Source organism: Homo sapiens, chromosome 22 (assembly GCF_000001405.40).
Source record: "Homo sapiens chromosome 22, GRCh38.p14 Primary Assembly".
NCBI lineage: Eukaryota > Metazoa > Chordata > Mammalia > Primates > Hominidae > Homo > Homo sapiens.
Genome location: NC_000022.11, coordinates 44,583,370 through 45,132,413, shown reverse-complemented (window position 1 = coordinate 45,132,413; position 549,044 = coordinate 44,583,370). Strand labels below are relative to the sequence as shown.

At 52.1% G+C, this 549,044-nt stretch overlaps 4 protein-coding genes, 6 long non-coding RNA genes and 2 pseudogenes across 28 annotated transcripts, besides 80 other annotated features; 6 read left to right on the top strand and 6 right to left on the bottom strand.

The window, feature by feature from the left end:
* Positions 38,157–38,656: an enhancer, noted in NCBI's record as "H3K4me1 hESC enhancer chr22:45489639-45490138 (GRCh37/hg19 assembly coordinates)". NCBI's record gives its function as "activates a minimal SCP1, AML or CMV promoter by ChIP-STARR-seq in naive H9 embryonic stem cells {active_cell/tissue: H9 hESC(naive)}" and the evidence as "EXISTENCE:reporter gene assay evidence [ECO:0000049][PMID:30033119]".
* Positions 58,566–59,765: an enhancer, noted in NCBI's record as "BRD4-independent group 4 enhancer chr22:45468530-45469729 (GRCh37/hg19 assembly coordinates)". NCBI's record gives its function as "activates an origin of replication core promoter dependent on BRD2, P300/CBP, MED14 and CDK7 cofactors, and independent of BRD4, by STARR-seq in HCT116 cells {active_cell/tissue: HCT116}" and the evidence as "EXISTENCE:reporter gene assay evidence [ECO:0000049][PMID:35650434]".
* Positions 78,070–78,873: an enhancer, noted in NCBI's record as "NANOG-H3K27ac-H3K4me1 hESC enhancer chr22:45449422-45450225 (GRCh37/hg19 assembly coordinates)". NCBI's record gives its function as "activates a minimal SCP1, AML or CMV promoter by ChIP-STARR-seq in primed H9 embryonic stem cells {active_cell/tissue: H9 hESC(primed)}" and the evidence as "EXISTENCE:reporter gene assay evidence [ECO:0000049][PMID:30033119]".
* Positions 78,874–79,678: an enhancer, noted in NCBI's record as "OCT4-NANOG-H3K27ac-H3K4me1 hESC enhancer chr22:45448617-45449421 (GRCh37/hg19 assembly coordinates)". NCBI's record gives its function as "activates a minimal SCP1, AML or CMV promoter by ChIP-STARR-seq in naive H9 embryonic stem cells {active_cell/tissue: H9 hESC(naive)}" and the evidence as "EXISTENCE:reporter gene assay evidence [ECO:0000049][PMID:30033119]".
* Positions 79,679–80,482: an enhancer, noted in NCBI's record as "OCT4-NANOG-H3K27ac-H3K4me1 hESC enhancer chr22:45447813-45448616 (GRCh37/hg19 assembly coordinates)". NCBI's record gives its function as "activates a minimal SCP1, AML or CMV promoter by ChIP-STARR-seq in naive H9 embryonic stem cells {active_cell/tissue: H9 hESC(naive)}" and the evidence as "EXISTENCE:reporter gene assay evidence [ECO:0000049][PMID:30033119]".
* Positions 82,281–82,854: an enhancer, noted in NCBI's record as "H3K4me1 hESC enhancer chr22:45445441-45446014 (GRCh37/hg19 assembly coordinates)". NCBI's record gives its function as "activates a minimal SCP1, AML or CMV promoter by ChIP-STARR-seq in naive H9 embryonic stem cells {active_cell/tissue: H9 hESC(naive)}" and the evidence as "EXISTENCE:reporter gene assay evidence [ECO:0000049][PMID:30033119]".
* Positions 99,767–100,404: an enhancer, noted in NCBI's record as "OCT4-NANOG-H3K27ac hESC enhancer chr22:45427891-45428528 (GRCh37/hg19 assembly coordinates)". NCBI's record gives its function as "activates a minimal SCP1, AML or CMV promoter by ChIP-STARR-seq in primed H9 embryonic stem cells {active_cell/tissue: H9 hESC(primed)}" and the evidence as "EXISTENCE:reporter gene assay evidence [ECO:0000049][PMID:30033119]".
* Positions 100,405–101,042: an enhancer, noted in NCBI's record as "OCT4-NANOG-H3K27ac hESC enhancer chr22:45427253-45427890 (GRCh37/hg19 assembly coordinates)". NCBI's record gives its function as "activates a minimal SCP1, AML or CMV promoter by ChIP-STARR-seq in primed H9 embryonic stem cells {active_cell/tissue: H9 hESC(primed)}" and the evidence as "EXISTENCE:reporter gene assay evidence [ECO:0000049][PMID:30033119]".
* PHF21B (PHD finger protein 21B) lies at positions 122,409–251,252 on the top strand. 9 transcript variants are annotated; one of them, NM_001135862.3, is made up of 14 exons: positions 122,409–122,530; positions 122,804–122,918; positions 123,804–123,869; positions 211,924–212,016; positions 215,784–216,134; positions 218,452–218,592; positions 236,331–236,382; positions 238,881–238,957; positions 241,054–241,108; positions 242,632–242,654; positions 244,293–244,451; positions 246,476–246,551; positions 246,885–246,988; positions 249,110–251,252. In NM_001135862.3, the coding sequence occupies exons 2-14, from the start codon at positions 122,865–122,867 to the stop codon at positions 249,326–249,328; spliced, it is 1,470 nt and encodes a 489-aa protein (NP_001129334.1). In that variant the 5' UTR covers positions 122,409–122,530; positions 122,804–122,864; the 3' UTR covers positions 249,329–251,252. The 9 variants fall into 9 exon arrangements, 8 of the variants coding, with proteins under 8 accessions (NP_001129334.1, NP_001399992.1, NP_612424.1 ...); XM_047441109.1 differs by lacking the exon at positions 122,409–122,530 and adding an exon at positions 198,896–198,941; NM_001284296.2 differs by lacking the exons at positions 122,409–122,530; positions 122,804–122,918 and adding exons at positions 123,511–123,620; positions 198,896–198,941.
* Positions 123,429–124,030: an enhancer, noted in NCBI's record as "H3K27ac hESC enhancer chr22:45404265-45404866 (GRCh37/hg19 assembly coordinates)". NCBI's record gives its function as "activates a minimal SCP1, AML or CMV promoter by ChIP-STARR-seq in naive H9 embryonic stem cells {active_cell/tissue: H9 hESC(naive)}" and the evidence as "EXISTENCE:reporter gene assay evidence [ECO:0000049][PMID:30033119]".
* Positions 128,440–129,298: an enhancer, noted in NCBI's record as "H3K27ac-H3K4me1 hESC enhancer chr22:45398997-45399855 (GRCh37/hg19 assembly coordinates)". NCBI's record gives its function as "activates a minimal SCP1, AML or CMV promoter by ChIP-STARR-seq in primed H9 embryonic stem cells {active_cell/tissue: H9 hESC(primed)}" and the evidence as "EXISTENCE:reporter gene assay evidence [ECO:0000049][PMID:30033119]".
* On the top strand, positions 128,795–131,849 carry LOC101927551 (uncharacterized). Its single transcript, NR_147506.1, has 3 exons — positions 128,795–129,549; positions 130,392–130,547; positions 131,128–131,849. It is a non-coding gene; the product is annotated as an uncharacterized LOC101927551 (long non-coding RNA).
* Positions 129,299–130,157: an enhancer, noted in NCBI's record as "H3K27ac-H3K4me1 hESC enhancer chr22:45398138-45398996 (GRCh37/hg19 assembly coordinates)". NCBI's record gives its function as "activates a minimal SCP1, AML or CMV promoter by ChIP-STARR-seq in primed H9 embryonic stem cells {active_cell/tissue: H9 hESC(primed)}" and the evidence as "EXISTENCE:reporter gene assay evidence [ECO:0000049][PMID:30033119]".
* Positions 131,657–132,516: an enhancer, noted in NCBI's record as "H3K27ac-H3K4me1 hESC enhancer chr22:45395779-45396638 (GRCh37/hg19 assembly coordinates)". NCBI's record gives its function as "activates a minimal SCP1, AML or CMV promoter by ChIP-STARR-seq in naive H9 embryonic stem cells {active_cell/tissue: H9 hESC(naive)}" and the evidence as "EXISTENCE:reporter gene assay evidence [ECO:0000049][PMID:30033119]".
* Positions 137,162–137,661: an enhancer, noted in NCBI's record as "H3K4me1 hESC enhancer chr22:45390633-45391132 (GRCh37/hg19 assembly coordinates)". NCBI's record gives its function as "activates a minimal SCP1, AML or CMV promoter by ChIP-STARR-seq in naive H9 embryonic stem cells {active_cell/tissue: H9 hESC(naive)}" and the evidence as "EXISTENCE:reporter gene assay evidence [ECO:0000049][PMID:30033119]".
* Positions 140,258–141,079: an enhancer, noted in NCBI's record as "H3K4me1 hESC enhancer chr22:45387215-45388036 (GRCh37/hg19 assembly coordinates)". NCBI's record gives its function as "activates a minimal SCP1, AML or CMV promoter by ChIP-STARR-seq in primed H9 embryonic stem cells {active_cell/tissue: H9 hESC(primed)}" and the evidence as "EXISTENCE:reporter gene assay evidence [ECO:0000049][PMID:30033119]".
* Positions 149,691–150,311: an enhancer, noted in NCBI's record as "H3K4me1 hESC enhancer chr22:45377983-45378603 (GRCh37/hg19 assembly coordinates)". NCBI's record gives its function as "activates a minimal SCP1, AML or CMV promoter by ChIP-STARR-seq in naive H9 embryonic stem cells {active_cell/tissue: H9 hESC(naive)}" and the evidence as "EXISTENCE:reporter gene assay evidence [ECO:0000049][PMID:30033119]".
* Positions 152,486–153,065: an enhancer, noted in NCBI's record as "H3K4me1 hESC enhancer chr22:45375229-45375808 (GRCh37/hg19 assembly coordinates)". NCBI's record gives its function as "activates a minimal SCP1, AML or CMV promoter by ChIP-STARR-seq in naive H9 embryonic stem cells {active_cell/tissue: H9 hESC(naive)}" and the evidence as "EXISTENCE:reporter gene assay evidence [ECO:0000049][PMID:30033119]".
* Positions 156,491–156,785: a silencer, noted in NCBI's record as "tiled region #3533; HepG2 Repressive DNase matched - State 12:CtcfO, and K562 Repressive DNase unmatched - State 12:CtcfO". NCBI's record gives its function as "represses a minimal TATA promoter and a strong SV40 promoter by Sharpr-MPRA in HepG2 and K562 cells {active_cell/tissue: HepG2 | K562}" and the evidence as "EXISTENCE:reporter gene assay evidence [ECO:0000049][PMID:27701403]".
* Positions 156,592–156,761: a silencer, noted in NCBI's record as "silent region_13871". NCBI's record gives its function as "represses an Ori minimal core promoter by ATAC-STARR-seq in GM12878 lymphoblastoid cells {active_cell/tissue: GM12878}" and the evidence as "EXISTENCE:reporter gene assay evidence [ECO:0000049][PMID:35858748]".
* Positions 165,335–165,957: an enhancer, noted in NCBI's record as "H3K4me1 hESC enhancer chr22:45362337-45362959 (GRCh37/hg19 assembly coordinates)". NCBI's record gives its function as "activates a minimal SCP1, AML or CMV promoter by ChIP-STARR-seq in primed H9 embryonic stem cells {active_cell/tissue: H9 hESC(primed)}" and the evidence as "EXISTENCE:reporter gene assay evidence [ECO:0000049][PMID:30033119]".
* Positions 165,958–166,579: an enhancer, noted in NCBI's record as "H3K4me1 hESC enhancer chr22:45361715-45362336 (GRCh37/hg19 assembly coordinates)". NCBI's record gives its function as "activates a minimal SCP1, AML or CMV promoter by ChIP-STARR-seq in naive H9 embryonic stem cells {active_cell/tissue: H9 hESC(naive)}" and the evidence as "EXISTENCE:reporter gene assay evidence [ECO:0000049][PMID:30033119]".
* Positions 166,580–167,203: an enhancer, noted in NCBI's record as "H3K27ac-H3K4me1 hESC enhancer chr22:45361091-45361714 (GRCh37/hg19 assembly coordinates)". NCBI's record gives its function as "activates a minimal SCP1, AML or CMV promoter by ChIP-STARR-seq in naive H9 embryonic stem cells {active_cell/tissue: H9 hESC(naive)}" and the evidence as "EXISTENCE:reporter gene assay evidence [ECO:0000049][PMID:30033119]".
* Positions 167,204–167,825: an enhancer, noted in NCBI's record as "H3K27ac-H3K4me1 hESC enhancer chr22:45360469-45361090 (GRCh37/hg19 assembly coordinates)". NCBI's record gives its function as "activates a minimal SCP1, AML or CMV promoter by ChIP-STARR-seq in naive H9 embryonic stem cells {active_cell/tissue: H9 hESC(naive)}" and the evidence as "EXISTENCE:reporter gene assay evidence [ECO:0000049][PMID:30033119]".
* Positions 167,826–168,449: an enhancer, noted in NCBI's record as "H3K27ac-H3K4me1 hESC enhancer chr22:45359845-45360468 (GRCh37/hg19 assembly coordinates)". NCBI's record gives its function as "activates a minimal SCP1, AML or CMV promoter by ChIP-STARR-seq in primed H9 embryonic stem cells {active_cell/tissue: H9 hESC(primed)}" and the evidence as "EXISTENCE:reporter gene assay evidence [ECO:0000049][PMID:30033119]".
* Positions 168,450–169,072: an enhancer, noted in NCBI's record as "H3K4me1 hESC enhancer chr22:45359222-45359844 (GRCh37/hg19 assembly coordinates)". NCBI's record gives its function as "activates a minimal SCP1, AML or CMV promoter by ChIP-STARR-seq in naive H9 embryonic stem cells {active_cell/tissue: H9 hESC(naive)}" and the evidence as "EXISTENCE:reporter gene assay evidence [ECO:0000049][PMID:30033119]".
* Positions 171,844–172,427: an enhancer, noted in NCBI's record as "H3K4me1 hESC enhancer chr22:45355867-45356450 (GRCh37/hg19 assembly coordinates)". NCBI's record gives its function as "activates a minimal SCP1, AML or CMV promoter by ChIP-STARR-seq in naive H9 embryonic stem cells {active_cell/tissue: H9 hESC(naive)}" and the evidence as "EXISTENCE:reporter gene assay evidence [ECO:0000049][PMID:30033119]".
* Positions 175,346–176,115: an enhancer, noted in NCBI's record as "H3K27ac-H3K4me1 hESC enhancer chr22:45352179-45352948 (GRCh37/hg19 assembly coordinates)". NCBI's record gives its function as "activates a minimal SCP1, AML or CMV promoter by ChIP-STARR-seq in naive H9 embryonic stem cells {active_cell/tissue: H9 hESC(naive)}" and the evidence as "EXISTENCE:reporter gene assay evidence [ECO:0000049][PMID:30033119]".
* Positions 177,039–177,278: an enhancer, noted in NCBI's record as "active region_19216". NCBI's record gives its function as "activates an Ori minimal core promoter by ATAC-STARR-seq in GM12878 lymphoblastoid cells {active_cell/tissue: GM12878}" and the evidence as "EXISTENCE:reporter gene assay evidence [ECO:0000049][PMID:35858748]".
* Positions 178,071–178,120: an enhancer, noted in NCBI's record as "active region_19215". NCBI's record gives its function as "activates an Ori minimal core promoter by ATAC-STARR-seq in GM12878 lymphoblastoid cells {active_cell/tissue: GM12878}" and the evidence as "EXISTENCE:reporter gene assay evidence [ECO:0000049][PMID:35858748]".
* Positions 178,181–178,230: an enhancer, noted in NCBI's record as "active region_19214". NCBI's record gives its function as "activates an Ori minimal core promoter by ATAC-STARR-seq in GM12878 lymphoblastoid cells {active_cell/tissue: GM12878}" and the evidence as "EXISTENCE:reporter gene assay evidence [ECO:0000049][PMID:35858748]".
* Positions 178,427–179,196: an enhancer, noted in NCBI's record as "OCT4-NANOG-H3K27ac-H3K4me1 hESC enhancer chr22:45349098-45349867 (GRCh37/hg19 assembly coordinates)". NCBI's record gives its function as "activates a minimal SCP1, AML or CMV promoter by ChIP-STARR-seq in naive H9 embryonic stem cells {active_cell/tissue: H9 hESC(naive)}" and the evidence as "EXISTENCE:reporter gene assay evidence [ECO:0000049][PMID:30033119]".
* Positions 179,197–179,967: an enhancer, noted in NCBI's record as "H3K27ac-H3K4me1 hESC enhancer chr22:45348327-45349097 (GRCh37/hg19 assembly coordinates)". NCBI's record gives its function as "activates a minimal SCP1, AML or CMV promoter by ChIP-STARR-seq in naive H9 embryonic stem cells {active_cell/tissue: H9 hESC(naive)}" and the evidence as "EXISTENCE:reporter gene assay evidence [ECO:0000049][PMID:30033119]".
* Positions 187,088–188,015: an enhancer, noted in NCBI's record as "H3K4me1 hESC enhancer chr22:45340279-45341206 (GRCh37/hg19 assembly coordinates)". NCBI's record gives its function as "activates a minimal SCP1, AML or CMV promoter by ChIP-STARR-seq in naive H9 embryonic stem cells {active_cell/tissue: H9 hESC(naive)}" and the evidence as "EXISTENCE:reporter gene assay evidence [ECO:0000049][PMID:30033119]".
* Positions 188,942–189,869: an enhancer, noted in NCBI's record as "H3K4me1 hESC enhancer chr22:45338425-45339352 (GRCh37/hg19 assembly coordinates)". NCBI's record gives its function as "activates a minimal SCP1, AML or CMV promoter by ChIP-STARR-seq in naive H9 embryonic stem cells {active_cell/tissue: H9 hESC(naive)}" and the evidence as "EXISTENCE:reporter gene assay evidence [ECO:0000049][PMID:30033119]".
* Positions 192,651–193,578: an enhancer, noted in NCBI's record as "H3K4me1 hESC enhancer chr22:45334716-45335643 (GRCh37/hg19 assembly coordinates)". NCBI's record gives its function as "activates a minimal SCP1, AML or CMV promoter by ChIP-STARR-seq in primed H9 embryonic stem cells {active_cell/tissue: H9 hESC(primed)}" and the evidence as "EXISTENCE:reporter gene assay evidence [ECO:0000049][PMID:30033119]".
* Positions 199,676–200,177: an enhancer, noted in NCBI's record as "H3K4me1 hESC enhancer chr22:45328117-45328618 (GRCh37/hg19 assembly coordinates)". NCBI's record gives its function as "activates a minimal SCP1, AML or CMV promoter by ChIP-STARR-seq in naive H9 embryonic stem cells {active_cell/tissue: H9 hESC(naive)}" and the evidence as "EXISTENCE:reporter gene assay evidence [ECO:0000049][PMID:30033119]".
* Positions 229,964–230,843, bottom strand: RPL6P28 (ribosomal protein L6 pseudogene 28; annotated as a pseudogene).
* Positions 236,076–237,039: an enhancer, noted in NCBI's record as "H3K4me1 hESC enhancer chr22:45291255-45292218 (GRCh37/hg19 assembly coordinates)". NCBI's record gives its function as "activates a minimal SCP1, AML or CMV promoter by ChIP-STARR-seq in naive H9 embryonic stem cells {active_cell/tissue: H9 hESC(naive)}" and the evidence as "EXISTENCE:reporter gene assay evidence [ECO:0000049][PMID:30033119]".
* Positions 237,040–238,004: an enhancer, noted in NCBI's record as "H3K4me1 hESC enhancer chr22:45290290-45291254 (GRCh37/hg19 assembly coordinates)". NCBI's record gives its function as "activates a minimal SCP1, AML or CMV promoter by ChIP-STARR-seq in naive H9 embryonic stem cells {active_cell/tissue: H9 hESC(naive)}" and the evidence as "EXISTENCE:reporter gene assay evidence [ECO:0000049][PMID:30033119]".
* Positions 241,318–241,819: an enhancer, noted in NCBI's record as "H3K4me1 hESC enhancer chr22:45286475-45286976 (GRCh37/hg19 assembly coordinates)". NCBI's record gives its function as "activates a minimal SCP1, AML or CMV promoter by ChIP-STARR-seq in primed H9 embryonic stem cells {active_cell/tissue: H9 hESC(primed)}" and the evidence as "EXISTENCE:reporter gene assay evidence [ECO:0000049][PMID:30033119]".
* Positions 244,078–244,642: an enhancer, noted in NCBI's record as "H3K27ac-H3K4me1 hESC enhancer chr22:45283652-45284216 (GRCh37/hg19 assembly coordinates)". NCBI's record gives its function as "activates a minimal SCP1, AML or CMV promoter by ChIP-STARR-seq in naive H9 embryonic stem cells {active_cell/tissue: H9 hESC(naive)}" and the evidence as "EXISTENCE:reporter gene assay evidence [ECO:0000049][PMID:30033119]".
* Positions 261,430–262,341: an enhancer, noted in NCBI's record as "H3K27ac-H3K4me1 hESC enhancer chr22:45265953-45266864 (GRCh37/hg19 assembly coordinates)". NCBI's record gives its function as "activates a minimal SCP1, AML or CMV promoter by ChIP-STARR-seq in primed H9 embryonic stem cells {active_cell/tissue: H9 hESC(primed)}" and the evidence as "EXISTENCE:reporter gene assay evidence [ECO:0000049][PMID:30033119]".
* Positions 263,011–264,210: an enhancer, noted in NCBI's record as "BRD4-independent group 4 enhancer chr22:45264084-45265283 (GRCh37/hg19 assembly coordinates)". NCBI's record gives its function as "activates an origin of replication core promoter dependent on BRD2, P300/CBP, MED14 and CDK7 cofactors, and independent of BRD4, by STARR-seq in HCT116 cells {active_cell/tissue: HCT116}" and the evidence as "EXISTENCE:reporter gene assay evidence [ECO:0000049][PMID:35650434]".
* Positions 263,011–265,078: a biological region, named in NCBI's record as "BRD4-independent group 4 enhancer GRCh37_chr22:45264084-45265283".
* Positions 263,254–264,165: an enhancer, noted in NCBI's record as "H3K27ac-H3K4me1 hESC enhancer chr22:45264129-45265040 (GRCh37/hg19 assembly coordinates)". NCBI's record gives its function as "activates a minimal SCP1, AML or CMV promoter by ChIP-STARR-seq in naive H9 embryonic stem cells {active_cell/tissue: H9 hESC(naive)}" and the evidence as "EXISTENCE:reporter gene assay evidence [ECO:0000049][PMID:30033119]".
* Positions 264,166–265,078: an enhancer, noted in NCBI's record as "H3K4me1 hESC enhancer chr22:45263216-45264128 (GRCh37/hg19 assembly coordinates)". NCBI's record gives its function as "activates a minimal SCP1, AML or CMV promoter by ChIP-STARR-seq in naive H9 embryonic stem cells {active_cell/tissue: H9 hESC(naive)}" and the evidence as "EXISTENCE:reporter gene assay evidence [ECO:0000049][PMID:30033119]".
* On the top strand, positions 264,172–268,135 carry LOC124905133 (uncharacterized). Of its 2 annotated transcripts, XR_007068129.1 has the most exons (4): positions 264,172–266,620; positions 266,853–266,998; positions 267,239–267,461; positions 268,101–268,135. It is a non-coding gene; the product is annotated as an uncharacterized LOC124905133 (long non-coding RNA). The 2 variants fall into 2 exon arrangements; XR_007068128.1 differs by lacking the exon at positions 268,101–268,135 and having other exon boundaries at positions 267,239–267,643.
* Positions 268,088–268,841: an enhancer, noted in NCBI's record as "H3K4me1 hESC enhancer chr22:45259453-45260206 (GRCh37/hg19 assembly coordinates)". NCBI's record gives its function as "activates a minimal SCP1, AML or CMV promoter by ChIP-STARR-seq in naive H9 embryonic stem cells {active_cell/tissue: H9 hESC(naive)}" and the evidence as "EXISTENCE:reporter gene assay evidence [ECO:0000049][PMID:30033119]".
* LOC105373062 (uncharacterized) lies at positions 268,175–272,958 on the top strand. Of its 2 annotated transcripts, XR_938302.3 has the most exons (4): positions 268,175–268,305; positions 268,793–268,963; positions 269,203–269,426; positions 272,931–272,958. It is a non-coding gene; the product is annotated as an uncharacterized LOC105373062 (long non-coding RNA). The 2 variants fall into 2 exon arrangements; XR_001755586.3 differs by lacking the exon at positions 272,931–272,958 and having other exon boundaries at positions 269,203–269,535.
* Positions 269,630–379,839, bottom strand: ARHGAP8 (Rho GTPase activating protein 8). 3 transcript variants are annotated; one of them, NM_001017526.2, is made up of 13 exons: positions 379,787–379,839; positions 345,808–345,957; positions 330,250–330,337; positions 323,976–324,107; positions 323,316–323,408; positions 317,656–317,742; positions 309,945–310,043; positions 306,821–306,931; positions 287,072–287,145; positions 284,364–284,441; positions 283,354–283,482; positions 272,580–272,683; positions 269,630–270,139 (listed from the first exon to the last, which is right to left on the bottom strand). In NM_001017526.2, exons 2-13 carry the CDS (start codon positions 345,884–345,886, stop codon positions 269,819–269,821), a joined length of 1,395 nt encoding a protein of 464 aa, NP_001017526.1. In that variant the 5' UTR covers positions 345,887–345,957; positions 379,787–379,839; the 3' UTR covers positions 269,630–269,818. The 3 variants fall into 3 exon arrangements, with proteins under 3 accessions (NP_001017526.1, NP_851852.2, NP_001185655.1); NM_181335.3 differs by lacking the exon at positions 323,316–323,408; NM_001198726.2 differs by lacking the exons at positions 272,580–272,683; positions 323,316–323,408.
* Positions 269,630–430,210, bottom strand: PRR5-ARHGAP8 (PRR5-ARHGAP8 readthrough). Its single transcript, NM_181334.6, has 15 exons — positions 429,806–430,210; positions 417,743–417,823; positions 407,122–407,170; positions 405,780–405,837; positions 345,808–345,957; positions 330,250–330,337; positions 323,976–324,107; positions 317,656–317,742; positions 309,945–310,043; positions 306,821–306,931; positions 287,072–287,145; positions 284,364–284,441; positions 283,354–283,482; positions 272,580–272,683; positions 269,630–270,139 (listed from the first exon to the last, which is right to left on the bottom strand). The coding sequence occupies exons 1-15, from the start codon at positions 429,937–429,939 to the stop codon at positions 269,819–269,821; spliced, it is 1,695 nt and encodes a 564-aa protein (NP_851851.3). The 5' UTR covers positions 429,940–430,210; the 3' UTR covers positions 269,630–269,818.
* Positions 272,366–273,060: an enhancer, noted in NCBI's record as "H3K27ac-H3K4me1 hESC enhancer chr22:45255234-45255928 (GRCh37/hg19 assembly coordinates)". NCBI's record gives its function as "activates a minimal SCP1, AML or CMV promoter by ChIP-STARR-seq in primed H9 embryonic stem cells {active_cell/tissue: H9 hESC(primed)}" and the evidence as "EXISTENCE:reporter gene assay evidence [ECO:0000049][PMID:30033119]".
* Positions 289,878–290,575: an enhancer, noted in NCBI's record as "H3K27ac-H3K4me1 hESC enhancer chr22:45237719-45238416 (GRCh37/hg19 assembly coordinates)". NCBI's record gives its function as "activates a minimal SCP1, AML or CMV promoter by ChIP-STARR-seq in naive H9 embryonic stem cells {active_cell/tissue: H9 hESC(naive)}" and the evidence as "EXISTENCE:reporter gene assay evidence [ECO:0000049][PMID:30033119]".
* Positions 294,888–295,389: an enhancer, noted in NCBI's record as "H3K4me1 hESC enhancer chr22:45232905-45233406 (GRCh37/hg19 assembly coordinates)". NCBI's record gives its function as "activates a minimal SCP1, AML or CMV promoter by ChIP-STARR-seq in primed H9 embryonic stem cells {active_cell/tissue: H9 hESC(primed)}" and the evidence as "EXISTENCE:reporter gene assay evidence [ECO:0000049][PMID:30033119]".
* Positions 311,540–311,639: a silencer, noted in NCBI's record as "silent region_13870". NCBI's record gives its function as "represses an Ori minimal core promoter by ATAC-STARR-seq in GM12878 lymphoblastoid cells {active_cell/tissue: GM12878}" and the evidence as "EXISTENCE:reporter gene assay evidence [ECO:0000049][PMID:35858748]".
* Positions 315,995–316,623: an enhancer, noted in NCBI's record as "H3K4me1 hESC enhancer chr22:45211671-45212299 (GRCh37/hg19 assembly coordinates)". NCBI's record gives its function as "activates a minimal SCP1, AML or CMV promoter by ChIP-STARR-seq in primed H9 embryonic stem cells {active_cell/tissue: H9 hESC(primed)}" and the evidence as "EXISTENCE:reporter gene assay evidence [ECO:0000049][PMID:30033119]".
* Positions 324,810–325,365: an enhancer, noted in NCBI's record as "H3K4me1 hESC enhancer chr22:45202929-45203484 (GRCh37/hg19 assembly coordinates)". NCBI's record gives its function as "activates a minimal SCP1, AML or CMV promoter by ChIP-STARR-seq in primed H9 embryonic stem cells {active_cell/tissue: H9 hESC(primed)}" and the evidence as "EXISTENCE:reporter gene assay evidence [ECO:0000049][PMID:30033119]".
* Positions 325,366–325,921: an enhancer, noted in NCBI's record as "H3K4me1 hESC enhancer chr22:45202373-45202928 (GRCh37/hg19 assembly coordinates)". NCBI's record gives its function as "activates a minimal SCP1, AML or CMV promoter by ChIP-STARR-seq in naive H9 embryonic stem cells {active_cell/tissue: H9 hESC(naive)}" and the evidence as "EXISTENCE:reporter gene assay evidence [ECO:0000049][PMID:30033119]".
* Positions 330,963–331,497: an enhancer, noted in NCBI's record as "H3K27ac-H3K4me1 hESC enhancer chr22:45196797-45197331 (GRCh37/hg19 assembly coordinates)". NCBI's record gives its function as "activates a minimal SCP1, AML or CMV promoter by ChIP-STARR-seq in naive H9 embryonic stem cells {active_cell/tissue: H9 hESC(naive)}" and the evidence as "EXISTENCE:reporter gene assay evidence [ECO:0000049][PMID:30033119]".
* Positions 345,445–345,985: an enhancer, noted in NCBI's record as "H3K4me1 hESC enhancer chr22:45182309-45182849 (GRCh37/hg19 assembly coordinates)". NCBI's record gives its function as "activates a minimal SCP1, AML or CMV promoter by ChIP-STARR-seq in naive H9 embryonic stem cells {active_cell/tissue: H9 hESC(naive)}" and the evidence as "EXISTENCE:reporter gene assay evidence [ECO:0000049][PMID:30033119]".
* Positions 345,986–346,526: an enhancer, noted in NCBI's record as "H3K4me1 hESC enhancer chr22:45181768-45182308 (GRCh37/hg19 assembly coordinates)". NCBI's record gives its function as "activates a minimal SCP1, AML or CMV promoter by ChIP-STARR-seq in naive H9 embryonic stem cells {active_cell/tissue: H9 hESC(naive)}" and the evidence as "EXISTENCE:reporter gene assay evidence [ECO:0000049][PMID:30033119]".
* Positions 348,912–349,468: an enhancer, noted in NCBI's record as "H3K4me1 hESC enhancer chr22:45178826-45179382 (GRCh37/hg19 assembly coordinates)". NCBI's record gives its function as "activates a minimal SCP1, AML or CMV promoter by ChIP-STARR-seq in naive H9 embryonic stem cells {active_cell/tissue: H9 hESC(naive)}" and the evidence as "EXISTENCE:reporter gene assay evidence [ECO:0000049][PMID:30033119]".
* Positions 352,344–352,844: an enhancer, noted in NCBI's record as "H3K27ac hESC enhancer chr22:45175450-45175950 (GRCh37/hg19 assembly coordinates)". NCBI's record gives its function as "activates a minimal SCP1, AML or CMV promoter by ChIP-STARR-seq in primed H9 embryonic stem cells {active_cell/tissue: H9 hESC(primed)}" and the evidence as "EXISTENCE:reporter gene assay evidence [ECO:0000049][PMID:30033119]".
* On the bottom strand, positions 394,733–463,663 carry PRR5 (proline rich 5). Of its 6 annotated transcripts, NM_001198721.2 has the most exons (10): positions 455,174–455,329; positions 452,529–453,067; positions 429,806–429,922; positions 417,743–417,823; positions 407,122–407,170; positions 405,780–405,837; positions 400,593–400,684; positions 400,023–400,163; positions 397,252–397,387; positions 394,733–395,642 (listed from the first exon to the last, which is right to left on the bottom strand). In NM_001198721.2, exons 2-10 carry the CDS (start codon positions 452,612–452,614, stop codon positions 395,167–395,169), a joined length of 1,236 nt encoding a protein of 411 aa, NP_001185650.1. In that variant the 5' UTR covers positions 452,615–453,067; positions 455,174–455,329; the 3' UTR covers positions 394,733–395,166. The 6 variants fall into 6 exon arrangements, with proteins under 6 accessions (NP_001185650.1, NP_001017528.1, NP_056181.2 ...); NM_001017528.3 differs by lacking the exons at positions 452,529–453,067; positions 455,174–455,329 and adding an exon at positions 463,609–463,663; NM_015366.4 differs by lacking the exon at positions 452,529–453,067.
* Positions 396,203–396,791: an enhancer, noted in NCBI's record as "H3K4me1 hESC enhancer chr22:45131503-45132091 (GRCh37/hg19 assembly coordinates)". NCBI's record gives its function as "activates a minimal SCP1, AML or CMV promoter by ChIP-STARR-seq in primed H9 embryonic stem cells {active_cell/tissue: H9 hESC(primed)}" and the evidence as "EXISTENCE:reporter gene assay evidence [ECO:0000049][PMID:30033119]".
* Positions 407,228–407,729: an enhancer, noted in NCBI's record as "H3K4me1 hESC enhancer chr22:45120565-45121066 (GRCh37/hg19 assembly coordinates)". NCBI's record gives its function as "activates a minimal SCP1, AML or CMV promoter by ChIP-STARR-seq in primed H9 embryonic stem cells {active_cell/tissue: H9 hESC(primed)}" and the evidence as "EXISTENCE:reporter gene assay evidence [ECO:0000049][PMID:30033119]".
* Positions 408,311–408,605: an enhancer, noted in NCBI's record as "tiled region #7347; K562 Activating DNase unmatched - State 9:DNaseU". NCBI's record gives its function as "activates a minimal TATA promoter and a strong SV40 promoter by Sharpr-MPRA in K562 cells {active_cell/tissue: K562}" and the evidence as "EXISTENCE:reporter gene assay evidence [ECO:0000049][PMID:27701403]".
* Positions 409,447–410,283: an enhancer, noted in NCBI's record as "H3K4me1 hESC enhancer chr22:45118011-45118847 (GRCh37/hg19 assembly coordinates)". NCBI's record gives its function as "activates a minimal SCP1, AML or CMV promoter by ChIP-STARR-seq in primed H9 embryonic stem cells {active_cell/tissue: H9 hESC(primed)}" and the evidence as "EXISTENCE:reporter gene assay evidence [ECO:0000049][PMID:30033119]".
* Positions 417,706–418,207: an enhancer, noted in NCBI's record as "H3K4me1 hESC enhancer chr22:45110087-45110588 (GRCh37/hg19 assembly coordinates)". NCBI's record gives its function as "activates a minimal SCP1, AML or CMV promoter by ChIP-STARR-seq in naive H9 embryonic stem cells {active_cell/tissue: H9 hESC(naive)}" and the evidence as "EXISTENCE:reporter gene assay evidence [ECO:0000049][PMID:30033119]".
* Positions 421,909–422,740: an enhancer, noted in NCBI's record as "H3K4me1 hESC enhancer chr22:45105554-45106385 (GRCh37/hg19 assembly coordinates)". NCBI's record gives its function as "activates a minimal SCP1, AML or CMV promoter by ChIP-STARR-seq in primed H9 embryonic stem cells {active_cell/tissue: H9 hESC(primed)}" and the evidence as "EXISTENCE:reporter gene assay evidence [ECO:0000049][PMID:30033119]".
* Positions 424,796–425,571: an enhancer, noted in NCBI's record as "H3K27ac-H3K4me1 hESC enhancer chr22:45102723-45103498 (GRCh37/hg19 assembly coordinates)". NCBI's record gives its function as "activates a minimal SCP1, AML or CMV promoter by ChIP-STARR-seq in primed H9 embryonic stem cells {active_cell/tissue: H9 hESC(primed)}" and the evidence as "EXISTENCE:reporter gene assay evidence [ECO:0000049][PMID:30033119]".
* Positions 429,927–430,336: a silencer, noted in NCBI's record as "silent region_13869". NCBI's record gives its function as "represses an Ori minimal core promoter by ATAC-STARR-seq in GM12878 lymphoblastoid cells {active_cell/tissue: GM12878}" and the evidence as "EXISTENCE:reporter gene assay evidence [ECO:0000049][PMID:35858748]".
* Positions 432,585–433,125: an enhancer, noted in NCBI's record as "H3K4me1 hESC enhancer chr22:45095169-45095709 (GRCh37/hg19 assembly coordinates)". NCBI's record gives its function as "activates a minimal SCP1, AML or CMV promoter by ChIP-STARR-seq in naive H9 embryonic stem cells {active_cell/tissue: H9 hESC(naive)}" and the evidence as "EXISTENCE:reporter gene assay evidence [ECO:0000049][PMID:30033119]".
* Positions 446,087–446,587: an enhancer, noted in NCBI's record as "H3K4me1 hESC enhancer chr22:45081707-45082207 (GRCh37/hg19 assembly coordinates)". NCBI's record gives its function as "activates a minimal SCP1, AML or CMV promoter by ChIP-STARR-seq in naive H9 embryonic stem cells {active_cell/tissue: H9 hESC(naive)}" and the evidence as "EXISTENCE:reporter gene assay evidence [ECO:0000049][PMID:30033119]".
* Positions 446,087–446,787: a biological region, named in NCBI's record as "H3K4me1 hESC enhancer GRCh37_chr22:45081707-45082207".
* Positions 446,468–446,787: an enhancer, noted in NCBI's record as "active region_19213". NCBI's record gives its function as "activates an Ori minimal core promoter by ATAC-STARR-seq in GM12878 lymphoblastoid cells {active_cell/tissue: GM12878}" and the evidence as "EXISTENCE:reporter gene assay evidence [ECO:0000049][PMID:35858748]".
* Positions 447,764–448,303: an enhancer, noted in NCBI's record as "H3K4me1 hESC enhancer chr22:45079991-45080530 (GRCh37/hg19 assembly coordinates)". NCBI's record gives its function as "activates a minimal SCP1, AML or CMV promoter by ChIP-STARR-seq in primed H9 embryonic stem cells {active_cell/tissue: H9 hESC(primed)}" and the evidence as "EXISTENCE:reporter gene assay evidence [ECO:0000049][PMID:30033119]".
* Positions 452,112–453,008: an enhancer, noted in NCBI's record as "H3K4me1 hESC enhancer chr22:45075286-45076182 (GRCh37/hg19 assembly coordinates)". NCBI's record gives its function as "activates a minimal SCP1, AML or CMV promoter by ChIP-STARR-seq in naive H9 embryonic stem cells {active_cell/tissue: H9 hESC(naive)}" and the evidence as "EXISTENCE:reporter gene assay evidence [ECO:0000049][PMID:30033119]".
* Positions 463,831–470,414, top strand: LOC124905132 (uncharacterized). 2 transcript variants are annotated; one of them, XR_007068127.1, is made up of 3 exons: positions 463,831–464,083; positions 464,745–464,830; positions 467,415–470,414. It is a non-coding gene; the product is annotated as an uncharacterized LOC124905132 (long non-coding RNA). The 2 variants fall into 2 exon arrangements; XR_007068126.1 differs by lacking the exon at positions 467,415–470,414 and having other exon boundaries at positions 463,978–464,083; positions 464,745–465,972.
* Positions 479,485–479,664: an enhancer, noted in NCBI's record as "active region_19212". NCBI's record gives its function as "activates an Ori minimal core promoter by ATAC-STARR-seq in GM12878 lymphoblastoid cells {active_cell/tissue: GM12878}" and the evidence as "EXISTENCE:reporter gene assay evidence [ECO:0000049][PMID:35858748]".
* ANP32BP2 (acidic nuclear phosphoprotein 32 family member B pseudogene 2) lies at positions 479,872–480,579 on the bottom strand (annotated as a pseudogene).
* On the top strand, positions 506,995–526,086 carry LINC00229 (long intergenic non-protein coding RNA 229). The gene is made up of 5 exons (NR_044991.1): positions 506,995–507,097; positions 509,691–509,807; positions 509,958–510,127; positions 525,366–525,483; positions 525,769–526,086. It is a non-coding gene; the product is annotated as a long intergenic non-protein coding RNA 229 (long non-coding RNA).
* Positions 507,618–508,117: an enhancer, noted in NCBI's record as "H3K4me1 hESC enhancer chr22:45020177-45020676 (GRCh37/hg19 assembly coordinates)". NCBI's record gives its function as "activates a minimal SCP1, AML or CMV promoter by ChIP-STARR-seq in naive H9 embryonic stem cells {active_cell/tissue: H9 hESC(naive)}" and the evidence as "EXISTENCE:reporter gene assay evidence [ECO:0000049][PMID:30033119]".
* On the bottom strand, positions 507,622–508,336 carry LOC105373060 (uncharacterized). The gene is made up of 2 exons (XR_938301.1): positions 508,258–508,336; positions 507,622–507,861 (listed from the first exon to the last, which is right to left on the bottom strand). It is a non-coding gene; the product is annotated as an uncharacterized LOC105373060 (long non-coding RNA).
* Positions 511,944–512,708: an enhancer, noted in NCBI's record as "H3K27ac-H3K4me1 hESC enhancer chr22:45015586-45016350 (GRCh37/hg19 assembly coordinates)". NCBI's record gives its function as "activates a minimal SCP1, AML or CMV promoter by ChIP-STARR-seq in naive H9 embryonic stem cells {active_cell/tissue: H9 hESC(naive)}" and the evidence as "EXISTENCE:reporter gene assay evidence [ECO:0000049][PMID:30033119]".
* Positions 513,810–514,311: an enhancer, noted in NCBI's record as "H3K4me1 hESC enhancer chr22:45013983-45014484 (GRCh37/hg19 assembly coordinates)". NCBI's record gives its function as "activates a minimal SCP1, AML or CMV promoter by ChIP-STARR-seq in naive H9 embryonic stem cells {active_cell/tissue: H9 hESC(naive)}" and the evidence as "EXISTENCE:reporter gene assay evidence [ECO:0000049][PMID:30033119]".
* Positions 524,506–525,211: an enhancer, noted in NCBI's record as "H3K4me1 hESC enhancer chr22:45003083-45003788 (GRCh37/hg19 assembly coordinates)". NCBI's record gives its function as "activates a minimal SCP1, AML or CMV promoter by ChIP-STARR-seq in naive H9 embryonic stem cells {active_cell/tissue: H9 hESC(naive)}" and the evidence as "EXISTENCE:reporter gene assay evidence [ECO:0000049][PMID:30033119]".
* Positions 535,053–535,747: an enhancer, noted in NCBI's record as "H3K4me1 hESC enhancer chr22:44992547-44993241 (GRCh37/hg19 assembly coordinates)". NCBI's record gives its function as "activates a minimal SCP1, AML or CMV promoter by ChIP-STARR-seq in naive H9 embryonic stem cells {active_cell/tissue: H9 hESC(naive)}" and the evidence as "EXISTENCE:reporter gene assay evidence [ECO:0000049][PMID:30033119]".
* Positions 536,443–537,137: an enhancer, noted in NCBI's record as "H3K4me1 hESC enhancer chr22:44991157-44991851 (GRCh37/hg19 assembly coordinates)". NCBI's record gives its function as "activates a minimal SCP1, AML or CMV promoter by ChIP-STARR-seq in naive H9 embryonic stem cells {active_cell/tissue: H9 hESC(naive)}" and the evidence as "EXISTENCE:reporter gene assay evidence [ECO:0000049][PMID:30033119]".
* Positions 537,138–537,833: an enhancer, noted in NCBI's record as "H3K4me1 hESC enhancer chr22:44990461-44991156 (GRCh37/hg19 assembly coordinates)". NCBI's record gives its function as "activates a minimal SCP1, AML or CMV promoter by ChIP-STARR-seq in naive H9 embryonic stem cells {active_cell/tissue: H9 hESC(naive)}" and the evidence as "EXISTENCE:reporter gene assay evidence [ECO:0000049][PMID:30033119]".
* Positions 539,486–539,987: an enhancer, noted in NCBI's record as "H3K4me1 hESC enhancer chr22:44988307-44988808 (GRCh37/hg19 assembly coordinates)". NCBI's record gives its function as "activates a minimal SCP1, AML or CMV promoter by ChIP-STARR-seq in naive H9 embryonic stem cells {active_cell/tissue: H9 hESC(naive)}" and the evidence as "EXISTENCE:reporter gene assay evidence [ECO:0000049][PMID:30033119]".

Genomic DNA, 549,044 nt, shown 5'->3' with positions numbered 1-549,044 from the left:
CCTGTCTCTACTAAAAAATACAAAAATTACCTGGATGTGATGGTGCATGTCTGTAGTCCCAGCTACTCGAGAGGCTGAAGCTTGAACCCAGGAGGCGGAGGTTGCAGTGAGCCAAGATCACCCCACTACACTCCAGCCTGGGTGATACAGCCAGACCCTATCTCCAGAAAAAAAAAAAAAAAAGTCACTGGAGAATGGTAAGCCAGCCAGGGAGACTGAGGGTGAGGATGGTCAACTGAAGATAAAGGAAGAGAACTAGGAGAAGGCGTTTAGTGTTTCAAGAAAGGGAATGGTTAGGGGGTCCCAAATGTTGCTGAAAGGGCAAGTAAGATGAAGATTATACAATATCTGTTGGATTTAGGAAAAAAAAAATTGGTCATTGGTGACCCTGGAGAAAGCCATGTGCAGAAGGGAGGGTTGGGCTGAAGCCTGTTGCAATGAATGGGGAAGTGAGGACAAGGGGAACTGTAGAAAGCATGGGTAAACAACTTTGCAGAAGTTTGGAAATGCAGACACACCGGGTGTGTGGGGGTGGGGGCAAGGGGAGGGAGAGCATTAGGACAAATAGCTAATACATGCAGGGCTTAAAATCTAGATGACAGGTTGATAGGTGCAGCAAACCACCAAGGCACGTGTATACCCATGTAACAAACCTGCACATTCTGCATATGTATCTCAGAACTTAAAGTAAACAAACAAAAATCTAGGATGAACAATGAAGGTTGAAAATTAGAACCTTAAACTCATTCCTTAAATTTTTTCAAGACTGTCTTTATCTTTATGCTTTCCAATTGTTCAAAACCTGAGGGGAAAAAATTGTTTTTTTGTTTTTTTGTTTTTTTTTTTTTTTTTACTTCTGATCATATTCTGCTTAAGCAGGAAATCTTAATTATTAAAACCAGCTGGGCGCAGTGGCTCACACCTGTAATCCCAACACTTTCAGAGGCTGAGATGGGCAGATCACCTGAGGTCAGGAATTCAAGACCAGCCTGCCCAACATGGTGAAAACCCGTCTCTACTAAAAAAAAATACAAAAATTAGCTGGGTGCGGTGGCACACGCCTGTAATCCCAGCTACTCGGGAGGCTGAGGCAGGAAAATCACTTGAACCCGGGAGGCAGAGGTTGCAGTGAGCCAAGATTATGCCATTGCACTCCAGCCTGGGTGACAAGAGTGAAATTCCGTCTCAAAAAAAAAAAAAAATCATTAAAACCTCATTATCACATCTATCCAGAAAAAAAAAAAGTTTGGCTGAGAACAGAAGTTTAGAAACTGGAAGAAAACTGGAGGGGGCCGTGGGGTGAAAGGGTGAGTAGTTTCATTTTTGTTTCTTTAAGTGGGAAACCCCTGGGCATGTTAAAATGCAGAGGGGAAGGATCTAAGGAGAGGTCAGAGAAAAGGAAAAGAGTGTCACGCGCGTCCGTGTGAAGAGACCACCAACAGGCTTTGTGTGAGCAACAAGGCTGTTTATTTCACCTGGGAACAGGCGGGCTGAGTCCGAAAAGAGAGTCAGCAAAGGGTGGTGGGATTATCATTAGTTGTCTCGGGTTCACGCCTTTGTCCTGCCTCAGGTTCCCGAGTAGCTGGGACTACAGGTGCCCGCCACCATGCCCGGCTAATTTTTTGTACTTTTAGTAGAGGCGGGGTTTCATCTTGTTAGCCGGGATGGTCTCGATCTCCTGACCTCGTGATCCGCCCGCCTCGGCCTCCCAAAGTGCCGGGATTACCAGCGTGAGCCACCGCGCCCAGCCTATCATTAGTTCTTAGACGTTTGGGATAGGCGTATAAAGTACCTTCTTAAGGGCGGGGGAGAATATACCGTATCAGGGTGGGGCAGGAACAAATCACAATGGTGGAATGTCATCAGGTAAGGCTATTTTCACTTCTTTTGTGGATCTTCAGTTGCTTCAGGCCATCTGGATGTATACGTGCAGGTCACAGGGGATATGATGGCTTAGCTTGGGCTCAGAGGCCTGACAGGCATAATAGAAAGAGTGCAGTTCTTGAGAAGGTGGGAGGGTCTGGGACCCAAGGCACAGGCAGAAGCGTTAACCCAGGAGGGCAAGAGGCAAGGAAGCTTGCAGGTGCAGGCGAGTTCAAGCAACAACATTCCTTTCCTTCATGCCACGAGATGTTGCTACTTTCCTGTTCAGTTCAACTCATCAGACACTTGCTTAACCTGTGAGCTGGTGATACAAGTGGCTATGAATCTAATGCTCTTACAGCATTAGACAGAAGTCGGAGAGACAAATAACCATGATCAGAGCTAGTATTTACGGAGCATGGACTCTGGGCCATGCAGCCATAGCATTTAGTTCTTACAACAACCCCAGGAAGTGGGCAGGAGTGTGATTCTATTTTAACGTGAAGGAAAGGAGGTGCAGAGAAATGAAATGACTTGTCCTAGGTTAGAACTGCGGGACTAGAATGAAAACTCTGAAAAAAGGACTCTGGGGGCTGTGCTTGTCATGGAGACGTCATGCTCTTGCTCTTGTTCACAAACCACGTCTCCGAGAAACAATTGGCCAATACCGTGTGCCTGGGTGGCAGCAATTTTCCAGGGCAATTCTGATTTAGTATCACTTTCATCTTTTGAGCCAAGGCGATTCATTAACTTTTCCCTCCAGCCTCTCTTCAGCTGACAGCTTCCTGCTCAACCCTCACCATCTAGCCTGGGTTAGCCCGCAGCCTCCTCTGCAAAGCTCATCTCCCTACACTTTAAGCCCTCTCTATTTTTAATTATAGTTATTTCCCACATCCCAAACTGGGGCACAAATGATTTGTTTTAATTTAGGAATTGTGTGGGAAATCTTACAAAAGGCTCATGCAGAAGATGATATAAGCTTTTTATCTCCAGCCAGAGTCTCTCCCCTGAACTCCAGATTCACATATCCAGCTGCACCTATATTTGGATGTCTAATAGATGTCTCAGACTTCAAAAGTTTGAACCCCTGATCTCCGCCTTTGACTCTGCCTCCCTTGTCTGCTTTCTTGGCAGTCTTTCCATCTTGGTTAATGGCATCCCCATAATTCCAGGTGCGTGGGGACAAAATCTCTCCTTCTTTCAGATCTCCTTCTCTCCTCTCAGTGCACCCCGTTGGCTTTTCCTCCAAGCTATGCATGTTCATGATCCAGCCATGTGATGAATGTTATGTGTCAACTTGGCCAGCAGTACCCAGATATTCAATTAAGCCCGAGTCTAAATGGTGCTGTGGAGATAGTGCTTTTAGATGAGATTAACATTTAAATCTGTGGGCCGGGAGTGGTGGCTTACGCCTGTAATCCCAGCACTTTGGGAGGCTGAGGCGGGCAGATCATTTGAGGTCAGGAGTTCAAAACCAGCCTGGCCAACATGGTAAAACCTCGTCTCTATTAAAAATACAAAAATTAGCTGGGCGTGGTGGGAGGTGCCTGTAGTCCTAGCTACTCGGGAGGCTGAGGCAGGAGAATGGCTTGAGCCCAGGAAGTGGAGGTTGCAGTGAACAGAGATCACAACTTTGCACTCCAGCCTGGGCGACAGAGTAAGATTCAGTCTCAAAAATAAATAAATAAATAAATCTGTGGATTTTGAGTAAAGTGGGTAATGTGGGTGGGCCTCACCCATCAGTTGAAGGCCTAAAAAAAAAAAGACTGACCTCCCAGAAGGAAGAGGGAGTTCTGCCAGCACATTTTCTTTGAACTCCGGCTGCAGACATCACCCCTATCCTGGGTCTCCAGCCTGCTGGCCTAACCTGTAGATTTGGGATTCGCCAGCCCCCACAATTATGGGAGCCAATTCCTTAAAATAAAATCTCTCTCTGGAGAAAAGAAGAAAATACTCATGACAATGACAGTCCTTGCTTCTGTAACTGGTTATGTGGTCATGGCTGGCACACATAACTGCCTTCTTCCACTACCCATTCTGCATTCCCATGGCCCTCAGCAAGCACTGGTCATGGTTCTTTACCTGGTGGGGTGGCCCAAACCCTCACTCCTAAGGGGTCTGGGCCTTTCATAATCCTGCCTGGATTGGATTGTTTTGTTTTCCATTGACTTTAATCACAAGTTATGGTAATCCTAAAATAGCCTAAGGGACCTCCTGTATTCCAGATATTGTCTTCCTTGCCTCTGCTGCCGAGTGGTCCAATTTCCCCTTGGTAGTCAGGATCAATCCCTCCAGCCAGCACAAGAATTCCCTTTTTGCCTGTTGATTCAGTGGCATGAGGAGCCCAAAGTGACTGGGCAGTCTTAACTTCTATTCAATAGAACCATTCTTGTGTCTTCTAATGGAAGGAAGCATTCCTTCCTTTGGACTAAGACCTCTCAGCAGACCATAAAGCTGCGGGGACAGGAAGCAAAAATTTTGCTAGTGAGTCACTAGGGGTAATAGTGAGTGGTGCTGCTCCCGTCTTCACCCTTTGGTGCTGGACCTGTGAATCTGGCTAGTAGGCCACCAAGGATCTGCTAACACATCCCATTGTTCTGTTTCTTTTTTCTTTTTGAGACAGAGTCTCACTCTGTCATCCAGGCTGGAGTGCAGTGGCGCAATCCTGGCTCACTGCAACCTCTGCCTCCTGGGTTCAAGCCTGCCTGAGACTCCTGAGTAGCTGGGATAATAGGCGCCTGCCACCACGGCTGGCTGGTTTTTGTATTTTTAGTAGAGATGGGGTTTCACCATATTGTCCAGGCTGGCCTAGAACTCCTGAAACTCAGGTGGTCTTCCTGCCTTAGCCTCCCAAAGTGCTGGGATTACAGGCGTGAGGCACTGCGCCCGGCCTCTCATTTTTTTCATGAGCTCAGCCATGCATTTAAAATAATACTTTTTATATTTAGTCTATAATTTTAGGTGTTTTTAATGGAAGAGTGTCAAGGATAACTTGACCACAATTTTGCAGGACTAGAAACATCTTGCAGAGCTTCTCCATCTTGTTTGCTGCAGAGAGGCACACTTCATCTCTGAGCCTTCTTTTATGACCATCTCCTCACCCCCCCAAAAAAACCTGTTCCTTTCTGTGCAATTTATGTATCAAGGAAATGAGAAAAAAAAAAAAAAAAAGAACCAATGTTTTTTCCTTCCCTTTGCCAGCTTAGAATATAAACACTTCAAGGGTGGAAATTTCCTTAGGAATGCTTTGTGTAGTGAATAACTGCTGCTCCGTGTCCCGGGTTCATGCCATTTGCCTGCCTCAGCCTCTTGAGTAGCTGGGACTATAGGCACCCGCCACCACACCCGGCTAATTTTTTGTATTTTTAGTAGAGACGGGGTTTCACTGTGTTAGCCAGGCTGGTCTTGATCTCCTGACCTCATGATCCGCCTGCCTCATCCTCCCAAAGTGCTGGGATTACAGGCATGAGCCACCGTGCCCGGCCGAATAACTGCTCTTAATAATAAACTCTCATTTGTTTCCATAATCTGTATGGCGAATTGGATGTTTCCTACTTAACTATGCTTTAGGTGGATTGGGGAGCTGAATTGGCAATTTAAAGGCATCTTTTACTGACTCCTTATTGTATATTAAAGGGCATGCTTTGGTTGAGTAAAAGTGCTTTGGACTGAATGTTTGTCCACCCCAAATTCATATGTTGAAACCTTAATCCCCAATGTGATGGCATTAGGATATGGGGCATTTGGGAAGCAATTATGTCACAAAGATGAAGCCATCAGGATAGGATTAGTGCCCTTAGCAAGAGATGGGAGAGAGTTGGCTCTCTCTATCTCTCTTTGTGGAGACACAGCAAGAATGTGGCTGTCTACAAACCAGGAAGTGGGCCCTCCCCAGATACTGAATCCGTAGGTATCTGGATCTTGGACTTCCCAGCCTCCAGAACTCTGAGAAACCAATGTGTTGTTTAGGCCACCCAGTCTCTGGTACTCTTATAGCAGCCCAGATTGACTAAGACAACAAGTTTTACAGATCATAAGAAATTTTGCTTAAAGTTTCTTATGATCCGTAAAAGGGATCTGTAAAAGGGATGCTCTTGGAATTGCTCAACTGTATATGGATTTAACCAGTAGAAGATTGTATTAGTCCATTTTCACACTGCTGATAAAGACATACCTGAGAGTGAGCAATTTGCAAAAGAAAGAGGTTCCACGTGGCTGGGGAAGCTTCACAATCATGGCAGAAGGCAAGAAGGAGCAAGTCACATCTCACGTGGATGGCAGCAGGCAAAGAGTTTGTGCAGGGAAACTCTGCCTTAGGAAGCCGTCGGATCTTGTGAGGATTTTTTTTTTTTTTTTTTTTGAGATGGAGTCTCACTCTGTTGCTCAGGCTGGAACACGATGGCACAATCTCGGCTCACTGCAAACCTCCGCCTCCCAGGTTCAAGCCATTTTCCTGCCTCAGCCTCCTGAGTAGCTGGGATTACAGGTATGCGCCACCATGCCCAGCTAATTTTTGTATTTTTAGTGGAGACGTGGTTCCACCATGTTGACCAGCTGGACTCGAACTCCTGACCTCAAGTGATCTGCCTGCTTTGGCCTTCCAAAGTGTTGGGATTACAGGCGTGAGCCACGGTCCCCGGCTGTGAGATTTATTCACTATCATGAGAACAGCACTGCAAAGACCTGCCACCACGATTCAATTATCTCCCACCAGGTCCCTCCCACAACATGTGGAAATTATGAGAGTACAATTCAAATGAGATTTGGATGGGGACACAGAGCCCAACCATATCAAAGATATTCTGTGGAAGTCTCTGTCATTATATTATTGGTCAATACGATGGCTCTTTCAAGTAACCCAGTACCTATCGTCTGAATGAAGGGGATAAGGTCAGTTTCATGGCCTCAGAGAAGCTGCGTTTTGCCCGTTGTCTTCAGCCTGAACAGGCTGCTTACCACACCAGGCTCACTGGCCAGGCAGGAAGCCACTGCTGCAAAACCCAGTGTGGTGTGGCGGGAGGGTGAGGGGGCAATTGACATACTTTGTTATCCTTAAGGGAAGGCTACTCATCACTCCTGGTTACTTCCAGGAATAGTCACCCTCCCTCGTTTCTTTAAGTAACTAAGAGAATGCTGTCAGTGTGGAAAGCGTCCCAGCAGCGTTTGGCATTTCACTGCATCATCCTTCTGGAAAGCACCACCAGCCTTTAGTTCATTCCTCCTACAGCAAAGACGCTTGTTTACAGAGAGCAAGAGCTTCTTGTGTGCCTCCCTGACACAGGCAGTGCATAGAACTCCCGGAGATGATGAGGAAACCCAGAGGCCCCGTGAACAACACGCCACAGAATTACTTAGGGAATTAGGAGTTGGAGAGGAGCTAAATGTTTCCAAGGCTTTGCAAATCATTCTCACAAACCTACAAAGGACAGCTAAAAAGCTTCCAAATGAGAGTGTATAAAATAGTAAAGAACGAGATCAGAATGAATGGAAATGACTCCGGCAGCCTTTTCGTTTTCGGAATCCTTTAAAGCTGCTCATTGCCTTTGTCAGAGCCAGGGATTTCAAGCAAAAGGTTACCAGTTGCCGATTGTTCTAAGATGTTTAAAAAATGGTTCTCATGCTTCGAGGTTTTTTTTTTTCCTTTTTTTTTTTTTAAAAAAAAAAGGCCCAGCAGGGTTTTGATTTTGTCCCATCTTTATGTTATGTCTGAAAATCTAAGACAATTTAGACCTCTTGCAAGCATAGCAATTCTCACAATAAGTTCATCAGCAGAGCCAGTGGTGAGAGTCGTGGTCAGGCTGTTACCTTCCGCTAATCCAAAAGATGGTCTTTAACAAAGCCGCTCCTCAGCTGCGCTTCTGATCCCTGGGTGTCATTTCTTTTGCCTCCTCAGAGCATCTGCATGTGGAAAGCACCCTGGAGCTGCCTTCTCAATGCACAGCGCTTTCTGTCTTAATTAATGTATCCCATGTCTGTTGGGAAGCACAGTGTCCTATGGCATCTGGCAGCAATGATACGGGTCACAGTCTAATTTCAAGCAGTTAAATGTCAGGAAGGCAGAGGCCACCCCATTTTGTGGACCTTGACTTTGAAGACAGGTCTCGTTGCCAGGCTTCCTCATCCCCCTTCCCGTTCCCTGTGGATTCTAATAGAAACCATCCCACAGCTGGAAGAAGTCTTAGCACACTATGGCAGTTTTCTTTGACTCACTCGGGCAGTGCAAAATGTAGATACCATAGGCTGTTTTTCAGGAAGCAGTTCCTCCTGGGCAGAGAAAACTGAAATGGACGTGTCATTTGAACTAGACCTTGAAATAGGAGAAAACATCAGGGGTGGAGAAGGATATTTTCAGAGGGTTCTACTTCTGGCTATGACAAGTACTTGAGAATAGACCAACTTTCCTAAAAATATTAGCCAGGCATGGTGGTGTGTGTCTGTGGTTGTAGCTATTCAGGAGGCTGAGGTGGGAGGATAGCTTGAGTCAGGGAGTTCGAGGCTGCAGTGAGCTATGATCACGCCATTGCACTCCAGCCTTGATGACAGAGCAAGACCCTGTGTCTAAAAAAATAATAATAATAAGTAAATAAAAAATAAAAAATATATAGACCCAACTTTCCTGCTGAGACCCATCACAAAAGCTGAATAATATTTCAAAAACACCTGTTTGAAGGCATTAGAGACCAACCGGGTCAGCCAGGCTATCGCCATTGCTCTCTTCAGGTTGTTTGCTGATTTGTGCATGGAGTTCAGAGCCAGAGCAGAAGTGCTGCCCAGAGTTTTTTGCTCTCTCAAGATGCAGCAGAGAGTGCTGGAGTTACTGCTACCAAAGCAGTCAGGACAGGATGAAAGATTGTGGATTATGAGCAGTTTCAGAATTCCAGTTTTGAAATTCAGTTTATCATTAACAATGAATAAGCCAGGCTGGGCGCGGTGGTTCACTCCTGTAATCCCAGCACTTTGGGAGGCCAAGGCAGGCAGATCACCTGAGGTCAGGAGTTGGAGACCAGCCTGGCCAACATAGTGAAACTCCATCTCTACTAAAAATACAAAAATTAGCCAGGCATGGTGGTGTGCACCTGTAATCCCAGCTACTCAGGAGGCTGAGGCAGGAGAATCGCTTGAATTCAAGAGGTAGAGGTTGCAGTGAGCCAAGATTGCGCCATTGCACTCCAGCCTGGGTGACAAGAACAAAACTCCTTCTCAGAAACAAAAAACAAAATACAAACAAAACAATGAATGGCGAGTAAAACTGTTCAATAGAATAAAATACTTGAGCAGTAGAGTATGCCTTCTCCCCTCTGGACAGATAAACCCACTCTTCAAGGGAAATCAGGTTCTAATCAGAAAGTTACTTCATGAGTTAGAGAATCAGATTATGGGGGTAGAGTTCGCGGCTGCAGGAAGCTATGATTAAAAAAAAAAAAAAAAAAGAGTTGGAAGCTTCCAGTCTGATGCAGCCGGCCTGACGTGAGGGCTGGTTCCTCTGTGAGGGGCAGCTTGAGGCCTGGAGCAGGACACCCGCTTCCTGGACAGTGCCCATACAGGCACTGGGGACTTGGCTCTTTGTTTTTCTGTTTCCTTTTTTTTTTCCATGATCACCTGTCTTTTAGTTTGCAGAGAATTCCTTCCAATAGGCTATATGGTTAATTGGGTTTCTGCTACTAATTTACACCGGTATTGCAGTCCCATCTTTTTGAGACTCGGGAGTGTGCAGGAGCCAGCTCATGCCAGCTGAGGAGAACTGAGGGTACACGTCGCCCCCAACTCTTCATTCAGTTTTGTCAAGAGGGTAGCTTGATTGGCCATGGTGGGAGTAGTTACACCATGGAAATTGGCAAGCACTGTGAATCAGGACTTCTTCCACAAAGAGCCGGTTGTTAAACATGTACCAGCACACCACCACCCAGACTTTTTGATTGGAACTTGGGTTGAGGGTGGTGGGTTGGGGGTGGAAGAGGAATGTTCCAAACTCTTGGATCTCACTTTCATTGAAATTCCCAGGTTACTCCTGCAAATCATTAATGTCATCATTGTCCAGGAATTTTAGAAAATATCTTGGAGAACAATCTTTTTTTTTTTTTTTTTTTTTTTGAGAGAGAGTTTCACTCTGCCTCCCAGGCTGGAGTGCAGTGGCTCGCTGCAACCTCTGCCTCTCGGGTTCAAGTGATTCTCCTGCCTCAGCCTCCTGAATAGCTGGGACTACAGACGCCTACCACCACACCCGGCTAATTTTTTGTGTTTTTTTAATAGACATGGGGTTTCACCATGTTGACCAGGCTGGTCTGGAACTCCTGACCTCAGGTGATCCGCCCACCTTGGCCTCCCAAAGTGCTGGGATTACAGGAGTAAGCCAACCTGCCCAGCCAAATATCTTGGAGAGCAATCTAATTTCCCTTACGTCTGGGCTCCATCGGGGGCTGGGGGGGGGGGGCATTTCACTTCTGCCCCATGTACCAGCAGAAGGCCAGGCTGTGATGCCTTGAATAGCAGTCTAAGAAGAGCAACGAGGGAAGAGGAGTTAGAAAGCCATCGTGTCATTTAGCTGAAAGGTGACTGAGGCCTGAATTAACCATAATAGCTGCTTGTGGGATCAACTCATCTACCACCCAGAATGCAATTTCATTTGAGAGCCATGCTTCCATTCTATTAGGTTGGTGGGGCAAAAGTAATTGTGGATTTTGCCATTACTTTTTATTTATTTTTATTTTTATTTTTTTGAGACGGAGTCTCACTCTGTTGCCCAGACTGGAGTGCAGTGGTGCGATCTCAGCTCACCACAACCTTTGCCTCCCAGGTTCAAGCAATTCTCCTGCCTCAGCCTCCTGAGTAGCTGGGATTACAGGTGTGCGCCACCACGCCCGGCTAATTTTTTTTTTGTATTTTTAGTAGAGAGGGTTTCACCATATTGGTCAGGCTGGTCTTGAACTCCTGACCTCATGATCCACCTGCTTCGTTCTCCCAAAGTGCTGGGATTACAGGTGTGAGCCACCGCGCCCGGCCGCCATTACTTCTAATGTAGGAACCATCGCACAGAATAACTAAGAATCTCAAGGACTCTCAGAGCGCCACTATGTATCAATTTACAACACATGGCTTTCTTTATCTGTCGTTCAATTAGCCTTTTCGAGGCTCTTGAATATCAGGACATAGACATTTTCAGAAGCAGAACCTTGGGTTTGTTAGGTCAAAACTAAGTAGTATCAGCCATTCGGAGGACTGGAAGGTTGAGGTCATGAAATGACAATTCAGCTGTTGATGAGAAGAATCCATGGTTTTATTGTATCTCTTTCTACAAAGACATCTCATATACTCTCATTAATATATATTAAAAGTCTATTATGTGTAACCTGAGATTTTGACTCACGTCCTGTAATGACTGTGTCTGGAACAAGCCAGGGTTTTGTTTGTTCTGTAGCCCAAAGTAGAGCTCTACCAGAACTGTAGACAAGATCTTCCTTGAGTAATTATCTCAGGAAGCGCTGGTGGGTTGTGATTTGTAATAAACAAAAAAGAACCGGCCGGATGCAGTGGCTCAGCCTGTAATCCCAGCACTTTGGGAGGCTGAGGTGGGCGGATCACGAGGTCAGCAAATCGAGACCATCCTGGCTGACACGGTGAAACCCTGTCTCTACTAAACATACAAAAAATTAGCTGGGCGTGTTGGCGGGCGCCTGTAGTCCCAGCTACTCGGGAGGCTGAGGCAGGAGAATGGCGTGAACCCGGAAGGCGGAGCTTGCAGTGCACTGAGATCGCACCACTGCACTCCAACCTGGGCAACAAAGTGAGAATCCGTCTTAAAAAAAAAAAAGAACCAACAACTTTCTTTGGCAACAGTTTGTCCATGTTCCCATTAAATCATGAAGATTAAACCAAAGAATGACGTTTAATACTTACTCGCTGTGCAGAAGGATTTGATGGCAGGAAAGAGAGCTAAGAAAAATAACCATCAGCACAGAAGAACCTTTTGAAATCATCTGATGTGAGCTTGTAGCTTTGTGTATTTACAGTAACATGACAGTGATAAGTCAGCATTGTTCTAGAAGCCCAGATTTTCCAAAGAAATGGGCTCTTAAAAAAGGAAGGATGGCTGGGCACGGTGGCTCACGCCTGTAGTCCCAGCACTTTGGGAGGCTGAGGCAGGTGGATCACCTGAGGTCAGGAGATCGAGACCAGCCTGGCCAACATGGCGAAATCCCGTCTCTACTAAAAATACAACAACTAGCCACGTGCGGTGGTGCACACCCGTAATCCCAGCTACTCAGGAGGCTGAGGCAGGAGAATTGCTTGAACTCTGGAGGTGGAAGTTGAGTGAGCTGAGATAGCAGCACTGCACTCCAGCCAGCCTGGGTGACAGAGCAAGGAAAGAAGGATGGTCAAATCTAACCATCCCCTAGCATTGCCACCTGAGTAGGAGAAGAAACATATCATTGTGCTTTCCAGACCACCTAAAATTTAATTTGTCATTTCAAAAATTTAGAAATAGTTTTATTGATATATAATTCACACCTAATAAAATTCAATAACTTAAATTGTATAAGTCAGTGGTTTTCAGCATCCTCACAGAGCTGTGTAACCATCCTCACATTCAATTTTATAATGTTTTCTTCACCCTATAAAGAAATCCTGTACCCATTAGCAGTCACTCCTCATTCCTCCCTCCCCACAGCCCCTGGAAATCACTAATCTACTCTCCGCCTCTATAGGCTTCTCTATTCTGGACATTTCATATAAAACGAATCATATAGTGTGTAGTCTTTTGTGACAGGCCTCTTTCATTTCGCATATTTTGGAGATACAACCACGTTATAGCATGCATCAGAGCTTCTTTTCTTTTTATGGCTGTGATATGGTTCGGCTGTGTCCCCACCCAAATCTCATCTTGAATTGTAGCTCCCACAATTCCCACGTGTCGTGGGAGGGGCCCTGTGGGAGGTAATTTAATCATGGGGGTGGGTCTTTCCTGTGCCCTTCTCATGATAGTAAGTCTCAAGAGATCTTATGGTTTTATAAGGAGGAGTTCCCGTGCACAAGCTCTCTTTTGCCTGCTGCCATGTGAGACATCCCACGCTCTTCTGCCATGATTATGAGGCCTCTCCAGCCATGTGGAACTGTGAGTCCATTAAACCTCTTTCCTTTATAAATTACCCAATCTTGGGTATGTCATTACTGGCAGCGTGAGAACAGACTAATGCAGGCTGAATAATATTCCATTACATGGATATACCACATTTGACTAATAATTGTCTGTTCTTTAATTGATGGATGTTTGCATTGTTTCCACTTTTGGGCAATTATGAATCATGCTGCTATGAACACATGTGTACATTTTTTTGTTTAGTTGGTTAGTATTTTTTTTTCTGTGTTTGTGTCCAGAAGGTCAGCTAGACACTTGTGTAAGTTTTTGTGTACGTATATTTTCAATTCTCTTGGAGACATGTGTATATATGTGTGTGTGAGTGTATGTGTGTGTGTGTTGTGGGAATTGTGGGAGCTACAATTCAAGATGAGATGTGGGTAGGGACACAGCCAAACCATATCACAGCCATAAAAATAAAAGAAGTTCTAATGCATGCTATAACATGGGTGTATCTCCAAAATATAATGCAAAATGAAAGAGGCCTGTCACAAAAGACTATTTACAATATGATTCCTTTTATATGAAATGTCCAGAATACAGAAACCTATAGAGGCAGAGAGTAGAATACACACACACACACACACACACACACACACACACACACGCCCCTAGGAATGGAATTGCTGGAACATATGGTAACTCTGTGTTTAACATTATGAGGAACTGCCAAATAATTGTTTTCCAAAGCTTTTCCAAAGCTGAACCACATTACATTTCAAGCAGCAATGTGTAAGTGTTCCAGTTTCTCCATGTCCTCACTAGTTATTGTCCTTTCTTGACCACAGCCATACTAGTGGATGTGAAGTGTTGTTATCTCATTGTGATTTGGGTTAACATTTTCCTATGACTGATGTTGTTAAGCATTTTTCACGTGCTTGTTGGTCATTGTTATAGTTTCTTTGGATAAATGTTTGTTCAAATCCTGTGCTCATTTTAAAAATTGGATTTGTCTTTTTTTATTGAGTTGTAAAAGTTCTTTATATATCCTGGATAACAGTCTCTTATCAGATATATCATTAACAATTTTTTTCTCCCATTCTGTGAATTGCCTTTTCACTTTCTTGATGATTTCTGTATTAGTTCGTTCTTACACTACTCTAAAGAACTACCAGAGGCCGGGCACGGTGGCTCACGCCTGTAATCCCAGCACTTTGGGAGGCCGAGGCAGGTGGATCACGAGGTCAGGAGATCGATACCATCCTGGCTAACAAGGTGAAACCCCATCTCTACTAAAAAATACAAAAATTAGCTGGGCATGGTGGCAGGCGCCTGTAGTCCCAGCTACTCAGGAGGCTGAGGCAGGAGAATGGCGTGAACCTGGGATGCGCAGCTTGCAGTGAGCCAAGATTGCACCACTGCACTCCAGCCTGGGAAACAGAGCGAGACTCCGTCTCAAAAAAAAAAAAAAAAAAGAAATACCAGAGACTGGGTAATTTATGAAGAAAAGAGGTTTAATTGACTCACAGTTCTGCAGGCTGTACAGGAAGCATGGCTGGGGGCCTCAGTAAACTTACAATTATGGCGGAAGGTGAAGGGGAAGCAGGCACATCTTACCATGCAGTGGAGCAGGAGAGAGAGAGCAAAGGTGGAAGTGCTACACACTTTTAAACAACAAGATCTTGTGAGAGCTCACTCACTATCACGAGAATAGCAAGGGGGAAATCCTTCTCTGTGATCCAATCACCTCCCACCAGGTCCCTCCCCCAACACTGGTGATTACGATTCAACAGGAGATTTGGGTAGGGACACACAGCCAAACCATAGCAGTTTCCTTTGAAACACAGAAGTTTTAAGTTTTGTTGAAGTCCAGTTTATCTAATATTTTTTCTTTTGTTGTTTGTACTTTTGGTGTCATATTTAAGATACCATTGTCTAACCCAAGGTCACAAAGATTTAACCTATTTTTCTTCTAAGGGTTTTATAGTTTTAGAGTTTTATAGTTTAGAGTTTTATAGTTTTAGAAGTAGTTTTTGGAATCAAAAATTATTTCAGAACTTTGATGTATTTTTTCTATCCTTTCTTTTTTAGTTTTAAAAGTTGTGATAAAATACACATAGCATTTAGTGCCTTCAACATTTTGAAATGTATGGTTCAGTAGCATTAAGCACATTTACATTGTTGTACACTCAATCACCACCACCAATCCCGCAGAACTCCTTTCATCTTGCAAAACTGAAACTCCGTTAAACAATACATTCCCCCTCTCCCCAGCCCCTGGAGATCATCACTCCACTTTCTCCCTCGGAGTTTCAATACTCTAGAGACCTCATATTGTGGAGTCATATCAGATTTGTCCTTTTGTGACTGGCTTATTTCACTTGGCATAATGTCATCAAGGCTTACCTATGTTATAGCATGTGTCAGAATTTTCTTCCTTTTTAAGGCTGAATAATATTCCATTGTATGGATATAGCATATTTTTGTTTATTTATTCATCCATTCACACACACTTGGATTTGCTTCTACTTTTTGGCTATTGTGAATAATGCTGTTATGAACATGGATATACAAATACTTATTCAAGACCCCAATTTCAGTTCTTTTGGGTGTATGTCCAGGAGTAGAATTGCTGGATCATACGATAATTCTATGTTTAATTTTTTGAGGAACCACGGTCCTGTTTTCCATAGCTTCTACACCATTTACATTCCCACCAACGCTGCACAAAGGTCACGATTTCTCCATATCCTTGCCAACACTTGTTATTTTTTTTTAAATTTTTTGATAGTTGCCATCCTAATGGGTGTGAGGTGGTATCTCACTAGGTTTTGATTTGTGTTTCCTTGGTGAGCATTTTTTCATGTAATTATTGGCCATTTGCATACCTTTTTTGGAGAAATGTCTATTCAAGTTCTTTGTTCGTTTTAAAAATTAAGTCATTTTGTCGTTGAGTTGTAGGAATTCTTTTTTTTTTCTTTTTTTTTTTTTTTTGAGACGGAATCTTGGTTTGTCGCCCAGGCTGGAGTGCAGTGGCGTGATCTCGGCTCACTGCAAGCTCCGCCTCCCGGGTTCACGCCATTCTCCTGCCTCAGCCTCCCATGTAGCTGGGACTACAGGTGCCCGCCACCACGCCTGGCTTATTTTTTGTATTTTTAGTAGAGACAGGGTTTCACCATGTTAGCTAGGATGGTCTCGATCTCCTGACCTTGTGATCCACCCGCCTCGGCCTCCCAAAGTGCTGGGATTACAGGCGTGAGCCACCACGCCCGGCCAGGAATTCTTTATATACTGTGGATATTAATGACTTATCAGATATATGATTTGCAAACTTTTTTTTTTTTCTGTTCCAGGGCCACCCTTTCACTCTGTGGATTATGTCCTTTGATGAACAGAACTTTTAAATTTTTAAGTTTTATTTTGCTGCCTGTACTTTTGGTGTCATATCCAAGAAATCATTGCCAAATCCGATGTTATGGAGTTTTTCTCCCATATTTTCTTCTAAGAATTTTATAGTTTTAGGTCTTATGTTTAGGTCTTTGATTCATTTTGAGTTTTGTTGTGTGTTTGTTTTTTGAGATAGGGTCTCACTCTGTCGCCCAGGCTGGAGTGTAGTGGTGTGATCTTGGCTTACTGCAACCTCCGCCTCCCAGGTTCAAGTGATTCTCCTGCCTCAGCCTCCTGAGTAGCTGGGACTACAAGCGTGTGTCACCATGCCCGGGTAATTTTTGTATTTTTTGGTAGAGAGAAAATTTCGCCATGTTGGCTAGACTGGTCTTGAACTCTTGACCTCAAGTGATTTGCCCACCTCCTTAATTTTTGTTTATGGTGTAAGGTAGAGCTTGGTTCCATTTCGAGTTAAATTTTTGCAATGGTGTGAGGTAGTAGTTCAGCTTCGTCCTTTTGTATGTGAATATCTGGTTGTCCCAGCACTAATTATTGAAAATACTGCTCTTTCCCCATTAAAGGGTCTTGACACACTTGTCAAAATCAATTGACCATGAATGTGAAGGTTTATTTCTGGACTCTCAGTTTGATTCCATTGATGTACGTGACTATTCTGATGTCAGCACCGCACTATCTTTATTACTGTAGCTTTGTAGTAAATTTTGGAATCAGAAAATGTGGTCTTCCAAGCTTGTTCTTTTTCAAAATTGTTTTGGCTATTCTGGGTCTCTTGCATTTCTGTATGAATTTTAGGTTCAGCTTGTCAATTTCTGGAGAAAAAAAAGCAGCTGGAATTTTCACAGAGGTTGCAGTGAATCTGTAGATGAATTTGGGGAGTACTCCCACGCTAACAATCCATGAACGCGGGTGTCTTTTATTTACTCAGGTTTTGTTTAATTTTGTTCCAACAATATTGTAGTTTTCAGTGTACAAGTATATTTCTCTTATTAAATTGTATTTCTAAGTATTTTATTTTTATCAATGCTATTGTAAATGGAATTTTCTTCTTCATTAATCTTCAGATTTTTCATTGCTAATATTAGAGATACAATTAATTTTTTTTTTTTTGAGACAGAGTTTCTCTGTGTCGCCCAGGCTGCAGTGCAGTGGCATAATCTTGGCTCACTGCAACCACTGCCTCCTGGGTTCAAGCTATTCTCATGCTTCAGCCTCCCGAGTAGTTGGGATTACAGGCATCTGCAACCACATCTGGCTAATTTTGTATTCTTAGTAGAAACCGGGTTTCACTATGTTGGCCAGGCTGGTCTTGAACTCCTGACCTCAAGTGATCTGCCTGCCTTGATCTCCAAAAGTGCTGGGATGACAGACGTGAGCCACTCCACCCAGCTGAGATACAATTAATTTTTGATATTGATCGTGTATCCTATAATTTACCGAACTTCTTTGATTAGTTCTAATAGTTTTTGTGGGTTTCTTAAGATTTTCTATATACAAGGTTATGTCATCCATGAATAGAAATAGTTTTACTCCTTTATTTCTAATCTGGATGCCTTTCATTTCTTTTTATTGCCTAATAGCTCTGGCCACAATCTCCAGTAATGTGTTGAATGAAAGTAACAAGAATGGATATCCTTGTTCTTGATCTTAGGAGAAAAGCATTCAACCTCACATCATCAAGTAGAATGTAACTGTGGGCCGGGCATGGTGGCTCACGCCCGTAATCCAAGCACTTTGGGAGGCTGAGGTGGGTGGATGACCTGAGTTCGGGAGTTCAAGACCAGCCTGACCAACATGGAGAAATCCAGTCTCTACTAAAAATACAAAAAATTAGCCTGGCGTGGTGGTGCATCCCTATAATCCCAGCTACTCTGGAGGTTAAGGTAGGAGAATCGCTTGAACTCGGGAGGCGGGCGGAGGTTGCGGTGAGCCGAGATCATGCCATTGGACTCCAACCTGGGCAACAAGAGCAAAACTTTGTCTAAAAAATAAAAAATAAAAAGAAATGTAACTGTGAGTTTTTCACATATGATCAGGTTGAGGAAGTTTCCTTCTATTCCTCACTTGCTGCATGTTTTTATGAAAGGGTTCTGGATTTTGTCAAATGCCTTTTTTGTATCTCCTGAGATGACCATGTGATTTTTGTTCTTTATTCTATCTATATGGTACATCATATTAATTTTTGGATGTTAAATCAAACTTGCATTCTTGAGATAAGAATCTCATTTGATTTCTGGGATAAATCCCCATTTGGTCATGGCATATAATCCTCTTTATATGTTTCTGGATTTAATTCGCTAATATTTGATTGAGGAGTTTTATGGTACATTCAAAAGAGATATTGGTCTTTAGTTTTCTCTTTCTTTCTTTCTTTCTTTCTTTCTTTCTTTCTTTCTTTCTTTCTTTCTTTCCTTCCTTCTTTCTTTCTTTCTTCTTTTTTTGAGACGGAGTCATCCAGGCTGGAATGTAGTGGTGCGATCTTGGCTCACTGCAATCTCTGCCTCCTGGGTTAAAGCGATTCTCCTGCCTCAGCCTCCTGAGTAGCTGGGACTACAGGAATGTGCCACCACGCCTGGCTAATTTTTGTATTTTTAGTAGAGATGGAGTTTCACCATGTTGGTCAGGCTGGTCTCGAACTCCTGACCTCAGGTGATCCTCTGACCTTGGCCTCCCAAAGTGCTGGGATTACAGGCATTAGCCACTGTGCCCGTCCTAGTTTTCTTTTCTTGTGATGTCTTTGTGTGATTTTGGTAGCAGAGTGACATTGCCTTCATGGAATGAATTGGCAGCCCTGTCCAGACACCATATTTAAGTCTATTAAGTGTAAGCATACAATTCAGTGGCATCAAATAAATTCTCCATGTTGTGTCACTCTCAATACTATCCACTCCCAGAACTTTTTCATTATCTCAGAGAGAAACTCTGTACCCATTAAACAACTCCCCAACCCCCTCTCCTCAGCCCTGACACCTCTATTAGACTTTTTGTCTCTATGAATTTGCCTGTTATTGATACTTTATCTGTGGAATCATACAGTATTTGTTCTTTTGTACCTGGCTTATTTCTCTGCACTCTTTTATGTTTTTCCAGGCCTGAAGGGTTTCATTTGAAAGTTACAATTTCAAATGAGGTGACCTCAACAGGGAGAGACAGGGTGGAGTGAACCACCGGAGAAACAGAGCCGAGGGAGGAGATCGGAGGATCTGAAGGAAAATATGAATTCCCTACGCCTTCAGAGTTGCAGGGAGAGGCCTTCCACAGCAGGGCTCTTCAAAGAGTCCATGAGAGTGCCCCAGAAGAGAATCACCTTTGAACATTTGCCAGAACTGGAGTGTAGCTGTTACTTATTGCCATCATAGGGGTGTGTAACAAACATCCCCAAAACTTATTGGCTCCAAACCATGACAAAGTCTGTGGTAATTGACTTGTCCGCTGGACTTTTTTGGTCTAGACTGGACTGGGCTGGGCTTTTTCATGTGTTTTTTTGTCAGCTGGCAAGTTGTCTGGGACAGGGCTGGTCTAGGCTGGCCTTGGCTGGAGTGACTTGGCCTGGCTCCATGTGGTGTCTCATCCTCCAGCAGGCTAGCCTGGTATTCACGTGGAGATCATGACAGTCAGCACAAGTATGCAAGATCTCTTGAGGCCTGGGCTTGGAACTGGAAGGCCACCATTTCCACAGCATTCTATCAGCTGAAGCAAGTCACAATGCCAGCCCAGATTTAACGGGTAGGAAAATCAACTCTGCCTCTTTAGTGAGAACAATTGCAAGGTCACATGAAAAGGGCACAGATTCAGGAAGGAGTGAAGAATTATAGCCATTTTTTTTTTTTGGTAATTTATGGCCTGGACAGTGTGAAACTAGTTTTTGATGCTTCCAATTTAGGTCCTTTTCTATCTCCTTACCACTTTTTACTGCCTACCTTCCTACTTCAGGGGCCAAAAACTGGCTGGGAAGCTGGGTGATGGGCTTGGATGCAGGAGAGAGAGTAGTACAAGATAAGAGAAATGGAGAGGAGGAGAACTGCCCACTTCCCCTGTAGAAGCAGACTCTTCTAATGTGAGAAGGTCTCACATTAGATCAAATCTGGAGACTTGATTGATATCTTGGGCTTGAGTTTCTGAATCAAGACTGTATTTGGGCCAGGCATGGTGGATTATATCTGTAATCCCAACACTTTGGGAGACAGAGATGGGTGGATCACTTGAAGCCAGGAATTTGAGACCACTCTGGGCAACATGGCAAGACCCTGTCTCTACAAAAAATTTAAAAACTAGCTGAGCATGGTGGCATGCACCTGTAATCCCAGCTTCTAGAGAGGCTGAAGTGGGAGGATTGCTTGAGCCCAGGAGTTCAAGGGTGCAGTGAGCTATGATTGTGCCATTGCACTTCATTCTGAGCAACAGAGTGAAAAAGCGAGACAATGTCTCTAAAAATAATAATTTTTTAAAGAGATTGTGTTTGGTAATTAGAGCAACTGCTTATTACCTGAGAGTACATAGGAAAGTCGAGGGCCTGCCAGAGTTTTCATCCTGGCCAGAGGAGGGCTGCTCCCTCCGAACAGATTTCATATGCAGAGCAGGAGGTAAAAGAGCTGTATTTGGCCAGGTGTGGTGGCTCACGCCTGTAATCCCAGCACTTTGGGATGCCGAGGTGGGCGGATCACGAGGTCAGAAGTTCGAGACCAGGCTGACCAACATGGTGAAACACCATCTCTACTAAAAATACACAAAAAAATTAGCCAGACTTGGTGGTGCATGCCTGTAATACCAGCTACTTGGGAGGCTGAGGCAGGAGAATCCCTTGAACTCAGTAGGTGGAGGTTGCAGTGAGGCAAGATCACGACAATGCACTCCAGCCTGGGTGACAAGAGTGAGACTCCATCTAAAAAAAAAAAAGAGCTGTAGCTTTATTACATCACAACTTGTGCATGTCCAAGGTACCAGCTACACAGGCAAGATGACCACATCTCTGCCTTTGTTTTCAGAAAACAAGGATCACTTAATGTGTTTGGGGCACTGGACCAAATACTGGGACAAGTACAACTCACACAAGTGGTGGAGTGATGAGTACAAGTGATTACAGATATCCTGGAACATAAAATGTAGAGGGGGCACAATGCATGCATCTATGAAACATGAAATAGACAAGCACATGAGATCCTGGGTGCGAGTTGCCGAGTGCAGCCCCTGACATCCCGTAGGTCTTCCAGGTCCTGGCTGCCTGGCGAGGTGGTCTCTTTCACAGCACCATGCACCTCCTGCCCAAGCACAGTTTGTGCCTTTCAGCCTTTGCTTTTGCACATGTCAATCGTAATTTCTGAAGTGTTCTGCCCTCTCATCTAAATATGTCTATGTCCAGGCCAGGCATGGTGGCTCATGCCTGTAATCCCAGCACTTTGGGAGGCCGAGACGGGCAGATCACAAGGTCAGGAGTTTGAGAGCAGCCTGGCCAATATGGTGAAACCCCATCTCTACTAAAAATATAAAAATTAGCCGGGCGTTGTGGTGCGTGCCTGTAGTCCCAGCTACTCGGGAGGCTGAGGCAGAAGAATTGCTTGAACCCGGGAGGTGGAGGTTGCAGTGAGCCGAGATGGCATCACTGTACTCCAGCCTGGGCAACAGAGCAAGACTCCGTCTCAAAAAAAACAAAAACAAAAAAAGTCTATGTCCAAAACGAGATGCCACAACACACATATTAGAACGGGCAAAATCCAGAACACTGACAACACCAAATGCAGGCGAAGACGTGGAGCAGCAGGAACCCTCATTCGTTGCTGGTGAGAATGAAAAATGGCACAGCCACTTTGGAAAATAGTTTGTCAGTTTCTTACAAAGCTAAACACACTCTTACCTTATGTACCAGTAACCACAGTCCTTGGTATTTACCCAAAGGAAAACTTGTAAACTTACGTCTGTACGAAAACCTGCCCGTGGATGTTTATAGAAGTTGTATTTGTAATTGCCGAAACTTGGATTGACCTTGGTCTTGTTGGTCTGCACTGTGGTCCTTCCTCCATCCCATCCCATTTCCTCCCCTTGCCTTTCACATTAATTATGCTGTAGGTTTTCCGTCGGTATTTAGGGGTTAGGTTGGACCTTTTAGATTTCAGGTAGAGACAAAAAGACTGAAGGTTACCAGCCAGTCTGTTGTTTTCCACCTGTCCAACAGTTGGTTGGGTTTGCTGCATAATTGATCCGTTGACTTCTATGGTGATTGGCTGCAGGATGGAACCAGCCAGACCATGAGCAACACAGGCATGCCACTAGGAAGGCCTCAGAGAAATCGCCTGTGTCTGTGAAGATGAGAAGCAGATATTGGCCAGGCGTGGTGGCTCACGCCTGTAATCCCAGCACTTTGGGAGGCCGAGGCAGGCGGATCACCTGAGGTTGGGAGTTCAAGACCAGCCTGACCAACATGGAGAAACCCCTTCTCTACTAAAAATACAGAATTAGCTGGGCGTAGTGGCACACACCTGTCTGTAGTGCCAGCTACTCGAGAGGTTGAGGCAGAAGAATTGCTTGAACCTGGGAGGCGGAGGTTGCGGTGAGCTGAGATTGTGCCATTCCATGCCAGCCTGGGCAACAAGAGTGAAACTCCATCTCAAAAAAAAAAAAAAAAAAAGCAGATACTGATCTGGACCAATGAATTTCCAGAGTGGCACAGCATGAGGGAGTCTCTATCTTCCTTCCTCAGGGACCTGCGGAGCTTCTGGCTCTTGGATCAGCTGTAGGACTTTCACCAATATTTCTGCATGGGAATGTCCATGTGGTCTTGACACTAATGGGATACCATCAAGTATCCCAGGAAGCACCCACACCCACCCACGGGTAAGGAATGCCCAGAAACTGAAGTCAGTACATTGGGACTGGGGTATGGCTTAAACCCTTTGTACTATGAAGCAGAATACATTGAATAATAGGAGATTAGAGCTGGAGGAAGTCGTAGAAATAAAGTATTAGAATAATCTCATGTTGTAGATGATGCCTTTAGCCTGGATGGATTAAGTAACTTGTTAAAATCCATAGTGCCGGTTAATGGAGAATTCTAACAAGAACTAAGAATGATACGTGTTTGTGCATATGTGATCAAGCTAGAAAAAATATATGATGAGACCTTTTTTTTTTTTGAGACAGAATCTTGCTCTGTTGCCCAGGCTGGAGTGCAGTGGTGTGTTCATGGCTCACTGCATTCTTGACCTCCTGGGCCCAAGCGCTCCTCCCACCTCAGCCTCTGGAGTAGCTGGGACTACAGGTGCCCACCACACCCAGCTAATTAAAAAAAATTTTTAGAGATAGGGTCTTTCTATAGTGCCCAGACTGGTCTTGAACTCCTGGCCTCAAGTGATCCTCCCACCTCCGCCTCCCAAAGTGCTGGGATTACAGGCATGAGCCATCACACCCAGGCTGCTGAGATGATTTTTGAATAGTATCCCAGCTTTTAAAAATGTATATTTTTAAGAATTTGATAAAATGATAAAATTTCACCAACAGTCACTCAACAACTAGCAACTATTTGTTAATGGTCTACTCTGTGCCTGCTACTGCTTTGGGTGCCAGAGGTACAACAGGAATGGAGATGAGGTTTCTGGCCTCCTGAAGTTTCCATTCTCATCACAGGAGAACCACAGTCATCAATCATAACAAGCTCATGTCAGACGATGATAAGCATCACAAAGGTAATAAAATATGATCAGCTCTCGGTTCTTTCATTCACCTGACGAGTGTTTATTGAGCTTGGACTGTTTCTTGGGCACTGCCTTGGACCCTGGTGAAATGGTGGGGACAAGACAGAACAGGTGCCCGTGCTCAGGTGCCCATGCTCATGCAGATTTGCTTCTGGTTGGGAGTGATGCAACGACGCACAAGTAGAAACAACCACTGTGGAGGAAGCTGCTATGTGGGAAGGAATGGAGGGAGTGGTGTGATGGAGCAAGCAGGGATCGGCAGATGGAGGGGGTTATGTGGTGTGGACGGGTGGAGTGGGCAGATAGAGTGCTTCTTTTTAAGAAAAATTTTAAATATATAATAAAAAAATAGACATTGGGTCTTGCTATGTTGACCAGGCTGGTCTCAAACTCCTGTCCTAAAGCAATCCTCCCATCTTGGCCTCTCAAAGCACTAGGATTACAGGCATGAGCCACCGCACCCAGCCGAGCTTCGAGTGCTTCTAACAGCAGGTGCAAAGGCCCTGGGGTGGGAAAGGGCTTGGCAGCTTTGGTGAAAAGGAGGCCAGCATGGCTGCAACCTGGTGAGTGAGGGAGAGAGGGGAAGGAGATGTGGGCGCCAGATCATGCAGACCCTCATGCGCTGGTGAAGGGTTTTGATTTTATCCTGAGAGCAGTTGTCCAGGGGGCCCTGGAGAATGTAAGGAAGGAGAACGTCAAGGTATGATGTTTGTCTTTAAAAGATTGCAGGCCGCTGTGCGGGAAACGGGGCGGCTGTCGTGGGTGAGACTGGAAGCTGCCACAGGGTCAGGAGGTCCTAAGAGCAATCCAGGCAAGATATGGTGGTGGCCTGGACCCGGGAGTGGACCGTGGACGTGGTGAGCAGTTGACACATGGGGCAGATATTCTGAATGTTCTTCCTGGTGTTGCTGACATTTCCAGCTCAGCCCCTGCCCTACAGCCATAAGAGCTTGGAGGTGGGACACTTGCCCATGGCATCTGAGTCATCTGGGATGGAACTGGAGAGGAGGACCCCTGAGCCACCTTGGCTGCAGCCCTATGCTCTGAGGAGACAGAGCAGCCTCTCCTGACAGGTGACAGCTGGGTTTCCAGGATGAAGTTGAGGAGCAGTGGCCGGGGATAAACATAGGCTACCTGGGGTTGACACCCACCCCAGTCTTCCCTTCCTTTGCTCCCTACTAGCCTCCAGCATGCTCATGACCATGCAGCCTCCCTGGCTCCATCAGCTCAGGCTGTTACGACAAAAATACCACAGACTGGGTGGCTTCAACAACTGACATTTATTTCTCGCAGTTCTCAAGCCTGGGAAATCCAAGAGCAGGGTGCTGGCAGATTTGGCATCTGGGGAGGGCTCCCTTCCTGGTTTGCAGATGGCCGTCTTCTGGCTGTGTCCTCATGGGGTGGAAAGAGCTGGATAACTCCCTGGAGTCTTTTTTCTAAGGACGCTATTCCACTCATGAGGGTTCCACCCTCGTGGCCTAATCATCTCCCAAAGACCCCACCCCTAATACCATCACATTGAGGATTAGGGCTTCAACAGAGGAATTAGAGGGGGGCACACACATTCAGTCCTTGGCATCCTCTAACCTCACATGGAGCACAGACCCAGGAGCAGAAGGCATGGGCTGCAGGCTCCACATTAACCCCAGCTGCCTTCATGTCTCAGGGGTAAGCTGGAGTACATTCATGGTAGAATGGCCAACATAGTGAATGAATTCAGAAGCCAAAACCTGGCAAGTATCACAGGCTGGTTCATCCATTCGCATTTTTGCTCAGCAAATACTAATTGAACATTCATAGCATGCTGAATGCTGACGGGTGCTGGGGTTGATGGTGAACAGGACCCAGGTCCTGCTGCCCAGCTGTCCAGAGGGCAGTAGAGACCATGGCCAGTCCCTGTGATCAGTGCTCTGATATGGAGGTGGGGGGACCCTGGAGGGGAACCCCACCGAGCTTTGGAGTCAGGGAGGCTTCCGAGGAAGTGGCACTTACTCTGCGTTGGAAGAATGGGAAGAATGGGAAGGAAGGAGGTCTTTCTTCTCCTGTGATCACCCATTCAACACCAGGGCCCTTCAGTTCTCGCTCCCAAATGCCTCTCGTCTCTCTCCTTCCCTCTTAGGGCCCACTGCTACCCCTTGCTTCAGACCCTCATTGTTTCTTGCCCGGGTTACTGCAGCGGTCCTGCCTCCCGCCTCCCAGTCCTTTTGCTTCCTCACCGTCTATGTTATCTCTCAAATAAAATATACAGAACAACATCTGATCACATCCATCCTCTTGGTCCAACCCTTCGCGTAGGATAAGTTCTGCTTGTTTTCCTTCTAGTACTTTACTAGTTCAACTTTTAAATCTACCTACAATTTGTTTTTACTATTTTAAATAACAACTTTATTGAGCGATAATTCACATACCATAACACTCACCCTTTTATACATACAATCCAGTGTATACAGTTTTACAGATACAGTTCCATTTTCGTGTATTCAGGGTTCTATAGTTATCACCCCCATCTGAACGTTTTCCTCAGCCCCCAAAGAAACTTCACGCCCATTGACAGTCACCCCTCCTCCTGCCTCCACTCCAGCCCCAAGCAAACACAAATCTACTTTTCATCTCTTCGGATTTGCCTATTTGGGACATTTTGTATAAATGGTCTTCTGTGACTGGCTCCTTCCACTTAGCATCTTGTGTTCATGATTCATCCATGGTGTGGCGTGTATTAGTACCTCATTCCTTTTTATTGCCAAATAACATTCCAACGTGTGGCTAGACCACAACTTGTCTGTCCACTGCTGAGCTGCTGGATGCTGACATTTGGACTCTTGGGCTCTTATGAGTAACGCTCCCGTGACCATCCCTGTTCGGGTGTTCTGGTGCACACATCTCCAGTTCTCCTGGGAGGATAACACTTTCGAACGATTCGTTTTCTTTTCCTCTCCTCAATTCCCTTTGTTTGCTCTTCCTCCTACTCAAGCAACTATGCAGTCTGGCAGCACTGTCGCAAATGGATACCTTGTTTCTCTCACTGCCTCCCATAGGGTGGGGCTTGGTTTCGATTTGTCACTTGATGTTTACTTTGATCACTTGACAACAGTGGTGTCTGCCAGCATCTCTCTTATAGAGTCATTCCTTTTTTTTTTTTTTTTTTTTTTTTGAGACGGAGTCTGGCTCTGTCGCCTAGACTAGAGTACAGTGGCACGATCTAGACTCACTGCAACCTCTGCCCCCCAGGTTCAAGTGATTCTTGTGGCTCAGCCTCCCCTGTAGCTAGGATTACAGGCGTGTGCCACCACACCTGGATAATTTTTATTAGAGATGGGCTTTTTACCATGTTGGCCTGGCTGGTCTCGAACTCCTGACCTCAAGTGATCCACCCACCTCGGCCTCCCAAAGTGCTGAAATTATAGGCGTAAGCCACCATGCCCGGCCAAAGTCATTCTTTTTTCATGTTCTCTGCCATTTTGTGGGTAGGTACTTTGAAATTCTGCAAATATCTCCATTCCTCACCAAATTCTCAGTGCATTCATTTATTTTTTATATCTGTATGGATTCCTGGTTTCCTGTTATATTCAATGGAGTATAATTTTTTGTGACTATAATTTATTTTTATGTTCAGATTGTCCTAGATTTGGCCAGTGGTCACCTTTCCAAAGCAGCTTCTTGGTTTTTGACGCGTTCTTATTATTCTTTGAGCACTCCCTTCCTCTCTAAAGTCCCTCTCCACATGGTCTCTCATCTTGACCCCAAATTCTGGGTTCAAAGAGGACAGAGTGTTCATCAAGCGTGTGTGGTGTGCATGTGTGTGTGTGTGTGTGTGCGCGCGCATGTGCGTGCGTGAGTGCATGTGTGTGTGAGTGCATGCATGCATGAGTGCGTGTGTGTGTTTAACGCGCTGCTGGACCTCTGGCTAAAGCAAGTCACGTGGCTCAGGCCAGTGTCCACATGGGCAGGGCCACAGAGGGACCCAGGTGGCCTGATCCACTGGGGCCACTAGTCCTACATCTCACCATGCCATTGTTGACAGAGGTGTAGACAAAAAGAAAAAATTTTCTCCTATAAAAATACAAGCCCCCCAAAATTTTACAAATGCCAGCTGAAACCCAGCCTCAGCGTTGGAGAGAAAATAGGGAGTTGCAGGGAACTGACAGAGAATGAAAGGCTCCAAGCCAAGGTGGCAGCCCCTGTGTAGCCCCTGCTCATTGTTCTAGGTAGGACGTAGGACCTAGACCCAGTGTTGCCAGATCTTCCGATTTTTTTTTTCAGAGAAACTGAAACTCTTTAGAGTTTTAGATGAAATTCAGATATTAAAGTATGGGCTCAAATGTTTAATCCTATGGGAGGCAACAGAGCCCACTGGGGCTGGCATGCGGCTGGCAGGCCACTGCTGGCTCCCTCTGGTTGAGGCTTCCGGCATCTGCACTTCCAGGCAGAGCCGGCCCTACACAGCCCCAGAAGGCTTCCGTTGCAAGGGGGCAGAAATCCCACCCACGCTGGGTCTGAAATAGGAGGAAAGTTATCACTCAGTAAATGGTAACTGAAAGGGGCTGGGGCTTTACAGCAGAATCGGAATTGGGAATTTTTTTTTTTTTTTTTTTTTTTTGCGACGGAGTTCCGCTCTGTCACCCAGACTGGAGTGCAGTGGTGCTCTTGGCTCACTGCAGCCTCCACCTCCCGGGTTCAAGCGATTCTGCTGCGTCAGCCTCCTGAGTAGCTGAGATTACAGGCACCTGCCACCACGCCTGGCTAACTTTTGTATTTTTTTTTTTTTTTTAGTAGAGAGACAGGGTTTCACCATGTTGGCCTGGGTGGTCTCGAACTCCTGACCTCAGGTGAGCCGACTGCCTTGGCCTTAGTCAAGGCCAGCACTTTGGGATTGCAGGTGTGAGCCACCTCGCCCAGCCAAATTTTTTTTTTTTTTTTCAGAGGCTGGGGCTGGCTTTGGCTATGCTGATGTCATGGCTCAAGTGACATCCCCAGGCCTCAGTTTCTCCATCTCTTTGCTCTGTTTTCTCATTAGCTGGCTTCATTCTCAGACAGACTTACTCTGTGCAACATGGCAGCTCCCGGCTTCCATGACCCTCGGTGCTTGAGTGCCCCAAAGGAGAGAAATTCCCTTTCCCCAAGTGTTCAGCTCTGCCAGGCTGCCATCCCCTCCCCACCCCATCGGGCACTACATCTGTGCTTTGGGGGCTGCTCAGGAGCCTGCCTGACCTGGGGGAAGCAGGGACATCCACGCCGAATTACACAGAGCAGGACAGCAGCAGGCAGCAAAGGAAAGGGGAAGGAACCCGAGCAGGGAGAAGCAACAAGTGTCAATTAATCATAGGAGGTGAGGCCAGCTTTTGCCTGCAGTCAAGGGACATGAATATTGAGACTCTAGGTCAGCAAGTGACTTGTTTTAGCTCTTACCTATAGGACAAGAACTTAAGAATCTCTTCTGCTTCTCCACTCTGTGCTCTTTTTCCTGCATCTTTTTTGAGATAGAGTCTTGCTCTGTTGCTCCCCAACCCCCATCTTTTTTGAGATAGAGTCTTGCTCTGTTGCTCAGGCTGGGGTGCAGTGGTGCAATCTCAGCTCACTGCAGTCTCGACCTCCTGGGCTCGAGCTATCTTCCCACCTCAGCCTCCTGAGTAGCTAAGACTACAGGTGCATGCCACCATTCCCAGCTAATCTAAAACAATTTTTTTTTTTTGTAGAGACAGGGATCTCACTATGTTGCCCAGGCTGTTCTTGAACTCCTGGGCTCAAGCGATCCTCCTGCCTTGGCCTCTCAAAGCATCAGAATTACAGCCACTGTCCCTGGCCCCTGCACTTTTTACTAAAATCTCTTGATGTTGTGAAGTAAGTCCCTGTCCTGATGGGACTTGGCCATGGCATTCCCTAGGCATTAATTTTGTTGCTAGAACTTGGACACATGGTCAGAGTGGAATCTTGAGACTTTTTTCTTTGTAAGATCTTATATTATTATTATTACTTGCATATTCATTGTAGAAAATTTTAGAAAATACTAAAACTCATAATCCAGTCTCTGAAAGGTAGCCACGGCCAACAGGTTGGCATATTTCTTTCTTTATACCTGGGTACGCTGGTGCTCTATGTACAATTGTGTACCTGCTTTCTAAACTAGAAAATCTCAAGCTCCTCAAGTTGGTAGCGTGATGATTGGCCTGGGACTCCTGAAGTTCCAGCCTCAGGACAGGACAGGACCTGTCCCTGGGACCATGTCCGCTAGCAAGGGGCACAGATGACTTCCCATTTCTGCCTGGCCACATGGCTCCCGATGCTTGGGCTCAGTCTGCAGATGTGATGGAGGAGGAAGGACACGTGCCTCCTTGCTCTGTCTGCTCTCCTTTTCTCTTTGCGCCACCCGGTGGCAGATGAGCAGGACATCCACACTGTCTTTGATGGTTAGGTGCACGACCCCTGACTCCTCACCCCCCCACCTCACCCTAGAAGGATTTGTGAAGATGGTTTCTGAGTGTTCGATGGCCTTCTAGGCTGACAGCGGTGGGTCCCCGGCGATGGTTCTGGCACACCCCCAGCCCATTTACGAAATGCACGCTGTTTACTCCGCGTCTCTTGAGTGGGTCCCAGGGGACCATTTTCCTCCCTTAGGTAAGTCCAAGCTTAGAGAAGTTCAGCACACACAGATTATGCACTCAGCCGACTGAAATGATTTTCTGTTGCGATTAGAGTCAATGGTGAAAATCACACACATCACTTCGTGAAGTAAATTATTGTTCGCTTGATAGATCCTAATAGCTCTCCAGAGTTGTTAAGGCCTAAACAGTCCATGGAGAGTTTGGGGAGGTAGGAGGGTGGGAGGCAGGGGGAGACAGAGTGGGTGAGGGGGGAGGGGAGAAGGGGAGTCTCATCATTCCAGAAAGCAAGGCACGATAAGACTGGCATGCGATGCGCTCTTACTGGAACTCCAATCCTTAACTACTTCTGTACTTCATGGGCTCATAAATATCGCCGAGTCCTTTTCTGTATTTCCGTGCACAACTTTCTGTTTGGCTGATGCCCAGCTCTCTCTTTTTCTGTCAACCCGTTGTCATGCGTGTAAAACACAGAGGAAAGTGCCGGCTGTTAATGTCATCATCGTGCACAGCTGGCTCCTGCTCTGCTTCGAAGCTTAACTCAAGATCCACCTCTGGGTGATACACGACCCTCTACACCCCCTTTCCTCTGAACGCTGATGATGGTGACAGTGATGATTATGACGAAAGCAATGGTGATGGTGACGATGATGATGACAAACAATACCCATTGGCCACTGTCCGTGGGTCCAGCACCGCCTTCTTCAAGACCCTATTCTAAATCCTTTATTCATATCAATCAGTTTAATAGATGGTGTGTCAAGGGAAGCCAGCTGATGTTATCCCTGTTACACGAATCAGGAAACTGAGGCAGGAGAGGCTGAGTGACCCTCCCCGGTCAATACGGCTTGTTAGATGCAGAGTGAGGATCTGAACTCAGGCCCCCAGGCCCTCGTGGGTGAGGCTGCCTCTCCAGGGATCATAGCACTTGGTTTGGCACTTGTACCCCTGCAGGAATTATGAGCTAACTGTCTACACTGCTAAGCTGCCTCCCAGTCTCAAAGCTAAAGAAACCCTCAATCCCCAAAGTGTAGGTAGTAAGCGCTTAACTAATGTGGAGCAGCTGGCAAAGGCCCTGGGGTGGGGGGCAGATAGGGAAGTGCTTTCATTTCACAGTAACAGGCCCTCCTTGGGCTCCAAATACATAAAGGGAACTTTGCGGCCACACCCCAGGTCCTGCTGAACACTGGAAGTCTGGAGATATCTGAAAGGGAGAAACGGGGTGGATGCATGCGTCTAAGGGAGGAGGGCAGGGTTGGGTGGGTACACTGAGGCCCAGGCTGGGTCGCTGGATGAGACTTGATATGTTCAAAAGCGCGTTTTGATTCTTCTCTCCCCAGACTTGCACCTCTTTCTGTCTTCCTCATCTGAGTCACTGAGCAGCCCCATCCTTCCACATTCTCAGGACAAAAGCCAAGGGCTTGGGAGTCATCCTTGACCCCTCTTTCTCTCATCCACACCCAAGCCATCAGAAAACCCCATGCCTCCTCCTCTGGCACAGACCCAGAATCGAGCCCTCCTCACCGGCCACCTCTGCTCCTTCATCAAGCTCCCATCATCTCTGCCTGGGTTTTGACAGTGGCCCCAACTGGCCTTTCTACTTCTTCCTGTGCCCCTGAGTCCATCCTTTCAGAGTAGCCTGGATGACCCTGTGAAATTCTAAGTCTGATCATGCCTCTCCTCTGCCCAATCCCACTCAGGCTCTCATCTCACCCGTGGGGAAAGCCGGTGTTCTCACAACGGAGAGCAAGGCCCCGCGTGGTCAGTCCTGGCCATCTCTCTGCCCACTCTGTCCCGCCTCACCCTGCCCCAGCACTCAGAGCGGGCTCCCCTCCAGGGCCTGTGCACCCTTCCCCAACACCCAGGGCTCACTCCTTCACTGCCTTCACCAATGTCACCAAGTCAGAAAGCTCTTTCCTTCTGTCCCTATTTAAAATAACAGCACACATCAGCCAGCTACCCCTTGTGGGCAAAGGCAGGGCCACTTTTGAGGTCCTCCCTCAAATTTCCATTGTGTGACCTGGTTGGGGATGGGAGGAGTCTTTGCACCGAAGATGTCCCAACTTTGCCCCCTTTGCCCATCAGCCATTTGCCATCACCCTCAAACGGCTCAGCCTCAGGGTTCTGGGCAAGTAAGGGGAGGGGCCTCCCCCAGCACAGAGAAGGAGCAGCTAGAGACAGGGTCCCTGTGCCATCATTCCCGGCTCCCTCTTCCCTTTGGGGGAAGAGGCAGCAGGAATACTTCAGCTTTTCTCTCCCTCAGGGGCAGGTGGCAGAGGGGCACCCAGGGTCTCCTTTGCATATAGGGGAAGGGCTCTAGGTGCCTGCAATGCCTCCCTTGTCTCGGATGATGTGTCCAGCACTCAGATTGTTGTAAACTTTTTTTTTTTTTTTTTTTTTTGAGACGGAGTCTCACTCTGTCACCCAGGCTGGAATGCAGTGGTACGATCTTGGCTCACTGCAACCTCTACCTCCCAGGTTCAAGCAATTCTCCTGCCTTAGCCTCCCGAGTAGCTGAGATTACAGGTGCCCACCATCACACCCGGCTAATTTTTGCATTTTTAGTGGAGACAGGGGTTTCACCATTTGGCCAGGCTGGTCTTGAACTCCTGACCTCAAGTGATTCACCTGCCTCGGCCTCCCAAAGAGCTGGGATTACCGGTGTGAGCCACCTTGCCTGGCCAGATTGTTGTAAACTTTTGTTTTGTATGAGCAAAATTGTCTTTACTAAACAGATTTTGATAGTTAAAATAAAATAGCAGCCCCCTCCCTCTGTTTTTCTCTACAGCAGGTGTCACCAGCTGCCATGCTAGGCATTTACTTGATTTGTTCATTGTTGTTGTTGGACTGTAGGCTCTGCCAGGTCAGGTAATTTTGTCTGTTTGGTTTGATGTCAGATTTCCAGCACCCAGAACGGTCCTTGGTATGTCACAGTGTCAGTATTTGCTGGTGAATGGATAAATGAATGAGTGAAAAATAAATGACCATCCCATTCTGGGGCGTGATACTCAATTCAGTCTGACTTGGCACTTTGGGCCTTACATCTGACTCTCTTCCTCTTTTTAGATAGTGATAAAATATACCTAACATAAAATTCACCTTTTTTTTTTTTTGAGATGGAGTCTCGCTCTGTTGCCCAGGCTGGAGTGCAGTGGTGCGATCTCTGCTCACTACAAGCTCTGCCCCCCGGGTTCATGCCACTCTCCTGCCTCAGCCTCCCGAGTAGCTGGGACTACAGGTGCCTGCCACCACGCCTGGCTAATGTTTTTGTATTTTTATTAGAGACGAGGTTTCACAGTGTTCACCAGGATGGTCTCGATCTCCTGATCTCGTGATCTGCCTGCCTCGGCCTCCCAAAGGGCTGGGATTACAGGCGTGAGCCACCACGCCCGGCCAAAATTCACCATTTTAAGCATTTTAAAGTGCACAGTTCAGGGACGTAAGTACATTCACATTGTTGGGCAACCATCACCACCACCCATCTCCAGAGCTTTTTCATCTTTCAGACTGAAACTCTCTACCCACTCCTTCCCCAGCCCCTGGTAAACCTCAATGCTACTTTCTGTCTCTATGAATTTGACTATTCTAGGTACTTCATGTCTTAGTGTGTTTTGTGCTGCTATAACATATAACACAATAGCGTAGATTAGGTAATTTATTAAGAACGTAAATTTGGCCGGGTGTGGTGGCTCACACCTGTAATTCCAGCACTTTGGGAGGCTGAGGCAAGTGGATCACCTGAGGTCAGGAGTTTGAGACCAGCCTGGTCAACATGGTGAAACCCTGTCTCTACTAAAATTACATACACACACACACACACACACACACACACACACACACACACACACACACACAAATTAGCCGGGCATGGTGGCACGAGTAATCCCAGCTACTCAGGAGACTGAGGCAGGAGAATCACTTGAACCTAGGAGGCGAAGGTTGAAGTGAGCCGAGACTGTGCCATTGCATTCCAGCCTGGGCAACAAGAGGGAAAGAACATAAATTTATATCCTCACAGTTATGGAGCCTGGGAAGTCCAAGATCAAGGTGTTGGCATCTGGCTAATGCTTTTCGTATTAGTCCGTTTTCACACTGCTAGTAAAGACATATCCAAGACTGGGTAATTTATACAGGAAAAAGGTTTAATGGACTCACAGTTCCACATGGCTGGGGAGGCCTCACAATCAGGGCGGAAGGCAAGGAGGAGCAAGTCACATCTTACCCGGATGGCAGCAGGCAAAGAGAGAGCTTGTGCAGGGAAACTCGCCCTTATAAAACCATCAGATCTCGTGAGACTTATCCACTGTCACAAGAACAGCATGGGAAAGACCCACCCCATGATTCAATGACCTCCCAGTGGGTCCCTCGACAACACATGGGAATTGTGGGAGCTACAATTCAAGATGATACTTGAGTGGGGACACAGCCAAACCATATCACCTTCTTTCTGTGTTATCTCATGACAGAAGGCAGAAAGGTGAGAGAGAGAGAAAGAGAGAGAGAAGGTGGGGGGAGAGAGAGAGAGAAGGTGGGGGGAGAGAGAGAAAGAACGAGCAAGCTGGACTCATTCTTTTATAAGAAACCCACTCCCACGATAACATTATCCATTCATGAATATCTTCATGAATGTATTTGTGAGGGCAGGGACCTCATGATCTAATCACCTCCCATCAGGCAGCCCCACCTCCCAACACTGCTGCACTGGGGATTAAGTTTCCAACATATACTTTTTGGGAAACACATTGAAACCACAGCACCTGATGTAAGTAAAATCATACAGTATTTGTCGTTTTATGACTGGCTTATTTCACTTAGCATAATGTCCTCTAGGTTCGCCCATGTCAAAGCAAAGGTGAGAATTTCCCTCCTTTTTAGGGCTGGATAATATTCTATTGTGTGGATAGACCTCATTTTGTTTACCCATTCATCTATAGATGGACGCTAGGGTTGCTTCCAGCTTTTGGCTGTTGTGAAGACTGCTGCTCTAAACACGGATGAGCAAATAGCTGTTGGAGTCCCTGCTTTCAATTCTTTGGGGCATTTACCAAAGTGGGATTGCTGGATTACACGGTAATTCTGTGTTTAATTTTTTGAGGAATCACCACACCTAACTCTTTCTCAGTAAAATACTTTAATGTGAATTCCTACCTTTCAAGTCCCACCTCCTTGGTGACAATTCTCTGACCATCTCTATCCCCTGGAACCTCTGATCTGAGGACTCTCCTCCATGTCCTGCTGCCTCCCAGACATCTCCAACGCTCCATTGGTGTGGATTTGTGACAGTTCTGTCCTTTCGGGCTGCGAAAAGCTCTGGTGGCCCCTCTCTCTGTCACTAGATGGCACTGGAGAGTAGTTTGGGTTTGCTTCCTCCTGGAGAAAGCCTTCTTGTTTTCTTCTAGGCTAGGGTGGTGATTCCTCATGCCAGGCTGGGTGGAACTGCTTTTCAGCGATCCCTGCCTGGGGTCACATTTCCTTGAAACTTGGCCATGGCTTGGGTTTCTATGGCTTTGGTTAGGGAAGCCTCCTCTAGCCTCTCTGAAAGGAGTAATGGTACTGGGAAAACATTGGTACGTTGGAAAGAACATTGGATGGGGTGCCACAAGGACCTCCATCTGAATCCTTGTTCCATCGAGAACTCTGTGTGACTTGAACAAGCCAGTTGGACTCTCTCAGCCTCAGTTTCCCTACTTGTAAAACCACTGTGTTGGATGAGTCAACGACTCTCATTTCTGCCAGAGCATGAGACTCCCCGGGGGGGAAAGAATATCAGTGTGGGCTGAATCAGAAGCTCCAGGTGGAGTGCTTTCAAAGCTCCCCAGGTGATTCTCATACAGCGTGGTGGGGAATCCCTGGGTTCAATGGGCCCTGAGATCCCTTCTTGCTGCACAAGGCTCTGTGCCTTCCCAGCTGCGTGACATGGAGCAAGTAACTCCTTTAAGCTCCAGTTTTTTCATCTTATAAAATGGGAATAATAATGGCACCTATCACCGCATGGGGTGTGCGGGTCAGAGGCGAGCTGAGCACTGCATCTCACATGTGCCTGGCACAGCCAGCGCTCAGAGGGCAGTGGGTCTTCCAACTCCTAGATTGGCTCTTCTCGGGACACAGGCGGCAGGGGTGCAGCAAAATCACCTGGAGAGTTTTTGTCAAGACACCTGCCTGAGGATCCACATCCTGAACTTCCAAATCAGGGGAACTCATTCGAATTAGAGGGCCTGGGTAGATCCAGGCTCTGAGTTATTTGAAACAGCACCCAACACCTCAGCACACTGCCTGACTCTCATGAGATGCTCAACACGTTAGGTTACACAGGTCATTTCATTAAGGGAAGCTTCTAGAAGAAAGCGTCCCTAGAGGCCGGGCACGGTGGCTCATGCCTGTAATCCCAGCACTTTGGGAGGCCAAGGTGGGCGGATCACCTGAGGTCAGGAGTTCAAGACGAGCCTGACCAACATGTTGAAACCCCGTCTCTACTAAAAATACCAAAAAATTAGCCAGGCGTGGCGGCAGACACCTATAATCCCAGCTACTTGGGAGGCTGAGGCAGGAGAATCGCTTGAACCCGGGAGGCGGAAGTTGCAGTGAGCTGAGATTGTGCCATTGCACTCCAGCCCGGGCGACAACAGAGAGACTCCGTCTCAAAAGAAAAAAAAAAAAAGAAGAAAAAAAAGAAAGTGTCCCTAGAGCTGAGTTTTGAAGGCCAACAAGGAGTTAGCAAAGCGAAGAAGGGTGGGGAGTTTTCTCACCAGACAGAGGGAATGGTGAGTCAGATGAGAGGCTGGGGCAGAAAGGACTGAGTTTATCCACTCACACGCCTTTCAGACCGCTGACCCTGCACCGGGTTCTGGACAGAGAGCAAGGTGGGTGCGTTCCCTGCCCCTGCAAAGCTTATGTTCCAGAGGAGAAGCTGTGGGACAGGAGACCCAAAACCATATACTGAGAACCCAGAAGTCTGAGCTCTGTCCTGAGAGTTCTGAAGAACCCTGAAGGGTTTAAGACAGGGGCTAGCCAGGGTGACGTGGCATTGCCAGAAGCTCATGGTTCCAGTGGATGTTGGATTGGAGCCATGAGGAGGGGGGGGAAGAGGGAGGAAGGAGATCTGTGGGGAGGTCACCGTGGTCATCTCGGTCATCTGGGGAAGGGTTGCTGGGGCAGTAGTGGCGAATGGAAGGGGCGAGGGGCTCAGTGACTGCACATGTCTGGTGAGGAGGAGGAGGAAGAGCAGGAGGAGGAGGAGGAAAGTGGGAGCGCTGGTTAGAGAGGTCAGAGTTGGGGCCTGCGTGGCGCTGTGGCCGCGGGAGGGCTTGGCGGTCCCTGAGTGCCCCTGGGAAGTGTCAGGGTTGGAGCAGAGGGAAACATGCCCTGACCTGGGCTCTAAAAGGGCCACCCTTTGTGCAGAGAGGAGGGGGCAACGGTAGAAGCAGAAGGTCCAGCAGGAGGAGACTGTAGCCATCCAGTGGGCAGGCGAGGGGAGGGCATCCCTCATGGTGGTGGGGTGGGAGCACTGGGGGCACCGGAATTGCTGATGGATTGGATTGAGAGTGAGAGGGGAGTCGAGGGTGACTCAGGTTTGTAGCCTGAGCAGCGGGAGGGTGGAGCTGTCATTCATGGAACTTGGGAGGCTGGAGAGGGATTTAGCTGGGGAGTTGGGGGTGTGCGGCGTCAGAGTGGGGTCGTCAGAGTCAGGCTGGAGAGTCCTCTGAGTGTGGCATGTATGATGCTATTTCCAGTCAAGGGATATCCCAGGGGCTCTGGCCATGGGAGGTTCTTGGTGATCTTGGCCTCTGCAGCCTCAGGGGGGTGGCCTGGCTGGGAGCTGGAGGGGAGTGGGCCAAGGAGGAGAGGGGTAGGAACCAGTGGAGGTGGTTGGGGAAGCAAAGGTTGACAGCCACGTTGGTCACCTCCGGCTGCCCTAACAAAGCAGCATGGACTGCGTGGCTGAAACCACACACACTCATTTCTCACAAGCTCAGGGTGTGGCATGGCAGGGCTCTGGGAGGCCTCCCTTGCTGGTCTGCAGACACCGCCTTCTCACTGCGTCCTCACACGGCAGAGAGAGAGGGTGCGGGCTCCATGGTGTCTTTCTCTTGTAAGTAAAACCGTGCCCCCAAGAGTCAAAGATACAGACGGCCAGCAGAAATTCTTGAGTTTGCAGGGTGGCAGATGAGAAAGGAAACAGCTGGCTGGAATACTGAAGCTTCCTCTGCCCATGAGATGAAAGAATGGGCTGAAGTCAGTCGCAGCCCCGGGGACCGGCTGGAGTCCGTGCAGAACCCGCCTGCCAACGTCGCAGCCTGAATCGCCCCCTGAATTTGCACATGTGACACACGAGGTAGCATGAAGAGGTGACTGCACATGCCTAAGGACTTTCCAGACCTCCACTTTCTTCCGCCAATCACCTACAGATCCCAGAATCCACCCCTTGGACCTTTCCTAATAAAAATACTGCCTTGAGGCCAGGCACAGTGGTCCAGGCCTGTAATACCAGCATTTTGGGAGGCCGTAGTGGGCAGATCACTTGAGGAGTCCGAGACTAGCCTGGCCAACATGGTGAAACCCTGTCTCTACTAAAAATACAAAAATTAGCCAGGTATGGTGGCGGGTGCCTGTAATCCCAGCTAGTCTCGAGGCTGAGGGAGGAGAATCGCTTGAACCTGGGAGGCGGAGGTTGCAGTGAGCCGAGATCGTGCCACTGTACTCCAGCCTGAGCAACAAGAGTGAAACTCTGTCTCAAAAAAAAAAAAACAAAAAAAAGTAAATAAATAAAAAACACTGCCTTGAAGTATTCCAGCACCGGGAGACAGACTTGAGCTTGTCTCCTGTCTCCTTGGGAGCTGAGTTTCAATACAAAGGTTTTATTTTCTCAAAAACTCAGCATCATAAGATTGGCTTCTAGCACATCGGGCAGCAACCCCGTTTTGCCCTACAGCACAAGGACACTAACCCTGCTGTGTCAGGGCCCCACCCTTATAACCTAATTTAACCTTAATGTCTTCCTTAGAGGCCCTATCTCCAAATACAGTCACCCTGAGGGTTAGGGCTTGAACATGGATTTTAAGGGGACACAATTCAGTCCACATCAATACCTCACATGGGGGGAAGCCAGGCCCTCTGTCCTAAAACCCACCCGTCTCCCCAGGCTTGAGAACTGCTTTCCAGCCTATAAGAGAACAACCCCTTCTCCTCATAGAGCGAGGAGCCCTCCAGAGATTCTGCTGCCCCTCTGCTTCTAGAAAGACCCTTCTCCTCATAGAGCGAGGAGCCCTCCAGAGATTCTGCTGCCCCTCTGCTTCTAGAAAGACCCTTCTCCCCACTCCACCTTCCCATGTATCAGGCCCAGCCGCACACCCATCCGCTGTGAGTATGTTCTTGCTTTGTAAAAACTGTGCTGACACCAAACTCATCAAATTGTATATATTAAATATATGCCGTGTTTTGTATATCAAGTATACCTTAAAGCCATATTTATTTATTTATTGAGATGGAGTTTCACTCTTGTTGCCCAGGCTGGAGTGCAGCGGTGCAATCTCGGCTCACTGCAACATTTGCCTCCCGGATTCAAGTGATTCTCTTGCCTCAGCTTCCCGAGCGCCTTTCTTACAGGTGCCCGCCACCGCGCCCAGCTAATTTTTTTTTGTATTTTTAGTAGAGATGGGGTTTCACCATGTTGGCCAGGCTGGTCTCGACCTCCCAACCACAGGTGATCCGCCCGCCTCGGCCTCCCTAAGTGCTGGGATTACAGGCATAAGCCACCGCGCCCGCCTCTTCTGGGCCTATGTAAATTGAACACATTTATGAGGCCCTGCTCTGTGCCCAGACACTGTGCTAAGCTTTGAGGATCCACGATGACCACCTGGAGGAAGCCGCCGGTTCCCCTCTCCCAGGGATGTTTTCCATCTGCCTTCACCCGGCTCGTGCCCCGCTTGCTGTGGCTCTCGCTGTGTTGCGTTGTCTGCTACAGACCTTTCCTTCTACACTGTGTTACCTACGCGTTATCAACATCTGAGTGTCCTGTGATCTGAGTGACACCGATCCCAGTGCCTGGTCCGTGGCAGGCATTTATCTGTTGACTGAAGGAGAAACAAGAAAGTAAGGAAGCAGCCCCGGAGCTGGAGGGATCCGCAGGGCCCCCGAGGCCAGTTGTCTTGCTGCTGAGAAGCAGAGGAGTTCCAGAGCTTAGCGACTTCTCCCAGGTCGTCAGCGAGCGAGCGGCAGAGGCAGGACAAGAACCCGGAGCGCCCCACTTTACAGGGCACCTGCTCTCTCGACCTGTCTCTGGGTGGGGCTTTCTTGCCACGAACTTGCCCCTCCCCGACTCAGACTTTGTGCCTGGCCCTGACCCTTTCCCTCCTGGCCTCCGCACGCCGTGAGCGTGTCCCATCAGCGTGTCGAGTGAATCCGCGTAGACGCCCACCTCCCTGCCTGAGCTCTGCAGGTCCACCCTCTGTGTGGGACGGTGCCGCGTGCAGGTGCACACTTGAGGGAACCAGGTGGTTCAGGGTCCACAGAAACCACCTGCAGCCGGTAAGCTGCGATTTTAAAACACGTGTAAAGGAAATAATCCATCAGCACTAACTAGAAGAATCAAGAGGTAAATCCTTTATGTTTTGCTTTGAGTAAGAGTTTAATTAGCAGCCATAGATTTCTCTGGAACTGGATTTTAGTTTCTATTGGTTGGGGCCCAAGCTTTGAAGGGTGACATATTTTGATGCAGAGGAAAAAAAAATCAATGTATAGATTGTTACTGGAAGCATGAGTTTCACACATTTCTTCTATAGAGGGGTGTGTGTGTGTGTGTGTGTGTGTGTGTGGTTGGTCACGAGAACCAAAGAAATCACTATCTCAGTAGACAGAAGCAATAGGAAAATCACTTACCGGAGGGCTCCTTACATTTTTTTTTTTCATTTCTTTTGCTTTTACTGTGAATGGTAAGCTTTTGTTAACTTAGTAGACTGATTGCCTTGTTTGCAAGGGCAAGACTATGAAAACGCCAACAGGCCAAGTCCGTAGCTGCAGGCACAGAACTTCACAGGCTCTGGAAATGCAAACACTCGTCGGAGTCATCGGCAGCCGTGGCTTCTCAGGAATCTGGGAGAGGAGAATGCAAACCGATTATTCGAGTTGACGGGAGAAATACAAACACAATTCCAACTCTCAGACTTTTTAATTAGTTCTCTCTGCTTGCTAGGGTTGGCCTTTAGCCTTAATTGTGGAGGGAATGGTGTTTGTCTCCTGTAAATAAACTTCAGTCAAAAAGCAGATAAGGGCTGGGTGCGGTGTCTCACTCCTGTAATCCCAGCAGTTTGGGAGGCCGAGGAGGGTGGATCACTTGAGGTTGGGAGTTCGAGACCAGCCTGGCTGGCCAACATGGTGAAACCCCATCTCTACTAAAAATACAAAAGATTAGCCAGGCATGGTGGCACATGACTGTAGTCCCAGCTACTTGGGAGGCTGAGGCAGGAGAATAGTTTGAACCCGAGAGGCGGAGGTTGCAGTGAGCCAAGATCATGCCATTGCACTCCAGCCTGTGTGACAGAGTGAGACTCCATCTCAAAAAAAAAAAAAAAAAAAAAAAAAGAACGATTTGTACAGCTGCAAGCAACTCTAGACCAGCACTGTCCAGAGAAGTGAGCCACATTGGCCATTTAAAATTCTCCAGAAGCCCCATTAAAGAGAGAAAAAATCAAATGAAGTTAATTTAATTTTATTTTAATTTTGAGACAGTCTTGCTCTGTCACCGAGGATGGAATGCAGTGGCTCATTCATAGCTCACTGCAGCCTCGGCCTCCTGGGCTCAAGTAATCCTCCCACCTCAGCCTCCCAAGTAGCTGTGACTATAGGTGCACGCCAGCACACCCAGCTAATGTTTGTATTTTTTGTAGAGATGGGGTTTGCTGTGTGGCCCAGGCTGGTCTCGGAGTCCTGGGCTCAAGTGATCCTCCTGCCTTGGCCTCCCAAATTGCTGGGATTATAGGAGTAAGCCGTTGTGCCTAGCCAAAGTGAAATTAACTTTAATCTTCATCTTAGTTCAATATATCTGAAATATTATCCATTCAACATGCAATCCACATACAAATTTGTATTATTGTTGTTATTTTTTAGACACAAGGTCTTGCTCTGTCACCCAGGCTGGAGTGCAGTGACATGATTATGGCTTACTGCAGCCTCAACCTCCTGGGCTCAAGAGATCCTCCTGCCTCAGCCTCTTGAGTAGCTGGGACCACAGATGTGCACCACCATGCCCAGCTAATTTTTAAATTTTTTATAGGGACGGGCTCTTGCTATGTTGTCCAGGCTGGTCTTGAAATCGGCCTCCAGCAATCCTCCTGCCTCTGTCTCCTAAAGCTCTAGGATTAGAGTCGTGAGTCACTGCACCTAGTCCACACAGAAATTATTAATGAGATATTTTACATCTTTTCCCATACATGCTGAGTCCTGCAATATGACAGTGACAGAAGGTGACAAAGATATTTAGAAACAAACTTACTAGGTGGAAAGAGGGAGTATAGAAATGAATGGCCTTTGGATAAAACCTTCCTCCCTTTGTGACTGGGCCACTCACCAACCCCTTAAAGTCTGTCCCCAGCTCAAGCTCAGGTGCAGCTGTCCCTGTGGAATGAGCCTCATGGGTGCTTTGAGGGCTAGACAGGGTGAGCTGGCTGTGCTGCAGGTCTTGCTCAGACCCTGGTGAACTGTCCCTGAATCCCTGTCTTGTTCATTCATCCAATATTTATTGATCACTGCCAATGCAAAACATGGCATACACAACATTCCATTGATCGACAACCTTCTGCCCCTGGTCTCCTCTCCTTATGACACGTTTGGAGCCTCTCAGCCTTGTCTCATTCCCTCTCATGCTAGGAGAACTCCAGTACTTGGCTTTGAACCTGACTGCTAGAGACAGAAACCTCAGCCAGCTATGGAGAAAGGGGGCCCTCCTCTCCTGCAGCTGCAGCAAAGCAGGTGTTATTCTGCATCATAAACCATCCTGGCCAATGTTTCCAAGAAAGAGATCTTCAGAGGTTGTTGCTATGCCCTGGGAAAGCTGCCTTCAATCTCCAAAACATCTGTAATCCTCATCAGGTTTCTTACTCAAGAAGTTGTGGCCCTGGGTAACGCTATATGTGTCAAAACCTGTTTTCTAAATTGTATATTTGGCTGGCTTCTCAGACCTCTCTTCCACCCCATCTACTAGAGTGACCTTTCTCAATTCCAAATCCGCTTAAGGCAAAGAGCTTCATCAGTGCATCCTTCTTCTCCCTGTTCACTTAAAAATAAATCACTATATACACATTTAGAAAAAGAGAGAAGACTGGCCGGGCGTGGTGGCCCACGCCTGTAATCCTAGCACTTTGGGAGGCCTAGGTGGGTGGATCACAAGGTCAGGAGATCGAGACCATCCTGGCTAACACGGTGAAACCCTGTATCTACTAAAAATACAAAAAGTTAGCCAGGCGTGGTGGCACATGCCTGTAGTCCCAGCTACTTGGGAGGCTGAGGCAGGAGAGTGGCTTGAACCCGGGAGGTAGAAGTTGCAGTGAACTGAGATTGCACCACTGCACTCCAGCCTGGGTGACAGAGACAGACTCCTCCTCAATTAAAAAAAAAAAAGAAAAAGAGAAGAGACTTTATTTCTTCTAAAGGGTTCCACCCTGCAAGGTGGCCATGGAGCAAGGTGGGAAGTATACCTCCGGCCAAGACCAGAGACAGGCTCTTTGAAGGAGGAGGGGTTGGGCCTGACCAGGCTGGCTAATCATACATATTCAACAGGTTACAGGAGGAGCTATGAATATTCATGAAGGTGTCCTGACTCATGCGTACTGAATAATCATGCACGTCACAGGTGACCCATGTTCACTTTGGGATGGAGACTCCACATTTAAATGTATTACAATCAGGCCCAAAAGATCCTTTCAGGACAGGAAGGCCTGAAAGTGCACTCTGTAAACCCGCCGGTGCCAGTCCATGGTGGGTGGCCTTCTTATCAGGAGAAAGTTACAGAAACCAGTGTCTTGTCCAGTCAAAGCTGGAATTAGGGCTGGTGGAACAGGAGGTCATTAGTTAGCATCTGGGAGCTAGATGAGTTGCAAGTGTTTGAATCTTGCTCATCTTGAGGCCAGGGCTTATTTAGCTGCTGGAGAACAAGGAAAAACCTTGTGGCAGGTAGAACCTCATTTTTTTGTTTGTTTGTTTGTTTTGTTTTTTGTTTTTTAATTTTTTTTTTTTTCGAGATGGAGCCTCACTCTGTCGCCTAGGCTGGAGTGCAATGGCATGGTCTCAGCTCACTGCAACGTCCACCTCCCGGGTTCAAGCAATTCTCCTGTCTCAGCCTCCCAAGTAGCTAGGACTACAGGCATGTGCCACCACACCCAGCTAGTTTTTATATTTTTAGTAGAGACAGGGTTTCACTATGTTGGCCAGGCTGGTCTTGAACTCTTGACCTCATGATCCATCCACTTCGGCCTCCCAAAGGGCTGGGATTACAGGCGTGAGCCACTGCACCTGGCTCCTCGTCTGTTTTTTAAGTGTAGGGGCGCAGCATTCAACCCTTGTGACCATAGGTCCTGTTTACAATTTGGTATCTTTTTGTCACAAAGAGTCTGTTCTGTCTCTCTTATGATGTCTATTCTAGCATTAATGCTGGCCAGTTGTTGTTTGTGCTGTTTGTTTGACTGGGACATACTATTTTATTTTATTTTTATTTTTTTGAGACAGAGTCTTGCTCTGTCACCAACCTGGAGTGCAGTGGCATGATCTCAGCTCACTGCAACCCCCGCCTCCCAGGTTCAAGCGATTCTCCTGCCTCAGCCTCCCGAGTAGCTGGGACTATAGGTATGTGCCACCACGCCCAGCTAATTTTTGAATTTTTAGTAGAGACGGGGTTTCACCATGTTGGACAGGCTGGTCTCAAACTCCTGACCTCATGATCCACCCACGTCAGCCTCCCAGAGTGCTGGGATTGCAAGCGTGAGCCACGTGCCCAGCCTGACTGAGACATATTAATTGGTACTTAAAAGCACTTACTATGTGCTTTAAACCATAAAAAGGAGAAAATCTGATGAGCCGTGTCTGACCTGTCCTGTCATGGCCAGGAACTCATAAGATTTCTCTGGAGTCCCCTTGGCCACAGGAGGTCCACTCAGTTGGTGGAGCACTTAGGATTTTATTTTTAGTTTACATGCCCCACAGATGTGGGGTTAGACAAAGAAAGAAAAACAGAGACTGGGTTTCGTAGCAAGGATTCACGAGCCCAGACCCATTCTGCTCTAGGAGACATTGGCAGTGTCTAGAGACATTTTTGGTTGTCACACTGGGCAGGGGGTCCTCCTGGCAGGTAGTAGGTGGAGGCCACGGATGCTGCTCACACCCTACAGAGCACAGGGCAGGCCCCACCACAGGGAGGGACGGATCCACCCTCGGGTGTCAGTAGTGGTGAAGCTGAGAAGCCTGTGATATGGTTTGGCTCCGTGTACCCACCCAAATCTCACCTCAAATTTTAATCCCCAAGTGTCGAGGGAGGGACCTGGGGGGAGGTGATTGGATCATGGGGGCAGTTTCCCCCATGCTGTTCTCATGATAATGAGTGAGTTCTCACAAGAGCTGATGGTTTAAAAGTGTGTGGCTTGGCCGGGCAAGGTGGCTCATGCTTGTGGTCCCAGCACTTTGGGAGGCCGAGGCGGGTGGATCACCTGAGGTCGGGAGTTCAAGACCAGCCTCACCACCATGGAGAAACCCCTATCTCTACTAAAAATACAAAATTAGCGGGGCATGGTGGCATGTGCCTGTAATCCCAGCTACTCAGGAGGTGGAGGCAGGAGAATCGCTTGAACCTGGGAGGCGGGGGTTGCAGTGAGCTGAGATGGCGCCATTGCACTCCAGCCTGGGCAACAAGAGTGAAACACCGTCTAAAAAAAAAAAAAAGTGTGTGTGGCTTCTTTCACCCCCCCCTTTCTCTCCTGCTGCCTTGTGAAGGAGGTACCTGCTTCCCCTTTGCCTTCTACCATGAGTGTAAGTTTCCTGAGGCCTCCCAGCCATGCAGAACAGTGAGTCAATTAAACCTCTTTTCTTTATAAATTACCCAGTCACAGGTATTCTTTATAGCAGTGTGAGAACAGACTAATACACCCTGCTCTGGGGCTGACAATCGAATCCTGGCTCTGCCTCTTCCTAGATTTGGAACATTGGGCTATTTACCTTACCTCTTTGTGCCTCAGTCTCTTGGTTTGTAAAACAGGAATAGGAATAGTACCATCCTCATGGAGTTTATTTGAGGGTCAAAATGAATGGATACATATAGAGTGCTAGAACAGGCCTAACACACAGTAAGTGCTTTTAAGTACCAATTAATCTGTCTCAGTCAAATAAACAGCACCTCCTTAGAGACAGACTCTGCTCTAGGTGGGGAGAAGATGCATAACAGTGCAGCAAACAGATGGAGCCCCTGTGCTCCTAGAGCCTGAGAGATGCTGTGGATTCCACTCAAGTCAACTAGTATGGGGCTTGTCATCCTGCCCTGAAGGCGGTTCTTTTCCAGGCTTTTTGTCTTGGTGAACTGCTTCGTCAGCCAGCTAGGTACCCTGGCCCAAAGCCCACCACACCCTCCCTTACCTGCTCCCAGCCAGTCTGTCCTCAGCTCTGTGAGAACTCCGTATCCTCACCTCTCCCATCCATCCCTTCCATTGTGATTGCCTTGGTGCAAAGTCTCCATCGTCTCTTCCCTAGACGAGTTCAACAGCTGGTCTCCTAATCACAACCCCACTATTCCCCCCAATCCATGTTCCAGAAGGAACTTTTCTTAACTGCAAATTCTCATTATCTATGAGAAAAACCAACTCTATGCTCATCTGCAGGGCCCAGGTGGCCCTACAACATCCACCCTTCTGCCTGTCCTGCCCCAGCCCTGGCCGCGCCTGCCTGCACTTAGGGTGGAAGGACCCAAGGCCTTAGACTGTCCTCAGGGAACTGAATGTCCAAGTTACCGATGGCTCACAAACAACCCTACAACTCAGCAGCTCTAAACAGCTGTTCTTTTCTTGTGAGTCTACGGCTCAGCCGGGTGGTTCTTCCATTTATGCCTGGGTTCTCTCATCAGTCTGTGGTCAGCTGCAGGTTGAGCAGGTGGCTTTGCCTAACTTGTCTGGTCTCTTTCATGCCTCTGGAGCCTAGACTGGGACAACTGGGCTGATTTGGCCCTGCTCCATGGGGTCTCTCATTCCCCAGCTGTGTGACTTTGGACAACTCCCATAACCTCTCTGAGCCTCAGAGTGAATAGTGATGTCCATCTCATGGTTAGCCAGGCTTGTTCCATGGAGGTGGCAGGGTTCTGGCAGGCTTGGAACAGACACATGGTTACTTCTTCAACACTCTGTTGGCTAAAACAAGTCATGTGGCCTACCCAGGGCAGTGCGGCAAATGGATTGTACCTCTCAAAGGGAGGACAGCAATGTTTCATTGCAAAGGGTGCAGGGAAGGGTGAAGAAATGGGACATTTCTGCCAAACACCCCACTGAGGGATCTGAGAAGAGCTGTCACTTTCTCTCCTGTCTGATTCTTTCCAAAGCTACTGTTAAGAATTATAGAGGCAAATACAGTGAGTCAATTCGTAAAACAAAAGATCATCATGGTTTCTGGGAAGAAGTTTTTGCAGTCATGACTGAGTCACTGCTGCCTGTGCAGGGGGGCAGGAGGGAACAGCTTAAGCCACCCAGAGCTGAGCATGTGGCTCTGTTTTAAGCTGACACCATGCACAGCTGTCTATGCCACTGCTCCTTTTTATTGAGCCAGTGGGTTGGAAAGGGAGCTTGGTGCCAATGTGACTAATAATTCTAAATTCTCTATGTGACAGTCATGGAGAATAAAGAGCGAGGCATCACTGTCAAAGTTTTGAAGAGCATTGCTTTGGGTATTGCTGTTGACTTTCGTGCTTCTACCGTGTGAGGTCTGGTCTCACGCCAGGCAGGGCTGAGCTCTGTGTGAACAGTATTTACTCCTACACTACCTCCTGAGATGGGCATTAGTGTTTGGTCTGAGGCTCAGAGAAGTCGTGAGACTTGTCCAAAGCCACACAGCTGAAATACAGACAGCCTGGAATGGAACTCTTGTCAGACCCCAAAGACAAGTTCTTTTTTTTCTTTTTTAGACAGAGTCTCGCTCTGTTGCCCAGGCTGGAGTGCAGTGGCGCGATCTCGGCTCACTGCAGCCTCTGCCTCCTGGGTTCAAGCAATTCTCCTGCCTCAGCCTCCCAAGTAGCTGGGACTACAGGTGTGCACCACCACGCCCGGCTAATTTTTAGTAGAGACGGGGTTTCTCTATGTTGGCCGGGATGGTCTTGATCTCCTGACCTTGTGATCCACCTGCCTTGGTCTCCCGAAGTGCTGGGATTACAGGCATGAGCCACTGTGCCTGGCCCAAAGACAGGTTCTTTAACCTCCAATGGAATGCAATTTTGTCCCACACTGGGGGCACTGGACAGAGATCCATCTATTTGCTTGGAATGCATTGTCAAGTCAGCGGAAGGGTTAATAGTATTGGGCATCTATAATGTGACAGGTCCTATTTGAGGCCAGGGAGAGACTAAGCTCTCAGAACAGGACATGCCTTCAAGAGGCCAACATTCTATGTGGGGGGAGAAAATAAATGGTTGGATGAAGCAGTTAACACAGACATTGATCCTGCTGTAAGGAGAGTGAAACTAGGTCTGTGATGGGTGAGCACCACCCAGGCGGTCCAGCTGGTGCAACCTGGGAAGGCTTCTTGGAGGCGGTGATGGGGAGCACTGAAGCTGAGGACTGACCACGAGGCGGCAGCACAGCATAGCAGGCTGCAGGGGCCAGGACCGGGTTTGCCTTCCTGGCTCCCTGATGATGTGGCTCAGCGCCTTCCGCTTCCCTCCCGCTGTTTCCTCTTGGTCTCCTTTGCTCTCAGTCTCACCCTGTCCCTGCTTTCCGTCATCTGAAATGGTGCTGCCACTCATGCAGAAGCACAAGACCTTGGGGACTGTCTTTCCCTCATCCCTAGGATTTTTATTTATTTATTTTTTGAGACAGGGTCTCACCATTGCACATGCTGGAGTGCAGTGTACTGGTGCAACCTCGACTCACTGCAACCTCTGCCTCCTGGGCTCAAGTGATTGTCCTTTCTCAGCCTCCCAAGTAGTTGAGACCATACTCAGCTAATTTTTGTATTTTTAGTAAAGACGGGGTTTCACCATGTTGCTCAGGCTGGTCTGGAACTCCTGAGCTCAGGCGATCCGCCTGCGTCGGCCTCCAAAAGTGCTGGGATCACAGGCGTGAGCCACTGCGCCCCGCCCCCTCATCCCTGGAATCTAATCCATTGAGTCCACCCGGATCCCTGACTCCCTTCGCTTCTCCCTAAACTCTGCCTCTGTCTCTGTCCAAACTACCTTCATCTCTCACCCGGGCCCCCACACCTGACTCCTCTCCCAGGCTCTGCCCTCCTGGGGCCCTCTTTGAGGCATGAACGAAATCATGTCACCCTCCTGCTTAACACCCTCCCGTGACTTCCCTCTAACTTAGGATAAAACCTGCGCAGACTCCATCCGTCCCTGCTGCTGGTTCCCCGAGCTCACTCTACACCACTGTTCTCAAGGTGTATCTATCTGTCCCTCAAACACGCTGAGCTGCCCCCTCCCTTGGCCTCTGCACCTGCTGTGCCCCCTTCCCAGCATGCCCTTCCCCCAGATGGTGCCTTTCAACGCTGCTCCTCAGAGAGGCCTTCCCTGGCCCCCAAGCCAAAGCTTCCTGGCCCTTGCTCTCCCTGACACCTATTTGAGTTTCTTCTTGGCTCCATTTCCCACTGAGGTGTGTTGTTGGCATCCTCACCCACCCCCTCGCTCTCTGTTAAACTAATAGCTCCACGAGAGCAGGCCCTGCCAGTGCTGTGCCCGGATGCACCACTGCCAGTTGTGGCCGTTCTATGATTATTTGTTGAAAGAAAAAGCAGTGGACCTCAATTTTCTCATCTGTGGAATGAGGAGTGTGCCCTGTAAGTAGTAAAATGTCATCTAAATGTTAGTCAATACAATTAAATAACCTGCCTTATGAGAGACTGTTCCATACTCAAGGAAGGACAGGTGGCACTGTCGCCCAGCGGTTAAGATTCCAAGCACATGAGCTCACAGACCTGGCTGAGTCTCCACTTCATCTATCATAAGAGGTGTGACCTTGGTCCGGCCATTTAACCTCTGTAAGCCTCAGATTAAAAAGTAGAGATGGGGCCGGGCGCGGTGGCTCACGCCTGTAATCCCAGCACTTTGGGAGGCCGAGGCAGGTGGATCACGAGGTCAGGAGATCGAGACCATCCTGGCTAACACGGTGAAACCCCGTCACTACTAAAAATACAAAAAATTAGCCGGGCATGGTGGTAGGTGCCTGTAGTCCCAGCTACTCAGGAGCCTGAGGCAGGAGAATGGCGTGAACCCGGGAGGCGGAGCTTGCAGCGAGCTAAAATCGCGCCACTGCACTCCAGCCTGGGCGACAGAGCAAGACTCCGTCTCAAAAAAAAAGTAGAGATGGGGCAGGGCATGGTGGCTCATGCCTATAATCCCAGCAATTTGGGAGGCTGAGGCAGAAGGATCGCTTGAGTCCAGGAGTTCAAGACTAGCCTGGGCAACATAGTGAGACCCTGTCTGTACAAAAAAAAAATTTTTTTTAATGGCCAGGAGTGGTGGTTCGTGCCTGTAATCCCAGCACGTTGGGAGGCTGAGGCAAGTGGATTACCTGAGGTCAGGAGTTCAAGACCAGCCTGCCCAATATGGTGAAACCCTGTCTCTATCAAAAATACAAAAAATTAGCTGGGCATGGTGGCGGGCACCTGTAATTCCAGCTACTCAGGAGGCTGAGCCAGGAGAATCACTTGAACCCGGGAGGTGGAGGTTGCAGTAAGCCGAGATTGTGCCATTGCACTGGACCCTGGGCAACAAGAGCAAAACTCTGTCTCAAAAATAAATAAATAAATAAAAATTAAAAATTAAAAAAATTACCAGGTATGGTGGCGCATGCCTGTAATCCTAGCTACTTGGGAGGCTGAGGTGGATGGATCACTTGAGCTCAGGAGGTCGAGGCTGCAGTGAGCTGTGTTTGCGACACTGCACTCAGCTTGGGCTACAGAGCAAGAACCAGTCTCAAAAAAAAAGTAGAGACGATAACAGTCGCTTCCAGAATTGTTCTGGGAATTGAATAAGCAAATGTATGTAAAGCACTTGGCATAGTCCTTGGCACAAGGTAAATTCTTAAGATGCTATAGCTAGTATTATTTCATTATTGTTATGATGATGATGATGATGGTGATGATGATGATGGTGATGATGATGATGATGATGATGATGATGATGATGATGGTGATGATGGTGATGACGGTGATGATGATGGTGATGATGGTGATGATGATGATGGTGATGATGATGATGGTGATGATAATGATGATGATGATGGTGATGATGGTGATGATGATGGTGATGGTGATGAGGATGGTGATGATGATGATGATGATGATGGTGATGATGATGATGGTGATGGTTTGGGTCTACAGAGGCGGCAAAGCTGAGGATGTCTCCATGAGATGGTGGCATTTGATCTTAACCTTGGACAGCTGGATGGATCAGAAGCTATTTCATTATCAGAACAATGGGCAGTAATGCTGCTGTCAGTTGTCTGGTATCCACCACAGGCCAGAAGCAGGGAGGTCGTATCACCATCTTACAGACAAATACATGGAGACTTGGAGTGTTTAAGTAATTTGCCCAGTGGCAGAACAGGGACCGTTCCTGGGCCCGTGCTGTTCCCACATGTGAACATTTTCCATTTGGTGATTTGCCTTCCTCCAGACTGGAAGCTGTCAGAGGCAAGGCTGGCCCACTCCGTTGTTTGCAGGACTGGTGTCCACATGTCCTCAGTGGCTGTGTGCTGAGCGGAAGAACTGGGCCCCCCTGGAGCTTCGTCACCATCCACATCACTCTGAGGCTCTGTTTCTCCATTTGTCAAATGGTCATGATGATATCTACCCCCCAGAGTGGCTGTGAGAAGAAAGTCAGATCATGGTTATGAAGATGGCTAGTACGGGGTGTGTGTGTGTGTGTGTGAGAGAGAGAGAGAGAGAGAGAGAGAGAGAGAAAGAGAGAAAGAGAGAGAAGACTGGAAGAGAGAAAAACTGGAGCAAGGCTGGACTGTGGAGGGCCAGGTGCCATGAGCCTCCAGCACTTTGCACTTGAGCCTGTTGGCAACGAGGAGTCCCCACAGTTTTTAGAATTGAGGTATAGCATACACACTGTAAAGTGTGTAAACTGCCTCACTCTTAAATTGACACGTCCATGACTTTTCACGTATGTGTTCACCCATCAATTGTCATCAGCTCACAATGTAGAACATTTCCAGCACCTAGAAAGACTGCTCCTCCTCTTTCCCCCTCAACCACCCTCCCCACAAAAGGCAGCCGCTATTCTGACCACTGCCACCATTGATTGCTTTGGCTTGTTTTGTACTTTCTGCAAATGGAATCATGCCGTCTGCTCTCTTCTGGACTGCCTTTTTTTTTTTTTTTTTTGAGACAGAGTTTTGCTCTTTTTTGCCCAGGCTGGAGTGCAATGGTGCAATCTTGGCTCATTGCAACCTCCGCCTCCCGGGTTCACGCCATTCTCCTGCCTCAGCCTCCTGAGTAGCTGGGATTACAGGTGCCCGCCACCATGCCCGGCTAATTTTTTGTATTTTTAGTAGAGACGGGGTTTCACCATCTTGGCCAGGCTGGTCGCAAACTCCTGACCTCAGGTGATCCACCTGCCTCAGCCTCCCAAAGTGCTGGGATTACAGGTGTGAGCCACCGCGCCCGGCCTGAGCTGCCTTCTTTTGCTTGTCACGGCATCTGGGAGATCCATCCAGTTTTTTGCATGCAACCGTCGAGCGTTCTTTTGTATTTCTGCATAATGTTCCATTATATGGGTGTATCACACTTTATTTTTCCATCGATAGGCATTGAGTTTCCTTTCTTGTCTATTTTAAATAAAACTGCTATGAACATACTTGCGTCCGTCTTTTTGTGAACGTATGTGCTCACTTCTCTTGTGGAAAAAACACCCGAGTGGAATTGCTGGGTCATGGGCTAGGCATATGTTCAACTTTAGTAGATATTTTCAAACGCTTTTCCAAAGTGGTTGAACTGCTTTTATGCTCACGCCAGCAGTGTGTGAGAGTCCCAGGGGGTGACAGAGCCAGTCTCTAGCAGCTCCTGGGAGTGGATTTGGGGATTAGAAATGGAGAGAGACAGTGGTGGTCTGCATGGGGGACTGGCACATGGGGACCGCCCCGAGGGTGGCTCCATCCGCTTTGCTGAAAGCCTCCTGGGACCATGCTTACAGAAACCTGAAACCCATGGATGCTTCTCCCACCACAGTCAGAGCCCCACCTGCCCCAAGGTGACAAACGCCCAGTCACACCCCTGGGAAATTCTGCTTCCAGAGGTCTGGGGTGCGGATGTAGCCTCAGATACCGAAAAAGCAATGCATGTGGTTTTGTGCACAACTGCAGGGCTCTGACGCCGGTTAAACCCGCGGGCCGCCAGCCCCACTCCATCCTCTCTCTTTTCTGAGGCCGGTTAAACCCGCGGGCCGCCAGCCCCGCTCCATCCTCTCTCTGTGCCAATGGAGAACTGGGAACTTGCGCAGCCTCTCCCTCCCCAGTCCAGGAGTGCGGTGGCTGGACTTGGGCTGCCTGATGACGCTTGGTCTGCCCGCCTCAGTCTCCCCCGGCTCCACACTCCCAGCTTCCCTCGGCACCACCTGCTCCCAGGCCCACTCTGCATCACTGCTCCCGTTTTTCACACGAGGAGGCTGAGGCTTGGAGGCGGAGCTTGTCCCACTACCCCGCTGGTCCAGGGCAGAGCTGGACCACAGCTTCTAAGCTGGAGGCCTTCCGCTGCCCTGCGTGGGGCTTGTCCCCGTGCCCCCTGCTTTGATGGGAGCATGAGTTCTGCCCTGCACACTCTCTGCCTTCTCTGCTCCTGGTGATGTGGGAGCCCCTGGGGTCACGGCGTGGCTTCAGCATCTCAGACTGACCACAGTCCAGGCTGTGGCCACCGATTGACTTGAGTGAGACCCAAAGGGACTGGAGAAGGGCTCCAAAGCTAACTGGGGTTGGGGAGACTGTTGACCCAGGTGGGAGGGCAGGAGGGGCTTCCCTGGCGCTGGGACTGCCCCACCCCTCTGTCCACCGTCTGCGCCTGGGACGGGGGCCAGCGGAGCAGCTTCTCAGGCGGCTCCGTCAGCTCTTTCCTCCGCAGGGAACCACACTGCAGTGATTGTTAATCCCCACTCATGTGAAGGAGACAAATTAAAACCACCGTCAGGCTGCACAAGCGGCTGGAGCCAAGAACACAGCAGCGTAGGGCATTTCCAGATGGCTGTGAGGGGAGAGGGGACAGCGGCACAGACAGTGGACCTGGAAGGGGCCTTCTGAGCATCTCATCCGGGGATGACATCACAGCAGAGGACGCTGAGATGCAAGGAAAGGAGTCTCAAGGGCTCTAGGTGGGACCGGACACAACGAGACTGGGATGTTCCCCAAGACCTTGGAGCTCCAACACTCTCCACTTTTCCGTCCCTGGTACCCAGACACCAAGCCCAGGTGACATCTACTGCATCTCAGAAATGCAGAGTGAGGGGACCATGCCCTTAGTGGACCTGCTGAGGCTGCTTCCAACCACAAGCTAGCTCATCATCATCAGTGTCCTGTGGTGCAACCTCCCAGCCACACTGTCCCCGTGGCCCATCCTCCCAGCCACACAGTGTCCTGTGGTCCTTCCTCCTCTCCCACCCTATGTCATGCGCAGAGATAAAATGCAGGTAGACAACTACAAAGATCTATGTTGGGGACATGAGTATCTCTTTTCAGGGGGTTGTTGGGCTGGTGACAGAACTTATCTCACAGAACTGTCACTTCCTTTTTGGAATTTAGGGGATTCCAGCCGGGCCAGATCCCAGATCAGAGTCCAGAGCCTGCTCCGGCTCATTTCCTTGCATTGTGGGGCCCCAGGGGAGAAATCTACTGCAGCTGCTTGGTCCACGTGCGGAAGCAGCCTCGAAGCCTGCAGCATTCTTCTCTGCTGGGTTTTCTTCCCTTTGAGTTATCAACATTACAGTCTCGCAGATATAAGCTGCGGCCTGCATGGCTCTGGAATGGGCAGGGCCTGCTTGGTCTTCTGGCTCCTCCCTCCCAGGTGGAACCCCTTCCCAACCCCAGCACAGCCTGCATGCTCCCCGGCGTGAGATGGGGAGAGAATAGTTTTCTCGCAAGGTTATTGTGAGTAGAGACTGAGTCCCGCAGCGTGTGGGGCTTACACTCCTGTTAGGTGCCCCTGGCTCATCTGAAGCACTCCAGACACGTGAGCGGTCAGTCTTGGGAGCCTCCTGTGTTTTCTTTCTCTTTGGCTTTGCCAATCCAATTTGCCAAGACAATGACATATTCTGCCTCATCCTCTCAATTCCGATCCTTCCAAACTCTCTGCTTCTCCAAGCCCTCCCCATCCCAGGCCCTGACAGGCCTACAGCACCCTTCAGGGAGGCAAAGGGTACTCCCTGCATGCTCCACCTTCTGGAAGCTCTCCCTACGGCACATCAAGCCTGCAACAATGTGTGGACGGGCACCCGCCACAATGATGTAAATATTTCTCTTTAGTGAATTCATTAATTCACTCACTCACTCATTCATTCCCTTCCACCTCCCTACCCCCCACCTATAGATGACCCATGCTCAAGTGTTTAAGTCTTTCTGTTCCTGGGAAATGGGTATTGCCATTTGCACGCCCCTGTTTTTAATTTACGTTCGTGATGTGATGTTATCTATCTCATTCATTTTCTTGCTTTTTCACCAACCCTGATGTGTCTTTGCCACCCATGTTCTTACGTGTGTATCTCATTTGATTTTTTCTAGCTGCCAAACCACCCTGCAAGGTGTGCGTCCACCAAGACCCACTCTCCCAGCGCTGGGCACCCACTTCGCACTGCAGTGAGCATCGGGGACCTGTGTGAGAATGTCTGGGGCGAGATGTTGTTAGGAGAGGAACTGCTGCATCTCAGTCCTGCACTTCCTTCATCTTACTAACACACCTAGAGACCCTTCCCAAGGGCCACCCAGCCCACCCTCCCAGCAGAGTGAGGGAGGTCTCCTGTATTACATCATGTAACTGTGACATCACCGAGCTTTCAGACTTCTGCCAGCCTAAATGTGTAAAGTGAACCTTCATTGTGATTTTAATTTGATTTCTCACATTACCAGTGCTTTTGAGTGTCTTCTCTTCTGCTTGTTAATGTCTTGGATATCCTCTTCTGTAAATTCATACCCTTTGCTCTGTTTTCTTTTCATTTTTTTGAGATGGAGTCTCGCTCTGTCGTCCAGGCTGGAGTTCAGCGGCACAATCTCGGCTTACTGCAACCTCCACTTCCCAGGTTCAAGCGATTTTCCTGCCTCAGCCTCCCGAGTAGCTAGGACAACAGGCACAAGCCACCATGCCTGGCCAATTTTTGTGTTTTTAGTAGAGATGGTATTTCACCATGTTGGCCAGGCTGGTCTTGAACTCCTGACCTCAGGCGATTCATCCGCTTTGGCCTCCCAAAGTGCTGGGATTACAGGCATGAGCCACTGCGTCCAGCCCCTTTGCTCTGTTTTCTGTAGAACTGCTGTATTTTCTTATTAAGCTACACCTTTTTGAAATGGATTTAATTGTTCTTTTGACTTTGCCATTTTAAAAATATTTTAAGCCGGGCATGGTGGCTCATGCCTTTTATTCCAACACTTTGGAGGTGGAGGCAGTAGGACTGCTTGAGCCCAGGAGTTCGAGACCAGCTTGGGCAACATAAGGAGACCCCCGTCTTTAAAAATAATTTAAAAAATTAGCCAGGCATGCTGCCACACACCTGTAGTCCCAGCTGGGAGCCTGAGGCAGGAGGATCACCTGAGCCTAGGAGGTGGAGGTTGCAGTGAGATGTGATTGTGCCACTGCAGTCTAGTCTGGGTCACAGAGACCCCATCTTAAAGTAAATAAATAAAATTATTTTGTCATATATACATTGTTTCTAATCTCAAAATCATTTTATAGGCTGTTACAGCTCATAGGGCCTGTGGCACAGTGCTAGAGATATCACTAATAAAATGTATTTGACAGTTGATGTGTTTTGAACATTTATTAGTCAGATGCTCTTCTACAGACTTACATAGAAAATCAATCCTCACATCTCCATAATCATTGCCATGACTATTTCTATCACTCTTTTTCCTTCTATACTATGACTTCCACTGCCTCTGTTACTGTTATCCCCCCTGACTTTCCGACGTGGCCCTGAGGCATGGAGTGGCCAGTTCCTAGGCAAGGCCACTGAGCCTGGCAGAATAATGTCCCCTGCCCCTGCCTAGGATGTCTGCACTCTAATCCCTGAAGCCTGTGAGTGTGTCACCTGACATGGCAAAGGGACTTTGCAGACGTGATTAAGGATTTCGAGATGAGGAGAATACTCTGGATTAGCCAGGTGGACCGAATATAATTGCAAGCGTCCTTATAAGGGAAGAAAGGAGGCAGAACCATCAGAGTCAGAGGAGGAGATGTGACCGGAGAGAGAGAGAGATTAGAAGATGCTGGGCCACTGGCTTTGAAGACAGGAAGGGGCCATAAGCCAAGGAATGGGGGCGTCTCTGGAAAGGGGTCCTCCCCTAGAGCGTCCGGAAGAAACCAACGCTGTAGACACCTTTTTAGGACTTGTGACCTCCTGAAAGGTAAGAGAATTAATTTGTGTTGTTCTACACCCCCAGGTTTGTGGTCATTTGTTGCAGTGGCCACAGGAGATGAGTTAGGCCACACAACCAGGGATGTGACGGAGCTGGCGTGAAGCCCAGGGATGGCCCCAGCACAGCTCCTGCCTGCCATAGTGGCAGTGGGGAAGTGGCCCTGACCGGGCGGGAAGCTTTTCCGGGTCTTGCTCAGTAGCACGTCTCTGAGCCTTGGCCACAGGCCTGGGAGCTTCGTCTCTGTCTCCCCAGCATCTTACTGAGCAACCTGGTAAACATTCACAGTAGCAAGGTTCGATAACTTTTGCAATTCACAAAGCAGCAAATTGCATGGCTAAGGCCTCGGCTCTCAGGTCTGGCTGGGCACGTGAGCACAAGGAGTTTTTAAAAATCCAGACGCCTCGGGCTCCAGCCCTCCAGGTGTGAAGCAGGTGTCCGAAACAGGATAAAGTGGCTTCTGATGTGCGGTGTGGCTGAGAGCGGCTCACTCAGGGCGCTCACTATTTCCCGGCCTTCGCGGAAGTTTTTACCATGGAGCTCACAGCTATGATCGGCTCCATGGGAAAAGCATTTTACCAAAAATAATTCTGAGGCCACTTTTTAGTCAAAATACATCTATTCCACACACTGATGGTCTCTGCCAGGGCATGTATGGGCTCGCCCATTCATTCATTTTGTGCCTATTGTGTACCAGCCATCCAGACATCTGGCCATGGGCCAGCTGTGCAAAGCCTGCCCCCCTGGAATTTACAGTCCAGAGGGGAGACAATCCAGGAGTCACAAGAGCAATGCCAATTACAAGCTGTGCTGAGGAGACAGAGAAGCATGTGCGGTCCTATGCGGAAGTGAAACAGGGAGACCTAATTTCGATTTGGGGCTCAGGGAGAGTTTCTGGGAGTGGTGGGCATTCAGGTTGTACAGTGCCTATGACTGTGCTGGGCCCACAGTAGGACCTCAGGGGCCATTTGTGAACAAATACAGGTAATGACCAGCTGAGGCTGGAAGCGGCTCAGCCCTCAGGGCTTTGCAGCCAGAGGCCCTGGGAGTGAGCCTTTTGAATCTCATCTCAGCCTCTTACTGTGTCCCTTGCATAGTTTCTTTACCTTCCAGCCTCAGGTTTCTCACCAACAAAATGGGGATACTCACAGGACCTACCTCCCAGGGTTGCTGTAAGGATAAAAAACAAAAACAAACAAACAAAACAAAACAAAAAAAACCCATGTGTAGAATGTGAGGGCAAATGGAGAGATGAGGGCAGACTGGTGCCAAGGTAGAGGAACAGCGACTTGGACAGAAGGGACCCTGTGTGCAGAGGCCTGGGGATGGGTGTGGGGGACCCTCGGGACTTAGTGGAAAGTCTAAGCCCCTGAAACACAGCCTCACCTGCACTGGTTTCCTCTGAGTCTCCTGGCGGCCGTGGGGATGGAGGGAAGGAAGCAGGCAGATTCCAGATGCATTTAGAAGGGCAGTTACGAGATTCTGGGAGCTGCGGCGGGGGAGGAGGCGGACTCGTCAGGGATGACTCCGGTGTGAGTAATCAGGTGGGCGGTGCCCCATTTACTGAGGTGGGAAGACCAGGAGGGAAGCAGAGACGGGCAAAACACGGCAAGGTTCAGTTTGCGGCAGTTTTGGAGACAAGCGCATAGAAATAAATGAAACGACATTTGGGGCGGGGGAAGCTCTGGAATTTTCAGGATTTGTGGCTTAGGGCCTTCGGCTCCTATAAATGTGTGTACGGGGGGCGAGGGTGGGAGGGAAGGACGGGATCCCTTCCCAAAGGGTTCCCATTTATGCAAAAAAGGCTATAATTGTGTTCAGGAGAGGAGCACCTAACTAAGACTTTTTAGGGACGTCACCAGAAAAAACGAGAGCACTTGGGAGGAAATTAGGGATATTTGTGTGTTTGGAACACAGCCTATCCCTTTGGAACCCGGTGCTGAGGACAAGTGGACTGAAGAAAGGATCAGTGGAACTGTCTGGCTGGGAATGGGAACTGACTCCGCAGGAGAGGAGGCTGTGTGGTTGGTGCTTTTTGTGAAAACCACTACACCTGCAGGTGGGCTCAGTCGAGGCGCAGCCCCCCTGCCCTGCCTCCGCCCCCCACCCCACAGAGGGGTGGGTTTTCTTCTCTTGCTCCTCTTGGCCGCTTCATGGCAGCCCTGAGCAGTGCCATGCAGCCAGGAAGAGGCTTTTGCAGCTGCCACTGCCACCTGTCCCTGCGTATCTCGCCAAAGAGCACCTTCCCCAGAGGGGGACCATCGGCTCAGAGGCTGGAGGGGAGGCCCACCCAGCCACCAGGAGGCCACCAGGCACGAGGCTGGCATTCCCAACTGCCCCCAGCCCACCAGGACAAGGGAACATGAAATCTTCAGAAAGTCACCTCCCCCTCGCCTCCCCCTCTCGCCTCCCCACCCCTGCCCTGCCTCCTCTCTTGGCCCTCCCACCTTCTCCCTTGCTGCGGTCCTTTCCTTCCGGTGCCCCCTGCTCCCTCTCCTTGTTCTGCTCTCATTCGCTTCTTCTGTCCCTTTCCAGGTCCTTCTCTTCCATTCTGTGTCCCCTACCCCCTCTCTCTCCACTTCTACCTGGCCCATGCCTCCCTCATCCATGCACTCTTAGTAAATACCTAGTGTGCCAACATGCCAGGTGTCCTGCAAGGCGCCAGAGACCAGGGGCAGTGACAGCAGGCACGGTGCCTGTCCCCACAGGGCTGACAGTCTAGGAGAAGAGACAGTAATCAAACAGCAATGTCAAACGAGGGAGAACAGCAACCTGGGAGGATGCTCAGGAGGAGGTCACAGACCCGGGTTACACACAACAGGGGTCCCGACCTGGCCTGGGCATCAGGGAGGAGTTCTCTCTGGGAGCTGCTTGTGTCAGGAGGGTACAAAGAGCTTGATAAGGTGAATGGGGCCCAGGAGGTGGGAAGGCTGGTGTGCCTGAGGCTCACAGGTGAGGCCTCTTCCTAAACCAACAGAAAAGCGCTGGGCTTTGAAGGTGGTGGGAACTCCATCACAATGGCTTTTGGAGAGAGGGCTCAGGTGAGGTGGCTGTAGGGCAGCCCTCAGGTGGGAGCGAGTGGGAACGGACAGAGGTCTGGACCTGGGCCCTGCAGGTGGCTGGACCGCTGACGATGAGGTCCGAGAGGCACACAGGAGTACCATCTAAGGTGGGACTCACCCTCAGGGCCGTACAAGGGCAGGGTGCCTCCTCTAGTGCTGGCCCAGGGTGAGGGGTAGGGCAGGGGTGGGGAGAGCCTGGGGCAGGGGGGTATAAAGTGACGAGGAGGGGCAGTGAGGCAGAAGGCAGTGTCCTGGGGGCGTCTAGGCCTCTGGCCTGAGAAACTGCAGAGCGGGAAAGACTTCTGGGTGTGGGGTGCTGGTGACCTGAGGGGCTTTCAGCAGGCCCCATGGGGCAGGGGCAGTGACAGGGACCCAGAGGCCCTGGGTGTCTCCAGCCCTCTGCTGTCTCCTTTCTCTGGTCAAGTTTGCTTCTAGAAGTCCAGGTTCAGAGGGACTTTGGCCTGGGCACAGCACTGAGACCATGAGCCCTGGGGGCAGGACAGGGGCTTCCTGCCCAGGCCCTTAGTTGCTTCTCCCCACAAGCTAGGCCCCACCTGCTGGAATCTTCCCCAGGACCCTACCATTCGGCCTGCCCTAGCCAACCAGCCTCTGTGCTGGCAGGGATGGTCCAGGTAGGGCAAGCCTCAGCCCCAGCTGCTTCTGCCTCATTCTCTGCATAACACACTCCACCCGGAACCTTAGAGGGCAGAGGCCAGGGCAGAGGGGAGAGATCAGGCTGCAGGGGTTGGGGTGTGTGTTTCAAGGGAAACTTTTCTCCTGAGACAGTGATACACACTCACCTCCACCCCGCCCCATCCTCCCCACATTGCTGGTTGAGGATGACTCAGTTAATAGACTCTCTCTACCCAAAAGGTTAGCAATACCTGCCCCTCTTCACCCAGGCCTACCGCCGGCCTCCAACGCCAACTTCACATGCCCCTTTCTCATGAGCCAGTCCCTCTCTGCCTGGGAGGAGTCAATGACCAATTGTGGGGAAGATAGACACAAATGCAGGGGCCAGTCAGTATTCTCTTTTCTTTCTTTCTTTCTTTTTTTTTTTTGGTTGTGTTTTGAGATGGAGTTTTGCTCTGTTGCCCAGGCTGGAGTGCAGTGGCGCGATCTCAGCTCACTGCAATCTCCGCCTCCCAGGTTCAAGCGATTCCCCTGCCTCAGTCTCCCGAGTAGCTGGGATTACAGGTGTCCGCCACCACACCTGGCTAATTTTTTGTATTTTAGTAGATGGGGTTTCACCATGTTGGCCAGGATGGTCTCGATCTCCTGACCTCATGATCTGCCCACCTCGGCCTCCCAAAGTGCTGGGATTACAGGCATGAGTCACTGTGCCCGGCCTCATCACTATTCTAATGTGGGAGAGCAGGTGTTCCGGTGGAGGTGTCTGACTATCTGCCGTGGGCGCCCAGAGAGAGCCCCTGACTCAGCCCAGAGCAGGGAGGGTCTCCCATGGCAAACCTTTGAGCAGACTGAAAGCTGGAGTGAAGGAGAGGTATCCCAGGCAGATGAACAGATGCACTTACCATGCAAAGTGCCTGGATAGCTGAGCACAGGTCCCATACCTTTGCCAGCTCCTTTGCAGGTATTCCAGCATATTCCTGAATCATGGCTCATGGAAAGTGGGCTAATGGAATATACCACTTCTGTGTCTGGGCCTGACCCCTCTGGTGAGATCCTTTCTTCTCTCTTTCCCCTCATCTGCTGGTTGAATGTTGATGTCTGAGATGATCTTGTTAAAGGTCCGTTGTGTCCCTGAATGACTGCCTGGAGCAGAGCTCTCCTCCCCGTGCTGCTACAGATACTCCTTTATGTGAGCAGAAATGAGGTCTCAATTTCTGTTGTGTTGAGCTTCTGAGATATGGGGTCATCTGTTACAGTCATAGGCATTATCTTAACCTGGACAGTGGGGAAAAATGGAGTGTCACCTACTGTATAGCTTCAGAGGGATGAGTGGGAAGGAGTGAGGAGGAGACGAAATAAGAACAGCTATTTGAGATCAGACTGAGAAGGACCATGATTTTTAGACAGTAGATTTGGACTTCATCCAGTGTTGGGCCCTTGAAAGGTTGTAAGTTGGACAGTTATGTGATCAGGCCTGAGGTTATGAACTATAACTCTGTGATTAAATAAATTAAAACACATCCATGTATCAAAATTCTCCTCAACCATTAAAAATAACAATGTAAAACAACTGTTTTTGACCTGAAAAGATGTCTACAATCCATTATGTGGGAAAAAAATGTAGCTTGAGAAATAGTGTATATAACATGAATATGCTTTTATTTCAAAAAGATCCACCATATCTGAGGTGGATTACATAACTGGCCCAGGTCTTCATCCTTTCCTGGATCCCTGCTCCTCTCCTTGTAATCTCCAGTGCCCTCCAGCTGTGGGTGAGGTGTACTTCCTTGTCTCTTGACTTGGGTGATGTGGTTTGGCTATGTCCCCACCCAAATCTCATCTTGAATTGTAGCTCCCATAATCCCCACATGTCATGGAAGGGACCTAGTGGGAGGTAACTGAATCACGGGACTGGTTTTTTCCCCGTGCTGTTCTTGTGATTAGTGAATAAGACTCCAGAGATCTGATGGTTTTATAAAGGGCAGCTCCCCTGCACACGCCCTCTTGCCTGCTGCCGTGTAAGACATGTCTTTGCTCCTCCTTCACCTTCCACCATGATTGTGAGGCCTCCTCAGCCATGTGGAAGTATAAGTCCATTAAACCTCTTTTTCTTTATAAATTGCCCAGTCTCAGGTATTTTTTTCATAGTAGTATGAAAATGGACCAATACATGGGGTTAGCCACATTATTTACTTTATCCATAGGATGAGACAGAAGTGATGGATGTACCAGTTCTGGGAGTGGTTTCAGTTGGTCTCTTTTGCTGTTGAGAAGAAAATTCTTATGCTACCCACTGGTCTCAGGAGGTGGATGAGGGATATGCAGAATTAAGTCACCAGCCAAGACCAGCCCCAATCAGCCAACCCTAAGCCAATTCCCAAAGGAATGAGTAAGCCCAGCCAAGATCAGCAGAGGCATCCACTGAGCCCAGCCTCCGTCAGCCAAACTATGACAATCTGCAGCTCATAAAAACACATGATTGTTTGAAGCCACTAAGTTCTAGGATGGTTTGTTACATAGGTTTTTTTTTGTGGCAATTGCTAATTGGTACAATATCTATATATGAATGATTATTAAAAAGTCTGGAAGAAGTTGAATTTTGAGTAATATCGTTTCTTTTTTAGTATTATTTGAATTTATTTTAATGAGCCCATATAACTTTTATAATAATGAAAAATAAAGTAATATTTTGAAAAAGTCTGGGAATGGCCTGGAGAACAGATTAGCTGGGAAGAGACTGGAGCTAGGCAGCCCATCAGGAGGTTGGTGCACTGGTTTTTGTTTGTTTGTGGTTTTTTTGGTCTTTTTTTTTTTTGAGACAGAGTCTCACTCTGTCACCTGGGTTGGAGTGCAGTGGGATTACAGGTGTGAGTCACTGCGCCCGGCCTGTGCACTGTTTTTGTTTGTTTGTTTGTTTTGAGACAGAGTCTTGCTCTGTCACCCAAGTTGGATTGTAGTGGCAAGATCTTGGCTCACTGCAACCTCCACCTCCTGGGTTCAAGCAATTCTCTTGCCTCAGCCTCTCTAGAAGCTGGGGTTACAGATGCACGCCACCACACCTGGCTGATTTTTGTCTTTTTAGTAGAGACGGGGTTTCACCATGTTGGCCAGGCTGGTCTTGAACTCCTGACCTCAGGTGATCCGCCTGCCTTAGTTGGCCTTCCAAAGTGCTGGAATTACAGGCATGAGCCACTGCACCTGGCCTGTGCACTGTTTTTTAACGGGGCTGCTGAAGGCCTGAGCCAGAGCAGGGCTCCCGCTTCCCCACAGCATCACATGCCTGTGTTCCCTCTCCACACCCTCCTTCCCTTTAAGGAACTAGTTTCAAAGAGAGCAGTCTTGCTGAAAAGAGAAATAATAAACTGCCTCTGGAAATTGGTGACTGTAGATGGTTCCTTTTAGGAGCATCTGCATTTTAACAGGGACAGGGAGAAATTCTCCAATGATGGAAGTTTGGGAGTTGGAAAGCAGATGTATTTGGGAAAGTGCCTTCTTATGCCTTCCCAGCTCATTGCATGGGTCAAAGCCAACACCTTCCCTGCCGCCCACACATGTAGCCATAAGCTCCTGATTCTCCTCTGTAACCCTGGAACCATTAGCACCCAACACAGGGTACTCCCCTGGGGTACCAGCTAAGTGGGGAGGAGGGGGCACTGTGAGTTGGGAAGCCTGGGGGAGTGAGTGCAGGAGACACCACACCTAAGCCTTTCATGTCGGGGCTAGGGCATGAGCTGATCCAGATGGAACTTGCTGGAAGGAACCAGACTTGCTTCCTGCACTATTCCCCTTCATGGTGGCCTGTCTCCTCACCAGAGTATAATACGCTTCTCAAAAAAATGTTGGTTTTGGAGACAGGGTCTCACTCTGTCACCCAGGCCCAAATTTTTTACTGTGGTAAAAGACATATAAGATTTACCGTCTTGCACTTTGGGAGGCCGAAGCAGGCGGATCACCCGAGGTCAGCAGTTCGAGACCAGCCTGGCCAACATGGTGAAACCCCGCCTCTACTACAAATACAAAGAAATTAGCCAGGCGTTGTGGTGGGTGCCTGTAGTCTCTTCTCCTCCTCCTTCTTTTTTGAAACGGAGTTTCACTCTTGTCGCCCAGGCTGGAGTGCAGTGCATGATCTTGGCTCACTGCAAGCTCCGCCTCCCGGGTTCAAGCGATTCTCCTGCCTCAGCCTCTCAGGTAGCTGGGACCACAGGTGCTTGCCACCACACCTCCCAAACTGTTGGGATTACAGGCGTGAGCCACCATGCCTGGCCTCATCATCATCTTTCTAGAGGAAAAAGACACTCAGTGAGGCAGAGAGCATGTCTGTCCTGTTTCTCACCAATCCCCTTGGGGTCTAGAATGGCTCCCGACACACAGAAATTGCTCAATAAATGCTGGTGAGTGAGTGGATCTCGACGCCACAGGAGAGAAGACAAACCACCACAGTGCGGTGCCATCTACAAAGTCACGCCGCATCCATCCCATGGGGCACCTCAGTCCAGGGCTCTCCTTTCACGGAGCCAAGCTGCCCCTCTGAAAAAAAAGGAAAAACAGGGAGAGATACCATAAAGCAGCTTATATGCTCCTGAAACTAAAATAATATTTGTGGAAATGCTTGCTTGGTGTTGGGAAATGAAATCTGGAACTACATCCTTTATGTCATTTCTTTCATCATGATCTCTGCTGAAGACTGAAAATTTGGAATACTGGGGTTGGAAGGTACCTTAAGATTCATCTACAATGATTACCCACTGGAGGCCCGGTGCGGTGGCTCACGCCTGTAACCCCAGCACTTTGGGAGGCTGAGGCGGGCGGATCACGAGGTCAGGAGATTGAGACCATCCTGGCTAACACGAGGAAACCCTGTCTCTACTAAAAATACAAAAAAAAAATTAGCTGTGCGTGGTGGCGGGCGCCTGTAGTCCCAGCTACTCAGGAGGCTGAGGCAGGAGAATGGTGTGAACCCGGGAGGCGGAGCTTGCAGTGAGCCGAGATCACGCCACTGTACTCCAGCCTGGGTGACAGAGCGAGACTCCATCTCAATAATAATAATAACCCACTGGATGATTTAATATTTTCTTCAGCAAGTGTGCAGGGGTAACACATTAGGAATTTGTTGCTTTGAATGTGTCATTTGTGAGAGACTCGGGGTTAAGTTATATCTAAAACAAAAGCAAATGCCTTGGAGTAGGGCCCCGAGGGGCTTGCTCATGAGGCATAGGCATGAAGCTCCAGGTTTGGGTTCTCGGCATCTATTTTGAATGTTCAGGGCCCATCTTTGCTATTCTAGCATTGGGAATGTTCCAGATGGTGCAAGGAGCTAGATCATAATCTCCAAAGAGGTCAGGTGTCACGACGGGGTTGGCTCTGCCACTGAGCCTACCCTACGTGTGTCTGTCTTTAATTTAGGAGGGGCCGTATGGCCCCCTCTTCATGGGATCTGGAGGAGGGACACGTGTTTGTCACTTTCTTCTGCAGGTAGCGTCAGCACCATGAAATTGGGAACCCCCAGCCCCAGGTGGTGGGAAGGCTCGTGCTGGCTTCTGAGCTGCCCACAGTGACTAAGAATGACGCATGAAAACAGCAGCTGAAAATGTCACCACCCACCTCCCCCACTTTCCACAAAAAAAAAACAAAAACGAAACATTGGCCCAGGGCAATGCAGTCTGTGAGCCAAACGAAGCAGCAACCGTTTATTTGTGGCCAGAGACAAAGTTTCCCTTGAAATCAGTGTTGCTCATGACCATCTTTATCCACTGTCCACAGACAAATAGATTCCTGAACGGGTCTCTGTGGCTAAAGCCCATTCAGTTCTATGGAGTCAGGCCCAACCTCACACCCCAGGGGTGATGTGGCAGGAACGCTTTATGATATGCCACTTAAAACCTGTCAACCCCAGGGTCCTCATTTTTAAAGGGGAGATCCTCCCCGCCCGGGCTGCCATCCAGCATGGGCATGAAATTCTGTGCAGAGCAGTGCTGTGCATCAGTTACTCTGGACAGCATCCCTTTATCACTGTGACCTTCCGTCCTTCTCAAGGTCTCATCTGACGAGTGGGAATCGGGGCCGCTACCTCCCCAGCTCAGGGGAGCTGAGCCAGCTGTCCTTTGGTCCCTCCTCCCCGACAGGGACTCCCTGGCAATCACTGACTTTGGCATCAATCACTATCTTTATGGAAAATCAAAGGAACTCCTATCAATAAAAGTTAGGCGGGGGATGTGGAAGTATACAGCAACCTGACCAGCGTGGGCCTTCGTCATAAAGGGTCACATAAGTTATTGAAAAGTTGTAAATATATGATTCAGAGCCCGGCATCCTCAGAGTTGGAAGAAGAGGCAGAAGGCCTTTGGTCCACCCTCATATTCAGGGGTAAGGCAGGCAGAGATTATTACCTCCCAATACAGGGATGGGAAAACTGAGACCCATCCTCAAGACCACCCTGCAACCTAGTCTTCCTCCTGGAGAAGACCCAGAAGATTTGGGCTGAGCCCCCAAACACTGACCTATTTTTGTAAGACCTTTTTTTGTTGTCGTTTATTTTTAGTTAACAGGATAATTTTAAGGTCCTCATGATTAGTAGTGAGCCTGCAAAGCCAGCCCTGCTGTTAACTAGAACAATCCAACAGGAGGCAGATCTTGTCAGGGGTGGTAGGGAGACAATAAGATTCTCAATCAGACAGGAGTGGAGAGGACCTGGCAGGATGGTGGTGGAGCTGGACGTGCAGGTGAAGAGGTTTGCCGACGGCTCTGTTATTGGTGCATTGGGCTCTTGCAATCTCCCAGGATAGAAATCAAGAGAGGTGGCTGGGCATGGTGGTTCACGCCTGTAATTGTAGCATTTGGGAGGCCAAGGAAGGCAGATCATTTGAGGTCAGGAGTCCAAGACCAGCCTGACCAACATGGAGAAACCCTATCTCTACTAAAAATACAAAATTAGTGGGGCGTGGTGGCGCATGCCTGTAATCCCAGCAATTTAGGAGGCTGAGGCAGGAGAATTGCTTGAACGCGGGAGGCGGAGGTTGTGGTGAGCCTAGATCACGCCATTGCACTCCAGCCTGGGCGACAAGAGCGAAACTCCATCTCAAAAAAAAAAAAAAAAAAAAAAAGGAAATTAGCCAGCTCTGGTGGTGTGTGGCTGTAATCCCAGCTAGTAGGGAGGCTGAGGCAGGAGAATCGCTTGAACCCAGGGTGCGGAGGTTGCAGTGAGCTGAGATTGCACCACTACACTCCAGCCTGGGTGACAGAGTGAGACTCTGTCTCAAAAAATAAAATAAAATAAAATAAAATAAAATAAAATAAAATAAAATAAAATAAAATTCAAGAGAGGTCAGCAGACACAGCAGCAAAGAGAAAGAGAAAGCTCATTTAGCTTGCGCACAAGGGAGCCGGCACCATGAAAGGGAAAAGGCAGGCTGCTCTCTGAAGGTAGCGGAGTTGTGTTAGAGCATGTGTGTGTGTATGTGTGTGTGTGTGCATGACAGAGAGAAAAAGACAGGCCTTCCCCTACAATACTGTGGCCTCCACTATGTAATTGATAGAGGTATGAATTTGTTTATTTTGGATTTATTTGGCCAGTAATGGACCCAGGATCTTCTAGGTTGTTTTGACTTTCATATTGCTATGCTATGCATAACAAAACCCCCGTCTCTACAAAAATAAAAGATAAAATGAGCCAGGTGTGGTGGCCCAGGCCCATAGTCCTAGCTACTCAGGAGGCTGAGGCAGAAGCATCACTTGAGCCTGGGAGGTAGAGTCTACAGTGAGCCATGATCACACTACTGTACTCCAGAGCCTGTTTCTAACAGCAACAACAAAATCAAGGAATAAAGAATCTAAATCCTTGGGGGTCATCTCACCCAAGGCCTCCCCTTGAGGTCCCGGCCCATGGCCACCCACCTAAGTGCCTGTCCTCAGCCCTCCTGGCTCTTCCCTCTCCCCTCCCCTCCCCTCCTGTGGGATCCCTGGGCAGTCTGGTTGAGCGCTGAGAAAGCTTCCGTCGGTGCAGCTCAGACCCCCTCAGTCACTCGCATGAGACCCTTCTGAGCTCCCTGTGCCTGGCTCCCCAGCCCCAGCCCCACAGCCAGCCAGCTCTGCTCTGCCCCACTCCCCGGTGCTGTCTCGAGAGCACCTCACACTGTGGCCCCACACTGTCTCCACTGTGGCCCGCTTGTCCATGGTGGGAATAAGCCGCGGCGTTCTCTGTTTCCTCCACTTGTCCTCCTCTGCCCTCCCTCCAGCACCCTCCATCCCACGGCGTTTGCCTCACTGGTGTTCTCTCCATCATCCATTTCTCTCCAAGCCTGGAGACCCCCAGTCATGGTCTCCAAGCTCATCTCAAATCCCCACCTTCACGGAACATTCCCTGGCCACCCACCCTCCCCACCAGGCAAGGATCCTTGGTTCTTCCTCTGGGCCACCACAGGATTCCCCAGCTCCGGGTCAGGGGCTGTCTTCTCGGGGAATCCCTGGGTGTCTAGCACAGGGCCTGGCCCCCCTACAAGTACAGGGCAAACATGTTTTAAATGAATGGGTTGGGTCAGTGGATGATAGGATCTGTTTCTTCTGATGCTTCGTGAAAGCCCTTTGGGGCCATTGAATTTTCCTACATTATCATTTCTTTGTCAAGGTAATTAGGGAAGATATTATTTTTCCATTTTACAGGTGAGATAAGTGATCCCACCACAAAGCTGGCTCCTGTACATGCCTCTCTGGTCCTGCTTCTGGCTGACGGGCTGGAACCACACCTGCCTGGCCTGTGGGAGGCAGTGGAGGAGCCCCGGAGGCCAGGGGGGCTCTGAGGTATGGCTGCTGACTGTGTGGGGGAGGGGTGGTAGCGCTGGAGCCAAGGCACTGGCGGAGGGGTCAACATGATGGGACGGATGTAGATGAGGACGCTAGACTCTCAGGGTCTTGGGGAGCAGCTGGCTGTGGGAGGGGAGGGGTTACTCCTTCTTGGGTCTTCGACTAGGACAACCCAGCGAGTGGTGGAGTGGGCCATTCTTGGATGCTGGACTTTTTTGGTATGAATGAGTTTGATCTGGAGGTCTAGATTTTGAGAGTCTTAGAGCGCTTTGATTATGGATTTCCCGTTGACAATTGGTACAGCGTTGAGGGCTTCGAAATTTACACTCCCGAGGGTCTGTTGGTATTAGATTCACAGAACCATGGGATTACAGAAATTTATACCCAACAGGTCATGCAATTTTATCACAATTAAAAAAAGATCTAAATATACTCAAAACCACATGGATGAATCTTCTAGAGGTTATGCTGAGCTGAAGAAGCCAGACCCAAAAACCCATATGGTATTATTCCATTGACGTGAGGTTCCCGGGTCAGGGAATGCTGACTTATGGGGAGCAAAATCAGAAAAGTACTGCAAACAATTATTTTTCTAAATTAAAATAAAAATATAGGCCGGGAACATTGGCTCATGCCTGTAATCCCAGCACTTTGGGAGGCCGAGGCAGGTGGATCACTTGAGGTCTGGAGTTCAAGACCAGCCAGGCCAACATGGTGAAACCCCATCTCTACTAAAAATACAAAAATTCGCCAGGTGTTGTGGTGTGCACCTGCAATCTCAGCTACTTGGGAGGCTGAGGCAGGAGAATTGCTTGAACCCGGGAGGCGGAGGTTGCAGTGAGCCGAGATCGTGCCACTGCACTCCAGCCTGGGCGACAGAGCGAGAGAGACTCTGTCTCAACAAATAAAAAAAACAAAAACAAAATTCAGGGGCCTTTAGTTTCTGGGAGCAGCCTCTGGCAGATACCAGCAAGGAGCCGAGGGCCTCAGGCCTATAATTGCTGGGAGCTAAATCTCCCCACACCTAACTGGGCCTGGACGGGGACCTCGAGCTCCAGAGGAGACTACAGGGCCCCCATGACACCCGGCGACTCCTGAGCAGAGGCCCTGCTAAGCTGTGCTGGAGTCCACACCCACAGAAACTGTGAGACCATTGATGGGCGTGATTTGAAGCTGCTAAGTGTGCTACGTCGTGATTTCTTACACAAGAACAGAAAGTGAATACGGGTATATTACTGTTTCATAAAAGAAGGACTTGACGTCCGTTGCATGTACACACATTGAAGCGCTCTGGGAGGACTCAGGGAAAGTCGGAACTGTGGCTGCCTACGGGTGGAGCAGGGCTTCACCCTCTCAGCCCTCATTTGCTCTTCTGTTTTTAAAGAATGTAAATGTCAACACCTGTTCAAAAGTGAATAAACTGACGATTGTGGCTGCTAATAGTTTTTGAGCTCTTCTTAAGTGTCAGGTGCCATTTTAGGCACAGCATAGGAAATAACTTTTTTTTTTTTTTTTTTTTTTTTTTGAGACAGAGTCTTGCTCTATTGCCCAGGCTGGAGTGCAGTGGCATGATCTTGGCTCACTACAACCTCCGCCTCTGGGCTTCAAGCAATTCTCCTGCCTCAGCCTCCCGAGTAGTTGGGATTACAGGTGCACACCACCATGCCCAGCTAATTTTTGTATTTTTAGTAAAGATGGGGTTTCGCCATGTTGGCCAGGCTGGTCTCGAACTCCTGACCTCAGGTCATCCACCTGCCTCTGCCTCCCAAAGTGCTGGGATGACAGCACTTTGAAGTACATTGAATACTTCCCACAATGCTGTAAGGCAGGTGCAGGGAAACTGAGGCCCGTGCAAGGGTGTGATGCACCCTGGCTCTCAGAGAAAGCCTTAGAGCTGGGATTCGGGCCATTGGGCTTCAGGTCTGCAACCATCTCCTCTGCCCTATCCCTTTAGTTCCCATATCTCTGGGCAGGGAAGTTGCGGCGGAGCCGGGACAGCAGCTGTTGGTGGAGCAAGAATACAGCAGCTGCCAGATGCTGGAAGAAGGCAAGGCTCAGAAGACCATGGGCACTGGCAGAGTCCCATGAGAGCCTTAGAGATTCCAGACTGGGGAGCCTGCAGCTGCCTTTCAACCACCAGAGCTAGAGAGGAGGTTCCCCATCCCCTGATTCTCCCCTGCCTTGATTTTTTTTTTTTTTTTGACAGAATTTTCACTCTTATCGCCCAGGCTAGAGTGCAGTGGCGTGATCTCGGCTCACTGCAACTTCCCCTCTTGTGTTCAAGCGATTCTCCCTCAGCCTCCTGAGTAGCTGGGATTACAGGTGCGCACCACCATGCCAGGCTAATTTTTGTATTTTTAGTAGAGACAGGGTTTCGCCAAGTTGGCCAGCCTGGTCTCGAACTCCTGACCTCAGGTGATCAGCCTGCCTCGGCCTCCCAAAGTGCTGGGATTACAGGCGTGAGCCACCGCACCTGGCCTCTTGCTTGATCTTTAGAATGTGTGCCTCTGTCTCTTTCGTCATTATCATTTCTTTCATTTCATTATTGTCCCCTGCATTCGCTTCTGAATCTCCTGTGTTAAAACTTCCAGAAGAGAAAAATCTCTTTTGATTTTAGAAAACATTTGTTCTTTAAAAAAGGACTTTACGTCATTCCATTCATATGAAGAAAGAGACATTTCTAACCTTGTTATTTTACGTATATGAGTTAGTTTTCATCAGCAGATTCTTTGTCTGTTTGTCATTATATTATTTTTCAAGGCCCATATGCAAGAATTGTTTCATAGACACCATTTCTGATCTCAGTGTGTTTTTCACTGGTTAATAAAAACCACAGCTTATAACTCAGTCATATAAATATGACACTTCCCTCAGCTTCCAGCATGACACAATGATAAATTCAGCAAGTTTACGTCTGCCTTCATTTTCCCCTTTTATTTCTTTGCCTGAATTTCCCTGGGGCCAGCCCTCCAAATAATTTCTTTAGGAGATAAGGAGAATTGTGTTTCTGCCAGTTTGATTTCCGTGGCAGTATGCAGCTGCAGAAGGTTTCTGCTGTTTTATGTGTCCTGTAACCGTGAAGCACTATTCTTGAGTGGCCCCCACCAATACCATGTGGTTTCCATTACGCTTTTCTTCTCCCCCTCTTCCCCCCTCTCCCCTTCCCAGTGAAGCATCTTGAATAATGACAAAAAGGGCAGAAAAGCAGAGGGCTTGAGGGGTTGGAGACTCCAAAGTTGGACTCCTGGGTTTGTCACTCACTCATTAGCTGTGTGGCCCTGGGTAGCTGCTGAACCCCTTCGGTGCTTGGATTCTGCACCTCGTGTGGCTCATCTCTCCATCTGTGTAGTGTTATGGGGACATGGAAAGTGTTTTTTTTTTTTTTTTTTTTTTTTTGAGACGGAGTCTCTCTCGGTCGCCCAGACTGGAGCGCAGTGGCGTGATCTCAGCTCACTGCAAACTCTGCCTCCCGGGTTCACGCCATTCTCTTGCCTCAGTCTTGTGAGTAGCTGGGACTACAGGCGCCCGCCACCACACCCAGCTATTTTTTTGTATTTTTAGTAGAGGCGGGGTTTCACCGTGTTATCCAGGATGGTCTCAATCTCCTGACCTCATGATCCGCCCGCCTTGGCCTCCCAAAGTGCTGGGGTTACAGGCGTGAGCCACCGCACCCAGCCGGAAAGTCTTTACATAAGATGGTTGCTATCAAACATGATTAGTTAGTGCTTAGCAGGTGCCACAGAGGCTGGACGTTGGGGGAGCCTCCTCGCACCCTCTCGTTGGATTGCTGGGGTGTCCACCGGGTGACTGTGAGATGTCTCCATGACAGCGAATAGGTGGCTATGGCCAGGCACACGCAGGCCCCAAGGCTAAGTCCTAGTAGATTCTGATAGCCTGGAATCATTCATAGTTTTGCTTTTTTTTTTTTTTTTTTGAGACAGGGTCTCACTCTGTCACCCAGGCTGGAGGGCAGTGGTGCGATCAAAGTTCATTGCAGCCTCAACCTCCTGGGCTCAAGTGATCCTCCTGCCTCAGCCTCCCAAGTAGCTGGGACTACACGTGTGTGCCACCACACCTGGCTAATTTTTTATTATTTTGCAGAGATGGGATTTTGCCATGTCGCCCAGGCCCGGGCTGGTCTTGAACTCCTGGACCCAAGCAATCTGCCCGCCTCGGCCTTCCAAAAGTGCTGAGATTACAGGCGTGAGCCACTGTGCCCAGCATGTTTTTTGTTTGTTTGTTTGTTTTGAGACGGAGTCTCGCTGTCGCCCAGGCTGGAGTGCAGGGGCGTGATCTTGGCTCACTGCAGGCTCCGCTCCCTGGGGTTCACGCCATTCTCCTGCCTCAGCCTCCCACGTAGCTGGGACTACAGGCGCCCACCACCATGCCTGGCTAATTTTTTGTATTTTTAGTAGAGGCAGGGTTTCACCGTGTTAGCCAGGATGGTCTCGATCTCCTGACCTCGTGATCCACCCGCCTCGGCCTCCCAAAGTGCTGGGATTACAGGCATGAGCCACCGCGCCTGGCCTTTTTTTTTTTTTTTTTAAATATTTGTGCATCTACCAATGGCTATGATTTGCTGAAAGGAATCTCAGGTGTTCAATTATTTGATGGCTGGGATGACTGACTGCAAAGGGGACCATCAAAGGGCCGCAAAGACAACATTGCTGGTCCTGACACACCTCGGCTAAGTGTTTAAGATGCAGTGGAAACCTCAGGACTGGATGAGAAAAGTTCACCTGTGTAACGTGCAGGTGCACACGACTGTGCTCACCTGTGTGGATGTGTGTGTGCCCAGCATGCAGAGGTGCCGGGTTCAAGTCAATACGTGGATTAAGCCAGGCTCTTGGCTGGGTGACGACTTTGTATGTTGTTACATTTGTAGGATGCTGGTGTGGTGGCCCTCCTGGCTCACATGCTTATGGTGGTCCCCTGAGGGTGAGTCCCCTGAGGCCCGGTGAGCGTGTTCTGAGACCTGCCTCCCTGGCCATGGCTGGGTGGTCCTCGTGGTGGGCATCCACCCATGTGACTTCACTTCTCTCCAGGTCTGTGAGGATCAACAATGTGTAGTTACTGGTCACCATTGTCCTTTTCCTTCCCAATTCCTGGGAGGATACAGGAGCATGTTACTGAGCAAGTGAGGTGTGACTTGGGCCAGACAGGGCAGATGGCGGTTGGATTGGCAGGAGAAGGGAAGAGGAGTGAGCACTGGTGGGGTGTTCGGGAAGAGGTTGGGAGGCCTGGTGAGTTAGGCAGGAGGGGGACATTGGGGAAAGCTGGGGGCGTGGTAAGGAGCCAGGAGCTTGGAGAGGTGCTGGAAGCTCAGCTCAGGGCCCAAACGGGTGGGCTCAGCCTGGGGTGGCTGAGATCTCCTTTCGAGGCCAGCAGCGTCTCAGTCCTCGTTGGACTGAGGCCTTTGCAGCTCCAGCAACTTCGGGGCATGGACGATGACAGGGTTTGTATTCCAAAGAGGATCCGGACATCCTCCCACTTCTTCGTGCATCCGCAAAGCCCCGTCAGCTGTCTTCTCCTTGCCTTTTACATTGAACTCGCAACGTCCTTTACCCTCCCTTCGCTCCTCTGTCGGGAACTGGCAAAGCAGAGACCCTGGGGTGTTTTTATTTTTCCTGCAAGCTGGGAGGACTAATCTGTGCTATGTACTTTAGTGCACGATCTTCATAAAACCCAGAACTGTGTTATTTAAACCAGTTTCATTTCCTTTTAAACATGTCAAAGTCGCTGGTCTTAACTCAAGGACTCCAGCATCTAAGGTTTGATGTGGCAAAAGGGCGGTAGGGGAGAGAGGAGAAGCAAATGCCGTTTGGAGAGACTGCGGCACAAAGGAGATGCTAGCATGGGGGGTGGGGGGCTTGGGGGAGGTTTAGGGTTCCAGTCAGGTTGCCAAAACGTTTCTGATTTTCCTCTTAGAACCCTTTGACAACACCCTCCCGGAGCACAGCAGCACGGTGAGCTGTGCAGACTCCAAAGTTCCCTGGGATTTGCTCAGGAAGCCCCCACTCCCGCTCAGTAAATGTGACCTGGGTTGTGGTAATACTCACTGCATGAGGGTCCAGGTTAGAGTCTTGGGTCATCACAACCAGGTGTATAGAGTGATCTGGACTTGTTGAATCAGAATCCCTAGATTTGGAATGCAGAGACATCGTGGCTCTTTTCTGCTTAAGAACATGTTCCTGACCATTCAGGTCCAGCAGAGGAATGTGATCATGATTCGCTGCAGCCTCAGTCTCCCCGGTGTTGCCCAAATGTTCTTCCTATCTCGGACTCCCGAGTACCTGGGACTATTTGGACCTTCTTCCTCTGTTTTTTTTTTTGTTTGTTTTGTTTTTTTTTTTTTTGAGACGGAGTCTCACTCTGTCTCCCAGGATGGAGTGCAGTGGCGCGATCTTGGCTCACTGCAAGCTCCGCCTCCTGGGTTCACGCCATTCTCCTCCCTCAGCCTCCCGAGTAGCTGGGACTACAGGCACCCACCACCACGCCCGGCTAATTTTTTGTATTTTTATTAGAGACGGGGTTTCACCGTGTTAGCCAGGATGGTCTCGATTTCCTGACCTCATGATCCACCTGCCTCAGCCTCCCAAAGTGCTGGGATTACAGGCGTGAGCCACCGCGCCCGGCTTCCTCTGTTTTTTTTTTTTTCTAAGCCCAATTTCTGTTTGTTTCCACAGTACTAAGAGTAATTTGCTGCTGTTTTTCTTTATTCCTTTCTCTGTTCTCCTAATGCTCCTTCCTTCACACTGAAGTTGACCTTTTGGTTAATTTTTTGCCACGGTCCAGCCTGCGTGTGACGAACGGAAAAAGCAAGAGAAAGAGAGAGAGAAAGAAAGAAAGATCTTAATTTTGATATTAATTACCTTTAACCTGTTCACTCCCACTTATTTATGTATTGGTCTTTAATATTGTTTATTATATATGTAAAAAAAGAACCAGCTCCTTAGCGGAGCGCTTCTGTGTGGGAAGTCGTGGGACAGCTACTGTTCTGGGCTCTCCTCTCCCAGCTTCACTCTGTGCCCCCTTCTCTGTCTGGATGTGTCGTGTGTGTATGCCTGGCCTACAGCAGCTTCCAGCACTCCTAGGATGACCCAGGCAGCTCCTTTCCCTCCAGCCCCTCCCACCCCCTCCCAGTCCGCTGTCCCAAACGTGTTATAATGAAATACCTGAGACTGGGTAATTTATAAAGAAAAAGAGATTTATTGGACTCACAGTTCCACATGGCTGGGGAGGCCTCACAATCATGGCAGAAGGCAAAGGAGGAGCAAAGGCATATCTTACATGGTGGCAGGCAAGAGAATGTGTGCAGGGGAACTGCCCTTTATAAAACCATCAGATCTCATGAGACTTATTCACTATCATGAGAACAGCATTGGAAAACCTGCCCCCATGATTTAATTACCTCCCATTGGGTCCCTCCCATGACCTGTGGGAGCTATAATTCAAGATGAGATACGGGTGGGGACACAGCCAAACCATATCACAGCCCAACTTCTGGGTCTGTATGTCCTTTTGCTCAGAACTCCTCTTCCCTTGTATTTCAAATCTCAATCTCCCCTGAGGAGACCCAGATGATGTCAGGGGCCCTCAATATAGTCCCACAGTGCTAAGGACCTCTCCTTGGTGACATTTGTAAAGGCTGTATTTAAAAGCATGCATTTTCTTGAGTCCCTTCTATTCAGCCAAGGTGTCCTTTGCCTCAGGGGCAATTAGCATTGCTTCAGGAGGAACATCAAGAGAAAAGACTTGGGGCTTGGTTTTTGCATGCAAAGTAGGATTTGTTAGGCCTAGGGCAGAGTTGCTCAGCCTGGACACTGTGGACATTTGAGGTAAGATCCTGTAGGGCATCAGCAGCATCCTTGGCCTCTACCCACATTCAGATAGAGGGGCCACTCCTCGGCCTCCAAGTCCAGATGATTAAAAATGTCTCCAGACACCACCCAATGCCCCCTGGCAGGCAGAATCATCCCAGCTGAGAGCCCCTGATCTGGAGTAAGAACATAGTCTTGAAAGCCAACTTTTTATTTTTATGTTTTGGGCAAGAGAAGGATCTTCTAAAGCTCCCCTTTGTGAAAGGAAAATAAAAACTCAGGACCCCAATTCACTTGGCCAAAAGAAAGAAATTAGGCTGCAAGCTGAGTCATGCAAGAAGCTACCTTTCCTTTTGTTCCTAAGCAGAGAGCTACAGAGAAAAGGTTAAGTATCTCTCCAGGTAGCTAATCCAGTGTTCACCTTATCTTATGTAAAGTGCTGATTTACTGAGTGCCAGGCGAATACATGATTGACTACTCCCCTACCTGCTGCTTTTCCCTTGTAACATGTGGATTCAGTAACTACACCCTCCCTCTTTCTCCTCCAGTTCACTTTTCCCCTTTAAATATGGAAGCCCTCAAAATCATCTTTGGAGAAAGGCACAGACTTCTCTCTGGGGCATGTCCTTAATCTTGGCAAAATAAATTTCTAAATTAATTGAGACCCGTCTCAGATACTTTCTGGTTTACACCTTTATATGCCAAGAATACAGCCTCAGGAGGTCTTGAAGACATGTGCCCAAGGTGGTCAGAGGACAGTTTGGTTTTATACATTCTAGGGAGACAGAAGACATCAATCAACACGTGTGAGAGGAACATTGGTTCAGTCTGGAAAGGCAGGACAACTCGATGCAATGGTGGGAGGGAAGCAGGGAGGGGCTTAGGTAGATAAGAGACAAAAGGTTGCATTCTTTTGAGTTTCTGATGAGCCTCTCCAAAGGAGGCAATCAGATATGCATTTATCTCAGTGAGCAGAGGGGTGACTTTGAATAGAATGGGAGGCAGGTTGACCCTAAGCAGTTCCCAGCTCAACTTTTCCCTTTAGCTTAGTGATCTGGGGCCCCGAGATTTATTTTCCTTTCACAAGCCTGATGGACTGGGCCATGCCGCTTTTCAAGAAGCCATTGGAAGCAAGTATAGAAGCTTCGTCTTCTGTCGGAGAGAAGGGAGGCAGAAGTGTTCTGCCACAGCAGGGAGAGATGAGGGATGAGGCCAGGGTGGTGAGGATGGAATGAGGGTCCCTGAGAAGGGACCCAGCAATGCAGTCCCCTCCCTGGGAGGCCTGGAGGGCACCCCGAAGAGATGGACCTGTGAGTTGCTGCTTGAAGAGGGACCCGCAGCTGACCAAACAGAACAGAAAGACCGAAGAGTATTAGAGGCAGAGAGTGGAATGAACAGAGGCCACAACACAAGGAATCATTGTCCTATTTTCAGAGATCTCTGAGTTAGAGCCTGGGTCTTGGGGGAGGTGACAGAGAGCTGGGGCGGGCCTTACGGGGGGTGGAATCCCACACCCGTCATCCATGCCCGATGCGGCAGGCCCTGTGCCCAGGGCTCGGGTCCTAGGCTGGTCTCTGCTCCGTGCCGCTTCTGTTCTTAAGGGTGGAAAGAAGATGTGAGTGGATAAGCTTGGATGTGCTGCGGGCTCTAAGGTGATGGCCAAAGGACACACAGAGCTCTCCTGCAGGAGGAAAGGCAGAGCCTGGCTTGCAGAAGTGCAGGGTGACCTCCTGAGGAGGTTGAAGGAGGCTGGGCAAGTGCTCAGAAATCTGAAGGTGGTCCCATGAGAAATGGGGTGGACTGACGTGGGAGCCATGACTGCTGCCCAGGGCTTTGCTGTAGACAACCAGATAGAGGACAGGGGAGGGGCTGCTTGGGGGAGAGGGAGTGGGGACTTTTATTTGAACCTGAGATGCCCACTGAGAGTCCAGAGAGGTGACAAGAAGGAGCTGATGGCCACGCACAGTACTCAGGGAGAGATGCGGCTGAAGGGCATTTAGCCCAGGTGAGTCACGTGCTGGGGTGGCCAACCAGAGAGCAGAGGCTCAGGATGGGCAGAGGGGCCACCTGGCCATGGAGCCTGGGAAGGAGGGTGGGGAACAGTGGGAGCCGGGGGCCACGGGAAGAAGGGGGCAGTCCAGGAGTTGAGTGTTGCTGAGGACAGATGGGGACCACGAACATGGTGGCCCTGAGGTTGCGGTGGGACAGTGATGGCCAAAGCCAGGAGGGATGGGTTGGAGTGGGACGGGAGCAGGGGTGGAAAGAGCCAGCACCTGGGCCCCTCTTTATGGGGTGCATTGAAAGCCTTACATTGGGAGAGTAATGACTTACACTGAACTTCTGGAGTGGGCGCCCTGGTAAGAAGTGGAGGGCGTAGGATCCTGAGCGAGGTGGGTGGTGCGTGACCAGAGCCTCGGGAGGTGCCCCATGAAGAGGCCTCAGTCAGGGCTCATAGGGGTGCTTGGCCTCCGCTTACTTACTCTCTCAGCTGCATTCCATGGGGGACACCACCTCCTCACCAAAACACCCTCTTCCAGCACATTCTGTGAGGCCACAGTGCCTGGATTTTCCATGGTACATTCTTGGGCAGGAAGTCTTGGGGTGGGGGGCACAAGTAGAACAAGAGAATGACAATCACGATGAATTATGTGGGCACATGGCACCTTTACGTCCATTATTCTCTTTAACGGGTAGATGGTGCAAATACACTTGTCATCCCTGTTTTACAGGTGAAGAAACTGAGTCACAGAGAAGTTGAGGGACTTTCCCAAAGACACATAGCAGGTGATGGCAGAGGCTTGACTGGAACACAGAGGGGTCCTCTGAGTTCGGGATACTCCTCAGCTGAACTCCTGTGTGAAAGCGCAGGGGCTGCTCTGAATAGGGGAAGGGGACAGAAGCCTCCCTCAAGAACAGGCTTCCATCAGCTCACGGTCGGAGCTGTACCATGTTGAGCAAACCACCTTCTGTTCCAGCAGCTCAATGTGCAATGAACTTTCATTCCACTGCAGCCCAGGCTCAGGGCACAAAGCCACTGTCTCAGGGTGCCAGTTGGCGGGAACATAGGGCTTGTAAACTGTGCACTTCACAGAGAATCTGATGGCTTCTGAAACACACTGATGTCCCAAGTAGAGGCAGCACTGTGCGTTGTGACATGGGAGGAGGCTGTGACACTCACTCACCCCTGGACAGAGCAGTGTTTTTCCATGTGGTCCTCCCCCATGGATAGTCTCTCCTTTATCCTAACGTGCAGGAATCCTCTAAGCTATTGTTTTCCCCTTTGCAATGGACCCCAGCTCCTGCAAATCCAGGAACTAGTTTTTTTCTAGGTGGACAGAGAAAAATGGCACCTAATTAAGATTAGACGTGCTTTTGCCATTCTTTGAAACTTATTCCCCTCTGCAAGTTAATAATCTCTATTGAACACACTTTTCAGGGTGAATAATTCACTCTGGGGGACAGTGGCAGTGTGAACTGTCCCTGATTTACCTTACATGGCTTGGAACTTTGAAAATATCTCCCTTTAACTGTGGAGTTGAAATAGCTCAGAATTCCTATAATAATTGTAATTACAGCTGCTGTTTAGTTAGTCCCAGTGATGTACTAGATACTTCACATCCATGTTCTCAGCTTCCCAGAAAACCCCTGCAAGCTGGGAATTATCGTCCCCACTAGAAAGAGAGAGGGAGAGAGAGATGTATATCTCAGAGAGGTTAAATAACTGACTTAAAGTCACATAGCTGATCAGATCTGACGTAAGATTGGAACCAGATCTGCCTGCCCATGGTTCCTTCATTGCCCATGCTACTCTGACTCAAGGAAGGACCTTAACCTTAATCTTGTCCCCCGCTGCAGGCTCTGCAGGTGAAGACACTCATCCTCAGAGGGGAGGCTGTGGGAGAGTTAAGGATAGCTGAGGAGTTCTCAGAAGCGGGGCAGTGGCTCAGTTTCCTCCTGTGCGGAATGGCAGGTGGAGGAGTGAGGGGTGATGGCAAGTTGGGGACAGGCTAGACCCAGGCGGCCCAGAGATCCATGTAAGGGGCACCGGGGAAAGGCAACGTGCCTGGAGTGGGACAGACTGTTGTCTAGCTCAGCGCAGCAGAAAGAGCAGGATGGCCGGGTGTCGGCCACAGACCTGCATCACACATCCCCTTCAGCTACCTGCTGGTGCCACTAGCCTGGATGTAACGCTTCTTCACAGCTCTTCCACCAGGGCATCCACGGCAGGCTCAGCTCCTCCTGCTGGGTTTTCCAGGTCTCTGTGTTCTGTAGCTAAATCACCCTCCAGCTGTGTGTGTCCGCACAATTTCTGCTGGATTTTAAAAAACAAGCTTTGTGTGTGCACGTGTGCTTGAGCTTGTGTGTGTCTTTAATTCGGTAGATCCAATCTAGAAGGAAGGGCGTCACATCCCCATCCATGGCTTCGGCTCTCGTCTGGCCACTCGGGACGCTCCAAATCTATGACTCCTGCCTCCCGGGTATCCCAAGGGCACCCAAACATCGGAGCCACAACTGGATCCCTCAGCCTCTTGATGAACCTCCTCCCCTGTTCCTGCTGCCTCCCTGAAGGGCCCCATGACTTCCTTTGCCTAAATAACAAAGCTGAAGTCCTTCATCATTCCCCTCACTCAACTCCACACCCAACCAGACAGGAGTCTTGTCTAAAGCTCTCTAATGTCTGTCCCCTTGCCTCTGTCCCTCCACTGAAGCCTCTAGACCAGCCTTCTCCCTCCAAGTCTCAGCCCCAGGAGCCAGAGTGAGCTTGCTAAAGTGCAAATCACAGAAACAAGGTGGAGGTAAGGTAGACAACTGCCACGCCTCCCTCCTCTGGGAGCAGCCTCCTGTGCCTGCATAACCTCGCACTGCCCTCCACTCTGGCCCATCTGTGGGAGGGAAGGATGCACCTGTGGGAGGGAAGGATGTGTGCAGGTGAGCAGGGAGAGAGGCCACGAGGTGCGGACTGCAGCCTCATGGCACAGCAAAAGTGCAAAACACCAAGTGTCCACCATGTGGGAATTGCTAAATCAGGGCTGCAGGGAGAAACTCAATGCCTGGACTAGGTCCTGGAACAGAAAAAGGGCCTTAGTGAGAAAACTGGTGAAACGCAAGCAAAAGATTTCGTTAATAATGATATACCAACGTGCATGTTTAGTTTTGACAAATGTCCCATGGTTATGGCAACATTAGGGGAACTCTGTGCTATATTCACAACATTTCTGTAAATCTAAAATTATTCCAAAATAAGACGTTCATTTTAAAAGAAAATGTGGTTGGTCATGGTGGCTCATGCCTATAATCCCAGCACTTTGGGAGGCCAAGGTGGGAGGATTGCTTGAACCCGGGAGTTCAAGGCCAGGCTGGGCAACATAGGGAGACCCCATCTCTATCAAAAAATACAAAAATTAGCCAGGCATGATGGCATGCACCTGTGGTCCCAGCTACTGGGCAGGTTGAAGATCACTCGAACCTGGGAGGTCAAAGCTGCAGTGACACCTGATTGCTCCACTGCACTCCTGCCTGGGTGACAGTGAGACCCTGTCTCAAAAGAAAAAAGAAAAAAATATATATTATGGTGCATTCGCTAAGTTGAATAAGATGCAAGCTTAAAAAAGCAGATAGTATCTATTTACAAATAGTATCTATTACAGAAAAATATTCCCGATTCTTGATATGTTTATAGACAAAAGCAAGTTACAAGATGGTATATATAGTATAATGTTATGCATGTATGCACGGATATCTATATTTATTCTTTAAAAAATGCTTCCCTGTATATGGAATTGGATTGGTGCTGGTTGTGTTGTTATTGTTTTAATTCTGAAATGATTCATCCCAAACTGAAAACAGCAGTTACCCCCGAGGAATGAGATCTGGAGAAGTCATTTCTTGGGAGGCTCTTTGGTGTCATTTTCATTGGTTATCACTAATATGGGCTGCTTTAATAACTTAGACAAATATTTACAAAAGCAAACTTGATCATCTCACTTCCCTTAAAGTAGTCAGTGGATCCTGCCTTTATTCATCAAAGATTTATTGAATGTCTGCTGTGTCTCAGGCTCGGTGTGAAAGCTGGAAAGTGGCCAGGGCACGGTCACTGAGGTGGAGCCCCTGGGGGAGTCAGAGGTCACAGGCACTTTTGATAGCATCGGAGAAGTCCTCAGATGGGACAGCACAGGCTGCGTGGCCTCCAGGGAATGTCCCAGCTGAGGGGCACTAGGGCCTGGGGGGATAAGGGGGTGGGCACAGCTGACCTGGAAATTGCAGCATAGAGGTAGCAGCAGTTAGCCATGGGGGACAGGCTGTGCTGAAGCCCAGAGGCCAGCGAGACTTGGGGAGAGAGAGACTGCTGGTGTCCAGCGTGGCTGGAGTGACCACTGAGCTGGGCAGTTGGTGAGGAGCAGCTTGGAAGCTCTCAACCTTGAAGCTGAGGAGTCTGAGCCAGGAGGGCCATGCTTATATTTGCTGCTGGATGGTGAATGAGCTGCTGGAGGATGTATGAGTCTGTTCTCGCAACTGCTATAAAGAAATACCTGGGACTGGGTAATTTATAAAGAAAAGAGGTTTAATTGACTGATGGCTCCATAGGTTGTACAGGAAGCATAGCAGCTTCTGCTTCTGGGGTAGCCTCAGGAAACCTAAAATCATGGCGGAAGGTGAAGGGGAAGCAGGCACGGCTCACATGCCTGGAGCAGGGGGAAGGGTCATATCAAATGAATAATTGAATAAATACATCCCCATCCTTGCTGCATATCTTTAACTGGGCAGATTTGAGGCATTTTTATTAGAATTTGAGAGGTGAGGGCTGGTGGTGAGCATCCTCTTGGCTCTGTCTCTTCATCAGGACAGGCTCCTGGGTTGCTTCTGGGTTTAGCTGGGATAAATGTTCTGCAAGTCAGTAAATAAAAGCTTAGGCAAAGTAGTGATGAGGACAGACCTATGGCAAGGGCACAACTGTATTACCTTTTCTTTCTTTCTTTCTTTCTTTTTGAGACAGTGTCACTCTGTCACCCAGGCTGGAGTGCAGTCGCGTGATCTCGGCTCACCACAACCTCCGCCTCCCTGGTTCAAGGGATTCTCCTGTCTCAGCCTCCCGTGTAGCTGGGATGAGAGGCATGTACCACCACACCCGGCTAATTTTTTGTATTTTTAGTAAAGATGGGGTTTCACCATGTTGGCCAGGCTGGTCTCAAACTCCTGACTTCAGGTGAGCCGCCTGCCTCGGCCTCCCAAAGTGCTGGGATTATAGCCATGAGCCACTGCGCCCAGCCTCTTTTCTTTTTTTTTGAGACAGGATCTTGCTCTGTTGCCAGGCTTACTGCAACCTTACTGCAACCTTACTCCCAGGCTCAAGTGATCATCCCGCCTCAGCCCCCCCAGTATCTGGGACTATAGGCTTGTGCCACCATGTCTGGATAATTTTTGCATTTTTTTGTGGAGATGGGGTTTTGCCATGGTGCCCAGGGTGGTGTCAAACTCAGGGGCTCAAGTGGTCCGCCCACCTTGGCCTCCCAAAGTGCTGGGATTACAGGTGTGAGCCATCACCCCTGACATATATTAAAATCTTTAACTGAAAAAAGAACTAGAATATAATGGAATTGAATTTTTTTTTAGTGGGTAAACAGTGAACATGGAATAACTAAGACATATACTGGTTAAACTTTTAAAAATCTACAAGTAAATTGTCTCATCAAAAACTTCGGTTTTTTAGCCAGGTGGCTCACACCTGTAATCTCAGCAGTTGGCGAGGCCAAGGTGGGTGGATCACTTTAGGTCAGGAGTTCAAGATCAGCCTGGCCAGCATGGCGAAACTCCGTCTCTACTAAAAATACAAAAATTAGCCCGGTGCGGCGGTGCGTGCCTGTAATCCCGGCTACTTGGGAGGCTGAGGCGTGAGAATTGCTTGAACCCGGGAGGCGGAGGTTGCAGTGAGCCAAGATTGCACCACTGCACTCCAGCGTGGGTGACAGAGCAAGACTCTGTCTCAAAACAAACAAACAAACAAACAAACAAAACTTCTGTTGTTGTTGTTTTTTTTTTAAGGAAAAAGCCTTTTGTTATAAATGAAATGGTGTAGAATCAGGAAGCAAGGGAAAGGGCAATAAACATTCTCCAGGTCAAGAAATTAATGAGGAAGGGCTCTCCCTTAGTTCTTGTAGATTTTAATAAATTACCTGGAAATGGAGGCACTCTGTGAAATATCTGAGTTTCTAACTGTCGCTTCCTCCTCTGGGAATGACTTGCCAAACTCAGAGAGCGTCTCCAGGCAGGTCTCCTGAGAATCCTGCGTGGGAAGCACGTGCTGGATGAACTCTGTGTCTGCAAGCAGCAGTTAATGCCGTCAGGGGAAGATAACTCAGTTGTGCCAATAAAACGACTGCTCTGAGCTATCAGTTATGATTCAATAAAGAGTCAGGAATAACGCATCTAGAATTAGGGAATTCTGGAACCAGAAGAACCACATTGATGGTTGGATTTGATCCCTATTTATTTTTTGTTTTGTTGTGGTTTTGAGACAGGGTCTCCTTCTGTTGCCCAGGCTGGAGGGCAGTGGTGCAATCTCAACTCACTGCAACCTCCACCTCCCAGGTTCAAGAGATTCTCCTGCCTCAGCCCTGCCGACGCCTCAAAACCAGCCTAGGCAACATGGCGAAACCATGCCTCTACAAAAAATACAAAAATTAGCCAGGTGTGGGGGCACAAAGCTGTAGTCCCAGCTACTCAAGAGGCTGATGTGGGAGGACCACTTGAGCCTGGGAGGCAGAGGCTGCAGTGAGCTGAGATCACGTCACTGTACTCTAGCCTGGGTGACAGTGCGAGACCCTGTCTCAAAATAAAATTTAAAAACTCAAGGATCTTGATGTGGGGAGATTGTCCCAGCACTTAGTGAGGCTGATGCAGGTGGATCGCTTGAAACCAGGAGTTCAAGATGAGCCTCGGTGACACAGCGAAACCCTGTCTCTGCAAAAAATACAAAAATTAGCCAGGCATGGTGGTAGAGGAGCCTGTTTCATGGCCGATGGAGATCCCTTTGCCTCATGATTGATTGGATGGAGTTAGAGGACAAGAACACAGGAGCCCAAGCCAGGAAACGTTTTCCACACTTGCGATCCAGCAGGCAGCTCCTCAAGACCCTCAAGAAAGGCCCTGGAGGGTGCTTGGAACCCTCCTGGGGGAAGGGAAACCTTGGGGTTCTTTAGAAGGGGCTCTTTAGTTTGCAAAGACAGAGGCTGGTGGTGAAGGTGTGAGGGGCTGCCTGAGTGAAACCTGGGAACCAGGGGTAGCCTGCACAGCCTGGTTCCAGCCCTGACTCAGAACTCGGGGTCCTCTTGTGTATTAGTTCTCTATGGCTGCTGTAAATAGTTACCCCAAATGCAGTGGATTAAAACAGTAGACCTCTATTCACTTACAGCTCTGGAGGTCAGCAGTCTGAAATCATTTTCGCTGGATAAAGTCAAGGTATCTGCAGGGTTGGTTCCTTCTAGAGGCTGCAGGGGAGAATCTGTTTCCTTGCTTTTGTCGGCTTCCAGTGGCTGCCTGCATGCCTTGGCTTGTGGCTCCTTCCACCATCTTCCAATCCCATCACTCTAATCCGTATCCATCATCCTATCATTTCCTCCTCCTTGCTCATCAAAGATCCCTCTGCCTCCCTCTCATAAGGATCCAGAGATCACAGCATGCCCACTCAGATAGTCTGGGACAGTATCGCCACATCAAGATCCTTGACTTTTTACATTTTATTTTGAGACAGGGTCTCGCTCTGTCACCCAGGCTGGAGTGCAGTGGTGCGATCTCGGCTGACTGCAGCCTCTGCCTCCCAGGCTAAAGCAATTCTCCAACCTCAGTCTCCTGAGTACCTGGGATTACAGGCATGTGCCACCACACCTGACTAACTTTTGTATTTTTTGTAGAGACAGGGTTTCGCCATGTTGCCCAGGCTGGTCTCGAACACCTGAGCTCAAGCGATCTGCCCACCTTGGCTTCCAAAAGTGCTGGGATTACAGGCGTGGGTCACCACGCCTAGATCCTTGATTTAATCACATCTGCAGAATCCCTTTTACCATATAAGGAAACATTTGCAGATTCTGGCCATTCCTGGCTAATTTCCTATCTCCCATAGTGCCCCTAAAAGGTCCCCAACCAGCCCCAGCTAGGCACCTCTCTTGGGACCTGCACCCAGTTCTGCCTCACTCTTCTCCTCTCCATGAAATTCATGAAGATTCTGCATCCACTCCTGATGACCCTCAGTAACCCCTTTCCCCCAGTCCTGAGTCCCCCCAGATTCCTGCATAAAGGCTCAGGGCCGCACATCCCTCCTCCCCACACCTTCCCTGGGCACCCAGGTGTAGTGGGCTCCTCTATTCTCTGTAACTTTCCTTCATCAATGAGCAAATCCACTCCCATCCTGCAACTAAAACTGCAGGAAACAGCTTCAAGAGAAATTTGGTTCGCTCCCCATTAAAACCAAATCGATACATTTTAGGATCCTGGAGAAGAGGTTTTTTTTTTTTTTCATCATCCATTCCCTGTTTATGCTCCTCAGGAGGGCTGTGCTGGGGATTTTCTGGAATTGGCATTCACACTCCTCTATGCACATGAGCCCAAACACCATCCTCGTCATAAATCCACATCACCGTGATGCCTGAGCATTGGCGGGCTCCCTTAAATCCACCATCTCAGCTGATCCTTACAGTTGTCGCGTCTCGGTGGGGATTATCATTCCCAGCTGACAGAGGAGGCAAGTGAGGTCCAGAATCTGCACCGCCCTTAGAGCTTTCAACGCCAGCAAGTGCGGCCCCTGCCTCAGGGGCCTGTTCTTCCCAGGGTCTCCCTCCACATTTTCTAAGACCTCTGCCATGCCTGGGACCAACCATGCTGAGAATGTCACCTGGCTGGGGCACCCAGTCCTGGGCAGAGACTCATGTGGAGTCTGGTCCCTTTTTCCTGGGTCTCCCCTGTCCAACCTTCCCCCAGGCATGTGAGGGTGACCAGATGTCCCGAGGAGTTGCAGGCCTGTGTTCATAGGACCGTCTTGGGGTCCTGGGGTCGTTCTGGGTCTCCATGATCAGCACAGTGTTTCTGGCCAATGAAAGGTGCTAGTATGTTGATTCAGGGCTACTCTCACTCACTTTGGACCCAAGACGAGTTGAGGACTCTGTACTGATAGTTCACTGCCGAGCCCTAGGCTTGAGCCACGTGGGGGTCCTGACTTGGCATGCCTCAGCATGTTCCAGTTGGTGCCAGCCCTGGTGTACAGCACCCGAGGGGGTGGGGGTGGTGGCAGCCATCCTTTACCCCGCACAGAATGGAGGTCAGGCACACTGGCTCAACGAACAGACCTGAGAAGACTGCGTGTAAATAATTTTTAATATGTTAAAGCACATTAAAAATGTACTAGGAGTGTGGCTAGTTAAAGGAATTCCATAGGGAATTGTTTTCTTAAAAAGGGGAACCTCTCGTGAATCACTCCTTAATTCATCCAGTGCCTATTTCTGGGTGATCTCTGCTCACTGCAAGCTCTGCTTCCTGGGTTCCAGCGAGTCTCCTACCTCAGCCTCCCGAGTACCTGGGATCACAGGCATCTGTCAACATGCCTGGCTAATTTTGTATTTTTAGTAGAGATGGAGTTTTGCCACGTTCGCCAGGCTGGTCTTGAACTCCTGACCTCAGGTGATCCTCCCGCCTCAGCCTCCCAAAGTGCTGGGATTATAGGTGTGAGCCAGGCTGGTCTTGAGTTACTGACCCCAGGTGATCCTCCTGCCTCAGCCTCCCAAAGTGCTGGGACTACAGGTGTGAGCCAGGCTGGTCTTGAGTTACTGACCCCAGGTGATCCTCCCGCCTCAGCCTCCCAAGGTGCTGGGATTACAGGTGTGAGCCAGGCTGGTCTTGAGCTACTGACCCCAGGTGATCCTCCCATCCTCGGCCTCCCAAAGTGCTGGGATTACAGGCGTGAGCCACCGTGCCCAGTCAATAAAGAACATCTTACAAGGACATTCTTGGTTGCCAAAAACTTTGTTCCCGGGGTGGGTAATAATGCCAGATGAATGGTTAGGCCAGAAAATAACAATGAAATATTAACTAAAATTATGTCAGGTGTCCAGGAAACCGTGAAGTATAATTTCTAGACATCTTCGCTGGAGGGAAGGGGCTATTCTGGGCCAGGACTGGCTACATCATTTGCAGGGTTCAATGCAAAACGAGAATGCAGGCCCCTTGTCCAAAATTTTAAGAATTTCAAATCGGTAACAGCAGAGCATTAAGCCCAGCAAAAGGCCCTTCTCAGTGCAGCCCATGTGCTGCTATACAGGTCACACGGCCGCAAAGCCAGCCCTAGGCTGGGGGAGGGAGAGACTTTTAGCAAAGCCTTTTCAGGGCCCCAGTAAGGGAAGTCCTGGCTTTGCTGGGAAGCTGCCTCTAGCGCCTTCCAGCGCATGTCTCCAGGTTCTTCACATCAGATTGTGGAGCAGGTGATCAATGTCCTTGGCTCTGCGATAAGCGAGTGGTCCAGGTGGACCTGAGTACTTGGAGAAGTTTCGTTTTGTTTTGTTTTGTTTGAGACAGGGTCTCGCTCTGTTGCCCAGGCTGGCGTGCAGTGGCTTGATCTTAGCTCACTGCAACCTCCGCGTCCCAGGCTCAAGCCATTCTCCCACCTCAGCCTCTCGAGTAGCTGGGACTATAGGCACTTGCCACTGCACCCAGCTAATTTTTGTATTTTTGTAGAGACGGGGTTTCACCATGTTGCCCAGCCTGGTCTCGAACTCCTAGGCTCAATCGAACTGCCCACCTCGGCCTCCTAAAGTGCTGGTATTACAGGCGTGAGCCACCTCGCCCAGCCTGGAGAAGGATTTTTGATGAATCCCAATTGACCCTCCAAAACCAGCTTTAATGTCACTTCCCCTGAAGTGGCATGGGCCGTTCCTCCACAGCCCACCTACAGAACCATATGCACACCCATCTTACCATGTTCATTCCCTCCCCTGTACCTGTGGTTGGCGCACACCTGTCTCACCCACCACCTAGAGGCTTCTGCAGAGCCCGGGTCCTCAGTGCTGGGCCTGGCCCACAGAAGTGCTTAGGGAGGATTCCTTGAGAGCACTCCCGCTTGCGAAGGGCCCCCACCTAAGAGGGGTCACCTTGCTGGGCAGTGAGCAAGGAGGCAGCGGGAACTCCAGCCCAGGGAAGAATCACAACTGCCCAGGGAGTCTGGGACCTTTTCCCAGAGCAGGGGAGATGGAGATGGGACCTGGAGGATGCCCTGTAGCCGGCCAGGTGGGCAGTGGGAATGGGAATTCCAAGGAGAGGAAAGCTTGTCAAGCGTACTGAGCTGTGAGAGTGACTGGGGACTTTAGGAAGAGGCCAGGTGTTTGTCGGGGAGGAGGGGAGAGGTCCGTTGGTGCTCGTTCAAGGAGCAAGGCCATCCTGGACAGCAGGGAGTAGGGGAAGGTCATCATCAGAGCTGTGCCTGGAAAGATAACCTTGGCCACAGCAGGAGGACAAGTAAGAGTTCACAGGCCTGGAATTGGGGTGGCCATGAGGGGGCTGCCATGTCCCCAGAGAGCAGTGTTGGGCCTGAGCATGGCAGGGGTGCTAGGTGGAGGTGAGGGGTTAGAGGGGGGACAGGCTCAAGAATCACCTGTGGCCGGGCGCAGTGGCTCATGCCTGTAATCCCAGCACTTTGGGAGGCCGAGGTGTGCAGATCACGAGGTCAGGAGTTCAAGACCAGCCTGGCCGACATCGTGAAACCCCATCTCTACTAAAAATACAAAAATTAGCTGGGCATGGTGGTGCATGCCTGTATTCCCAGCTACTCGGGAAGCTGAGGCAGGAGAATTGCTTGAATCCAGGAGGCAGAGGTTGCAGTGAGCCGAGATCATGCCACTGCACTCCAGTCTGGGTGACAGAGCAAGACTCCATCTCAAAAAAAAAAAAAAAAAAAAAAAACTAAAAAAACAATCACCTCTGCGGGAGTACCAGGCTGGGGATGGAGGGATGGAACCAGGAGGCTGAGGGAGTTGAGAACAATGGCCAGATTCCAACTTGGGCAACAGGAAGAAGGGTGATTGTTGAGGGCTGAATCTGTCCCCCAAAGTTCACAGGTTGAAACTGAACCCCAGTGGGATGGCATTAAGAGGTGGGGCCTTTGGGAGGTGAGTAGTCATGGTGGGGGTGCCTCGTGAATGAAATTCATGCCCTTTGGAGGCCATGGGAAGCTGCCTTTCTCTTCCACCGCATGAGGACACAGCTGTCTGTGAGCTGGAAGCTGTCCTCACCAGACACTGAATCTGCTGGCGCCTTGATCTCCGAATTCCAGACTTCACAAATGTAAGAAATAAATTTCTGTTATTTATAACCCCCACCCAACCCCGCCAAGTTGATGGTATTTTGTTACAGCAGGGACTGAGACAGCAATCAATAAACACAACCAATGAGAACATTCATGGCGACCTCAGTGCCACATGCAGGCCTTTGCATGCATCTCCCTGTGTGACCCCAGCCCCACTACTCATTCACAGGCTCCAAGTTAATTGTGCAGAAACGCACACAGCTCACCCCACGTCTGGCTGGCCCCAAGCCCTTGTGTGTAGCCACAGTGACCTCTGCCAACAGAGAAGCCCTGGCTTTCTTGAGCAGGAAGTGAGGTGAGAAAATAGCAAAAGAGAAGTCCTTTAGAAAGAGCTTTTGCAGGTATGTCTGCTCCTGGGCTCCCTTCAGCAGGGCTTATCTCACAAGCTCCTGTTTTCATTTCCTATTACTGGGAGATCGGCTGTCAGCCCAGGTGTCATCTCAGCACTCAGTGCAGCCTCCACTCAAGCCAGCTGGGCCCCAGTCACCTACACATGGGGTCTCCTGTTCTGTAGACAGGCCCTGGCCTCGGCTGTGCCATTTACTCTTTCAGCCCCACTAACTCTCCCCTGCTGGGGCCCATGTCACCACCCAGCTCATTGCCCACCAGTGGAATGCTGTCACCCCTATGGAACAGTGTCACCCATCAATGGAACACTGTCACCCTCCCATGGAACACTGACACCCTCCCATAGAAACTGTCACCCACCAATGGAACACTATCACCCCCATGGAACACTGTCACCTTCCCATGGAATGCTGTCACCCCCATGGAACACTGTCACCCTCCCATAGAAACTGTCATCCACCAATGGAATGCTGTCATCCCCATGGAACAGTGTCTCCCACCAATGGAACACTATCACTCACCAATAGAATGCTGTCACTCTCTCATGGAACACTGTCACCCACCAGTGGAACACCGTCACCTGCCAATGGAACACTGTCACCTGCTAACAGAACACTGTCACCCTCTCATGGAACAGTCACCCACCAATGGAATGCTGTCATCTGCATGCAACAGTGTCTCCCACCAATGGAACACTGTCACCTGCCAATGGAACGCTGTCACCTGCTAACAGAACACTGTCACCCTCTCATGGAACAGTCACCCACCAATGGAATGCTGTCATCTGCATGCAACAGTGTCTCCCACCAATGGAACACTGTCACCTGCCAATGGAACGCTGTCACCCTCTCATGGAACAGTCACCCACCAATGGAATGCTGTCATCTGCATGCAACAGTGTCTCCCACCAATGGAACACTGTCACCTGCCAATGGAACGCTGTCACCCTCTCATGGAACAGTCACCCAGCAATGGAACGCTCTCACCCTCTCATGGAACAGTCACCCAGCAATGGAACGCTGTCACCCACCAATGGAACACTGCCACCCACCAATGGAACACTGTCACCCACCAATGGAACACTGTCACCCACCAATGGAATGCTGCTACCCTTTCATGGAACAGTCACCTGCCAATGCAACACTGTCACCCTCTCATGGAACAGTCACCCGCCAATGGAACACTGTCACCCTCTCATGGAACAGTCACCTGCCAATGGAATGCTGTCACCCTCTCATGGAACAGTCACCCACCAATGGAACACTGTCACCCTCTCATGGAACACTCACCCGCCAATGGAACACTGTCACCCTCTCATGGAATAGTCACCTGCCATTGGAATGCTGTCACCCTTTCATGGAGCAGTCACCCACCGATGGAATACTGTCACCCTCTCATGGAACAGTCACCCACGAATGGAATACTATCACCCTCTCATGGAACAGTCACCCACCAATGGAATACTGTCACCCTCTCATGGAACAGTCACCCACCAATGGAATACTGTCACCCTCTCATGGAACAGTCACCCGCCAGTGGAATGCTGTCACCCTCTCATGAAATGCTGACACCAATGGAACACTATCATCCACCAATGGAATGTTGTCACAATGGAAAGAGACTGTTTTTGGATGTGCTGCTGTTGAGGTCCCTCAGGACATCCCAGCAGAGATGAAAAGTTGGCCTGGTGATTGGAGGCAGCTGGTGTGAGACTGACCATGGAAGCCTTGGCTGAGCTGTGATCCCCTAGGGAGAGGGTGTAGGGTAAGAGGTCCCAGGCCCAAGTGTTCAGGGGTCTGAGAAGGAGCCACAGAGTGTGTGGGGGAGGGCGCTGTCCCTGGGTCCCCGCTGAGAGCTCAGGGCAGGCAGGCCTGACACGTGAATGGAGACCACTGGTGACTCCTCAAGAGGAAATGAGGGAGCACGAGGGGGTGGCAGACACTACAACCAGGAGCACCCGCCCCACAGCGCCCCGTGGTGCTGACTGTGAGTCGTGTCTCCTCCCACAGTCCCTAACCTCGATCTGGTGGAAACACGCTTCCTTTCTCCTCATATTACAGTCCCAGAGAAGGAAGGGAGCAGGTCTAAAGTCACCCAGCAAGGTGGGTGCAGAGACAGGAGAGCGCCTGGCTTGGGGTCAGTCCCGCTGCCTTGGTGGGAAGTATTTAATGGGCCTTGAATCGGCAGAAGCTCAGGGTGGTTCCAAGCTGCACCTCCTACCTGCCGGGACCTGTGGCAAATCCTTTTCACCTACTTGAGCCTGGTGTCCTTACCCAAAGAGCAAGGACCACAGGACCCTCCGGCTCTGTCTCCATCAGGTCCATGTGAGGCTCAAACCCAGCAAGGCACGTGGGCTGTCTCCACGAACATTCCAGACTAAAAGCCATGCAGAGCACACCCTGGGGGCCAGCTTTGGACACTGGCCTGCCTGGACAGGGCACAGGGACCGGCCGCTTCCTCTGCTAGAAGTGACTACATGAAAGAGAAGTGGGCGGGGGGTGGACGAGCACGCCTGTTCCCAAGGGAAACGGGTCTCCCTGCGGATTGGAGAGTTCGCTGGTCTCCAAACCGCACCAGGTCATGGAGACCCAGGAGGCGCTGCCAGGCAACTTGCCGGTGTCACAAGCATCTGCGGCCAAAAAGGAAAAAAGCATCTCAGTGTTGCCCAAGATCAAGGCTATTCATGGGTGGGCCTTGGATGGCAGCCAGCATGCACCAGCTGAGAACCGTTCTTCTAAGCAGCCTCAGATTCCACAGAGGCTGCGCGGTGTGGCTGGAGGGGGACTGCCTGTGATTGCGATGTTCTGACTTCCATTTGGGAGATTTGCGGAATGTGTACAGGAGACTGACTTTCTGGAACAAATGCCTTTCCCTCTATGGACCGAGCAGAAAGAGCGCTGGGCTTGGCGCCTGGCGAAGGGAGTTCCCACCCCAGTTGCTGTGTAGCCCTGGGCGGGTGTGGCCCTTGGCTCCCCAGATGCCAAGTGAGATGCACAGTGTGAAGTCCCATGGGGGCTGGTCAGGACACAGTCCTCACACATGTCCATGAACACAGAACCTTTCTTAGGGCGCTGTGGCCTTAAGCTGACCAGGTTCCAGCTCTTGGCTCTATTTCCTTCCCCTTCCAGAGCATCAGGGCATGGACTCAGGGTCTGCTTGAGATTTTTGGCTGCCATGGGCTTCAGTGGTCCTTTTCCAAAAAGGGAAACAGAGCTAGCATTTTAAGGAGTCCCTATAGGTACCGTTGCCCGCTTAGTTCAGTGTTGCAGACAGGGACTTTGGGGCTGGCCCAGTTTGCCCACCTCACTGGGAGGGGAACCAGTGTGTGGGCCTGGGTCTAGACCCCAGGCCCGGTCCCACCATCAGCCCACAGCAAACAAGTCTTGGCGTTGTGCGGCCTCTGTGCCCTCACCTGAAGAAGGAAATGAGGATTCTAGGCTCCCTGCCTCACAGCAGTATTGGGGACTTTAGCAAAAATGAGGTCACTGCTGTCTTAGGACCTCTTGGTTTCCAAAGTTCTATTTCACTTCAGTGCTCGCTGTCATCTGTGGGTGGGAGATGGCGGCATTATCACCCACCTCACTTCAGAGGCAAGGGTGGTCAGGGAAAGGCCAGCCAGTCTGCTAGCCAGTGTGCAGACTGGTCCCAGTAGGGGCCAGTGATGGGGCCCACATGACGCTCCAGGCACATCACTTCCAGGCCCCTGCCACTGGCAGGACTTGGCCTCTGAAGGCAGTGCCTCATCGCTACCCCACGCTGCCCCCCAGGAGGGCACATCCTGGCACCACCATGTACTGCTGTGTGGCCTTGGCCAAAGATGTCTTTGAGCCTCTGTTTCATCATTTATAAAGTAGGGATAAGACTGCTGACCTGGGGGCGGGGGCTGTAGGGAGAGGATGAATCAAAACCCCTGGCCCACTGCCTTAGGTGGACCAGCCTGGACCACATGGCGAAACCCCATCACTGTTGGCAAAGGCAACGCCCGATGTGCACGCTGCACACCGACAGCGTCCCAGCTACTCAAAGGGTGTCTGCTACCTTGCACGCACCCTGCCTCCCTCCTTTCTCATTTCCTCCCTGTTTCTGCCTCCCTCCCTTTCTTCCTGCTTTCATGCATGTATTGGGAATTATACCTTGCCAAGCTGTAAAGAGGAGTCAAGGTGGCCTATAATAAAACAAATATAGCATAACTACTAACATGGGGGGAAGGGCTGGGTGCGTGGTTCACACCTGTAATCCCAGCACTTTGGGAGGCTGAGTCAGGAGGATCGCTTGAGCCCAGGAGTTCAAGACTGGCCTGGGCAACATGGCGAAACCCTGTCTCTGCAAAAAACAAACAAACAAAAACAAAAAACAAAACTAGCCAGACATGGTGTTGTGCACCTGTAGTCCCAGCTACTCGGGAGGCTGAGGTGGGAGGATCACTTGAGCCAGACAGGTTGAGGCTGCAGTGAGCTGTGATGGTGCCATTGCACTCCAACCTGAGCAAGAGATAAAGATCCCCATCTCAGACAAAAAGAAATAGGGGGAAGGAAAGAAGACAGAGGTCAAGGGAGAGGGTCAGCGAGTGAGTGATGTCGTCTTCGCTTATGAAGGACCATACGAGGCATTAGAGCGCGCGCCCTTTCCATGTAAAGTCTTTGAATGCAGAGCCTTCTTGCCCATGTCGTCCACCGGTGGAGCCAGGGTCCCCAGGGTGGATCTGCTCAGTCTGGAGTTCTAGAGCTGGGAAGACTTTTCAGGATCCTTAAGATCATCCCATCATCCCTTCTATTTCCAGATGGGGAAACTGCGTCTCTAAGTCAGGGCATGGCAGGAATAAAAATGAAAGCTGTGAGTAGTCTGACCTGTCAGATGCGTAGGGCGTATCTGCCTCTGTGGCTGGGAGAAACGCGGTGATAGGTTAAGAAAACCTTACTTCTGTGTGATGTTTTCTCTGCAGGGAATCTGCTTTGGTGAGATTTAAAGTTTGAACGCCTTGAGAACAGCTAGATGTTCGGCTGACTGTTAGTGAGGGATTTGATGCTCTTGAGCACTCTCAGGGCTGGAATTCACACAATACCTCCTACCATCACCCATTTAGAATAAGACTTTTGGTAAATCACACTTAATTTGAACCTCAGTGGGGTTTTTCCAGTAAAATATCAATGATAACACTTCCCATCTCCTTATAGGACTTTTTTTGTGAGCTAAACAAGGAAGATGTTAAAGTACTTCCTTTTTTAATATAGTTTTTAAAATTATAAGAGAAGGGGTCTCACTATGTTGCCCAGGCTGGCCTCAAACTCCTGGGCTTAAGCAATCCACCTGCCTCGGCCTCCCAAAGTGCTGAGATTACAGGCATGATCCCTCTCGCCCAGTCTTAAAGTATGCATACTTCTTAAAGCATAGAAGTGCCACCCAAAGGTGAGTTGTGACCAGGCTCAGTCACCTCGTACCAGAAGCTGCCTGTGGGTCTGAGGGCTCCTTCCCTATGATCAGTGAGGGGTGAGAACACCTTCAGATCTGGCCTCCCCTGGCAGCCCTTCATCCTTGAGGTTGGTTTTGTGATTCTTCTATCCCAGGTCTTCTCTCAGACATCTTCACAACGTGCCTCTCCTGGGATGCCCATCAACCCCTCATCTGGCTTATAAACTTCTTAACACCAGCTGCTTCTTGTGGTTAAGTGGAAAGTCGACTGATTTCCACTTTGTGGTTTCTCTCCTCTCTGACTATGTATCACATATCCTAATACCATACAGGGAATATTAAGCTGAAGCTAGGGCTTTAAATAACTTAAGAACTGCCAAACATCTTTGCTCTCATTTCTTTTAATAAAATAAACAAAAGTTCTTTCCTCTCTACTGAATATAGCACAGAGAATATATCCCTTCCCGTTCATCTTGAGTAAGGAAAAAAATCCCCAACAACTCTGTAATATGATTCTCCTTTTAAAATGTTCTATTGGCCAGGCACAATGGCTCACGCCTATAATCCCAGTACTTTGGGAAGCCAAGGTGGGAGGACTGGTTGAGCCCAGGGGTTCAAGACCAGCCTGGACCATGTGGCAAAACCCCATCTCTGCAAAAAATAATAATAAAAAAACTGGCTGGGTGTGGTGACACATGCCTGTAGTCCCAGGTACCTGGGAAGCTGAGGTGATAGGATCACTTGAGCCAGGGAGATGGAGGCTGCTGTGAGCCAAGATCACACTACTGCACTCCAGCCTGAGCTACAGAGTGAGACCCTGTCTCAAAAAAAAAGTTCTATTTTGTACTTCAGGGCTACTCCTCAAATTTTGATCATGAGTCTTGGAGTTTGTTGCTAATGTCAGGTTTAGCAATACTTGCCCACGTGGTGGGAACCTAGAATCATAAGCCCTTATTCTCCTGAAAGAGACCTGCCCCACCTGCAGCCTGTCAGAAAGACCTGGAAAGGAAGGGGTGGATAGGATGTGCGGGCTTCCAGTCCTGGCTGTGTAGCACTAGCTTTTGGCCTTCAGCAAATTAACACTTGTGTACTGTCAGGATAACAGCTGTACCTGCTGGGCCTTGTTGGTGTCATCATGAGAAATATCCTTAGTGTTAATCCTTAGTACAGCACCTGGCCCATGACAGGAGTCCAACATTATGATACCTGAATTCTATTTTCCTGAATCCATTAGAGTACCTGAATTCTATTAGACCACCTGAATCCATTAGAATACCTGAATCCATTAGAATACCTGAATTCTATTGAAATACCTGAATCCATTAAAATGCCTGAATCCATTAGATCACCTGAATCCCATTAGACTACCTGAATTCCATACCTGAATCCATTAGAATACTGAATTCTATTAGACCACCTGAATCCATTAGAATACCTGAATCTATTAGAATACCTGCATTCTATTGAAATACCTGGATCCATTAAAATGCCTGACTCCATTAGATCACCTGAATCCTATTAGACTACCTGAATTCCATACCTGAACCATTAGAATACCTGAATTCCATACCTGAGCCATTAGAATATCTGAATTCTATTAGACCACCTGAATCCATTAGAATACCTGAATTCCATTAGAATGCCTGACTCCATTAGAACACCTGAATTCCATTAGAATAACTGAACCATTAGAATGCCTGAATTCCATTAGAATGCCTGAATCCATCAGAATATCTGAACGATTAGAATACCTGACTCCATTAGAACACCTGAATTCCATGAGAATGCCTGACTCCATTAGAACACCTGAATTCCATGAGAATGCCTGACTCCATTAGAACACCTGAATTCCATTAGAATAACTGAACCATTAGAACACCTGAATTCAATTAGAGTGCCTGCCTCTATTAGAACACCAGAATCCCATTAGAATGCCTGAATCCATTAGACCACCTGAATTCCATGACTATCTGAACTTTTGTTTTGGGTGTGTACTAGTTTCCTGGGGCTGCCGTTGATAAGTGACCAGAAACTTGGTTTAAAACAGCAGAAATATATTCTTGCACAATTCTGGAGGCTAGAAGTCTGAAGTCATGATACTCTTTCCACATAAGGTCACATTCACAGATTTCAGGAGTTCAGATGTGGACACAACCTTTGGAGAGCCACCATTCAACCCACTGCAGGTGCCATGTCCCAATCTCCTGTCGACTGTGTCTTATCAGGTGCTCACCTCCCCTCCTTGGGCCTCAGTCTCCCAGGTATAAAATAAAGGAAGTCCCCAAGAGCTTCAAGTCTCTGACACTATGACTTCGAGTAGTCCCAGCTTAGCCCGTGGATCCCTAAGATCATTGACCAATGGTTGTTCCTCTGTGCCTCAGTTCACGCATTGTGAAATTAAGAAGCTGGATGAGGCCAGGCATGGTGGCTCACACCTGTAATCCCAGCACTTTGGGAGGCTGAGGCAGGTGGATCACCTGAGGTCAGGAGTTCAAGACCAGCCTGGCCAACATGGTGAAACCTCGTCTGTACTAATAATACAAAAATTAGCCGAGTGTGGTGGTGCATGCCTGTAATCCCAGCTACTCGGGAGGCTGAGGCAGAAGAATTGCCTGGAGGCAGAGGTTGCAGTGAGCCGAGATTGCACCATTGCACTCCAGCCTGGGCAACAGAGCAAGACTCCTTCTCAAAAAAAAAAAACAAAAAAACAAAAAAACTGGATGAGATCAGTGATTCCCAGTTACAAGTTGAAGGTGAGAATTACTTGGGACATTTTCAAAGTCTGAAGGGCCATGCCCTGTCCTGGATCCCTGGATCTCATGAATAACATCTTCTGGGGAGGGTTGAGTCCCTTCACCAGCTGGCATTGCGGGTCTACCCAGTATTATTAGTGCTTCCTGGGTTTTACTGACTTTTTTGGGTGGAGGCACCACAGCAGTCAGCTACTCCCTGGTTACATTGGTTACTTCTGCACCATCCCTTGTTTTATCAGGGAAGGAAATGGGAGAGTTTTATGGAAAGAGAAGTCCAGGAATATAAAGACACTGGATACATGAGCGACCATTTAGGGTTGGCTGTGGTTTTTCACACCACTGATTTCATGTGTGGGGCATGAAATCAATTTGGTGGTTGAGATCAATGTATAAAAGATAGAATAGAAACGATCACAATGCATAGATATTTATTCCACAAAATTCATTCAGTTGCAGGTATGTGCATACGAGGTGTGGGTCCTGGGCTTCTATGTACAATTTGTTTCTTACTGTGGGTCCAGGTCAAACAGTGTGAGAGCCACTGCTCTCTAAAAAAAAAACAAAAACAAAAACAACACACCTTCAAAGAGAAGAGATGGAGTCCCAGAACTGTACCCTTGTCTATGGCAGAGGACCCTCCAGGCGGTTTCTCTCCTGAAGTCTCCAATGTTGTGCTGAGCCCAAGGGTTCTCTGGCTGTGGCTGACATTGCAGACACTCAGGTACCCCGGGGCAGTACATGCTCCGGGGACAGCTAGGAAGGTGGGGGGTCCAATCCAAGTTGACCATTTGGTAGTGGCTGCCTGGAAAGCTGTGTCGATAAGGATTTGTGGACCATGTTCAGGCTCAGCCAGGAAGAGAGCCATGATTGATTATTCATGTCTTGGGAGCGGGAGAAGCAGGGTGGCGTGCATGCCTCTTGGGTGCTGTCTCTGTCTCGGGAAAGGAGAGGAGAGGTTGAGGTTAAAATCCCCCTCCTGCCTCTGACTTGAGATGTAATTGAAGTTCTCTGAACCAACCTTTCTTCATCTATAAACTGAGAGAATGAGCAAGATGACTTTGACAATCGCTTCTAACTTTGAGAGTTTAATCGGATTACATTGGAAGATGTCTCCACTTGAGTCAGGGTGTGTGTGTGTGTGTGCGCGTGTGTGTGTAGAGAGAGAAAGAGCGAGCAAGCAGGGGGCAGGACACTGAGAGGAGTCCCTGCTGCTCTCTGGACACACTGGATGGCTTTCTCTGGCTTAAACATGGGAAGCTTTGTCAGGACCAGGGACTCAGAGAACCGGGTGGAGGTGACAAAGGCAGGTGACATGCACCTGAGGTGGGGTCCAGTCTCCCTCTTCTCTACTTATCCCAATAGGGTTGTGCACTAAGTCAACCACGGACCAGCACATATTGAATGCCTACTGTATACCGAGGACACCTTAGTCCACACCCACAAAGTAATTTACAAACAAGCCCTGGAAGATCCATTAAGCAGAGGTCCAGAGTGTGTGTAGGGTGTGGCTGGGGACCTGGGGCACAAGGCAGGTGGTTCCACTTAAATTTGGCTCATGCCCCTGGGTGGCCGAGTGACACAGTTCAGTTCGATCACCCTTGGTCACCTGGACAAGGGAAGATAAACTGTTTGCATTCTATCTGCCTCATGTTCTTCTCGGAGGTATTTTTATCCCTCAGACTCTAAAAGTCAGATGCCACTTCCACACTCAGCACCGCAAATGTGTCCACACCTAGGACTCCTCCCCAGCCCCCTCTTCACTCAGGCCAGTCCAACAGGGCTTAGAGGGTGGCCCACAGCAGGGTCTGGGGCTGAGCTCTGTGGGAAACAGGTGTGGATAGGACGCTGTCCTTAACCCCAGGGAGCTTTTCTGGGTGAGACAGCCAGACAACAGACCCAGATGACGATGGCACGAGGTAGAGGGAGCAAAACCAACTGTGGCTGGGCCCAGAGGAGAGCAGAGCTCATTACTCTGGGGAATTATTAGTCCAGCAAGCGTTGATTGAATGCTGGTGTCAAGACAGTTACAGAGAGACCACAGCGGGTGGCTCCAGGTGGCAGGGGAGACAGAACCATAACCAACACCTAGAGCCAGGACTGGGAACACAGTTCCAAGGGGGCAGAAGGGTGGGGTGGGCTGCGGAGTACCATGAAGGCCTAGGATCTTTCCACTCGGCTGTTTTCTCTTATTCTCTAGTGATATGAGCAGGCAGGAGCTCTGGAGCCAGGCTGCCTGAAGCTGAAGGGTGGTTCCACACGCTACTGAGTACCAGTGGATGAGTTACCCAATCTCTCTGTGCCTCAGTTTCCTCATCCAAAAGTGAGATGTATTCGTCTGCTAGGGCTGCCGTAACAAAATACCACGGGTTTTGTGGCTTAAACAACAGAAGTTCATTTAGAAGGTGGAAGTCCAAGATCAAGGGGTCATCAGGATTGGTTTCTAGTGAGGTCTTTCTGGCTTGCAGACAGTTCGCTGTCTCGCTTCGTCCTCACATGGCCTTTCCTCTGTGAGTGCCCAGAGAGAGGAGATGGAATCTTGCTCTGTTGCCCAGGCTAGAGTACAGTGGTGTGATCTCAGCTCACTGCAACCTCCGCCTCTTGGGTTCAAGTGATTCTTCTGCCTCAGTCTACTGAGTAGCTGGGATTACAGGCACGCACCACCACACCCAGCTAATTTTTGTATTTTTAGTAGAGATGGGTTTCACCATGTTTGCCAGGCTGGTCTCGAACTCCTGACATCAAGGGATCCACCCGCCTTGGCCTCCCAAGTGCTGGAATTACAGGTGTGAGCCACCACATCCAGCCCCTCTTCCCCTTCCTCTTCTTCCCCTCTCCCTTCCACCTCCTCCTTCTCCTCTTTTTTTTTTTTTTTTTTTTTAGATGGAGTTTTGCTCTTGTTGCCCAGGCTGGAGTGCAATGGCACAATCTTGGCTCACTGCAACCTCTGCCTTCCGGATTCAAGCAATTCTACTGCCTCGGCCTCCTGAGTAGCTGGGATTACAGGCATGCGCCACCAAGCCCGGCTAATTTTGTATTTTTAGTAGAGACAGGGTTTCTCCATGTTGGTCAGGCTGGTCTTGAACTTCTGACCTCAGGTGATCCGCCTGCCTTGGCTTCCCTAAGTGTTGGGACAGGCATGAGCCACTGCGCCCGGCCCTTCTTCTCTTCTTATGAGGACATCAGTCCTATTGGATTAGGGCCCTACTCCTGCAACCTCTTGTAACTTTAATTCCCTCCTTAAAGGCCCTACATCTAAAAACAGTCACATTGAGGGTTGGGGCTTCAACATACAGATTTTGGAGGGATGCAATTGAGTCTATAACACGCCATCCTCTGGCCCATCAAAACTCATGTTCCTAACACATAAAAACACCTTCACCTCATCAGTCAGGCATGCCTGTGTCCCAGCTACTAGGGAGGCTGAGGTGGGAAGATCACTTGAGGCCAGGAGTTCGAGACCAGCCTGGGCAACATAGCAAGATCCCTGTCACTACAAAAAATAATAATAATATAAAAAATTACCATGCATGGTGGGTGTGTGCCTGTAGTCCCAGCTACTAGGGAGGCTGAGGCAGGAGGATTGCTTGGGCCCAGGAATTCAAGGCCGCAGTGAGCTATAATCATGCTGCTGAACTCCAGCCTGGGTAACAGCGTGAGACCTCGTGTCCAAAAACACACACACAATACATAACCAAAAACCTTCACCCCATCTCAACAGCCCCAAGAGTCTTAACTATTCCTCAACTCTGAGGACTAAAGTCTCATCTAAATGTCACTTGAATCATGTAGGGGTGAGACTCAAGGTATGATTTCTCCTGAGGCAAAATTCCTTTCTAGCTGTAAGCCCATGAAATCAGACATACGTGCTTCCAAACACAATGTGGGGACAGGCATAGGACACGTTCTCATTCTAAAAGAGAAAACCAGGAAGAAAGGGGTGATGGGTCCCAGGCAAGTACAAGATCTAGCAAGGCAACGTCCTTTGGATTTTAGGCTCAAAAATAATTCTTTGGCTGGACAATTCTTTGGGACTCTGGGCCCACTGGGGCAGTTGTCCCCTCCCCACCGCATAGCCCTGGGTGGTGACCCTGCTCAGGTGTCTCTTTGTGGCAGCCCCACTCTGGGGGCTCTGTGTGGTGGCTCTACCCCTCAGGCACTAGGCAGGTTCTGCCTGGTCTACTGGAAGCCACGGGTGGAAGTTGCGTCTTCTGGAAACGAAGAGGAAACAGCCTTGTTCCCTGGGTCTGTGGTGGAAGTGGCAGCCCCCGATCTGTAAGTTGCCTTTGGAGTCATTCTTCCTCTTTTCTTGAAAGAGAAAGTATGTTCACCACCACATCATTCTATTGTCCTGTCCTGTAGAGCCCCAGAAGTCCAAAAATGTTACTTTATTTCATCCCATCTCTTCCCCTTTGGTCCAAGCTGGCAGTCTCTGCAGATATGACCCATCCCTATTCCTGGCTTCTGCTGAGATGGGCGGTTAATACCTTGGGTAATCTCTTTATGGAGGGACTTTCAACCCTGCCCTGGTGGTGTCTCCAGAACACCTTTCTCATTTTATGCAATAAAAATTTCTTCTGGCCAGGCGTGGTGGCTCACGCCTGTAATCCCAGCACTTTGGTAGGCCGAAGTGGACAGATCATTTGAGGTCAGGAGTTCGAGACCAGCCTGGCCAACATGGTGAAACCCCGTCTCTACTAAAAATACAAAAATTAGCTGGGCATGGTGGTGCCTGCTTGTAATCCCAGCTACTCATGAGGCTGAGGCAGGAGAATCACTTGAACCCGGGAGGTGGAGGTAGCAGTGAGCCGAGATTGCACCACTGCATTCTAGCCTGGGCGACAGAATGAGACTCCATCTGAAAAAAAAAAAAAAAAGAGTCTGGTTATGAATGAATACATGGGATGATTTACCTTTTAAACTTTTTATTATTATACTTTAAGTTCTAGGGTACATGTGCACAACGTGCAGGTTTGTTACATAGGTATACATGTGCTATGTTGGTTTGCTGCACCCATCAACTTGTCATTTACATTATCCAGCTGTTATTTTCGCCCAGACATACCCTGATGAAATTTAAGATCTTGACCTCATCTCACATGTTCTTTGCCGTAATAAAAAAAGTAGAGAGCCTTGATCTGGTAGCCGCTATGGCTCTTCCTGGCTGCACAGTAACCTCTGGGCAGGTGTAAAGTAGATCTAGAGGCATGGGCTGGTAGGGGCAGAGGTATAAGCAGGTGCACTCACAGTTCAGGATAATGGAGGGAGGTTCTTTGGGACCTGTTCTTGTGTGCATTGTATGCTTTTCCTACATGTAAGAATATCTAGGATCCAGGGCTGGGGCTGCTTCCAACACACACCCAGGTTTGCTGCTTCTGGAACTGGTCAAGGTCAATCCTGCAGCGCCTGGGACTCAGTGGACCTGATTGAGGTTAATGGAGAAGCTGGATTAACGTACAGAGATGAGCTGTTAGCACTGCACCTGCTCGAAATTGTTTCCCATCTCTGGTTCTGGGTCCCTCCTGAAATCTTTATGAGGCAGGACGGGCGGAGGCCATAACCTTCACATTCACAGATGAGAAAGCATCTGTCAGATTTTACAAACATGGATGGTTTGTAGTGCATGGTTTCTTTTCTTTTCTTTTCTTTTCTTTTTTTTTTTTTTGAGACAGAGTCTTGCTCTGCCCCCCAGGCTGGAATGCAGTGGTGCGATCTTGGCTCACTGCAAGCTCCGCCTCCCGGATTCACGCCATTCTCCTGCCTCAGCCTCCCGAGTAGCTGGGACTACAGGCACCCGCCACCATGCCTGGCTACTTTTTTGTATTTTTAGTAGAGACGGGGTTTCACCAGGTTAGCCAGGATGGTCTCGATCTCCTGACCTCATGATCCGCCCGTCTTGGCCTCCCAAAGTGCTGGGATTACAGGTGTGAGCCACCGCACCCGGCCGAGTGCATGGTTTCAAACTGGATATTTCATAACAAATCACCAGTGTACATGGCTTTCCAATTGTTAGCAGGTTTATTTAGCACCGGGTTGAATCTCTATTTCATACGGAGGCATACACATAAACACACACACACACACACACACACAGTGTGTAAGTGCACACAAACGAAAGCCTCCATTGGCCTTAACCTATGGGGAGTGAGGAGCGGAGCCTGTGGTTGGCTGGATGAAATGCCTCAGGCTTGACGTTCATTTACAATGATACCACTAGCAAAAATAACAATCATGAGAACATCTGTTCATATAAGCACCCACTCTGGGAGACACCATTCTGGGCACTGGGGTAGCAGGCAGCAACGGGAATGGAAAACGGCCCTCTGGTCTGTCCTTGGGTTTAGCTTGTGTTGCAAGCTCGGTGTCTAAATTGCTACCATTTTAGCCTGGATAGATGGATCCTAGGGTCAGGCTATCTTGGGTTATTTTTTTTTGGATTATATTATTTATTTATTTATTTATTTTTTGCATTTTCAGGGGCTCTGAGATTTCAGCGGCTGTCCCAGGGAGGGGATGCTCGTGGAAGCAATTGTTTTCCAATTCTTCTCTGACTGCTCTCAGACAGACATTCTGAATCTTTAACTTTACATGTTTTCTCACGTACTTGTCTAACACGTTCCTTCCTGATTTACAAACCTTGACCCATCTTCTAACTCCCTAATAAATTAGTAATTATTGCAATTAGCACTTCTTCATGGCACCTTTCGTTATTATGATAATGATCTTCGTTTGAAAAATTATGTGTTATTAATAACTCAGAACTCGCCCATGACTGCCACATGGCAGTTGAAAGATTTTCTTACTTATGGTCCTCCCTGGAGGGTGATAAAGCAGACCTACAAGCCCGGCCTCCAGTCTCCTCACCTGTGATGTCCGCAGGCCACAGTGGGCAGCCTCTTGGTCAGTGTTTGTTAGGCATCTTTTGCAAGCCCTGCACAGCTTCCACGTAAAAGGTAGCACAGCAGGCTTGGTCCTGAGTTAGACTCAGGGTCAGAAACAACGGCTTACCAGCTGTGCTCTCTTAGATAAATCACCCCATGTATATTGGCCTCAGTTTCCTCACCTATACAGTGGGGTTCATAATACCTACCTTGTATTGTAGGGTTTTGTGAAGGATTAAGATGAGGGAACATGAAAAGCCCTCAGCACGATGCATGGAGTTGAATTCTACAAACATCAGCCTGGCCCTGCCGCTGCTGCCGACGGTGATAACTTCAGATGACCACCGTGGTGCCTGACACCTGGTGGGTGCCTAAGAAATGCTCTTTCACCCAGAATCTGCATGTGAAGCAGGGAGGTGGGGGCAGGTGAAACCGGAACCATACACCGTTCTGTTCTGTTCCGTTCTGCTGCTTCAGCATCCGGCCAACCAAAATGAGAATAAAAGGGATTGTTTCCAAAGTCCTTGAAAGGTTTCAATGAACTGTTGGGAAAAAGTAGGTGCTGATTATGTAAATAAATAATTAAACTTGACTGTGCCTGCAAACACAGGCCACGGAAGGAAAACTAACAGGATCTGAGAACAACGAGCCCCAAGATTGAAGACCACATCTCCCATAGCCAAGACCAAACGGAGACGTTAGACCCAACCTGACAGAGTGGAGAATGAGCACTCATGAAGGCCAGGGTCTGCGGGGGGCAGTGGGGGAATGCTAATTAAGTAGACGAATTTGGTGCCGCCTCCACCGTCCCTCAAGAAAGGAGACTCAGGACTTTGATCACTGTGGCTTGGAAAAGGAGATGGAGTCCAGAAATAAGATGAGGCTTGGCCAGGCTTGGTGGTTCACACCCATAATCCCAGCACTTTGGGAGGCTGAGGTGGGTGGATCACCTGAGGTCAGGAGTTCGAGACCAGCCTGACCAACATGGTGAGACCTTGTCTCTACTAAAAATACAAAATTAGCTGGGTGTGGTGACGGACACCTGTAATCTCAGCTACTTGGGAGGCTAAGGCAGGAGAATTGCTTGAACTCAGGAGGCAGAGGTTGCAGCGAGCTGAGATCGTGCCATTGCACTCCAGCCTGGGTGACAAGGGTGAAACTCCATCTCAAAAACAAAAAAGGTGAGGCTTGGCTGAGGAAGAAGAAAAAAAGGAGCATATTCGTTTCCCAGGGCGGCTGTAACAAACTACCATAAATTGGTCAACTTTAAACAACAGAAATGTATTCTCTCACAGCTCTGGAGGCTGGAAGTCAGAAATGAAGCTGTCATTCTGACTGGCATGAGATGGTATCTCATTGTAGCTTCGATTTGCATTTTTCCAATGATTAGTGATGTTGACCCTTTTTTTTCATGTTTATTGGCCGCATGAATGTCTTCAAGTCAAGAAACAACAGATGTGGCTGGGCACAGTGGCTCACGCCTGTAATCCCAGCACTCTGGGAGGCCAAGGTGGGTGGATCACCTGAGGTCAGGAGTTCAAGACCAGCCTGACGAACATGGTGAAACCCTGTCTCTACTAAAAATACAAAATTAGCTGGGTGTGGTGGCGCATGCCTGTAATCCCAGCTACTTGAGACGCTGAGGTAGGAGAATTGCTTGAACCTGGAAGGCAGAGGTTACAGTGAGCTGAGATTGTACCATTGCAGTGCAGCCTGGGCAACAAGAGCGAAACTCCATCCTCAAAAAACAAAAACAAAAACAAAAACAAAACAAAACAAAAAAACAAGAAAACAGATGCTGGTGTGGTTGTGGAGAAATAGGAATGCTTTTATACCATTGGTGGGAATGTAAATTAGTTCAACCATTGTGGAAACTGGTGTGGCGATTCCTCAAAGATGTAGAACCAGAAATACCATTTGACCCAGCAATCCCATTACTGGGTATATACCCAAAGGAATATAAATCATTCTATTATAAAGATGCATGCACGAATTTGTTCATTGCAGCACTGTTCACAACAGCAAAGACATGGAATCAACCCAAATGACCATCAGTGATAGACTGGATAAAGAAAATGTGGTACATACACATCATGGAATACCATGCAGCCATAAAAAGGAACAAGATCATGTTTTTTGCAGGGACATGCATGGAGCTGGAAGCCATTATCCTCAGCAAACTAATGCAGGAATAGAAAACCAAACACCGCATGTTCTCACTTATAAGTGGGAGCTGAACAATGAGAACACATAGACACGGGGAGGGGAACAACACATACTTGGGCCTGTCGGGGGCGGGGCGGGGGGAGGAAAGCACGCGGGGCTTCATACCTAGGTGACGGGTTGATAGGTGCAGCAAACCTCAATGGCACACATTTACCTATGTAACAAATCTGCACATCCTGCACATGTACCCCAGAACGTAAAATGAAAATTAAAAAAAAAAAGGAAAAAAGAAATGAAGCTGTTGGCAGGGCCCTGCTCCTTGGTCCTCTGAGATTCAGAGTGGAGCCTACCCCACGCCTCTCAGCAGCCAGTGTGGCCGGCAGTCCTTGGTGTCCTCTGCGTTTGACAGCACCTGGCGTTCTCCCTGGGTCTCTCTGTGAGAAACCTTTCTGTTTCTTCTCCTTGTTCCATAAAGACACCAGTCATATGGGATGAGGGCCCACCCGAACCCAGAATGACTCCATCCGGATTTCACTTCTGTGAAGATTCTACTTCCAAACAAGGTCATATTCTGTGGTTCCAGAAATAATGAAAATTTGGAGGGAATGCCCTCCAGCCCAGCACAGGGCAGAAAGTGCAGGGACGCTGGCCTCTCCTGAGCTGAGACCTGGCCTTTTATGGTTCACAAAGAACCCCCCCAAAACAACCTTGAGACAGCAGGGCTGTAACATCCCAACCTGTCACCTTCCCAGCCTCCCTGCCGACCTCATCCAATCCTGCTTTCCCATGGCTGCCCCCTCTCCCTCACTCCCCCCACCTCACCTGCCCCAGGGTTCCCCCCTCTCTCTCACTCCCCCCACCTCACATAGGGCTCCCCCTCTCCCTCACTCCCCCCACCTCACATAGGGCTCCCACCTCACCTAGGGCTTCCCCTTTCCCTCACTCCCCCTACCCCACCTAAGGTTCCCCTCTCTTCCTCACTCCCCCACCTCACCTGCCCCAGGGTTCCTCCCACTCCCCCCACCCCACCTCACCTAGGGATCCCCCCTCTCCCTCACTCCCCCCGGCTCACCTGCCCCAGGTTTCTCAGCTCCAGGGTCAGGGCTGCCAAATCCTCTCGCCTCTGGCAGCCAAGTAACCACCAGTGACCAGCAGGTCTTTGCCCCAAACCCTCCAAGGCCTGTGTTTTTAGCCTTTGACACCAGGATTCTGCCAGCTGGCTGCCTCCAGGTGTACTGTCTGTACTTTGGGATCAGCTGCACTTACCACGAGCAGTTCCCGAGGGGCCAGGCTCTCTCCTGCCCAGGCTCTCTACCCAGCATCCACCTGGGATGGTCTATCCCGGCACCCACCACAGGGCTCACTTAGCTGCCTCACCAGAAGGGAGCTGCTCCATTCCCTAGAGGGAGGAACCTGATGTTCCCTCTGCCAGCAGTCCCTGGCACATAGTGGCTGCTCCATAGCTGCCTGCTGGGTGGACAACCCCCAATTTAAAGGTGGAGAATTTGAGACTTAGCAGGCAGCTTGTTTTTGCCATTCTGCCTGTGGGTGACAGAGCCAGGCTGCGAAGTCCTCCTGACCTCAGCCACCTGGGCTGCTTGGGTCCCTTCCTCCAAACACAGGGCGCTGGAGGGACATCAAGGGGGCCGCATCACAACCCCGGAGAGGTCGAGACCAGGGCAGATTCAGAGCAGCACGCAGGGGCGAATGCGTGACCCCGCTCTTTACCTGGACCTCTGACCCAAACTTGCAGCCCTTGCTTCGGCTCCCACCCAGGGGCCCCGCCGGAAGCAGAGCCCCTTCTGCCCCAGCCCCTCCCAGACCTGCCTGTCAGCCTGTCCACCCTGTTTGAAGAAAAATGTTTTTCCTTTTATTTATATTTGTATTTGTCTTTGAGATGGAGTCTCACTCTGTCTCCTGGACTGGAGTGCAGTGGCGCAATCTTAGCTCACTGCGACCTCCACCTCCTGGGTTCAAGTGATTCTCCTACCTCAGCCTCCTGGGTAGCTGGGATTACAGGCGCACACCACCACACCCAGCTAATTTTTGTATTTTTAGTAGAGATGGGGTTTTGACATGTTGGCCAGGCTGGTCTCGAACTCCTGACCTCAGGTGATCCACCTGCCTTGGCCTCCCAAAGTGCTGGGATGACAAGTGTGAGCCGCTGCACCCGGCCATGTTTTTCCTTTTAAAGGGCATCCTACAATATGTACAACACTGACTCCTTCTCAAAAGAGAATTGAACAGCTGATTGGAAATCTGTGATGATGTAGGTGTGAAAGTGCTAATGAGGAAGGCTTTGCTAATAATAGGGGCCCTGGGACAGAGACATCCTCAGGTGTCACTGAGCTGGCACTGTCTTTGTGATGCCCACAGAGAGACTCCTGGGCAGGTGGGGTCCACCTCACACCAGGCAGCCCTCTCTCCCTGGCAATTTCCCCTTAATCTCATCAACTTGCTTTTACCCAGGAGGAAACCAAAACTCCCAGAGGGAAGCAAGGAGCCTGCAGGCAGCTGCCAGGCCTTGAACCCACTTCCAAGGGAGCCTCCCCCACCCCAAGCTTCTTCCTTCCCGATAGAGGGTGGGAGGTGGTGCAGGGATGTTTGAAGGAGGCTGTCAGCACGCTGTGCACACCTCCCAGAAGAAAGACCCAAGAAGCAGGCCCAGCACGAGGCTCCCTCCGCTTCCCCTGATCTCCCTCCTACTCTACTGCTGAGTCCTGGAGAGCCTCCCTCCTCCTCCTCTTCCTCCTTTGTTCTTGGACCTCTTGAATTATTAAGAGCTGGGTTTTGGGGATCCCAGACCTGGGTTCAGGTAGAGGGCTCCCAACATATATGCTGGGTGACTTTGGGCTAGTAAACATCACCTCACCTCAGTGTTCACATCTCTCAGAGCTATTATAAGCAGACAATCAAATAGCATACGTAATATACCTACTCACTGCTTGTGAGTTGAAAATCCTCTAGAGATGCTAGTTTTGCACAATCCTTCTCCTTCTCCTTCTCCTCCTTCTTTTTTTTTTTTTGAGACAGGGCCTCACTCTATTGCCCAGGCTGGAGTGCAGTGGCATGATATCGGCTCACTGCAACCTCCGCCTCCCGAGTTTAAGTGATTCTCATGCCTCAGTCCCCCAAGTAGTTGGGACTACAGGTGCGTGCCACCATGCCTGGCAAATTTTTGTATTTTTAGTAGAGATGGGGTTTCACCATGTTGGCCAGGCTGGTTTCCAACTCCTGATCTCAAGTGATCCACCGGCCTCAGCCTCCCAAAGTGCTGGGATTACAGGTGTGAGCCACCGCACCCAGCCTAGTTTTGCACAGTTCCGTTCTTTTTTTTTTTCTCTTTTTATATATAGTCTCACTGTGTCACCCAGGCTGGAGTGCAGTGGCATAATCTCGGCTCACTGTAACCTCTGACTCCCGGGTTCAAGAGATTCTCCTGCCTCAGCCTCCCAAGTAGCTGAGACTACAGGCACCCACCACTACGCCTGGCTAACTTTTGTATTTTTAGTAGAGACGGGGTTTCACTATGTTGGCCAGGCTGCTCTTGAAATCCTGACATCATGATCCGCCCACCTTGGCCTCCCAAAGTGCTGGGACGACAGGTGTGAGGCACCACGCCCGGCCCTCTGTTCTTAAAGAGCCGATAGCATGGAGGAACAGCTGGTGCTGAGACAGAGGAATGAACGGGAGATTTCCATGCAGCGTGGATCTGTACTTAACAATACCATGCTGTACACTTACAATCTGCTAAGAGGGTAGTTGTTTTTTTTTGTTTTTTTTTTTTTTTGAGACAGAATTTTGCTCTTGTCGCCCAGGCTGGAGTGCAGTGGCACAATCTCGGCTCCTTGCAACCTCCACCTCCTGGGTTCAAGCGATTCTCCTGCCTCAGCCTCCCAAGTAGCTGGGACTACAGGTGTGTGCCACCACGCCTGGCTAATTTTTGTAGTTTTAGAAGAGACAGGATTTCACCATGTTGGCCAGGCTGGTCTCAAACTCCTGACCTCAGGTGATCCGAGGGTAGATCTTATATTAAGTGCTCTTACCACAAAGAAATAAAATTTTTTAAGAGGGTGGGAGGAAACTTTTGGAGATGCCAGATATGTTTATGGCCTTGATCGTGGGAATGGTTTCACTGGGTGTATTGTTATCTCTAAACTCATCAAGTTGTACTCATTAAGTAGTACAGCTTTTTGGATGCCAATCGTACCTCAATAAAATGGTTTAAAAAAACAGGAACTGCAGAGCAGGAGGCCCCAAGGTTGTTTGCTCAGAATCATCTCTTGCTCAGATGTTCTCTCCGCATTCCTATAGCAAGGCCAAGCGGTGGAGTCAGATGTTCAGGGTTAGAGTCCCCGTCTTGTCACTGACCAGCCAAGTGATGGAAGACAAGACCCTTAGATCTCTCCCCATGCCTCAGTGCCCTCATCGGTGTATTGGGGATCTTGACAGTCGTAGAGTCGTGGGCATTAAAAGAGGTGACGCGGGTTGAGCTCCTGGAGCAGTGTCTGATGCAAGGAAGCACCATCGCTGAGGCACTTCCACTAGAATAGGACATCTCTCCTCTACACTTCTCTGCCCAGGTGCACTGCAAAGAGGACAGGGCTGAACCCCAGCTGTGCTACATACAGGGGTGTGCCTGTGAGACCATGTAGCCCTTCTGAGCCTCAATTTGCTCACCTCTAAGATGGGGCGATTATAAGGATTAAACACATTGATGTGCAGGGAGCACTTGGAAGAGACCTGGCTCGTAGTGAGCTGTATATAAAATGTTAGCTGGTATTATTTTTATTTTTACAGACATAACTCCATGTCTAATCTCTCCAACTGAAACTGCAAGTTTTAGGAGGTAGAACCAAGCATCCCAGAGGAGGAAACCGGATATATCATGAAGGCAAAGAAATACTGTTCTCGGTGGGGCGCGGTGGCTCACGCCTGTAATCCCAGCACTTTGGGAGGCCAAGGCGGGCAGGTCATCTGAGGTCCGGAGTTGGAGACCAGCCTGACCAACATGGAGAAATCCCATCTGTACTAAAAATACAAAATTAGCTGGGTGTGGTGGTGTGTGTGTATCATACCAGCTATTCAGGAGGCGGAGGCAGGAGAATCGCTTGAACCGGGAGGCAGAGGTTGCGGTGAGCTGAGATCACGCCATTGCTCTCCAGCCTGGGTCACAAAAGCAAAACTCCATCTCAAAAAAAACCAAAACCAAACCAAACCAAAACAAAAAAACAAACACAAAATACTGTTCTCTCTAGAGCAGCCTGGCTAAATCATCTTCAGTCACGAGGAGCTCGTCACCCCACAGGGCAGGTGGGTCCCAGTTAGCATGGGTCAAGCGTCGAGAACATTCTTTCTAATAGTGCCACAATGTTTTGTTGTATTGATGATTGGCTGGCTGCATGGGTGCTCATCTGAAACTGGCCGCTGGAGCCAATACAGAAACGTCCTTACGAAGCATCCCTGGGAGTTGGGGTTGGTTTCCCTGGGTTTTGAATTCTGCCTTTGAAAATTGTACTGTTGTTTGCTGGGGAAATAAGAAAATGTATCTGGGAATAGAACAACAACCTTCCAGGTCTGACTCACGCCTGTAATCCCAGCACTTTGGGAGGCGCAGGTGAGAGGATTGCTTGAGGTTAGGAGTTTGAGACCAGCTTGGTCAATATAGCGAGACTGCTGTCTCTACAAAAAAAATTAAAAATTAGCCAGGTGTGATGGTGTGCACCTGTAGTCCCAGCTACTAGGGAGGCTGAGCTGGAAGGATCGCTTGTGCCTCGGAGGCAGAGGTTGCAGTGAGCCAAGATTGCACTACTGCACTCCAGCCTGAGTGACAGAGCCAGACCCTGTCTCAAAAAAAGAAAAAAGAAAGACAACTTTCCAAAAGGCCTTTTGGCCCTGAACTTGTAATAACAGCAGGATGGATCATACCTAGAAAGGGAGGTGGCCAGGGCTAACAGGAGAAAAATCACAGACTTTGTACATAGGCTCCAGTGTAAATCCTGACTCTAGCCCACAGTCAGGATTTAAACAGGAGCCTGTCTGAGTACAAAGACTTGGGACAAATTATTATCTTCTCTGGGCCTTTTATTTATTTATTTTTTATTGAGACAGGGTTGTCTCACTCTATCTCCTAGGCTGGAGTGCAGTGGTGGGATCATAGCTTACTGCAGCCTCGAACTCCTGGGCTTAAGTGATCCTCCTGCTTCAGCCTCCTAAGTAGCTGGGACTACAGGTGTGTGTCTCTCTGGTCTTTAAAAAAAGTCCTTTAGTGGTGGCTCATACCTGTAATCCCAGCACTTTGGGAGGCCAAGGCGGGTAGATCACCTAAGGTCAGGAGTTTGAGACCAGCCTGGCCAACATGGTGAAACCCCGTCTCTACTAAAAATACAAAAAAGTCCTTTAGCTAAAGTTAGCACCGTGGATCCTCCATATCTGCAGCTTCTGCATCTACAGATTCCACCAAGCCTGGATTGAAAATCTCTTGGAAAAAAAAATTTAAAAAAACAATTAAAAATAATACAGGCCGGGCACGGTGGCTCACGCCTGTAATCCCAGCACTTTGGGAGGCCGAGGTGGGCGGATCACGAGGTCAGGAGATCGAGAGTACATGGGAGGATGTGTGTAGGTTATATGCAAATACTACATCATTTTATATCAGGGACTTGAGCATCCATGGATTTCGGTATCTGCAGGGGGGCCTGAGATCAATGCCTCCATGGGGGGTTGTAATTACATCTGCCTCTTGGGTGGAAGGAAGCATGGAGACTTAGTGAGTTATGATGTGAAACAGCCTCCCAGCCTGGGCCGGGCACACATGGTGATGGGCACTGGCCACACTGGCTTCCTTCCTTGTCCTCTCCCTCTCAAGTGTTCAGGAGCCTCAGCCTTGGCCCAGCATCCTCGGAGCCTCCACTGTGCCTTCCTGCTGTGCTGAGGGGCTCTACCCAGCCCTTGGGTATTCACTCCGCCTCCAGGCAGCTTAGCAGAAGGCAGCCAGGGTCTAGCAGGACAACAGCTCTTCCCGCCTGGTGACTGGGCCCACCCTCAGTCCCTTCATTAGCATAAACTCAGGTGTGACCTCAAGGGGCTCCTTATGAAGAACAAAAGACAGTCCTATCACTCAGACAATAAGGGTTTTAGGAGCTTGGGAACAAAGACCAGATACATTTCCTATCATACCACAGGAACACCAGGGGTGTACGTGCTACGGGGTGTGAGAGAGGAGAGGATGGCTCTGGGTGCAGCTGCCTGGGAGATGGAGAGCGCTGGGCCAGGGTGCTGAGCCCAGACTGGGGCATGTTGACTGGAGGTACCCAACAACATCAAAGGAGACGCACGGGGCTGCTAGGCTATATAGGTCAGAGCCTGTCGGTATCTGGCAGATATGTCCCAACTCTACTGTGGGTGAACAAGCCCTGGCCACCTGCTTTGCAGGAAGGACAGTGACAGTCTGTGAGGCTGCAGTCGGCTCTGTGGCTTGACCCTGCTGGGACCTGAGCCCTCTGCACCGGGATCCCAGGCTCCAGACGGTGCCACTCCTGACCTTGGCTACTGTCGTAGACCAAGGGCACAGTGCCTGTGTAAGACAAAGTGAAGAATTGGGAAGAGAGCAGGCTCTGGAGTCAGGCAGAGTGGAGGGGGAATCCTGCCTCCATGCCCTACGGCGGGCTGACCATAGACTTCATCCAAGCTAGGACACATTTTTTTTTTTTTTTTGAGACGGACTCTCGCTCTGTTGCCCAGGCTGGAGTGCAGTGGCGCGATCTCGGCTCACTGCAAGCTCCACCTCCCGGGTTCACGCCATTCTCCTGCCTCAGCCTCCCGAGTAGCTGGGACTACAGGCACCTGCCACCATGCCTGGCTAATTTTTTGTATTTTTAGTAGAGACAGGGTTTCACCGTGTTAGCCAGGATGGTATCGATCTCCTGACCTCGTGATCCACCTGCTTCGGCCTCCCAAAGTACTGGGATTACAGGCGTGAGCCACCGCGCCCGGCCGCTGGGACCCATTTAAGAGTGTAAGTGGGGCCACGCATGGTGGCTCACGCCTTTAATCCCAGCTCTTTGGGAGGCTGAGGTGGGCAGATCACCTGAGGTCAGGAGTTTGAGACCAGCCTGGCCAACATGATGAAACTCCATCTTTACTAAAAATATAAAAATTAGCTGGGCGTGGTGGCGGGTGCCTGTAATCCCAGCTACTTGGGAGGCTGAGGCAGGAGAATCGCTTGAACCTGGGAAGCGGAGGTTGCAGTGAGCTGAGACTGTGCCATGGCACTCCAGCCTGGGCAACAAGAATGAAACTCTATCTCAAAAAAAAAAAAGTGAAAGGGGCGCTATTCAATATTACTCAGACAAGAGGCATAGACAGGGCTGTCCTATGACCCTGATATGGGTGTGTACCCCATTTATAGCTGTGCAGCTTGGGAAAGTTACTGAACCACTTTGAGCCTCAGTTTTCTCATCTGTAAAGTGGGGATAAATATACCCACCTCCATAGGATCAAAAGGCATGAAGAATGCCTACTACAGAGGGGAAAGGGAAGGCTCTCGGTAAGTGGTCCCTGCAGCAGTAACACTAAAGGAAAACTTGTGTCCCCAACAGAGAAATCGCTCATGTGGGTGAACCGCACGCCACAGGTTCAAACCCCCTCCCACTTCCTCTGTACTGGGGCCTTGGTGGCTCCAGAAATCTGCACTGGCCTCCTCCTTTTCTCCCCCTCCCCAATCTCAAGAGAGGTGCCTCTCTCACTAACCATGGCCCCCATCTCCTGACTGGCCCCCACATCCAGTTTCCACCATATCCTTCACATTACCACCAGGTCATCTCTGAGCAGAGGCCTGGTCATGTCTCATACCCCTGTGCGGAAACCTTGGGCAGGTCCCCTTGTCCACATAACACATTTAAAACCCCAGCATGGTGTTGTAGGACCTTGGGGTCTGGTCCTGCCATCTTTTCTGTCCTGTTTTTCTCCTCCAGTGAGCACTGCAGGCCCCCTGAGATCCCTCCTGCAGCCTACCCCAGGCCCATGGCTTATGCCTGCTCTTCTCTGGAAGCAAATCCATCCTCAGCCACTGGCCCAGATCTCCCAGCCCTGACGGGGAAGAGGCTACACATCTATCCAGGTCTCTGCTGCCTGAGTCTGTGGGTCCAATTCCAGGCAACAGGGCTTGTAAGTAACCTAATGCCCTGAGCCTCAGTCCTCTAACCTGTAAAATAGGGATACCAGACCTACCCCCGGAACTCAACGAGGGCAGGAGACAACAGGTATGAAGAGTGCCATGTGGATGGTAAAACTCAGAACAAACAGTATTACTACATTCTCAAGGCTCTGCTCAAGTTACTTCTTGACAAGCCCCTCTCAGACCACCCCTCTCAGAATTAACCCTTCCTTTGCCTGTCAGTCATTTTTCTCGCTCTGTGTTTAACACAGGGGCCCTGTGTCTCTGCTGTCTCTGTCGGATCTTTTGCTACACCATGCACTTAAACAGTGCTTTAAGATTCCACAGTCGGAGCCACTATCCTCTGGCCAGCATCAGCCTGAGACTGTGTGGACTGAAGATGACCTGAATATCCTCTGTTGATTTAATTACCCTACGTGGCTGATAAAATTACTCTGAATTTTTACCAAGAAGCCAGTGGCATTTACAGAGATTACAGTAGGAATCCTCTTTCTGCACACTTTCTCTCTGGCTCTCCAAGCATGGGTCTCCAGGGCAGTCCACTTTCCTGGGCTGGTGTTCAGCCCAGCAAAAGCACTAAGGAGGGAGGCCACCACCCTGACCCGGGCTAAACCCAGAAGTGGGAGGAGTGGGTACCTATTGGGGCACCCTGAGTCAGCCTCTTTGTTTTGCATTTGAGGAACCTTGCTTCTCCCTGCTTGGGGCAAAACCAAAGGAATCACGACCACTTCAAACACGGGCTAGTTTTGCATCCACATTAACCAGTGTTGGCTTATGGTGTGACTGTGGTCCCAGCTACTTGGGAGGCTGAGGTGGGAGGATTGCTTGAGCAGGTGAGGTGGAGGCAGTGGTGAGCTATGATTTCACCACTGCACATTAGCCTGCACGACAGAATGAGACTCACACAGTAAGTAACTATGCAAAAAACAGAGGGGCATGTATATGATCCTTACCGTAACCCACATATTTAACCTACGTAATTAAATCAACAGAGGTTATTCAGGTCATCTTCGGCCCACACAGATTCAGGCAGATGCTGGCCGGAGGGTAGTGGCTCCTCCTGTTGAGTCTTTTCTGTTTGTTTGTTTGTTTTTTCTGAGACAGAGTCTTGCTCTGTTGCCCAGACTGGAGTGCTGTGGTGCAATCTCGGCTCACTGCAACCTCTGCCTCCTGGGTTGAAGCAACTCTCCTGCCTCAGCCTCCCGAGTAGCTGGGATTACAGGCTTGCGCCACCATGCCTAATTTTTTGTATTTTTAGTCGAGACCATGTTGGGCAGGCTGGTCTCGAACTCCTGACCTCGTGATCTGCCCACTTCGGCCTCCCAAAGTACTGGGATTACAGGTGTGAGCCACCGCCCCCGGCCGGCCTCCTATGGAGTCTTAAAGCGCTGTTTGCAAGTTTCTGTTAACTAATTTGGGTTAAAGTAAGGGTCATCTACATGCCCCTCTGCTTTTTGCATAGTTACTCATATCCTAAGTCTCACTCTGTCGTGCTCTGAAGGCGAGGTGCTGGGTTGTGGGATGAGGGGCCATCTGTGTTTGGGGGTCCCAAACACGTAATTTATTACAAATTCCCTAACAGAGAGCAGAACAACACTGGGGTCCTCACTTGAAAAAAAAAAAAAAAAGAAAAGAAAGAAAAGGGGGAATTCCAATAACTTCTGCCAACAAAAGCAATGTGTGACCTGTTGGCATATGTTGAAAGGGACATTTGCTGATGGTGCTTGCTTGGGTATTTTTTGTGCTGCCGGAGAGGAATCTGAAGTTAAAACGACTTAACAGCTTAAACGTTTACTTTGACATATGATTGCACCCTTTCTCCCCAGCGTGTTTCAAACGTGCCAGTTTGCTGCCAACAGGGCACCCGGCACTCCGACCTGAATGAAGATGGCAGCCCCGAGGTGGTGACAGTGACTCTGGGACATTAACCTCCTGGCTGCGCGGCTGGGGGTTCTGAAACGCGACCTCCGCAGCTGTAATTATAATTGTTTTAGGTCGCATTGACCGGGCCTGTTTACGACTCTTAACAAGAGTCTTAAAATGTCCAGTGACATCTGTTGAGAGTTTAATCGTGTAAAAAAAAATCATTAAAGGAAGAGCCAAGAGATCAATTTTCTTGCTGTTTAAACAACACGGAGGCCATCAGGCGGCGGGGGAATGTGGCGACGCGACTAATTTAATCCCCCAAGTCGCGGCGCTGGTATGGACAGGAGGGGACGGAAGAATTTAAATAAAATATCAGAGGGAGGCGGAGGAGGGGGGAAAGGAGGGAGCCGAGGACCAGGGTGAGGAGAAATGGAAACACGGACTCGCAGCCTCCCAGCGGAAAGTGTCCTGATCCCGGCGTTACACGGCGCAGGGGGTGGGGGCGCCGCGTTCCCCGGGTTGGCCCGGGGACGGAGAGGATGACTCCGCAGTCGTCCTCTCCGAGCGCCCGGCCCGAGCAGTCCCCGGAGCCGGCGACCGTGCGTCCCCGTCCACCGCCACTTTTGTTCTCCGCTCGGGGTGCCGGGCCGCGGCGGGGCGGCAGTGCGCAGGCGCGGGCGGGGCGGGGGCGGGGCGCGGCGGGCTGAGGGTCCCGGCACCGCCCCCCGCCGCCCCGGCCCGCTCCATCCGGGCACTGCCGAATTAGCATCGTGCCGAGGCACAACTTTGCCGAGGCCCAACGAGATCCAGGCGCGCGCGCCGGAGGAAATATAGTCCCTGCCCGCGGGAGGCTCGCGCGGGAGGAGGCGGCGGCGGCGGCGGCTGGGCGGGCGCGCGCGGGGCTGCGCGGGGCTCCCGGCGCCGGGGGGGCCATGCTCCGGGCCGCGCCGGCAGCCCGGGGACCCGGCGCAACTTGCCGGGCAGCCTGAGGAGTTGGGGCAGCCGAGGGCTCGGCGCCGCGGCGCCCGGAAGCCTGTCTTCCCCTTCGCCAGCCCCCTTCCCTTTCGGCCGTGGGGGAGGGGGCTCGTGTCCCCCCCAACCCAGCCCGGAGGCCGCGTCCGCCCGCGCCCGCTCTGGCCCCCGCGGAGCCGCGCAACTTCCCGGGAGCCCGGGCCAAAGTGAGCGCAAAGTGCTGCCCAAGTTGCCGGGATGGAGCTGCAGAGCCGGCCCGAGGCGCTCGCCGTGGAACTCGCGCGCCACCAGGTAGGTGGCCGGGGGCCGGGCCCGGGGCCGGGGAGTGTGTTGCGGGGTGAGGGGGTCGGGGGACCCGAGCCCAGCATCCTCTCTTCCGGGTCTCTGGGTCTTCCAGGCTGGAGCCTGCCCGGGGGCGGGGGGCGAGGGAGTGAGCACACGCGCGGACCCCCTTCTGGGCTCCCCTCCGCCTGCCCCTGGCGCTGTCCTGCACAGTTTGCGGGATCGAGGACGCGTGGGACCCGAGCCTGGAGTCTTCTCTTAAGCGATGTAGGGTCTGCATGACTGGGAGGGTGCCTGGAGGGGGCCCCTTCGTGAGCCGGTCCCGGGGAGGGGAGTGCGAATAGGCCCCCTTCCGGCCTCCCCTCGGGCCCCCGCGCCCCGGGCGAACCTGCCCGGTGTGCAGAAGTAGTTTTGGCGATCGCTGCTGGCGAGCGGCGGCGTGGCGGCCGGAGCCTGAGCGGGGCTCGGCGTGCGCGTGTGTGTGTTGGGGAGATTAGGACGCGACTTGAATATTTATGAGCTTTGCTCGACACGGACTCGCCGTGTTTACTTGGCTCTTTGTTCCTCCCCCCTCCCCCGGCACACACTCACACTCACACTCACTCGCACACGCACCCCGGCCTGCAAACTTGCACGGCTCGGGGCGCGCCGCCGGGTGGCCTCGGCCCCCGCCCCGCCCCGCGAGCTGCCCCGATGAGGCGGCAGCCACAGGTAAGCGGCCCCGCGCGGCACTGCCCGGCCGCCGCGCGTGCAGGACGCGGCCCGGGAAACTTGGGGTGCGCTGCGGCCGGCCCCGCCCGTGGGGCTCCGGGCGGGGGGTGCCGCGGCCCGCGGTGCTGGGGTGCACCTGACCCCGGGTGGCCTGCCTGAGCCCGCTCCTCCGTGTTTCCGCAGAACGGCGACCTCAAGAAGCAGCTCCACGAAAGGCAGCCGCGGATCGCCGCGCTCAGCGACAAACAAGTAAGCGATGGGATCGCGGCCCCCCCTGGGATGGGGCGGGAGGGTGGCTGGGCACTTTGGCGGCGCCCTAAAAAGTGCCAGCCTGGGCGACGCACGCTCAGACTCCCAGAGGGGTCTGTCTCCAGTTCTCAAAGTTCCCCACCCCTCCCCTTTCCTGGAAAGAAAGAGCCGGGTTCTCGGAGGCGGCAGGGAGAGCCGGGCCCTGCGGGGGCCGAAGAGAGGAGCTCACTTAAAAGGCAGCGCGCGGCCCGGCGTCCATTTTGAGGTGGTGGACATGTTTTTGGAACGTGGCGATTTCTCCCGGCTCGGAGTCCCCCGCTTTGCGCTGAGGCGGCCATGGGGGCGGAGGGGGGCGGCCGTGGGGGCCTGGACACCAAACTCGTTGGAAGCGATTTCTGGGTTCCGTGGCAAACCTCGTTTTGAAATCGTTCCTCGAGGCTCCCTCCCCCCCACCACCTTCCACTTCCCTAGCTTCACTTTTTATTCTTGGAACCTGACGCCAGCTCCCGGGGAACAAAAGAAACGCGCCCCCGGGACTCCCCAGTTCTGCTCCAACTTTGGGCTCCGGGCGTTAGGTGTAGTTGGGGACACCTGAGAAGCTCCCACGCGTCGGAGGCGCGACCGCTCCCCCCCCTCCGGGCCCCCTCCGGGGAGGAAAAGTTGTCCATTGTGACTTAGTTGCGCTGAGCTCAGCGCTCGGGGTTTCAGCACCACGAACAGATGCCGCCGCCAGAGCCCGGCCGGCCGCGCGCCCCCGCCCCCTGGCTCCCGCCCCTCCTCCGCTGCCCCTCCCCCGCCGCGCCCCCTCCCCGCACTCGCACACCCGCCCCTTCCCCGCGCTCGCACACCCGCCCCTTCCCCGCGCAGCCCCGAGCCGAGAACTTTGAGCGGCGCAGCCAATGGCGTGCTGGGGGCACCGCTGTGGCGGGCACGGGGGCGGCGGCGCCCCTCCCTCCCTCCGCTGCCCCCTCCCTCCCTCCTTCGCGCCCCGCCCCCGCCCGCGCCGCGCCCCCGGCCATCGATCGCGTTTCCTTCGGAATGCCGGCCGCAGCCGCCAGCGCCAAACTTGGACAGCTCCGGGCCCGCCCCCGCGCGCCCCCGCCCGGGCCTGCCCCCGCGCTCCCACCCCAGCCCGGGCCGCCGGATCGGACGCCCCCTCCCCCGGGGGATTTTCTGGCGTAGGGGAGAGACGTGGACGAGGTTGGGGCGGCTGCCGGTGACCCTGGCGAGAGAGAATTCGGAGGCCGGGCGTTCGTGTCGAGTCTTTAAAGTTAAAAAGTGATGGGAGGGGGCGTGCGCGAGTGGCGGGTTTTGGGGGGGGCCGGGCTTGCTGAAAGGAAGATGGCAGTGCCGCGGCCCGCGCCTGGTCTGGGCCGCCGGGCTGGACCGAAGGCTTGGGACAAATGCGCTAACCCTTTTCAGTTGGTGCCGCGGCCCCCCCGCCCCCGGCCGCGCGCCCCCGTCCGGGAGTGGAAGCTTCCATTCCCGCCGGAGGGGGGCCCGGCGCGCGGCCCCGGCGAAGTCGGGGAGTTGGCGGGGGGAGGGGACCCAGGCCCTGCATTACCATTTTGATTGCTTTGATGCCATTTTTGGAGGGGGAGGGGTCGGAAGACCCTTTTCCGCAGAGCACAAAGCTGTTTAATCACTGCGTAGAATCAAATCAGATACTTTCTTTAAAAAAAAAAAAAAATCTGCCACCAGATCTGGTCCAGTGTGATAGCTGAGGGTTACTAAGCCCTTTTTTCACTGGGTAAAACGGCAAGTTGTTGACTCGTACGCTCCTAGAAGATTTAAAAGAGAGAGAGAAGAAGAAAAAATCCAATAACCTAGGAGCTTTTCTTGGAACAATGTCTCTTTATGTTTCTGCTTGGCAGTAGTTTTACTATTTGGAATGACTCTTCTGAGCTTGGGTTTGATCATTTCTTCTGTATTGTAGCAACTATTTCGAGGCTGTTTAAATTTTTATGATGATAGTAAATGAGTCGCTATTTATTATCTGTCATGCCGGAATTTAGATAAGCCGAAAGAAACATTTGAAAATCCTGTTTGAAGGTTGCGGCAGCTTCGGGAAGGAGCTCTCCGACTCCGGGCTGCCTTTGCCTTTAAATTTGAACTCCGGGAAGGAGGCTTGCTTGCGAACTGACCTCCATCTTTTTGTGTGTGTGAGTGTGTGTTTAAAAAGAAAGAAAGCAAGGAAAACTTTTTTTCTCCGGCCTTTTAGAAATGTTTCCCTTTTAAATGACTAAACAACATTGGGTAAGCAGCCAGGATTTGGCCTGGCCATTGGAACTTGTGTTTTTAACTGCGAGGGTGTTGTTTTTCCATTTCCCTTTGTGGCATTTTATATAACAAGGGCTCATAAAAGAGGGAGGGGAGGGGGCTGCGGCCGTGGTTCAGCATGCTAATAAAGCCGCCTTGTCTTTCCCAGGCTCTGCGTTGAAATCTTTCAGAGGTCACCTATGAAATGAGTTAGGGAGACTTAACATTTACTCCCCTCTCCCTCTCCTTGGGAGAGTTTGGTGGTGATTGGCAGCTTAGCTGGGGAAAGGTCGATGAACAAGCCTTTGGAGGTGACTCTGGGCTGAACTAGGGTTTTGAAGAGGCCTCTACTTGGTCACCCCAGAGCCTGCCCAGAAGGAGCCGAAATGGGGGAGTGGAGGTGAAAAGGCAAGTGTGTCACAGTTTGTTTATTTAACTCAACAGAAAATTAAAGGTAGAATTCTTTTAGAGAGTCGCTTAGGGAAACGCTTATACCATCTCCACCTCCAGAGATGTTTTCTGTGCTGGAACATCGGATATAAAGGTTAAGTTTCAATTAAAAGTGCACATGTGGATGATGAACTAGATAGTAAAATGAACAGATGACCCCGTTATCCAGGTCTGTTAGCAGTACGCCAGCAGCGGAATCCTGTCTTTCAGGGCCCAACCATGAATTTCTCATTCATGCCCTTAGCGCGATGTTTTTCTCAGTTACTTTAAGAAACATGGACAAGTGTGTAAAGGTGTTTAAAGGACTCATAGTGGTAGATAGCTTATTGGTCAGGGTAGATAGAGATATGTTTTCTGTGTAACTGTCTAGTTTTTGTCCTACCATTCGGAGACTAGGGAATTAACAGGAAGTGAGTTTACATAGGACCTTGCTATTTGAAAATGAAGTTCATATTTTCCACTAAAAAAAAAAATGAGGCATAGGATAGTTGGTCAGAGCTGATGAGTTGTGGCCAGGCCCAGGCCAGCTAAGCTGCCTTCCCAGGTGTGGCTGCACTTTGCTGCTGGGCTGTGATTCAGATAGTGGAGGGCCCTCTTCTTTAACAAGATATGATGTGTGAAGACTCCATTAGCTGCTCCAGTGGTTTACACCATGAGATTGCAGCACATGCAGGGGCAGTAACATTTTTATCTAAATTGTCAAGCAACAAGCCCTTCTGTGTAAGTTAAAGACCCAGCGTAAATACTGGGTGGGTGGAGGTCCCCTCTTCGGAGTTCCGAGCACAGCATTTAGATGCCATGTGTGAGCTGGCATCTCCAGACCTGAACTTCATGCAGGTGCAGCTTTACAGTCAGGTTGGGAAGAGCCTTCTGTTTGAACCGCAGTCCATGCTGCTGTGGTCTCATGAGAAGGACCCCGGAGGTGAGCTTGGGACCTTGTGCACTACCCCAAGAGTCCGTGGAGCTGATGAACTCTGGGTTCTGAGAGGCTGTCCCCGAGTGCAGCAGTAAAAGTACGTTGTCTTGAAAGGTGTTGTGTGCGCGCCCAGCGCTGAGACGTGTCTTCACCATGACTTACCAGCTGTGTCCAGCAATGGGGGATTCCACCTTAGAAGCAGCCACTGAATGAAGCTGGGGGGTTATCCACAGCCCCACCCCACATTGTTTGCAGTCCTTTGGTACCAGGACTTTCTGTTTTCCGAACTCTCCTCCCAAGCTTACTCTCCTCCAGAAAGGTACATTTTAATCTCTCTGATGTAAAGTGCCAGTTCTCATTGTTGAAACAGTATCATTATACATTGCAGAAAAAAATCAGTACAACTCCAAAAGCTCCACACTTAATACTGCTAGGGGAAGATCGTGGGAATGGGACAGCAAGGCCTAGCCCGGTTTCACCCCTGGTTAGCCTGGCTACCACCTGTGTGGCCTTCATCCCCCACCTCTCACACCCCCCACACACACAGCTGGAGTTTCCTGGACCCCTCCATCCCTTCATCGCCCTGCGCCCACCCACTACCATCTCTTACCTGGAAGATTGTGATAGCCCCTTCACTGCGTCTACTTAAAAACATCAACAAAACAGCTTTATTGAGATATATTTTACATAGACTTACTCACCCATTTAAAGTGTACCATTCAGTGGTTTTTAGCATATTGACAGATCTGTACAGCCTTCACTACCATCCATTTTAGAATATTTTTGTCGCCTATAAAAGAAACCCCTTGGCTGTCACTTCCCCTCTCCCCTTTCCCCCTTCCCCAGCTTTAAGCAACCACTAATCTACTCTGTCTCTAGAGTTGCCTGTTCTGGGCTTTCGTATGAATGGAATCATACTATGTGTGTGTGTATATATGTATGTGTGTGTGTGTATAAAATGACTATATAGTATGATTATGCTATGTATATAGTATGATTCCACTTATATTAAATAGATATATTTACATCTTTTTGTGACTGGCCTGTTGCACTTAATGATTCAGGCTCCATGCAAGTTGTAGCACGTATCAGCACTTCACTAGCTTTTATGTCAGGACTTCCCGCCCTGTAGAGAGAACTCATTCTGTCCAACCGTTCATCCACGAGTGGACGTTTGGCCTGTTTCCACCTTTTCCTGTTGTGAGTGGCATGCTGCGTCTACTCTGGGCCCTTCTAGTATATTCTTCCCCAGAGTCAGTGTCTTAGAATGTGAATGAGGTCACAGTGCTCCCTGGCTCACAACCTTCTGGTGGCTTCCCCTTGCTCTTGGAATGAATCCCAGGGGCCTGCAGAGCCACAGGGATGGCCCTGCCCACCTGCTCGGCCTCTGCCCCAGAAGCTCCTCCTCGCTCCTGCGGGGCAGCTACAGACACCTGGAGTGCTTTTCTGCCTCTGCGGCGTTCTTAGCCTTGCTTGTGTAGATCTTCCTAGATCAGCTACTGTGCTAGACTGTAAGCTCCCTGAGGGGCAGCTGCAGACACCTGGAGTGCTTTTCTGCCTCTGCGGCGTTCTTAGCCTTGCTTGTGTAGATCTTCCTAGATCAGCTACTGTGCTAGACTGTAAGCTCCCTGAGGGGTGCCTGCTGAGCTCCCCTCTGCCTTTTCCCAGGGCAGTGATGGTGTGAAGATTGGCAATGATTTGTTAACTGTCCTAGGGGAGCCCCTAGCCTGCAGTAGGCCTGGAGCAAAGGGAAGATTTTGAAATCGTGTGTGTTGAAATGAGTGGACCCAGAGATGAATGAGACAAGCTCCCTGCCCTTGGAAACCCAACAAAAGAGTGAGGCGTGGAGAACAGTTTCAAGGAACTTCTGGAAAAGGGCTGTGAAAATCATGCTGCGGGAACACCTGCATCATTGCTGGCCTGGAAACTGAGGACGGCTTCCGGGAGGGGGTTGCCTGGGAGATGCGTCCATAGGGCCTCCTGGGGAGCGGATGGGCGCGGATGGTGGCCAAGCTTGTCAAGGGAAAATGGCCCCAGAGAAACGCGCAGTGGGAGGTAAGGGCGCTGCTGAGTTTTCTGGCAGTAAAACCATGAACGAGGAGGAGAGAGAGGGCAGAGAAGGCCAGCTGGGGCCAGTGTAAGAAGATGTCACATGCAGGGCCGGAGGGCCTCGAGTTGATACCATGGCCTCTTGCCGTGCCCAAGGGCTTCTAGGGCACGAGGCAGGAAGATGTGTGTAGGAGTGCAGGGGTGCTGAGGGCAGGTCAGAAGGGAGGAGTGTGAAGGATGCCTGGGTTCCCCAAGTGCATGAGATACTTAGGTGTTTGTCACCTGCGTGGGGAGCCTCTTGACAGGCCCCATCGTTGTGGGGAGCGCGAGGCTGGTGCTGGACCCAGAGCCCTGGGTGACCAGTACATAAACCAGGCTGTGAGGGTGGGGGTTCCAGGTGACCCTCCCCCAGCCTTCAGCAGAGGTTCTTAGAGCCAAAGAATTAGTGGGGGACACCTCTGGAAGCCCCAGAAGGCAATTGAGTGGGTAACTCTGCTAAGTTGAAGAACAAAAGTGTGTGTATGTGTTTGTGTGCATGTGGTGTGTGTGTATGTACATAAATGCAATTTATAGTTACATGTTTACCAGTTACATTTTTATTCCTATTGATTTAATTTTCTTGGCCACATGTAACGTATAATGACAAATATTTGTATATTGATATATGTCAATACAACAGTAGACATGTAAAGCCTATGTAATGTGTATGAAATAGTTATTATTTTGTCTGTTACTAAAATGAGAGGAAGGATTTGTTTTTGAAGTCAGGAAAATAATTAACATTCTGCTGAAGTAAATTTTACTAAGGAAGGTGGTGATCAGCATTCTATCATTTTGGTCACATTTAGGAGATAAAGAAGAATTCTACTTTTTAAAGGTTTTTCTTAGAAAAGCAACACGTGCTCATCGGGAAAATGGCAGTACAAGTTTGAATATCGTAAAGCGCGGGTCTCACTTCTTCCTGCCCCACTGTATCCTTGGGCGAGAGCGGCGGTGGCCTCGAGGTGTGCTCACGGAGGTGTCTGCAGATGCGTCTATGATGTTGGGTAAACACCTTCTCACACAAGTCCATGCACCAGGCATCACTGTTCCCAGACCTGCTTTTCACACCTGACGTGGTATTGTGGAGGTCTCTTGGGAACAGCTCAGGTTAATTCCACGAATATGAAAGGAGTTTCCACCAGAAATTATTGGGGATATGGAAGTAGCGGTGGAGCGGTATGTTGTGAGTGACGGTGACATCTCACTCTATAAGGCTTTACACTTGCAGAGGGCTTTCACTTGATATAGCCCACAGCTCACAGCTGTTTTCACATGCAGTTGGGGAGGCAGGTGTGTCCACAGTCACCTGTCGAGGCCCAGTGAGGTATTTGTGTGAGATGTCTGGCCACCAGGCTCACCCAGGTGGCAGATGGGACGATGTGCTGTGCTGAGGGGTGTGGGGACAGCTCCAGGGAGGTGACATTTGCACTGGTAGAGAAGGTGGTGGCAGATTGCACACTCGCTGCTGTGGCTGGCTGTGGCACTCTCTTCAACGCACCTCCTCTGTCCTCCTTGATCGACGTCTTTTTATTTGATTGTCAGGATAATCCTGGGACTTGGGTCGGACTGGGCTGGTGAATCTTCAGGACACATCGGAGGAGGGCAGCTTTCCAAGGTTGAGCCGCCTGGGACCGCTGTGAATGGAATTGTCGACACTGCCCCCTGGCCCGGAATGCCTCCATGTTAGCCCCCTGCTCATCTCCAGCTGGTCTCCCATGGTGTAGGGTAAAAGGTGATGGAGCCGGAAGAGCAAGGGCCCCATAGTCAGCACACGGGGGTTCACGGCCCAGCTTCCTGTGTCTTGGCTGAGCAACCTTGGGCAAGCCATTCTGCCTCTCTGAACGAGCTCCGTTTGCCAGCTGTGAAGTGGGGGTGGGAATAAGACCCACTCACCTGGTGATTGCGATGAAATCAGCAGATATGAAAGTGCTTTTAGACTGCAACGTGAAGGTGTTAAACGTGGGTCTGTCACTAGAGATGAGGGTTGACTTGAACCACAGGAACCACCCCCCTGCCCGGGCTCTGACCTGGGCACTTTTGTCTTGTTGCTTGTCCCCGCTGGGGAGGCGATCTTTCCATGCGAGAGCGTCATGTTGCTTTTTGCCCCCGTAAAGGTTGACGACCACTATGCTGACTACGCCGCCTGCATCAGCCACTCCAAAGAGTCCGCTTTGATACCTTAGAGTCTTAAAACACCTGCTGTCGGAACCGTACAATTGATTTCAATTAACTTTGAATTTTTTCAATGAAATGACTCTGATAATAACTTTGGTAGTCCCATGATGCCTCATTAGAGCTGCTGGCTATGATGATTAGCCTTGTGATTTACCAAGTTTTTCCTCCAACGCCTTTGTCTCTTCAGGAACCGAATCATGGGCTGTGTCTTTGATTTCACTTGTGTGAGCAGCGAACACACGAGGCTGCTACTCGCCCCATCTGCAGACACACTGCTGGTCCTGAGGGCGCCACACTCCTTCTTCAGCAGCCGAGGCTCTTGATATGTATGGGGCAGTGTCTCGGGGAGGCTCTGGTCACCTCTAGGGGGTTAAGGAGCTTTGAGGGTGTCCGGTGGCCCAGCCTTGGAGGCCCTGCCCCCCGATTTCCCTCCCGAGTACTGTTTAGAAGGCTTTTAACTTTGTCTCCGAGAGGCGTGTGACAAAGTGATTTACAGTGCAGGCTTTAAAACTGGACAGACTGGAGTTCCAATCCCGGCTCCATCCTTTGCCGGCTCCTTCCGCTTGGGGCAGGCTTTGCCGCCTTGGAGGCTCTGGTTCCGTAGTTATAAAAGGGGATTAATAATAGTTCATGGCCAGCCAGGCAGCAGAGTGCCTGGTGCTCGGTGAGCACTCAAGAAACAATCTTCGAGAGGCCGCAGGATTAGTGAGTGGTGCATTAAGCTCTGGGCCCACAGGAAGTTCTCACCCAGTGGGACTGATGACGTGTCCTGACGCGTCCTGGTGTTCCTGTGGGGCGCTGGCTCTGAGCAGGTGCCTTCTGGTTCTCTCTGTGGACTGGCTCGGCCCAGAGAGGTTGGGGGCCTTGTTGAGATCACACCCCTGGTGAGTAGAGAAGCCGTGGTCCAGTTCTGGACCATTGGGTGCCCAGCTTCGTGACCTTAACTCCAACACTGGCACGTGTAGGGGGAGAAATGACAGCGTAATGGCACCAATAAGAAAAGTGAGGTGTGGACTGTTACTCCGGGGCACACGGTCAGATAAAAATGAGTGGAGTTACGATGTTGGAGACAATCCCCAGCAAGTTAGTAACCGTCCTGGTGACCGCGAGCAGTACTTTTGCTCCGAAATAGAAGTCATGGAAGCTTCCTGGGGTCTGGGTCTGGGTCTCTGCATCTCCCGGGAGCCTGGCTGTTGGCTTAGCACCGGGGAGTGTGTGGCTGGCCGGGGCCTCGGTGAGGATTGCGGGGTTGTGGAGAGGAGTCTGCAGCACAAAAGCCAAGCCCTTCGCAGCTGGGGGGTTTCCTCCTCCTCCCTCTCTCTGGCTTGCGTTCTGCTCTCCTTTTTATTATTATTGATGTTATTTTATAGTTTAAGGTGGAGACATCTCATTTTGAAATGGTCTCTGTTCTCTGAAGGAACGAATATGCTTTCTGAAGATTGCTCTGTGTTGTTTTTGGTGGTGACTTCCTGTTCGGTAGTAGCAGTCCCAGTGTGGGGAGAAATTGCTGGTGCAGCTTCACTCTGGTTACAGTCCCTGACTGCCAACAGCGGGCATCCCTTGGCGGCTCCGATTGGGCCGTACTATACGGTTTTTTACTTTGGCTTGGCACTTGTGCTGGTCTTCTTAAAAGATGGCAGAAAGGAGGGTATCCATGTGGGATTTTTATTTTTTTGCTCAGGGTTGAGTCAAACCCTCATCCTGAAGAGGGATGGGAGGGGCAGGCCAGGCTGGGTCCTGGTCTCAAAGTGGGGGTGTTGGAGCCCCTCTGGCAGTGATGTCCCGGGGATGAATGGGGCGAGCATTGTACGCACCGGGCGTGATTCCCGAGGTGCAGCCAGGAGTTGAGTAGAGAGAGCTGTTGTCAGTACTATTTTATTAACAATAATACAAGAAACAGCCAGCAGGACCCCAAAGACATTATTGCCGTAGAAAAGCAGGGAGGCATCTCTGGCTTTTTGTTGATACAGAAACTACTGAGTTGCTTTTGGTCTCTGGACGGGTGTACCCAGAGCTGGGATTCGGCCCCTGACTTGGGAGTCTGTGGAAATTGAGGGGACATGTCCCCCGCCTTGGCCTGATGGCTTATGGCTGAAGCTAAAAGCATAGGATGTGAGAACCAAGGGGAGCACCTCGGCCAAGCCCCTCATCTTACCCGAGGGAAACTGAGGCCCCGGTCGGGGTTGGGAATTGCACCCAGGAACAAGATCGGGCCCCTGTGACTCCAGGTCTTCTGATCACTGCGCTTGGCCCATGCGAGAAACCTATTGTGTTTGTTTTCACAATTAAATTTACTTCACCAGAGTTTTCTTTCTGAAGCCGCTGGCCCCAGAGGGCAGCCTGTGTGTGAGAGTTGCTGCGTCCTGCATGGATGACCTTATTTGTGGACAACAGGACTGCCAAGAAAGGACCCTCAGGACACCTGGGTGTTTTGAGAATGGTTGCTAGACTCTCCAAGTAGTTGACTTCTGAATTGCACAAGTAAGAGACAGGCAGCTTTGGCAGGGCACAGTGTGTTCCAGAATGGTCCATACGATGAAACTTACTAAATCAGATTGGCTGCAGATCTCCAGGTATGGGTAAGTTTCTTCACCTTCTGTGTCCCTGGAGAATCAGGAGTCCCTGCAGCCATCACCTAGCCCAAGTTTGCACATTTCTGTTTTCAGAGTCTACAATTGAGGGTAGGGGCCAGCTGTGGGCTTGTTACGGAAGAGTCATTCCCCAAAATAGGAAAGGAGCTGAGAGATGGCAATTTGGAAGGGCGGGCCTCCGTTATGCGAAGCGGCAGCAGAGGGGTCTGTTGGGACCTCCCTGAGGAGGCCGCCCCTGGGTGAAGCTGTAGTCAATTTGGGGAGAGGGTTTTTACCCCAGGCAAAAGAAAAGGGCTGGGATGAGGCAGGAGAGGAGGGGAAGGGAGAGAAAGAGAGGGAGAAGTGTTTCTCTTTGATGTCATTCAGGCGGAAAGCCAATCTGCACATGTAAATGAACCTGAAAATGTAATTAAAAATATATACATATTAGAGACTATGATCCAGAATTTAATGTGAGATGCAGCTTGCAAAGTGACAGGTAGCATTTCCTACAATCAGCAATACGAGTCTAGTCTGTGATTAATGCGTCTCAGTGGTAATAAATGCACCACAGATAAATGCCGGAATTATTTGTTAAACTCTGGGTTGACAGCCCCATTGAATGCAAAACTCTGTTTGTCCACATTGCCCACGTCCACCTCCCTGCAGCCATTGCAAGAAGGTCCCCCCAAGAGCTTGGAAGGAGAGGTGACAGAACAGTTACTGGGGCCATCGTGGACTGAGGCCAGAGCCCTCGAGGTGATTCCAGCCATAGGCATGGGAAGTGGCAGAAGTGGGCACGTCAAGGGAAAGTTGCCAGGAGCCACCTGTGGCTGCCATCTCCAAGCAGGAGCTGGGACTCATTGGCCCAGGACCTTCAGCGTAAGGGACTGGAGGGGACGAGGGTAGTGGAGCTCTCTGTGTCTGAAGCCTTTTTGCGTATTCTCTGGGGTGTGACCAGATGAGGATGTTCAGCAGGGAGGGCCCCGTTAACAGGCTCGTGAGCAGTGGGCACAATAGGCCTTGTGGTGCTCAGAGACTCGGGGGGGAGACAGGTAATCGATGAGAAACATAATGCGTGACGTGGAGTGGGTCGGAAGGTGGCAGGTGCTCTGGTGAAAAGTAGAACGGGGAAGCGATGTGCATGTGCGCGTGTGTGTGCATGTGTGTATGCATGTGTGCACACGTTTGTGTATGCTTGTGTGCGTCTGCATGTATGCATGTGTGTGTGTGCATGTGTTCGTGTGTGCCCACCTCTGTGTATGCTTATGTGCGTCTGCATGTATGCATGTGTGTGTGCTTGTGCATGCACGTGTGTGGATCCGTGTGTGCATGTGGGTGTTTGTGTGTGTTTGCATGCATGTGTATATGTCTGCATGTGTATATGCATGTATGCGTGTGTGTGTTTGTGTGTCTGTGTGTGTGTGTAGGACAGGTGGCAGCTTTAGAGAGTGATCTAGAGGGGATCAGAGAGTCAAACGGGGTAGGGACCCTTCCTCTCGGTGTGACTGACCTCAGCCTTTGAATCACCACCTGGCCTGAGTGTTTGAGAGGGAGCAGCCCTTTCATGGGGCAGAATGTTGACCACAGATTGAAAGTTAGGTGAAAGCTGATTTCCGCCCCCAGTCTGGAGGAATACCCTGATGATGAGAGCTGTCTGGGGCTAGAACTGGTTGTTTAAGGCCTCCATCTGCCAAACCACCTCTCAGTCAGTGAAGGAGAAGCGGCACCAACCAGCAGTTGTACGGGGAAGGCTGGCGGATGCTCCCTGACACTGAGATTCTGTGATTCAGAAATCTTGAGACTCATCAGGGACTCTGTGGCTGTGTAATTACAACCTGAGGTTCCCAGCCTCGGCAGGGATGGCAGACACCGAAGCTGTGGGCTGGCGAGTGGTCCTGCTGAGGGCTGGGCGCTGGAGAGACCGAGCCCCTCAGCTGGGGGCAGCATGGCCCAGCACCCCCCTGTTGTCATGTGGCATGGGCCCTGTGCCGCTGGCTCCTTGGATTTTTCAAGAGAAGCCAGAAATGAAGTGTGATGTTTGGATATGGGCAATACAGCCTTTCCACATATCCCCGGCCAGAAGGGACACCCCTGCAGATCGAGGTGAACTGTCCCCTCTGCGACCATCTTTGAGCCCCTTGCCACGTCCCCTCCGCTGTGCCCTCAACACCTGGCTCCTTCCTCTGCATCGTCTGGGGCCCGGCGGAGATGGGCAGTCACCCTGACCTCAGGGACAGAGTCTGTCTTTCCCCCGAATCACGTGGGGGGATGGGGGGGTGGAGGTGGGGGGCGGGGGGGTCATCTAGTAATTTCCTCCCTCCCTCATCTCTGTCTCCACTCAACATCTCGGAAGGTGCCGACATACCGAGTGCTAAATGCAGTGACTGAGTCAGACTCGACGCGCCGAAGATTCTAGAACCTTAGCATCCTAAGATGCAAAGAGTCTGTGTTGGTGATTCCCGAGATTCAAGACCTTGGTTCTACAGTGGTCCAAGCTCCCAAGGTTTAGCGATTCTGTGGTCCCAGAGTGAGCCCCAGACTCCTGGGAGGGGAGGAGCTGGTCACACAACCAGAGTGCCTCGGGACTCTTCAAGGGTGCTTATCTCTCATTTAGATAAGTAAGTGGAACACAAATGCATTTCTGTAAATAGACTCGTCCCCCAGCCCCCCACACACTCCAGCCCCAGCCACTGCCTCGTTGGAGTTATTTTATTAACGTGTTCTGCTGAGTGGACTTGAATGGGGAACGCTGCCTCTCATATTGTGGATCTAATTATAAGCATGAGGGACGGTACCAAAGAAGCGGCTTTGAAGGGAGAAGAGTCTGGCAGCTTGGTTGAAAGTGTCCTTTAATGAACTTCTGTGGCACTTGTATCTTAGCAACACATTTTATTACATCCTGGTGCAGCTGGACTTGCTGTACAGTAATTCATCCCCCCCATACCTCCCCACAACCTTGGTGACTGGAGGGAGGGATGTACCCACCCACTTCCCCAAGGCAGTGTTTGCACCTCTGCTGCTTTGTTTAGTTGATGAAAAAGGCAAACACAGCTCTGAGAGCCGGGGACCTGGCTGGCGAGTACCAGTATGAGCTGGAGGGGTGGGCGGTGGGCGGCCTCTCGGCCTGAGCTGCTGTGAGTTCAGATGCTGCCGCTGCAGGCTGCCATGCAGGTCTGCTGATTCTCGCCCTGGCGCTCCCCAAGTTTGGGTATTTTTATCTGGACTTCTTTTCTGTAATGACACTAATTTGGATACTGCGGAAGTGGGGACGTTGGCACATCTTTCATCGTAATCAGCAGCCTGTATGTAAGTGGGGGTGGGGGAGTGTTGATGAGATGAAGTGGGTGCCAGGGGAGGAAAGTAGGTCTGAAGCACTGGGCCAGGCTGCCCAGTCCAGCTGGGCTCAGCTGTGTGTGAGCCCGGGGGTTGTGGCTGGTTACTTTTCTCTCTGAGCCTTAGCTTTCTTCTCTGCTGTGTGAGTGTCCTGTGGCTGCCGTAACTGATCCCCACGAGCTGGGCAGCGTAAAATAGCAGAATTCATTCTCTCACAGTTCTGGAGGCCAGAAGTCTGAAAGGAAAGTGTCAGCAGGGCCGCACTCCCTCCGGAGGCTCGAGGGGAGGCCCCTCTCTTGCTTCTGCCAGCCCCTGGCGGCTTCTGGAAGTCCTTGGCTTGAAGACACAGCCCTCCAGTCTCTGCCTCTGTCTACACCTGGCTGTCTTACCTCAGGGTCTGTCTGGGAGTCTTTTCTCCTTGTCTTATAAGCTCGCCAGTCATGGGATTTAGGGTTCACCCTAAGGCACAATGACCTCAGCTAACTAATTACATCTGTAATGACCCTATTTCCAAATAAGGTCATGTTCCAAGGTTCTAGAAGGATCTGAAATTTAGGGGGACACTCTTCAACCCAGTATCTCCACCAGCTGAAGCTAGCCCTGCCTACCTTGGATTCACGTTGCGGGGATGCCCCGGGCCGACGCAGCAGCAGGTGCCTTTGGCTCAGTATGTGGGTCTGCTCCCTGTCCTTCTCTCACAGCCAGAAGCTGAGATGGACAAACTATGAACCCGTGCTCCATCCTAAGCGGTGGGATGGCAGGATCTTCTGAAACTGTGACTGGGCAGGTGGTTTGAATATCTGAAATCAGGACCATCTCAGAAAAGCTGGGGTGCATCATTTCCTCTAGTTTGTGGCTCTTCACAGGCAGAAGGTTTGATATTAGGTTGTGTGTGTAGTTTTGAAAACCAGCCAGCTGAGAGTTTCACCCTGATTTGTTCTCATCCAGTGGCGAGGAAAGATTGCTTTAGAAGCACAGCCGACCTAAATAGGGATGTGCATTCTCCTGGGTGCACACACAGCTTCCTTGTTGCTGTTTGGCCTGCAGGAAAGTAAAGAGTCCAAGTTGCTCATCTCCACGGGTCTCGATTTTTCTCATCTGTGAAGTGGCTAAAATGAAGGCCGCTGTCTCCAAGCCTGTGATGGGGATTGACTGCCTTGCGGAGAAGCGTGTGTGTCAACTGCACGTTGCCGTGTGTGGGAGCGGTTCTGGACTCGCTGTTCTTGGCTGTGGCCTGTTCTCCGGTTGACCGGGAAGCTGGGGTCTGGTTCAGCCTCCCCATCCTCTAGGCTGTGGGAGAGCCCTGGCGGGTGGGAGGATGGAGCCGGTGCCGCTGTGGTGGATGAGCGTGGATAGGCCTCTGCTGCCTTTACTTCCAACAACACAGAGGCCTCCTGCGATCCCCCTTTTACCGGAGGGGACACTGAGGCTGGGTGAGGTGTGATGACTCACCTGAGGGCTTATATCTGAAGCTGGAGTGTGAACCAGCTTGGTCTGGGCTCAGTGTCTCTGTGTTGTCTGTATGTTAAACTGTATCCCAGCCAGAATGGAGCCCAGACCGCCCAGCCAGCGAGTCCTGCCAGGAATCCCAGTGAGATGCTGGCCCCACCCTGAGATGCCGCACATGGATGTGGCATTTCAGGTTCACGTGGCTTCTCCCTGTACCTGATGCCTTGTGTTCCCTGGCATCTCAGGGAGTGGCAGAGTGGAGGTGTCCCTTCTGACCAAGTGTGAGGATGCAGAGTCCCATGCCCTGTTGGACTTGGTGGATTTGGGTAAAAGCTCAGCTCTTTCTGAATCAGTCCCTGCATCTGTAAAATGGGGACGAGGCTCTACTGCCTGCTTTATAGCGGGGTTGCAAGGCTGAAATGAAGAAAACCAGGGAGAGCTGGGATGAGGCCGACAGGATCGTGTGAGCAGGCTGGGTAGGGTCCCGAGAGCCTCTCTGGGGGGTCAGCGTCAGGTCGCCACTCCCGTCCTCCTGTCCCCCACCCCGCCACATCACTCATTCTTATGCCTACTCTGTGTTGGGTGCTTTACACGCTGTTCAGTCCACAGAAAGTGGGGCTGGAGCTCTTCCTTGGAGGATGGCGGCCAAAAGCCAGAGCCGGCCTCAGGCTGAGTTGGTGGGGACCCTGGCTCTGCCACCCACACGTGCACGCGCAGAGATTCAGTCCAGCCTGTGGAAGACACACCTCGCCTCCGCTCCTGCCTGTTAGATGTTTTCCAAGGTTTGATGTGGGTGACGTGCTTGACAGTCACCTGCTGTGCTTGGCATCAGCCAGCGGTGGAGCAGGACTTGGAAGGCAGGCCTGGGATACTGGCTGGTGGCTCAGGTAGCCCTGACACCAGTCTCAGTGGCTCACTCTGGTCGCCCTGGCATTGAGTGCGTCCACGCTGCGGTGCGGCCACAGCACCCCGTCCCCGTCAGTTCCTCCCATGCATTTCATCGTCCAGCATCCCTGGGCAGCGGCAGCCTCTGCAAAGTGGCTTCAAGGGGCTTCTGTTCAAACACTCCAAGGGTCCTCCCCTGGCAGGGGCATGAATGGTGCTTTCTGCAACTTCAGAGGGCATGGAGAGAAGGGATTAACACAGAACTGAATTTCTGCTGAAGTTAGAGGACATCTAAGAATGCACTGAGAGAACAGTCTGCCCTTGAGGCAGTGCACTCCCCGTCACTTACATTGGTCAAGAGAAGGGACGTTTGCATCTGGGGTGAGACCCGACCAAGTGCGCTCCCCCAACGTCCGGGTCTGGTTTCTTTAATGCCTCCAAAAATCTTGTGACCCAGCCAACAGCTTCATTAAAAAAGCTGTTTCTTAGGTTACACAATTGACTCATTTACTAAATATGTTTTTGGAAGAAACCAAAGAAAGTGAAGACAAGAGTTCTCAGCAGCCCCTTCACCCTGTAAGGCCAGCGAGGGCAGCCATTGTCCCGTGTCCCCAGGTGAGTCCTGCTTATGGAGCTGGATGGACCAGCGGAGCTGAGAGTCAGGTCTGGCTAGCAGGCCAGTGGAGGGAGGCCAGCGGGACACAGAACAGAGGTGGAGACAGTGGCCACCACAGGAGCCCCCCAGCTGGGCACAGGGTGACCACCCCAGGGTCCCCCGAGCTCTGTAAGGGACTGCCCCTCCATGGATGTCCTGGCCCCACAGAGAGGACCACAGCATCACTCACCATCTAGGGGGACGCCAGGCCCGTCCCTGTTCTCAGCCTCTCCTTGGGTCTCCTGGGCCGAAGCTGTGTGATCCTCTGCCTCCTTCCCTGGGGGAGGACGCTCAGTGGGATCATCTGTCACAAGTCTGCCTGTCGTCTTGGTGGTTTGTGTTCTGTTTGGCTGACGTCACTGAAGAAGGAACCACCACACACAGTGGGTTTTCCAGGCACCGGAAATCCCTTCCCCTTTGCACGGACCCAGCACCTGTGAGGTGGGAGAATCTGTACTGCACCGTGGAGTGGCCAGACTGCCTTTTCTTTTACCCATTTTAGGGAATTCTTAATAGCGTGCACATCAAGCTTTTTTGCCTTCTCAAGGAGGGTTTCCTCATTTGAACTTAATCCCCTTGGTGCACAAATGCTAAAATTACTAGTGTTAATGACTGAAGGATGCGCTAACCTGGATTGAAGCCCAGGTTGCATTTCTCTGGACAGTTTTGGAGACTGCCCTGCCCGATGGACGGCACCCTCGTGACAGCCCTGGAAGGTGGGCAGGGCGGGGCTTTGATTCCCGCCTCGCAGGCCTGGGTGTGGAGGAGCCGCGGCAGCAGGGCCCGCTGTTGGTGGTTAGACCTTCCAAGGTGGTTCAGGGCTCCCCCTGGCCACGCAGTTAGCGACTCCTGCCTTTTTTCCTCGGTCACACTCCTGGCTTTATTAAATAACATTGATCGAAATTTTTATTGCAGCAAAATGGACATAACATAAAACTTACCGTCTTCACCATTTTTAAGTGCCCAGTTTAGCAACATTAGATATATTCACGCTGTGTAGTCGTCACCACCATCCATCTCCAGATGTCCTTGTCTTCCCAAACTGCAACTTGGTACCCATGAAACAATTACTCCTATTCCTTCCTCCCCAGGCTCCTGGTAGCCGGCATCTTACTTAGAATCACAGAGTATTTATCTTTGTGCAACTGGCTTTTTTCACTTCGCGCAATATACTGAATTTATCTTTTTGCCACTGGCTTTTTTCACTTAGCGTAATATACTCTTACTCAGCGTAATTCACGCATGTTGTAGCGTGCGTCAGAACTTCCTTCCTTTTTCAGGCTGTGCGTTATTCCACTGCTTGCACGTACTCCGTGCTGTTTATCCATTCATCCGTCAATGCACGTTTGCCTTGCTTCCACCCCTTGGCTGTTGTGAATAAAGCTCTTAGGAACATGGGTGTGCAAATATGTTTGAGTCCCTGCCTTCCATTCATTTGGGTATCTATGCAGAAGTGGAATTGATGGATGGGACTTGTGCTTTTCTTCCTGGGCAAACCCTCAGTGGAGAGAAGCCTGAAGGGTTGGTTGCCTGTGTCATCCTCTGGGGGCATAGTCCAGGGGTGACCGTGTTCCATCAAACCTGTGTCCATGACTGTGGGAGCCATGGTTTTGATATCACATCCTGCCAGGGAATTTGAGTGCCTCTCTGCTGGCTTCCCCCAGCCCCTAGTAGGCCTCTGCCCAGGGGACACGGGCATGGGTGGAAGTGGAGGCAGCGGCAGCATTCACGGAGCCCGTTGGCCCCTTCGGCGTGCACTTTATGAAGAGCGTGCCTGTGCTCAAAAGGAATTCTCCTGTTAGAGATTTGCATTGGCGTTAAACACGTGGACGTTAAAAATGTAGCTCACGGCTGGGCATGGTGGCTCACGCCTGTAATCCCAGTACTTTGGGAGGCCAAGGCAGGTGGATCACCTGAGGTTGGGAGTTTGAGACCAGCCTAGTCAACATGGTGAAACCCTGTCTCTACTAAAAATACAAAAATTAGCCTGATGTGGTGGTGTGCGCCTGTAATCCCAGCTGCTAAGGAGGCTGAGGCACGAGAATCGCTTGAACCTGGGATGCGGAGGTTGCCGTGAGCTGACATCACACCACTGCACTCCAGCCTGGGTGACAGAGTGAGACTCGTCTCAAAAAAAAAAAAAAAAAAAAAAAAGTCGAGTTGTGGTGGCTTGTGTAGACGTTCTATTATTATAGTGATGTGTTTTCTTTTTTCCTCTCTCTCTCAGGATGATTAGTGAGCAGGGGACTGATTTCCTCGTTCCTCATTCATGAACAACAACTAACATTTGTGTAGCAGCATCTTGAGGTATTGGGCATTGCCACTTACATTAACCCGTTGGATTCACGTTTCATGGGTTTAAAAAGCGAGGTTTGAGGGCTGGTGGGCCTTTTCCAGGGCACCCACAAATAAAATCCAGCGTTTTCTTTGGAGGAGGCCAAGCTGAGATTGGAGGCAGCTTCCTAGAGCCCTTCTCATCACTCGCACAGCACCGCCACCGCCAACTTGTTCCTTGAGTCCGGGGTTTGAGGAACATCCATGTGAAGAGTTCCCTGAGGTCTCCTGACCAGGCTGCTTTATCTGTGGCCCTTCAGACTATGGTCCTGTGATCCGCCAGCCTGCCATGGGCTGCGGAGAGTTAGGTAGCCAAGGCCTGAACGCTGTGCCCTTCTTGAAGTACATACCTTGAAACCTCACCCCGAGATGATGGTATTAGGAGGTGGGGCCTTGGGAGGTGATTAGGTCCCCAGGGCTACACCCTCATAAATAAGATTAGTGCCCTTATAAAAGAGGCTGAGGGTGTCTGTCTGCCTTCGTGAGGACACAGCAGCCAGGCACCATCTTTGAAGCAGAGAGCAGCCCTCACCGGACACTGCCATCTGCTGGGGCCCTCCACGTGGACTTCCCAGCCTCCAGAACTGTGAGCAGTAGACTCCTGTTGTTTGTAAATTACCCAGTCTAATCTTTTGGTGTAGCAGCCCCAAAATGACCACAGCATATGCCATTGCTAAACTTCCACAATGCTTTTTTCTCGATGTGCAGGGAAAAAGACACAATCTGCAGACCTTTCTCAATTAAACTTTTCTTTCCCTGGCATTCATATTTCCTACATCTTTGGTTCTTGGGTTCTAGCAGAGGACAAAATGAGATAATAAGCATCAGACACAAATTTACAGTTGGTTATGACTATTTTGAAGACTTTGGTGGACTTCTAGTCATTTTTTTCACATGCAGCTAAGATGAAGTTATATTTTTTTCTTCCTTCTATTTCCCTTTTTCCTTTCCCTTTCCTTTCTTTTGACAGGGTCTTGCTGTGTCACCCAGGCTGGAGTGCAGCGGCATGATCTTAGCTCACTGCAGCCTTGACCTCCAGGGCTCAAGCAATCCTCCCACCTCAGCCTCCTGAGTAGCTAGGACAACAGGCCCATGCTACCACACTCGTCTAATTATTTTTTGCAGAGACGAGGTCTCACTATGATGCCCAGGTCATGATCTTGAACTCCTGGGCTCAAGCCATCCTCCTGCCTCAGCCTCCCAAAGTGCTGGGATTACAGGCGTGGGTGAGCCACCATGCCTCGCCTTGAAGTGATATTTTCTACAGTAAAGTTTTTCCTTGATTGTATCATGGGATGAAATATTAGTTCATGGTATTCCACAAAGATGTTCTCCCTAGGCTCTGCTTCCTAAATAAGTTTGACAAACGCTGACCAAATCCTCCAGGGATTCCCTGTTAGTCATTCTTACTGGTTGAGTTCTTTGTGTGACGGGGAGCTCACTATCTCCAAAGCAAGTCCACTCCAGGTCTGGACAACGTGGATCTTCAGGGTGGCCCACCTTATTTTGGGATCCGTCAGTTCCTGTTCTTCCATCCCATCTACCCACCTGCTGGGGGAGACCTTTATAATCTATGGCCTGATAGCCAATGAGGGGTGAAGGGTGAGATAGAGAGAAGGAAGGGGGAGGGGGAGAGGAGAGAGAGAGAGAGAGAGAGAGGAGACGAGAGAGTGTTGGGGGCTCCATGGATTTAAGAACCGTAAACCTCAATGCCTGCCCTCAAGAGGTTCCTTGTCACCATGAGGAACAGCTGGGGTCCGGATGTAATGACCACAGGTGGTGGCTGCCAGTGCTCTGGGTGGTCAGAGGACCATGGGATTTCTTCCTCTGAGCTCTAACCCTGTGCACAGCCTCCCCAACTTCACCTCTCAGGTCCCACGTTGGACCCTTGTTAGTTTCGTAAGCTTGAGCCTGTTATTAAGCACCCTTGCACCGCTGTGTGCTCACATGCAAGATGAGGTGATCTGAGTGCACGCCTTGTAGACCTGGAAGTGTGAAGCAGAACCGTGGCTGTTACAGCTTAGCTTAGGTCCTGGTGCCTCTCAGCCTGGCCGTTACCTTCTGCTGCTGGCTTCAGAAACATTGGTCTCCCCGGGGGTCCCACTGGCCTTCCTTCTCACCTCTTTGCTAGTTCCCACCCTCATCTTGCCAATGTCACCTCCATGCCAATGTTTTCATTATTTTTTCCTACCTCTGCCACTATTCATTCACCCCTCAGCAGCTTTCACCGGAAATATTACAGCAGCCCCCTGACTGGTCTCTTTACTCCCAGCCTCTGTCCACTACACCGTGACCAAAGTTGTTTGTCTCAAGTTTAGCTAGCCTTTTATGTTACTCTTCTGTGCGTAAACACGAACTTTCATTCTCCTTGGCCAATGGCAGAAGTTTCTAATGTCTTCTTAGCCTCTCTCGAGGTATGAATCTGATAGACAAGCTGCTCTGCTTGGAGCTGGGGCAGGGGCCTGGATCCCCACCTGCATCTGCCCTTTCCCCAGCTCCAGGACCCCACCTGCACCTGCCGTCTCCCCATCTCCAGGACCCCACCTGTACCTGCCTTCCCCCCACCTCCAGGACCCCGCCTGCACCTGCCCTCTCCCCAGCTCCAGGACCCCCAACTCCAGGACCTTCACCTGCCCTCTCCCCAGCTCCAGGAACACTGGCATGTGGGAGGCATCTGGGGCTCCAGCGAGCACAGTGTAGAAGCCGGTAACTTGAGGAATAAAATTCAAGACTGTTGCAGTGGACAGATGGGGGCTTTTATTATCTGGCCTCAAATCCTTTCTTCAGTCTCATCTCCTGACTCAAAACTGCAGACCATTTCCCAGACATACTAAACATGTGGGGGTCACTGAGCCTTTGCTATCCTGCTTGGGTTGCCCTTTTTTTTTTTTTTTTTTTTTTTTGAAATAAGATCCAGCCCATCCACCAAGACCCAAGGCCTGGAGCATCTCCTTACCCTCAAGAAAGGACCTCTGGATGCATCTGGATTGGATCATGCGGATGCAGGTGGTAATGAGGATGGTGATGGTGGTGCTCCTGGTGATGGGTGTCATGGTGATGGTGGTGGTGCTGCTGGTAATGTTGTCATGGTGATGATGGTTGTCGTGATAATGGTGATCATTGTGATGGTAGTGGCGGTGGTGCTCATGATGGTGCTGCTGGTGATGGTGGTGATGATGGTTGTCATAATGATGGTGATAATGGTGATCATTGTGATGGTAGTGGCGGTGATGCTGCTGGTGATGGGGGTGCTCATGGTGATGGTGGTGCTCATGGTGTTGGTGGTGCTGCTGCTGGTGATGGTTGTCATGGTGATGGTGGTGATGAGGATGGTTGTCATAGTGATGGTGATAATGGTGATCATTGTGATGGTAGTGGTGGTGGTGCTGATGGTGATGGTGGTGCTGCTGCTGGTGATGGTTGTCATGGTGATGGTGATGAGGATGGTTGTCATAGTGTTGGTGATAATGGTGATCATGGTGATGGTAGTGGTGGTGGTGCTGATGGTGATGGTGGTGCTCATGGTGATGGTGGTGGTGCTGCTGGTGATGGTGGTGGTGATGGTGATCATTGTGATGGTAGTGGCGGTGGTGCCCATGGTGATGGTGATGGTGATGGTGTTGATAGCTACGGTGATAACATCAGTGGTGGTCATGGCAGCTGTCATTTACTGACCACCTCCTATGGTGAGTAAAAGTGTTTTCCATGTTGCTTTGCCATCACAACACATCCCTGTGAGGAAATATTATCTCCCATATTATCTCCACAGTGGAGGGAACAGAGACTAGAGTTGTTTTTCTTTTTTCTTCATTTTTTTTTTTCTTTTGAGAGATGGGTCTTGTTTTCTTGCCCAGGGTGGAGCTCGGTGATGCAATCATGGCTCAATGCAACTTCCAACTCCTGGGTTCCAGCGATCCTCCTGGTTCAGCCTCCCATAAGTGGGACTGCAAACGTGAGCCACCACACCCAGTTAATTTTTTTGTTAGAGACAGGGTCTCACTGTTGCCTAGGCTGGGCCTTGACTTCTTCATGTATCATGAGCTAGAGCTTGCAAGTGTTGGCCTTGCTACTTGGTGGCAAATCAGACCCTGTGAGTTGCAGTTTCCTCTTTAGTAAAATGGAGGTAGTGAAAGTCCTCTCTGTTCTGACAAGAGGTTCAGGTGTGCAACAGTAAAATTTTAATGAATAAATAGTGGGTGTGGAAGTTTGTAAATGATAAATTTACATTTATTTACAAACTGTAAATGATATTGCTGTTAGATTATGTTCTTAAAGACAAGATGCTTGTGTGTGTTTAAAGCAGGAGCAAAAAGTTTTCGAAGTCCTAGTCACTGAAGTCGATACCCCAGCAGTGAAGTTCCTTGTGTTCCTGGAGGATGCCCTGCTGACAACCCCCTGCAGAGTTAACAGGATAACAGAAAACCCACAGGGTTGCCAACATCACTTTTAAAGACCTTGACACTCAGGTAGCATTTTCCAGGGGCTAGTACCTCCTGTTGCTTTTGCAGAGTCTTTGTGACATCACTTGATAGGTCTGACAAATCTCAGGTCAGGCCCAGGGTGCCGTCCGTTCCTCTTCTGCAGGGCTTGTAGTTGTGTTGGCCACCAGCGGGAAATGCCGAGGTTCTGGAAGGAAATAACAGGAATAGAAAACAGTCCTAATGTGACTTTTCTTGAAAAATAAAGCTTTCCATGAAATAACAGGATAAGCAGTCCTATCACCTTACAAATTAAATTAATAACTTACAGAGCAGGATTGAAATACAAATAAGCATGTATGTCACGCACTTTCATTCTCATGCTGAGCAGGTGTTTAACTCTCAGATGTGCCTCCAGCTACGGCATTGCCAGGCTTTGCACAGGGGCCCTCAGAGCCAGCCCCTTGACTGCACCTGAATCCCCGAGCTCTGTTCACCTGCGGAAGCCTGGTGCCTCCCCATACCTGGGGAATCCACCACTGGGTCCAGGAGTCTGTGTGTAACATGCTTCCCACAAGATTCGGGATCCCCTGAAGTTTGAGAACCAAGGCTCTGGGTAAGGTTAACCTTTTCCCTGGCCACCTGACCAGATGGAAAGATGTGAAGGTCATGCTTCTTCAGCTCTTACTGGCCCTTTTGTGGTGGTGATGATGATGATGATGGTGGTGGTGGTGGTGGTGATGGTGATGATGATGGTGGTGGTAATGAGGGTGGTGATGGTGATGGTGGTGGTGATGATGGTGGTAGTGGTGGTGATGATGGTGGTTGTGATGGTGATGATGGTGGTGATGGTGGTGATGATGATGGTGATCATGATGATGGTGATGGTGGTTATGGTGGTGATGATGGTGATGATGATGGTGATGGTGGTGGTGATGGTGATGATGATGATAGTGATGATGGTGGTGATGATGCCAATGATGATGGCGGTGGCTGTCATGCCTTGCTAACCTCTGGGAAAGATTGAGGACATCGGCATGTCGGAAAGGGGCCCAGCTCCAGTTCCTCAGAGTACATGCCTTGAATACTTGGGCATGGAATCTCCCCAAACTTCCCTTTTCCCACCTGCAAAATGGAAATAATATCTGTATCAGCTATAAAGGCTTATGCAAATATTAGTGGTTTTATTATAATTCAGAGGACTACCCTGGAGTTTAATCCTCTGAGTAAAAAGCAGGAAGTAAAAACTGTAGCAGTTTGTAAACAGTCTGTGATGTTAGATTGTTTCCATTTAACATTTTATGTGATTGGTGTTTAGACATTTCTCTTCATCTGCATTGGTTTTTCTTAGGGTAGATTTTCAAACTTATGTCTTTTAAAATACTTTTAAAAAATACAAAAAGTACAGAAGATGATGTGCTAAGCCTCCCTCGCCTGCCCTTTGGTGTGGTGTTTGCGACGGCCCAGGGCCCAGCTCTTCCAGGCTTGTCTGCTGATGCCCACAGGGACCCCTCCCTGCAGTCTTTGTTCCGGTTTCCTCAGGGCCTTTGCCACTAGTGGGGGTTCATGCTGAAGCCTCTGCCTGAGGTAGTGAGTTCCCCTGGGCCAAGTGGCTAGGGACAGCTGGACCTCCCTAAGAGCCACCAGCGGCAGCAAACATGCCAACATGTCTGCAGGTCAATGGGTGAGAAGCAAGAGGAGCCCAACTCGCTTTCCCGTTTTAGGTCATTCACTAGATTTCCCCCGGTTTTGCCTTTTTTTTTTTTTTTTTTTGAGACAGAGTCTCGCTCTGTCGCCCAGGCTGGAGTGCAGTGGCATGATCTCGGCTCACTGTAACCTCCGCCTCCTGGGTTCAAGCAATTCTCCTGCTTCAGCTTCCTGAGTAGCTGGGATTACAGGCGCCTGCCACCATGCCCGGCTAATTTTTGAATTTTTAGTGGAGACAGGGTTGGTCCGGCTGGTCTCAAACTCCTAACCTGAAGTGATTCTCCCACCTCGGTCTCCCAAAGTGCTGGGATTACAGGCATGAGCCACCGCGCCCGGCCCCTTGCATACATCTTGGTCCAAATCAGATTCTGTCTTGGGGAGCATCATTTCATAATCTCTGCTGGCTTTGAACTTGTCACAGTTCAGACGTCTTCCTTCTTCTGGCTCCTCCTGGTAGCCCCAGGTGCCTCCTTCCTGACAGAGCCTGCTGCTCCCGTAATACACACTCACCCCTAATGAGCTACTTAAAAATAATCAATGATTTCCAGATAAAAATCACCATTAATTTTAAATGCCCTCTGTAAACCTTGTTACAAATAATTGCCAGAAACACACAAAGTCTGAAATTAATTAAAATCGACAGCCTCATTTGACGGGAGTTGAGCTTCTGGCTTCTTGGTTATGTGCGTCTCTTGCTTGGGCAGAAGCAGTGGCTGCGAGATGTGAGCCCATGGGGGAGTTTGCTTAGGACCCGCCGAGCACTTGGGCCTGTGGAGGAGTGGGGAGGACACGGGCTTAGAGTCCTGCAGACTTGGCTGGCTGGCCTGTGCCCTCTTAGGGTAATCGGATGACTTTCCGAGCCCCAGGTTTCTCATCTGTGGAAGGGTTTGGTAGTGCCAGCTCCCCAGGGTTGCACGTAGGTGATGGCAAGGGTGTGCCTGCCCCAAGTGGATGCTCAGTCATGATCTTGTCGTCTTTCCTCTTCTCTCTCCCTGCCCCAGATCAGCCTTTGCAAAGTACTCATACTGGGTCATTCACTCACTCATTCACTCCTGCAGTGAGATACACAGAAGCTGATAGGCAGCAGAGGCGGCAGGGACACCGGGTTCCCCTCATCTGAAAAAAAAACACTGAGGCTGAGAATGGAGAAGTGACTTAGTCTGGGCCAGTCCTGGCAGAACCAGGAGAGAACCTGTGTGCCATGACCCCCTAGCCCAGCGCTGTTTCCACCGCCACACCCCCGTTCCCTCGGGGCTGGTGGGTGATGGGGAAACCGCATTTGCCAAGGCAACGGGAGGCAGCCGAGGGCTGGGGCTGGGAAGTCCTGCAACCCCCTGGCCCTAGGGTGGCACGAGCCCCTTTCTCAGCAGTGGGGTACGTGTGCAGGCACCAGCCAGTTCTTCAGCTGGGTTGCCATAGTAACTGGATACACTTTTGTTACCTTCTTTTCATGGTCAACCTTTTGTCAGTTTCCATTCCAGAACTCTGAGAGTCATCCCAGCGTGTCCTTGAGCAGAACACCTGCGTGCCGCTGTAGCTTGTCACATTTCTTTGTTGGTCCCCGTGTAGCTGTTGTTAAGGGGCACAGAAAAGCCAGTGTCCCCTCCCTCCCCTCCTTTCTGAGAGAGCACAGGTGAAGGGCTTGTCCAGCCAGGAACGAATTCTCAGGTCCACTCTTCACTGATGCACAAATGCTAGGCAGTCACTTAGCATCTCTGAGTCTTGGTTTCCTCATCTGCAGAATCAGGAAAGTCACATTTCCCTGATCATTAGCCTGTTCATTGAGCCAGGGCTTCCTGAGCACCTGCTGCCTGCCAGGCCTTGGGTGAGGTGCTGGGTTCATGACAGCACAGGGTCCCCACCTTCAAGACCATAGCCAGATCTGCAGACAGATCAGTAAACTCCAACTTGGTGAGTGAGGCGGGGAGTGCAGAGGTCTGAGGGGGTCACGAGAAGGAGCTACCAGCCCAGCCAGGGGCTGCTGGAGACAGTATCCGAGGAGGGTAGAGATGACACAGGGAAAGTGTTGAACAGATCATGCCGCTCAGTTAGGGCAGTTTCTTGCCTCCTCCTCCCTCTCCCTCCCAGTCTCTAGGTCTCTCCTCTCCTCCCCTCTGTCTCCCTCTTTCTCCAACCTGATGGGAAGCTTTGGACATAAAGGCCGTTTCCTCATCAGACTTCTTCTATGCCTTTGGTCCCAGAGACACGGCAACCCCCACGCCCTACCCTAAGTCTCTGCAGACAGCAGCTCCGGAGAAGAGAACAAAGCTTGGGACTTATTTATTTCCCGTTTTGCAGAAATGTTTATTTGAAAGCAGCACAGCAAGGTGGAATGGTTTGATTTGATTAGCAAGTCTAAATGTATTAGCAGCAAGACAGAAACGATATTACAATTAGCAGTAATTAGCTGTGTGATGACTCTGGGCGGCAGTGCTGGGTGACAGATGCTGCTTCCTGGTCCCGGGTTAGACGGAGAGGGCATGTTACCCTTGTGAAGGGGCTCGGCTTCCTGGGGCGGGCAGAGGACCCTGGCCTTGTTTTCAAGGCTGAGTGACAGCTAATTGTCCCTTGGAAGAGACACAGGTGTCAGCACCCACTTGTGTTGTGTGGAAAGTGACTTTGCGGTCTTGGGGGAGGCAGTGGCTTGACTTGTATGGATTTGGAAGCTTCGCAGCTGCCCTGAATTTGCCTCTGATGGCAGTGGCTTCCTTCGTACCACTCATCCCTTTTCCAATCTTTATCACACACAGCTCCTCCAGACCCCCTTCACTGGGTTTTACTTATGGGCTGGCTCTGTCCCTGAGATGTGGCCTGTGCTGCATCCCTGGGCCTCCAAGGTCTGCAGTGTGGACGCCCTGTGTGGTGATGCCCGGTAACCCTGCAGGGTGCTGGACATACACTCAGGAGACTCTGGGAACCGTGTGTCCACATCGCTACATGTTACCTACTTCAGCGTGGGTGAGCAGTGACTGCAAGCCAGTCTGAGGTGTAGATAGAGACACCTGAGACCCTGAACCTGTCCTCCAGGAGTCCAGATCTTCCACTGGGGGCCAGACATGCTGACATCCTGCAGAAAGAAACCAGTGCTCCTTTTGGAGTGGTGAAAATGTCCTGGAACTTGGCAGGGGTGGTGGTTGCACAGCTTCGCAAATGGAGTAAATGCAGTGGCCTCGTAGGCTTTGAAATGGTTACTTCTTCTTTCCTTTTTTTTTTTTTTTTTTTTTTTTTTTTGAGACGAAGTCTTGCTCTGTTGCCCAGGCTGGAGTGCAGTGGCGTGATCTTAGCTCACTGTAGCCTCTGTCTCCCGGGTTCAAGCGATTCTCCTGCCTCAGCCTCCCGAGTAGCTGGGACTACAGGCACCCGCCATGATGCCTGGCTAAATTTTGAATTTTTAGTAGAGACCGGGTTTCACCATGTCGGCCAGACTGGTCTTGAACTCCTGACCTCAAATGATCCCCCTGCCTCAGCCTCCCAAAGTGCTAGGATTACAGAAGTGAAATGGTTACTTTTATATTATGTCAATGGTTTTACCTCAATGAACAAAAACAAGCAAGACAACAAGACATTTTGAAAGCCCAAACACCATAAACTGGGCACAGCTTAAAGTGTCTGAGCACACACAGCCGGTAAATGGAGATAGTCATGGACACCAAGTCTCCCTCTGAGCAGGGAAGGAGCTGGAGGAGCCAAGAGGGGAGAGGCACAGCTGCCACGGCGCTGGGCACGTCACAGGCCAGAGTTGGAGAAGGCTGGGGAGGACACTGGGCAGACATGAGACAACCTTTCCTTTCTGCCACTGGCTGCCCTCCAGGGGCTGCAGGAAGGGGTCAGGGTCTGCCTTCCTATGGCTGGGAGGGGGCTGGCAGTCCTGCAGCCCCGCCTGTCCTTAAGACTGCCTCCTGAGTGCCCTTGCACGACCTCGGGTGCCTGTCAGAGACCACGACAGCCTCTGGAGTGTTGGCTGCTCTTTCCCTGGTGTCACACGTGAACTTGGCCTTGGCCACTGTGTTCATCAGGCCGCCAATACCAAAGGACCAGGGCTGCTCAGAGAGGCAGCCCCCAGATGGCACCTCCTCCCTGTACCCCACTGCCCCCAAGCCAGCAGGAGGATCCTCCACACTCTAGATCTCTGCCAAGCACTGTGGGTGCAGGAGAGAATGAACCAGATGTGGTCTACCCTTAGGGGGCTGCAGCTGGAGCTGCCTGAGCCACGTGGCAGCGAGGTCTAGGGGTGCTGGAAAGGGACAAAGCTGGAAGAAATGTTTTCTGAGCCCAAAGTGCAGTTTCATTGCAGGGGGTGGTTGTTACTGGGGGTGAGGCTGTGAACTGGGAAGATGCCCTGTCCTGCGTTTTCTCCCCGGGGCCAGTGGGCCTGCCTCACCTGGGATCTCCAGATGCAGCAGCTGCACGCAGAGTCTACACAGCAGTGGCCACCTGGTTCCCCTGTGGACACATCCTTTGTTCCTCAGAATGAAACCATCTTGTCAACAGCCTTCGCCTATGGGAGCCAGGAGATTGGTTAGCTCCTACGGGAGCCAGGAGATTGGGCAGGTGTAGTAGAAGAGGAAAAAAGGGCGGTCATTCTACAATTGGGAGGATGCCTTACCCGAATCAGAGAAATGCTGATGAAAACCACAGGGAGGCTGGGCGTGGTGGCTCACGCCTGTAATCCCAGCACTTTGGGAGACCGAGGCGGGTGGATCACTTGAGGTCAGGAGTTTGAGACCAGCCTGACCAACATGGAGAAACCCTGTCTCTATGAAAATACAAAAATTAGCCAGGTGTGGTGGCGCATGCTTATAGTCCCAGCTACTTAGGAGGTTGAAGCAGGAGAATCGCTTGAACCCGGGAAGCGGAGGTGGCAGTGAGCCTAGATCGCGCCACTGCACTCCAGCCTGGGCATCGCAGGGAGTCTCCATCTCAAAAAACAAACAAAACAAACAAAAACAAAATCACAGGGAGAGTCCTTTTTGTTTCTTCCAGACGAATACCAACACTGAAGGAGAATGATGACGGTGTTGGGGGCTCCTGGGTGTGAGGAGTGCTGCTGGGTGGGAAGTGGGAGAATTTGGAAAACAATTCGGAAACATCTAGTAAAGATGAGGGGAGATGTACATCTCCTGCAAACCGGAGATCCCACTTGTAGGTATTTCCCATAGAGAAATTATTACACACGTGTCCTGGGAGGCCTGAAAATCCTAGCAGCCAAAATGAAATACAACAGAATGTGGCCACCACTGATGGATAATGGATAAATATGCACATGTATGCACTGTGTCTACAGCAAGGAAAAGGAATGAGTGAGGCCACGTGCAACAACCTTGACTCTTGGGAGCTTGGAGTTGAAGTTTTCTTCAAAAAGTTGCAGAAGAAAACTTCATATGATTTCATTTAATTAAAGTTCAAAACATGCAGGCCAGGTGCAGTGGCTCACACCTGTAATCACACACTTTGGGAGGCCATGGTGGGAGGATTACTTGAGGCCAGGAGTTCGAGATCAGCCTGGGCAACATGGTAAAACTCCATCTCTACAAAAAAAAAAAAAAATGAAAAATGAGCTGGGTGTGGTGGCATGCACCTGTAGCCCCAGCTACTCTAGAGGCTGAGGTGAGAAGATCGCCTGAGCCCAGGAGGTTGAGGCTGCAGTGAGCCATGATTATGCCACTGCACTCCAGCCTGGGTGACAGAGCAAGATCCCATCCCAAAAAACAAGCGATATCCTTTTTTTTTTTTTTGAGACACAGTCTCGCTCTGTCACCCAGGTTGGAGTGTAGAGGTATGATCGCATCTCACTGCAACCTCCGCCTCTCAGGTTCAAGTGATTCTCCTGCCTCAGCCTCCCAAGTAGCTGGGCTTACAGGCGCACACAACCACACCTGGCTAATTTTTGTATTTTTAGTAAAGATGGGGTTTCACCATGTTGGCCAGGCTGGTCTCAAACTCCTGACCTCTGGTGATCTGCCCACCTCGGCCTCCCAAAGTGCTGGGATTACAGGTGTGAGCCACCACCGTGCCTGGCCTGATACACTTTTTGATATACATATGTGGTAAACTATTAAAAAAAAAGTCTGGGAATGAAAAATACAAAATAGTAGTAGTTACCTGTAGCGAGTGGAGGATTTCAAAGTGAATATTTATTTTATTTTTTCCTTTCTTCGTTTTTTTCTTTCTTTTCTTTTTGAGACAGGGTGTCATTCTGTCATCCAGGCTGGAGTGCAGTGACATGATCACAGCTCACTGCAGCCTCACCCTCTCGGGCCCAGGTCAGCCTCCCTAGTATTAATAGCAGGGACTACAGGAGTGTGCCACCTTTTTTGCATCTTTTGTAGACACAGGGTTTTGCCATGTTGCCCAGGCTGGTCTTGAACTGCTGGGCTCAAGCGGTCCTCACACCTGGGCCTCCTAAAGTGCTGGGACTGCATTGTGAGCCCCCGCCCGGCCCTGGCCACTTTCTTAACCCGAGTGCTATGTACATGGATGCTTCTGGTATTATTCTTCAAATGTTACACGTTTTAGAACCTTTAATCTCTCTTCAGTACTTAATAAAACATCTGTATGTTTTTAAATGGGCCTGTAGGTGTGGGGCTTCCTGCCTCAAATGTGAAATTCTGTGCTTTAGTACAGGCAGATGGGTCTGGGCTGTCCTTGGACATACAAGGACCTCCAGGGACAGGACACTTCCAGCTCCCCAGAGGCTGCAACTTGTATAACTTGCAGAAACAAGACGGAACAGTCAAAAGTGCATGAAACCAACTGTGTAAATTGTGAAATGTGAATTGTAATTTTGCTTTTTTCCTTCTAAAATGGCATGAAGTCCACATTTTAAAAGTTTGGATAGGGAAAGATTGGTCAATGGGTACAAAGTTACAGTTAGGTGGGAGGAATAGTTCTGGTGTTCCATTGCACAGCAGGGTGACTGTTGTGCTAACAATATGGTATTATGTATCTTAAGACAGTGTGAAGAGAGGATTTTGAGTGTTCTCACCACAAAGAAATAATAAATGTATGAGGCGATGGATATGCTAAATACCTTGATTTGATGATTACACAATATGTACATGCATCAAAATATCCTACTGTACCCCATGAATATGTAGTTATGTGTCAATTAAAAACAAAATGTTTTCTTGAGACAGGGTCTTGCTCTGTCGCCCAGGCTAGAGTGCAGTGGCGCAATCATGACCCACTGCAGCCTCAGCCTCCTGGGCTCGGGTGATCCTCCCACCTCAGCCTCCTGAGTAGCTGGGACTACAGGTGTGCACCACCATGCCAGGCCAAATTTTTTGAATTTTTTTGTAGAGATGAGGTTTCGCCATGTTGCCCAGGCTGGTCTCGAACTCTTGAACTCAAGCAATCCGTCTGCCTTGGCCTCCCAAAATGCTGGGAATTACAGGCGTGAGCCACTGTGCCCAACCCAAAATTTTTAAAATAGGTTTTCTTTTTAACCAAGGTAAATTCTGGAAATGAAGCAAAACTGACCAGCGCCCTCTCCTGGGCGAGTTGGAAGTGGAGCCCTGGGTGGGAGGACCCGCTGGCCCCAAGAGCCCTGCTGGTTCAGCACCACGGACAGCACTCAGGGCAGCCTCTTTACTGGGCGTGGCCGTGGGCTTCCCTCGCTGATTTGGCCGCAGCTTTGGGGAGGAAGGTGGCAGGAGCCTGGGTTCCCTCCTGCCTTCCTCGTAGGCTGAGATGAGCTGGAAGAAGCTCATGCCACAGTGCGCAGCATAGCTCGGTGTTCTGTAAATGCTTAGAAAACCCTCTCTGCTGTCAGGGCAGGAGGGCGCCCAGTGATGAGACCTGCTTGCGACTCATGAGGGGACTCCATGTGCAGTACCGATGTCACCAGGCCTAGAGGGACGCCTGCTCTCCATACACTTTCTAGGCTGGCTGGAGGGAGGGGAGGGACAGGGGCCTCTTATGGCTCTGTGAGACACCCACCCAAAGGCGCTTCCTGCTCCGGAAGGAACAGTGTCACGGTGGCCAGAGGGGGAGTCCAAGGCCAGGCAGGTGCTGGTCACTCCTTGGGCTCATCCCAGGCGTGGGGCTGGCTGAGGGAGCTGAAGTGTCTCAGCCAGGAGCTTGGACCCTTGATTCTGCTTCCCTGGAGAAAAGGTGGGTTTGATGGAGAAGGGGTGAGAGGAGGATGGTGATGGGGGCTTCAGGAAGATTCTCTGCTCTCTTCCCTCAGCCAAGGGTGCAGATTGGGGAGCAGGTGGAGAGAGAGGAGAAGGTGGGGTCAGCGTCCAGGACAGGCTGTGGCTCCATGCTGGAGGAGAGACAGAGACCGACAGGAGGATGTCTGAGGATTCTTTCAGCTTTGAATTGTAGGATGTTTGTTTCTCATCACAACACCCATGTGTTAATTCACATTTCATTTTGATCTGCTTGTTCAATGATTGGGTACTGAGTGGTATTAATATGATCAGAATTTTCAATAACAGAGAATATTACGCTATTCATTGAAACAAATTGGTTGGCATCTATATCTCCATATACCACCCTGGTCTTATTAGATCTAAATCATATTCACGCTCAGCGCTCTGATTTGAACTGTAAACCCAGCATGGGAGGCGGGATACCTGCTGTTTGAAGAGCTCTCTTTCTCCTCCAATTTCTGGTCTGATTGGACACACACTGTATAGCACCAGGCTGCATCTATGAGCAGGTCAGGTGGTGACGAGGGCCCGGAAGTGACCCGCTGTGGTCACAGTGGATTTGCCTAGTGTTAAAACTCAATGTAAGCTGCACGGATGTAGGACTTTGTGCAGGGTGGTACCAACACATGTGGGTATGTCGGCTGTTTGGGTGAAAATGTAAGCATGTGTCATGTCAGGGTGTGTTTGTGCAGACCTCTGTGTCCTTAAGCATATGCATTTTTTTTTTTTTTTTTAAGACAGGGTCTCTGTCGCCCAGGCTGGAGTGCAGTGGTGCGATCATGGCTCACTGCAGTCTCAACCTCCTGGCCTCAAGTGACCCTCCTGCCTCAGCCTCCCGAGTAGCTGGGACTACAGGCATCCGCCACCATGCCCAGCTGATTTTTATATTTTAGTAGAGACAGGGTTTCGCCATGTTGGTCAGGCTGGTCTCGAACTCCTGGCCCTCAAGTGATCCACCTGCCTCGGCCTCCCAAAGTGTTGGGATTACAGACGTGAGCCACCGCACCTGGCCGCATATGCACGTTTACAGCATCACACACAAACACTCCAGGCAGAGAATGGAACTGATAGTCACGCCTGTCTGCTGTGGCCTCAGCCCAAAGCTTTTAGTACTTCTGAGCAAGGAGGAGTGTCAGCCTGGCCAGGGTGTCTCACTGGTGTCCAAAAACTACGCCCCTAGTGTTGTTTCTGCTAATTCTGCCTACATTGTCCTTACCTGCCTCCTCTTCTGGCTTATTCCTGCTAATTTGTTAAGAATTGACTTGGCACCACCTCCTCCAAGAAGTCTTCCCTGACTTCCCAGTGCTGGGCTAGGTCTTGTTCAGCTAGTTGCATAGCTTCTGGGGACAAGAGCCACACTTTCCTCTCCCATGGCGACCCCACCCTTACACTGTCTTGAGAAAGCTGGGAATACAGTGGGTACTCTGTATATGTTAGTTGTGTTTCAGAATGGTTCCTTTTCCCCTCACCCCAGTCAAGCACAGTGGGATTTTTCTCCAGTATTCACTTGGAGACCCTGGTGGGGTTTCTGAAGGTAAGCCTTATAAAAGTGTGCCCCCCACCCCACGCTGAGCCCCTAGGTTTTAAGTCTTGAGGTAGCCCCCACTCAGCTTGAGCAGTTCGCTGAAGTTGCCTTTTTGTTCCTCCCAGTTCCTGGCTCCAGCAGCCTGTCCTCACTGTGAGCTGTGGTTCTCTGTCTCCGCCTGTCTCTTTAGTTTTAGGGTTGGCTGTTTGTCCTGTAACCTCAATTTTCTGAGGATTCTAAGAAAAGTCACTGATTTTCAGTTTGCTTAACTTTTTTCTGGTTTCAGGGGTGGGAGCTGACATCTGCCAATCTGGAAGTTGATGTGCATAGGTTGAGTGCACTTGAATCTTCTCTTTGCTTCTTTGGCGGACCCAGGGTCCAGGGACAGGGAGGGGACAGGGTGGAGACCAGCAGACCCCGTTTTCTCTGACTGGGGCCTGAGGACCTGAAGGGAATGCAGCCCCTCGGGGACTTCTGTATTAAACACAGACACACAGACTCCACCGGGCTGTGATGACTGGGGGTGGGGAGTCAGTCATAGTGTTTGCACTTAATTCTGACAACAAAGCTGAGGGTCATCAGAGCCCGGAGTGGGAGTTTGTTAAAGTGACAGTCACCTGGTGTCATTCTCACAGCTGAGGACCTCCTGCATGGCGGGGAGGGTGTGCCTCCTCATCTCTGAGCGCCCTGCCTGCCAACCTCCCTCCCCCGCCCCTACTTCCTTGGCCTACTTGGGCCTTGGCACCAGGCCTGTGCCAGGGCCCAAGTTGTCTGGCAGCAAAGACACAGTCCCTGTCTGTAGGGGGACGGACACACAGCTCCTTTGCACACAGCTTTGGGACAGGGAGAGGGGCAGAATCCTATTTGTCCTAGGAGAAGCTCAGCTCCACCTGGGTGGGACATGCAGCAGGTGCTCAGTGTTTGTTGACTGACTGAGTGAGGGCTTTCAAGGACCCACACGATGTCCGCTTCTGCCCAGAGCACCCTGAGCCGACGTACATGAGGAGTTTCCACTGAGGAGCCATGTCAGGGCGTGCAGTGTGGGCCTGGAGAGCCAGCACCGGCTTCCTGGTTCCACTGAGCAGCCGCGTCCGCCAACACTCGGTTTCCGGCTTCCTCATTGCACTGAGCAGCCGCGTCTGCCAACACTCGGTTTTCGGCTTCCTCGTTCCACTGAGCAGCAGCGTCCGCCAACACTTGGTTTCAAGCTTCTTTGGCTTTTCAGGTTTTTTCCCCTCTTAACAAAATGATGAAAATGCACAACAGGCCGAAATGCCCAAATCCGTCACTCATGATACATTTTACCAAAGTCAAAAGAAAAAAGAAACGTCCTCCTTAATCACCTTTCATATTTTCATTAGCAACATCAAAGCGATCAGGTCTGGGAAAGCCCATCTGAGTCATGTCTCTGGTAAGAAGTTGATGAAGAATACAAAGGAACTTGAATTTCAAAGCCAAGCCTTTATCTCTCATTCATGTTTTCTACTGTGAGGGCTCCCCCAAGACCCAGCCCTGTCATTCATTAGGGGAGGGCCTGCAGGTCTGAGCAGACACAGTGTTGCCCACCCTAAAGCATTCAGTGCAGCCGGTATGGGTGACCCTGTCCTGAGCCCACTGGAACCCTCATCTCTCCCCCCAACTGCAACCCAGGGATAGGAGTTGCTTAACCTCCCTGAGCCTGTTTTCTTATGTGTTTATTAGCAGCTGTGGGGCGCCTGCTTCATGCCTTACTTTGTGCTGGACCAGGTGGTATGCAAGGAACGACAGACATGTCCGTAAGGAGCTTGAGGCTGAGCTTGGGAGACAGACGCAGCAAGTGCGGGAGGGGTCAGTGCAAAGCCATGTCAGGGCATGCAGTGACCCAGAGGAGAGATTGGCTCTACCAGGCACACCCACGAGGGCTCCCTGGAGGTGGAGGCACAGTGTGTTTTGATGGCTTGTGGGAGGGCTAAGTTTTCTGGGAAGGGAGAGAGAGAGCCGCCCAAGGGCCAGGCCCTGTTGTCTCAGCAGCCCCAAGGCACTGGAAGCCCTGGAGTGGATGGTGGTGTTGGGGAATTCAGGCTTCTGCAGGTACCCGGGAGAGCAAAGGGTGGACACAGTGGAAATTGGTCCCAAGTCACCCAAAGTCCAAGAGTGGAAAGTGGAGACCCCTTCTCAGTATCTCCCCAACTCTGTGTGCGGTACAGGTGGTCTCGGATGCACTCCTTCTGCTGCCTACCCCGAATGGCCCTGAGGAGGGCTGTTTACCAGGCACCAATGCTTTATCATCTGAAAAACACATGGCAGAAAGAATTCAAGGGAGGACGGAGAAAACCCAAAGATACCTTGTCAGGTGAGAGGAGGGCTTCAGAGTCACTCACGCCAAACAGGCTTCATAGCCACGCCAGGGGCCCATGATGGTGATCTACAGGGTCCAGCCGTGAGTGAGGAGCCCTGTGGTTGAAAAACACAGGGTGTGGGTGGATTAGAACTCCTTCCAAAACACAGATTATTGAGCCTTTCCTCCCAGGGTTTTAGATTTAATCACTCTTGGGTGGGCCTGAGAATTTGCATTTTGAGGCGAGTCCTCATGCTCTGCTGGTACTGCTGGAATGGCCACCACACCTTGAGCACCGCTGGGTTGGAGGAGGAGTGCTGACGGAGTGCTAAGCTGATCTCATCCTGGCCAGACCTTAGGAGGTGAGTGGTTTCATTTTACAGATGAAGAAATAGAGGCAAAACAGACGAAGAGCCACCCCCCATTTTCTGCTAGTCAGAATGTAATCAGCATGCAGATTGAAGGAAGTCTTAGACTGTGTCCCTCGCCACTTGTCCCCCAAATCTTTCCTGGCTGTATAGTCTCCAAAGAGCTTAGAGTTAAATTTGGGGCAAAGAGGGAACCCTGAGAAGTGAGGCTGGAGGGGGCAGGACCATGGTTCTCTGTGGCTGGACTGGATGAGCAGTGCTAGAGCAGTTCGGCGAGCTTTGACCACACGGACCCACCTTGACCCTGAACCCAGGTTTCTAAGGAGGGCCGAGAATTGGCCTAGGAATTGCTGCTGTTGAAGGTAGGCAGGTGTGGGGAGGGTCATGCTGGCCTTGGTACCACTGCTGAGGTGGTTAAGGGGAGACCCTGGGGAGCCACTGGTGGCTCTGTAGCAGCAGACCTAGAGGGGTGGGCATGGGGCTGCCGCCTGGCACACCCAGCCCTACCAGGTCCCACCCTCCCCTGGCACAGGTGCTGCCTTTGGTGGTGCAGCTGTGCTTGACCAGCATCTGCCCAGTGGCTTTGCAGAATGAACTAGGAATTCCTGGAATCTCGAGCCTATAAAAATAGTGTGCAGAAAAGATTCCCCCCTGCCCTTCTGTGCAGAGCAGGTCACATGGCATGGCCAGCCTGGCTTCAAGGGATGGGGAATATGCCTCCCTTCAGGACGCTTTTAATCTTTCTTCCTAGTGGAAAGCTTACTGGCCTGGGATCGAGGCAGGAGTGCCATGCATCTCCGATAAGCCAGCTCTGTGGCCTTGGGCTGGCCGCACAGCCTCCCTGGGCTCTGGCTTCCCCGAGTGCCAGTGCTAGCGTGGAGCTGTGATCTTGGTTGACCACCTGTAGAGTTGACCACCTGTAGTTTCATGAAGTGGCTGCGCTGCTGGAGGATGTGATGATGATAGAGTCAAGAGCTTGAAGGTTGTCCAGAGCGCATGGAAAAACGAGACAGTGTTCAAATCTCAGCCCTTAGTAGCTGGATGTCCTTGGGCCAGTTACTTAACCTCTCTGTTCCTCCATTTCCTCATCTGTAAAATGGGACACTATAGGCCCTTATAGAATAGTGGCAAGGATCAGGTGAGATAGCGGAAAGTCTACACTCAGCCATGCATGTCATATGCTGAGCCAGCTGGGCCCCCAGGCTTTCACGCACCTCATCTGCAATCCTCAAATGGCTCCATTTTTCTTTTTCTTTTTCTTTTTTTTTGAGACTGAGTCTCGCTGTATGACCCAGGCTGGAGTGCAGTGGCGTGATCTCAGCTCACTGTAACCTCTACCTCCCAGGTTCAAGTGATTCTCATCCCTCAGCCTCCCGAGTAGCTGGGATTACAGGTGCCCACCACCACGCCTGGCTAATTTTTGTATTTTTAGTAGAGACGGAGTTTCACCATGTTGGCCAGGCTGGTCTTGGGCTCCTGACCTCAAGTGATCCGCCCGCCTTGGCCTCCCAAAGTGCTGGAATTATAGGTGCGAGCCACCGTGCCCGGCCGGCTCCATTTTTCAGTTGCAGAAATGGAGGCCTAGGAGTTGAACCCCACACCCTCCTGACTCCACAGCTCAAGCGCCTTTCCAGGCCTCAGTCTAAGAGCTTGAGGGTGGAAGAACGAGGCAGCTTGCAGCAGCTGGCTTTGGGGTGTCCTTTGTGATGAAAACACCCCTCCTTTTAGGGAGCTCCTGCAAACTGATGCCAGCAGGGCCAGGCGAGCATGGATCACGTGGACACGGAGGCCCTTTGTCCTGCTTCGTCCGTCCAACCCTATGCCAGTGAGCTCCACGAAGCAGTGACGCCTGCAGAGACTCTGGCCACAGGAAGTGTCAGTATCCTTTGGTGCAGCTGTGAATGGTGCCCAGGAGCTGAGCGTCTTGTAGTGCCTGAAGGTAACAACAAAAAACAGAATAATGGGACTCTTATGTCAAAGCGACACAGAGCCAAGTCAGAGAGCCCCCAGTGGCCACAGCTGGAGCAGTTTGAGCTACAAAGTCAATAAAGTAGGACAGGTTGAGTATTCCTCTTCCAAAAATCTGAAACCCAAAAAAATCTGCTCTGAAACCTGACACTTTGAGTAGTGATGGGACACTCAAAGGAAGCACTCATTAGAGCATTTTGGATTTTGGATTTTGGGGTTAGCGAGGCTCAGTGGATAAGTATAATGCAAGTCCTTCAAAATACAAAAAATATAAATTCCAAAACATGTATGGTCCCAGGTATTTTTTTTTTTTTTTTTTTTTGAGATGGAATCTCACTCTGTTGACTAGGCTGGAGTGCAGTGGCGCAATCTCAGTTCACTGCAACCTCTGCCTCCCAGGTTCAAGCAATTCTTCTGCCTCAGCCTCCTGAGTAGCTGGCATTACAAGCACGTGCCACCACGCTCGGCTACTTTTTGTATTTTTAGTAGAGACAGGGTTTTGCCATGTTGGCCAGGCTGGTCTCGAACTCCTGACCTCAAGTGATCTGCCCACCTCAGCCTCCTAAAGTCCTGAGATTACAGGTGTGAGCCGCTGTACCCAGCCTTATCCCAAGCATTTCGGATAAGGGATACTCAATATGTGTTGCATCATAGACCAAGTACAGAGTAAACATTTCTTAGTCCCTGCTGATGCAAATAAATGATTCAATAAATGAATAAAGACGAGACAAATCTTCCATGCAGAAGAGTTTCAAATAATTTATGTAGCTACTCCGCCCTCAAGGAGGGAGGGGTAACTCTCACCCCTTAAGGGTGAGCTGGGCGCAGTGGCTTTCTCCCAAAGATCACAGTGTGGAAGGAAGGAAGTAAAGTAACTGCTCTGAAGACGCCTGACAGTCACACCTCAGCCAGGTCACCAAGGTCAACACCAACAATGACAAGCCAGGTCGACAAGATGCGCTCTTGATACGTGATGGAAATGGTACCAGACACCTTTACAGTCTTCCTCCCCAAAGCCCATAACCCCAGCCTCATCAAGAGAGAAACAGACACATCCCACTAAGAGGACATTCTGCGAAATTCCTGACCCGTCCTCAGACTGTCCAGGTCATCAATAACAAGGAGAGTCAGAAACTCTCCCAGCCCAGGGCAGCCTGGGGAGAGCGATGATGAAATGTCATGTGGGATCCTCGTTGGGATCCTGAGACAGAAAAGGACATTGGGAGAAACAAAGGAAGCCTGAACACAGTGTGGACTTCAGTTAACAAACTGTGTGCATGACATTGGTTCCCTAGTGGAGGCAGATGCACCAGGCCGGTGTCAGACATTAACAGTCGCAGAAACAGCGTGGGCTACTGGGGAATGCTCTGTGCTATATCTTCATAACTTTTCCGTAATCAAAAACTATTCTGGAATAAAATTTATTTTTTAAAAAGTAAAAGACTGGCCGGGCACAGTGGCTCACGCCTGTAATCCCAGCACTTTGGGAGGCCGAGGCAGGCAGATCATGAGGTCAGGAGATCGAGACTATCCTGGCTAACACGGTGAAACCCCGTCTCTACTAAAAATACAAAAAAATTAGCCAGGTGTGGTGATGGGCACCTGTAGTCCCAGCTACTCGGGAGGCTGAGGCAGGAGAATGGCATGAACCCGGGAGGTGGAGCTTGCAGTGAGCTGAGATTGCGCCTCTGCACTCCAGCCTTGGCCACAGAGCAAGACTCCATCTCAAAAAAAAAAAAAAAAAAAAAGTAAAAGGCCTCTTCTGTCGTGGCCCGGCCTCTGTCCCCTGGTCTCTGTGCAGGGCGCATTGGTGGCCACCCCCCGTGAGCGAGAGGACATCCAGCCCCCACCTCAGGGGACTCAGTGGTTGGAGAAAGTTCCTGATTCAGCTCCACGTGGCTCTCCATGGAGAAGCAGAAAGAGAATCGTGTTTTCTTGCAGAGGCATTGAGGTGTGGTCGTCTTTACCTGTGTTTTTTTCTCAACCTGCACACAGGGGACTTGGCCAATGGGCTCTGGGGGAGATTGCAAGTTGGATGGAGAGGCTGGGGGGTGGGAGACAGATCAGCCTTGCAAAGTCTGTCAAGAAAGCGTCTATCTATCTATATAATGCACTAACTCGAGTGTGGGCACTGCTCTGGGAGCCTCTGCAGCGATGCTACCTTTTCCATCTTGGACTGGACCTCACTCCTCAGATTTCAAAGCCATCGCCCATCACAATTTTTCTTGGTCTTGATGGCTTTGCTGGAGGTTACTGCGGGGGCTACCGCTACCTCATGCTGGGGCCTTGATGTGTGTGGCAGCTGGCAGGGTTGGCCTGGCCCCCACCTGTGACAGACGGATGGAGGGACCCAGGCTCTGAAGGGGGGACTTCTGGCTCCCTTCACCGCACCTGCCTGGCCTTGACCTGTGGTCTCCCTGCCTGCCCAGGGACTCCCTGGGGACAGGGGCTTGGTCTCTTGCATCTCCAGTGCTGGGGCCTGTCTTTTCACAGGGACGCTGCAGTGGCCCCAAAGCTCCCAGTAGACGCTGGCCTGCCCAAGGGTTGTGTGGCAAGAGCTGGGCTTGGGGGCCCAGCTTGTCTGCTTTGACCTTCACGCAGATTGTGTGACCTTGGGCAAGTGCCTGCACCCGACAAGGTTCAGACTTCTCTCAAAAAGGGGCTGGAGACTCCGGGTTTTTTGAAGCTCAGTGAGCAGCAGGGCTCGTCGCGTGGTTGGGGACGTCCCCGGCTCTGCCTCTCCCTTTATGCTGGAAAGCTGGGTTGGGGCCCCGGAGCCTGTCTAGGAGGCCCAGGCAGCGTAGGAGCGAGGGACTGGAGGGATGCAGGGAGTGCCCAGGATATGGGAGGGCATCTGGCAGGCTCTGGAGGAGGAGAGTTGAGCTGTGGAAGGGGCTTTCCAGGCTGGAGGGATGGCTGGAGAAACACCTGTCTCCAGAGGAAGACACAGCACTCCCTTGGGTGCCCAGTGGATGAGCAGGCCCGTGGGAGCCGGGCCTTTGGAAGTGGGATTTCTGGATGGGGCTCACCTCCTTTAGAGAGGAAGTGGTGGAGCAGGGGGTGTGCAGCTTTGGGGTAGCGGGTGTCCTGACCCCCTGTGCCTAGGAGTCCCTGCTGAGGGTCCTTGTGATACATGGCTGGCACTAACCCCAGGCTGCTGGGATGGCCCCGTCCGCCCCATTGCCTGGCATCTGGCAGTGGCTCCAGTGTGGCAGTCTGACTTCCCAGCCAGTGGGCAGTGTGGTCCTGCTCCACTGTTCCCAGGTCAGATACCAGCCACTCAGCTCTGGTCTGGAGGGCGAGGGAGACAGACGGCCCAGACAGCCAGAACACCTGGGGGGCCGGGGGAATCGTCTCAGCTCGGGGTGCTGGGAAAGGAGGCAGGGAGGAGAGGCTGCATCTGGGGTGATAGAGGGAAACCCCTCAGCCAAGAACTGGGAAAATGGTGAGAACCTGGACTGACAGGAGGACCAGGGCCGTGCAGGATGGAAAAAGTCGGAAGTGGCAGAACCTATGGGGTAGGGAGGGTGGGGCAGGGTGACTGAGTTCTGGCTGGACAGATGGTGAGCTCCACTGGGTGCAGGTGGCTAGTGTAGTGGTGGCGGGGGAGGGATAGGCACAGACCCAAAGGACCCACATCTGAGGGCTGTGCAGAGGGGAAGAGGCTGGGAGGCATCTTGAGGGGGATGAGCGTGGCCATCCACATACAAGCAGGTGTGCAGCCGAGTTGGCCAGAGGCGGCTGTGTTCAGAGGTCAGGAAGCCTGGCCTGGCAGCTGCCCTGGACAGGTGGCACAGGGGGATGGTCCAGCAAAGCCCGTCTTCGGGCTGCTGTTCAAGCCGGTTGAGTCCCAGGCTGGGACTCAGAGTGGCTGCGGTGTTCACGCCACATTGCAGGCACCCTGTTGGGAGCCCCCCCATATCACAGGGGAGGGAAAGGACGTGAGCCCCTGAGATGCCCCTGCCCCAGGCACCCTATGTGCATTGTTTTCCCAACCACCTCATCTCCAGTGTACGGACAGGAGCCAAGGCTCAGAGATGTTAAGGTGCTGCCCGGCCTCACACTGCAGAGGGCAGCAAGAGCAGGTTTGGTCCACACCTGCTGCACTGACAACTGGCCTGAGAGGCGGCTTCAGGCCCAGTTTACTGTGAGTCTCCGGGAGGTCAGGTGGCCAGGAGACTTGGGCCCGAGACTGGGGATGGAAAAAAAGAGGCTTTTAAAATCCCTCCTAGAAAATAAGTGAATGAATGAGTGAATGAATGAATGAACAGAGTAGACCCACTGGTTGTCTAAAGTCACATGGGAACTTGTGCCGCAGGCAAAAACTTTTCCCCAAAGACCTCACCCTGGGAGTCATCTCCCTTTAAAATGTAGTTACTAATCACTGCAGCTGGAATTAGCATAATCGGGTCATTTAAATGCTGAGCCGCAGTGAGTAAAATCTTCTCCTGCCGAGTCAGGGGCTGTTGTTTCGCTGCTGAAGATCGGAGGTTTGGGAGTGGTCCTCCTCTGCGCCCCCAGGGTTGCCAAATGGCCGGGCCTGAGCTGCTCAGTGGGAGACCCCAGGTTCAGGGGTGCGAGAGTCAGTGCAGGGGGGCCGGGGTGCACCACGCGAAGTCCCATCCTCCCTCGGGCCGAGGCTGCATTGGGAAGAGTGGCCTCACTGTTGAATGTGTCTCTGGGTGGGTCTGTGTTTAGGGAAGATAATGGTTAAACAGTGATGCAGGGAAGACAGAGGGTTGAGGCCTCGGTGAATATTAATATTAACGAGTATATTGAATCCTCTGTGTTTGTCACTGTCTAGTGGCAGCACATACGTACAGATATTCATCTGTTTCATCTTCCCCACAGCCCCAGGAAACACATGCTCTTGCTCTTGTTGGGTCCACTCCTGTGAGAAGGAAGCCGAGGCTTCCAGCAACCCTCCCAACACACAGCTGGACGGGGCCAAGGTCAGGGCTGGAACACAGCTGGCTGGCCCTGGAGCCAGTGCCCTTCCAAAGATGACCCTGAGTGCCCTCTGTGTGCCAGGCTTTGATTCATTACCGGGAAGTCAATGATTTGAGTCAAAGGCAGGTGACAGGTGTGTCCACAAAATTAAGAAATGTCTTGTGTGGCTGGCCCTTGGGGTCCCCCACATGGAGAGAGAAGCTTTGAGCAGAGGTGTGGGGTGGGCCTGCTTCTCCGAACTTTGGTGGTGTTTGTCCTTCAGATGTCACCTGACTCTGCTGTGGGCTGAGTTCAGGTGCTGGGCCTGGCATGGGACTCAGCCCCACATGGCCCCTGGGAGCGTACAGCCAGGGAAGGCCTCGGGTTCTCTGAGTTAAAACAAAGTCTGCGGTGAGTGCCTGGAGGCTGCCTTGCTGTTTACAAAGCATCTTCTTATCCGTTCTCTTCTTTCGTCCTTCAGCCCCACTTCTTGCTGGGGATGATGATGACCATGACGAGGGTTGCTGAGAAAGGATTGGAGAAACCATGGGTCACGTCATCTTAGGGCTCTCAGACCCTGCTTGATAGAAGTGAGGGCTTCATAGAAGTCACTTTATTTCTAGGTAAAAAAACAAAATCCTTAACAGTGAGGGCTGATCCACCCTCAGTACCCTCAAAACACAGTTCAGCATGGTGGGTCATCCTCCCTAACCAGTGTGCTGTCTTGCGCTCGGGGCCGCTGCAGTGGTGTGAGCGTGGCGGGTCGCCCTCCGTCACCAGTGTGCTGTCTTGCCCTCGGGGCTGCTGCAGTGATGTGAGCGTGGCTGCCAGGCCAGGCCTACCATGAGGTTTCCCCTCTGTTCCCAGAAGGGAGAGCAGGGAGTCCATGTCACAGCTGCAGAGTGTCCTTGTGAGAAGCTGAGATCTTGATTCTGTTACGAGGAGGGATCTGGGGGGCAGCCCCTGTGCCCCCAGAGAGCTCAGCTTCCTCATTTCCAGATGGCAATGTCTGCCCAGGGTTGTTGAAAGAACCGGATGAGCCAGTACCTTGCAAACCATGAAGTAATGCAAAGGTAGAACGAGTCATGATTTGTTTTATCATCATGGTGCTTGGAAGAGAAAACTGTACTGCGTGGCTCTATTCCTGGTGCTATGAGGTGTTCTTGTAGGGCCTCTAAATGCATCGGGGCTGAGTCTTCTGGCCACATCGCAAGTAAAGCACGCCCCCACCCTGCCCCAGCCTCCATCCCCCACCGTTCCGTGAGGCACCTGCAGGCAGCTCTTCATCCAGGCATGTGTCCATATAGTACCTGGTGTTCCCTCTGAGCAAGACGCTGGGTTATATGGGACCCAGCTTGTATTTGTCAGAGTTCCCCAGAGAAATACAGCCAGTAGGATGTGTGGTGTACAGATGGTCCCTGACTGATGATGGTTTCACTTACTACGCTTTTGTGACTCTATCATGGTGCAAAAGCAATACACGTTCAGTAGAAAACATACTTCGAATTTTGATCTTTTCCCAGGCTAGCACTATTCCATGTGATACTCACTTGCAATGCTAGGTAGCAGCTGTGAGCTGCAGCTCCCATCAGCCGTGCCAATGTTAGGTGTTCTGAGCACACTAAGTTAGGCTGGGCTAGGCTATGATGTTCAGCAGGCCAGGTGTGTTAAATGTATTTTCAACTTAGGATATTTTCAACTTACAGTGACTTTATTGGGATGTAACTTCATCGTAAGTTGAGGCACATCTACAGATCATTAAAAAGTTATGTGAGGCTGCAGAGAAAAGGGAATGCTTATACACTCTTGGTGGGAATGTAAATTAGTTCAGCCACCATGGAAGGCAGTTTGGAGATTTCTCAAAGAACTTAAAACAGAGCTATCATTCGACCCAGCAATCCCATTAACTGGGTATATATTGGAAAGAAAATACATCATTCTACCCAAAAGACACATGCACTTGTGTGTACATCTCAGCATTACTCACAATAGCAAAGACATGGAAACAACCTAACTGCCCATCAGTAGTGGATTGAATAAAGAAAATGTGGTACATATACACCATGGAATACTACACAGCCATAAAAAAAATAAAATAATGCCCTTTGCAACAACATGAATGCAGCTGGAGGTCATTATACTTATTTATTTATTTATTTATTTATTTATTTATTTATTTATTTATTTATTTTGAGACAGAGTCTCGCTCTGTCACCCAGGCTGGATTGCAGTGGTGCGCGCAACCTCGGCTCACTGCAACCTCTGCCATGCTGGTTCAAGCGATTTTCCTGTCTCTGCCTCTCGAATAGCTGGGATTACAGGGGTGCACCACCACGCCTGGCTTATTTTCATATTTTTAGTAGAGACTGGGTTTCACCATGTTGACCAGGCTGGTCTTGAACTCCTGACCTCAGGTGCTCTGCCCACGTAGGCCTCCCAAAGTGCTCGTATTATAGGCATGAGCCACCACGCCCAGCCTGTAGGCCATTATCCTAAGCAAATAGAGCAGGAACAGAAAACCAATTACCACGTTTTCACTTGGAAGTAAGAGCTAAACATTAGATTCACAGGGACATAAAGACGGCAACAGTGGATACTAGGGACTCCTAGAGCAGAGAGGGAAGGAGGGGAGCGAGGGTTGAAAACCTGTTGGGTACTGTGCTCACTACCTGGGTGACAGGATCAGTTGTACCCCATATCTGAGCATCACGAAGTATACCTATGTAACCTGCACCTGTACCCCCTGAATCTAAAATAAAAGTTGAAATTGTATAAAAAATCAGTCTGGGCACGGTGGCTCATGCCTGTAATCCCAGCACTTTGGGAGGCTGAGGCAGGTGGATCACGAGGTCAAGAGATTGAGACCATCCTGGCCAACCTGGTGAAACCCCATCTCTACTAAAAATACAAAAATGAGCCGGGTGTGGTGGCGCGTACCTGTAATCCCAGCTACTCGGGAGGCTGAGGCATGAGAATCGCTTGAACCAGGGAGTCAGAAGTTGCAGTGAGCCGAGATCGCGCCACTGCACTCCAGCCTGGGTGACAGAATGAGACTCCTTCTCAAAAAAAAAAAAAAAAAATCAACTCACGTGATTTTGAAGGGACAGATCCTCAAGTCCCAGGATCTGCAGTGGGCAAGCTGGAGACCCTGAAGAGTCGATGCTGTAAGTTCCAGTCCAAAAGGAGGCTGGAGACCTGAGAAAGGCTGATGCATCAGTTTGCGTCCAAAGGCAAGAAAACCCTGGTGTCCAGGCTGAGTGCAGGCAGACAGCAGGACTTCTCTTACTGAGACAGTTTGCTCTGTTCAGGCCTCCGGCTGGTTGGATGAGACCCTCATTCACTGGTGAGGGCCACCTGCTTTACTCAGGCCACTAATTCAGATGTGAGTCTCATCCAGAAACATCCTCACAGACACACCAAAGTAATGCTTGCCCAGATGTCTGTGTACCCCATGGTCCAGTCCAGTTGACACAGTGACTATCACACAGCTCTTGGGGAAGACAGACATGGGAAGAACCAGCAGCCCAGGTCACCCATGGCCCCTTAATATGGGTGCAGACAGCAGTGACTTCCAGCCAGTGGAGGGTTGGGCGACGACCTGGGGAGCAGGTGACCATAGTCGTTGAGGGACAGGAGTGGGGGGCTTTGCCTGGTGCTGCCGGACTGCAGTGTCGACCCAGAATTTTCTCATTTTTCGGGCAGTGAAGGAAAAAAGAGATAATTGTCTTGATGTCATCTGACACCGAACTCAGGTAGCTGTGGAGGGAAGGGGGCGTCTCTGCAGAGCCAAGACAACTGAAGATCAGCAGGAAATGGAAAAATGGATCCAGCCTTGGGTCCCGTGGCTTGTGGAGGCCTCAGCGTCCAGGGGTTTCCTGGGATGGTTGTCTTTTCAGGCGGATGTTTACTTAGCATCTACTGGGTGCCAGGCCTTGTGTGAAGCATTTCGTGTGCAGTGAGGAATGCTCAGGTTTCAGCCATTAGAGAGGGTTGCAGGACTAGAGACACGTCCGGTGCTGAGGTCACACAGCGGAGGGCCCGCTCTCTGGGGTGGAGACTGGCCCTGCTCAGAGCGCTTCCTGGAGGCGCTGCCCTGACTTCTCACAAGCTGGCCAGGCTTACTTTTGCTGCCTCACGTTTGGCTCAGCCCCTGCCCTTGCTGTTGCTCTGGTTGGGTCCTGTGCTTGCATCTCCTGAACTCCTGGGCTTCTTTCATAACTCTGGTCTCAACTGAAGCCATTTCATCTCCTGGGATATCTTCCCTCCTGTTCCCCTGGTGGTCATCTCTTTACTGTTTTCAGTGATCAGCTCCTCCATGAAGACTTTTCCCGTGGGTAGCACTGGCTCCCTCTCATTGATGCTTCTGCTGTGCCCAGCTCAGACATCCTCTGCAGCACCGGGACCACCTGGGTGCATCTTGAATGACCTGCCAGTCTTCCCCATCACTGGCTTCCTCTCCGTGGTAGGAGCAGAGACAGACTGGTCTCCAGGTCAGAGCCGGGGCAGCCAGGTGTGAATGAAACCTGCTGAGCACAAACACTTTTCTTGGGGCCTTGAGAGAGCACTTGGCTAGAACTGGTGTCTACTGTCCACTTGGACCAGTTAGAAAGGAGGAGGAAGGACCCAGGCAGGGGACAGACAGCAGGAGCAAAGGCCCACACAAGAGCAAGGCACAAAGAGGCCCAGAAATGTGATAAGTCCCGTAGTTAAGGCGTGAATCACAAAGTGGAGAGTATGAGAAGATGGGTCGGGGCAAAATGTCATCATTCTCTAGAAGACATTTGTTATTCAGCATCACCAACACACCAGGCCCTCCAGAAGGCATGCGAGCCTCGTCCTGAGATGGGAGCAGATCATCAGCAGTCTCAGGACATGCCAGGGGAGCTTCCAACAAGGAAGAGACCAAAACAGAAACCGGATCTGAGAGGGAGAGGAGGCCATGCAGGAAGCAGAAGAAGGCTTCCAAAACTGTCTCATCCTCCGAGAAATCAGGCAGTATACCATCTGAATCAGAACAGGCGCTCCAGCGGGGCCGGCCATGGAACCAGCAGGAGACATTGGAAATGTAGATTGCGCAGTTAAATGATCAAAGGAGGGGCCGGGTGCGGTGGCTCACACCTGTAACCCCAGCACTTTGGGAGGCCAAGGTGGGCAGATCACCAGAGGTCAGGAGTTCAAGACCAGCCTAGCCAACATGGTGAAACCCCGTCTCTACAAAATACAAAAACCCTGTCTCTACAAAATACAAAAATAAAAATAAAAAATTAGCCAGGTGTGGTGGCAGGCGCCTGTAATTCCAGCTACTCAAGAGGCTGAGGCAGGAGAGTCACTTGAACCCAGGAGGCGGAGGTTGCTGTGAGCCAAGATCATGCCACTGCACTCCAGCATGGGTGACAGAGTAAGACTCCATCTCAAAAAAAAAAAAAAAAAAAAAAAAATCAAAGGAAGGCTGGAAGATGAAGCTGAGGAGATCTCTCAAAGAGTAGAATAGGACGCTAATGGAATGGGACTAGGTGAGAGAAGTTGAGAAAATTGGAAAATCTCTAACTAAGGAGTTTCAGATAAAACAGGGGTATTGGCAGAGAGAACCATATGGATGCAATGTGCACATTCCTAATCGAAGGACACAGGCCTCCGGGTTGAGAAAGCTCTCGGAGTTCTCAGCACAACTAACAGGAAAAGGTCCACACTGCAGTGCACACCATGAAATTCCAGAGCACAGGGTTTCAGCAGACCCCGACTAGACCCTCACTGTGTAGGGAGAGAGTCAGGGAGGCAGCAGGCCCGGATGCCAGAAGCCAGCAGAGTCGTGCACTCAAAATGCCCAGGGATGGGGGCTGTCGTGGTGGCTCACACCTGTAATCCCAGCACTTTGGGAGGCCAAGGTGGGCAGATCACCTGAGGTCGGGAGTTCGAGACCAGCCTGACCAAATGGAGAAACCCCGTCTCTATTAAAAATACAAAAAGTTAGCCAGGCATGATAGCACATGCCTGTAATCCTAGCTACTCGGGAGGCAGAGGCAGGAGAATCGCTTGAACCTGGGAGGTGGAGGTTGTGGTGAGCCGAGATCGCGCCATTGCACTCCAGCCTGGGCAACAAGAGCGAAACTCCATCTCAAAAAAAAAAAAAAAATGTCCAGTGGTGATCAGGTCCAGCTAGAGTTCTGCTTTTAGACACACAAGGCCTGAACGGGTTTAGAATGCTTATTTCATGCGTCGCCTTTCTCAGAAAGATACTGGGTGAGGCATTCTACTGAAATAAAGGAATTAAGCCCAGAAAAACAGCAGATCTAAATTCAGGAGAGGGGGCCCCAGCAGCCTGGAGAGAAACCTATTTAGGTTAGCAACAGGGAACTGATGCCTGGTGTGTTTGCACAGGAAAGGGTTTTATAATTCTATCAGGGAACTTAGGAAAAATTAGCAGGAGGAACCCAGAACGCCAAACAAATGGGAACTCAAGGCAGGAGAAAAAAAGCAGCGGTAGAAGAAAGAGAGGGCTGACTATTGATTCTGTGCATACGTTATTTAAATACACATAAAATGGATTTGAGAACTCCCTCTGGAGGCAGCATGAGGACGGACAGTGGCAAGCCCCAGAGGAAGGCTGTGAGGGGCCCGCATGCCAGCCCTGTGCGGCAGCCCAGGTCTCTCTCACTCCTTCTACAGTCAGTTCAGGAATTTGCTTTGTACCTTCAGAGGGTTTTTCATGCAAAGGATCAGGGAAAAAACCGAAACAACTTTTTCCAGAAGAGCTAATTGTTGTAAAGTGCACCGTCCGGTGCCTGACCCTCTGAGGCTGGGTGAGCACTGTGCAACTGTGTTCTCAGCCTGGCTTTCAGAGACTGCAGTCCCCTGCAGAGGCTGTGGGTCCACAGCCAGGGAGGCCACAGGTACAGAAGAATGCGCAGGACGAGGCAGCTGTGAGCTCAGAGGGAGGAGGGAGGGGGCGGTGCTGAGGTGGAGGTGGCCATTGGACTGCCGTGTGGGCAGTGACCTCTGGGTACAGCTCCCACCACCAGCAGGAGGGCTGGGACGAGGATGGAGCCCAGGACTGAGGCGTGACGGCTGCCTCCTCTTTCCCTGTGGTTGGTGAGTGGATGTGGCCATTGTCTCTCTTCACTCGGTTGGCTCCTGAATGCTGCAGGCCCAGCCCTGAGCATCTGGGGTACAGCTTTGATGAGAAGGGAGGGAGGTCGGAGGAGGAGGGAGAGCCCACCGCGTGGAGGGGCCTCTGTCCCTTAGCCCAAGTTTTCTGTTTCCAAAGTGGATTCCAGAAACAGAAAGCACTGCCTTGGGTGGGCCCAGCAAGAGGTCCCCTGGGCCTTTCCGGTGGTCAGGCCTCATGGTCCCACTGGCCTTGGGCTTCAGACCTCCTGGGGTCGCTTGTGGAGGGTCCCTCGAGGTCTCCCTGGGCAGCAGCCGCCTCGTGAAGGAAGCTCGGCAGCTCTGCAGTCCCATAATGTGTGATAAATCCCAGTATTTCTGCCATTAAACGATATTGTCACAAGGGCTAAATTGCCACCTGCAATGAGTAAATTAAATATTGACGATTTCATTGACTGTTAGATTTAATTTGGAGCCATCTTGCTGGGGCCCTAATGGGGCTGCAGATGACTTACTGTTTAATCCAGGCTGTCACCCCGTTAAGTGTTGAGTAATGAGGAAAAGATACACTCGTCAGGGTAAGAAAGTACTGATTCTCGGGCCCCTGGGTCGGGCCTCTGCCTCATAGACTGGGTGCCCTAGCATTGGGGCGGCTCTCCAAATAGCCTTCCTCTTCCTGCTCAGCTTCTCCCCCAGGCAAAATCCCCCTCCCCAGGGAGCCTCCTCCCTTGGTTCCCCTGTATCTCCAACCCATTGAGTCCAGCCTGGTGGGACGTTGCTTGTGCAGAGCACACAGAGCATCTCCCCTGTGCTCCCACCGCTGTGTCGTCAAGCTGGAGGGCTCAGTCCCCTTCCTCGCGGGCTGATGGCTGGACGTTGTGGGGTGGGAGGAGACAGTTGTGTTGTTCATCGCTGTGCCCAGGACAAAGCACCGTGCCTCCCTGTCGTGGGCCAGGGCTCATATAGAACTGCCAGGGAAGTGCGTGCCCTCAGCCTCACCACTCTCCTCATCTGTAATATGACGGAAGCGTCTTTGAGTGCTGACCATGGCCCGACTCAATTCTAAGCACCCACATCAGTCAGGGCTCGCCAGAGAGCAGAACCAATGGGATACAGATGGGGATGCATACGGGGATTGATCTGGGGAACCAGCTCCTGCAATGGTGGAGGCTGAGAAGTCCCGTGATCCACCACCTGGAAACTGGAGACTCTGGAACGCCGGTGCTGTCATTCAGTCCAAATCTAAGGCCTGAGGGTCTGGTGGGTAAGTCCCAGAGTCTGAAGGCCTGGGGACCAGGAGCTCTGAGGCCTGAGAGCAGGAGAAGGAGGATCTCCCCGCTCAGGAAGAGAGAAGCCACCCTTCCCCGCCTTTTTGTTCTATCTGGGCCCTCAGTGGATTGGTGGATGCCCACCCGAATTGGTGGCGCGGATTCTCTTTGCTGGGTCTACCTACCCATATGCTGATCTCTTCCAGAAACGCCCTCACAGACACACCCAGAAAGCATACTTACCAGCTGTGTGGCACCCCTTAGCCAGGTCAGGCTGCCGTGTGAAATTAACCGTCACAGGACCGTGAGTGCATCTTCTCACTTTGAGGTCACAACACCCCTGTGAGCACAGGTGGTGTTTACCCAGATGAGGAGGCTGAAGCCCAGAGAGGCTCAGGGGGCTTTCCAAGGTCACACAGCTGTGGAGTGGTGCTGTGTGCTCCTCCCAGGCGCTGTGCTGGCTCTTGTCTGCAAGTGGGGCTGGTGGTGTTGCTGTGGAGCCTCCTCCGAGGCCAGGACTCTGGGAGACACAGCATGACCGCTGACTTCTTCTTAACCGGCCATTCCCACCCTCTGCCCCCTCAGGCTGGACGCAGCTGCACCGCTGGACAGTGATCCCTAGTGTGGTTGCTCTGGGCTTTGCTTGATCATGGCTTCTGGGCTGGAAGCTCCACCCCGCCTGCCACCCCGAGGTCCTGTTGTCCCCGCCTGCTCCCAACATCACCCGTCCTGCCTTCTCTGTCCCATTCCTTCTCCCTGGAGGACTGTCCTCTGTGCCACCTGGCAAGATTTGCCTCTTCCTTCAAAGCCCGACTTCGGAGGCCTGCCCAGAGCCTGTCTTCCAGCGGGGCCAGACCACTCCTCGGTTAAATTCCTGGGAGCGTGGGGTGGGAAGGACTCAGGTGCATCAAGCCCGGTCTCTACAAACACAATACGCTCGGTGCCTAGAGATGGATGTTGGTGCCTTTGGTTAAAGGATGGTTTTGTGATGTGAATAATTACTGCTTGGTGAATCTGTAGACCTGAATTGCTCAAGAGAGGCCAGATGGTTTTATTTAGAGAAGCAGGTAAAATGGGATGGAAGATGGTAAAATGCAGACAGGGCTTCATGCAGAAACGCTTTGTGTGTTGCACACGCTGGCTCGGCTAGTGCCGGGTCCAGCTGCTAGGGTGGAGCAGCTGGACCATCAGAGCCGGCTGTTTCTTCATTCACTGTAGCTGTTTATGGAATGAATTCCTCAGATGTGGCATTGGGCACCAGGTAGGGAGAGAGGAATCTGGCAAGATCCAGATCCAAGATCCCTGAGCGTGAGAGGGCCTGGAGGAAGGGCAGCCTGCGTGTCCTGCGCTGGGTCCCCAAAGAGGGAGGGAGTGATGTGTCCCAGTAACCACAGATTCTTTCAGAAGGCTGGAAAGTACCAGATAAGCACTGGGTGCTTGCAAAAGTATTTTCCAAGGGGATTTTTTTTTTAACAACAAGAAAGAAACGAAACGTACAATGCATTAATAAGAAAAGGACCTTAGCAGTGCTATTTCCTGTAGCTGCATCAGCTGGTAGCTTTCCTTCCCCGTAAACCTGGATCCTCTCAGGGCCAGAGGAATCACGGTGGGCCACACCCCACTGGGGGTCTGCTCTGAGCCGGGAGAGGCTCCTTAGGAAGAGCCCGGTGGGGTGGTGGTTCAGGCCAAGGGCACGCTGAGCTGCCTTTCAGGGCCGAGCCTGGCTTCACCTCTCCTGGCGGGGTGGGCTTGGGCAAGTTGCTTCACTGTTCTGTGCCTCAGTTGGCACAGCTGTTGGATGGGCATGATCATGCCTTTACATAGAGTTGTTTTGAGGATTAATTAATGCTTAAAATAGTATTTAGTGCCTAAAAATCCATAAGATGTTAGGTATTATTTTATAAGCCATGCTTGCTTGTGATACTAATGGGTGCATTTGGGTCTGACAAAGTCCAATGCATTCTTCAAAATTCTGCTCACCCACACACCTGGAAGCTGCAGGTCTCAGGAAGGAGGGCTGGGGCCTCCCCTGGGGAATCTCCATTTTAGCAGGAAGCTCCCTCTCCAGTCCCCCACTGAGACACATTAGCAGAGAAAACATTTAGAGGAGTTCACAGCGTTGAAAGATCCACTCTGGGGCTGCAAGCAGAGATGGTGTTGCAAGCAGAGAAGCTAATTAATAAATTAGAGCAGGAAAAATAAAACGAAAGGGAACGTGGAAAATTAGCGGTGATCACACCACAAAAGCCCGATGGAACCTGTGGCTGGTTGGTTTGCATAAGACTTGCAGGGAGGGGTAGGGAGGGGCACTCACGGGAGCTTCAAAGACAGGAATTGCTGTGAGTTCTAATTTCCAGTGTGATGCGTCAAATGGGTTGAGTTTCTGCTTAAAACAAACTGGGAAATTGTACCCCAACTCGCTAGTGCATCCTGCCCAGGGCTTGGGAGTCAGACCTGTGAGAGCCATTTCTGCCCCAGCTGCGGGCCTCAGTGTCCGAGAGAAGAGTCCTGTGGGGACCTTCTCCTTCTGGCTCAGTGTTCATGGGCACCCTGGGCCTCAGAGAGAGGAAGGGGCTGCTCAGGACTGAAGCCATCGTAGCAGTTGGGATCCTGATGCCTGGCCCACCCCAGCCCACTTCTGTCCCCCTGGCTGCTATAGAAGAGACCCAGGGGTCTGCGGAATGGGGAGGAGCTAGGTCAGCAGGGCACAGGGCAGCCCAGCACACAGGGCTCAGCAGTCCCGAGGGCAACCGAGGGCTAGGAGGGTGCCCGACACAGGGGCTGAATCCTGCCTTTTGTCCTGAGAGCTCTCTGTCACTGAGAATCTGCGCCTAGCACCCCATTCACGTCACTGAGGGCTGCCAGGGTCTCTGAACCTCTGGGGTTATTTAGAGGAGGCTCATAATTATAGCTCTTCAAAAATGATAGAATCTTGGAATCAGACTCTTATACTCTTCTCTTTTTCAACTGTAAACATATTCATCATAGGAGATGTGGAAAGTATCGTAAAGGATAAAGTAATAGAAAAACAGAAATTTATCATATTCTCCATGAGAGGCAGTCACCGTTAGTGATTAGATGTAATTCCCATCAGTTGAAAGCCCAAAAATGCTGGGCATCGTTCAGTCCACTTGGAACTTGACTTTTTCTTCGGTTCTGCCTCCCTGTGCTCCCTCCACCCCCAGGATAGACGGGAACCTTTTCCCATGTCAAAACTGTTTTCAATGACCATATGCCATTTTGTTGTGGAAACATGCCACAGTGAACTGAACAGTTTCTCTCACGTTGCATGCATGTTGGTTCTATTTTATTTTCTTTTTTGAGACAAAGTTTCGCTCTTGTTGCCCAGGCCAGAGTACACTGGTGCGATCTCGGCTCACTGCAACCTCCGACTCTCGAGTTCAAGCGATTCTCCTGCCTCAGCCTCCAAAGTAGCTGGGATTATAGGCGTCTGCCACCACGCCTAGCTAGTTTTTGTTTTTTTAATAGAGACGAGGTTTCACCGTGTTGGCCAGGCTAGTCTGGAACTCCTGACCTCAGGTGATATACCTGCCTTGGCCTCCATAGGTGCTGGGATTACAGGTGTGAGCCACCGTACCCAGCCAGTTCTGTTTTCTTAATTGTATACATAACACGCAGTGAGCACCATCACAGAGAAGTTTAACCACAGATCTGAGAATCATGGAATCATTTCATCATAACCACTGTTACTCGGAATCTTTATTTCACTCTTGTTCACCACCTCTTTCCAAAAGAAATTTGAGGTAATAAAGGACAAAAGGCAAGGAAAAGTGAGATGGGAAATGCACAAAGCTAACAGTCCACTAAAGCTAAACCTGCACCTATCCCATGATCTAGGAGTTCCACTCCTGGGTGCAGACCCAAAAAAATGAGTGCCTGACTCACCAAAAAAAAGGTGTTCAGCATTAGCCATTCTTTATGATAATCCAAACTGGAAACAACCCAAATGCCAGTCAGCAGTACACTGGAGATGTAGATTGTGGTCCATTCACAGAGGGGAATACTATGCAGCAATGAAAAAGGACATCTGGCTACAACAGCTTTCATGCATCTCACAGGTGTTAATGTTGGGCAAATGCATCAAGACCCAAAGAGTGCAAACTGTGTGATCCCTTTTATGTAAAGCAGGGATTCCCATCTCCCGGGCCATGGACTGGTACTGGTCTGTGGCCTGTTAGGAACTGGGGCTCACAGCAGGAGGTGAGGAGTGGGTGAGTGAGCAAAGCTTCATCTGTATTTACAGCCGCTCCCCATTGCTCGCATTACCCCGAGTTCCGCCTCCTGTCAGATTAGCAGCAGCATTCGATTTTCATAGGAACACGAACCCTATTGTGAACTCTGCATGCAAGGGATCTAGGCTGTGCACTCCTTATGAGAATCTAATGCCCGATGATCTGCGGTGGAGCTGAGGCGGTGATGCTGGCACTGGAGCACGGCTGCAAATACAGATAAGCATTAGCAGAGAGGTTTGACTGCACAGAGACCATAGTAAGTCAGTTGCTTGCAGACTCATATCAAAACCATATCTGTGAGTGGCGGGTGCTTAAGCTGCATCTGGTGGCAGGCTTTATAGTGGCAAGTGAGTTGATGTACTTCAGTTGTACCGCTGCGTCTGGCGGCAGGCTTTACGTCAGAACCTGATGCTTATTTTAGGCTGCGTGTGGCCCGCCTGTGATGTTACTTACCACTTCTGTCCATGCCTCTTTCCCACACTCAGCACGTGTCTCAGTCACAGTTTGGGTAAGTCCACCGGCTAACCCTAGCCAGAATGAGTAAGAAAAAAATCAAGCGTCTCTGGAGAGCTTCTTTGAAAAGGGGGAAAGGCCCAATGGTGAAACAGCAGAAGACTCAAAGAAAGTTGCATTTAAAAGGAAACAGCAAGAGCCCTGCTTCAATTATGGATTCATTGCAACAAGTGATTCATATTCCCCAAGCCCTCTTTGCATAATATGTGACCACTGGCTATCCAGTGAAGCCGTAAAACCTTCAAAACCGCTTCGCCACATGGAGACCAAGCACCTTGCATTAAAAGACAAACCTTTAGAGTTTTTCAAAAGAAAAAAAAAAACACGAACACGAAGAACAGAAGCAATGATTGAAGGCCACCACTTAGTTGACTGTGTCTGCACTGAGAGCGTCACTCTTAGTGTCTAACCGCATTGCTAAAGCTAGGAATCCCTTTACTGTTGGTGGAGTTGATCCTGCCTGCTGCTGCTAAGGACATCTGTCGTGAACTTTTGAGAGAGACTGCAGTTGAAAGGGTAGCACGTATTCCTCTTTTGGCTAGCACCATAACTAGATGAATTGATGAAACGACAGAGGGTATTGAGGCACAATTGTTAGAGGGGATTAATGAGTCACTGCGGTACGCAACCCAGGGTTGACGAGTCTACCGATGTTGAAAACAAGGCAACAATGCTTGTTTTTGTGCATATATGTTCAGGAGGATGTGCATGAGGATGTGTTATGTGTGCTTCTGTTGCCAACCCACACCACAGCTGGTATTCACGTCTTTGATTACATATCAGGAAAGGTGAATTGATCACTTTATGTTGGTCTGTGCATGGACGGAGAGACTGCCATGGCTGGACGGCTTTCTGGTTTCATTACTCAGGTCAAAGAGGTCACTTCTGAATGTGAGTCCACACGCTGTGTCATCCATGGAGAAATGCCGGCCAGCCAAAAAATGTTGCCTGAACTTAACAGCGTTTTGGAAGCTGTGATTAAAATGATCAGTCACGTTAAAGTACATGGGCTTTAACTCACATCTGTTCTTGCAGCGGTGCCGAAAAAATCACCTGAACTTAAGAACGTTTTGCAGGATGTGATTGAAATGATCAGCCACAGCAAAGTGCATGCCTTTAACTCACGAGGTCTGTTCTCGCGGCTCTGTGAGGAGATGGACGCGGTACACACACGTCTTCTCTGATACACAGAAGTGAGATGCTTTCCAAAGGTAGATCACTGGCCAGAGTTTCTGAGTTATGAGAGCTGCTCCAGAGATTTCTTTTAGAAAAATAGTCCCCACTAGCAGCATATTTCAGTGACATAGGATGAGTCGCAAAACTTGCTGACTTGTGCGACGTATTCAACCTGCTCAACAAACTCAATCTGTCACTTCAGGGAAGAATGACAACTGTGTTCAAGTCGGCAGATAAAGTGGCTGCATTCAAAGCCAAATTGGAATTATGGGGGTGACGAGGGAACACTGGGATTTTTGACATGTTTCAAACATTAGCAGAGATTTTGAAAGAGATAGAGCCAGGGCCTTCCCTCTTCCAGCTGGTGCATGATCACCTACCTCAGCTCTCTTTTTTCTTTTTTTTTTTTTTTCTTTTTTTTGAGATGGAGTTTCGCTCTTGTTACCCAGGCTGAAGTGCAATGGCACGATCTTGGCTCACCGCAACCTCCGCCTCCCAGGTTCAAGCAGTTCTCCTGCCTCAGCCTCCCAAGTATCTGGGATTACAGGCATGCGCCACTACACCCAACTAATTTTGTATTTTTAGTAGAGACGGGGTTTCTCCATGTTGGTCAGGCTGGTACTGAACTCCTGACCTCAGGTGATCTGCTGCCTCCACCTCCCAAAGTGCTGGGATTACAGGCGTGAGCCACCGCGCCCGGCCCCTACCTCAGCTTTCAAAAGAGCTTGAGCGTTACTTCCCAACCACCAAAGAACCCCAAACTGGGAAGGAATGGATCTGTGACCCATTTGTGGATAAGCCACGCGAATCACCTTTGTCTGTGCTAGAAGAGGATCAACTGCTTGAGACTGCAAATGACAGTGGCCCTAAAAGTGTGTTTGAGACAACTTCAAATCTCCATATGTTCTGGATAAAAGTCAAAGTGGAATATCCTGAGATTGCCACGTGAGCACTGAAAAGCCTGCTTCCATGTCCAGCATCCTGTCTTTGTGAAGCCGGGTTTTCTCTGTCTCTCTTTTTTTTTTTTTTTTCCAGACAGAGTCTCACTCTGTCACCCATGCTGGAGTGCAGTGGCACAGTCTCGGCTCACTGCCACCTCTGCCTCCCGGGTTCGAGCGATTCTTGTGCCTCAGCCTCCCAAGTATCTGGGACTACAGTTCTGCACCACCACACCTAGCTAAATGTTTTTTTTTATTTTATTTTTAGTAGAGATGGATTTTGCCGTGTTGGCTAGGCTAGTCTCAAACTCCCGACATCAGATGATCTGCCCGCCTCGGCCTCCCAGAGTGCCGGGATTACAGGCATGAGCCACTGCGCCCAGCCTGAAGCAGAGTTTTCTGCAGTGACAGCAACCAAAACGAGATGATGGAGTAGACTGGACATAAGCAACACATTTAGGGTGTCACTGTCCCCATCACCCACCCGCAGATGGGACTGTCTAGTTGCAGGAAAACAAGCTCAGATTTCCCACTTATGCTATGTTATGGTGAGTCGTGTAATTATTTCATTATCTATTACAATGTAATAATAACAGAAATAAACTACACAATAAATGTAATGTGCTTGAATCATCCCAAAACCATCTCCCTCCCAGGTCCGTGGAAAAACCATCTTCCACGGAGCTGGTCTCTGTGCCAAAAAGGTTGGAGACCACTGATGTAAGGTACAAAACAGGCAGCATCACGTCCGAACGGGACAGCAGTGGGGAGGAGGGACAACAGCGGGGAGGAGGGACAACAGCGGGGAGGAGGCTCTGGCGCCCTGTGCTCTGGATCCTGAACTCAGCGGTCATTGTCTGGGTGTGGATGCAGGAGGAGTTCCTCCAGCTGTACCCTTAAGACCTGCGCACATCGCTGTTTGTAAGTCGTATCTGGATAAGTAAAAAAGAAAAGGAAGCACACCAAGCAGAGCCGAAGTGACAAACTGAAACATATCTGAGCTTCCGGGAGCCAGGGCCACACCCTGGTCATCAGCCCTGTGCTTGGAGACCCAGACTCCACCTGACCCCTATCCTCAGGCCTTTCATGGATGGCAGTGGCAAGAGCAGGTACGAAAGCAGAATTCACACTCTGGTCCCCACAGGGTCCGCGTGGAAGGTGTGACATGACAGAGAGGCAGAATTTGGTGCCTGTGCTGCCGAGCGGGGCTGCGGTGAGTGCTCTGGGCCCAGCCTGTCCCAGGAGATGCACCCAGCACACCTGGAGGGCCCAGAGCCCTTCCCTCTGCCAGGCCATTCATGGGAGCTGCGTGGCTGAGAGGTTCTATAGGGCAGGGGGCTGGGCCCTGGCGCTGGCCAGGATTTAAGGCCCAGCGGGCACTTCCTAAGTTAGCATCCATGGCTGTCAGTCACCTGCCCATGCGTCGGTCTGCTTAAAAACAAAGGCAGCAGAGCCCTGCCTTGCGAGATCATTTTAAATGAGATCATGAACGTGAACAGAATGCTTGGTGCCGAGTAGGTGCTCAGAATGGCAACACACAGACTGGAGGCAGCCCTTCCAGAAGCACTGAGAATAGCAGGGCCAAGGGTGGGGGCGGGGATCTTGCCTGGGGACTGGGACAGCTCAGCCTGCAAGGCCAGGCTTCTCATGGGGAAGGGCTCTGCCACCCACGCAGTGCGTGATCTTGGACCACTTGCTTAACTCCAGTGTGCCTTGGTTTTCTCACGTTTAACAGGGGATGAATAACAGGACCTCCTGGTGGCATTGTCATTGGGCTTCAGTGATGCCAATTGGCCGCAGCCCCCTTAAACGGAGCATCTGCTTGGCCAGCCTCTATCCTGTGCCCCGTTTCCAGGTCCTGCAGAGTCACCAGAGGCCCTGCTACCCTCCATCCTTCTGTGGCAGGTGGCTGAGCTAGCAGGGGCCTCCACAGTGTCACCAAAGGTTCCCCAGCCACAGGCTTCTGTCTTCCCTGCCATGTTCATGGCCTTGGGCTGGGGTGGGGAGTGTGGTGTGCAGCCCCTGCAACCTGGAATATTTTCAGCCCCTGGAATCCTGAGCATCCCCCTGAGATGGAACATGAGGCAGGAGAGTCTTCTGCAGGAAGGTGGAATTGATTCTACCCACGCACCGTCCATCCACCCATCCATCCATCCACCCATCCATCCATACAACCACTGTCCATCCATCTACCCGTCCATCCACCCTTCCGTATGTCCACCCACTGTCCATCTACCCTTCCATCCGTCCACCCACCATCCGTCCACCCTTTCATCCATCCATAATAACAGGACTTTCCGTGTTTCCTCTTTCCCATCCCACTCAGTACGTGTACACTGAGCGCCCAGGACGCCAGCACTCTTCGAGACATGACCTACTCCCTACGCTCTGAGAGATGAGAGCCCAGCAGGAGGGATCGAGATTGTAGGCATGTCGGGAGGGCATAGAAGGTGCTGGTAGAGGGCAGAATTGGGGTATCTGGCCTCGTTTGGGGGTGTCAGGGGAAGCTTCTCAGAGATAGGGAGCCTCTCTAGTCTCTGGCATCCCTCCCCACCCCGAGCCCCAGAAGTACGTGGTGCCCCCTCCACTCTCAGCCTGGGCTCTGCCGCAGTGCACCTCCTCTGGGAAGCCTTCCGTGACCACTCTGGCTCCAGCAGGCCTCCCAGCCCCCATGCTTCCCTCCCGCAGGGCCTGACTCTCCCTGATGAGCCGGTGGAGGCCAGGGCGGTGTCCACCTGTGTGTAGTTAGTTCTGGGTGCTTGGCACACTGTAGGAACTTGGTAATTATTTGGGGAGTAAGTGGGTGACTTGGGCAAGAGGCAGGGGACAGAGCGACCCAGGCAGAAGGAACAGCACGGGTGGCCCTGAGGTCATCCTCAGGAGGGGATGGTAGCATCTTCCCCATCTCACTGCCTGGGGCCTGAGGCCCAAAGAGTTCTGGTACCATCTGGGAGGCACTCAGCCCCCTTTGGAGCCCCAGACTCAGGTTCAGGCTGACCCCTCGTGCTTACCCACAGCTTCCTGCCAAGGTCAAGGTAAGCAGGACTGCTTTATACCACCCCCCCCCCAATTCTGCCAACAGTATTTGGGAGGAGACTGGTCAGGTGCTGGAAGATGGCGTTCCTGGGGTTCCCTATCACTCCCTGTCCCCACGATCAGGCCCTTCTGGAGGCACTCATTGCCCTGCAGCCCAGGTGCAGGGGATCTGAGCAGTGTGGGGATTTGGGGCTGGGGCTGGAGCCAGGGAAACAAGCCCCAGCTGTGTGGGCACTGTGCTGGGAAACAGGCCCCGTGCACTCAAGCGCAGGTGATTCTGCAGAAAGCACAAAACCCCATGTACTCTCAATTCCCACCCAAGGATGGGAGGGTCTCAGATTTCTAGGGGCGGCTGCTTGGGAAGCACAGACAAGTGCCTCCCATGCTTCATGTCACTCAGACGGAGTTAAATCGCCCCATTCACAGGGCGCTGGGGGAGCCTGGGTCAGACCCCTGCTGCTCCTACCCAGAGCGAGCCTGTCCGTTCCCACTGGGGAAAGCTAGGTGCCCATGGGCCTCCCAACACGGAGGAGATGGTAACACAGTCACACCTGAGCCAGGTCTTCAGGAAACCCAGGATTTCTGCAGCTTTTTGTGTACTTGGAGGGTTTTCCTGCCATGGTAACCTGAGAAGCAAACCTCGTTTTCACCAGTGATTTAGAGGCAGGAAATTAATACGGGAAACAGGCAAGGAGTGAGTGAGCCGTCGCAAGCACCTTTGAGGTGCAGGCGCAGCCCGGTATGCAGGAATCTCATGTGCTCCTAAGAGGTAAGGATCGCTCTAATTCACAGAGGAGGAAACGAAGGCTCAGGACTGCGGCAGGAAGGCAGGAGTGACCGTCGAGGCCCAGCTCTTGCCTGACTGTGCAGTCGGATGCTTTCCTTCCCCAAGTCCTTCCTTCCAGGCCCCTGACTTCATTAGAGCTTCTGAACCCATGCGATGGGCTGGGCAAAGGGTTTCTTCCTCCATTCACCCATTCACTCACTCATCAGGAGCTCGGTCAGCTTGTTTCTTCCTGGCTCTGGGGATGTTCTCGAATCAGACATTCCCGTTCGAAGGCCAGGACCCCACCATCCACATCTAGCAGATAGAGGAACCAGGATGGGCCAGCGTGGCCCTGTGATGCGTCATTTGCTGGTGGGCAGGCTCAGGAGTGGACTTGGCCTGGCATCTTAGGAAATTCCCAAACTCTGCTGACGCCGGCTGTGGGGTTCCTAATTTGTCCAAATACCGAGGCAATAATACAAACTTGTTATTGATGCAGGGCCTCCAGGTGGCCCTCATTAAGTCTCGATAGCTCCCAGAATCCAGAGGGTGCTTCAGATGACCAGAGAGGAGGAATGGATGGAAACAGACATCAGAGGTGAGCATGCCATAGTGCCCCTCCCAGCACAGGCGTCCAGCTCCTGGGCGGTGGCTCCTGGCACCTTGAGGCCCCAGAAATAAGATGCACGTGGAAAGGAACCTTATTTCCTCCCCGAATTCCCTTGAAAGGACGTGGTTTTCAGCTTCTGCTCAGGGCACCTTTGCCATCAGGGTTCTCATAGCCTGACAACACACGCCATAGGTGGAAGCCACTGGATGCTGGGCGCACAGTCCTTCACTGTCTGCAGAACAGCTGCAGCCTTTACAGATGGAGAAACTGAGGCTTGCGGGGCTCAGCATCTTACCGAAGGTGGAGCAGCAGGAGGGTAGAGGAGGGAGCTGGGTTGAAGCCAGGTTTTCGGACCCCAGGCCCAGCGCTGTTCCTTCCCTCAGGGTCCAAGTGTACTGTTGAGTCCAAAGGGCTGAAGACATTTGACTGAGCAGCTACTGTGCGCCAGGCCTGGGGGTTTTCATCTGCATGAGACCCAGTTGCTAGGAGGAACTCGGAAGCCGGGCCTGGAATGCTGCAGGTGGCTTTTCCCGGTGCCCCACGAGCATGGTGCCAGGGTGCCGCTGGGCTGGATGCTTGGGCTGCTGCCACTTCTTGGACCAAAACTGGTAGAGACTAAGGTGAGAGCTGAGGGTGAGTGTCACACGGCCCAGGAGTCGCTGTCATGTGCCCGGCCACTGAATGTGGACCCCAAACCTGTCCGTCGAAATCTAAACCTGTTTGCTTTACAAAGGGGGTGGGAGTGGGGCACAGCAGTCAAGTATCCCGGTGTGAGCCAGCTGCCAGGACTCTAGAGCCCGCGGGGCCTGGAGGAAGCGTGCAGCTGCCCGTGTCCCCACGAGGAGACGGAGATGTAGCTGAGCCTGCTGGAGATCGGGCCGCCCCCAGCACTAGTGGGGCCTTTCCCAGAGCCCCACATGCTCATCGTTCCCAAACATTCCCTGGTACTTCCCTGGGATCTAGCTCAGATGGGGCTCTGCTCAAAACAAAATAGGGGCTTGGGTTTTTCTGGCCTCCCCGGGCCAGCTCTGTCCTAGGGATTACGGCCCTTCGGGTGTAATCAACCCCCTGTGCTTCTGTGTCCCCGAGCCCCTGGCTGTGCTACTGGGGGACAGGCACAGGGACTGTGTGCTCCTGGGGACGGGCTCAGGGACTACAGGCAGCTCTTTTCTCCAGGCTTGGGGGAGCGGGTGCTGGCACGAAGGCCACAGGCAGGCAACCCCGGAGCATGTTGGGGAGCAGCGTGGAGGGCATCATGGGCAGGAGGGGCTGGCTTGGGGGGCAGAGGCGGTGCTGAGCAGGATTCAATCCGGATCTTCCATCTACTTTGTGTGCTCTTGGCTTTGGTCAGCCCTTCTGAGGATGGGGGGGGGGGGGTCCCTCCCTGCTGGGGGTCCGCCTGTGGGTCCCTGCCTCAGGCCTGTGTCCTAAGCTCTGAATCCCCCTTTCTTCACTGAGTCACACGCTTCACCCTGGCCCCCAGGAATCAGCCACTCCAGCCCCACCCCATCATAAAGATGGGGAAACTCAGGTCCAGCTGGGGCAAGGGTTTGCTGCTGAACCAACTCCTGCACCCCCGTCCCGGGTGTCCTCCTAGGACTGCCACTCCCAGGGAAGCCTGGGTGGTCCTGCCCTCCACGTGGCTCCCCGACAGCTCGTGCGCTGGGCCTCAGCTCAGGGGCCAGGCTGTGGGTGAGCTGTGGGCACCCTCCTCTGACCGTGTGCCTTGGCTGTGTCCTCAGGGCCACAGACCTCGGTGCCCTGTGTGGGGCAGCTGCTCCTAGGGCAGCCTGGAGCACACATGGGCTCTGCAGTCAGCTGCCTGGGCTGGACTGGCTTCCTCCACCTCCCAGCATTGGCAGGTCACGTTTCCCTGTGTGTTCAGTGGGATGGTAATAGTACCTTTCCACAGAGCTGGGGGGATGAAGTCTGGGACTGACCTAGGGTGGGGTTAGTCAGGAATTGGCGAGATCCCTGCAGTTATTCTCTTGTCCCCGAGCTGTGTGTTCCAGGGTCCTCGGGCAGAGGGTGCCCCCAGGGTCCTACTGTGGATCAGGAATCTGGCAGAGCCCATCGGCTGCCCTCCAGATGGTGCCTGGCACACACTGTCCCGGTGGCCTGGATCTGTGTCCCAGGCCCCCACACCAAGTATGAGATGTTGCAGGCTCTGGATTTTCTGCTCCTGTCCCGAGTCTGGCTGGGAAAAGGGAGAAGGCGGACCCTTTGGTGGTGCTGGGACAAGGGCAGATGCTGAGCCTGGCATCCCAGGCTCTTCTGGCCCCAGACTTGCTGTGCCATGTCAGGCTGTTCTGAGTCCCCAGGGCCGCATTCCCCCCACTGGGCCTCGGGCCATGTCGTGGACTTTTCTTTCAGGGTCCTACTCATTGTCATCTCCTCTGGGAAGTGGCATCTCTGTGGTCTCACAGATGGGGTGGGGGATGGGTCTGTGCCCACTGAACAGGCAGTCCCTGGGAGACGGGGCTGCTTCTGACTCAGTGCTGTGTCCCCTGTACCTGGGGTGGGTGCTGCGTTAGTGAATGAATCAATGGCAGGTGGCCCCCCCAGCCTGTGCCCCTGCCGTCCTCACCTTGGCTGGTCACCATGAGCAGGTCTGTTTCCTGACCAGAATGAAGGCCCTGCCGCCGTATCCCCCTGCCCAGCATCTAGTGGGTGCTCCCGAGCCCACATCGAGGCAGAGGCTTAAAGTGACGGTGGACTCCGTCCACCCCTGCCCCATCCCCCTGCTAACGTGGGAAGTGGGGTTGGTGGCGTCTCACAATTTTGCATTGTGCCCACCACAACGTCAGAGGAACAAAGCGATCCAGCTGGGTTGGGATCTGTGATTTTCAGGTCTTTGTGACCCACCTCCTCCGCCGCTGTTACTCTAAGCAGTGGAGATTAAAACCAGAGCTGAAGTGGCCTCGGGGGAGGAGGAGGAGACTGAGCTTCCTCCTGAGGTGTAGGATTGAGAGGCCGAGTCACAGAGGGACGGACTGGCCTGATCCACTCCGGGGCAAACAGCCCTGGAAGGGCACAGCCCCCGAAGTCCCCGCTGAGAGCTGGTGGTGCGGCATGGCGCGGTGTAGCTTGCAGGAGGTAGCACTGCGTGGACCTCTGGAGGTCTCTGGAATCTCCCTCTGGGTGTTGCTGACTGGGAATCTTCCTCTGGGTGTTGGCTGACTGGTAGCTGGGTGGTCTTGGGCAGGTCACTCAACCTCTGATCCTCCATTTCCTCAGGTTTAAGGGAATGGTCATTGTGAGCACGCGCAGCATTCCTGAGTCCATGACATCAGGACTGCATGGCGCTGCGGGGTGCTGTGGATGTGGGTTGTTACTGTTCACGAATCCCGCTGCTCATGCAGCAAACATTTGTTGAGCCTTTAAAAATTGCAATGAGTTGTAATGTTTAGAAGTTGATTAATGGAAATTAAAATTACATTCCATGAAACGACAGCCCCCCACTCACCTCCACAGCCCCACCCCAAGCTTTGGATGCCTTCACATGAAGAAGGGGGTGTTGGCACCCTTCCCCTGTATCCATCTCACCCACTCCTGCCCACATGGGCCAAGAGTTTGCCTCTAGTCCCTGAGCCTTGTCCAGCTGACCGGGGCTCTGGAAGGTCCCAGCTGTTGGGGTTAGTCTGCCTCTTCCTTCGGCCCCTTCGCCTTCTAGGTGGGGAAGCAGGTGCTTCACAGAAGTCCCTCCCTCCCAGTTATTTTTATTTGTCCACCAAAGTCTGAGAGCAGTGTTCTCTTATCCTCTCCCCATCCTTCCCCACCCAGCACTGTTTCTCTGGGGGCCATTTAGGCAGCCTCTCAGGCGGCCTCCTTCAGCCCCTGGGATCATTCCTGATCCCTTTCAGTTGTCCCTCATAACTTGGGACCCCAAAATCTGAAATTAAAATCCTCCTGCATCCTGTTGGCCCCCGCTGCGCGGTGAAGCCTCATTATTCCGGCTTATTAACAGGAGGACTGCATGGACAAGGGGTGCCTGTGATGGGGCTGGCGGGAGATTAGCAATGCTAATGCTGGTAATTAGGGACGTGGCATTGGCGCTGGGTGCAGGCTTGCTGGTGAATTTAAGGGCCAGATTTCCTGTTAGGAATGTGGGAATAATTAAGGTGGCTGGAGGGTGTGGACAGGCTTGCCCGGAGGCAGGTTCAGGCCCTCTTGCCAAGAGGAGGTGCGGAAAAACTGGTGATCTAAGCCCGTGGCACCTGCCCTGGTGGAGGTGCGGCATCTTAAGCACTTCTGCATTTCACAGATTGCTTTCAGATTGCTTTTTACAGAAGGGGAAACTGAGGCCCAGGGTGGCAGTGGCTTGCCTGAGTCCCCACCCCACTGGCCCCTGGCTGTATTTTGAGGATGGGGACTTTATTGTTGTCCCCACCACCTAACTCTGGGCTTTTTGAGTTTTTGATAGATACATCACTCTTCCTGCTTAAAGCCCAGAGCCCAACCATGTCTTACTCATCCTCACCTCCCTGGGCCTCTGCAACCTCCTCCTGGTCTCCCTGCCTCCGTGGGCAGCCTCTTATTCATCTTGGATTACTGGGCAGCTCCTGGACTGCTGGGCTCCCATCTCTACCCGTCTCCCTCTTCCTCAGACCCACCCTCCTGCAGGTGGCCTTTGCTGCCTTCGGCCCTATCCCTTCGCCCCTCCCTAGCCCTGCTCCCACCCATCCCCTGTGGCCGTGACTTCTCCTGGTCTCCTCGTTGATGCTGGGACAGGACGGGCTGGGTGTCCCACAGTTACCTCCGCCCCATGTCTGGGAACCCTACTTAACTTCCAAGACAGCGCCAGCATCTCCTTCACCCTTTCCTGGTCCCCACTGTGCTCACAGATGCGTTGAGCCCCCTCTGCCGCCCCCACCTGGGAAGCTCGTGGGAGGTCCAGTGGGAGAACCTTGGCATTTGCTCAGTGCGCAGTGCTTCCTGCATTTCATTGAAACTTCGCGGCAACTTTGCAAGGTGACAGGTAAGGCCTCAGGTGGGGACACCAGTCACACATGGCAGTCCTGGGGCAGAGCTCAGACGTGTTCTACCCACAGCCCTCTCTCCTTCTCCACTTACCTAACTGCACCCTGGAGCTTCAGAGTCTCCCCAGCCGTGGGTGAAGGAGCGTCTCCTGCCTCTATGGGTCGTGCAGCTTCCCGCAGTCCCTGGCTCATCACAGCAGCCTGCTTTTGGCTCAGCGGGAGTCTCCCTCTTCCCCAGCCCTGTCTGAGCCGATCTTGAGTTTTCTACTGGAGGCTCCTAAGGGGTCTTGGCAGAAGGCAGGAAGGGCCTGCGCTTGTGCAGCTGCTGCAGATGGTCGGTGCCGGCTCTGAGCTCACGCACTGGAGGCGCCGTGTGTGTGCAGCCCAGCAGCCTGGTGGAGGTTTTGTGAAGTCCTTGGTCTTTTTCAGTCCTCAACCAGCTCCTGCTTTTCTGCAGGTCCAGGTGCTATCAATGCATAGCAGAGAAGCGAGACACGAGTCCTTCCTTAGTGCCTTCCTGGTCATCAGTGAGGCCAGAGTGCATTTATTTCCATAATGGCGCATCCAGATTTCCTGCCCCATATTCAGTGCCACCCAGAACCTGTTCCTGATCCTGGTCCTGGGTCTCCTCCTAGAGATGGCACCTTATTTTTCAGGCCCTCATTGACATAACTATGAATATTGATTCCATTCCAGATGAAGCATCTTAGCCATGCAGCTGCCATAATGAGGGTCTATCAGTGCTGCCCCTGAGAGGGCATAGGTCTGTGCACCAGCTGGGCTCCTCTAGCTGCCCCCTTGGCCCTGCCTTTCTATGAGGGTTGGAGCTGCAGCTCTTGTCCTTCTTAAAATATATAGATTTTTTGGGCGCAGTGGCTCACGCCTGTAGTCCCAGCACTTTGGGAGGCCAAGGCAGGCGGACCACTTGAGATCAGGAGTTGATACCAGCCTGGCCAACATGGAGAAACCCTGTCTCTACTAAAAATACAAAAATCAACCATGCATGATGGCAGGTGCCTGTAATCCCAGCTACTCTGGAGGCTGAGGCATGAGAATGGCTTGAACCTGGGAGGCAGAGGTTGCAGTGAGCCAAGTCCGCGCCACTGCACTCCAGCCTGGGCAAGAGAGTGAGACTCTGTCTCAAAAAAACAAAAAACCAGGCATGGTGGCAGGCATCTGTAATCCCAGCTACTCGGGAGACTGAGGCATGAGAATGGCTTGAACCTGGGAGGTGGAGGTTGCAGTGAGCCGAGATCGAGGTACTACACTCCATCCTGGGTGACACAGCGAGACTCTGTCTCAAAAATAAAATACATAGATTTTTAAAATTTGAGATAAAATTTGCATACATTGAAATTCACAGATTTTGATTGTACTGCTGGATGAGTTTTGACAGTTGTGTACACCCAGGTAACTTATACTCCAAAATAGAGCATTTGCATCACCTCAGAAAATTCTGCACCTGCGCGATGCGTCCCGCAGAGCACCCGCTGTTGAGATTTCATCACCAGGGATTAGTTTTGCTGCTTCTTGAGCCTCATGTCCGGGGAGGCCTGCGGCCTTTGTGTGGGCTCCCTTCGTTCCACGCAGTGCTATGAGGCTCCTCCGTGTCATCGAGAGTATTCGTCATTCTTTCCCTGCGTGTTTCTCAGTGGCATCCCGTGGCGTGGGGGTCCCACAGTAGGTTTGCCCACTCACCAGTTGATGGACATTTGAGTTGTTTTCCCTTTTAAGAGATTATGAATAAAGCTGCTCCGAATTTTCATGCACATGATGTTTTGGGGATACAGGTTTTCATTTCTCTTGTGTAAACACCTAGGAGTGAAATTGCTGGGTCAGAGAGCACAGGTGTGTGTTTAGTTTTGTAAGAAATGACCCAACTATTTTTTGAAGTGTTCGCACTGCCTCCCACTCCTGCAGTGGTTTGTGAGAGACCCGGCTACTCCGTGATGGCCCAGCTCAGCCCACTTGGGTCTCCGTCCTCAGCGGCCTGCACCTGTGCTGAGTGTGCACCTGTGTTCACACCTGGTGGCCGCCTGGCTGTGATGTCTCCGTCTCTGCCCAGCCTTTGAGGCTCCTTTCTCCCTGGAACTTGGTCCTTCAAGGCTTTCTCGTAGTCACTGCTCTTGGGGATGAATAGGATTTTTATTTTGTCTGGGTGTGTTTTGATGTTACCATGGAGTTAAAGTTTTCTCATCCTTCCACTTCTTCAGCAGAAGCGAATGTTCAGCCGGGTGCGGTGGTTCATGCCTGTAATCCCAGCAGTTTGGGAGGCCGAGGCAGTTGGATCACTTGAGGTCAGGAGTTCGAGACCATCCTGGCCAACATGGTGAAACCTCACCTCTACTAAAAATACAAAAAAGTAGCTGGGTGTGGTGGCGGGCACCTGTAATCCCAGCTACTCAGGAGGCTGAGGCAGGACAATCCCGGGAGGTGGAGGTTGCAGTAAGCCGAAATTGCGCCATTGCACTCCAGCCTGGGCAATAAGAGTGAAACTCCATCTCAGGAAAAAAAAAAAAAAAAGAAAGAAAGTGGATGTCCACAACTTTTGTCTTAAATTACAAGTTTCCTGTAGAACAGCATTGTCTAATAAAAGCGCAGTGAGAGCCATATGTGTAAGTTTAAATCTTCTGGTAAGCCACAATAAAAAAAGTAAAAAGAAACAAGTGAAATTAACCTGGGGGGGTGAAAATCATTTTAATAATTATTTTATGTAATCCAATATGTCCAAGATATTATTTCAGCATGTACTTCATTTTTAAAATATTAATTAGATACTTTAATATCTTTTCATGAGTCTTCAAGGTCCCACTTGAAACCCGTCTCAGCTCAGGTTAGCCACTTGCAAGGGCTCACCAGTAACGGATGGCAGGAGGCGGTCCTGTCTCGAGTGGGCAGCGAGGCATCCAGGTGGGATGTCACACGCAGATCTGGAGCTCGAAGGAGAGGGGCTGGGGACAGGAGGCGACAGGGCTGCCGGTATACAGGGAGAGATGAGGGCCACAGGCCAGGAGCCAGCATTTCTGCTGGGCCAGAGAGACAGTCGGCCTGAGGCTGCGGCCTCTCTACAAGGAGCCGCCTTCAGAACCAGGCGGGACCTGCAGCTTCCCCTGTGCCGTCTCCACTGGACATGGCCAGGGAGGAGCACTCCAGGGCTCATGCAGGTGACAAGGCGGACCCCACAGCCCCGTTCCGTAGCTCTCCCGGGAGGGGGCTTGGCCCATTCATCCCAGGAGTGAAGACAGCAGCCGGGTTCTTCAGGACCCTCCAAAAAGATGTTCTCCACGGTATTTGGAGGACAAGGAATGTTTCCGCCTCTCCTAGTACATTTAAGTCAAAATCTAAAGCTTATTTTCAACACGTTATTTGCACAGTTAGAAGTGCTGTTCCTTCTAAAAATACCCCAGCAGAGAGAACAGAATGTGGTGTGTCTCCTGGGCAGCACGGCGTGGCGCCAGGCTCAGCTCTGGGCCCCAGCCCAGAGTGGGTTCGTGCGAGGTTGGAGCTTCCCCGAGGCGGGCAGAGACAGGGCAGAGCCACCCCTTCTTGAGCTGAACACTTTTCTAGTCTCGCTAACTCTGCTCCCCCTGTGAAGCTGGCATCAACATCTCCATCTTACAGATGAGGAAACTGAGGCTCAGGAGGTTAAACAGCTTGAAGTCACAGCTGCAGAAGGCCCTGTTGCCCTCTCCCATGAGACCTGCCAGTTTCTTGGGGCCTCCAAGGTGCCAGGTGTGAGCCATGTGCTTCTGTTTTTTTTTTGTTTGTTTGTTTGTTTTTGAGGCGGAGTCTTGCTCTGTCGCCCAGGCTAGAGTGCAGTGGCTCGATCTCGGCTCACTGCAAGCTCCACCTCCCGGGTTCACGCCATTCTCCTGCCTCAGCCTCCCGAGCAGCTGGGACTACAGGCGCCCGCCACCACGCCCGGCTAATTTTTTGTGTTTTTAGTAGAGACAGGGTTTCACCGTGTTAGCCAGGATGGTCTCGATCTCCTGACCTCGTGATCCGCCCGTCTCAGCCTCGCAAAGTGCTGGGATTACAGGCGTGAGCCACCGCGCCCGGCCATGTGCTTCTGTTTTAACTGTCAGGGCAAACCTGTGTGAACGTTAGTTCTCCCTGTTTACAGAGGAGGGAAACTGGGGCTCGGGGAGTTTGAGTAACTTGTTCAGGGTCTCATAACCCTTAGGTGGCAGGACTGGGGTTTGCTCTCAGATCTTTGGGCTATGTTCCTGAAGCTTCCAGTTAGACGCAGGTCAGAGGGAGTGTGTCGGGGACAGGGGTGACCACTGGACCGATTGCCGTGATCCTTTTTCTCTTGATGAAAGTGAATATACTGCATGAGCGTGTGTGTTTAACCAGCCACAGAGATATCAAAGGCCCTGGGAACTTCTTCTGGAGCAGAGCAGGGACTGTCCTCCTCTCCAAAGCCTAGCGCCACATGTCTTCTCTTCCCACGCTCCTGGAAGGTCTCAGCGAGGGCTGGGACACTTCCCAGGATGGCCTGGTGGGGCCTGCTGAGCTTTCGGTGGGTCTGGAGTTAAGCAGCCAGACCAGGAAAGAGTGAGGACCAGACAGGGACAGGCGATGTGGCCATCCCAGACACTTTGCAGAAGTGGGTGCAGTGGGGACTTTGGACGAATCAGAAGCTTCTGGCTGAGGGGACCTTTAGTTCTTCTAACCCCAGACTCAGGGGACTCCAGGACTCCCTACACCCTCCAGTTATGGGCCCACGTGATGTTACCCTTGGCTTGGAAACTCCTAGAGCCCCAGTGCCTACCTGCAGAGTCGAGACAGCTTAGCTTGATGGGTGTGGTCTGTCCATGTGCTGACACCTGCCCGTTCCCAGATGGACCTGACGCCCTGGCAGGGGAGGGCTCTGTTCCTGACCACGCCATCCTGGTATACCTCTAGACTGTCCCTCTCTGCCTGGGACGATGTTGTCCCTTCTTGGCCTGAAAAAAACTCCTGCTCGTGGAAGTCCCTTCTGTTGGATGTGGACGTCTGTAAGGAGTCTCATTCATGTTTGTTGTGATGATGTCATCGCTCCTCTATGTGCCTGTCTTGTCTTAGGTCGCGTGCGGTGATGGGTGGCTGGGTACCAGGCTGTTCTAACATCCTCACCGCCACGCTCCAGGACAGGGGAAGCAGGTGGGTGAGGTGCAGGTGAGGGCCAGCGGCACCTGAGAGTCAGGAGGAAGTGGCCGATGGGACTCTGAGCCCCGTGCAAAGGCCCCCTGCCTTGTGGCAGCCACCAGGACCACCCACTGGGTCAGCAGTCCCCAGGAGGGGACGGGCTGCCATGCCCACGTCAGAGGAGAGGAAGCAGAGGTCAAGAAGGGCCCCTCTGGTCTTGTGGTTACACATGCCATATATTTTCTTGTTAGTTTTCACCAGGAAGTCCCTCAAACTGCGTGGAAATGCAGCGACTGCTGAGCATGGCAGGATCTCAGTAAATAGACAAGGACGCTTCACGAGTCCATGGCCTGTCTCCTGGGGACTGCCAGAGCCTTCCCTGTGGTTGTGTAAATCATTTGTATTCAGTTACTGTGCCCGGAAAACCCTTCCCTCGCGGTGCAGGGTACACACAGATTCATTCCTCACTTGCTTGGGGCAGTCATGTGTCTGTCTCTCTGTCTCTGTCTCTCTGTCTGTCTGTCTGTCTCTCTCTCTCTCTCTCTCTTATCTGCACGAAGAGCTCCAGATACTCGTCTCCTGGAATGGTGGAGATGAACTAGGCATGGAGGTGCGTGACCAACCTCAGACGGCTCCCCCACCCCACTTAACGCTTACCCCTTCTATGTAGCCGAGACCTTCCCGTGCACTTCCGTTGAGTTGCGGGCAGCACGTTCTGATGCTCACTTCTGGTCTGTTTCCCCAGATCGCGGGCAGAACCTCTCATCTGTGCACAAGGGACCCAGCACGGGGTAGGTGTGCAGTGAACACTTGCTGAGTTTAGTCAGTGCCAATGGCTTCAGGAAATAGAAGAGGCCGAGCGCAGTGGCTCACGCCTGTAATCCCATCACTTTCGGAGGCCGAGGCGGACGGATCCCCTGATGGCGGGAGTTCGAGACCAGCCTGACCAACATGGAGAAACCCTGTCTCTACCAAAAATACAAAATTAGCCAGGCGTGGTGGCACATGCCTGTAATCCCAGCTACTTGGGAGGCTGAGGCAGGAGAATCGCTTGAACCCAGGAGGCAGAAGTTGCAGCAAGCCGAGATGTGCCAGTGCACTCCAGCCTGGGTGACAGAGTGAGACTCCATCTCAAAAAAAAAAAAAAAGAAATAGAAGAGACCTGAAGCTGTTTCCACAGCGGGGCGGGAGCATTTGCCAATCCAACCAGAAGTCTGTCCCCGAGGACAGGACCTGCTCTCCTTGGCGAGTGCCTTGTTAGAATGCGGGGCCCCCTTTGAGGGGCTTGTGGGCACCTCTAGGGTTGCTGGAATGTTCTGTATCTTGGTCTGCACGGTGGTTACTTGGGTGTAGATGTTTGTCAAATCCAGTGAGCTGTGGCCTAAGCTCTGTGCCATTCACTGGAAGTAAAATGGGCCCTTCCTCTGGAGGGCCAGGGGTTGGGGATGGGGTGACTGGGGTCCACCCACCCTTGCATCCCTGCCCACACCAAGGCTAGCTCCAGGAGGCCTCTGCAGAGAGAGGAGCACCTGCTGGGCCGTCATCGGCATTCCGTGGTGCAGGTGCGGAGGTGCACCCTCAGATTCCAGGCCGTCATCAGCGTTCCGTGGTGCACCCTCAGTTAGATCCCAGGCCGTCGGAGGTGGGGATGATGAAGCTGAGGCCAGCGGGACTGTGTGAACCCATCTTTTGTGGGAATTAGATCTTCTCAATGACCGTCTATTTTACAGAGGTCTGGAGGTCAGTGGGGACAGGCAGCTAGAGGCACTACCATCGATTGGATTTTGCTGCTACTGTGATTTGTTTGGAAGACGTGTGCCTGGTGGTGGCGGCCACTCCAGATCCAAGGGCCCAGGTTGGGGGTTCAGGGCCCCCTGGCTAGGAAGGAATAAGGACACTCTGATAGTGGGTGAGCAGTCTGTGACACAGGGACGAGTAAGTACCAACCACTTGTGTTTTTCCTCTTACCTCAGGCTCAAGAGAGGCAGCACCTCTCCTCTCTGGGGTGGGGCATTCGCCCCCCAATCTGCCCTCTCCTGGCAGCCCTTACAGCAAGCCCATGGCCCCTCTTAAAGAACAGATTTTGCTGCATCTTTAGGAAACAGATGAGTAGAGGGAAAACTAACCTCCGGGTCTTCCCAGTGGAGGTTCGAGGCCTCCAGCCTCTGCCCCGGGTCCTCTGTTGAGTGACACGGCCTCACCCACCCTCTCCAAGGCCTCAAGGCTGCGTCTTTCCCTGTGCCCTGCCTTCCTTCCTTCCTGGGGGACGCAGCTTAGAGATGTCCCTCCTGTCCAGCCCCTCCCTGGATTTTGGACATTCCCAGCAGGCTGCTGGCTGTGCCAGTCCTTCTCTGAGAGCAGGGCCCACGGTGGGAGGGATTGCACAGGAGGCTCCTGGTGGGCTCCTGGGCCCCTGGAGTCCAGATCTCTTCCAGATGGTATGTTTTCCAGTTGAGTAGATGCAGAAGTGGCCGTTTTAGCTGGTCTCACGGACACCCTCCACGGCAGAACTAGCGTGACCTCAGAGGCTGCCACTTCCGTGCAGAAGTTTCCAGAATACACCTCTACACATGCACCTGTGGTCACGGGGGACCTCACAACCATTTTTTGACACCCCCCCCCCAAGATCACAACCCCCAATCCTTAGTTCATGATGCCATTCAGAGTGTGTGTTTTTTTGCTAAATAGCATAAAATTACATCCTTTCAACTTAAACAAACTGCTCTGCAACGCCGAGGGCCGCTGAACGGGTGTTTTAAATGTCAGCATACGGTAGCCACTTGTGTTGTCTGGCACTTTTTGATTAAGAGCAGCTGCCTGTAAAGGCCTCTGCGATTGGTTAAGTGGCCCTGGGCAGCCTGCCTCGGCCGGCCTGGCTTTGGTCAGGGTCACCGAGACCGAGCCGGGTGGGAGCCGCCTGCGCCTGGCAGCCGGGCCACAGCGGCCGCATATCTTTGTTCCCGCAGTGCTCTCAGTAAACAGAATTGCCTCGGAGCGAGACATGAGCAGCATTCTGGAGTCAGAACTTTAGAAAGTGACTCTTCGGGTGGTCATGGTGGCTCATGCCTGTAATTCTAGCACTTTGGGAGGCCGAGATGGGTGACTCGCTTGAGCCCAGGAATTCGAGGCTGCAGTGAGCTACGGTTGCGCCACTGCACTGCAGTTGGGGCAACAGAGCGAGACCTGGTCTCTGAAAAGAAAGAAAGAAAATGACTCCTTGTGGGGCTTGCTGAAGCTGGCTTTGGAAGAGGGTTCCAGCATTGAGGTCTTCTAAGAGTCCCCTGGGCGTAGCTCACCTCTCCGGAGCTGCTGGGTATCGGGGCTGTCACCAGCACCCTGGGAGAGAGCAGGATTCAGGATGGGGAAGGGCTGCAGGCCCCGGACAGCTGTTCCTGGCAGGAGAAGATACCGAGGTCCAAACAGGCCTCAGTACCTCGGGGTTGGGGGGTGCCGCCCTTGCGCCCTGCCCTTTCAGGGCTTGGCCAGCAACCTATCCTGTCAGAAGAGGTGAGAGCCCTTCTGGTGCCTGCCCCAGAGTGCTCTGCCTGACTCACATTCAGCTCCTGGGCATGGATGGATTCAGGGCCCCTGGTGGCAGGCCCCTCCTCTCCTCCTTCACTGTCCACCTTTGGGAGCTGTAGCCTCCAGTGCTCTGAGCCTCTTGGCACCCCTGCTGCTGGTGCCTCTGCCCCTCCCACCACCCTCCTGTCCCGCCTCCCGACTCCTATGTGCTTTCCTGACTGCCCACTGGTAACATTCCGGTCCAGCTTGCAAGGTGCCACTCAGACACCCCCTCCTGCTTCCAGCTGTAGACAGAGCTCCCTCTGTCTCCTTCATGCATATTTATTTATTATAAAATATACAAAGGGCCCTATAGTAAGCCTCCACATGTTCTCCACCCAAATGGGTAAACAGGGAGGTTGGGCAGTTTGCTTCTGATCACTTTCTTAAAGGCTAGTACACGGTAGAGGCAATAGGCATCCTCCAGCTTCCTCCTCTCCCTCTCCCCTCCACAGGGGCAGCCGCAGTCATGACTTGGGGATAGACCCAGCCCTGGCTGTGTGCGTTTATGGGACACCAGCAGGCCACACCCGCCCCAGTGCTGGCTTTGCCTGAGCGGATGGAGTCAGGCTGTGCGCAGACGCAGGTGCTCGTGTTGTTCACCCCGAGGGGTGTCTTCCACACTCTTGGTGACCCGGGCAAGTCTGGTTTCTTCCCTCTGGCTGCTGGGAAGTTTTCCATTGTATGAGAACTTTCTGGTTCCTCTTTTCCCTCCTAGTGACAGTGGGTGGATCCCAGCTTGCCTGGTTGCAGGTGCTGCAGGGGTCCTTCCTGGAACTGCAGGCCTGGGCTCGCTGCCTCACCTCATCTTCGACCTGTCGCCTCCCCTCCCTCCAGCCCGGTGGACCCTCGCATCTCTGTGGGTCCCTCAGGCCTGCCGCCTCATGCTGCATTTCTGTGGGTGTGTCTTGGCCCACAGAGGCGCGCAGGACTGAGAGGCAGTGGCACCATTGGAACGACTCAAGTGCCAGTGCCACCGGCTGCTGTTAGAGCACCTTTGTGCCGGGCATCTCCTGGTACAGGGACCTCCCCTCTGGTCCTTGTAACAGTGACAGCAGTTCTTGCCCTCTTTCTTTGGAGGTGGGGGAGCAATGAGTCTGGCATGACCAGCGCCAGTCCAGAAGTCAAATTCAAATGCACATGGGTTGGCCTCCCCATGGTGGTCTTTGTTGCAGGTGCACCGGGCATGGTGGTAAACGCACGTGGGCTGGAGGAGGCACAGGGCAGCCAGCTGAGACCAGAGCAAGTGGAATTTGCCTGGATTTTCACATGCACTCGCCGTGGCCCTTGCTGGTCCCTCCTGGATGAGCTTGGGGCTCATGAAGGCGGGATGTCTGGATGAGGGTGGGGGACACCAAATGGGGACATAAAGGCCAAGCCTAAGCACATTCTCATGCAGCAGCAGCGGCCCGTGGAACCAGCTCGTTCGTTCCTGACAGTGATAAAGGCGGCAGTTGGATTTCATCTGTGAATAATGAACTGGTTTCACATGACAGTAAAAGTGGTGCTTATGTTATATTAATATTTATTAGCGGTTATTGATGTTGGAACTGACTTGTTATCTTTGCCACACATCACAGCAGTTCTCTAAAGATGCAAGGAAAATTGCAACTCGAGAAGCAATTAAATTGCCGTGCTCTGTGGCTGTGCGCGTGGCGGCTGGGCCATGTGGAGAGGAGGAGAGCAAGGCCGCCTTCCATGGGGGCTTCTGGGAGGCCTGGGGCTGCCTCCCCTCTCGCCTCCCCAGCCTGGTGAAGCTCAAATGTCCAGAGGCCTGTGGGTCCTCAGCCCCGGCAGTGGGGCCTCAGCGGTGAGGGGTGGGGGGCCTCTGCAGCCCCAGGGCCTGAATGGTGGGTGAAGACTCTGGAGAGCCTGGTCCACCCTTGTCCAGTGAGGGTCTCCATGGGAAACACGGCCCACTGCGAGGAAGCAGCCACAGAAACCCAGCGCCTTCTGTAGACAATTGTCCTGGTTTCTTTAAAAAGTTCCTTTAAGCCATGTGTGTTGGCTCATGCCTCTAATCCCAGCACTTTGGGAGGCCAAGGTGGGCAGATCGTTTGAGGTCGGGAGTTCGAGACCAGCCCAGTCAACATGGTGAAACACTGTCTCTACTAAAAATATAAAAATTAGCCAGACATGGTGGTGGGCGCCTGTAATCCCAGCTACTCGGGAGGCTGAGGCAGGAGAATCACTTGAACCCGGGAAGCAGAGGTTGCAGTGAGCCAAGATCACGCTATTGCACTGCAGCCTGGGAGACAGAGCAAGACTCCGTCTCAAAAAAAAGTTCCTTTCATGGGAAGAAGGGGTGCTGTGGGGCTGTTCTAAATGGAAAGAGGCAGAAGAGACCCACAAATGACAGGGCTCGTCCTGGACCAGGTCCTGCTTGTAACCAATGGGACAGTCAGGGAGTTAGACTGTGGCCTGGCAGTTCGAGGACGGCGGGCGTGAGGCTGGTGTTGCCGTATGGGGTGAGTCCTGGTGGTGCGTGCTGAAGCGGGGGTGGGAAGAGCTGAGGGGTCCCGCACAGCTGATGTCAAAGCCAGCGCTGGAACCCCTCTGCCCTGGCAGAGCTCCAGAGCCAAGTCCCTAGAGCGCTCAGAAACATTTATTAAAGACAGATTTTTCCAGAGCCACATGTGGCTTTTGCCCTGGAAGGTTGTAGGGTCTGCACCAACACCTGTCTCCTTCCCGCTGTCTCCCCGTGTCTGAGCTTCCTAGAGATTTCCCCAGCTGTGCCCCGCCCCGCCCCAGACTCAGCCATGGCAGGAAGAATTTGAAGTTATCTTTGACTGTTATGGCCCGTTTTTTACCCCCTATTAAAATGCTTGGAGCTGTAAACGTAGTCACAAGCTCATTGATCTTGAAGTAAGTGCGGCTGTAAACTACCTGGTGCTGGTGAAATCGAGTCTGAGATGATTGTTTCTGCTGGTGTCAATAAATTCCAGCTTGGAGCAGAAAGGTCAGCCCTTGCCAGAAAAAAATGGCTTTCAGCTCGCTAATTAAAGGTTTGTAGGGAAGTGGAAGAACGCACTCGGGTAGGCTTGGAGTGAAGAAAACACGTAGAGATTGGAGAGCCTGAAGCTAGCTTAGCATTGGCGGAGAATGGACGGTTGTTGGAAGGGGATGGCAGTGTTCGAAAAGGAACCCACCGTCCCCAGGGCGGTGAGGAGGGGGCCCTGCAAGGCAGCCCTGTTTGCAGCAGACTCTTCCCCAGATAATGGGGACTTTGGACTTTGACTCAGAATCGTCTCTCCTTTGGTGCTGGGGCTGTAGGTCCATGGTTGCAGAGCCCACTCTTTCTGCCTGCCTAGCTAAGGGTGCTGGATACTTGAGGGCACCCCATATTTGCTCCCTGAAGAGCTGCAGGGCACCTCGAGTCCCAGGCAGGGGCACACAGGCCGTTGGTTTGGAGTTTTGGGGGGACACGCATGGCCAGGCACTGTTTGTTGCCGGCCTCCTGCGGGTGTGGACGTTTCCCCAGGGCGGGTTGTGTCCCTTTCTTGGTAACTGACTAGGGAGGATCAAGTGGAAATAGCTCTTCCTGTCATCTCCTCACCTCTCTCTCGGGGTTCTGCCTCTCCGCCGCCTCCATCCGTCCCTCTCCTTTGGGTCTCCCCTCCTTTCCCTGTCCCCGGCTGTGAATTCCTAAAGTAAGGGCACAGGAGTTGTCAGGGTCCCAAGTCAGGAGGGAGCGTCGAGCCTTGACCAGATATGAGGCCCAGAAACACAGACACAGAGCCAAAGACGCTCCCGAGAAGAACTCGTGTGGAAGCAGAGCTGTGCACACCTGAGTGGGTATCAGAGAAAGCAACAGCTGCTGCTGAGCAACGCCCAGACACAGATACACGGTCACTCCCGGCCCACATGGCAACACCCGGATACAGACACGGCCACCCCCGGCTCACGCAGCAACACCCGGACACGGATACATGGCCACCCCTAGCTCATGCAGCAACACACAAAACACACAGCTACCCATGGCCCACGTGGCAGTACTTGGACATGGACACATCGCCATCCCAGCCCACACGGCAACCCTTGGTCCACGAGGCAACATGGAAAACACACATGGCTGTCCTCGGCCTCCTCAGCCCACCCAGAGCTATCTGCAGGAGCAACTTCACACAGCAACCCTCCAGGACTCACAGAGGCACATGTGGGCTTGGAAAACACAGCAGCACACACCCGCCTTGCCTGGAGGGCCAGCCCACACCTCCTCACGGGCTGGCCCATGCCTGGAGGTTTTATCTGGGGCATCTGAGTGAGGACGGAAGCCCCAGCAAAACAGGTTCGTGCCTGTTCTCTGGCCCCTATTGGATATGCTGGCCAGCCCCATCCATGTGGAAATTTCTCCTCCCCGGGGCCCCACGGCCTGCCCCTCATGCACACACTTACGGGGAACCTGCCTCGGGAATCCACCGCGGGGACATGCCATGTGGGCCTTCCCGCCACAGAACCTGCTTCCCCAGGAACCCACATGCCGTGTGGGCCTTCATGCCACTGAATGTGCTTCCCTGGGAATCCATTGCAGGGTCATGCCTCATGGACCTTCCCACCACAGAACCCGCTTGCCAGGGAACACACCTTAGGGACGTGGCATGTGGGCCTTCCCACCACAGAACCCACTTCCCCGGAAATCCACTGCAGGCCGGGCCACGTGGGCCTTCCCACCACAGGGCTTGCTTACTCTCGGCCTGCGGCCCCAGTTGGGTGGAGTTACCTGGAATCTGGCTCATCAAATGGCTGCTCCTGCTTGCCTCCCGCCCCCACAGTCTGGGCTGGCCTGGGGCCCTGACTGTTGACCAGCTGCATAAATGGCACTGGCTGGCAGGCCAGGGGCGGGGAGATCAGAGCCTTCCACACACCTTGCTTTGTGGAAGTTGGGGGAACACTGGTCGTGGAGTTCGAGGTAATGGGGAGGACAATCCCCATAACCCCCCATCTTTGAGACATGCATTAGGGGAGGCGGGCATCAGGTGGCACCTGAGGTGGTCTCAGTGCTGCCCGCCAGGCTGTGCCAGCCAAGAGCAGCAGGCGGTGTTATGGATTGGGAGCTGCCTCATCCAGTGGCCGAGGCTGTTTGTCATGGGCTCCGCATTGCATAAAAAGCTCTGTTTTAACAAATGTCCAAAGTGGATATCCAGGGGAATGTGGGTCATTTGGTTCCATGCAGAGAGACAGGCAGTTGGCTCAGAGGACATGAGCCTCTCAGAGTTTTGACCCCCATGGGACAGGTGGCAAAGAGGAGGCAGGAACCGCCGTCCGAGCATAATGAGAGAAGCAGCTCTGTGGTGGGGCCTGAGACCCTCTGCCATGTCATTTGAGGATGGATGATATTCATTCTAGGGGTGGAGAGAGATTAGATAAGGAGAGAAATGGGGAGGGAATTTTTAACAGCTTTGTGGAGGTATAAGTGATACACAATGAGCTGCATGTATTTAGAATGTACAATATAAGTTTGACAAATGTGAACCCATTGCCACAATGAAGATCGTGAACACATCTTTCTCCCTGAAAATGTCCTGGTGTCGTTTTGTAATCCCTTCCTCTCGTCCCTGCACCATCTCCACAAAACCTGGGATTTATTTTCTGTCACTTTGTTTGCCATTTTCAGAATTTCGTATAACTAGCATCATACAGTATGGATATTTTTTGGAGTCTGGGTTTTTTTGGCAGTGTTATTTTGTGATTCATCCATATTGTGTGTGTCAGTAGTTTGTTCCTTTTTATTGCTGAGTAATACTCTGTCGTGTGAAGATACCACAGCTTGCTCATCCGTGTACTTGTTGGTGAGCGTTTGGGTTGCTTCCCATTTGTGCTGTGACACCAAGAGCTGCTGTGAACATTCACGTACAAGTCTCTGTATGAACACGTGCCTTCCCTTCTCTTGGCGAATGCTTAGGAATAGAATGGCTGTCTCGTATCATAAATGTCCTAGTCTGCCCAGGCTGCCATAACAAAAATACCATGGACTGGCTGGCTTAAGCAACAGAAATCAGTTTCTTATGGTTCTGGAGGCTGGGAAGTCCAAGATCAAGGTGCCAGCAGATTCAGTTCCTGATGAGGGCTCTATTCCTGGTTTGCTGATGGCCACCTTCTTGCTGTATTTGCCCATGGCAGAGAGAGAAAGAGAATGAGAGAGAGAGAGGACACAAACTCCCTCGTGTCTCTTCTTATAAGAGCACTAACTGAGGGCTCCACCCTCATGACCGGATCACCTCCCGGAGGCCCCATCTCCAAATACCATCACATTGAGGGTTAGGATTTCAACATTTGGATCTGGGAGAGGACACATACGTTCTGTTCATTGCCATACATAAGTTTAACTTTTTAACTGCCAAACTGTCTTTCAAAGCGTATCATTTTATGTTCCCGACAGCAGTGGTTGAGAGTTCCATTTGCTCTACATCCTCACCAGCACTTGATTTGGTCAGTCTTTTTAATTTTAGCCATCTGAATAGGCTTGTAGCAGTATCTTATTGTGGTTTTAATTTGCATTTCCCTAATAACTAATTATGTTTAGTAATTTTTTATTTGCTTATTTGCCATCAGTAGTTGTTTTTGTTGTTGTTCTCCTTCCTCCCCTCTTCCCTCCCCTCCCTCCTCTCCTCCTTCCTCCCCTCTTCCCTCCCCTCCCTCCCTCCCTCCCTCTTCTTCCTCCTCTTTCTTCTTTCTTCTTCATCTTTCTTCTTCTTCTTGGATCTCACTTTGTCACTCAGGCTGGAGTGCAGTGGTGCAATCATGGCTCACTGCAGCCTCAACCTCCTGGCCTAAAGTGACCCTCCTGCCTCAGCCTCCCAAGCAGCTGAGACTACAGGCATGTGCTACCATGCTCAGCTAATTTTTAATTTTTTTTTTCTAGAGACTATATTGCACAGGCTGGTTTTGAACTCCTGGCCTCAAGAGATTGGCCTACCTCCACCTCCCAAAGTGCTGGGATTTCAAGCATGAGGCACTGTGCCTGGCCCAGTATATCTTCTTTAGTGGAGTATCTGTTCAAATATTGTGTTCATTTTAATGAGTTGTTTGTTTTCAGATTATTGAGTTTTAAGAGTTCTGTCATATATTATGGATACAAGGCTTTCATCAGATAGGTGATTTGTATGTGTTTTTTTCCAGGGTGTGGCCACTTTTTGCATTTTCCTAACATTCTCTTTCCATCTTTGGGAGTTTCTTATTTTGTTGAAGTTAATTTATTATTTTGCCCTTATATCGATTATGTTTTTGGTGTTGTATCTAAGATTCTTTGCCTGACCTAACATCCCAAAGATTTCTGTTACATTTTATTTGAGACATTTTGTTCGAGCAGTTTTATAGTTTTGGTCCCTACATTCAGATCTCTGATCCATTTGTTCTTTTTTTTTTTTTTTTGATATGGTATGTGGTATGGACTGAAGTTCTTTTCTGTTCGATTTTAGTATATATCTCCTTGTTCTAATACCATTTTGAAAACATTATCTTTTTTGTACTAAATTAATTACCTTTTTGGGCTTTGCTGAAAATCAATGGACTATGTATGTGTAAGTCTACTTTGGACTCTCTGTTCTGTTCCATTGATCTATTTATGCATCTTAACACCAATACTACACTGTCTTGATTACCATAGCTTTATAGCGGGTCTTGGAGTCAGATAATGTTAAATCTTTCCCTTTGTTTGGTTGTTATTTTTGTTTGTTTCATAGTTTTGGCTATTCTAGGTCCCTTATAATTTCATATGCATTCTAAAATCATCTTGTCAATTTCTATTTTTTTAAAAAAAAGCTGACTGAGATTTTGATTTGAGGTTGTGTTGAATCTGTAGATCAATCTGGGAAGGATTGAAATCTTAACAATGTTGAGGCTTCTGATTCATGGTTACGGTATATCTCTTTCTTAAGTCTTTAAACAATTCTTTTGGCGATATTTGGAAGTTTCCAGTGTACAGGTCTTATATAGCTATTGTCAGATTCATCCCTATTTCTTATTTTTATTTATTGATGCTATTGCAAATGGCATTTAAAATTTTTTGAATTTCTAAATGTTGGTGCCTAGTGTATAGAAACACAACTGATTTTTTTTTTCTTTTTTTTTGAGATGGAGTTTCACTCTTGTTGCCCAGGCTGGAGTGCAGTGGTGTGATCTCGGCTCACTGCAACCTCCACCTCCCAGGTTCAAGCGATTCTCCTGCCTCAGCCTCCTGAATAGCTGGGATTAGAGGCATGTGCCATCACGCCTGGCTAATTTTGTATTTTTAGTAGAGATGGGGTTTCTCCATGTTGGTCAGGCTGGTCTTGAACTCCTGACCTCAGGTGATCTGCCTGCCTTGGTCTCCCAAAGTGCTGGGATTACAGGCGTGAGCCACCGCGCCCAGCCCACAACTGATTTTTATATATTGTTCTATCCTGCAACCTGGCTAAACTCATTTATTAGTCCTAACAGCTGTTTGAAAATCTGTTGAGGCCGGCATACGGTTTTTCTTCTTCCATGTGTTATTTTAGCAAATTACACAGACTGACTTTCAAATGGCAAAGCAGCCCTGCAGTCCTGGGATAAACCCAGCTTGTTCATGATGTCTTATCCTTTTTGTTATTGTTAGAATTGATTTGCTAACATTCTGTTAAGAATTTCTGCATCTGAGATCAAGAGAGAACCTCACTGGTCCCTGGCCACTGATGGTTTGACTGGATCTGAGCAAGGGGTTCCCTCTCTCCCCATCAGGCAGGCTCGTGGGGTGCGAATGTAGCCATGTAGAACTGCTCCATCAGGACCGGGCGCGGTGGCTCATGCCTATAATCCCAGCACTTTGGGAGGCCGAGGTGGGTGGATCACCTGAGGTTAGGAGTTTGAGACCAGCCTGGCCAACATAATGAAACCCCATCTCTACTAAAAATACAAAAGTTACCCAGGCGTGGTGGCGGGCGCCTGTAATCCCAGCTACTCGGGAGGCTGAGGCGGGAGAATCACTTGAACCTAGGAGGCGGAGGTTGCAGTGAGCCAAGATCACGCCACTACATTCCAACCTGGGCAACAGAGCGAGTCTCCATCTGAAAAAGAAAGGCTGGGTTCCGTGGCTCATGCCTGTAATCCTAGCACTTTGGGAGGCCGAGGCGGGGGGTGGATCATGAGGTCAGGAGATTGAGACCATCCTGGCTAACACGGTGAAACCCCGTCTCTACTAAAAATACAAAAAATTAGCCAGGCGTGGTGGCAGCGCCTGTAGTTCCAGCTACTCGGGAGGCTGAGGCAGGAGAATGGCGTGAACCCGGGAGGCGGAGCTTGCAATGAGCCGAGATCGCGCCACTGCACTCCAGCCTGGGGACAGAGCAAGACTCCGTCTCAAGAAAAAAAAAAAGAAAAAAAAAAAGAACTGTTCCGGTTCCATCGGGGGCTGTGGGTAGTGGTGGTTCCCACAAAAGGAGACTTTAGACAAGTGAGCACCCCACAACACATCTCCTGTACGCGTGTGGGCCTGGAATTCCTGGGAGGGTGCCATCTCCCTTCTCCTTACCCTGAATGTCCACCCTGCTAGTGGTGCTGCCATCCCATCGTGTGTTGGCGAGACCCCCATATTGGGGGGCTGGGATTTGGGGGGCAGGTTGGTGCACACCCAGGCCGTTCCCCCTCCTGAGGGACCCAGTGCAGATATGCACCAAGGGCCTGAAAATATTCCTGCATTTTGGTCCATGGATCCCCATATTCAGACTCTCCTACAGAAATGCTCTGTGATGTGGAAATGGATTTATCCACAAAGATGTTCGCTGCAGCATTGTTTATTAACTGGAAAAAGATGGAGCTAGAACTCAAATTTCCAAGAGTAGAGGATTGTCTGAGGAAATACCATTATGTCTGCTGAATGGAAGATCCCATAGCCATTAAAGGAGTGATTTATGAAGATCGTAGCGACATCACACCTTGTCCTTAAGTGAAAGTAGAAAAATAGGTTACAACATTCTATATTTAGCTGTATAAAAAATTCACTTAAAAGAGGAAGCCAATGTGTAACAAAGGGTAATTGATTTCTGGGCAGTGCTGCTCTTTTCCTTTCTCTAGTTTCCAAACTTTCTGGAAGGAATATCGATTACTATTGTGATTTTTTAAAAATCATAATTAAGAAAGGGAAGAGTAGAATTTGCTGTCTCCAAGGCAGCTGCCCCCTGCTTGGCCAGGCTGGGGGCAACGGATTCGGTCTCAGCTGCTCCTCCTGTCTCAGCGTTGCCCTCCTGTATGTTTCAGGCTTTGGGAACGATCACTGCAGTGCCTGTCACGGGTCCTCAGGTCAGCTCCTTGCAGAGGTTGGCCGGGCAAGGAGCGGCAGTGCTACCTCAGGTAAGCAGCCCTCGGGCGGGCCCTGGGGTGTCCGTCTGTCTGTCCCCGCAGTCTCTGTTCCTAACCCCTCAGCACTGAGGTTTCTGGTGGGCACTGGGCCAGGCGGAACTCGTGCCCTCTCAGCTGCACCTTCCCCTCTTACCTCTTCTATCCATTCTTCAATGGAAACATTTGGACCAGATACGTTTCTTCAGCAAGGAATTGGGAAATCAATTTAGTGGGTCATGACCAGAATTTTTTAAAATGGAATAAATGAGGCCAGACTAAAATAGAATGGAAATATCAAGATATGCATCCTATGCATTGTTTCTTGACCAACTTGTTTCAAGACTGGGTGACTCCGTCGTGTGTATTTTTGACTATGGGTTATGGTCAGGAAGTTTGAGACACTCTGGACGAGGGGATTCATTTCAGGGAGGGGCAGCACAGACTCTGGGCCAGGTGCCCTGGCTTCTAGTGCAGGGTCCCCCCCGACTGGACTCCACGCTTTGCCCCAGTCACCTGACCTCTCAGCCTTCCTGGGCCGAGGCTTCTCACCTGCAGAGGGACTGGTGCAGGTGCCGGCTTCCTTCGTTGGTGGCTGTGAGGGTTGAGCCAATGGTGGCTGTGAGTATTGAGTCAAGACAAAACATTTGTAACCGTGCCTGGTACAGAGCAAACGCCAGGTAGTTATTAGCCAGCTCCCTTATTACCACAAGCTCAGCTTTGTTGAGCACTTGCTGTATATAGCATACTGGGCCAGAGGCTGCCAGTGGTAAAGACCAAGATGGCCCCTGCCTGTCGTGGGACCTCAGGGCTAGACAGATTCCCCCAGCTCAAGGATGGTGAGAGGTGGCCGCCCTGAGCTCCCTCATTCATGTGGCAACTTTCCCCAAGTGCCCACTTGAGCTGAATCAGAGTCTAGAGCAGGGGTGGCCAATCTTCCAATCTTTTGGTTTCCCTGGGCCACACTGGAAGAAGAATTGTCTTAGGCCGCACATAAAATACACTAACACTAACAGTAGCTGATGAGATAAAGGGAAAAAAATGGCAAAAAACTCTCGTACTGTTTTAAGAAGGTTTGAATTTGTGTTGAGCCGCATTCGAAGCCATCCTGGGCCGCATGCAGCCTGTGGTTTGGACAGGCTTGGTCTAGAGGGAGGACAGACAAGGAAAAACAGATACTGTGAGTCCAGGGTGATCGGGCCATGCCAGAAAGAGACACTGCGGGGCGGGAGCCCTGAGGAGACTTGCCACACACCTGGGCATCAAGGAAGGCTTCCTGGAGGAGGTAGTGCTTGAGCTAGACCTCAGGGTAAGAGGACATTGCAGGCTGAGGTAGAGTTAGGCCCTAGAGGGAGCCCCCCAGGAGGAGGGTGCAGGGTGAGAAACGGAGGCAGAGGTGGTAGGGAGAGACCAGAGTCAAAGCACTGAGGGAGGGAGGTTGGGACAGTCCTGGGGGTGGAGAGGCCACCAGGGGCCCATGGGGACCTTAGAGTTGGACTTCTCCTGTCGGTGACCCTTGGGCAGCAGGGAGCTATGCGAGGCTTCAGAGCAAGGCAGGCTCCAGGGAGAGGCTGCCAATCAAGGCCAGTGCTATTTCCCTCTGCCCAGCACCCTCTCTTCTTCCTCTCTCCCTTCCGCCTGGACCTCTGTCTCCATGTTTTGTCCTTGCTGTCTCTGCCCCACAAAAGTCTGCACCTGCCGTTGGCCTGCTGGCCTCCAGGACAGTCAGCTTGGGCCAGAAGGTGTCCAGTGCATGCCGGGTCCAGCTACCAGCTGCTGCTGTCCCAGGTGGCTCACGGGCAACAGAGTAGGCAGCCTGTGTTGGGGCCAGCCTGGCAGGGTGACTGCAGATCTGAGAAAGGAGAGAGGGTGGGGACAGGGTGGACCCGGGGGCTTCCCGGCCTGGGGCTGCATACAGGCCAGGAGGCACAGGCAGAAAGATGATAAGCTCCAAGGTCCCCTGAAGGTGTTCTCTGTGGGGTGGCTCAGGCCAGATCCTGAGCTTCCAGCTGAGCTTAGTTTCTGTGTCTGGCATCTGTGATTGACGCCAGCTCGCCCATGCCCAGAGTCTGCTTACATAGGGTGGGCGGCCAGGGTCAACAAGAACATGTGGGCAAACCCCAGATGATCGACCAGAACACGGAACGGCCACTGCCACAGCTGAGGTCCTCACTGACCACCACATGGGTGTCCATCCGCCCCCACGCCAGTCCTCTTCAGAGGCGGAGAACAGCAGTTTTCCAACGGGTAACTTTCTCCAGCTGAGGGCCGGCAGGAACGAGAAGATGGATTTTTTAAAGCCTTTGGTATTGGAGTTTCTGTTGGGCTGTAAGCCTGGCATTGGGGGACAAAGGCCCTGACCTCTGGTGCCAAGGACAGAGTGGCAGGCTTACCTGAACCCAGGCTGGCCACATCGCCTGCCCGTGGTGTGGCCAGGGCCCTGATGTGGGAGGCCGGGCTCATTTTGCTAAGGACCCAGCATGGCAGGGGACACAGAGATCACTAGACTCAAGGGCCAGCTCTGTGCCAGGCACTGGTGAGGAGCTGACAGACGTGATACTGTCCAACTGAAGAGCACGCTGTGCCTTGGTGACCTGCCCAAGGCCACAGGGCCCTGTAGGAGCCACCCTGGACCACTCCTTCCACATGCACCACTGGACACAGGGTGGGAGGAGATGGGCGGGGCAGTACAGCGCTCTGTGCCCTTCACCGATGCCAGACAGGCCCTAATGATAACGACGGTAGCATCATTATTACCGGTGAGGCTCCATTATGCACCTCAGTTTGCTTATCTGTAGAACAGGCCAGGATGGCCACCCTGCAGTGCGAGCGCAGCGGGGTTCAGATGAGAAGGCAGGTCGTACCCCTTCTCCTTGTCCCCTTGTCTCTCAAGGCATAATATTGGCGTGGACCTCCCAGGGTTGGTGTGTCCTCATCTGGGGCATGTGGCGCTCCTGGTTCCATGCATGGGGTCAGTGGTGGTGGCTCTGATGGGAATTTCCACCATCAGAAACACTCTGCTGGGTGTGGGGGTGCTGGTGACAGCCCTCAGTCAAGTACACCCAGCACTTCCTGTGCATTTTCTTTCTTCCGAACCCCAGTAAGTCTCATCACCTCATGCAGATGAGGGACCTGGCCCAGTTCAGGTGTGTCACCAGGACCCCAGAGGAGCCAGGATTGGGCCCAAACCAACAGTCTGTCCAGAGCCCTGGCCTGAACCACCCAGTGGCTGCCCGGCTGCCCTCTGCACACCTTCACTGTCAGGCCCGCCGCAGTCACGCGGGCTCAGCTCTGGTTTTCACGGGAGCGCAGCAGCAGCCCCCACCCAGACTGAGAAGCAGAACTGGGCAAGGCCCAGGAGCCCTCGAAGCCCCTCCCAGTCCCTGCCGAGGGGCAGCGCTTTCCAGACTTCCAAGGCCAAAGGGGGCTTTGCCGCTTGGGACTTGATCTGCAGGGCGTCACACTGCACAGACTGTCCCCTCGCGCCCAAGCGCTGCCTTCCAAGCCTCCCCGCTGCTCTTCACCGTTTTCTCTGAGTGCAGCTGGGAGGGCCGTGGGTCCAGAGCAGCCCCTCCTGAGCCCCGTGGCCAGTCGGTGCAAGCCCAGGAGGAGGGAGGCATTGGGGTCGAGGTCTCACCTGCTGTGAGGCCGTGACAGGCGCTGTGCTCTTTCCAGTGCTGCCCCTTCCCCTTGAATATAGGAAGTCTCCGAGCCAGGGCGGCCCCTCCCCTGCACTCCTGTGTGTCTGCCTGTCTGACCACATACCTGTCCCTTCTTCCCAGGTTAGGCCAAAGACTCTGATTCCAGACAGCCTCCCCGTTGCCCCGGGCCGGGACCGGCCACCCAAGCAGCCCCCAACATTCCAGAAGGCCACCGTGGTCAGCGTCAAGAACCCCAGCCCAGCCCTCCCCACCGCCAACAACACTGTCAGCCATGTGCCAGCGCCCGGCAGCCAGCCCCAGGCCCTCGCCGAGCCCGCCGCCCTCGCCTCTCCGCTGAGCAGTGCGGGGGTGGCCTACGCCATCATCTCCACCTCCCCCAGCAATGCCGCCGCCATGGCCCCCAGCACCGCCGTGTCTGTGGTCAGTGACAGCATCAAAGTCCAGCCCCTCCTCATCAGTGCTGACAACAAGGTGAGTGCCCACCAGCAGGCTCCGGAAAGGGTGTGCGGCCGCATACAGGAGGCCGAGAGCAATCATTTGGGAAGGGCCAAATGAACAAGCCCAGGCAGGATGAATGACCAGGAGGCAGAATGATCAAGTGGACAAATGAATGAATGGGACGGAAACAGAGGAGCAAATGAATGAATGGAGTATGAACACATGATTAAGGGAGTGAATTAGTGCATGAACAAATGAATGAATATGCGATCCAGAGACAATACGGCTGCATGAATTAATACCAGTGGAAAAGGAGTGATTGGTCAATGAATGAATTCATTCAAATGATTAACCAATTAATGACATGTGTGGCTGAATGAGTGACTAGAAGAGATACTGATTCTCTGTTTCTGCTGGTGGAGTTGGACGGTCAAGGGCTGTTTTTACCCCACTGCCCAAGTGCACAATCTCCCATAATTTCTGCCAAGTTTTAAAACTAAAACTAAGGTCCTCCCGCTGCTCCCCTCCGAGCTCCTGGTGGTTGTGCTGTTTGAGGCCTTCGGGGCTGCCTCATCTCTGCCGTCCCCTGTCTGTGGCCTCTTTCTCTCTGTTCCCCATTTGGGGTCTGCCAGGCCGCCCCTCTCTTGCTTATGGCTGGGGTACCTTCTGCTTCCCCAGCCTGGATGTTGACGGCCGACCCTCATGTGAGCTGGTGCTGTTGCACCCAGTGCATTCCCGGGAGTCCTGTGCTTCCAGGCTCTCCCGCCCACTGAGGGCCCCTCAAAGAATTCGCAGTCTGAAGAGTTGTCATGGGCCATGGTGGGATGGCAGGTGTATCCCAGGAGGGCACCTGATCCAGACAAGGTGCTTAGCAGATGCTGGAAGGAGTGTGTCTGTTTCACCCAACTGCACCAGCATTTGATGTTGGTCATTTAAACACTGTTTTGTTCATTTACTAGGCACATAGATGCCTCATTGTTGAAAGTTGAATTCCCTTGGTTACTGTTAAGCTTCAGTGTTTTTCTTACACTTAAGAATTCTATCTTCTCATGTGTGACTTGAGAATATTCTTTGCCCTTTTTCTTATTGGAGATCTTAATGTTTTTCTTCCCATGGATATAAAAATGGACATATTTCTTCCATACAGAGATTTTGGGGTTTTAAAAATGTGATACAAAGAGGAAGACAGAGCTTCCCTTAAGCCAGCAGAAAAATGGGACATATTTTCTCTTTGTGCTCAGAAGCCTCAAATTCATCAGACAGTCACCACCCGTGCTTAGGGAAAAACAAACCAAAAAAACACCCAAGTTCAAGTAATTCCTAGTTTAAACCAGACTGTGGCTGATGGATCCTGGAGAATTCTTCTTCTTGGAGCCGTGAAAACTAATAATTCTTTCCCAATTTCCTGTCCAAAGAAATAAAATGGTAGAGCTAGAGATGGAGCGGATCCTGGCCCAGGGAGAGGCTGGGCCGGATGGGTGGATTTCAGGCTGACTTTCAGCATCACACCGTTTCATCAAACCAGATCACCCCCTGAGCCTCGAGGCAGGCTGGCTAAGGGGGGCTGCTGCAGGGTGGCATCTGAAGACCCCCTTCCCCTTCCCCATCCACCACGTGAGGGGCCTCATGGCAGTGAAAAAAAATAGAATGTTATTCCCACCTGTGCCCCCAAGCCAGGGTTGTGTGTCTCAGGCACTGTGGTGTGGGGAGGGAGAAACGGAGCCAGGCTGACCTGAGGGGTTCCCAGCTCCTCTGCCTCCTGACTGGATGGCCTCAGGCCAGGAGCAAGTCTGAGCTCTCGTGGCCTCAGTTCATCTGCACCTGAGCTGGGATGAGAAGTCCTCGCCGCCTGAGTGTGCACGGCCTCCCTGGGGAGAGGTGTGGCCAGTTTCACTGATGACCAACCTGACTCTCAGAAGCAGTGACTCCCCTGAGGCCACACAGCTGGGAAGCGGTGGGGCAGGACTGGAACCCAGACCTTCCCAGTTCCTAAACCAGGCCAGCTTCTCATGCAGACCCTCCCCATGGTGGAAAAGGTGTGTCAGGAGGGGCAGGTGCTAGACAGACAGGGGCGCAAACCACCCAGTTCCCGGGGATCCGCCCTCCCAGGTTGGCCTGGCCCAGGCTCTGTGCTCCCCAACCCCTGCCCTGTGCCATACCAGCTACCTCCCCAGCCCCCCTCACTCTTCCCTTCCTCCCTGTGCCCCTCACCCTCGCTCTCCAGCCTCCTCCACGCCTCCTCTCTTCCCCTCACCCCGCAACCCATCACTGTCCCCTCCACCCCTCCTCTCTTCCCCTCACCCCTCCCTCCCCATCACTGTCCCCTTCACCCCTCCATGGCATCTTCCAGGTCATCATCATTCAGCCTCAAGTGCAGACGCAGCCCGAGAGCACGGCAGAGTCGCGGCCGCCCACAGAGGAGCCATCTCAGGGAGCTCAGGCCACCAAAAAGAAGAAGGAAGACCGGCCCCCGACCCAGGAGAACCCCGAGGTAGGACAGGCCTCTCCGGAGGGCCCAGGCCCTGCTCAGTCTGCAGGTGCCATCTGAGGCCGCTGTGTATAGCGGGGATGGCCTCACTGTGGGGTGGTCCCGACAAGCCGTGGGCACAGCTGCCCTGTGCAGTCGGCGACCAGGATGGGGCCTCGCCAAGCAAGCCCAGGTCTCAACTGTTCTATCTCAGGGAGGCACTGGCTGAACGGCAGTGTGAGGCAGTTGTTAGCACAAATTCTAGAACCATTCTGCATGGGTCCTGCACTGCCAGTTTCCAGTGGTGTGACCGTGAGCAGCTCGCGTCTGTTTGCTCATCTGTAAGGTGGGAATGGCAGGGCCTCCTTCCTCACAGGGCTGCTGGGAGGATTCTGCGAGTTCATGTTTGCTGAGCCCCTGGACAGCACCTGGTGGGGACTTTTGGCCACTACACCCCATCCTAGGGGCCCCGGCTATGGGCCCCTCTGTCCTGAGTCTAGGAGGGAAAGGGGCTCCTCTGGGCAGTGGCCCCTGCCTCTTCTCTGCCATGGCCAGTCCTGGGTGTGTGCAGGACCCTGGGCACTGTAGAAGTAGCTGTGCCCCAGGCTGGCACGAGAGGTGCAGATGTCTCCTGAAGGTGCCTGGAGAACTTGCCAGAAATTGCCTATGTCTCCACCTCTCCCACACAGCCTCTGAAGGAGGCCAGATAAATAAGCTCATATTGAAGCATCCAAATACATAGTGGATGCGCAGCCCCTGCACTGATGGTGGCGCGGGGACAGCAGCTGACTCAGGGCCGTCCTTTGCTGAACTGGTGGTGGCAGCAGGTGTACTGCAGCTTGGTCCTCGGCATCCTAGGCCAACACCAGCCCCACATCCTCCACTCTGGGTCTTTTCCATTCAACCCTTCCCACCCAGTTTCCTTTTCTTTTTTCCTTTCTTTTTGTCTTTTTTTTTTTTTTTTTTTGAGATAGAGTCTGACTCTTTGAGCCATGCTGGTGTGCACTGGCACCATCATAGCTCACTGCAGCCTCAACCTCCTGGGCTCAAGTGATCCTCCCACCTCAGCCTCCCAAGTAGCTGGGACTACAAGGTGTGCACTACCACTACTGGCTAATTTTTTAATGTTTTGTAGAGACAGGGTGTATTAGTCCGTTTTCATGCTGCTGATAAAGACATACCCAAGACTGGGCAATTTACAAAGGAAAGAGGTTTAATGGAGAACTCACAGTTCCACATGGCTGGGGAAACCTCACAATCATGGCGGAAGATGAGGAGCAAGTCACATCTTACATGGCGGCAGGCAAAGAGAGAGCTTGTGTAGGGAAGCTCCCGTTTTTTAAACACATCAGATCTTGTGAGACCTATTCACTATCACGAGAACAGCATGGGAAAGACCCGTGCCATAATTCAGTTACTTCCCACCAGGTCCCTCCTACAACATGTGGGAATTCAAGATGAGATTTGGGTGAGGACACAGCCAAACCATATCATTTCACCCCTGGCTCCTTCCACATCTCATGTCTTCATATTTCAAAACCAATCATGCCTTCCCAACAGTCCCTCAAAGTCTTAACTCATTTCAACATTAACCTCAAAAGTCCACAGTCCAAAGTCTCATCCGAGACAAGGCAAGTCCCTTCCACCTATGAGCCTGTAAAATCAAAGCAAATTAGTTACTTCCTAAATACAATGAGGGTACAGGCATTGGGTAAATACAGCCATTCCAAATGGGAGAAATTGGCCAAAACAAAGGGGCTACAGGCCCCATGCAAGTCCGAAATCTGGTGGGGCAGTTAAACCTTAAAGCTCCAAAATTATCTCCTTTGACTCCCTGTCTCAGATCCAGGTCATGCTGATTCAAGAGCTGGGCTTCCACAGCCTTGAGCAGCTCTGCTGCTGTGGCTTTGCAGGGTATAGCCTCCCTCCTGGTTGCTTTCACCGGCTGGTGTTGAGTGTCTGCAGCTTTTCCAGGTGCACAGTACGAGCTGTTGGTGGATCTATCATTCTGGTGTCCAGAGGACAGTGGCCCTCTTCTCATAGCTCCACTAGCCAGTGCCCCAGTAGAGACTCCGTGTAGGGGCTCCAACTGCACATTTCCCTTCTGCACTGCCCTAGCAGAGATTCTCCATGAGGGCTCTGCCCCTGCAGCAAACTTCTGCCTGTATATCCAAGCATTTCCATACATCTTGTGAAATCTAGGCAGAGGTTCCAAAACCTCAATTCTTGACTTCTCTGCACCTGCAGACTCAACACCATGTGGAAGCTGCCGAGGCTTGTGCTTCCACCCTCTGAAGCAACAGGCTGAGGGGTACCTTGGCCCCTTTTAGTCATGGCTGGAGTGGCTGGGACACAGGGCACTAAGTCCCTAGACTGCACACAGCAGAGGGACCCTGGGCCCAGCCTAAGAAAACATTTTTTCCTCCTAAACCTCTAGGCCTACAATGGGAGGGGCTGCTGCAAAGGTCTCTGACATTCCCTGGAGACATTTTCCCCACTGTCTTGGTGATTAACATAAGTAACTCCTCGTTACTTATGCAAATTTCTGCAGCCAGCTTGAATTTCTCCTCAGAAAATGGGATTTTTCTTTTCTATCGCATTGTCAGGCTGCACATTTTCTGAACTTTTATGCTCTGTTTCCCCTTTTAAAACTGAATGCCTTTAACAGCACCCAAGTCACCTCTCAAATGCTTTGCTGCTTAGAAGTTTTTTCTGTCAGATACCCTAAATCATCTCTCTCAAGTTCAAAGTTCCACAAGTCTCTAGAGCAGAGGCAAAATGCCGCCAGTCTCTTTGCTAAAACATAACAAGAGTCACCTTTGCTCCAGTTCCCAACAAGTTCCTTGTCTCCATCTGAGACCACCTCAGCCTGACCTTATTGTTCATCTCACTATCAGCATGTTTGTGAAAGCCATTTAACAAATCTCTAGTAAGTTCTGAACTTTTCCATATTTTTCTGTCTTCTTCTGAGCCCTCCAAACTGTTCTAACCTCTGCCTATTACCCAGTTCCAAAGTCACTTCCACATTTTGGGGTATCTTTTCAGCAACATCCCACTCTACTGGTACCAATTTACTGTATTAGTCCATTTTACACTGCTGATAAAGACATACCTGAGACAGGACAATTTACAAAGGAAAGAGGTTTAATGGAGAACTCACAGTTCCAGATGGCTGGGGAAGCCTCACAATCATGGCAGAAGGAAAGAAGGAGCAAGTTACATCTTACATGGATGGCAGCAAGCAAAGAGAGAGCTTGTGCAGGGAAACTCCCATTTTTACACCCATCAGATCTCGTGAGACATTCACTATCACAAGAACAGCACAGGAAAGACCCGCCCCATGATTCAATTACCTCCCACCAGGTCCCTCCCATAATATGTGGGAATTCAAGATGAGATTTGGATGGGGACACAACCAAACCATATCACAGGGTCTCTCCATGTTGCCCAGGCTGGTCTTGAGTTCCTGGCCTCAAGCCTCAAGTGATCCTCCTGCCTCAGCCTCCGAAAGTGCTGGGATTATAAGTGTAAGCCACCAAGCTCAGACTCGGTTCCCTTTTCCCTCCCTGTTGTGCCCTTCATTCCACAAGATTGAGTTGAGACATGTTGGCCCCCAGGAGTGGTTTCTGACCACCATGTCCCCAACTGCAGCACCCCGCCCTGGACCCCCTGGGCCCCTGCAGCTCCCAACGATTCTCCCCATCAATGTACTGTCATTACCAAAGGAAACCTGTTGTGCATCCCTTCACTTTTTCCTTTAGTTGTTCAACATGCCTTCGAGTTTGCTCCCTGCCAGGCTCCGTGCCAAAGGCTAGGGACATCAGGATGCAGGCAGCCATGGTCCTTGCCCTTGGAAAACTCACTTCCATGGGTAAAGACAGAGATGGCTACCAAGGACTCTAACGGGTTCAAAAATGCGTGTGTCGTGAGAGAATTCTAAATGAAGGGCTACAGGAGATGAGGGCAAAGGGAGAGAGCTGTTTCCTCCTGGAAGGACTGAGGAAGGCTTTGGAGAGAAGGGGCATGGTCTGCAGGGGTAGAGGAGTTGCCAGGATCCAGCAGAGAACAGGAGGCAGAGGGGTAGCTCACCAGCTGGAGGGCACTGCATAGGCAATAGCACACGAGTGGGAAAGGATTCCACACACCCAGAGCAGTCAGCTGGGCTTTCGGACTGCAGTAGGGGGTGAAGACAGACGTGGGAACCTGGTCCTGGAGGGCCTGAATGCAGGCTGACAAAGTGGAGCTTTATTCTTAGGTAATGGGGAGCCACGGAATATCTTTGAGCAGAAGAATGACTTGATTATTGTCCTTCGACATGTCTAAAAAGCCAGTGAAGTCAAGGAGCTGCTAAGTGAGGCTGCAGCGTGAACCAGGTCTCCTCTGTGGCCCTGGGCCTAATCGTCTCAAGAAAGTCCGTTCCATTCTGTGGCAGTGTCTGCACCTGCAGGTGCACTGTGAGGCCCTGGCTCGGCTGGCAGCCCAAGACTCCCATGATGACCCTTCTGTCCTCTCTTGGGGTTCAGCTGCACCCTTAATATTGGGGAAGGTATTCTGGGTGGATTCTCTTTGTTCTCTCAAAGTATTTAATATATCTTAGTCAATTATTGTGCATTTATACAATTAGTATAATTACATCTAATTACATAATTAGTGTAAACATATGCGATGACTTAGATAGATAGAACTTGCAATTACAGCATGTCCTGGGATAAAAATCCTTATTAAAGTTTATTTTAAAAGAGGACCAAGGCCAGGCGCAGTGGCTCACACCTGTAATCCTGGCACTTTGGGAGGCCAAGGTGGGCGGGTCATCTGAGGTCAGGAGTTCAAGACCAGCCTGGTCAATAGGGTGAAACCTGGTCTCTACAAAAATACAAAAAATGAGCCAGGCATGGTGCCACACAGCTGTAATCCCAGCTACTTGGGAGGCTGAGGCAGGAGAATCGCTTGAACCTGGGAGGCGGAGGTTGCGGTGAGCCAAGATTGCACCACTGCACTCCAGCCTGGGTGACAGAGCAAGACTCCATCTCATGTACATACATACACACATACATGCATACCAAGAAGAGCTGTGCTGCACAGACTGCTGGACCTTGAACCTGTCAGTGAAGTGTCTGAGTTAGAGCCTAGAAACCGGACAGCAGTAGCTGCCCCCAGAAACGTCACAGGAGGAGCCAAGGTCAGCCAGTAGGGGTGTGGATTTTTGTGAAGAAACATGATTGGTGTTTGGGCAACTCCGCTGTCGCTGCAGCTCCCCAGAAAGTGGCACTTGCCCTCAGCAGGGCACATGTGGGATGGCCAGCCCAGGGGTTGCTTGGAGCCACACTAAATGGCAACAGGGGCTGCAGCAGAAGGGGACGTCGAGTCAGCAGTGTCCCAGAGTGACCCATGCACCATGGGGAGAAATATTTCAGTAGCTCTCAGACCCCATAAGGCCCATGTGGGGAACAGCAGAACGAGATAAGACCACCTAGGAGGGTGTTAGCTGCCGCCCGTCCATGCTCAACATGGGTCAGTTTCAGGCCCCACAGGAAGGGACTGTTGTTAGCCCATGGTACAGATGGGGACGCTGAGGCCCAGAGGCACTGATCCTCAGAGGTGGGAGCCACACTCTAGCTTCTGGCCTCAGAGTCTGCAGTCTATGCCGTGAAGCCTCGCCACTGGAGACGCCATCTCTGCCTTTGGTCAGGCTGAGTGGAGGTCAGGTTTGGGGTCAGAACCTACTGCTCAGGACCCGAACCGCTCAGTCGTGAAGAGGCTGCCCGATACTTTGGGTTATCATCCTTCCCTGATTTTCCCACTTACAGCTCCCAGCTTTTCCTGCATATAAACATTATGGGCGTGAAAGGGGCCGCATTACCAGCCTTCCCAGGGGGCCACAAGGCTGGCCTCACCCCCCCAGCGCCCCTGTACTTCCCAGAGATTCCAGCAGGTCAGTGGACCGTGGGATTGTGTTCCTGGCCCTGCATCCCTCTTTGCTGTGGCAGCTAGGGAGCTCACAGGCCAGTCTGTGTCCCACCTCTAATAATTGTCAGGGCCTATGACATGGCTTCACCTTACTTTCCTAGGTTTGCTGTCCTGTCTCCTTTCTTCCTTGTTTACCGTCTGTTTCAGCGTGTTGTGCAAATGCCCCACAAAACCTTTTCCCAGAATCAGGATAGATGTAAGTAATGAACGCTCATCTCTTAGCTGTGTTCCGCCCTTCCCGTGACCAAGGCCAGAACCTCCTTGAAGGGCCTGTCCTTTTGTGTGTGGCTGAGACTGCCCTAAGGACACTTGCTTATCTGCCCTTCCAGGTCACAGACAGGGAAGCCAAAGTCTCTCATGATCCTAAGCCCAGGGCTCCCAGGCCGTGTACATCCCACGCCCCACTCCGCACCAGGCACGTGCGGGACGCTGAACACGGCTGGCCTGTTCACCCCACACAAGCACACAGAGGTGGGATCGTGTCCCCTTTAGGATTTACAAACCACAGGCTCACAGCACCTTGCCCAAGGTTGTAGCTGCAACTCAGCTTGAGCCAGCCGGGCCGTGACCTCACATCCCCAGCCTTTCTGCCATCCTTCAGATGCCTCCTGATTTCAGCCATAACAGAAAATGGCACCTACAGCAATACATAGAGAATGGGGACCCAGGAAGCAACTCGGAGCAGAGGCGGAGGCTGGGGGTGGGCGGGGCCACTGTCAGACTGAGGTTCCCAGGCTGCCTCAGCTGCCCTGGGGTTTCTCACAGTAAGGGTGAGGTTGCGGCACGGACATGCTTCCTAGCAGGCTCCTCACATCTGCAATGCTCTAAAACGCGTGACATGTATGTACCTACAGGTGTCAAGGTGATGGGCAGTGGAAGCTCAGGGATGTGAGGTGGCAGTGTCCACTGCAGGGCGGTGGCCATCACCCCACGCTGATCGCCACTGAGTCTCACGGCTGACTGTGCTTCCCCTTCTCTCAGGGATGTGAGGTAGCAGTGTCCACTGCAGGGCGGTGGCCATCACCCCACTCTGATCACCACTGAGTCTCACGGTTGACTGTGCTTCCCCTTCCTTCTCCCCCTGTCGTCACGGCGGCTGCACAGTAGCGGGGGGCAGGAATTACAAGGTTCATTTTACAGACGAGGAAGCTGAGGCTCAGAGGGAAACCACATGTACGGTCACGGAGCTGCATGCTAACTTCAGACAGAACCTGGGCTTCTGGCTCCCGACCCAGGGCGCTGTCTGCTCCCTCCTGTCCCAGGGCCTACAGCCTGCCTTAGGACAGAGCTGCAGCCCTCTCTGGGGCCAGCCATTGTCCTGGCCTCAGCTAGCATCTGAATGAGTCTGGCTGCCCTCAAATCAGTACACGCCCTGCAAAGGGCAGTCGGAGCAAGGTCCCAGCCCCGCACCTCTCTGAGCAAGCCCTGTTACACACACGTTTCGGCCCTGTGCCCAGCCCTCCTTCCTGTCTCATATCTGCCCGGGGCTACTGCAGTGGACCCTGGCCCGTCTCCCTGCCCCTGGATGGCTTCCTCCCTGTCTATTCGCCCTGCAAATGATCTTTCCAAAATTCAGAAATAACTAAGTCACTCCCCCTCTTGAACTCCATCCAAGCACCCCGTCCATCAGGAAGACTCTGGGTTCACGTGAATGGACCTCTCCGTTTCAAACCCACAGCAACCCCAGATACAGTGGAGAGAGAGAGGATAATGATGGAGCTGAACGTTGCTGTGTCCCTAAAACACGGCAGCCAGGGACCCACACCCTTGGTTCGGAATTGAGCAAGGGTGACCCTGAGGGTGGGCAGCTCACACAGGGCAGCGGGTTCCAAGAATTCCTTGGGTAAGAGACAAGTTGACCAGGCTTCTCTGCTGGTCCGGGCCACAGCCAGACCTAGGGAAGTGGCCAGCGCTGAGGCAACTGCAAACTTGCTGAAAGGGAAGGGTAAGCGTGAGGGAGAGAAAAAGAAAGAAATTGTGCCCAGCACTTCGGGAGGCCGAGGTGGGCGGATCACGAGGTCAGGAGATTGAGACCATCCTGGCTAACACGGTGAAACCCTGTCTCTACTCAAAATACAAAAAATTAGCCAGGCCTGGTGGCGGGTGCCTGTAGTCCCAGCTACTCAGGAGGCTGAGGCAGGAGAATGGTGTGAACCCGGGAGGTGGAGCTTGCAGTGAGCTGAGATGGTGCCACTGCACTACAGCCTGGGTGACCGAGCGAGATTCCGTATCAAAAAAACAAAAAACAAAAAAACAAAAAGAAATTGTGCCCAGGTAAGTCTCGACAGAATTCTAACATATGCGAGATCTCATGCCAAGGCTGGCGATCAATGAAATCAACATTTCGAACATGAATTTATTCCAGATGAAGTGAATTGTGCTAAATACTCTAGCAACAGCTTTTAAATAAGTGTATTTAAGATCCACAAAGAAAGGAGTAATGTCTAGAAATAAGGAATAACGAAGCACAAAAACCAAGGATATAAAACATTTAGATGAACATAAAAATTCGAGAATTTGATGATGACAAACATGGCGATGAGATGACATTTGAAAAGCTTACTAGACGGCAGGAACAGAGATAATTAGTGCTTTTGAATAGGATACCGTGCATGGAGCACAGAGATGCAAACATGTAAAAGAAAAAATAGGAGCAGGCAGGGACAGAAAACAAGTGGGGAAACCTCGCTTTCACCTCATGGGGCTTTCAGCAGGAGGGAGTCGGTGTAGGGTGACAGGGCAGGTGGAGAAGCAAAGCTGAAGAATGTCCCAGGATTGAAGAGCATCAGTGTGAGTTTTTAAGTCAAAAGTAGACTCCATCTCTCAGGTGGGATTAATAAAAGCAAATCTAGGAGGCTAGAGATTCATGTCAAAGATAAAGAGAAAAATCATAAAAAACTACCAGGGCAAAAACAGCGGAATGACAGATGTGCCGGGGGCCTCCAGCAGCCTCAGGCAGATGACCACAGAGCAATAAATATCTGCAGACTGCCGAGGGAAAGTTGCTGCCAACCTGACCCAGCCCTGTCTAAGCTAAGACTAGCTCAGATACTCCCTTTCCTTTTGCACTTCAAGATGGACTTCTGATCTTCAGGGAGTGCATGCCACTGACTTTTTCTGCAGCCTGTGGCTCCTTGGCCCTCTCTGGAGTCCCCTACACCACTCCTGGCCACTGCTCATTGCACCATTGGCTTGCTGCCCAGCCCTGACCTCTGCTGCCTCTGACGACACTAACACTTCTTGCCCAGTCTGCCGATGCTCTGCTCATGTCTGAAATCCACAAAATGAAGAAAAAAATTCTTGTTGCTATTAGTTTATAGGGGATGCAGGGGGAGTCTCAGTTCTAAGTAGCTGCTCTGTTCCTTCTGGAAGCTCAGTTAAGTTGTTTTTCAAGAGCAAGGGCAAAAGAAAGACATTTTACACATAGGAAGACTAAGGGTTTTATCACCCACAGACCATCCTTAAAAGAACTGTGCTTTTGCCAGAAGATAGATGAAGCCAGAGACAGCCAGTGGGTATAAGAAACAACCGAGTGTATAGACTGTTAAATTATAGGTAGATGTATTTAAGTGTAGACTGAAAAAAAAAATCCAGTTTTGTTTTACAAAGCAGATAAAAGGAAAATTCTAGGAAACAATAAATTGGTTGGAGGTGATGTTTTAGAGGGAGTTAGAACATGCCAGGAGCAGTGTAATTTGGGGAAGAAGAATAGAAATATTAACTCCAGCCTTTATTAGAAAAGTGTATAGTTAGAAACATATGCTCAAAACATTTAGGCTAATCAGTGAAAAAAATGTAATGCCACCTATAATTTCTAAATCAGCAGAGGAAAAAAAAAGTGAATGTGGAGCTTTTTTTTCCCAAGAAGTAGGAAATGAAAAAGGATACACTGAAAATACAAATAAAGTAGAGGAAATAAGTCCAAATAACTCAGTAACCATAATAAATGCAAATGAAATCTTCCTACTTTTAGAGAAATGAAAACAGGCTTAAAAACAACACAATCCAGTTGTGTGCTGTTTGTCAGAGGCATACCTAAATAAACAACACCAGAAAGGTTGAAAGGAATGAAAAAGACATATTAATGTAAATACTAAAGGTACATCCATCAAGATAATTTAACAGTCACGAACTTAAGTGTACCATAGCAACATCGTTTGGGATATGCATTTGGTGCAAAAGTAATTGTGCAATTACTTTGCACCAACCTAACAGCAGAATTGTAAAAGGCAAATTTGACAAAATCTGCAGAACACAGTTTTGAACACACGTCTATCAGAATGAAGCCAGTTGATCCCACAGGGCAAAAAGACTTGGCTGAGCTTCCAGAAGGAACAGAGCAGCTACTTAGAACTGAGACTCCCCCTGCATCCCCTATAAACTAATAGCAACAAGAATTTTTTTCTTCATTTTGTGGATTTCAGACATGAGCAGAGCATCGGCAGACTGGGCAAGAAGTGTTAGTGTCGTCAGAGGCAGCAGAGGTCAGGGCTGGGCAGCAAGCCAATGGTGCAATGAGCAGTGGCCAGGAGTGGTGTAGGGGACTCCAGAGAGGGCCAAGGAGCCACAGGCTGCAGAAAAAGTCAGTGGCATGCACTCCCTGAAGATCAGAAGTCCATCTTGAAGTGCAAAAGGAAAGGGAGTATCTGAGCTAGTCTTAGCTTAGACAGGGCTGGGTCAGGTGAAAGCTGGGCCTGAGATAATATAGAGAGAATGTGCTGGAGGAGGGAGTGCTTGGTGTTGTCAGGTCTTAGAAAGTGCCAGGCAAAATATGTCTCCTGGAGGGATTGCACCTGCAATCTGTAAGGCATCCAGGAACAGGGAAGGTGGCAGAAATGCTCTTTGACCATGGGGGAGAGGCAGAGGAGGCGTGGTTAACCAGAGAATCCCACTGAGGGACGAAGAATGAAGTCAATTGCCTTGGCAGGAGAGGCAGAGCCTTTGAGTTGCTTCTAGAAGGCTAATGTAATCCCTTTCCCACCTGCTACAAATCTCCAGTATGGGAAAATTCAGCTCATTTAGTTATGTTTAACAACAAAACATCAATATGAAGCTGCTATAAGCAAAAAATACAGGAAAGAGAAGTTATTTTTACCATAACATAAAGAATACTAGGAAAAAAAAATTGATATCCTGCTGTGATTTTTTAAAAAAAACTTAATGAAACAATCAGCACTAAGAAGGAAACTACATGGCTAAAATACACAGATTTATGGAAGAGATGGCTAAGTGGCTAAATTACTGGAGAGAATTAACCATGAGCTGGAATTATTCATGAAAAATAATAAAACCATCCCAGAAATGGATGCATAGCTGAATGAACACAGAGGGCCATGGATACAGCAGAAGACACGGTAAGGGACACCAGAGGCAGAAGGGGGAAAAGTATACGAAATTCAAAAAATAGTTATTTTATTTTTATATATCCTTTATTAGGTTCTTAAGAAATTTAGAACACCAGTTTGTGAGGGATAAACTCCACTCATCAGGGCAAACACAGATCTCAGGTAGCCCTGGAGCTGAGGAATAGCTTTGATACTCAGTAAAATTTGTGAGTCCACAGCTTTTTGATGATCAACCTTGCGCTGCCCTGTAATCTTGTACTTCTCTGTTTGTGTGTCGAAGAGCTCACCTTTCTGGTGTCTGGGGTTCTGCAGCTGCTGCTGCTTGAATTAAGCATCAGTAAGATGTATTGGGATTTTCACATTGCTGATACCAATTTTGGTTGAGGTGGCAATGGCAAATTTCTGGTGTGTCCTCAACTGAGGACCAGAGGTCCAGACACAAGTAACAGCCACTGCCCAGCTCTTCAGGAGAACCGCCCTCTTGCCTCTGTGGTGTCCAGTGAGGATGATCAGAAGGTCCCAGGGGTGATGCTGGCTTACAATTTTCTCCCATGCTGGCTGAAGGGGTTTTTGCCATGGCTCAATAGCTTCCAAGGCATGTCTTCAGTAGGAGAATATCTAGGCATTTTGTGAAGTTGAACCAGCCGGGTACCACCATTCTTGTCACCACCAACTGTTTGTAACAGTTGCAAGAACCTTCTCCTCCTTTTTCTTTTCAACCTTGGATTTAGCAGCTGAGTACTTCCTCTTGTACACGGCCTTTCTGGAATATGTAGCAGATTGGGAATATCTGCCAATTCCTCTGACAAGGATGGGATTTCAGCTTCAATGGGGCTTCCCCCTTGGGCTTTTTAGCTTTGAGGTTCCCCCTTTTCACCTTGCCACCAGCATCAGCCTTCTTGGCTTCGGGTTTCTTCTCCTCAGTATCCAACTTCTCACCATCTTGCAAGATGGGAAAGAGAACTCAATAATGAGTTTTTAAGTTTCAGAGTAAGTGAAACCTACAGGAGGCAAGCAAAGAAGATACAACACATGTATAATGGGAGGCATCAAAGAAGGAAACCAGAATGATGAAAACATTTCCATAATTTCCTGCAATGAGGTGAATTTGGCTGTCCTGTGGTTGGCATTGGTTCCTGTTTCCTGTTCATAACCTGTCTTCAAATGAGTGTCAGTGGAGGGGACTCGGGGAGGAGAAGATGATGTGAGGAAGTGGAGGCACCACATTCCCAGTGTTCTCCCAGCCCAGCCTTCCCAGGTCAGGCCAGTAAAACGGCTGCCAGCAGCTCAGGGCATCCTAGAGTCCCTGCCACTGTCCAGTTAGTTAGACACAGGGTCCAGAAGTGATATTTGAACCAGGTGGCACCAGACTGCTGCCAGACTGGTACTGATTGGCCGAGCTGCTGGATGGCCCCAGAATTCCCAGTCAGGTGGCTCTGCAGCCCCCTCAGCTGCTCCACTGATCTTCCACCTATGTGAGTGCACATCTCACAGGATTGAGTTTGACAGACCCCACTTTTCATGGTATGGTGATGCTTCACTTTTTGAAATATAATTCAAGGAAAATGTCCTGAACTTTTAAAAAGACTTTATAATCTGCATCTTGAAAGGACACATTGGGTCCCAGGGACAGCTGATGTGTGCTCCAGGGGGAAAATGTGTAATGCTGAGACACACCCAGTGAAGTTACTGATTGACTATGGAAACAAAAGAATCCTATAGGCATCCAGGCCAAAAAAAAAAAAAAAAAGAGTCACTTTAGAGGGAAAGCAGTTAAGCTGGTGTCTGACTTTTCCACAGCCACATTCAATTCCAGGATACGCTAGAGTAACATCTGCAAGAAAATAAGGGAAAGAAAGAACAAGCCAAGGATTTCATTTGCAGCCAAGCTGTCCTTCAAGTTTAAAGGCTACAGATAAAAAGTTGTAAATCTAGCCGGGTGCAGTGGCTCACGCCTGTAATCTCAGCACTTTAGGAGGCCGAGGCGGGTGGATCACTTGAGGTCAGGAGTTTGAGACCAGCCTGGCCAACATGGTGAAACCCCATCTCTAGTAAAAATACAAAAATTAGCTGGGCGTGGTGGCGGGTGCCTGTAATCCCAGCTACTCGGGAGACTGAGGCAGGAGAATCACTTTAGTCTGGGAGGTGGAGGTTGCAGTGAGCCAAGATCATGCCACTACACTCCAGTCTGGGCAACAAAAAAAAGTTGTAAATCTTTGGAGAGCTCAGGAAATGTTCCATGAGCCATTTATGAGAAACTGCTGGAGACCCAAACCCAAGCAACCAAGAGACATGGGGAAACTTTGGTACCAGCACTGGGGTGAGCATCAAATATATTTAACTGTGGGTGAGGATGTCAGAATAGAGTTTAAATATGATGTGTTCCGATAATATATAAAAGATTCATGTAAGTAAAATTGAGAGGAGAAGGAGGGAAAGAAGGTGGGAAGTGGAAAGAGTTCTCAGATGAGCTTATCTGTAGCAGTTGGGACTTTAAATGAATCAGAAAATACCCTTTAAAGCTGAAAAATTAAAGAGAACCATTTTTAACAGCATAGAAGTAAAAATCAGAAAGGAGTAAACTATTTGAGAAAACCCAAGAGATTTGCTGAAAAACCCAAGAGATCTGGAAAACTCAAGAGAATTGCTGAAAAAGCTGCAGACAATAAGAGAATTTGGCATTGCAGCAGGGTGTAAAATTAAGGTAAAAATATCACTAATCTTCATAGCAACACAGTAACCTGTTAGAAGCTTTATACACAACCCCATTTATGATTGCAGCAAAAAGATTAAATGCCAAGAATAAACATAATAAGAATATTCAATATTTAAGGAAAAATTTAAAACCCCTTAAGACAGAAGAAGAGGAGAAGGAAGGAGAGGAGGAGGAGAAGAAGAAGGAAGGAGAAGGAAGAAAAGAGGAGAAGGAGAAGAAAAAAGAAGAGGCTGGGTGTGGTAGGTCACGCCTGTAATCCCAGCACTTTGGGAGGCGAGCCAGGCAGATCACCTGAGGTCAAGAGTTCGAGACCAGCCTGGCCAACATGGTGAAACCCCGTCTCTACTAGAAATACAAAAATTAGCTGGGCTTGGTAGCAGGCACCCATAATCCCAGCTACTTGGGAGGCTGAGGCAAGAGAATCGGTTGAAACCAGGAGGCGGAGATTGCAGTGAGCTGAGATCATGCCACTGCACTCCAGGCTGGGTGACAAGAGCGAAGCTCCGTCTCAAAAAAAAAAAAAAAAAAAAAAGAATAAGAACAGAGGGGCATGTCATAGATTTAAGTAGGAAAACTTAATAATATAAAACTGTCATTATGCCCAAAGTTAATTTATAATTTTAACATTCCAGCAAATCCACCAACTGATTCCCTCATCCTCAGAGCTTCCTAAGATGGTTTCTAAATTTCACATGAAAAAATAAGAAGAGCCAGGAAACTGAACAGGAAAAACAGTGAAGGGATATTCTAATCCTCCCGGATATTAAAATAGACCCTAAAGCCTTGAGAACTGAACGTGTGGCAGGAGCTCCTAGAGAGGCAGATTTAAGGAACAAAATAGAAGGCCCAGAAATAGACCCAAATAGATCTATGATAATTTAGTATATGATTAAAGTGGCTCCTTAAGTCAGTGAAACACGGGAAGATGGAATTTTCAGTAAATGGTATTGGAACAAATGGTAGCCATACAGAAAGCAGTGAGCCCGGACTTCACACCGGGCACACCAGGATCCGTTCCAAATGGATCAAAAATTTAAATGTAAAAAGTGAAACTATAGAGACTAAAATTATTTTATTACCTCAGCTCCTCTAGCCAGGATCCAAACAATCAAAACACTGCAAAAGAAAATATTGATAAGTTTCATTACAATTTAATTTAAAATTTTAAAAATTAAAAATTGATGCATTTTAAAATTTTTACTATAATTTAAAAATCGATACTCTTTTTAAAAAAATCTAGATGCATGGCAACAAAGTGAAAAAAGCCCTGCCTGAGTGGAGTCTGATTCCCAGCTCCTTAAGTGTGAGCTGCCCATGGTGACTTATTCCCAATAAGTATGGTATGGGGGCACGGGGCAGGCACGGAAAGAGTGGCTTTGCTGAGTGGAGCTTGGCAGACACACTTCAGCCAGTGACCAGGGTCACCAGCAGCTATGAGTCAGGTGGGTGGTCTACGCCCTTGCTGCGATGTGATGAGAAGGTGTGTTACCTCTGTGGTCTTCCTCCCCCAAACCTACCACCCCAGCCCACTTACGAGGAAAATATCAGACAAATCCCAATTGAGGGTGGCTCTGCAAAATACCTGACCAGTCCTCCTCAAGCTGTCCAGGTCACCAAAAAAAGACAAGCTGAGAAACCCTCACAGCCCAGAAGAGTGTAAGGAGGCATGATATCTAAATATCATGTGGGATCCTGGGACAGAAAACAAAGGGCTGGGCACAGTGGCTCACACCTGTATCCCAGTGCTTCCAGAGGCAGAGGTGGGAGGATCGCTTGAAGCCAAGAGTTTGAGACTAGCCTGGGTAACATAGCAAGACCTCATCTCTACAAAAAATTTAAAAATTAGCTGGGTGTGGTGGTGTGCACCTGTAGTCTCAGTTACTTGGGAGGCTGAGGCAGGAGAATTGCTTGAGCCCAGGAGTTTGAGGCTGCAGTGAGCTATGATTGTGCCACTGTACTCCAGCCTGGTTGACAGAGTGAGACTCTGTCTCTAAAAAACAAAAAGACTAAAGAAATCCAAATAAAGTATGGGTTTTAGCTGATAATAATGTACCGACGTTGGTTCTTTAGTTGCGATGAACTGGGTGTGGGGTATACAGGAACTCCCAGTAATGAGTCTTGCAACTTCCCTGTAAATCTGAAACTACAATAAATAAGCCAGCCCCATAAATAAAAGATAAAGGGGGAAAATATATTGCAAGTCATATCCCAGACAAGGAAATATTGACTCACAGATTCATCAAATACTCACGAGCACCTACTCTGTGGCCGGCCTTGAGTGAGGCTCCAGGAGTTGTTCTTCCTACAGCGTGGTGGCTGCAGGACTCCTGGCAGGCTGTCTCTCAAGGCCAGCAAGAGAGCCTCACTCCCGTCACCAACAGGGGTCTTATATAACATCATACGCCATAGGAGTGGCTTTGGCACCTCTTCGCTCTGTGATGTTACCTAATCCCGTGGTATTTTCAATCCTGCCCACACTCAAGGCAGGGAATGATACGGGGTGGCTACACCGCAGGGTAGGGGCTCGGGGGCCATTCTAGATTCTGCCTTCCACCACCAAAGAATGTCAAATGAAAAAAAAATGCCCTAGTGAGCTCTGTAGACAATACAGTGTCATGACCTTTTCACAAGTCAAAAACAGGTAATGGCTGGGCATGGTGGCCCACGTCTATAATACCAGCACTTTGGGAGGCTGGGGTAGGCCTGCACCCAGGAGTTCAAGACCAGCCTGGGCAACATGGCAAAACTCCATCTCTTCAAAAAATACGAAAATTAGCTGGGCACGGTGGTGCGCACCTGTGGTCCCAGCTCCTCGGGAGGCTGAGGTAGGAGGATCACTTGAACCCCAGAGATTGAAGCTGCAGTGAGCTGTGATTACTCCAGTGCACTCCAGTCTGGGTGACAGAGTGAGAACCTGTCTCAAAAAAAAAAAAAAAACAGATAAAACTAAGTGCCACCCTGTTTCATAAGTGACAGAAATACATGCATATGTATACAAAGTCAAAGAAATGGTCATTACAAAACTGGAGAAGGTCATTACAAAACTGGAGAAATGGTCATTACAAAACTAGGATCACTAGAAATGAGGGTGAAAAGAATGAGATAAAGTGAGGAACACAGAAGAGATGCAACTTATGGGTCAAGTGTCAGGTTTTGAGTTTATTAGTAGGTTCATGATGTTCAATTTATTATTAAATAAAATGAAGGACAGCCATGAAAGGACCAATGATGCAAATGTGTTATGAACCAGTGACGTGTTATGTGACATTGATTAGCCCAGCTGTGTGCACCTTAGCTCTTTAAAGTATATTTGAATACGTGTATCCAGTGTTTTCAAGGAGCCCCTCCAAATCGAGCTGTAGATGCTTTCTTTGGGAATCCTATTTCCCTGTGTTTCTTAGAAACTGACTTGGTGTCTGGAGTTAGGGGCCTTAGTGGTTGGGGCACCCATAAGGATTAGCCCAGCTATGTGCACCTTAGCCCCTTAAAGTATGTTTGAATACACGTATCCAGTGTTTTCAAGGAGGCCCTCCAAATTGAGCTGTAGATACTCTCTTTGGAAATCCTATTTCCCCACGTTTCTTAGAAACTGACTTGGCATCTGGAGTTGGAGGCCTCTGTGGTTAGGGCACCCATGAGGTATCGCCCTGCACCTGCCACAGCAGATGTTTGTTGAGTGCATGAATGAACTTTGACGGTTGTGTTAATGCTCCTTTGTCTGTTCCTTCCCTCAGAAAATCGCCTTCATGGTAGCGCTAGGCCTGGTTACCACGGAACATTTGGAAGGTAAGGAAGGATCCAGGTAGCAGCAGGTTGGGCTGGGACTGACCCGAAAGCCGGGGTGTTGGGGGCCAGGTGTGATGATGGGTGGTCTGGGCTTCAGCAGCAGCCGATATGGGTGGAGCGTGGCCTCACACTGCTGCAGTGGGTCTCAGGATGTCCCGGCTCGGATGGCAGTGTCTGTGTATAAACCACCTCGCAGGAGGTCTGCCCCAAGTGCCTGAGGCTGGGTGGCTGTCATCAAAGACGAACAAGACAGAGAAGCCTTCCAGACTCGCCCTGGCTCCATGACTATGCACAATACCCACTGTGGCACTTCCTTGTTTCAGCGGAGGGACCGTGTGGGCTCCCTGCTCTCAACACAGGGAAATGACAAGAGGCAGACTGCCCGGTCCCACCACTTTCTTAAGTGTGGGCAGGTTACTTCTGTATGCCTCAGTCTCTTCATGTATAAAATGGGTAATGGCCGAACTGTCCTCTGGGGATTGTTGGAAGCAGTGCCCAGCACAGTGGGAGAGCTGACCACCAGCTCCCCTGCCGTCATACTAGCCTGCGGACTTCATGTGTGCCACCAAATGTGTCCGTGAAAATTGGAACAGTAGTTTATTTGAGCAGACAGGGCACTGTGACTCTACGAAGGGGCTGTGTGACCTTACGGATGAGGGCAGCTTCACATGGGCCGTGAACATCATCGTAGAATGATGAGGGCAATCTCACGTGAGCTGTGAACGTCATCCTAGAATCTTAGGGCCTGGGAAGCCTCGAAACCAGCCCCCTTGGGGAAGCCCCCATGGGGAAGCTGAGGCCAGGGAAGCTGATTCACTTGCCCAGGGTCCCAGGGCCAGTTGATACCAGGCCCAGGCTGGAATCCAGGCCTCCTGACTCCCAACCCAGAACGTATTCCACCACACCCACCTCACCTGCAAAGGCGTTTTATAAAGGGAAAGCACATACCCTGGTAAACCTGGATGCGGGAAGGTTCGCCTAGCGTTCCTCTTCTTCAAAGCAAGAGGGAATGAAGTGAACCCCCGCGGTGCCCGAGGCACTAGCAGTCTTGAAGTTAAGAGTTTCTATCCATTGCAGCAGGTGAGCCACCGAAGCCCAGGGGAGGGGAGGGACCTGGCTGAGGTCACACAGCTCATCCGGGGCAAGTGGGAGCAGGGCAAGCCTTCCTGAGCTCAGCAGAGCCCAGCGCGCGGGGACAGCAGCCTGCCATGCAGGCTCCGAGAAGACAGCCCTCTCCCTTTATGTCCCCTGGGTCTGACTTGCTCTCTGGCAGCAGCCAGGATGGGGAGAGCCAGGGAAGAGCCCCAGCCTTCCAGATCCCTGGGCAGGGAAGCCCCCTGTAAGCAACCCTTGCCCCTGGCCTTCCTCACCCTTCTGCGTGCATGGTTGGAAGGCATTACCCTCCAGCCAAGGTTCCTTTGTAAGAACCTCTGTGAGCTCCCCGCCTGATGGTGTGAGCTTGAGCGAGATGAATCCCGCTGCCCTCAGCTTGCCTTTGGGATTGATTTAATCTCTGACCGAAACCACGGTGCCACAGAGGCAGCATGGGGCTGTGGGGACAGAAGTCTTATGCTCAAGTCCCGCCTGTGCACTGGCCGGAGTCCCTAGGCAAGGTCCTTCCCCACTCCGAACCTCAGTTTTCTCATCTGCAACATGGGGAAAACTGCGCCTGTAAACTTCGTGGAGTTGGTGAGGGACTGATCGAAAAGTGCGTTCCTAATAGGCGTGATCATTATTGGTTTTATAAATAGTCCTCATTTAGAAACCTCTCCCCAACCTCTGCTGTGATATCCTTAATTCTTTCTTTCTTTAGACCCTGTGTTATTCCACAGAAGGTCTGAGTGCCTTACAGAAAACAGGCTGAGTAATATTGAGAAGGTTTAAAAAGCAAAACTAGGTCCGGGAGACAGAGATTAGAAGACGCTAGCACAGCTGCACACAGAGAGGCAGGTCATGGGTCCTGCCTGGGGGTCAAAGCAAAGAAAAAGGAAAAGAAAACACCGTCAGTGTGGCCATGCCCCCTCTCGCTCGCATGCGAAGGATTCCTGCTGGGGGCTGCACTGGGGCAGAGGCCACCTGGGTAGAGGCTTGCTCCTGGGCTTCCGGGAGCTGGGAGCCTCACCCTGCAGCTCACTGGACCAGTGGGTATCACCCAACCTGTGGGTATCTGCCATCCTGTGGGTCCCCAATAACGGCCATGGGCCAGATAGGGACACAAAAGGAGGACCCCGTGCTAAGAGTGGGCACCTGGATTCTGGGTACCTGCCAGCCTCCCACCAATCTGTCATTCAGCCTGAGGCCACCAGAGCTGTCCTGCCATGGAGTCAGTGATTCCTGGAGGCCCTAACCCACCCTGGGCCATTCTGTGGCATGGATGCTGAGCACACAGAGAGGCTTCAGAGCAGGAGGGGATGGTGGTGCCCAGGGCTTGGCAAGGAAGCATTTGGGGTTCCCAGGGCAGGCAGGACCCAGTAACTGCTGTGTCTGTGCCTTTCCAGAAATCCAGAGCAAGCGACAGGAGCGGAAGAGAAGAAGCACAGCCAACCCTGCCTACAGCGGCCTCCTGGAGACCGAGGTGGGGAACCCGCCAGCCCCATGCCACCAGGAGGGTGGGGGCTCCCAGTGCACAGCCTCCAGGAAAAGTCCCAGGGCCTCCCTCATTCGCTTTCCTAAGCACCCCCCTCGTCTGTCCCTCCTGGGAGTGGGGCTGGGGGGTGACCGTAAATCATCTCTCTCATCACCTCCGAGTTGACAGTCAATTGATAGGAAGATGCGGAAGAGGAGATGTCAGTTTATTCCTAATAGAGGCTCTCTGGTGGGCGTGGCTTCGTGTGAGGTACACCGGCTTCTTGCCTCTTCACCCTGAATGATCAGGCAAATCTCCGGTCACAGGCAGGGCTGGACACCCTGGCCTCCCTGGACCACCTCACACCTTGTCTAGAGCCTGTGCAGTTGGCTCATGGCTGGGAGAGACTGAGGATGTGCACAGCCTGGAGCAGGCGGGCACCGTAAAGAAAGGGGCTGGGTGGGCGTGGCCAGTGCCCTTCCCTACTCCCAGTTGGAGCGTCCATACCCAGGGATGGGGGTGGGAATCCGAGAGCCTACACCAAAATCGGTCCAGTGCAGCAGGGTTGGGATTTAAGGATGCCATAGGGGAGCACAAGGGCCTCTCCCATGAGCATGTCCCCAGGGAGAAACCAGATCATAAATGACACCTTCCTGCCCTTGTAAATGACAGTCCAAAATTCTTAGGTTAAAATCCTAATGTCATCTCCCCAAAGCCAACTCTGCAGGGTCTGTTGGGACCATTAGCTCAGAGGCTCAGGGCTTTCTTAGGGGCAGTGTCTTAGAGTCTTTCTCTGGGATGGAAGCCATTTGCTTAGAGCTCCGAAGTCCAGAGCTTGGGACAGCTGTCCTGAGGGAAACGATGTCCCCCGAGGTCAGTGCCTGGTGTGTTGCAGATGCCAGCTCTGTGAGATCTGGAGGAAGGTGAGGAAAGTGCTGTCTCACCTCCCAGGGTGCGGGCTAGTCTGGGCCACTGCCCAGAATCCATGTCTTGGGAACCTGAGCTCAAGTGGGAGGGAGGCGTTTCGCGCAGAGCGGCAGCCAGTTCCAGGCTCTGCAATTGCCCTGTCTGTGGGGAGAGCCCACCATGGGGCGTCCTCTGGCCTCATCAGCCTGTCCACGCCTTTCCTCTACTTCTGCCTGCCCCGCTCCTGTTCTGAGAACGTGCTCCACGTGGGCCGTTTCATACCATTCACTTCCTCTTCCTTCATCTGAGCAAGCTCTGTCCCCTGACTCGGACCCTTCGTAAGAACATCGTGGAGGTGTTTTCAGCCTCCACCCAAGGAAATGGTGTGTTCTCCAGACAGGGAGGGCTTCATTCCTTTAGATTTGTTCGTTCATGAAAATGCAGGCTGCTGTGTGGACGAGGCGTTACTCTAGGCTCCCAAGTCTGAGGCCAGGGCCAGAGACGGCATAAGCAGGTCAGGAGTCAACCCAAGGCCCCGTGACCCTGAGCCTGGAGCAGGCACACAGCCCGAGGGGGCCCTTCCCCAGGTCCACAGCCTGACCACACCGAGAGAAGTGGTGTCAAATCTGGCCACGCAGTATTACAACAGCCGCAGTCAAAGCCACTTTGAACCACCAAGGTTTAGACCGGTGTGGCCTGTGGTTGCCAAAGCCAGGACTAAGGCCGCTCTTCTGGAATGTTCCAGAAACCTTTGTCCACATGTGATGTTTCAGGCCACATGCCAAGAAGTGGAATTTAGGGGAGCCAGTCTATAACACCCATTTTTCCACCTGACTCCAGACCCAGTTGAGAGGCAGGAGACAGGTGGAGAATGTAACATGCACCATGTGACTGATGTGTCCCACTGACGGCCCTTCCTGAGCTAGACGCACCCATGGGTGCAGAGAGGGTGTCCTAGGCCTCCTGCAGGCAGAGCCTTTGCCGACTTCCCTGCCCCGCCCCGCCCCATCCTCAGCCATTCCTGCGTGCTTCTGCCCTGTATTTGTTCCTATTTCTGCCCCTGGCAGGGGGTGTCCAGCCAGAGCCTGGAGCCCTGGGTGGGAACCCTGTCCCAGAGAGAGTCCTGACCTGGGGTGACGTCACCATCGAAGAGAGCCTCCAGATGATGGGGTGTGTTGTTTTGTTTTCTGTCCCTGCAGAGGAAACGGCTGGCCTCCAACTATCTCAACAACCCCCTGTTCCTCACAGCGAGAGGTAAGCACCGGCTTCAGGCCTTCTGCCAGAGCTGCTCAGGGCCGCGGGGAGTCATCCCTGGGTGGTCCTCCACGCCTGGGCCTGGGCAGGGCTGCCCGCCTCCCACTGGTCTGACCTGGGCAGAGGAAGGTGAGGATGCTGTGCTGAGAGGAGCCTCCCACCTCCCCGCTCCTCCTGCAGCCTGTGTGTGAGCTTGGAGCTGTGGCCTGGGAGAGGTCCACAGCCTGGGCCATAGGTGTGAGCGTGACCGATGGGGCCTCTGCAGGTGTGACCCAGCCCAGGTGCTGCTGCTTCCATACTCCACTGGAGACAACCTCTCTTCCCCACACGCGGGCGGCCTCTGATACCCCTGGGCTGGGCTGGCGCCTCTCAGCCCACACCTTGCCCACCCTCTTGTGCCTGCTCTGGGCATTGGAAGAGCACAGGCTGGACAGGGGTGGGGATCTCAGCCCAGTTCTGCCTCTGCCTCGCTGTGTGTGTTGGAGCCGAGGGCTCCTTCTGTACAAGGCATTGGGCCAGATCTTCAGGCTGGAACCTGGCCTCAGGCCTCTACCTGTGTCTGCAGGGCCCCTCCCTCCTCTGCCAGCCGTGCCCCAGTGCAGGACCTCAGGGAGCCACATCCTTGCATTCAGACAGCAGCAGGAAGCTGCCAGTTCTCTTCAGTTAGAAAACCATAGTCCCACGAGCAGGAAATGACGACCAGCTTGCTGGGATTCTGTGTAGCTTTCAACATGTCACCATCCCTCCCTGGGCCTTGGTTTACTGATCTGGAAAGTGGGCCCATAGCTACCTGCTTCTCAGAGCTGGGACAGTGACTTGAAGGGCGAGTGTGACTGCACTTTGTGAGCTGTCGAGTGCTGTGCAGACTCCGGAACTGTTCTCCCGCTGGGTGGCATTATTTGCAGACAGATCTGATCTGGAACCTGAAAGATATATATGTTTGCGATCATTAAAATGTGTGGTTTGGTATCATTTACTAGAATGAGAGTGGATTACAGTTTAAAAAGAGTTGAAAATAAGTCACTTTGAGGGGTTCTTGGAGTGATGTTTCCTTCCCCCCGGGCAGCTCACTGCCACTATGTCCTCAGCACAGGGGCCACATGAGCCTGTTCCCATGGTGGCTCCTAGCTGTGACCAGGGCTGAGATCCTTACTCCCATCCTGCCCAGGAGTGAGACCCCAGGTATCACAGGGCCTTGTGATATTCCCATCATGCCCTGGGGTGAGCCCAGGTGTCATGGGGGCCTTGTGATATTCCCATCATGCCCTGGGGTGAGCCCAGGTGTCATGGGGGCCTTGTGATATTCCCATCATGCCCTGGGGTAAGATCCCAGGTATCACAGGGCCTTGTGATATTCCCATCATGCCCTGGGGTGAGAGCCCAGGTATCATGGGGGCCTTATGATGCTCCCATCATGCCCTGGGGTAAGAGCCCTTGCCACATGAGGCCTCATGGACTCCAGTCCTGATCTGTGCTCCTCTGACGGCCACTAACGTGTTCTCCGCCCTTCTTCCCTGTGCTAGCCAATGAGGACCCCTGCTGGAAGGTACGTGTCCCCTCCCTCCGTCTTCACACTTCCGGGGTGGAGAATGTTTTCAGTACAGTCCTCATAGGGTCCCTCCTGGAAAGAGGGAAAGAGCCCGGAGTGGTGCAGAAGGCCTTTCGGTTCTGCCTTTAGGTGCTAAGAGCTTTGTGCAACACTCAGCCAGCTTTCCAGCCGGCCAGGCAGCGTCAAGTCGGGCATTGCCACAGGGCTCTGCTCTCAGCTTCAAACAGGAGCCCTCCCTCCTCAGAATTGAGGATGCAGAGACTGCAGGGGCCACTGAGGCCCAACTGGAAGCAGCCAGCTGGTGCCCAAAGGCCTCCACCCTGGCTCTACTGGCCTCAGTGTGACCTGGGCAGAGCTGGCCCTCCCTGGTCTTCTGTTACCCGTCCGAAAAGGGGCTGGACTTGTTAATCCCCAGGGACTCACCCCACACACCCACATTTCTGTGATCCTGTGGGGCCCCCACCCCCTACCCCCTACCCCCTACCCGTGCACACACCACATCCCTGATTCCCAGAACATTGGCTGGTCATGACCTCGTTCATGGCATGATCTCAGAATTTATTCAGTGTTTTTCTTCACTGAATTTCTGATCTAATTCTAAAAGAACATTCTAGTCCCTGCATGCTTGTAACTGTCAAGCCTCTAAGAAGCAGTAGGTGATGATTGCAGTCAGCTCCGGTTAGGCTGTGTCATTTTCACAATAGCCCTGCAATGGCACGGGTTGGTGCTGGGGGGCCTGGCAGTGTTTATCTGCAAACATCTTGTGCCCATCCAGGGCGGGCATGTGGACAGGGGACACCTGGAGCCTGAGCTCTGTCCCCACAGAGCCCACAGACTTGGAGAGGGCCTCGGCTTTGAGGCAGGCCACCTGGTTGCTGGTCCCGGCTCCCCCTCCAGCTTGCTGTGTGATAACTGCCTCCCCCTCCCTGTGTGACAACCGCCTCTCCCTCCCTGGGCATTTGCATGACACAAGGGGTGGAGACAGGGACCTCTGAGGCCTCCTCTGAGGGTGTTGCCCCTCCTTCAGGGACATCCAGTGTCCTTGTGGCACGGGCCATCCCAGAGGAGAGCTCTCTGGTCTTTTCCAACTCTGAAGTTGGAGCATGCTGTTGACACGTGGATGGTGAACAGAGAGCCGAGTACAGGGTCTTGGCCGGGGCTACGCCGCCCCTCCAGGCAGTGTCCACATAAGCAGTGGGGGCGGGGAGGGAGTGCTGCATTCATCACTGGTCCCACTCCCAGCACATGGACCTCTGGTGCAACACAGACCCTCAGGGGGCTGTTTTCTAGGCCGCAGCAGGACAGCCTGCCTTGTCGCCCGCACCTGGGGTCCAGGTCTTAGCACAGAAGAATCAGGTTATGGGAGTCACACCAGGCCAGACTCCAATGCTCAGTGCCCCAGCCCCTAGTAAATCTGGCCCTGTGGGTGCCCCCCCTCCTCCCAGGGCCCAGGCCTGACCCCACACTGTCGCCCTCCAGGGTTTATCCCTCTCTCTCCGTAGAGCTGCTGGGAAACGTTGGCAGAAGAGCGGCCACATGTAGGTCAGACACAGCTGCCTGGGCCTGGCCCTGGCTGACCGGCCCCCGCTGCCCTGGCTGTGGCTGACCTGTCTCCTGCCCTCCCTTCTCTTCCAGAACGAGATCACCCACGATGAGCACTGTGCCGCCTGCAAGCGAGGGGCCAACCTGCAGCCCTGCGGCACCTGCCCGGGGGCCTACCACCTCAGCTGCCTGGAGCCGCCCCTCAAGACGGCGCCCAAGGGCGTGTGGGTGTGCCCCAGGTGCCAGCAGAAGGTACAGGAGGCTGTGTGACCCCCTCACCCCAGACTGGCATGGAGGTCCCCACCGTAGGCAGAGACAGGGCAGAGGAGGGGTGAAAAAAGGGGCTTGGGTATAGGAAGGCTTTTTCAACCTCAGCACAATTGACATTTGGGGCTGGATAATCCTTGGTTGAGGAACTTTGTCCTGTGTATTATGGGATTTTTTTTTTTTTTTTTTTTTTGAGACAGAGTCTCGTTCTGTTGCCCAGGCTGGAGTGCAGTGGCACAGTCTCGGGTCATTGCAACCTCTGCCTCCTGGGTTCAAGTGATCCTCCTGCCTCAGCCTCTCAAGTAGCTGGGGTTATAGGCGCCCACCACCACACCCGGATAATTTTTGTATTTTTAGTAGATGGGGGGTTTCACCATGTTGGCCAGGCTGGTCTCAAACTCCTGACCTCAGGTGATCAAGACTAGAGGGGAAGCAGCCTCTCCTCCCAGCAGCGGGAGATAGTGGAATAGCCCAGCTCTGCACTCAGTGAGATATTCCGCCAGCATCCAACAGGTTTTTACAAAAAGTGTGATTCTCTGGATCTTGTTCACTATATGGAATTATAAAGATAAAAAACAGGCTTTACAGCTGCTATATAGTTTGGGAATCAGCCATCTGAGAAAAACTGCAGAGTAAAAACCCTGGGAGAAAACGCTTGGGAGTGTGGCCCCTGAGTGTGGTGGGTGGCGGGTGGCAGCAGTGCTTGGCTTCAAGTGTGCCTTCCACAGATGCATGACTTGTGTGGTCATAGGGAGTTACCTTTCTTTCTTTCTTTTTTTTTTTTTTTTTTTGAGATGGAGTTTCGCTCTTGTTGCCCAAGCTGGAGTGCAATGGCATGATCTCAGCTCACTGCCACCTCTGCCTTCTGGGTTCAAGCGATTCTCCTGCTTCAGCCTCCCAAGTAGCTGGGATTACAGGCATGCGCCACCACTCCTGGCTAATTTTTTGTATTTTTAGTAGAGATGGGGTTTCACCATGTTGGCCAGGCTGGTCTCAAACTCCTGACCTCAAGTGATCTGTCCGCCTTGACCTCCCAGAGTGCTGGGATTACAGGTATGAGCCACTGCACCCAGGCCGGGAGTTTTAATACTTTATTTCAAAAAGTATTAACCATTGGGAGTTCCCATCATCCCTGGTTCTGTGGGGATCAAAGGCTGTGGATATGGTGGGCAGGGGCTGCTGTCGGGCTGTTCCCTCTGCGGCTACCTGCCCCTGCATTGTGACTGCCTGGGTCGGGGGTTACATCCTTTTTTTTTTTTGGTAGACAGGGTCTTGCTCTGTTTCACAGGCTAGAGTGCAGGAGCATGAGCACAGCTCACTGCAGTCTTGACCTTCGGGGCTCAAACAATCTTCCCACCTCAGCCTCCTGAGGAGCTGGGACCACAGGTACACACCACCATGGCCAGCTAATTTTTTAATTTTTTGTAGAGGTTGGGTCTCACTTTGTTGCCCAGGCTGATCTCGAACTCCTGGGTTCAAGCAGTCCTCCCACCTTGGCCTCCCAAACTGCTGGGATTAATGCCCAGCTTTTTTTTTTTTTTTTTTTTTTTTTTTTGCCTCTTCTTCCTTTTTTCTTCTTTCTTTTTTGTCACAACTTTTTGAGGCCATGTGGAGAGGGAACAGAATTCTGTTCCCCACTTCAGCATAGTGTGGGGGACATCGAGTCTCTCCATTTGTCCCTGGCGTGCCTGGGGTCGCTGCCCTCAGGTCTTCTGGACGTGGGAGGAAGACAGGTGATCATTCGTTCGTTCGAGAAGTATTTGAGCCTGCTGCCTGTTCAGGGCCCTGGTGATGAGCAGGGGAGAGGCCCAGAATGTTCCAGCCTCGTGGAGCTGTGTAGCCCCTGTGAGCTGGGCCATGAGGCATGTGCGGCCCCAGCTCCTGGTCACGGGTGAGGACCCTGTGGCTCAGACAGGGCGTGCCCCCTCAGGGTTACACAGCCAGGGTGTGGACAGTCCCAGCAGGTCCCAGGGCCTGTCCACTTTTTCATCTCCCCGTCTGCTCCCCAGGCCTTAAAGAAAGACGAGGGTGTGCCCTGGACTGGGATGCTGGCCATCGTGCACTCTTATGTCACCCACAAGACAGGTGAGGCATCCCTGGGGAGTGGAAAAGGGTACCTGCTCCCCCTCCTCCCCCACCCAGGCCTCTGGGCTCACCTGGTCCTGTGGGAGGACAGGTGGGTCCATTCCCTTCAGGGCCAGAGCACTGAAAAGTGGGATCCTGGGACCGGTCCTGTGTCCGGGGCAGGTGTGGCCAGGGGAGAGTGGCTCCAGGTCCTGTGCATTTGGCCACAGCCACTGGCTTCTTCAGGGGGATGTCCTAGGCCTTGGTTTCATCCCTTCTGCCTCTCCCATTTACTCTACGACCCAGCCGCTCCTTACCTGCCCCTCTCCAGGGACCTGGCCTTCTCTTTTCTAGTCAAAGAAGAGGAGAAGCAGAAGCTGCTGCAACGAGGCAGTGAGCTGCAGAACGAGCACCAGCAGCTGGAGGAGCGGGACCGGCGGCTGGCGTCAGCAGTGCAGGTGTGCCCCGGGGCCTGGGGGAGGCTGGCCTCAGCCCTGCAGGTGTGCCCCGGGTCTAGGGGACAGATAGATGTGTCCTTAGAACCACAGGTGTAGATCCAGGCTGGCCTCAGCAGTGCAGGAAGGAGCCAGGGCCTGGTGGACAGGCAGGCGTGTCATTCAAACCACAAGTGTAGATCCAGGCTGGCCTCAGCCCTGCAGGTGTGCACCGGGGCCTGGGGACAGGCAGATGTGTCCTTAGAACCACAGGTGTGGATGCAGAGCTTCACTGTTCACCTGTAAGGCCTAGGAAGAAGACAGACTCACCAAGCATCCCCCAGCAAGCCAGTATGTGGAGAAGGCAGCGCTGTGACTCATTCAACAAATATTTATCAAGCGATTGACAGCACCCTGGCTGTGCGCCTGCTCAGGCCCCTTGGCAGGGCCCTGACCTCCGAATCTGTTTCCTCTTGTGTAAAGTGAACGTAATTCCTCCTCCATAGGATGGAGATAGACAAGATAATGAAGATGATGGTTGTGGTGGTGGTGATGATGGTGATGGTAGTAATGGTGATGGTGATGATAGTGGTGATGGGAATATGATAATGGTGGTGGTGGTGATGATGGTGATGGTGATGATGATATGGTGTTGGTCGTAATGGTGGTGGTGATGGTGATGGTGGTAATGATGGTGGTGCTGATCACAGTGATGGTGGTGGTGATGGTGATCATGGTGGTGATGGTGATGGTTGTAATGATGATGGTGATGATGGTGATGGTGCAGACCACAGTGATGGTGATGGTGGTGATGATAATGGTGATTATGGTGGTGATTATGGTGATGGTGGTGTTGATGGTGCTGATCACAGTGATGGTGATAATGGCGATCATGGTTGTGGTGATGGTGGTGATGATGGTGCTGATCACAGTGATGGTGGTGGTGGTGACGATGGTGATCATGGTGGTGGTGATGGTGGTGATGGTGCTCATCACCGTGATGGTGGTGGTGGTGATAATGGTGATCATGGTGGTGGTGATGGTGGTGATGGTGCTCATCACCGTGATGGTGGTGGTGGTGACGTTGGTGATCGTGGTGGTGATGGTGCTAATGATGGTGGTGATGGTGCTGATCACAGTGATGGTGGTGGTGGTGATAATGGTGATCATGGTGGTGGTGATGGTGGTAGTGATGATGGTGGTGATGGTGCTGATCACAGTGGTGGTGGTGGTGGTGACGTTGGTGATCGTGGTGGTGATGGTGGTAATGATGGTGGTGATGGTGCTGATCACAGTGATGGTGGTGGTGGTGATAATGGTGATCATGATGGTGATGGTGCTGATCACAGTGATGGTGGTGGCGGTGGTGATAATGGTGATCATGGTGGTGGTGATGGTGGTGGTGGTGCTGATCACAGTGATGGTGGTGGCGGTGGTGATAATGGTGATCATGGTGGTGGTGATGGTGGTAATGATCACAGTAATGGTGATGATGGTGGTGTTGATGTGTTAGAGGATGGTGATGGTAGCGGGCCCTGGGGAAGCTCTTTAAATGCAGTGTCTCATTTAATCCTCTCTATAATGCTGTGAAGAGGCTTTGTGATTGTCCCTATAATCATTTTAGAAACCATCTCGGGGAGGTTGTTATTTGCCCAAGCAGTATTTCACCCAGAGCAGATGGATATGGGACTGTAGGCATCAGTCCTTACTGCTTTTCCTTGTTGCGGTGGTGCGTAGAGAGACAGTGTGTTGTGCAGCACCACACAGCACAACAGGCGAGAGAAAGAGCAGAAAGGCGACTGGGAAGCCAAAGGCCTCCGAGGCTGCTGCAGTTTGGCCAGCAGGAGGAGGAGGAAGAGTGTGGGCAGCTAGCGGGGAGGAGGAGGTCACATCACAGCCATGGGAAGGACGTTCCCAGGCAGAGCCACACTTTTTCTAGCCCTAAGTTCCAAAGCGAGCATCATCTCCTGTGGGTCTGGCTGCTCTTTAATTGCATTTGCACCACTGCCTGGTTTTTGTGAAGCCCTCAGCCTGGTTTCTTGTAGGCCTTTGTAGTGGAGGGGAGAGGGGCCCAGACGGTGGCTGCCCCAGGATGGCTGTAGAGCCGAATACTGAGACCCTTTCCCCTGACCTTCTCCCCAACAGAAATGCCTGGAGTTGAAGACAAGCCTGCTGGCCCGCCAGAGGGGCACCCAGTCATCCCTGGACCGCCTGCGGGCCCTCCTGAGACTGATACAGGGCGAGCAGCTGCTCCAGGTCACCATGACGACCACTAGCCCTGCCCCACTGCTGGCCGGGCCCTGGACCAAGCCCTCAGTGGCAGCCACACACCCCACCGTCCAGCACCCCCAGGGCCACAACTGACCCCGAGGGACCAGTCTTCATACCCACGGAAAGTTATTGGGACCCTGCTTACACAGCCTGGGGGTTCTGTCGGCCTTAATTCATAAACACTATGAATTTCAGACAAAAATTAACCAGACAGAGGAGAGGAGGGAGGAAGAGCTGGGCGAGAGGCCTAGAGCCAGGACCAGGTGGGGGTGCGGCCCTGTGCCCTCCAAATTCACAGGGGGTACCTAGGAGCCAGGTGGGGTACGACAGGCTGGGGCACACAGTCTCCCCCCGGCCACCTCGGGGCTGCCTGGGCCTCTGGCTTCCAGGCCCTGCTCTCCACGGCCTCCCTCTGGCCCGTTGGAGGGGCAGGCTGAGGCTGTGGAGGGGACAAGCACGCCCCCCAGAACGCAGTCTCCACTGAGGGCACCGCCTATTGGTGTCCTGTGGGAGGGCGAGCTGAGAACACATGGACTAGCTGAGTGGTAGCGGTAGTTGGGACGAGAAGCGGGGTAGTGGATCTAGGTAGTTCCTCAATGCCCCACGCTCCTAGGAGGTCCCCCTGGGGTGGGCGGGCGGGCCTGGGGCACTCCGTCGCCTTTGCAGAACCACCTGGGCCCCTTTCTGTCAGTATTATTAGGGTTACGAATTGCAGCTGTTTAACTTGAAAGACACTGTCGGAGGTGAGCATCTGGGCGCCGGGACGCTGCAGTGATCCCCGCCAGAGCCTGTGCCCTTCCTGCTCCGTCTTTGGGGTCCTCAAGGCTGCCTCCTTCCTTTTGCCAATCTCTTGGACTCAGTTTGCCGTTGATGCGTTTTTCTCATGGAGTTTCTGGGCAGAGTGGAGCTGCAACCCTGTTGTGGGGGGCAGCATTTGGCAGGTTTTCTCCTTGGGGTTGAATCATTCAACTTAACGACTGAAGCCCTTTCTTGTCTCCTTTGGAAGAGCCGATAAGTATTCCACTCCTCCCTTCTTGCCAGTGCAGACACTATGCCAAAAAATAACTTCACACTTTTGTATGGCGTTTTTATTGTGAGATATTTAATGTGAATGGTTGGGGGGACTCTGGCTGACTTCCTTTCTGCTTCTAGTAGTCTCTGCTTCAAGGTACAAATGGGAACACCTCCCCTCGGGAAGCCTGGCCAAGCTGGAAGATCCGGCAGGTTTTTTACGAGCCGGGTGGAGGGTTGGGGAGGAAAGAAAGGGCGGTGGCTCGGGAGGTTCCGGCCTTCGGGGACCAGACTTGCTGCCAAGGGCTTCTGCATCCAGGGTGGGCAGTGGCAGCTTGTCACCCTTGCCCGATTCCCACATCCCAGTCCTGAGGGACTCAGCACAACAGGATAAGCGTCCAGGAGCCACGGGCTCCCACCCCGAGCATATCACATGGTGCCGAATTGCACTGAACACGCGTGTGTGCATCGCACGCGGCCACGACCACAGACACGCATGCACACACGCAGAGGTGCAGAGCGAGGAGGCCGGCAAATCCCGCAGCTGCCACGGTCCCTCCTGTCATTCTCACGACTCCGGGAGAAACTGTGCTGTATGATACAGATCTATTTTAATACACTTACCACTGGGTGAACAAGATTTTTATATTCTTTTATTGATGAACAAAGTGAACCGTGTGAGGCACACGTCTTCTATATTGGCTACTCTGTGCCAAGTATGCATTACCGCGTGGCTTGCGATGTCCATGTCTTCAGCTTCCTTTTCTGTTGGTTTGGTTTTCTTCGCGGATGGATTGAGTTACATGTTTTAACAGTGTAATGGGAGGATCTGAAAGGTTGGACCCGGGAGGGGTAGCTGCCGATGTGTCTTGAGATTGTTAGGTTTTTTTTGGACCAAGGAGGACCGTCCAGTGGGTAGTGAGGATAGAGAAAAAGTGTTTGTCTTAAATACGCCAATGTAGTTTTCCTTCTTTACAATGTATTAAACTCGATCGATGATTTCAAAGCCCTGTGGTTTTGGTGTCCTTGCGTTGCGGAGAGGCCCCCGGGAGTGCCCAGGGCAGCCAGGTGGGCGTTGGAGGGGCTGGAAATCAGGGTCTTCTCCCATCCTGAGGAGGGAGGGATGGAGGGAGGGAAACAGGGAGAGAGCTCAGTGCCCTCCACTCACTCACCCCCGATTCCCAGTCCTCAGAGGCGGCGGGTGACCCTTTAGGGCTAGGATTGAGGGTGGAAAGTCTTGGAAACCCAGCAGGTCTGTCACTGTGCAGAGCCCAAGGTGGTGCCCTCTGCTCCCTCATGGGTTCCTGCCTCTCAGCCTGGCAACATCACCGCTGTCTCTCTCCCCCAGCAGCGGGTACAGGCGCTCCTGCAGCCACGCTGAGCTTACACCTTGCCCTACAAGAGGTGGGGAATCAGCCCCCCTGAGTCCTAGCTCCTGGCATTGCACGGGGGACTCTGATTGGCCAAGTGGGTCGGGGCCGACCCCTGGGCAGTTAGCTGTGGCCAGAGGCTGGGGTCTAATGCCAAAGTGGGGTCCGGTGCCCCAGGGGACAGAGAGGTGGAGGGCATGCAGGGCTGCCACACAGTCCCGCTTCATGGCTTGCCCTGGGGAGAATAGTTTGGGAGGAGGGGAGCAGGTTTCAAGTCAGCTCTGCCTGAGCCCTCCTGGGGGCCACTCAAAAGACCACACTCGGCATCCGTGGCTCACTCCTGTCCTCTTTGGATTCTCTTCAGTCCGACTCCCCACCCCTTTGCACCTCTGGAACACCAGGTCAGTAGTGACCTCCCATGGCCAGATCCCCGGGGTGCTCCCGGTCATCACCTGGACCTCTCAGAACCAGAGGACACATTGGCCACACCCCCTGCCAAAGGAGGCTCCTGGGACCTCACTCCTGCCAATGTGGCTGCTCCCTGGTCTCTGCTCCAGACTTGCTTCTCTTCTACCTAATCACTGAAGGCCCAGGTCTGTGTTCAGATCTCCCGCAGCCGGCCTTCACCTGCCCCTGGCTTCTGTCTGTACCCCCAGGCCCACTGTACGGCTGCGGGTGTCTCACGCTCTGCACAGTCTCTACCAGGCCAGTCCCTCCCACCTCCCCATCTCAGAGGAGCTTCAGGCTGCTGGGGCTGGCACCCTGGGAGTCACTCTTGGCTCTTTTCTCCCACCTTGCATACCTGGTCCTTGGCAAATCCATCAGCTCCGCCCTCAGGACATAAGCAGGATGGGACAAGCCTCACCGCCCACCCCAAAATCACCTTGGTCCCAGCCCCATGATCTCCCCTGGATTCCGGCAGCTGCCACCCACCTGCTCTTTCCAAACCCTGCCCCGCTGCAGTCTCTTCTCAACCCAGCAACTAGTGTGATGGCGACGCTGTCAAAACCCTGCCATCCGGGCGCCTGTAATCCCAGCTACTTGGGAGGCTGAGGCAGGAGAATCGCTTGAAACCGGAAGGTGGAGGTTGCAGTGAGCTGAAATCACACCGCTGCACTCCAGCCTGGGCGAAAGAGCGAAACTCCGTCTCAAAAAACAAACAAAACCCTGCTGCCCTGTGTCTCGTTCAGCAAAAGCTAAAGGCCTCACCCTACTCACCTTACTTGTGCCTCCAGGGCCACAGGCCCCGCTTGCTCTGGCCTCTGGTTTATGCCCTGCTCCTCTCCTCCTTGCCTGCCTCCTCGCTTGCTCCCACCGCAGGGCCTTTGCATGTGCTGTGCCCTCGGCCCCCAGCCATCTCCCTGAAGACCTGACCCTGAGCACCGCCTCCTCGCAGTGCCGCCTTCCAGCCCCCTCGCCAGGACCCTGGCATTGCCTGTCCTTCTGCCTGCTCTTTGGTTCCTTGAGCTTCCACAGCCTGCTGTGTGCACCCCTGTGGGTTTTTATCTGTCTACTCAGGAAGATAGGGAGTTTGGTTGGTTTTCTTTCCAAACCCCAGCATCTAGAAGTGCCTGGCAAACAGTTGGCACCCAGCATAGACTTTGGAGAGACAGAGCTGCTAGGCCTTGGGGCTGCGCCATCCTGGTTCAGGGCCCTCCCCTGGGGAGTCCCTTAGGCCACCCCAACTGCCAGGTGAGGCTGGGCAGGCAGATGAGAAAGCAGAGGCCAGGAAAGGGATGGAATTGCCTGCGATCCTGCAGGTGCCGAGTGGACGTGCCTGGACTCCACTCCGTCCTTGTCCTCCAATCCCATGCGGTTCCATCACAGCCATACTCCCAACCAAGAGCAGGGCTCAGGGGCAGCTCCTGTGACCTCCAGCTCCCGGACCGTGCAGGGACTTCCCTCCAAAGCACCCCTCACTGCCCTGCCCCTCTACTCCAGCAACAGCAGCTCCCTCCCTCCCTCCCAGGGACAGCTCTGCCATTAGAAGGGGGCTCCCACGATGTGCAGACATCTGCCGCCTGTAGCTCAACACACCCCACCCCACAGCACCCAGGGGACCCTGTGCTGAGACAAGCCTCAGTTTGGGACAGCGGTCACTCCAGGACCCTCACTCCCAGCTCCATCTAACACGGCCCCTGGAGAGCAGGGTGCCCAGCTCAGGGTGGGCTGGCTGTCCAGGGCAGGCGGTCAGCATGGAAGGAAGCTTCTCTTTGGCAGATCCCAACTGCCAGCATCCCTTGGGGGCCATTGTTAAGTAGGGGGTGAGGGTTGCTTGAGCACAAACACAGGGACACTGCAATGGTCGAGCTGATCAATGAGATGGTGGCCAAGTGACTCATGAGCAGGTAGCTGGACGGAGGGACGCTTCCTATCCAGGGCGGGACACTGCTTATGAATTGTTTATTTCTGGAAATTTCCATTTAATATTTTTGGACTGTAGTTGACCATGAGTAACTGAAACTGCAGATAAGTGGGGATTACTGCATAAGGGTCATTGTACTGGGGGTTAGGACTTCAACCCTGGGGCACACGACTTAACCCTGCTATGGTTCGAATGTGTCCCCTCCAAAATCCAGCTGTTGCCTGTGTGATAGTATTAGGTGGCAGGGCCTTGAAGAGGTGATTAGACCCTGAGGGCTCCTTCCTCATGAATGGGATTGGTGCCCTTGCAAGAGGGGCTTGAGCGAGGTATTTCATCCCTCTCTGCCCTTCCGCCTCCAGCCGGGTGAGGAGGACGCAATGCTCTTCCCCTCTGGAGGAGCTGTTGGAAGCAGAGAGCAGCCCTCACCGCACAGCCAACCTATGGTGCCTTCGTCTTGGACTTCCCAGCCTCCAGAACTGTGAGAAAATCAGTTTCTATCCTGTGTAAATTGCCCAGTCTGTGTTGTTTTTGTTTTTTGTTTGTTGGTTTTTTAGACAGAGTCTCACTCTGTTGCCCAGGGTGGAGTGCAGTGGCACGATCTCAGCTCACTGCAACCTCTGCCTCCCGGGTTCAAGCGATTCTCCTGCCTCAGCCGCCTGAGTAGCTGGGATGACAGGCGCTTGCCATCATGCTGGGCTAATTTTTGTATTTTTAGTAGAGATGGGGTTTTGCCTTGTTGGCCAGGCTGGTCTTGAACTCCCGACCTCAGGTGATCTGCCCACCTCAGTCTCCCAAAGTGCTGGGATTACAGGCGTGAGCCACTGTGCCCAGCCTTAGTCTGTGGTATTTTGTTATAGCAGCAGAAACTGACTAAGACAAACCCATCATAGACAGCTTTCCTTGGGTTGCCTGAAACTTGCTTCCCTGGGGCTTCTGCTCTCTGGAGCCATCTGGAGCTGCCCTGTTTGCCTCCTGTGCCCCTCTAGGGGCACATGGCCCATGATGGTACAATACGAGTACCACATCTCCCAGCCAAGTTGATTTGTTAATGAACAGGCCACATGACCCAAGACATGCCAGCAAGAGGCCTCTCCAGGAATTGTACCAGTTCCCTCATGAAAGAAGCATCTAGCACTAAAGAAAGGCCCGAGTGAGCCTTAAGTACTTGGGAGCTGGCTTATTGGTGTTTTCAAACTTTATTAATTACTGAAAGCCTCTGCTTGCCCACTCACCAGCATTGGTACCTGCAACCCACAGGCGTGTTTTCTACTTGCGAGTGACTGTGGACCGGCCCAGCCCAGCCAACTGGGCAAACCTCAGCACCCAGAGGGCTTGCAGCTGCTCCTTCTCCAAAGAGGTCTGAATCTCAGCTTTGGGGATGGGCTTCCCCTTCCAAATTGTTCCTCCCCAGGATGCTCTCATGTAGCCCAAAGGTACTCTTCAGAGATCAGTTTCTACCCTAATATTTATGGCCCTGTTATAGCTACTGATTTGTTTACACTAAACTTTCCCTTTTCAAATTATTGTGTTTTCTGTTTCCTGAGTGAACCCTGACTGATACACCTTATATCCTGAAACCTTGCCACATCCTCTTATTAGTTCTAGTAGTTGTTTTGTAAACCCTGTAATACTTTCCATCTAAACAATTATGTCGTCTGCAAGTAGCGTCAGTTTTACTTCCCTCTTTCGAATCTTTATGCCTATTAGTTTTCTTGCCATATTGCAATAGTCAGGATCTCCAATACAATGTGGAATGGAAGAGGTGAGACTGGGCACCCTTGTCTTGTTTCTGATTTTGTAAGGAGAATGTTTCAATAATTTGACCATTAAGTACATTAATTAGTAGATAGAAAGTCCCTTCTTAGTTTGCTTTGATTTTTTAAAAATCACAGATGGTTTTAAAATTTTGTCAAACACTTATATCCATTTTTAAAACAATATGCATATCTCCTGTATTCTGGAAATATGATTTATATTGATTTTCAAATGTTAAACCAACCTTTAATTATTGAAATAAACTTTACTTGGTTCACTATATAGTATCTTTTTCATATTGCTTTATTTGATTTGCTAATATTTAAGTATTTTCATATTTATGTCTATGAGGGATATTGAACTATAGACTTCTTTGCAAATCATCATCAGGTTATGGTGTTAAATAAGTTAGAAATGTTCTAGTTTCTGAAAGAAGATCTTTCTATTGTTAGAATTCACCAGCGAAGCCATTTGTGCCAAGAGTTTTACATACGAGAAGGTTTTTTTCCATTAAAATTTTCAGCGTATTTAATATACAAGGCTATTCAGATATTCAGTTTCAGCTAAGTTGAATTATTCAAGGAGTTTGTCATCTTGCTGATCATAATATTTTCTTATTATTTTACTATCTGTAGACTCTAAAGTCATAATTTTTATTCTTAATTTCTGACTTCTTTTGATCTATCTAGCTATGTGTTTGTGAATTCTGTTTATCTTTTCAAATAACTAATTTTTGGCTTTGTTAATTTCCTCTACTGTCTGTTTTATTGTCGTTGTTGATTTCTGTTATTTATTATTTCCTTCCTTCTACTTGTGTGGGTTTACTTTGATACATAAATTTTTTTTCTTAAAAATGACTCATCACTAGTCATTGATTTTAGAATTTTCTCTTTTTTTCTTTTTTCCTAATATAAGCATTTAGATTTCCCTCCAGGTACTGTTTTAACTGTTACAGAAATGTTGACATATCACATTAGCATATATTCAAATTAATTTGGATTTGAATTCAAATTATTTTCTCACATCCATTATGATATCTTCTTTGACATGTGAATTATTTAGAAGTGTGGTTTCTTTTTCTTTTTTACAAAAAGAAAAAAGAAACCTAAATATCATTTATTTTTATTTTCAATTTTATTTCATTATAGGCTTCATGTGATTTCAATTCCTTTAAATTTATTGAGACTTGTTTTGTATTCCAGAATGTGGTCAGTATTCATGTCTGTATCATGTGCACTTTGAAAAGAATGTGTATTCTTCTGTTGTTGGCTGTAACATTATAAAAATATCAATCAGGTCAAGGTGGTTGATAGTTGTTCAGATTATCTGTGACTTTACTTTCTGTCAAGTTGATCTTTCAGTTGATGAGAGAAATGCTAAAGTCTCCAACTATGATTATGAAATGTCTATCTTTTAAATTATCTTGTGTTTTTTTTTCTTCCTGTATTTGAAGTTCTATATACTAGGTGCATTTACATTTGATAGTTACATCTTCTGAATAAATTGACCATTGTATCAGTATCAGAAGACCCTCTCTAAATGATAATACTTTTTGTCTTGAAGTTTATTTTATCTAAGGTTAATATAGACACCCCACACTCCTGATGCCTACTGCGTGCATGGTATATTTTTTGTATTCATGTACCTTCAACCTGTCTATATTTAAAGTGAATGTAGTTAGTTCTTGCTTTTATATCCATTTTGACATCTGCCCCTTAATTTTAAAGTTTAGTCCATGAATATTAGAGATAATTATTGATGCAGTTGGTAACTTTATTATTTGTTTCCTGTTTGTCCCATTTGGTTTCTTGTTCCACTGTTTATCTTGGCTTTTTTTGGTTTAAATTTTTTTTTTTTTTTTTGAGATGGAGTCTTGCTCTGTCGCCAGGCTGGAGTGCAATGGTGCGATCTTGGCTCACTGCAACCTCTGCCTCCCAGGTTCAAGCAATTCTTCTGCGTCAGCCTCCCGAGTAGCTGGGACTACAGGTGTGCACCACCACGCCTGGCTAATTTTTGTATTTTTAGTAGAGATGGGGTTTCACCATGTTGGCCAGTATGGTCTTGATCTCCTGACCTCGTGATCCACCCGCCTCGGCCTCCCAAAGAGCTAGGATTACAGGCATGAGCCACCACGCCCAGCCTAAAAAATATTTTTAATAATTCACTTTTAATTTTTTTGTTAGCTATATCTTCTTTTGTTTGTTTGAGACAGAGTCTGTCTCCGTCGCCCATGCTGGAGTGCACTAGCGATCGTGGCTCACTGCAACTTCCGCCTCCCGGGTTCAAGCGAGTCTCCTGCCTCAGCCTCCCAAGTAGCTGGGATTACAGGCACCCACCATCATGCCCAGCTAATTTTTGTATTTTTGTAGAGACGGGGTTTCACCATGTTGGCCACGTTGGTCTCAAAACTCCTGACCTCAGGTGATCTGCCGACCTTGGCCTCCCAAAGTGCTGGGATTATAGGCGTGAGCCACCACACCCAGCCAGCTATATCTTTTTACATTATTTTTTGGTAGTTGATCCTTGCATCATAATATACATCATTACCTTTCAGTTTACTTAAGGTTGATACTGTAAGCCCTAATATTAAATTTTTTAAATATATAGCTGTAGGTAAAGACCCTCTTGTTCCTTTCTTCTATGAAGAGTTTGGTATATCTCCTTCCCAGCTACTTTTTAAAAATTCTTCTTGTATATATATATACACATATATATATATATATATATGTATAGGTCATGTGTATATATATAGGACATTGTGTGTGTGTGTGTGTGTGTGTATATATGTCAATGTATATAATATTATTCAATCCATGAACAACATATAGGATTGTCTTGGTAGCTTAAAATTTTTACACATATGATGCCATGCTATCTTTATTGTTCTGTAGCTTTTTTCCTTCCTAATGCAATATTTTGAGATCTATCTATATTGATAAATTCACTCCTATTTTGTTCAGTTTAACTGCAGGACACTCTTCAATCTTGTGAATACATCACCCAATTTATTTGTCATTTCTGCTACTGATGGATATTTAGGCTGCATCTAATTATTTTCTCTGACAGCCGTGCTGCGGTGATGTTATTATACCTACTTTCTTGGTTATTATCTAGACTTAACAATGCTTGAACTTCACCAGCTTGCTAAATCGCTCTCTAAAGTGACTGTACTATTTGCATTGTGACCAGCAGTATACGAGAGTGCCCATTTCTCAAAATATTAAGAATAGGATTCATAGATAGTCACATTTCAAGTGATTTTTCTTTTCTTGGCGTGTGTGTGTGTGTGTGTGTGTGTGTGTGTGTGTGTGTGTGTTGTTTTTAAGACAGGGTCTCACTGTCACCCAGGCTGGAGTTCAGTGGCATGATCATGATCTCGGCTCATTGCAGCATCAACCTCCTGGACTCAAGCAGTCCTCCCATTTCAGCCTCCAAAGGAGCTGGGACTACAGGCACAGCTTGTATACCTTCTGTCATTGTTTTTTTTTTTTTTTCTTTTTTCCCCTAAACAGTAAGTTATTGTTATTCTAACAAAAAAGTAAAGCTTTTTGATATCAAATCAACAGCAGAGAGGCTGGGCACAGTGGCTCACGCCTGTAATCCCAGCACTTTGGGAGGCTGAGACAGGAAGATCACTTGAGGTCAGGAGTTTGAGCCCAGCCTGGCCAACGTGGTGAAACCCTGTCTCTACTAAAAATACGAGAATTACCCAGGCATAGTGGTGTGTGCCTGTAATTCCAGCTACTAGGGAGGCTGAGGTAGGAGAATCGCTTGAACCCAAAAGGGCTGCAGTGAACAGAGATTGCACCACTGCACTCCAGCCTGGGTGACAGAGTGAGACTCAATCTCAAAAATAATAATAATAAAATAATAAATTTTAAAAAATCAACAGCAGAACCTGCTCTTTCTCCCATACTCCTGCCATTCCAGGGACGATCACCCTTAGTTGCCCACATATCTCAAGCCAAAAACCAGGAGGTGTTTACGACTCTCTTGTCTCTTCTGTCTCCTATCCTGCACCTCCCTGTGCCCTGCACATACTGCTTTAGTTCTTAAAAACAGTTAATTGCGCATTTACTTTCTTTCTTTTTTTTTTTTTTTTTTTTTTGAGATGGAGTCTCGCTCTGTGGCCCAGGCGGGAGTGCAGTGGCGCAATCTCAGCTCACTGCAACCTCCGCCTCCTGGGTTCACGCCATTCTCCTGCCTCAGCCTCCCAAGTAGCTGGGACTACAGGCGCCCGCCATCACGCCTGGATAATTTTTTTGTATTTTTAGTAGAGACAGGGTTTCACCGTGTTAGCCAGGATGGTCTCGATCTCCTGACCTCGTGATCCGCCCGCCTCAGCCTTCCAAAGTGCTGGGATTACAAGCGTGAGCCACCGCGCCCGGCCGCATTTACTTTCTTACATTCTCCCCAGCTATTGAGGAAGCCCTTTGAGGGCAGGAAATGTACTGTGCTCTTCTCTGTAATTATGAGACTTTCACTGCCTGGCACAAAGCAGGTGCTTGGGAGCACACAGGGTATTGCAGGGTGGATGCTGACCTTCCCCATCACACAAAGAGAAAAAGCTCAGAGAACTTACACAGGTCATATGCCCACCATGTAGGACAAACACCCAAGCTGAGCCTTGTGACTTTCAACTCCCCGTCCTGGGCTAAATGACTTGCCAATGGTCACACAGCTGCAAATGGTACCAGAAGTGGGGTGCCCAGTCTTTGCCCCTCCAGTGACAGCAGGCTGGCCTTCTTCAGGGTAGACTGACTACTTGGTTTGCTACAGACTTTTATGCCTCAACAGAATTCAATAATTCATTGTGGATGTCAGTTACAAGTTCTGGGCAGCCCGCCTAATCTCTGGAGTCACTTAAAAATCTCTGTCGTTACTGCAAAGGTGAATGTTTGGACAATTTATTCTGTGCGTCCTGTCAATAGAGACACCCTGGAGTCCTCATTTCAGCACCGCATTTCATTGTTTTAAGCTGAAATGTGCTGATGTGCTTCCACCACATTATCTCTGTAATCACTTTCTTTTGCTGTGGAAATGATCAGGAAATTGTGCTTTGATACAAGGGAAGGGTGATGAGGCCACGCAGTGCTAAGCTAGGATTCCACAATTAACGTTTGTGACAGGGAAACTGTTATCAAAGAAGCCACAGGAGAACATCTTGGGGCCACCTCTTGGAGTCAGGAAATTTGAAACATATATTTCACAGACGTGCATTTTGCTGTAAACCTCTCTGCATAATGCATGAGATTTGATTTAATGTCATTGTTAATTCTGGTGCTCACAATGGTGGGCTCTTCAGGGAGCCATCATTTTTATTTCAGTTTTTTTTTTTTTCCCTGGCAACAGAATTCTGAGACCATTTTAGGGTTGTTCTGAATTGTGTGAGCACAAGACACCTTCCTGGGGAGGGGGTGCAGATGCTAGGTGTGGCTTTTCCAGAGGCTGTGGCCAGGGAGACAGGTGGCTGATTGCCTCGGGCTCCAAATCGAGCCATTCTTGGGGATCCCACTCAGGCCTGGTCTGGGTGCCTTGTGCCTGGATGTGTTTGGTCAGAGCTGGAAGGTTGCAGTTTTTAAAAAAAAGAATGAATGAGTGAATCAAAAGAAAAAGGCTTTAGGCCAGGCGCGGTGGCTTACGCCTATAATCCCAACACTTTGGGAGGCCGAGGTGGGTGGATCACCTGAGGTCAGGAGTTCGAGACCAGCCTGGCCAACATGGTGAAACCCCGTCTCTACTAAAATTACAAAAAAAAAAAAAAAAAAGCCAGGCGTGGTGGCGGGCGCCTGTAATCCCAGCTACTAGAGATGCTGAGGCAGGAGAACCACTTGAATCTGGGAGGCGGAGGTTGTAGTAAGCCAAGATTGCACCACTGCACTCCAGCCTGGGCGATGGAGTGAAACTCCATTTCAAGAAAAAGGAAAAAAAGACTTTGTAGCAGAGTAGAAAAGAAATAAAACAATAATCAACTTTCAAGATGCATAAAAGAATCATTCTGGCCTAGGTTAGCTAGGAGTGAGAGCTAAAAAGAACAGAAAAACAGATCATGTATGGTGAAGGTGCGGGAGGGAGTAAAAACATGAATGAAGGGAGGAGGAAGGCGTAGCCAGGCATTGGACAAGAGACCAGTGGGGAAGAAGGAGCCGGGAGGGGAAAGGGGAAGAGGAGTCCAGAAAGCCTCACTGAGGCCCACAGGCCCTGGTGGTTCCTCCGAAGGATAGGGCTCAGGGCTGGGTGCCTGTAGTCCTGCTCCCTGGAGCCCTGAAGCAGTGAGGGCATGAGGTGCAGTCCTCCTGCTCTAAGCTGGATGAGGGCTGGTGGGGGGTGAGCAGGGACCTGGAGCCTCTCAAAGGACTTCAGTGCAGAGGCTGCCAGGGGCACCGCCATGCATCTCTGTTTCCTGCCTAAACGTGGGCTGATGGTGACAGCTGACAACCCAGTGTGGATTAAACTTGCTGAGTCACTGCAAAAGGTGGGGCTGATCCTAGCTCAGGATTTTTGGTCTCTGACTGGCGTTCTCAGAGCTGGGAGTAGGCAGTGTAAAAACCCATTGTAGGGCCAGGTGCAGTGGCTCATGCCTGTAATCCTAGCACTCCGGGAGGCCGAGTTGGGTGGATTGCCTGAGCTCAGGAGTTTGAGACCAGCCTGGGCAACATGGTGGAACCCCATCTATACTAAAATAAAAAATATTCACTGGGCATGGTGGTGTGTGTTTGTAATCCCAGCTACTTGGGAGGCTGAAGCAGGAGAGTCGCTTGAACCCAGGAGGTGGAGTTTGCAGTGAGCCGAGATTGTGCCACTGCAGTCCAGCCTGGGGGTTAGAGCGAGACTCTGTCTCAAAACAAACAGACGAAAAACAAAACCCACTGTATAGATGGGAAGCCCAAGGCCCAGGTGTCTCCCTTTGGCTCCCACAGCTCCGTGGAAAAACATGGGGTTGCCCTGGTTCAAATCCCAGCTCTGCCACTCACTAGCTGTGTGACTTCAGGTGTGTTCTCTTACTGTTCTGTGGGGGGCCTCTGGATTCTCATGTGCACACTAGGAATGAGAATATCAGAGGGCACACAGACCTACTCCAGTGTCCTCACAGGAGAAACTCATCCAGTAGGATTAATATTCCTGGCCTCCCCATGCCTCCTCCCATGGGAAGAGTAGAGAATATTCTGACTGTCACTCCCCAGAGAGGAAGCCAGGCCTGGTTAGCTGTGCCAGTCCTCAAGAGCCAGCTGTCTGCAGGGCCAGTGACCGGGCGGTGAGTCCGTCTGAATCACAGTGACCAGTTAGCAAAGGCCCTCATCCACAGATCAGGGCCTCTGGGCAGCTGTAGGGAAACTTCAGTTTCCACCTGTGGGCCTCCTGAAAGACCGCTTTCTCAATTTGTTACAGTAGTAGCTAGTCAGACGGGAGCGGGGCAGGGGAGGGCTCCCCCCACCCCCACTAGGAGAGTCAGGTGGCCACGTGATGGCAGGCAGTTGTTACTGTTTCTCTATAATTGTAATTGTTTGCAGCCAGAACCAGGGAACGCAGCCTCTGAATAGAATCACCTGAAGCTGGTGCCATGGTAATAAGCTTCCCCCGACAAAGATCTCAGGAGTTGGGCGAGCGAGTTCACACACGAGCACTAGGAGGCAAAATGGTGGAATTTAACTTGTGTTTGACCTCATGGGAACGAGGAGAGAAGCCACTTCTCTTACTGTCTCCTGTCTCTGAAGAGGAGGAGGAAGTAAACGTTGAAAAACAACAGGAATGAAGTCAGTGGCAAGACCAGCCGGTGCCACCGATGACCCGGCCTGAGGTTAAAAGATTACCCCCCGACCTCTAACCACACGTGCTCTCAATCCATCACGACCCGTTCACGTGGAACCCCTTAGAGTTGTAAGCCCTTAAAAGGGCCAGGAACGGTGTCTTCGGCGAGGTCGGCTCTTAAGACGCGAGTCTGTCGGCGTTCCAGGCTGGATAAAAAACCTCGTCCTTCTTTAGTCTGGTGTCTGAGGAGTTTTGTCTGCGGCTCGTCCTGCTACAGGAGCGCTCGACGGGTAAGGGGAAAACACCCAGGCGAGCACGCACACAGCTCCGGTAAACACTGTGCGTGCTCCCCTCCAAAGTGCTGGCGGGCCTCTGTGCATGCGGACAGCCCACCCCAAGGGAGGAATCGGGAGAAGGCACACAGACCTCAGATGCCTGCCAACACATAAAACCTTTTTTTTTCTTGAGACAGTCTCACTTGTCACTCAAGCTGGAGTACAGTGGCGCAATCTCGTCTCACTGCAACCTCCGCCTCCCAGGTTCAAGTGATTCTCCTGCCTCCGCCTCCCAAGTAGCTGGGACTACAGGTGCCCACCCCCGCCGCCCCCCGTCCCCCTGCCCCCCACCTGGCTAATTTTTGTATTTTTAGTAGACACAGGGTTTCATCATGTTGGCCAGGCTGGTCTCGAACTCCTGACCTCAGGTAATCCACCCGCCTTGGCCTCCCAAAGTGCTGGGATTACAGGCGTGAGTCGCCGAGCCCGGCCAGTCGAACTCTTTCTTCTGAGGAGGTAAGGATTGAGATTGCTGCAGAACATAGGGATTCGTGGTCAGTAATATACCATGTGTCTGAGGTAGGTTCTCAGCTTGGGCAGAGAAGAGGGGTGTCATTTGGGGACTCCATCCGCAGCTGGGATGGCACGAGGCTTACCAGGGGGTGTAACGGCCACTCTGCAACCCTCCCTATCTCTGTCCCCATGCCCATGACCCTGCACCATCCATGTTCTGAAGGCAGGGCCAGCTCAGCGCCCACCAGCACCGAGCTGCTACTGAGCCGCCCTCTCTCCTAGAAGGAAAATGGATTCAGCTAGTGGCTCCCCACCAGACTGGCACCCTCGCGACTCATCCCCGCCATTGGTAAAGGAATGACCGGGCCTCAGGGGCATGGTGCTGCCACCTGGACGTCAGACAGAATCGGAGTTGGAGGCTGGTTGGGAGAAAGCAGAACCCTCTCCAGCTTGCCCTGGAGTGTGAGGTGCCCGCGGTGCACCGATAGGTCAACACCCCATGCAGGCACGAAGGAGATGGCAGCCACCAGGCTCGGTTGAAATATTCATTTCAAGGGAATTCCTTGTCCATTCAAATGACTGAACAACAGCTTGATTTCATGGAATAATGGCTTTTATTAAGAAGCCAACAGGAATGATCACAGTGGGGAGTCTTGTGTCTTGGCAGTGGGTGTTTGTAGAGCACCCAGTGTTCACCAGCAACTCTGTGCAAGTCTCGGAGGGTGGTTGGTGTGTTGGAGGATGTGGGTATACAGTAGCATGGGCATGCATGTGCATACGTGTTCATACATGCACCTGCAGCGGGAACTTGGTGAATACTTGTTGGTTGGTGTGTTTTTTTGTTTTTTTTTTTTTTTGAGATGGAGTTTTGCTCTTGTTGCCCAGGCTGGAGTGCAATGGCGCCATCTTGGCTCACTGCAACCTGTCTTCCCAGTTCAAGCAATTCTCCTGCTTCGGCCTCCCAAGTAGCTGGGATTACAGGTGTGTGCCACTACACCTGGATAAATTTTTTTTTTCTTTTTTTTTTGTGGAGACAGGCTTTCACCATGTTGGATCAGGCTGGTCTCAAACTCCTGACCTCAAGTGATGCGCCTGCCTCGGCCTCCCCAACTGTTGGGATTACAGGCATGAGCCACTGTGCCTGGCTACTCGGTGGGTTTTGATTGGAAGGCTATGGAGCTCCAGTGGTAGATGTGGTTATAAGGGTAACTGGGGGGGGGGGTCTCAGAGTGGGGGCCAGTTGCATCAGGCCCCTGGAGGGTGGGACACTGCCTTTCCAAGAGCAACAAAGTGTGGGCGATTTGTGGTGCTGAGAATCGTGAGCAGGCAGTTCGTCTAGAGCAGGGTTGCAAACTTTTTCTGTAAAAGGCCAGATAGTAAATATGTTAGGCTTTGTGGGCCTTGTAGTCTCTGTTGCAACTACTCAGCTCTGCCCTGATGAGGCAAAAGCAGCCACAGGCAATGTACAAAATGTCCGTGGCTGTGTTCCAAGAAAACTTTATTGGCAAAAACAGGCAGTGGGCCAGATCTAAGCCATGGGCCGTAGTTTGCCAACCCCTGGTCTAGACCACTCCCATTTATAAAGTGATTCGGCTTTAGCAGCTTCCTGGAAGGTGGTGCTGCTGGCTGATAAAGCAGAGGGACGGAGCTTGCAGAATTCAGGTGATAGGGCTTGGATCTCAGTCCCCAGCGCATCTCATGTTGAATTGGAACCCTCAAGGTTGGAGGTGGGGACTGGTGGGAGGTGATTGGATCATGAGAGCAGATACCTCATGGGTTGGTGCTGTCCTCTAGACAGTGAGTGAGTTCTTACCAGATCTGGTTTAAAAGCATGTGGCACCTCTGCCCCACACTCTCTCTTGCTCCTGTTTTTGCCATGTGATGCGCCTCCTTCCTTTTTGCCGTCTGCCATGATTGGAAGCCTCCTGAGGCTTCCCCAGAAGTTGAACAGGTGCTAGTGGCATGCTTGTATAGCTTGCAGAACCATAAGCCAGTTAAACCTCTTTTCTTATAAATGACCGCATCTCAGGTATTTCTTCATAGCAATGCAAGAACGGCCAAACACAAAGTTTGCTGAGCAGAGACACACGGCCAGAAAGTTAAGTGGGGGTCTCAAGCCCGACTGTGGGACAGTCAGTCCATCTTCAGAGCTGTCCTCCCTACGCCCCTGTCCTCCCCCTGGGCCGGGATGCAGCGCTGCCCCTGGCCCCTCTGGAGCTCAGCAGGGAGCCCCATGCCCTTCCAGGTGTGGAGAGCAGCCTGCGCGTCACTCGCTGCCGCCCCATCCTACGGGGCACTGGAGCACAACTGTGTCGTCCTCCGCTACCTCATGGGCTTCCTGCACACGGTGAGTGGGCAAGGGGGGCGCTTGGGGTGAAGCCCAGTGGCCTTCCCTGCCATGCTGGGCCCGCATGGACCAGTCCCCTCCTTGCCCCGGGTCTGGGGTCATGCCCTACTTGGGCCTCGGAATACTACTTCCTGGCCACCAAGGACCTCATCCAAGGCCCGGTCAGGTACCCACGCTGCTGAGGGGACTTTTGTCCTCTGCTCCCCAGAACCTCCCCCATTTCTCCCTGCAGCAAGAGCTGGGGAGACCGCAGCGTGGGACTTGCGGGTAATCTCCCGCAGAGGCCTGTCACTCCTCCCCCACTGCCAGGTCTAGGTGGGCGCAGGACTCAGGCTTAAGCCAGTCGGAGCCTTCCCTGGCTGCAGCAATGGGTCCAAGGTGAGCATGTGACCTAGGCTTGTCCAATCAGGGCGAATCTGGGGCTTTTTTGCTGGGAATGTGGCACTAAGACGTTGTATCCTTCTCCGCCATATTTGATGGGCCCTGTGCTTCTATCTTGCCAGCCCGAGGAGTCAGCCTGCCTGAGACTGCAGAGTCCTGTCGCACCCCAGAGCCCTCGGGCAGCTTGGCTGTTTTATGCCCAATTCTTCACCCTCCCCCTATCCACCTCCTTTGCAGGGCCCTCCCACTGTGACCCTGGCCTCGGCCACCAGGCTTGCTTTGGCCAATGGGATGTGAGCATGCAGGACACCAGTCAAAGCATGAAAACTGCTTGCAGTAGCGCTTGTGTGTGCGCCTGGACCTGTGTTGTAAGAATGTGCCCCTTTTAGCCGTTGGAGGATTTGGGACACCTGCAGGAGAACAGAGTCACCCTGGCTGACAGCCAGCTCAGCCAGGACATGTAAGCCATCCCCTCAAAAGACCAATAGAACCACCCAGCTGACCCACTGACTCATGGGCAGTAATGACCAGCAGTTGCTTTCAGTGACTGGGCTTGGGCATCCCCCTGGCCCCACTGCCCCCCTGCCTGGCTAATTTTCATATTTTGAGTAGACAAGTAAACACAAGGTTTCACCATGTTGGCCAGGCTGGTCTTGAACTCTGGACCTCAAGTGATCCACCTGCCTTGGCCTCCCAAAGTGCTGGGATTACAGGCATGAGCCACTGTGCCCGGCCTACCCTAGGTCGAAGGTCAAACCACCCACTTGATCTCTCAAGTCGCCCGCTTGGTCTTCTTCCAAGGGTACTTTTCTTCCTTTCGTTCCTGCTTTAAAGTTTTTTAATACACTTTCACTCCTGCTCTAAAACTTGCCTCGGTCCTCGGTCTCTCACTCATCCTTATGCCCCTCAGTTGAACTCTCTTTTTTATTTTTTTGAGACGGAGTCTCACTCTGTTGCCCAGACTGGAATGCCCTGGCACGATCTTGGCTCACTGCAACCTCTGCCTCCCGGGTTCAAGCGATTCTCCTGCCTCGGCCTCCCGAGTAGCTGGGACTACAGGTGTGCTCCACCACACTTGGCTAATTTTTTGTATTTTTAGTAGAGACGGGGTTTCACCATGTTGGCCAGGCTGGTCTCGAACTCTTGACCTCAGGTGATGCAACTGCCTTGGCTTCCTAAAGTGCTGGGATTACAGGCGTGAGTCACCGCGCCCGGCCAGTCGAACTCTTTCTTCTGAGGAGGCAAGGATTGAGATTGCTGCAGAACATAGGCATTGGCCGTCAGTAATATACCGTGTGACTCAGGTAGGTTCTGAGCTTGGGCAGAGAAGAGGGGTGTCATTTGGGGACTCCATCCCCAGCTGGGATGGCACGAAGCTTACCAGGGGGTGTAACGGCCATTCTGCAACCCTCCCCATCCCTGTCCCCATGCCCGTGACCCTGTACCATCCATGTTCTGAAGGCAGGGCGTGGGGGGTCGCTCAGCAGCCACACGAGCCCCTCCCTTAAGGACAGCGAGCACCAGCAGGGTAGAACACACACAGCGGCAGATGAGGGGCAGGGGAATAATGGGAAGACACACAAGTGAAGAGGGAGGCCAGCGAGGAGACCGCACCCTCTAAGTTTCAGAGGAGAGCCCTGGGTGTGGGTTTGGCCTGGGGCTGCCAGTGATTCCCCCAAGCATCCTAACGCGTACCGGGGGTCCCGGCACAACTCGGTCAACACCCCAAGCAGGCACGGAGGGGCCACCATGGGGGATCTGTAGAGGGGACTTTTGTCCTTTGCTCCCCAGAACCTCCCCCGCTTCTCCCTGCATCAAGAGCTGGGGAGACGGCAGCGTGGGACTCGTGGGTAATCCCCTGCAGCGGCCTGCCACTCCTCCCCCACTGCCTGGTCTGGGTGGGGCACAAGACTCAGGCCTAAGCCAATCAGAGCCTTCCCTGGCTGCAGCAATGGGTCTAAGGTGAGCATGTGACCTAGGCTTGTCCAATCAGGGTGAACCTGGGGCTTTTTTGCTGGGACTGTGGCACTAAGAAGTTGTATCCTTCTCTACCATATCTGATGGAAATACAGGGCCCGTTTTGCCAGCCCAAGAGTCAGCCTGCCTGAGACTGCAGAGTCCTGTCGCACCCCAGAGCCCTCGGGCAGCTTGGCTGCTTTATGCCCAATTCTTCACCCTCCCCATATCCACCCCCTTTGCAGGGCCCTCCCTCTGTGACCCTGGCCTTGGCCACCAGGCTTGCTTTGGCCAATGAGATGTGAGCATACAGGACGCCAGTCAAAGCATGAAAACTGCTTGCAATAGCGCTTGTGTGTGCACCTGGACCTATGTTGTAAGAATGTGCCCCGTTTGGCCATTGGAAGGACTTGGGACACCTGGGGGAGAACAGAGTCACCCCAGCTGCCAGCCAGCTCAGCCAGGACATGTAAGTGACCCCCTCAAAAGACCAATAGAACCACCCAGCTGACCCACTGACTCCTGGGCAGTAACTTTCAGTGACTGGGCTTAGGTGGTGTGTTACACAGCAGTGTGGCAGCAGCAGGACCTGGCAGCCGTTAGCCACTCCATTCCTGTTTTCAGTTAAACCACATTGGGTTGGGATTCAAAACATCCATCCTAACAAATGCATTATTCTATCCCGGTCCACAGCTCAGGAACCATGGACAAGAGTCCAAGGACCAGAGGCATGGAGTTTTCATTAGAAGGTTCTGAATTCATCTAATGGCTGGTTATTTTTACAGATGCCAAGTTTACAAAACATACAAGTGCACAGACAGGTGTGGGAGGTAGCTCGAAATATACAGAGTGTTCGCAACACTAGAGACGTCTTCTGGCTGCCATCAGGGGACTCGGAGGTAGGGTAGGCTTGGTGAGGCCCGTGGCTTGTGTCCGTGGCACAGCCTCCTGCAAAGGGGCTGCCCTGCTCCCCTGTTCCCATGGTGCCAGGCCGTGCTCCCCAGGTGCCTCCGGGGTGCTGAAGATCTTTTCATAGTACTCGATCAGCAGTTCAGTGAACATGTTCAGGGGCACAAGGGCACTCAGGGAGGAGACCCCCTGGGATGGCCAGATCAAATTCAGCCCGAAGACACAGGCCAGGTTAGAGCTGTTCATTTTGTTGAAGATGCTCTCCCGGGACACCTGGAGGAAACCACACACAAGTAAAGGGGAGTGAACACCAAGGGGCACGGGCACCTGGAACTCCCTCCCGAACTTAGGGAGAGGCGTAGGTGTAGTGAGAGGAGCACTGGACTGGGAGCCGGCAGCCAGTAATGGGGACCCTGTGCAGCCACCTGCCCACTCAGGGCCTTAGTTACCCTATCTCTAAAAGGAAGGCTTGGCCTCCATGTCCTGGAGGACCCTCTGGCTCTGACCTTCTGTGACAGCCTCAACCCCCCACTATCTCCTCTTCCACTGCACCTTCTGGGGAGATGCAATCTTGGGGATGGGCTGTAGCACAGACGGTACGAACTTGGTGACCTCTCTGGCCTCGGCTCTGTGAGTGGCGAACTGGGCATGATGGGGACCAGCCAGCACATCTAGGGGCCACTACGAGGGGCAGGGAGAGTGGAAAGAGCTTGCCTGCTAGAAGGGGCTCCTTGTCCATCTCCGCCAACACGTGCAACCCCAGCACGGGGGAGTCATTACTCCCCATCTTACAGATGAGGAATCTGGGGCCTGGAAGGTACAGGAGACTTGCCCAAGGTCATGTGGCCAGCCAGTGGCAGGGGGCCATGTGGACCAACGTGAGGGCAGGGCCTGTTCTCTGCTCCTTGCCTCCCTACAAGATTCAAGCTGGGGGGAACCTCAGTCAGAAACAGGGGTCATGAGGCGGTGAGTACCAGGGCAGAGCAGAGAACTGGAGGGAGGCAGGGCCAGGCACCACCCTCACAGATCTGTTGAGGATGCTCAGGTGAGATGGCTGGATGCCTTTCAGGCTCCCCCTGGCTGCCGGTCCCCCAAGCCCGTTGCAGGTGTGCACCAGCCAGGCCCACTGCAGGCCACCCCTCCTCAAGCCGAGGCCCCCAGGTGCCACTGGGGTGATAACACGCAACACCACACCCCACCAGGTGCATTCACATCGGTGCCCATGGAGGTGGCGGCTAGAGAGAGAAATCAGTCTCTCCTAATGAAAAAGAAGTAGGCTGGGTGCAGTGGCTCACACCTGTAATCCCAGCACTCTTAAGAGGCCGAGGCAGGTGGATCACCTGAGGTCAGGAGTTCAAGATCAGCCTGGCCAATGTGACGAAACCCCATCTCTACTAAAAAAACAAAAATTAGCCGGGCATGGTGGTTCTCACCTGTAATCCCAGCTACGTGGGAGGCTGGGGTTGCAGTGAGCTGAGATTGCACCAGTGCACACCAGCTAGGGCAACAGAGCAAGACTGTCTCAAAAAATTTTTTTGAGAGAATTAGGAGAGTTTAGTTTTGGGCCTCTGAGAAATTATGTCAAGCAACAGGGAGAAAAAAAATTGTTGTAAAACCAAGAAGTGACATTCTCCAACAGACTCTGGGATGTGACGCCTACTCTGCTCAGGCTCTCCTCACCCTGCACAGCCTGGGGCGAAGGCCTGGAGAGATGGAGGGGGTTAAACATTCAAGGCCGTGGGTCTGGGGGTTGGGGGTGGACCCACGTGGATGTGTTGAACCTTCCCCTGTTGGCTGCACAGGTTTTTGCTCCAAATGGATCCCTGCCCCAGGGGGAGAGCACACTAAGCCCAGGCCCAGAGCACTGAAGGGTTTCTCTCTCTCTGGTCATTTGCTTAGCCTGGTGTGTAGTAGATTGAATGGTGGCCCCTCTAAGATAGACCACAGAGAATCTGACTGTGACCTTATTTGGAACGAGGGCCGTTGCAGCTGTCGTTGAGGATCTCAAGATGAGATCATCCCGCGTCATCTGGGTGGGTCCTAAACCCAGTGACATATGGCAGGGGGTCCACACTTAGGAGGGAAAGGTGGAGGGAGATTAGACACACACACAGACAAAGGCCAGGGGGGAGCTGGAGGCATAGCTGGAGTGACCAGGAGCTGGGAGAGGCCAGGAAGGGGAACCTTCCCTAGAGCCTCTGGAAGGAGCACAGCCCGCCACACCTTGCTTTTGGACTGCTAGCCTCTAGAAGAGTGACACAGTAAATCTGTTTTAAGGCACCCACGATGCAGTCACAGGAACTTAATGTACGTGGTTCTGGGTGTATCCCTTCCCCAGGAATGGTCAGCTCAGTCCACTGGGCTCTGTACCAGTGGTGGACACAGCTCCCACCTCCTAGAGACTCAGCCCAAGCAGGAAATGACATGGGGGCAGAGGACCCCAATAACAAAAGTCACTGGCAATGGCTGAGGGACAGCAGGTACAGGAGCAGGCAGGGGCAGGTACGCCCTGTCTGACAGGCAGGAGGTCCGCAGCAGCATGGGTGCCTGACCAGGCCTTGGATGAGGTCCTTGGGGGGCAGGGAGTGGTATTCCGAGGCCCAAGCAGGGCATGACCCCAGACCCAGGGCAAGGAGGGGACTGGTCCATGCGGGCCCAGCATGGGAGGGAAGGCCACTGGGCTTCACCCCAAGCTCCCCCCTTCCCCACTCACCGCATGCAGGAAGCCCATGAGGTAGCGGAGGACGACGTAGTTGTGCTCTGGGAGGCTCCGTAAGATCTGGCGGCAGCCAGTGACACGCAGGCTGCTCTCCACACCTGGAAGGGCATGGGGCTCCCTGCTGAGCTCCAGAGGGGCCAGGGGCAGCGCTGCATCCCGGCCCGGGAGGAGAACAGGGGTGTAGGAAGGACAGCTCTGAGGATGGACTATCCCACATTTGGGCTTGGGACCCCCACTTATCTTCTGGCCGTATGGCTCTGCTCAGCAAACCTGTGTGTTTGGCTATTCTTGCTGAGATGGGGTTATTTATAAGAAAAGAGGTTTAACTGGCTCATGGTTCTACAGGCTGTACAAGCATGGCACCAGCACCTGTTCAGCTTCTGGAGAAGCCTCAGGAGGCTTCCAATTATGGCAGAAGGCAAAAAGGAAGGAGGTGCATCACGTGGCAAAAACAGGAGCAAGAGAGAGTGGGACAGAGGTGCCACATGCTTTTAAACCAGATCTGGTAAGAACTCACTATCTCGAGGACAGCACCAACCCATGAGGTATCTGCCCTCATGATCCAATCACCTGCCACCAGTCCCCACCTCCAAAGTTTCAATTCAACATGAGACGCGCTGGGGACTCAGATCCAAGCCCTATCATCACCTGAATTCTACAAGCTCCATCCCTCTGCTTTATCAGCCAGCAGCACCACCTTCCAGGAAGCTGCTAAAGCCGAATCACTTTATAAATGGGAGTGGTCTAGACCAGGGGTTGGCAAACTACGGCCCATGGCTTAGATCTGGCCCACTGCCTGTTTTTGCCAATAACGTTTTCTTGGAACACAGCCACGGACATTTTGTACATTGCCTGTGGCTGCTTTTGCCTCATCAGGGCAGAGCTGAGTAGTTGCAACAGAGACTACAAGGCCCACAAAGCCTAACATATTTACTATCTGGCCTTTTACAGAAAAAGTTTGCAACCCTGCTCTAGACGAACTGCCTGCTCAGGATTCTCAGCACCACAAATCGCCCACACTTTGTTGCTCTTGGAAAGGCAGTGTCCCACCCTCCAGGGGCCTGATGCAACTGGCCCCCACTCTGAGACCCCCCAGTTACCCTTATAACCACATCTACCACTGGAGCTCCATAGCCTTCCAGTCAAAACCCACCAACCAGCCAGGCACAGTGGCTCATGCCTGTAATCCCAACACTTTGGGAGGCCGAGGCAGGCACATCACTTGAGGTCAGGAGTGCGAGACCAGCCTGACCCAACATGGTGAAACCCTGTTACTTAAAAAAAAAAAAAAAAAAGCCGGGTATGGTGGCACACACCTGTAATCCCAGAGCTACATGGGAGGCTGAAGCTGGAGAATTGCTTGAACTCAGAAGACAGAGGCTGCACTGAGCCGAGATGGTGCCATTGCACTCCAGCCTGGGCAACAAGAGTGAAACTCCATCTCAAAAAAAAAAAAAAACCACCACCAACCAACAAGTATTCACCAAGTTCCCGCTGCGGGTGCATGTGTGAACATGTATGCACATGTGTGCACTCAGCCACATGCATGCCTATGCTACTGTGTACCCACATCCTCCAACACACCAATCACCCTCCCACTGAGCCTTGCACAGAGTTGCTGGTGACCACCGGGTGCTCTACAAACACCCACTGCCAGGACACAAGACTCCCCACTATGATCATTCCTGTTGGCTTCTTAATAAAAGCCATTATTCCATGAAATCAAGCTGTTGTTCAGTCATTTGAATGGACAAGGAATTCCCTTGAAATGAGTATTTCAACCGAGCCAGGTGGCTGCCATTTCCTTCTCTGGGTGTTGTGCCTGAACCTTATCTACGAATTATGGTCCCAAGTGGGTACTGGTGCAGGTCACCCTCAGCTCTGTGGTCCCTCTGAGAATACCTGCTGGCAAGTAGGCAGGACTGGTGAGCTGAGCGTCACAACCGCCAATGTCACTGAGCACTCCCTATGAGGGAGCAAGAGGTCAAGCATTTCAACCACCCCAGTGTAGAGAGAGGAGGAAAGAGAGCTCTGAGAGGTTAGGTGACTAGCCCGAGGTCACACAGCTTGCATGTGGGAGGCTGGGCCTCGAGGACTCTCTGACCTCCCCTTTCTCCTCTGGAGCAGGCCATGAGATCATCCTATGAGAGGCGCCTTCCCTATACCCAGAGGGAAGGGGCAAACTCATCTCTGAAGATGGCATGTCCCCCTAGTTTCCTGCCCCAGGCTCACTCCCCTGTCCGTCGCACTTCCCACGCCTCTCCACTCTTCTTCCAACCTGGCATCAGCACACTCAGTGGACTGGATCTCTGGGCCTTCGTTTCCTTACGAAGGTACCCATGTCATGTGCAACTTCTAGTAAATAAACTGGTATGTTTTTCTCTTGTGAATCTGTCTTTTGTTAGTCCAAGCAACAGGGCCCCCACCAAGGAACCTAAGATGGGGAGAAGGAAAAGATTTTGACCCTCCCTGCAGTTTCTAGTCATGGGGATGAGGTACCCTTGGCTGGAACACCTCACTTGGTCTGGGAGCTGCACAGAGAGCCAGGACCCCTGGTAGAGCCGGCCAAAAGAAAGAATTCTTACTCAAGACTGGTCGTGGTGGCTCACACCTATAATACCAGCACTTTCAGAGGCCGAGGTGGGTGAATCACCTGAGGTCAGGAGTTTGAGACCAGCCTGACCAACATGCAGAAACCCCATCTCTACTAAAAATACAAAATTAGCCGGGTGTGGTGGTGGGCACCTGTAATCCCAGCTACTTGGGAGGCTGAGGCAACAGAGTCATTTGAACCCGGGAGGCAGAGGTTGCAGTGAGCCGAGATTGCACCATTGCACTCCAGCCTTTGCGACAAGAGCAAAACTCCGTCTCAAAAAAAAAAAAAGAATTCTTACTCAAGTCAGCCTCCCAGATTTCTGTCTGCAGCGCGACTGTGTGAGGGTGGTCAAAGTCTCTTTGTTTTCTTCCTTTCTGAATTTGGACCAGCAGAGCCACATTCGGAAGAATGGGTTCTTTGGTTTTGACTTCAGCGCATCTGATCTCGAGGAGTCCTCGGTGATCTTCAGCCTCCCAGGAAGAGTCACTGTTTGCCTTTGTCTCTGTCTCTTGGGTCCTTTGTTGTGAAGAGGAGAATCATGGGATACGATTCTCCTTTCGTCTTGTTTTGTGTCCTGAGAACTTGCCTTTATGGCCAGTTTGGCTTCCAAATGCCTGGGGGAACAGCCAATGGTCAGGATGTAGCCCCAAGAATTTACAGGCCGGGCGCGGTGGCTCACGCCTTTAATCCCAGCACTTTGGAAGGCCGAGACGGATGGATCACCTGAGATCAGGAGTTCAAGACCAGCCTGGCCAACACGGTGAAACCCCGTCTCTACTAAAAATACAAAAATTAGCCAGGCGTGGTGGCGGGTGCCTGTAATCCCAGATACTTGGGAGCCTGAGGCAGGACAATCACTTGAACCCGGGAGGCAGAGGTTGTAGTGAGTAGAGAATCTCAGCCACTGCACTCTGGCCTGGGCAACAGAGTGAGACTTTGTCTCAAAAAAAAAAAAAAAAAAAAAAAAAAAAAAAAAAAGGGAATTTATAGCTGGCCAGACAGTAATGTGAGCTGCACTCTGATATGTTGGATGATGTTGCCTGTAAACCTCACATTGAAATGTAATCCCCAATGTGGGAGGTGGGGATGGGTGACGGGTGATTAAATCATGGGGACAGATTTCTCATAAATGGTTAGCACCATCTCTTTGGTGCTGTTCTCATGAGAGTGAGTGATTTCTCAAGAGATCTGGTTAAGTGTGTGGCATGACCTCACCCCATCTTGCTCCCACTCGCACTGCGTGAGACACCTGCTCCTCCTTTGCCCTCCGTCATAATTGAAAGCTTCCTGAGGCCTCCCTGGAAGCCAAGCAGATGCCAACACCGTGCTTCCTATAAAGCCTACAGAAACATGAGCCAATTAAACTTCTTTATAAATTACCCAGCCTCAGGTATTTCTTCATAGCAACACAGACTCGGCGACAGCTGACATCCTACCAGCCATCACCAGCTCTGAGGGCGCTTGTCTTTCTTTTGGCTATCTGTGGGGTAACTTTGGATCCTGGGGGACTCTGAGAACATCTCTTGTATCCATGGCCACAAAAAGTCTTATGGGTTTCGAGTTACATTGGATTAGGTACACCTTTGGTTAAAAACAACAAAACAAAACAAAACAAAAAACAAGGTTAAAAGGACTATTTGGAAACAAACTGGCCAAAGAAAAAAATCTTTAGGGCCTTCTCCTGAAATACTGATAACAACTTTCACCCTCAACAGGTAATCTTAACTTGTATGAAACTATGTATGAAAGTTATAAGATCTTGGTTTGTGGCCAGGCATAGTGGCTCATGCCTGTCATCCCAGCACTTTGGGAGGCTGAGGTGGGGAGATCACTTGAGCCCAGGAGTTTGAAACCAGCCTGGGCAACATGGTGAGACCCTGTCTTTACAAAAAAATATTTAAAAATTAGCTGGGTGTGGTAGTGCATGCCTCAGCTACTTGGGAGGCTGAGGTGGGAGGATTGCTTGAGCCCAGAGGTCAAGGAGAAGGAGACCCTGTCTTAAAAAAAAATTCTTTTTTTCTTTGCAGATCTATGTTATGTCTACGCATGTATGTTATGTATACGTGAAATTATTCTCCCTCTGATGGTATTACCAAGTTAATTTATAAAATCCCTTAAAGGAGTTCTATTCAAATTGGCTTAGAGATACATGAGCATTTATATAAAACATTTCTAAAGCTCTCAGAAATATAGAAACTAAGCCAAACATTCTTTTCAAGTTCTTGTGACTTGAGTAACTCTGACAAGATTAGTCTGATATTGTTAGTTTATTAAAAACAGCTGTATAGGTTGGGCACGGTGGCTCACGCCTGTAATCCCAGCACTTCGGGAGGCCAAGGCGGGCAGATCACCTGAGGTCAGGAGCTCAAGACAAGCCTGGCCAACATGGCAACATGGTGAAACCCCGTCTCTACAACAATACAAAAATCAGCCAGGCAAGATGGCCGGTGCCTGTAATCCCAGCTACTCGGGAGGCTGAGGTGGGAGAATTGCTTGAACCCAGGAGCCAGAGGTTGCAGTGAGCTGAGATGGTGCCATTGCACTCCAGCCTGGGCAACAGAGCGAGACTCCATCTCAACACAAAAACAAAACAAAAAAACCAGCTGCATCTTCTGAGTTACCCATATTAAGTATAATCCAAGCATACATCTTTATGTAGTTGGGCTTACTAGTGAAGTAGGGTTAAAAATGCATAACAAGGGCCTGGCATGGTGGCTCATGCCTATAATCCCAGCACTTTAGGAGGTTGAGGTGGGTGGATCATTTGAGGTCAGGAGTTCAAGACTAGCCTGGGCAACATGGTGAAGCCCGTCTCTACTAAAAATACAATTAGCTGGGTGTGGCGGCGCACACCTGTAATCCCAGCTACTCCGGAGGCTGAGGCAGATGGATCACTTGAGCCCAGGAGGCAGAAGTTGTAATGAGCCAAGATCAGGCCACTGCACTCCAACCTGGGCAACAAAGCAAGACTCCGTCTCAAAAAAAAAAAAAAAAAGATACAAGGGGAATTCCTTGAAATGACAACTAGCCTTATTCAGTGTTATGTATGACGTTACAGTGAGTAAGCAAGGCCGCTTCCTGGCAGGCCCAGGAAACTTAAAATATATTGAGAACCTTGAGAAGAGAGGAATTCTCTCAAATCTACAGATACTGCAGGCAAAGTCTGATGGTTTTTTTTTTTTTTTTTTTTTTTTTTTTTTTTTTTTTTGAGACAGAGTCTCGCTGTGTCCCAGGCTGGAGTGCAATGGTGAGATCTCAGCTCACTGCAACCTCTGCCTCCCGGGTTCAAGCGATCCTCCTGCCTCAGCCTCCCGAGTAGCTGGGATTACAGGTGCATGCCACCATGCCTGGCTAATTCTGTATTTTTAGTAGAGATGGGATTTCTCCATGTTGGTCAGACTGGTCTCAAACTCCCAACCTCAGGTGATCCACCCGCCTTGGTCTCCCAAAGTGCTAGGATTACAGGCGTGAACCACCGCAGCTGGCCCTGATGGCAAATTTTTAACTTGGCTTTCTAGCCTCAAGAGGCTTTTAAAAAGTGAATCTGAGATTCCTTATTAAAAGTTCTAGCAAGGTAGACTTAAAAAGAGCCGACATAGGTCAATTCCCATTCTTGCTGCCCTTATGTAAATAATCAGGCCAAATTCTAATGAAACCAGACTTATTTTGTAACTGAGAATCAAGAGAGAAGCAACGGTACAGAGAAATGATGCTCCCGTGGAAAACTACGGCGCACGCTTGCGGGTTCTCAGTTCCTCTCCTTTCCTCCAATATCTGGCTACGACGCTCCAAGCTAACATTTCCAGTTTTCTCCTACCCCCTGAGTTGGCATGACAAAGAACTAAAACCTGCCATTTCCCCAAAGCCCCAAAAGCTGACGCTGGAAGACTTGATATAAACTTCAGAGAAATCACAGCAGATGATGTACGGATAGTCCTTGTGCCTCCTACTCAGTCTGCTCAGAAAGTTCACCGGAACACCCAGTGCCATCACCAAAGACATCTAAATTGCAAACTATGGAATTCACTGGCCAGCTGCTGCCACTCTCTCTCTACCATGAAAGGATACTTCAAGCCAACATCTAGGAATCTTCTCAACTAAATGTTCTCCTGACTAAAAAAATGGAGTTTAGGCCGGACACGGTGGCTCATGCCTGTAATCCCAGCACTTTGGGAGGCTGAGGTGGGCGGATCACAAGGTCAGGAGATTGAGACCATCCTGGCTGACACAGTGAAATGCTGTCTCTACTAAAAATACAAAAAATTAGCCAGGCGTGGTGACACGGGCCTGTCGTCCCAGCTACTCGGCAGGCTGGGGCAGGAGAAAGGCTTGAACCTGGGAGGTGGAGGTTGCACTGAGCCGAGATCGTGCCACTGCACTCCAGCCTGAGTGAGAGTGAGACTTCACCTCAAAAACAAAACAAACAAACAAAAAACAAAATAAAAAAAATCCCCGGAACTTATGGTTTGTTCAAACCACTGAACTTCATGTTTGTTGACAAAGAAAGGCCCCTTATTAACAGGCTGACTTAGGTAGTCACCCTACTCCCACCTCCACCGCTACCTCCTGAATTGAGACACAACTCTTTCCCTGGAGTGACCTAGTCACAGCACTGAGAGAAGGATTCATGCAACATGAGACAATCTACCAACTCAGTTTCTGGACTGTAAAACTTCCTGGGGAAAGTTCCAGATGGGGGAATGCTGGGGTCCGGAACACTACTGTCCCAAATATGGAGCCTGGGCATGCTGAATATGTTATTGAGCTGAAGGAATCTAAGAAAGGCAGGTGTGGGAAGGGCTCTCTCTGACTCCCCCTACTTCTGTGTAGCAGATCATAAAACCTTCTAATGGGAGGGGGTCTTCCCTATGTCCAGAGGGTGCCTTATCTCTAAAGACGGCGGAATGACAAAAGGAATTGAAGCTCCATGACTTTCCACTCTTCACCAAACCTAGTATCAAAACATTCGGGCTGAACCATGTCTTCACCTTCCTTCACCTTCCTTCCTCCCTTCCTTTTTTTTTTTTTTTTTTTTTTTTTTTTGACAAAGTCTCACTCTGTCGCCCAGGCTGGAGTGCAGCAGTGCGATCTCGGCTCACTACAACCTCTGCCTCCTGGGTTCAAAGCAGTTCTCGTGCCTCAGCCTCCTGAGTAGCTAGGATTACAGGTGTCCACCACCACGCCCAGCTAATTTTTGTATTTTTAGTGGAGACGGGGTTTCACCATGTTGGCCAGGCTGATCTCAAACTCCTGACCTCAGGTGATCCACCCACCTTGGCTTCCCGAAGTGCTGAGTTTACAGGAGTGAGCCACTGCACCCGGCCCATTTTCTTTATTTCTTTTCTTTCTTGCTTGCTTTCCTCCCTCCCTCCCTCCATCATTCCTTCTGTTTTGGGGACATGGTCTTGCTCTTTTGTCCAGGCTGGAGTACAGTGGTGTGATCATGGCTCACTGTAGCCTCCAACTCCCAGGCTCAGGTGATCTCCCACCTCAGCCTCCTGAGCAGCTGGGACTACAGGCATACACTACCAAGCCCAGCCAATTTTTAAAATCTTTTGTAGAGATGGGGTCTCACTATGTTTCCCAGGCTGGACTCAAACTCTTGGACTCAAACTCTTGGACTCAAGTGATCTTTCTGCCTTGGCCTCCCAAAGTGCTGGGATTACAGGCATGAGCCACCATGCCCAGCCTGGGTCTTCATTTTCTTCATTTTCATAAAGGTTCCCATGTCAGGTGGAGGTTGCAGTGTGCCGAGATTATGCCACGGCACTCCAGCCTGGGCGACAGAGCGAGACACTGTCTCAAAAATTAAATAAATAAATAAATAAATAAATAAATATTTAAAAGGCTCCTGTGTCATGTAAAACTTACATTAAATAAACTGGCATGCTTTTCTCGTGTGAATCTGTCTTTTGTCAGAATAACAAGTTACAGGGTTCCCACCAATGAACCTAAGACGGGTAGCAGGAAAGGATTTTTTCCTTCCCAACAGAGGGTTGCTTAATATGACTACGCTCTCCAGGTTTGTTAATTGGTGCCTATCCGGAAGTGGACAAATGTCTGGTATCTTTATGACCGGAGGCAGTGGTGCAAGCCAGAGCTGGGTCCTTCCCTCCCCGGGGACTGGGAGGCAGAGGTAGCACTTTGAATGTTTTCATTTCAAAGAGATGGCTCTCAGGTCCTTGACATAGCTCTGGGTGGTAGATGATTTTCATCTCAAAGGACAGATAAAGGATTCATAATTGCAAGCTTTTTTTTTTTTTTTTTTTGAGATGGAGTCTTGTTCTGTCACCTAGGCTGCAGTGCAATGGCACGATCCTGGCTCACTACAACCTCTGCCTCCTGGGTTCAAGTCATTCTCCTGCCTCAGCCTCCTGAGTAGCTGGGATTACAGGCGTGCACCACCACGCTTGGCTAATTTTTGTATTTTAGTAGAGACAGGGTTTTGCCATGTTGACCAGGCTGGTCTTGAACTCCTATGACAAGTGATCCACCCAACTCAGCCTCTCAAAGTGCTGGGATTACAGGTGTGAGCCACCATGCCTGGCCCACAATTGCAAGCTTTCTAAAGGAACTGCTGCTCAAAGAGGGGTTCCAGGGCCTATCTCCCTGTCACCAGGTTTTGGCTGGAACAAACAGTAAGTTCGCCTGGCAGCATTGAGTTTTCTCAAGCAGGAACCTACAGAGGCTGGAGTCATCATCCCTCTGCAGGGGCTAATGAAGTTGGGAGGCTTCTGGAAGCTTCTCTCTAGGACACAGCCTGGCGCATTCAGGTGATGGAGCATTGTCCATCTTGCCTGCTCTGGCCCCGGCTGGTAGGATGCTGCTGAATGTAGTGCCTCCTTCTGTCTCCACCAGATAGGTACCTCTATGCGCATGATCAAATTTGTCTCCATGAGGCTCAGCCTGGCTCTGAACTCTCCCAGGCTTCCCATCCACTAGCCAAAGTCAGTCAGCCCTCAACATCTTTCATGGTCTTCCAGGGTGTAGGAGAGACCTTCCCCATCTCAGAAAGGGCGTTGCATTTGGCAGGCGCTTAGGAGCACTGCTGAGTAAATGGGTGTAAATTTGCCTTTGAGGGGAGTTTGGGGTCCAGCGACCTTGACAGGACGCCTTGAGACTGAAATCAGTCTCCAGCCCCATGCCCTCCCCAGAGGTCAGGCTGGTCTCACATCACTCAAAGCCCGCACCCTCTAACCATGTAATTGGTCTTTCTGGAATGGCCACCCCTACACCCCTATCTTGAGTCACACCATAACCATGAGTTACCATAAACCATCAGGGCCCCTGATGAGTGACAAAGGTAACTCCTGCCCCTTGGGAAAGTGCAAGGTTCAGAAGTCACCCCCCAGGGGCCAGGACAAAGGCCAGGCTGCCCTTTGGGCAAATGTGATTCTTGAATACACAGTGGGGTAGAAACATTGATTTTAAGATTCAAGATTTGTCTTTACGATATCTTAACCGAGCTGCTTCAGAATTCACACCAAAATCAGCTCCCCCCTTCGACTGTTAGTGCTCCAAGAAGAAAGGAGGGCGCTGGAGGTAGTCCCATTTGAAAAGACGGTGTTCGATGACTTAGATGAAGGCCTGAGGGGTTTTATGGTTCTTTCGAGGCATCACTTTCCTTAGCATTCACCAGTGTTTTGAGATGCTGTTACGGAGTTTTTTACGAGTCATCTGTGCTCAGCCACACTGAGCATTTGACCCATCACAAAGCGCCTGTAGGATCAGACACTATAGCTGCTCAGTTCCTGTGATATATGCTTGGCATCCTACAATGATCTGGGGAGAAATGCCGAGAGCCCTTTCTAGATGAGAGAGCTGAGGGTCTGGGGCCTGGGAGCGGTTACAGGCAGGACTTTGACCAGGATGATGAGCCCCAAATCTAGAGAGCCCCCCATCACCCTGCCTCCTGGCCCAGCTGTGCCTGAGAGACCGGCCTGGACAACCCTGACCGACCCCACCTCCTCTGCCTTTGGACAGTGTGGACTGGCTGTGCATGGTGGGGGCAGCCCCAACAACCCCCTCTCTTGCCCTGCAGTGCCAGATGGCAACAGGAGGAGGGTGGGTACACGTCACCTCGGCCACCCCAGAGCCTGACCCTGGGCCAGTAGCTGGGGGACAGCATCTGAGGACCAAGCCCCCCACCCCTGCGCCAGGGCAGCTACGCACAGGTGATCCCGAGAATCTGCTCGTAGGCCTGGAAGGTCAGAAGCGGCTGGGGCAGCTCTCGCAGGAAGGTCTTCAGGATCACGGCAGGGATGTGAATGTCCCCGTAGTCGTCAAAGTTCACGGGCTTCCCTGCACACACAACACAGCACTGCTGAGGTCTGCACCCCGGCCTGGGCACTGCCGCTGCAGAACGAGCTCTGAGACACAGGGCGTGAGATGTCCGGATGGGACGCACCTGATGCTGGAGCCATGTGTCCTAGGGATGATGCTGTCCCCACCTAGAAATGGGTGTGCTCTGGCCCCATCAGCCCCTACACTACCCTAACTGCCTCCTCCCGGGCTCCCAGTGGGGACTGGGGTGGGCTGCTGGCTTCTCTGTGGCATGCTGTTGCTCCCGGCTACAATGCCAGCTCTCTGAGGCCAGGTCTGTGGCAGAGATGACACCGCAGGCCCTGGGCCTGAGACAGGCAGGCCTGAGCTGGGCCCCGTGCAGACCTGATGCTCCATGATTGTGTAATGCACAACTGATGACGGGAGCGAGTGGGAGCGAGGGCAAGTCTTGTCAGCAAGACAGCGCCTTCATTAGCGTCAGTGCAATGCATCCTCAGCTCAGAGGCCACTGCCCCTGCCTGCGGGTTACACATGGCAGTTAAGGAAGCCGTGCTGAGCCAATTCGGGGGAGCTGCCAGATAAAAAAAACCAGCTTCCCTGCACTGCAGGGTGTCTCCTGAAAGCACGTGCCACGTGGTGTGGATGGAGAGACCCTAAAGGCAAAATGGCATCATGCGGCCACCATGTCCCAGTGGGGTTGGGGGTCTGGACAAAAGGTCCCCACTCTGGACTACCAGTGGGCCCCTCGATGCCTCCTGGGAAGCTGCCCCCACCCTGAGTGTTTTCTGGGAGTTGGGTGGGTTGCGGGGGCGGTGCTTCCCTGCCTCCGCTCTGAGGCCCCGGAGCGCTGTGCTCGCTGACCAGGCAGCTCGGGGCTCAGGACTGCGGGACACCCTCACCTTGGTTGTAGAGCCTCTGGATCTCGCGGACGGTCTGCACGCTGGCGGATCTCCGGAACAGGCCCTCGGTGCGCAGGCCTGCAGGAGAGGAGCTTCCAGGCATCTCACAGGTCCCAGCCCAAAGGGCTTCCAGGACATTATATGACACTCCCCTGCCCACGGCATCACCCACCTGTGGCTGGCCTCCACACATTTATTTGTTCCTCAAATCCTTTCCATATTCCCCAACCCACCCGATTTCCCACCTCTGTGGTCCATGGAAAGGGAAAGCGGAAATAGACTCTAATCTCAGACAGACCTAGGCTCTAGTCCAGCTCTGCCTACCAGCTGTGTGACCTCAGAGAAAGCTCTCGGCCTCTCTGAGCCTATCTGCCTTGTTTATCTACAGAATAAGGCCATGAGCTCCTGTCTCCAAGGGCTGCAGAGAGGACTGGACACGGTGATGCCCAGCAAGTGCCTGGCACCTGGGAGACGTCCAGACACGTGACTTCCCACAAGAGCTAGGGCTGAGCTGTCCAGCACAGCAGCCAGTAGCTGCACATGGGGATTTAACTTTAATTAAAATTAAATAAAATTAGAAATCTAGTCACTCAATTGCATGAGCCTCATATGAACTGCCCTATTGAGCTACTGCCACAGGGGCTGGTGGCTGCTGTTTAGACAGTGAAGATATAGATGATGTCCAAGTTCAGTTGGGCAATTCTGCTAAAGAGGTGATTGTAATCAAAGAAGAAAACTTGTCTCCATTGTCAGTTTATAAAGAGCATTTTCAGTGCTTGTAATTGGCTCATGAAAGCAGCTGTGGGGTAGAGGGAAGGGCTCCCTCTGGCCAGGCCCCTGCTGGCTTCAGAGCCAGAAAGAGAAACAGGCCTGAGCCTGCCCTTGGGGGGCCTGCGGTGCATGATGGGGGTGCCCCGGAACACCAGGACCTAGGACTGTGGCGCAGGCATCTGGAGGTGCAAGTCTTCTTGGGACTTGCAAGGCCTGACCTCCCCTTCTCCTCCCAACTTCCTCGAAGCCCCGCACGCTCCCGCACTCCCACAGCCACGAGCCCCTTCACCTGCTCTCCTCTCTGGGGCCTTTCTGTCACACGGCATGGCCAGCTTCTCCCCGTCCTCAGAGCTCAGCTCCACTGCCCCTCCCTCAGGGAAGCCCCCCAACAAGGTCAACCCCCCTAACAGGGACCCCGGTCTGGCAGGGCCTTCTCCCTGATGGAAGTCAGCATCTGGGCAGCTCTCGGTGGAATAGCTGCTGCTTCCCCATCCCGTGTGCTCACTTTGATATCCCCAGAGTCTGGCACGAGGGAGGCACGTAGCGAATGCCTCCCAAGTGAATGAGTGAATGATGGGGAGGCGTGAAGAAGGCAGTTCTGCCTGGGAGAGGGGCAGAATTGGAGAGGGCTTCCGGAAAGCAGGACCTAACCGGTAGAGGGCAAGGAGGGGCAGTCCAGGCCGGGGACAGGCAGGCCTCTTGGGGTCCCAGTGTGGGGTGCCCCCCGTACCTGCTCACCTGCCAGCTGAGCATCGTGACTGAGGGAAATGCTGGGGCCGCAGGGTCTGGGGTTTGAGGGAGATGGTCTCCCAGGCCCCCGCCCAGCACATCTGCTCACTGATGCCACCCCCATGTGCATGGACTCTCGTGCCAAAGCACATTTCCTGGGCACCCTGGCCTACAAGTGAGGAGGGGCTCTCCAGGCCCCGCCTGTCTAAAGCAGGTTTTTCCAAGACCACCCACCTGGCCTGCTCCAAAGAGGAAATCAACCCACTCGTAACCAGAAAGGTGCAGGGCTGAGGCGGTGGCTTTAAGAGCTATTGCATGGGAACTCCCCGCCAGATGGAAATGTGAGAAACGGCAGCAGCCAAGGGACCACACGGTGGCGGGGTCTCGGGGCCCACGGTGCTGAGTCCGTGGGCAGAGCTGGGGTCTGCTTTAGGGGGTCTGGCCATGTTAGGGGGATTCCCTGAGGAAGCAACTGTTGAGCCGAGCTCTGGAGGCTGGAGAGGAGCCAGCCCTGCCTTGGTGGTGGGGATGGGGGGGGGCACTCACTTCTTGTCTGACACCCACGCATCTGCGCTGCAGCACCCAGGCTGGAGACCACCCGGCCCACCTAGCACACCTGCAGCTGTGGTGCCAGGAAAGCCTCCCTGGTGCCTGCTCCTCCGTGGGAACCTCTTTCCTCCCATTAAGGTAAAAGCAGCCTCCACGCACCTTCTCCATGGACCTCAGTTCTAGCCTCAGGAGCTGTGGAGAGCCCACAAGGCTCACCCCACTCCAAGTTCTTGACTGCACCCACCCTACTGGCAATGGTATCTGCAAATCAAAGTTGATCCCATCAGAGGAGTCCCCATTTCGAGAGGGCTTCCTACAGACCAGCACTGCCCGAAGTGCTTTGCAGGCACTGTCTCGTTTAGGGGTTACAACAATCCTACAAGTCATGTACGGTTTGTTATTAACCCCACTGGACAGACAAGGGAATGGAGGCCCAGAGAGGGTAACTGCCCCAGGTCACACAGCTAGTACACAGGGGAGACAGGATTCAAACCCAGACCATCCGAGGCCAGAGCCCAGACCTGGAGCCACTGTGCTTGAGCCCCTCCCTTCCTGGTCACACCCCCTGGCTTGTGGGTGCTCAGGATCCAAGACAAACCACCCAGAGAGGTGCACCCAGCAGCCCTCACGTCATCCAGCTGGAGCCGGCCCCGTCTCACCTTTCTCTCTCAGGTACGTCACTGTGAACCTCAGCACAGGGGGGATGAGTTCGCCTTGATTTTTGTCTTTGAGGCTGAGAAAACAGAAAAGAAAGTCGCAGTTTTTACCTGAGCTTGATGGGTGATCACAATGAGAAGAGGCGCTGGTCCTCTCCACACCCCTGTGAAAACACAGGACCCAGGCACTGTCCAGGAAGAGAGAGGTAGGCTCAGCCCTCAGGAAGTAGAAAGTCTGAAGACCAAATAATAAAATGATAGTGCAGTATTTGAGAACTCCATGAAAGGGATATTTATGATACAGGGAAGACATGGGGTTTGGGGAGGGCTTCCCCAGGGGGCAACTTCAGAGCTGGGTTTTGAGGGATGAGTAGGAGCCTGCCAGAGGACAAAAGAGAGAAGGGCATTCTAGACAGGGAAGCCATACTGGGAAGTCCCAGTGGTATGAGATGGCTTGGCTGTGAGGGCAGAATAAGAAGCCCTGGACTGGATATTGATTCAATTAAAAAACTCAGTATGTTATCTGGGTTAACCTGTCTCTTACTTTACTATTTTGAGACAGAGATTCACATAAAGAAATGTTGGCCAGGTGCGGTGGCACACACCTGTAATCCCAGCAGTTTGGGAGGCCAAGGCAGGCGGATCACTTGAGCCCAGGAGTTCAAGAGTAGCCTTGCCAACATGGTGAAACCCTGTCTCTACTAAAAATACAAAAATTAGCTGGATGTGATCGTGTACACCTGTAATCTCAGCTACTCTCCAGGCTGAGGCAGGGGACTCACTTGAACCCATGAGGTGGAGGTTGCAGTGAGCTGAGATTGTGCCACTGCACTCCAGCCTGGGTGATAGAGGGAGACTCCATCTCAAAAAAAATAAAATAAAATAAAATCCAATCTGAGAATCTCTGTCTTTTAATTGGAATGTTTAGGCCACTTAGACTTAATGTAATTATCAATATGGCTAGGTTTGAATCTACTATTTGTTATCTGTTCCTTTTTCCTCTTTTCTTGACTTTATTTTGCTGGCTAATTATTTTTTAGGACTTCATTTTATCCCTCTATTAATATATTAGATGTGGCCGGGCACAGTAGCTCACGCCTGTAATTCCAGCACTTTGGGAGGCCAAAGTGGACAGACCACGAGGTCAGGAGTTCAAGCCTAGCCTGGCCAACATGGTGAAACCCCGTCTCTACTAAAAATGCAAAAATTAGCCAGGCGTGGTGATGCATGCCTGTAATCCCAGCTACTCTGGAGGCTGAGGCAGGAGAATCACTTGAACCCAGGAGGCGGAAGTTGCAGGGAGCCAAGATCGCACCACTGCACTCCAAGTGTGGATGACAGAGCAAGACTTCAACTCTCTCCCTCTTCTCTCTATGTATATATGCTGTATCTTTTTATTTGTAGTGACCCTAGTTTTACATTATACATATTTAATGTAATACAGTCTATTTCAAATGATATTATACCATTCTACTTATAGTATAAGTCTCATATCCCATCCTTTTTTTTTTTTTTTTTTTTGAGACAAGGTCTTACCCTGTTGCCCAGGTTGGAGTACAGCGGTGTGATCTTGGCTAGCTGCAGCCTTGACCTCCTGGGCTCAAGCAATACTTTCACCTTAGCCTCCCAAGTAGCTGGGGCTACAGGCATGTGCCACCATGCCATGCCAGTTAATTTTTTGTAGAGACAGGGTTTTGTCATGTTGTCCAGGCTGGTCTTGAACTCCTGAGCTCAAGCAATCCACCTGCCTTGGCCTCCCAAAGTCCTGGGATTACAGGCATGAGCCACTGGGCCAGGCCTGTCTTTATAATATAATACATTATCCAGTACTCTAACATGTTTTAAGCCTCATACTACTTTATTATTTTTATTTAAACAGTCAATCTACTTTCAAAGATATTCTTAAAAATGAGAAAATCTATTTATTTTCTATTTACACATATTTGCCATTTTCAGCATGCTTCATTCCTTTGTGAGGATCCCAATTTCTATTTGGCATTCTATTTCTTTGTTCTGCAGAGCTTCCCTTAACATTTCTTATAGTGTAGTTCTGCTGAAAATACATTCTCTCAGCTTTGGTTTATCTGAAAGAGTTTTTACTGGGCATTTATTTCTGAAATACACAGCTTTACCGCTTGCAAAATGCATTGTTTCACTGGAAATAATGTGGTGGGCAAGGCAGGCTACTGTTACCCACTTCATGGATAAGGAAAAGGGGTCCAGAGAGAGAAAGGCTTCCGTGCCTGTCCACAGCTGGCCTCGTGAGGGGTTTACATTCCAACTGCCCACCTCTGGATGCAGGGTCCTCTCCCTGATCCTTAGAGTCCACAGGTCATCAACAACGTAAACCTTCACCAAGATGAAAATGAAAACGTAGCCCATGGCATACATTCTCATCAAAACAGAACACAATGCTGGACACACACAAAGACAAACACAGGCCCACCTGGGGTCAAAGTATTCGACTGGGTCTCCCTGGCCTTGCTGGGGCTGACTGTGATGTGAGCCTTTGCACTGAGACAACTCTAAGATGCTGCTTTTCTCTCTTGTTGCAAGAGAGCTCCTGGCGTCCCCCAGGCCCTGCCAACCTCCTGATGCTCAGCCCTGGCTCTGAGGGTCTATGTCACCCCTGGTGGCCCCCAAGGAAGCCAGGCTGGGCTCCTGCCTGCCAGTGCCAGCTGGCCCTCACCTCCAGCTGACGCATCAGCTATGTTTGCACATTGCACGTGAGTGAGTGTTAGGATGAGGGACTTTCCTCTCGCCACCAGCCCCACCTGCCTGAGCCACTGAGGTCTGCCTGTGACCCCCGGCTTCAGGCTCTACAAAGCACGTGACCTTTCTGGAGGGTGATTCCACGACAACCAAAAACCTTACAAACAGTCACACTGTTTGATCCAGTGAATCTATGTCTAGGAATTCATCCCAAGGAAATGACTGGGGATGTGTATGCAAGACCTGTGCTGTTTTTGTTTGTTTGTTTGTTTGTTTTGAGATGGAGTCTCGCTCTGTCCCCCAGGCTGGAGTGCAGTGGCGCAATCTCTGCTCACTGCAACCTCCACCTCCTGAGTTGAAGCAATTCTCCTGCCTCAGCCTCCCGAGTAGCTGGGACTACAGGCACGCACCACCATGCCCAGCTAATTTTTGTATTTTTAGTAGAGACGGGGTTTCACCATGTTGGCCAGGATGATCTCTATCTCTTGACCATGTGATCCGCCCGCCCCAGCCTCCCAAAGTGCTGGGATTATAGGCATGAGCCACTGCGCTAAGCCTGTGCCTGGTTTTAACCCTTCAAATCAAGTGTCCAACACAGGGCCTGAGACCCAGCAAACAGTACATACTTGGGGGAGGATGAGAAGCAGATTTTGGCAGTGCTCCCCGCACCTGGTGCTGATCAGGAGCCACACGGGAGTAGACTGTGGTGCCGTCAACAAGCGTCCCCTTCCTCTCTGTGTCACCTTCATTTCCTGGAGGGCAGTCACCTCCCTGCCCCACTGACTCTGGGCTGGGCCATGTGCCCTGCTGTGGGACGTGAGCAGACACAACATATACCACGTCCAAGGAGACAGCGTAGTTTGGCGTGGCCACTCTTATTCCAGTCCCCACCCTGAGAATGGCATGTCAAGAGGCTACTTCTTCAGCCCGGTACCAAAATGCAGGTACATGGAGGTGGGCCGAGCCCCTGCTGGCCTGTCTACCTCCCAACCTTAGCGAGAAAGAAACATGTTGCAGCCCAGTGAGACTGTTATGCAGCATAATTAGCAAAAGCTGACTGGTGTGCACAGGAAGAGAGATACCCTGAGCGCAGTCCGGTACCGCAGAGGAGGCATTTTAGGGATACCCCAAAAAGGAAGTTGGATTTGGCCACGTGGAGCTAGGAGTGCACTTGGAAGGCAGGGAGCAGGCGTGAGAGCTACTCGACACCTCTGCTTCTACTTCCTCTCCTGTCACATGGGCGGGATACTAGCACCTGCCTCCCAGGGTGGGCAGGCGGGTGAGAATTAAATGAGAATGGACCCCAGCACGCAGAAAACATGCAGTCTATGTGACTTGTTACAGTACAATCGGCAAATCACGCTCGCACAGAGACTTAACAATTCTAAAAAAGAAAAAATACATGGAAACTTTACTCAGATTCTTGGCCATGACGCGTACCTGAATCTTAACGTTGACTTGGATCAGTGCTTGGCATCTTCCCTCCCCCGTTCCCTACGAGGGCCACGGCAGATTCCACCCTGCCAGGCAGGCACACACGCTTCCTCCTTGCTCTCTATGGGGCCAATAAATGTAAACGGGACTCCCCTGAAAGGCAGCCCTGCATGTATGAGGCCTGCAGAGCCAAGTTTTGGGGCCATGGAGCTGGCAGTGCCTGGCACGGCAGGTACTCACCAGGTACTCAGTGAGGCGCTTATCCGGCCACAAGCCCCTTCCCAGCCAGACCTCCCCAAAGGCCTGGCTCACCTCAGACACTCCAGGCAGACAGAGTGCTCTTTTAAAAGCGACCCCAGGGAGCTTCCCCTTTCTCCACGCGAGGACGCGGCCGGGAGGCACCATCTATGAACCAGGAAGCAGGTCCTCATCCTACACCGAATCCTCATCACGAAAAGGGATGTGCCGGCTTCGTTGAGCTGTGAGCCAACGGCACTGACAAAAATCATTCCAACCAGGCCACACAGAGGCGGTCCACGTCACAGCTGAACAAACGGGCCCAGCGAGCTACAGTTACTTGCCCGAATCTGGTGGCACCTTGATCTTAGACTCATAGAGCCTCCAGCTCTATGAGAAGTAAATTTCCGTTGTTTATAAACCACTCTGTTTATGGTACTTTGTCATAGCAACCGGAATAGACTAAGATACCGGACAGGATCACAAAGACCCTTGCAGAGGATCTAGTGAGCAGAAGGGAGAGGGGATGTAACAAGGGAAGCTGGGCCAGAGTGGTGTGCTGTGAAAAAGATGGGAGGGAGGGCTGGGAGCCAAGGAGCATAGGCGCCTCTGGAAACTAGAAGAGAAACAGATACCCCCCAGAACCTCCAGAAAAAATGCAGCCCTGCCGAGATCCTGATTTCAGGACTTGTGACCTCCAGAATCGCAAGAAAATAAATATGTGTTACTTTAAGCCACTGTGACAGCAGCCACAGGTCCCCAAGGACCCTGTGTGGATCAACAGAATTTGACAGAAGCAACTGTTCAGTTTCTGGGCCAGGTCCTTCTCTCCTGTCCTAAAGAGCCTGACTCTTCCCACCTGTGATCTCGGGAACCTTTTTGCTGGAAACCCTGAGCTGCCCTGGAAGAAGCACAGCTACCGTGGGAACATCAGGCTGGGGACACTGCGGGCAGGTGCACTGGCCAACAGTCCCCACTGAGGCCAGAGGTGCAGGAACATAAGGCATGTCTTGGATGATCCTAGCCAGCCACCAGCTGGACACCACCACGTGCCCTCTGCCAACGCCCCATGGGCAAACTCGCCTGGCCGAGTTCTGCTCAAATTCCACAAACACCAGGAGAAGTGTGACGTGGTTGCTGTCGGAAACCACTAAGTCCTGGAGAATCTGTGAAGTGGTAACAGGTAACGGAAGACTCGGTCATGATGAAAAGGGCCCGAATGAAACCCACCGGGCTGAGTGTGAAGTCTTTCCTCCACGTGTGTATCGTCTGCCTCATTTCCACCATCGTTTCATGAGCCCAAGTTAGAGATCAGAGGACGACACTAGGAGAGGCCAGGTGACCAGCTCAAGGTCCCACAATTGAGAGGTGGCACAGGGAGGCAAGCCCGGCCTGGGTTTCCATCTCTGCTCCTCCTGCTGGGCTCCACGGCCCCCTGGGAACGTCTCTATGTCAGATGATTTATCAGGTGCACATGGTATCGAGTGTGCTTTAGTTTTATTCCAAGATTTACAGAGGAATCTGCTAATCCACTTAAACGGTGATTAGAACTCTGTCCACAGCCATAAGGCTTCTGCATATCCAATCTCGATGGGTGGTTTGGTTTCATGGCAATTTTGCTTTTGCTGAAGCTTCACGTTGGGGACACTGAGCAGCAATCCACAGCTCCCCGAGGTGCCCTGAGGGCTGGCGTGACCTTCAGGAGGTCCTGCTGTTGCAGGAATACGGACCTGGCCCCCTGCCTCCTTCCCATCTTGGTTTCCTCTCTGGGAGGGAGAAGGCGTCCTGGGGCCCACAGAGACAGTGTCCCTGGGGAGGGAGGAATGTGGCAGGCAGGTCCTTTTCTCCCAGGATGTGCCAAAGTTACAGGCTCTTTTCCTCCTCTCTGGTTCCTTAGGAAGCCAGACAGACCCTTTCAAACCCTGTCCCTCCCTTCCCGTAGGAGCTAGATCACCACCGGCCAGTTTCCTTATCCTCTCCAGCTTCAGTTTCTCCATTTGGAAAGCAGAGATGCTGGCGCTCTCTCCCCAAGGTCTGCAAATATTAAACAACAAGGGAGGTGCAGGCTTTGCTGAGCTACAAGCCAATGGCACTGACGAAAATTGTCCCAATGCCAGGGGCTGAGCAGCCTCCCAGGCTGCACACAGGTGGTCCATGTCACAGATGAACAAATGGGCCCAGTGAGCTACAGTGACTTATCCGGGTTCACGCAGCTGGAGAGCCTGCATCCATTGATTCCAAAGCCCTGGCTGGCTACTGTTCCCGGGGAGGGAGACCCACTGAGTCCTACTCAACAGGCGGGACAATGTGGAGTTATGAGGACGAGTTCCTGAAAGACCCCTTTGCCTACTGCTTTGTCTCTGTGCTGTCCTTTAAAAGTAGACTCTCAGATGGGGCATGGTGGCTCACGCCTATAATCCTAGCACTTTGGGAGGCCGGGGTGGGTGGATCACTTGAGGTCAGGAATTCCGGACCAGCCTGGGCAATATGGAGAAACCCTGTTTCTACTACCAAATGCAAAAATTAAGGCCGGGTACGGTGGCTCACGCCTGTAGTCCCAGCACTTTGGGAGGCAGACATGGGCAGATCACGAGGTCAGGAGTTCGAGACCAGCCTGACCAACATGGTGAAACCCTGTCTCTACTAAAAATGCAAAAATTAGCCAGGTGTGGTGGCACGTGCCTGTAATCCCAGCTACTTAGGAGGTTGAGGCAGGAGAATTGCTTGAACCCGGGAGGCGGAGGTTGCAGTGAGCCAAGATCGTGCCATCACATTCCAGCCTGGGCAACAGAGCAAGACTCCGTCTTCAAAAAAAAAAAAAATTAGCCAGGCATGGTGGCGCACTCCTGTAATCTCAGCTACTTGGGATGCTGAGGCAGAAGAATCATTTGAACCCGGGAGGTGGAGGCTGCAGCGAGCTGAGACTGTGCCACTGCACTCCAGCCTAGGAGACAGAGCAAGACTCCATCTCAAAATAAATAAATAATAAAATAAAAGACTCTCAGAGCAGGAAGAGACTCTGAGATCATCCAGCCCAACCTCCTCAGGCAGATGAGAAAACTGAGGTCCCCAAAGAGGAGGGACTGGCCCAGAGCTGCCGTGCTCCCAGCCAAGCGGGTTTTCCACTGCCCGTGCATTTGAGGAGCACCCACATCTACTCTGAGGCTCTCACAGCTAGCGGAAGAACAGGGCCCCGGCATCGAATTACTACTCTCCATAGAGCAGAAACCCACAATTTGGGTTTCTCCTCCCCTGCCCATCCGCTACTTGCTGGCTCGGAGAGAGAGGCTTGTTCAATGGACTGACAGAGTCAGTGCTGTGCATAGCAATGACCCCAGGGGACTCTGGTTGGCAGATGTGCTGTGTTTCCTGGCTGGGTGGGGATGCCCAGGGCGCCGGTGAATCGTATCACACCACGTTCATCTCGTGCATCTCAATGTGCACGGGCCAGGGTCACGTCTCAGCAAGGATGCACAAACTGCATTAAACCCACACCATGAACTAAAGTTCCAAGATGCATGCTGGGCAGGAGGACTCTGGAGCACAGAGCACAGTTTGTTGGTCAGCACAGCGTTCTCTGTGGCCAGTGACTCCCACCTGGCTTTCCGACAGTCGTCCACCCACTGGAGGGCATCGGGGACTCTCAGCATAGAATTCTTGCTTGTACCCCTCCCCTCGGGAGATGTGCTTAGAGTAATTCAGAGCATGTTTTTTCTCTGGTTTTGCATGCGAGGAATGCACAAATAAGGAGAAATTGTGACTAATTAAAAACAGTAGGGGCTGGGTGCAGTGGCTCACGCCTGTAATCCCAGCACTTTGGGAGGCCAAGGTGGGCGGATCACCTGAGGTCGGGAATTCGAGACCAGCCTAGCCAACATGGTGAAACCCCGTTTCTACCAAAAATACAAAAATTAGCCAGGTACGGTGGCACGCGCCTGTAGTCCCAGCTACTCAGGAGGCTGGGGCAGGAGAATTGCTTGAAACAGGGAGGTGGATGTTGCACTGAGACGAGATCGAGATCGTGCCACTGCACTCCAACCTGGGTGACAGAGTGAGCCTCTGCCTCAAAACAAACAAACAAAACAAAACAAGAAAGAAAGAAACAGGAGGGAAGGGGGAGGGAGGAATGGCAACCTGAAATTACAGTGATAATGGGGAGTGCTGAGCAGGCCTGCCTCAGCTGGGCACCCAGGCTTTTCCCAACCCTCTGAGATGGTCCTGCATCTTCTAAATACAACACGTCCCCTCCCAATATTTGAAAGGGGATGAATGGCTGCAGCTTGCACCACTGACCTGCAAAGTTCTCAGTCACAGAGTCAGCCAGGGAGGTCCTGGATGCCCAGAGAAATGGGCAGTGCATGTGAACGATCACAGTGACCACTGTGCACTGAGGACCTACTGTGTACTGAGGACCTACTGTGCACCACGTGCAATACTAAAGCCCACTCACTGCATCACTGTGCCCCCATTTTTATAGAGGACAAAACTGAGGCTCAGGCAAATTATTATGTCTGGAGTCACACAGCCTAGGGTTGACTAGAGCCAGGGTTCAAGTTAAAATCTGACTTCAAAGTCCTCATTATACCTGGGTTCAAAAGACAAGCAGTGTGACAATACACCTGTAATCCCAGCTACTCAGGAGGCTGAGGCAGGAACATTAGTTGGCCCCAGGAGTTTGAAACCAACCTGAGCAACATAGTGAGACCCTGTCTCAAAAGAAAGAAAGAAAAAAAAAAGGTACAGATCACAGTCTTGCATTTAGAGTTGTGATTTGGTATGAGGTGGAGCTGTCGTGAGGTGAAAGGTGGCAACAAGGCACTGGAATCCTGTAGTCTCACATCTGCAGGGCTGCCCCTCTTTGCAGGCAGATGGGGAATGAGAAACTGCTTGGTATCCTTAGTGAGGTCAGTCCCCAAAACTCTAATGGGGTAGAGGTTCTGGCAAGTCAGATTGGCACACACGGCTCAGAACCAGAGCCTATGGGAGGCCAGTGTCCCACCCTGGAGGCCGATCGCAAAGAGAAGGATTGTATAGTCTCCAGACAGCCACATGGTACAGGAGACCGAAGAAGAGCATATCCTACGCACACAGGAAAAAAGAGACTAGAAAGACAGATACTTACCAGTTCTTTTCTGACAAAAGTGAACACTGGCTCAGTTAACACCTTGGCTCTGGGAGATAAGGAGAAACTAAAAGGGCCACATGGTCCTGCTTGCTAATAAGATCACCATCAGATCAAGTTTCTTCCAGTGGCAAAGAAGGAGTGTTAGCACGGGGTGGAAGACAACACCCAAAAGTTGTATTCTCTGAAGAGTTTGCAAGTCCCCAATCCTTCTTTTTCTTGAGACTGATTCTCACTCTGTTGCCATGCTGGAGTGCAGTGGCGCGATCTTGGCTCACTGCAACCTCCGCCTCCCCGGTTCAAGTGATTCTCCTGCCTCAGCCTCCTGAGTAGCTGGGCCTATAGGCGCCTGCAACCATGCCCGGCTAATTTTTTTTGTACTTTTAGTAGAGACGGGGTTTCACCATGTTGGCCAGGATGGTCTCAGTGTCTCGATCTCGTGATCCGCCCACCTCGGCCTCCCAAAGTGCTGAGACTACAGGCTTCAGCCACCACGCCTGGCTCCACAATCCTTCTTAATTAGAACTAGATGGTTATAAATTAAGATATAAATTCTAATCCCTAAGGCAACAATTGAGAAAATACTTTAAATATATATATATATATATAGCAAAAGAAACAAAAAATTGAAACAGTACACTAGAAAGTATGTATTTAACACAAAAGAAGGTATTAATGAAGACATAAAGGAACAAAAAAGACATATAGAAAACAAATAGCAAAATGGCAGATGTAACTCCAGTAATCACACTAAATGTAAATGGATTAAATAATCTAATAAAGAAGGTGGAATGGGGAAAAACATGACCTAATTATATGCTGTCTGCAAGAGACACAATTTAGATTCAAAGACACAAATAGGTTGAAAGTAAAGAGATGAACAAAGATACACCATGCAAACAGTAACTAAAAAGAGCTATAATGGCTATATTAATATCCGACAAAATAGACTTTAACACAAAAATTGTTACTAGTGGCAAGGAAGGACATTTTTTTTATCATCATGCAAGGATTCATAAGAAAGTAAGAATCATAAAAATGTATGCACCTAACAATACAGCCCCTAAACATGTGGAGCCAAAACAGACATAATTGAAGGGAGAAATAAATAATTTTAAAATGATACTGGAGACTTCAATCCCCCACTTTCAATAATAAATAGAACAACTAGGCAGAAATTGACAGAGAAACAGAAGACTGAAAAATACTAAAAACCAAGTAGACTTAATTGACATTTATAGAGCACTCCACCCAACAATAATAGAATGTACACTCTTCTCATGTGTCCGTTGAATATTCTCCAGGCTAGACCATATGTTATACCACATAACAAGCCTCCATACATCTGAAAGAAGTTAAATCATACAAAGTAAGTTATCTAATTATAATAAAATAAAATTAAAAATCAAAAACAGATATGTGAAAATTTAACAACAGACTCCTAGAAATCAATGAATCAAAGAAAAAAATTACAAGATAAATTAGAAAATACTTTAAGATTAATTAAAATCATGGAAATAATACACTAACAGATACATCTATTGCAGGACTTAGTAATTTATAGCCATAGATGCTTACATTGCAAAAAGCAAGATTCTAAAATGATAAACATTCCACCTTAAAAAACTGGAAAAAGAAAATGAACTAAATCTGACACAGGCAGAAGGAAGAAAATAATAAAGACTGGAGTAGAAATAAATAGAAAATAGGAAAATAACAGAGAACATCATCAAAACCAAAAGTTGACTCCTTGAAAAGATCAACAAATTGACAAGCTTTTAGCTAGACTGACCAAGAAAAAAAGGGTGAAGATTCAAATTACTAAAATCAGGAATGGAAGAGGAAACATTACTAGTGACATTATACAAATAAAAGGATTATGAAGTACTATGAACAATTACATGCCAACTAATTAGAAAACCTAGACGAAATGAACAAATTCCTGGAAAGACACAAACAATCAAAATGGACTCAAGAAGAAATATAAAATCTGAATAAATATAACAAGCAAAGAGGTTACATTAGTAATTTTAAAACTTCCCACAAAGTAAAGCCTAAGATCAGATGGCTTCAGTGGTGAATTCTGTAAAATGTTTAACAAATTAACTCTAATATGGTACAAATTCTTCCAAAAAATAGAAGAGGAGGAAACACTTCCCAACTCATTCTGAGGCCAGTATCACCAAAACCAGACAAGGATATCATAAGACAAGAAAATGACAAACTAATACCTCTTATAAATATAAATACAAAATCCTCAACAAAATACAAGCAAAGCAAATCCAGCAATATATGAAAAAGATTATACACCATGAACACAAATGATTTATCCCAGGAATACAAGGTTTATTCAACATGTAAAAATCAATCAATATAATACACCATATCAACAGTATAAAGGACAAAAGCCATGTGATTATCTCAATGGCGATGAAAAGCATTTCACAAAACCTAACACCTTTACATGAACAAACCAACCAACCAACCAACCAACCACTCAACAAACTAGAAATAGAAATGATGTTCCCAGCCTGGGCAACATAGTGAGACCCTGTCTCTACTAAACACATTTAAAAATTAACCAGGCATGGTAGTATATACCTATAGTACCAGCTACTTGGGAAGCTGAGACAGGAGGATCACTGGAGCCCAGGAATCTGAGGTTGCACTGATCTATAATTGCACCACTGTGCTCCAACCTACGCAACAGAGGGAGACTCTATCTCAAAAAAAAAAAAAAAAAAGAAAAGAAAAGAAAAGAAAAAAGATGGTTCTTAACCTGATAAAGGGCATCTATGAAATGCACACAGCTAACATTATGCTTAGTAGTGAAGGACTGTTGATTCTTTTGTGTGTGTGTGTGTGTGTGTGTTTTTAATAGACACAGGGTCTTGCTATGTTGTCCAGGCTAGTCTTGAACTCCCGGCCTCAAGTGATCCTCCCACCTCAATCTCCCAAATAGCTGAGAATATAGGTACATGCTGCTTAGCCCAGCTTAACTGCTGATTCTTAAGATCAGGAGTAAGACAACCATGTCTGCTCTTATCATTTTTATTCAACAATGTATTGGAGGTTACAGTCAGGCATAATCAGGCAATAAAAGGCAATAGGTTGAAAAGGAAGAAGTAAAGCCATCTCTATTTGCAGATGACATGATCCTGGATATAGAAAATTCTAAAAAATCCACACACAAAAATATTAGAACTAATAAACAAGTTCAGTAGGGTTGCATGATACAAGATCAACATATTTAAAAAATGTATTTCTAGAACCTAGCAATCAGTAACAAAAAGATAGATTAAAAATTACATTGACAACCGGGTGTGGTGGCTCATGCCTATAATCTGAGCACTTTGGGAGGCTGATGCAGGCAGATCACCAGAGGTCAGGAGTTTGAGACCAGCCTGGCCAACATGGTGAAACACCATCTCTACCAAAAATACAAAATTAGCCAGGCGTGGTAGCACACACCTGTAGTCCCAGCTACTTGGGAGGCTGAGGCAGGAGAATCACTTGAACCCAGGAGGCAGAGGTTGTAGTGCGCCAAGATTGCACCACTGCACTCCAGCCTAGGCAACAGGGCAAGACTCTGTCTTTAAAAAAAAAAAAAAAAAAAAATTACATTGACAATAGCATCACAAATTAAAAAAAAAAAATTTAACAAAAAAGTTCAAAAAACTGGTACAGTGAAAACCATAAAATACCACTGAAAAAAAGTTAAAAGACCCAAATAAATGGAAAGACATCCCATGTTCATGGATTGGAAGACTACTATTTTCAAGATGGCAATACCCTCAAAATTGGTCTACACACCCAGGACAAGCCCTATTGAAATCCCAGCTGCCTTTTACAGAAATTAACGAGCTGATACTAAAATGAATATGGAAATTAAAGAGATGCAGAATAGCCTAAACAATATTGAAAAAAAAGTTGGAGGACTCACAGACTCACACTTCCCAATTTCAAAACTTACTACAAAGCTACAGTAATCAAGATTGTGTGGCACTGGCATAAGGATAAACATATAGACCAATAGGCAAGAATTAGAGTGCCCAGAAATAAACCCTCATGTTTATTGGTTTTTGACAAGGTACCAAGACAACTGAATGGGGGAAAGAAAAGTATTTTCTTTTCTTTTTTTGGAGATGACTTTTGCTCTTGTCACCCAGGCTGGAGTGTAATGGCATGATCTTGGCTCACTGCAACCTCCGCCTCCCAGGTTCAAGCGATTCTCCTGTCTCAGTCCCCGGAGTAGCTGGGATTACAGGTGCCTGCCACCATGCCCAGCACATTTTTTTGTATTATTAGTAGAGATGGGTGTTTCACCATGTTGGTAAGGCTGGTCTTGAACTCCTGACCTCAGGTGATCCACCCGCCTCAGCCTCCCAAAGTGCTGGGATTATAGGCGTGAGCCACCCTGCCTGGCCAGGAAAAGTCTTTTCAACAAGTGGTGCTGTAACAACACGCAAAGAAGCAAATCAGACCTCACCTCACAACATGTAGAAAAATCTACTCAAAATGTATCAAAGACCCAAATCTAACCCCTAAGTGGTAAAACTCTTGGAAGAAAACATAGGCATGAATTGTCACGGCCTTGAATTTGGCAATGATTTCTTAGATAAAACACCAAAAGCACAAGCGACAAAAGAAAAAAATAAATAAATTGGACTTCATCAAAATGTAACTTTTATGCTTCAGAAAATACCATCAAAAGGTGTAAAGACAACACATAGGACGGAAGAAAACATCTGCAAACCATACATCTGATAAGGGCCTAGGGTCTAGCATATATCAACAAATCTTTACAACAATGAAAAGACGGTCCAAACAAAAAATGGGCAAACGATCTAGTGAATATACATTTTTCCAAAGAAGGTAAACAAATGGCCGATAATACATGAAAAGATGCTCAACAGCGTTAGGCATCAGTGAAATGTGAAACAAAACTATAATGAACTACACTTGACACCTACTAGGATGGCTACGATAAAAAATAAAAACAGGCCAGGCGCGGTGGCTCACGCCTGTAATCCCAGCACTTTGGGAGGCCGAGATGGGTGGATCACCTGAGGTCAAGAGTTCGAGACCAGCCTGGCCAACATGGTGAAACCTCGTCTCTATTAAAAATACAAAAAAATTAGTTGGGCATGGTGGCACATACCTGTAGTCACACATACTCGGGAGGGTGAGACAGGAGAATCGCTTGAACCCAGGAGGTGGAGGTTGCAGTGAGCCGAGATCGTGTCATTGCACTCCAGCCTGGGTGACAGAGCAAGACTTTGTCTCAGAAAACAAAACTAAAATAAATAAAAGAAAATAAAAAATAAAAATGCAAAAAAAAAATTTAGCTCGCATGGTGGCAGGCACCTGTAATCCCAGCTACTCAGGAGGCTGAGGCAGGAGAATCATCCGAACTGGAAGGCAGAGGTTGCAGTGAGCCAAGATTGTGCCACTGCACTCCAGCCTAGGTGATGGAGCGAGATTCTGTCTAAAAAAATAAAAATAAAAAACAGTAACAGCCGGGTGCAGTGGCTCACGCCTGTAATCACAGCACTTTGGGAAGCTGAGGCGGGTGGATCACCTGAGGTCAGGACTTTGCGACCAGCCTGGCCAACACGGCAAAACCCCGTCTCTACTAAAAATACAAAACTTAGCTGGACTTGGTAGCGTGCACCTGCAGTCCCAGCTACTCGGGAGGCTGAGACAGGAGAATTGCTTGAACCCAGGAGGCAGAGGTTGCAGTGAGCAGAGATCGTGCCACTGCACTCCAGCCTGGGCGACAGAGTGAGACGCCATCTCAGGGAAAAAAAAAAAAAGAGAGAGAGGAAAAAAAAGAAAATGCCAGAGCTCAGCCATGACCTGCCCCACCCAGCCTAAGGACATCTCAAGCTCTGCCCTGTACCTGCCTCCCCCAGGTGCCCACACAGGCCTCAGGTTTCCATTTTTCCTTTTCAGGGATGGCAAGCAAAGACCTCTTGAATCTTTGACTTCCCTTTAATATATTAACTTCATTAGCTCATTCTAAGGTGATAGCTTTCTGCTGTAAGCTTTTGAACTTGGCAAATTAACATTTGTGAATAGGATTCAGTTATGAATTTTAATGACTTTCATTCATTCATAGTCCAAACAAATTACATATCTAGTGCTTCCTTTAAAATGTTTATTGCCATTTTATTATAATCATTGGCAATGAAACCACATAAAATATTAATTTAAAGAGGCAACTGCAGGGATTCTCTCTCCAAGCTGCACGCGCAGTGTGGCCCATTGTCCCAAAAGCAGCTAAGGACCGGACTTTTACAGTTACAACTGGCCCTGGGAGAGGGATGGACTATGGCAAAGTGACAGTTAAAGCCAACAGCCCTGCATCAGTACGTTCTGAAAGGCACCTGCTCAGAATGCAGGGCTAATGGTATCTCTGGTAGCCTTCTAGGAGCCGAGAGGCCTACAGCCATGGCTAACAATTTTCCCACACTTCACTCAGGTAGACGGCTTTCGAAGTCTGTGAGCTATGCTTGTTTTTTCTTTTTCTTTTTTTTTTTTCTTTTTTGAGAGGGAGTCTCGCTCTGTCTCCTGGGCTGGAGTGCAGTGGCAAAATCTCGGCTCACTGAAACCTCCGCCTCCCAGGTTCAAGCAATTCTCCTGCCTCAGGCTCCCGAGTAGCTGGGATTACAGGTGTGTGACACCATGCCCAACTTTTTTTTTTTTTTTTTTTTTTTTTTGTATTTTTAGTAGAGATAGGGTTTCACCATACCGGCCAGGCTGGTCTTGAACTCCTGACCTCAGGTGATCCACCCACCTCAGCCTCCCAAAGTGTTGGGATTACAGGCATGAGCCACCGCACCCGGGCTTTGTTTTTCGTTTTTAAAGTTTTGTTAGATGATAAGAAGAGAGAAGTGGCTCTAAACAATAAGATAAGAGACGAGAAAGGCGTGGCTGGAATCTCCCAGCTAAAGACCCACCCCTGGGACCCTGTGTGCCACAGCACATGGAAGCAGTATCAGCCCAGCAGAGCCCCAGTAACGGGCTGGAGACACAGGGCTTCAGGAACGTGGGGAAAACGGTCACCTGATGGCTGGAATATCCTGGCCCGGGCTAGGTGTGCTGGCTGACGCCTGTTATCCCAGTAGGAGGCCGAGGCAGGTGGATCACTTGAGATCAGGAGTTCAAGACCAGCCTGGCCAACATGGTGAAACCCTGCCTGTACTAAAAATACAAAAAAAATTAGCCAGGTGTGGTGGCGCACGCCTATAGTCCCAGCTAATCAGGAGGCTGAGGCAGGAGAATTGCTTAAACCCGGGAGGCGGAGGTTGCAGGGAGCCGAGATCCTGCCACTGCACTCCAGCCTGGGCAACAGAGTGAGACTCCATTTCAAAAAAAAAATTGTCTCAAAAAAAAAAAAAAAAAAAAAAAAATTCTGGTCTGCTGGCTGAGCCTGGTCAAGGGCTGAGTTCTCACCAGTGCCCCCAGGAGGGGACCGAGGTCACTGCAGGTGCCTGCCCCGCCCAGCATTCCTGGGCGGCCCCTAAGGGGTGGTGGGAGTGCAAGAGTTGTTCGCACCCGCAAATTCTCACAATGTCTGAAAAAGGAAAAGGAAGTACTATTTGGTAGTAAAATGTGTGTTCCAGATATATTTGGGGTGAACATTCTATTTCAACATATAGTCTCTTGCTCATTTATTGGCAAAGTGCTTACAAAATGTCTTAAGTACAACTCCTCGTGTGTGCGCCTAGTTAGGGAAGGCGAGGGTGAATCGGTCAGAGCTGTGCAGTGCAGTACGACAGTCAAGTCACATGTGATGATTCTAATTTAGTTAAAATGAAATAAAATTAGCAATTCAGCATCTGCACTAGCCGCACGCGAGCACTGGCTACCATACTGGACCGTGCAGACCTCGTCCATCCTGACAGAGAGTTCCATCAGATAATGCTGGTCTAGGGACCGACGCTGGGGCACCAGCAGTCCTCTTTAGCTGTGATACACCCGAGATGCCCAGCCAACTTCACATTTGCACTCCAGGCCCGGCCCTCTCCTGGGCTCAAGCACCCTGGAAGCAAACTTGCTAGCTCTGGGAACAAGATTTAGACACACTTCCCTCCCCCTATACTCGCAACTACCCACCACTCACTACCACCTACTTTATTTTCATGTGGTCCCAGTAACTACCGTCAACTTGGTAGCTTAAAACAACACAAATGGGCCAGGCGAGGTGGCTCACACCTGTAATCCTAGCACTTTGGGAGGCCGAGGCAGGTGGATCACCTGAGGTCAGGAGTTCAAGACCAGCCTGGCCAACATGGTGAAACCCCGTTTCTACTAAAAATACAAACATTAGCCAGGCATGGCGGTGGGCGCCTATAATCCCAGCTACTTGGGAGGCTGAGGCAGGAGAATTGCTTGAACCTGGGGAGCGGAGGTTGCGGTGAGCTGAGCTCACACCACCGCACTCCAGCCTGGGGGACAGAGCGAGACTGTCTCAAAAAAAAAAAAAAAAAAAAAAAAAACCACCACCCAAATGTATTATCTCACCACATCCTGGAGGTGTCAGGAGTCAAAAAGGGGTTGACCTGACTGTGTTCCACCTGGAGGCTCCAGGGAAGAATCCATTCCTTGCCTTTTTCAGTTTCTAGAGGTGCCTGAGTGCCTTGGCTTCTGGCCCCGCACCCCTCCGGCCTCTGCTTCTGCTGCCACATCTCCTCTCTGACTCTGACCCTCCTACCTCCCTCTTGTAAAGACGCTGGCGATTGCTTTGGGCCCACCAGAGAACCCAAGATAACCTCCCATCCCAAGATCCTTTACTTAATCATTTCTGCCAAGCCCCTTTTGCCATGTAAGGTGACCTAATCACAGGTTCTGGGAATGAGGGCATGGACTTCGTCGGGGGCCATGATTCTGCCTCCCTCCCTGGCCTCCCTGAGCTCCTCCACTCTTGGCCAAGAAAGAAACAGGCAGGTCCCCAGGGCCGAATCCACTTCCCTCTAACCCCAGGAATGCCCCTGCCCACATGGCTCAGTAAGGGCAGGTGACCGATGCACCTCCTCCCCTGGCCCAGATGCCGCCCAGAGCCTCCTCAGTTCTCAAAACCTTTCAAAATGTTTCAAAATCTACCCTGGGTGGCCAGGTGCAGTGGCTCACACCTGCAATCCCAGCACTTTGGGAGGCTGAGAGGGGTGGATCGCTTGAGGTCAGGAGTTCGAGACCAGCCAGGCAACATGGCCAAACCCTGTCTCTACTAAAAATACAAAAAAATTAGCCAGGCGTGGTGGTGTGCGCCTGTAATCCCAGCTACTCAGGAGGCTAAGGCAGGAGAATAGCTTGAACCCAGGAGGCGGAGGTTGCAGTGAGCTGAGATGGTGCCACTGCACTCCTGCCTGAGAAGCAGAGCAAGACTCTGTTCCCGCCACCCCAAAAAAAGGTAGTATAACAGGAATAAGGAAACAAGCTGAGAGAAGAGGTGAGTTCAAGGTCATGTGGCTGATAAAGGGTATTAGGAAGGACAGGTTACGCTGCGGTAACAATGACCCTTAAATCTCAGCGGCTGAGCCCAGCACAAGCCTGTCTTCTCTATGCCTGTGTCCAGCCTGGGTGTTAGCAAGGTGCATGGTGATGCGGGGATCAGGGATGCAGAGTGACCACGTGCCGTCTCTACCGGACCCAGGCCTATACATCACCATGAGAGGCAGCTGCCCACTGGCTCTGGAAGCTTCCTCCTAGCACGACACACCCCACACCTACACCTAAGCACATCCCATGACCACGCCCTCCTTGAAGGTGGTGGGAAGTGTCTGTGTACCCGGAGGGCAGGGGGCAGCAGTGATGGAAGCTGGGGCGGGAACCCCAGAGACCCCCATCCACTACCCACTGCCGGTCCCCCCAATCAGGCACAGAGCAGTGACACGCACCCCCCCGACCAGGCACCCAGCACGCGCCCCCCCAACGAGGCACGGAGCAGCAAGCACGCGCCCCCCAACCAGGCACCGAGCAGCGAGCACGCGCCCCCCAACCAGGCACCGAGCAGCGAGCATGCGCCCCCCAACCAGGCACCGAGCAGCGAGCACGCGCCCCCCCAACCAGGCACTGAGCAGCGAGCCACGGCCTCAGTGATGAGCTCAGGCTTTATCTTTCCTGCAGGGTTCAGCTTGGCTGCTGGAGACAAACGTCTGGGGAAAATATTTCTGGACCCAGAAGCGCCCCACAGCTCCCAGGGCTCCAGGGCATAGGAGCAGGCACATCCCCGGCTCACTTACTATTGCAGACTGACGCCAAACTGCTGTGTGGGCAGCGGGGGCCGCGGCGGTGGTGTCTTGGTGGGAGGCGGCGTCCGGCCCTCGTGCAGGCTCTGGAGCTTCTCATCGTACCTGTAGACACAACAGAGGCTGGGATCTCACCTGGCAGGGGCAGCTGGCAGCCACGGAGGCGCTGGGTGGGGCTGGATGCCCCACCTGCAGGACACCTGGGCATCTCATCCCTCTGGGCGCACGTGCCACACTGCCAGCTCACACACACACTCACATACACACAGTCACAATCCCCCATTGCTGTGGGCTGTTCGCATAAGAGGCAGTAGTCCAACCTCCAGCAAATGTCCAGTCTCTCCTGAGGCCCCTGGCCAGCAGAGCAGCCTCACCTGCTTACCATGCGGTCAGCCCCAAGGTGGGCGTGACCACCCTCAGCTCTCGCAAGTGTCTGAATTTAAGACGAGAGCTGGCCGGTAATGCTAAAGGAACCTCGTCCCTTTTGTTAATTACTTTATCCCCAGTGCCTGGAAAGGGCTTGCTGCCTACTAGATGCTCAATTAAAATATTTGTTGAATGAAACAAGAAACCCATGAATGAACAGATGGACTCTGAAAAGGATGGATAAACTCTGAAGGAGGTGGTTAAAGCCTTCGGGTGAAAAGAACCTCTGTGCTCGGCACGGTGGCTCACGCCTGTAATCCCAACACTTTGGGAGGCCGAGGCAGGTGGATCACTTGAGGTTAGGAGTTTGAGACCAGCCCGGCCAACATGATGAAACCCCATCTCTACTGAAAATACAAAAATTAGCTGGGCATGGTTGTGCACACCTGTAATCCCAGCTACTCGGGAGGCTGAGGTAGGAGAATCACTTGAACCCAGGAGGTGGAGGTTGCAGAGAGCCGAGATTGCGCCATTGCACTCCAGCCTGGGCGATAGAGCAAGACTCCATCTCAAAAAAAAAAAAAAAAGAAAAGAAGAAGAAAGAAAAGAAAAGACCCTCTGTGCTCAGGTAACAGTCCTTCCTTAACACAGGCAAATACGTATTGAAGCCCTACTATGTGCCGGGCACTGTGCATACAGCAGGGACCCGGCCACAGGATGGGGGGGCACATGACCATTAGTTGGCAGCTCGGGAGTGAGGCAGTCAGTGACACAAGATGGTGCAGGGTTAGGCACCCGACAATGCAGGAAAGGTCTGCGGAGAAGGTGGTGCACTGGACTGAGCCTGGCCAGCCAAGCACGTGTGAGCTGCTACCACGTGCGGTTGTTTTTTGTGAGTTAATCACAGCGCTCTGCGCCCCAAGTGGCTCCCCAGAGATGTCTCGGTCCCTCATGAGGGGCCTACTGTAGAGGGGTTATTTTGTCTACTTTACAGATTGGGAAACTGAGGCTTGTCAAGGTCTGGTGACATGCCCCAGGTCACAAGCTGGGATGACAGCCAGGATTCAGCACCCCAAGGCCCTGCCCTGCCGCTGTGCCAGTGGGTCTCAGCCTCTGGTGCTCGCAGCACCCACCAGGAAGTATGTGGGGGTGGAGAAAATCCAGACTCAGCCCCACCCCCAGTCTAGAAGCTGCTCATTTAAAAGCATCAGCATTGGACGTGTCCTCTGGGGTTCTGCTGCATGGCTATGGAACAGGGGTGCCGGCTGCCTACTGAGTAAGTTCAGGAGCTCCCAATGCCCAAGCCCAAGCCCCTCTCCCAAACCTCATCCCCTCTGACTCACAGGACCCTGCACCCTCAGTGTTGCCAGCCACCTGCACATTCCAGAGGCCCTAGACTGCACCCAGTACCCACTGAGAAGCCGGAGCTGCGTGTTTCACAGATGCCGTCCATTTCATCCCCAAATCACTCTCCCACACAGGAGGATGTGAGTTACCCTTTGTCACCAGACCAAATCACTTCCACCACAGAGCTGCTACAAATACATCTTCTGAGCCGTCTCCATGGACTCCCCCGGATCACTTTAGTGAGGTCTGGGAGTGGGGTCTTGCCAGGGCCCACGGGCGACCAGGGATTCCCATCATCCTCTCATGGCCTCCAGGTCCAGTTCACTCTCCTCTGCTTGGCACCAAGGACTCCCGGCCCAAGGTGACCTCCAGCTTCACGTTCACCAACTTCTGCCTGATCACATGGGACTTCTCACTGCCTCCAGATCTCCCAATATTTCACCCATATGTTTGCAGGAGGGCTTCCCTCTGCTGGAAATGTGCTTCCCTGGCCTCTTCATCTAGCCAACTGTCCCTGTGAAACTCACTTTAAGAGCTACCTCCTCCTAGAAGTCTTCCTGGATTACCCCCACACACCAGTCCCCTCCCCAGCTGGGTTCTGTGCCTCCTCTGGCCCCTGTCATCACTGATTTGTGGCCCTCACTAGTCTGAGAGTGTCATGAGGGCAGAGACCACACTCCCTAAACACCTCTATATCCCAGCACCTGCCATGTGACTTGGCGTCCGGAGAGAAGTTATTATCTCCATTACCCCTGCAAGGCTACCAGCCTTCCCTGCACGTACTTTGGCAAGGGCCTGCTCCTTCAAAGGAGCGCCTCAGAGAGGGAGACACAGGGGCAGAGGGAACCCAGGCTGGGGGTCCAGAGACCCAGGCTGGATCTGGCCGCGCCCTGTACTGGCTGTGTGGCATACGCCTTTCTGGGCAGCCTCTATTCATCTGGGCCTACATTTAAGCCTTGTAGCAGACACACCAATTAAGCTTTCAGCATCCAGGAGACAGGTCGTTTTCTAGAGCACCCGTGACGTCCCTGAGAACACTTCATTCTGTACACAGCGTTATCCACACGCCTGGGAAATTCTCCTAATTTTCTGCTCAAAAGCAAAAACGGTAAACACCAAGGCAACAAACGGCCGTTGCCATGTTAGGGCTTATTTTTTAAATCAGTTTTGCAATGGTGGGCGAGGAAAACATCCCGTCCTGTATACAACCTTTGCCATTTCATTTCTCTGAGTCAGCAGTTAGCACCTTTTGCTGCGGATCTTTGTCGATGCCGCAGATTTCTGAGCCAAATCTAGCCAAGCACACATTTGGAAATCAAGCCTTAAACATTCATGGGACTGAACCAAGCCCTTTGGAAGCACGAAGATGTATTGATGCGGCTTCTGGGGTCTAACAGGCACTTACCGCAAAACTTCGGGAGGGATGACCAGCTGGTCGTATTTAAGGTGTTCGTGGAGCTCACTCAGGTAGTTGAAATAGATGACTTTCTTCCCAAACTTGTGACTAAGAAAGCAGAAGCAAGAGAATAAAGAACGATTAGGCGCCAGCAGAGAGGCCGAGGGTTGCAGGGAGGGAGGGGGAGTTGGCGGCAGAACAATGCAGGCATTTTTCATATTAAGAAAATGTAAACGCTGACACGACTTAAAACCCGAACATAACACAAGCAGCGCACGCCGGGAGATATTTTGCTTTCACGAGATCTCCAATGCACCAAACACGCTGGAGTGGCTCATCTGCATAAAAATAAATATCTGCCTCCAATTTACATCTGCCCTGAATTTGCATATAGGAGATAGCGCGGAAGTGCCAAGAAGCGCTTTTGGGGGATGCAGGCTAGACAGGGGGCACTAAGCCACTGGCACAGAGAGAGCAGCTCTGAGGTTGAAGCCTGCCCCAGGGCAGCCTCAGTTGCTCGCGGTTTTGGGGTCAGTGGTGGCTTCACATTTGGCCACCTCTTCTAAGGAGAGGAACCAATGAGGCTCTCCAGGTTTGTCTCCAGGACAGTCTCTCGGACCCCAGGGAGCAGCGCAGCCACAAGGCCAGACATGCCCTGACCAGGTGCAGCAACTCCGTCTTCTCCCTCCTCTTGTGCCCCAGGGCAATTCACTCCCTCTCAGGGCCTGGGTCTGAAAGTGGGGGTTCTCCCTCCTAAGTGAGGGCGGAAGACAATGCAAGGCTATTTGCAGGTCTAGTCCACTGCCTGACGTCTGGTGGACATGCTCGCTGTGACGACTGCTATTAGTAACAAGGCTCAGCATGAATTGCAAAGTGGGGATCATTGACAGATGGATGCGAGCACGCCTTTATAAGAAGCCTGTAATCCCCGCCTTCTTTATGATAGTCTAGGTTTGGTTTTTGCCATAAATATATCATTTGAGTTTTATTTTGGAGGACAGTATTATTTCTTTATTGTATATGTTTAAGATATACAACTTTTTTTTTTTCGAGATGGAGTCTCGCTCTGTCACCCAGGCTGGAGTGCAGTGGTGTGATCTCGGCTCACTGCAAGCTCCGCCTCCTGGGTTCAAGTGATTCTCCTGCCTCAGCCTCCCAAGTAGCTGGGATTAAGGTGCACACCACCACGCCTGGCTAATTTTTGTATTTTTAGTAGAGACGGGGTTTCAACATGTTAGCCAGGATGGTCTCGATCTCCTGACCTCGTGATCCGCCCGCCTTGGCCTCCCAAAGTGCTGGGATTACAGGCATGAGCCACCGTGCCTGGCCAAGATATACAACTATTAATGTGGGTAAAGAATTATGTTGTTACTGGAAAAGGAAAGTTATGTATTCAGCCAAACCGAAGATATTTTATGTTATTTTATGACAATTTGAAAGTCTTGAAATAAGTATTCATGTATTTTCAATGTCGTTTATTTTGTGAAATCAAAATAATTCAAGTTACCGTGGCAAAAACAAAAAATACGGAGATCATGACAGGTAGGAGAATCCAAAGGGACAGCGGCCGCCCAGTGCTCAGCCCAAAGCTCAGCCCACAGCTCAGTCCAGCGCCAGCACCAGCGCCAGGTGGTTCCTAAAGGAGCCCCGAGGGAGGCCGAGCTGTGTGCACTGGCTCCCCCTAGTGGACGAGAAAGAATCGGACCCGGGGGCTGAGGGAGGAGGGCGGGGATTGCCAGGTTTCTGTATTCAAGGACACTGCCAGGTAGGCCAGGGAACCCGGGCTGAAGGCTGGGGCTGCAGAATAGCCACCAAAGTGCAGTGTGCCCCTCACCCCAAGCACAAGGGGAGGGAGGAAAGCGGGGCCTGCCTTAGTGCCTGCACCCCAGCCCCCGGAGGGAAGGGGCTGGTGGGACCCCTGCAGGAGTGTCCTCACCGCCTGCCCATTTAGACGCCACAGGACTCGGGGACAGTCTGGTCTCTGCTGGAAGGATGCCGGAGGGTGTCCCCGGGGCTGTGAAGTACTGTCAACGTCCTGTGTGATGGGCGGGAGGAACCCACTAAGGGCAAAGGGAGTCTTGCCCCTCTGCAGGAACCATTCTCAGGGACAGAGGTGCCCGCTTCAGAGCTGCAGGGAGGCCTCCCATGCCCAGCCCCTCACCTTCCTCTCTGCAACCTCCCTGACCTGTCCTGCAGGCCAGGCTCTGCCAAACACGGACTCTGGGACAGGTGCAGCCAGGGCCCTGCCACTTGCCTCTCCTCTCGGGAAAGGGCCCACAGGCCAGCTCAGCCAGGGGCTCCCAACACGGCGTGCGGCAGAGTTGCTGGGGTTTTGTTAGACCTGCAGCCACAGGCACCACCTGCGGGGATCTGAGTCAGGAGGTCTGGCGAGACCCAGGGCCTCAGAGTTCCTCTACTTCCTTCATTTACAAATGAGGACTTGGGAAACAGAGAGGTTATGTGGCTGCCCAAGATCTCACAGGCAATGGGCTGCGGAGCCCAATCTGGGCTCCAGAGCCCCAGCCCAATTCCTATGGTCCTCTCCTGGCAGCTGCTTATGTCCAGGCATGAGGCAGAATGAGGGGTAGAACCACACAGGCTCAGGTTGGATCCCAGCCCACGCCCCCTCTCATGGTGCGACTTGGGCGTAACCTCTCTGAGCACCAACCTCCTCTTCTTTGGAATGGGGAAAATGTGGCTGACTTCACAGTACTGTTTTGCGGTGCTGGCACATAAGGTGCGTAAGATATTGGAATCAAATTAATACAAAAGGGTAGTTTTAAAAGATTTTTTTTTCTTTTTTCTGAGGTGGAGTTTCGCTCTTATTGCCCAGGCTGGAGTGCAATGGCGCGATCTTGGCTCACTGCAACCTCCGTCTCCCGGGTTCAAGCGATTCTCGTAGCTCACCCTCCTGAGTAGCTGGGATTACAGGCGCCTGCCACCACTCCCCGCTAATTTTTTGTATTTTTAATAGAGATAGGGTTTCGCCATATTGGCCAGGCTGGTCTCGAACTCCTGACCTCAGGTAATCTGCCCACATTGGCCTCCCAAAGTGCTGGGATTACAGGGGTGAGCCACCACGCCCAGCCAACTTAAAAACATTTTAAATCAGGGCCAGGTGCAGTGGCTCATGCCTATAATCCCAGCACTTTGAGAGGCCGAGGCTGGAGGATTACTTGAGGTTAGGAATTGGAGAGGAGCCTGGGTAACATGGCAAAACCCTGTCTCTACTAAAAGTTCAAAATTTAGCTGGGCATGGTGGCGTGCCTGTAGTCCCAACTACTTGGAAGGCTGAGGTGGGAGGATCACCTGAGTCCAGGAGTTCGAGGCTACAGTGAGCCGTGATGGCACCACTGCACTCCAGCCTGGGCAACAGACTGAGACCTTGTCTCAAAGCAATGAAACAAAACAAAACAACAACAAACAAAAAACACAGTACTAGCAGCTAACATTGAGTATTTGCCTGGCAGGCCCTATTCTAAACAGTCAACATGGTGCGCTCCTATAATCCCAACACTTTGAGAGGCTGAGAAAGGAGGATCACTTGAGGCCAGGAGTTCCAGTCCAGCCTGGGCAACATAGCGAGACCCTGTCTCAACAAAAAATTGTTTTAAACTAGCTGGGCACAGTGGTGCGCACCTGTAATCCCGGCTATGTGAGAGGCTGAGGTGGGAGGACCACTTGAGCCCAGGAGGTTAAGGATGCAGTGAGCCATGATTGCACCACTGCACTCCAGCCGGGCTGATGGAACAAGAACCTATGAAAAAAAAAGAGAAAAGGAAGGAAGGAAGAAAAATAAAATAAACACTATATGTATTAAGTCAGTGAATTATTATGACAATGGAATGACTTAAATAGCCTTGTCAGCCACATGGGGAAACTGAGGCAGAGAGGGGTTGGCTCTTTTGTTGAGGGTAATGGGTAATGGATGGCAAGGGGCAGAGCAGTCGAGCCCAGGCAGTCTGGTGCCATCACCATCACGCTGCCACGTGGAAAACAGGAGGAGCAGGTGAATTTTTTTTTTTTTTGAGACTGGAGTCTCACTCTTGTTGCCCAGGCTGGAGTGCAATGGTGTGATCTCGGCTCACCGCAACCTCTGCCTCCTGGATTCAAGTGATTCTCCTGCGTCAGCCTCCCAAGTAGCTGAGATTACAGTCATGCGCCACCACGCCCAGCTGATTTTTGTATTTTTAGTAGAGACGGGGTTTCACCATGTTGGTCAGGCTTGTCACGAACTCCTGACCTCAAGTGATCCTCCCATCTCGGCCTCCCAAAGTGCTGGGATTACAGGCGTGAGCCACTGTGCCTGGCCAAGCAGGTGAACTTTTTTTCCAAGAACCTTAGAGGTTTCTAGAACTCTTAAGTACAACAAAGTCTGACTCTGTCGCCCAGGCTGGAGTGCAGTGGTGCTATCTCAGCTCACTTCAGTCTCTGCCTCTCGAACTCAAGCAATCCTCCCACCTCAGCCTCCTGAATAGCTGGGACTAAGGTACGCGCCACCATGCCTGGCTGATTTTTATCTGTTTTGTAGAGGCGAGGTTCCGCCATGTTACCCAGGCTGGTCTTAAACTCCTGGGCTCAAGTGATCCACCTGCCTTGGCCTCCCAAAGTGTTGGGATTACAGGTGTGAGCCACCATGCCTCGCCCTCTAAGGACTTTTCTCTGTTTTTTGAGATGGAGTTTCGCTCTTGTCACCCAGACTGGAGTGCAATGGTGCAATCTTGACTCACTGCAACCTCTGCCTCGTGGGTTCAAGCCTCAATTCTCCTGCCTCAGCTTCCTGAGTAGCTGGGATTATACGCGCCCACCACCACACCCGCTAATTTTTTGTGTTTTTAGTAGAGACGGGGTTTTGCCATGTTGAGCAGGCTGGTCTTGAACTCCTTACCTCAGGTGATCCGCTAGCCTCAGCCTCCCAAAGTGCTGAGATTACAGACGTGAGCTATTGCGCCCAGCCCCTCTAAGGACTTTTCTAAGGTAAATGACAGGACTAGCTTTTTTGCTATGTCAAATATGTCACATGTCACATAGGGCACAAGGGTGCTGGGCCTGGTTAAACACAAACAAAACCTCACCTTCCAATAGGGGAATGTGTGCGGCATAGGCCAGTAGGTGAGAAAAACTGGCAGGAAATTCTAGTGACATGAAAGGAGCTCTTTGGCCCCAAAAATCTCTCCTTCTATTAAGCAGGAGCTGACTCAAGTCTGCTGCTCTGGGAATTCTCCCAGTGTGCCTCAGGACCACACGATTCAGTCCCTGGAATGACAGCTTTGGGAGCTGATAAGAAAAGAAGGCCGGGCATGGTGGCTCACGCCTGTAATCCCAGGACTTTGGGAGGCCGAGGCGGGTGGATCAACCTGAGGTCAGGAGCTTGAGACCAGCCTGGCCAACATGGTGAAACCCCGTCTCTACTAAAAACACAAAAATTAGCCAGGCGTGGTGGCAGGTGCCTGTAATCCCAGCTACTTGGGAGGCTGAGGCAGGAGAATCGCTTGAACCCAGGAGGCAGAGGTAGCAGTGAGCCGAGATGGCGCCATTGCACTCCAGCCTGGGGGACAAAAGCGAGACTTCGTCTCAAAAAAAAAAAAAAAAAAGAAAGAAAGAAAGAAAAAAGAAAGAAAAGAAAGGCTCCAAGCCGCCTGGCAGGGCAGTTCTTTTTTTTTTTTTTTTTTTTTGAGACAGGGTCTTGCTTGTTGCCCAGGCTGAAATGCAATGGCACAAACACAAGCCACTGCAGCCTTGAAGTCCTGGACTCAAGCAATCCTCCTGCTTTGGCCTCCCGTGTAGCTGGGACCACAGGCGCATGCTACACATCCGGCTAATTTTTATATTTTTTATAGAGGTGGGGCTCACTTTCTTGCCCAGGTCACACTCCTGGGCTCAAGTGATCCTCCTGCCTTGGCCTCCCAAAGTGCTATGATTAGTAGCATGAGCCACTGTGTCTGGCTGCAGAGTAGCTCTCGATGTGCCCAAGGACCAGTGCTTGCCAACATTCCTCTGAGTACCAGTCACATTAAGAGACAAAGGGACACAGGGACAAGGGTGGGACGGGGCAGTGTAGCCCTTGGGGCGGGAGACGGCTGGTGGGAAGACAGGCAGGTGCCTGAGAGCCTGAGCTGTCCATGCTCCTGGGGGGCCGAGATGCTTCCCAGGGATGGATGGGGAAATGGGAAGGAGACAGTGTGGATTCCGAGGTCCCAGCTGGCATTCCAGCTCTGTCTGAGTGCTCCCTGTACACGGAGCGTCACACCCACTCACACGGTGTCTGTGGGGCACGAGAAGAGACCTGTGTCAGCAGCAGCCTCAGAGCCACGAGTGGGCTTCAACAAGTGGAAGGAGCCGAGGGGGGAGATGGCAAAGGCCTGTGAGATGCAAACCTCTGGGGAAGAATGACGACCCCTCCAGGGATGCGCCTCCCTGTCCCCAGAGGCTTCATCCTAGGGAGGCCCTCCAGGAGTCCTCCCGCCCTCTCACAGAGGCAGCCACCTCACCTGGCTATCCTGACCCGTCTGGTGCACACCTGCGCCCTCCTGCTCTGAGCCCCTCCCTCGCCTGCAGAACTCACCCAGGGAGGGCCAGAGCCACCGTGCAAGAACGACATCTGTCAGTCTCTTCCCCACCCCACCCCCGTCATGTGGCTCTGTGCACACAGTTTGTGCCTGATGCATACAGCCAAAACGGAAGAAAATACAAGATGCCCATGCGACCCAGGCAGAGCCTCCCAGGCCTCACGAGCCCCTTGAGCTCTTGCTTCCCAATACTGAGGCAGAAATCCTTTAGCAGGAACAAGTCTAAATATGGAAGAAGCTGACTGAAGTCGCCACATTTCCGGGCTGTGGCTGCCTTTCTTTAGGCCGCTTATTTGGGTTGCTATGCAATCAAGGCTTAACTCAGCAGGCTGGGGGTGTCCAAGCCCCACACGTTCCAAAGAGAAGGCTGGCCATGGGTGACCTGCTCCTGGGTGGAAACCTCTCAGCTCCTGGGAGAGTCGGCCTGGTAATGTCTTTGCCCACCGGGAACCTTGGGCCAACACCACAGAGTTTGTGCCAACAATGTGATTGAGGGCGGGGGCCTTGGGTGGGTTTTATTTGTCTCATCTCAGGAGGGGCTGGAGACCGAGTGGCTGAGGTCAGCCGGGTGGATGCTCCGTGCCTACATGACTGACCCGCAACAAAAACCCTGGGCACCAAGGCTCGGTGAGCTTCCGCGGCCAGCCATGCTCCCTCCTCCCCCACACATTCCTGCTGGGAGAATGGAGCACTGCCTGTATGAATCCGCCCGGAGAGGGCAGCTGGGAACTTGCACTTGGTCCTCCTGGACTCAGCCTTGTGTGCCTTTTACCTTTGCTGACTTAAATCTGTGCCCTGTCTCTGTAACAGACCACAACAGTGAAGATAACAGCTTTCCTGACATCTGTGAGTCCCTCTGGAAAATCACGGCACCTGAGGGTGGTCACACAGTGTGGGGGCTCAGGCAAAGGGGGGCTTTTAAACACCAGGTGCAAACCCCACAGGTGCCAAAGGCCGGCACTGCACTCCTGTCCATGACCTGGGCTGGCCTTGTGACCCCCCGCAGACCCCAGGGCGGGTAGGGAGCCCCAGATACACAGGCACCCTGGAGACGGGCCCTCCATGATGCGTGGATAGGGAAGGCCGTCCCATGGACCCTGAGGGGTGAAACCTCCAACCCCAGCGAGGTCCTCTCCCAGAGTGACGCATACCTGATGAGGGGCTTCAAGATGTTCCACAGGACCTTGATGAAGCTGGTGGGGTGCACCACGTAGAGGGCCTTCAAGTTCTTCTTGTACCTGAGGAGGGAAACGGGGGATGACTTCAGGCTGCCGCGCTCCGAGAAACACCCCACGCCCAATAACCCTGAAACAGCTGCCTCCACTGTGAGTCTCAGAATGTTACTCCTCTCAACAGGATCAATTTAAGGACATCAAACAAAGAATGAAATAAACTCGGGGAAAATCAGGACCCCTCACCTGCTGCCCCCGCCAGGCATGCCTGCAGCGCTTTAGTTCGCCGAGGCACAGCTGCAAGTCGGAGCCCTGTTTATAGGCGCTCACTCACACCAGGGTCGGGGGTGGCTGGAGCACATCCTGGGGGCAATTTGGCAACAGCTCTCAGAATTAAAACCGCACAGAGCCTCTTGGCCAACACCTGCCCTGCCAGGAGCTGACCTGGGCTAGAAGGAGCTCACCGTGTTGGTTATGATGGCAGATAAACCCGGCAATAACCTAAACATCAGCCGGCCAGAGGCCGGTTCAATGCAATACAGCCACCCACACATTGGAACACCCAGTGAACTTCTCTCTCTCCCTCCTTCCCAGTCTCCATGCTTCCTTCTTGAATATTTCAGCCCAAAGCCATCAGGTTGGGGAAGAAAGGTAGGCAGCCAACCAGGGTGGGGATGGGGGCAGAGGACATGCCAGGGCTCTAGAGGGTGAGTGGGGGACGGTGTGTCCTGCTGGGGAGACACAGCCCAGGAGGCGAGAAGGGGCATCCACATGGCCTGCGTGGGGTCAGCCTGCAGGACGCCAGAGCCACCTCTTATCCACTCACACGGGCTGTCAAAATTTCAGGAATTTTTGGAAGCCAATTGTGTATGTGTGTAGACGTATGTAAGTCTAAGTGTGTAGGTGTGTGTAGCTCTATGTAAGTGTATGTAACTGTAATTGTATGTGTGTGTAGGTGTATGTAGGTGTAAGTGTATATAGGTGTGTATGTAGGTGTGTGTAGGTGTAAGTGTATGAAAGTGTGTGTAGGTGTACCTACATATGTGTAGGTATACCTAGGGGTGTGTAGGTGTATTTAGGTGTGTGGGTGTGTGTGTAGGTGTGTGTAGATATAAGTAAGCGTAAGTGTGTGTAGGTGTATGTAGCTGTAAGTGGTGTGTGTGTAGTTGTATGTAGGTGTATGTGTATATAAGTGTATAGTATACGTAGGTGTGTATATGTATGTGTATGTAGGTGTAAGTGTATGTACATGTAGGTGTCTGTATGTGGGTGTATGTACTGTAGGTGGGTATGTGTGTATGTAGGTGTAAGTGTATGTACATGTAGGTGTCTGTATGTGGGTGTATGTACTGTAGGTGGGTATGTGTGTATGTAGGTGTGTGTAAGTGTATGTATATGTAGGTGTCTGTATGTATGTGTATGCAGGTGTATGTACTGTATCCAGGTGTGTATGTGTGTATGTAGGGGTGTGTGTGTGTGTGTAAGTGTATGTATATGTACATTCACACACACATACCCTAACTCTGTCCACTGAAAGGGCCTGGGAGCCATAACACCCCAAAAGCAACAAGCACTCCGCTTGTCCAGATCTTGGTCTCTAAATAGCATTCTCCACTACAGGGAGCCAGGGCGACTGTGCTCCTTGGAGAATGGCAGATTCCTGAGCTGGAGCAAGAAAAATACAAGATAAGCCTGGCATATCCTGTGCCAGAAAGTAAAGGAAGCACTCAAAGAGTGAGGGGGAGTGTCAGAAGGACCTGGGAGTCCTTAAAACGGCACCCACATGGGCAAATTTGGGACAATTTGATCATTAAAATGATAGTAATGGATTGTAACTCAATGAATAAAATAGGACATTTTACACATGTCCACACTGAGATAAATAAGTGAGGAGAAGAAAAAGCTCTTCCCTTCGTCAGATGCCGAGTGCTCATCAGACCACCATTGGCTGCCATCATATGAACAACTAAGCCAAGCAGCAGCAATGAAAGTGAAAAGTATTTTGACAAGGAGCAGGATATTTATATAATCTCAAAGCATCTCTCCAAGAAATGTTAATTAACTAATTTTAAAAAGGCTCTGAGGCAGGGCGCGGTGGCTCACACCTGTAATCCCAACTCTTTGGGAGGCTGAGGCGGGCGGATCACGAGGTCAAGAGATGGAGACCATCCTGGCCAACATGGTGAAAACCCGTCTCCACTAAAAATACAAAAATTAGCCGGGCGTGGTAGTGCACACCTGTAGTCCCAGCCACTCAGGAGGCTGAGGCAGGAGAATCACTTGAACCCAGGAGGCAGAGGTTGCCGTGAGCCAAGATCGCGCCACTGCACTCCAGCCTGGTGACAGAGCAAGACTCCGTCTCAAAAAAAAAAACAGAAAGCAAAAAAAAAAAAAGGCTCTGAGAGGAGGGGCGGGGCGGGGGGCAGTAGCAGTGGCTTCCAGAGTCTCCAGGAGCCCAGAGGGCAGCTGCTGCAAGGTTCACCCTGAGACTGAGCTTCCAGTGGCTTCCATTAGTTGCCACCCATGGCAGGAGCTCTTTGGTGAGGCAAGCACTCCCAGAAGTGGGGTCATGAACACTTGCGTGCGAATTTGTTCACCCCTAAAAGGAATGACCTGGCAGGACGGTCTGGAGGATGAGAAGCCAAAGGCAGAGAGAACAGAAAAGAATGCAGGAAACCTGATGGGGTGTGGCAATGGCCGACTGAAAACCCTCACTGCATAAATCTTTTTTTTTTTTTTTTGAAACAGAGTTTCACTCTGTTGCCCAGGATGGAGTGCGGTGGCGCGATCTCAGCTCACTGCAACCTCTGCCTCCCAGGTTCAAGGGATTCTTATATCTCAGCCTCCCGAGTAGCAGAGATTACAGGCGTGCACCACCACGCCTGGCTAATTTTTTGTATTTTTAGTAGAGATGGGGTTTCACCATGTTGGCCAGACTGGTCTCGAAATCCTGACCTCAAATGACTCACCCGCCTCAGACTCCCAAAGTGCTGGGATTACAGGCGATCTCATCTAATTCTATTTGGAGCACCACTCGCATACCTCTAGCGATGGGGAACTCAGCACCCCTGCAGACATTACACTTTTGGGTAGTTTGATGCCTAGAGTGTCCCTCCTTTTTGCTTCTACTGAGCCAAGATCTGTAACGCTAACCCTAACCCCTACCCCTATCCAACCTCCCGGGGAGTGGGAGAGTCACACAGAACAAGTCTGCCTCTTTCCATCTGATGCCTTGAAGGCCACGGCTGCCACCTTCCTCTCTTCCCTGCCTAGTCCCCTCTGGCCAAGGTTAAATGACCGCCGATTGGAAGTCACTGCTTCAAGTCTCTCCACCTGCGTGGCTCCACTTATCAACGCCCTTCAATGTGAGAGCTCTGACAGCCTCCCCAGGTTGCCACGAGGCCGGCCTCCTTCCCCGGGCTGGTGCCGTTACCTTTGGCTTTGTCACTGCTCACAGGTCACTGCTGGCAACACAGATTCCAACTCCCCGGCTAGATTTCATCCATCGACCACTGGCACATCTTACCTGGCTGTGAAGGAATTCTGCTGCTTTCTCCCAAGCGGGAGTGACCCACTCCTTATGTGCGAACCAGCAGCCCCCTCGAGAAAGGGAAGGGAAAGCACCCTGGGCTGATTACGGGTTTGTTTCTCTGGGCTGATTTCTGGCAACTGAGAAGTGGGGGAGCTGCCTCAAGGAATCTGCGGGTGCATCTTCGTTTCTCACGTGGGGAAGTGCAGAGGGCAAAACCTTCATCTGCTTTAGCTCAAGACAGGGCTACTGTGCACATCCTGCTGTGAGCCTGAGCCTCCTGAAAGGGCTGCTTTAAACACATCACTCGCTTCTCCTCAAGCACCTGCCATGGCTCCCTGCTGCCTCTTAAACACAGTCCAGCATCCTCTGTGCCCCTCCCTCCTTTGCTGCCTCCCTCCACGGCTCCCCACGGGAACCCTACAGACCAGACCCCCACCAATTGCACCAAAGTCCACCCTGCTCTTTCTTGCATCTGGCCACACCTCGTACCAGAAGCAAAATCCAGTGATTGCCACTTCACAACACCCTGCCCACCACTCCACAGGCAGCTCAAAGGCTGCTTCCTCCATGCAGCCTTCCTGATTACGCCAGCTGGAACCTTGGTACTTCCTGCCAGTACCACTTCACTCCTCTATCCTCCCATCTAACGCTTAATAAAAGCCTGCCGGCTGGGCACAGTGGCTCACGCCTGTAATCCCGGCACTTTGGGAGGCCAAGGCAGGCGGATCACGAGGTCAGGAGTTCAAGACCAGCCTGGCCAACATAGTGAAACCCCGTCTCTACTAAAAATACAAAAATTAGCCGGGCATGGTGGCTCACGCCTGTAGTCCCAGGTACTCAGGAGGCTGAGGCAGGAGAATCACTTGAACCTGGGAGGTGGAGGTTGTGGTGAGCCGAGATCTCGCCACTGTGCTCCAGCCCAGGCAATAGAATGAGACTCTGTCTCAAAAAAAAAAAAAAAAAAAAAAAGGCTGCCATATGCAGATCCTTTCCCACCTGCAAGGGATGCAGAGACAGGTCCGGGATCACAGCCTAGTGCAGGAGGCAGACCTGTTCACAAACCCCTAAGTGCTAGCTAGGATTGGTGTCTGCTTAGGCACAGTGAGGCTGCAGGGAAGGGGCTATTGATTCTCCCAGGACAACCCAGGAAGCCTTCCTGGAGGAGGACATGCGCTGGGGCTAGGCCATCTCCAGCTTATACAGGTGCCCAGTAAATGACTGCAAAATACAGCAACAATTCTTTCCCTAAGACATAGGATGGGGAACCAAGAAGTCCCTCCGAAGGTCCTATTGATAATGACAGCAGGACCCAAAAGGCAACTGGAGGGAGGACTTCTGGGACATTCAGGCACTGCCTTCCACTGTCCCACTGACTCAGATATCTGTGAAGCAGATTTCTGTTACAGGTTTGAAAGGACTTTGAAGAAGGAAAACCCAGAGGAATCTAGGATATCCACATCAACGCCCATCGCCGCAGTCTACGAGCCAGATATATTGCCAAGTTGATTATTAGGCCGGACGTCCCTCAGGAAAAGTCTGCCGGCTCCAGGCCATGGCCAAGCGGTGAGTAGCGTTGGGTGGGAGAGGGAGGCGGGGGCCTGGGGTGGGATCCTGCCCTACCACACACAAGCTGAGTGACCACGGGTAAGTCACTTGCTCCCTGGGGCCTATGTCCTCATCTGTAAAATGAGGCTGCCATCTCACCAACAAGAGGCATCAGAATGCCCCTTGCAGACTGTAAAGGGCTGTGAAAGCAAGAAGAGGCTTTAGTGAAGAAACGGTCATGCAGTTGTTTCTTTGCCAGTAATTCACTGGACCAGGGGTGGGAGAATGGGCAGGCAGGATGAACCTAGCCTGCTTCCTGCTTTGGTACAGGCTGCAAGCTAAAAATGGCTTTTTATGTTTTTAAGTGGTTGAAAAAAAAAAACAGAAGAATATTTCATGACACGTGAAAATGACATGAAATTCACATTTCAGCGTCCATAATGTTTTACTGGAACACAGTCCAGCAGAGTTGTTGCAATAGAGCAACAGGCCTGCAAAGCTAAAATGCTGACTGTCTGGCCCTTTAAGAACAAGAGTGTTGGCTTGGCATGGTGGCTCCTGCCTGTAATCCCAGTACTTTGGGAGGCTGAGGTGGGAGGATCGCTTGAGCTTGGAGTTCGAGACCAGCCTGGGCCACATAGTGAGATCCCCGTCTCTACAAAAAAAAATACAAAAATTAGCTAGGCATGGTGGTGAACGCCTGTAGTCCCAGCTACTCAGGAGGCTGAGGCAAGAGGACTGCTTGAGCCCAGGAGGCCGAGGCTGCAGTGAACCATGATTGCACCACTGCACTCCAGCCTGGGCAACAGGGCGAGACTGTCTCTGTTTTTGTTTTTGGTTTTTTTTTTTTTGTATTTTTACTAGAGACAGGGTTTCGCCATGTTGGCCAGCCTGGTCTCGAACTCCTGACCTCAGGTGATCCACCCACCTTGGCCTCCCAAAGTACTGGGATTACAGGTGTGAGCCATGGTGGCTGGGTGAGACCGTCTCTTAAAAAAAAGAAAGAAAGAAAAAAAAAAATGAGTGCCAACCCCTGCCCGGGATTCCAGAGCTTGGCCCAGAGGGGAGGTGAACCTCCACTGCCCCACATTTGCTCACCCTCCACCCTCCGCCCTACCAGACCCCTCCCCCACTGCACACTCTGCGACCCCTTGTGGCCACAATGCCTCCTCCTGCCACAAGCAGCCCACACCCACGTCCCTGAAGGCTTGCGGGCACGTACTTCCTATCGAACTCCTTGTATGCGCTCTGGAGCCAGCCCAGGGAAGGCTTGTTCCGGCTGTTCAGCCCGTAGTGGAAATAGACGATGGTATAATCGTTCTCAACGTATTGGTCCAGTGTGTACTTCAAATACCTGGGCACAACACAGAAGATTCAGTTATGAAAATCACCTACTCATTATTGAAACCAAACGTGCTTTCCCTATAATGGAAGCTATGGTCACCCAGTAGGTGCCAGCACCGGGCCACATGGAGACTCCATGCACCGTGGGCCCCGGTCCTCATTTCCCAGATGACATCTGAGGCTCAGAGACGTTAAGTGACTTATCTAAAGTCACACAGCTAGTAAGTGGATGTGGTAGGCCAGATTGTTGCCCGTGGAAAGACATCCATATCAAATCCGTGGAGCCTGAGAATGTGACCTTATCTGGGAAAAAGGTCTTTGTAGGTGCAATTAAATTTAGGACCTTGAGAGGAGGGGCTCATCCTGGACTACCCAGGTGGACCTTCAGTGCAATCACATGCATCCTTCTAAGGCAGACACGAAGATGAGAAGTCAGAGGGCGGAAGGTCACGTAAAGACGGAGGCAAAGCAGAGTGTCGACGACAGCATGATGTGGCCACCAGCCCTGGAAGGCCCAGGACTGCTGACAGCCTTTATGGGCTGGACAGGCAAGGAAGGGCTTCTCCCTTCCCAGGGAGCACGGCCCTGGCCACACCTCAATTTTGAACTTCTGGCATCCAGAACTGTGAGAGAATACATTTCTGGTTTTACGCCACCACATTTGCGATCATGGTTACGGCAGCCCCGGGAAACTCACAAGGAGGATGAGCTGGGATTTGAACCCAGGAATGCTTGACTGCTCAGCCCTTGCCGTTGACCCCCAACACCACAGGCCCTTCTACCTCAGACACCCGGCTGCCTGCTGCATTTCTAAGGCAAGCAATTCCTTCCCTCCAGGTGAGCTCCTAACATTTTGCTTTTCATTACAAAGCCAGAGTCCTGACACTGTGCTCTGCGTCTGTCGCCCGCCACCCCCTATGGTGTAGGCTCTACCCATTTCCCATGGACCACGTTCCATCCTGCCCTGCTGCACCTAGCAAGCACTGTCTTCATGTCACCTGTGGGAAAGGGCTTGCCCTGCCATCTGCAGAAGGAAGGGCTCCAGAAGGACCCCCTAACCCTCCACCAGCACTCTGCAGGGCCTGACACTGAGCCGGTCAGGCCATGATCCCTCAGCTCAGGTTGTCCAGGTTCTCACCTGGAGCACATCTTGTAATTAACCCACCCACGTGGCCCCACTCTCTGAGGCTGTGGGTGGGGTGCTCTGCAGACAGAAGCTCCCAGAACTGCCTCGGGAGAAAGCCGCAGCAGCCTGTGCCCACCTGCAGAGGCTCGGCTGGTCCCGCACTGCCCGGAAGCCTGGAGACCAAGGATGCCAGCTTCTCCTGTGTGCGTTTGATTTCTTTTTTTTTTTTTTTTGAGACAGAGTCTGTCACCCAGGCTGGAGTGCAGTGGTGTGATCTCGGCTCACTGCAAGCTCCGCCTCCTGGATTCACGCCGTTCTCGTGCCTCAGCCTCCTGAGTAGCTGGGACTACAGGCGCCTGCCACCACGCCCGGCTAATTTTTTTTAATTACTATTATTTTTAGTAGAGGCGGGGTTTCACTGAGTTAGCCAGGATGGTCTTGATCTTCTGACCTCGTGATCCACCCGCCTCGGCCTCCCAAAGTGCTGGGATTACAGGCATGAGCCACCGTGCCCGGCCTGTGCGTTTGATTTCTAAGTGATGTCAGAGTGCCCTCTGACAAAAGCCCATACCACCTGAACTGCAGGCCTTCTACACGTTTAATTCTCCCAATGACCCTAGGAGCCAGGTACTATTATCTCCATTTTATAGACAAGTCAACTGAGACTCACAGAGGTGAATCAGTAAGGGGCAGAGCTGGGCTTTGAACCAAGTGGCCTGGCTCCAGCTTCCACACACTCAGCGTCTCTGAGAACTGTGGGCTGCCATCCACGCCTGCTCCCATCCCGTTGTCTGCTTTGATGTAGAGAAATCACGCACATCTGACCTCACACCATGCATGATTTCAGCTCACCCGTTGTGGAAGTAACTTCAAAACTCATTTTCCAGAGTGCTGTCTCGAACACCATGTGGGCTAAGCCACCGGGGCATACTTCACCAAGGTCATCCTTTATTGAGTCACTTTCTCAGAAAAACCCAGGTCGAGACTTCCACCTGAACACAGAGGGGTGGAAGAGTCCACGAACCACTGAGAACTCTTCACTCCTCCTCACTTCTCAGGATAGCCACTTTTGTATTTCGCAAATGACTTTTTCAAGAGAGGGAAACTGAGGCCAATGTCTTTGCACAGCTCCTCTTCCCACTCTGGGCGCCTCCTTGTAAAAGCAGGCACCCTTCCTTTGGCCCCAGCGCTGGGCTCTCCCCAGTGCCTTCTGTTCAGCACACTGAAATCCTCTGAGTGTCAATGCATCTGCCCGCGTGCTCAGCACAGGAAGTCATTAACTAAATTACTAGTTGGGTTTCAAAGACATAGACTTGTTTCTTCACCCGCTTCAAAAATAGGAGCATGCATCTGGCCACAAGAAAGCCATCCGGTTGGAATGGATAGGGAGGATAATGTACGGGGTGTTAATTTTTTTCATAAAGGCTGCGGAGAAGTAAGCCTGATGGCTCTTCTTATCAAGGCCGAGAAGCCCACAGAGCACCTTTGCATGAGTTAGAAAAAGATGCCTTTTCCTCTGGGCAGATGCTTGTCCCACGCTGAGTGAAAAAAGCACCAGGTGATGGTAGCTTCTCATCTGGTTAGCCTTGTGCTGTGAACAACCTATACAACTGTTCATGGAAGCCATGCTTACTACTTCCACCTAATAGTAAAGGAATCTTGGATAAGCACATAAAAGAGCACAAGGTACCAATTTGTTGTCAGGGGTGCTTTTTGTCCAATTTAGTTGAAATTCACATAACATAAATTAACCACTTTCAAGTGAACAATTCAGGCATCTAGTACATTCACAAAGCTGTGCAATTACCCCCTCTCTACAGCTCTGAAACACTGTTATCACCCCAAAAGAAAACTGAGACCTGTTCAACAGTCATTCTCCCCATCACACTCCCGGTACCCGGCAACCACCAATTCGCTTTCTGTCTTTGCAGGCACTTTTGTCTTTATAAGAACAGCAAATCGTGAGCTCATTCCTGGCCCAGCAGCAGCCTCCTCGGGGAGAGCTGACCCACAGGTCACAGGTCTTTCCGTGCCTAAATGACCTGACAAGGGAATGCGTCCTCTCAAGAGGACCCCAGGAGACGAGCTCTTCCTGGATCTAGCATCCATCTCTCCCTGTGTGCCTGGTAAACACCAAGAGTGGGCTGCAGGCTGGCATCGGCTCCTCACTGGGGTGAGCACCTCCTGGGGAAAGCCAGCCTCACTGTCTGGGGTAATCAGCACCAGGATCCAAGCTCGCCCCATGAATCCTGCAGGTCTCGCCGTGCAGCAGCAGCACTGGTGCACTGGTGGAAGTCGCTCCCGGCACCTGCTCCCCGCCAGGTCTCTGCCTTTGCCACTGCAGTTTCAGCTGTGGTCAGAAGATTCTTTAACAGACCAGATAGAATGCATATATTGGGGGGACTCTCATGAAGCAACCAGCCCAAAGTCTTCTGGGTGCTTCTATGTCCGATCATGCCTTTGTTCATCTTGAGTTGGGGGTTCCAGGTCGAGCCCACTCCCTGAGTCCCTTGGCTTTAGCAGTTAGATGCTGGCATCTGGAAGTGGTGGCAGGCACAGCCTCCCCGCCAGGGTCACGTCCTGAGCTGTCCCCAGCAGTGAGGGAGTCTGCAGCAGGCCAGGTGCCGTGCTCCCTGTCCTCACAAGGGCACATAAATGTTTCCAGGGACACCCAGAGATCGGCCAGGGCTTGGCCTCAGAAATGAAGCTCAATCAGTTCATTGTCGGGGAGCAAATTCCAAGGCCCTCAGAACCTAACTTCCCTTCACTAAGACTGAGCTTCTCCCCTGGGCCTGGGGGCCTCTCACTCACACAGACAGGGATTCCAGCAGAGGTGCTGCTCTCGCTATTTTGCCAACTCTCCCCCAGCAGCAGCTCTCCTGGGCCGGGGAGTTTCACCAGGAAGGAGGCTCGGTGGCCGCCTTATGAAAGCAGTGTGGCCAGCACAGCAGACACCAGCAGCAAGGGACAGATGAAAGAGGATGACAGGGCGCCCAAGGCCATACACAGGTGAGGAACAGGTGGTTCCTTCTGAGCAATGGGAAACGGCCAATGCAGAGGGTGCAGGGTGCGAGGCCCATGTGGCTTTGAGGAGGGTGATGGAGGGAGGGAAGGAAGCAGGCAGACCTAAGAGGGCGTGAGGCCCGGGCCCACGCTCAAGACTGTGGACCCAAAGCTGCTTTGGGCTGGAGAAGGCTCAGTCCTGCAGGTGGGTCTGGTGGCCTGGGGGTCATGTGACAGCCATCTAAGGACCCATGAGTCAATCTACTTTAGGTTAGTCTTTCACTCTGAACACCCAGTCTGTGCTGAGCATGTGACTTAGTCAACTTAGTGATGGAGAAGCGTGTGCACAAGAGGTGTGTGTGTATGAGAGCAGGTATGTGTGCACAGGAGGGGGTGTGTTCCTGGGAGGGGGTGTGTGCATGGGAGGGGGTGTGTGCATGGGAGAGGGTGGGTGCATGAGAGGAGGTGCATGCATGGGGGGGTGTGTTCCTGGGAGGGGGTGTGTGCACGGGAGGGGGTGTGTGCATGGGAGGGGGTGTGTGCATGGGAGGTGGTGTCTGCATAGTGGTGGGGGGTGGAGAGAGGACAGCCACAGTAGGGGACTGGCACAGAACGCAGGTAAGCACACAAGGGGACATATGCAAGGGACGATGTGTTTGGGGGTGCTGCATGCAAAGGCTGGGGGAACAGAAGGTGTAGACCCAGGAGGGGTAATGTACAGGGAGAGGCCACACACAGCTTTGGTGGCTATGAGGGCCCCTGGGCCCGTCCCTTCAAAGGGTTCTGTTCAATGCAGTAAAAGGTTCCTTGCCCAAGTTAGTTTGGGAAACTGCCTGAGACCTCCCCTTCTGAATGCTCCTGATGCTTGTTGGTATGGCAAACTAACAACAACCTTGATTTTCTACGGCCCCCCACCCTGTACCAGCTGTGGAGCCCATGCGCACCTGGGTGGCACTGGGAGTGTACAAGGGACATGGGGCCCAGGCACCCCCTCACTCGGCCCCTTCCACGTCCTGCCACCTTCTGTCTCAGAGTCATTTCCTGGCCTTAGTTCTCCCACCCCAAACCACAGGGGTGATTTCCTCAGTTCACAGGTGGGCCCTGATACAGTGACTATCTATCCAAAGTCTCACATACAGTAGGCGCTCAATAGATGCCTGCTGAGCCAGTGGTGGCGGCAGCAGCAGCAGCAGCAGCAGCAGGCCCTTGTCTTCTGTCCTGGGTTTGAATGCCACCCCTCAAAATTCCACCCAAAACCTCAGAGTGTGACCTTATTCGGAAATAGGGTCTTTGCTGGTGCAATGAGTTCAGATGAGGTGCCATGGAGTTAGAGTGGCTCTAGTCCCGTGGCTGGTGTCCTTATGAGATGGGAAGACACAGAGGCAAAAAGGCCATGTGAAGACCGAGGCAGAGATAGGAATGAGGTGGCCACAAGTCATCTGGGGCCCCCTGGAGCTGGAAGAGGCCAGAAGCTCCCCCGCAGCCTCCAGGGGGAGTGTAGCCCTGCCGCTGCCTTGACCTTGGGGACTGGTGCCCTCCAGAACCATGGAGGATCCACTCAGAGCATTTTAAGTTGCCAAGCATGTGGTCATTTGTTATGGCCACTACAGGAAACTCACACAGCTCTGAAGGTGTTCCCAGAGAGAGGCCCAGGGAGGTTTCAAAGGGACAGTGCGTGGGGGAGGCCTGGCGCTCGGCAGCCGTGTCATCTGCAAGGTTCGCCTACACCTAGGACCAGGGGACTGTCCCCAACTCCAAAGGGAGGCACCCACAGCTCGGGTGGCTAAAAGGAAACAAAACCTGGCTCCCACTGTGCTAATGAATGGTGCACAGAAGCCCAGGGACCAGGGGTGTCCACAGTTGGCCCTCGGGTAGGCTCATGAGTGCAAGAGCTCTGCACACCAGCAAGGTCACAAAGGAGGCCCCAGACCACAGCAGATGACTCAGAGTGAGGTGGGGTGAAGGGATGGGGACAAGCAACATGGAGAGACAGGGACAGAAAGAGAGGGGGCAGAACACTTACTCCAGCAGCCGCTGGTGGTCCAGCTCGTGGGAGGGTGGCATCCGGCAGCAGCTGAACGTGACAACACGTCTTCCAAAGCGGTCATCCCCTGGAGGAGCAGACACAGGTGAGCCTCTGTGCCACCTTCTCCTAGAAAATCCTCAGGCACTTAGCAAAAAGCAGCCTCCTTGGCCAGTCCAGCCCGAGCTGGGAGGCACAGGCAGCAGCGTTCCTCGGAGGCGACACCTGCTGAGTGAGCATCCATCACCTGTGGCTTTATGCACGTGGTCCAAGTTCATCTTCATGACCAGCCGTACGCTGGAAATAATCCCCCCACTTTACAGATAGAAAACCGAGGCCCAGCAGGGTTAAGTCATCAGTGCAGAGCCAGCTGGCAGGCGGCACCAAGGACTTAAATCGAGACGCATCTGACTTCAAAGGCAGGGTGTAGCCACTCTACCTCCTCCTCCAACCCCCCACCCCATGATTCTGGGCCATGGTGGAGGCCAGGGTGGCCTGGGGGACAATGGCTCCTGGGCATGACCTCATGTCGGGGGTACAGGAGCCCTCTCAGGAATGCAGATGCTCAGCCCTGCCGTCCATTATGGCCCGGGTCACCATGTGCTACAACAGTCTCTTGACACATCTGTGCCCCTCACACATAGACAGCTGCGGGGAGAGGTGCCCCCACACATAGACAGCTGCGGGGAGAGGTGCCCCCACACACGGACAGCTGCGGGGAGAGGTGCCCCCACACATGGACAGCTGTGGGGAGGGGCGCCCCCCACACATGGACAGCTGCGGGGAGAGGTGCCCCCACACATAGACAGCTGCGGGGAGAGGTGCCCCTCACACATAGACAGCTGCGGGGAGAGGTGCCCCCACACAAAGACAGCTGCGGGGAGAGGCGCCCCTCACACATAGACAGCTGCGGGGAGAGGCGCCCCCACACATGGACAGCTGCGGGGAGAGGCGCCCCCACACATGGACAGCTGCGGGGAGGGGCGCCCCCCACACATGGACAGCTGCGGGGAGAGGTGCCCCCACACATGGACAGCTGCGGGGAGAGGTGCCCCCACACATGGACAGCTGCGGGGAGAGGTGCCCCTCACACATGGACAGCTGCGGGGAGAGGTGCCCCCACACAGCTGCGGGGAGAGGCGGCCCCCACACACGGACAGCTGCGGGGAGAGGCGGCCCCCACACACGGACAGCTGCGGGGAGAGGCGGCCCCCACACACGGACAGCTGCGGGGAGAGGCGGCCCCCACACACGGACAGCTGCGGGGAGAGGCGGCCCCCACACACGGACAGCTGCGGGGAGAGGCGCCCCCCACACACGGACAGCTGCGGGGAGAGGCGGCCCCCACACACGGACAGCTGCGGGGAGAGGCGGCCCCCACACACGGACAGCTGCGGGGAGAGGCGGCCCCCACACACGGACAGCTGCGGGGAGAGGCACCCCCTCACACGGACAGCTGCGGGGAGGGGCGCCCCCCACACATGGACAGCTGCGGGGAGGGGCGCCCCCCACACATGGACAGCTGCGGGGAGGGGCGCCCCCCACACATGGACAGCTGCGGGGAGGGGCGCCCCCCACACATGGACAGCTGCGGGGAGGGGCGCCCCCCACACATGGACAGCTGCGGGGAGGGGTGCCCCCCACATATGGACAGCTGCGGGGAGGGGTACCCCTTGAGAGCTGGGACTGGGTCTGCTTATCTCTGTCCTCAGAATCCAGGCTCCGGGCCAGGCGCTTAGTGAGATAAAAAGACAGATCAGGCCGGGTGCAGTGGCTCATGTCTGTAATCCCAGTACTTTGGGAGGCCGAGGCGGGCAGATCACTTGAGGTCAGGAGTTCGAGACCAGCCTGGCCAGCATGGTGAAACCCCATCTCTACTAAAAATACAAAAAAATTAGCCAGGCGTGGTGGCACATGTCTACAGTCCTAGCTACCTGGGAGGCTGAGGCAGGAGAATGGCTTGAACCCGGAAGGCAGAGGTTGCAGCGAGCCAAGATTGCATCATTGCACTCCAGCATGGACAACAGAGCAAGAATTTGTCTCAAAAAAAAAAAAAAAAAAAAAGACAGAACAGACTCCTGAAGGAGAGGGCCCTGCAGACCATCCTCCATGCCTGCAGACCATCCTCCGTGCCTGCAGACACAGCTGCCTCTCCTCTCCCAGCCCCAACCCCACCTTGCCCCACCCCACAAGTGGCCAGAAGAGGTTGGAGACCTCATGGTTCAGACTTTCCTCCTCTCTCTGCCCAGGGCCCTGAGACAGAGGACCCCCTGCATGCAGGACACCCTGGGGAAGGCCCTGACAGTGACTCAAGTGCAGTCTGATGTCACCACCCACCCCCCACCCCCTGGATTCTCAGCACTTTCTCACTCCACGGCCACGGCTCAGGGACACGGAGAACAGATGGGCCGCCCCGCTTCCCAGAACCCACAGCTTCTTCATTACAATTAAACACACAAGGACACAGGTAAGAACAGCCTGAGGCACATGTGCCAAGGGTGAAAACAGGGCACAAAGGGGTACAGGCAGCAGTGGGGAGGGAGCCAAACCCACACCAGGCTGTCGTCAGGAGTGGGGAACACGGAGATCCCTCCACTGCTGGTCCACGAGGCCCCTACCTCTGCCCCCGAGGACCTGGCCCAGCAGCCTTCCTTCAGTTCTTCAAGGGCATCCTCCTGCCTGAGCTTCCACCTGGAATGCTCTCCCGCCTCCTTGCTGACTCTACACCCCTTCCCACTAAACCCCACCTCTGCAGAAAAGCTGTTGCCCCCCGCATCCGCAATGCCCTCTGGCCGGTCTGTGGACATGCCGTTGCATATGGGAGCAGCTCCTCTGGCTGTGAGCACAGAGGCAGGGGCTCCAACCCCAGTGGTACAGGCCCAGGAGGGGTAATGTACAGGGAGAGGCCACACGCAGCCTTGGTGGCTTTGAAGGCCCCTGGGCTCATCCCTTCAAAGGGCTCTGCTCAATGCAGTAAAAGGTTCCTTGGCCAAGGTTCCAGGCCCAGCACAGGGGCGGGGGGCTGTACAAAGGGGCCCAGGCCCTGGCTTCTGTGAGGGTGCTCATCTCCCAGGAGACCTTGGGGGCCCCCCAGGTGGGGGCTGGGGATGGGAAGCCTGGAGCAGGGTGCAGCCCCTCCTCCCAGCACTTTCTGCTCCCTCTTCCTTTCCTCACACAGGAGTGGGAAGACCCACACCTGCACCTTCCAGGACGAAAGCATTCACATTTTTAAAAGTCCAGCTCCTCGTTGCACATGCCTGTAATCCCAGCTACTCGGGAGGCTGAGGCAGGAAATTGCTTGAACCCGGGAAGCGGAGGTTGCAGTGAGCAGAGATTGCACCACTGCACTCCAGCCTGGTGAAGGAGCAAGACTCCCTCTCAAAAAAAAAAGTCCAGCTCCTCAGTGGCACTCGCCACATTTCAGGTGTCCAGCAGTCACGCACGGTGGGGGCTGCCCTGGACAAGGCAGGGATGGAGCGTGTCCAGCACAGAGAACGTTCCACTGGGCAGCGCTGATCTTGAGGGTGCAGATTAGGTGTGGACCTCAGGGAAGGGGCTGTGGGGCCGCTCAGTCCACCTCTAACCCTGTGTAGTGGGGGAAGAGTACCCCAGCCCTACCCAAAAAAAAAAAAAAACGCAAGTCCCCCTGGACCCTCAGAATGTGACACTGGAAACAGGGTCACTGCAGATCTAATTAGCTAAGGATCAAGATAAGATTATCCTGGATTTAGCGTAGGCTTCAAATCTAATGACTGGAGGCACAGTGGCTCACGCCTGTAATCCCAGCAGCATTTTGGGGGCCAAGATGGGAGGATCACTTGAGCCCAGGAGTTCAAGACCAGCCTGGGCAACATAATGAGACCTTCCTTGTCTCTAAAAAAATTTTTTTGGCCAGGTGCAGTGGCTCACTCATGTAATTCCAGCACTTTGGGAGGCCGAGGTGGGTGGATCACCCTAGGTGAGGAGTTCGAGACCAGCCTGGCTAACATGGTGAAACCCCATCTCTACTAAAAATAAAAAATTAGCTGGGTGTGGTGGTGCACGCCTGTAGTCCCAGCTACTCAGGAAGCTGAGGCAGGAGAATCTCTTGAACTCGGGAGGTGGAGGTTGCAGTGAGCTGAGATCACACCAATGCACTCTAGCCTGGGCAAGAGTGAGACTTTGTCTCAAAAAAAAAAAAAAAAATCTTATTGGCCAGGTGCGGTGGCTCACGCCTGTAATCCCAGCACTTTGGGAGGCTGAGGTGGAAGGCTCACTTGAGCTCAGGAATTCGAGGCTGCAGTGAGCTAGGATCACGCCACTACACTGCAGCCTGGGCAACAGAGTGAGACCCTGTCTCTTGAAAAAAAAATTACACACTTGCGTGCACACACGTACTCACATGCACACTGGCATGAGCGCACACACACGCGCGCACAGTGTGTGAACTCTTTGATGTCCCCGCCCTGGCTGCCTGGCCAGGGGGCTGTCTTTTATTTACGCCACGCATCTGATTCTTCCCAGGAGCCTGGAAGCTACTCCGAGGTTTGGAATCCTAGAGCAATTTCACAGCTTCCAAATACAGCATCCTCTTCATTTCACAGTTCCTTACGAATTCTGGTCACGCTTTCCATTTGTTTAGCAAGCTTCTGTTTTAAAGGGCTGCACTGCAAGCCACACTTTTATTTGCTTCCCTTGCCAAGTGGGAGTTTTCAGGCACAAAATCTTCAATGGCTATGCCTGAAAGTAGAGTGTTTTCCAGACAAAGTGTCTACCACCGCGGAGGCCAGGGTTCCATGGCTGACCCGGAGCCTGAGCCCTCCTCCTGTGGAATAACAGAGGAAAGAACAACTTTGCTCCTAAAGTGATGGGTGATTTATAAGGCTACTGAAGAAACAAGGAGTCAAATCAATGCCTTTAGGGTTGAAAGAGAAAGATAACATCAGGATTAAAAAAAAAAAAAAAAAAGCCAAGTAGCATTATCATGTCTGGAATCAGACCAAGTGCAAGTCTTGGGGGATGTGCCAGATAATTGGACCAATGGAAGATCAGCTCAACCAGCATTTGTTGGGGGCCCACTGTATACTCAGCTCCGGGGAGAGAAGATGAGACACGGCCCCTGCCAGGCCCCAGGGTCCAGGGGAAAGGGATCCGGGGGAAATGGGAGGTCTATGCCCAGCCCCACAAGAACCGTGGGAGCCCTGGCAGCCACACCCATCATCTATGTCTGCAACGGCTTGTATCTGGGCTTAGACCACCCTTCACAGGTTGAGGGCACCCCCATGAGAAGGCCACCCACGCATCTGACAAGCTGCCTACAAATCTAGGGGTTCCTACAATCCCTTCACATTTGATAATTTGCTAGAATGACTTGGAGAGCTCAGGAAGGCACTAGACTTAACAATCACAGCTTTATTACGAACAATGCAATTCAGGACCAGCCATAGGAAGAGACGCGCAGGGTAAGGTCTGGGAGCGTCCTGGACTCAGAGCGTCTGTGACTTCTCCCGTGGAGTTAAGAGGCCTCCCCTTTGGGCCCATCATCATAGCATCACCAACTGGGGGAGCGAGGGGCCAACGGAACCTCTGGAAATCCAGGGCCCCCATTGAAGCTTCATTTCTTCAGTGGGATTGATGGGATCACAGGCCACAGAGTGAACTCAGCCTCCAGCCCCTCCCTTCCTGGAGGTCTTAGAGCCCCCCACCCCCGCCATGAATAACAAAAATACTCCTTTCACTTGGGAAATTCCAAAGACTTAGAGCTACCTCGAGGGAACTGGGGACGAGGGCCAGCCGCATTCCGAATGATACAGCATCGGCCCACCCTGCACCCCAGCCCACCATCAGCTGCCCCCGAGGAGCAAACTGTGGGGGCCTCCACCCACCAGGCACAGAGATGCAGCAGAGGCCGGTCTCCAGCAAGAGCAGAGGCAGCAGAAGCAGGGACGGCGGGCAGTGGCTTTGCTGCCCAGCTCCAGGCCATTCCCGGGAGCAGAACAGCGTCTGCTCTGGGACCCCTGGTCACTGAGGAACCTCAGGGGGTGTTCAGAGATCACAGATGTGCTTCCCTGGGCTACTGGGACCCAAATGGGAGGGAGGGTCAAGGTCGCCAGGGCAAGGACTGAGGTCTGACTTTTTCTATTGACCCTGGGAAGCCAGGTGAGGAGGGGGAGGGACAGCCTACAGCAAGGCCAGTGGAGGCTGCAGACATGGAAAGGAGTAGGGATCCCAGGGACAGTGGCAAGGCCACTTACAGGGGAGAGGACACAGGAGGAGGAGCTGCCTGTGCATGTGTGGGCAAGTGGGGCTGCGGTGCCACCTGGGGTGGGGGAGGGGCTGGGAGGCTTGTGGGAGGAGCAGCCCCCCAGACTGGGTGGGTCCCGGGAGGTGTCCTGGGAGGCCTGGTGGGAGAACATGGCTCAGACCTGGTGTCCAAGAAAGAGAAGCCTGTGGGCCACAATGGGCCACCGCAGGTCTTTGGCAGCTTTTCCGCAGGTCCCAGCACCCTCCTTCTCACACCTACAGGCTCATCCCAAACCAGGGGGCTCCCCTCTGCCTCCCGCCCTCGTCTGGTTTGCAGGTGGTGGGGAGGGGAGGGCTCGTGGCCTGCCAGCGCACCAGTGCCTATTGCTGGTGAGGGGGCTTTGTGCTGTCTGGGGTAGTGTGGGGAGGGGACCTGTGGCTCTGGTCAGCTGGCCCAGAGGGTAGAGGGGGGTGTGGGGTGAAGCCAAGATAAGCAGGTAATGATGAATTCCCACCTGAGAAACTTGGACTCAGTTCAGCCAGCCACAGGGCCCGAGGTACCCAACCACGCCATGGGCCCCCTCCACCCTGCCATCTGCAATGAGGGTAAGAGGGTCCCAGGGCAGAGTACGGCACATGCAAAGACACCCCAGCCCAGAGCCCACACTGGGTCACGTCCCTGTTCCTCACAAGCATCCTGCTTGCATACAGTGCTGACTCATTCATTCAATAAACACTTATTAAACACCTACTGTTTGCAGAGCCCATGGTCTTGCATGATACTGAACTCTGAGAGTGAGCTGTTGTTGAAGGCTTTTTACTCCCTCCCAAACCAGAAGGGCAACTAATTTGGTATTTTGTTTTCATACCAACAGATTTCGTTTTTTGTTTTTTTTTTTTTTGAGACAGAGTTTGGCTGTGTCACCCAGGCTGGAGTGCAGTGGCATGATCATAACTTACTGCAGCCTTGACCTCCTGGGCTCAAACGATCCTCCCTTCTCAGCCTCCCAAGTAGCTGGGATTACAGGCTCGAGCTAAAGCACCTGGCTCATATCAATAGATTTCTAAATGTCCTTCCAAGTGAACACACAGCATTATTCAGATCTCATAAGCTTATGAAGCTTAGAGCAAGTGCCATGACAGAGAAGTTGGGTTCCTTATTCTATTATTTCTACATCTGTAGCATTTGAAAATTTCCATAATAAAGTATATTATTATTATTATTATTTTTCTGAGACGGAGTCTTGCTTTGTCACCCAGGCTGGAGTGCAGTGGCCCAATCTCGGCTCACAGCAACCTCCATCTCCTGGGTTCAAGCAATTCTTCTGCCTCAGCCTCCACGGTAGCTGGGACTACAGGTGCGCACCACCATGCCTGGCTAATTTTTTGTATTTTTAGTAGAGATGAGGTTTCGCCATGTTGGCCAGGCTGGTCTCGAACTCCTGACTTCATGATCTGCCTGCCTCGGCCTCCCAAAGTGCTGGGATTACAGGTGTGAGCCACCGTGCCTGGCCAATAAAAAGTTTAAAAGAGAGAGAGAGAAAAAAAGCAAAGGGCTGTACCCAGCCTGCCAGGGTAGAATCTCTTCCTCTGCCCAATCCCTGGCTGAGCTGGGCTGGCGCCTCTTTGGTCATCTGCAATACGGAAATAATAATGAAACTGACTTGGAGGGTTACAGGAAGGGTTAAATCAATAACCTGCATGAAGTCTTGGCACGGCCCCAGAACACAGTAAGTGCACTGTGAGCTGTTACCACGGACCAGGTAGGATGCTGGGTGCTTCCAGAAGTGCTGTGTCCCATCTTCTCATTTACAGGTGAGAAAACTGAGGCCCAGAGGCCAAGTGAGCGTCAGGGTGGGTTGACGCGAGCAGCTGGCCGAGGCTGACTCCCAGCCAAGCCTCCGCGCCTTCCTCTGCCCTGCGCATGCCCCGCACTGAGGCCGGCCTCCCTCGCTCCCTCGGTCTCCCCAGCAGCTGAGAGGAATCCCCGGAACCTTCAACCTTCCCACTTATTAAGCCATCAATGCCGCATCTGTGTTGATGCCATCAGTCAATATGAGTAAATACCCTTCGCTGTTCTCTGGGAACACAGGCCAGCACATCAAAACCAGGCTTCAATATGATATAATATGGAAGGAAATGAAAACTATCAATAAAATGCAAATTCTGCAAGGCATCAGATGAATTCATGACCCCTGTTTCTCCCCTCGCTGTTTACAACACCACATCACTCACTGTCTCTGCAATAGGAGAAGCCTGGTTTATGAATAAAGAAACGATTCCCACAGCCATTACCCACAGGGTGCGTGGGGCGAGTCATCATTCTCTCCCAGCGGACGGCGATTAAAACGCATCATAAAGGCAGTAGCAATCTATCGGGAGGGAGTCGCAAGTTTGCTATGGTTTTTGTTTGAAGTTGCCAACCATTTTTGCAAAAGTGGAAGGAGAGCTGAAGACCCCTTTAGGCCTGCGTGCTGCAGGAAAGCCCAGCCGGCAACGGAATGGGTTGTGTGCCAAAAGATCCGAACCCAGGGCGGTGGATGTGTGTTGTCCTGCAGGGCCAGGTCCGGCGTGGACTTCTCTCCCTCTCCCCTGCCACTCACCACCCTCCACGTCTCTGAGCGTCTACCTCTACCTCTTCTGGTCCTCAGACCTGGAACCTTCCATCCCCCACCCTGCTTCACACCACCTGATGGATCTCCACTCTGAGCTCCCAGCCTCAGCCCCAGACCAGAGCTTCAGACTCTGAAACACATGCTCAGCCCCACAATGACCACTTCTTAAGATACTGAAGTCAACTTTATTTACAAAACACTATTCTGGCCAGGTGCGGTGGCTCATGCCTATAATCTCAGGACTTTGGGAGGCTAAGGTGGGAGGATCCCGAGGTCAGGATTTCGAGACTAACCTGGCCAACATGATGAAACCTCATCTTTACTAAAAATACAAAAATTAGCTGGGCATGGTGGCAGGCACCTATAATCCCAGCTACTCAGGAGGCTGAGGCAGGAGAATCACTTGAACCTGGGAGGCAGAAGTTGCAGTGAGCCGAGATTGCGCCACTGCACTCCAGCCTGAGCAACAGAGTAAGACTTCATCTCAAAAAAAAAAAACCAAAAAAACAAAAAAAACCACCACCACCACCACCACTGTCGTTAGTGTCAAAATTCTACAAAGCTTCCATTTGGCCAAGCATATGGTCACTCAAGTAGGGAGAGATCATTCAAAATTCCTTTTGACAGGAGTCTGGTTTCTGGCTGTGGTTCCAGATGTTGGTCATGGGGGAAGCAGCAGCTGGGACAGAAAAATTCAGAAATGCGTTGGTGGGGAGTGACATCTAGTCACACCTGAAGGACGCAGGAGAGCCCTTGGCCGAAGAAGTCCTGGAGGGGTCCATGCCACGCCCTGGAGGAGCAGGAGGGCAGGGGGTTCCTGGTCCTGAACTGTCCCCCTGGGCCCACAGAAAACTCAGGTGCATGAACTGCACTTAGGGTACGAGAGAACGAAGCTGATGCCAAGGTGAGGCCCAGGAGGAGGAAGGGGAGAGGCCTCTGTTCTGCCAAGAACAGTCCTCAGTGAGGGGCCATCTGGGGATGTTCTCTGCTGGTTGTCCCAACTGAAAAAGCAACTGGAGGCCGGGTGCAGTGGCTCACGCCTGTAATCCCAGCACTTTGGGAGGCCGAGGCAGGTGGATCATGAGGTCAGGAGTTCAAGACCAGCCTGACCAACATGATGAAACCCCATCTCTACTAAAAATACAAAAATTAGCCAGGCGTGGTGGTGGGTGCCTGTAATCTCAGCTACTCGGGAGGCTGAGGCAGAGAATCGCTTGAACCTGGGAGGTGGAGGTTGCAGTGAGCTGAGATCGCACCACTGCACTCCAGCCTGGGCAACAGAGCAAGACTCCATCTAAAAAAAAAAGAAAGAAAGAAAGAAGAAAAAGAAGAAAAAGCTGCTGGCAATTGGAAGTTTTGCTGTAATAATTTTCTCTGTATCCAATGCACCTGCATTGGAATGTTTAGATTTTTCTTGCTTTGGTGCTTTGACTGTAAACTCTATTTCACCCAAGTGGAGAGTGGCTTCCACTAAGCTCTTCTCCAGGCACCTCCATCCTTGTTGTTCCTGATGACTGCTGGTTAAGGCCGGCATCTTTTCAGGATGGCTGAGGCCCTCATATGGTCTCTTGATATGGTTAAGTTTCTCAAGAAGCTGGGGGTATTTTTGTTTGTTTGTTTTTTGAGATGGAGTTTTGCTCTTATTACCCAGGCTGGAGTGCAATGATGCAATCTCGGCTCACTGCAACCTCCGCCTCCTGGGTTCAAGCCATTCTCCCGCCTCAGCCTCCCAAGTAGCGGGGATTACAGGTGCCCACCATCACGCCCGGCTAATTTGTGTATTTTTAGTACATACGGGGTTTCACCATATTGGTCAGGCTGGTCTCGAACTCCTGATCTCAGGTGATCCACCTGACTCATCCCCCCAAAGTGCTGGGATTACAGGCACGAGCCACTGCGCCCGGCGAAGCTGGGTTTTAAATAAGTGAAAACTCTGCTCCAACACAAGAGAACTATCTAAAAGCTGAAGACTGCTTCCTGTGCCATCATCTCCCAAGGAAGTCTGCAGCATCGAGGCCCTGGCTCAAGTGTCGACTCTGACAACTTCATATACTCCCCGGGAGGAGCACACACCCCAGCACAGCGCACAGCCCCCTAATGACACGGAAGGACCACAGTAGACTGCACTGAAATCCCACAACAACATCCCTCCCAGGCTAAACCCTGGCAGGTCCTCTTGTTCCAATTAGTTTTCTTTTTGCTGGGAGAAGGATGAATAATCTGGAAGGTTCCCAGTCCCCGGGGTACCCACCGGGAGAGCAAGTGGAGGGAGGCACATTGAAGAAGAAGGCCAAGTTCCAGGTGCGGTGGCTCACGCCTGTAATCCTGGCACTTTGGGAGGCCAATGAGGGTGGATTGCCTGAGCTCAGGAGTTTGAGACCAGCCTGGGCAACACGGTGAAACCCTGTCTCTACTAAAATACAAAAAATTAGTTGGGCATGGCGGCACGTGCCTGTAGTCCCAGCTACTCGGGAGGCTGAGGCAAGAGAATCCCTTGAACCCGGGAGGCGGACATTGCAGTGAGCCAAGATCATGCCACTGCACTCCAGCCTGGGAGAGAGTGCAAGACTCCGTCTCCAAAAAAAAAAAAAAAAACGGCCAGGTTCTTTCCCAGGGCTCCCCCTTCTCTTTTTTTTTTTTTTTTTTTTTTTGAGACAGAGTTTTGCTCTTGTTGTCCAGGCTGGAGTGCAATGGTGTGATCTTGGCTCACTGCAACCTCGGTCTCCCGGGTTCAAGCGATTCTCCTGTTTCAGCCTCCCAAGTAGCTGGGATTACAGATATGTGCCACCACACCTGGCTAATTTTTGTATTTTTAGTAGAGACGGGGTTTCACCATGTTGGGCAGGCTGGTCTCGAACTTCTGACCTCAGGTGACCCGCCTTCCTTGGGCTTCTAAAGTACTGGGATTACAGGCATGAACCATGGCCTGTAGGTGGCCTGGCCACCTCTTCTCTTAATTTAAACTCTTCCTTTACACCCCTGGAAACCTCATCCCATGTGACAACCCTCACCCCCAGTTTTTGGTTTCAGCTAGGCCACCAGCTGGACGTTTTTAAAAACATCTCTCAAATCCATGCCCTCCTCTGCATCCCACTGCCACGACATTAACTCAAACCTCTATTCTTGCTCTTACTGGCCTCCCTGACTCCAGTAGCTGCCGTCATCATTCTCCAACCCCAGAGACTTCTAAATTATACATCTGATTACATCCGTCCTATGTTTAATGTGCCCCAGAGCCACCATGACCAAATGCAAATTCCTCTGCTGACCCTCCCAGGCTTTGACAATGTGATTTCTGCTATATGTCCATCTTGCAATTAAAGTTTTTAAAAAACGTTTAGTGATAAGCTGTTTGTAACAGATGCACTTTCTGTGCAGACTGAGACAGACTGAAAGGAAAAAGGATGGAAGAGGCACACCTTACCAACACCAGTGATGAGAAAGCTGGTAGAGCTGTCTTGGCTATATTAGTATCAGAAAAATCGGACTTTAAGACAAGCAGTATCACCAGACATAAAGAAGGTCACTTAATAATGGTAAAAAATACACCTATAATCCCAGCACTTTGGGAGGCCAAGACAGGCCGATTGCTTCAGCCCAGGAGTTCAAGACCAGCCTGGGTAACATGACAAAACCCTGTCTCTACAAAAAAACCAAGAAAATTAGCCAGGCGTGGTGGCCTGTGCCTGTAGTCCCAGCTACATAAGAAGCTGAGGTGGGAGGACTGCCTGAGCCGAGGGAGGTAGAGGCTGTAGTGAGCCGAGACAGCGCCACTGCACAGCCTGGGCAACAAAGTGAGACCTTGTCTCAAAAAAAGGTCAATACATCAAGAAGTCATAACAATCCTAAGTATATATGCTCCTAGTAACAAAGCATCGGCCGGGCGCAGTGGCTCACACCTGTAATCCCAGCACTTTGGGAGGCTGAGGCGGGCGGATCACCTGAGGTCAGGAGTTTGAGACCAGCCTGGCCAACATGGCAAAACCCTGTCTCTGCTAAAGATACAAAAATTATCGGGGCTTGGTGGCGGGTGCCTGTAATCCCAGCTACTTGGGAGGCTGAGACAGGAGAATCACTTGAAACCAGGGAGCTGGAGGTTGCAGTGAGCTGAGATCGCACCACTGTACTCCAGCCTGGGCAACAGAGCAAGACTTCATTCCAAAAAAACAAAAAACAAACAAACAAAAAAACCAAAAAGCATCAAAACACAGGAAGCAAAAACGGACTGAACTAAAGGAAGAAATTTACAAAGTCCAATTTTGGGAGCTGTGAACACTCTTCCATTAGTAACTGAGAGCAGACAGAATATGCATAAGGATGTAGGAGATGTGAACACAACTTAATCATTAATCAACTTAACCTAACTGAAATACATAGAGCATTCTGCCCAACAACGCATAACATACATTCTTTCCACGTGCACAGGAAACATTTATTTACCTAGACAGATCATAGGCAAGTGTACTAGTTCTCAAACTTTCAGGTCTCAGAACCCATCAGTATTCCTAAGGTTATTATTAAGGACTTCGAAGAGCTTTATCTTTTTAAGCGGATTGTATCCATATATATTTACCATATTAGAAAACTAAAACAGAAAATTCAAAAATATTTATTCATTTAAAATAATAATAACCGGCCAGCATGGTGGCTCACACCTATAAACTCCAGCACTTTGGGAGGCAGAGGTAGGCGGATCACTTGAGGTCAGGAGTTCGAGACCAGCCTGGCCAACGTGACAAAACCCTGTCTCTACTAAAGATATAAAAATTAGCCAGGCATGGTGGTATATGCCTATAATCCCAGCTTCTCAGGAGGACTTGCACTTGGGAGGGTGAGGCTGCAGTGAGCCAAGATGGCACCACTGCACTCCGCAACAGAGTGACACCCTGTCTCAAAAAATAAAATTAAAGTCCAGGGATGGTGGCTCATGCCTATAATCCCAGCACTTTGGGAGGCCAAGGCAGGTTGATCACCTGAGGTCAGGAGTTCGAGACCAGCCTGACCAACATGGCAAAACCCTGTCTCTACTAAAAACACAAAAATTAGCTGGGTGTGGTGGCAGGCGCCTGTAATCCCAGCTACTTGGGAGGCTGAGACAGGAGAATCACTTGAACACGGGAGGTGGAGTTTAGAGTAAGCCAAGACCGTGCCATTGCACTCCAGTCTGGGTGACAAAATGAAACTCCATCTCAAAATAACAATAATAAAATAATAATAATAATAATAATAACATATAATAAAAATTTTAAACACTATATAAATTAAAAATATATATTTCCTGCCTTCCTTCTGTTGGCACCTGGCCAGGGGATCTGCATTCCTCACACTCGGTCCAGTGTTCCCTCTACCTAAATCCTAGAAGTTTTCTTAAAAGGACATTTGGGGGGAAAAAAAAAAAAAAAAAAAAAGGACATTTGGGGCTTCAAATGACTGAGTGCCTGTCAAGTCCTGCCCTCTTGCTGTCCCTCCTGTACACAGTGTGCACTAAAGTGTTTATCATGTTTCTGGGGTCTTTAACTGTTTGAGAACTGGCCTCTTTTTATTATTACCTTGACAAGATTCCAGGCCCCTCAGAGATGACAGCTAATGATTATGGAGCTCAGTGCAGGGGACATCAACGTGAGGGTTGGACTCACTGCCCATGGGAGAAATGCATGCTCAGACCTAAATTAAAGCAATGCAAGGCCGGGCACGGTGGCTCACGCCTATAATCCCAGCATTCTGGGAGACCGAGACAGGTGGATCACTTGAGGTCAGGAGTTCAAGACCAGCCTGACCAAAATGGCGAAACCCCGTCTCTACTAAAAATACAAAAATTAGCTGAGTGTGGGGGTGAGCGCCTGTAATCCCAGCTACTTGGGAGGCTGAGGAGGAGAATCTCTTGAACCCGGGAGGCAGAGGTTGCTGTGAGCTGGGATCGTACTACTGCACTCCAGCCTGGGCGACAGAGCGAAACCCTGTCTCAAACAAAACAAAACAAAACAAAACAAAACAAAACAAAACAAAGCAACGCAAGATGTTTTCCTCTGACCAACTGCTGGGCACGGAGTTGTTTGTTGTCTACGTTTTTGCAGATGTTTGTTGCTTTGGATGAGACATAACAGTGCCCTTGATTAATAAAACAATTCATTAAATTTCAGCCTCTGCTCTTTAAAGCCTAGCAGGACACTGCCCGTTGGCTTCTCGGAGCACCTGGGCAATGCTTTGACAAGTGTGTAATTTATTTCTCCAAACACACTAGCAGGCCCTCCTTTTCCAATTAGTTTTACTTCTTTCTTTTTTTTTTTTTTGTTTTTTTGAGACAGGGTCTCACCACTCTGTCACTCTGTCACCCAGGCTGGAGTGCAGTGGTGTGATCTTGGCTCACTGTGCAACCTCTGCCTCCCGGGCTGAAGCAATCTTCCCACCTCAGCCCCGCAAGTAGCTGGGAATACAGGCATGCAACACCATGCTCGGCTGATTTTTGTATTTTTTTTGTAGAGATGGGGTCTCACTACATTGCCCAGGCTGGTCTCGAATTCGTGGGCTGAAGCAATCTGCCCACTTTGGCCTCACAAAGTGCTAGGATTAAAGGTATGAGCCACTGCACCTGGCTCTAATTAGATTTCAATCTTGCCCAGCTGCAGTGAGGCAGCCCCTGACGAGCCCACTTTGCCTCAAAGTTGCCGAGAGGAAGGCTGCTCTGCCCATGGTCCTGCAGACTGCCCAGCTGGGGCCCTACCTGCCACCTGCAGAATGCCATGTCTGGCCACGTCGTAGAACGGGTGACTCGTGCTCAGCGCAGGATCCTGGCCAGCCATGGGCACCACCGAGGGCCTCTTCCTCACTGCACCCAGCACAGCAGCCGCCGCCGCCTTGTCTCTCTGCAGCTCTGCGGCAAAGAAGATTAAAGGAAGTCAGTGCATTCTCCAGTAAGGCGGGGAATGAGGGAGCCTCCTGATGCCTTTCATAAGACAGTCACCCACCTCTGCTGCACACCCACTACGCGCCCTACCTCAGCCGTGCACCCACTACGCGCCCTGCCTCAGCCGAGCACCCACTAGGCGCCCTGCCTCAGCCGAGCACCCAGTACGCGCCCTCCCTCAGCCGAGCACCCATTATACACTCTACATCAGTCGAGCACCCACTATACGCCCTACCTCAGCCGAGCACCCATTATGCACTCGACATCAGCCGAGCACCCACTATGCGACCTACCTCAGCCATGCACCCACTGTGTACTCTACCTCGGTTGTACACCAAGTGCCCATCCAGTGTCCAGCACCATGGAGGGAGAAAAATAAGACCTAAGGGTCAGATACTGTCCACATTGACAGGGGTGGCAACTAAGGCTCAGAGAGGGAGAGTGACTTGCTAACTGGCAGCAAGGTGTGGACTTAACCTTGAACCTCCAGCTCCAAATTCTGAGCCAGGCCTCCATGAAAGACCCTGACACTGGCAGCCAGCAGGAAGCCAGTGCTGCCGAAAGCACCAAGGTGGGCTGGGGTTGAGGGCAGGCACTGGGGTCACTGCCATATGAGGAAGAAAGAAAAGGCTGCCCTCCTAAGTTGAATCTTAGCAGGGGAGGTTCTCATGCAAAACCAATCAGGGTTCTTAGAGAAATGTTTTCAGCTGCAAAAAAGAACAGGAATTTTGAATTTCAAGGTTAGAGCAGATGTAGGATCCCAGGTGTAGGGGGTTGAAGACTATCCCCTCCCCACCCCAGTATTCCTCCTGGAGCTCGGAATGTGACCTTATTTGGAAGTCGGGTCTTTGGAGATGTAAGTAGTTAAGATGTGGTCAACTGGATCAAGGTGGGCCCTGAATCCAATGACTCAGGAGATACAAGGGGAGGGTGTGTGAGGACGGAGTCACAGACTAGTGTGATGCGGCCGCAAGCCAAGGGACACCAGGAACCACCAGAAGATGCAAAAAAGACCCTCCCCTGGAGCCTTCGGGAAAGTGCAGCTCTGCAGACACCTTGACTTTGGACTGGTGGCCTCCAGAACTGAGACAGTGACCTGTTGTCTTAAGCCGCCAGGTTGTGGCACTTTGCTGGCGGCCCGAGGAGATGGGTAGATTCAGGTCCCATGGAGTTAGGAGGCCTAGGGCATGACGAGGCTGGTGAGGGTGCCCGAGGAGAAAGCACTGGCTTTTCTAACAATTTCTGGAGGTGATTCTGATGCAAAGTCAGGTTTGAGATTCACTCATCCAGACCAACACCCCATCGAGGAGGGAGCGTGAGGCGGGGCCTGAGGGCTGCCTCACATGGGCTGGAAGCTGCTTCCCACACCTCCCTGCCCACTCAGTCCCGGTCTACCCCAGTCCTTGGGGTGTTTACCTGGTATTTACTCAGCACCACTCTGTGCAGGAATGGGGCGGGGGATGGGGCCAAGGCCCCTGTTCATCAACAGGTGTGAGGGTCCCAGGGTGGGGTGAGTAGGGGGTGCCACAGGACACCCCTCCTTCCAGTCAGTCAACAAATATGCATTGAGTACCTACTATGTGCCAAGAACACTTTCCGGCAGTGAGGACCCAGCAGCCACACAGGCAAAGCCCCTGCGTCGGGCAGAACAGAGGCCTCCCAGTGAGGTCCACATCCCGCTCCCTGGACCCTGTGCATGTGACTGTCTGTGGCAAAAGCGATTCTGCAGAGGGGATTAAGTTAAGGATCCTGAGATGAGTGGGTTATCGTGGATTATCCAGTTGGGCCCAAAGTACAGTTGTCTCTCAGTATCCTGGAGGGATTGGTTCCAGGACCCCCCAGGGATACCAAAATCTTTGGAAGCTCAAATCCCTGATAGAAAATGGCATAGTGTTTGCAAGGAACCTACACACATTCTCCCGTATTGTTCAAATCACCTCTAGATTACTTATAATACCAAATACAATGTAAATGCTATGTAAGGAATTTTTATACTGTTTGTTGTTGTTTTGTTTTGTTTGAGACCGAGTCTCACTCCCTCGCCCAGGCTGGAGTGCAGTGGCATGATCTCTGCTCACTGCAACCTCCACCACCTGGATTCAAGCAATTCTCCTGCCTCAGCCTCCTGAGTAGCTGGAATTACAGGCATGCACCACCACGCTCAGCTAATTTTTGTCTTTTTAGTAGAGACAGGGTTTCACCATGTTGGCCAGACTGGTCTCGAACCCCTGGCCTCAAGTGATCTGCCTTCCTTGACCTCCCAAAGTGCTGGGATTACAGGTGTGAGTCACCGTGGCTGGCAGTGTACTTTTTTTTTATTTTTAATTTGCATGGTTTTATTGTGGTATTAAGATTTTTGCATTGCTTTTATTATTGTATTTTTTATGTATTATGTTATGAAGTATTTTTGATTTGCAGCTGGTTGCATCCTTGGATACAGAACCCGTGGGTGCAGAGGTTGAGTATAATTGCAGGGGGTCCTTACAAGAATGAGGCAGGAAGGGCTGAGTCAAGGAAGCAGCCATGACCATGGGTGGAGGCAGAGAGAATGATGGGGACAGGCTCTGCGGCTGGAGGCAGGATGGGCCCGAGCCCAGGAATGTGGGCAGCAAAGGGCAGGAAACAAAGCCTCCCTGGAGCCTCCGGAGGTACAGCCGGCCGCCAACGCCTTGACCTCAGCCCAGGAAACACCTTTCGGACAGGTCGGGAAGCTAAGGTCTCTGTGCTATTTGTGCCGCTGACGGGGTGGGGACCTGCTGCGGCAGCCACTGGAAGCTTGCACAGCTCTGGCCTCAGGGATGCCGGTTCTAGTGCGGTGGAGCAGAGGCATGAACAGGGAAAGGAGAGAGACCTAGGGGAGGTGGGTGCAGGAGGTGGGCCTCCAGGGACCTTCACCCCAAGTGTGACAGAGCGGCTGGATGTCCTGAGTCGAGCCTGCCTGATGGGGCTTCCAGGATCCCTCTGGCTGCAGAGAAGGGGGAGCAGGAGGCCTGTGGGGGCCGAGCTCTTCAATGACAAGCTCCGGGTGTGGGTCCTGGCTGGTGCTGGCCCTGAGTGGCAGTGAAATGGACTGCCCGCCTGCCTCTGTGTGGACAGCTCGGGGATGGACCGCTGCGGGGGTGGGGAGGGGGCACTCAGAGAGTGGCAAAGCCCTGCAGGCAGGGGAGGGCCTCCAAGGTCAGCGTGGCTATGGGAGAGCCAGGCCAGACCATGGAACCTTGAACGTGGGGAGGACTTGGGCTTCATGCAAGGTCAGGAGTTCGAGACCAGCCCTGCCAACGTGGTGAAACCTCCTGGGCCCTGAGAAGATTGAGCAGAAACATGGAGTGGGGCAGCCTGGCCCAGAGGGAGGGAGGGAGGGAGGGAGGGGAGCGTGTGTATCGGGCTGGAGCTGGGCTGGCCCAGGCCCACTGCGGGAACCATCCTGGAAACCCCCGTGGCCCTACACGTTAGCCACGTGGACACCCCCATCACTGCACAAGTGGAGGCCTCCTGATGTTTCAGTGCTAAAGCGTGCCGTGGAAAACAGCGTGGCAGCTCCCCAGAAAGCCAAACCTACGACCCAGCCAAGGAGAAGCCCAGGAAAGCTGGAGACGGGGACTGAGCAAATACACGTACACGCATGCTCAGAGCAGCACTGCTCACAACAGCCAAAGGGTGGCAACTGCCCAGATGTCCACCAGTGGATGGATGGATAAGCCACGTGCGGTCCAGCCATATGGTGAAATATTACTCAGCCGTAACAGGATGAAGTTCTGGCCTATGACCCAACATAGAGGAACTTGAAACCGCTCTATTCAGTGAAAGAAACCAGGCACAAAAAAGCACACACGGTATGATCCCATTTACATGAAGCGTCCCGAATAGGCAAATCCACAGAGACAGAAAGCAGATGGGTGGATGCCAGGAATGGAGGGAGGGAGGGCAGGGGAGTGGCTGCTTAATGGGAGTTTCCCACTGGGGTGATGAAAACGTTCTGGAACTAACTAGCAGCGGTGGGTACACAGCACTGTGAGTGGACTCGACAGCCCTGAATTGTGTGCTTTAAAGTGATTAATTTATTCTTTTCATTTATTTTTTATTTTTTGAGATGGAGTCTCACTTTGTCGCCCAGGCTGGAGTGCACTGGTGCGATCTTGGCTCACTGTAATCTCCTCCTCTCCGGTTCAAGCGATTCTCCTGCCTCAGCCCCCTGAGTACCTGGGACTACAGGCATGTGCCACCATGCCAAGCTAATTTTTTTGTATTTTTAGTAGAGATGGGGTTTCACCACATTGGCCAGGCTGGTCTCAAACTCCTGACCTCAAGTGATCTGCCCGCCTCAGCCTCCCAAAGTGCTGGGATTATAGGCGTGAGCCACCACACCCGGCCCTAAAGTGGTTAATTTAATGTTACACGAATTTCAGTCCAATTTAAAAGAGAAGGGCTAGACACGGTGGTGCATGCCTGTAATCCCATCTACTCAGGAGGCTGAGGTGGGAGGATCGACTGAGCCCAGGAGGTCAGGGCTGCAGTGAGCCAATTTCACATCACTGCACTCCAGCCTGGGCAACACAGCAAGATCCTGTCTCTAAAAATAAAATAAAAATAAATAAAATAGGCCAGGCACGGTGGCTCACGCCTGCAATCCCAGCACTTCGGGTGGCTGAGGCATGTGGATCACCTGAGGTCAGGAGTTCAAGACCAGCCTGGCTAACATGGTGAATCCCTGTTTCTACTAAAAATACAAAAAAATTAGCCGGGCGTGGTGGCACGCACCTGTAATCCCAGCTACTTGGGGGCTGAGGCAGGAGAATCCCTTGAACCTGGGAGCCGGAGGCTGCAGTGAGCTGAGATCGCGCCATCGCACTCCAGCTTGGGCAACAAGAGTGAAACTCTGTCTCAAAAATAAATAAACATTTAAAAAATAAAATAATATAATATAAATCATTTTAAAAAGAAAAAAATGCTACAGTACATGGGAAGCACTATGGTAAGGAAACAGGATGAGGCAGGTCAAGGGACCCCATCTGAACGCAGCCCACACTTGAACCTCATACTGCAATCTCCTGAATCTGCATTACCGTCACGCTGCCACAGCAACCCAAGGGAGAAATGGGTTCCTATCGCTGCAAGCCTGAAGCAGTAAGGAGAGTAAACCAGAAGGCAAAATCATGAGTTCTTGGAAGCAAACCAAGCAATGTATGTAAAATTCCACGAAGACTTCCTGCATCTGGATGTGAAATGCTGATGCTAGATGCAGAATGGAAAATGATTTCTTCCAGAGCGGCGGGTCGTCAGTAGGTTCTTAAGATCGCCTCTGGTTATTTCAAACCCAGAAGAGAAATCTGCCCGGCAGCCGCCGGCAGCGCACATGATAGTGACAGCCACTGCCCCTCACTTGGACACACGTGCACGGGAGTCTGTGGAACCCAGGGGATACCTGGAAGCGAGGCTCTCCTCCCAGCTTGGCCTTTGTCGCCTGGTTTCCTCAGGCATGCTCTTCAGTGCCTCTGAGCCTCAGTTTATTTTTCTGTAAAATGGGAAACAGAACCTAGCACCTTATAGGGTAGCTCTACCGTGAATGAGGGTGTTATCTCACTAAAGCCTCACAACCCAGGAGGATGATCCTCATCCCCAGGGCTTTATTTAAATCTGCATAAAGCAAGTCTACAAAGATAAAACATGGACTAATGGCATTGGCCAGTGGTGGGGGTGAGGGCAGGGCCTGAGGATGGGGTGGAAGAAAGACTTTTCACTGAATACCTATTTTATTTTATTTTGAGATGGAGTCTTGCTCCGTTGCCCAGGCTGGAGTGCAGTGGTGCGATCTCGGCTCAATGCAACCTCCGCCTCCCTGGTTCAGTAGATTCTCCTGCCTCAGCCTCCTGAGTAGCTGGGACTACAGGCGCCCGCCACCATGTCCGGCTAATTTTTTGTGTTTTTAATAGATATGGGTTTTCACCATGTTGACCAGGTTGGTCTTAAACTCCTGACCTCAGATGGTCCACCCGCCTTGGCATCCCAAGGTGCAGGGATTACAGGCATGAGCCACTGTGCCCAGCCTGTTTTTTATTTTATTTTTTAAGAGATAGGATCTTGCTCTGTAGCCCAGGCTGGAGTGCAGTGGCGCAATCACAGCTCACTGCAGCCTTGGCCTCCTGGGCTCAAGAGATCCTCTTGCCTCAGCCTCCTGAGTAGCTGAGACCACAGCTGTGCACCACTGTGCCGGCCCACTGAGTGTATTTTTATAAAGTTAGATTTTTTTTGAGCCACATGAATATATTATCTACTCAAAAACTAAATGTATACCAATGATCTTCTCCCAGGACCAGGCTGGAGGGAGAACATACATTAGCTATGCCGGCCAGCTCCTCAAAGTCCAGCCCGGACACGCTCACCTGGCAGATGGGACACCTGCTGCCACCTCTTGGGGTCCCAGCCTGGGGGTCCCTCCCTCTGACACCCTGAGGGAGAAGCACACAGAACACAGAGGCGTGTTTCACACAAGCCCGCAGGGTTTGAGGAAATGCCCTTCAAGGGACCCCCCTGTTGTTTTGTCTAAAATGAAGAAAAAGGCCGAGCGTGGTGGCTCATGCCTGTAATCCTAGCACTTTGGAGGCCGAGGCAGGTGGATCAACCGGGGTCAGGAGTTCGAGACCAGCCTGGCCAATACAGTGAAACCCCATCTCTACTAAAAATACAAAAATTAGCTGGGCGTGGTGGCCCATGGCTCACACCTGTAATCCCGGCTACTCGGGAAACTGAGGCAGAAGAATTGCTTGAACCTGGTAGGCAGAGGTTGCAGTGAGCCGAGATCACCCCACTGCACTCCAGCCTGGGTGACAGAGCAAGACTCCAACTCAAAAAAAAAAAAAAATCCTCAAACTGGAAACCGCCCATGTAAATCTCCACAGCAGGCAAAGGAGATGTAAATGGCAGATGTCCTACAGCGGGATGTTACATGCCAGGTGGACAGGCCACTATAGCCACGCGTACCGACGTGAGTGGTCTCGCAATATGTTGAACAAAAAGTCAGACACCGGCCGGGCGCAGTAGCTCATGCTTGCAATCCAAGAACTTTGGGAGGCTGAGGCAGGCAAATCACCTGAGGTCAGGAGTTCGAGACCAGCCTGGTCAACATGGTGAAACCCCATCTCTACTAAAAATACAAAAATTAGCCAGGCGTGGATGGTGGGGACCTGTAATCCCAGCTACTAGGGAGGCTGAGGCAGGAGAATCGCTTGAACCCAAGAGGCGGAGGTTGCAGTGAGCCAAGATCGCGCCACTGCACTCCAGCCTGGGTGACAGAGTGAGACTCTGTCTCAAAAAAAAAAAAAAAAAAAAGTCAGAGACCAAAAAGTCAGTCACTGTGCAATTCCACTTTCTGCTTTTCGTTACGTATCCATTCCAAGATTCCTGATCTATTTGTGGGTGTGTTTTGCAGACCATCTTTTGAACTGATGGTAGCTGCTGCCTGGTTCACTCATTATGGGTGAAAGAAAATCATTAACATGTTTGTTTTATATCTGTGTGAGAGTTCTGATTTTCCATTTCCTGGAAGTTACCTTTTAATGTGGGGTTAGAGAGAGAGGAGGGCTGACCATTAGAACTGGGGGCAGAAATGAATCAAGGGTGAGGCCGTTATTTCTGCTGTTTTGCTATCGTCCCAGGGCACAGAAAACTGATTTTAGCCTGACCACCTGAAGAAGTTACAGAAGGAAGAATGGCCATAATCAAAAAATCATAAAATAATAGATATTGGCGTGGCTGCGGTGAACAGGGAACACTTCTACACAGCTGGCAGGAATATAAACTAGCACAACCACTATGGAAAACAGTGTGGAGATTCCTTAAAGAACTAAACGTAGAACTACCATTTGATCCAGCAATCCCGCTACTGGGTGTCTACCCAGAGGAAAATAAGTCATTATACAAAAAAGATCCTTGCACACCCATGTTTATAGCAGCACAATTCGCAATCGCAAAAATGTGGAACCAGCCCAAATGCCCATTAATCAACGAGAGGATAAAGAAACTGTGATATAGACATACGATGGAATACTACTCAGCCATAAAAAGGAATGAATTAATGGCATTCATAGCAACTTGGATGAGATTGGAGACTGTTATTCTAAGTGAAGTAACTCAGAAATGGAAAACCAAACATTGTTACGTTCTCATAAGTGGGAGCTAAGCTATGAGGATGCAAAGGCATAAGAAAAACACAATGGACTTTGGGGACTTAGAGGGAAAGGGTGGGAAGGGGGTGAGGGATAAAAGACTACACATTGAATGCAATGTATACTGCTCAGGTGATGGGTGCACCCAAATCTCACAAATCAACACTAAAGAACGTACTCATGTAGCCACACCACCTGTTCCCCAATAACCTATGGAAATAAATAAATAAATAAATAAATAAATAAATAAATAAATAAATAAAATAGTCCAGGCACAGTGGCTCATGCCTGTAATCCCAGCACTTTGGGAGGCTGAGGCAGGTGGATCACCTGAGGTCAGGAGTTTGAGAACAGACTAGCCAACATGGTAAAACCCCGTCTCTACTAAAAATACAAAAATTAGCTGGGCATGGTGGCGGACACCTGTAATCCCAGCTACTTGGGAGGGTCAGGCAGGAGAACCGCTTGAGCCCGGGAGGCGGAGGTTGCAGTGAGCCAAGATTGTGCCATTACACTCCAGCCTGGGTGACAAGAACAAAACTCTGTCTCAAAATTAACAACTAACTAAATAAAATAAAACAAAACAATCACCACTGGGTGGGCTCAAATACAAGTTAAGAATTCAGAAGGGAGAAAAAAAAAAGCAGCTGCAGAAGTAAAGCCACTGGGTGTCTGACAGCAGCTGTTAAATGGGTAACGAGCAGTAGGGAGGAGACTTCAGGCCCAACAGAGTGACCCTGCTCAGGGGCGAAAGTCTTTGAATTTCTGCCAAGAGAAAAGTGTTTAAAGCCACCTTTTAATGACATGAACCTACCTGGCTAGTGAGAAAAGTGCTACTACATTCTGATCATGAGATTTTATTGTTGGGAATGATTTGCCAGGACTTTCTCCAAGCAGAAGAGCTCAGGGATTTTATTTAAAAAGTGTTGGGAGAAATGTTCAAAATTGAGACGAACGTTTAAGCACAACATGGGGAGTCAGCCGCCAGGGTCTGAGCCCAGCCCTGGCCCCTAGCGTGAGACAGGCACATACCATAACAGAGGCTGCTCCAACTGTGCCAAGGGGAAGGCCTGGGCCCAGCGGGAGGTGGTAGAGTATGCCTGTTGAAGAATAGCAGAGTGTTACGGGAGTGGAATGATTCAGACTTGAGGAACACGTGCTAGGGAGACACAGCAGGTTCTTGAGCAGAGGAGTGCCTGAGAAGGTCAGCAGAGGCTTCTAGAACCTACAATAGCTCAGGAGCCTGAGGGCAAAAAGCCGGTCCCAGAAACAGCAGGAACAGCATTGCAGGAGGAGCAGGTGCTTGGGACATGTCCCAAGCTGCATAGACAGCGAGGGTGATGGACAGAGCAGGCAGGGCACAGTGGGCCTTGAGGCAGGGGGGATACAGGGAGAGGCTCCCAGTGGAAGGAGGGGTGAGTTACAAGCAACAGCAAACACCTCTTCCCATGCACCCCTACCCCCGCCACCAGGCCACCTACAGTGCGCAGCGCCATTAATTCTGCTCTGACGCCACCCGCTGAAGCAAGGCTTTCAGTTAATTACCAAATCCTCCCGGAGTGCCCAGTGCTGGGAACCGGCAAGTGAAGCCTCAGTAACTCAGAATAAAGGGCAACACAGGGAGGGCCCATTTACATTAATGAAAAATCTGAACTCCAGGAGCCTATTAAGAAGACAGCGTTTTATGACTCTCAAACAAGGCAGGTGGCACTTCAGGAGATGTTGCTTACCACAGGCCTCACCACAGTGGAGACACAGGAATAATTTTAACAAGTACAAGGATGCCTACTTTTTTTTTTCTTTTTTTTTGAGACGGAGTTTCACTCTTATTGTCCAGGCTGGAGTGCAATGGCGCGACCTCAGCTCACTGCAATGTCCGCCTCCCAGGTTCAAGGGATTCTCCTGCCTCGGCCTCCCGAGTAGCTGGGATTACAGGTACCCGCCACCATGCTCGGCTAATTTTTTGTATTTTTAGTAGAGACTGGGTTTCACCATTTTGGTCAGGTAGGTCTCAAACTCCTGAACTCAGGTGATCCACCCGCCTCAGCCTCCAAAAGTGCTGAGATTACAGGTGTGAGCCACTGCGCCTGGCTGGATGCCTACATATTAATGAGGGTTACAGAAGCCTCTGGAAGCAGCTTGTACTTGTGACATCTTCAGGGGATGGGAAGTGCCGTGAAGTTTTAGACTACAGCTTGGCAGCTGGGACCTGAAATCTGGAGGTGACTCACTCGCTTCTGACTTACCTGGGAGAGGAGGACTCACTCCATGAGTGACCAGAATCAGGAAGGCTACTGGTTTCTGAATGAGGCAAAGCTCGAGTTGAAACATCAAGCAAATTTGGAAATGTGGGCCAATCTAGGTGACTGAAGGAGTCCTTCTATTACCAGGGAAGCTAATTTTTCCAGAATGCTAAGTAGCTACATAATATAGATAAACTGATTAAAAATGAGATACGATTTGTGCTAAAAAATAGAATTCAGGTACTAAAAATTTCCCTTAAAGAGTTATGGGCCAGGTGCGGTGGCTCACACCTATAATCTTAGCACTTTGGGAGGCCGAGGTGGGTGGATAACCTGAGGTCAGGAGTTTGAGACCAGCCCAGCCGACATGATGAAACCCCATCTCTACTAATAATACAAAAAAATTAGCCGGGCGTGGTGGCACATGCCTGTAATCCCAGCTACTTGGGAGGCTGAGGCAGGAGAATCGCTTGAACCCGGGAGGCAGAGGTTGCAGTGAGCCAAGACTGTGCCATTGCACTCCAGCCTGGGCAACAAGAGCGAAACTCCGTCTCAAAAAAAAAAAGAGAAAGAATTATGTCCCCTCAGGGTTATGACAGCCCTGCTGGAGTTGTCCACAGGTCAGGGAAAGGCTGCCTGCAGATGGCCAAGCTACCACCCAGGAGGCCGTGAGGGGAGAAGCAGCCAAGTCCACCAGAGGCTGATATCCAGGCAGCCAGACTCTCGCCATCTCTGCTGACCCATAGGCCCAGGCCAGCTCATATGGTACATAAAACGCTGGTGCTGAGTATGAAAAATTCAGAGTGCTCATTCTCCTTTCAGTTTATGTGTTGTGCTGCCCAGGAAACCTTTGCCTCTTGGAATTTCTATTAAAAAATATTCCCCAAGGCTGCACACCGTGGCTCGTGCCTATAATCCCAGCACTTTGGGAAGCCGAGGCAGGTGGATCAACTGAAGTCAGGAGTTCGAGACCAGCCTGGCCAAAATGGCAAAACTCTGTCTCTACTAAAAATACAAAAAGTTAGCCAGGCATGGTGGTGAGTGCCTGTTGTCCCAGCTACTCGGGAGGCTGAGGTAGGAGAATCACTTGAACCCAGGAAGCAGAGGTTGCAGTGAGCCACGATTGCTCCACTGCACTCCAGCCCGGGTGACAGAGTGAGACTCCATCCGCCCCCCGCCCCCACCCCTCCAAAAAAAGGCCAGGCACGGTGGCTCACGCCTGTAATTCCAACACTTTGGGAGGCTGAGGTGGGTGGAGCACCTGAGGTCAGGAGTTTGAGACCAGCCTGGCCAACACGGTAAAATCCGTCTCTACTAAAAACACAAAAATTAGCCAGGTGTGGTGGCGGGTGCCTGTAATCCCAGCTACTTAGGAGGCTGAGGCAGGAGAATCACTTGAACCCGGGAGGCAGAGGTTGCAATTAGCCAAGACTGTGCCATTGCACTCCAGCCTGGGCAACAAGAACGAAACTCCATCTCAAAAAAAAAAAAAAAAAAAAATCTCCCAAAGAAATACCAATAAACAAGAAAATAGTCAAATGTCATACAGTCTCTGCTACCATAAAGACACTAATTATAAAGGCATTTTTTTGTTGATGTTGTTGATTGGATAACTTATATTCAAACTACAATGTCCTATCACTGCAGCTGTGTCAGCCTTGGCACAGACATCGGCAGTGATAGGACACTCACTACCTTCTCAGGAAGTTCACTACATCTTGGCTCGGAAATGACTGCTAAAACGTTCTTCCTTTCACCAAGACTAAAATCCATCTCTATCAACAGTTCATCCTTAACTTTAACCCCGTGACTGTTGAAAACCAGCCTGGTGTTGAAGGAAAGGCATAAGACTTGGAGTTAGAAAGGCATAAATTTAAGACCCTAGAGCAGAATGAGTGTGCATCCTGCAGCCAGACTACCTGGAGAGCCTTTGGCACCTGTCTCAACCCGTGTCTCCATTTCTTAGTTTATAAAATATAGACAACAACAGCACCTTCCTCATAGAGAGAATATAAGGATTTAGCGAGATAATGCAGTCAATTGCCCAGCATGGTACCTGGTATGTGACTGGTATGCAGTAAATGTTCACAACCATCATCACTATAGTATAAATGGCATATTAATAAGTCTACATTTTGCTGGGTGTGGTGGGTCATGCCTGCAATCCCAGCACTTTGGGGGGCCAAAGCAGGTGGATCACTTGAGGCCAGGAGTTCAAGACCAACCTGGGCAACATGGCAAAACCCTATCTCTACTAAAAATACAAAAATTAGCTACATGTGGTGGTGTACACCTTTAGTCCTAGCTACTCGGGAGATTGAGGCAGGAGAATCACTTGAGTCTGGGAGGCGGAGGATGCAGTGAGCCAAGATCATGTCATTGCATCCCAGCCTGGGCAACAGGAATGAAACCCTGTCTCAAGAAAAAAGAGAGAAAAAAGAAAAATTCTACATTTCACATAGTTTTACAAATCCCATACCATCCTGGTGTCATAAAACATCTGTCCTGTGAAGTATGTTAATGTTCTGCTAACACACAGTGTAATTAGTAAAAACCAAGCTATTTAGGGTCTTTTGGGAAAGGTGTTATTACTATATAAATGCATGTATGTTTCAATTCACCAATCAGAACACAGTAAAGTTTACAAAGTAAATGTCTTAAAATACAAAGGTGAAGCTAAATCTACATCTTGAGACAGGAGACATCACTACAGATACTACAGACATTAAAAGGATAATGAGAGAATATTACAAATGCCCTTATGACAATACATTCAACAATCTAGATAAATTTGACACATTTCCTGAAAGACACAAGCTACCAAAGCTCATTCAAGAAGAAACTGATAACCTGAATAGCCCACTATCTAGTACGTAAGTCAAATTTGTTAAGAAAAGCTTCCTGGCCAGGCTTGGTGGCTTGCACCTATAATCCCAGCACTTTGGGAGGCCAAAGCAGGAAGGTAACTTAAGCCCAGAGGTTTAAGACTGGCCTGGGCAACATATGAGACCTCATATCTACAAAAAATAAAGATTAGCTGGGCATGGTAGTGCACACTTGTAGTTCCAGCTACTTGGGAGGCTGAAGTAGGAGGACCGCTTGAACCCAGGAGGTCAGGGCTGCAATGAGACATGATTGCACCACGGCACAATCACGGGAGACCTGGGAGATGGGAAGAGACCGTGTCTCAAAAAAAAAAAAAAAAAAAAGTGGGAGAGAGAAAATAAATTCAAAGAAAACTCTGGTGCTACATGTTACATCAGAAATAATACCAATTCTCCACTAACTCTGCCAGAAAATAGAAGATAAGGAAATACCTTCTAACTTATTTTATGGGGCCAGCATTACCCTTATGCCAAAACCAAAGACAATACAAGAAAAGAAAGCTTCATCTGCCTTAGGAACAGAGACATAAACAATCTTAACAAAATATTAACAAATCAAACCCAGCAATATATAAAAAGTACAACCTATCATGACCAACAAGGGTTTGTTTCAGCTTTGCAGAGTTGTTTTAATATTCAAAAATCAGCCAGCACGGTGGCTCATGCCTGTAATCTCAGCACTTTGGGAGGCCAAGGCGGGCGGATCACTTGAGGTCAGGAGTCCGAGACCAACCTGGTCAACATAGCGAAACCCTGTCTCTACTTAAAAAAAAAAAAAAAAGAAAAAAGAAAATACAAAAAAAAAGTCAATCAGTGTAGTTTGCAGTGAGCTGAGATCATGCCACTGCACTCCAGCCTGGGCAACAGAGACTCAGTCTTGAAAAAAAAAAAAAAAAAAAAAAAAAAAAAAGGCAAAACAGTAGTAAAACAGAAACATAAAAACATAGTAAAACAGAAAAGGAAAAAAATGAGGAAAAAAACAGATACAGAAAAGGAAAAAAGGATTTCACAACATTCAAGACTCACTCATAATAAAAACTAGCAAAATAAGAACAGAAGAAAACTTCTTAAACCATGTAGAGAGCAACTACAAAAAATCTACAGCTAACATCATACAGAACAGTGAAAGACTGAAAGACTGAAAGCGCTCAGAACAATGAACAGTGATAGCCCTTCTCAGCACCTCTATTTGACAGTATACTGGAGGTCCCACCCACTGTAATAAGACAAGGAAGAAAAAGGCATAAAGATTGGAAAGAGCAATAAAAATTTATTTGCAGGCCAGGCGTGGTGGCTCATGCCTGTAATCCCAGCACTTTGGGAGGCCGAGGCGGGTGGATCACCTGAGGTCAGGAGTTCGAGACCAGCCTGGCCAGCATGGTGAAACCCTATCTCTACTAAAAACACAAAAATTAGCCAGGCGTGTTGGCAGGTGCCTGTAATCCCAGCTACTCGGGAGTCTGAGGCAGGAGAATCGCTTGAACCCGGAAGGCAGAGGTTGCAGCGAGCTGAGATTGCGCCATTGCACTGCAGCCTGGGGGACAAGAGCAAGACTTTGTCTCAAAAAAAAATAAAAAATAAAAAAAAAGCCAGGCAGGGTGGCTCACACCTGTAATCCCAGCACTTTGGGAGGCCGAGGCGGGTGGATCACCTGAGGTCAGGAGTTCGAGACCAGCCTGGCCAACATGGTGAAACCACATCTCTACTAAAATCACAAAAATTAGCTGGGCGTGGTGGCGGGCGCCTGTAGTCCCAGCTACTTGGGAGGCTGAGGCAGGAGAATTGCTTGAACCAGGGAGCCAGAGGTTGCAGTGAGCCGAGATCATGGCATTGCACTCCAGCCTGGGCGACAGAGCAAGAATCCGTCTCAAAAAAAAAAAAAAAAAAAAAATTTACTTGCAAACTACATGATCATCTAAGTAAAAATCCTAAGGAATCTACAAAGGAACTACCAGAACCAATAAACAAAATTAGCAAAGTTTTGGAAAAAACTTAATATACAAAAATCAATTCTATTTCTATATGCCAACAAAGAACAAACTGAAAATTAAAACTTAAAAATCCATCAACAACAGTGAAACCACCTTTGCCAAATTTATAACAGTGAAAAAATTATGACAGTGAAAGAGATTTGATCTGACCAACTCCATCTTGCCTTTAACTTCCAAACTGCCTTTGGCCATTCCTGGGCATGGGCCAAGCTGACTCTGGGGAAGTTTAGTTTACAGTTTAAATGATAATAGCCCTTCCCAAAACTAAACCATCTTTATAAAACGAATACAAGGCTACAAGGTGAGGATTAATGAGAGGGGTCTGAATTCTGCAAAGACCTAGGTGTAGTCACCAGCCATTGTCCTGGAGGTCACAAGATTTATATCTTCCCCAATTACTCCCATAGATAACATCACTACTGTAGAACCCAAGATTAGGCTGGGCATAGTGGCACATGCCTGTAATCCCAGCACTTTGGGAGGCCAAAGTGGGTCGATCACCTGAGGTCAGAAGTGTGAGACCAGCCTGGGCATCATGGTAAAACCTGGTCTCTACTAAAAATACAAAAATTAGCCAGACATGGTGGCAGACACCTGTAATCCCAGCTACTCAGGAGGCTGAGGCAGGAGGACTGCTTGAACCCAGAAGGTAGAAGTTGCAATGAGCCGAGATGGCATCACTGCACTCCAGCCTGGGTGATACAGAGAGACACTGTCTCAAAAAGAAAAAAAAAAAAAGAATCTAAGGTTGGCCTTTTCAGACTTTTGCATTCCTGGCAGATGACTCCACCTGCACCCAAGACTCCTGACTCTGGTCCTGTAGCCCCCACCCAGAAGTGGACTCAGCAGACAAGGAGAATTTTCTTTTTGTTTTTTTTGTTTGTTTTTGTTTGTTTTTTGAGATGGAGTCTCGCTCTGTTGCCCAGGCTGGAGTGCAGTGGCATGATCTTGGCTCACGGTAACCTCCGCCTCCTGGGTTTAAGCAATTCTCCTGCCTCAGTCTCCAGAGTAGCTGGGATTACAGGTGCACACCACCATGCCTGGCTAATTTTTGTGTTTTTAGTAGAGATGGGGTTTCACCATGTTGGCCAGGATGGTCTCAAACTCCTGACCTCGTGATCCACCTGCCTCGGCCTCCCAAAGTGCTGGCATTACAGGCTTGAGCCACTGCGCCAATCATTTTCTACAGTCCTGTGACTGCATCCTGAACCAATCAACAGCACCCATTCCCTAGCCCTCTGCCTGCCAAAATATCCTTGAGAAACCCTAGCCTCTGAATTTTCAAGGAGACGGATTTGAGTCATAACTCCAGTTCTCCTGTGTGGGCTGGCCTTGAATCAATGAAACTGTTTCTTTACCGCAATCCTGCGGTCTCAATGAATTGGGTTTTCTGTGTAGCAGGCAGGAAGAATCCATCAGACAATTACAATAGCACCAATAATTACAAAATACTGAGAGAGAGAACAAAAGAAGTGCCTAACCTTTACACAGAAAACTACAAAACATTGTTGAAAAAAAGTAAAGGGATCTAAGTATACAGGGAAATATATCACACTCCTGGATTAAAAGACACAATATTGTTAACGATATCAACTCTTCTCAAATTAATCTCTAGATTCAAACACAATCCCAATCAAAATCCCAGCAGGCTTTTTCACAGAAATTAATAAACTGATTCCAAAATTTATCTGAAACTAAAAAGGGCCCAGAATGGCAAAAACAATTGCAAAAAAGAAGAAAGTTGGAAGAATTTCTGATCTCAAGACCTATTATAAAGCTACACTAATCAGGACAGCATGAGGTTGGCATAGAGAGACATACAGGTCAGTGGAATGGAACAGAAAGTCTCGAATAGACCACATATATGTTCAGCTGATTTTCGAGAAGTGTTTCAGGGCAAGATTGTGGGCAGATGATGGAGCCTCAGGTGAAAGATGATGGAGAACAGGATGCTCACCAAAGCCCAGGGCTGCTCAAAGGGAAAAACACAGCCCAGAGCAGTGGCTTAGGCCGGGCACGGTGCCTCATGCCTGTAATCCCAGCACTTTGGGAGGCCAAGGCAGGCGGATCACCTGAGGTCTGGAGTTCAAGACCAGCCTGGCCAACATGGTGAAACCCCATCTCTACTAAAAATACAAAAATTAGCCAGGCATGATGGTGCACACGTGTAATCCCAGCTACTTGGGAGGCTGAGGCAGGAAAATCACTTGGGCCCAGGAGAAGCGGGTTGCGGTGAGCCGAGATCGCGCCATTGCACTCCAGCCTGGGCAACAGAGACTCTGTCTTGAAAAAAAAAAAAAAAGAAAAACACACCTCCACGACAGGGACTCTGGCAGCCACCACCTCAGCCAAGAAGCTCATCTGGCGTCATGACAGAAGGGCGACCTGATGTCATACCTTCCTGCAACAGGAAGGACACAGGGCTGTAAGGAACTCTTGCCCAAAAGGCTTCATCTGAATCTAATTAAGCCTTCGGTGCTAATGTTCGGTTTACAGGAAATACCCCTAGGTCCAAGAACAAGAGAAAAGACATCAAGAACAGGTGCGGTGGCTCATGCCCAAAATCCCAGTGCTTTGGGAGGCTGAGGCGGGAGAAGTGCTGGACCCCAGGAGTTAGAGACCAGCCTGGGTAATGAAGCAAGACCCCTGTCTCTACAAGATAAAAAAAAAAAAAAATTAGCCAAGTGTGGTGGTGTGCACCTGTAGTCTCAGCTACTCAGGAGGCTGAGGTGGGAGGATTGCTTGAGCCCAGGAGGTTGAGGCTGCAGCTGAGGCTGATTGCGCCACTGCCCTTCAGCCTGGGTGAAAGAGTGAGACGCTGTCTCAAAAACAACAAAAAAAGAAATGAGGCCGCACGCGGTGGCTCACGCCTGTAATCCCAGCACTTTGGGAGGCTGAGGCGGGTGGATCACGAGGTCAGGAGTTCGAGACCAGCCTGACCAACATGGTGAAACCCTGTCTCTACTAAAAATACAAAAATTAGCCGGGCGTGGTGGTGGGCGCCTATAATACCAGTTACTCAGGAGGCTGAGGCAGAATTGCTTGAACTCGGGAGGTGGAGGTTGCAGTGAGCCGAGATCGTGCCACTGCACTCCAGCCTGGGTGACAGAGCAAGACTCTGTCTCACAAAAAAAAAAAAAAAAAAAAAAAAAAAAAAAGACATCATGCGGGGAGGAAATCTGACAAATCTAGGAGAGACATTCTACAGGACAATTGGCCTGGTTGCTTTAAATGTTGATGTCATTTTTAAATTTTCTTTTTTTTTTTTTTGAGATGGGGTCTCACTCTGTCGCCCAGGCTGGAGTGCAGTGGCTCGGTCTCGGCTCATTGCAACCTCCATCTCCTGGGTTCAAGTGATTCTCCTGCCTCAGCCTCCTGAGTACCTGGGATTACAGGCACGCACCTCTGCGCCCGGCTAATTTTTTTATTTTTAGTAAAAACGCGGTTTCACGATGTTGGCCAGGCTGGGATGTCAGTTTTTAAAAGGAGGGAGGTGGTAGGGGGTTGTTTTCCAAAGGAAAGAAGCTAAAGAGACACAACAGTTAAAGGCAGCGTGGGAGCCTCGGTGGGTTCTGGTTTATAAAAGAGTGCTGCAACCATTCTGGGGACAACTGCGGGATTTGAATGTGGCCTGCATAGTCGATCACATTAAGGAATTGCTGGTAATTTTCTTAGTGTGATAATGGTATCAGGCTATACGGGAGAATATCTTTCTGTTCAGGAGGGGCAGCTAACATGTTCAGCAGGGACTGCTGGGGGTCTGCAGCTTACTCTCCAATAGTTCAGCTAAAAGAGAGAGAGAGAGGGGGAGAAAGAGCATCCGAAATGAACAATACCAACTTCTGAATCAAGATAAGGAGTGTATGTGTGTTCTCAGCAATATTTCTGAAATGTTTCTGTAGTCACGGGAAAGCGGGAAGGAGGGAGGGAGCAGAGAAGGAAGGAAACCCTTCCACAGCTCCATTACCGTGATACATCCAACTTCCCCACTTATCAGAGAATCAAACAAAGGCCGGTGAAGTTACAGACATTTGTTCAAGGGCAGACACTTATTCAAGGTCACACAGCAAACCAGCCTGAGGATGGCTCCTGTAACTCCCGGCTCTGCATTTTCTTTTACCTTGACACAGGTAAGCCCAGACTTTTTGGTTTTGGAGCCAAGCAGTGGCCATTTTCCCAGACTTGATATCCATTTTCAACCAGCCTCCTCACTCCACCTGCGGCAGCCCCACCCCCACCCCAAGGCCTCCCCAAAGCCCCTGTCATCTGCTCCCTCAGGCTGCATTCTGCTGCCAGACTGCTGTGTGGCCTTGGCCAGGAGTTTTGCTCTCTCTGGGCTGTGAGATGGAGCAAGAACCCTGCCCCACTACTCACCGACTTGGTGCCAAGCACCTGAGGGATTCCAGAGCATTGCCAGAGCCCAGGACTGGGGAGAGGAAGGAAGAAAGGGCAGCAAAGACCCCCAGAGAGAGCCCCCGGAAGGGTCCCCAGGAAGACAGGCAGGCGGGGTCTTGGAATCATGTGCGTACTTTCCACATATCTTACACACAGAGACACACATGCACATACATGCACCCAGACACGCATGCCCACATGCAGACACACATGCCTACAGACACACGCACACAGACATGCACAGAGACACACGTACACAGAGACACACATATGCACAGAGACACGTACACAGAGACACACATATGCACAAAGACACACGTGTGCACAGACATGCACACACACACGTGCCCACACACACTCTGACTCCTCCGCACCTGCAGTTCTGGGCCGTCAGACTCCAGCAAGTTCCTCAAGGACACTCCTTCCTCCTCCAGTATAGACAACTGATTCCAGAGCACCCTCCAGGGACGCACAACCTCTCACACCAGGTACATGACCTGCTGCCCGCCCCGCCCCACAGCCTCCCCGGGCTTTGGTCCTCTGTTTTTCCACAATCACCTGATCCCGGAGACCAGACCACGGCTTCTGAGGGCAGGAGGCAGATGGGTGGAGGTGGTGGAGCCAGCTGGCAGGGCCTCGCATGCAGACCCAGGATCAGGTTGGCCTCCCTGGCAGGGTGCAGGACCCCGGGTGCCAAGCAGGGGAGGCCCAGCGTGTCCCAGCCGAGGCCCCTGGGCCTGCCTTCTCCAGGCGGAGCCCCAGTGCCTCTTCCCAGTCCTCCCTGCGCCAGGGAGCAGCTTGCTAGGGCCTGGAGAGGGGCACAGGAGCGAGACCCAGGCTGGGACCCTGTGTTCACACCCTTCGGGGAGCTGCCCCTTGCCTGCTGGAAAAGTGAGAAAAGAAACTCAATCATCTACACCCACAGCTCCGGCCAAACCGCAGGCAGCTGGTCAGGAAGAAGGGCCGCCTGGCGAGCTGAGAACTTGGCACATGCTGGTCATGTGTCCCTTGGCCGCCCAACAAGCCCTGGCTTCCAGATGCAGAGGTGACGAGGGCTGCTCCTGTCCTTGGCCCGGGGGGACTCCCTGCCACCCTGTCATGCCACTCAAACCTCATGACAGGCAGGAGGGGGTCCCGATGCTTGATGATGGGAGGAGGGCAGCTTCCAGCCGGGGACAGACCCGACCTGTCCTCACTCCCACCACTTGGACCTCACTGCAGCCCAGGCTCTAGGCCCCTCCAGCTCTGTCCCACCCCTCCCCAGGGCCCCTAGGGTCCCGATTACACCCCCCTTGTGGGCTGGCCAGGAAACCCGGCCCTCACTAGCGACACAGCCTCCGTGACAAACCTGTTACAAGCCAAGCAAACAGCTGGGAAGCAAACTTCTGGGGGCACCAGGTCCCACCTGGACACATCCCCCTCCCTGGCAATGCAGGGGCACCTCCTGAGGTATGCACCCCTCCCAGGGCACAGGGACACAGCTACAGCATTCTTGCTTCAAAGCCTTGCAGGAGACAGTGACACGAGACGGAACAGCCAAAACGGCCCTGGGTCTCTTCCTCTTCCCTGTCACATGCAAACCCCAGTGCAGGCCCCGGGCCAGCTGTGGCCCCAGGGCCACTCTCAGGTCACAGGGCTGAGGAGCCTGCCCAGAGCCCAGCACCTCTGAAGCCAAGAAGGCTTTGTTTTTTCCTCCAGCCTCTGCATCATCCAAACAAGGACAAAGCCTTTCACCCCTTCCCCTACCTCAAAAACCACTGATGGGATGATTTGTTTTGAAGTTTCCTCACTCAATGTGAGCACCACATAATCCGGGCCTTGTGTAGCAACAGCCAGGAGGGGAGTGTGCCAGGGTGAGCCCCGGGAGCCCCTCTCCCCTCTCTCAGTCCTACAGTTGACAGCACTCTCAGCTCCCTCTCGCAGGGACACGTAATGCGCACACGTAACTGCTATTGATTCTGTTGGCCTGGAGAACACTGACTGACGCAGGACTTTTCCGCACACTCAGGTTTCTCTTTCCCGTGAACTGCCAGAATTCCAGAGAGTGGCACCAGGACCACCCCAGCGAGCATCTTGTGTCGTCAACTGACACTGTAAAGGAGGAACACAGAGGCCCAGAGAGGGTGAGGGCTTGCCCAAAGGCACACAGCAAGTTGGCAGAGAGCTGCGTCTGCAGCCCAGGTCTCTCGGCTCCAGCAGAGAACCTGCATGACTCAGAACATGCAGGGAATGTCAAACACATGAAGGAACGTGAGCAGGAAGAACCACCGTCGCACGCGCCACCACCCCGGACCACCGCAGCCGACCCTTTCCTGCCTTTCGAGGGGCTGCTCTGTATGGCACCAGGACGTGGCTGTCACTCTCAGGCCTGTCTTTGCCATGGGACCCCTCTCCTCTTCCTCATCGGTTGTCTTGAACTATTATTTAGATCTCATGCCACAAATCCATTTTTCCAGCATTTGCTACCAGTCCCTGCAGGGGCTTCCCTGTAATTGTAGTGACAAATGTGGGCCTCAACAGAACACGCTTGCATCATGAAGACCAGAGAACGCTCCTCCAGGTTCTCTGACTCTGACTCTTCGGGAGTTGTTTTACAACTCTGCAAGCTGTGGATAACTTATAGCAGTGAAAATCATGGCCGGGCGCGGTGGCTCACGCCTGTAATCCCAGCACTTTGGGAGGCCGAGGTGGGCGGATCATGAGGTCAGGAGATCGAGACCATCCTGGCTAACACGGTGAAACCCCGTCTCTACTAAAAATACAAAAAAAATTAGCCAGGCGTGGTGGCGGGCACCTGTACTCCCAGCTGCTGGGGAGGCTGAGACAGCAGAATGGCGTGAACCCAGGAGGTGGAGCTTGCAGTAAGCCGAGATTGTGCCACTGCACTCCAGCCATACCTGAGTTTGTACTTTTTTTGAGACTCCGTCTCAAAAAAAAAAAAAAAAGAAAAGAAAAAGAAAATCATTCTCACCAATAAACACACCGATTCCGCCTTGTCTGGTGGAAGTGCAATTGCCTTCTCTCCCTTCCTCCCCTTCTCCTGCCAAAACTCCCCGAATTTGCCTCCATTTGCACTTCCATTTCAATACCCTGATCTACAAATGCCCTGTCCTTCCGATTCCCTTTTCAGTCGCTAACATCTGCCTGATTCTCTCATGAGCTAAATAAAATCTTTAATGCGTTCATTTTTACATCTGTATGACAGTCATGATTTTACCCTCTTCTGAAAAGTATCTTTTTTTTTTTTTTTTTTTTTGAGACAGAGTCTCGCTTTGTCACCCGGGCTGGAATGCAGTGGCGTGATCTCGGTGCAACCTCTGCCTCCCAGGTTCAAGTGATTCTTGTGTCTCAGCCTCCCGAGTAGCTGTGATTACAGGCACGCACCACTACGCCTGGCTGATTTTTATATTTTTAGTAGAGATGGGGTTTCACCATGTTGGCCAGGTTGGTCTCGAACTCCTGGCCTCAAGTGATCCACCCGCCTTGGCCTCCCAAAGTGTTAGGATTACAGGTGTGAGCCACCACACCCAGCCTGAAAATTATCTTTTGCTCTAAGTTTGCTCTGGGAACCAAGCCCATTGAATGAGCAGGCACTGAAAAAAGGAAAGTCGTTTTTCTCCCCACCTTCCCAACCAGCATGAAAACAGACTCTTAGCCTTGTTGTTTCACAATTTGGACCCAAGTTTTGTTATGTAGGCGTCATTGGATAAATCACTGGCCATTGGTGATCCGCTCACCCTCCAGTCTCTCTCCCCTCCCCAAAGGTTGTGAGGGACTGATAGCTCCAACTTGTAATCTCATGGCTGGTTCCTCTGGGACAGCCCCCATCCTGAAGCTATCTAGGCCCCTCCTTGAGTCACCTCATTACAGTACAAACTCAGGTACGGTCAAGAGAGCTCATAATCGCTGGGAACGGTGGCTCATGCCTGTAATCCCAGCACTTTGGGAGGCTGAGGCAGGTGGATTACCTAAGGTCAGGAGTTCGAGACCAACCTGGCCAACATGGTGAGACCTCATCTCTAATAAAAATACAAAAATTAGCCAGGAGGGGTGGTGGGCGCCTGTAATCCCAGCTACTCAGAAGGCTGAGGCAGGAGAATCGCTTGAACCCGAGAGGTGGACGCTGCAGTGAGCCGAGACTGTGCCACTGCACTGCAGTCTGGGTGACAAAGTGAGACTCCATCTCAAAAAAAAAAAAAAAAAAGAGAGAGAGAGAGTTCATAATGAGTAACAAAAGATGCTCTTCCAAGGGTTTTAGGAGCTCTGCCAGGAACCAGGGACAAAGACCTAACAAAGATTTTTTTTTGTTTTAGAGATGGGGTCTCATGCTGTTGCCCAGGTTGGAGTACAGTGGTATGATCATAGCTCACTACAGCCTTGAACTCCTGGGCTCAAGCGATCCTCCCACCTCAGCCTCCCGAGTAGCTGAGACTACAGGTGCACACCACTGTACCTGGCTTTTTCATGTATTTTGTAGAGACTGGGTCTCACTATATTGCCCAAACTGGTCTCAAACTCCTGGCCTCAAGTGATCCTCCCATCTCAGCCTTCCGGCTCACTGGGATCACAGGCACAAACCACTGTGCTCAGCTAAGATTCATTATACCACAGCCCCCACCTGCAGGTCAGCTCCTGTCTGTCCTTCTGATCTCTGTTAAGACAATTCTCTGATATGGTTTGGCTGTGTTCCCACCCAAATCTCATCTTGAATTGTAGCTCCCATAATTCTCACATTATGGGAGGGACCTGGTGGGAGGTAACTGAATTATGAGTTGGGGGGGGTTCCCCCACACTGTTCTCATGGTAGTGAATAAGTCTCATGAGATCTGATGGTTTTATAAGGGGAAACCCCTTTTGCTTGGTTCTCACTCTGTCTTTGCTGGCCACCATGTAAGATGTTCCTTTGCTCTTCCTTCACTTCCACCATGATTGTGAAGCCTCCCCAGCCACATGGAACTGTAAGTCAATTAAACCTCTTTCCTTTATAAATTACCCAGTCTCGGGTGTGTCTTTATCAGCAGCGTAAAAATTGACTAACATATTCTCTCTTTCCAAACAGGAGCATGGCAGGCCCCTCTCCATATACTCTTAGCTCCCTGTATCCATTACTCATAGCTCTCAACCAGGTGCAAGTTTACAGACGTCCCTTGGGGAATTCATTCCAGGACTCCTGGCAGATACCAAAATCCACAGATGCTCAAGCCCCTGCTGAAATATGGTGTAGTATTTGCATATAACTTATGCATATCCTTCTGTATGCTTTAAATCATCTCTAGATTACCTGTAACACTTAACACAATGTAAATGCCTGTAAATAGTTCTTACATTGTGTTGTTTAGGGAATAAGGAGAAAAGTCTGTATAAATTCAGTACACACAACCATTTATTTTCTTTTCCCAATACACTAAATCCGCGGTTGGTTGAATCCACAGATGAGGAACCCATAATATGGAGCCCATGGATACAGAGTCCACGGTTACAGAGGCCACGGATGCAGAGCCCACGAATACAGAGGCCACCAATACGGAGGGCTGATGGCACTTATTTCCGTGATCCTTTTGCTAATGTTAACATGGGCCTCCCTTAGCAGATCAAAGTTTCACGAGGACCAAGCCCATGCCTGGATTTGCTCAAACAGTATCCGTGGTGCCTAGTACAGGGCCTGGTACATGCAGGTCCTTCGTAATCATCAAAATGAAGTGAAAATAAACCAGACATTACAAGTGGGCCCTTTCTCCTGGCCAGTGGGCTTCAGAGCAGAAGCTCCATCCCCCAAAGCCTGCCTCGCCCTGCATGTGAGTCCGCACATGCCTCAACTCCCTCCCGACCCTCCCTGACAAGCCCTTTCTCTCGGATCCCCCCCAGGGTCGGGGACAAGGACACAGAGGCACCATCAGCATCTGTGGGGCTGGGCCAGCTGCAGCCCCTCATTAGACATGGACCCGAACAGGCATGCTGGCAGAGTGGATGTTATGCAAAGGAAAATTCAAATCACCCAACTGTTCTATTTATAATTCATAGCAAAATGGTTTGTTGCTGTAAAAATATATTTGCACATTACACAAATAGACCCTCACAGCAATTATCTTAATGCTGTAGCTACAAATTAACACCTACTTACCTCGGGCAAATTAGCACCAAACTTAATTTGAGTGGCAAGTCCGATGTGCAGGGCATACAGAGGAAGAGCTCGCTGTGGTATTTGCACAATGCAGGCTCTCGTTTTGGAACTGGGTGTTCTGATAAAGGGCTCTTGGGAGAAGGAGGCAATGAGTTTGATGCCACCCAGGCCTAAGCTTCCAAGACCCAGAGACAAAGAAGCTTGCACACAGTCATACCTGAGGCAGACACTGGCCAGCGACTCCTGGGAAAGTCCAGGAATGATGGGGGCAGGAGATCTTGCTCATGGCTGAATGGGGGTCACTACTGAGCTGGGATTCCAGGGTCCCCCAGTGGCATCCCATAAAAAGTAACTTCCACTCTTTTGTCTCAGCTATGCATGAATTCGTTAATACAGACCCTCACTACCCAGTCTTCATCACAACCACCACTGGGTCCCCAACGCTGGCAAGACGGCATGCGCAAGGCCATTTGTCCAGGTAGCAGATACATGAGACCCCCGAAGGTGGCGGCAGCGAAGTCCAAACAAGCTGACTGTGACCTGCATCAGGACCTTGTCAGAGGCCTGCCCACAAACCGCAGGAAACCTTCAGCACCCTGAAAGGGCAAGGGGGTCTCTAAAGGGCTGCTGGGGTCACCCCCTCTCCTGTGGGTCAAGACTCAGGGCTCCTCACACAGCCTTTAGGGAACACCAAGCATCTCTGCTGCCCTGCGCAAGGGCACCCAGGTGATCATTCGGGTGCGCAACTCTCACCTGCACACCCTCCAGCTGCAAGAGGTGAGGCTGTCCCGCCTCCCAGGGCCCGCCCAGTTAGGCTAAGAGTAATCATATCTCCCTTTTCAAAGGTTAATTCAGAAACCCAAGCCAGAGCTAATCAGCACGAGGCAATCTCCCTGACAATCTCCCTGACCATCTCCCTTCAGGCCCCTGAGGCTCCAGGATACTTCTGAGACAGAAGATCCTGTTTCTCAAGACAGAACCACTGTGAGAGTCTCTGCGCAGCTGGGTATGCAGATGAGACCCGGAGGGCTGCAGCCAACTTGCCGCCCCTCTGCAGACCCAGCAGCCCACAGAGAATGAAGGGAATAGCTAACCCCTGATCAAGCCACACCTGATCTCCATACTATCCCCAGACCTTTGCAGCTACATGGGCTAATGCACCCCCCTTGACTTTGGGCCGGTTCAGAGTTGTGTTTTCTGTTAATTACAGCCAAAAGCGTCCTGATGCTCCAGGTGCCCTGCCTACCCCAGATTGGGAGAGGGGCTTCCTGTGGGCTCTGGCAGCCCCCAGGTCCATCACAGCCCTCATCAGTCTGCACCATGTACCTGTATGCTCTTCTTGACCCATCACTGTGTGTGCCCTGACAGCAGGGCCATGTCTGACTCACGTCTGAGTCTCTGCACTCAGCCAACCCGGGGCTGGGGACACGAGCAGGGACTTGGGAGGTCTGTTGAATAAAAGAACAAGCAGAGGGCTTGGGACAGACCCCGGGATCCAAGGCCCAGCGTGGCCTGGTTCCACCCACACTCCAGGGTCACCCCACCATCCACCTCGTTCACCTCTTTCTCTGCCATTCCAGGCTGTCCCTGAAGTGGATGCAGCTGGGGCCTCTGCCATGATCCCTACCATCCACACTTGTGCCTGCTGGGTTCACACTGGGCTTTCTCTTCTCCCGCCTAAAAAAATGGTAAATCCGTGTCCTCCACTCCTAAACCCAGATCTCAGGACCGACCTCTCTCCCAACTCAAACTTGAATATCCAAACTGCCTATTCAACACCTTCCATGACAACCCTCTGTCAAGGGCTTCCTGTCATTCTTGGAATAACATTCAAACCCCTGCACAAGCCTGAAAGAGCCTGTGGTTTGGACCTGCTGCCCTCCAGAGCTCATGTCATTCACTCCCACCCCACTGCCTTTGCCCTGGCACACCGGCCTCCCGGCTGCCCCTCAAATACACCCCCCACTGCCACCTCACGGCCTTTGCACACGCTATGTTCCCCCCCTCCCCACTACCTGGAACGCACAGCCCTGCACAAAGTAAGTGAGCCACAGATGGTTTCTATTATCATCATTGGCTAAAGTCCAATTCAATGACTCAGTCTCAATTCAAATCTACCTCCTCACCGGCTGCCTGGGAAATTAAAGTGGGGATTCACGGAGCCCCCATACACCCAGCCTTGGCCTTCAGATGCCTCCTTTCTTTGAGACAGAATCTCACTCTGTCACCCAGGCTGGAGTACAGTGGCACAATCTTGGCTCACTGCAACCTCTGCCACACGGATTCAAGCGATTCTCCTGCCTCAGCCTCCCGAGTAGCTGGGTTTACAGGTGCACGCCACCACAAGTAGCTAATTCACCATGTTGGCCAGGATGGTCTCAATCTCCTGACCTTGTGATCTGCCTGCCTCGGCCTCCCAAAGTGTTGGGATCACAGGTGTGAGCCACCGTGCCCGGCCTCAGATGCCTCTTCACAGAAAGATCTGGTTACTCTTTAGCCAGGCTAAAGAGACCTGCCCTCCCTGCAGCCAGAGGAAACTGCCATGGGTCCCTGGAGAAGTTCAGGCAGCCCTGTGCCTCCCACCTGTTCCGACTCCCTCTGTGACCCCATCCAGGGATCCCCCTCTGTACCTCTGAGGTGGAGACCACTGGCTGCTATGAAAAAGCAGCACAGCCTGGGGGCGGTGGGTCATGCCTGTAATCCCTGCAATTTGGGAAGCCTAGGGTGGGCAGATCACTTGAGGTCAGGAGTTCGAAACTAGCCTGGCCAACATGGTGAAACCCTATCTCTACTAAAAATACAAAAAAAAAAAAAAAAAAAATTAGCCAGGCATGGTGACAGGTGCCTGTAATCCCAGCTACTCCGGAGGCTGAGGCACGAGAATCATTTGAGCCCAGGAGGCGGAGGTTGCAGTCAGCTGAGATCACGCCACTACACTCCAGCCTGGGTGATGGAGTGAGACTCCAGGTCAAAAACAAAACAAAACAACAAAAACACTCCAAAGGAGCAGGGGGTTAAAGTTTGGAAGGAATTTAAAAGAAAGATCAAAGGGCCAGGCATGGTGGCTCACGCCTGCAATCCCAGCACTTTGGGACGCCAAGGCGGGCGGATCACCTGAGGTCAGTAGTTTGAGACCAGCATGGCCAACATGGTAAAACCTTGTCTCTATTAAAAATACAAAATTAGCCAGGTGTGGTGGCGCATGCCTGTAATTTCAGCTACTTGGGAGGCTGAGGCAGGAGAATAGCTTGAACCCGGGACGCGGAGGTTGCAGTGAGCTGAGATGGCATCATTGCACTCTAGCCTGGGCAACAAGAGCGAAACTCTGTCTCAAAAAAAAAAAAAAATTAAATATTTGAGGCAATTAGGAATTTGAACACTGAGCATTGGCTGATATTAAGAACTTGTTGCTGCCGGGCACAGTGGCTCACACCTGTAATCCCAGCACTTTGGGGGGCCAAGATGGGAGGATCGCTTAAGCCCAGGAGCTCAAGACCAGCCTGGGCAACAAAGCAAGACCTCGTCTCTACAAAAATTTAAAAATTAACCAGGCAGGGTGGTGTGCACCTGTAGTCTGAGCTACTCGGGAAGGCTCAGGTGGGAGGATCCTTTAAGCCCAGGAGTTCGAGGCCGCAGTGAGCTATAATCACACTCTAGTCTGAGCAACAGAGCAAGATCCTATCTCAATAAAAGGAAAAAATAAAAAATTGTTGCTAATCGTTTTAAACATAATAGTATTGCAGTAATGCGGAAAAAAAAGTGAGGGATGGATTCAAGCTTGATTTAACATCACAATGCATACATATATCAAAACATCACATTGATCACTGTAAATGTGTACTATTTTTGTTTGCCAATTATGCCTAAATAAAGCTGGAGGAAAAAATAATTTTTTAGAAAAGGGATTCAACTTACAGTATTTATGGAGCATGAGGTCTGGGAGCTACTCTAAAATGATATGGGGAATAGGGAGGGGAGAGAAGGGGTGAGAGGGTGGAAGGGTGAGTTGCAGGAAGGGTGGGGGTAGGTGTATGGGGTGGGGGGGCGGGGTGTGGGGTGAGCACAGGCCAGGTTGGCTGCAGGGTGGCTATAGTTGACGCTGGGAGATGGCGGCTCATTGTACATCATTTGAGTGTCTAAAATTCTCCACAAATAAAAAGAACTGAAATGAAAAAATAAACCCTCTTATACAAAATGCAAGGAATTACAACAGCGTGGGGTCCGCTTTGGAGAGTCAGGTGGGAGTCCCAGCTGCAGGGGCCTCAGAGGTACCTTCAGGGAGCCCCACCCGAGTGCCACACGGGGTCAACCTTTCCTGTGATAACAAACTTGCAGCCCAGAAAAACCCACTGCCCCGTCTGAGTTTCCTTTGCTTGTTTTCATTTTACGGCCAGGTAGGGGAAGGGAGCGGGGAGCTACCCAGGAGTTTCAGGAATTCAGACCTGCCCAACCAGTTCCTTCTGGACAGTCACCGGCTCCACTCTCCTCCCCTGCAAAGTCCAGGCCACTGAAGAAAGAACTGTTTGGCCTTGGCCTTCAGCGTGGAAGGAGCAGGCTCTAAACAAAGCGCATTCTTCTCCCCAAGCAAGATCTTCCCCCAAGGTCAGGAGACAGAACCAAGACCAATAAACAGGAACACCTGCGCTTCTCATGCATTAACTCATTTAGTTCTCCTAATGGTCCTATGAGTCGGTAATGACATGGCCCCTATTTTGCAGACGAGGAAACCAAGCAGAGTGGACAGCAACTGACTCCAGGTCAAGAGAGAGGAAGGCAGGCCCCATCCCGGTTGTTAACCATTGCAGCGCCTGCCTCTCCTGAGCCCTGACATTATCCCCACCCCCCACTTCCCCAGCCTCAAGACAAACCGATGGTTTATGACACCCATCTGAGAGGTGAGAAAATGGGGGCCCAAAGACCTAACTTGGAGAGAGAGTCACTCAGCCAGGTCCTCTGCCTTCCAGGGACACAGAAATCTGGACACAACAGGCTGCCAGAAGCTCCAGGGAGACGCCCTGTGAAGGCAGCTGGGGCAGGACTCCGGAGCAGCGCGCTCTCCTGCAGCTAAGTCCCACAGTGCAGGGCCCAGAGGCTCTCCCCTCAAATGCACCCCAGGGAGGCCTGGGAAGCATCTGGACACACGTGATGCATCTTCCTTGAGCATCAGTTTTAATTAAAGGACCAAGGGGTAAAAGTTAAATAATTTGGAAAGAAATGGAAAACGTCTATTTTCTCTCCCCATGCTAATTTCACATAGATTTGAAGGGTAGTCACCGGCAGGCTCCGAATGGCTCCATCTTACACCAGACACCAGCTCCCATGTGGGAGGCACACCTCAGTGCCCAGGGAGGTGGCTCAGCACAGTGTGTGTGGGAGGAAGGTGGGGACACGGGGAACACTGTAGCTGCAGCACCGCTGGCTTCCAAGCCTGGCTCTCTAATCACTAGCCATGGGACCTTAACCTTCCTTGTCTGTTTCCTCATCTGTGAACGGGGCAGTAACAGTCCGTGCCTCCTGATGTGAGCAAGGAGTCAGGCAGCCAAGTGTGCAGTGAGGGTTTCATGGCCATTTGGTGACCACCATCGCAGTGGGGAAGGACAGCCAATAGCTCCTTTTGCAGATGAGGAGGCTGAGTGCCCCAGAAGGAGAGTGACCTGCCTAAAAACCAGGTCTGCTGACTCCTTCTCCATCTCTTTCTCACCCTCATGCTGCCTGTGCCTCAGTTTCCCTATCAGTGAAATGAGGGTAAAATCAGGGAATGGGATGGGTTTTTTTTAATGTGGTGAAACATACTGTCAGGCACCTCCAGGACCTGAGTTCCTTGCTCTCGTCTCTTTAACCGAAGCCGCCTTTAACTCCATCGTTTACAGTGTGCCCATGAATAGCTCAGCCTAGAACTGGCTTGTTAGGCAGATGGCATGATGTCCCAGGCATGTTTAAGTCAAGTAAGTTTCAATGACTCGGCCGGGTGTGGTGGCTCATGCCTGTAATCCCAGCACTCCAAGCACTTTGGAAGGCCAAGGCAGACAAATCGTCTGAGGTCAGGAGTTTGAGACCAGCCTGCCTAACATGGTGAAACCCCACTTCTACTAAAAATACAAAAATTAGCTGGGTGTGGTGGTGGGCGCCTGTAATCCTAGCTACTCTGGATGCTGAGGCACGAGAAGCACTTGAACCAAGGAGGCAGAGGTTGCAGTGAGCTGAGATCGTGCCATTGCACTCCAGCCTGGGCGACAAGAGCGAAAACTGCGTCACACACACACACACACACACACACACACACACACAAAGTTTCAATGACCCAATGATGTTATCCAAGTAAATTGGCCCACCCCGTCAGGCACTCCATGGACTTTTCCACCCGTACCTCACAAGCGAAGTATCCCTAGCCAGTAGGTGCCATTCTCTTCCCCATCCACCTCCCATCCACCTTCCAGCTCAATGGCCACCTCCTCCAGGAAGCCCTTCCTAAGCTCCCACAAACCCTTGGATTCTCTCTACACAGAAGCCAGACTCTGGGCCCCTGAGGGCAGGGACCAGGCAGCTGGCTGTCCACAAGAATCAGCTGGGCTCAGGCCCACATCCCATGTCCCTCTTCGCCCTACCCCCAACTCTGGCGTTGGTTTGGGGAATGGTTAGTCAGTGAATCGAATGAGGAGTCCACAAACATGATCCTAAAGCTGCCAACAGAGAGGCCAACCAAAGGACATCGACTTCTGAAACGGCTGAGTCTTAAGCATTGAGTTCTCAGCTGGACAAATGCCAACACTGCATTTCACAGGCAAGCGAGGGACGGCACAGAGCTCTCTGGAATCTACACAGCCTCTGTCACAAAACCCTGAAGTCGGTGGCCAAGGTGCTGTCCCCATCCCGCCAAACAATCCCACCCTCCTTCCCGGGTGGACTCTGCGGTTCCTTCTCCGGGGCCTTCACACTCCTCCCAAGGCAGCGGAGAAATTTCCAAGTCAGGGTGTGGCAGAGCCCGAGGGATTCTCAGGAGCCCCCCCACCCCCCACAGGATTGAGGGAAAGTGAAAGGCAGGGCCTCCCTGCCTTCCTGACGACCTCCGAGGCTGCTAGCGGATTGGTTTAAACTTTGGGCTTTTAGGCCGGGCGCGGTGTCTCACGACTGTAATCCCAGCACTTTGGGAGGCCCAGGAAGACGGATCACCTGAGGTCAGGTGGTCGAGACCAGCCTGGACAACATGGTGAAACCCTGTCTGTACTAAAAATACAAAAAATTAGCTGGCATGGTGTCAGTCCCTGTAATCCCAGCTACTCGGGAGGCTGAGGCACAAGAATCGCTTGAACCCAGGAGGCGGAGGTTGCAGTGAGCAGAGATGCAACACTGCAATCCAGCCTGGGGACAGAGCAAGACTCGGTGTCAAAAAAAAAAAAAAAAGTTTCTGCTTTTAACTCCCGGGGGGTTCCACCGCTGTGTGTTGAACCGGCCAGCCCCCCACCCCCTGAGTTTGAATCAGCGCAGCACCTGCCCCGGCCTCCGTTTTCTCATCTATGAAACGGGAATGACCTCACCCACCTTGTAGGTTTGGGGTGTGTGGGGGCGGGGGAGGTGCCTCCCCCAGGCGCTGACCCGACCTAACCTGAGACCCCAGGACGGAAGCAAAAAAGGAACATTTGAGCTGACACCGTCCGGCCAGACCAGACCAAAACGCAGGCTGAGAGAGGCGAGGGCGGGGAAGGCGGTGCGGGGTGAGAAGGAACAGGACAGGGGAAAAAGCAGAGGAGGGGAGTGTGGGGGGGCGGGAAAGAAAGGAGGTGAAGGGAGAGGGAGTCTAGAACCCACAGGGGACCCGGAGGCTGCGCGCCGGCCGGAGGGTCTCCCCCCGGCCGCACGTGGCGTCGCGCCCGCCTGGGCGTCCCTACCCGGCCAGCGGCCCCTTGTCCCCGTACACGCCCTGGGAGCCCCCGCGGCGCACCCCCCCACCCCGAGCACGGCCTCCTCCCTGCGCGCTCCCTCCCGCCGCCGCCCGCCTTACCTGGCCACGGACCCCGCCGGCCCCCACCTGCGTGCCGGGTCTGCCGCTCACCTGGCCCCTCCCCGGACGTGGCTCCCGGGCAGGCCCCGCCCCCCCGCCCCTCCGCCCAGCCCCGCCCCTCCGCCCCTGCTACCCGGCGGGAGCCATTTCCCAGGTGCACGAGCTGACCCTGGGTCCACCTGTGTGTCGGGGGGACAGGGCGGGGTCGGGCGGAGCACACGCGCTCAGGAGCCCCTCGCACATCGCACCCTGGGCACCCCGATTCCCGGCTGGGCCGCGTCCCCGTCCCGCACGGCACCCATGCCTGGGGCGGGCACTTTCTTGCTGATCCATTTCCCCATTTCTTATTTTATTTATTCATTATTTTACTTTATGTATGTATGTATTTATTTATTTATTTTGAGACGGAGTCTCGCGCTGTCGCCCAGGCTGGAGTGCAGTGGCGCGATCTCGGCTTACTGCAGCTTCAACCTCCCGAGTTCAAGCGATCCTCCCACCTCAGCCTTCATAGTAGATGGGATTACAGACGTGCGCCGCCAAGCCCGGCTAAGTTTTGTATTTTTAGTGGAGACCGGGTTTCACCATGTTGGCCAGGCTGGTCTCGAACTCCCAACCTCAAACGATCCTCCCGCCTCCACCTCCCAAAGTGTTGAAATTACAGGCGTGAGCCACTGCGCCGGGCCCCATTTTTAATTTTACTTTTTTGAGACAGGGGTCTCGCTCTGTTCAGGCTGGAGTGCAGTGTCTTGAACTTGGTTCACTGCAGCCTCTACCTCCTGGATTCAGGCGATCCTCCGGCCTCAGCTTCCCGAGTAGCTGGGACCGCAGGTGTGCACCACCATACCCAGCTAATTTTTGTAGTTTTTGTAGAGACAGGAGTCTTGCCATGTTGTCCAGGCTGGTCTGGAACTCCTGGGCTCAAGTGATCCACCCTCCTCAGCCTCTCAAAGTGTTGGGATTACGTGCCTGAGCTACTGCACCTGGCCCCTTTCGTTAGGGGTGTACAAAGCGTGGCAGAACTGGGAGAATTGGAGGGACTTGAGAGGAAATTTTCCCTAGGGTTTGTTGAAGGATTTGTATCTGAGGAAAGCAGCTTAGATACAACAAAATATATCAGGCCCAGAGAAACAGTAGTATAGGACTTCAGTCCAGGTCCCCCTGCAGTGCTTGGGGGGCCATAGTTTTTTGTTTGTTTGTTTGTTTTTTGTTTTTGTTTTTAGAGTCTTGCTTTGTTACCCAGGCTGAGAGTGCAATGGCGCGATCTCAGCTCACTGCAACCTCCACCTCCTGGGTTCAGGCAATTCTCCTGCCTCAGCCTCCCAAGTAGCTGGGATTACAGGGGCCTGCCACCATGTCCAGCTAATTTTTTGTATTTTTGGTAGAGACGGGGTTTCACCATGTTTGCCAGGCTAGTCTTGAACTCCTGACCTCAAGTGATCCACTCACCTCGGCCTCCCAAAGTGCTGGGATTACAGGCATGAGCTACCGCACCCGGCCGTGGGGGCCATGGTTTAAAGGCATTTTGTTCCTGACTCACTGCCTCACCCATTATCTGCATGTTCCTGCAACTTGTGATACAGAGAAAAATGTGTAGCCAATCAACAACTTATTATTTTTATTTTTATTTTAGATTCAAGGGGTACATGTGCAGGTTTGTTAGGGGATATATTGGGTGACACTGAGGTTTGGTTTTCTGTTGATCTCCTTACCCAGGTAGTGAGCACAGTACCCAATAGGAAGTTTTTCAGCCCTTGCCCTACTCCCCCCACCCTTCTGGAGTCCCCAATGTCTTTTGTTCCCATCTTTATATCTGTGGGTACCCAAGGTTTAGCTCCCCCTTAGAAGTGAGACATGTCATATTTGGTTTTCTGTTTCTGCATGAATTCACTTAGGATAATGGCTTCCAGCTGCATCTATGTTGCTGCAAAGGACAAGATTTCATTCTTTTTCATGACTGCATAGTATTCCATGTTGGAAATGTACCACATTTTCTTTATCCAATCCACTATTGATGGGCACCTCAGTTGACCCCATATCTAACCTATAGTGAATAGTGCTGCTATGCACATATGAGTGCAGATGGCTTTTTGGTAGAAAGATTTCTTTTCTTTTGGGTGTGTACCCACTAACGGGATTGCTGGGTTGAAGGGTAGTTCTATTTTAAGTTCTTTGAGAAATCTCCAAGCTGCTTTCCACAGTGGCTGAACTAATTTACATTCCCACCAACAGTGTATAAGTATTCCCCATTCTTTGCAGCCTTGCCAATATCTCCTATTTTTTGACTTTTTAATAACAGCCATTCTGTCCAAAATCAAGATGCTGGCAGAAAAAATAATAATAATAATAGCCATTGACTGATGTGAAATGGTTTCTCCTCGTGGTTTTGATTTGCATTTCTCTGATGATTAGTGATGTTGGGCATTTTTTCATGTTTGTTGGCTGCTTGTATGCGTGTATGTCTTCTTTTGAGAAGTGTCTGTTCATGTCTTTTGTTCTTTGTTTTTTTTGAGACAGAGTCTTGCCCTGTCACCTAGGCTGGAGTGCAGTGGCGCCATCTCGGCTCACTGCAACCTCCTCCCCTGGGTTCAAGCAATTCTCCTGCCTCAGCCTCCCAAGTGGCTGTGATTACAGACACACGGTACCACACTCAGCTAATTTTTGTACTTGTAGTAGAGATGGGGTTTACCATGTTGGCCAGGCTGGTCTCAAACTTCTGACCTCAAGGGATCTGCCTGCCTGGGCCTCCCAAAGCGCTAGGATTACAGGCATGAGCCACCGTGCCTGGCCCCTTGCCCACTTTTTAATAGGATTATTTTATTCTTGTTGATTCATTTAAGTTCCTTATTGTTTCTGTATATTAGTCCTTTGTCAGCTGCATAGTTTGCAAATATTTTCTCTCATTCTATAGATTGTCTGTTTACTCTGTTGATAGTTTCTTTTTGCTATGCAGAAGCTCTTTAGAACAATTTACTTTTTTTTTGTTTGTTTGTTTTTGTTTTTTTTTGAGACAGAGTTTCGCTCTTGTTGCCCAGGCTGGAGTGCAATGGCTCAATCTTGGCTCACTGCAACCTCTGCCTGCCGGGTTCAAGCAATTATCCTGCCTCAGGCTCTCAAGTAGCTGGGATTACAGGCACCCGCCACCATGCTCGGCTAATTTTGTATTTTTAGTAGAGACAGGGTTTCACCATGTTGTCCAGGCTGGTCTTGAACTCCTGACCTCAGGTGATCCACCCACCTTGGCCTCCCAAAGTGCTGGGATTACAGGCATGAGTCACTGCACCTAGCCAATTTATGTTATTTTAATGTAAATTCTTGGTAAACAATTTAGGAACTGCCTCTTCTTTTCCTTCAAAAACCTACTTGTAACTGTTGCTAATCACAGTGAATATTCAGGGCAACTTGAATGTATACTCCCAGGTTGCAGTCCTCAAACTTGACCCAAATATATTCTTTTTTTTTTTTTTTTTTTTTGAGACAGAGTTTCGCTCTTGTTGCCCAGGCTGGAGTGCAATGGCGTGATCTCGGCTCACTGCAACCTCCGCCTCCTGGGTCCAAGTGATTCTCCTGTCTCAGCCTCCCAAGTAGCTGGGATTACAGGCATGCGCCATCACGCCCAGCTAATTTTGTATTTTTGGTAGAGACGGGGTTTCTCCATGTTGGTCAGGCCGGTCTCGAACTCCAGACCTCAGGTGATCTGCCTGCCTCGGCCTCCCAAAGTGCTGGGATTACAGGTCTGAGCCACCGCGCCCAGCCCCCAAATATACTCTTACTTGTATTGATTTTGCCTCGGTTTTTTCCTTTGGATCAACGACTCCCTGCCACAATGATTATTTCAGGTTCTGGAAGGAACTGGGCCTGTGCCAGTCACCCCAGGCCTTCCTCCGGCCACAGTGAGCAGTTCAGGTCAGAGTAACTGGACTTTGCCTGGATGGCTGGGGCTTATTGTGCCCTCTCTTTCTCTCTCTCCAAGCCCTGATGACAAAGCCTGGCACATGGGGAGTGCTGGTGTTGCGGATAAAAAGAGATCTTTTCCTCAACCATGGCTGGGTTCATGGCTGAGGCCCCTATAACAAAAGACAGATTTATCAGAGAAAAACCTACACACGTGTTTAATGTACGTTTTATGTGACACAGGAACTTTCCTAAGGAAATGAAGGCCCAAAGCAACCGGCCAATGTGTATTTCTATGCTTCGGTTTGATGAAGACCAGACAATTGCAGAGGGGTCTGATTAGAGGATGTATGAGTCCATTCTCACGCTGCTGATGAAGACATAGCCCCCATGAATAGTTGGGACCCCCCCCCCCAGCACCCTTGCTGCCCACCAGGCCTTTCCAGAGGCTCTCGGGCAGTGGTTTCTCCTTCATTTCAGAAGAGATTAGAATGACCCAAGCTGGCCGGGCGTGGTGGCTCACGCCTGTAATCCTAGCACTTTGGGAGGCCGAGGTGGGTGGATCACCTGAGGTCAGGAGTTTGCGAACAGCCTGGCCAACATGGTGAAACCCCGTCTCTACTAAAAATGCAAAAATTAGCTGAGCGTGGTGGTGGGTGCCTGTAATCCCAGATACTTGGGAGGCTGAGGCAGGAGGATCCCAGCTACTTGGGAGTCTGAGGGAGGCACAAGGGGTGCATTATCTATGGGTTTTCCGGGAAAGGGGTGGGCAATTCCTGGAACTGAGAGTCCACCCTTTTTTAAACCATATTGGGCAACTTCCTGATGTTGCTAAGGCATTTGTAAACTGTTATGGCACTGGTGGGAGTGTCTTTTAGCATGCTAATGAATTATAATTGGCATATAATGAGCAGTAAGGATGACCAGAGGTCACTTTCATCGCCATCTTGGTTTTGGTGGGATTTGGCCAGCTTCTTTACCACATGCTATTTTTTTTTTTTGAGATAGAGTCTCACTCTGTCACCCAGGCTGGAGTGCAGTGTCGCCATCTTGGCTCCCTGCCACCGCCGCCTCACGGGTTCAAGCGATTCTCCTGCCTCGGCCTCCCAAGTAGCTGGGATTACAGGCGCGCTGCCACCACACCCAGCTAATTTTTGTATTTTTAGTAGAGACGGGGTTTCACCATGTTGGCCAGGCTGCTCTCGAACTCCTGACTTCAGGTGATCCACCCGTGTCGGCTTGTTAAAGTGCTGGGATTACAGCTGTGAGCCACCATGCCCGGCCCTGCATGCTATCTTATCAGCAAGGTCTTTGTGATCTGTAGCTTGTGCTGACCTCCTATCTCATCCTGTGACTAAGAATGCCTAACCTCCTGGGAATGCAGCCCAGTAGGTCCCAGCCTGATTCTACCCAGCCCCTATTCAAGATGGAGTCGTTTTGGTTCAAACATCTCTGACAACATGAACGGACAACCTCCATTTCATTCTCTCAACACTCAAGCAGCTGCCTTATTCCTGAGCAAAGAATTCGTAGCCATCCTAGCCTGTGGCCTGTTCAACTAACACAACACAATTTGTGTGTTATTATTTTATACTTTCCCGGCTCTCGAAGGACTTGAAGTGGTAACACTTCATTGCTCTCAAAACATGACAAGGAAGTCACAATGTCTTATTCCAGCAACGTACACACACTGGATCGTTTTCATCTGGCGCTGGGTGCAGGGTTCTCTTTTCCTTTTGTGGAATGTAAACATCTTTTATATTACCAATGTAAGATCCGGCCCTCATGAAAGAAGGGCAATTTGCAGGGTTTCTGTTTTAAAAAGCGACTTTGGACGGGAGTAAGGGAAACTCCCCCCGCAGTCGGCCTACGGCTGGCAGAATAATTTCACAGTATTAAGAGATGTCAGGGGAAATACCACCCTCCTTGCATTTGTGTTTTGTGAAAATCTCATACAAATTTCACCCCATAGCTTAGCGATATTAACATACATACAATAAAGCAACAATACCGAATGATTGTGTGGCAAAGAATGCAGGTGTGTTCTGCCATTCATAATCAAAGGAAAAAGAAATATAAAAGAACTGTACAACCCAGGCTGGTTCCCCTTTCAAGTTCTTTCTTCTGTTTTTTCCCAAGCACTGTTTAATCAGTAATCAACCAGTTAGCCATTTCCTTTTGTTGCTATCTCAATAACTCCTTGCATTTCAAATGCCTTGCGATAGAAAAGAAGGAATAATCATGCAAAATAAAGGAATTACATCTGAATGGTATTATTCTTAGCTTTATTAAATTTGCTCTTACAAATGTTTCTGAAGTCGGAGAGTTGGTTCTCCCCCAAGCAGCAAATTCCACATTAATAAGCGCTTGGGGATGGAGAATTTCAAGGAGGAGGGAATAAAAGATCTATGTCCAAGGTCTTGGGCTTCCCGTTTGTTTTCTCCGGAATTAACTCAGCCTGCCAGCTTCTTGAGCTAAGACTTGGCCTGCTTTTAACCTTATTAAAACCACAAAGCCAACACTACCCCCCAGTTTGGGTGTATGACTGCCAGGTTAGGGCAAAAGGGATGTGGAAGATCTTCTTCCAACCCTCTCCCTTTATGGGCCAGGATCCTGGGATCCAGTCGGTTAAGGGGCTTGCTTTATCCCTATGTAGCCTGGCCCAGAACCCCAGGCAGGTTCCCTGACCCCTGCCCGTCTACTACGTGCCCTGGTCCTGTGTCAGAGCAAATGCATTGTGTGGTTAGTACCGCCTGCAAACTGCCTCCACTGGGTTTTCTGCGATCTTTGGGTCCAATAATGGAAACCCTCCTGATTTGCAGCTGAGGTGGCCATGCTCCTGCTGCCCTGGTTGACAGCAGGGTGGACGCTGATCTTGTGCACCGACCTGCCCACCCCTCAAATGCCTTTACCATACTGGCACTACCGACCTTACAGACATCTCACAGCCCCAAGGTGGCCTGACAACGGGTTTACCCGGTCCCTTTGCCACCAGGGACCAGACAGTGACAGACTGCACCATTGTGATGTCCACCCTGAGAGAGGAGGCTGCCCTAGAATTCATCACCCAGCGATGCCCAGCTTGGGTGGTGAGGGAGGACACAGTGGCTACAAAGTGAAGTGCCTGGAACACAATGGGTATTGGCGCTGGTGGCAGTTGGGTTTGGTCCAGCGTAACTGGGGCATCTCTGTGTGTGGGGAGCATCTGTGCAGCAAGAGTATCCCCACATGATGGGTGCCTCTCTGTGCAGTGGTAGCATCTGTGCAATGGGATCATCTGTGCCGTGGGATCATCCCCATATGATGGGCGCCTCTCTGTGTGGTGGGAGTATCTGTGCAGTGGGAACATTTGTGCAGTGGGAGCATCCCCATATCATGGGAGCCTCTCTGCATGGTGGGAGTATCTGTGCAGTGGGATCATCCCCATATGATGGGCGCCTCTCTGTGCGGTGGGAGCATCTGTGCAACGGGAGTATCTGTGCAGTGGGAGCATCCCCATATGATGGGCGCCTCTCTGTGCCGTGGGAGCATCTGTGCAGTGGGAGCATCCCCATATGATGGGTGCCTCTCTGTCAGTGGGAGCATCTGTGCAATGAGATCATCTGTGCAGTGGGAGCATCTGTGCAGTGGGATCATCCCCATATGAAGGGCGCCTCTCTGTGTGGTGGGAGCATCTGTGCAGTGGGAGCATCCCCATATCATGGGTGCCTCTCTGTGCGGTGGGAGCATCTGTGCAATGGGAGTATCTGTGCAGTGGGAGCATCCCCATATGATGGGCGCCTCTCTGTGTGGTGGGAGCATCTGTGCAATGGGAGTATCTGTGCAGTGGGATCATCCCCATATGATGGGTGCCTCTCTGTGCCGTGGGAGCATCTGTGCAGTGGGAGCATCCCCATATGATGGGTGCCTCTCTGTGCGGTGGGAGTATCTGTGCAATGGGAGTATCTGTGCAGTGGGAGCATCCCCATATGATGGGTGCCTCTCTGTGCCGTGGGAGCATCTGTGCAGTGGGAGCATCCCCATATGATGGGTGCCTCTCTGTGCGGTGGGAGTATCTGTGCAATGGGAGTATCTGTGCAGTGGGAGCATCCCCATATGATGGGTGCCTTTCTGTGCCGTGGGAGCATCTGTGCAGTGGGAGCATCCCCATATCATGGGTGCCTCTCTGTGCGGTGGGAGTATCTGTGCAATGGGAGTATCTGTGCAGTGGGAGCATCCCCATATGATGGGCACCTCTCTGTGCTGTGGGAGTATCTGTGCAATGGGAGTATCTGTGCAGTGGGAGCATCTCCATATGATGGGCACCTCTCTGTGCTGTGGGAGCATCCCCATATGATGGGTGCCTTCCCCGTTCGGTGGCTGCAATGCTGCCGGTTTCCCATCAGGCCCACTGTCCTGTGGGGTGATTTGGGACACCGTTCCTGGAAGTGGGCTTGGCTCACCCACCTCATCACAGCTGTAGGAGCTCGCAACATTCTTCAATAAACTCCTTCTCTGCATGATCATTGGCATCTGCCTCGGCTGCTTGCAAATCAGAGCCCGCCTGATCCTGCATCCTCATATTTTACACTCCCCTGGCCTCTTCCCCTACCAAGCACAGGCTGACATGAATCCCCATCGTGAGAAGAGGAATGTCAGTATGAGAAATTCCTCTTGCAGATGATGTCAATGATAGTTTACATTTTTATAGCTTTTTACAGCCTGTGAGAGCAGTTCTGAGCTCTCTGCAAACACATCAGTCAATGAGAAGAAGGGTTCTTGGGGGTAAAACCATCCGTTTATTATTAAGCCATTATCACCTTCAGGTCAAAAACCATTAAGTACGCGTCTGCCCGATGCTTGTCATCTGCACAGAGCTCCTTTGTCAGAGATGTCTGGTGTCTGGAGTTTACAATCTAACAGCCCTGCTCTGCATGTGAGTCCACGGTGCACAGACAGGCAAAGAAACAGTGCTGGTCACTGATTTCATAGCTGGGGAGATCCTGGCTATAGATCGGGAAACTGAGGACAGGGCGACCTGCCCAATATCACACAGTGCCCAATTTACGATCAGATCCTGGAGGTCCTGGCTCTGCCCATGAGGGGTGTATGACATACATAAATATATACAATGAAATATCCCATGCTGGCCTTCTCCCCACTCAAGGACTACGTGATTCTAGGGTACTGGGAAGAAGGAGTGTAGCGTCAAGTCAAACCTGGTTGTGCCGAGCGACAAGCATCTCCCAATCACAGGGGCCTCCACCACCGTAGCCGGCCTTCTTATCCAGGCCACACGTCTACCTGCTGGAGCAGGCTTGCCTGGGACACTGCCAACCACCGTGGCAGAGGGAAGGACAGTCCTGGAGGGGCCTGTGTCTGGCAATGAAATCCTCCAGATCTAGAGCACCCCGCATCACTTCCACTTAGAACTCACTGGCCAGGGCTGGTCATATCGCCACCCCCAGCTACATGGGGACCGGAAAGAGCATCATAATTCTTAGGTGCTCATCTCCAGTCTGTGTCAGTTGCATCCCTGGCAGAGGCTCCTGTGCCTTGGCATCCTCCCTACTCCTCCCAGCGTTTCTGAGGCTACTGCCTGCTTTACTGCTGGACAGTCCTGGAGTTGGGGACCACGGTCCCCCGATGGAGTGCTGTGTCCCTCCACTCCAGTCTCAGTAGAGGGGCCAAGACGATCAGTTCACGCTCCCTGAGGAAAGCAGCTACAGGGACTGCAAGGAAGGAAGGAGTCCTTTCCTCTCTCCTTTCCTTCCTTCTCTATCTTTCCTTTCTTTCCTTTCTTTCTCCTTCCTCCCTTCGTCCCTCCCTTCCTTCCTTTCCTTCCTTCCTCCCTCCCTCCCTTCCTTATTAAAAAAAAATTAGCCAGGTGTGGTGGCATGTGTCTGTAGTCCCAACTACTCTGGAGGCTGAGGTGGGAGGATCACTTGAGTCGGGAGGTTGAGGCTGCAGTGAGACATGATTGTGATTATGCCACTGCATTGTAGCCTGGGCAACAGAGGGAGACCCTGTCCCCACTGCAAAAACAAAAAACAAAAAACAAAGTTGGCCTATAATTAAGACTTCTGGGTTGGCTGGGCATGGTGGCTCACGCCTGTGAAACCAGCACTTTGGGAGGCCCAGGCAGGTGGATCATGAGGTCAAGAGATTGAGACCATCCTGGCCAACATGGTGAAACCCTGTCTCTACTAAAAATACAAAAATTAGCTGGGTGTAGTGGTGCACGCCTGTAATCCCAGCTACCTGGGAGGCTGAGGCAGGAGAATTATTTGAAACCGGGAGGTGGAAGCTGCAGTGAGCCGAGATTGTGAGACTGCACTCCAGCAGCCTGGGCGACAGAGTGAGACTCCGTCTCAAAAAAAAAAAAAAAAAAAAAAAAAAAAAAAAAAAAAAAGGCTTCTGGGTCTATACCTAAAAGAATTGGAAGCAGGATCTCAAAGACATATTTGTACACCCGTGTTCATAGCAACATTCTTCACAACAGCCAAAAGGTGGAAGCTTCCTTCCCTCCCTTCCCTCTCTCCTTGGCTCCCCTCCCCTCCCCTCCTCTCCCCTTCCTTGTGTGTTTACTGTGGTAAAATACACACCATAAAGTGGGCAGTTGAGTAGTGTTAAGTCACATTCATGTCGCTGAGCAGCCGATCTCCAGAACTCTATTTATCTTGCAAAACTAAACTCGAATCCCATCGATGACTCCTTAAACCCCCTCCCGCAGGGTCTGGCGACCACCACTCTACTTTCTGTCCCCGTGGATTTGCCTATTCTGAACATCTCGGAATGGAATCATCCAGTATGTGGTGTTTCCTGGCTGGCTTCTTTCACCTCACATCAGGTTTTTTTTTTTTTTTTTTTTTTCTGAGACGGAGTCTCGCTCTGTCACCCAGGCTGGAGTGCAGTGGCACGATCTCTGCTCACTGCAAGCTCCGCCTCCCGGGTTCACGCCATTCTCCTGCCTCAGCCTCCCGAGTAGCTGGGACTACAGGTGCCCGCCACCACGCCCAGCTAATTTTTTGTATTTTTAGTAGAGACGGGGTTTCACCGTGTTAGCCAGGATGGTCTCGATCTGCTGACCTCGTGATCTGCCCGCCTCTGCCTCCCAAAGTGCTGGGATTACAGGCATGAACCACTGCGCCCGGCCTCACATCAGGTTTTTAAGTCTTATTCATGTTGTAGCATGTATCAGGACTTCATTATTATTATCATTTGGACTTCATTCTTTTCCGAGGCTGAAGAATATTCCCTTGTATGGATGACTACGTTGCATATCCATTCAGCTAACGATGGGCACTTTGTTGTTTCTACCTTTTGGCGGTTGTGAAGCATGCTGCTATGAACATGGGTGTGCAAATATCTCTTTGAGATCCTGCTTCCAATTCTTTTGGGTATAGACCCAGAAGTCTCAATTATAGGCCAACTTTTTTTTTTGTGGCAGGGACAGGGTCTCACTCGGTTGGCCAGGCTGCAGTGCAGTGGCGTGATCACGACTCACTGCAGCCTCAACCTCCCAGACTCAAGTGATCCTCCCACATCGGCCTCCAGAGTATTGGGACTACAGGCACGTGCCACCACACTTGGCTAATTTTTAAAATATTTTTTATAGAGACAGAGTTTCACCCTGTTGTCCAGGCTGGTTTCCAACTCCTGAGCTCAAGCAATCCACCCACCTTGCCCTCTCAAAGTGCTAGGTCCACAGGTGTGAGCCACCGTGCCTGGCTGTAAGCTATTACTTTCATGGTCAGATGGAAAATGACAAATGGGCCCACGCTTATTGTGGGCACCCCTTTGGCCTACACGCTTCCCAGTCCCTCTCTCTTCTTCTGGAGTCTTCCCTTCTCTGGGAGGGCCTTCGGCTGCAGGCATCTCCACCTTGGGACTCCTCCTCTTCCTCTTCCCAGGGCCAGCACATCCAGAGAGCATGTTTGCCCCCTACCTCGTGATTCCTGGGCCACAGCCCACCCAGCAGCACTTTCCTGAAACGGAGCTATTCCTTCTGGAGATGAATATCACGGGGTCCAAAGTGGGTGCTTGAGAGGGCACGCGGGGTGGGCATCAGCACTCCAATGGACCCGCCTCTGAGACCTCCTACCAGGGCTTAGCTGCTGTGTGGTGTATACTTGCACACACACACACACACACACACACACACACCCACCCATCCACTCTCGCGCGCGCGCACACACACACCCCCAAACACTTGTGCGTGCGTGCAGACACACACACCTACCCACTTACACACACACACACACACACACACACGGACGCCCAAACAAATCTGAGCTCTCAGCAGGGGTGCAGTCAGGGTCACTGGGAAGCCTATCGTAACCCACCCTGGGTTTTCCTAAGTGCCACCTCCACCCCAGACGCTGTCACAGTGCAGGTGAGGCTCACATGTCCCGGCAGGCCCACGGACCCCAAGGCGGGGCTGAAATGCAGATTTAGGGTCAGCAGATGGGGCCAGGGCCTGAGATTGTGCATTTGAGAGGTAAGGGGTAGAGCGTTCACGAGAATCCTGCACAAAACTTACAACAAGCACACAAAAGACAACAACGATAAAGCAGTTTCTAGAACCCCAGCCCTGGAGATGCAGAGGAATCCACCCCACTGGACACCCCGGTGATGCCGATGGTAGACCAACCACTAACTAATTAACCACCGATTTCACTCGTTTAACAAACCTTAGGGTGTGGAAGACAGAACAGCAAATGTTAAGAAGCCGTGTCTGCTCATTTCTGTTGTCAACATAATTTCATCGAGCCCTGACTGTGACAAGGCGCAGCTCTCCAGGAGGATGCCTTGAAGACCAAACAGGATGGAGCACACGGTCTCCCACGCCTCTTCCCTGAGTCACTCTATTCCTTAAAAGATAAATAAGGGCCGGGTGCAGTGGCTCATGCTTGTAATTCCAGCACTTTGGGAGGCCGAAGTGGGCGGATCACCTGAGGTCAGGAGTTCAAGAATAACCTGGTCAACATGGTGAAACCCCGTCTCTACTAAAAATAGAAAAATTAGCCAGGCATGGTGATGCATGCCTATAGCCCCAGCTACTCGGGAGGCTGAGGCAGGAGTATCACTTGAACCTAGGAGGCAGAGGTTGCAGTGAGATGAGATTGCGCCACTGCACTCCAGCCTGGGTGACAGAGCGAGACTCTGTTGGGATTACAGGTGTTTACCAATTTATAAGATGTCTGAATGCAGATCACCTCTGACATCTTTGGGAACAAGGCTAGGACACACACACACACCCTCTTGGTGGGCTGCTGCTTTCTGGGAGTGGGAGTGCAGCCTCCTCACCTCCTTGGGGCCCCCACTGAGTCCTGTGAGCTGCTGCAGGGCCCAGGCCCAGCACCCACCCTCCTGGACTGCAGCCCCCCAATCTGTGGTTGGGGATGCTGCTGGCTGCTGCCCAGGGGCCTCCCCTCCTGCCCCAGGGCAGGAGGACTGAGAGCTTAGGGACTGCCTTGCCAAGGGTCCAAGTGCCAGCCAGCAGGGGCCACCAGTCCCTGGGCCACCCCAGGCCCGGCAGCATCCAGGGGCCAGGGATGCTCGACCCCCCACGATGGAACCCCCACCACTCAGGGGACAGAACACAGGGTCTAGCACCCTGGTGTGGACAGAGCCCAGACAGCAACTCCCTGCCACGGCTTCTGGTCTTTGGTCCTCCTGCCTTGAGGTGACCGCTGGGAACCCTCCTGCCCATGTTGCTAATGGTCACCCACTACTCCCCGCCTCAGGCCACCTCGGGCTCCATGATGGAGCTGGGAGCCAAAGAGGTTGGTCCACGGATCTCGGCCTCATCAGCCTGGCTTAGTGGTTCTCAGACCAGGTTCTGGCTTTCTGTTCAACGACCACCTGTCCCCCAGGCCTGGGTCCCGAGGCTGCTCTTGCTCCCCTACTTGCCCAGCTGAGCCCTGCCTGGGGCACATTACCCATTCCGAGTAGCTTCAGAGAGCTCCACAGGGTTGGTATGCACCCGTATCACAGATGACAAAACTGCGGCTCAGCAGAGTCAGAAAGCCAGAGCTCCCCCTGCCCCCACCCCTACACCCTCCTATCCTGAGCTGAAGCAGGGGCGCCAGGTCTGCTTCTCCCACCAGAGAGGGAAACTCCTCCATCCAGAAGGCTCTGCTGGGAGACAGCCTGGGCCAGCTCCGGCCGTGACTCAGGGGTCAGGTGACGTCCTCCTGCTCACGCCCGGCTCACACCCACCCTCTCCCTCCAATCACACCTGGTTCCCCTGCCCTGGGCCTGTCCTTCATTTGCTCAGCACTCCTTTCCCACCTTGAGAAAACGCCATGAGAGGCGAGCGCGTGGAAGGCTGCGGGGGTGGCAGATCAGCAGGTGAACGGGGTGTGGAAAGGTGCCCGCCGTTAGAGACCCCTCCACCCCTCCCCATGGAGGCCACGCTGACCCGATGCTTTAAAACGGCGGGGGTGGCTAGGGAAGGCTGCCCCAGGCTCAGCTCCTGCCCCGATAGTAGGGGTGCCCGTGGTGCTGGGCTGGCCTTTGGCTCTCAGTAACACTCGGGCCCCACTGACGGGGGAACAAAGAGCCCTGCCTGCTACGGCTGATGCGGTATCCTGCCCACCTGAGGGCCCGGGGAAAGCCTGTCTGGGGATAGTGAGGCTGCAGGGGAGGTCAGAGCAGGTGTTAGTTTGTGCTTCCCAGGCCGGATGGCCTTCAGCAGGTCACCCCCACCCCCTAGGCCACCTGGACGCTTCTGTAGCACGGGAGGAGCTGGCAGATCCCGCCCCCACCCCTCCTTCCCTCCTTCAAAGGCTTCAGTGAGTCCATCCCTGCTAAGGCCAGGGGCAAAGTCAGGGCCAGACTCCTGTGCGGCAGGGCCAGCCCCACTCCCTAGCATCCCAGCCCTTCCTTCCACAACCTCCCGGTCCTCCCATCAGGGACAGGGACGGTGGAGCAGTAGGGAGGCCTGGACAACAGGCACAGGTCTGCCCCCTCCACACAGACCCTGGAAACCTGCGCTCCCTAGAAGGGAGCGAAGGCCTGAGGGTGAGCACCCTGAAGGGGCGCCCCCAGGGCAGGCACTGCAGACATGAGCCAGGTTGACAGGTTTTATTCCACCCCCTTCCATCCCCATGGCCACCCCAGGCAGGAGGAGACAGGTGTGCTGGAGTCTGGTCACTTTGGGGCCCGGCGTGGGCAGAGCCCACTGGGTTTACATTCTCTGTGGGCAGGTGTGGACACCAGAGGGCTGGGGCAGGAGGAGCGTGGGAGCGAGCGGCCGACCCCCGTCTCTGGCCCGGCCCCTGGGTAAACGCCGACTCAGATGCCTGAAACAGACCTGGGCCGAGCAAGGAAGGCTGATGGTATTTCCAACCAAGACAGAAATACAAAGTGACCAAGGCCAGTGACGAGGCCGATAGGGCTGGCGGGACGGGACGCAGTAAAAAAGTCTCACTCACACACACGCCACATGGACACCCCCGCACACAGGGACGTGTCAGTAAAAACTCAAGGCCAGCTGTGAGGCCTCACACGACACTCTGCCGGCCCCCAGAGCCCTCCAAGTCGGACATGCCAGAGCCCCGGCCCCGGCCAAAGTCAATGAAAATCCCTTCAGAATCCGAGTCCACGGACTCCAGGATCTGGTCCACCAGGTTCTCCGGGCTGGAGCGGGGCAGGGAGCTGCGGGTGGGATCCAAGCCCTGCTCAGGGGGCTGGGTCGTGGGGTACAGTCTGCTGGGGCAGGGCCCTGAGTGGGGCGCCGGGGAGGACCTGAAGGTCCCGGTGGGGCCCTGGCCGGGCGGGTCGGAGAAGCCCTGAGGCTCGGGGCAGGACGTCATCTCCGACACAGAGTGCCTGCGGATGCTGGTACCGCCGGCCGCCGCGCCCTCCGCCTCGTGCTCCTGCACGGGGTTCAGCAGAGGCGTGTTGTAGCTCTTGGAGCGCACCACAGGGTTCTTGGCCAGCACGTCCCCCGAGCGGGAGCGGCGGAGGAGGCGCTTTTCTGGGGAGAGACACGGGCACTGTCACACCAGAGGCCACCTGGGTCCCCGCCCGCCTTGGCACCTGCTGCTCACTGCACACTGGGTCCCTGTGCAGGGGCAGCTGCAGGGAAGGCCCGACCCGGGGCCCGGCTCAGCAGGTCCCACCGCCACAAGCCCTGACACCAGCTCAGGTTCCAGTCTCTCTTCTCCAGCCTAGGCCCAGCCTGGTCACACAGGACCTCAAGTCAAATGCCTGGGTTTGAACCTGCACCCCGCCAGCGACCTCTGTTTGACCTTAGGTAAGTTACCTCACCCCCGTGCCTCAGTTTCCCCACTTGTGGAAGTGTATGGACTTTGGCACCTGCTGGACACCTGTACTTTCCCAGGCAGGCGCAGCCCCTGCCCCACTGGAGCTGGTGTCCAAGGGGATGGTGGGAGGGCCAAGAAGCCCAAAGAGGCGAGCCATGGGGCCAGGTTGTGGGGCTGTGATGGGAGCAGATGGGGACAGGCCCTCCATGTAAGGTCAAGGCGGGGATTCCATCCTGGGGATGCGGGGAGCCTGTAGCCAGGCAGTTGTAAATGGGCCTCGCTGGCCGCTGCGTGGAGAGTAATAGACTGTGGGGGCTGAGGGTAGACGTGGGGACCCAGGGAGGAGGCCCCTTGGTTCATCTGGGCGGGAGGCAGTGGCACAGGTGGCCAAGGCTGGTTGGGGGGCAGGGTTCAGGTTCCCATGCAGGACCCTGCAATCCCAAGAGTGGCCACCAGGTGGCGGGCGACACACACGAGCGGCTCAGGGGCCTTTCCCAGACCAGAGGATGCGGGTCCCATCAGGCAGGGGCTGGGGTCCTGCCATCCAGGGCTACACCAAGCCTGGGTGGCTCAAAGTTCTCCAGCAGCCAGGGCACTGCCTGAGCTGAGACACACCAGTGGGCAGGTTTTACACCAGCAGGTGGGGACGGGGAGCCCCTCTGGATGAGGAGGGCATAGTCCCAAGCGGGCCTTGCCCCAGCTCTGTCCCCTCTGCCTGGGATGCTCCCAGCTTCCAGCTAATGGTGGGTCGTGGAGGAGACTCACTGGTCGGCCTCCCCCGCGGGAGGGGAAGGGCGTGGGCTCGGGATGGGGCACAACAGGTACTCAAGGGACATTGCTGAAGGAACCCAGAGGCCCTCCGTCAAGGGAGCAACGTGGCCAGCTGTGCTGGACGCGCCAAGCAGTCCCGGGATGCTGCCCACAGGGCTCAGCCTGCCCACCCCCAGGCCGAGTCCCTCCCAGCCTGGGTCCCCTAACTGAGCCAGGAGTCCTCAAGCTTCGGCATTTGCATGTTCCGAGCACTCCGCCTGGCCCACTTCTGACTTTCAAGACTGCACATGAATGTGGCCTCCTGGGGAACACGGAGGTCTGGTGGAGCTCTCCAAGGTGTTGCCACATCACCGCTCAGGGTGTGTGCCCACTCTCACGGATCCCCACGTCCAGGCCAGCATATGGCAGGCTGGGGGCTGCTGCCCGGCTGAGAACCAGTCTGGAGTCAGATCCTGGTTCTGTCGTGGGGCCTCGGCTTGCCCATTTGTTCACAATGGATGGGGCCCGTGGTCACCCCTGCCCCAGCCCAAGGCCCAGGCGGACCCCTACCCAGGATGCAGGAATGGGTGAAGGGCCCCTCGCTGGAGTGGAGGCCGTAGGTGCCCAGGTATGGCGACACCACCTTCTGGACCAGCGTCTCCAGGCGCAGGTAGTCCTCAGTCACGCCCCTGGACTCATGTACCCCCTGCAGGAGAGTGGGGCAGGGGGTAGGGGGTCATGCACCCGAGCTTGGTGGCTCCAGGCTCTCAACCATATGTCCCACCCACCAGACAGCCTGTCCTCTGCCTCCCGCCTCCCCATTCCCACAGGCTCTCTGTCCCCATGGCAGGGCCCACGGTGGCCTCCCAGCCCCTCTCAGAGCATGTGGCCTGAGTCACTCTGCTGCTCACAGCAGCGTCGGGATCTGGGAGACCATGGTGTGCCCTGGAAAAAGGCCCTGTGGCCAGATGAGATGGGTGTTCTGCACCTTCCACCCCTCGGAGGGGCCCTGTACTCAAGAGTCCTAGAGGCTTTGGACAGTCTCTCCAGAGACACTGGCTGACCCCACGCAGGGAGGGCCAAGCTGCTCACCTGGGGCTCCCTGCCCCATGGGGCCAGGTGCAGTCCACATCCATCAGGGACCACCTCACAAGCCCCACTCTCTTCTTCCCATCACTGGCTCACGCCATCATCTCCCCTCATCCGGAGCTCTGAAGGGCTCACCGCTACCTCCAGGTGTATTTGAGCCAAGGCCCGGGAGATGAGGCTGCTCACCCAGCTGTGCGCTGAGCTGGGACAAAAGCTCTGGGACCTCAGCACCCAGCAAAGAGGGCTGGGAGAAAGCTGACTTATAACGAGTGCTTGCACTCATTAAATAAGTGAATGAATGGAAGACAGCAGGCCTCAAGGGGCTGTCAGGGGGTTCAGGGACAAGATACACGGGGGTAGAATTTTTTTTTTTGAGACAGAGTTTCGCTCTGTCACCAGGCTGGAGTGCAGTGGTGCGATCTTGGCTCACTGCAACCTCCGCCTCCCAGGTTCAAGTGATTCTCCTGCCTCAGCCTCCCGAGTAGCTGGGACTACAGGCATGCATCACCATGCCCGGCTAATTTTTGTATTTTTAGTAGAGACGGGGTTTCGCCATGTTGGCCAGGATGGTCTCAATCTCCTGACCTTGTGATCTGCCTGCCTTGGCCTCCCAAAGTACTGGGATTGCAGGCATGAGTGACTGCACCCGGCCACACCCAGGTACAATTGTAAGTGACAATCCAGCCAGCCAGAGGCGAGGACTAACCCAGGACTCTTGGGATGGCTGTGGGAGGCCACTCCAGGCAGGGAGTGAGGCACGGTCCAGGCCACGTCCCTGGGGGTGAGCAAAGTCGCCTGAACTCTTGGGGTTTCGGGGCTGGTACAGGCTCCTATGTCCTGGCCTGTGTTACAATGAGTAGGTGGGACTCCACAGGTGCCCACAGTAAGGTCACCTACACTAACACAGGGGACCCCACGTGTCCCTGGAATTGTCTGCCTGTAGGAGCAGTGACTTGGTTGTGAATGACCAAGTCCTCACCTATCCTGCCAGGGAGGAGGCCTCCCTCTGTTAAAGACCGGGAAGCTGAAGCTGACACAGCAAAGTCCCTCAAGGGTCCCCGCTTCAACCCAGCCAGGCCTGACCTAAACTCTCTCAACTTCCACCCAGGGCAGCCCCCACCTTGCACAGCTCCACACTGGCCGCCCCTTCCTTGCTCTGGTTGCCCTGTGAGGGTCCCGAGTGTCCTCACAGACCCTAATTTTAAAAGAGCTTCACGGGGATTCAGAACGATAAAGAGGGCTTTGCACCTGCGAGAGCCGGGGTGAAGCTGGGCTCCCGCCCTTATTAGCTCATAGCAAGCAGGACTTGGGTCCCCTACCTGTAAAATGGGGTGGCCGGCAGTGACTGTGTGGTCCTGCGACAGTGTGATGAGCCGGCCAACTGCAAAGTGTGGTGCCTGGGAAGGGCCGTGTGCAGAAACCCCTGGCTTGCGGTGGATGCCACTGGGGGCCCCACTCCTTTCTGGGGCAGGCACCTCTCCCCACCTGCTGTGAGGGGGGCTAACAGCTCTCAGAGTGTCTTCCCCAGAGCTGACCCACTGACAAAAGCCCTCTGGGCAGAAATGACTGGGACACTGTGTGTATGTGTGCGTGCATGCAAGTATGTGTGTAGTGTGTATGTGCATGTGCACGTGTGTAGTATGTGTGCGCGCACATGTATGTGTGTAGTGTGTATGCGTGTGCACGCGTATGTGTGCACACGTGTGTAGTATGTGCGTGCGCACGTGTGTAGTGTGTATGCGTGTGCACGTGTGTGGTGTGTGTGTGCAGTGTGTAGTATGTGCGTGTGCACGTGTGTGCACGTGTGTAGTATGTGCGTGCACACGTGTAGTGTGTATGCGTGTGCACATGTAGTATGTGCGTGCACACAGGCATGTGTGTAGCGTGTGCGTGCACACGTGTGTGGTGTGTATGCATGTGCACGTGCATACTATGTGCGTGTGCACAAGTATGTGTGTAGTGTGTATGTGCGTGTGCGTGCTGGGGGTGGGCACAGCCCCAGGCTGGCCGACACAGGGTGTAAAGGCCCAGCCCTGTGCCCAAGAGGAACGGGTCTGCAGCTTGAGCTCTCCTGCACCCACAGCTCTGACCAGCTGCTCCCCGGTCCCTGGCCCTGACAGGCTTCTCCTCTGATCGGGCCCTTCCTTAAGTCTCGTGCCCCTAAATCCTCATCTCATGCTCTGCCTGTGGGGACCTGAGCCCAATTACTGCCCCACGGTCCCCATGCCCGACCCTCTGCCCACTGTGCCCACCTGCAGCACCAGCAGCATCTGCACGATGGCAGGGGGCACACGGGCATGGGCCCGGGCCAGCGCATCCTCTAGCTTCACACTGAGGGTGATGGCATTCCGGAAGTGCAGCAGGGCCAGCTGGCGCACCGATGGCTCCTTGCCCTGTGGACGGAAGGCACCCCACCCCACCGGCTGTGGTCACATGCGTCCTCATCTCCCCTCTCCCGGTCCTGGGACCCCACAGGGGGAAGAGACCTGCCGACCCTCAGGCCCCTCCACCCCGTTCTCCTCAGATGACCCCGTCCCAAGGATAGAGGGCCCCTTCAGTTTCCTCTGGCAGTGAAAGGGTTACTGTCACAGAGCCCCTACGCTGTGCCTCGCTGCTGGGGGATTCACAGGGAGGGAGGCGTCCATATCTGCAGCTTGAAGGGGTGGAAACAGGCTCTGAGCAACTCAGGTAGCCCAAGGAGAGCAGCACAGAGCAGAGCAGGTGTGTGTGTCCCCAAGCCTGGCGGCCCCCCTCTGTAGAGTGAGGCCAGGGTGGGCACAGCAGGGGCACTGGGCTTCCCTCCCCAGGGCTGGGCTGCCCACCTGCACCGGGTAGAAGATGGCCTGCAGCATGGGCAGCACGTCACTGAAGAAGAAGTCCCAGGTCTCTGCCAGTGAGTCCAGCAGCTTCTGTCCTGTGGGCATGGGGGCCATCACCACTGGGCCTGACTGGCGCGGGCAGATGCCTCCACTCACCCAGGATGGGTCATCAGAGGATGCGGGAGTGGAGGGCCTGGGCTCAGGCCCCTGGCAGCACCTGCCCAAGGTCGATGTCCAGCTCCACAGCTCAGCTGTTCTATGGCCCTGGGCCCACTGCTTAACCTCAGTCTTCCATTTATAAAATGTGGCAGTAAAGGGATTGGCCTCCCAGAGCTGAGGGCATGAAATGAGCCTAAGGCACAGGGAACTTGGCTCAGGGTCTGCTCCTGGCAGATGACAGCTGCCAATTCCCAGGCCTTTGTCACATACCAGACCCACACAAGTGAGAGCCACACAGGTATACACCTGGCACAGGTGAGACGTTCACAGGTGAGACCCCTACACGTACGCCTGACACAGGTGAGACCCGCACAGGTAGGTACACTCGGCACAGGTGAGACCTGCATCAGGAGACCTGCACAGGTAAGACCCACACAGGTACACCTGGCACAGGTGAGACCTACACAGGTGAGACCCACGCAGGTATGCCTGGCACAAGTGAGACCCACACAGGTGTGCCTGGCACAGCAGTTTCAACTCACATCCTAGTCTCATCAGATCCTCCTAACAACCCGGCTAAGCAGTTGATTTCTTCTACCCACCGACCTCCTCCCTCCTTCCCCCACACTATCTGCCCCTCCAACAAACACAGAACACCTACTGTGTGCTGGCGCTGATGCTGGGCACTGGGGACCCAGCTGAGCCCCAAACAGCTGCCCATCCATCACATGACAGGGAAGTGGGACACTGAGCAGGATCATAAGGGCAGTAGCCAGGGGTGATCGACCCCCCACCAAGCAGACAGAGGCTGAGCCTCCGAGGAAAGGGTGCACCACAGTCAGTGGCCCAGAGGACCCAGGGCCAGGCCAGCTCTGCCTGTGGTCAGGTCTGGGGATCCACGGAGACCCCTTCCAATAGCAGCACCACGTCGAAGGAAGAAGAGGGTGCAGAGGGTCAGGCAGGGAGGGCTTCCTGGAGGAAGAGCATCCAAGCTGGCTATAGGAGCTGGGCTTGCCAGACGTAGTGGTATGGGGACACATCTTGACAGGTGAGTCTCTGAAACAGATACGTAGGTAGCAGACATCGGGACCAGCTCTGTAGGATTTCTGCTGGCCTTGAGAGGAACGGTGCCATGCACCAGGTGAGTGACCCTTGTGGGACGGGGACAGCTGCCCAAGCTGGCTCTGGGTTCCAGTGGGAGAGGCAACGTGAAGAACCCTTGGCCTTTCTGCCTGGACTGAGCGGAGCTGGGATGAGGGCTGCTGGGTCCAGGGATGCACAGTCCAAGGACGTGTCCCCAAGGCCTCTGCTGTCCCCTGGAAGCCAGACGAACAACTGGCGAGAGAGATCTTGGTGTGGGCGCCTCTGAGTGAAGAGGGAAGCGTTGCCGGCTGTCTCTCAGGCTGCGCCCCCGGCCAGAACTGCTTTGAGGTTTCCATGGGAATGCGGAGGCTGAACAGGGACCTTTGCCTTTTTCTCACTCTCTGGGCCCTGCCCCCACTCCCGGAAGCCCCCAGCTTCATGTAGGTTCGAGGGCACTAGGAGTGGGACCCCGCCAGGGGCAGCCCTGGGGGCTGGGGCCGAGCTGGACTGGGTCCCATCTTTGGCTCCCAGCCCAGTGGCCAGCCCTCTGCCCACCCGGGTAGCCCAAACCTGGCTCTGAGGGTGATGGGGGCCAGCAGGAATGCCCCGGACGGATGGATGCTCACCGCCCCGCCGAACTGTGCCCACACACAAAGTCCCTTCAGTCCCCCTCCGCCGCGGCAGGAAGAAAGGCAGCTCAGTTCCCGGGCTGGCCGGGGGGTGGCTCTGGGCACCGGCCAGGCCTGCGTTCTGCTCAGCGCAGGCTGTTCTCCAGCCCACGGGGCGGAAATGCTGCGGAAAGCAGATGTTGTAAAACAGAATCCAGGCCCCAGCTGGAGCCACACGGTGACGAGAGGCCAGGAAGGGCAGCCTCGCGGCTGTTGGGGCTCTCTGCCGGGGCCTGTCCTGTGGGGGCCCCTCTGTGGGGCAGTAGGGTTAGTCGGAGGCAGGTATGGGGCGACCCCAGGAAGTTCCTCCAGGCGGACTCAGTGGCATCCTCTATGAAAGGGGCGTGATACACGTCCCCACGTGGGCAGGTCGAAAGCTGAGATGAAACAGCACTGGGCGTTTGCTGCCGGCAGGACGGGGCCGGGTGTGTGCGCGCCGTACCTTGGCTCCAGCCTGGCAGTAGCAGGGGCTGATGCAGGCGAGCGGCCCCGCAGTAGCCTTGGCTCCGTGCTGGCTCCCACTCTGGGGTTCTCGCTGTGGGCGCAGGCTGGTGTCCGTCTTTCCTTTCTTTATCCGAGTGCTGAGGGCCCTGTGCAGGCCCTGCAAACCAACAACCCTGTTTCAGCCCGTCGGGAGACTCAGGAACAGTGAGGAGCGCAGGGCAGTGACAAAAGCCACGCGCTGGGTGGACCAGGTCAAGGGTGTCTGGCGCGGGGACGGCCGAGGCACAGGCATGGAGGCAAGCGTGTAAGGCAGCACAGCTGGGTCACGTGACCCATACCGGGTTTGGATTCCCTGGTGGATGAGCGACGGCAGATCCCAGGGCCCAGCAGAGGACCAGGAGCTCCCGCCCAGAGTTCCCAAGTTTCTGGCTTCCAAGGAGTTGCTTGGCTGCAGCTGGAGCCGATTCCCTTAAGCCACACACAGGCCATCAAACTACAACCCCGGCCGCGGTCCAGTCTTCCTCCCCTTCCTAGGGAGGCAGCCCTCCACCTCAAGGCCACTCCTCCAGGCTCTCCGCTTCCAGGACCGGCTCTGCCCAGGGGCTGAAGTCCAAGGCCTCCCTGGAGGCTGAGAAGGGGCAGGGGGCAAGGTCCTGGGGCTTCCCCACAGGGGGCCATCACCCACCTCTGGTAGAGGCTCTGTAGGGACAGCTGCAAGGAGCAGGCTCAAAGTGAAGAGCTCCCAGTGGAACCCAAGCAGGGGTAGGGAGCAGGAAGGGGGAGGCCCCTGAGGCCGCCCATCAGGATGTGGAGGTGGCTATGTCCCCACTGCATGGGGCCAAAAGGGACCACAAGTTCCCCTGAACAGACCACACTTTGAGGCCCTACTCAAGGGCCACTGCCTCCATGCAGCCCTCTCTGACTGCCAAGGTGGAATGAACCCTTTCTTCCCCAGGACACTCCTTCACAATGACATTAATCACACTCAACTGTCACCCTCGGGTCCGTGTCTGTGTCCCCAATTGGGCTGTGAGTCCCTGAAGGGCAGGGCCAGGTTCTCCTCCATCTCTGGGCTCCCAGAGGTCACCTGGGCCTGACATGTAGAGAACACTCAAGTGGACAGAGCCTGTTCAACCCCACATTGCTAAGACAGGGGTGCTGAGGCTGGAGAGGAAACCCTGTGTCTGCAGCTACATGGGAACTGGAGGCCAGGGCCTCAGACTCCCAGCGTAGAGCCCAGTGCCTGTCCCTGAGACCTGGGGAGGCCAGGAAGGGCTGGCGAGGCAGAAGAGGATGCTGGGCCTCCCAGGGCTGTCCTCTGCCCCTTCTGCTGGGCAGGCACCCCTGCTGGGAGGCCTGGCAGACCTGGCTGTCCCACGCAGAGCTCCTTTCAAGCCACACAAAACTCCCTTCTCCGAGAGCCCCGGCTCCCCTAGGCCAGATCTGGTGGGAGGTACAGGCACCGCCAGAATGTGCCGCATCAAGCGAGGGGCGTGGGTGGCCATCTTCGTCAGGTGCCAAATGCTCACAGCTCTGTCCTGCCAGTCTAGATGTTGCCTCCTCCAGGAAGCCTTCCCAGAACCCCCATGTCTCCCCGACGGTCTGATGGTTTTCATGGCCTCTCTTTGTGTTCCTGTCTTGGCTGGCCCCACCCAACATGTTCAGTGGACGTGAGGAAGGACCATGACACGCAGCTCCAAGGTCCCCTGGAACATGCCAGGCCTCCGGGCCTGTGTCCTTCTCTGTGGAGTGGGCTAGTAGCTCTTTTTCCCAGGGTCAGAGGGAGACCTGGAGGAGGAGCCTGGGGCAGCAGAGTGAAGAGTATGGGTTCGGGACCCGGTGGCCTGCTTGGCACCCTGGCCTTGCCACGGTGCAGCTGTGTGGCCTGGGCAGGACACCGTGCCTCACTTTCCCCATTCATTCAGTGCTAACAACGGTGGCTTCTTCACAGGGTTGTGGAAATCAAATGAGTTAGTAGATGTGAAACACTCGGGGCAGTCCAGCACGGAGGGACGCACACACCCGGTGCCTAGTGCACAGGTGCTCAACACACGGGTACAGCGCAGGCCCGATCCCAGCACAGCCCGAGCAAAGCAGCATCCGTGGGAACTGAGTGGACCCCCTCACCTGACCCCGCTCCCAGGGCAGCTCGCTCCTGCAAGGATGCGCACGCTGCTGCTGCTGCCCGAGGCTCTCGGCCACGGGAAGCCCAACCTGCACAGTGAGGCCAGCGGGGACCTCCGGGCCGTGAGAAGGGCAAAGGGTGTGTGCCCTAAAGTCAGGCAGACCTGGGTTTGAGTCCCGCCCCCACCCCTGATGTGCACTGTAGCCTTGGGCAAATCACTTATCATCACTGTACTCTCCCACTCAGGAACAATAACCTGAAGGTCCCAGTGGGTGGCTGTGAGCCTCGACAGAGAAAATTCAGCTGAGTCCCCCACCCTGTCCCCTCCTCTGTGAGTATCGGTGACCTCAGCCCTAACCGACTTCTCCTCTGACCCCCAAAGACCAGGACAGGGGCTCTCCCAGGCTGCGGGGACAGAGCTCACTAGGGCCAGAAAGTCCCGTGGGCAGGGAGGGGAAGCAGGGGGCTTTTCCCCGATGTCTCATAGCCCTCCTGGGCTCCAGCAAGTTCGGGGGGCAGACCCTCTCCCAGGGTTCCCTCTGGGTAAGGATCTCGGCCCTGCTGCCCTAAGGCTATACGTGTTCCTTCCAAGCCCTCCGGACCAGAGAGCCACACCTTGCACCCAGAGGCCCCCAGCACGAGGCCCAGCAGTCCAGCAGCCAGCCAGGACCCAGCATGGCCCAGAGTGGCCGCCAAGGGGCCCACACTCACCCTCATAGAAGCGAATCTTGTCCCGAAGGATCACCATGCCTTTTGTCAGCAGCTGGTTCTGAAGGTAAACACAGAGGGGCTGTCACCGCCCTTGTGGATGCCCGGGGGTGTCCTGGCCAGCAGGGCCCCCGAGAGTCCATCCACCAGTGAGCAGCCAAGGCTTAAAGGGGGAGGAGACTCACTGAGGTCCCACAGTCCACCTGCTGCAGGGCCTGAGCATCAGTTCATCCAGGAGGGTAACTGACCCAACCCCGGGTTGTCACGAGACAGGAGGTGGTCACACGGACATCCCGAGAGGTGGGCAGGGCCTAGAGCTCCTTGCACTGGGCTCAGCTGGGCAGGCAGAAGCCTGGCATGTCCCACAGTGAAGAAAGGACTTTGCATCAAGAGGTGACTCTGATTACCAAAGGCCGGGCCCGTCAGCTGCCATCCTACCTCAGGGACCCTGGACGCACTGCCTGGGGTGGCTCGGCCAAGAACCACGCTGTGTGGTCTCAGCAACCCAAGCACCCGCCAATGAAAGCATGGACCACAAAATGCAGCCCATCTCCACACAAAGAAATGAAGCACTGGCTTGTGCTCCAATGAGAAAGAACCTGATGCTAAGAGAAAGAGTCCAGACAAAAGTCCGCAGGCCGTGTTATGCCACCAATATGAAATGTACAGAATTGGTCGGGCGCGGTGGCTCACGCCTGTAATCCCAGCACTTTGGGAGGCTGAGGCGGGCAGATCACCTCGAGGTCAGGAGTTTGAGACCAGCCTGGCCAACATGGTGAAATCCTGTCTCTACAAAAATACAAAAATTAGCTGGGCAAGATGGTGGGTACCTGTAATCCCAGCTCCTGGGGAGGCTGAAACAGGGGAATCGCTTGAACCCGGGAGGCAGAGGTTGCAGTGAGCTGAGATCGCGCCACTGCACTCCAGCCTGGACAACAGAGCAAGACTCCATCTCAACAACAACAACAACAACAACAAAACAAAAGACAAAAAACAAAAATTAGCCAGGCGTGATGGTGGGCACCTGTAATCCCAGCTAATCAGGAGGCTAAGGTGTGAGAATCACTTGAAGCCAGGAGGTGGAGGTTGCGGTGAGCTGGGATCACGCCATTGCACTCCAGCCTGGATGACAGAGTGAGACTATCTCAAAAAAGAATTCACCTCATCTTATCATTTAACCTCCACAACATTCCACGTGGCTAGATAAGGAACGAGGCAGGTCCTTGGAACTGCAGGCAGACAGTGGGGGAGCCGGCGCTCCACACCCCCGGGGGCAGGTGAGCCCCTGTGCTTTCTGGCTGGCTCATGAGGCAGGCCCAGCCTGGCTGGAGCAAGACCCACCTACCTGCAGGTACTCCGTGAAGAAGGACCCCAGCTCTGTCTTCAACAGCTGCCTGTGGGTGGGAGGTGAGACAAGAGTGAGTCCCAGACCACACGGCACTGGCATGGGGGACCCACGGACTGGGGTGGGGCCTCCTGGGCAGGGGGAGATCAGCATGCTCAGCCAGCCCAAAAACATGGGTAGTGGACAGGTCCCACCTGTCCAGACCTGCAGGGGCTGGGTCGGCCACACAACCGGGGCCTCCATGGTCCGCAGTGGCAGCTCATCAACTAGATCCCTGCACTCATGTCATAGCAGAGGAAGCCAAGGGGTCCTCAGAGGGAAGACAGTGGCCTCTGCGTCTCACACCTTCTGGAGAGACACCTGGCAGGGCTGGGCCTGCAACACTTGGTTTGCTCCTGCCTTCCACCTGTCCAAATCCCGGATGCCACGGGCTCCTCCTCTCTCCGCCTGCAGAGCTTCTTCCCAAGTGTTTACTCTTTATTCCAGAGAAGCTCATTCAGTCTTCACCAACCCAGCCGCAGGCATTCACCGGGGTTCCCCTTTTATTACAGGGGAGGCAAGAGAGGCTCGCAGAGGTCAAGACACCAGACCAGGTCCACATGGGACACGCCAGAGCTGAGATCTGAACCTCCACCTTGGCACTCAACACTGACAATTCCTCCTTCCCTCCCTACATACCTCCAGGGCCTGAGAGAATGGGAGCACCACATTCCACACCAGCCAGGCTGAAAGTACACAGGCACTGTCAGCGCTGAGGCCCCAGATATGACCTCCCAACAGTCTTCTGAACCAAATACATCAGAAATCTTACTTTTTAGGTTGCTATTCCCTTTAGGAAAACTTTTTTTTTTTCTTTTTGAGACGAAGTTTTGCTTTGTCACCCAGGCTGGAGTACAGTGGCACAATCTCAACCTAGAGGTTGCGGTGAACCCGGGTTCAAGCGATTCTCCTGCCTCAGCCTCCTGAGTAGCTGGGACTACAGGCATGCGCCACCAGGCCGAGTTAATTTTTGTATTTTTAGTAGAGACGGGGTTTCACCATGTTGGCCAGGCTGGTCTCGAACTCCTGACCTCAAGTGATCCACCCGCCTTGGCCTCCCAAAGTGTTGGGATTACAGGTATGAGCCACCACACCCGGCCTAGGAAAACTTTCTAATCAGTCCTGAATTATAGGCAGTCCTCTCTTTGCATGGTTCTGATACATACAAGTTTCAGTTATCCTGGTTAAGTACAAGCTCTGCTGCCCGCTCTCCAGTCCACAAATCAAAATGTAGATAACAGATGTGTACAATGATCACTGACCAATTGCAACACTTCTTTCAAAGTCAGTCTCTGATTGGTCCCTAAGTATCTGTCAGCAGTTCATGCACAGACAGCAAATTGTGACCTGTGTTGCCTCCTTGTCTGCCAGTGTGAAACCCATGTGGCATTCTGTAAAAATGGATACAAGAAAAAGCAACTGGCCAACACAGATGGAAGTGCAGCACATCAATGAAAAATGATCATGTTCTGAACGGGCAAACACTGCTCAAAGTACTATGTTCCCACTGTTTTATTTTTTATTTTTATTTTTGGAGATGGAATCTCACTCTGTCACCCAGGCTGGAGTGCAGTGGTGCGATCTTGGCTCACTGCAACCTCCACCTCCCAGGTTCAAGTGAATCTCCTGCCTCAGCCTCCCCAGTAGCTGGGATTACAGGCGCATACCATCACGCCCAGCTAATTTTTGTATTTTTAGTAGAGACAGGGTTTCACCATGTTGGCCAGGCTGGTCTCAAACTCCTGACCTGAGGTGATCCACCTGCCTCGGACTCCCAAAGTGCTGGGATTACAGGCGTGAGCCACTGCACCTGGCCCCAATGTTTTAAATTATAGTGCACTAAATATTCATTTTACTATACAATCTTTTTCATTTCTCTGTATGGTTATAACCAAACAGTAAAATACGTTGGTTATGTTTATAACCAATAGACCAACAGTACAACAGCTTTCAATGTTCTGACAAGCTTTGGCCAGGTGTAGTAGCTCATGCCTGTAATCCCATCACTTTGGGAGGCCAAGGTGGGCAGATCACCTGAGGTCCAAAGTTCGAAACCAGCCTGGCCAACATGGTGACACCCCATCTACTAAAAATGCAAAAATTAGCTGGGCGTGGTGGTGGGCACCTATAATCTCAGCTCCTCGGGAGTCTGAGACAGAAGAATTGCTTGAACTCGGGAGGCGGAGGTTGCAGCGGGCTGAGATCGCACCACTGCACTCCAGCCTGGGTGACAGAGCGAGTCTCTGTCTCAAAAAAAAAAAAAAAGAAAAGTTTTTAAAGATTATGGAACAATTGTCATTTTCCCCGTGGTTTACTAGGATCACACAGTTTCAATGTGTAGTCATTTTGGAAGCCCTGCACTGTGGTGCAAAGAGAGGACTGGCTGGAGTTTTCAAAAGCAACATGCTGGGAAAAAAAAGCCCAAATAAGGCTTGCTTCCTGCAAGCTGCCTACCCTTTTCACTGTGCCCCTGGCCACCAGGAGTCAGAGGGTGACAAAGTCTCCTGTTCCTGCTCCGGTCAGCTCTCTTAACCATGGATCTGGGGGTGCTGGTGGAGATGCAATAAACATACCATCCCCCCAAACACAGTGACTGCATGATCTAGTCCTCAGAGGCCCTTTTGGGGTGGCTGTACTTTTTATTCCTGGAGAAGCTGTAGGCTGGACCCCAGTTCAGGGCTGGCTGCCCCCACCATGCCATGGGGTGTGGAATCTGGGAGCTAAGTGAAGCCCAGAGACGTGGCCTGGGCTGAGGGAACCGGCACTCAGGTGCTGGGATGGAGGTGGCTCCTGCTTCTGCACCTGGCCATCACCGGAGCCTGGGGCTCGGGCAGTACTGCAGGTGCACGGAAGCACAGGGCAAAATACTAACGTTCCTGCACAGCTCTGTGGGCAGTGCTGAGGCAGGCCAGTCACAGGCCTCCGTTCACAGCCACCTGACAGGTGATGTTAGTGTCCCCATTTCATGGATGGGGAAGCTGAGGTTCAGGCTAACAGCGCAGCTGAGTGGTTCCAGCCCTGGAGCCTGGCCCTGCTCCTGGCCAGCAGCTTCCCTTAGTAACAGGACTGGCGTTGAGGCCCAACCTCCTCCCTTGCACAACTGTGAAATCAGCGCAGTGGCATTAACAAGGCTGAGGTTCACCCTGTGATCACAGACAATGGTGCCCCGAGGCAGCCCCCGCCCCAGCAGTCCCCCCAACCTTCTCCCACTGTCCCCGTGACCTGTCCTCTGGTCCGCCAAGGACCAAGCTGTGACCTCAACCTCATGGAGTGATCCCCACGTCCACGCAGCATCTGTCTCAAAGTTACCGCAGGCATTACTTGCAGGGCCACTTTCAGTGATGCCAGAGAGCAGGGCACCAGGTGAGAAGGGAGGGTCTTCATAGAAGGCATGAGGCTGAACCCGAGGGCGTCTGCTCAGCAAGTCAGGGCTGGAGGGCAGGCCCCGGTGCTTGCTAGCACGCCATGTGACTCTGGACGAGACCCCTCCCCTGTCTGGGCCTCGGCACCCTTGTCTGTGGCCTGAGATCCATGTGAACATACAGCAGGAGGTGAGGCAGGAGAGTAGGGTCTGGAGGCAGGGAATCTAAGGCCAATTCACACTGACTTCCTAGAACTAAATCCAAAGGAAGACCCCAATGTTCCATGCCCAAGTAACAAAAGGACCGGAGGCTACTTCCTTTGCAACCCCTCTTTTCTACACGGCAGATGAAAAACTGCAAGAACCTCTGATTCGTCCCCTACCACAATTGGTTGGGCCAAGTCTTCATTTGCATAGGAGTATAACTTTGTAACTTCAGCTTCTGATGGGTCACTTTCCACAACCAATCGGATGTTTGCATAGGGTGCTTCACTTCCAGGTTCTGATTGGTCGCTTTCTGCAACCAATCACACTGATTGCGGGCCACTACTTCATTTACATAGGGTGTACACCAAGTAATGGGAAACCTCTAGAGGGTATTTCAACCCCAGAAAATTCTGTAACCTGGCCCTTGAGCTGCTTGCCTGCTCCCACCCTGGGGAGTGTGCTTTCGTTTTCAATAAATCTCTGCTTTTGTTCCTTAATTCTTTCCTTGCTTTGTTTGTGTGTTTTGTTCAATTCTTTGTTCAAAGCGCCAAGAACCTGGACACCCTCCACCGGTAACAGAGGGTCCCGGGGGTCAACTGGGATCAGGAGCAGCTGTAGCTCAGAAAAGCCTTTCTGGTCTTCTCCCTGCCCATGATGAGTGCGGGTGTGAATGCTGACGAAGGAATAAGTGAACAAATGAATGCCTCCTTCAGGACCAAATGGCCCCTTGGCTCACAATGGCTGGAAATCCCGGAGAGGCCCTAATGAAGCCCTACCTGGGGTGGCTCCAACCCACTGGCCACCTCTCCGGCTCCCCTGGCCTCCTCTGACATTTCCTCTCACCCAACAGCTCACAATGAATGAACTCAGCGCACTCCTTCTCTGGGCAGGGGTGAGGGGCATCACTGGCTGAGCATCCCCCCATTTGCACGGTGCCCACCAACTCTCCCGGACCCCAATGAGAGCACAGACACGGCCTCAGATCTGAACTGACCACAGGCTGAGGATGAGTGGCCAGTTCAGGACCCACTGCCCCTGGCCAGGAATGCTGCCGAAGGCCTCGTCCACCTCCCAAGCGTGTAAGTAGTGGGTGCTCACAATGAATGCTAAACGGACGGGCAACTTCCACTTGGCAGCTGCCAGCACCTGGGTTCCCCTCATTCCTGACCTGTGAGACCCCTTCCAGGCAGAGGAGGGGTCGCACACCAACTCCAACCATGCAAAAGCCCTACAAGATGGGAACCATGTTCACTCCAGAGATGGGGAGACTGAGGCTCTGGAAGCGCACTGTTGAAGTCAAAGGCTGGATCAGGGAACCCAAGGTTGGAGCCCTAGTCCTGCAGATGAAAAACAGACATCCTTTCTACAGAACACGAAGAGAGGGCCTGCCCAGTCCGGGATTGTGGGAAACTTCAAAGTCAAGTAGCTTAAATCCAAACAGCACCTCTGGCCTGCACGTGAGACCTGCTGCTGACAGGCTGCGGGCACGGCCACCTGGCCTGAGCTGAGCTGAGCACGGGCTCCCTGACAGTGGGAGGGGACCACTCCCTAAGGGGAACCCCAAGCCAGCCCCAGGCATGCTAGGAATAGAGGACACCATGCCAGGGAGGGAGAAGAGGGGGTGTGGATGTCCTCAAATCACAGGAGGGGAGCCCAGGGGACGAAGCTGCAGCAAATCCCAGGCCCTAGGGGCTAGCAGGCCACAGAGGGGACAGCCTGGGTATACCTGGGATGTCAGCCTCAAGAGAGACAGCTGTGGGAAGGGTCTGCAGGGCCAGAAAGCAGAGGCTGGGACATCCCATCCAGGGGGTTTGCTGCTTCCTGGGAGCAGCTAGGCCAGCAGGACTTGGTGCTGGAGTTGGGCAGGGACAGATCATCTGTGACTTGGCCAGGAGCCAGCAGGAGAGGCCTTGCAGGGAGCAGGCGGCCCCAGCTCCTGTCCATGAACTCCTGCGCTAACCTGAGGACTCAGATGCACGCTTCTCATGGTCAAAAGCAGAACAGTATGAGCCACATGGGACGCTAGAAGAGAGACTGCCCCAGACAGACACCCTGGCTGTATTCTGCACGGACAACACAGGCGGCACATAGCAGCCCAGGCCACTAAGCACAGGGGAAACGGACCTCACGGCTGAGCACAACGAGGGCGCCCAGGGCCTCAGATTCTGTCTAAGAGGGTGGGTCACATAACAATGACATGTCAGGGATAATGTCATCCAAAGCCATCAAGATAAAAAGAGGTTTGGGTCCTTAAATCCGCAGCCCTCTGGACAGAGAGTGACTTATTTGTTAAGATTTTTTTCTTGTTTTCTCAGCCAGGTGCAGCGGCTCACGCCTATAATCCCAACACTGAGGCAGGAGGATTGCTTGAGCCCAGGAGTTTGAGACCAGCTTGGGCAACAGAGCAAGACCTCATCTCTACAAAAAATAAAAAAAAAATTAGCTAGGCTTGGTGCTGGACGCCTCTAGTCCCAGCTACTCAGGAGGCTGAGGTGGGAGGATCACTTGAGCCCACAAGGTGCAGGCGGCAGTGAGCTATGTTCATGCCACTGCTCTTCAGCAAGTCGAGACCTAGTCTCTTAAAAAAAAAAAAAAAGATTATGCAAAGTGTGTTCATTTCTGTACCTTAGGAGGAAGAAAGGTGATCAAAGGACGGGATCAAGAAAATAGCTAGACAACTGGACATTATACAAATAAAAACTTTTTGTGCTTCAAAGGACACAGAAATAAAGTGAAATGACAGCTCACAGAATGGGAGGAAAGATTTACAAACCAGTATCTAACAGACTCTAGATCCACAATATATAAAGAACTCTCATAGCTCAATAATACAAAGACAAATAACCCAACTGAAAAATGGGCAAGGGATGGGAACAGACAGTTCTCCAAAGAAGATATCTAAATGACCAATAAACACCTGAAAAGATGCTCAACATCATCAGTCATCAGGGAAATGCAAATTAAAACCACAAACAGATGCCACTTCTCGGAATGAAAGCACTGGAAATTAACATGTGTTGGTGAGAATGTGGACAAACTGAACTCTCCTGCCCTGCTTATACGCTGCTAAGTGGGACAGTGAAATGGTACAGCCACTGTGGGAAAGGAAAGAGTACCTCAAAGAGATAACCACAGAGTCATCATGGGACCCAGCAATTCCACTGCTAGATATATGAACCTAAGAGAAATGAGGCCAGTTGCGGTGGCTCAGGCCTGTAACCCCAGCACTTTGGGAGGCTGAGGCTGGCAGATCACTTGAGGTCAGGAGTTCAAGGCCAGCCTGGCCAACATGGTGAAACCCTGTCTCTACTAAAAATATAAAAATTAGCCAGGCGTGGTCATGCACACCTGTAATCCCAGCTACTCGGGAGGCTGAGGCACAAGAATCGCTTGAACCCGGGAGGCGGAGGTTGCAGTGAGCCAAGATCGCCCCACTGCACTCCAGTCTGGGTGACAGATGAAGACTCAGTCTCAAAAAAAAAAAAAAAAAAAAGAGAGATGAAAACGTGCATCCACACAAATTCTTGCACACAGATGTTCACAGCAGCGTTATTCATCACAGCCAAAAGGTAGAAAGAACCCACGTCCATCAGCCGAGGTGGATGCGATATGCTGTGCTTTCCATACACACGATAGAATATGATATGGCATGAAAAGAAGCGAAGCAGGCAGGCTGGGTGCAACGGCTCACGCCTGTAATCCCAGCACTCTGGGAGGCCGAGGCAGGTGGATCACCTGAGGTCGGGAGTTCAAGACCAGCCTGACCAACATGGACAAACCCCGTCTCTACTAAAAATACAAAATTAGCCGGTCGTGGTGGCACATGCCTGTAATCCCAGCTACTCAGGAAGCCGAGGCAGGAGAATCCTTGAACCTGGGAGGTGGAGGTTGTGGTGAGCCGAGATCACGCCATTGCACTCTAGCCTGGGCAACAAGAGTGAAACTCCGTCTCAAAAAAAAAAAAAAAAGCAAAGCAGGGGTAAGTACTCCTCCCTGAGCGGACCTCAAGAGCACTGCACTGAGTGAGAGAAGCCAGGCGTGAAGGGCTACCTGCTCTACCTCCATTGATATGGAATGTCCAGAATAGGCACATCCACAGACAGAAAGCTGTCTGTGGTCAATGCCAGGGCTGGGGAAAGGGTAATGAGGAGGGCTGCTAAAGCCTTCTTGCTGGGGTGATGAAAATCTCCTGGATACCGGGCATGGTGGCTCACGCCTGGAATCCCAGCACTTTGGGAGGCTGAGACGGGTGGATCATCTGAGGTCAGGAGTTTGAGACCGGCCTGGCCAACATGGTGAAACCCCGTCTCTACTAAAAATATAAAAATTAGCCAGGCGTGGTGATGTGTGCCTGTAATCCCAGCTACTCAGGAGGCCGAGGCAGGAGAATCGCTTGAACCCGGGAGGCGGAGGTCGCAGTGAGCTGAGATCGCACCACTGCACTCCAGCCTGGGCAACAACAGTGAAACTACGTCTCAAAAAAAAAAAAAAAAAAAGGGTAAGGGGGACCATTTGGAGGCTGGTGTAATCAATGTCTCTAGTAACAGATTCTCTCATGGGATCAAAGCTAGTGACCAATTATGGATTTAATGTATAATTAAAATCCTTTCATTTTTTTTTCTTTTGAGATGGGGTCTTACTCAGTTACCCAGGCTGAAGTGCAGTGACACAGTCTTGACACACTGCAACCTCCTCCTCCGGGCTCACATGATTCTCATGCCTCAGCCTCCTGAGTAGCTGGTACTACAGGTGCCTGCCACCATGCCCAGCTAATTTTATGTATCTTTGGTAGAGACAGGGTTTCACCATGTTGCCCAGGCTGGTTTTGAACTCCTGAACGCAAGCAATCCTCCTGCCTCGGCCTCCCAAAGTGCTGGGATTACAGGGTGAGCCACTGTGCCCAGGCTAATGTCACTGAGTTTAATGTGGCCACACCGTCCAGAAGAGCTGGGGTAGGGCAGAAGCTGAACAACCCAGTGGCCCTGATGTCAGGGGCTTGAGCTCCAGCTCTATTCATTATTAGCCCTGTGACCTCAAGCAACCCACGTCAACCACTCTCTGCCTCAGTCTCCTCACCTGTAAAATGGAGATAACAAGGCATCTACTCCTCAGGGCTGCAGTGACGAGTGGATGAGTATTTTTTTAATTTACTTTTAAAAAACGTTAACACATATTAATAGAGAAGGTGTCTTGTCATGTTCAGCCCAGGCTGGTCTCAAACTCCTGGCCTCTAGCGATCCCCCTACCTTGGCTTCCCAATGTGCTGAAATTACGGGCAAGAGCCACTACAGGTTTGGTGTGAAAAACTCCTGGTCTAAGGCTGGCACAGAGCAAGGCTTCAGTAAAAAGACCCTGCTATTATTCCTTAAACATTCCAGCACTTCATTCTGAACTGACTAAAAAGAAGTTGCCCCAAATAACCTAACTGTCCAGGGGCTCAAAGTTTAACACAGCCCCCGATTTTTACCCATTTCTTGGGTAGAATCCTGGGGCTGACGAGGGAAGCCTGGGGCCCAGGGCAGCTTCTCTGTGCCCCCACCCCCAGCACACACTCCTGGGGAGGCTGCCTGCTCTGTGTCAGCCCTGTGGAGAGGCAGCAGCAAGAATCAGCCAATTACCAATGCTGTTCACACCAAGGAGGGCAGGGGAGAAGGATGTCCAAAGCTGGGGACTGTGCCTGCTGCTGGATTTGTAAATTTAACAGTAACTCCTTTTGTTGTTGTTTAAATACCCAGCTGGCCGGGCATGGTGGCTCACACCTGTAATTCTAACACTTTGAGAGGCTGGAGGTGGGAGGATGGCTTGAGCCCAGGAGTTCGAGACCAGCCTGGGTAGTGAGACTCCCATCTCTGCAAAAAATAAAAAATTAGCCGGGTGTGGTGGTACCTACCTGTAGTCCCAGCCACTCAGGAGGCTGAGGTGGGAGGGTTGCTTCAGCCCAGGAGGCAGAGGTTGCAGTGAGCTGAGATTGCACCCCCACACTCCAGCCTGGGCAAGAGCAAGACCCCGTCTCAAAAACCAAACCAAACTGCCCCCCACCCCGCCCCCTGGCAGATCCTTTAGGCTCCTGTTTCCTGAAGCAGAGGCTCATCAGGAAAATGAGCTCCCAGAGCCCCACCCAGGGGTGGGCCAGATAAGCCAGAGAAAAGCAGGACACCCTGAACAAGCGGCATGTATTGGGCCTCAGTTTACCCACATGTAAGGGCCCCTTCAGCTTTGCCACACAGGGTGGAGGGGGGCGCCTGCGTATGAAAGTCTGGCCAGTCCACTGACTCTTCTCCTGAATAACAAGGGGAAGGGTTACTGCCTATTTTGCCAGTATTCTTTTGACACAGGGACAAGGTAACAGGGTCAGGGCCAAAGGAAATAGCACAGAGCTGGGAACTGCCTCCTTGGAGCAGCTGTGTGATCTGGGGCGAGTCACTTGACCTCTCTGAGCTTTGGCCTCCTCCACTACAAATGGCAACCCTAGACTCCCTTGAAGCTCCTGCCACCTGGCTTGGGGCAGCAGCTTGTCGGGTGTGTGTCCAGCCTGCTGCTTCGCAATCCTCATTTCCCGGCTATTCACAGGAAACGAGGGGTGTTTGGCAGGGCTGGAATTGCTTTTCCGGGAATAACACTCCCGTCGTTAGGCAGGTGGGTCCTTCCTCTTTAACAGAATAAATATCCTTCACGATGCTCAGCACCAGTGGGGGCCGTCAGCGTCATCTCCAGCGGCTGTCCAAGTCCCACCCTGCTTCCCCTTGAAGAACTTTCTCTGGGGCTGTGGGGGTGCAGGGCCACCAGGCCTGAAGTGGTTTATGGAGGTCATGGCCCACATGGCAGCTCGGGAAACCACGTCCTGGCCCCATGGCCACTGCTAACTTGGGCCTCGCTCTCCTGTTGACAGATGGCCTCTAGGGGAGGAAGCACAGGCGTGGCTGGCGGGTCAGGGGCCTGGCTGGGGCCTTCGACTCTGGGCCTAGCCCTCCCTGCCACTCAAGGACCCTGGACCAAGGTGGGACAGGCACTCACCGGACGCCCTCGTTGAGGCTGAAGAGCTCCTGGTCGGGCAGCCCCTTGCGCTGGAAGACGGCGATCACCCCGTTGTGGATGCTGGGGGCAGAGGGAAGAAAACACTGCAGTCCTGAGGTCTGAGAGCCCCCTGGTTGCCCATCAGGCCCCATTCCTCTTTCCCTCTCTCCTAGAAGGGCAGGATAGCCATCCCTGCAGGACCCTGCTCACACCCACTTCAACTCCGAGGCCCTGCACCCCCAGCCCGGCCCTGCTGGAGCCCAGCCTGTATCACCAGATGCCCTCTGGTCACTGCCGCAGGACCTTGCTCCCGTGTCCTCTGCACACACTATGTGGCCAAACCTCAGCCAGCTTCCTTTCTGGGTTCTTAACCCCACCTTGCCCAGGCCAGAAACCAGGAAACCCCTGCGCCTCTCCCACCCCCCAACACATCCAAGTCCTGTGGACTGTTGCCCCTTCTCTACCTCCACGGCCACCCGGAGTTCAGGATCATCACTGCGTCCCTAGCCAGCTGTGGGGCTCCCGACCCCCTCATGCTTCCTGCCCCTGTTTGTAAAACTCTCTAAGGCTGCCGGGCGCGGTGGCTCACGCCTGTAATCCCAGTGTTTTGGGAGGCCAAGGTGGGTGGACCACAAGGTCAGGAGATCGAGATCATCCTGGCGAACATGGTGAAACCCCGTCTCTACTAAAAATACAAAAAATCAGCAGGGCGCGATGGCGGGCGCCTGTAGTCCCAGCTGCTCGGGAGGCTGAGGCAGGAGAGTGGCGTGAACCCGGGAGGCAGAGCTTGCGATGAGCCGAGATCGCGCCACTGCACTCCAGCCTGGGCGACAGAGCAACAGTCCGTCTCAAAAAAACAAAAGAAAACGAAACAAAACTCTCTGAGGCAGGAGCTGGCAAACGTTTTCTGTGAAGGGATAGAAAGCAAATCTTTTAGGCTTCCTGGGTCACCAGTCTCTGTTACAACTGCTCAACGTGACTGGTGTGATGGGAAGGTAGCTGTGGCAGCCGGGCATGGCGGTTCACGCCTGTAATCCCAGCACTCTGGGAGGCCAAGGCAGGAGGATTGCTTGAGGCTGGGAGGTCAAGACCAGCCAGGGCAACATAGTGAGACCCTGCCTCTACAAAAACCAAAACCAGGCCAGGTGCGCTGGCTCACTCCTGTAATCCCAGCACTTTGGGAGGCCAAGATGGGTGGATCACCTGAGGTCAGGAGTTCAAGACCAGCCTGGCCAACATGGCAAAACCCTGCCTCTACCAAAAATACAAAAATTAGGCCGAGCGGGGTGGCTCACGCCTGTAATCCCAGCACTGTGGGAGGCTGAGGTGGGCGAATCACCTGAGGTCGGGAAGTCTAGCCCATTTCTACCTCCTAGAGCTCTCCCCGTACCCCTTCCTGGCTTGCCTGGACCTCGGATGACAGGAGCTGGCCTCCCACCTCTCCACCACATCCACCCTCTGTGGAGGCTGCAGTTCCTTCCCTGCCCAGGGCTTTGCCCAGCAGGCACAGCCTGAGGTCCTGCAGGCAGCATCCAGGCTCCTCCCGACATGGCCCCTCCCCACACTCCCGGGCATCCTGAGCTCTGACCCCAGAGACTGCAGGACCCTCCGGGTAGCGCCACATCTCTGGGTCTTAGTAGCAACTGCTTCTCCTGTCTGGAAGGCCCTTCTCATCCCTATCCATGAGGCAAGCAGCTATTCATCTTGATTCAGAGGCCATCACCTGCAAGAAGCCCTCTGACCCCCAACCCCTCCCTTCCCAGTGCAGACTCTCCACTAGCACTTTGCTGATTCACTTTCCTGGTCATGAGTGCCCGCTGCTGGCCACGAGGTCCTCAGGGTGAGAACCAGGTCTGGGTACAACAGCCACCGCCCACCCAGGACCTAGCTGCAGCTCCAAGGTTCCTATGGCAGACCAGCACCACACTTCTCACCTTGGAGGGGACAGCTGTCCACACGATGCTGCCCACACCACAAAGCAGGCAGCTGCCACCATGCTCCTAACGTCCTCATCTGCTTTAACTCTACCCTTCCCTGTGACTTGGCCACCCATTTTGCAGATGAGAAAACCAAGGCCCAGGTGGCTAAGTCCTCTGCTGGAGGTCACAGAGCGGCCAGCATCTTGGGCCCCTGTGCACCTGAACTCCCCTGTGCTCCTTCTCCCAGGCAGCGTCCCCACACGGAGCCGGGACTGGCCAGGGCTTCCCGTCTCCCTATCCTCCCTGTCCTCGCTGGCGCAGGGCAGGGTCACAGGCTGCATATCCCACATGCTTCGAGGAGGCTCTGAGCAGCATGGGGGCTGTGCCAGGTTCCACAGCTGGTGCTTGGCCTGGCCCGGCCACAGGCTGAGATCCAGCTCTGCCCAGGGCTTCATCAGCTTCTCAGCGGGCACTGGCCGAGATCACGCCAGATACGTATCCCTGGCCTGGGGTGCCCGACTGCACCGGAATGCTCCTTAGTCCCGTGTCTGGGGACACGGGCTCTCTACCTTCTGTTTCCTGTCTGTAAATCAGGAATCGTGAGAGCGCCACCCCTAGAGAGTTTGAAGGATGAGCCAGCCCAGGGGAGAGGCTGGTGGCTGGTCATCCCCTCATGGCTGGGATGACGCTCCCCTGTGAGAAGCCCTGGGGTGGCCCCAGCCCCACAACTATGTCACAGTAGAGCTGCCCCCTGCCCCCATTTTCAGACTAAAAAAAGTTGAAAATCCCGAGGGAAGTCTGCTAGGAAACCAGCTGTCCCCCAACGGCAACCACCCTACAATCCTGGCAGCTGCAGACACCCTCCCAGCCCTGTGGCAGCTGTTGGGGTGGGTTGGAGGCAGTGGAGATGCCAGGGCTGCCTCCACCCAGCCCTGCATCTGCTGGGAGAGCCTCTGGGATATGGCGAGTGGAGGTACTCCTGGCCACTGTCCCCACACCCTGGATGGAGGTTCAGAGGTGCCTTCCCAAGTTCTCTCCTGGAGCCCAGGCCTCCCTTACAGCGGACGGTGGAGCCACTGCTGGACCCAATTCAGGCAGAGGGGACAGTGCAGCGGTGTAGCCAGGGCCTCCAAGGCTCGCAGTGGGCCCCAGGCTTCAGCCCTGCTGTCCTCAGTGATCTGCCCTGAGCAGCCTGTCCTTCCTTCCTTTTCATTAACTCCCCTGGGGAACTCCAGCCCACTCTGGTCACCCTGCCAGAGGTGACCCTACACCATGGGACCTCTGGATGAGGTTCTCCCTCTGACCTGTGGCCCTCTTGGGTCTGGCGTCACTCACACTGCCCTCCTGACTACCCCCTTGAGGCCCCAGGCTGAAGCTGCCCTGGCTTCTTTCTGCCCCGGGGCCTCCATCCTGCTGTTCCCTCTGCCTGGGGCTCGCCCTTCACCTGCCCTCCCTCGCAGCTGTGTGGGAAAGCTAGCTACTTCTTTTTGGGGGAGGAAGTGTCTACTTGGCTTACGGTTAGACCTCCTGACGCCCCACCTGGCCTCACACTCTGGCCGCACAGAGCAAAGCCCAGCAAGCACCTGCCAGCGAACACCTGCCCGCGAACGCCATGGCACGCCCTTCCCTCCGTGGAGGCCTGAGCCTCTCCTGGGCTCCTCGCCCTGGGTGTTCTCCCACCCACACTCCCCACCCCTGCCTGCTCCCTCTGTGGACTCTGAACTACACTTCTGGGCTGGGTAACTCGGCCGAGTTACCACCTAATCACTCAGTGGTTCAGTGTCCCCATCTGGAAAATGGACTTCTCAGTACAGTGCCGACCGCCCGGGGTGCTGTAAGGTCAGCACGCCCTGCCCTGCCCTGCCCTGCCCTGCGGCCTTTTCTGTGAAGCTACAGGGAGAGGCTTGTATCTACCACACCTTGGCCACACCCAGCCTGGGCCCACCTACTCTGTGGCTTCTCAGTCACCTAACCACCAGCCCCCAGATTACAGAAGACACAGAGGCACACAGCCTGGCACCCGCAGAGGCCCCTCCCCCACACCCAGGACCTCTGCTCCTCTCCACCCCAGCCAAACCCTTGGGAGAAGGTAGGCTAAGGGTGTTTGGTAAACAAGAAAGCCTCGCTGCGGGCCACTCAGGGATACAGGAAGGGCGAGGAGGGTGGGAGGGTCTCATGTGACCTGTCATCTCCCAAAACAGAAACGAAACCCCAGCTGCCCCTCTGGGCCCTGCAAAGACGGGCCCAGTTGGGGCATGTGTAAATGTCATGGCTTCTGGGTGAGGGCTTGAGTGGAAACGGCCCATGACCTCCCTTGTCCAGATGTGGACCGCCTCCTCTAGGAAGCCCCCCCAGCCCCAGCAGGCAGTGCCCTCCCAGGGCAGGGCCTCACATCCCAGGAGGGTAAGTCCTCCTGAGGCCAAGTCCCAGCAGGGGGGCCAGCCCCTCCTGAGCGCTGGGGGGGGGGTGCAGGTGAGGGAGAGAAGGGGAGGATCCTTAGGGAGGCTCCATGCTGCCTGGCAGTGCTGAGATCTGCTGCCACTGGGGCTTGGGCTGAAGAGAAGGGCTGAGGCCCTAGGGGCTGATCCGGGGGCCCTGTCTGTCCAGAACAGGCCATGGGGGAGGACAGTGCCGCACCCATGGCCTCCCTTTGGCTGCTTGCCTACCCGCCTCACATCCCACCTCCACCCTCCACCTCCCCAGCATGAGGCCGGGTTGGGAGGGGCGGCGGGTAGGGGGTCAGGGTGGTGTACCACCACACACGTGAGAAAAGAGCAGCTCAGTGTGTGGGTTTCCGTGGCGGCCATAACAAATTACCCCTAACTCGGTGGCTGAAAACAACTCAAATTTGTTCCCTTACGGTTCTGAGGTCGGAAGTTCTTTTTCTCTGTTTGTTTTTTTGAGATGGAGTCTCGTTCTGTCACCTAGGCTGGAGTGCAGCGGTGCAATCTCAGCTCACTGCAACCTCTGCCTCCTGGGTTCAAGCGATTCTCCTGCCTCAGCCTCCAGAGGAGCTGGGATTACAGGTGCGCGCCACCACTCCTGGATAATTTTTGTATTTTTAGTAGAGATGGGGTTCCACCATGTTGGCCAGGCTGATCTCGAACTCCTGACCTGGTGATCCGCCTGCGCTGGCCTTCCAAAGTGCTGGGATTACAGGTGTGAGCCACTGCGCCTGGCCTGGAAGTTCTAAATCAGTTTCCCTGGACTAAAATCAACGTGTTGGTGGGGCCGTTCCTTCTGGAGGCTCGGGCGGGGGGAGAAATACCTGTCCCCGCCTTTTCCAGCTCCCAGAGGTGCCCACATTCTTTGGCTTGGGGCCCCTTCCTCCATCTTCACAGCCAGCAGCGTGACACCTTCCAAGCTCTCTGTGCCCGTCACTGCATCTCTGTCCCTTTTACCCCCGCCTCTCCCTCACACAGACCCTTGTGATTACAAAGTCCTTTTCAACACATAAAGCCTCAGAGTCACAGGTTCTGGGAACTAGGGCAAGAAATCTGCTCAGGCTGCTTCTGAGAGGCACGGAGCTTGGGACCCAGAGCAAGCAGGCAGGGGTGGTGGGGAGCCACAAGCAGGGGTGGTGGGGAGCCGAACACAGGCCCCCTCACTGGCCCCAGGCCCCCATCCAGCCTGGAGGCTTCAGCCAACATCCTCTGGCCTTCAGAGACCCCCATGAGCACGTGCTCCCGGTGAGACCTGGGTTGAATCCCAGCTTCCGTCCCAAATCACTGCATGAACCTGGGCAGTCCTTGTACCTTCTTTTTTTTTTTTTTTTTTTTTTTTTTTGAGACAGAGTCTCACTCTGTCCCCCAGGCTGGAGTGCAACAGCACGATCTTAGCTCACTACAACCTCTACCTCCCAGGTTCAAGTGATTCTCCTGCCTCAGCCTCCTGAGTAGCTAGGACTACAGGCGCCCACCACCACGCTGGGCTAATTTTTGTATTTTTAGTAGAGACGGGGTTTCACCATGTTGGCCAGGCTGGTCTTGAACTCCTGACCTCAGATGATCCACCTGGATTGGCCTCCCAAAGTGCTGGGATTACAGGCATGAGCTACGGCGTTTGGCCTCCCTGTACCATTCCGAGCCTGTTTGCTCATCTGCAAAATGGGAGTATTGAGCTCACCTTAAAGGTTACTGTGGGGAATGAAAGCTCATCCATAGGGCCCGGTACAGGTCAGGGTGTAGGTGGTACTATTGCTGTGTAATGGGGAGCACGGTGTTGCTGGGGGAGACACGGGTGCAGGGTTGGGGCAGGTGGCTGGAGTGGTCACAGCCTCAGCTGGTTCCTGTCCAGGACCAGGGAGTGCAGACAAGGTCCTTTAGGGCCCTGCCTTTGTGCTCTGACCCTAGCTATGGAAGCCAGCTCTTGCCACCAACACCCACCTAGCCCTGGCCCCAGCTGGGACATGAACCCACATGTGTCACTATGTCCTGGCCCCATGTTAGACCTGGATTCAGACCCCGGACCCTGACATTAGCAGGGGATCTTGATCGAGTGCCTTTCCTCCTCTGGCATTGGTTTCCCTATTTGTTTTTTGTTTGTTGTTTTTTGAGTTGGAGTCTCGCTCTGTCACCTAGGCTGGAGTGCAGTGGCGTGTTCTCGGCTCACTGCAACCTCCGTCTCCCGGATTCAAGTGATTCTCCTGCCTCAACGTCCCAAAGTAGCTGGGATTACAGGCATGAGCCACCACGCCTGGCCAGGTTTCCCCATTTGTAGGCTGAAGACAGTCACCCTAGCCTTGGAGGTGGATTTGTGTGGAGTGAGTGAGAAGCGAATCATCGCCGGCCCTGCACGAGGCTGGCATCTTGGGGCCACGCACTACAACTGCCTGCCTGGGCCTCCACTTCAAGCAGAAGGTGGGCCCGGCTCTCTAAAGCCTCAAGCATTTGGGAGACACAGGCCTGGCAAGGAGGAAGTGTCCCATCATGGTTGAGGCCCTCTGGCCCAAACACATGGAGGGGTCTGTGTTGGTGTGGACTGCAGGGGTGGGGCTTGGGGAGCTCCTCCCACCCCCAGCTGGGGTCTCTGCAGTGGTGAGCCCTGCTGGGGATCCCCAGACAGAGGTGAGGGCAACTGGCGGGGCACTGGCTCAGAGGGCTTGGTACCCCCACGTGCCCTCATGGCATTTTGGGGCCTGCTCTGGGTCTGGGGCATCTTTTGGGAGTTTCTCTAGAGCCTATGGGGCTGGGGGAGGCAGAAGGGGATGGCAAGATGCATCCCTGCCAGGAGGCAGAGGCTGGGGCCAGGCCTAGGGCACAAGCACAGAGCCCGCCAAGGGCATGCCGGCAGCTGGGGCCTAGTCAGGGGTCACCGGGCCGCCTGACCCTGCCGGAGCCTCCAAGCAGGGCACCCTCATGCCCTGGGTCCTGAGGCTGGCGTGCAGGCCCTCCTCCACACAGGCCCTCCCTGGGGCCACTTCAGCTCTGCCTGCAGGGCACGCCCCAGTGGCCGGCCACTCCTGTCCCACCTCCTCCTCCTCCAGTGGGAAGATGTGAAAGTACACCTTGGCCCCGCAGCCCAAGAGCACGGCCTTCATAGCTGGAAGCCCCATAGGGGCACAGGGGCCAGACCCAGGGAGGAGTGAACTGGAGCTGCCTGGGAGCTAGCAGGGAACAGGGACAGGGGCCCTTGAGGAGGGAGGAAGGAAGGAAGGGGATAAGGATGGGGGTGCCAGGGGTATGGCAGGTCAGACTTCGTGTCTTTATCTGTCACCCCACCAGCCTGGGAGAGCCCGATGGGGACACATCTCTGCCACCTTGGCACTGGGAGGCAGATCTGTCACAGGCTAGGGGCAAAACCTGACCAATAAATAAGGAGTGGGCACTCAGGAAACAAGCTCTGCAGTCCTGGTTTATGTTCTGTAAGGGGGGCCCGGCCGGCAGGCCAGCCGGGCATCCATAGCTCCCTTACAAACATTCCCTGGCCCAAGTGCAGTGGCTCATGCCTGTAATCCCAGCACTCTGGGAGACTGAGGCAGGTGGATTGCTTGAGGTCAGAAGTTCGAGATCAGCCTGGGCAACATGGCGAAACCCTATCTCCACCAAAAATACAAAAAAAAAAATTAGCCGGTGTGATGGCACACACCTGTAGCTACTTGGGAGACTGAGGTGGGAGGATCGCTGGAGCCTGGGAAGTCAAGGCTGCCTGAGCCATGATTGTGCCACTGTACTCCAGCCCGGGTGACAGAGCAAGACCCTCTCTCAAAAGAGAAAAACCAAACATTTCCTGCACACCTACAGAATCAACATCCATGGAGGAAAGAATGGAAGGCAGACCCCAGCGAAATGCTCAGCACTCCAGGGCCCCTGGTTTGCTTTCCTCCCAGCACTAAGCCCACCTGCATTTACTTACCTCCTTGTTTATTTACCAATGCCTCCCTCTGGGAACTCTAAGCTCCAGGAGGCTGTTCTCTGCTGAATCTATGCCCTGAGCAGCCCAGTGCTGGCACAGTCAATGAATGAATGAATAAACGAATGAATGAATGAATCAATCAATCAATCAATGACTCAGTTCTCATGACAGAGCAAGCCTTACACTTGATGGAAATAGGGTCTTTGCAGCGGTATTTAATTAAGGACCTGGAGATGATCCTTAACTAAGGATGGGCCCTAAATCCAATAACTAGTGTTTTTACAAGAGAAAGGGGAGGGAGCCTGGTGTGGTGGCTCATGCCTGTAATCCCAGCACTTCCGGAGGCTGAGGCAGGCGGATCACCAGAGGTCAGGAGTTTGAGAGTAGCCTGGCCAACACGGTGAAACCCTGTCTCTACTAAAAATACAAAAATTAGCTGGGCATGGTGGCATGGTAGTGGGCGCCTACAATCCCAGCTACTTGGGAGGCTGAAGCAGGAGAATTGCTTGAACCTGTGGGGGCGGAGAATGCAATGAGCTGAGATTGCACCACTGCACTCCAGCCTGGGTGACAGAGTGAGACTCCACCTCAAAAACAAAAACAAAAATTAGCTGGGCATGGTGGTGCACGCCTGTAATCCCAGCTATTAGGGAGGCTGCGACAGGAGAATCACTTGAACCCGGGAGGTGGAGGTTGCAGTGAGCTGAGATTGCACCAGTGCACTCCAGCCTGGGTGACAGAGCAAGATTCCGTCTCAAAAGAAAACAAAAAAGAGGCTGGGCACGGTGGCTCACACCTGTAATCCCAGCACTTTGGGAGGCCGAGGTGGGCAGATCACCTGAGGTCAGGAGTTAGAGACTAGCCTGACCAACATGGCAAAACCCCGTCTCTACTAAAAGTACAAAAAATTAGCCGGGCGTGGTGGTGGGCGCCTGTAATCCCAGCTACTCCAGAGGCTGAGGAAGGAGAATTGCTTGAACCCAGGAGGCAGAAGCTGCAGTGAGCTGAGATCACACCATTGCACTCCAGCCTGGACAAGAGTGAAACTCCGTCTCAAGAAAGGAAAAAAAATAGAGAGAGAGAAAGGAGAGGGAGATTTGGACGTGGAAATGAAAGCCATGGGGAGGTACATATTGGAGTGATGCAGCCACAAGCCAAAGAGCCACCAGAAGCTTCAAGAAGCTCCTCCCCTAGAGCCTCTGGTGGGAGCGACACCTGGACTTCAAGCTTCTGGCTCCAGAACTGTGAGGGAACAAATTTCTGCTGTTTTAGGCCACCGAGTTTGTGGTCTTTGTTACAGCAGCTCTGGGAAGCTAATACAGTCACACAGATAAAAGGGGGTGTGTCTTGGACTCATAATGAGGAGTACACGGCCAGGCCCTGCAGAATGACACGCCTGTCCCCGACCCTGCACAGATCTGTTGTCCTAGGGGGCCCTGGCAGGGAGCACCGCTAGGAGCAGGAGCATGCAGACAGGGACCAGAAGGGGTGCCCTGCTCCCTGCAGTTTCCACTCAGGGACTTGGCTGGTGAAGCCAGTTTGCCTTCTCTTGGCTCCATCTCCCACATCTGCTGGGGAGGAGAGCTGGGGCGCAGGCTCTGCTGCATCCTGTGCAGGTGATGGATGAGCTGGGCATGTCTCCTGGGTGCTCTCTCTGCCCTTCTGCATCTCTCGGTGGGGGGTGCTGGTAATACCTCGCTGGGCTAGGAGAGTGGCAAAGTCAGTTAAGGGCAGTGAACGGGGCTGGCCTGGGGCCTGGCACATAAGAGGAGTGCAGGAAATGGCCGTGCCCCTGCTGCCTGGGGTGGTGGGAGCTGATGTAGGCCTAAGGGCTGGGAGACCTGGAGCCCTGCAGGTGCCGCGGGGAGGGGCTGGCATTTCTCTGCAATCTGCCAGGCTGCTGAGTGAAATCTGGTGGGGCGGGGGTTGCTCAGGCAGAGTCCCCCTGAGGCCTCCCTGAACTCTGAGAAGACACTTGAGACTCAGAGCCCACTCCAGGGTCACCCAAGGTTGGGTGAGGGCAGTGTCTAAGCCAGCAACCAGCCAGTGCCCCCACCTGTCTGGGGACCCGCAGCAGGACGCCCCACCTCGGGGGTGGGAGGGAGCTCACCAAGTGGCTGTCAGTGGGTGCTCAGGAACTGACTGATTCCTGTGGAGCCCTCCAAATGCCATCCCTACAGGGACACCCCGACACTGGTCCACTGCGTGAGTCTGGGGTTGAGCTGTGAGGTACAGAGGACTTACTATGTGCTAAGCACTGTGTTGAGGGCTTTATTTTGCATGTTCAAATTTCATCCCTACAACAGCCCCATGAGGTGGGCACTGTTATCTGCCCGTTTTATGGATAAGGAAATTGAGGACCTGACTTGCTCAAGACCACAGAGTAGGGAAGAGGCAGAGTTGGGATTTGAAATAAGTCTATTTAACTCTTTCCTCTAAATCACGGCAGAGATTCAAGGACAGAGAGATGGCTTTCATCTCAATACTGGAGGAGAACACTGCTCTTCTTTTTTTTTGAGATAGGGTCTTGCTCTGTCACCGAGGCTGGAGTGCAGTGGTGGCATCATGGCTCATGGCAGCCTCGACTTCCCTGGCTCAAGTAATCCTCCCATCTTGGCCTCCCAAAGTGCTAGGATTACAGGTGTGAGCCGCCGTGCCTGGTGGAGAACACAGCTCTTAAGACACTGTGCAGTCGTTGGGTCAGGGAGATTTCCCAACAGGAGTCCTTCCTTCACTGTTCCCACACCAGCCCTCCCCACAGGGAGGAATGCGAATACCCACTGACGGAGAGGGAAACGGAGGCAGGCATGTGACAGCCCTCTAGCAGTTTGCAACTCAGAGACAGAAGAGACCACGTTTGAAGAGGGTCTCGCTGGCAGCCCTGAGCCCACCATGACGCTCACAATGCATTCAATGAACTGAAAATAACGTGTGTCCAAGTGACAGCCGGGTTCCCGGTGGCCAAGACCACAGCCGGTGGAGCATCTGGCAAGATTTTACTGCCAGGTGTGGGCGCGAGAGGGGCAACGTCCACAGCCTCCCCCGAACAGTGTCCACAGCCTCCCCCGAACAGTGTCCACTGCCTCCCGCGAACAGCCTGCCTCACTTTCTCCTGCCTCTCATTTTCCTAGGGAGCAGAGACGCTGGGGAGTTCCACTAAATAAACCGTCTCTTTTCCAGATCCCGGACTTGCTCCTCAAACAAAGCTGGGAGAAGGGGCTTCCCAGGCCCCTGCTTGTCTGGGAATGACCCCTGGAGGAGAGTCCTCTAAAGAATGCCTCGCAGCTGCCGCACCCCCTGCTGACAGCTGGAGGACAGGGGGCCTCTCAAGGGAAAGCCGAAGGGAGCTTAAAGAGACACAGGAAGCCTGCGCGACCCACCCACTGAGCCCCGAGGCTCCCGTGCTCAGCCGCAAAATGGGAAAAATACTTCCTGCTCCGTTAGCCTCCCAGGTTGTCACGAGCACCGCAGTGGAGACGTGGAAAGACCCCGGGTAGGAGGCGGGCACGCGGCTTCCCGGCCCACCCCGCCGCCCACCCGCCGGGCGCTTCTGGGCCAGCCCCGGGCGCTGGCGGGCCTCGCTCCCTTCCCTGGGTTCTGGAACCACGCTGCACTGAACTTTCCTCCAGGCCCGCACCACTCCGGCGGGGCAAGTTCTTTGCAAACTGTGAAGCGCCGCGCCGCCTTCGGCAGCGTTCCTGGCTCGGGGCGGCCCCTAGCCCGCGGACGGCTCAGGGGTCCCCTCCCCCGGCTCCAGGGCCTCCGGGTGGCCGGGAGGGCGCGGCCTTACCTGTTCCAGGTGGCGTTGGCGCAGGCCCGGCGCTGCTGCGTGCCCCGCTCGTCCGCGGCGGCGGCCGGCTCTCTCTTGCCCAGGTCACTGAGGCTGGGCGAACTCATGAACTTCAACCTGCGGAGAGTCCTCATGGTGACCCGGGCCGCCTGCGCCGCGCCCACGCGCGCCCCACGCCGCGCCCTGCGCCACGCCGCACCAAGGGCCCCGGGCCGGCGATGCGCCCTCTACGCGGAAACTCCGGCGAGAGCAGGAAGCCGAGCGGTCCTGCGGGGTCCCGCCCCGGCCCCGCGCCTCCGTCTCGGGTCCCGCGCCGGCCGCCCCGCCGGGTTAATCATTGCACGGAGAGGCTCAGCGTGGAGCGCCAGGCGCGCGGCCAGCACAGACCCGGCGCAAACGGAGGCCGGGGGCGGACCCGGGGGCGGGCCCAGGGGCGGGTCTCGGCGCCCCGGGGGGCGGGGCGGGGAAGGGGGCGGGGGCATCGCGGGCGGGGCGGGGCCTCAGGCGAGGGGGCGTGTGCAAGAGGCGGAGCCGGCGTCTCCGCGGCCGCAGCTGCCACGACGCCTCGCTGGGTCTGCCCTCTGAGGACGTGCTCACCCTCCTCCCCTCTTCCGAGGGCCCCACGTGCCCACAGGAAACCAACACGCACAGGACGCAGGGCCCAAGCCCAAGCGCCCGCCCCCCGCCCAGCACTGCGGTCGCGCCCACACGATGTCCTTCGACCCCGGCCCCGGAGGTCTCCCTCCACAGCCCTCCTCGCAAAGGCTGTGCCACAGAGGTGCCTCCGTACCCCTCACCTGAACACAGGCTCCCCCACCCAGTTCTCATGAGGACTTTGGGTAGAGGCCTTCAGTCCCCTCCAGGCACCTTGGCCCAAGAACCCACTCCACCCGGGCTCAGCCTAGACCCCCTTGGACAGGGACTTCAGCATTGCCTGGCTGCCTGGAGGATTTGCTGGAGTGAGGGCTTGAAGAAGTAGAGGGTTTGCTCCTTATCTCCCACCCCCAGGTCTCTTGGATGGTAAAACCAAGCAGTTTCCCAAGTCCCTGTGGTGGGGGCAGAGTGATCCCAGTGAAGGCAGGGCACAGCCGGTGCTTCCTGCCTGCTTCGCAGAGCACTTTTAGATGTCTGATTTCACATGAACTAACATGAACTACTTCCGTGAGGTAGAGATTATTCTTCTCCCCATTTTCCAGTTGAGGACATTGAGGCTCACAGAGTGAAATAACTTGCCCAACATTGTGCCAACATTGTGCAATCAACAAATGGTAGAGTTGGGCTTCACCACAGGGAGCGTCCAGCCCCTTGAACAGGGCCCTTCCCAGTCCCCAGCTTCTGGGATTCCCACAAGGCTCACCTGACCCCTCCATCAGATGGGGGGTGACAGCCACAGCTCCAGGAGCTGGGAGGGCCCCATATAAAATGTAAGAGAGAGGTGATGGCTCATGCCTGTAATCCCAGCACTTTGGGAGGCCGAGGTGGGAGGATCACCTGAGGTCAGGAGTTCAAGACCAGCCCGGCCAACATGGAGAAACCCCATCTCTATTAAAAATACAAAATTAGCTGGGCGTGGTGGTGCATGCCCGTAATCCCAGCTACTCAGGAGGCTGAGACAGGAGAATCGCTTGAACCTGGGAGGCAGAGGTTGCAGAGAGCTGAGATCTCGCCACTGCACTCCAGCCTGGGCAACAACAGCAAAACTCCGTCTCAAAAATCATCATCATCATAATAAAATAAAATAAAAAGTAAGAGAGCCTCATGAAGAGTCTTTGTTTAGTGCAAATCAACCAGTGTCTCCTGAGTACCTCCTGTGTTCCAGACATAAATACCATCGTCTTTGGGAGACAGAGACATAAACAGACAAACTTGCTCATCAGTAAAGCGGGATGGAACGGTTCATCTCACAGGCAGCTTGGGGCCCACAGGCAGCAACAGGTGCTTTATAAACTAACTGTCAAGTGCTGTACACGTTTTCTTTTCTTTTTGAGACAGAGTCTCACTTTTTGGCCCAGGTTGAATGCAGTGGCACCACTGTGGTCACTGCAGCCTCTACCTCCTGGGTTCAAGCAACCCTCCCACGTTAGCCTCCTGAATAGCTGGGACTACAAGGCATGTGCCACCATGCCTGGCTGATTTTTTGCGTGTGTGATGGCGTTTCGCTCTTGTCGCCTGTGGAGTGCAATGGCGCAATCATGGCTCACTGCTAACCTCTGCCTCCCAGGTTCAAGTGATTCTCCTGCCTCAATCTAGTGAGTAGCTGAGATTATAGGCACCTACCACCACGCCTGGCTGATTTTTTTATTTATTAGTAGAGATGGGGTTTCACCATGTTGGCCAGGCTGGTCTTAAACTCCTGACCTCAGGTGATCCTCCCACCTCGGCCTCCTAAAGTGCTGGGATTACAAGAATGAACCACTGTGCCCGGCTCCCTGGCTAATTTTTAAAAAATTTTGTAATAGAGACAAGGTCTTGCTATGTTGCCCAGGCTGGTCTCAAACTTCTGGACTCAAGGAGTCCTCCCACTTTTGGCCACCCATAGTGTTAGGATTACAGGCATGAACTACTGTGCCTAGCCCACGCTCTCAAACTTACGGGAACACTGTATCTTTTAGATCCCAAACCAAATTTCATGGCCAGACAAGGATTTCCTACCTTACTGCTGTAAAAAAAAAAACAAAAACAACAACAAAAAACATATAAAAATACTAAAGCATGTACTGAATTGTCTCTGAAAAGAATGAAAACAGAGGATAAAGCCCAGATCCTTGACTCCTCGGAGGGGCCTTTGAGACCTGCTTGCCCTCCAGCTGCGGGTCCCTCCCCTGCCCTAGAACGTCTTTCAGAGAAGTTAGTTGCCCCTGTCTCTGACCGCCTTCACTCTCAATTAGGCTCAGGGGGCGTCCTGTTGTCACCCGATGACTTTTTTTCCATCCTATGCCATAAGCCAGGAGGGCAAGAACCGTAACAACTTGTTCACTGCTACAGTCCCCGTGCCTAGCACAGACTGGGTGCTTCATAGATATTTGGTTTAACGGATGGATGAACATTTATCTCATAAGAATAAAGGGATTACATTGGACCCCACTGGTGAAAATGCCTCATAAAAGTGCCCAGGCTGGACAGATGTGAGCGAGAATCTCCGTCATGGCCACTGGTGTAAACGCAGCAAAGCAGAACCGCCAGGGATCCGGATGGGATGAAATGGTTTCCCACGCCGGAGGCTGGCTCTCAGGAGAGGACTGGCTTTGTGGGCTCAGCACAGCCTGGTCCCAAGCTTGCTGACCACAGGCAGGGCCTGGCTGGCAGGAGGGGCCAGCTCCAGAGAGGGAGGGAGGCCTGACTGCTTGGGATAAGAAATCAGAGAGAAATGGGCAGCCCGAGGTGGGAGGCAGGAGGAGGGAAACAGGGGGCTGGGAATGCTGTAGGCATCTGGGAGAAGCGGCCAGCCAGAAATTCCGGAGGTGGGGATGGCTGAGGAATTTTAAAGAGATCTTTAAAAAAGGCATCTCTAGTCAGCGTTAAGGAATTAGCTATAACCTCTCCCTGGCCCCAGCCACAGATGTGTAAAATCTGTCTACACCCAACAGCCCAGCGCCAGGAGGGCAGTGGAGGCTCAAGCAAAGGTGCTAGTGCTCTGGGTTTGGGCCGTGACAGGCAGAGAGGGCACAGCTGCGGGGCTGCCCCGGGGCCAGAAACCCCAGGCAGAGGCCACAAGGGGACAGAGCTGTCACAAACCCTCAGAGCAGGGGGCAACTGGGGGACAAAGGGCGGAGTCTAGCCCCTAAGTGTGCTCTGTGTGGCCTGCAGCGTCGGAGGAAAATAAACCAAACTGCGTGCGGCCAACATCTTACAACATTTTACAACGGAGAGATTGACACAGAAACCCGGATTCTGGCCGCCCTGAAGCATCAGGTGACAGTCTTGCTGGGCCTGAGCCCCACGTGACAGCTCCCACCCGGCTACTGCCCCTGCCAGCAGGCACAAGGCCTCCAGGTGCCCACCGGGCCCTCCTCTCACTTATGGGGCTTTCTGGGTCTGAGGAGGGGGCTGGGGGACCCAGCAATTGTATTGTGGCGGGGTACCCTGGGCAGGGCTCATTTGTGTCTGAGACCAGGGAAGGGAAATGTCCCTCTGTTAAGGAAATGAGAGACAAAGGGACTCAGTCACACATCCCCAAAGCCACCAGAGTGGCCCCCACTCCAGACTCATTCACACATCCCCAAAGCCACCAGAGCCACCTCTGCTCCAGACTCATTCACACAACCCCAAAGCCACCAGAGCCACCCCTGCTCCAGACTCATTCACACATCCCCAAAGCCACCAGAGTGGCCCCTGCTCCAGGAAGGTGCCAGGCCCGATGGCATCAACCACGTCCTCTCCTCCCCAGGACCCAAACTCATTCCAAACTCCCCCTGGCCAGTGGGGTGTCGGCAGCTGGTAGAGGATCCCCTTGGTCACCAAGGGGGACCCTGATATCCTCAGAACTACCCTTCTGAAGGGCCTGCAATCCCTAAGCCTGGCTCAGCCCCGGCTGGACACCCAGGGGACAGGAACAGACCAGTAAGTCAGGGCAGCTCATGAACCCGGGACTCTGAGTTCTAGTCCATCAGCACTGCAAGTGACATCATGATCTCTGGGACACAGGCCAGCCAAAGGGAGGAGACAGCATACCCCTGAAGGGGCCAGTTTGGGGCCCAGGGAGGGGTACTATAGGCATGATACAGGGGCGGCCACTAAACACACTGCCCCGACTCGTCCCCACAAGGCTGCCAAGTGGGAGACCAGTCCCATTTTACAGACAGACAAACAGAGGCCCAGGGAGGCCGAGGCGTATGTCCGAGGTCAGAGTCAGCAAGTGGGGGAGCTGAGGCTGGAGCCCTGCGGGCTGGGCGGGAGAGAGAGACAGCCTCCATCTCGCCCACTCTCCCCGGGGCACGGCCCTCAGGTGGTGACCTCAGTTGCCCACGCCCTGCCTGCTTTCCTAGGCACTGCCTGCTCTGGAGGGGCACGTCCGCCCCCTGGTGGCGAAGCCTGGTGTTCCCTCAAAGCCGACCCAAAAGTGCCTTCTGCCCCCTGAGGAGCAGCCTGGTCAGTCCCGGACACCCTGGAAGAGGCCTGGCAACGTGCTGGGCACGGAAAGCCATGGGGAGTGCCTGGCTCTGTCCCCACAGTCTCTGCCATCCGGGCCGTCCCATCCCTTCCCTGAGATGGGCGAGAAGGGTGACACCACTGCCCTGTGAGGGCACAGAAAAAATCCACACACAGTCACAGGGGCACGCCAAGGGCTTGGTGACCGCCGCCAGGGTGGTCGCACGGCAGAAGGAGGTTCCTGAGTCAGGGCCACCACGCTGGGGGAGCCCAGGGTACTCGCGGTGACTCCGGCACCAAGCACCAGGCCACCGGACCTGGTGGCCTTGGAGCCAGGATCAACTGTTATTATTCCCATTTCACGACTGGGGAAACTGAGGCTGTGTGGGGAACACAGCAAGGAACAAGAAAGACATGGTCCCTGCTACCAGAAGGTGAGCCCATCGTCCCTTCCTAGCTCTGCCATCTGATATGTTCATGTCCTGGCCGGGTGTGGTGGCTCACGCCTGTGATCCCAGTACTTTAGGAGGCTGAGGCCAGTGGATCACCTGAGGTCAGGAGTTGGAGACTACCCTGGCTAACATGGTGAAACCCTGTCTCTACTAAAAATACAAAAATTAGCCGGATATGGTGGTGCACACCTGTAGTCCCAGCTACTAGGGAGGCTGAGGCAGGAGAATCGCTCGAACCCTGGAAGCGGAGTTTACAGTGAGCCAAGATCGTGCCACTGCACTCTAGCCTGGGCGACAGAGCAGGACTGCATCTCAAATAAATAAATAAATAAATAAATAAATAAATACGTAAGTTCATGTCTTCCTTGGTCCCACAGCAGCCTTGAGGTTTGAAGGTGGACCGCTTCCTTTAAGTCTTCTCTTGACCAGCTGAGCTACCAGGACTCCATCTGAGCCCTTCTCCACCCTGGTGGTCTGGTTCTGTGCACCCAAGACACGTGCCCTCCTTTTGTTCTGGATTTCAGTTCTAGGGGCCGGGGAGGGGGCTCTGGCCAGCAGGTCCCTGGTCTTAATACACCAGACGTCACACATGCACCTGCATAAGATTCTCTCTCCAAGCCACCTTCCCACCTGTCAGCCAGGTCTTGAACACCAATCGGTTTCCAAAGTCTCTTCTGGGGCAGGTGTTTTATAACCTGATTCTAGTCTCTCAATAGGTGCCTCTGTGGTATAAGGAGGTGACTGTCCAAGCTCGAGGATGGCATTGCAGAGACAGGTTTTGGAATCTCCCAAACTGGGTCTGCCCTCAGCTCTGCCACCTCCTTTGTGTCAAAGTTGTCAGAATTGGCTGGACGCGGTGGCTCATGCCTGTTATGCCAGCACTTTGGGAGGCTGAGGCGGGTGGATCACCTGAGGTCAGGAATTCCAGACCAGCCTGGCCAACATGGTGAAACCCCATCTCTACTAAAAATACAAAAATTAGCCAAGTGTGGTGGTGTGTGCCTGTAATCCCAGCTACTCAGGAGGCTGAGGCAGGAAAATCACTTAAACCTGGGAGGTGGAGGTTTCAGTGACTGTGCCATTGCACTCCAGCCTGGGTGACAGAGAGGGACTCTGTATCAAAAAAAAAAAAAAAAAAAAAAAAAGTTGTCAGAATCAAAATGGAATCACTTGTGTTTAAAAAAACCCTGACAGGCTGGGCGCACTTTGGGAGACCGAGATGGGTGGATCACTTGAGGTCAGGGGTTCGAGACCAGCCTAGTCAACATGGTGAAACCCTGTCTCTACTAAAAATACAAAAAAATTAGCTGGGCATGTTGGTGTGCATCTGTAATCCCAGATACTGAGGAGGCTGAGGCAAGAGAATTGCTTGAACCCGGGAGGTAGAGGTTGCAGTAAGCCCAGACTGAGCCATTGCACTCCAGCCTGGGTGGCAGGAGCAAAACTCTGTCTCAAAACAAAAACAAAAACAAAAAACAAACAAACAAAACCCCCTGAGAAATAGAGCCAGGAAAGGCCATGAAGAGAGGCTTCTTATATAAAAATGCCTGATAACAAGAATGATCACAAAAGGCTCTAAAAAACCACAACCTTGCACAAAGGCCATAGCAATCACACACCAAAAATACCTCTGTGAGGACATCTGCTCAGCAACTGCCTGTCCAACCTCGGGCTGGTGCCACCCTTGTTATTGATCCTTGTAGCCAGGGACAATTATCTCAAAACAATTATGTAATCCTCCTCCTTTTTCCTTTAAAAACCTTTGTCTTTCTTTGTCCCTGAACATAACACATAGTTTAATATGGCATGCGAATTCCCATTGCAATGCCTGATTCCTGAAGAAATATGATTTTCTTGTAGACAGCCCCTCTCTCCTTCTTATTTTATTATTATTTTTTGAGACAGAGTCTTGCTCTGTCACCCAGGATGGAGTGCACTGGCACGATCTTGGCTCACTGCAACCTCTGCCTCCTGGGTTCAAGCGATTCTCTTGCCTCAGTCCCCTGAGTAGCTGGGATTACAGGTGCCTGCCACCACGCCTAGCTAATTTTTGTATTTTTAGTAGAGATGGGGTTTCATCGTGTCGGCCAGGCTGGTTTTGAACTCCGGACCTCAAGTGATCAGCCCGTCTCAGCCTCTCAAAGTGCTAGGATTACAGGTGTGAGTCACGGCACCTGGCCACTGCTTGTCATTTAGGTTGATAGCTGCAATACCTTCCCTGTCAAGCTTTAGTCTCTGTCCTTGGAGTGGGGAGATAAGACCACGTTCCTCCTGGGGTTAGTGAGCACTTATTATGGGCCAGCCATGGGGTATCCACCCTTGAATTCCATAGCACTCCAAGGCAGGCAGCTATTCCCATCATCCTAGTTTACAGGTGGGTTAGTTGGGGCTCTGAAAGGTTAGGTGACTTATCCTAGGTCACATGGCTGGGCCAGGATTCAAACTCAGGCAGGAGGGCAGGCTTCAGTGTGTCTTCCCTACACTAATGAGGACCATGCCTGTGTCTGCCAGCGACCCAGAACAGAGTGTCCGTGCATGGATGGAGTCTTGCTCTATTGCCCAGGCTGGAGTGCAGTGGCACGATCTCGGCTAACTACAACCTCCACCTCCCAGGTTCAAGTGATCCTCTTACCTCAACCTCCCGTGTAGCTGGGAGGCATGCACCACCACACCTGGATAATTTTTGTATTTTTAGTAGAGATGGGGTTTCACCATGTTGGCCAGGCTGGTCTCGAACTTCTGACCTCAAGTGATCCACCTGCCTTGGCTTCTCAAAGTCCTGGGATTACAGGCATGAGCCACCACACCTGGCCAGCAGTCACCTTTTCTTTAACCAACATTATGAGTAGAGTGTGGAGGCAGGGGATGGGCTGGGCCAGCACCACACAGGTGCCTGTCCCTCGAAGCTTCCTGTTCTGACAATGACGTGCTGGCCCTTCTTGGCCGTCCTTGGGTATTCAGACTGCTCAACTGCTGAATTGTGTCCTCCAAAGACACTGAAGTCCCAGCCCTTGGCACCTATGAATGTGACAGTATTCGGACAGATGGTGTTTGCAGATGTAATCAAATTGAGATGAGGTCATACTGGAGTAAGTGGGCCCTAAATCCAGTGACTGATGTCCTTATAAGAAGGCCATGTGGGCAGGGCGCAGTGGCTCATGCCTGTAATCTCAGCACTTTGGGAGGCTGAGGTGGGCGTATCATCGAGACCATACTGGCTAACACGGTGAAACCCTGTCTCTACTAAAAATACAAAAAAAAAAAAAAAAAAAATAGCCGAGTGTGGTGGCAGGCGCCTGTAGTCCCAGCTACTTGTAGGAGGCTGAGGCAGGAGAATGGCGTGAACCTGAGAGACAGAGCTTGCACTGAGCCGAGTGAGCCACTGAGCCTGCACTCCAGCCTAGGTGACACAGCAAGACTCCACCTCAGAAAAAAAAAAAAAAAAAAAAAAAGTCCATGTGAAATGTGAAGTCACAGAGATACAGAGACCCAGAGGAGAGGGCTGTGTGAGGATGGAAGCAGAGACTGGAGTGATGCGGCCCACAAGCCAAGGCACCCTTGGAGTCACCAGAAGCTGAAGGATTCTTGGCTCTGCTGACACTTTTTTTTTGAGACAGGGTCTTGCTCTGTCACCCAGGCTGAAGTGCAGTGGTGTGATCATGACTCACTGCAGCCTTGACCTCCTGGGCTCAGGCGATCCTCCCACAGCCTCCCTGGTAGCTAGGACTACAGGCACACGCCACCACACCTGACTAGTTTGTATTTTTGGTAGAGACAGGGTCTTTCTATGTTGCCAAGGCTGGTCTCGAACTCCTGGGATCAAGCAACCCAACCACCTTGGCCTCCCAGGACACCTTGATTTCAGACTTTCAGCCTCCAGAACTGTGAGAGAATGAGATTCTGTTATAAGCCACCTGGTTTATGGTCATTAGTTATGGCAGGCCCAGGACACAAATACGTTGCCTTTCCCCAAACAGAGCCCACTCCCTGCCAGGCTCTGGCTTTGACCTCCAGGAAACCCCATGTCCAGATGGGGAAAGGTCCCACCCTGACACTCAGCACACTGGAGACACCCTCATTCCCTCTAGCTCTGCTTTCTTTAGGGGAAAAACACAAACTCCTGGGGCCAGGAGGAGTAACCTCTGCAAAGGTATCCCAGCCTGGCAGCCTAACACCACCCAGCTGTGCCTGGCCCCGTGCTGAGAGCTCGTGCACTTCCGAACCTTCGTGTTTGCAGCCGCCCTGCCAGGCAGGCCCGGGGAACATCCCCGCTCTGCAGACCTGCAGACTGAGGCTCCTCAGGGCAGGCGGCAGAGCGGGACGGACTCCCGGGCTGCACTCCCAACCTGTATTCTTCCCAAGGCACCTTCTTGGCTGGCAGCCTTTTCTTAGAAGAATCTTGGATGGAAGGAATGCTGCTTGGGATGTCAGAGTTCACACTGCAATGTGAAGCCCTGCCTGACACTGCCCTGGGAGGAGGAGCCCCGGGAGGAGGAGCCCTGGGTGGAGGAGTGCCAGGTGGAGGAGCCCCCGGGAGGAGGAGCCCCCAGGAGGAGGAGTGCCAGGTGGAGGAGCCCTGGGAGGAGGAGCCCCCGGGAGGAAGAATTTCCCCCGGTGGAGGAGCCCCAGGAGGAGGAGCCCCCGGGAGGAGGAGGATCCCTGGGTGGAGGAGCTAAGGTGGAGGAGCCCCGGGAGGAGGAGCCCTGGGAGGAGGAGCCCCCAGGAGGAGCCCTGGGAGGAGGAGCCCCGGGAGGAGGAGCACCGAGAGGGGGAGCCCCTGGTGGAGGAGCGTGGGAGGAGGAGCCCCGGGAGGAGGAGCCCTGGGTGGAGGAGCGCCAGGTGGAGGAGCCCCTGGTGGAGGAGCGTGGGAGGAGGAGCCCCGGGTGGAGGAGCCCCGGGAGGAGGAGGAGACGGGTGTGGGCTTGGTGTAGGATTTGGGGGTGTGGGATCTGAGGGCTTAGGCAGTGCTTTTTCACTCGTTCTTTCATCGCTCCTCCAAACAGCCCTGGGAGGCAGGAATGACTATTCCCAGTCAGAAATTCCGGTCCAGCAGGGTAGGGAGGCAGGAAACAGCCCATCAAAACTTGGCCCGCGTTCCTGATGGCATCAATTGAGCCCACAGAGCCGACTGTGGAGGTGATGTCGGCTCCTCTGGACACTGGCAAGGCCCTGGCTTCCCTCGTGGAGGAGGGGCGTCCAACCAGGGTGGCAACCACCAGCCATGCCCCCACTTCTGCTACCAAGGAGTCCTCATCTGGAAAAAACTTGGTGGATTTCAGTGTCTTTTTTTTTTTGAGATGGAGTCTTGCTCCCGTCGCGCAGGCTGGAATGCAGTGGTGCAATCTCGGCTCACTGCAGCCTCTACCTCCCAGGTTCAAGCGATTCTCCTTCCTCAGCCTCCTGAGTAGCTGCGATTACAGGCGTGCACCACCACGCCTGGCTAGTTTTTGTGTTTTTAGTAGAGACGGGGTTTTGCCATGTTGGCCAGGCTGGTCTTGAACTCCTGACCTCAGGTGATCTACCCGCCTCGGCCTCCCAAACTGCTCGGCCTCCCAAACTGCAGGGGCGCTGGAGGGGCCCCAACTCTTCACAGGGGCAGGAGGAGTCAGCTCCAGGCGTGCCAGGGGCACTGAGTCTAGGGCAGGGTCCCCACCGCTGAGTACATGCTGTGCCCAGCGCGGGCCACGGCCTCCCCACCACAACCCCTCCAGCTGGGTAGCCTCCTCTCCGTGCCACCGAGGTGGACATGGAGGTTCTGAGTCCTGACGTCACCTGCAGGGTCACAGGCTGGTGAGGGGCAGGGCCAGGACCAACCTCAGAATCCCCATTCCAGACCCCGGTTTTCTCTACCCAAATCCTCCCGGAAGCAGCCCAGATCTTCCTACCTGAAGCCTGGGCTCACCGTTCCTCTGCCCTCTTTCTCAGCCCCTGCCCACAGCCTGCCCACCCCCTCCACCACACAGCCCTCGGGGGCTCAGGACTCTCCTGCCTCCCCGCCCCGGGAATCCACCTTCCCGAGGCTGCCAGCACGTTCACTTGGGCACCCAGGATGCCTCTGCCCTGGCTGCTCAGAGGCTCTGGATGAGGCCCTCTGCCTGCAGGATAAATTCCAGGTTTCCAAGCCTGGCATCCAAGACCCTCCAGTCTGAGCACAGTCTTCCACTCCTTCCAATTCTGCTTCGTCTCCCGCCACGCCCTGCCAGGCCCCTCTCCCGCCACCCCCCGAACCAGGAGACAAAGTGCCCACTTGTTGCCTGGAAGATCTGGGCCTTTACCCAGGCTCTGCCCTCTGCCTGGGGTGCCCTGCTCCTCATCCTCCGGCTGGGTTATTTTTTCAGTGATAATAATAATAATAACAGTGGGTAGTAAAGTGCGATTCAGAGCATGGGCTGTGCAGCCAGAGGATCGCGGCTTCACCACTTAATAGATGTCGACCTCGGGCTGATTCCCTCTGCTTGACTGTGCCTCAGTTTCCCCATCTGTGAAATGAGAATCCTCATCACATCTCCCTCCCTGGGTAACCACAGGCTCTAAACGTATTCACAGCTGCAGGTGCTCACTCAGCCTTGGCCGTGACAGTGAGCGGGGCTGCCTCTTCCTCCAAGGTGGCCTCTGGCCCTGCCATGCCCTCTGTCAGGTTCCCCCCAACCCCACCATGGAATCCTTTCTCTCCTTTACCCAACTTAGCCAACAGTCCCTGGCCCTCCTCCCTCCCCCTGCCTTGTGTCAGGGTCTCAGACTGTGCTTGTCTCCTCCATCAGACTGGGTGCTCAGGTCAACGTTCAGGCACAGGTCAACACCCAGTGGACATTCACCTGCCCACACAGAGCTGGGGATCCCTGATCCGGTGCTTCCTCTCCTGGGGGCTCTGTCTGCCCACAGGGTCTTCTCTCTCCCTCCTGGCCTTCTGGTCACCTGCCCCCGCATCCCTGACTTCTGCAGCCTGCCCCCTCCCACATCCTCCTTGGGCCCCAGTGCTCAGGTGCCGCTTCCCTCCTCTGTAAGCTCAGTCTCACCTTCTCCTGTCAGACCCGTGCTGCCCCCTCCCTCTGGACCACAAAACCACCTTTGGCCAGCAGTGCCTTCTCCTGTTCCCTTTTAGAGCAAAACTCTGGAATGAGGCCGGGTATGATGGCTCACGCCTGTAATCCCAGCACTTTGGGAAGCCGAGGCGGGCAGATCACTTGAGGTCAGGAGTTCGAGACCAGCCTGACCAACATGGTGAAACCCCATCTCTACTAAAAATACAAAAATTAGCCAGGCGTGGTGGCGGGCGCCTGTAGTCCCAGCTACTCGGAAGGCTGAGATGGGAGAATTGCTTGAACTCAGGAGGTGGAGGTTGCAGTGAGCCGAGATCACGCCACTGCACTCCAGCCTGGGTGATAGAGCGAGACTCCGTCTCAAAACAAAACAAAACAAAACTCTGAGATGAGCTCCTGTCCCCACCACTTTTCCATGGCCCTTCTGCCCAGGCCACAGGTGACTTCCATGGTGCGCAATCCAATGGTCAAGTCCCAGCCTACACGGAGCTCAGTCCTTGAACACACTTGGTCCCTAAAGGGAGGCTACTTAGAGCCTTTGTTTACCCTCTTCGGGTAATCTGGCTACAGAAACTCTCGTAGCTGTGGTTCCCACTTGCCGCCCAGATGCCCAGGGGTCATCCCATAGGAATTTCCAAGCCACATCTGGCCCTGGGGGTGTCTGATAAGGGATGAAAGATGTGTACAGATGGGAAGATGAGTCACCAAGCTGGTAGGTGGCTAAGCTGGATTCCTCGGAACTCCAAAGACGACCCGTGAGTTAGCAGACTAACTGGACGCAGGTGGGCAGGATCCGGTAAGGTCCCCGTAAGAAATGGTAATAAATGGGAGGGTTATTATTATATTGTCTTCATCACATGAAGATCAAGAAGCTGGGCAATTTAGAGAACGAGAAAACCTAAAAATTCCCTCCCTGCCTGTGTCCTAGAAATGTTAGATAAAAAATTACAAACATCTTCTATGATCGAGCTTGTAAAAAAGTGTGGAAAATCAGGGGCCAGCATGATAATATTACAATTCTCCTTAAGATATATTTATATTATAACACATAAGATATAAGATGTAATAGCTGGAGTGCGGTGGAGTGATCTCGGCTCACTGCAACCTCCACCTCCCGAATTCAAGCCAGTCTCCTGCTTCAGCCTCCCGAGTAGCTGGGATCACAGGCGTGCACCACCATGCCCGGCTAATTTTTGTATTTTTAGGAGAGACAGGGTTTCACCATGTGGGCCAGGCTGGTCTCGAACTCCTGACCTCAAGTGATCCGCCTGCCTCGGCCTCCCAAAATGCTGGAATTACAGGCGTGAGCCACACTGCACCTGGCCATATATAGGATGTAATAGCACATTTAATACTGACATTACTGAAGGCCAGCATAGTGCTTGAAGTACGCAGTTACACATATGGAGTGACAGCCTCCCTGCCTTCATGGATCAAGCCCTCTAGCCTGGCAGCAACCCCATATGGTAGACTGTTGCTGCCCCCCATTTCACAGATGAAGAAACTGAGCCCCCTCCTTGCCGATGGAGCTGGGTTCCAAGCCTAAGCAGTCTGGTCATAGCGTCCGTGTTCTTAACTATTATGCTCTACTAGTTGCACTCTAACTAGTATAATAGTAACATTGCAGGAAATATTTTTTTCTTTTGAGACGAAGTCTCGCTCTGTAGCCCAGGCTGGAATGCAGTGGTGCGATCACAGCTCACTGCAACCTCCGCCTCCCAGGTTCAAGCGATTCTCCTGCCTCAGCCTCCCCAGTACCTGGGACTACAGGGGTGCACCACCACACCCGGCTAATTTTTGTATTTTTAGTAGAGACGGGGTTTCACCTTGTTGGCCAGGCTGGTCTCAAACTCCTGACTTCAAGTGATACGCCTGCCTCAGCCTCCCAAAGTGTTGGTATTACAGGTGTGAGCCACTGCACCCGGCTAGGAAAATGTTTTAAACTAGAAACTCAGGCCGGGTGCGGTGGCTCACGCCTGTAATCCCAGCACTTTGGGAGGCCAGGGCGGGCAGATCACCTGAGGTCAGGAGTTCGAGACCAGCCTGACCAACAGGGTGAAACCCCGTCTCTACTAAAAATACAAAAATTAGCCAGGTGTGGTGGTGGACGCCTGTAGTCCCAGCTACTCGGGGGGCTGAGACAGGAGAATCGCTTGAACCCGGGAGGCGGAGGTTGCAGTGAGCCGAGATCGCGCCAATGCACTCCAGCCTGGGCGACGGAGTGAGACTCCATCTCAAAACAAAACAAAACACAACCTCAGACATTAAGTGAAAGTGTGGCAGCCTTGTGGGGGTGGAGAGAGGGTGTTGAGACGGAGGGTTTATTAAACTGTGATAGCAGCCAGGAGACCAGGCGCGGAGCAAGCAGGATGCTGGGAGGTGAAACTGAATTCTCCACAGAACACCAGAGGGCTTGAGGAGCTGCAACCTTAATAAAATGTAGCCTAGAAAAAGATCTACCCACTGACAATAAGAGATGACAAGAAAACTTGTCTGACTCCTCCTGAGCTTGAGGTAGGAAAAAGTGTGCAGTTCTCCTGAGGGACTCTAGCCATGGGTCTGCTCTAGCCTGGGATTAGGTTTGTATTTATAAAGCCTAACCCAACCGATGAGAAAGTGGCCCCAGGCCTGTGACAGCCGTAGGCTGCTTGGGAGAGCAATTATAAAACGCTCTGGATAGGGAAATCATCATTAACAATAATTTATCATATATTTCAAAGTAGCTAGAAGAATTGTAATGTTCCAAATGCAAAGACAATATAGATGTTTGAAGCGATGGGTTTCCCGATTACCCGGATTTGATCAAACACATTGTGTACAGGGGTCAAAATATCACACATACCCCAAAAGTATGTACAAGTGTTCTATATCAGCAACAATAAACAATGCTCTGGGAGGCATGCCCACGAGCTGGGATTCTCACAGATAAAGCCCTTGCTGGAGATAAACTCATGATCCCAAATTACACAACACACAGAAACAGACCAGCCTGAGGGAGGGACAAGCAAACACCACACATACCAGAAGGAAATTCCCGAGAAACCATTGGAGGAGACTGTAAAATTAAATTTGCCTCACATAATTAAAGATGTAAAAGAAGGAATCAAATATCGTATTTGCCGGGTGTGGTAGTTCATGCCTGTAATCCCAGCATTTTGGGAGGTCGAGGTGGGCAGATCATGAGATCAGGAGTTCAAGACCTGCCTGGCCAGCATGGCAAAACCCAGTCTCTATTAAAAATACAAAAATTACTTTGGGAGGCCAAGGCAGGCGGATCATGAAGTCAGGAGTTCAAGACCAGCCTGACCAACATTGTGAAACCCCATCTCTACTAAAAATACAAAAATTAGCTGGGCGTGGTGGTGTACACCTGTAATCCCAGCTACTCAGGAGGCTGAGGCAGGAGAATCGCTTGAAGCTGGGAGGTGGAGGTTGCAGTGAGTGAGCCAAGATCGAGCCACTGCACTCTAGCCTGGGCGACAGAGCGAGACTCCATCTCAAAACAAAACAAACAAATAAAAAAAATTAGCCAGGCGTGGTGGCACATACCTGTAATCCCAGCTACTCGGGAGGCTGAGGCAGGAGAAGCTTTTGATCCCGGGAGGCACACGTTGCAGTGAGCCGAGTTAATGCCACTGCACCCCAGCCTGGGCGACAGAGCGAGTCCCTGTCTCAAAAAAATCAACAACAACAACAACAACAAAAACACAAGAATAGAACAAGATGTTGTGAAAGCCAGGTGCCCAATAGGGGAACTTCTTTTTCTTTTCTTTTTGTTTTGAGACAGTCTCACTCTGTCGCCCAGGCTGGAGTGCAGTGGTGCGATCTCAGCTCACTGCAACCTCTCTCTCCTGGGTTCAAGGATTCTTGTGCCTCAGCCTCCAAGTAGCTGAGATTACAGGTGTGTGTTACCACACCTGGCTAATGTTTGTACTTTTAGTAGAAACGGGGTTTCACCATGTTGGCCAGCCTGCTCTCACTCCTGACCTCAGGGGATTTGCCTGCCTTGGCCTCCCAGAGTGCTGGGATTACAGACGTGAGCCACCATGCCGGGCCCCAATAGGGGAACTTCTGATGTGTGGCATCATCACGGTGCTCCCCCAGGGAGAAAGGATGGTACCACGGAAGCCAGGGCCCTGGGCACAGGGCCTGCAAGTGGAACCATCTTTCTGGGCACTATCTGGGTTAGAAGGGGACAAAGTTAGGCGGAAGGGGCATCACGTATCTCGGCTTTGATTCCAGCCCCACCCTTGGTGCTTGGGATTCTGTGTAGAAGTTCTGAGCAACTCCAGCATGTGCCTGGGCATGTCTGAGAGGGTGTCAGGCACCACAGCCCACGCCTGGCAGAGTCACGGTGGCTGTGAGTGTGCCTTTCACTGGGGAGAGCTTGTGGCTTTCACTGGGGAGAGGGGTGTGGCTTTCACTGGGGAGAGGGTGTGGCTTTCACTGGGGAGAGGGGTGTGGCTTTCACTGGCGAGAGGGGTGTGGCTTTCACTGGCTTCTCTGAAAGCGCAAGGCTCCCACCTTAAGGAGAAACTGAGGGATAAGCATGGCCCTTCTCTATGGAGCATCCACAGATTTGGGGTGGAGGAGGGAAAACATTTTTCTGATTAAATACACATGGCTCTATTCCAGACAGAGGAGAAATCGTTTTTTGTTTGTTTGTTTTGAGATGGGGTCTTGCTCTGTCCATTCTAGTCTCCACTGTCCATTTTACAGATGGTGAGACTGAGGCCTTGCACAGGAGTGGGATATGTAGGGTCACCAGCAGAGCAGGACTGTCCCAGTGCATGGGGTAAAGGACACATGCTCACTCACGGAGGCCCTACTGGGTGCTGGCACTGCGTACCCATCTACCCTCCGACCTGGGGCAGACCTACAGGCCAGAATTTCCACCCACATTTTTCAGAAGAGGAACCAGAGGCTCCGAGGGAAAGCTGACTTGCCCGGGTTGTAGGGTGAGTGAGTGGAAGGGCTGAAATCAGAGCCCAGCTGTGACTCTGGAGCTACACGCTTCCCACGGTCAGTAACCCCAGCGGCCACCAGGAGCGCCTACTTCGTGCCGGGCCCTGAGTCCCGGGCTGCCACTTCCCTTCCCCTGAGAGCCACAAGAGGGCAGTAAAGGGAGGCTCCAGAATCCCCAGGAGGGAGGACGCCTGAGCCTCCAGAGATGACATTTCACCAGGGCCTGGAAGGATGACCTCACCCAGCACGGCCAAGTGGAGCACAGACCAGAGCGACAGGAAGGGGCTGCTCCCCTACTGTGGACGCTGACATCAGCCCGGCCCTGTGCTCTGCACCCACACCCGCTGTCTGCCCCTAACCTCACAACAGTGCCCTGGGCAGAGAGCTGGGGGCGGGTGCAAGCTGGGCAACACCAGGCAGCACAGGCAGTTGGACCGCGGGTAGGAGGTGACCCTCAGGCATCCTGACCCTGGTCCCCAGTGCTCTTTGCCCCTTCCCCATCATCCCCAGGACATTTTCTTTTGAGTCTCGCTCTGTTGCCCAGGCTGGAGTACAATGGCGCGATCTCGGCTCACTGCAACCTCCACCTCCCAGGTTCAAGTGATTTTCCTGCTTCAGCCTCCTGAGTAGCTGGAACTACTCAGCTGCCGCCACCACGCCCAGCTAATTTTTGTATTTTTTTTGGTAGAGACAGGGTTTCACCATGTTGGCCAGGCTGGTCTTGAACTCCTGACCTCAGGTGATCCACCTACCTCGGCCTCCCAAAGTGCCGGGATTACAGGTATAAGCCACCGCGCCTGGCCATCACCAGCACATTTTCTACCACTCTCGAGGCTGGATCAGACTGGCTTCCAGCTCCTGGCCTCACTGGGCTCACAGCTCAGGCTCTGTGGGCACTGGGGTGGGGGCTGGGGTGGCCACAGGTGGCTTGTTTAACTGAAAAGCCCCAGGCCCCTCCTCAGCCCACCCCTCTGGCCCGGGCCCTCCTGGACCCTCAATCAATTCTGGAAGTCCTGGTTTCGACACCCCCACCCAGTCCGGGGGACACACCCTACCTGTCGCTGCAGTCAAAGCCAATGAAACCAACCCCTGCGAGGGGCCCAGCCCCTGTTCCTGGGCTAGGGCTTCTGACAAAGGATTGGGCTGGCCCCTCTTCAGCCATCCATGAACCCTATCAAGGATGACAGGGGTGGACACAGTTGTTCATCCGTGGAAGCTGCTTCCATTCCCCGGGTGGCTCGCGAGTAGGCTTCTCATCTTACTGATGGGGAGACTGAGGCTTAGGATGTAGCTAATGAGCCATGGGGAGGAGAGAGGGGGTGACTCTGCAGCCAGGGCTTGGGACCCCAGAGGGACTGGATCTGAGGCCAATCAGAGGACCTGATTCAGAGGTCCCCAAGGGTCTATGAGTTGCCCTTTGTTGGGGCCTAAGGCAGGGTGGCCTGGGAGGGTGGACACAGTCTCCTGGCTGGCTCCCCCCAGCCCCTGCCCTCCTTCGGGGTGCTGGGCGTGGGAGGAAGGCTTTGCCCAGCCACCTGGCCCTGGCCCCAAGGGGGCTCCTCATTCAGATCTTCTCGGCAGTTTCTGGTTTTGAGTAACCTAGGTCTGGGCCCTCTGTCTTGTGGTTCTGGGTGTGGGTGGCAGATGGGGTGGGGGCCAAGGCAAGAAGCCTCTTCCTCAGGAGCTGGGGCTGCCAGGTGGCCCTCAAGGTGGGTGGCTATCTCGACTACAAACTCTGTCGCTCCCCAAGCACTGGCTTGGCCCACTTGGATTTCCCCAGACTCAAGGGGCAGATGACAGGAAGGGGCTCTCCAGGGCTTCACTGCAGGGATAAGGCCAGAGGGTGGCCATGCAGTTAGAAGCTCCCAGCTTCTTGCAGGCAGCCTGAGCAATCAGCTCCCAGGGTCTGAGAGGAGAGGCAGGGGACCCAGGGGCCTCCTTGAAACCTCCTGAGTGAATGGGAGCAGAGGCCAGCTTCCTGGTGGAAGGCTCTGTCCTTGGAAGTCAGGCTCAGTTCATGTCCACATGCTCACCCTTCACTTATTTTGGGATGATCTTCCCTTAAGCCTGGTCTGGTTGGCCAACTCCTATTCATCCTGCAAAACCCTTCTTGGAGTAACCTAATCCACCAAAGTCTTCTCTGTAGCCCTGCCCCACCACACACACATCTGCGTTTAGAGGACAGTACTGTCCAGACCTCCCGCTACAGTGGGCACATTCCCTAGTGGGCTCAGAGAGGCCTTGGGCGGCCCTGCAGAATGAGAGCGGCAATTTCCTTAGGTGACTCCTGTAATTATAACATGGCTTAGCAGCTACTCAGCTCTGGCCACACGCCAGGTACCATGATTGTCTCTGCGACATTCCCGTGTCGAGAGAGCCATCTGCAGCCTCCTTTTAACTCAAGTGTTTCTTGAGAACCTCCTATGGGCCAGGCCTGAGCTAAGTGCCGGATTCAAATCTGACCTTGGCCAAATCAGTCACCCCGTGCCGGCCTCCATGTCTTCACCAGGCTTTCATAATTGCTCTGTGAGAAGGCAGAGTGTGAGGCGCAGGGGGTCTTCATTTCACCTATGGGCACAGAGAGGCCAGCGGGGACATGGTGGAATCCAGAGCCCAGCACCAGAGGCTATGTCCAGGCAGCTGACAGCCACGGTGGAAGGTGGATGAAGAGCTCTGGCTGGGGCCTGGATGGGCCTCCTCCCCATCCCCTTCCTCCTCCCCCCATTCTCTCCACCGTCTGCCTATGGCATCCCCTGTATTAGAGTACACGTAAGGAGGAAATTCACCTGAGCTCAGTGACCGTGACACTGCCTTCCCATAATCTGCCCGGCACTGTGGCCAGAGGCCTCCCTGGAGGGTCCTCTCAGCTTTGGGGCCAGCAGAGCAAGGGAGTGTGGCTAACCTTGACCCTAGCATGCAGGCCTCCCTGCCTCATTGGGCTGGCTCCTCTCCTGAGGACATCTCAGCTCTGCTGGCCACGCCCCTTGTAACTCAGTGGGCCAGTGGTGAGGCAGGTCCATGGCCGCGTGGAGCAGGTTCCCTCTGTGCTGTCTCCCAGGCCCTGCAGATTCCTACTGTTGCCGGCTCCTCCCTCCAGCCACTGTGCTCTCAGGCCACGGCTCTGGCCACAGCATCCCTTCCACATTGGCCTCCCTGTGGCTGGGCTTCCTCCTCCTGCCTGCCCTCCAGGCTGTGGCCACAGGGACCTCTGAACAGGGCAGTTTGCCCACATCATCTCCTGCCTCAGCCCTCCGTGAGCCCCACAGCACCCTCTGCACAGCTACACAAGGCACAGGTGTCCCCCTGGGACTCAGTGGCTGCTCTTTCCCAGCAGGGCCCCTGGTCCCATAAGGCTGGAAAACACAGAGTCAAACAAAGTTCAACAGCCATCCTCGCCTCCCCAGAGCTGTGCCTGCACTGTCTGCTGGACTCTTCAAAAAGGGATGTTTCTCAGACTTTTTTTTTTTTTTTCTTTGAGACAAAGTCTTGCTCTTATTGCCCAGGCTGGAGTGCAGTGGTGCGATCTTGGCTCACTGCAACCTCTGCCTTCCGGTTTCAAGCGATTCTCCCGCCTCAGCTTCCTGAGTAGCTGGGATTACAGGCACCCACCATCATGCCCAGCTAATTTTTATATTTTTAGTAGAGACAGGGTTTCACCATGTTGGCCAGGCTGGTCTCAAACTGCTGACCTCATGATCTGCCCGCCTCGGCCTCCCAAAGTTCTGGGATTAGAGGCATAAGCCACTGCGCCTGGCCTCCCAAACTTTTTTTTTAACTAACATTTTGCAAAGCACTTCCCAGAGTTCCCAGGAACCCAGTCAAAGGAAGGCTGGCCCTCCGGGTGAACAGCCATCATCCTGCAGACTCCTACTATGTGGCAGGCATGTGCTGAGCCCTTCATGGGCTGGTGTCATTTGAGCCTCACACAGAGGCCAGGAGAGGAGGATCAGCACCTCAGCTCTGCAGATGCAGGGGCCGAGAGAGAAGAGACACAGGAACCACTGGCAGCACAGTAGGGTGAGGAAGGCAGAGCCGCTGCCGTGCTAGTCTGGCAGACAATCGTGGCCCTGGAATGCCAGGGTCCAGTGAGAGCTGCATGATGGATGCATGAATGTGGAGACCACATTGTAGTCCGACCCTGCTCTGTCCGGGTCCCGCAGCCTGTGCCCCAGGTCTGCCCTGCCCTGCCCCAGGTTCTCAAATCCCACCTTGGCTCCTTCCTCTGTCACACACTGCCACCACTGTGTCACCTTGAGTTCTTGGGGACTCTGAGCCTCTAGGCAGGCAGCTAGGCTCTGGCAGGGAGCCAGGAACCTGCCCTGGTGTGTGTGGGGGGGTCTCAGGCCAGATGTCCGTCCCCTACTCTCCCAACCAGGGGATCTGCAGCTCAGAGAGACGTCCCAGCCCACCTGCTGTGGTGGGCAGGCATGGGAAGATGCAGCAGCTTCCATGGGAAAGTCGGGCACCCAGGGTGGGGAGGACAAAGGCTGGCGAGTCCTGCTGTGGGACCTCCATGGAGGCAGCGCTGCCACTGCTGCGGCTCTGGGATGCCCACCTCCTCGCTGGGCTGTGGCAGGACCCCTTGCTGCCCCACCAGGCAGGGACCAGCCCTCCTGTTAGGTTCAGATGCTCACTTCTGTCCCCATCCCCCATCCTTCCCCATCCCCCCTTTCCTTCCACTAAACGTGCACTTTAGGGTGGGGGAGGGACATGCCATTCCAGGAGCTGGACCAGCATTTTCTATACATCCTCACAGGAAGCCACGGGGCAGGTGCTCTTCTGCCCATTTCAAAGATGAAGTATCTGAGACTCAGAGAGGTACAGCAAACTGTCAAAAGTTGCACAGCTGGATAGTGGTGGAGCTGGGACTTGAACCCTGGACCCTGTGACCCTAAAGGGCCACATCAGTATCTGTGCCCTACGGCCCCGAGCACCCTCCATTCTGAGAAACGTTTGTTGAGTGAATAAAGTAGAAAGCCCCAAATCACAGCAGCTCCCAGGAGGGACTGACATCACTGCTCACCCCACCAAACACACTCACTCAGGCTGAGGTCCAGCCCTCATTCCCCGTGGGTCTCTCGCCGTCCTACTCACCTTTCCCTAAGCCTCCAGCCACACTGCACTCACCCTCACCCATACACCTGCCTCCCTCGTAGCCACCCTTCGGCACAGTGGCACCTGTACAAGCCCTCAGGCTGCGCCGGCATCTTTTCCGGGCTTCCCGAGCCCCAGGCTTCCCTCTGTGAAAGTTCCAAACACACCATGGCTCTATGTCTTCTGACCAGCCTGCCCCATCAGACTGAGTGTCCCAGAGCGGGGAGGCTGAGTCTTACTATTATTGTTATTATTATTATTTTGAGATGGAGTTTCGCTCTTGTTGCCCAGGCTGGAGTGCAATGGGGCGATCTCGGCTCACTGCAACCGCGCCTCCTGGGTTCAAGTGCTTCTCCTCCCTCAGCCTCCCGAGTAGCCGGGATTACAGGCATGCGCCACAATGCCTAGCTAATTTTTTTGTATTTTTAGTAGAGATGGGGTTTCTCCATGTTGGTCCGGCTGGTCTCAAACTCCTGACCTCAGGTGATCCACAAGCCTTGGCCTCCCAAGGTGCTGGGATTACAGGCATGAGTCACTGCGCCTGGCTGAGGCTGTGTCTTTGTGGCAGTTGCCCCCCAGTGTTACTGGGCTCTCAATGCACGCTCGAAGTCACTGAAGGGACTCTAAAAATTTGAAAAATACAAAAAGGATGGAAGAAGAAACAAACCACCAAAGAAATTACTGCTCCCCATCTCGGTACATTTCATTTAGGTCTTTTTTCTGTCTGTGTGTTTGTGGGACACCACTGTGAGCATCCTAAGAACACAAGCCTGCTCCTGCCTGCCTCCCTCGCATGAATAAATGCTGCGTTTGCAGAATGGACCTGGGGTGGCCGCACGTATCTCCTGAGGCCTAGGAGAGTGGGGAGTCACTCAGGGTCACTCAGCTACAAGGGGAGAGGCTCAGACCTGGAGGCCAGTGCTCCTGACCCCCCAAGGCACTGACTCCCATGGCAGTCTCTTTCAAGGCCCCAGAAATCTTAATTTTCCACTGTCCAGCTGACCATCCATCATCCCAGGCTTCCTCCTGTCCCCTAACGCAGGTGCCCTGATGTCTGTCGCTCACTCGTGCTCTCAATTCATCGAATGCTGCTGGGGTCCCACTCTGTGCCAGCCCCCAGCTGAGCCCTGGGACCCAGAGATGAATCACACAGAGCAGCCCCAGGCTGTCGGGGAGACCTGGGAACAGGGCAGAGAAGCTCTGTATGACAAGCGCTGGCCCAAAGGCATGAGCAGAGCCCAGGGTGAGATGGCACTGAGGGGGCCGTGGGTCCGCCTGGCCTGCGGTGAACAGGAGGCAGCCAGGAAGACTTTCTAGAGAAGGATGCCTTCCAGCAGCGGCTTAAAGAACTAGCAGGCAGGGCGCGGTGGCTCACACCTGTGATCCCAGCACTTTGGGGGGCAGAGGCGGGTGGATCACCTGAGGTCGGGAGTTCGAGACCAGCCTGGCCAACATGGTGAAACTCCATCTCCACTAAAAATACAAAAGTAAGCCAGGTGTGGTGGCGGGCGCCTGTAATCCCAGCTACTTGGGAGGCTGAGGCAGAAGAATTGCTGGAGGCAGAGGCTGCAGTGAGCCGAGATTGCGCCATCGCACTCCAGCCTGAACAAGAGTGAAACTCCATCTCAAAAAAAAAAAAAAAAAAGAGCCAGCAGAAGCCCAGCAGGTGAAGGACGACAAAAAAAAATCAGACTAGGCATAGGAACAGCAGGAGGAAGGCCCAGAGGAGAGAAGGCTGAGAGTGAGCAGGAACAGACTGCATGTCCGGGCAGGTGGTGAGCGGGTGCAACAAGGGCCCAGCCAGGACTGGGCATTGGAGATGACCCGACCATCCACAGGGTTCCCATCAAGAGCCCGCATGCAGCCCGCTCCCTCTCACAGCTGCTGCACGCGTGACTCTGGGTACCAGCACTTCCCTTCAGAACTCTAAGCACCTTAGGCAAAACTTCCACCTTAAAACCAGCTGGTCCTTGAGGCCCCCAGCACCAGCTCCCGGTTATTTCCTGGATGAGCCAATGCAAAGCCTGCCAGGGCCTCTCTGGAAACTGGAGCCGGTGCAAAGGATGATCCGTGCCCACAAGCTTTGGTGGATGTGAGGCCGTGAGAAAGAATAAGGACACAGGTGTGATCCTTGCTTGCTCAGAGAAAAAGCCAAGTTTATCCTGAATTCACAAATTAGAGACCGAGGCTCAGAGAGGTGAAGCAACCTGTCCAAGGTCACACAGCATGTGAGCAGGCCCAGGCACTGAGCCCACCCCTCTGACTCCCCTCACCGTGGCATAAGCTCCCCTAGGGAAGGTCCATCTGACATGTCCCCCGCTGGTCCCTGGAGCCTTGAGCGCTGGCCCGTGGCCAGGGCACCCAGAATGTTTTTTATGAATGAGTGAACAAAAGAATCTGAACCCCCTGCCCTTCGTCCCACCCCATGCAGCAGTAGGAAGAAGCCATCTGCTACTGTTTTTTGTTATTGCTGCTACTCTAAAAATCGAAAGCACAAACCCAAAGTCACAGCACTGTGTCACATCAGGGCGGACAGACACCCTAGTCCTGATTCAGGGCTGAAACGGAGTGGGGCTCCTCCGGGGCAGGGGCACACAGCAGGGTCTTGGACTCAGACAGACCAGGGCCAAACCTCTGCTCGGCCGCTAAGCTATGAGACCCGACACGCCGCACCCCCTCTCCACGCCCAGGCGTCCCCACCGCTAAAACCAGACGCAAAGAGTGCCTACCTTGCTGGGTGCCGAGAGGACTCAGGAGGTGGGATGCTGCCAGGGTGGGCACAGGTGGAATCCCAGCCCACGGGTCTCCTCTGCTCTGCGACCTTGGCTGAGGTCTGCACCCTCCTGGGGGTGAGCTCTGAAACCCTGCTCAGCACTAAGCACACTGGATGCCTGGCCTTGGGGGCAGCCGAATGGCTTACACATTAGGAGGCGTTCACATGGCCAAAGGGCAGAGGGGGCCCAGGAGCTTGAGGGCAGGCGGCTCACTGGGCTCCCCCATGACTCAGCAGAACTCAGGCTGCAGGCTCGGGTGGGAGCTGCCCCCGACTGCACCCTATGCAGGGAAGCCCAGCTGCTGGCTGATAAATATTTTATCACTGCTCACAGAGCAGTCCCCAGGAAGGCGCCTGCATCCTCCAAGCCCACAGAGCACCCCTTCCTGCCCGGACAGAAGGAACTGGCCAGGTCCAAGGTACAGGGTGGGGTCAGGAGCCCAGACAGCTCATTCCTGCCCTGCCGACTTCAGGTAAGCTCAGCACACGCCCCTGAGCCCCACCCACACTCCACTCTGCCCTATGTTGGGTGCTGGGCTCCGACTGCTATGCCCCTTGGACAGCCCCCCTCCTCCTCTTCACCCCGCCTAGAACACCAACCCTCTGCCTGTTGGCCCAGTCGAACCCCCCATCCTGCTGGCCCAGGGCCATTGCCGCCTCCTTTAGGAAGCATTCCTGGATCCTCCATTTCTGCTGTGTGACTGTGGGGAGGGCCATCACACTCTCTGAGCCAGTTTTTTCTTTTTTCTTTTCTTTTCTTCTCTTCTCTTTTCTTTCTTTCTTTTTTTTTTTTTTTTTTTTTTTTTGAGACAGGGTCTCACTGTGTTGCCCAGGCTGAAAAGCAGTGGCGCAATCACAGCTCACTGCAGCCTTGACCTCCCGGGCTCAGGTGATCCTCCCACCTCAGCCTCCCGAGTAGCTAAGACCACAAGTGCATGCCACCATGCCCGGCTGACTCATTTTTTTTGTACTTTTAATAGAGACTGGGTCTTGCTATGTTGCCCAGGTTTGGCTTAAACTCCTGGGCCCAAGTGATCTGCCCGCCTTGACCTCCTAAAGTGCTGGGGTTACTGACATGAGCCACTGCGCCCAGCCTTCTTTTTTGTTTTTGATTTTTCTTTTTCTTTTCACTTTCCCAGGTTCAGTAACTTGCCCATCTGAGCCAGTTTCTACAATGGAGCTAAGGATCCCCGCTCATGGGGGACAAAATGAGATTGTGCCAATCAAGTTCTCCCAGCACCTCGCCCACACAGAGACTCATTCTATTTGGGGGAAACCGAACATCAGGAATCAAATCATAAACATGACTGATCGTGGCTAGGAGTGGGGCACAGGACTGCAGAGAATCTGGCTCCTGTCTGCAAGGATCCACAATTTAATTAGGATATGTGACCTAAGTAATAATAATAATAATAATAATAATAATAATAATAACAACAGCAACAGTAACAACAGCCACCGAGTTTTAAGCCCCACCACATGCCAGACACTTCACATCCCATCTCCTCGTTTACTCCTCCCAGAACCCCTAGGATGTGGGTTGCTTCTTGCTCCCATTTGACAGCAGAGCAGGAAACTGAGATGCAGGGAGGGTGAGAGCCCTGCCTGGGGTCACACAGCTTTCCACGTCATTGTGCATGTGGAGGCCCCACTGAAAGGCGGGCTCCAAGACAAATGACAGAACAGCCATGGGACAGATACTGTGCAGCTGCTGAAAACTCAGCATGACTGCTCACGAGCTCCTGGGCTGCTTAGGGACAGGGAAGATGCTCACGATATTACACCGAGTGAAAAAAGCAGAACAGGCCAGACGTGGTGGCTCATGCCTGTAATCCCAGCACTTTGGGAGGCCAAGGCAGGAGGACAGTTTGAGCCTAGGAGTTCAAAACCAGCCTGGGCAACGTGGCAAAACCCCATTTCTTTCTTTCTTTTTTTTCTTTTTTTTTTGAGACAGCGTCTTGCTCTGTCACCTGGGCTGGAGTGCAGTGACGAGATCTCGGCTCACGGCAACCTCTGCCTCCCGGGTTCACGCCATTCTCCTGCCTCAGCCTCCTGAGTAGCTGGGACTACAGGCGACTGCCACCACGCCCGGCTAATTTTTTTTGTATTTTTAGTAGAGAAGGGGTTTCACCGTGTTAGCCAGGATGGTCTCCATCTCCTGATCTCGTGATCCACCCGCCTCGGCCTCCCAAAGTGCTGGGATTACAGGCGTGAGCCACCGCGCCCAGCCTCTTTCTTTCTTTTTTTTTTTGAGACAGCGTCTTGCTCTGTCACCTGGGCTGGAGTGCAGTGGCGAGATCTCGGCTCACTGCAACCTCTGCCTCCCAGGTTCAAGCAATTCTCCTGCCTCACCCTCCTGAGTAGCTGGGATTACAGGTGTATGCCACCATGCCCGGCTAATTTTTGTATTTTCTAGTAGAGACTAGGTTTCACCATGTTGGCCAGGCTGGTCTTGAACTATTTTTTTTTCTTTTTTTTTAGACGGAGTCTCTCTCTGTCGCCCAGGCTGGAGTGCAGTGGCGGTCTTGGCTCACTGCAACCTCCGCCTCCCGGGTTCACGCCATTCTCCTGCCTCAGCCTCCCTAGTAGCTGGGACTACAGGCGCCTGCCACCACGCCCGGCTAATTTTTGTATTTTTAGTGGAGACGGGGTTTCACCGTGTTAGCCAGGATGGTCTCGATCTCCTGACCTCGTGATCCGCCCGCCTCAGCCTCCCAAAGTGCTGGGATTACAGGCGTGAGCCACCGTACCCGGCCTGGTCTTGAACTCTTGACCTCAGGCGATCCACCCATCTCGGCCTCCCAAAGTGCTGGGGTTACAGGCATGAGCCACCGTGCCTGGCTGCAAAACCTCATTTCCACACACAAAAAATAAAAAATAAAAATAAACCCAAAAAACCAAAAACAAAAAACAAACGAAAACACTGGCAGGGTGTGGTGGTGCGTGCCTGTGGTCCCAGCTACCCGGAATGTGGTGATTGTGCCACTGCACTCCAGCCTGGGCAAAAGAGCAAGGCACTGTCTAAAAAAAAAAAAAGAAAAGAAAACAAGAAAAAAGCAGGATACAGAACCGTAGAGCTGTAGGTGTAGTGCTGCAATGACACTGTGCAACAGGACTTCTACCTCAGAACAAATTGACTGGAAATGAATATGTTTAGGGAGAAAGGCTGCAGGCAGAATCAGAGCCCGTTCTCCAGACTCTGTCCAATATGGCGATGTTGGTTTTATATTTAAAATTTCCCTTAGAAAGAGGATTTGTCCACCCCAAGGCTTTATGAGCAGCTACTGTCTGTCCTCTTTGTTGAGCATTTTACTCCTCTCTCAGCCTCAGGTTTGGCCTGTGGAAGGCATGAAGCAGAACGTGGGCCCACCCTCTCCCAGCCATAGGTAGATCTCCTGGCCCCTCCATCACAGCAAAGCCAAAGCCACGCTCAGGATCTTCTCCCTGTCTTCCCTTTCCACAGGGGGTCTATTTACCAAGGACCATCACCGCCACCTACCCAAGCCCTAGACTATCAGTCATAGGGGCTTAGAGAGTAGTGAGCTCCCCGTTATTGAGAATAATCAAGTAGGGAGCCACACGTCTATCCACCAAGAAGTGGCCACAACGGATGGCTTTCTGTTCGTCTAAATCAGACCCAAATGCCTCACCAGTGGGTGACCTTGGGCAAGATACTGATATCTTTCTATCCTACCCTCCTGGTCTGTACAATGGGATGATGATGGAACAGTGAACGCAGAGGCCCTTCAGAGGGTTAAAAGAGGGCAAGTAGGTAAACTTCTAAGACGCTGTCCAGTGCCTCCCAAGAGCTGCCTATGCATTGGCCATTATTATTTGGCAGCTTTCGCCTACTCACCCCAGGAGCTATGCAGGGCAGAAATCAAAATTCCTGTTTCACAGATTAGAAAACTGAGGCACGGAGAGTAACACCCTCAGACTCAAAGGGGCTGTAAGCAGTGGAACCAGGGCCAGAACTCGGGTCTTCTGGCACTAAGTGGGGGCTATGCCCCCAGGCTAGGTCCTCTCTCCCTTCATGTCTCTGGCCTGGATTCTCTTCTGGGCACTAGGTGGATTGCTTTTGCTGGGGAAACTGCTTTTGCAACCCAGTGAAGGCCTTTAACCAACCCAGCAGATGGCACAGAAAGCACAGCCTTAAGAACCTTCCAGAAAATGAGCAGGACTCATGCTGGGGTCAGAGGAGCCCGCCATGGTGGTTCCTGATGGCAAGGCTCTGTGGCAGTATTTCCTGACCTTCGCGCATGCTGTGTAGTGGGGTGGAGCATGCAGACCCAGGTTTGAGTCCCAGCCGTGCCCCCTTGCTATGGCTCTGGGCAGTCACTTGGTCTCCCTGAGCCTCAGTTTGCCCATCTGTCAATTGGGCAGGGCCACGCCCACCTCGTGGGCTGGCTGGGAGGAGTAGGTGAGACAGTGCCTGGGAAGGTCTATGCACAGGGGCTGGCTGGCAGGACAGGAGCTCAGAGGATGGCAGGCAGCCCCTCCCTTCCAGAGGGTAGCCCACGCTTGGGAGTCAGAACTCAGGACAGCAATGCCCTCTGTGCCGAGACAAATACATGTGTTTTCTTGACATCTTTTATTTTATTTATTTATTTAGAGACGGTGTCTCGCTCTGTCTTGCCCAGGCTGGAGTGCAGGCACGTGATCTCAGCTCACTACAGCCTCTGCCTCCTGGGTTCAAGCAATTCTCCTGTCTCAGCCTCCCGAGTAGCTGGGACTACAGGTGTGTGCCACCACGCCTGGCTAATTTTGTATTTTTAACAGAGATGGGGTTTCACCATGCTGGCCAGCCTGCTCTCGAACTCCTGACCCCAGGTGATCCACCTGCCTCAACCTCCCAAACTGCTGGAATTACAGGGATGAGCCACCGTGCCCGGCCATCTTGACATCTTTTAAACCAGGACTTGGCCCTTCCCCATCCCCACTTGCCCCAGCATGTGGGTATCCGTGTAACACAACAGCAAACTCCATCTCTCTCCCTACTCCTCTGGGGCAGGGGACAGAAGGGCACAGGCATCAGTTGAGGGCTTCCTTGGGCCAGGCCCAGAGTGAGCACTGTATTTATCTCATTTCCTGTACCCTTAGGGCCACCCCAACATTAACATTAATACCAATACCACGGCTGATGCCAAGGCAGGGTTATCACAGGATCACGACACTACAAGACCACAGCACTACAAGACTATGCACCACAAGGCTATGTCACTAGACATCAGTATAGCAAGACCACGTGGCTACAGAATGACATCACTACTTTACACAACTCACAGGGAACAGTCCTAACTGGGATTGTTCAAGCACCTGACATGAAGTTGCTTAACTCTCACAGCAGCCTACAGCCTAGAGTGCGGCAGGAATCACTATTTCATTGATGAAGAAGTGGAGGTAGACAGAGGTTAAGTAACTTGCCAAGACCTCCTGAGAGGTGGGACAGGATTCGAACCCAGGCAGCTGGCTCCAGAACCCACCCCCTCAGTCGCCTAAGCTGTTTATTCCAATCTGCACCTTGCAATGAGAGAACTGAAGCTCAGGGAGCTTAGGCAATTTTCCCAGCTTTAGTCAGGGCAGGTGGCCCTGACTCTGGGATCCCTAACCTTTCCCCTCTCCCTGGCTTCTGAAGGCTCCTCCTGCTGGGCCACCAGAAGCTGAGGGTCTGAGGATCTGCAGCCAAGCCTCTGGGTAGCAGCAGCACCAGGGCTGCTCTCCGAGACGGAGGGTTTCTGAAGTCACCGAGAAATATGCTCACCAGACTTCCAAGCCCCCGTGCCACCACGTGCTCCCCAGCAAGATTCAATTTTAAGACATAAGAAAAAAGAGAGATGTGGTTAAAATAAAAAATGAGGGCTGTCTTGTCACCAAGAAGCCACCTCTTTGTTCAGCTAAACCATGTCTTCATGATGGCCCAAGATTCTGATTCACATTTCTTGCCTCTAATCTAAGAGATGGCTGGTCCTGTTCAGCGCTGGCCCCCTGCGGCCCCCCTCTGGGCTTCAGGATGAGGGTCTTGAAGCAGGATGCCCTGACCCTGCTGTTTGAGCCTGTGGGTGACCCACACTGCCATCTGACCCGGATAGCACCACATTCACACAGCATCAGTAGCCTGTCTGTTTCTGCCTGGGTTTTTCTATCTTGAGGGGCCCTCCTTGCCATCTGTGGGGCCTGGGGAAGGTCTTCATGAATGAGTAAATGAATGAATGAATGAATGACTCCCCTCCTCTATGGGAGTCTCACGAGAGCTCTGTTCTTCTCACACATGTCCCAGAAGACGGTTTTGTTCACATCCACAAATGTCCACAACTTGCGGCACCCAGAGAGGGGCTGGTGTTCCTCTTTCCTTCTCGTCACCCACCCCTCCTGGTGTCTGCGCCCCTGACTTACTGGGCGTGAGCAGGAAAGCTGGCACCACACCACGCTGCCCGCCTCTGCCAGGCAGTTCTGTGTTACCGTCCCCAGGCCTTTTAAGCCATCCCTTAGAAACAAAAAACCCATTAGCTCACAAATGTTTCTGCACAGGCTGCTTTCCCTGCCGGTGAGGAATTAAGTCCATGCAAGTATCCCCATCGCCACCCAGTTAAAACAGCCAAGACACAGAAGTGCCAGCCCTTCTCACGGCCGATCCACCCACACCATGGTGTGCTTGCGACGTGGGGTACCACACTTCTTTGGACCTCCCTGACTGCCCCTGTGGGTGGATGAGTGGGGGTAATATGATGATCGCCAGTTTTCAGGTGAGTAACCCAAGGACCAGAGAAGCAAAGTGACTTGTCCAGGGCCACACAGCCAGCCAGTGCTGGAGCTGGGATCCTGACTCAGGCCTGCCGGACTTCACAGCAATCCCCGCCCCACGATTTAAACAAAGGGCTCAGAATCCCAGACTGTTTGGCAGGAAAGGTCCCTGGGGAGGCCATAACCTCCTCTGACTGCTGGGGGACTTGGGCTCCAAGAGGGGAGCGGCTTGCCCAGGGACACAGCAAAGTTGTAGACGCCAGGATGGGCCCTTCTTGGTCCTCTTCGCTGTCCGCCAGCCGGAGGAAGGTAGATGACTTTGTCCCCCTCATCCGATGTTAACACCAAGCGGTGCTCACACCTGAATGTGCATTAGAATGACGATGGGGGACTTACAAAATGCAGATTCCTGGTGCCCCCTTACCAGCTCAGGACAGGGACCAGGAATTGACATTTTATCAAGCACTGTCATCAAGGAGGATGATCTGGGGGTCCAGGACCTCACTTGGAGAGCCCCAGCTTACCCCCAGGATTCTGGAGGCTGCGCCGAGTGCAGAAGGCCGGAGGGGCCACAGGGAGGCGCCCTCCCGCCTCCAGATCCAGTCCAGGGAATGGGACTCACCACTCTCCCACCAAGAGCATCACTCATCACCTTGCAGCTAGGCCACCCCACACGGTCCTCATGGCCTCTGTCCACAGATGTCACTCCCACCCATGCCACTGGTAGGGAAGTGGAGGCCGCTTGGAGGAAGTGACCCAGTCGCTGGGACCACATCTTGTGACCTTTGGACATGGGACCCTCCCCCAGCCTTCTACCTTGGCTCTGGTGGAAAAAATCTTAGAAAGCGTCAGGCTCTGCTTATGGGAACAGGGTCTAGAAATCCATCTGATTAGGTCAGAGGCGCAGACCCGTGGCCAGGCAGACCTGCCCAGTATCCCCACCTGCCAAGGGATGGTGAGGGTGTCTCCCCAGGTTCTGACCTTACAGACCACTAAGCGCTCCAGCCCTGGAGTCTCTGTCCCGGGGTCTGCCTGCTGCCTCCACCTGCCCCCACCCACTCTGCAGGGCCAGCTACCAGCCAGGAAGTGGCTGGAGGCCCAGGCCAGAGGCCAGAGCGGTGGGGGCCACAGGCTGAGCCAGGACAGGGCTCAGAAAGGAAGGGTCCCCCATCCTCGACCATCTTTGTTTGCCCTATTAGGGGGAGCAATGGCGAGGGAGGGGAGAGCTGCCATGGGGAGAGAGCGGTGTCGGGGAAGGAGATGGGGACACGGGGCGGCTGGACGGAGACCCACCCACAGAGACGCGGACAAACTCAGAGATAGAGGGAAGGGGGCGGGGCGGGGGGCGAGCGAGAGAGGCTGGGAGAGAACGAGCTCGGGAGGTCCCGGGAGGCTGGGGTGGGAGAGGCTGGACCTTCACCCAAGGGGGCCGCCCCTGCCCCGCAGATTCCGTCCGACCCCTACCCCACCCTAGGGCCCCGCAGTCGGCGTCGCGCGCGCGCGCACCTACGCGCGCACACACACGCGCGCGCCGCTCCGCCGGCACCGCCCCGGGGCCCCCCCTTCCGCAGGGTCGCGCGTGCCGCCCCCCAACCCCAGCCACCCGGTCCCCTCTCCGGCCGGGCCTCCGGACCCGTAGCCGCCGCTCACCTCGGTCCCCGCGCCGCCGCCGCCGCTGCCACCGCGCAGAGCCAGAGCCGGAGCCGGAGCCGGAGCCCGGGGCCGGGGGAGGGGGCCGCGGAGGCCCCGCCCCGCCCCGCTCCGCCGCGTCCCGCCCCTCGGGCCCGCGCGGGGGCGCCCGCAGCCGCCGCAGCCCCCAGGGACTCGGGGCGCTGCAGGGGAGACTCGCCTAAGTGCGGCAAGCGGGTCCGCGGGCACGCCCACCCGGGTCCGCCGGAGCTGGGGGGCTGGCGCTTGGGCCCCCTCCCGGCCTCCGCCCCTGAGCACTGCGCAGGCTGTGGGCGGCGCCCGCCGGGGCAGGGGGCGTCCCGGGTCACCCGGCGGCCCGGATCGGCCCGTGACGCCCTCACCCCACCCCTCGGCGGGCCGCAAACGTCCAGAGAGCGCCCCCTCCCCAAGCCCCGACCTGAGCGGGGCGCTAGAAGCCGGGAGGACAAATCAGACGGTCAGACTCAGTCCCTGTCCCGGGGATCGGGGTCCAGCCGCGGGCGGAGCGGGGAGGGAGGGGAAGACGAATGGGCCTGGCACCAAAAACAGCCCAGGGCTGTGGTTCTCAAAGTGTGGCCTCCGTTAGTGCAGAGTCCCTGGCCCCACCCCGGACCTACAGAAGCAAAACTCGGGGTTGGGCCCCCTATTTTAACAAGCCTTCTGGGTGGTTCCAGAGTTCAGTAAAGTTTGAGAAGAACTGCCCTGGTGGAAACATCCAGCACCCCACATCCTGCACCCCACAACCCACATCCCACACCCCAGTGTCTCGAAAAGGGCTTCTTTTCACTCTTCACTTAAACAGCCTCACCCTGTTTAAGTACCTCTCCGTTGGTACGTGGCTGTGGTGGGGGCAGTGGGCGGGGAGCAGTGGTGTCTGTCCCAGGAATCCCCGAAAGGATTGACAGTCAGTGCCTGGTAGAAGCCGCAAGTCCTGTACCAGAGGCCAGGCTGTGGGCATTCGGGCGGTGATGGTTATGGTTATTGTGTTTTGGTGTAGTGATTGTTTTAATGTTTTAGAATGCAATTGTGCAAATATTTGTGTCCATATTCAGTTGTAAAGCTTTTTTTTTCCCCTTCCATCATTGTGCTTGTTTGACGCTAAGCCACTCATCCCCCAGAAACAGTGTTGACATGAGGCAGATCAGATGGCCGGCCTTCCTGGTGACCAGATTTCAGGACAGCAAGCATCCCGGCCAGACCCCAGGTACTCTAATGGGGTCCATAGGGCCCTGGGAGTGAGCAGCTCTGCCTGAACTGCAGGATGGGGCATCCTAGAGGGAGGAGAGGGCATCTGGACAGAGGGGCCTAAAGTGTCTGGGTGGCATCTAGACTGGGCAGACAGTGCCTGGATCGAGTACTGGGGTGGGGCTGGAAACGGCCCAAGAGGTGCCAGAAGGAGGTGGAGCTGTTCTGAGCCCCGTGCTGCCAAGAGGGATGTCCTGGCCTTGGAGGGACCTTTGAGGTCATCTAATCCAGCCTCTTGGTGTGTGACCACTAGGACCTCCCCCACTTCTAATTAAACTTTCCTTCTTTCTTTCTTTTTTTTTTTTCTTGAGACCGAGTCTCGCTCTGTTACCCAGGCTGGAGTGCAGTGGTGCCATCTTGGCTCATTGCAACCTCTGCCTCCTGATTTCGAGTGGTTCTCCTGCTTCAGCCTCCTGAGTAGCTGGGGCTACAGGTGCCTGCCACCATGCCCGACTAATTTTTGTATTTTTAGTAGAGACAGGGTTTCACTATGTTGGCCAGGCTGGTCTCAAACTCCTGACCTCAGGTGATCCACCCGCCTGGGCCTCCCAAAATCCTGGGATTACAGGTGTGAGGCAGCACGCCCAGCCTAAACTTTCTTATTTTGAGATAATTGTAGATTCACATGCAGCTATAAGAAACAGTAGAGATGTCTTGGACCCAGTTTTCTCCACTGGTAAAATCTTGCAAAATTATACTACAATATCACAACCAGGATATTGACATAGATGCCATCAAGGTACAGAACATTCCATCAGCAAAGGACCCCCCCGTGGACTTTTTATGTGCTTATCTCCCTCCCTCCTCCCTCCTGGCAAGCACTTATCTGTTCTCCATTTCTGTAATTTTATCATTTCAAGCATGTTATATAAATGCAGTCATACAGTATGTTACCTTTTGAGATTGCTTTTTTCACTCAGCATAAATCCCTGAAGATTCTTCCAGGTTGCTTTGTGTTTCAGTAGTTTGTTCCTTGCTATTGTGGAGTGGTCAGCATTCCATGGAATGGGTGCATCATAATTTGTTTAGCCATTCACTTGTCGAAGACTATCTGGGTTGATTGCCAGTTTGGGGCTATTACCAATAAAGCTGCTATAAACATTTGTGTACAGGTTTTTGTGTGAACATAAGTTTTCATTTGTCTGGGAAGAGTGCCCAGGAGTGTAATTGCTGGGTCGTATGGGAGTTGCATGTTTAGATTTTTAAGAAACTGCCAAAATGTTTTCCAGAGTGTACCACTTTGCCTTCCCAGCAGCAAAGCTTGAGTGATCCAGTTTCTCTGCATCCCTACCAGCATTTCGTCTTGTCCCTGTGTTTTATTTTTGCCATGCTGATAGGTGTGTAGTGAGATCTCATGGTTTTAATTTGCCTTCCTCTAACGACTATTGATGTTAAAGATTCAAAACGATCTTGAGAGCTTATTTACCATCTGTAAATCCTATGAGTGGTAGGTGTGTTCATGTCTTTTGCCTATTTTCTAATTGGATTTTTTTTTTAAAAAATGTTCATTAAATTTCTTTCTCTCTCTCTCTCTCTCTCTCTCTCTCTCTCTCTCCCTCTCTCTCTTTTTTTTTTTTTTTTTGATGGAGTTTCACTCTTGTTGCCCAACCTGGAGTGCAGTGGCACAATCTTGGCTCACTGCAACCTCTGCCTCCTGGGTTCAAGCGATTCTCCTGCCTCAGCCTCCCGAGCAGCTGGGATTACAGGCGCGCGCCACCACATCTGGCTAATTTTTTGTATTTTTAGTGGAGACAGGGTTTCACTATGTTAGCTAGGCTGGTCTTGAACTCCTGACCTCAGGTGATCCTCCCACCTCGGCCTCCCAAAATGTTGGGATTGCAGGCGTGAGCCACGGCGCCCGGCTGGTTATTTCTTTATGGTGTAGTTTATTCAGAAATTCATGAATTCCCTGAGAGAGAGGAGAGTTGTCTCTTTTCTTCCCCAAAGTATCTCTGGGTGTTTGGAAACAGTCTTTGGCACGTATTAGAAGGTGGCTAATAGGTATTTGTTGAAAGAATCAGTGAGTAAATGAATACATGACCCCATGGTGCGTGGTTCTGGCCACGTCATTTGTGGCGCCCCCTGCTCCCCAGATCCATTCACTGCCTACTTTGTGCTCCCTGAGGCTGACCTGGGTGGACGGCATCCCCCACCTGGTTACATTTGACCCATGGAGGCAGTTGCTGGAGATCAGCCGGAGAGAATGAGGCATTTCTCCTCTTGCCCTCTGCTGACCCTTGCAGTCCCTGCGGGTTGCATGCTGACCACAGCTCTTTCCCGGATGCTCTGCCAGGCTTTAGCTCCACTGGCTTCCGGGGGAAGCACCATTTCCTTCCCTCCCTTCTGCAGCCCCAGGGCTGGTAGCAGCTTCCCTCTTTTGCTGGCCTCTGGCTCTCCCTAACCTGCCCACGCCTCTGTGAACATGAACCACCTGGTCAGCTCTGCCTTCTGCTGGGACCCTGACTGTAACAGATAGATATCATTATTATTATTATTATTATTATTATTATTATTATTGAGATGGAGTCTCGCTCTGTCACCAGGCTGGAGTGCAATAGCGTGATCTCGGCTCACTGCAACGACTGCCTCCTGAGTTCAAGGGGTTCTCCTGCCTCAGCCTCCCGAGTAGCTGGGACTACAGGTGTGCACCACCACGCCCAACTAATTTTTGTATTTTTAGTAGAGACGGGTTTTACCATGTTGGCCAGGATGGTCTTGATCTGTTGAACTCGTGATCCGCCCGCCTCAGCCTCCCAAAGTGCTGGGATTACAGATGTGAGCCACCGTGCCCAGCCAACAGATAGATATTATTGTTGCCACTCTACAGAATTGGAAACTGAGGCTCAGAGAGGTTATACATCATGCCCAGGACCACACAGCAAGTCCTGACAGAGCCAGGGTTGAGCCCAGGCTCCCTGGCTTGGAGCCCATGCTGCTGGCTTTCAGAGGGTTTTGAGCTCTTCTCCTCTGAGGGGCCCAGGACTGGGGTCAACATGAAGGTGCCTCAGGTGACCCAGAAGGCAGCTGAGACCTGGACCCCCTCAAAGGCACGCGGGTGCCTGTCATAGCTCTGGCAGTGACCACGAGCCCATTGGCCTCTTCCTCCCTGTGAGAGCTGAGCATGTCTCTGGGGCCTGGCAGGAAACCCAGCCTGTGTGTGTTTCTGCTGCTCAGTCACGTGAGACTGTGGGAAGCTGCTGGGAGGCTCAAGTGAGGCCCCTGCCCCAGCCACAGTGGCGGCCTGACCTCACATTTCCTTCGCTTCTTCTCTGAGTGAGCAGATGTGGCCAGCACCCACCACGTGCCAGGACCGTCCTGACACCCTGAGGGCGAGGGGGGCACCGTGGCAATGTATCGGAGGGAGAGGGCACAGGCTCTGCAGCTTGAATACTAAGGCTGAGTCCCTTCTTGAGGGACCCCAGGCTCCTTGCTCCTGCAATGGGGACCATTGCACTTGCTAATTTCACATGTTTATCCTTTCATTTATTTGCCTATCCATTGGTGGATGGAGCCGTTAAAACATAGTTAATGAGCCTTTGTTTATAGCCTGCAGCTAAGAAAAGAGCTCTGTGAATCTAAAGCCCTGTATGAAATGTAGTTCTCTGATGGGGGCGTCTGGGTACCTCCCACCACTGCCCCTGTGTAGCCTAGGCCAAGAGGGCCTTTGGTGCCATTGAAGGACTGAGTGAAAACCTGACTTGTCTGAGGGCTCTGTGCACTGGGGGGCACCCCTGGACCCTACCCTGTCCCCTGTCACCATAGTCAGGGAGACAGGCCCGACAGTGCACAGTGACTAACCCAGGGCCACACCATGTGTTAGGCAGAATAATGGCCCTCTCCTCAAAGAATTCCATGTCCTGATCCCTGTAGCCTGTGAATTTGTGGCCTCACGCACTCCTTATGGCGAGAGGAACTTTGCAGATGTGAATCAGGGTCTTGAGATAGGGAGAAGGTGCTGCATTCTCCCAGGGGGCCTGACATCATCACAAGGGTCCTTATAAGAGGTGGGCAGGAGGGTCAGAGTGAGAAAAGGGCGAAATGACAATGGGAACAGAGAGAGATTGGAAGATGCCACCTCTGTGGCTTTGAAGCTGCAGGAAATGGCCACAAGCCAAGGAATGCAGGTGCCTCTGGAAGCCAGAAGGGCAATGAGTGACCAGATTCTCTCCTAGAGCCCCTGAAGGAGCACAGCCCCACCCACACCACAGCCTCCAGAACTGTAAGAGAAGAAATTTATGGGTTTCTTTTCTTTTCTTTTTTTTCTTTCTTTTCTTTCTTTTTTTTTTTTTTTTTTTTTTTTTTGAGATGGAGTCTTGCTGTGTTGCCCAGGCTGGAGTGCAATAGTGTGATCTCAGCTCACTGCAACCTCTGCCTCCCAGGTTCAAGCAATTCTCCTGCCTCAGCCTCCTGAGTAGCTGGGATTACCACGCCCAGCTAATTTTTGTATTTTTAGTAGAAATGGGGTTTCCCTATGTTGGCCAGGCTGGTCTCAAACTCCTGACCTCAAGTGATCCACCCGCCTCGGCCTCCCAAAGTACTGGGATTACAGGTGTGAGCCACCATGCCTGGCCAAAATTTGTGTTGTTTTAAGCCTCTAAGTTTGTGGCTATTTGTTAGAGCGGCCACCAGAAACCAGGATACCCGGCAAGGCTGTGACTGGAGCCTGGGACTTCTGCCACCCAGCCTCTCTGCCCGGGATGGGACCCCTGTTCCACGGCCTTCCATCCAGAGCTCCCGGGCTGTGAGATTGCCTGGGTGCTTCGAGATTATTTTTCCTTCCATAGAGTGCTTAAAATGTTACAAAGAATATTATCTGTATAAAAGAACTTGAATAATGTGGAAAAAGCTCACCCAAGCTCACCAGCGTCGCCAGCACTCACTGGCAGAACTGGAACCTGGAAGCCCCTATGGGCTCCTCCCCAGGCAAACACTGCTCCATCCTCCTGGAGGTGCTTACCCACCTGAAGCATGTGCTTTACAGTTTTACACACATTTGTGCCCACAGGGCACCTTTCATGGGACACTCGTGCCAGCCAGGGGTGTGTAAGGAAGATGGAGACTCTGTCCCAAACAGGGCTGCAGCGTCTCCTGAGAGAGGTGAAAATGACCTCAGAAGCCAGTTTCTGATGACAGGCCGGACAGGGAAGCAGCTCTCAGCCTCTGCCTGGGGCTCCTGGAACACCTGCTACCTCGACTCTCAGGCCTCACCCCTGCCACCCTGACCACCCCGCCCCCTGCAGCTGCTGAAGGGCCCTTCCTCTTGACTTGCAGATCTGACTGTGATTGAAAGGTAGTGTCTGTGCAGGAAGGGGACCATCACACACCGGGGCCTGTTGTGGGGTGGGGTGAGGGGGAGGGTTAGCATTAGGAGATATACCTAATGTTAATTGCAGCACACCAACATGGCACATGTATACATATGTAACAAACCTGCACGTTGTGCACATGTACCCTAAAACTTAAAGTATAATAAAAAAAAAGAAAGGTAGTGTCTGTGTAGCATTTTGTGATTTGAAGGGGAAATAAAGTTTTCTGAATAATAACGACATGACCTTTGTGTGTATTTTCCCCATCGTGTGCTCTGCTTTTCTTTTGCGTTTTAGCTTCTCAGACATGACCTTTGGTCTCAGATGCTCAGCTTGGTGGCAGCACTTCACATGCAGGGGTGAAGGGAGGTCCTCAGCCCTGGCCACGCAGGGGTGAATTCCAGAGCATAACAAGCAGGAGCAGCTGTTGCTGTGCCCTCCTCACCTCCTTCTCTTCCCTTCTAGGGTGGAAAGTCCTCGAAAGCAAGGATCCTGGCTCTCGGCTCTGTGTCAGCTCTGTGTATACAGCACAGGGCTTGGCACACCGTAGGTGCTTGGTGAACATCTGGGGAATGAAAGATACCTTGCAGATTCATATAAATGCCTCACCTGTGCCTCATAGTTGAGCACCACATCTGTCCACCACACCTGTGTGCCCCATCTCTGCATCACTCCTGGGCATCACACCTGAGTACCACATATGTGCACCACACCTGTGTGCCGAGCTCAGGTTGGCAAGTGGAGTGAGAGTAGTCTGTGGGAGCTGGAAGAGACTCGGACTCCAGCCAGGCCTGAGGACCCCACCCTCTGCTCCCAGCCCAGGGCTGGTCGGGTTGGGGGAGCTTGCCCCTCGGCTGTGTCTCTCTCAGGAGGTTCTGGGCTCCTTTGGACTCTGGAAGTGCCAGCTCCACCTTGGGGGCTGATACGGTTGGAGTGTTTGTCTCCTCCAAATCTCCTGTTGAAAAGTGATTCCTAGCGCGGGAGCTGGGGGCTGGCGGGAGGGATTGGCTCATGGGGGCGGATCCCTCATGAATGGTTTAGCGCGGGAGCTGGGGGCTGGCGGGAGGGGATTGGCTCATGGGGGCGGATCCCTCATGAATGGTTTAGCGCCACCTCCTTGGTGACGAGTGAGCTCTTGTTTCATTGATTCACAGGAGATCTGGTTGGTTAAAAGTCTGGGATGCCCTCTCCTTGGCTTCTTGCTTCCACTCTTGCCAGGTGAGATGCCTGCTCCCTCTTTGCCTCTCACCATGATTGGAAGCTTCCTGAGGCCTCCCCAGAAGCAGCTGCCAGCACCAGGCTTCCTGTACACCCTGTCGGACTGTGAGCCAATTAAACCGCTTCTCTTTGTACATGACCCGGTCTCAGGTATTCCTTCCTAGTAATGCAGTCGGACTAACACAGGGCACTGCCCTGTGTCACAGAATGGGAATGGAGCCCACTATCACAAACAAGGTCAGGAGGGCCTTTCCCTGGGCCCCACACAGACCTCTCACGGGGGAGAGTCCACCCCTGCTCCCAGCCATCTCCCCAGGTTTCTGGGTTTCTGATGGCTGCTACACTGCCGGGCAGCCCCTCGGCCTCACCCCTGAGCCCTACAGGAGATCCAGAGCCCCCCGAGACCTCAGGGCAGAGTTTGGCCCCTCCGCCACGCCCACAGCTGAGCCCTCCTGCCCGAGCGTGTTTGGTAATTTTCCTGAACATTGGAGGGGCCCTGGGGAGGGCCCATGTTGTGCACCCCATGGCTCTCCCCCTTCTCTGGGGAGCCCTCCCTCTCCAAACACCCGCCTGTCTTCTTGTGGACCACACAAATTTCAATGTCGTGGAGCAACAACATCAGACGAGGCCACTCCAGGACTGCGATGGGTCAGGACAAAAGCAAGACCCCTCCGTCATCGTGTCTGAGCACAGGCAACTGCAGGAGCATCGTCCAAGCCACCGAATGTCCAAACTCCCTGTGTCTCAGCAAACAGGAGTGAGGACAGCTGCTTCATCAATCACAGCCTTAGCCTCACTGCGGGCTCCCTGCCACATAGACAAGGTTTGCTAAGACCCCAGATCAGGCCGGGCGCGGTGGCTCACGCCTATAATCCCAGCACTTTGGGAGGCCAAGGCGGGTGGATCACCTGAGGTCAGGAGTTTGCAACCAGCCTGGCTAACATGGTGAAACACCGTCTCTACTAAAATACAAAAATTAGCCGGGTGGGCATGGTGGCGGGCGCCTGTAGTTCCAGCTTCTTGGGAGGCTAAGGTGGGAGAATCGCTTAAACTCGGGAGGTGGAGGTTGCAGCGAGCTGAGGTCATGCCACTGCACTCCAGCCTGGGCAACAGAGCAAGACTCTGTCTCAAAAAAAAAAAAAAAAAAAAAAACCCACGCACACAAAAACACCTGAGTCAGAGAACTAGCCCAGTTTCCCAAGAACGTTCAATCCAGAGTGGGGTCCTGAGCTTACATCTTCCCCAAATCGCCCAGCACAAGCCCAAACCCTCCACCAAGCCCTTCCCAGTGCCCCCCTTATTGAGCCTCCCTGCGTTTTCAATGGCCATGGGCTCTTTCTCACTGCAACCAGGGATAGGTCCAAGCTGTCCACCCACAGGGCTGCTCCTGTTGGTCCCTGGAGGGAGGGCTTTGGCAGTGGGGAGCCTCTCCCAGGGCCCCGAAGAGGCAGCCTTCTCCTGTCCTGACTGTGGGGAAGAGGGCAGGAGAGGAGTGAGCAGCTTGTGCCCCAGGTTGGTGGCTGTGCCTGTTGTCCAGCGGACCATCTGTGGCTGCTATCCCCATGGTGACAGGACCCGGCAGGCTCACTGGGGGAGGAGACCCAGCCCTGGGCAGTGGGCATCCTTGCCAGGCTGGGCTGGAGGAGTGGGAGCTCTAGCAGAGAGCTGCCAGCCTCCTGGCCCTGTCCCGCTGGCTCTGGCTTCAGCACAGACTCATCTGCTCCCGGGACTTGTCCCAGGGGAAAGCCAGGCTGCCTTCTGTCTTCAGCCTGGACCGGATCCCACTGGCCACAGCGGCTGAGTCTTTGGTTCAGTTTGAGGAGTGTTTGCTGGCTGCTAGGCTCTGAGTTTGGGGCTGGGGTGCAGGTGTGAGTTGGACCTGCCCTGGGGACCTTCCAGGCCAGGAAAGCCAGCCCCAGAAGTGTGACAAAGGTTGTAATACTGGAAGCCCAGAAAGGGTCTTGGGAGCTGGAACTGGAGGCCTCCCCTCTCCTTCCAGTAGTTCAGTAGAAGCTTCCTTCAAAGAGCAGATCTCAGGTTTGGGGCTCCCGGACCAGTGCGCATCCCACAGCCTCCCTTGAGCCTGGAACCTCTGGCCCTCCTTGCTCAAGTGTTCCGGGTGGGGGGGTTGCCTGCCTATGAGGGCCTGTGGCTTAGGTCCAGGCCCTGAGCCAAGGCAGCGGTGCTGGAGAGGATGAACTTAGCAGAACCCGACCTGCTGCGATGTGGGCCAGATTCCACTTCCTGAGGCCCTCTTCCTGGGGACAGTCACTCACCCCTCCCCGTGGGAATGGCTCTTGCTGCCCTGCTGCCCCTCCCACACCACAGGGGGTATAACGTGGGGATAAAAGGAGTCCGGGATGAGGCCTTTCCCTTGCAGCCAGACCCTGCCCCCCACCCCTCCAGTGTGCACTCCGAGAACCTGGCAGCGAGTCCCTGCACTCAGCCCAAACATCCTGTACCAGGGAGTGGGATTAGCCATGAGGTCGGCGGCCGGGCAGTCCCGCCAACAATCTGTCTTCAATTGCTGCTCTCAGGTTTCCCAACCAGAACAAGCCTCGCCTGTGTAGGGAACCCAGGCTCTTGGCCTGCCTTAAAATAACTCAGCATCCTTGGTGGCCTTCTGGGTGGAGGCAGCTTCTGAAGCTCTTCCCCCTTTCAGCCTTCCTGGGCCTCCCAGGACTACCCTGGACACCCCCTTCCCCAATTCAATGCTTCCTCACTGGAGCCAAGCCCTGGGTGGTGTTTTGTAGATTCCTTAGCGTCTTCTACATGGATGATCGAGTTGTCAGTGCGTAGAGACTGGTTAGGGCCTCTGAAATGAGGTGGAGTGGAAGTGACAAGAGCTGACCTCCCTGCCTTGTTCCTGAGCCCTGCGGAAAGCCTGTAGCCTCTCATCATTCACTGTGACTTTAGCTGTAGATTTTCTTCGGGTTTCTTTCCGGTTGGTGAAGTTCCTTTCCATTCTTAATTTGCTGAAAGATTAAAAACATTGTTTTTGCAACTATTGAAATCAATCTTTTTTTTTTTGAGACGGAGTCTCACTCTCTCTGTCACCCAGGCTGGAGTGCAGTGGCGCAATCTCGGCTCACTGCAAGCTCTACCTGCCAGGGTCACGCCATTCTCCTGCCTCAGCCTCCCAAGTAACTGGGACTACAGGTGCCCACCACCACGCCCGGCTAATTTTTTGTATTTTTAGTAGAGACAGGGTTTCACCGTGTTAGCCAGGATGGTCTCGATCTCCTGACCTCGTGATCCACCCGCCTCGGCCTCCCAAAGTGCTGGGATTACAGGCGTGAGCCACCAAGCCCGACCTGAAATCAATTGTTTATTCTATCAATGAGGCAAATCACACAGATTGATTTCAAATATTCAAGTAACCTTACATTTCTGGGAGAAATCGCATTTGGCCAGGATTCTTCACCCTTTGTATATATTGGGGGATTCCATGGGCTACAATCATGTTGAGGATATGTTGAGGGATACTGGTCTGTAATTTTCTTTCTTTCTCCCCTCCCCTCCCCTTCCCTTCTCTCTCTCCCCTCCATCCCTTCCTCCCTCCCCTCCCCTCCCTTCCCTTCCCCTCCCTCCCTCCCTCCCTCCCTCCCTCCCTTCCTTCCTTCCTTCCTTCTTTCCTTCCTTCCCTCCTTCCTTCCTTCCTTCCCTCCTTCCTTCCTTCTCTCCTTCTTGCTTTCTTGTTTCCATAAGACTGGTTACATTATTTCTTCCTTAAATATGTGCTAGAGGCTGGGCGTGGTGGCTCATGCCTGTAATCCCAGCACTTTGGGAGGGTAAGGCAAATGGATTGCTTAACGTCAGGAGTTCGAGACCAACCTGGCCATCATGGTGAAACCCCATCTCTACTAAAAATACAAAAATTAGCCAGGTGTGGTAGTGCACATCTGTAATCCCAGCTACTCCGGAGGTTGAGGCAGGAGAATCGCTTGAACCAGGAGGCAAAGGCTGCAGTGAGCCGACATCACACCACTGTACTCCAGTATGGGTGACAGAGTGAGACTCTATCTCAAAAAAAAAAAAAAAAAAAAAAAAGTGTTCTGGAAAAGCCATTAGAACCTGAAGTTTTCTTTGTGAGGTAGTTTTAATTACAAATCTAAATTTCCTTACTAAATATAAGGCTCTTCAGATTTTTTTAGTTTCTCCTGTGTCAGATTTGGTAAGTTATGTTTTTCAAGGAATTTATTAATTTCACACGTGTTGTGGAATTTATTAATTTCACATGTGTTGTCAAATTTATTAATTTCACATGTGTTGTCAAATTTATTGCTGTAAAGTTGTTCATAATGTTCCCCTATTATCTTTTTTAAATTTATTTTTATTTTTATTTTATTTTATTTTTTTTAAGACAGAGTCTCACTCTTCTGCCTAGGCTGGAGTGCAGTGGTGTGATCTTGGCTCACTGCAACCTCTGCCTCCTGGGTTTAAGCAATTCTCCTGCTTCAGCCTCCCAAGTAGCTAGGATTACAGGCACCCGCCACCACACCCAGCTAATGTTTTGGTATTTTTAGTAAAGACGGGATTTCATCATGTTGGTCAGGGTGGTCTTGGACTCCTGACCTCAGGTGAGGTCACCTGCCTTGGCCTCCCAAAGTGCTGGGATTACATGTGTGAGCCACTGTGCCTAGCCTCCCCTATTATCTTCTTAATGTCTGTAGAATCTGTAATGATATCCCCTCTTTCTTTCCCAGTATTGTTAATTTGTGTTTTCTCTCTTTTTCTTGGACAATGTTATCAGGTTTTTAGTTATTTTGTTAATCTTTTCAAAAAGCCAAAGAACCAACAATTGGGTTTTGTTCATTTTTGTATTAGTTTACTATTGCTGCTGTAACATAGAACTACAAACTTAATAGCTTCAATCAACAGAAATTTATTATCTATGGTTTTGAAGGTTAGAAGTCTAACATGGGCCTCACTGGCTCAAATCAAGATGTTTGCAGGGCTGTGTCCCTTTCTGGAGGCTCTCAGAGAGAATCCCTCCCCTGTCTTTTTCAGCTTTTAGAGGCTGCCCACGTTTCTTGGTTCATGTGCCCTTCCCTCCATCTTCACAGCCAGCAATGGTGAGCTGAATCTTTCTTACATCTCATCATTGCCCTCTTCTGCCTCTATTTCTACTTTTTTTTTTTTTTTTTTTGAGAAGAGTCTTGTTTTGTTGCCCAGGCTGGAGTGTTCAGTGGCGCGATCTCAGCTCCGTGCAACCTCCATCTTCTGGGTTCAAGTGATTCTCCTGTCTCAGTCTCCCCCAGTAGCCGGGATTACAGGCATGCTATTGTTTTTTTTTTTTTTGTATTTTTAGTAGAGACGAGGTTTCACCATGTTGGCCAGGCTGGTCTCGAACTCCTGACCTCAAATGATCCACTTGCTTTAGCCTCCCAAAGTGCTGGGATTACAGGCATGAGCCACCGCACCCGGCCTCTACTTCCACTTTTAAGAACCTTGTGATTACGTTGGGCCCACCTGAATAATTCAGGACGATCTCCCTATTTTAGCAGCCTTAATTTAACCTGCAATCTTAATACCTCTTTGCCATGAATCGTAACATGTTGACAGACTCTAGAGATTAGGACATGGACATCTTTGAGGGGCCATGGTTTTGTCACAATTTTCTCTATCTTTTTGTTTGTAATTTTATTCATTTTCTCTCATCTTTATTTCCATCCTTCTGCTTATATTGGGTTTAATTTAATGTAATTTAAATTCAAATTATTTATTTATTTTTTTTTTGAGACAGAATCTTGCTCTGTTGCCCAGGTTGGAGTGCAATGGCATGATCACAGCTCACTGCAGCCTTAACCTCCTGGGCTCAAGCCATCCACCCACCTCAGCCTCCCAAGTAGCTGGGACTACAGGCATGTGCCACCACACCTGCCTACTTTTTTGTATTTTTGGTAGAGACAGGTTTTTGTCGTGTTCCCCAGGCTGATCTTGAACTCCTGGGCTCAAGCAATCTGCTGCCTCAGCCTCCCAAAATGCTGGGACTATAAATGTGAGCTGCTGTGCCTGGCCTAATTTTTATTTTTATTTATTTATTTTTTTGAGACAAGGTCTCAACTCTGTCACCCAGGCTGGAATCCAGTGGTGTGGTCATGGCTCATTGCAGCCTCTACCTCCTGGGCTCAAGTGATCCTCCCATCTCATCCTTCCAAAGAGCTGGGACTACAGGTGTACCCCATCACACCTGGCTAATGTTTTAATGTTTTTGTAGAAACAGGGTCCCACTATGTTGCCCAGGCTGGTCTTGAGCTTCTGGGCTCAAGTGATCCTCCTGCCTCAATTTTATTTTATTTTTATTTTTATTTATTTTATTTATTTATTTTTGAGATGGAGTCTTGCTCTGTCGCCCAGGATGGAGTGCAGTGGCGCGATCTCGGCTCACCGCAAGCTCTGCCTCCCGAGTTCACGCCATTCTCCTGCCTCAGCCTCCCAAGCAGCTGGGACTACAGGCACCTGCCACCATGCCTGGCTAATTTTTTGTATTTTTATTAGAGACAGTGTTTCACCGTGTTAGCCAGGATGGTTTCAATCTCCTGACCTCGTGATCTGCCCCCCTCGGCCTCCCAAATTGCTGGGATTTTAGGCGTGAGCCACCACGCCTGGCCTATTTTATTTTTATAGCTTCTTTTATATTTTTTTGAGACAGAGTCTTGCTCTGTCACCCAGGCTGGAGTGCAGTGGTGGGATAGCAGCTCACTGCAAACTCTTCCTCCCAAGTTCAAGTGATTCTCATGTCTCAGCCTCCTGAATAGCTGGGATTACAGGCATCCACCACCAGGCTCGGCTAATTTTTGTATTTTTAGCAGAGATGAGGTTTTGCCATGTTGGCCAGGCTGGTCTCTAACTCCTGGCCTTGGTCTCCCAAAGTGCTGGGATTATAGGTGTGAGCCACTGGACCTGGTCTTTTATACCTTCTTTCAATTATTGAGCTTGTTCTTTTTTTTTTTTTTTTTTTTTTTTGAGACAGAGTCTTGCTCTTGCTGTCCAGACTGGAGTGCAGTGGCACAATCTCCACTCACTGCAACCTCAACCTCCTGGGTTCAAGTGATTCCCCTGCCTTAGTAGGAGTTGCTGGGGTTACAGGCGTCCACCACCACACCCGGCTAATTTTTTTTTTTTTGAGATGGAGTTTCGCTCTTGTTTTCCAGGCTTGAGTGCAGTGGCGCAATCTTGGCTCACTGCAACCTCCTCCTTCCGGTTTCAAGCGATTCTTCTGCCTCAGCCTCCTGAGTAGCTGGGATTACAGGCATGTACCACCAGGCCTGGCTAATTTTTGTATTTTTAGTAGAGACGGGGTTTCACCATGTTGGCCAGGCTGGTCTCAAACTTCTGACTTAGTGATCCACCTGCCTTGGCCTCCCAAAGTGTTGGGATTACAGGTGTGAGCCACCGTGCCTAGCCATTTTGTTTGTATGTTTAGTAGAGATGGCGTTTCACTATGTTGGCCAGGCTGGTCTCAAACTTCTGGCCTCAGGTGATCCACCCGCCTTGGCCTCCCAAAGTGCTGCAATTATAGGCATGAGCCACTGCACTCAGTCAATCACCACCTTTTAATTGGAGCATTTATTCCATTTACATTTAATGTAGTTACTGATATAGTTGGGTTTAGGCCCACCATCTGTTACGTATTTTATATTCATCTTCATTGACCCCTTCATCATGTCCAAATTCTTCTTCCTCCTCACTGACTTCATCTTCACCTTCTTCACAGTCTACATCTTCACTTTCGTCATCACCTTCTTTACAGTCTACATCTTCACTTTCATCTTCACCTTCTTCAGTCTACATCTTCACTTTCATCTTCACCTTCTTCACAGTCTACATCTTCACTTTCATCATCACCTTCTTTACAATCTACATCTTCACTTTCATCTTCACCTTCTTCACAGTCTACATCTTCACTTTCATCTTACCTTCTTCACAGTCTACATCTTCACTTTCACCTTCACCTTCTTCATAGTCTACATCTTCACTTTCGTCATCACCTTCTTCACAGTCTACATCCTCACTTTCATCTTCACCTTCTTCACAGTCTACATCTTCACTTTCATCTTCACCTTCTTCACAGTCTACATCTTCACTTTCATCTTCACCTTCTTCACAGTCTACATCTTCACTTTCATCTTCACCTTCTTCAGTCTACATCTTCACTTTCATTTTCATCTTCTTCACAGTCTACATCTTCACTTTCATATTCACCTTCTTCACAGTCTACATCTTCACTTTCATCTTCACCTTCTTCACAGTCTACATCTTCACTTTCATCATCACCTTCTTCACCGTCTACATCTTCACTTTCATCTTCACCTTCTTCACAGTCTACATCTTCACTTTCATCATCACCTTCTTCACCGTCTACATCTTCACTTTCATCTTCACCTTCTTCACAGTCTACATCTTCACTTTCATCATCACCTTCTTTACAGTCTACATCTTCACTTTCATCTTCACCTTCTTCACAGTCTACATCTTCACTTTCATCATCACCTTCTTTACAGTCTGCATCTTCACTTTCATCTTCACCTTCTTCAGTCTACATCTTCACTTTCATTTTCATCTTCTTCACAGTCTACATCTTCACTTTCATATTCACCTTCTTCATAGTCTACATCTTCACTTTCATCTTCATCCTCGTCGCCATCAAACTCTTCCTCTTCACTATCCTTATCCTCCTCATTTTCCTTGTTTCCTCCTTCTTCATCCTCCTCTTCATCATCTACATCATCCCCCTCAGCATCTGAGTTGGGGGCTTCCTGGTCCTCTTGGTCATAGTGATCAAGGTAGGTCAGCTGGGGCAGGAGCTTGAAGACCCTCTCCCAGTCTTCATTCAGGCTAGTAACCTCACGGTTTAAGAGGTCCAGGCTCTTTAGACGTTCCAACTTTTTCAAAGGTTCTAAAGTTCTGATATCTTTCAGTGTATTTCCATCCAAGTTTAGATGTGTGAGTTTCTAACATGTCCAGATCTCCAAAGACTCTATTGTCATGGCAGCCAGGGGAGATTTGAAAATGAAATCAAGCCTGCAGTTATTAAATGAAGGAACTCTAAGTTCACAAATTCAACTGTAAAGCCCTCAATTTTTCCATCACTTGATTGGCAATTGTCCAAGACAAGTTTTAGAACAGCGGGTGGGGTCTGGTATTTCAGCTCCACGTGGAGTCTCCTCCTCATGTTCACGTTCCCCTCTTCTCCACTCTTCAAACTTTCTGAAGATGGGGGAAGGATGTTCCCGCCTGTGCAGTAGGGCCATCAGAAGGAGTCTGCTCGTGGCAGAGGCCAGCGGTGTGGTCCTGGGAAATGTGTAGCTTGCAGGCAGACAAACAGAGCCCCCAGAGTCAAGTAACTCACGGGAGTAGAGAGAAATCGTGGAGGGAAAAGGCAATGTGTATTTTTTTTTTTTTGAGACAGAGTCTTGCACTGTTGCCCAGGCTGGAGTGCAATGGCGCGATCTTGGCTCCCTGTAACCTCCACCTCCTGGGTTCAAGAGATTCTTCTGCCTCAGACTCCCGAGTAGCTGGGATTACAGGTGCCCGCCACCATGCCCAGCTAATTTTTTGTATTTTTAAATAGAGACAGGGTTTCACTATGTTGGCCTGGCTGGTCTCGAACTCCTGACTTCGTGATCGCCAGCCTCGGCCTCCCAAAGTGCTGGGATTACAGGTGTGAGCCACTGTGCCTGGCTGGCAATGTGTATTTTTAACTCATCACAGATTACCCTGAATTAATAGAAAATGTGAGAACCTTACAACATCATCCTCTAATTCCTTCATCCTTTGTGTTATTGTTTTGTTATATATTTTACCTGAAAATATATTATAACCCCCACAATACATTGTTATTATTTTGCTTTATATAGTCAATTGTCTTTTAAAGAAATTGAAAAGAAGAAAATAGTATTCTATATGTATCCATATACTTATTTCCATTGCTCTTCATCCCTTTTTCTATATCTGAGTTTTCATCTTGCATAATTTTCCTTCAGCCCTCTAGAAGTTCTTGAAGTTCCTCTAGAAGTTCCTTTTTTTTAAATTTTTTTTTGAGAGAGGCTTTCACTCTGTCGCCTAGGCTAAAGTGCAATGGTGTGATTTCTGCTCACTGTAACCTCCACCTCCTGGGTTCAAGCGATTTTCCTGCCACAGCCTCCTGAGTAGCTGGGATTACAGGCATGTGCCACCATGCTTGGGTAATTTTTGTATTTTTAGTAGAGACAGGGTCTCACCATGTTGGCCAGGCTGGTCTCGAACTCCTGGACTCAAGTGATCTGCCCACCTCGGCATCCCAAAGTGCTGGGATTACAGGCATGAGCCACCGTGCCTGGCCCCTCTAGAAGTTCTTTTAGTTTACACCTGGTAGTGAAGAAGTTAGCTTGTATTTAACCAGAAATGACTTTAGTTTACCTTTATTTTTAATTAATTAACGTATTCATTTTTGAGATAGGGTCTTGCTTTTTCACCCAGGCTGGAATGCAGCAGTGCAATCATAGCTCACTGTAACCTCAAATTCCTGCCGTCAAGCAATCCTCCTGCGCCAGTCTCCTAGAGTGCTGAGATTACAGGTGTGAGCCACTGCGCCCAGGCTGCCAGTATTTTTAAAGGACATTTTTGCTGGATCTAAAATTCCAGTCTGACAGTCCCCTGCTGTCCCCACCCCCTGCAGTGCTTTAAAGATATTGTTCCATTGTCTTCTGGATTCTCTTGTTTCTGATGAGTAGTAAGCTGTCATTTTTGTTGCTATTCTCCTGTATGTTATATGCCGTTTCTGTCTAGCTGCCTTTAAGACTTTCTCCTTAGATTTGGTTTTTCAGCAGCTTAGCTAAAATATGTCTATGTTGGTTGCTTTGTATTTATTATTTGAATTTTTCTAAACTTCTTACATCCATGGGCTGATGTTTTTGCTAGATGCAAACTTGCATTGTGGATAATTACATTTGAAACATTTTTAGTAATTATTTTCACATTTTTTCATTTGTTTTTCTGTCTTCTATCTTTCTTTCTTTCTTTTTTTTTTTTTTTGAGATAGAGTCTTGTTCTGTCGCCCAGGCTGGAGTGCAATGGTGCGATCTCGGCTTACTGCAACCTCCACCTCCCGGTTTCAAGTGATTCTCCTACCTCAGCCTCCAGAGTAGCTGGGATTACAGGCATGTGCCATGATGCCTGGCTAATTTTTGTATTTTTAGTAAAGATGGGGTTTCACCATGTTGGCCAGGCTGGTCTTGAACTCCTGACCTCAGCTGATCCACCCCTCTCCACCTCCCAAAGTGCTGGGATTATAAGCGTGAGCCACCGCACCTGGCCCTGTCTTCTATCTAAGACTAATATTTGTTGAATTTTTTTTTTGAGACGTTGTCTCACTATGTCACTCAGGTTGAAGTGCAGTGGCATGATCATGGCTCACTGCTGTCTCTACCTCCCAGGCCCAAGTGATCCTCCCTCCCACCTCAGCCTCTCAAGTAGCTGGGACTACAGGCGTGTGCCACCATGCCTGGCTAACTTTTTTCTTTGTAGAGATGAGGTCTCTCTATGTTGCCTAGGCTGGTCTCCAACTCCTGAGCTCAAGCAATCTGCCTGCCTTGGCCTCCCAAAGTGCTGCAATCACAGGCATGAGCCACCACGTCTGTCCCATATTAGCGTTCTAATTCAAACAACATGCTTCTCCTTACTCAGCCCTCGATGGAGGCGGTGTTCTGTGGGCACCACTCCCCACAGGGTCCTTCCTTCTCTGCCTCCATCCTTTCGTGGCCTCCCTTCAGAGGCTTTCCAAAGCCCTTCTGGTCCAGCTCCTGTCCCTGGGCCACTGACTCCTGTTCTCCCGGAGAAGGAAGAAGGCGGCCTGGCAGCTTTATCTGGGTGTTCAGTGCCTGGGCTGCCTGGGGCTTAGCACACTCACTGTATCCATCTGTCTCTGGCGTGCACGCCGCCGCTCGCTCACACGCCCAGTTGTTTACCACGAAAGGCCAAGCAGAGTAGCAGAAAGATTCCTGGGGGAGGAATCACGGCACAAATGGGTGTCCACTTCTCGTCTGCCTGTCTCTCTCCCTGCAGTCTAAAGCAAGTCATGCCACGTCTCTGGGCTCAGGATTTCCCCCCGATTCCGGGATGGGAGGAGTGATGTTTACTTCCTGAAAAGCTGGGAGGATTGGATGAGGGAGCACAGACTAGGAAGGCCTGGCCTGAGATGTCCACTGAGTCAGCCAGTCTTGGCCCTGGTGGCCGCTCCCCCAGGCTGGAGGCTGGGGACCCCCATGAACCTTGGGTCAGCAGCATTAGTGAGAGGCCTGGGCTCAGATGGGAACAACCTCCTAGCCATCAGCAGAAAGCCAGTCAGGAGGATGTTAAGTGGGGGAGGGTGGGGTGCAGCCTGAGGTCTGGGGCCGAGGTCCCCACCTGCGTGAGCCAGGGGTAGGATTGGCCCCTCTGAGTAATTGGGGGATCTGAGGCTGCAGCTGTCCTCCTGGAAAAGCAGACACAGCACTTCTGCTCTGTGTGTGACTTGCTGCAGCCCCGCCCTGCCCTCTGAGGTCCTCCCCTTTCTTGAGCCTCTTACAACTGGGACTGAACCTGGTGAGGACGCTGCCCTTGTTTCCCATCCCTGGGACTGGAGCCCTGCCTGTCTCCTCCTTCTCTCCCTCCTTCCTTCATTCCTTCCTTCCCCACTTGCCTACATGGCCACCTTCTAGCTGCAGACCTGTCTCTCTCGGCCTCGGGCTCCTTACTTGTAAAACAGACTAAGCCGGGCCCAGTGGCTCACACCTGTAATCCCAGCACTTTGGGAGGACAAGGTGGGTGGATCAGTTGAGGTCAGGAGTTCGAGACCAGCCTGGCCAATATGGTGAAACCCCGTCTCTACTAAAAATACAAGAATTAGCCCAGTGTGATGATGCGTGTCTGTAATCCCAGCTACTCAGGAGGCTGAGGTGGGAGAATCGCTTGAGCCTGGGAGGCAGAGGTTGCAGTGAGCTGAGATCGTGCCACTGCACTCTAGCCTGGGTGACAGAGTGAGACTCCATCTAAAAAAAAAAAAAGATAACTTGTAAAATAGACTAATGTTATCTACCCTGAACATTTGTCACAGGGATGAAATCAGACTCTGGCCACAGAGCCTTGGGGCAGGGGCTGGCACCTGGTGGGCACTCGGTGGGCAAAGGTAGAATGAACAGGTGAGTCCTGGCACCAGCCCAGCATCACAAATCCATACTGCTTCACATGTGCCAGTTCAGGGAGCTAGATACAGGGTTCCCTGCCCTCTCTGTGGAAGAGGTAGCCCCTTTTCAACAGGTTTTTGAAGGCAACAACGACACTTAAGACTATGATGAGGGGCCAGGGGCCGTGGTTCCTGCCTGTAATCCCAGCACTTTGGGAAGCCAAGGCAGGAGGATGGCTTGAGGCCAGGAATTTAAGACCAGCCTGGGCAACATGGTGAAACCCCATCTCTACAAATAATATAATAATAAAAAAGCTGGGAGTGGTGATGCATGCCTGTAGTCCCAGCTACACGGGAGGTTGAGGTGGGAGGACTGCTTGAAACCCAGGAGTTTGAGGCTGGAATGAGCTGTGATAACGCCATTACACTCCAGCCTGGGTGACAGAGCCAAGACTCTGTCTCTAAAAAAAAAAAAAAAAAAACTGGCCAGGTGCTGTGGCTCATACCCTCATAACTGTAATCCCAGCATTTTAGGAGGTCAAGGCAGGCAGATCACTTGAGGTCAGAAATTTGAGACCAGCCTAGTCAACATGGTGAAACCCGGTCTCTACTAAAAATATCCAAATTAGCCAGGCGTGGTGGTGGGTGCCTGTAATCCCAGCTACTCGGGAGGCTGAGGTGGGAAAATCGCTTGAACCTGGGAGGCAGGGGTTGCAGTGAGCCGAGATCTCGCCATTGCACTCCAGCCTGGGCGACAGAGTGAGACTCTGTCTCAAAAAAAAAAAAAAAAAAAATTGACTATGATGGGAATCTATCAGAGGAAATGATGTAGTCTCCAGGGCTGGGAGTTCCAACTGTGATCAGACAGGAGACCTGGGGGAGGTGGTTGAAGGATGCTGCTTGCTTAAAATCAGCTTGCTCCCCATTTCCCTGCCCCACCTGCACTGCTGGGCCCTGCTCTGCCGCCACCTCCCCCTCCCCCTCCCCCATCTGCTGGTCTGACCTCACTTTGATTGGTAGAAACTGGTGATTAGCTCGGGGGCCACTCTCAGGCTGGAGCTAACCCTGACTAACTGCTTCTAACTCACTTGGCTTTGAGAAAGCCCTGCCCTTCTCTGCACTGTCAGCTGAGAGGGTCGGGCCTAGACAGTCTAGCTTCTTTTTTTTTTTTTTTTTTTTGAGACCGAGTCTCGCCCTGTCGCCCAGGCCGGAGTGCAATGGCGACATCTCGGCTCACTGCAACCTCTGCCTGCGGGGTTCAAATAATTCTCCTGCCTCAGCTTCCTGAGCAGCTGGGATTATAGGCAGGTGCCATCATGCCTGGCTAATTTTTTGTATTTTTAGTAGAGGCGGGGTTTCACCATGCTTGCCAGGCCAGTCTTGAACTCCTGACCTCGTGATCCGCCCACCTCGGCCTCCCAAAGTGCTGGGATTACAGGTGTGGGCCCCCATGTCCGGCCTGACAGTCCAGCTTCTTAAGTTTTGAAAACCGGTTCCACCACTGAGCCCTGCCGCTCCATGGACCCATTTCAAAAGCGTGGTAACTGAGGTTCGCAGAGGCAGCATTAGAACCTGCAGCTGCCGACTGCGAAGCCCTTGCTCTACATGAAGCCATCACTGCTCCTGGCAGCAGTTTTCCATCTTCCAGGTTGACCATTCGTCCAAGCATTTTGCACCCATTAGCCTGGCTGGGGTCAAACTCAACGACTCTATGAAGCCTGTAAGGAAATGGGGAGGCGGGCTCAGAGCAGCCACCCTTTCTGCCCCCAAGGGGGTTAACCGCCAAAACCTCAACATCAAGGTCAGACCGAGGTCGTCGGGTCCAGATATCTCCTAATCATGCCTCTGGAGCTCTGGGGATCCTGAAGGGGCCCCTGGCATTGGGGGAGGGAGCAGGCAGGGCTCTGGGCCCACCTCAGTTTTAACGGAACCATCAGATGAGCTGTGGGATGTCAGCGGGATACCAGCTCTTCCCTGGCCCTGGCACTCACCCTCATCTTGCCTGCCCACATGCCCATGCCAACCTGTTAGCAGATCCCATCCCCTCTCAGGGTCACCCCCAGTCCCCTGCACAAACCGTCAGTGAGCAGGATGAGCTCCGCTGAGGATCTGTGGGCCAGGCCAGGAGGGGCTCTGCACACCCACCACACGGCCAGCAGGGACAACGCCCCCTTAGCGTCTCCCTCCCTGACCTCGTCCCCTCCTCAGAGCCTCCCAGACAGCTCTTGCCACTCCTCCTCGCTGCCTGTCTTCTCTTTCCTCCTAGAGTTTCGCCTCCACGATTCTCACACTCTCCTCCTCTGTAAGTCACGAAGCCATTCCCTTAGCCACAGGTCCTACTCGCCAAGAACTGTGAAGGACATGAGATTATACCCTATTTGCAAGGTAAGAAAAGAGCCTGCCTCCGTTCCGTAAATTCTGGCAGAAGATATGAGACTCCTGGGTCAGAAACAAGAAACAGTTCATGACCCACAGCAGCAGCGGGAGCCAGAGTATCTGCATTTTTATGGGCCAGTTCCAAGAATAACACAAATAGGGCTCAATGGCAGCTTTGTATTCAGGGGATTGTGTAGAAGAGGAGCCTTGAGCTCAGAGAACCTGAATCTTTTATAGCAGGTGGTGAGCGTGCCTGCTGTTTACTCTGCAGAGAAAAAGTAGCTCCATAGTTCCAGGCTGTTTACTTATACTGTGTTGACTTTCATCCTCCAAAAATTCCTGGCCACCTGGAAACTGAATGTGACTTTACAGTTGGTCCTTGAACAACATGGACTTGAACTGCTTGGATCCACTTATACTTGCATTTTCTTTCACCTCTGCCATCCCTGAGACAGCAAGACCAACACCTCCTCTTCTTCCTGCTCCTCAGCCTGCTGAACATGAAGATGACAAGGATGGAGACCTTTATGGTGACCCACTTCCACTTAATGAATTGTAAATACATTTTCTCTTATTTATGGTTTTCTTAAAACATTTACTTCTCTCTAGCTTCCTTTATTGTAAGAATACAGTGTGTAATACACACAACATACAAAATATGTGTTAATTAACTGTTTCTGTTATCAGTAAGGCTTTCAGTCAATAGCAGGCTATTCAGCTGGGAGTGGTGGCTCACCTGTAATCCCAGCACTTTGGGAGGTTGAGGCGAGTGGATCACTTGAGGTCAGGAGTTCGAGACCAGCCTGGACAACATAGTGCAACCCCGTCTGTACTAAAAATACAAAAAAAGTAGCCTGCCATGGTGGCGCATTCCTATAATCCCAGCTACTCGGGAGGCTGAGGCAGGAGAATCGCTTGAACCTGGGAGGCAGAGACTGCAGTGAGCTGAGCTCATGCCACTGCACTCCAGCCTGGGTGACAGAGTGAGACTCTGTCTCAAAAAAAGAAAGGAAAAGGAAAATGTACTAACAAATAATACTATGGTGGGTAATTATGTGCACCCAGCTTTATAACCGCAGTCATCTGGAATACCTGGATGAGCAACCTAAGTCTTTTGATAAGACCGTTCAAAATCTGTGATGGGCCACCAGTGCCTGTGCACTCACCCAGAGAGCTGAGATCTGGAGAAACTTTACCTTTTCCAAGTGCAGATGGACAAAAAGGACGTCACTTCATTGAGGAAGTTTCAACATTTTTATATAACACACACACACACACACACAGTGCTTACACACAAAGTCAACGCTGTGATAATGCACTTTTGTGGAGTCAAATTTGCAAAAGATGCAAAAAATGAATTAGAACTCTCTAAAAGTCTCCATGCAATTTATACTTCCAGGATTGGAAATGATGCAAAGATTAAATCCATAGCATAACAAATTGTAAAAAAACAATGCTGCTAGTTTAAAAGAGTGAGTGAAAAGAAAACCTAAACAAAGAAAAAGAAAAGAAAAAAGAAAACTAACAAACCAAAAAGACGACTCGATATGAAAAAATGTATTACTCGGATAGACTATGGGCTATTACTCAGAGACAGTCCATAAGAGCTGGCCAACTTTCATTGTTATTAACTATAGTTTGAAGTCTTGCATCTCGATGAGTAGCTGCTTTTTTTTTTTCTTTTGAGATGGAGTCTCACTCTGTCACCCAGGCTAGAGTGCAGTGGCGCGATTTCAGCTCGTTGCAAACTTCGCCTCCCGAGTTCGAGCGATTCTCCTGCCTCAGCCTCCCGAGCAACTGGGACTACAGGCTACCGCCACCACCCCCAGCTAATTCTTGTATTTTTAGTAGAGACGGGGTTTCACCATATTGGCCAGGCTGGTTTTGAGCTCCTGACCTCGTGATCCACCCGCCTTGGCCTCCCAAAGTGCTGGGGTTACAGGCGTGAGCCACCACGCCCGGCTGCTTTTTTTTTTTTTCTTTTTTATTAAGAGCATACCTCTCCTGTGAGAATATGTTCATGTTCATTTTCTACATGGCTCTGCTCTTTATGAAAGTTTTCTATCATTTGACATACACCGACATGGGCATTCTATCATTCCACATGCACTCACATGCAGACCACAGATTTGGTGGTCACAGTACTGCCTAGGCTGGAGTGCAGCGGCGCAATCTCAGCCCACTGCATCCTCCGCCTCCTGGGTTCAAGTTATTCTCTTGCCTCAGCCGCCTGAGTAGCTGGGGTGACAGGTGCCCGACACCATGCCCAGCTAATTTTTGTATTTTTAGTAGAGACGAGGTTTCACCTTGTTGGCCAGGCTGGTCTCGAACTTCTGACCTCAAGTGATCTGCCAGCCTTGGCCTCTCAAAATGCTGGGATTACAGGTGTGAGCCACCACGCCCAGCCAGCTGTACGTGTCTTCCTATCCTACGTGCACATAATTATATTCAAACCAGTCAGAAACTTCAGTGGCTTCTTCAGGCAAATGTGGCTGTATTTCTTTAAAAGCTCTCCGAGGCATGAGAAAAGAAAAATAAAAAGAAAAAAAGAAAAACTAGAAATAGAAAAAAATAAATACATGAAAGCTCCTAGAATATTGTCAGCTGGAAGGAATGCCAAGGCAGGCAAATGACCTTTTTTTTTTTTTTTTTTTGAGACAGAGTCTTGCTCTGTCACCCAGGCTGGAGTGCAGTGGTGTGATCTCAGCTCATTGCAACCTCTGCCTCCCAGGTTCAAGCGATTCTCCTGCCTCAGCCTCCTGAGTAGCTGGGATTATAGACGCCTGCCACCATGTCTGGCTACTTTTTGGATTTTTAGTAGAGATGGGGTTTCATCACATTGGCCAGACTGGTCTTGAACACCTGAACTCAGGTGATCTTCCTGCCTCGGCCTCCGCAAGTGCTGGGATTACAGACGTGAGCCACCGCGCTGGGCCAAAGACACACTTTTAAGCTGAAGTTTTTGTGGCTGCTGTATCAAATGGCCCATCCAGTTGTCTGCATTTTCCACCAAATGCCTTAGGCTGAATGGAAAAAACAAACTTTATTGGTAACACCTTGCCATTCGCTTTTAGAAGCCTTGATCACCTCTAATCCCAAATCTGTCATGACTGGAGGAGTCAATTAGATGTTAGGAATTTTAGACTTTAGGGATTTAGACTTTAGGGATTTTGATCTTTTGGGATTTCAGCATTCAGGATTATGGTACTCAAAACAGTCATTAGGGATTATGACCCAAACCCCAGACCAAGACGTAGCACGTGGCAAGCACTCATAAATACTTAGGGGTTGAATGACAGCTGAAGGGGAGCGCTGGCCCTAGGCTGTGGGCCAGCCAATTCTGGCTCCGTATCCTGGCTCTGCTCCCAGGGAGCTGTGTGATTTCAGGCAAGCCTTTTACCTCCCTGACTCTCAGTTTCCTCATCTGTCAAATGGGGACAGAGGCCGGGCGCCGTGGCTCACGCCTGTGAATCTCAGCACTCTGGGAGGTCGAGGCAGGCAGATCACTGGAGGCCAGGAGTTTGAGACCAGCCTGGCCAACATGGTGAAACCACGGCTCTACTAAAAATACAAAAAAATTAGCTGGGCGTGGTGGTGGGCACCTGTCATCCCAGCTACTCAGGAGACTGAGGCAGGAGAATCGCTTGAATCCAGGAGGCGGAGGTTTCAGTGAGCCGAGATCGTGCCACTGCACTCCAGCCTGGGTGACAGAGCAAGCCTACGTCTAAAAAAAAAAAGGTACAGAAATACATACTTTGCAGCATATTGAGATGATTTGAGATAATATGAGAGAAAACTCCTGGCTGGCACAGTGCCCAGCATATAGCAGGTGCTTAGCCCTTTCTTGCTGCTCTCTGGAACCTAGAGGGCTCCTGGGGCACCCCCCTCTGGTCTGTCTGGAGGACTTGGGTGGCTCTGAACCCTGGACATAGCACCATTCCTATGGGGCTTCCTGATGAGGGGCCTTGGGGTAAACCTTGATATAATAACACCCCCCTTCACTTATAGATTCTTTCCTGGGCTTCTTGGCTATTGGGCATCCAAGAGCAACTTGATTGCTTCTAGAGATGGTGGGCTCACTACTCCCAGCAGTTGCCTGAGCGTTCATTCTGGGATTGAGGTTGAAGAAAGATCTTTCTTGTCCGCCCTGTTTGTCCTGCTGTCTGCTGCCTCCGCTGGTCTGTTGGCCTAGGAGCTGGGTTCCTGGAGGCCAGGGACTTGAGGATTCAGTTCAGAATTGAACCAAGGTTGGAAAAAGAATCTGGAACATACAGAAGTCAGTTAGGAAAGAAATCCCGTCAGTTTTCACCCCCTTTTCTTTAGAAGCTGGCCTCGGTACTTCCATGGGGCAGGAATTGTATTTTTGTGTCCTCCACCATCTCTTCTGTCTAGAAATCTCCGTCTCATCCTCTGGGAGCGGCCACAGGAACACAGCCACCCCCGGGAGAGGCTTGCAGTCTCTCTGCCCTCCATACCCCCCGGCTGCTGCCTCGCCGTGTTCCTGGCCTGCAGCAGGCCTCCAGTGAGGCTGTGAACCGGCCAGACCTGGGGCTCCCAGAGTCTGGTCAGGGCTCTGCCTCCTCTCATTCACTCGAGCATTCCCTTTTTCCTCCATTCACTCGTTTGCTGGTCACTGTCAACTGCCCAGGCGTTGGCCACAGTCCCCTTGGTGAGCAGGTGAATGGGGCTGACTCAGCTCCAGGTCCGAGAATTGCCCCCAGTCTTGGGAGAAACAACATCTCCTGGCTTTGTCTTGTCCTCTGGGACCTGGAATCTCCATGACACTCGGGGGCAGGAATCCACAGTCCTACACTACAGGAGAGGTCCCTGGGCTCTGGCAGTGATGGCTGGTGGGAGCTGGCAGACCCAGAGCTGGATTGTGGCCTCAGCCACTGTGGTTCCAACCTCAGCAGTGGCAGCGCCGCCCTGGCCCTGGCTCCCACGGGAGGGTGGGCTGTGGAGGCGATACTGCTCCCATCTCGCCCCAGCTTCCCTCAGCTGTTTCCTGCACAGGCTGTCCACGGAGCTGGCTCTGCCCAACCCCCTCCTCCCCTCCTCCCTCCTCCCCGGCCCTGGGACAGGCACTGTGTTCTGTTTCCTGGCTGACCCCATCCCAGTGCTCGGGGAGGGGGGCGCCTTTGTGACCCTGAGGGAACTCCCGGGCCTCCTGCTTGCCCCCATTGCAGTATCATGGAGCCAGGCAGGCTGAGCAGCCTAGTCTTGGTTTGGCCCCTGCTGGTGTTCTGGGACCCTGGGTTGGCTCTGGCCCCTGCTGGTGGCCTGGGGCCCTGGGTTGACTCTGGCCCCTGCTGGTGGCCTGGGACCCTGTGTTGGCTCTGGCCCCTGCTGGTGGCCTGGGACCCTGGGTTGGCTCTGGCCCCTGCTGGTGGCCTGGGACCCTGCGTTGGTTCTGGCCCCTGCTGGTGGCCTGGGACCCTGGGTTGGCTCTGGCCCCTGCTGGTGTTCTGGGACCCTGGGTTGGCTCTGGTCCCTGCTGGTGTTCTGGGACCCTGGGTTGACTCTGGTCCCTGTTGGTGGCCTGGGACCCTGGGTTGGCTTTGGCTCCTGCTGGTGGCCCGAGGCCCCAGGTGGACTCTGTGGCCCTCGCTGGGCTTCTGTCTGCCTCAGCCAGGCATGGCCTGGGACACATTCAGTCCCCAGCTCACAGAATGTTTATGATGTGAACCTCCCAGCATAGTTAGTGACCCAGAGTAAGTACTCAGAAAATGTGTTTTCAACAGCGACGTGAATATAATTATATGTTTCAGGTGCCATCTCCCCCTCCAGAGCCTGACAGTGACTTGGCCAAAGGATTTTTGCCTGATTTATTTCTCTGTCCCCCGTCCCAGCTCTATCGAAGCACAGAGGACCTGGCAGAGTGTCAGCCGGTGGGGAGATGAGCTGATTAATGCATGCCCGGCACCTTCCCCGGGCTGTCCCAGCTGTCTAGCCGGGCTCGCGGTGGCTGGGGGACTCTGGGGCTATCTGGGTGCCCTCTGACCGGCTGGGTATTGGCCCTTGCCCTCCTTCCATGTGGCATCTCTGCCCATCTGGAAGCTGAGCTGCACATTCCCCGATGAGGCCCTGGGCTCCAGCGGAGGAAGAGATTCTGAGATCTTGAGAGATCCCGGCCTCGTCCATTCTCAGGCCCCAGACTGCATGGCTGTTGGAGGAAGTGTGTAATTTAAAAAAGGTTTCCCTGGTTACATGGAAACTTTTGCGGGCAAAGAGAAAGAAATACGTTTTTAATGAAGTCCAGGAGCCCGGGGCGTTTGATCTTCTGCTGTTCCCGGAACAGGCAGCAGTGGCTTTGCACCAGGAACAGCGTGTGCTCCCGAGCGGCCCTGCCAGCAGACGGCGGGCTGTGAGGGGCGAGAGTGCAGTGGCAGGTCACCAGCCATGCCCGCTGTCCACGCTGATGTCTCATGGCCTCCCGGTCTCTCCATTTGCAGATGAGGAAGGCACGAGCCAAGGCCGGGGGCTGCCGGCTTCTCAATCCAAGCAGCGTCCACTCCCCGGCTCACAGCCCCAGCCAAGCCCACGAGACAGTTCCCAGGGGTGGCAGGAACAAGGGCCACAAAACACAGCCATAGAAATGCTTCTTGGGCACGGAGAGGCCCCTCAAGTCCACCACATCATAGGCGAGTAAGTACACATGGGTCCCTTGTACTGGGCACTGTGCAGCAGAGGCTTTCATTCCCCTGATGGGAGTGGAAATCTCTGCAGAACTTCTGGAGGCCAGCTTGGCTGTACATTCAGGAAGTGAGTCGACTCAATGATTCCACTTCTGGAAACTCACACTCAGGGAGTCTCTCGAAATTGAGGAAAATCTCCACACTGTTTGTCAGAGCACTATTTAGAGCAGCAGGAAATACCCACAGTGAAAATGCCCAACAAAGTGAATCATGAAATTCTCATACGTCCTCTCTCTGGAATATGATGCACCCATTAGAATTAGGTTTACGGGCCGGGCGCGGTGGCTGAAGCCTGTAATCCCAGCACTTTGGGAGGCTGAGGCGGGCGGATCACGAGATCAGGAGATCGAGACCATCCTGGCTAACACGGTGAAACCCCCATCTCTACTAAAAATACAAAAAATTAGCCAGGCGTGGTGGTGGGCGCCTGTAGTCCCGGCTATTCGGAAGGCTGAGGCAGGAGAATGGTGTGAACCCGGGAGGAGGAGTTTGCAGTGAGCGGAGATTGCGCCACTGCATTCCAGCCTGGGTGACAGAGCGAGACTCTGTCTCAAAAAAAAAAAAAAAATAGGTTTATGATGATTTTTAAAAATTAATTAATTAATTAATTTATTTTGAGATAGGGCATCCCTTTGTCACCCAGGCTAGAGGTCAGTGGCACCATCATGGCTCACTGCAGCCTTGACCTCCCTCGCTCAAGTGATCCTCCCACCTCAGCCTCCCGAGTAGCTGGGACCACAGATGGGTGCCACCAGACCCAGGTAATTAAAAAAAAATATTTTGTAGAGACGGGGTCTCCCTATGTTGCCCAGGCTGGTCTTGAACTTCTGGGCTTAAGCAATCCTCCTGCCTCGGCCTCCCAAAGTGCTGGGATTCCAAGCCTGAGCCACTGCTCCCAGCCTACAGTAAGTTTTTAAAGGCATGGGGAAATGTTTATGCAATCATGTTAAATTTTAAAAAACAACCAATATTCAAAACATTCTACAAACTATGAAGATGACATAAAATGCAGAGATTAGGAAAAGATCAGAAAGAAATGCACTGAATTGTGATTGATACAAATCTTTGGATGTTGACAATATGGAAAATTATCTGTTCTTTCTAGTTTTCCAAATTAGCAATTTCCAAATATCCAGTAATAAATGGGTATTATTTTTATAGTGGAAGAACATGTAAATGCATTTACCCCATTGACCAAGAGCACCTCATGACAGTTGAAAAGAACTACTGGTCTGGTATCACACCCAGCCTGGCTGAAAAGCCTGACCATCCCCTCCTACTGCCCTTGGTCATTCTGGAGCTATTAGAGTCAGCAGGGAGAAAGAGGACACAGGAATGAAAGGAGTGGTGGCCATTCTCTTGACCCAAAACAGGGGCAATGGTTGGACACTCTAGGCTCCTGAAAACCCATCCACATGTCCACCCATACATTCGTATATCCCTTCATTATCCACCCACCCACTCATCCATCCATCCATCCATCCACCTATCTGTTCAATCATCCATCCATCATCCACCTATCCATCCACCATCATCCATCCATCCACCTATATCCCTCCCCCCATCAAACCATCCATCCATCCATCCATCGATCCATCCATCCATCCATCCATCCATCCATCCATCCATCCATCTGTTCAATCATCCATCCATCATCCATCTATCCATTCACCATCATCCATCCATCCACCTATATCCCTCCCCCCATCAAACCATCCATCCATCCATCCCTCTGTTCAATCACCCATCCATCATCCATCTATCCATTCACCATCATCCATCCATCCACCTATATCCCTCCCCCCATCAAACCATCCATCCATCCATTCATCCATCCATCTGTTCAATCATCCATCCATCATCCATCTATCCATCCACCATCATCCATCCATCCACCTATATCCCTCCCCCCATCAAACCATCCATCCATCCATCCATCCATCCATCCATCCATCCACCCATCCATCTGTTCAATCATTCATCCATCACCCATCTAACCATCCACCATCATCCATCCATCCACCTATATCCATCCCCCCATCCATCCATCCATCCATCCGTCCGTCCAGTTATCCACCCATCATCCATCCATCCACCCACCTATATTCATCCATCCCCCTATATCCATCCATCCATCCATCCATCCACCTATATCCATCCATCTATCCATCCATCCATCCATCCATCCATCCATCCATCCATCCATCTACTGCCGACTCTACTGCAGACTCCTGGGATAGCACCATAATGTGGATGGATGTTCATAACCTGCAGCCAAATGTGTACAAATGATCTCCCCATCGCTCATGCTCTGCTCCTATCTCAGGTGCTCTAGGAGTCTCACTCCCTTACTCCTAGCTCCCGAAACCTAGCTGTCCTCGCCCCATTCCATCTGGGCCCCTCCTGAGCCCTTCCACTCCACTCAACTCTGTCCTGGACATCACCCCCACAGCCTCTCTGGCTGCTCTCTGCCCTTGTATCCCAATTTGCAGATTTTGCTGGGTGAGGAAGCGCAGCAGCTGCCTTAGAGGTCTGGGTGGGGGTTGCAGGGGAAGCAGGTTGCAAATAATTCATATATTGCCATAGCTCTTTCTCTTTTTCTTTCTTTCTTCTTCCTTTTTTTTTTTTTTGAGACAAAGTTTCGCTCCTGTTGCCCAGGTTGGAGTGCAATGGCTCGATCTCGGCTCACCACAACTGCCACCTCCTGGGTTCAAGCGATTCTCCTGCCTAAGCTTCCCGAGTAGCTGGGATTACAGGTTTGCAGCACTATGCCCAGCTAATTTTGTATTTTTAGTAGAGACGGGGTTTCTCCATGTCAGTCAGGCTGGTCTCAAACTCCCAACCTCAGGTGATCTGCCCGCCTTGGCCTCCCAAATTGCTGGGATTACAGCCATGAGCCACCACACCCAACCTCTCTTTTTCTTTTAAGCCCTGGTTACATCAAAATTTTTTTGAGATGGAGTCTCGCTCTGTCGCTCAGGTTGGAGTGCGGTGGTGCAATCTCGGCTCACTTGCGACCTTTGCCTCCCAGGTTCCTGCCTCAGCCTCCGGAGTAGCTAGGATTACAGGCACGCACCACCATGCCTGGCTAGGTTTTTTTTTTTTTTTTTTTCTTGTATTTTTAGTAGAGACGGAGTTTCACCATGTTGGCCAGGCTGGTCTTGAACTCTTGGCCTGAGGTGATCTGCCCACCTCATCCTCCTAAAGTGCTGGGGTTACAGGCATGAGCCACTGCGCCCAGCCTGGTTACACAAAATCTCAAAAAATAAAAAATAAAAAAAGTACCCTGATTGCTTCAAAGCTGCCTCCTAAAGCCTGAGTGTTTTGGGATCCTCATCTTGTCTTTAGACACTAAGCCCCCCAGGCTTGGCCTGGCCTCAGTTGCCATGCTGGCTGCAGAGTTGCCTGGAGCCTGCTTTCCTTCCCCACAAGCTCTGGGCTTCCAGCTCACGCTGCCTCCTCAGCCCTTCTCCCCTTCTCCCTGCCATGCCCCCTCTCCCCCAACCTGGATGCCTCCCTTTTTATCTTTGGGTTTCAGGTTCAAAATCACCTCCTCTGGGAAGTCCTCCCTGGTCCTGCCCTGATGCAAGGGCATCAGCCACGTGTCCCTTCCGGCCTCCTGGCAGTGGGGAGATGACCTTGACCTCTGAGTCAGCAAGGACTCAGTGACAGGCCCTGGGACCCCAGCGCTGCAAGCCCACAGACCAGATTTTGTTTCTCATACACCTCTGGTGAGGGGCACAGTGCTGGGCATGGAGTAGATACTCAGGAAGCCTCTGCAGAAGGAGTGTGGGCAGGAAATGGAAAATGAGCTTTGCCACCACTGATGTGACCCATGAGGTTGCACCCCCAGGGGGACAGTGACAGCTGTGGGTTCCCTTTGAAACAACTCTTGGCTTTTGTAGACCAGTGAGTGGGAGTACTGGTCGGGGGAACCAGGCTCAGACCAAGCCACTCAGTCTGTTTGCCTCAGTTTGCCTTTCTGTGAAATGGCCACAAGGAAATCTGCCTCATCAGAAGGTGGTGGTGGGATCCATTCTGAGACAGCAGTGGGGTGGCTGTGGTCCGAGCCAGCCAGTGCGCCCCTTGGCTGGATGATGTGTGCGTGAATGTGCATATGCACGTGTGCAGGTTGCTGGGGGATGCTGTATATTTGTGAGGCTCCAGCCAGCATAGGCCCACTTTGAGGCATATCTGTCTTCTCCCCTACCTGTACCTTGCTGAGTTGTCACCTTCCTGGGGCTCAGCAGAGAAGCCAAGCCTGGGCCCTCTCTCCTTCCCTCTCCATGGGCCAGGGCCTTTGTCACCACTTGGCTTAGGGCAGTGGCCTGTCTGCTCTGAGGCGCTCCCATGAGTCCTGTTCTCACTGCCAGAGCTCCTAGCAAGGAAGTCTTGGCTTGAAGTCCAGGGCAAAGTGCAGCACTGACTCTTACCCTCCTTCACCCAGCTCACTAGGCCTGACCATCCCCTCCTACAGCCCTTGGCCAATCTGGAGCCATTAGAATCAGCAGGGAGAAAGAGGATAGAGGAATGAAAGGAGTGATGGCCATTCCCTTGTACCAAAACAGGGGCAATGGTCGGACAATCTAGGCCCCTGAAAACCCATCTACACATCCACCCATACATCCACATATCCCTTCATTATTCACCCACCCACCCACCCATCCATCCGTCCATCTGTCCATCTGTTCAGTCATCCATCCATGCATCCATCCATCCCCCATCCATCAACTTATCCATCCCCCATCAAACCATCCATCCATCCATCCATCCATCCATCCATCCATCCGTTCAATCATCCATCCATCCATCCATCCATCCATCCATCCATCCATTCAATCATCCATCCATCCATTCATCCATCCATTCTTTCATCCAGGTATCCACCCATCATCTATCCATCCACGTATATCCATCCCCCCATCCATCCAACCATCCATCCATCCATCATCCTCCCACCCATCCAACTGTTCATGCATGTATCCATTCATCATCCATCTACTCATCTATCCATCCATCCATCCATCCATCCATCCATCCGTCCATCTGTTCAATCATCCATCCATTCATTCACCATCACTCATCCCCCACAGCTAACTATGTATCCACCCATCCATCCACCTATCATCCTTCCACCTATATCCAACCATCCGTTCATCTATCCATTCATCATCCATCCACTCATTTATCCATCCATCAATTTATCTGTTCAATCATTCATTCATCCATCCATCCACTGATCCACCTACCCATTTTCCATGCATTCATCCAGTCATCTTCCATCCCCCCATCCAACTATCCACCCATCCATCCATTCATTTATCCATCACCCATCCAAACATCTATCTATCCATTCATCCACCTCTGCTCTTTGTCTGATGTCTACTCTGTGGATCTATGGGGCCCCTGCTGGGTGCTGTGGACACAGGGGTAGCCAGCCTGGTCTCTGACCCAGGGGAGCTCACGGTGGGGTGGAGGACAGTTCACCACCCCAATGCTGGGTGATGAGGGCTGTGATGGGGTTGTTCAGTGGGGGTGGGGTGTGACCTCACAGGGTTCCCAGGGTGGTAGAGGATGAGGATGTGGTTAGGAGGTTTGAGTGAGAGATGAGGCAGGAGAGGCCGTGGGACCTGCTGGGGTGGCTCCCAAATGCCAGCTAAGGAGTCTGGAGGGCCTTTGATAAAACCTGAGGTCAAGTCATATATCACAAAATTCACCCTCTTAGAGCATACAGTGTAGTTTTTAGTATATTCACAAGATTGTGCAACCACCAATCTAATTCCAGAACCTTTACATCTCCCTGAAAGAAACTCTGTTCCCGTTAGTAGATACTTCCCCTTCCCCCATACCCCCAGCACTTGGCAATCACCAATCTTTCTGTTTCTGTAGGTTTCCCTATTCTGGACATTTCATACACAAGGAAACCTAGAATCTGTGGCCTTTCATGTCAGGCTTCTTTCACTGAGCACCATGTTTTGAAGGTTGACCCACGATGTGTCACTTGTTAGGACTTCAGTCCTTTTTATGGTTGGATGTGCATAGCACGTTATGTTTATCCATTTTCTGTTGATGGAAATTTGGATTGTTTCCATATTTTGCTGTTGTGAATAGTGCTGCTGTAAACATTCAAGTGTACATTTTTGTGTGGACATGTGTTTCTGTTTTCTTGAGTAGATATCTGGGGTGAGATTGCTGTAACTCTATGTTTAATTTTCTGAGGAACTTCCCGGCTTTTCTTCAAACCTCCTGCGCTATTTTACCTTCCCGTCAGCAATGTATGAGGGCTCTAATTTCACTACATCCTTGCCTCAATTTGTTATTGTCATTTCTTTTTTTTTGGTATAGCCATCATTGTGATTGTGAAGTGCTGTGACATTGTGGGTTTGATTTGCATTTTTTCTGATGACTAGTGATATCAGGCCCCTTTTCACGTGCCTGTTGCCATGAGTATGTCTTGTCTAGAGAAGTGTATCTTCAAATCCTTTGGTCACTTTTTTTTGAAACAGAGTCTCACTCTATAACCCAGGCTGAAGTGCAGTGGTGTGATCTCAGTTCACTGCAACCTCCGCCTCCTGGGTTCAAGTGATTCTCCTGCCTCAGCCTCCCAAGTAGCTGGGATTACAGGCACCCGCCACCATGTCCCGCTAATTTTTGTATTTTTAGTAGAGACAGGGTTTTGCCATGTTGGCCAGGCTGGTCTCGAACTCCTGACCTCAAGTGATCACCCCACCTTGGCCTCCCAAAGTGCTGAAATTATAGGTGTAAGCCACTGTGCCCAGCCTCCTTTGGTCACTTTTTAATGTGGATATTTGTTTTTTTAAATTATTGAGTTGTAGTAGTTCTTTATATAGTCTAAATACTATATCTGTATTAGATATGTGGTTTACAAATAGTTCCTTCTATTCTTTGAGCTGTTTTGTCACTTTCTTGTGAATGTCCTTCAAAGCACAAGTTTTTCATTTTGATGAAATCCATTTTCTATGTTTTTTCTTTCATTGCTTGTGCTTTTGGTGTCACAACGAAGAAACTCTTGCCTAATTCAGTCACGAAGATTGGCACCTGACCTCTTCTGATTTTTGTAGTGGCAACTCTTCCATGGCTGTCTTTGATCCATTTTGAGTTAGTTTTTGTATATGGAGTGAGGTAGGGGTCCAGCTTCACTCTTTTGCATGTGGATACCCAGTTGTCTTAGCTCCATTTGTTGAAAGATGATTCTTCTTTGATTGTCTTGGCACCCTCGTTGAATATCGATTGGCCATATATGTATGTATGGGTTTATTTCTGAACTCTTACTCTGTTCTATTGACCTATATGTCTTTAATTATGCCAGTACCACACCATCTTGATAGCTGTAGCTTTGCTGTAAGTTTTGAAGTTGGGAAGTATGAGTCCTCCTATTTTTTTTTTCAAGATTGTTTGGTTTTTCTGGGCCCGCTGCATTTCCATGTGAATTTTGGGATCAATATACACAACATAGGCAGCTAGGATTCCGATACGGTGAGGAGAGTCTTTGTCTACAGGGCAATGGGGAGCCATGGGGGTTTTTGAGCAGGTGAGTGACAGGATCAGACTTGAGTTTTGCTAAGATGGATCTTCCCAGCACAGGGAATGGATTTGAGGGAGTGGGTTAGGCCCAGGGGGATGCAAGGAGAGGTGGTGACAGCCAGGGGCTGGCCATGAGGTGACAGGCATGGGCTGGCCACAGGACAAGGAGCCGAGAGAGGCAGAGGAACCAGGGTCTCAGACTGGTGGGCTGTAGGGAGGGATGAGGTGGTTGTGTCTCTGGAAGGCCCAGCCCCACTCCTGGCTCCCCACCCTTCTTGGTCAGGGAGAGGGGCCAGGGAGCAGGCTGGACTGGGCGTTGGGACATTTGGATCCAACTCTGCCTCTGTCACTGCTCCACTGTGATCTCCCATGGGCGACTTCCCAGCCCCCACCCATCCCTCCTCCCCAGGGCCTGGATTCAAACAGACTCATCCAGGAGAGCTAGAAGGGCCCTATGAATCCACGCAGGCCACCATCTATTTTATAGATGGGAAAACTGAGGCCTCATGTGATTGACTCCCTGCTCTCCTCTGAGCTCTTTGGAGCCTCAGGTTTTGCCCTTGCCAGTCCCTGGGTCCATCCTCTAGGGCCTAAGAACAAACCGCCAGCCCATAGCTCATCCAACCGAGAGCTACAACTGCACGTGATACTATGACCAGGCCATTCCAGAAAATCCTTGCTCAGGAAGACACAGTTGCAAAGGACTTTCTTGTTTCAGGAACTTCCTGGAATCCATTTATCTGAACAATAGCTCACCTCACTGGGTGAGCTGCTTGCTCGTGAAATGACTGCTCTCTCACCAGGACATGCTTGAAACCCACGCCTCACTGCGTCCCCAGTGCCATTCTGCTGTGTCACTAGGTTCACCCAGTCCCAGTCCATCTCCACAAACTGCTTAGACCCAGGACCCTGACTTACAAAGGCCTTTCGTGACCTCCCCTTTCCAAGACACTCCTGGGACTCTGTCAGGGATACCCCCTGCAGACACAGACACTGAGCTTGGCTTGGCTGGGTGACTGCTGAGTCTCCCAGACAGGATGGGGCCCCTACACACTCCTGGCCCCCTACTTCTTGCGTATCCTTAATGGTACCTCTCAATCTGCCTTAACAAAATTAATAGACTTTATTTTTAGAGCAGTTCTAGGTTCAGAGTTGAACTGATTGAAAGGTGCAGAGATTTTCCACAGCCGCATGGCCCCACCATGCACACCCTCCCCTCTATCACTGTCCACCAGCCACATCAGGGCCACCCAGAGTCCACGGTTTCCATGAGGGGCCCCTCTTGGCATTGGACATTGTGCAAGGACAGGGACCCCCATGGTAGCATCATCCAGGGCAGTGTTACTGCCCTGAGATCCCCATGCCCTACCTGCTTATCCCTGTCTCCCTCTCATTCCTGGCAACCTCCGCTCCTTTCACTGTTTCCGTAGTTTGCCCTGCCCCACAGGGTCGTGTAGTTGGGATCACACTGTCTGTAGCCTTTTCAGACTTGCTTCTTCCACTCGTGAGATGCATTTTGAGTGCTTCCATGCCTTTTTTTTTTTTTTTTGAGATGGAGTTTCACTCTTGTTGCCCAGGCTGGAGTGCAATGGTGCGATCTCGGCTCACTGCAACCTCTGCCTCCCAGGTTCAAGTGATTCTCCTGCCTCAGGCTCCCAAGTAGCTGGGATTACAGGTGCCCACCACCACACCTGGCTATTTTGTTGTATTTTTAGTAGAGACAGGGTTTCCCGATTTTGGTCAGGCTGGTCTCGAACTCCTGGCCTCAGGTGATCCACCTGCCTCAGCCTTCCAAGTGCTGGGATTACAGGTGTGAGCCACTGTGCCTGGCCACTTCCATGGCTTTTCATGGCTTCATAGCCCCTTTCTTTCCCTTCCTTTCTTTCTTTCTTTCTTTCTTTCTTTCTTTCTTTCTTTCTTTCTTTCTTTCTTTCTTCCTTCCTTCCTTCCTTCCTTCCTTCCTTCCTTCTTTCTTTCTTTCTTTCTTTTTCTTTCCTTCTTTCTTTCTAAGTAAACTTTAATGTTGAAAATGGAAACTTGGGGAAGGCAGAAAGATCCCATACAAGGCTGTCACTTCACACTTGGAAGGTTGCACAGCGGCCCAGAGGGTCGGGGGGGCTGGGCAGAGGTGCTTCTCACTTCCCAGATGGTGGGGTGGCCAGGCAGAGGCACTCCTCACTTCCCAGACAGGGCGGCGGCCGGGCAGAGGCACTGCTCACTTCCCAGACAGGGTGGCAGCTGGGCAGAGGTACTCCTCACTTCCCAGATGGTGGGCAGCTGGGCAGAGGCGCTCCTCACTTACCAGGCGGTGTTCATAGCCCATTTCTTGTAATCGCTGAATCACATCTTATTGCCTGGCTGTGCCTGAGTTTATTCACCCATTCCCCTGTGGAAGCACGTCCTGTTTGCTTCCCATCAATTTGGCTTCGTTCAACAGCATTACTTGTGTAGGTGCCTTTCTTCCCCTTGAGGCTCCAGGGCTGGGCTATGGGATGCAGTAGTCTCTGTGACCCTGGGTCATTCAGCAGATGTGCATGGAGTGACAAGGGCTTGGATTTGGGGTTACGCTTCCCGGGTGGGCCCTAAAACCCTCATCGAGACTCAGGACCCCAAAGCAAGGGTCATGGGGGGTGGGGGCTGCCACTGGTGGAGGTGGAGAGAAGGCAGGTAGGCAGGAGCCTGCCAGGGCACCACCATTTGGCAAATGCCAACAAGGCCTGTCCCCGGGAAACCAGTGGGCCTGCCCTGGGAGGGCCTCACCTGGAGTGTCAGGGGGAGGCAAGGCTGTGAGTCAGAGAGGTTCTGATATAGCCGAAGGATGAGTGGGCCGTGGCCAGGGGAAGGTAACAGGTGGGCAGGTGCATGGGAGAGGCTGCCACAGAGGGCACAGCCCATGCAAAGGCCCAGCTGAGGTCCCCAGCATGGCTCAGGGCACCAGCAGCAGAGGACCTTGATGGGTGGGTGACAGGGAGAGGAAGTCCAGGGTGCAGGCAGGCAGGCTGCCCTGGCCCCAGCCCCTGGGAGGAGTTTAGATCCTATACGGGGACCCCAGACATGAGCAGAGGATGTTCAAACAGAGGTGCAGCAGCTCTGATTAACGGTTTTAAGTTCAGGCCAGAGACCAAGACGGTCTGACCTGCAGAGGGGGCTCTGGGAGGCGAGGAGGAGGCAGATGGAGGGGGGTTCAGGAGGGGCACCTGGGGCTGTTGTGGGGGAGTGCGGTTTGCAGATCTCCAGGATGAACAGTCGGAAAGCTCAGGTGTGGCTGCGCCAGGCACTGGCCTCCATTCTTGCTGGCAAGCCGGCGTCTGGCTGTTCTCCATTGCTCCTCCCCTGCCTCTGTCCAGGCCCCGCTCCTCCCCCTACTTTCCTCCCCTCGTGCCCTGTCTCCTCCCTGCCTCAGGTGGGGGCATTGATTTGGTGCCTCTGGGACAGTGATGAGGCAGTGGAATGTTCCTCCTCTCCCTCCTTCCCAGCACAGGCCGCGGTGCCTCCAGGCACATGCATGGGCTCTGCGGGGCCTGCAGGACTCGCCTTGGACACTGAGCCTGGCCAGGAGCTCTGCGACTATTTCCTGTTGAATGCACATGGTCGTCCCAGGGCAGAGGCACCACTGCCCCAGTCTTACGGTGAAGGCACAAGGCCCAGGGAGGTGACGGAGCAGGGAGAGCTGGGAAGGCGGCAGAGCTGAGCTGTGAATCTAGGTCCAAATGCCCGATGCTGCCTCTCTCTCTTTTTTTTTTTCCAGATGGAGTTTTGCTCTTGTTGCCCAGGCTGGAGTGCAATGGCGAGATCTCGGCTCACCACAACCTCTGCCTCCCGGGTTCAAGACATTCTCCTGCTTCAGCCTCCCGAGTAGCTGGGATTACAGGCATGAGCCACCACGCCCAGCTCTACTAAAAAAATTTTGTATTTTTAATACAGACGGGGCTTCTCTATGTCGGTCAGGCTAGTTTCAAACTCCTGACCTCAGGTGATCCGCCCACCTCGGCCTCTCAAAGTGCTGGGATTACAGGTGTGAGCCACTGCACCTGGCCCCGAGGCCGCCTCTTAAGCACGGTGCCCCTGCCCCCTGCCTGGCTTCCTTCTCTCGCTAACTCACTGGCCAGCTGCACCTTGAAGAGGTGGGGCTGGAGGTCCATTTTCACTTCTGAAGGTCACCTGGGGGCATCTCGGAGGCAGAGCTGGGGTCTCTGCCCAGGGAGGCTCCTGTCTCTACACAGGAGGGGCTCCCCGTGGGAAAGGGGATTGGAAGCTGCGTTTGCAAAACCAGGACAGAAGAATAGGACCACCCACAAGGAAGGAAGGGCAGGAGGGAGAGGGTGGTGCCCCTTCCTCCCTGCAGCCTGCAACAGAGCCTCAAGCTTTCACAGCTTTCACCTGAGGAGGGAAGAGCTGGCTCGAGCTTGGCTTTTAGTGTGGGGTCCTCAGGGATGCGATTTGCCTTTTGAATGTCCACCTGGTGGTCGTGGGGTTCCTGCGATCCCTGCAACTCACTGGCTGTATGACCGTCTTCATTACCTTGTGCACAGGGTAAGCTGATAAGTAGTTAACTGGAGAACAGTGGTGGGGAAGGGAAGAAAGTTGGGTTGTCTGAAGCATCCAGGAAACTTGTATCTTCTGCATTGGTCCCCCATGCTTATCCTGACTGGATGTCCCCGTCTCACCCTAACCGTAAAGGTAACCCTAACCATAACCCTAACCCTAACCCTAATCCTAACCCTAACCCTAACTCTCTAACTCTCTAACTCTCTCTAACTAACAACTCTCTAACTCACTCTCTAACTTAATTAACATTATTCTTCCCAGGTGGGTGTGTGCTGCCTTCTCTTCATCAACCACTAGGTGGCAGCAGTGCCCCACAGATCCCATCAGGCCGCCTGCAGGCGGAGACTGGAGAGCCACCGTCCTTCCTGGGGTTGCCTCACACCTGGCCCCCTTCGTGGGCGCCGTCCAGGACGGTTCTGGACGATGAAAATTCCAGCTGTGGGCCCTCCTAGGGCTGGGCTGGGGAAGCCACACCTGCGCCCCTCAGTGTTCCCCAAGGATCACCATGTAGCCCATCAGCAAACCCTTCCTGCTGTGTCTGACCCCTGCCCAGGCTGTGGGAGGGAGGCCCCCAGGTGAGGGGGGATGGCAGTCAGGGAAGTTTCCCGGGAGGAAGGCCCAGCGGGGAGGCGGCCAGCCTGCCCCGGCCGGGGGTGTGTGGGGGCAGCCTGAGGAGGAGGGCTGCATCCTGGGGCTGCCCACATCCAGGACCAGCCAAATAATGAGCTGGCCCAGCCAAGGTGAACCAGAATGGGGGCTCTCCTTCACCAATGACTAAGAATCTCAAGACAGGATGGCAGAGCACTCAACCCAGCGCGGGGTCCTCTGGTCATGGGACCTGCTAGTTCCCTGCACTCCCCTTCCCAAATGTCTGGAGAAATGCTGTCCACAAAGTCTTACCCTCTGCCTGGTCAGCTCCCAGCAGCCCTGCCTGCCCTGGGATGGGCCAGCCTCATCCCCATTTTACAGAGGAGGAAACTGAGGCTCAGGGAGGGGAAGGGGCCTCCCTGGGAACCCCCATCCCTTTCATCTCCCTGGCCTTCTGCTCGTGAGCCACTGTCACTGCCATAGGAGCTGGGGGTTGGCCCTCAGAGTCCCAGGCCAGTCCCCACCCACCAGCGGTGTGTCCCTGCCCATCCGCCTCCTGATGGGGTGTGGAGAGGACCCCCTGGGATGGGTGAGTGAGGCTCCCGGCGCTCAGCGTCCAGCAAGTAATGATGATGATGAAAACAATGACGCTGTCACTTTAACAAACAGCCACTGTTGTTTCCATGACACTGGGAACCTGGACCACCTAGAACTGCCTCCTTCCAAGCGACACTGGGGCTGGCTCCCCATCTGAGCCGTCTGGAGACCCTGTGGCTGGCAGGCGACGCCGTCCCCCCGCCCAGGTGCTCCCAGCCCCCAGACCTACTGCAGCCCGGGAGGGGCTGAGGGTGCGGTTCCCGCAGGGTCCAGGGTTCTTTCTGGCTCTTGGAAGAGTGTGTGCCCTCTGATCCCCCCTAAATCCCACAGGGCCCCACCCTCTCTGGGCCTTCCCCGTGGTTTGCCAGCATGGGGGCCGGCCTGAAATGGCCCTGAGAGGCCACGAGCCCAGCTGGCCCCTCTGTGTGTGCCCAGGCCAGGCCCTTGGGCAGCAGCTCAGGGTACACTGGTGCTGCTGCCGGGCCCCTGCCTTATGACGGTGCCTTTGGGGTCAGGCAGTGGGTGTTGTTCAAGAGCAGCCTCGGGCCCTCCATGTTGCACGCTGACACGGCCTTGGCCACAGCACCCTGTCGGCCCTCATCACCCGGGCTGCCTTTGGGAGGGACAGAGTGTGGGCAGCGCTGGACCCGTGGGACCGTGTGCAGGGGAGCTGCTGCCACCCAAGGTCCCCAAGTCAGTTCTGCGGACTCACAGATGACCACAGCCTGGGGGACTTAAAACAACAGACATTTATTCGATCGCAGTTCTGGAGGCCAGAGGTCCGAAATCAGGGTGTCGGCAGAGCCAGGCTCCTCTGAGGGCTCAGGGGGATCTTTCCTGCCTCTCCCAGCTCCTGGGGGCCCCGGTTCCTTAGCTTGTGGTCCTGTCCCTCTCATTCTTCCTCCATCCTCACGTGGCCTCCCTCTGTGTCTTCTCCTCTTCTGTCTCTTACAAGGACACTGTCATGGGACTTAGGGCCCACCAGAAAAAATCCAGGATGCAATTAGATCCTGTCTCCAAATAAGGTCATTCTCACAGGTTCAGGGGATTAGGATGTGGGCAGTCCCCAGGCAGGCAGGGCAGAACCGGCTCAGACCCTGCAACCCGTCTCCCGGCCCTGTGCCCCTCTGTCCTGGGGGCCCCCCTTCTCCGTCTGTTTGTCATCCACTATCAGCATCCGGAGGGGCTCCCCACCCCCACTCTGGAGGGTCTACTGAGTGGTCTCTGGTGGCCTCCACCAGCCTGGGCCTGGTGCTGAGCTGGCAGCAGAGGCCTGCCCGGGGAACCCCGAAGGGACTGAATATCCTGAATATCACCCTCCCCTTGCTACACCCTGGTTGTCACCAAAGCTCCGCCCAAACCTCACCTCCTCCTGGACACCGTCGCAGACCACCAGGCATGCTTGGGACTCCTCTGGGCTCCCTCTCTCCAGCCCAGACCACTCCATTGTGATCTCAGACTGGGGGCTCACCCAGGGCCCCAGGGGTCTAGCGCCCTGTGCTCCATCCCATAGCCTGGGACCCCCCCAGATGGCCCAGCAGGTGGTGGGAGAGCACCCATCCCTCCCCCCAGCACACAGAGAGGGCAGGCGGGGGCCCTCTGTCCCAGGAGCTTCTCCCCCACCGCTCACTCTCTGTCTTTGCACCGTGAAGACGGCCAAGGGGTGGCGCTCGGGCTCCAGAGCCGCCGTCACTCAGCCCCGCGATGCTCTTCAGCCTGGGCCCTGGTGGCGTGGCTGCCGTCGGCTGCCACCTTACACCCAGCACCCCTACATTTGGAACCCTCTGCAGTTTCTTGAAAAGACCTCCTTCTTGCCTCTGGGCTTTGCACGTGCCGTTCCCACTTTCCTGCTGCCCAGTCCCCCGACCCCCTCCTTCCAGCCTTCTCTGTGAGGGATGGGTCAGGGTACCCTGATGCCCCCGCCGGGTAAGACTCGATTGATGACAGCACAGTCCCACCTCCATGCCCCTGCACACCCCATTTTTCTTCTTTGTGTTTCCTTCTTGTCCCCCAAATTTATTTCTATTTCCTAATCTTCCTTCCTTTCTTTCTCTTTCTTTCTTTCTTTCTTTCTTTCTTTCTTTCTTTCTTTCTTTCTTTCTTTCTTTCTTTCTTTCTTTTTTCTTCTCTCTCTCTCTCTCTATATATATATATGGTGTGTCACTCTGTCGCCTAGGCTGGAGTGCAGCCGTACAATCTCGGCTCACTGCAAATGCTGCCTCCTGGGTTCCAGTGATTCTCCCGCCTCAGTTTCCCAAGTAGCTGGGATTACAGGCACCCGCCACCATGCCTGGCTAATTTTTGTATTTTTAGTAGAGATGGGGTTTCACCATGTTCGCCAGGCTGGTCTCGAACTCCTGACCTCAGGTGATCTGCCCACCTCGGCCTCCCGAAGTGCTGGGATTACAGGCGTGAGCCACCGTGCCCGGCCTCTTTCTCATTTTTCTAATCTCAGCCAAGAAAAGACCTCCTCCCGGAAGCCTGCCCTGATTCCCTGGCTGAGCAGGCTCCCTCTTTCCTTGGAACCCCACCCTGTGGAAGCTGCCCCTTTCTCATGAAGTGGGGCCCTCCGGCCTAAAGTTGGGGTCATGGATGTGCCGGCCAAAGGTCTCCTGGTCCAGATGCCTTCGAGCCCCCACTTTCCCGAGGCCAGGCATGGAGTCTCAGATCTCAGGAGCCCAGTGCCCACCTGGGTGTTGAGCGGGAGTTCAGGGGACACTCAGTGAGTCACCGCCAGACACCAGGCAGCGACGGCGTGATGGAGTGAAGTCGCTGACCCAGAAACCTGTCTCTGTGCAGGGCCAAGGGGGAGCAGGGCTGTGGAGAGCATGACCCCCTTGTTAAACCACGTCTGCCTTTATGCCTCGATACACCACACAGAGAGATGACGGGAGATACCACCAAGATGAGATGCCAGTGAGTCTTACTTTTGTTTGTATACTTTCCTGTATTGTTTGAAATTTTTTTACAATGTTATTTTTATTATCCTATAAATCAATACAATTATTCCCAGCTTTGAAAAAGTGAAAGCCTTGAGTGATGTGGCTCCACTTCTCGTTCCCACAGACCCGGGAGAGGCTCTGCAGGTCCCCTGGTGCCCACGTCTACCTGGCTTGTCCCCACAGGTGGGTTTTCTGAGACAAGGGGGCTTTTGGACACAGGTCTGTCCCCAGAGCCAGCCAGCAGCTCCAGAGAAGAGACAGCAGGTGCCCAGGACGATGCGGCTTAGTTGCCAGGTAACGGTGGTCACCATAGCAACAGCTGCCTCCTCAGAGGCCGCAGAAGCCTCGGCACCCCCCACCCTGCAGACCGGGGGTGGGGGAGGCAGTGGTGTGGGGCTGCCCCTGCCCACTCGGCCACCCACTTCTGGGGCTTTTCTTTCCCTTCCCCCTCCCACCCTTGCTTCAGGATCGGGGTGGGCTGTGGGGTGGGGGCCACCACGGCCCAGCCCTGGGATCTGCTCCTGGCCCTTCCATGGACTCTCCTGTGCCCCTGCCCTTTTTGGGGCTCAGTGTCCCCATCTGCCACATGTGGTGGCAGTCTCTGCTTTTCCCTCCCATTCACAAGCGTCTCTGGAGCGTCTGCCCCATGCCAGGCACTGCATTGGCCAGGGTGCCCCTTGCTGCCTGGCATAGTGTGGGTTGTGTGATCGGGGCCCCAGGCTTGTTCGGGTAAGTGAGCAGTCACGAGTGTGGAAATGGAGAATCTCAGGGCTGGGGGCAGCAAAGCCGGGGTCTGGGGCCAGTTCTGCCCTGGGCCTCAGTTTCCCTGTGTGTGGCAGGAGTGAGCCTCCCTTGCCTGCCTCCACAAGGGCTGCTTTGAGACAAAGAGAAACAGGGGCTGGGAGCACAGGGAAGCAGCGGGGTCACTGCCTCCTCCCCGGAGACTGGGGCGCAGAGCAGGAGAGGTCAGTTCTTTCTCCCAATTTTCGTGCCGCCACGGTCTCCTCCACACTCGGCTTCCCTGCCGTAGCCCTTCACCTGGCTCCATCTCCTGGGCATTTATTTATTTATTATTATTATTTGAGACAGAGTTTCGCTCTTGTCACCCAGGCTGGAGTGCAGGGGTGCGATCTCGGCTCACTGCAGCCTTCGCCTCCCGGGTTCAAGTGGTTCTCCTGCCTCAGCCTCCCAAGTAGCTGGGACTGCAGGCATGCACCACCACGCCCGGCTAATTTTATATTTTTAGTAGAGAGAGGGTTTCTCCATGTTGGTCAAGCTGGTCTTGAACTCCTGACCTCAGGTGATCCGCCCGCCTGGGCCTCCTAAAGTGCTGGGATTACAGGCATGAGCCACAGCACCCGGCCTCCCGGGCATTTAATTACACAATTGCCTGTTGCCCCATCCCCATCGTTGTGTCCCTGGCCGGTGCCTCTCCCCAGTCCCTCTGGACTGGGTGTTCCAGTGCCTCTGCCTGCACACTGCAGCATCCCTGGTGTGCTGGGTGACCCAGGACAAGGCCCTAGGCCTCTCTGAGCCTGCGTCTCTTCGTCACCTCCGTGGGAGGTGTGTGTTTCCATCCCGGCGCATCCCAGCGCCCTGACAGTAACTCGGGGAGGCTCCTGGTGGGGTCAGGGCACCTCACCTCTGACAGCCTGGGTTCCTCATCTGTGGCTGAGGGAGACCCAGTGGCCCTGTCCAAGGCCAAGGGGCTGCCGGGGGAGCCGGCATACATGAGGGGCCCGCCAGACCCACAGACACGGATCCAAGCCATCTGGGGACCCAGGCACTTCCGGGCCACCTGGCCCAATCCCGTTTGTGTTTGCGCTCCATCCTTAACCCATTCTGCTCCTGTTCATCCATCATCCCCCGGTGTGTCGGCTTCTGGAAGGGTCTGTGGGGGCCCAGCCATCCCCAGGCCCTGCGTGGGCGGCTGTGATCCCAGGAGCAGCTGCCAGAGAGGCCCAATTTTGACCGTCGGAGGGGGATGTGTTAAGCGCTAGGCTTCCCTCATCCCCGATTAGTCGCCATGGCAACCTCCTAGCAACCACGCAAACAGGACGTGTGCAGCCGGCGCCGTGTGGTTGTCGGAAACGGGGACTCGCGGTGCCATCCGGGGTCACTTTGGGGAGGCCGAGGTCCAGGCCAAGGACCCGGAGCCCGGGAGCCGCCCGTCCGCCCCTTGTGTATTTCACTTTAAGTGACACCAGCATTGCCCAGAACACAATTCGACCCCGCCCAGCCGCAGCGCTGGACCCTCAGCAGGTCTGCACGTCTGGGGGTCACAGCGGCCTCCTAGTTTCCGGGAACGCCGCCTGCACCGACAGGCTCTGCTGACCCCGCCAGTGTGGCTGAGCCTGGTTCCCGCCACGTGGGGTTTTGCGGGCGTCACTGAGAGCGGCCTGGGCCCCGTCACAGCGCTGACCCTGTGCTCACCCCTGGGCTTCTCCCACCCCCGTGGGCACGCACACCACACCCACAGACTCATCCTGTACCCGCAGACACGCACCACGCACACTCCACACGCACGCTCCACAGTACACACACCTCACACAGACACACACCACGCACCACACTTCACACACACACTCCACAGTACACACACCTCACAAAGACACACACCACGCACCACACACACACGCACTCCACAGTACACACACCTCACACACACCACGCACCACACACACTCCACAGTACACACAACTCACACACACACCATGCAGCACACTTCACACACATACCACAGTACACACAACTCACACACACACCATGCAGCACACTTCACACACATACCACAGTACACACAACTCACACACACACCATGCAGCACACACGCCTCACATGGACACACACCACACACCACACACTCTTCACACGCACACTCCACAGCACACACGCCTCACACACACACCACACACACTCATACACACTCCATAGTACACACACCTCACACAGACACACACCACGCACCACACACACTTCACACACACACACACTCCACAGTACACACACCTCACACGGACACACACCACACACCACACACACTTCACACACACACACTCCACAGTACACACACCGCACACGGACACACACCACGCACCACACACACTTCACACACACACACTCCACAGTACACACACCTCACACACACACCACACACCACACACGCACTCCACAGTACACACAACTCACACACACACCATGCAGCACACACACCTCACATGGACACACACCACACACCACACACTCTTCACATGCACACTCCACAGTACACACGCCTCACACACACACCACGCACCACACACACTCATACACACTCCATAGTACACACACCTCACACAGACACACACCACGCACCACACACACTTCACACACACACACTCCACAGTACACACACCTCACACACACACCACACACCACACACACTTACACACATTCCACAGTACACACACCTCACACGGACACACACCACACATCACACACTCACACACACACATACTCCACAGTACACACATCGCACATAGACACACACCACGCACCACATACCATGCTCCTTCACTCATGGACACACATACATCTACATACACACACACATTACACAGTACACACACCTTACACAGACACACACATATACCACATACACACACCCACACACTCACTCCACAGGCCCCTTTGCTTGAAATTCCACCACACCCAACACCTCACCACACTTTCGGTGGGCTGCCCAGAAAGGGTATTGGCCGATTGGAGCCCCCACCCCTGAGAAATCCACCCAGAGAGGCCCCCTGCGTCTCCCCCAGCTCCCGCCCAGGAGCCCTGTCTATCTGTCCATCTGTCTGTCGGTCTGTCTGTCCGTCTGTTTGTCTGCACTCTCCAGTCCAGACCTCTCTGTAGCCCCAGGGAATTCAAAAGCTGCGGCTGCCCCTCAGGAGTGCGGGCACAGCATGGGAGGCAGGATGCACGCCCCTGCCCCTGCCCCTGCCTCTGCCCCTCCCTTCTCCCTCTGCACCTGGAGAAGCCGCCGTCCAGCAGCCCCAGGCCAGCCACGGGCGCTCTGGGCCTCGGGGAGCCCGGACACCGCACGTGAGGCTGCTCTGCTGGGGCAGGTGGGTGCGTCTGGACCTCCCCAGGGTGCTGGGGGGAGGATGGGTGCACAGCAGCCTTGGTCCGGGTTGGCCCAGCCTGGCTGAAGGGACAGGGTGCCTTTTTCCTTTCGTAGAGTATGGTCGTGTCACCTTAATTTTCTGTTGTCTGCTGGGCACAGCTTCGTGCTGCTCCTCACTGCTGCACCCAGTGCTGGAAAGTGTGTGTGTGGCTTGAGTACATCTGGGTGTGAATGCGTGTGCCAGTGTTTCCGCCTAGGTGTGTGGTGTGTGTGTGGTGTGTATGAATGAGTGTGGTATGTGCATGAGGTGTGTGGTGTGTGTGGTGGCTGTGTGTGGTGTGTGTGTGCACATGTGTGGTTGGTGTGTGTTTATGTGGCATGTGTGCTGTGCATGTGCGTGTGGTGTGTGTGTGCTGTGTGTGCCTTTGTGTACATGTGCGGTGTGTCTCTGTGGTGAATGTGTGTGTTGTGTGTGACCAGTGTGGTGTGTGTGTGGTGTGTGTGTGTTTGTGTGGTGAATGTGTCTGGTGTGGTGTGTGTGTGTGCCTGTGTATACGTGGGTGGTGTTTCTGTGTCTGCCGTGTGTGTGTACATGTGTGGTATGTCTGTGTGTGGTGAATGTGTGTGTTGTGTGTGTGTCCAGTGTGGTGTGTGTGAGGTATGTGTGTGTGTGGTGTGTGTGTTTGGTGAATGTGTCTGGTGTGTTGTGTGTGTGTGCCTGTGTATACGTGGGTGGTGTGTCTGTGTCTGGTGTTTGTGTGTGTACATGCATGGTGTGTCTGTGTGTGTGGTGAATGTGTGTGTCATGTGTGTGTCTGGCATGGTGTGTATGTGGTGTGTGTGGTGAATGTGTCTGGTGTGGTGTGTGTGCGCCTGTGTGTACGTGTGTGGTGTGCCTGTGTGGTGTGTGTGTGTGTACATGTATGGTGTGTCTGTGTGTGTCGTGTGTGTGTGTCTGGTGTGTGTATGTGGTGTGTGTGGTGAATGTGTCTGGTGTGTGTGTGTATGTGCGCGCCTGTGTGTACATGTGTGGTGTGTCTGTGTGTGTGGTGAATCTGTGTCTGGTGTGTGTGTGGATGTGCATGCCTGTGTGTATATGTGTGGTGTGTCTGTGTGGTGAATGTACGTCTGGTGTGTGTGTGTGTGTATGTGTGCGCCTGTGTGTACGTGTGTGGTGTGTCTCTGTGTGGTGAATGTGTGTCTGGTGTGTGTGTGTGTGTATGTATGCCCCTGTGTGTACGCGTGTGGTGTGGCTGTCTGGTGTGTGTATCCAGTGTGGAGTGGTGTGTGTGTGCGTGTGTGCGTGTGTGCATACCTGTGTGTATGTGTGTGGTGTGTCAGTGTGTCTGGTGGGTGGTGCATGTGTGGGGCAGGGAGGGTGGATGTGGCAGTCTCAGGGCCTCTGGGAACAGGAAGTGGCCGTGTGGAGAGGGGCCCCGGGTTGGCCCGGGTGGGGACTCATCCTGGTTCCCTCCTTCCCGGACTGACCTGGGTGGAGACTTATCCTGGCCGCCTCCCTCCCAAGCTGACCTGGGTGGGGAGTCATCCTGCCTCCCTTCCTCCCGGGCTGGCCTGGGTGGGGGCTCATCCTGGCCGCCTCCCTCCCTGACTGATCTTGGTCATTCCTGCCCCGACTTTTGTTTCCTGGCTCACGGGTGTGAGCAGGTGTGCAGGTGTGTTGGGTGGAAGGTTCCAGAACCAGAGGTCAGAAGCCCTCCCTGCCTACACTTTCCTCCTCCCATTCCTTTGCCGGGCAGAAGAGCGGGTAGCAAAGGTTCCCAGGTGGCCCGGTGACTTGGGCTCTGGCACGCCTGTGTCTGCACCTGGGGACTGATGGGGTGGGGACCGGGAGCCTCAGCTGTGGGGCCAGCGTGGGCACCCCATGCAGTGCTAAGATGTGGAGAGGGCGACTTTGTTGCTTAATTAGGAACAGGTGGCCTTTGATCTCTAAGGTGTCCTGGTGGCCTGGCTCTCTGTTTCCTTAGCAGGCACTGGGAGTCCTCCTGTTGAGAAACTGCTCAAGGGAGGTGCATTTACTAGGGACACGGAGAACCCCCAGCTTGGCTCCCCGTGGATTTGTGGCTACACTGGCCTGTCACCGGCCATTCTGGGCATAAGCGGGGCTGGGGAGAAGTGTCCCTAAAAAAGAGGACTTGACCAGAAGGGAGAGGGCTCCAAGGACAGCAGGACTGGAGGTCAGTCTAAAGGTCAGAGCTCGTTTTTCCATTCTCTGTCCGAGACTGGAGGTGGAGGGGCTGGCCCGAGTCCTATAGCCAGGTGTGGGCAGAGTCACTGGAACCCGAGTCTCCAGAGTCCTGGGCTCCTTCTGGAGACAAACCAAGCACCAGGGAGAATCCTCAGATCCCTCCTGATGCTCAGGGCCCAACCTGCAGGCCTGGGCAAAAACCTCTTCTTTCCCTGGGCACAGATCCCCCCCGGGAGGTGCAGGGACCATTTACCATACTCCCTGGAAGCCGGGCCCCTGGCTGAGTGCTCTCCAGGGATGACCTCAGCTGACCCACCTGGCCACCTATAGAGGAGGATCCTGTTCTCAGAGAGGGTGAAGTCACCTCCACAGGGACAGGGAGCTGGAGAGACGGGGGGGAGGGTTCTGAGCTTGGCTCAGACACCATAACTGCCCTCTTCTGCATGCTGGAAGCCCAACTTCGAGGGACTGGTGGATTCAGTTCCTGGCAAGGGCTCTCTCCTTGGGTTTGCAGGTGGCCACTGGGTCTTCACAGGGGGCTGGAGAGACAGGACCCCAGTGCACCCACTCTCAGCAAACCCCCACACTAGTGCTGTCATTAGCCGTGTCATGCTGTTTATTATCCCTACTGTTGCATTGTGAGTTTGTGCGTGGTGCTATCCCCGCTACTGCGATCACTTTTGTTATGGTTGTGATTATCAAAATTATTGTTGTTTCTACAGTCACTGTTATTGTTGCATTTATTATCGCCGCTTTAATTGTTATTCCTCTTTGGTGCCGACTCTCCCGGCTGTGTGCCAACTTCCCATGCAGCCGCGGTTCTCAGCACAGCGACTTTGCCCCCCAGGAGACACTCGTGTGGAGACATTTCTGGTTGTCACAGTTGTGGGGAGGTGGGCTGCTGGCGCTACTGCGTAGAGGCCAGAGGCGTGGTTGGGGCCTGCGATGCACAGGTCAGGCCCCACCACAGGGAGTTACCTTGCACAAAATGTCAATGGCGCCCTGGCTTCCACATCATCCAGAGCAGCTGGAGCCCTTTGCTGGGGCAGCAGGGAGTTGATGGGGGGAGCGGGTTCAGGTTTCTAGAGTCTTCTTTGGGAAAATGAGCATGGGGTCGTCACGGTTAAAGCTCTGCAAACCAGACCTCTGGGTTCCTACTTGGCTTCAACATTTTCCTGCTGTGTAGACTTAGCCTGCCTGGGATTCTAGAACGAAATAACATGGACTAGGGGCTTAAACAAAGGATGTTCATCTCTCATAATTCTGTATGCTGGAAGCCCAACTTCGAGGGGCTGGTGGATTCAGGTCCTGGCAAGGGCTCTCTCCTTGGGTTTGCAGATGGCCACTGGGTCCTCACAAGGGAGAGGGAGAGAGAGGAGCATGAAGGGGAGGAGGAGGAAGAGGGCAGTTACAGTGTCTCTTCCTCTTCTTATAAGGCCACTAATCCCATCACAGGGGCCCCATCCTTATCTAAACCTAATCACATCCCAAACACTCCACCTCCATATACTGTACTATCACATTGGAGGTTAGCTTCTTCTTTTTTTTTTCTTTTTTTTTTTTGATAGAGTCTCACTCTTTTGCCCAGGCTGGAGTACAGTGGTGTAATCATGGCTCACTGCAGCCTCAACCTCCTGGGCTCAAGCAATCCTCCTACCTCAGCCTCCTGGGTGGCTGGGACCACAGGCATGCACCACTACACTGGCTAAGGTTTTAAAACATTTTTTGTACAGAAAAGGTTTGGCCATGTTGCCCAGGCTGGTCTTAAACTCCTGGGTTTAAGGGCTCCTCCTGCCTTGGCCTCCCAATGTGCTTGGTTTGAAGGCATGAGCCACTGAACCTGGTCTCAAAGCTTCAACATATGAATTTGGGGGGACACATTCAGTCCATAACATGTGTGATCTTTTTTCAAAATTTATTTTTGCTATAAAAAATGTATGATAACATACATACACATCTATACACCCTTGTGGCTGCCACCTGGCCAAGGTGTCCTTGTGTTCTCTCTCCCTCAGCACATTTCCTACCCTGGTGGTGCCACGGCTTCTGGCACTGCAGGTAGTTTTGTCTGTTCTTGAGCTTCACGTCCCCAGAATCATCCCAGCCAGAGCCATTTCTGTCTGAGTTCTTCTGTTTATCGTTATTCTCACAAGATCTGCCCATTTACAAAAAGGAGCAGTTGTTTGTTCCCTTTTTATTTGTATTATTCTATTGTATGAATATACCTAATTTACCATCCCTTCTCCTATTGATGGATATTGGGTTTGTTTTCAGTTTTTGTCTACTTTGAAAAAAGCTGTTATGAATTTTCTTTTCTTTTTTTTTGAGGTGGAGTCTCACTCTGTCACTCAGGCTGGAGTGCAGTGGCACGATCTTGGCCCACTGCAACCTCCGCCTCCTGGGTTCAAGCAATTCTCCTGCCTTAGCCTCCCGAGTAGCTGGGATACAGGCATGCTCTACCACGCCGAGCTAATTTTTGTATTTTTAGTAGAGATGGGGTTTCACCATGTTGGCCAGGCTGGTCTTGAACTCCCGACCTGAGGTGATCCACTCGCCTCAGCCTCCCAAAGTGCTGGGATTACAGGCATGAGCCACCATGCCTGACTGAATTTTATTTTATATGCCTTTGGTGGACACAAGATCTCATTACTTTTGGGTATATATTTAGGAGTGGAATTGCTGGGTCAAAGGGTTGGACTCAATGTAGCTTTCACAGGTGCTTTCAAACCTTTTTATAAAGTAGTTATTTGGTATCTTCAAAAAATTTTAAGTAGACTTTTTTAAAGAACATTTGTAGACTTACAAGTGAAATTAAGATGATAATACAGAGAGTTCCCACACACCCTGCCCCTAGTTCTCCTATTTTTAGCATCTTGCATCAGCATGGTACATTTGATGCGAGTATTAAACCAATGTTGCTAACATTCTCATTAACAAAAGCCCATATTTTATTCAGTTTTGTTCGTTTTTAACCTAACATCCTTTTTCTGATCCAAGATCCCACTCAGGATCCCACATGACATTTAGTTGTCATGTCCCATTAGGTTCCTCTGGGTGGTGACAGCCTTTTTTTTTTTTAATTTGCCATCTTTAAAGAAAATGTTAATTAAAAACATAGAGATAATTGTAGATGCACACACAGTTGTAAGAAGTAATAGGCCGGGTGCGGTGGCTCACACCTTTAATCCCAGCACTTTGGGAGGCTGGGGCAGGAGGATCATGAGATCAAGAGATTGAGATTATCCTGGCCAACACGGTGAAACCCTGTCTCTACTGAAAATACAAAAATTAGCTGGGCAAGGTGGCACACGGCCATAGTCCCAACTACTTGGGAGGCTGAGGCAGGAGAATCGCTTGAACCCAGGAGGTGGAGGTTGCAGTGAGCTGAGATCGCACCACTGCACTCCAGTGCAGGGTGAGACTCTGTCTCAAAAAAAAAAAAAAAAGTAATAGCAAGGAGGCCAGGTGCAGTGGCTCACACCTATAATCTCAGCAGTTTGGGAGGCTGAGGTGGGCAGATCACTTAAGGCCAGGAATTCAAGACCAGCCTGACCAACATGGTGAAACCCCGTCTCTACTAAAAATTAGCTGGTCATGGTGGTGCACCCCTGTAATCCCAGCTACTCAGGAGGCTTAGGCAGGAGAATCACTGGAACCCAGTGTGGAAAGTAAAAAGATTCCTCTTCAAAGTTTCCCTTCTTGTTAAAGAATAAATCATAAGTGTTAGAAATAATAGTTTCTTTTAAAGGCTAACTTCCTTCAAGCCTCCTTGCTTTGTGCTAATAACTGTTTGTTAAGCCCTATCCTAGGTAGCTTTTAGATATAAGGGAATGAGTGCATTCTATGTCCTTGTACTTTAACCAAGGTATTTGTTCTAGACATGCTCAGGCATGTCCCAGCTCACAGCTTATGCACCTTCTTTATTTGGAAATGTTATTACTTCTCTAAGTCTTTTCATAAGCAACTTCCTCTTTTCCTTTGTTCTCCCTTGACTTTACCTATTTAGGAAAGTTTTAAGTTATTAACCAGTCAGGTTTAGCTTAGATTGTGAGGTCCAGCTCCAGCCAATGGAGACAGGACACAGTAGCAGGGACAAACCGCATAAGGGATAAAAATTGCTTCCCTCCTTTGTTCAGGTGTGCTCTCGCCATTGCTGCATCTGTGAGGAGCACCCTTTCTGCAGAAAGCAAAGTTGCCTTGCTGAGAAAATTCTTTGTCTGAGCTCTAGTTGTTCTTTTTGGCACCAAGGAACAAGCATTTCTAAGGGAATAAGCATTTTACTTATAACCACCCAGGAGGCAGAGGTTGCAGTGAGCAGAGATGGCACCACTGCACTCCAGCCTGGGCAACAGAGCAAGACTCTGTCTCAAAAAAAAAAAAAAAGAAGAACAGGAAGGTGTCCTTTACACATTTTGCCCAGTTTCCTTCGATGGCAATATTTTGCAAAACTATAGTACAATAATAGTACAACCAGGAAATGGACACTGGGGCAATCCACCAATCCTATTCAGATTTCTCCAGTTTGCCTGTACTAGTGTGTATGTGTGTGTGCGTGGGTGTGTGTGTGTGTGAATTCTGTACAGCTTTATCATTTGTGCAGGTTCCTGTCTCCACCACCCCTGTCATGGTGTGGAAGAGCTCCATCACCATGAGAATCCTTGGAGTTGGAGTTACCTTTTTATGGCCACACCCACCCCTCTTCCACATCCCTAATCCCTGGCACCACCTATCTGTCCTCCAATTCTAAAGTTTTTTCATTACAAAAATGTATACACGGACTTGTGCTGCATCATACTTTTTGGGATTGCTTTTATTCACTCAGCCTAATTCCCTGGATTCCTCCAGCTTGCTGAGTGGATTAATAGTTCCTTTTTACTGCAGAGTACGGTCCCACGGCCTGGATGTTCCTGTTTCTTTCTTTCTTTCTTTTTTTGAGATGGAATTTCCCTCTTGTTGCCCAGGCTGGATTGCAATGGCATGATCTTGGCTCACTGCAACCTCTGCCTCCTGGGTTCAAGTGATTCTCCTGCCTCAGCCTCCCAAGTAGCTGGGATTACAGGCATGCGCCACCACGCCCAGCTAATTTTGTGTTTTTAGTAGAGACAGGGTTTATCCATGTTGGCCAGGCTGGTCTCGAACTCCTGACCTCAGGTGATCTGCCTGCCTTGGCCTCCCCAAGTGCTGGGATTACAGCCGTGAGCCACCGCGCCTGGCCTGGATGTTCCTGTTTAACCATTGGTGGATGAAGGACATCAGGGCTGTTTCCAGTTTTGGCTATGACAAGTCAAGCTGCTATGAACACTTGTGTACAGGTTTTTGTGCAGATGTTTTATTTCTTTAAGACGAGTGCCCAGGAATGCAATTGCTGGGTCACCCGGTAATTATATGTTTAGTTTTTTTTTTTTTTTTTTTGAGACGGAGTTTTGCTCTTGTTGCCCAGCTGGAGTGCAGTGGCACGATCTCAGCTCACTGCAACCTCTGCCTCTGGGGTTCAAACGATTCTCCTGCCTCAGCCTCCCGAGTAGCTGGGATTACAGGCACGCACCACCATGCCTGGCTAATTTTTTTGTATTTTCAGTAGACAGGGTTTCATCATGTTGGCCAGGCTGGTCTCAAACTCCCAAAGTGCTGGGATTACAGATGTGAGCCACCGCGCTCGGCCTATGTTTAGATTTTTTAAGAAATAGCCAAGCTGTTTTTCCAGTGTGTCTGTCCCAAGACATCCATAGCAGCAGCATATCATGATCCGGGTTCTTCACATCCTTGTGAGTGTCTGGTGTCATTATTTTTCATTTTAGCCATTCTGTTAGGTGTGTGGGAGAGGTGTGATATTGAGTTAGTTACTTCACTTCTCTGAGCTCTATGTCCTCATCATGGGCCGTCTGATACGGCTGTCAGAAATGCTGGTGAAGTAAACACGTGTAAAGAACTTGGAACGATGCCTGCTCTGTTAAGAGGGCTCCTAACACCTTAATAATTATGATCACATTGAACTATACGAAATTGCCAATGTGGGATCACTTTTGGCCCATAAAAACCCTGAGACTTGATACAGCTCCTCCTCATATTGTTATTAAGGATCAAATGCCTGCATGATTCAGAGTGCAGGGCAGACGTGTCCCTCCTGCCTCCGCACCAGCTGGGTGGGCTCCTTGGTCCTCACCTGCAGGGAGGGCTTTGGTGCCCGGTGAGCCACTGGGCTTCCCCAGCAAGCCACAGCTTGTCACCTGAGGTCAGGGCAGAGGAGGAGCTAGAAGATTCATCTGGTCACTGAGTAGAGTAGGCAGGGGGCGGGGGAGAAGAGTGGTTGGGCACTGTGCCAGTGGGTGGCTGGGTGATGGGCGTGGTGGGCAGGGCCTGGGCCAGCTCATACTGTGCCCATGGATGGCTGGGTGATGGACATGGTGGGCAGGGCCTGGACCAGCTCTCTTGAGTCCTGGGTTTTCCTACCTCTGATCTGGGGTGGGGCGTGGTGGCACCAGATCCTTCCTCTTTGAGCTCCACTGTTCCAGTGCCCACTGAGGGGCCGTCACGGGGTGATAGGGGTCGGGATGTGGTGGTACTCTGGACAGCTCCTAGGTGCTGGGCAGATGTGCAAGGGTTTCATTATTATGGACAAGCATTTGGAGAGCAGAGCCCAGCCTCCTGCAAGTGGGGATCTGTTCGGAGGGACAGCCTAAGACCCCCTCGGGGAAGGGCGCTGCCTGCAGAGCTACCAAGATGCTGGAAACCTTGGACTGGCCCGTGCATGAGGGTGATCTGCAGGGCCTGGCTGCTCTCTGCCGAGCCCTTAAGAAGGGATGGGGCCATGCCCAGGCATCTCTGTGTCCCCAGGGGCCCAAGGAAGGGGCTCCGTGAGGTTGGCCAAGCAGCCGAGTCATAAGAAGCTTCATTTATGGGGGACGGTGCTGCTTCCAGAACACACTCTCCTCCATCTCCTTAAGGGCAAACGACCTTATAAGGGAGTCCTGGCACCTTCCCAATTTTTCAGGCTCAAGAGAGGCTCCCTCAATGAGGCAAGCAGAGTCCCTGCCCAGAGCCCCCAACTCCACACCTCCCCAGGATGCAGGCCCAGGAGAGGCCCCCTCGATGAGGCGAGCAGAGTCCCTTCCCGGAGCCCCCCAACTCCACACCTCCCCAGGACGCAGGCCCAGGAGAGGCCACACCCTTGTTTCTCTCCTGCTTCCCCAGCATGGCCTCAAGAATGCGGGAAACAGTTCTGGAGACAGTCAGATGAGTGTCTCACTGGTATCTTCCCCTGCCCAAGGACCCCCGTACCCCACCTATCCCGCCCTCTCCAGGCTGAAGCCTCCAGGGCTGAAAGCCAGGCCACCGGTCTAGCACTTGGGGGGTCCAGGGGCCCCATCATACCCTCCCCTGCTGTCTTGTGGGGAACCAGGGTGGGAGCTGCCCTTGGAAGCAGTCCAGGAGAGGGGACACTCCCTCTGATTGTTATGCAAATTGCTGGGCTTCGCTGATTACCATACATGCATATTAATCCTGCCTGGGCTGGGATGGGACAGGCTGTCTGGGCCTCATGGCAGGCTGCTTCGGGGCTGGTTTGGGAGCAGTTGAAAAGCAAAGGAAAGGAGGCTGCCTCTCTCTGGCCCTGCTTAAGTGAAAGGTAGATGAGGGTTTTGTCTCCAGGGGCCCTGCTGGGTTCAAGGTGCCAGATGCCTGTGGAGCCCCAGGAGGGTGAAGCACTGGCAGGCACACCTGGTGGGCTTGGAGGTGGGGCATAAGGGTATCTGGCCCCAGGGCATCCTTAGCGTGGTGACTAGCGTACCCCGGGAAACAGGCGGATGGAGGGTGAGGGTCAGGGCAGGAGGAGTCCACTGCCGAACTGGAGCCTGGACAGAATGGGCTGGCCTGGAGGGCACCGGCGCTACTCTGCTGCCCAAGTTCCACACCTGGATTCTGATATCAGCAACGCTCTGGAAGGCAGGACAGAGCATCCCCATTCTACAGATGAGAATGCAGAGGCTCAGACAGGGGAAGAGGCTTCCCCGAGGCCACACAGCGGGAGAGGGCCGGCACTGGAGCCCAGGCCTGCCTCACCGAGGGGTCCCCTCAGGTCCGTTCTGTGTCATGGAGTGGGAGGCTGGCCTGACCTGACAGCCAGCAGGTGAGGGCTCAGCTCTGTCTCTCTGAGCTGGGAGAAGTTGTGGTTCCCCTGATATGTGTGGGTTTCCTCCCTGGGAGATGCGCAAATCATCACACCTGCCCACTCGGCCACCGTGAGGGTTAAACGACAGAGCTCTAGGAATATACCTCACTCTAGCTGTTGTTGCTGGTCCTGGGAGCGTAAGTCGGGCGGGGAAGGGAAATGGGGCATCACCAAGGGGTCCTCTAGCAGTGCCTTAGGATCGGGAGAGGCTGCTGTGGCTGGGACCCAGTCTCAGACATCCAGAGCCTTCAGAACTTAGGGGCCCCAAGGAAGTCACTGAAGCTTCGTTTGTGGGGGATGTTGCTGTTTCCAGAACACTCTCCCACCTCCTGGATTCCGTCGGGTGAGGTTTTAAAGTCATACTCACAGGTGCTGGGGGTGAGGATCTCAACCTGTTTAGGGGACCGCATTTGTACCCACACCTCCCTTCCCTGCCGCACCTGACCCTGTGCCCCTTTGCTGTCTAGAACCTTCCTTTCTGCCCCATTTCTGAGGCCCCTTCCCTCTGAATGCCCCTCCCAGGCCTCCTCTTGGCCGTGTGTGTTCGGGGCCTGTCCCGGCTGCCTCCGCTCTTTCTGTGCCTCTCTCTGGGTCAACTCAAATTCTGATGGCTCCTGGTATCTCCACGACCCCGACTCTCTCATCTGAGCCTCTGCCTGTGCCCTCCTGCAACCCCCATGCATCCTCAGCCTTGGCATCCCCCGAGGAAGCCCCGGGCCCCTCAGTTCACCGCAGGCTGAGCCTCCCATCTCCCCTGGGGCTGCCGTTTTAGCTGCCCAGGCCAGGCACTGGGCGCCATGTCTGACCCTCCTCCTCCTCCATCCCCATCCTCCTTCCCCACCACCGGCCATCCCTCTGCTCCACCCCTGCTCAGGTCTCGCCTCCTCCCTGGGCCCCTGCCTGCACCTGACTGTTCTGCAGCCTCCACTCTCCTCCCTGGCAGTTTGCTGATGTCAATGCTGCAGGTGGCCTAGGCACTGCTACCCCTGGGCGAGGGGGTCTCCGTTTTCCAAATCTTGCTTTTTCACCACTGGAGCCCACCTTCTTATCCTCTTAGGTTGCCACGAAACATCCAATATTTGAAAGTGTTCTATGGACCTCAAAGGGCAAGAGACACCTTAAAATGTTTGCTGGATGGCTGTAGGAGGGTAGAGCCCTGGTGGGCACACCTGGTGGTGAGCTTGGAGGCGGTAGGAGGGTAGAGCCCTGGCGGGCACACCTGGTGGTGGGCTTGGAGGTGGTAGGAGGGTAGAGCCCTGGCGGGCACACCTGGTGGTGGGCTTGGAGGCAGGGTGTAAGGAGACCTGCCTCCAGGTAGGAGGGAGGGGAAGGGAGGGAAGCCACAAGCTGCATGTGGCCGGAGGGGGTGAGGGTGCGAGGCAGGGAGGCCGGCCAGGTGGGTGCAGAGGGGCAGCAGGATGTGGGGGCTCCTGATGACACTGTCCTGTCTCTGCCCTCAGAGGCTCTGCTGCTCATGTTCATGGAGTCCCACGTCCACCAGGCCCTTTGAATCTCGAGTTTCTGGCTTCAGATGCCCCCAGGTTTCCAGAAGTCAAGATTTCTAACAAATGGACCCAAACCCCAAGCCAGCACCTGGAAGTGGCAGCAACACGGCTGTGTGGACCCCGGTGCTGGGAACCTTCTGGAGGCAGCTGGACACAGGGGCTGCCAGTGTGGAGAGGGACGCTGCTCATTTTGACATTTCATCTGAATAACGTTCCAAGTGTTCTAATGAAAGCCTCTGCGCTCCCTTTGAAATACTAGCAATTACAAAGATGAATAATTGCATGATAAATATTAATTTGCACCATCGTAATGAGGCCCAGAAGCATCCTGCTGCTAAGTGAGAATTTAGCTCTTTCCCCTCCCGGGCAGGGGAGGTGCTGCTCACAGCCCCTGGGGGATGCTGCCCTGCTCTGAGAGGCCCAGTACCACCGTGGCCAGCTCGCTGGGCGGGACAACGGCAAGCCCGAGCACCACCCTGCTCCTGCCACTACCTCGCTTGATGACAAAGGGCACATTGCTTCCTTCCTCTGGGCATTGTCTATTTGAGTTTTCCAAATAGACAATGGCGAAATTGGGTGAGATGACCTCTAAGGGCTCTGCCAACTCAGGCAGTCCAGGAGGTGACATCTAGAATTCCAGACTGCCTGTGGTCTACTGGTGGGAAATCCACCCCGTCCAGAGCCTCCCCTCCAGGCGCCCTCTCTCTGGGTGCTCCCGCTCTGCCTGGCATCTGGGAGACGAGCGGGTATTTGCTGAATGAAAAGCGATATCCCTTTGCCCAGAAACAGCATCTCACAGCTTTTCTTCCTTGGTCTTCACGAAATCAAAACTGACAAGTTGCCCTCCTTCCAGCTGAGTAAGTGTGGCCATCACACCCCACCCTCAGGAAGGAGGAAAAAGTGGCAGCTTGCAGCAGAGATGGAACATCCCCAAACCACAGTGACAGCACAAAGGGCTGCCTGTCTGGTTCCAGTCCCCCAAGTAAAGGACACCTGGAGTCTTCGCAGAGGCCGCTGCTTCCCCTAACGGCCCTGCCTTTTGGCGCTGAGTGTCTGCAGACCTTTGGCAACCTTTGCAAATATCATCCTCACAGAGGAGAGCTGCACCTCTTCCATCTTAAGCAGTGAACCCAGGATGCTTGGCGATCTTGGGGCTTGTTTTTTCCTCTAAACACCTGCTGTGTGTTTTATTGGGCAAGCCGTCCTTTCTGCGTCTGGGCTCCCTTGAGTCTGCAAACCTTCTTCTCTGAGTATCGTCCACTGCTGGATCTGATCCTCTGGCAAGGATCAGATTCCCCCTGTCTGCCACCCAGCAGGGAGCATGCGGGGCCACCGAAGGCACTTCCCCCAGAAATACAGCAGCCAGGCTCCAGTCAGGGGCAAACATGTCAGAAACCACACACACACACACGCACACACGCTACATGCCCATGAGGCTGAGGCTCCAGACCATGGGGCTGTGTGTGTGGCCTCAGAAGTGCATCTTGTGGGCTCTCTGTGCCCTCATGCCCCTCCTCCCCAGGGTGGACTCATGCAGCAAGAGAAGGGCTGTGTATGTGTGTATGTGTGTGTGTGTGTGGTATCTGTGTGGTATATGGTGTGTGTGTGTGTGGTGTGTGTGTGTTTGATGTGTGTGTGATGTGTGATGTGTGTGTGGTGTGTATGTGATATGTGGTGTGTGTGTGCAGGGTGTGTGTGGTGTACGATGTATGTGGTACATGGTGTGTGTGTGTGACATGTGATATGTGGCACATGGTTTGTGGTGTGTGGCATGGGATGTGTGTATGGTATATGTGTGCTATATGGTATGTGTGTGGTATATGTGTGTGGTGCATGTGTGTGTAATGTGTGGTGTATGGTGTGTGTGGTGTATGTGTGTGATATGTGGTGTGTGGCCTGTGGTGTGTGCGTGGTGTATGTGTGTATGGTGTATGTGGTGTGTGCATGTGATATGTGGTGTGTGCCATGTGATGTGTGTGGTGTGTGTATGGTGTATGTGGTGTATGTGTGTGACATGTGTGGTATGTGATGTGTGTGGTGTGTGTATGATGTATGTGGTGTATGTGTGTGATATGTGGCATGTACCACGTGTGTGTGTGTATGTGTGTGGTTTCTGACACGTGCCTCTGGAGCCCGGCTGCTGCATTTCTGGGGGAAGCGGCTTCAGTGCACCCCCCGGGCTCCCTGCTGGGTGGCAGACACGGGGAATCTGGGCCTTTTTGTTTTTTGCCTGTGTGGGTCTGTTTGCCTTGAGGATCCTGCTATCTTCAGCATTAGCAACACCCACCGCTTGATCATGGGTCCCAAGATTCTGGTTTGGTCGGCTCGAGGGCCGCCCGTCCTGACCGTGGGCTTGGGAGGGCGCCCCGGTCTCATCCTCACCACCTGTGTATATTGTGTGTCTTTTCCATCGCGGGCAGGGTCCTCTATGTTGATCTTGTTGAATCTCAATGAGTGAAAATCACTCCCGAAATGCATCTTGTGCGGCTGGAGCAGAGAGCAGCCCCTTGAGGTCTCTGGGGCTCGCGGAGCTCCGCGTTTCTGCAGCCGCTTCAGCCGCCCAGTGGGTTTTTGTGTCCTGTGCTAACTTGTGACTCATGGTTAAAGTTGTGAAACTGAGTCTGTGAGTTCTCCTTATGTGTGAACCACAAAAAACCATTTTTTTCCTCCTTGAAAAAGGAGGATCCTTAGCCTTCTGTGCTGGCCTGTTTGTAAGGGAACCTTTCTGCATCTGTGGCCTGCTTGGGAGCACCCTCGATTGCAGCTGTTGGAGAGCCAACGGTAATAAGAACTGAACATTCGTTTGCACTTTAGAGATTTCTGGAACAATGAGGGGTTGTGTGCCATGCGCTGAACTGTGTCCCCAGGCCCCACCAATTCTATGCTGAAGTCATCATCCTCAGGCCCTCAGAGTGTGACTGCATTTGGAGACAGGGTCTTTAAAGAGGCGATTATAGTTAAATGGGGTCACTGGAGCAGGCCCTCATCCAATAGGACCGGTGTCCTTATAAGAAGAGAAGATGATAGGGACACCAGTCCTATTGGATTAGGACACAGACATATTAGTGTGGGACAACCGTGTGAGGACATAGGGAGAAGGTGGCATCTACAAGCCAAGGGGAGAGGCCACAGGGGAAACCAACCCTGCTGACCTTGATCTCAGTGTAAGGAAATAAATCTCTGTTGCTTAAGTCCCAGCCTGTGGTACTTTGTTATGGCAGCCTCAGCAAACTCATATTTATTTATTTTAAAGACAGAGTCTCACTCTGTTGCCCAAGGTGGAATGCAATGGCGAGATCTCGGCTCACTGCAACGTCTGCCTCCTGGGTTCAAGCCATTCTCCTGCCTCAGCCTCCTGAGTAGCTGGGACTACAGGCATACGCCACCACGCCCAGCTAACTTTTGTATTTTTAGTAGAGACAGGGTGTCACCATGTTGGCCAGGCTTGTCTCAAGCTTCTGACCTCAAGTGATCTGCCAGCCTCGGCCTCCCAAAGTGCTGGGATTACAGGTGTGAGCCACTGTGCCTGGCCATATATCATACTTTAAAATTACTGGCCAGGCACAGTGGCTCATGCTTGTAATCCCAGCACTTTGGGAGGCCAAGGTGGGACAATCACTTGATCCCAGGAGTTTGAGACCAGCCTGGGCAACATGGTGAAACCCTGTTTCTACAAAAAATAAAGAATTAGCCATGCATGGTGGCGGCTTCTGTAGTCCCAGCTACTTGGGAGGCTGAGGTGGGAGGATCGTTTGAACCAGGGAGGTCGAGGCTGCAGTAGCCATGTTAGCACCACTGTGCTCCAGCCTGGGCAACAGAGCAAGACTCAATCTCAAAAATTAAAAAAAAAAAATTAGTCCTTAAAGAAGGTTCTGCTTGGGCTATGTAACAATTGCTCCAAGGGCCTGAGCATATGCTGGAGTGGGAGAGACCATTTCCAGCTGGTCTGGAGCTTCATGGCTGCTGAGAGCTCTGGAGGGTTCTAAATGTTGGGACTTGTTTTCTCCCACCCCTCAAAAGAAATGAGGGGAGTTCCACAGAGATACAAAGTGATGTGGGGGGGGGGGGCATTTGCTGACTGTAGATGCTGGCATCTGGCTTTTGCGCATTTGCAAAGCAGGTTGGGAAGGAGGGCAGATCTTGAGGGTCTAGCATCCCCTCAGAGGGGGATGTATGGGGTGGAATGCTGACATGGCCTCCACATTTCCGCCCCTGATGGATGCATCCTCCTCCCAGTTATTCAGTCAGATACAAATCTAGGTGCTGCTGTGAAGGGGTTTTTCAGATACAGTTAAGACCCCAATCAGTTGCCCTTAAGAGAGAGGATGATTAGGCAGGGCGTGGTGGTACATGCCTGGAGTCCCAGCCAGCACTTTGGGAGGCTGAGGCAGGAGGATTGCTTGAGCTCAGGAGTTTGAGACCAACCTGGGCAAATGGCAAGACCTCATCTCTACAAAAAAATTTAAAAAATTAGCTAGGTGTGTTGCTGCACACCTGTAGTCCCAGCTACTCGGGAGGTTGAGGCAGGAGGATTGCTTGAGCCCAGGAAGCCAAGGCTGCAGTGAGCCATGACTGCACCAGTGCACTCAGCCTGCGTGACAGACTGAGACCCTGTCTCAAAAAAAAAAAAAAAAAAAAAGGTGGTTCATCTTGGTGGGCCTGACCTGATCAGGTGAGCAGGTGAGACTGTAAAGAGACTGGACCCTCGAGACGGGAGAGATTCAAAGTGTGGGAGGATTTGACATGTCAGAGCTTCTCCAAGGCTGGCTTTGAAGATGGAGGGACCACATGACAAAGAGGGATGGCACCTTTAGCAACTAAGGGAGGCTCTGACCAGCAAGAACACGGGGACTCAATTCCATGCTTGGAGGACCTGGATTCTACTGCATGCAGTTGAGGCTAGAACAGGTTTCTGAGCTCCAGATGCGAACACAGCGGGAAGACACCTTGATTATAGCCTTTGTTTATTGTTATCATCATCACCATTATCATTCTTTCATTTTATTTACATTTATTTATTTATTTATTTATTTTTTGAGAGACAGGGTCTGGCTCTGTTGCCCAGGCTGGAGTAGAGTGGTACAATCAGAGCTCACTGCAGCCTCCACCTCCTGGGCTCAAGCTATCCTCCTGCCTCAGCTTCTGGAGTAGCTGGGACCACAGGCACGCACCATCATGCCTGGATGATTTTTATTTTCACTAGAGGTGGGGTCTTGCTATGTTGCCCAGGCAGGCCTTGAACTCCTGGGCTCAAGTGATCCTATCACGTCAGCCTCCCAAAGTGCTGGGATTCCAGGCGTAAGCCACTGCACCCGGCCCATTTTAGCCTTGTTGAGACCCTGGGTGGAGACGCAGTCATGCTGAGGCTGGACTTTCAACCTGCACAGCTGCGGGCTCACGAGGGCTGTGTGAAGCTGTGAAGTTTGTGGTAGTTTGTTATCTAGCATGGGAAACCGGGGACAGAATTTGGCCAAGTTCCCCCAGCGTGTGAGTGCAGAGATGGGGCCATGTCTCCCCTGTTCAGCTCAATTCTGTTGCCAGCAGCGCTTCTGTTTGGAGAAGACCCTCCCCATTGCCCCCATTGCCTTGGGTCAGGGTTGAGCTGACGCAGGGAGGGCTGGCCAGGGGCTGCTGCAGTTGCCCCAGAGAGAGGAGGTGGCCGGACGCTCCAGTCCTTCTCCCAGCCATGGCTTGGCTGAGCTGGTGCTTCTCCAAGTGGCCAAGGGAGAGGAAGAGAAACCCTTCTGGGCTAAGTCTGGGGGTCCCTGGAGAGAGTGGGCTGGTGGCACGTAGAGGGACACAGTCCTGGGAGTGGGTCCAGAGTGCTGAGATTTGTGGGGGTCATTTCACCTCCCAGAGCCTCGACTTTTCTTATCTGTAAAATAGGGATTAAAAACACGTTCCCCACAGCATTACTGTGAGAAGGCGGGTGGGGACGCCCTTTGCGAAATGAAGGGTTGACCTGTGTGATCCGGTTCTGCCGATGCTCCGGCCATGCGTGTGACCGCTGGCTGCTGTGGTTTTTCTCTGCATGTGCCGGCTGCTGTGGTTTTTCTCTGCACACGCTGCTTCTTCTGAGCCTTCAGGTCTCAGCTGAGAGGCCTCCCCCTCTGAGACCCCTTTGTGACTGCTCTGTCAAAGTTGCTTTCCTGGAGACACCTACTGTCCCTGTGGGACTCACCACGGTGCAGATTCTGTGTGACATTTGTGTGTTCCTCTGTCTGTCCCCTGCACTGAGTTACAAGCTCCTCAAGGCCAGGGCTGGCTGTGGCTTTCCTCACCAACACTCTGGGACAGTCCTTAGTGTGAAGGAGACACTCACTGAACACCTGTGGTAAAAAAAAAAAAAAAAAAAAAAAAAAGCACACACACAAAAACACCTGCCAGCTGGGCACGGTGGCTCACGCCTGTAATCCCAGCACTTTGGGAGGCCCAGGTCAGCAGATCACTTGAGGTCAGCAGATCAAGACCATCCTGGCTAACATGGTGAAACCTGGGTAAAAATACAAAAAAGTTAGCAGGGTTTGGTGGCATGTGTCTGTAATCCCAGCTACTCAGGAGGCTGAGGCGGGAGAATCATTTGAACCTGGGAGGCAGAGGTTGCAGTGAGCCGAGATCACACCTCTGCACTCCAGCCTGTGTGACAGAGCGAGACTCCGTCTCGGAAAAAAAAAAAAAAAAAGAAACACAGCTGCTGTGTTGGTGGGACTGCCCCTATTCAGCCTGTGCAAAAGTCCCACCAGGTTCTGACCCCCTGAGGCCAGGGACCGGGAAAGCTGGAGGCTCCCCAGCCAAGGGCAGGCCAAGCCCTGGAGCTGCCCGGGCCTGGGCACCCCTGGAACCCAGCTTCCCTCCCTCTTCCTGCTCTAACTCACAGCCACTTGGTGTTTTTCCACGAGAGGCGGGAATCAAAGTCTTCGGGGCTTTGAAGCTACAGAGCTAATCATTTTCAACTAATTAAAACACAATTTGCAAATATTGCTGGCAGGAGCATCCTGTCTCTGCCAGGGTTTGCAACCTGGGTCCCACTCATCTGGAAAAGAGCGTCTAGGGCTGGAGGGAGGCCATGTCCCCTCCCTGGGCCTCAGGGTCCTCAGCTCACAGCCAGTCCCATGGGTCCTGGTTTCTGAATACCCCGGGGGAGCCACTGCTCAGCCTCTGTGTGGCCACACCGGCCTCATTGCAGGGGCCCCTGCTGCCACCCTTAACCCGGGCAGTCTCCTCCACACAGCGGTCAGAGTGGCCTGTTGGGGTACACAGCAGGCCCTGCCACATGGCCTCCGCATTCTCCAGCTGCTCCCCAAGTCTTCACCGTGGTCTTTGGGGGCCTCAGGGCCTGAGCTCCGGCTCCTGGCCTCCTCACCCTCCCCAGGGCCTCCCCACCCCACTGGATCCACCCCAGGACTTGCTGTTCCCTGGGCGAGCACAGCACCACCCTAGGGTCTTTGCACCTGCTGTGCACCCCAAACTGTGGGGAACAGTTTTGCCTTCTCACCAGGCTAAGGTCAAGGCGAAGGACCCACTTGTCTCCCCCATGGCCAGGGGTGGGGGAAATGCCTGAGTGTCCCCAGTGCTCAGGGAACCCCCTCTCTGGCTTCTCAGCTCCCCACACTGCTTCCCCAGGGAGGTGGCTGGGCTATGGGTCCAAAGATGAGCTCACTTTGGAAATATGGAGGTTCTGGAAACCTGCCTTTTCTTCTTCCCCTTCTTCCTCCTCCTCTTCTCCCCTCCTTCCTCTTCTTAGCAGCCTCTTCTTCTCCTTATTTTCCTTTCTTTTTTTCTTGATGATGTCTTAGGGCTTCTGATGACAGAGGCAGAAGGGCTCCTCTGAGGATGGCTTTTAATAGATACTCACAGTCCACTGTATTCCGATGTCCCTGTGGCATCCGTTTGTGAAGGGCACCCCGTCTGTGTGTCTGTCCAGGCTTTCTCTGTCCCCCAGTGGGGTGGGGCTGGCCATTTGTTGCTGAGTCTTCAGGGCCTACCTGGACGGCCTCAGTGGGTATATCTGGAACACATGAATTACCAAGTCTACGAAATGGGCTTAGTGATGCTTCCCCTCCACCAGCAGCCTCACAGGATTCACAAAACCACCTTCAGCTGGCTACAGTTTGTTGACACGGACTGGGGCCGGGCACTGTGCCTTTTGTGCCATGGTCCTGGTCTCATTGGTGCTGCAGCTTTGTAGAGCATGAATGATCCCTGTTTTACAGCAAGGAAGTTGGGTGAGGATCCAGGGTGGCGAGCAGGGCAACGCACGTTGCAGGATCCTAAGTTCTCCCTCTTGGCGGCTGTTTCCTGTAAACCCAGGATCTGGAAGTTTCCATGGTCAGGGCCCTAGAGAACTTGGTGTCCGCCCCCAAGCTCTGAGCTCGCTGCATTGTCAGGACCTCTTTCCCTCAATCACTGCATGGGTGGGTTCCTCTCACTGAGGGGTAGGGGCTGGGTCACCTCGTGGCCCCAGGAGACGCGGGGGAGGCATTCTGTCCCAGGTGGAGATGGAATGTGGGAGGGGTTGTGTTTGGGTCTAAGCAGCACTAAACAGGGTGAGTTCCAGTCCTGGGGGGAGGTTCTGGACGGCAGCTAACAGCAGAACCACTGCCTAGCGTTCTCTGGAGGAAGGAGCCTTAAAGAGCCTTCCCCTGGACGGGGTGCCCTGCGCTCAACCGGGACAGGCTGTTTCCACCTTCCCATCACTGCTGTGCTGAGGCCGTGCCTGTTTCGAGATGTCAGATGAGACAGGAACAGCTGCTCCAGTGGGTTGGGAATGTTTACCCGCTAAACACGGAGTGCCCGTCACCATGGCAACACCCCAGTCCTAGGAACAATCCCCCACATCTGCCCGGCACCTGGCATTTCTTAATGCACTGCCTCAGACATTGGCGCATCCAGTCCTCACAATGTCCTGGGCGTAGATTCTCTAATGGCCCCGTCCTACGGGTGGGGGACCCAGGCTGCGAGAGGTGAGAGGACTTGGCCAGGCTCTCACGGCAGGGGGCCGATGCAGAGGGGCTTCCTGGTGGCAGCCTCCACACCCTCATCAGGGACCCTTCGAGTTGGTGTGACCTGGTGCTGTGGAAACCCACGGCCTACTTTGGAAAGCACCACTGCTTGTTCTGATGACCCCAGAGGGGGCTGGTGCGGGGCCTGGGGGGTGTACAGATGGCTCCTGACCACTTCAGAAGGAGCCCAGTGCTGGGAATGCAGGGCGCGTGCAGATGTGTGGGCCATGGACAGGAATGGGGAGCTGGGCACCCACTCGGACCTGTCCCGGGCCATTGAGTCAGGCAAGCCTCCTGACTCCTACCTCATCCTCCTCATCTGGGGAGTGGGCTGATGTAAAGGTTGAATGGGCACACAGTTGGTGCTTCCCTCACCCGACCCTGCAGCCTCCTGCCCCTGCCCGAGCACGCACACCCTCCCTCCCCCAGCCACGTTCCTGAGTGCTCTCAGCTCCGGCCTGCCCTAAGTTGCTTGTGTGTCCCCAGGCCAGGCCCTTTCCCTCTCCCTCTCTGGGCAGGGCTGCTCCCACATTGCTGGGATGAGCTCCCTGGGTAGGAGGCTGTGCCCTCCGGGTCTGGCCTTCTTGGCTTCTGGTGTCCTGCTTGTCCCCAGCCTCGCCCGGTACTGGCCTCTCACTGGATAGAGCCAGTCGGGGAAGAGCACGGCTCAAGTGGCTGTCCCAGCCTTTGTCCTGGAGGACAAAGCCTGCCCTGCGCTGCTGTGGTGGCTGGTGACCCCACTAAAGTCACAGAAGCCACCGCTGTGGGCCTGCAGTGGGCACCGTCCTAGGTGCTGCTCATTGTCCACCAAAGCTGGCCGGGGTCCTGCTGGTCAACACTGTCGAAGGGGTGGGATTTGGTGCCCCTCTGTTGGGTGTGACGGTGGAGAAGGTGCACTGGGTCCTGGGCTAATGGGGCCAAAGAATCGGCTTTGTCCTCTCAGGCTCTCAGGGTGTCATTTTGCTGTGCTTGTCCAGGCAGCTGCAGGCTGGGTTGCAGGGTTACGGGGGCAGTTCCCACAATCAGGGCCAGCAACCCCACCTGTTAGTAAGCCAGGGCTGGTGCAGATCAGAACAGGGGAATGAGCCTTCTTCTCCCTTCATCCCCGAGGGTGAGTATCCCAGGACTCTCCTGGTATGACCTGCGAACGCCCCTGGGATATTCACCCTAAGGGATGAAGAGAGAGGGCCACGCTGTCCTCTCTGTGATCATATTAGACAATAAATGCAAGAGTGTGTTTCAGAACAACAAGACGCTGTTTCATGGGAGAAGCAGCAGAAGGGCTCATGTCAGATGGTGACGGAATCGCATTCACCTGCCAGAAGCTTCCCAGGCACCCTCCTGTGCCCCCCGCTGAGAGCTCCCCTACCCCCTCTGCCCCGACTTCTGGCAAGGAGAGATTACCAGCTCGCTCAAGTGTGACCCTGCCTGAGTCAGGCGGGAAGCTGTCAGGAACGGGCGCAAGTCTCATTTCCTCGCCGCTAACTGCCTGCCATATAAATGTCAGCCTGGCTGTTAAATGACCCTGGCGAAAGGGCTGCTCCATTAGGCAGAGGGCAGAGTGATGGCTGAGCAGATCCACACCAACAGCCGCGGTGATTGCTTCCGCCGCGGAGCAGGGCGACATTTGCGTCATCATTTGGTGGTCTCCTAGGAGAAGCTGCAAGCAATTGCGTGGGATAACAACCAGAAAAAACAGCCTAAATGACAGCACGGCTGCCCAGGCTCCATCAGAGGGGCTTTGGGGATGGGGAACGGCTGGGGGTTGGCCCAGGTGCGGGCGGGTACTGTTATTTCATTCTCCAAACTTGTGTTTCATCATTCATTCACTCATTCACTAGTTCAGTCAGTGTTTTTATCAGCAAAATTCTTTTTTTTTTTTTTGAGACAGAGTTTTCCTCTTGTTGCCCAGGCTAGAGTGCAGTGGCTCGATCTCGGCTCACTGTAACCTCTGCCTCCTGGGTTGCAGCAATTCTCCTGCCTCAGCCTCCTGAGTAGCTGGGATTACAGGCGTGTGCCACCACGCACAGCTAATTTTTTGTATTTTTAGTAGAGACAGGGTTTCATCATGTTGGCCAGGCTGGTGTTGAACTCCTGACCTCAGGTGATCCACCACCTCGGCCCTCCAAAGTACAGGGATTACAGGCATGAGCCACCTTGCCTGGCCTATCAGCAAAATTTGTGATTTTCACCCTTTTCTCTTTACTCTGTCCTTCATCTCTCACGCACTGTCCCTGAAGACCCTGCGTGCGTAGCAGCCCTCGAGGGGATCTCTTTTCCTCCCCCACGCCCCCTTTTCCTGGGCCTGGAGCTGGGACAAGGTTTCCCCTCGCTGCATGCTGCTTTTCCCAAATCATTCTCCCCCTCCCCAAAGCCCGGCTTTGAATCGCAAAACACCAGCTTGTACGACTCACTGCCCGGCTCTGGCCACTCCCTGCTGGTTCCTGCCGCTGCTTTTCCCATCTCTGTGACCTCTGACCACAGGCACGCCCCGCAGGCCCAGCCCTCAGGTCTCTTCTCTCCCTTCCCTCATTCCTCCCTGGAAGCCCCTCCAAGTGCCTGGCTCACATGCACCTGGCAGCCTTTGAATCCATCTCCAGCCCAGACCTCTCCCTTGACTCCTAAACTCACACATCACTGCCAGCTCCATGTACCCATCTGGGTGTCTGGGGGTGGACTCCCATGGCCCCCTCCACTCCTGCTGTCCCCCCAGACCTGCTCCAACCTTCCAGTGGCTCAAACCAAAAATCTGGGGGTCGTCCTTGATGTCTCCCTCTCTCTAACATCCACAGATGACCCACCTGCAAATCTGTCTGCAAAATACGTGGCCAGAATCAGGCCCCATCTTCCTACCTGCACGGTCTTCACCCTGGGCTGAGCCGTCCTCATGGCTTACTTGGATTTTTGCAATATCCCCAACAGGTCTTCCTGCCGTCCGGCACCCCCTGCTATGTGCTCCCCGCCACAGCACCTGCCACCCTTTAATGCCTGAGTCTCATGTAAGCAGCTGAAACTTGTTCAGGAAAAAGCCACATCCTTGTTGGGGCTATAAGGTCCTCCATGATCCAGCCTCTTCCCCTCCAGGTCAGTCACAATAGGGAGGTGAGGGAAGGAGCTTTGAGGCTGCCTAGGGGTGGGAGGGGGCAGGAGGAAGTGGGGCGTCAGGGCCTCCTACAAACTTTGGCTTTACTATGAGTAGGTGAGGAGGGAGGTGGTCGGCCCCTGAGATGTGGCTACACTGTGGGCCATGACTGGAGAGAGACTGGGGATGGCGGGGGTCGGGGACAACCTAGACTGAAGACAGGGACCTGGGCCAGGTCAGGGAACATGGTTGACAAGTGACTGGATTTTTTTTTTTTTTTTTTTTGAAATGGAGTTTTGCTCTTGTTGCCCAGGCTGGAGTGCAATAGTGCCACCTCGGCTCACTGCAATCTTGCCTCCTGGGTTCAAGCGATTCTCCTGCCTCAGCCTCCCAAGTAGCTGGGATTACAGGCATGTGCCACCACGCCCAGCTAATTTTGTATTTTTAGTAGAGATGGGGTTTCGTCATGTTGGCCAGGCTGGTCTCAAACTCCTGACCTCAGGTGATCTGCCCACCTTGGCTTCCCAAAGTGCTGGGATTACAGGCGTGAGCCACTGCGCCCGGCCACAAGTGACTGGATCCTAAAGAAATCTGCAAGTAGACCTGAAAGTATTTTCTGATCAACTGGACACAGGGTATGTGAAACGGAGGAGTGCAGAGGGATCCTGGGCTTGCAGCCACTGACAAAGAGTGGTCCTGTCACTCTAGAATCCAGTCACTTGTCACCGTGGTTGCTGGCCTGGTCCTGGCCCCCGTCTTCAGCCTCCATGGTCCCCTCACCATGCGCCCCATCTCCACAACTCCAAGGCTGTTGGAGGTCTTTCAAGGTGACCTAGGCACCTGCCATGCACAGTGGGTGTCCAGTACACAGGGATGAAGGCCTTTGTTCTGTGAATGTTGTTTTGATCTCGCAGGGCTGGTTAAGGATGAAGTGAGGTGATAGCACATCGGAAACTATGGTTCTCACCTTCCTTCTGCCCAGTCTGAGAGGACTGCCTTTGTGTCCCCAGGGTCTGGAGGGCAGGTGTCTCCCGGACAGCCAGGACCACTTCATCATTGGTGGGGTGGGGTCAGCATGAAGCAAGGGCCTCTTGCTTCAGAATTGCCACAGGCTGGGCACGGTGGCTCACTCCTGTAATCCCAGCACTTTTGGAGGCTGAGGCAGGCAGATCACTTGAGGCCAGGAGTTCAAGACCAGCCTGTGTGACATAAGGAGACCCCCCCCTCCCGCCGTCTCTACAAAACATACAAAAGTTAGCCAGGGGTGGTGGTGTGTGCCTGTAGTCCCAGCCACTGTGGAGGCTGAGTTGGGAGGATTGCTAGAGCCCAGGAGGTTGAGGCTGCAGTCAGCCAATTTCACATCATTGCACTCCAGACTGGGGAACAGAGCGAGACCCTGTCTCAAAACAAAGAAACAAAAAGAATGGTCACAAACCACAGAAGGCTAAGCACTGCACAGGCCCTGGGTAGCTGCACAGATCACATGCTTGTGAGGCCCACCCTGCTCAGTGTCTCGGGGCCTTTGGTGGTGTGGGGGATGGGCAGAGGGACAGCACGGAGAAGCCAGCCCCGTGGTTTCACGTCACCTCATCAAGCATTTGTGCTGGACAAAAATTGCCCTCCTTCCTTTTAGACCTATTTTAAGCTTGGCAGGCCCATGAATATTTGATCAGGAAATCATTTTCTCCATAAATGCCGGAGGTTGGAAGCTTTGCTATAGGAGGGGGCCTGAGAGTTAAGTGTCCCCTGAGTGATGGTGGAGGGGCTGGCCAGCCTGGAGGAGAGCAGGCTCAGGGCTGCGATGGCTGCAAACTGCTGACCTGCTCTGCTGGGCGGGGGAACCACGGGTCTGAGGCCTCTAGCATGGAGCTGGTCTTGGTGGGGCAGCCACGGGAGGAGGCAAATTCCCTTCCCAACAGGGGCTTGGGCTGGCCCTAGTCTGGAGGTGGGCTCCTTGTGTCCAGGTGTGGGCAAGGGAGGGGCATGGGAGGGGTGTCAAACCTCAGGGTGGTGGGTAGGTCAAGTGAGTCCTAAATATACCATTACAACTCCCAGAACCTCAGTATAAAAAAACCGCCCCTGCCATGCCTCTGCATGAAAAGTTCTTCTAAAAGAGTGCATTTGAGTGAGAAGTTGCCCCAAATCATATCCAAGTGCCTGCTACTAACGTCAAGATTCCCCACATCAATGGAGACCTGAGAGCTACTGATCTCTGCTTCTCTGCACGTGGCTGTCTCTGGGAGCAGCCCCAGTGCCTGAAGAAAACAGAGCCCCGCTCTGGGTTGTCCTCTGTGTCCTCCCCACACGGCTGGGAGACACATGCTCTTCTCTCCCCAATTTAGAGAACTGAAAATTAGCCTCTAGCTGCAGTGGGCAGGTCCACTGTGCCTTCAGGGTCAGCGTCTGCGAGGGCCAAGCCCTCTCCCAGTGGTCACAGGTCACAGGGCAGCCTGGTTGTGTCCCCACGCCCTGCATTGGTGGAGTTGGGAGTGGGGGCGCTGACGGTGTGTGCTTGTGGAGCCTGTGTCTCCCCATGTGCTGGCTGCTGCCTGCTGCTTTGTTTCTGCCCCTGTATCAGCGTCTCCATCCCATCTGCACACCCAGATGCAGTGAGCAGGGCCTCCTGGTGCCAGGGGGAGGCCGTAACAGCAGGATGGAAAAGGAGGGGCACCCCCACTCCCCTTTACCTGCCTTGAAATTTTTAGCTCTGAAGTTGCCTGCAAATACGGCCTCAAAGAGCCGCAGCCACAGTTTGGAGGTTGGTTGCCTGGAGGGGGTGCTGGGGTCTCAGAGTCTCCGGGCAAGGACAGGGGGCTGAATTGGGGGCCTGCCTGCTGCAGAGTGGGGCAGGGCCTTGCGAGGACTTGGGTCGGCAGCAGTGTGGTCACAGGCAGGACAGCCCGGCAGGGTGCGGAAGGAGGCGTCTTTTACCTCCCAGTTCATGGAGGCGGTTGGGCAGCTGTGGGCAGACAAGGACGCCAGCGCTGCTGAGGGTGAGCAGCTTCAGCCCGGGTATGGGTCCTCACTTGTCCTTACCGCAGGCCCGGGAGGGAGTATGACTGTTTAGGTCTCTGCTGCTTCCTCCTTGCATGGCCAGGTGAGGTGGCCTCTTGGGAGACCCCAAGTCGGTGAGGGAATTGGCACTCACAGAGGGAGGCTCCCGCAGTCACAGCCACACCTGGGACCCTTCTGCCACTCCCCAGGCCTAGAAGTCCGGGCTGGGCCCCACTCTAAGTGCTAGTTGACCTTGGGGAGATCTGGCTTCTCCCTGAGCCTCAGTGTCCTCATCTGTGCTATGGGTGTTCTCTTCTCCACCACGTTAGCATGTAGTGAGGTGAGATGGGCTGGGCGCTGGGGTTGTTGTCCCAGCTCCTCAGCTGGGTCTAATTTGGTGGCCCCGCCTCCTGGTGACTTTCTGACACCTGACTTTCCTGGTCTCCTCTTGCTGGGATGCCAGCGTCGGAGGCGCCTCTCCAGCTCCTCAAATCCAGCCCTGGAGGTTTCTTCTCCCGTCTCCACCTGCCTTGGCCCAAGTGTTGCTTCCAGCCCTTGATTGCACTAAAGCACCCGCTCTCATAGGCCACGGTGTGCCTCAGGCTCTGCAGAAGGTTCTAGATAGGGGGACGTGGTGGTGGGGAGTGGACAATTACCTCCACCAGCCTGGTACGGCATTGCTGATCTTAGAGCTGGTCCAGGAATTCTCACCACCAGGAATTCCTCAGCTCCCAGGGTCTCAGCCCAGGGCCCTGTGTGGTCTCGATTCCCCTCTCTCAAAGCCCCTGTCTCCCACTCAGTGGTCTGAGCTGTTGTCTTCTCTTTGGCCCTCTCGGGAGCCTCTAGGAACAGGCCTCTGGGAAAGCCACACTCTCACCAGCCGTGGGTAAAGGGGGCTGGGGTGTGGGCAAATCCTGGGCAGTCTCCCCAAAGAGGAGCTCTGTGACCAGCTTTCATACAACGGCCCCTTTCCTCCCTCCCGTGGGGCCTCTCGACATGCCTGGTGTCCCACAGGGTGCCAGCCGCCTTGCCCGCAGCCCCTCAGCCCTGGGCCAGTGCCGCCCCTGTCCTCGCTCACAGGGTGGCCTTGGCAGCCCGGCCCCAAGGTCTACCCGGTGGTCCTTTTACCACCCAGAATACACTCAGGTCCTGGCCTGGAAGCTCTCTCGGCCCTGGAGCCATGACACTTTAAATCCATCCCGAGAGGCTGGCTGCCCTCATGAGGGATGGAGAGACTTAGAGACCAGCCCGGAGCTTGAATTTGACCTCCCTTACTTGCCGTATAGCCTCAGACAAGTTGGCCAGTCTGATGTGAGCTTTGCCATTTGCCAAGTGGGGCTGTAGCCCTTGCATTGTGAGGTTGGCTAACTGTGCAAGATGGAGCAGACCCTTGGTGCCAGTGCTTGCATGGCTGGAGGGCCCAGAAGGTCTGGCCTGAGGTCTGTCCGACCTCTCTGCTAACTCGAGGGTCTCCTCTGGGACTGTATCAAGCGTTGGCGGATGCCACAAGTGGTCTGTGGCTGGTGGTCAGCGTGGCAGGCTTGGTCCAGCAGGTGGACTTGGGTGTCTATCATGGGGACTTTGTGCTGAGGTGGCAGTGGCCTCTCAAGCTATTACTGTTGATTTCATTTCATGAAAAAAATGTTTAATGAAAAGAAATATGAAAACTTCAAAGGACTAACAAGGATGCAGGTTTCCACCTCACAAAATTAATTACATGAACACTTTGGCATATTTGCTTCTAATTTTCTTTTTCCCTCCCTCCTTCCCTCCTTTTCTGCCTCCTCCTCTCTCCTCCTTCTGATTAGGAAAAAAAAACACTCTATGGCTTTTTATAAAATGATCCATGCTCATTGTATCAGTCAGAAGGATGTAGGTTGTGTTGCAGTAACAAACAGCCCCACATATCGGTAACTTTAAAGCCTCTCCTCTGAAGTGACAGCTCTCATTTTCTCACATCTCATTTCTACATGCATAGGCCAAAGAAAGCCACATGGCCACGCCTGGCATCAAGGGGACCAGGAGGTGCGTGACCCCATCATGTGCCCCGGGAAGAGATCTGGACACTCAAGTGACCACCACACTCGGCAAACAGGACACAAATAAGGGAGGAAAAAAACAATATTGAGGGTGCAGAAAGTACGCACATCCTGCTCTCCAGAAGTAACAATCTCTGATAGCATTTGAACATCACTCTGGACAAATGAAGGGAGAGAGGGAGACTTTTTTGAAGATGTTATTTCACTATAAAAGATGACTAATGGGCCGGGCACTGTGGCTTATGCCTGTAATCCCAGCACTTTGGGAGGCTGAGGCAGGCGGATCACTGATCAGGAGTTTGAGACCAGTCTGGCCAACATGGCAAAACCCAGTCTCCACTAAAAATGCAAAAATTAGCCAGGTGTGGTGGCGGGTGCCCGTAGTCCCAGCTACTTGGGAGGCTGAGGCAGGAGAATCGCTTGAACCTGGGAGGTGGAGGTTGCAGTGAGCTGAGATCGTGCCACTGCACTCCAGCCTGGGCAACAGAGTGAGACTCCATCTCAAAAAAAAAAAAAAAAAGATGATTAATGAACATATTCTATTTAATTTTTACATTCAAGTAAAATTAAGAAGAATTTGAAGCAATCGTGAAACTTCAAGTAAACTATTTCTTCAAAGATCTCTTTATGAATTTTTTTTAAAAAAGCTTCTGAAGAACATTAAAGGATGAAAATTGTGGTCAGTATTTACTGACTTGTGCCAATTTCAGACAGTGTCCACCAGCTCCCTGGAGGGAACGTGAATCCAGAGCCCCACTTCCCCTCCCCTCGCCGCTCCCTTCAGTTATATTATCATCATTTTACAATATCTTAGTCTGAAACATTTGCATTATTTTTTGTAACCACAATTCCTATAATTATTTGTTATTAGTTGTATCTTTTTTGTTTTTTTAAAGACAAAGTCTCGCTCTGTGGCCCAGGCCGGAGTGCAGTGGTGCGATCTCAGCTCACCACAACCTCTGCCTTCCGGGTTCAAGAGCGTCTCCTGCCTCAACCTCCCGAGTAGCTGGGATTACAGGCACCCGCCACCACGCCAGGCTAATTTTTGTGTTTTCAGTAGAGACGAGGTTTTGCCATGTTGGCCAAGCTGGTCTCGATCTCCTGGCCTCAAGTGCTCCACCCGCCTCAGCCTCCCAAAACGTTGAGATTACAGACGTGATCCATCATGCCCAGCCACTAGTTGTATCTTTACATGCATTGGACATTCAGCAGTTCTTTAGTCAGTTGGATTTTACTGTAGCTTATTTATATTTTTTCCCAAAAAGGTTCGTGGGTATGTTCTCCCTAAGTTTTTCTGTCAGGTCAGTTTATTTACCATACAATAAGTGACATCCCGGAAGTGAATAATTTTGCAAGTCATGGTTTCTTTCCTTCAAAGCCTGGTGCCTCATGGCCTTAGGAACCAAAGGTTGCTGTGCAGAGCCTGAGGCAGGCAGTTCTCCTTGCAAATGTTTTTCTTGTTTATCCTAAATGATGGAAGGATTCTTTTTCCTTGAAATTCATAACTTTGCTAAGAAATCTGTGTGGAGCACTCTAGCAGATTTTCCTGAAATGTGGAGTGCTTGCTCTAATTTTGGATCCAATGCCTCCTCCCTTTCCAAGACTCTCTCTCATCTGCTGTATTTACTGCGTCATTTGCAGCATGTATCAGGGGCTCTGAATCAGGGAAGCCAGTTTTCTTTGGGTTGTGCTCATTCTCCAAGTCTAGGAACTGTTCTCAAATTCCCTTTTATCTCTATCTTTTCAACTGCAATCACTATGGTTATCTCAAGGTTTTCCTCTATACCGGTAATTCCACGTTCATCAGTGTCTAGTCATCCATTTAGTCTTTCACTAAGTATTTATCAAGTGCTGGCCAGGTGCCAGGCGAAGATGGTATTGGGGCAAGAGCATGGCAGGACAGGCAAGGCCTCCTCTTGGAAGTGGTGGGGATAGAGAGAGGATTGGCAAAATAAACAGCGCATCCAGCACACGAGATGTCCACAAGGGCTGTGAGGAGCGTGAACCACGATGGGGAGGGTGGCCGGGAAGACTTCCTGGGAACGGGATGTTTGAGCAAAGCCGTGAGGGAGGTGAGGTCCTTTGCTGCTTCTCATCTGTTAGGTTCACAAGGATGGACTGTCCCACATTTCTTTCCTCAGGTTCCAAATCTCCCTTTTCATCTCATTCTTCTGGCTTCTCGCCTCTGGGAGTGTTGCTTTTGTGGAATTCATGTCCTCAGCCATTTGTTCTCCAGCATGAAGCCACCGGGAGGCCACACCTGTTTGTGGCTGACGCGGTCTGGGTTGGGCTGTTTGCCTCACTTTGGCTTATGAGATCCCCCTTCCTTCTCCCTTCTCTTCGGTGCCGTCTGCTTGCGCGGTTGCCATGGCATCGTTTCATCTCGCTCACGCTTGGGCAGCTCGGTCCTGACCGTCTATTTGTTCTGGGGAATTGGCGTATTTGGTTCCAGTTTCTCTTTGGATGCATTCTCTCTTGTTTTTCTTTGAAAATCGCACCTTAGTGTTTGCAAAATGATGCACACTTGCCATGGGTGACTTTTGGGGCACCCCTGTGATTGGCCCCCACTTTTCTGGGATGTCACTTTACCTTCCAGCTTCTGCCCACGGTGGGTGTCTGGCTGCAGCCCCTGTTTCTGAGCACAGCAGGGGAAATGCCAGCTGGGCTGGAAAACCGGGCTTGGTTTTCTGTCTTGAGATGGTGTTAAATGTCTACACTGCAGCTCACACACCTACTTAGGAGCCTCTGTGGGGATCCCACAGAATGCCGTCTGTAGTTCCTGAGTCTGTGAAGAGGCTCAGCCCCGCAGCTCACATTCTCCATTCTGCGTACCCCCCCGGCCGGAGCTGGGTTCACTCCTCTGTGGTCAGAAAGCAGTGAAGCTCAGAACACCACCCACCTTGCTGTGTTCGTTTGGAAGGAGGGGGCAAGAGATGGTCGGGGCTGGGGCATGAGAGCGCCGAGCTGGAAAGGTGGGGCTGGCGGTGAGTGCTTCCCACTGAGAAGGAGCTCTGTGCTTCAGTGGCTGCGGATGGTGAGGCGCAGGGCGGGGTGAACGCAGGGTTGGTGCACACCTGCATGGCCACACCCGTCTGCAGGGCCACCCCTTCCCAGGCTGGCTGTTAGGGATTTGAAATCACTCCTGGCCCTGGGAGTGGGTGGCTGAGATCAGGTGGAGGAAGGTTATGAGAAAAGGGGATCCCGGGAGCCCAGAGGCCAGGCTGTTGGGAGGATCAAGCCTGTGGCCACGGCAGTCACCAGGAATTCTATCAGGAGTGGTGTTGAGGGGGTGACAGTGACTGAGGAGGGGTGTGACTTGGGGGTGGGCCGCAACTGTTGCAGGGAGGGTGTTGGGTGACAAAGTCCAACAGCGTGAATTGGGTGAGTGTGGGGCGTTCAGGATGGAGGGAGGGAGAATGGCATAGAAGCCACAGTGAGGGACAAGGAGACCGCCATGGCCAGTGGGATGTGGGCGAGGGAACAGCCCCCTGAGAGCAGACCCCATGGGGGTGGCAGGGTCCTCGGGGATGGACTGGATTTAACTCAGGCAGAGTCTGAAGGTGTAGGTGGTTTTGTTGACAGTTGACTGAAGCCCGGGGGGTGTCATGGAGGGGAAGGGAGAGGAGCCGAGGGGGGCACTGCTGTGGGAGGGATATGCAGGGCCTTATGAGGCAGACGGTGATGGGGTCCCCGGCTTCTCTTGAGGACTGATGCCATCAGGACACAGGGTGAGATGAACTTCATCTCAACACCCAAGTCAGATGGTGATGGCGGCAGGGTGCTCGAGGGAAGCTGTCTTGTCCCGGACCACAGGGCTCTGAGGCGACCCCCTGGCTCCTGCTGCTGGAGCATGGGCCCCTGAGGACCCGCATCTCATTCCTAGTGGGCGGGTTTTCTTCCAGCCCCTAACGATGGTCGACCCCTCCATGGCCTGCAGGGCAGGTACTTGGCTTCTAACCATTTTGTCTTCAGGTAATTAATGCCAGTTTATGATTCCCCCAAGTCTGTCCTCCTTCCTGCCTTCTCTCCTTTTTTCCTGTCCTGCTTTTCTTTTTTTAATTATTTTGTTTTGAGATGGAGTCTTGCTCTATTGCCCAGGCTGGAGTGCAGTGGCTTGATCTTGGCTCACTGCAACCTCTGCCTCCCCAGTTCAAGGGATTCTCCTGCCTCAGCCTCCCAAGTAGCTGGGACTACAGGCGCCTCCCACCATGCCCAACTAATTTTTGTGTTTTTAGTAGACATGGGGTTTTGCCACGTTGGGCAGGCTGGTCTTGAACTCCTGACCTCAGGTGATCCTCCCGCCTCAGCCTCCCAAGGTGCTGGGATTACAGGCGTGAGCCACCGCACCTGGCCTCTCCATTCTTTCTTTTCCTAGAGTTTCTGTTTTCTATCACCACATCTTTATTGCACCTGCCATTTGTGGAAGTTTTTTACTAGCAAAGCGGTGACTTTTAGACCCAAACCCTACTGAATGTGTTATTTATTAAGAGAAATAATAAACTGCTGTGAAGAGTCAGGGCTCACATGGTTTTGAATCTTGGTCTCCTCATTATCTGGGTGACCTTGAAGGAATCGCTTGGCCTCTCTGAGCCTCAGTTTCCCCATCTGTAGGAGGGAGGCAGTAACAGTGCATAATTTGTGAAGCTATCATAGGGATTCACTGTGCAGCCCTTTATACAGGTGTGGACCAAAGCTTGTGCCCAGCAGAGGTCAGCTGCTCCCCTGTGGCCACGTGCCAGGCCCTCCTCCTCACTGACCTCACCAGGCACTCACAGCTCTACATGGCAGGCTCTGTTTGCTCCACACCAGCCTTCTCCAAAACCCTCTCCTCCAGGCAGCCTCTGGGCTTGCTGGCCAGGTTCTTAGAGGTGCCAGTAACTACCACACTCAGGCCTACAACCTCTCAGTCTCCAAAAGGCACCCTCTGCTCATCTCCTTTTTTGTCGGGTCAGTGAAGATGTGGGCTGCCACTTGGTGCCAGGCACTGTTCTGGGGGCCTGAGTGAGGTCTGAGATCAGGATAGACAGAGCGCGCCCCCCTGCCCCAACCGTGGAGGGGCTGATCTGGTGGGGGAATCAGATGACCCTGCATACAAATGCATATTTATATAAAGCATAGAGCAGGGGGTTGGAAATGGGTCGTGGGAAGAAACATGATGCAGGTGATGGGGTGGGAGCACCAGGGTGCTAGTGGAGCTGGCAGGTTTAGACAGGGCGGTCAGAAAGGTGACACTGAGCAGAGACTTGCAGGAGGTGAGGGAGGGGCCCTGCCAATACCCAGTACCTGGTGACAAGTGTCCAGGCAGCAGGAACGGCTAAAGCAGAGACCCTGAGGCTGGCGCGTGCCTGGAGCCAGGTGAGGGGGCGGTGGGGGGTGGATGTCATGTAGGATCTCCAGGGTATAGGGTTGGAGTAGAGGCTGGCACGGGACTGTGATGGGATGGATGTGCTGGGATCACAGCAGCCACTGCATGGGGAGGAGACCTGTGGTCTGGCTGGGTCGGGGGCAGTAGGGGGCGATGGCGGGGACCATTAAGGGCTTGCTTGGAGCAGCGTACGGGAGAGCTGCTGGTGGCTCTGCCTGGGGCCATCGTGGGGGGTGCAGAGGGAAATAAGGGGGGAGGGCCGATGATGTTTGGAGCCTATAACACTGGCCATGTCCTTGTTTTGTCCTCTGGGAAGGGGTCTTGAAACAGGACCCCACAGAGTGATTGAAAGCAGATTTCACCTTTCAAGGGTCTCTAGGAAGGAGGAGGTTGCACAGGTCCTTGCCCGTCGTCCTTCCTATCCCACTCGCGACCCTGGTCCTAGCCTCAGAAGTGCAACCCCTGGCTGTGCACTGATTTGCTGAGTGACGTAGTGGGTCACTTGCCTCCTGGGATAATCAGTTTCCCCATTGGCTCCGTGAGAGGTGACTGAGGTCCTTCCAGCCTGCCTGGTGCCTATGACAGGAGGAGAGGAGTCATCAGCACCAATGTCCTGTTATTATTGGGTGTCTGTTATTACTGGAAACAAACAGCGGCGTCTGTCCCTGTCTCCGCTGATTAATGAGAGCCCATCCTTGTTCATTTCCAAGATCAAAACACAAGCAGACCTCCTCCTGCGGGCTGTTCTC

What these genes read in the sequence shown, in the direction of transcription:
- ARHGAP8 (NM_001017526.2), bottom strand. Translation starts at nt 345,886, where the DNA reads ATGGCTGGCCAGGATCCTGCGCTGAGCACGAGTCACCCGTTCTACGAC. An exon ending in TGGCATTCTGCAGGTGGCAG is followed by an intron (nt 330,338 to 345,807) that starts GTAGGGCCCCAG and finishes CTGCTCCTCCAG; the next exon opens with GGGATGACCGCTTTGGAAGA. An exon ending in CCAGAGGCTCTACAACCAAG is followed by an intron (nt 283,483 to 284,363) that starts GTGAGGGTGTCC and finishes TTGTGTGTGCAG; the next exon opens with GGAAGCCCGTGAACTTTGAC.
- PRR5 (NM_001198721.2), bottom strand. Translation starts at nt 452,614, where the DNA reads ATGGTGTGTTTGGAACTTTCACAGAGGGAAGCCTGGGGCTCGGGAAGC. An exon ending in AGCCTCAACGAGGGCGTCCG is followed by an intron (nt 407,171 to 417,742) that starts GTGAGTGCCTGT and finishes TCCCACCCACAG; the next exon opens with GCAGCTGTTGAAGACAGAGC. An exon ending in CCATCTTCTACCCGGTGCAG is followed by an intron (nt 400,164 to 400,592) that starts GTGGGCAGCCCA and finishes TTCCGTCCACAG; the next exon opens with GGCAAGGAGCCATCGGTGCG.
- PRR5-ARHGAP8 (NM_181334.6), bottom strand. Translation starts at nt 429,939, where the DNA reads ATGAGGACTCTCCGCAGGTTGAAGTTCATGAGTTCGCCCAGCCTCAGT. An exon ending in GCCAACGCCACCTGGAACAG is followed by an intron (nt 417,824 to 429,805) that starts GTAAGGCCGCGC and finishes CTCTGCCCCCAG; the next exon opens with CATCCACAACGGGGTGATCG. An exon ending in ATCCCTCCCGAAGTTTTGCG is followed by an intron (nt 306,932 to 309,944) that starts GTAAGTGCCTGT and finishes TTGTGTCTACAG; the next exon opens with GTACGATGAGAAGCTCCAGA.
- PHF21B (NM_138415.5), top strand. Translation starts at nt 122,865, where the DNA reads ATGGAGCTGCAGAGCCGGCCCGAGGCGCTCGCCGTGGAACTCGCGCGC. An exon ending in TGGAACTCGCGCGCCACCAG is followed by an intron (nt 122,919 to 123,803) that starts GTAGGTGGCCGG and finishes GTGTTTCCGCAG; the next exon opens with AACGGCGACCTCAAGAAGCA. An exon ending in GGCTGGCGTCAGCAGTGCAG is followed by an intron (nt 246,989 to 249,109) that starts GTGTGCCCCGGG and finishes TCTCCCCAACAG; the next exon opens with AAATGCCTGGAGTTGAAGAC.